Source organism: Heterodontus francisci, chromosome 18 (assembly GCF_036365525.1).
Source record: "Heterodontus francisci isolate sHetFra1 chromosome 18, sHetFra1.hap1, whole genome shotgun sequence".
NCBI classification, from domain to species: domain Eukaryota; kingdom Metazoa; phylum Chordata; class Chondrichthyes; order Heterodontiformes; family Heterodontidae; genus Heterodontus; species Heterodontus francisci.
The window spans coordinates 23,124,935-23,639,711 of NC_090388.1; the positions used below are offsets into that span (position 1 = coordinate 23,124,935).

General features: G+C 42.7%; 3 protein-coding genes and 2 long non-coding RNA genes across 8 annotated transcripts; 1 reads left to right on the top strand and 4 right to left on the bottom strand.

Moving 5' to 3' along the window:
- Positions 1–942: 942 nt before the first annotated feature.
- ptprb (protein tyrosine phosphatase receptor type b) lies at positions 943–112,295 on the bottom strand. 4 transcript variants are annotated; one of them, XM_068050420.1, is made up of 36 exons: positions 111,953–112,295; positions 110,623–111,024; positions 101,957–102,034; positions 100,727–100,839; positions 78,611–78,887; positions 71,505–71,783; positions 69,959–70,216; positions 66,197–66,460; positions 63,127–63,396; positions 58,487–58,747; positions 57,524–57,790; positions 54,352–54,615; positions 49,021–49,284; positions 47,523–47,780; positions 46,663–46,926; positions 44,611–44,883; positions 40,123–40,386; positions 38,790–39,056; positions 36,646–36,930; positions 34,111–34,389; positions 24,333–24,482; positions 21,552–21,795; positions 21,369–21,466; positions 21,106–21,211; positions 19,203–19,274; positions 19,076–19,093; positions 18,889–18,970; positions 18,667–18,757; positions 16,522–16,598; positions 16,259–16,393; positions 15,384–15,506; positions 14,976–15,139; positions 14,297–14,432; positions 10,365–10,485; positions 5,652–5,752; positions 943–5,509 (listed from the first exon to the last, which is right to left on the bottom strand). In XM_068050420.1, exons 1-35 carry the CDS (start codon positions 112,005–112,007, stop codon positions 5,727–5,729), a joined length of 6,585 nt encoding a protein of 2,194 aa, XP_067906521.1. In that variant the 5' UTR covers positions 112,008–112,295; the 3' UTR covers positions 943–5,509; positions 5,652–5,726. The 4 variants fall into 4 exon arrangements, with proteins under 4 accessions (XP_067906521.1, XP_067906519.1, XP_067906520.1 ...); XM_068050418.1 differs by having other exon boundaries at positions 101,957–102,037; XM_068050419.1 differs by lacking the exon at positions 5,652–5,752 and having other exon boundaries at positions 101,957–102,037.
- A 1,396-nt stretch (positions 112,296–113,691) lies between these two features.
- Positions 113,692–352,812, bottom strand: LOC137379502 (receptor-type tyrosine-protein phosphatase R-like). Its single transcript, XM_068050422.1, has 14 exons — positions 352,528–352,812; positions 338,683–339,005; positions 299,490–299,603; positions 298,470–298,625; positions 283,546–283,656; positions 279,454–279,716; positions 221,547–221,733; positions 216,085–216,169; positions 178,063–178,145; positions 174,809–174,946; positions 158,919–159,029; positions 157,501–157,658; positions 152,819–152,932; positions 113,692–114,932 (listed from the first exon to the last, which is right to left on the bottom strand). The coding sequence occupies exons 1-14, from the start codon at positions 352,583–352,585 to the stop codon at positions 114,839–114,841; spliced, it is 1,995 nt and encodes a 664-aa protein (XP_067906523.1). The 5' UTR covers positions 352,586–352,812; the 3' UTR covers positions 113,692–114,838.
- A 10,123-nt stretch (positions 352,813–362,935) lies between these two features.
- On the bottom strand, positions 362,936–382,355 carry LOC137379817 (uncharacterized). Its single transcript, XR_010976920.1, has 3 exons — positions 382,096–382,355; positions 372,465–372,533; positions 362,936–363,858 (listed from the first exon to the last, which is right to left on the bottom strand). It is a non-coding gene; the product is annotated as an uncharacterized lncRNA (long non-coding RNA).
- Positions 382,356–414,760: 32,405 nt separating this feature from the next.
- LOC137379503 (tetraspanin-8-like) lies at positions 414,761–434,397 on the bottom strand. Its single transcript, XM_068050423.1, has 8 exons — positions 434,223–434,397; positions 426,787–426,849; positions 425,311–425,442; positions 423,233–423,307; positions 423,024–423,119; positions 420,588–420,716; positions 417,329–417,412; positions 414,761–417,243 (listed from the first exon to the last, which is right to left on the bottom strand). The coding sequence occupies exons 1-8, from the start codon at positions 434,280–434,282 to the stop codon at positions 417,190–417,192; spliced, it is 693 nt and encodes a 230-aa protein (XP_067906524.1). The 5' UTR covers positions 434,283–434,397; the 3' UTR covers positions 414,761–417,189.
- Positions 434,398–441,170: 6,773 nt separating this feature from the next.
- Positions 441,171–492,873, top strand: LOC137379818 (uncharacterized). Its single transcript, XR_010976921.1, has 3 exons — positions 441,171–441,295; positions 457,313–457,440; positions 492,650–492,873. It is a non-coding gene; the product is annotated as an uncharacterized lncRNA (long non-coding RNA).
- The last annotated feature ends 21,904 nt before the right edge of the window (positions 492,874–514,777 follow it).

Below are 514,777 nucleotides of genomic sequence, written 5' to 3' on the forward strand. Positions count from 1 at the left end.
AAACCATTCTGAAGAGGCCACAATGGAAAAGTGTTAAACTTATCTTTGTGGGGCCAGAAAAAGCATGAGTGCTCTGCTGGACCCCACAAGGAAATTCTCGGCCTCTGCAGCCCCAAGCAGCACCCCTCACCAACCTGCCTTAATATTCCTACCTGTGAGACCATGCCGAAATCCCCACCCGCCACTAACTATCCAGTTGATGGGGAGCCTCTGGACCAAGCAAGCATGGATTTTAACCAACCAGCTGCCTCTGAATTGAGCTGGCAGCTAGCCGGCTGGATGTAAATGAGACCTAGGTGATAAAACAGCTTGGGCCTCAAATGATGTTGCTTGGGCAGTGGGGTGTGGGAGTAATGATCGCCCTGCCTGGCCGCCTGCCAGAAACCCACTCCCAGCTATAAGTTGGGTTGGGGTTGAGGGGAGGGGCTGGGCAGGATTGGAGCTGAGATTGGACAAGGTTGGCAGTGGGATCCAAGTTGAGAGCAAGACTGGTGTCGAAGGTAGGACTGAAAGTGGGTAACATTGAAGATAGATGGCAAAGATTCTAAACATTGCTGGTCTTTGCACTGATGCCAGTTTTTTGATGATCAATGCTATTATGTCTCCTGGTTGTCTTCGGGTTCCCATAACTCAGACTTGGAAAGGCTGGAGTTCTTTGTTTTAATCATTCAGCTTCCATGCTACCTGTTATAGCACTGCCCTCGGCTGGTGTCCTGTTACACATCACATGACTCTCTAGTGCAGCCATGAATGTGGCCCCTGGAATACTTATGCATCACAATTAGTTCCTAGCTAATTACCTAGCCCTTTACAGATAATATAATATATAACAGATGCCTTTCTTTTTGTTTTCACGGATGCTAGGCATGAATGTATATGTTGCGTGCCTGTGTTAATTAACTAAAACTAACCAGCAGTGAATCGATATAAGACAGCACACTCTTTCTATTTTAAAACTTTAATATTATTTCTCCAAATCATGCACTTTTCCACCTGTACACAAAGATTGGGAAAAAGTGCGACACATTAATGCATGGTTAAACAACAGCAACCAGTGAAATTTATTTTACAGGTAACCCTACAAGAGGCAATCAGTATTGTTAGCTTGGGGCCTAAATTAGACAGCTGCTGTTGCAAAAAATGTTTACTGTAATAAGCTACACATTCTAGACCATGGTTGGAGATTTATGCTCTGTGTCTACCAGCCCGCAATTTTCCTCTTCAGTAATATGGTATTGTAGGGAGGGGGTGACAGGGCCTGTGGTGGGATAGCGTGGTAACTGTACAAGCAGAAAACCCCTACTTATTACAATAAGTGTACCAGGAATTGTGCTAGGCAGTGGGCCCACCACAATGCAAGCTTTACAGCAAAAGATATCCAGCAGATTATATCAACATTATTTATTTGACATTTTAGTCGATATATGTGTGCACTGTGTTAATTCTTGCTAATATATGGCATTATTCTCAAAACATATACAATTACAATATCTGGACTGATAGGTCATCTCTGTCCCCAGCTGTCATCAGTCTATGAACTGACCAAGAATAACCTGGCCACTATACTCAAGACCCAGGTTTGTGCCCGGCTTCCCCAAATACTTTCAGACCTATATTGCTGCACATCCTACACCCTATCTCCACCTCACTATTCACAGTTCCCATTACCCCTTCAATCTCTCAGTCCCAGATAACTCATTCAGTGGCTGGTGCTCCCAAATACCATATGTCTTTTAGCACTCCCACACCTCAACCCAACAGCACTCCACACCTCAGTGTTCAATGCTCTCAACGTCCTCAAGTGCTTCCAAAATGAGATACTCCTTGTTCCCACCATCCTCTTCACTTCTACTAAACCCTCAATCTGATGAGCACCCCCTCTTCTCAACTACTCCCAGATTCCAGGCTCTTTCTCCCATTCCAAGTATTCCCAGGCCTCACTATTTTTTTACACAAATACTAGCATGTTCCTGACGTCGCCCAGCTCAAGTGCTCCAGCCATATTTTGTGCTGGAACATTTACATTGACAACAGCTGCCTAATGGGCTTTACACACAGCTTGTGCACAGACTACTAGCATCCATTGTGCTTGTTGCGCACATAGAGGCACACTGAGAGACTCGGGTGCATTGTAGACCTTAGACCTCTGTGTCAATATATTACATAGTCACCTGCCATCGCATTATGTGTCCCACTGTGTAATATATCATGTAATGTAGTGTATATGGTATAACATGCAAATCATTATAAAACAGCATATCCTCTTGACTCATGGGGTTAGATATTGACTTTGCATGATGGAGTAAAATGAGTGATAGCGAATCAACAGCCTGTTTTACATCGCTCCAGAAATAAAAATTGCGAGATATCTTAAACAGGCTGCTGACCTGTTATCACCCATTTTACACAATCACACAGAGTCAAAATCTACCCCACTGTGAGTGCTGCCACTGGGCATCCACTAGTTCATTATGATAATCAATCACTGCTAATGACATAACTGCAGAGGAAATGAAGTAAAATTTTCTAAAAAAAAAAATCTGAAGTTTGCAAACGTCAGTGATAGTTTACACAAGCTCCAAACTGTGTCATCACCATTTTATGAATTAAGTGCACTGGTTGTACTGCAAGTACCAGAATGAGAGCAGTACCTGCTTAAAGTCTCTTGGGAGCTGCCAGACACAAGTTATATAGTTGGTCCCAGACTAGGTTATTCCAGTTAGGAGGGTGGAGACACATAGGGCAGGAGTAAGGGGGCACAGGGGGCAAAGGTGTCAGAGCTAAAGTGGAAGGCTGCTCACATTCCTTTTTTTTTTAAATGGAATAATCACTTCCTCTCCTGTGCACATTTCATTAAGGCCACTGTAAGGCTAACAGACAATTGACTAACATTAAAAAGATTCAAAATAAAGTTGAAAAAAATCATATTGCTCCACTGGGCAATCCTCAAACTTTTTAAATTTGCTACAGACCAGCTGGAGCTACACAGAACCTGACCTGAAGTCAAAGGAGGTGTAAGATTACCTCCAGGAGCTCATCACCTTCCTAAATTAGATTTGAGTTGCACTTTTGAGGTTAAAGTTGGGCTGAGCATACATCATGCATGGTCCACCCATTTGAACTGACCTGGAGTGCTCTAATTAATGTCTGAAGCAATGTGGTTGACTCTTAACTGCCCTCTAAAATGGCCTGGCAAGCCATTAAGTTGCAGCTGGCTCAGTACCACCTGCTCAAGGGCAATTAGGGATGGGCAATAAATGTTGGCCTTGCCAACGACACTCCCATCCCAAGAATGAAAAAAGAAACTAGAGGGACTATTACAAGCCAACCAGAAAAAAAACTGACTGAAGAAATTTTTAACATTTATTTTTGTGTGAGCAGGAGGAACATTCACTGACCCACCGCTAGCCCACGTGGAGATTATACCTCACTCCCCGCAACCCCAAAACCAGGATTGCTCCACTACCACCCCCCTACCTCACCTCCCCCCATCTACCAGACACTGACTGCTGCCAGCCCAGCATAGAAACCAGCTGATTTCCTCCTCTCAATCAGTGAGCTGCCTCAACATAGGCTTGGGCCTCATGACGATTACAATGGGTGGACAACAGGCGCATTCTGTCTGTCAACCTCCCACTGAATGCTAAATGTTAAACTTAGCCCTCCATTAGTCAAGAGTTCCCATGCCTGTACATTGGGCCGGTATAAGTATGCCTAGTTTCACCAAAAGGGAAGGTATGGGGACCAGTTTAATGGCCCTGAAATACCAGCCTTGACTGAAACTGTACCTCAGTTATCTTCTGATGGGCTTTGTTGGGACATTAGAACTAGTCGAAGATTCTGTCTCTTTTCTCAATCTGTGAGGAACTTTTGAAAGTGGCTTTCACATCAGCCTAATGCTATGTCCCTCATGATATACGTATGATTGATGGTGGCTCTGGAGAATTTGATATCCCAGCCTATCTTAATCTTCAGTCTGAAAGAGAACCAAATGGGTGCAGGGATGTAGCAAATGGGTAAAGTAGAAAGAAAAGTGTGATGAAATAAATTCTAACAAAGTGTTTTAAGCTTGCATTTTAATTGTCCATATTATAAAAACTGATTGCAGGTTTCATTGAATTAGGTCAATATAAATTAAATATAAATTAATATATCATTGAGCAGTCCATAGCTTTGCTTGTCTATCTCTTGGCTAAAGGCAGATATATGAACATGACAGCTAATATGCAACATTGGTTTATATTTTGCCAATCTTTTCTCTTAAGTTTAATATTCAAAGTCATCTTTGATCAAACACAACCTTTCACTTAAAGACAAGTTGTTTCATCTCAATAGATTTAGGCAAAAGAGCTCATAGTTACATTTAAAAAGGGGAATTTTTACAAGTGAGCATGTAACATTACACTTGTCTGTATGTTGATAGATTTTTCTCAAGGGCACTACATAAAGTAGTTTACAGTTTAACAGGAAATATCCATGCAGAGTTAGTTTGCCAACATTGGTGGTTTTCTGCAAAATTGTAAATTATATTTTGCCCCCCCCCCAAAAAAAAATCTCCACTTATAGTTCTTGAAAACTAATTCAATGTGTTGCACTATAAATGGTTCTTCAATATAAGTGTGCAAACAAGTCGTCATATTTAGGTATCTTCCTACAGCCAAGAAGTGAGGAGATGAAACCTGTGACTGCCCCATTAGTCAATGGTTGTTCATGCTCTATTGACATGGTGCTGCTGGTGGAATGGACACTCCACACAGTGTTTATTGTCTCTCTGTGTCTCAACTTAGACAGTCAGTGCTGTGAGGTTCCCATTTCCACATGCCTGAGAACTGATGTAACTGATCACACATGTAGCTGGCAGATTTGAGTGCCAGATAGTGCTGAGACTTGAACTCGCAAAAAGTGATGCGAATGGTTTTACGGCTAAAATACTGGGAAGACTACAGGCTTGATGTTAAGGAACACCAACCCACAGCCTTTAAAGCCTGTTCGAAAGGTTTATTCAAAGTATTTATTCCTCAAATATCTCTCCAGTGTAAGCACCCAATGTATCAGCACACCACCTTTCAAGTACATCCAGTTACAAATTTCCTTCCAAATATTGAATTTCCTCATATAAAACAATTTGGATAGCATAGAATATTAAATTGTGAATATCAATCTCTTTAAAAATCAAACAAAATTATTAATAAAACAAAATTATATACAGATTTTTTTTTTTTACTTACAATAGATACAATTTATAAGTAATATAAAATACATAATCCACCAGTTTTAAAAATATACATAATAAGAAATATTTATTAGAAATATATAAGTATATACAATAATCTCTTATACAATTAAATTACAGTGATACCCAAAAGGAATACCAGGCAAATAAATTATATACACCGTGAAATGCCAGACCTGGTATGAATTTAGTGCATGTTCAGCAGTACTGCAGATGAGGTTTATTACATCAGATGACGATTTCTCTACATTTTTCAGTGCCGTCCAAAGAGGAAATCTATGGTGTCAGCAAATGGAAAGGACTATTAGTTATCATTCTCTTCGTGGTTTGAAATAAAATTCTGCATCCTCTCATAGTTGTGTCATGATTACTAATTCATCAATGCTGAGATGGAAGCCATTGGTGAAGAACCCATTACCTCTCCATCTCTGATGTCCCTCCAATGCTAACCCTTCTCAGGGTGGTGGCAGGTCTGAGTCATAGGGAGTGAAACTTACCTATGGGAATGCCCACATGAGGCTGAACACAAGAAAAATGCCTTGAATAAAAATTCAACAATATAACAACCAAATCAACACACAGTTTTCTCAAATGCCAATGGCTCCCTCTGGTACAGTTCTCCATTTTTTTCTGGCTATGGTTGGTCTGTATATTCGACCTGTCTGCATCAGCCACCAATACAGTTTCCTGCTTCTTGGTGAAATGGGTGATTGGTAGGAGGAAATGAAAGTTGGAGTCCCAGCTTTCAAGCCATGGCAAAACTCTTGTGCTTTGCTGCTGGCACTGTGGAGTCATCCCCATAATGTAAATTATGGGCGGCACAGTGGTGCAGTGGCTAGCACCGCAGCCTCACAGCTCCAGCGATCTGGGTACTGCCTGTGCAGAGTTTGCAAGTTCTCCCTGTGACCACGTGGGTTTGCTCCAATTTCCTCCCACATGCCAAAGACTTGTGGATTGATAGGTAAATTGGCCATTGTAAAAAAATTGCCCCTAGTGTAGGTAGGTAATAGGAGAATTGAGGGGATGTGAGAGGGAAAATGGGATTAATGTAGGATTGGTATAAATGGGTGGTTGACGGTCAGCACGGACTCATTGGGCCGAAGGGCCTGTTTCAGTGCTGTATCACTCTATCACTCTAAATTACAAAAGAACCATGACAAAGTGGTTCTGTAATGTAAAAAGAAAGATTTACATTTTTATAGTGCCTTTTACAATCTCAGGAAGTCACAAAGTGCTTTGCAACCAAGAAAATACTTTTGAAGTGTAGTCATTATAATAACGTGGGAAACATGGCAGCAAATGTGTGCACAGCAAGCTCCCACAAATAAATTATGGGCTCTGGAGGAAGCACTTAAAATCAGCCCCAAGCTCTTAATAGCACCAGCTCTACCCTGTGCTATTATTGCCTAAATGCTCAATTTCCTTCAATCTCAACTTGCTGGAATCTCGGCTTCCATTCACAAATTGCAGCTCATTCAGAGTGCTGGCACCTGTGTCTTCATTCACTCAAGTCTCTGCACTTCCATTTGTCTGGTACTCACCAGGCTCCACTGGTTTCCTGTCTATAAACCACCTTCAAGATCCTTGTCCTTACCTTTAAGTGCTTGCTGCAGCCTTATCCTTTGACACTAGTCTGCCCTTCATTTCTCATTCTCTTTGTTCCAACACTCATAGCCGGTATGTCCCTACCCTCTGGAATTCCCTTTCAAAATCCCTCTGTATATTCTCTTTTCTTGCTTTCATAAGCTTACTAAAGACTTTCCACTTTAACTGTTCTTTTGGCCCTGCCCCCAACTCCATTCTACCAAGTTTTCCTCCCACTTAGGGTGAATTTTAAGTGCCCGCCGCCAATCTCAGCAGTGACCTCAAAAAATGGCCGCTGCGATTTCAAGCATGGCGGCTTAATTAAATAGCCAGGGTGGCACACACTTCCCATCCCCACCCCCCAATCTCGTGGAGGGGGTGGTCTGTCCGTCCCTGATAATGGCGTCAGCTGCCTATGCGCAGGCGCTGGCACCATTTTTAAAGGGCAGCCAGCCCTGCCAGATCATTTACACTTTTAAAGAAATATCCCCCCAAAATTAAATGAATAAATCTTTTATGGCCCTTTCCCATCCTCCAATAATAATTACAATAACTAATTGCCCTTTGCCCTCCCCCAAAACACTTACCTTTTAAATGTGACCTTCCCCCAAGACTGCACAAAGTTTGAACTTCAACTCTTCCCACCATCCCCTACACCCATTACATTTATTTGACTCCATTCACCTAACCCCCCCACACTGAAAATCTTACCTCCTCCCCCCTCCCCACTAGTGTCATGCCGCCTTTCTGTGGATGGGAAATGGAAGGCGCAGCAGTGCCGGCTGTCACGCTGCAGATCGCGTGGGCCCTCAAGATTGCAGGTGACTGTGTTGTAATTTATTCATTCATTTGATTAACATATATTCAGCAGTTTCCCGTCACCTGGCAGTGGGGGGGCCGCCATGGAGCCTTGCCGCCACCAGGAGGATCGGGCCAGGCCCTGCCAGCATCGAGGTCCGTGCCGAGCCTCATCCAGAGCACCACCACCTCCCCCCGCCACGGATCACGGCATCAAGGGCTTGCTCTTTCTAAGGTGTTCCAAGACATTTTCCAATTGAGGAGCAGCATACGCACAAATTGAAAGTATTGCTGACATACTCAGTTGAGCAAATGTTTATTAGAAGACAATAGCAAAAACTATTTTCTGCCAATCACATAAGCAAATAACGAACAATCTTAACTTGCTTACTGTTGCTCAGTTTGGGTTTTGCCAGGGCCACTGAGCTCCAGACCTCATTACAGTCTTGGTCCAAACATGGGCAAAGAAGCTGAATTCGAGGGGAGATTGACCGTCCTTGACAGTATTTGACCGAGTGTGGCATCAAGGAGCCCTAGCAAAATTGAATTCAAGGGGAATTGGGGGAAAACTCTCCATTGGTTGGAGTCTTCCCTAGCACAAAGGAAGATGGTTGTGGTTGTTGGACACCAAACATCTAAGTCACAGGACATCGCTGCAAGAATTCCTCAAGGTAGTGTCCTAGGTCAAACCAACTTCAGCTGCTTCATCAATGAACTTTCCTTCAACACAAGGTCAGAAGTGGGGATGTTTGCTGATGATTGCACACTGTACAGTACCATTCACAACGCCTCAGATTCTGAAGCAATCCACGTCCACATGCAGCAAGATCTGGCCAATATCCAGGCTTGGGTTGATAAGTGGCAAGTAATATTCAGGCCACACAAGTGCCAGGCAATGACCATCTCTGACAAGAGAGAATCGAACCATCTCCCCTTGACATTGAATGGCATTGCTATTGCTGAATCCCCCACTATCAACATCCTGGGAGTGACCATTGACCAGAAACTGAACTGGATCTGCCATATAAATACCGTGGCTACAAGAGCAGGTCAGAGGCTAGGAATCCTGCGGCGAGTAACTCACCTCCTGACTCCCCAAAGCCTGTCCATCATCTGCAAGGCACAAGTCAGGAGTGTGATGGAATACTCTCCACTTGTCTGGATGAGTGCAGCTCCAACAACACTCAAGAGGCTCGACACCATTCAGCACAAAGCAGCCCGCTTGGTCGGTACCCCATCCACTACCTTCAGCACTCATTTCCTCCACCACAGCGCACAGTGGCGGCAGTGTGCACCATATATAAGATGCACTGCAGCAACACGCCAAACCTCCTTCCAAACCCGCTACCTCTACCACTGAGAAGCACAAGGGCAGCAGGCGCATGGGAACACCACCACTTGCAAGTTCCACTCCAAGCCACACACCATCCTGACCTGGAAATATATTGTTGTTCCTTCACGGTCAAAAACCTGGAACTCCCTTCCTGGCAGTTCTGTGGGTGTACCTACCCCACATGGACTTCAGCAGTTCAAGAAAGCGGCTCACCACCATCTTCTCAAGGGCAATTATGGATGGTCAATAAATGCTGGCCTTGCCAGCAAAGCTCACATCCCATAAAAAGGATAATAAAAAATCTTATGGAGAAAACTGGAGATAGAAAGTAGCAACCAATGACTGTCTTATTGGACTTTGGCTACATCAATATCAGTATTTTGACTGCACTCGGCCTATTCAGAAAATAGGTTAACATGCTTTTATTGTAATGTTAAGGCCCAAAGGCCATTAGGACTCAATCATCTCTACTAATGCAGCCTGATATTACTTCCTGGAAAATATTTCCTCTCAGCAGACAATGAATCCACCTCCCTTCTGCCTGCTGGCTTTTCCACTATTAATGTGTTCAACCAGAGCGACAGTGCCAATGAAGGGAGGGGAAGATGTCTGGTTCAACTTATGAGGATGGGTCAGTAAGCAAAAGATATTGTTTCATCCTAGCACCACCACCTCCCCCCACGCTATGTGATCATTTGATTAAAACTAGCAGTTCAGTCTGCTGGAATAAAAACTATTTTTAAATCTGCTATTGGAAAATAAGGCTAGCATTGGTTCTATCTTGATTAGCATTAATGTAAAAGGCGAATTGGGTGATCAGTCAGTAATTCCGTCAAATTTCCATGATTAGTAACCAGTACATACCAGCAGTAAAAGCAGTGGAAAAACCAGTTTAAAAGTAGAATCAAAACTGTTGTGAAATATCAGACAGATCAAGGTGAGAGGTTGAATAGAACGCCAATCTGCCTTTTATACACAGTGTGAGGTACGCCTCTCTGATCAAGTTTGTTGATGGTAATTACTATCAAATTATGGACAGTTTGGTGGTGTGTCCCATAGGAACTGGGTTGAGAGTAACCCACGTAAATTCATGTAGGATATTTATAATGAGTAGGAAACTTTTATCCCAATAGCCTGGGTTGGATTCAAACTGAGGTAAAAGTACAACATTCAGATTCATGAAACTACCCAGACTCTGAGAAAATGATTTTACTTGATAAATTGCACTGAAAACACAGCTAGTACACTTGTTGTTAAAATGAACATTGAGGCCATTGAGTCTGTCATATTGTGCGATAATTAACAGCTCACCTTTGTTCACTAACTCAGATAAATAGGCAATAACTGAATACTTAATCAATAAACAAATTGCAGACAATTCCATGGGAAAGATACCTGCAGGGTCTATTTGCATACCTCTGTGATACTCTGGGTTGACATTTTCATATATGGGAAACAATGGATTTTCTTGTTCACCTCGTAGCTTTCTACTCCTTAAAACATCCCTTGTGCACAAATGCAAATACGCATATTGACACTGAAAGAAAAGCACAGGCAGAATGAGTTCTGATAAAAGGTCACTGACTTGAAATGTTAACTCTGCTTCTCTCTCCACAGATGCTGCCAGACCTGCTGAGTATTTCCAGCAATTTTTGTTTTCATCACAGGCAGAATGAAGTTTTTTTCTCTCAGGTTTTTAAATCCACTTATAAGTTTTAAGTAATTTAGCTGGCACTTTGCATATTGCTTTAAGGCTGGCAATGAGACATTAATGTTGCAGCTCATTCACAGATTTCACTCCATAAAACATAAGGCCAGAAAAAAGGCAGTTCAGCTCATCTAGCCTTATCTTGTCACATGGGGTCATTTTTGCCCCCTCTTTCCTTGCATATTCAACTAATTGATTGATGGATATTTCAGCAATAATGAAGGAATATGAATACCACGTAGCTTCTTGTTTGTGTTTATAATTCACTTCTGTAATTCAGTATTGTACTTGTCCCTCTCCTTGGCATTTTCTGACTGAAAAGATTTCCTCCTCAGTCCCTAACAACTTTATGGGAATTGTTATGGAAAGCAGGATTGTGGCGGTTATGTCAATGGAACGAGAGGAGCTCCAAGGAAGTTCTAGGACATAGAGTTATACAGCACAGAAACAGGCCCTTCAGCCCATCGTGTCTGTGCCGATTCTTGAAGTACAGCAAATCCTTGCCCTTGGAGGATAATTTATGCCATTTACACATTTTTTCTGGGGGTTTCTGCACCCCAGAGATCAGCAGGAGAACTCCTGTCTTTCAAAAAGTTTCTTATTTGTTGAATATTATTACACTGTGAGGGAATTCACACTGAAATGTGTGACTAGGTCCTAAAGACATCACCATTTTGTTTATCCAGGACCTCACCATGAAATATATGGAGGATACCTCTCTTGGTCATTATTCCGTGTGTGCGTACAAACATACGAAGACACGAACATACCAATTAGAAGCAGCAGCAGGCCCCTTGAGCCTGCTCCGCCATTTGACAAGATCATGGTTGATCTGATTGTAATCTCAACTCCACATTCCCGCCTACCCCCAATAATTTTTCACCCCCTTGCTTATCAAGAATCTATCTACCTGTGCCTTAAAAATATTTAAAGACTCTGCTTCCGCCCGTCTTTTGAAGAAGAGAGTTCCAAAGACTCACAACCTTCTGAGAGAAAACAATTCTCCATCTCTGTTTTCAATGGGTGACCCCTTATTTTTAAACAGTGACCCCTAGTTCTAGATTCTCCCTCAAGAGGAAACATCCACCCTGACAAAACCCCTCAGGATCTTATATGTTTCAATCAAGTCACCTCTTACTCTTCTAAACTCCAGCAAATATAAGCCTAGCCTGTCCAACCTTTCCTCATAAGGCAACCCACCCATTCCAGGTATTAGTCTAGTAAACCTTCTCTGAACTGCTTCCAATACATTTACATCCTTCCCTAAATAAGGGGACCGATACTGTCCAAAGTACTCCAGATGTGGTCTCAACAATGCCCTGTATATCTGAAGCATAACCTCCCTACTTTTGTGTTCAATTGCCCTTGCAATAACATCTATTTGCTTTCCTAATTACTTGCTGTACCTGCATACTAATCTTTTGCGATTCATGCACTAGGACACCCAGATCCCTCTGCTTCTCGGAGTTCTGCAATCTCTCACCATTTAGATAATATGCTACTTTTTTATGCTTCCTGCCAAAATGGACAATTCCACATTTTCCCACATTATGCTCCCTTTGCCAGATCTTTGCCCACTCACTTAACCTGTCTATCCCTTTATAGCCTCCTTATGTCCTCTTCACAACTTACTTTCCAACTTATCTTTGTGTCATCAGCAAACTTAGCAACCAGAAAGTGACCCATTTATACTAACTCAGTTTCCTGTCAGCTAGCCAATCTCCTATCCATGCCAATATGTTGCCCCTTACGCCATGAGCTTTTATTTTCTGCAATAACCTTTGATGTGATACCTTATCAAATGCCTTCTGGAAATCTAAGTACAGAACATCCACCAGTTCCCCTTTATCCACAGCACATATTACTTCTTCAAAGTACTCTAATAAATTGGTTAAACATGATTTCCCTTTCACAAAACCATGTTGACTCTGCCTGATTACCTTGAATTTTTCTAAGTGTCCTGCTATAACGTCTTTAATAATAGCTTCTAACATTTTCCCTAAGACAGATGTTAAGCTAACTGGCTTGTAGTTTCCTGCTTTCTGTCGCTTTCCCCTTTTAAATAAAGGAGTTACATTAGTTATTGGCACCAAATTCATACAGTGTAACAATACACCCCATTTTGTGTCAGATATGTACAGTTGGACTGAGGACAAACACAGGAAGCTTCTGCCTGAAATAGGCAGCAAATTTGTTGTAATAGTCAAATGGTTTGGGACTGAAAGAAACTATGGTCTGGAAAAATAAATGGGTGCAAACCAACAGCAAACAAGAACTGCCAAGCTGAAATGGATGAGCAAGAGGACCATGCAAGTTGGTCCTCTTACATGAAAAGGATGTGACAGTGTGTTGGGGATGCCATTCTCACTCAAGAGGCAGTGCATGTTTTGTGAAAAGGATGAGGATCATCCAGTTGGGATGCCGGCACTGGAGCAACCATGAGTCTGGGTTTCTGCTCATGGCTCCACGTTCAGGTAAGTACAAAATATTTTAATGTATCTTTTTAGTGGCAGCCACCAGTAGTCCTTTAAAAGACTGCTGGTATGGCTGCTCTGCACCATGCATGGCACATGCTGCAGTCAGGTGCCAACCAATTTTGGGAATGGCCCTGAAATAAGTGTTAATCTCCCCCTGATCTGCATGGGCAATGGGCCTAATGCCTGTTTCAGGGTGTCCTAACCAATACTGCATGAGCACATACTCAGCACAGAATAAGCGCACAATGCCTCCCACCATTTTGGACCTTGCAAGCACTAATTTTTTTCAGTGGAAAGGTGGATATTGTGCAATCCGTTGCATCTTTTTCTGGATATTACAATATCAGATCATATTTATTCCCACATAGAATGGACATTCCCTGTTGCAGGTGATTATTTGTAGGTGAACATTGATTTAAAGGGCACAAGAAGAAAATTAAGTGAGCATATTTCTTCACATTTTAAAAAACTTTTATGGGGCTTCTGCTGCCACAGTGGTTTTGAGTAGCCTTATGGTAGCTGCTCTGTAGTTTTTTTCATTACACCTATTACTACCATCAACAGGTATCCCATTGGGAAATTCCACATATGTGACAGCAGCAGAAGACACTAGGCAGCTCAGGCTGTACCAGAGTGCAATGCTTATTCACCCATACCCTCGCATTCATTTCTGCAAGGAGATGCCCACATACTTCACTTTGGCAGAGGATTACTGTATGTGGAGTCTCCTAATTCCAAAGAAAACCGAGGTATTATGTCAAAGAGGAATCACTGTCTAACTGTAATACAAGATGGTTCATTTCCCTATTATGGTGCTCTCTAATTAATTTCCAATTCCACTACAATTTTCTGTATCCAGAGCTAATGTGCTCTTTCACACATTCAAACCTAACACCTGGAGCTCTGAATAATTATGTCAATGAGCTGATCCTGGAAACCTGGCTCTTATTGTCATATTGTCCTTTTGGTGAGATTTGCACCAAATAGAACTGCCACGTCTGTACACAAAGATGATGTCTGGCTGTTGAACCTCTCCCACAACAAAAAAAACACGAGATAACCTGAGACAAGTATTAAAAAAAACACGGTAGTGTTCATTTAGATGTTGCAAAGTTAAATCACATACTACAGAATTATATTACAGTGCTATCAAATCCCATTACCTCAGTTTGCACCATATGAACCCGGTGAAGCCTCAGGTCATAAACTGTTCCATAAATGTCTACAGAATCTTTGCTCTCCAACTGCTGAAGGATTCTGTCTAAAGCGATAAATGTGCCTGTCCGACCGACTCCAGCACTGTGTAAAAACAAAGTAAAATCTAAAATAAGAAGCAAATACATAAACTCTTGGAACAAAACATAGCTCTATCAATAAAGTGTCCCAGAAAATCTCCTGACATGTTTCAGAGGTCCTCTTCACAGGTTCAGTAGTCTTAAAATATGAAATGGTGATATCCTTTTATGTAGTGCTTGAAATCCACATCAACACCTTGTTCAGCCACAAACAGCTGGTCACTGTTAGGAGCAAGTGTCAGGATAAATGCTAGCTGCCAAATTGCTGTACAGCCTCCTAAAATGCCTAGTAGGGCTCTTTAAAGTGGCAATCAGCCTTCGAGCTGCCCTTCCTAGAGATTACTTCAATTTCTTTACCAAGATGGCGTCTTGCGCTAAACATGGGCTAATTTGGTGTTTCAGCTTGGCCTTGGCCACCTCAGCAGATCGTTAGCGCCTGAACAGTCCGATCGCCTCATATCCATTATTGTTTCCACAGTATTACCTCTGCAGTTAGTCAGTCACCACACAAAGTTTTGAAACAGAAAATATCACCAATAATTCATACCTGCAATGTATAACTGTGGGTCCAGAGTTTGGTGTCCTGTTAATATAATCTCTCACTGTTCGCACAAACTGGATCAAAGATTGCGCTGTTTCTGGCACACCATGATCTGGCCAAACAGTGTAGTGAAAGTGGCGCACAATTCGAGCACAGTCAAGTTGGTCCTCCTAAATAACAAGAACAAAAATCTTAAGTGAAGTAATATTGCTTGCTCTCCTTCGTCACAAAATGCTGTGAATAAACTGGCTGAGTGTAAATGTATATGGAACATTGATATCTTGGTATCACAGGAAGACTGCATTTTATAGTGAAAACATAAATACATATATGTTACGGTTGAAAATGTTGGAGATGCAAGGTTTAAATAAAAGCAATTTGATCGACTTTTAAAAGGCATTTAAAGATCCTTACATCGCATATTTTGAATTCTCTGATTGTCCATTCTGGTAAGACCGATTCTGACAGCATCTGGACAATAAGATCTCCATAATACAAAGCATCATGATCAAAGGGCCAGTAATGGTCACATTTTACCTGTTGATGAAAACACATAAAACAAATTGTCATCAGGATTTAAGCGAACACAACCCAACATATAGGCAGTTCTAATTTCAACATATTAAAAATCTCCCCCTGAATTGCTAACAGGGTCCCTCTAATGCCCTGCCGTAACTTGGGCAGAAAAGCTAGAGAAATTATAGTAACGGCTATTTATGTCATTTCTCTTGAGTTTCCATTGATCTTCTGCTATAAAAAATGAAATGATGAAATCACCATGGAATTTTAAAAAATTCATTCTAGGGAAGTGGATGTCGCTGGCAAGGTGTCATTTATTGGAGATCCCTAGTCGCACTGAGAAAGTGGCTATGAGCCTTCTTCTGTTTTGATACAACTAAATGACAGGTTAGGCCACTTAAAAATCAACCACCATGGTGTGGAATTGCAGTAACATATAGGCCAGACCAGGTAAGGACAGCAGGTTGCCTTCCCTAAAGGACCAGTTGGATCCATAGCTTTATAGTCTCATTCATAGATGCCAGCTTTTTTATTTCCAGGTTTCTTCCCACTGATTTCAAATTTGCAAACTGCCATGGCGAGATTTGAACTGCTATCCTGTGAGTTGCTAGTTAAGACCTCTGGATTACAGGTCCAGTAACTTAAACACTACACTACAGTATCCTTTCATGTTTTACTATACATACAAGACTGTACTAGACCTACATTCATATAAAATTATTTGCAAACAGCACAAATGTTCTAAAGGAATGCTAATAGTAAATGCTTACCCTTCCCTTTTCTACGCATTGTGTGACCATCACAATATTATGAACATTTTGTTCCCAAACCATTTTCCAGAAGTCATCTTTGGTGCCAGGTAGAGGGCCTTGAGTTGCAATGTATTCCCTTCGAAAATTGCATCCCTAAAATTCCCAAAGGCAGGTCACTACATATATACTGAAACACATCAACTAAAATCAAAATGATATTCAAATACAGAAAATAACTGAGCAGTACAAATTAACTATACTGAAACAATATTCCAGCTTACTGGTATATAACTGGCATTGATGTAGTCCGAACAAGGGTCATCATCGATGTAAGTTAATTTCACCCTTGTTGAGTCGTCTGGTAGAAAACAAGAACAGAATCATGAAAATATATCAAACTATGGTTTTGTTCCTGAAGATTCATTATACTTTAAAAATCACAAAGGAGTTTAACACATAATTAAGATAATTTAACCTAAGATGCCAAAATGGAGCATTGCTGCATCTAACTAGGGCTGGTGGGATTAATATAAAATGTATCAGCTCTCTCAAACTTCCCAAAAGAATTCACCATAGATTTAGTTACTTTGAAATAAAGGGCTGGATTTTACAGCCCCCTCCCCCGACGGTGGGAGTCATGGCAGTGTGGGGGTGGGGGAGCAGAAAATGCCTCCAGGAGAAGCCCGCCACAGACTTCGGATGCCCATTTGGGTATCCGAGGCGGAACACTGGTGGGGAGGGGTGAGCAAGTAAGTTTTCCAGTGCGGGAGGTGGAGGAACGGGGTCAAACTAATCTCATTGGTCTAGGGAAGGGGTAAAGTTTAAAGTTGATAAATTTTGGGGGATAAAGGTCGGCATGACAAAGTAAGTGTTTTGGTGGGGGGGAGGAGGGCAGGTAATTACTTGCATGCTTATTGAATGGGGGAAGAGGGTCAGGATCACTATTTATTTTTTAAAATGAGCCGTCATTTAAAAATTTATATTGTACTGTAGGGCTCAAAGCTCTTTAAAACTGGCGTCGGCGCTTGCGCAGTGGTCGGAGGGGGTAGGGGCGATCCACCCGGACATTTAAATGAGCCGCAGCATTAAATATCGCAGCGGCTCTGCAAAGCTTGGCCTGCGTGTATTATTTACGGCTGCCACTCTCAAATTGCAGCCCAAAGTTTCTGTTGTCATGTAGGCAAATTTAGCAGCCATTTTGCATTCAGTAAGATAATGACTAGTTAATCTATGTTGGTTGATTCAGTGCCATGGGAATTTTCATGTCCTCCTGAACCACTGGAACAGAGAGGGCCTCAGTTTAATGTCTCAGCCAAAGAGTTACATTCCCTCAGTATTGAAGTGGAACATAAACCACAATTATGGGGTTAAGTCATGGAGGGTGGTTCAAACTCCCAGCCTTTTCACTCAGAACATAAGAACGTAAGAAATAGGAGCAAGAGTAGACTGTATGGACCCTCGAGGCTGCTTTGAGATTCAATACAATCATGTCTGATCTGTCTCAACTCCACTTTCCCCTCCCCCACCCCCCCCAATCTCCACACCTCTCGATTCCCTGGCAGACTATAAATCTGTCTATCTCAGCCTTGAATATACTCAACGATGGAGCATCTACAATGTTCTGGGGTAGAGATGTCCAAAGATTCACAACCCATCTAAGTGAAGAAATTTCTCCCCATTTGAGTCCTAAATGATCAATCCCTTATCCTGGGACAGTGTCCCTGTGTTCTAGATTCCCCAGCCAGAAGGAGAAGTGCTATCAACTAAGCTAAGCTGACACTGAAAAGAGTATTAAACTAGACATTAAAGAAAACATGTCAAGAACCAAAATAAATCAACTGCTATGGATATATCAAACTACAAGCATCAGATTTCTGAATAAATCAACCACTGTACCAGTAAATTGCCTATTAGGCCTTTTCAGGATTTCAGATGAGAATGATTCAGCCACCCATTATACATTTCTCCCCTCGATGACTAGTGTCAAAAGTTTTACAATAAAACCCAATGCTCTACTCCAGAAAGCCAGTTGTTGAAGGATGATACTGGAGCCAATCTTAACTCATTTATTTACAGAGTGAAACATTACAAGCATCCACTCCCTAACTCAACCCCCACCACAGTTTCATTAAGTGTCTCTTTATATGTGCTCAAGTGAAACCCCCATTAATGTCCTCCAGCTGCATATAATTAAACATAATTGATATACAATTAACACCCAAAATCTAAATTGCTCCCATAGTCTATACACCTTAAGAAAAATTCAGTAATCAAATGGTTAACATTAGAGTGTGTCAGTCAACTTGCAATGCCATCAGCACTCTAGTGCTCAAATTATAAAATATTTCTAAATTGCTTGACACTAAATTCTAGCCCAAGAGTGCGACATCTATAACAGCTGGTGACATGAAAAACATTACACTTACAAGGCAGAATATTGTTGTATCGATTCTTTCCTCTATTCTCGGGTAAAAGTGCTGTGTCAAAACATTGGTTTCTTCCAACATCTTTTAAATCCTTTCAAAGAAAAAACTGTATCTCAGTATAATACGGTTAGGGAGTTTTTCTTATTAGTGTTAGCTCTCAGCACACTAAATCAACTAAATATGTTTATAATGTTACTAAATAGAAAAAAGCTGCTATCCTACCTCATACTCCTCAGACAGGAGGTAGCTGGAATCTGCTTGAAGTTTGGTAAACTGAGTTTCAAATTGGCTTGCCTTAATTTCTCTGAAATGAATTTGGCAGAGTTAATTTATGAGAAAGAATATTAATCATAATTTCAATAATTGCACTGTGATTCAGATGTCCATGAGAAATAACAATGGAACAAACCTGGAGATTGGAGGTTGCCTGTAAAGGAAAAGAAAAAAAAGTTCCAGTGAACACTTTTATTTCAAATGTTCTTGATTTGAATAAAGGAAGTTATTGTGGTGTAGCTGTAGAATCAGAAAGTTCTTACCTTCCCTGTACAAGAGGGACATTGACAGATGATGGCCTGTCTTTTGTCTTTGATACTGATCCAGACTCAGTACTACAATCATAAATAGATTGAACAAGATCAGAATTTTTAGGAACATGAGAAATGGCATTAACCCAGCAAGCCTGCCCCTTTTTTGACAGATCAACCCCACTTATTCAGCTTATTATAATATTCTTCAACTCTTCCGCCGGAAAGTCATCCAATTCTTTTTGAACCCATTTATCCTGCCTGTTTGAGTGACCTTCCTTGGTAAATGATTCCACACCTCATGTTACCCTTTGTATATGAAAGTTCTACCCAACTCCCCTTTTATTTCTAATTTTTAACTTGTCTCCTTTGGTAATTGAACTGCTCATCGTAGGGAGTAATGTGCTTGGATTAACATTGTGAACTACCTTCACAATCTTGAAAATTTCAGTTAGATTTTATTAGATTATGTTCAAAGTTTTGAAACACATAATGGCTGCGAATTTCCTCCGAGCTGCTCCTGCTGTAACTTTGGGGGAAGTGTGCCAGAGACCACACTTATACATGCTGTTATGAAGGTGCTCTGTTCTCAAAATGTTTTGAGGACTTGTGATAAAGATTGTGGACATTGGTTCATTTGGAAAAATGAAAAGATTCCATGGATGTGTTTTTTTTCTACAAGGATCACTGGGAAGACACTTGAGGTTCTGTTTGAAAACAAACCTTTACTGGATGTCACATGCCTTAAGGTAAATAAACAACAGAAGCCTTCGTGACTTGGGGGAGATGTTTACAGAGAAGTGACATGTCAAGATTTATGGTGGTCAGGATGTTTTGACTTTCTGGATGGGATGTGGACTGTTTTGAATGTCAGTTGGGTTTGTAGCCTGTTGAAAGACACATCCAGCTCATCTTTCTCCAACTCTTTGAGAGACCCTGCAAAAAAATCCAGTGTGTGAAACTCCTGGAAAGTCTGCCAGATTAATTCTCGATGCTGCCTGAAATAAAATGCTCCAGAAAAGATCCCAGTGAGCTGTCTATGTATACTCAGATGCCAGACTGTATGCTATTTGTGACACAACATATCTTATTCTTTTTCTTCAAGAATTAACAAGTATTTGACCAAAGCATTCTTTGCAGAAAAAAAATCTTTATTTTTTTTATCTGATTGGTGTGTGTTGGGTATCTAGAAGGGAATATCTATTTACATTCGTATTTCAAACTGTGTGTTAATGCTTTGCATCCTTACTGGATAAGTTTTGTTTTATCATAAACTGATAATTTTGTTTTTATTAATGAAACCTGGTTGGTGTATTTTATTCTGGGATAGAAAATTGGGTATATGATTGACCGTATCGGTAATTGGGTAAACATTTAAATATATGTTGTGACCTGTGGAGAAGTGGAACTGGAGAAAGACAGTGCACTCCTCCCACCTCAGTTGTAACAATGGGAAAGTTACTGCAGTGGAGTAGGAGCAGCTCCACGGAAATTCACGGCCAATTTAAACAATACAGCAATCAGATTTAACCCAGCCCCAGTAATTAAACAAAAGTTAGTCATGCAAAATACTGTACCACAGAGCGAATGTTAGTGGAGTGAGCTTTTGTCTTTAGTACTTCCGATGCAGAGCACTATGTGCTGATAGGGTGCTAGAGATGAACATTTATACCACTGAATCCGATCATGTTGCAATAGACTATGGCCAGGAGATTCCTCGCAGTTGTTCTCAATCCATCACCATTATTTTGCCAGTAATGCAGTGGAAATTCTGGTAAGCAGGTTTCCGCCACATGTATGACAATATAACACTGGCAGAATGGGGGCAACTCCGAGGATTTTCATGGCCTAAAGGCATAAGCAGCTTGAGTCTCAAGTGGATCAATATGAATTATAAAATTGCCAAAATACTCACGCTGGCTTCACTTTTCTTCTGCAAACTATTATAGCCATGACTGAAATGAGTACAACAATCAGGAACACGCCAGCACAAGCTCCTTCTATGACGCCAAATAGAGGCTCTAAAGACAGGAACACAAAATGCTGTCATTCACTTTGATACATGCAGCTTAAAATCTATTTCAATATGTGTCAAATATCTGCTGAGTTAGCGCAAGGTAAGGTTAAAAGGCTTGCCCCACTATGATGTTTACCGTGGTTTGAGCTCGCAGCACCTACCTGCCTCTGTAGTTATAGGCAAGGAGAAATAGGTGTCTGAAAACAAAGGATTGCTCATATCTTCATCAAACAGCTGAGTGAAGGCACGCACACTGATTCTAAAAGAGTAATCCAAGCATTAGTTTTGCACAGCTGTAAAATTTTCAAAATAAAAACTTTGAGAGAATATGTCAGAGGTCCAACCTGTATGACGTTCTGGATTTTAACGGCCCATCGCAGAATGTCTTCTGATCTTTCTCACATTTCCCTCCCAGCCAGTCCATTTGAGCTCCAACTTTTATTTCAAAGGTTTCCAACGTGCCATCAGGATTTTCTGCACATTTGCTTGAAAAATAATTTGTCTGATAGTTTCGGACCGAGTTGTTGTGTTTGTATTCCAGATAAGATGGCAAGGGGTGCTGTTTTTCTGGCTTTGTATTTTCAGTACCTAAAAACAGAACACATTTGTCATATCGAAATAAAATGGATTATATCACTTCAGTACAAAACCCTTATATGTGCAGCTCTGGTGAAGAGAACAGTCCAAAATGTTAACTTCCTTGTAGATCCTGATTGGCCTGCAGTGTGTTTCCAGCATTTTCTGTTTTTGTTTCATTTGTTGAATTTGTAACTTTTTTTTGCTTTTTACATCCTTACATATATTTTTTAATACAATGATTCCTATCTAGGTCCATTTGTGTTCCAATAATTACTGCATGATTCTCTTTGCTTAAATATGCAGCTCCCTGCCTTGCACCCCCCGTCCAACCCATAAAACATACAATATTATACTACAATCACTGACCCAGTTTCCAAAAGTAATATTTGTATTTTCAGCTGTCATTAGAACTGTATGTCTGCAGTTCTTTATTCATATTCAAATTGAATAACTGGGAAGATGGATCGACAATTTTTTATCATTGGTAAACAGAATTAATTTTTTTTTAAGTTGTCGCTAAGGCTATAAAAATGCCATTAGAAAATAATCCTTTCAGCTTTTCTAATGAAACAGGCTTGGAAGATTCCAGAATGTTCTAAAGATACACAAATCACTGGGTTGGGTGTCATAATCCTAAGAACAAAGGCATGAAAAGTGCAGGACTTTATGTTTGTATTATTTCCTTCCCTGAGAGCTGAGAAGCTAAGAGGGGATTGGACAGAGGTTTCAAAGACTATGAAAGCTTGTGATGAGGTAATTAGTGATAGACTGTTTCTGCTGAACAGCAAAGGCACAGAATTTAAGATAATCGCAACAAGAATTCTAAGGGAATTAAGAAAAAAAATGTCTGCACGGTGGGTGGTAACATTCTGTGATTCTATGGAGCTGATCTTGACTTTGTGTGCTGGTATAAAATGGGTGATAGTGAGTTGCTGTTTTACATCTCTCCTGATATTTATAAATTGGGAGAATGACAGAGACAGCAGAGCAAGAACGACAGGATAAAACAAAAGAGAGAATAAATCAAAACCAGATAGATCACACTATAATTTGGCTCTGCTCCACTTAATTTGGCAGCTATTGCACAATCTTTTCAAGTTTGGTGGAGGAGGGGGTTGCGTTGCAGAGGTGGGAGGAGGGGCAAGTTGTGTGATGGAGTGGGCAGTGGTGGTGGACACGATGGTAGCTGAACCCTGTTGCCCGAGACCTAATGGATATGAATATGTCACAGTTGGAAATATATCGAATTCAAATCAATCCAAATTCCAAATGATCCCTCTTTAATTAAATATTGGAAAGCCTGAAGCCATTGTTTTCGGGCCCTGCCACAAACTCTGCTCCCTCACCACCGATTCCATCCCCCTCCCTGGCAACTGTCTGAGGCTGAGCCAGACTGTTCTCAATCTTGGTATCATATTTGACCCCGAGATGAGCTTTCAACCACATATCTGCACCGTCACGAAGACTGCCAATTTCCACCTCCATAACATCACCACTCTTTGCCCTGCCTCAGCTCTTCTGCTGCTGAAACCCACATCCACGCCTTTGTTATCTCCAGACTTAACTATTCTAATGCACTCCCTAGCCAGCCTCCCACATTCCACCCTTCATAAACTTGAGGTCATGCAAAACTCTGCTGCTTGTGGCCCAACACGAACCAAATGCCGCTCACCCATCACCCCTGTGCTTGCTGACCTACACTGGCTCCCAGTTAAACAACACCTTTTTAAAAAAAAATTTCATTCCTGTGTTCAAATTCCTTCTTGGTCTGGCCCTCCCTCTCTCTGCAATCTCCTCCGGTCTATAACCTTCTGAGATAGCTGCACTCCTCTAATTCTGGCCTCTTGAGCATCCCCAATTTTAATTACTGCACCACTGGTGACCATGCCTTCAGCTGCCTGGGCCCTAAGCTCTGGAATTTCCTCCCTAAACCTCTTAGCCTCTCTACCTCACTTTCCTCCTTTAAGACAATTCTTAAAACCTGCATCTTTGACTGGTCATCTGTTCTAATATCACCTTATGAGGCTCGGTGTCATATTTTGTTTTATGATGCCTCTGAAAAGTGCCTTGGGACATTTTATTACATTAAAGGTGCTATATAAATACAAGTTGTTGCTCTTAAAATACATGAGGCATCCATAATAATACTAACATTTAACATTCAAATGCAGTTGAGATTCCATAATTATGTTCACGTCTGCCCTCCCTGGGAAGCTTAATCTATGTGAAGAAGAAACTTTATGTTTCACAATCATGGTCAATGTGCAGAAAACATATGAAGATTAATGGGCAGGAAAAGACCAGCTGGTCCATCAAGTCTGCCCCACGCCACAAATGCAGTCCTCGCACTATAAAGCCAACACTCACCATAGTTTTGGATGTAAAATCATGCAGGGTAAGCTTGTGATTCTCTGATCTATGCTCCCAGCAAATGAGACCCCCAATCCAAAGTGTGCATATGTAAAATTGGCTCATGTCTTTTCCGGAGTTATGTAAATGTTCACCAGTATTTGTTAACAATGCAAATCATGTCAAATAACACTTACCTTCCGATTCATACACTATTACTGTGAAGTACTTTATAGCTCCGTTGACATCACTGAACCAACTGCAATTAAAATTGAAATGTATGGTGGATTTGGTAATGACGACTGCTTTGTCATCAACTCGGATATGTGAAGGTGGCGGAGGTGGACCTGAAGGAAAAATATATTTTAGTTAACTTTTGTTATAAACTTTATATCCACACTGAATAATACTCATCAGCTATGGTGCCAACTACTTTGTCATGTTTTGCTCATTAAATGATTTGAGATATCAAACACCCAGGAGTGAGATATGTAAAAGAAAAAATTAACTGCACAATTAAAAGACTCCACTGTTGAACTACTGACAAGAAACAGTGACGACACTGCTGTATACTATTTTAAATGAAAACAATCGAAATGCATCCTTGAGGGAAGTTATCACATATATCTGAGAGTTCATTTTCTCAAACTCAATTGTACTATTCTCTGAAGATGTCACAGGTATCTCAGTGTGCAAGCTGAACTAAAATTAGTTATTCTAAACAGGACAATTATTAAAGTTTAACTTGATAATGCTTTAATAAACAGTTGACAAATCATGGTGCCATGTATTGGGAAAGGCAAAGCAGCAATGTGCTGAGAGAAGGTCATCATTTATCCGGATTGCAGATTTTTGAAGGGGCTGAAGCAACATAAAAGTTGAAGTATGGAGCCCAATAACACTAATAGCAAACCAGATAACCATGGGTCTGAGACCCAAGGCTGCCCGTCTCGAGTTGGCCTCCCAAAGCTTTGGAATGAGTTTCTTCAGTATTCCACTCCTAGAGAATATTAAGGTTCTATGGTGTTCTCGGGACTGAAGTAAGATTGAGCCGAGTTTAGTAAATGATATGAGACTGCATGCTGTTGAAAACAATGGATTCTTCTTTAGCCTTTTACTTTCACTTTGCAGCCTCTCTCCTTATGTGTGTAAAGTAGCATAAAGTGAACAAAATGCACAATGCAATTTTCAAAACTCTACATCCTCCCCTTCTTAGTAAATGGAGATGTTTCAATGGTTTGTTTCAGAAAGTGTAAACAATAAACTTTGTAACATAGTCACTTAAGTATGGTGGATGTTTTCTCACAAGTAGGATACCGTCTGACATCAGGTATAGTCTCATTTGACTCAAATGTTCTCCATCTGAGATGTTGATGTCAGAATTGGATTCAATGCTCATGAGAGGTGTTTTCAGTGCTTTGAAGAATGACACATTTTGTGTAATGATTTGTGAACCAGGCTTAGCAGTGATCATTAATCATTTTATGTTGGTCACAACAAATGGTTGGATGTCATAAGAGATTGTTTACTTTCCAACATGACCATCATGTTTCACAAGTACTTTATCTCCTGGCTTTAGTGGTGTAGCTCTAAATTTCATGCTTCGCTAGGTATTTACCTTCATTTGATCCTTCTGTTCTCAATCGCATTTGCGTACATGTTGATCATTAGCTCTGCAGGGTAGCTCAGAAAGACGTGTGCGCATAGGATTACAAAGATGAGTGTAGCTGGATGTTTTCCAGTAGCCGAATGAGGAGTCGCTCTGTAATTATGAAGTAAGTGATATAGCTCTTGCTTCCATGATTTGCTTTCAGCTGTAGCTGTACGTATCACATTTTTCAAGGTTGGCATAAATCTCTTGACTTCTCTGTTAGCTCTTGGCCAACAGGGTGTGATTTTTCAATGAGTGAACCCTAGGTAGTTCACAAATTTACTGAATTCATCGCTGTTGAATGGGGGTCCATTGGCACTTCTTGCCATTTGAGGGATTCCAAACAAGGCGAAGATCTAGTCAAGTTTTGGAATGACTGCTTTTGTTGAAATTGACATACCTAATTCCACATTTGGGAATCTGCTGTAGTTGTCAGTGACAACAAGCAGGTGTTCACCTGTGGGCAAGTCTGCAAAATCAACGCGAACTTCAATCCATGGTCCTGGAGTAGATCGGACATCTTGAGAGGATCATGAAGATTTGACATGGCAAACACTGATTGATTTTGTGCTCTAGCATGCAGTTAATTCTTGGGAACCACAACTTTCCCCTAAGGAGTTGCTTGGTTTTGACAATCCCCTGGTGTCCGTCATGCACCATATCGACAACACATTCCCTCAATGAGTGTGTAATGACAATACAGTTGTTGCATAATAGGAGATCAGATGTGGTTGTAATGGTGAGCTCATTTTGAACATGTGAAGACCTTGTAGTGTGTGAGTGATTTTGTTTGCAGACGTCCTCTCAATCACGTCTTTCCAGTTTCGAGATTCCATAGCCTTCATACATAATTGCAAAGCCTCATCTTGTTTTGTTGCTGCTTTGATGTCAGCCAGTTTTAGTGACTTTGGCATCACATTTAGGCTTACGTAGTTAAGATGTTGTTCAGCAACCTTTTGCTCACAACTAGTAGGACCAACTGTCGACAACGAATGTCCCGAATGATAATCCGCTGGGTTGAGCTTGCCTGGCTGATACTCAACATGGATCTCATACTCTTGTAATTTGAGTATCCACAGTTCTATTCGTGGGTGGTTTGCTATGTGGATTGTTGAACAAATTCATTAGTGGTCTATCATTGGTTATTACTTTCAATTCGCTTCCATACAAATAGAGATGAAAGTGTAAAATAGCCCATGTGATTGACAGCACTTCTCTCTCTGTTTGCGAATAATGTTGCTTTGCAGGTGTTGTTAGTGATCTGCTTGCCATCGCAACTATTGCTGGGTTACCTGTATTGTCTTTCTGTATGAGAACTCCACCTAATCCAACCGTGTTTGCACCCACGATTAGCTGGGTGGTTTTATCAGGGTCAAAATCACACCTGTTTGTGTGATTTAGTCCATTCCCACTTGGTGGGCACTTTTGTCAGATCATGTAGGGGGACAGATAGTGCAGCAACATCAGGAATGAAACGATTACAGTACGTGATGGGTCCGAGCAGAGTCCGGACTTCTTGCATGTTTATATGATCCGCAGAATTTGCAATGGATTCAACTTCCATGGATCTGGTATACTCCTTCATACTCTTGACTGAAGGATTACATTCTGTTTTCATTGAACATGCGCTTGTCTTTGTTCAAGGTGAGGTTACATTCTCTGAGACATTGCAAGCATGCATGTAGGCGTGTCTTGAGTTCCCTTTCAGTGTGACCATAGATGAGAATGTCATCACTGATGTTTGGCATGCCTTCAAATCCTTGAAGTGCAGATTGAATCAAATACTGAAATAACTCAGCTGCTGAATTGACTCCGCAGTTGAGCCTCTTGCATCGGAAAAGTCCAATCTGAGTAGCAAATGCAGTAAGATATCTCGATTCTTCTGCAAGCTTGATATGATCGTAGCCTGCATTGAGGTCAAGTTTAGCAAAATATTTAGCACCATTCACTTTCTCTATGATATCATTGATGTTGGTGTCAAGTATCTTTCTCATTGTATGGCTTGGTTTGGTGATCGCAGATTCTAATCTGGTTCTTGCTCTTGGGTTTCTTGACATGTCTGGGTGAGGTCCAAGGGGTGGCTCATCCCAAATTTCTCAATATGTCAAGATCTAGTAGGCATTGAAGTTCCTTTTCTGTCTGCTTTCTGACATGAAATGGTATTCATCGCTGTTGATGCATGACTGGGGGCACATTAAGGTCAACATGCAGCTTGTATGCAACACCTTTCAGCTTGCCGATATTAGCGAAGCAATCAGCATGCAGCTCGAGAATGTTTTTGTTATGCGTAGGAATCGCATATGTGACTGTAATCACGTGCAGATCTGTTGCTGTGTGGAAACTGAAATGACATAGAATACAGCTTTCATTCTAGTGTCTTTGAATGAGACTGACGTTTCAAAAGTCCCGAGAATTTTCAACGGTTTGTCACTGTTGTAATGGAAAATTTTCATATTCCCTGGTTTGCAGTGAATGGGGCAATCTTGAAGTTTGTTGAATGTTTTGTCTCCCATGACATTGACAGATGCTCCTGTATCTGTGAGAGCATCCACGTCCAAATGGCCAATGGTCACTGTCACATGTGGCTGTTACTGTGTCTGAGAAAGAGAGGGCAAAAGTATGTTTAGGGTCATCAGCCTCTACTTTGGCTACATTCTCTCGCCCTTTGCTCTGGTACATATATGTGGTACCCTTTTGTTGATAGTTGGCTTAGTAGTTGATTTTGTTGATGAGCGACAAACACAAGCAAAGTGGTGGGTTTTCCACAGGCTTTACACTGTTCACCAGTAGCAGGACCCTCTGCCCTGCATGGATTAGCACCGCCACAGTAGAAACATTCTTTGGACAAGTTGCAACTCAGTTTGTGAGACAGGCGTTGTTGCTTTGCAGGTGGTTTCCTGGCCTGTGAGCAATGAACAGTGTTCACAGAAGTTGAAATTGAAGTGTGGTAGCAGCCACAACTTCAGTATCTCTGGACTCTGAAAGCAATAGTGATCTTGCTAACTCCAACAGCTTTCTGTCTTTCTCAAGTGCTTTCAGGCATAGTTGACTAGAGAGACAGTCTTCGATTGTTTGTGTTTTGATTTCCCGTTCGCCATGTTCCGCATCACCAAAGTCACATCTGGTTACTACTTGCCTCAATCACGTGCAATATTGGTCAATTGTCTCGTTTGCCTCTTGCTTAGTTGGTCAGAAGGCAATAGTTTTATATTTTTCCTGGGTATAAAGTAGTTTGCCAATGCATTTTTGCTGAGTCAGTAATTTTGCTCAGGTGTAAGTGTCTCAAAGATGTTTTGTAATTCTTCACCTCCATAGTGGAGAGGTAAGGCCTTTTTTCTTTTGTCATCTGTGATTGCAAAACCTGCCTTCGCGCCTTTGAAGCGTCGCAGCCACTTTTACCAATGTGGGAATACAGATGATGACTCGGAATGCACATCAAAAGGTGGTAGATTGGGCATAGACAATAGCACATTGATCAGCAATGCAGTGATAATGTGTGATCAAGGATCCGGGATCGCGTTCCTTTCAGAGGAAAGTTCTCTGCAATGATCCGAGATTAAAATTTACTTTTGATTGGATGGTTATTTTGGAAAGATTAGTGTGTGTGTTTACACTGTAAAAGCATCCTGTGTGTGTCTAACATAGTCTTCAACCTAAAATGCTGCTTAAGAAAGCAGTCAAAAACTTTCCAAAAGTTTCATATCTGAAAGCAATTTTTCCTGTTTTTCACCATCCATTTTCTATTTACCTCATTGTCACTGGGTGTTCTAGGGACTGAAGTAACATTTAGCTGAGTTTAGTAAAAGATATGAGACTGCATTCTGTTGTAAACAATGGATTCTTCTTTATCCTTTTACTTTCACTTTCCAGCCCCTCTGCTGGCATGTGTATATGGTGGCCTCAAGTGAACAAATGCACAATGCAATTTTCAAAACACTATAGGTTCCAGGCAGGAGGGGAAGAAAGCTGACATATGTCATGTCATCTTGCTATCATAGACATAGCGATGAGTGAAGTATGAAATGGAGGAAGGGACGGGAATGAAAGGAATGTTAAAACGTTGAAAATCCATTCTGCTATTACAAAAAGCATTTAAAAACACTTAAAATGTACACAAGTTTCAAAGGAAGATACATAAACAAAGACATTAAAGACTGAGCAATGCAAAATGTTGCCCATTCAAACACTTAGAGCTGGAACTATGTTTTGTGCCTTGTAAGTTCAGTTCTAGGCTAAATATGAACTGAAATTGTAGGACATACATAAAAAGCAGGAACTTACTGATAAGTTCAGCCTGAAATTGCTGAAGGCACTGGAATTGAAAACCAATATATAACTATTTAATTTGGCTTTCACTATACTAACAAACTCTATGGGCAAGATTGTAACTCACACAAAATCCATTCACTTGCACAGAATTAAAATTGGGCCTAATTGTTGGATTATGGAAATTAATATAATCCACACAGTTTAATCAATTTAAACCAGTCATTTGTTTTTCAGAAAGGGGCCCACAGAATCATTACAGTGCAGAAGGAGACCATTTGGCCCATTGTGTCTGCACTGGCTCTCTGAAAGAGCAATTTCCTTAGTTCTATTCCCCTGCCTTCTCCCCGTAACCTTGCACATTTTTCCTTTTCATATAACAGTCTAATTCCCTATTGAATGCTTCAATTGAACCTGCCTCCACCATGTTCTCAGGCAGCGCATTCCAGACCTTAACCACTCGCTGCATGAAAAAGTTTTTCCTCATGCCACTTTTGCTTCTCTTACCAAATACTTTAAATCTGTGCCCTCTCGTTCTCGATCCTTTCACGAGTGGGAACAGTTTCTCTCTCTCTACTCTGTCCAGAGCCCTCATGATTTTTAATACCTCTAACAATTCACCTCTCAGCCTTCTCTTTGCCAAGGAAAACAGTCCTAACTTCTCCAATCTATCTTCATAACTGAAATTCCTCATCCCTGGAACCATTCTCGTGAATATTTTCTGTACTCTCTCCAATGCCCTCACATCTTTCCTAAAGTGCGGCACCCAGAACTGGACGCAATACTCCAGCTGAGGCTAAACTAGTGTCTTATGCAAGTTCAGCATAACTTCCTTGCTCTTGTACTCTATGCCCCTATTAATAAAGCCCAGGATATTGTATGCTTTATTAACCGCGCTCTCAACCTGTCCTGCCACCTTCAATGACTTATGCACATATACACCTAGGTCCATCTGCTCCTGCACACCCTTTAGAATTGTACCCTTTATTTTACATTGTCGCTCCATGTTCTTCCTACCAAAATGAATCATTTCACATTTCTCTGCATTGAACCTCATCTGCCATCTGTCTGCCCTTTCCACCAACTTGTCTGTGTCCTTTTGGAGTTCTACATGATCCTCCTCACAGTTTGCATTGCTTCCAAGTTTCATACCATTTGCAAAACTTTGAAATTATGCCCTGTACACCAAGGTCTAGGTCATTAATATATATCAGGAAAAGTAAGGGTCCCAACACTAATCCCTAGGGAACTTCACTACAAACTTTCCTCCAGCCCGAAAAACATCCATTAACCACTACTCTTTGTTTCCTGTCACTCAGTCAATTTTGTATGCATGCTACAACCCCTTTTATTCCATGAGCTACAAGTTTGCTCACAAATTTGTTGTGAGGCACTGTGTGGCCTTTTGAAAGTCCATGCATACCACATCAACAGCATTGCCTTCATCAACCCTCTCTGTTACCTCTTCAAAAATCTCCAGCAAATTAGTTAAACATGATTTTCCCATAAGAAATCCATGCTGGCTTTCCTTAATTAACTTGCATTTGTCCATGTGACTATTGATTTTATCCCGAATTAACTTTTCTAGAGGTTTTCCCACCACCGAAGTTAAACTGATTGGCCTGTAGTTGCTGGGCTTATCTTTACACCCTTTTTTGAACAAGGGTGTAATGTTTTCAATTCTCCAGTCCTCTGGTACCAGCCCCGTGTCTAAGGAAGACTGAAAAATTATGGCCAGTGCTGCTGCGATTTCCACCCTCACTTCCCTCAGAATCCTTGGATGCATCTCACCCGGTCTTGGTGCTTTATCCACTTTAAGTACAGAAGCCAATCTAATACTTCTTCTTTATCAATTCTAAACCGCTCTAGTGTCTGACTTGTCTCCTCTTTCAACATTGCCTGGCATCTTCTTCCTTGGGAACGACAGATGCAAAGTATTCATTTAATACCTCAGCAATGCCCTCTGCCTCCATGTGTAAATCTCCTTTCTGGTCCCAAATCAGCCCCACTCCTCCTTTTACCACCCTTTTTCTATTTAGATGCCTATAGAAAACTTTGGGAATTCCTTTAAAGCTAGCTGCCAGTCTCTTTTCATTCTCTCTTTGCTTTTCTTATTTGCTTTCTTACTTCCCCTCTGGACCTTCTATATTCAGCCTGGTTCTCAACAGTATTTTCTAGCTGGCATCTGTCATAAGCACACTTTTTCTCCTTTATCTTAATCTTTACTTCTTTTGTCATCCAGGGAGCTCTGGATTTGTTTGCCCTACGTTTCCCCTTCGAGGGAACATACCTTGACTGTGTCCGAACTATCTCTTCTTTGAAGGTAGCCCATTGTTCATCTACTGGTTTTCCCACCTGCTTTTGACTCCAATTTATTCGCCCCAGCTCCATTTTTACCCCATTGAAGTTGGCCTTCCCCCAGTTAATTATTCTTACCCTGGACTGCTCTTTGTCCTTTTCCATAGTCAGCCTAAACCTTATGATACAATGATCACTATCCCCTAAATGCTCTCCTACTAATACTTGATCCACTTGGCCCACCTCATTCCCAAGAACCAGGTCTAGCAGTGCCTCCTTTCTCATTGGACTGGCAACATACTGTTGTAGAAAATTTTCCTGAACACACTCTAGGAACTCTTGCCCCTCACTGCCCTTTTCACTACTATTATCTCAGTCTATGTTTGGATAATTTAAGTCCCCCATTATAACTACCCGATAATTTTTGCACCTCTCTGTAATTTCCTTGCAGATTGTTCCTCCACGTCCTTAGCTGGTGGCCTACAGACAACACCGAGCAATGTAACAGCACCCTTTTGTTCCTTAGCTCCAGCCAAATTGATTCTGTTCTTGACCCCCTCCTTTTTCTCCAACACTGCAATGTTCTCCTTAATCAAAACTACCACCCACCACCCCCACCCCCCCCACCTTTTTCCCTTTCTTATCTTTCCTGAACACCCTTGTATCCAGGAATATTTAACACCCAGTCCTGCCCTTCTTTATGCCAGGTCTTTATTATAGCCACAACATCATATTTCCACATGGCAATCTGTGCCTATATCTCACCAGTCTTATTAACCACACTCCGTGCATTCATATACATGCACATTAACCCTGATTCGGACTTTATTACTTTCTCCCCTACTCTGCCCCCGCCTAATAACTTACTATTCCTTAGTCTTGTGCTAACTTCCCCAGTATTCTGTGCACCTTGGTATTCTTCTCCGATACTTGCTCCTGGTTCCTACACCCCTGACAAGTTACCAGTTTTGCTTCCCTCTAATCTGAGCTCCCTCTCAGGTTCCCATCCCCTTGCCAATTTAGTTTAAACCCTCCCCAAAAGCACAAACAAATCTCCCTGCAAGGATATTAATCCCATTCCTGCTAAGATGCAACCCGTCCATCTTGTACAGGTCCCACCTGCTCCAGAACCAGTCCCAATGTCTCAGAAATCTGATGCCCTCCTTCCTACACCAGTTCTCCAGCCACGTGTTCAATCACTCAATTACTGGGAGTAATCCTGTGATTACTGCTTTTGAGGTCCTGCTTTTTAATCTCCTTCCTAGCTCCCTAAAATCTGCTTTCAGGACCTCAACCCCCCCCCCCCCCCTTACTTATGTCTGGGTACGAATGTGGACCACGACTTCTGTCTGTTCACCCTCCCCCAAAAGAAAGTCCTGCACCTGCTCTGTGTCATCCTTGACCCTGGCAGCAGGGAGGCAACACACCATCCTGGAATGGCGTTTGCTGCCGCAGAAATGCCTGTCTTTTCTCCTAACTAACGAATCCCCTGTCACTACTGCTCTTCCACTCTTCTTCCTCCCCTCCTGCGCAGCTGAGCCACCTGTGGTGCCACGAACTTGGCTCTGACTGCACTCCTCTGAGGAACTATCACCCTTACTTCCCACTGGTTCTTTGTTCAGTTCTCATGTTCCTATGTATTTAAAAGGCGTGCAACTAATCCATAACAACTGTCATTAAACTGCCTTTGCACCTTGAAATTTTCAGACAAAATAAACATTTTTACAAAAGCTTCAGAATATTTGACTGTAAATACTTACTGTCAATCATGGTAATAACACTGTCCTCAACAGCATCACTGGTCATTTTATCAGAGATAACCTTTATAGCTACTAAATATTTCTTGTCCGGCTCTAGATCCTTGATAATGTATTGAACTAATCCCTTCTCAATTTTTCGTGAGTACACCAATTCCTTTTTGTCATAGTGGTAGCATTCAACATCATAGCCATCGTAGTCTGAGTCAGGGTGTGTCCAAGAACAGGAGACTGCAGTGGAACTCTGAGGTCGACACCGTATGTGCTGTATTTTGTCAGGCCCTGTAATGTTGCAAACAACCATAAAAACATTTGTAATAGTCTAAAGACAGAAGAATTTCAATTAATGTCATTTTAAAAGCAAGAATGCCATTCTGCAAAGAAATACTTTCAATGCAAAGTCTACCTCATCAGAACCTGTCATGTTGACCTGGCATTTGAATGCAACTGAAAGTTTCAGAGGCTCAACATCACCATCACTCTTCTTGCTGGTTCCTCTTACTGATCCACGTAAGCTTCAATTTATCTTCCTCTCTGTCCCATTTACCTATCTCCACTGGATTCCTGTGCCTCAACATCTTGATTTAAAAATCTTTGTTTACATTTACCAGCTTCATCAACCTCTCCGCCTTCCCCTCCAACTGTATGTTCTAGCTTGCAAACTCCAATGCTCCAGCTCGGCATATTGTACATCCTCCTGCTCCCATCCTTTGCAGCATTGCAGACAGATCCCTCAATAATCATGGCCCCAAACTCTGGAATTTGCTTCCTAAACCTCTTCTGCCTCCTGAACCGTTCCTCCTCACCTTTAAAATACCCCTCAGAACCTACCTCTTAGATGATGCATTTTATGCATCTCCCAATTCCTGCTTGTTGCTCATTCCACTTCTTGTGAAGCACCTTGCCATTGTTTGCTATTTTAAAAGCTCTGTATAAGTGCAAATACTGTTGTGCACTGTTACTTACCAATGGTTAAAAAGCTGCAATAGTTATTAAAAAAATCAATTTACCCCATCATACAGATAGTGTAATATTTTCTCAGTTAGCAATTCAGCTAGGCATAGCCAGCCTGAATTTATCTCAATAATCCAAGCTTACCTTTATATGGCTAATGTGGAAGTTATTGACCTGTATATTATAAACTCAAGTATATGTTACATGCAAAAAGACCTTCATACGAATTAATCTAAAATATTTACAACACACTTGCTTCCATTTCTTTATCTTTCTTTGATACTTTGATATATTTCATTTTTGTTCCTTTTTTTAAAAAAATGCATTAATGTCATAGCACATTGTCGATTTGGTGACATATTTAGGTCGGCAATAAGAGGGTTTAACTGTTGTCTCAATTCAAGCTCAGCTGAGTATTTTGAGATTACTTGATTTGGAAAACCAATGTATAAATCTTTAATCCAGCTTTCAATAATCCAACAAACCCTATTTCTGGGAAGATTTAGCCTAAACCCCTTTACGCTGCAATAATCCAACAATTCATCAACAAGCAAAGAAAAACAAATGATTCAACAACTTTTAAAAATAAATAATAAATAATACTTGAATTTATAACGCGATCGGTGCGCTGAAACAGAGTTGCTTCACACAGTTACGTCGGAACATAGGAAAATGACTAGGCCGTTTGGACTGAGAACACCTCTCTCCTGTCTGCTCTCATCTCACTCACACCAGCTTTGGAAACCATTGAAGACATATGAACCCCAAGAGAGAAAAGTCTCCTACAGTGAACAAGGTTCTTGATAAGCAAGGGGGTGAAAGGTTATCGGAGATAGGTGGAAATGTGGAGCAATCAGTTCAGCTATGAACTTATTGAATGGCGAAGCAGGCTCGAAGGGCCGAGTGGCCTACTCCTGCTCCTAATTTGTATGTTTGTATTTAACCCCTTGAGCCTGTTCTGCCGTTCAATGAGATCATGGCTGATCTGCAACCTAACTCCTTGGGCCTTTGCCTCATTAATGTTGCTATGAAGACAAATAATTTCTTCTTAATTATTATTCAAATTTTGGATACCCTAAATATATTGTAGCTTATTTTGTCACTGCAGTCATGCATCAAATATGAATTTTTCATTTTGTTATATCCACACTTTCTCCTGCTAGGCTGCCATTCTTTGGGTACTGGCAGTTTTCTGATACCTCAGCTTCAAGTGAATTTGTACAATGAATTATACCATGATGGCATCACAGCTGACATTGATACTATTCTTAACTGATATCCAAGTAAGTGGGATCAGGGTGGTAATCCTTGCTGTTTTATATTTTCCCTTCTTAGTTTAGGGGCACTAACCAATTGCTGAGTCCTGACTGCTGCCCAGGCTGGGATTAGCCATCTTAGCACAGACCAGAGACTAAAGCTTAGACCTTTCTGGTCTATAGTGTGGTGGCACATAGTGTACTTGCCATTAATCCATTGCAAAATTATATTTTTAATATCCATTCTTCTCTGAGTTAAAGTCATAGCTACAATTATGTCTATTTTTGCACTGAACAGTGATAAAAATTACGTTGTGCCATCACTTACTTGTTCTTATATGAGCTTGAACAGGTTCACTAAAGGATTTCAATGATTTCCCACTGACAGTGCGCACACTGAAGGAGTAATGACGCCCAGGATGGAGTTTCTGTATGATACGTCCTTTTGATTTCACTGTATTGTATGGGTTAAAAACAACAACTCTAGCATCCTTTGGAGCCCACTGCAGCTCAAAGTCATCATAATCTGTCCAATCTGGAGGACCAAGCCACGTGATGACCAATGAAGTGTTTGTAACATCAGCGAAAGATACTGATCCTGGAGATTTCGGAGCTTTGAGAGAATTGGAGATTATCAATAAAAGTTAGACCAAAATATTATGTGAACTATTACATAAAGTATACACTTTCATTGACTATTTATGTGCTTATCTCCAACTTCTTCCTATTAGGGTCATTTAGCTCATGATCACTTCTCAGGCTGCAACAATGATTTATTGTGTGACTATAACAACTATTAGCATTTACATAGTGGCCCCAAATATTCACAGGCCATTGTCTAACGGGGTAAGTGCAGGTGCCTGCTTGTAGCCACTGGCCCTAACTTTGCTCACGTTTGCAGAGTCAGGGCTTGGGGTTTCATGAAGCAGACCTTCAGCAGCATGGGTCACATAGTTAAGGGATAATTAATGGAGAGCTGATTTTGTAAAGATACTTTAACCTTCACTTAATTTCTGTCAGTGCAGAAGCATGTCAAAGCTGATCAGGGTAATAAACACCAATTAGCTTGCAGTTTTGGGGGATTAGGCAATTCAGACTTTTTCTAAGCACAAAGGCAAAGGTTATGGCTCACAAAGTTATTAAATACATTAATTATATCAAAGTCCTAGCTTCTGTTTTTTTAAGAGCTGCATTTTATCTCCACAGTATGCTGTGCAAGTTCTGCAATGGATTCAGTCTTACTTGTTAATTTACCTTCTGAATACAAGAGGTCCCCCCACCCCTCAACATCTTCCAGACAATGAGCCATTTTTTTCCCTTGTAAAGCTGTGATTAGAGTCCAAAATACTTTTCTACCTGAAGCTGTGACATCTGTTTCTGGGTTCCTAATTTTAAAATATCCTTTTCCTTTCAAATTTTAAATGATGACAGATTTCTGTTTTTGTAATAGGTTCTGAATTTTCCAGATACCCTGAACTGAACTGCAAGCAGAGGCTGCTTACTCAATGCAATGTCACTTTGAAAGGGAGACTTTTAGCTCCATTAATGATGGTGATTAGTCTGGTTTCAACTCGAACCTTCATCTCTTTCGGATCTGACAAATGAATTAGTTTTTGGAAAAGGTGCTGTGCCAAAACAAGAGTGATGGAATTCAATTCAAATCAAATTCTGAAAAGTACTTGACCCTAAATGTAAACACTGGATAAATCCTTCGGATGCTAATAGAATCAGTACTCTGATGAATTTCATAATTGATTTTGCAATGAATTTGAATCCCCTCCTTGCTGAGTAAGCACCACAAGGTTTTGGGTAGATGAAGCACTTTGTGATTACAGACTGCCTTGTGCCAGCTGGGAGGAAAACAGACACAACTTGCCTTCTGAAAGAGTGATCAGGTGATACCAAGCTTATACTGACAGGAGTATTCTAACTATGTAACATACAATGTTGCTAAACTGGAGCTATGCTTAACCTGGCCTGTACTTCTAAGGCCACCGAGCCTTATTGCTGTAAATGTCCTGAGGTCAGTTACATATTAATTCCTATTGGTGACGGAAATTTGCAGATTAGCAAGTGCTTTTGCACTCCAGGTTTGGAGAAACCAGCATGAAACAACTAACTTTCTTTCTTAAGAATGCTCTTGACACTTTGAATTGTGACTGAAATAGGACCTGTCCATTTATACATGCACAATGGAGATATTGAAGATAATTTTAACTTTCATTGTTGTCGATAGTGAATCGTCTGTTTTACACGTGTCTGATTTTCCAATGAAAAAGAGATTGTGCCAATAGAAATACAACCTCCTCTGGTTCCTTTTCCATTTGTGTTAACATACTTAAACATGTAGTAAGGTGTAATCACAGACTACACTGCTTATTTATGATTCTATCTAAGCTGCCATTTATTAGTGATACACTGGCTACAGTTATATAAAATACATTAAAAGTGAAAACATCAATCAGTCATTACCTGTTCTGCCTTCTGCAGCAGCTTTATTATTTAACTCTCCACTTTGTGTTACTATCACCACGTGATAAATCCTACCAGGGATCAAGTCCTGAAAATAACATTCCTTCAAGTCTTTCTTTCCAAATTTATTGCTTTGCACAGTGCCATTTGGATTATAAAGTGATATGTTGTAGGAATCAAACTCTCCTACAGCTGGGGTCCATGTGAACAATAGGCTGTCAGTCTGGTTAATGTTCATCCACTGCAGATGGGTAACCTGAGCCGGAACTAAACAAATAAAATTAGATTTGGATGATGTAATAAGGCAGAAGAATATAAACAAAGATTTGTAAAGGTATTACCACATATATCAATGACTTTGATGAAGGAATAGCGAGTTGTATATTCAGCTTTGTTAGATCATACTAAGTTAGGAGGCCCTGTAAATTGTGTGGATGGGAGCAGGAAGTTATAAAAAGGGACTTGAACAGATTGAGAGAATGGGAAAAATTGGCAGATAGAGTGCGAAGTGTGAGGCCGTCCATTTTGTATCCAAGAAAAACAAATCAGAATAGTTTCTTCATGGTAAGAGACTAGGAACTGTGGAACAGCAAAGAGAGTTAGATGTCCAGGTAAATCACTAAAAGCTACTGCACAGGTACAAAAATAATCAAAACGTCTAATGGAATGTTGGCCCTTATCTCAAGGGGGACTGGAATACAACGGTGTGCAAGTTGTGCTTCAGTTGTACTGAACTTGGTCAGACCCCCATAAGAAATGTTGCTTTCAGTTTTGGGCACCGGTCCTCAAACAGGGATAAAGACAAAGAGAAAAAACAAGGCGTGTTAACATTTTAGGTAGGAAATAAAGACACACAGAAAAGGAAATACAGCTAAGGAAGAAATACTAGATGTTTGGAGAGAAGGAGACAGATTGTATATGTACACAGCCCAAGTCATGGACCTACCACTTTTAAAAGGCTTCTAATAGCAGAAATTAGCACATGCCATTCATATTTAAAATTGATAAACCCTGTAAATTAAAATCTTATTTAAAAACTATTTTGGTGATTTTCAGCAATATTATTCTCTTTGATTGAACTTAATTTTCTCAATGTGAAGTCTAACAAATCCTTTAGAAATCTAAAACAATGCAGAGTGTTTGAGGAACCTGGAGTCTGCTTTTTAGTACAATACCTGTTCCTGCAAAGCTGCTTTATGGTACTTTGTATTCGTGCATATAATAGCAAACATTTCAGTGTAAGGAATTATTGGATAGATGATGTTCTGTGTTCTATTTGTAGCAAAATTAAAATGAATTGGCAGAAGTAATTAAATTGATTATACTGCTTTACCTGTCCTTCCAAAAACAGAGGATTCATTTGTTAAATCCCCACTGTGAGTGACTATCACAAGCTTATACATTTTGCCTGGTGTCAAGTTCTGGAAGGAGCATTCTTCAAGGTTCTGGATGCCAGATTTCCTATCATGAAGTGTCTTGTCTGAATTGTACAGGAATATTTCATAAGAGTCACATTCTCCCTCTGCTTTGGTCCAGCTAAACGATAGAGTCTCAGTGCTGTTCCCTTGCAATGTTAGATCTGTGACTGCAGCTGGAACTGAACAGGCAAGCACAATGAGTAGATACAAGACAGAAATATGCAGAATTTATGAGAGCAGTTATGCATCTCCAACAACATCTTGCATTTTGATAATACAATGAATCCCTAGACATAAACTTCGATTTGTTGAAGAAAAAGGTCCATTTTAAGAAGGATATGATCATAATTGCGTGGATTTTGTGATCAGTGGCAAACCAATGGCATGCCGTTAATTATACTTACATTTACTGACAGACATTCTGTAGGCTTTTGCACTGGAACTTGCAGTGATTAACGCAGTGCTCTCTACAGGGGATCTGGGACCTGGATGAACAGGGCAAGTAACCATCTATCTCCTTAGTCAATCAGATTGAAGAATCCTTACTGAGACACACAAGACAGAAATTTCATTCCTGGGTCCTGATCCCGCCTTTGGGATGAAATATGGGTCAGGAACCCAGAAATGTCAAAGGTGAGACCCTGAGGGAGATTTTGGAGGATGCAGCCAATTAAGGGGCTGCCTCCAGAAATCCAGTCCAAATAAGGGGGGCGGGCGGGCTCCCGAGACTGGAAGGATACTTGAAATGCTCGAGGCTGTGGGCGATAGGCAGTCCCACCGGGAGAGGTGGCATTGTTGATGTCAGTGAGGGACTGAGAGGGTACCTCAGGATGGAGGTGCCCTCTGAAGACTTTTGAATGTGGGAAAATAAAATTTGGCCATAGCTGCAAGACATCATTGTGGAGTCCCTCCACAGGATGGCCTGGGGCAATAGCTGTGACTCTCTAGCAATCACGGCTGTGGGAGAGGGGGGAATAACAAGAGGCATTGCTGGCTCCCTGGCCTGCGATCAGCAGGCCGCCTCCATTTCACGGATGGCCTCCTGAATTGATGGGTACCCTGTACACCGGCTGGAAGATCCAGACAGCATCAAGTGCTCTTAATTAAGCCCTTTGAGGGCCCCTCCGCCTCCAGACCTACCTCCAGGGGCCCTTGAAAATCTAGCCAGGAAATGTGAGTTAGAATAATTCAATGACAAATAAAAAGATGGAACCATGGAATTAAGAGAGAGAGAGAGATAAAGAGACAGAAAGAAAAAGTTAAAACATTAAACTTCTTAAAATCACCAATGATAATTAAAATCTGAAAGAGACCCCAAACTTGTAAAGAAAAAATTCAGTACCAGAGAGGTTGTTTCATAGTAATTAAGTCAGTTAAACATTCACTTATACTTGAATAAGCAAGCCCTAACTTTTCATAGTGTGTTTAGTGGGCATCTATGATGCAAGTACCCTAACTTCATGCCCTTCCACACATTTGAATGCTGAGTCTCTTAGCAAGACACTGCTGCAGCTGTACTTGAGAAGAAGAAGAGCAATGCAGACAGCATCCTGAGTTTTGCGTTTAACTACACACGTGCAATTGCTGGAAGCTGGTGTCTGGTTTACTCTTTAATAACGGTGAGCACTGATAGCCTCCCTAATATGTTTAGCATAAAATCTGGACCATTAGCCTTATCTGGGATTTTGGTAGAACATATTCAGTGTGAAAATGGATTAATTCAGAAATATATTGCCTCATTCATTAAATGAGCATAAATAAATTTCAGAATAGATTAGTTTTCACGTTAAGAAATTTAAAATATCTGCGTGAAAATTTATCCCGAAATATATAAATTCAGAAGTCAATTAAGAATTAGATTAGAATGATAGCATTGATGTTTACTTTAGGTTGTTACCATGTCATGAAATGATTTTCAGTTTAACATCACAGTTATAATTAAAGATGTTTTAGTTTGGCATCATGTTTTAAATTTAAAATCATGCTTTCAGAATTACATTTTGCCTTTAATTTTTCAACTTAGCCACAATATTTTCTTGCAAGGGGTTGATGTTTTGGTGATAGTTTTCTGGTCTATAGATAAGACCACTCACTGCTATGATGAAGTATCAGCCTAAATTATATGATCGAATGCTGGACTGGGTCCTGAGCCCACATTCTAAGAGAGGCAGGAGTGCTTCCACTGAGTCAATGCTGATGCCTATAGGCCAGTTTCATCATGTTTATTTTCATTTTCTTCTTTCTTGTTGAGTCCAATTCATCCTCATGTCTTTTAGATGGCCAGTCTCCTGTTTCATGCCTTGAGCACTTTTACTGAATATGTGGCGCAGGGATTACTGAACACAATAGATTTATAGCTCAGAAGGTGTTAGATAATACATTTTAGGTTGCTACAGAGGTTTTCGAGGTCAAACAGAGCCCATGCTGAGTCAATGATCTACTTGGTTGTCAAAGTTGAGATCACAAGGATAACAATTTTTAAAGGATTAAAAAAAAATCTGCCTTTATAATAAGCAAATATGGGTCATAGTCTTTGCACACGGAACATGGTAAGGGGCTGGGTAAATAGCAAAACAACTCAAATGTCCTCTCTCATCCTGGTGCAATTGTACTGATCTTATTGAATTAAATTTCTGCACTGACCCAGTTATGTGAAAACTTCTATTTTCTGAAGAGCTTTTAAGTTGCCATTGACTTTCAGAAAAGTAGCTTGCACTCAATTCTCCCTTCATAGACAATTGCCTTTTGAATTTTCTTCTGTACTAATAATGTGCAGTCTGAACTGATAATATGAATCTGTGAAGGTCAGCAGCTGCCAATTACTACTTGCCTTCCCTATCCAACATTAACACGGACGGTGTTCAAGAAACCATGGCTGTAATTTTACGGCCCCCCAATGAGTGGGCTGGTGGCGGGGGGGGGGGTGTACAATTGAGTGGGAGGCGGGGGGGGGTGCTGTTCCCAATGCCTTCCCACCCCTGCTGTAATTTTACGTGGGGTGGCAGTGGTAAGAAATGGCCCACCCAGTCCTAGGCCAATCAAGGTCCTTAAGTGGCCAATTAACTGCCACTAAAGGGCCTCCTCCCGCCGCCGCAGGTATTTTACCCATGGCGGGCGGACGGTAAAGGCCCCAATAACACCACCAGGTAAAATCTGGCAGCCTTCTTGTGGGCTGGGGGGGCGCTCTCCTGATCGGGCACCCGTACCCCACAGAGGGCCGCCCATGAAGCTCCAACCGCCCCCACCGCACAACACTCCCCCCTCCATCTAACTGACCCCCTCCCCTTGCCTCGCCAGGGCCCAGCCGATTGCCCCTGGCGAGGCCCCAAAAACTTACTGTTGTTCCAGTGCCGTCCTTCCTCTTGCTTCTGATGGCTGGGTGTAGTTCTAGCAGTGGCCACTGTTCTCGGTGGCGCTGCTGGGACTACGATCTACCGGCCTGCTGATTAACCGGCAGCTCCATTAGGCGGGACTTCCTGCCTCAAGGAGGTGGAAGTCTCGCCCAAGGCCAATTAAGGGCCTGGTCAGCGAAAAATCCTCGCATGGCTGTGCGGGCTCAGTGGAGGGAGGCTCACCCCCAACTTTTCGGCCTGTGGGCAGGGCCTCCTGCCCAATGTAAAATTCTGGCCCATATGTTTTTCTTCTCACAGGCCTGATAAATGTGAAAAGCATTGCATGCAGATTTAACTTGCCAAATGTACTTTAAAAGTTTTAAAATCTTGTATTTCATCATTTATACCTTTGCAATTAGTTTTGCAAATATGACAAAAATGAACCAAGTAGCTGTTAGTACCACAGAAAAGCTCACTTAACTGTTGCTCAGTAATAAAAATGAGCTGAGCCAGTGTGAAATGCTAATTGCTTTCATTTCCTTTTGTATCCTTTCACCAGCACAGTGACTGCATTCAACACAGAGAATTCAGATGTGAGTGAGAACACTTTTTTACTGTGTTCATTTTAATTCATAGCAGACCCTGGTATGGAAACTAGTTTTGAAGCAGCCAGCTTTCACAGCTCACCACTATGCCACGTGCTTAACTCTGTTTACGTCCTCCTCATGTCACCTATTTTTCTTAACAATAAGGTGTATCGCATGTTGAAAACTGGAGGATGCTACTAGATGTAACGCCACCTGAATACATATAAGTACTTGGGCCCATGTTGAAATATTTTCAAGCCTATTTGCAGACAGTGACCTAGTTATGTATTCTAGCTCACTCAGTTTGGACTTGATGTGTCAAAGACTTGAGCTAAGCTTTTATATAGAAAAGAAAAAGCAAGTATTTGAGCCTCGGAATCCAGGACTTAATTTGGCTCATTATGCAACTGCTTTATAACTTGCACAAATTATAACCTATTTCCTAAAAAGAGAGATAACTTTCAGCATCAAGTATCTGTTTTACCTGTTCTTCCCTCACGATCTGTTCCGATGCTGTACAACCCTCCACTTACAGTGAAGACACGAATCTTGTACTTCTTGCCAGGAGTCAAATCATTGAACTTGTGGCCCCTGCTGGAAGCTGGCACAGACACGTTTGAGAGCATTTGAGTTCCTTGTTCAGTAAGGAGTTGCAGCATGTAACCCTCTGAGACACCAGTGGCTGGCTGCCAAGACACTGCCAGGGTAGAGGTGGTATGCTTGTTTTCAACGGATAAATCTGTGACTGAGGCCGGGACTATGAATCAAAGAAAAAGGTAACAAATTGACTCAGCAAGTAATCATATTGGATGTCACACGAAAAATAATTAAGTATAATATTATCTTATAACAAAATAAATCACTATGGGTAGGCGGTGGCATAGTGGTATTATCACTGGACTAGTAACCCAGAGACCCAGGGTATTTCTCTGGGGACATGGGTTCGAATCCCACCACAGCAGAAGGTGGAATTTGAATTTAATTAATAAATCTGGAATTTTAAAAAAAAGCTAGTCTAATGATGGCCATGAAACCATTGTCGATTGTTGTAAAAGCCCATCTGGTTCACTAATGTCCTTTAGGGAAGGAAATCTGCTGTTCTTACCTGGTCTGGCCTACATGTGACTCCAGACCCACAGCAATGTGGTTAACTCTTAGCAAGCCACTCAGTTGTACCTAACCGCTATGAAGCCAATAAAAAGGAATGAAACCAGACGGACCACCCGGCATCGACCTAGGCACCGACAACGGCAAACCCAGCCCTGTCGACCCTGCAAAGTCCTCCTTACTAACATCTGGGGGCTTGTGCCAAAGTTGGGAGAGCTGTCCCACAGACTGGTCAAGCAACAGCCTGACATAGTCATACTCACGGAATCATACCTTACAGACAATGTTCCAGACACTGCCATCCCCAGAACTGCCGAGTTGATGATCCCCTCCTGAAGTCCCCAGCATCACAGATGCCAGACTTCAGCCAATTCGATTCACTCCTCGTGATATCAAGAGGTGCCACCACCTCTGCTGGGTCTGTCCCACCGGCAGGACAGTCCAGAAAAGCAGCTTCTGCACAGAGCTGGTTAATAGATAGGGCTTACTGCGAGTGAGGATGGAGGGTAGTGGCAGGGAAAAGCAACTCTTATCTTTACTGAGAAGACCTCAGCAGTAACTTTAAAGAACTGTTGATTCGGTTGACCAACACCTGGAAAATCTGGGACTAGTATGCACTTTGAATGCCCTGTCCATTTCTCCATGAAAATTGCAAATGGCTTCCTACAGCTGACTAAGGATCTTGATTTTCATATTTAAACAGCCTCCCGCCTATTTTTGACAGGAGTGTGGTGCACCCATTTAAAGGTAACTCTGAAAATTGAATCAGCCAGGCAAATTGGTGTCCCCGGACCCCACCAGATTTTCTACTGCTGGTCTCCATTTTTCATCTGTTTGGAAGATATTCCATTCATTGCTAGTTTGATTGCTAGCTTTCCATGTGCTTTTCCCCCTTCTCTTTCTTCCATGCATCTGCTGCCCTTATCCTTCTAGGTGGTAGAGGTCGTAGGTTTGGAAGGTGCTGTCGAAGGAGCCTTGGTGAGTTGCTGCGGTGCATCTTGTATATGGTACATACTGCTAGATGCAGTCAGAAGATGTGGGGGGATGGAGGGGGTCACCGCTCCACTCCTAACAGGGTAGGTTGGATGTATTCCTGGAGGTTTCATCATTGACCATCTCAAACCACCCCACCTCTACACTCCCGCTACTGGTTGTCTAACACATCCAGTCTTGCGCCACAACACTGTCCCATGTCTGTTGGATAGTTAACAGACTCTTTATTACCCAACTGGATAATTCCTGACTGTCAATCAAACAGACTTTTTTTCCTGGGGCTTGAAAAAATTAGGGATGAGAGAAATTGAAGCCTTTGTGTTCATGCAGTGACAGCGCTGTAAGCTATATTAATACAATATAAAGAATGAATATATCTATTTACTCAATGCATTTTTGCTCAATATTAATTACAGAATATCTGAATGATTCTTACCAGTGCGTCCAAATGCTGTAGAATTATTGTGGAAGCTGCCACTATTTGACTGAACCAAGACATGGTACAGCTCTCCCGTCTCTAGACCATAAAAGGTATGCTCGTGCATATGTTTTGGAATAGGGCGGGCAGAGATCTGATGGCCCTTGTGGGATAATATCACAGTATAGCTGTCCACATCACCTCCTCCAGGAGACCAATTCACCTTCAGGCCCTTGGTCACTCCGTTGTTTGAAACATGGATGTTTTTAACTGCACTGGGTACTGCAGAAAGAAACATTTATACAGAAAATATTAGTAGCTATATGGTCATGCACTATGATTGGCTTCTAAGTAAAATGTATTTTGTTTTATTATATTTTCTAGGCAAATATCTGGACACCTGTCTTCAAATTCTGTGCCTTTTTTCTAGACAAATTCTTGAGCATATATCAGAATACTTATTGTTGAGTAATAATAACGGCAACTTAAGAAATGGTTGCAAGTTATTTATATTTGTATTATTTGAAACATTTTTCACTTATTATGGGAGATAAGGTACTTTTAAAGAGATTAGGTATTTTAAGATGTGAAATAATTCCTATTTATAGGATGCAGTATCATTAGTCCACATTGTAATATAGCAAAATAATAAGAGACCTTCAGTCAAGCACCTAGTCTAATGCTGCAGGTTTGAGTCCCAAAGGTTTCTGCCTTCCGTCAAGAGTTTGGTTAATTCTCATCCTACATAACAGCTGATCCTTTGTTATTAGACAGACTCAGTCTGGACTGTATCATTAATGTACATATTATTAAGAACAGTCAGAGTAACAGTTAAATATTGGGTATGTTTTAAGGCTTGAACATAATGTCATTCTTACCTGTACGTCCTTCGATGAAGGCAGCACGTTGTAGTGTCCCAATCCATGTGGAGACTAGGATATTGTAGAGACGTCCAGGAGTTAAAGAAGTAAACTGATGTGCTGTGCTGCTGAGTGTTATTGGAAGGAAAACATTCATGTCATTGAAGAGCAGCTGAATCTCATAGCGATCCACGTCACCAGCAGCTGCTTCCCAGGTAACATTCAGAGTATCGGTGCTCCTGTCAGCCACAGTTAGATACCCAACGGCAGCTGGAACTGGTCAGACAGAGTAACATTAGCATCAGACACTTGGACAACAGTACTGCAACAGGCTGCACAAAGGCACTTCAAGTATGTAAAAGGAAAAATAAATCACTTAGAAATCTGATTCAAATAAATTCTAACATAAACAAAAATATCAATGTCAAACTAGAAAGCAAGAGGGAGGCTAAGCTGGCTAGGGATTCAGTTTACTGTGCCATGGTTTACATCTGTAGCTCTGTATGAGAGATGTTGGCAACTATGAACAAGCTATTGGACAAGGTGTATCAAGAACGTCTTTCACTTCCCGGCTTGAAGGTAATTCACTCCACGCCATTTTCATGCAACTGGTGGCCGACTGAAGGGCAGCATTTTCAAAGGCCTGAAAACTGTGGGTAGTGGTCTGTGCTATCAAGCATAAATGGTGTATGGCAAGGGGTGGGGAAGCTAAAGAGGAGAAGAAAATAAAATGTTTGATTTGGGGGAGTAAAATGAAATCAAAAACTGCTGAATATTACTCCGCAATGTTTTTGTGGCTTAACATGTCACCATTGGTTCTCTTAGAAGGAGTTACAGGCTAATCAGTAAATTTGTTACAGGCTTATTAGGTGGGAAAGCGGAGTTGAGATCAAGGATTAACCATGATCTGACTAAATGGCGGAGCAGGCTCAAGGGGCCATATGGCCTACTCCTGCTCCTATTTCTTATGCTATTAGGTTCTTAATCACAGGCAAAACCTCGACTTAGTTCAGTGCTCTATAAAGACATTATCAGCCCAGTGGTTACTCATTTTCTTCACATTTGTGTAAATGGGGCAAGTACATTTACAAAAACAAAGACAGAGAACAACACTCAACATGCAGTGGGCATTATAGTAGGTTACAAAATAATTGAATAAGTATATCATGAACTCAGAAAAGTTAAAAGAAGTCTTGTTTATGGTTTTCTCACACCTTATTTGCAAAGTTGCTTTTCGATTAGCGTAATTCAAGCTAATAGATTATTCAAAGGCAACTGACTGCTGACATTTCTTATCAAAATACTAGACGCAGTAATGCGTCCTTGCCCTCCCACTTCAAAATTAACATTTGGCTTGACACCAAACGCAGAATTAATTTAAATGACCTTATGTCATAACTACCCAGAAGCAAAGATTTTACTGCTAATGATATTAACATTTAATTGCATTAAAAGAAATATTTAACATTCATCAAAACTGCAGTTTTCTGTTTGTTGCAGCAAATTTCATGCTTACATGTTCTTCCAGTGGCAAAGTAATGAGATTCATATTTCCCACTCTTGGTGCTAACAGTGATGCTGTAAAGCCGTCCCGGAATTAAGTTGAGGAATATACATTCGTTTTCAGACTTTGGAACCTCTAAGCTTTTGCTGTAGTTGTAACTGTTCTTGATAGTTACTATGTAACAGTCAAAATCTCCTGATGCATCCAACCAAGAGACTTTCAGGTAGTCACTCCTTCCGGAGTTGCTGACTGTGATTCTTTGCACAACCGAGGGTTCTGTATAAATCAGAAGATGTTACATGGCCATTTGATTGAAATGCTGATGGGAAACTATTGAGTTTGCAACCAAATTGATTAAAAATAGTGTCATAACTCAACCACATCTTGCGTTACAGTAGAATGGTGTACATCTTGATCTGAATGCCACATAAACTGCCACTCAACACAAACCTAGACAATTATTTTGAATTATTTCATGGTAATAATTTTAATTTGGGGCTTTACTGACTTTAAATAATAAATTCATCATCTTATCGTCATTACTGATTTTTACCTAAAATTGTCAGGCTCAAAATTTCCCAAAAATGTGTGCAGTGCAATTGCTAAATTTTACAACATAGAATTTCTCCCCCACCCTGGTTTTTTGCCTCGGAAAGTGTAACATTTAATTTTTCTCCATGATTTTCACCTGCTATTACTTTTTCTTAAATAAAAACTTACGGGGAAATCAAAAAAATGAAAATGAAGAAATTTTATTCAAAGAATATTTATTTTATGATCAGCTCATGGCGTGCTTAATTTCACAGAAGAATGAATTTTTCTAGCAGTGGGAGCCAATCTCTTGATCAAGATGTTAGTCTGCAAAAAGTAGATGACAAACAAGTCACCAAGCTCCTTCAGATTATCCTAGAACCCACTAGTGGGGCAGATTTTAGTCTCCCTTATGCCCTAGAAAAGGGTGCAGGGAGGGTGTGATAGAGCATTAAAATGGGTGGAGATTGATCCTGATGGATCATTGGTTATTTTACAAGCTGCTTGAGTTTGCAGTGCTGCCTGGGATGGCCTGTGGAGGTTTCTGACTAAAATAGGTGGGAGCTTCACAATGTGGAAGTGAAAAAGAAGTGTCATTATTTAGACATAAATGTGATTTTCAGCTGTTTGTATTCCAATCACACTTGTTTCGAAAGAAATAAAGAAAACTTGAATTTTCTGGCACTTTTCATGTCCTCAAAACACCCCCAAATTCTTAAATAAAAGCAAAATACTGCAGATGCTGGAAATCTGGAACAAAAACAAGAAATGCTGGAAATACTCAGCAGGTCCGGCAGCATCCATGCAGAGAGAAGCAGAGTCAATGCTTCAGGTCAGAGACCCTTCTTCAGAACTGACAAATATTAGAAATGTAAAAGGTTTTAAGCCAGTAAAGCAGGGGTGGGGCAAGAGATAACAAAGGTCAAGGTGTCGCTAGGACAGGGTCACAGAAAATAACTGACCAGAAGATCATGGAGCAAAGGCGAACGGTATGTCCACTGTGCTTACCCACTGTTTTGGTTTTTTTTTATGTTTGTGCTTGGAGTGTTCTGTGCTTTACAGTCATTCACACCCTCTCTCTACTAACATTTTGTCTTTCAGCACACCATTCACATACTGTTCGCCTTTGTTCCATGACCTTCTGGTCAGTTATTCTCTGTGACCTTGTCCTATCAACACCTTCACCTTTATTATCTCTTGCCCCACCCCCGCTTTACTGGCTTAAAACCTTTTACATTTCTAATATTTGTCAGTTCTGAAGAAGGGTCTCAGACCTGAAACGTTAACTCTGCTTCTCTCTGCATGGGTGCTGCCGGGCCTGCTGAGTATTTCCAGCATTTCTTGTTTTTGTTTGTGACCCCCAAATTCTTCATGGCTATTGAATTATTTTGAAATAAAGTCACCGCTGTTACATAAGCACAGAAACTAATTTGCACATTCTGGGCTGGATTTTATGAGTCCACTGAGGCGGGGTCGGGGGGGTGGTTGGTGGCGGTGGCATGGAGAAGCGCAACGGATGGTGGGGTGGAGGGTTCGTAGCTGCCCCATTGCCAAGTGATTCTCCTGGGGGTGGGATAGGCTGTCGATGGCCTTTCCGCCCAGAGGCCAATTGAGGCCCATATGTAGCCTATTAACGGCTACTTAAAGGGCTCTTCCCCTGCCACTGGGATGCCACAAAACAGGACGCCTTGTAAAACGAGGCACCCTCCCTGCAGGCTTGGTGGGGTGGTCCCTCCTCCGTGAACAATCTATGGCCCACAGAGGGCTCCAGTTGGGAAACAATGCACCTCCCAGGGCCCCACTCCTACTGGACTTTACAACCACCCCCATATCCCCCTTGCCGGGGCCTTCTGGCCTGGCCCTGGTGACCCCGCCTCACTTACCTGCAATAAGCTGAGGTTCGGGGCTCCAGCGCTGGTAGCGTTGCTGACACCTCTGAGCTGCCAGTCCTGTGATTGGCCAGCAGCTCTTGGATGTGGGATCCCCATCTTTAAAGGGACGGGGTTCTCAGTGCCGGAAATGTCACCTCGTAATAATGGCGGATTGTGCCAGGGATGCGAAAAGGCCAAGGTGGGGCTTCCCCTGCCTTTTTGGCTGGGCGCCAAGATCCCCATCTCCTGCACAAAATCCAGGGGCTGGATTTAATGTTTCCGCTGCTGGGAGCGGCGGCGGGCAAAAAAGTGTCACCATGCCGCCGTGATCGAACGCACGGAGGCCTATGATAATACATCGGTTGGACTTCTCCACCCCCCCCCTGATCACATGGTGGGTGGGGGACCGGGCTCTGCGACGCCAGCAACAGCATCAGCTGCCTTTGCGCAGGTGCTGGCGCCATTTTTAAAGGGCTGCTAGACCTGCCGCTAAATTTGAATATTTGAACCTGTACCCTCCCCCAGTACATCACAAACAAAACGTCACCCCTACGCTCCCCCACAAAACCCTTACATTGATGATTTGACTTCTCTTCCGCACCCCACCCCCCCCCACCCAACCATCTGTCAAAGTGCAGAGGTAACCCTCTCTCCCTTTCCTCTACACGACACATGCTGATTGGACCCCACCTCCTCCCGCCCCCACAACTACACTAGAAATCCTAAGTTTCCCCCTTCCCCACCTCGGAGGCACCAGCTTTTCCTGGACGGGAAAGTGAAGGCACATGAGTGCCAGCCGTTGCACGCAAGATTGCGGACAGTCAGTTAAGATCATGGGAAATTGCATTTAAATGTATTCAAGTTCTTTATTTAAAAATTTTAAGTCAGGTCCCATTGCCGAGCAGCTGGGAGGCTACCACAGAGCCTCGCTGCCACTGGGACGATTGGGCCCGGCACTCCTGGCGTCGGGTTCCATGCTGGGCTGGTATGATCTTCCAGCGCCCCCCACCTCCGTCACACAGCCCAATGTCGGGAGCTCAACAAAATTCAGCCCCAGGTCACCAAGATCCCATGCACAATACTGTCTATCCCAAACTGTCGGTTGAGAGATAAATATTTGCCAGAACACGAGAGTGATTCCCCTGGTCTTCCCCAATGGGATCTTTTACATACACCTGAGCAGGCAGACAGAGCTTTGGTTTAGCATCTCACCTGATAGATGGCACCTCTGACAGTGCAGCACTACCTCAGTATGGCACTGAAGTGTCGACCTGGTTTTGTGCCTAACTACTTGGCCTAATGCTTGAACCTACAAACTTCTGACCCAGAGGTGAGAAAGCTACACTTTAATTACAGCCTGAAATAATAGGCAACAGCAGTGCTTGACACTGAGGTGCAAATGGAAGTAAGTTTGAAGTGCCTTGTGAGAAAATTAATTCAGCAGGTTTAACATCAGTTATGTTCCACTTCTCATTTCTATCTAGTGTCACTTTGTCTTTGAACAATTGCCACAAAAGCTATCAGCTGCAGCCTTCAGCTTCTCTCCAGTTCCTGCCAGTCATGCTGCAATGCTAACAGTGCCATGGAGTGAACAACAGGGCCTTCCTACTTACAATCTTCACCACTCAGCAGCCATCAATTAGTGGGCTGGGTGCTGGACTATTCTATTACTTATTCATGGGCTTATGTCTGAAAACTGGATTTTCCCCCAACACTTCCCAATCATCTTCTCTTCCTTCAGCCTTGGCAAAGGCTGTCAATGCCTTTTGAGCACTTCCAAATTCTGAAATCATTTTACCAATCCTGAATTTACCATTTTCATTAATTGTCCACATCATTTAAAACCACTTACACTGCACTTCATTTGGTCTCACCTCTGACTACTTCACTGCACTTAGCAAAGTCCACATTTGGAGCAGTGACAAGTGACCGTGGAAAGCTGAGTGCTATTGGCACATTACCATTCTGGTGAGATTTACATCAGTCTAGACACCATACATGAAAATTGGCTCCATTATATTTATCTCAAAGATTCAGTTCTAACCCGAGGCCTTTTGAGTAAATCACACACTGCACTAAAAGCAGGACTGAGATGATCTAACACATCAAGCACAAGGCATGCAGAGTGCTCATGACATATGGTTCAATGTGGTTCTCAGTTTGGATCTGCTGCATTTACTTTAGCCAAGTTACATTAACAACCAATTTGGAGTATCATTCAGAAATACTGCTGTAGGTTTAATTATATAGTTACATAATGATTTTGCTAGTTTTCCAAGATTTCTTTTTAAAATTGGTCATAGAATACATTAAATTTCACTGTCAGGAGCTCGTGTTGAAAATTAGCACGGAAGGACAGTGCATTTTACAATATTTTGAATAAATATAATCTGAAGGGAATAGAGAGAGAAGGAAAGAAAGGAAGAAAGGAGTCTCTAGAGTGCTGCAAAGCTGCCTTGTGAAAAATACCTTGGCTGGTATATTCAACTAGTATCTGATACCCTATGCCATGGCATGACAGCATGCAGGCTCATGCTGGTGGTTCCCCACAGAGTAAAATCCTGATCCCACATGTGCCATCTGAAAGTGAACAGAGACCAGGAAGAGCTAAAGAGGTGAAGCGTAGAAACTAGAACGCAACTTCTCTAAGACGAAACCTAAATAACAGGGCACATAAGACTGTGGACCCTGACAAAATTGCAAATCATTCTTCCTTCACGTCCCCATCTGGAGCAGTGACAATCTAAGAGCACACAGACACACACACACACATAAACACAGCAAGGAACCAATACTAGCATTAAAAGAATGATGATGCTTAACTCCTTCCCCCCACACTGCCCATCTCACAACCGCTCCCCCTCCCCAGGTAAATTGTAAAAATGTGTTGCACACAACATGTTGATTTTCATTATTTCAAATAATAAAAATAATCACATACGTGTCCGCTCTTGTGTAACAGTGTAGTTTTCGTACTTCCCACTTCTGGTGGTTACAGTCACATTGTACAGCCTTCCAGGTGTAAGGGAACTGAAGGGAAATTCAAAGCTGGTTTTCGAGACTGCATGAGACTGGACAACCTTTCCACTGTGGGACAGAGTCACAAGATAACTATCCACATCCCCAGATGCTGGTAGCCAGGAAACCAGCAGGTAATCAGTGCGGCCGTGGTTATTCACCATCACACTGGACACAGTTGAAGGAACTGAACAATGACACAATGTGAAGAAAAATGTCATAATATAGTAAATCATGTATCATAGGTATTTTAGTGTAATGTATTCAAAGCGTTCTTATATTATTTTTCTTGCAGCTGAGGGATTCAGAATTTGTACATGCTTCAGAATAAAGAGTGAAGAGGAATTTACTAAATTATATCCAAATTTATTTGCCATGGTTTAAGGGCATTAATTCACTGTAATTTTTTTATTATGTATATAATTATGTATTTTCAGCCTTGCTGAATTAGACTGTCAGATAGCACTTCCCATCATATTGTCTGTTGAAGTGACTGGCCATGAATACACCAGCATCACACTCCTCCCTGAGGTGGAAGGATGCACAAGCTCTCCTTGGCTTTATAAACAGAGGCATAGAGTACAAAAGCAAGGAAGTTATGCTAAACCTTTGTAAATCACTGTTCAGCCCCAGAGGGAGTATTGTGTCCAATTATTGGCACCACACTTTAGGAAAGATATCAAGGCCTTAGAGAGGGTACAGAGTCAATTTACTAGAATGATACCTGGGATGAGGTACTTAAATTATGTGGAGAGGCTAGATAGACTGGGTTGTTTCTCCTTAGAGCAGAGAAGGTTAAGGGGAGATTTAATAGAGGTGTTCAAAATCTGGAAGGAATTTGATAAAATAAGAGTTTCTAGTAGCAGAAGGGTCAGTTGTCAAAGCACACAGATTTAAGTTAACTGATAGAAAAAACAGAGGCGACATGAGGATTTTTTTTTACACAAGAAGCTATGATAATCTGGAATGCACTGCCTGAAATGGTGGTGGAAGCAGATTCAAATACAACTTTCAAAAGGGAATTGGATATGTGACCGAAGAGAGGAAATTTGCAATACAATGGAGAAAAAGCAGGGAAATGGGTCTAATTGGATAGTTCTACCAAAGAGCCAGCACAGGCACAAAGGGTCAAATGGCCTCCTTCTGTGCTGTATCATTTTATGATTCTATGAACAGATTTACAATTGTTACCGTTTGCCCTCTGGTGGTGAATTTTAGTAGAAACATTGCAATAACCTTGTTCAAACATAAACCTTGTGAAAATCAAAACACAATAAAAATGATTTATGGGCCTGTACTCCGAACCGGAAGCTTGGCCTGCCAGAAGCACATCAGCCACGGTTTTCCATTTATTTAATGAATGGTTAGTGCATCACCAAACTTCTGATATATCCTCCCAGCAGGCCAGGCTTCCCACTGGAAGCACAAACTTGGGGATTTGCCCCCAGTATTTATTCAATCCTCCCTTAAGGAATTAATTATGTTAGTGCTGGAATTATATAATATTACAAAGCTATCATTGCTTATAATGCAAAATCAGGTTTTATTTCAAGTGGAGTTATACATCTCCTACTCTCAAAGGACCAAATGGTTCACTGCAGGCACAGGAGCAGCACATCCTGCCCAGTTATGGTCACACTTATTGTCACAAGTAACCCTCACAGTGACAGACATTATAAATTCACTACCTCAATCATTACTTCAACTGATTTAAAGGGAAAAGCTGTGTAAAAGTAATTGCAACAATTTATTTCTGTAATGTTACAGAAAAAACGTGCTTTTTAAACATACACTTTAATTAAAAATAAATGCAAGAACTAAACTAGTATATTTTAAAACATATTGAGGAAGATTTTCATAGCATGCAAGGTGTCGCAAAGCCAGGTATGTACTTGTGTTAATAATGTCACCACACCCAACATTTGGAGGAAATCTCTCCCCTATCGTTGCTTAAGGCAGAATTCTCCTTTTCCCCAATTGTCTGAGTGGATGACTCAGTCTGGGCTGGGGTCACTTTGGGTACTGGCTGCCTTCTAGCAATGCATTCAAGTAGCTCGTCTTCATTTGTGGGTCCTGAGAGTGTGGGTGAGCAGGGTATTTCAACATGGGCACGTCACAGCTGAGGCTAATCCCAACTTCACCCATGGGCCACGTGGAAACATCCAAGCAGGGGAAGAAACAATTAGGGACAGGAACCTAGTCTAAACTTTCCCCTTCCTAACCAAGACCACCACTCTGGCTCAAATCAACATAGACTGAGGAACAAATCGTACAATTTTAAAGAGGGTGCAGGAACAGAGAAACCTGTATACAGAGTAGGTACACAAATCTTTAAAGGTGGCAGGACAATTTGAGAAGGCTCAGGAAAAAAGCATATGGGATCCTTGGCTTTATTAACAGAAGAATAGAATACAAAACCAGGGAAGTTATATGAAACCTTTATAAAACACCAGTTAGGCCTCAGCTCTAACTTGTGTTCCATTCAGGGCACCACACTTTAGGAAGGACACCAAGGCCTTGGAGAGAGTGCAGAAGAGATTTACTAGAATGGTACCATGGATGAGGGGCTCCAGTTATGTGGCGAGGCTGCAGAAGCTGCAAAGATTTGGTAGAGGTGGTCAAAATCATAAATGGTTTTGATAGTTTCTCCTTATTTACTCTGTTTTCAGCAGCAGAAGGGCCGGTGGCCAGAGTACACAGATTTAAGGTGACTGGCAAAAGAACCAGAGGTAACATGAGGATTTTTTTTTTATGCAGAGAGTTGTTATGATCTGGAATGCATTGCCCGAAAGGGTAGTGGAAGAAGATTCAACTGCAACTTTCAAAAGAGAATTGGATAAATACTTGAAGAGGAAAAATTACAGGGCTGTGGGGAAAGTGCAGGGAAGTGGGATTAATTGGTTATTAATTGTAGAGCTGGCACAGACATGATGGGCAGAATGGCCTCCCGTGTGTTACATCATACTATGATTCTATGAAACGGGAAATTCCTGGCTCATGTAGTTCAGTTTCACACTGGACAGTGCATTTAACAATTAAAGCCATGGGGGGAGCAAGCAACTATCTTCCCTCCTGGGTTATGGTTCTTTCCTTACCTGTTTTTTCTTCAGCTAATGATTGCCTTGAAGGAATTCCACCACTAACAGTGGTAACAACCACTGAGTATGACCCTCCAGGTTTCAGGGAATGAAAGAGATATTGATTGGTTTCACTCGAAACACTCTCATTCTTTATTACAATGTTTTCGTGAATGAGGTGGATTTGATAACTATCAATGTCCCCAATGGCTCTGTTCCAGCTGGTGTGTAAGCTGTTGGTTGTTGCTTGGTTTGTCACGTGGAGGTTAGACACCTGAGCTGGCACTGAAAAAAAAAGAACAAAACAGTGTTACAAAAAAACTGAAAGCAGCGTTACTCTCCCTTATTTTTGTCGGTTGTAGATCGTAAAAGCTCTGCTGTGGTAATCATAACAATAAAATAGATTACAGAGGAACCATAGATATTTAAAAAGAGCAGCCTGCCCCAATTACAGAGATTTTATAGGAGATAAAACTTGGTGTTTAGACCATATTGTTGAAACGTCACAACAACAATTATTTCACTGGCGACCTGATGTATCCAGATTGTGTCAGTTCACATCTTGCAAAAGTAGTTTTGCAGGTTATGAAAGTCTGCATGAAAGTGTGCCAATGAGATAAGAAAGACTTTCAATTACCTCAGGATGTCAAACAGTACTTTACCACCAATGAAGAACGTTTGAAGTGTAGGCACTGTTGTAATGTCGGAAATGCAGCAGCCAATTTGCACACAGCAAGGTCCCATAAACAGCAATGTGATAATGACCAGATAATCTGTCTTAGTGATGTTGCATGAAGGATAAATATTGGCCAGGACACCGGGAAAAATTCCCCTGCTCAGGTTTGAAATATAACGATAAAATATAACAAATAGGTGAATTCTTCAGCTGTCATGATCTTTTGTATCTTAGTTACATCTTCGAAACTAACACCATTCACATAAATGTCAAGGGACAACGATACAGCACTCATTCCACTTTACCTGTCCTTCCTTCTATTGAAGCAGATTTGCTTAAGTCGCCGCTGATGGTGGTTACTGTAACTGTGTACTTCCGCCCAGGTACCAGGCCAGAAAAAGTGCACTCTTTGGCATCCTTTGCTAGACTTTTATTCATCATTGTTCTTTCTGTGTCCTTTAATAATATAAGGTACCTTTCCAGTTCGGTCACTGGGGTTGCCCATAAGACACTGAGTGTGGATTCATCAGTGTGTTTTATCCGCAGCTGAAGGACTGCCTGAGGTGCTATTCAGTAAAAGTGAGGAAAGTTAAATTACTATGGATCACACTTGCACTGTAATTTAAAATTAGCTAGGCCACTCTGCGCTGTTTGAAGCAGCTGAAGGTTGCACAATAGAGGAATTTAAAAAAGACTGTTTGGAGTACTATTTCCATTTTAAATTCTATTTCCAACATATTCAGACTCACACTGTGCCATCCTGCTGATTAAATGAAAATTGAGCACTTGAAACCTGCCTAGATTCTCCAACTCCTTGCCTTTGCTATGAAGATGTCTATAAGGCTCAAGCTATTCAGAATCTTTCCTTGTGTGGGGCTATGATGGAAATGAACTTGTTTCCTGTGTAAAGGCGCTAGTTGTCCTACATGAATTTATTTAGGTTCAATCCAGTTCTGAGTGGGCACTAGTATATAATATCAATCTATCTAGATTTATTGCAGACCTCTTAGGAAACATCAGATTCGTACAGCAGGGTTTGAGTGTTTTTCTGAAGTTGGTATGAAGCCATATTTTTGGGATAACATGAAGCAAACCTCGCCCCATGTCTAATCTACTGCTGCCAATCTAAGAATGCTGGATACTGGCATGGTGCAAAAATGAACAAAATGTTCTGTTTCCAGCATGCTTTTCCCTCACAAAAATCAACCCTCCAAAAACTTTAAATGCAATTGTAGTTTTCTCCTGATTCTGGATTTTTTGATCATTTTTCCCACAGAAAAGAGTTGAGGAAAAGCCACATTTAATATTGAATTTTTAAAAGCAATGTGTATTGTCATGAGATTTTTTAAAAAAGGCATCTAGATCAATGGTGGAAAAATGCGAATTGGAAGTTTCTTTTCCCAGAGACTAAACAATAAATGATTCATTAGTTTTGTTTGGATGTTCAGACAGGTATCTCTCACCATTGTGTTAGAAAAGCCTTTGATTTCTTTGGCTGGAGAGAGGGACCAGCTTTTTGACAAGCTTTTAAGATCAGAACACAGACAACAAGAAGGCAATAGAGATTTCGGTCACAGGTCACTGCACAGGCAAAGTCTGTAAAAGGCATGGGACTGCAGGGAGAATGGTTCTGCCCTGGGCTGTAGGTCAGGATGCAGAAGGACTATTCTGTTTAAGAATACCTGCTGAAGTGAGGTTAACATGGGATTAATTTTGTATTGTTATGCAAATGTAAGTTGCACCAATTGAACTGCTGCTCGTTATGCTTCAATTTACTGAAGAATAAAGTGGCTTGATGGTTTGAACTAAACTTTCCTACTGTTAACTCAGCCTGCTGTCAGAGATCTTAAAAATACATGCACACAAAGGACACTAATATTTGGTCCAGGTCACAATAGGAGATTATTGTTACATCCACAATTGTACAAGTATAAAAAGTAAAATCCTCAGACCATTTAAGATAACGAATGATGCCAAAGAAGTATCTTATGGCTGACTCAAACTCTCAACCAGTATCAAATCACAGCACTGTGGCTCTGGCATCAACCTGTGCGATACTAATACGCAAACACTTAATTCATTCGTCGGAAATCCTTTCTCCTCTATTTTACTTTAAATAGATTAATAGTTCTACAAAAATAGAGAAAAAATGCTTTACATGTTGGTACATTGGCATTCTATGGAATAATTTTAGAGCAAGTAACTTTTAACAGCTAAGTACAATGCTATTACATAAATCAACAAACATTGTTTGAGAAAGCACCAAAAGGAATGCTATTTGATTAACACAAAATTGGAGATTTCAACTACCCCAAATAAACTGCCAAGAAGCGGTAGGGAGTGAGAAAAAGGGAGTGGAGTTTTTACACTGTGTTCAGGACGCCTTTCTTACCCACTATGTAAGAAGCTCAACCAGAGAGGAATCATTACTGAGTCTAGTAATGGGAAATGAACCAGAGCACATAAGAGAAGCAAACATAGGGGAACATCTAGGCAAAAGTGATCATATCCTCATACGGTTTAAAAATAATGATTGAGAAATTCATAGGTAAGAGGACGACCATAATATTAGATTTCAGAAAGCTAATTTTGAGGGGATGAGAATAGAACTATGAAAGGTAAGCTGGAAAACATTTTGACAGGCAAAGAGATAGAATAGCATTGAAAAGTATTTAAAAAGCTGTTGAATAGAATTTAGGAGAAATATATTCTGCTAAAAACAAGAACAACCTAGCCAATAATAAAACACTATGGATGAATAGAGAGAAGAGCAAAATTGAAACTAAAGAAAATAGCGTACACTAAGTAGCTAGACAATAAAGAAAGGATGACAAATGACAATATGAAAATGCTAGGAAAGAAGCAAAAAAGGTATGCAAAATTATAGCATTAAAGTATCAAGGAATATAAGAAGAAACAGTAAAAAAATACAGACACAAAAATAGCAACAAAAAAAAAATTCAGATGGGGATAGAGCCATGAACAAATGCACAAGATAAACTCGCAGATAATGACAGAAAATGGCATAAATATTATTTTGCCTCAGTTTTTACCAGCGAAACTAAGTAGGCATGACATTGGAAAAAATAAAGACAATGAAGATAGAAATAGGGGAGATAATTGATAAACTAATAAACTTAGCAACCCCTGGTCTGGATGGATTGCATCTGTGTATATTAAAATAAGTTAGAGAAAAGATAACTGAAGCACTCTTACATATACATATAAAACACTTCATTGAAAAATGGAATAGTACCAAAGGACTGGAAAATGGCTAATGCTGTTCCTGTATTTGAAAAGGGAGATAGAATAAGTCCAGGCATCTATAGACCAGTTAGCTTAAAGTTGTGGTAGGAAAGATAGTGGAAACTTTAAGTAAAGAAATAGAAGAAAAACATTTCAAAACTGAAAAAGAGTCGCCAGCATGGATTCCAAAAGGGAAGGTCATGTTTGACCAACCTTATTGAATTATTTGAAGAAGTAGCAGAAAGAGTAGACAATGACCAATGCAGTAAATGTAATATATTATGATTTTCAAAAAGCCTTCAATAGAGTACCACATAGTAGACCCATGTCAAAGGTCAGAATGAGGGACAAGTAGCAGAATGGGTCGCAAGCTGGCTACAAAACAGAAAACAGAGAGTAGGGGATTAAGGAAGCTACTCAGACTGGCAAAAGGTATGAAGTGGTGTTTCACAGGAATCAGTGCTGGGACCACTGTTCAAAATTTACTTCAATGACTTGGACTTAGGGACTGGAAGTACAATTTCAAAATTTGTGGACAACACCAAATTGGGAAGTAAGTTAATACAAAGGAAGAATGCAACAAAATACAGAACGACATTAATAAGCTGGCAGAATAGTGGGCTAATTGGCAAATGAATTTCAACATAAATAAATGTGAGGTGGTGCACTTTGGTTGGAAGAATAAGGAGGTCACATACCGCTTGGATAATAAGAATCTGAATGGGGTAGAGGAATAAAGTGATCTAGGGGTACAGATACACAAATCACTATGCCGGTTAATAAGGCCATTTTTATAAAGCAAACCTAATGCTGAGATTTGTTGGACATTGTTGTTAGCATAGTTCGAGCGTTGTTTACAGACGTCTCGGAGACTATGTATGGCTAAATAGTAACTTGTTTATTTTATATACATAACTATTTACACTCTCATGAAGAATGTCCAGCTAGCAACTCTCATGATGCTTCTAGCTTCTACCAAGCCTAATACCCATGTGACTATTCCATCATCATCAAATACAGTGGGAGGGGTTACTCTCACCGTCTCAAACATTAACCCTTTCAGACCCTTATAGAACATTTCTAGAGGGATAGAATTGAAAAGCAGAAAATTTATGTTAAACTTGTATCGGACTGTGGTTAGATCACAATTGGAATACTGTGCCCAGTTCTGGTTTATATTATAAAAAGCATATAAAGGCATTGGAGAAGGTGCAAAAAGATTCACAGGGATGATAGCAGAATTCAGCAGAGATACTTATTAGGAAAGGTTGAACATGTTGTGTTCTTTTCTGTACAAAAGACTGAGGGGTGACATGATATTGGTTTTTAAGATACTGAAAGGGTAGACATAGAGAAAGGGTAGACATAGAGAAAATGTTTCCACTTTTCGGGAGTCTAAAACTAAAGGTCATAAATATACGATAGTCACTAATAAGTCCGGTAGGGAATTCAGGAGAAGTTTCTTTACCCAGAGAGTGGTACAGAATGCACTACCACAAGGAGCAGCTGGGGCAAATAGTATAGCTGTATTTAAGAGGAAGCTAGATAAGCACACAAGGAAGAAAGGAATAAAAGGATATATTGATAGGGTGGCAGGAGGCTTAGTGACTTGTTTCTGTTTGTCCACTCAATGTAACTTGATGTGAATAAGAGTTTGGGTAAACCTTTCCAAAAAAGTTGTTTGTCATGTGTTTCCTACCAGTTCTCCCACTGCAGTATGCCTTGTTTTGCAATTTTCCACTCTTTACAATGACCGCAGCCTGATATAGTCGTCCCGGGATGAGTCCTATATCCTTGATCTCATATTCTCTGATATGCTTCTCCACTGAGACATTCAGCACAACTGAGGAGTGGTTGAGCAGCTGAATGCGGTAACTCTCCCAGTCTCCAGTAGGGGGCAGCCAGCTCATTCTCAGAGAGCTTGTTGAACCATTGCTTGTCATTATCAAGTTTGAGACGTGATTGGGAACTGGAATAAACGTTAAATAATTTATGTATAAGCTTTAATATCACTTAACAATTAGCAATTAGACAAATGCATTTTCCTTATTTTTTCCAACAACAATAAAATCAAGAAGTTACTTTTATATGCTGCCTTATCATTTGCTCAAGATGTCTCAAAGCATTGTTGTCACATAGGAAAATATGGCTGCTGGCCAATTTATGTACAATAAAATCCCATAATTGACGTGTGAGTGACTAGAATCTGTATTTTGGTGATGTTGCTCGAGAGACAAATGGAGCTATGAAACCAGGAGACCTGCTTACTCTTCTTTGAATAATGCCTTTTCATCTAAAGGGCTCTGCAACACTCCCTCACTACTGCCCTGAAATGCCAGCTTGAAATTCTGAGTTGAATCCATTGGTGGGAGTGGAGCTCGCAACCACCAACCGAAGCAAGCTGACATTTAAATTTAGTTTTCACTGTTGCCAGTTAAATTGTACTTACTAACAAATAAATCTTTTTTGCAAATACTGAACTAAAAAGAAATGTTTAAAATACACAGTAGGTCTGTCAACATGTGTAAATGGAAGAAGCAGGTCAACATTTCAGATAGAAACCCTTCAGATCAACATTATAGGTTATAATCAAAATTATCAACCTACCTTTTCTGTACACAGAGGCTGTGGGTCTCACATTTGTTCAGTCTTCTCTAATTTTAAATAAGTTAGAAAATTAAAAGCTCAGATGGATGAGCAGTCTTCCTTATGCGCTCAACTTAATGGAAAAGTACGTAATACTCAAACCATATCAGAAAAAGTATAGTTTCATTGATATAATGAGTATATAAGGTGTCAGGACCCAATGGTAGCAGTCTTGCTTCTGACTCAGAAAGTTGCAGCTTCAAGTCCCACTTCTGAGGCTCCAATACATACTCTAAGCTAACATTACAGTGCAATACTGAGGAAGTGTTGCCAATTTGGAGAAGCTGTCTTTTAATGTGATGTTAAGCTGAGGCCCTGTCTGCCCTCTCAGGTGAACATAATATATCCCATGGCACTTTTGAAAGAAGAGCAGGAGAGACCTCCTGGTGTCCCGGTTAATATTTATCTCTCAATCAATGTCACTAAAACAGATCATCTGGTCATTTATCTCATTGCCGTTTGTGCAACTTTTCTGTCCTCAAATTGACTGCTGCATTTCCCGACATTACCACAATGACTACACTTCAAAGTACTTAATTGGTTATAAAGTGCTTTGGGACATCCTGTGGTCATCAAAGGCACTACATAAATGCAAGGCCTTTTTCTTTTCTCCCCATATTATTGCACAATAAACATAATTATTAAATAGTGAATAATGGATTTTTACAAGTGATTACAAGATAGTAGGTAATCTAAAGTGGTTTGTAATGAAGAATGCCACCTGAAATCTCCTTCTCTTTTAAATGCTGTACATTTCCAACATTTCCTGTTTTTATTTCAAATTTTATCTCTAATATATTTAAGGCGTCTGATTGACAAAAATTACAAGCCTTTCCTTATTTTCAACTACCCCTGAGTTTTGATTACTACCCAGAAACCATTTTAGTTTATTGATTTTAAAGTTTTATGGGATTTTTATATTGAATGTTTGGCCTGATTTTGCATCACATACTCTTGGTCATTGATACATGCTGAGTCTCGTACTCAAGAATTAATCACTGTGACATTGGTATTATGAATGTATTAAGAAATAACATTGCAGAAAATTATTGATAAAATTAATGGTCAGTGCATTCACTTCACAATAAATGATCAGAGAAAAAATGGCATTTAAGCACTTGAATCCAGCCTTCAATTCTACTCTAAGTCTGAAGGATTCTTGCTGCAGTGGTTGATGTCTCATTGGATTATCTTGAAATACATTATATTATTGTTTAATTAAATAATTAATAAATCTCAATATATTGCACTGATGCCAATCAGTGCAATATAACCTGTCAAGATTATTTACACTTGACATTATAAAACAATCCCATCACCGAAACCCCAATCCTTAAAATCCTGGTGGGATTGGGGTGGAGGGTGTTGGTGGATGGTTGGGGGTGGTCACCATTGATCAGAAATTCAACTAGACCAACTACACAATGCTGTGGTTACTAGAGCAAGTCAGAGGCTGGGCATTCTGCAGCGAGTGCCTCACCTCCTGACTCCCAAAGTCTCTCCATAACCTACAGAACACAAATCAGGAGTGTGGTGGAATACCTGTCCAGATAGGTGCAGCTGGAACTATAGCAAAGAAGCTCACCATCATCCAGGTCAAAGCAATCCTCTTGATCAGCCACCAGTTTAAACATCCACTCCCTTTACCATAGACATAATGTGGCTGCAGTGTGCACTATCTACGGGATGCATTGCAGCACGTCACCATGACTTCTTTGGCAGAATTTCTCAAAGCCACAGCCTCCACCATCTCTTCGGATGAGAGTGGCAGGTCCATGGGACCATGCCCTCCAAGACACAGACCAGCCCAACTTAGACATGCATTACTGGTCCTTCATTGCCTCTGTGTCAAAATTCTTGAACACCCTATTTAACAGCACTGTGGGAGTACCTTCATCATGTACTGCAGTGGTTCAACAAGAAGGCCCATCATCACCTTCTCAATGACAATTAGGAACAGTAATAAATGCTGGCCTTGCCAATCATGCCCATTTCCTGAGTGTGAATAATAAAAACCCCACTGAGAAGCAAATATTTTATTACAGATATCAAATAATCTTAGGAAGATTCCATATGACTGTTACAATGTCATTTTAGTCATCTCAATCCTCTGTGTATCTTACCAGTTCTGCTGTTGCTTGCAGCAACTGCCTGCAGCTTTCCTCTGACAGTTTTGACAGTAACGTTATACAACCGCCCTGGAGTTAACCCTTGAAAAACAGCCTCTGATGCACTTGGCTGGAAACTCTTGGTTTCTATCACTGATCTGCGATAAGACAGCGTAACATCATATGAATCTACATCTCCCATGGCTCTCTTCCAGGAAACCAGCAGGCTATCCCGGCTGCCATTATTTGACACGATCACAGATGTAACCTCTGCTGGAGCTGGAAACATGAAAATAACTATTATAGCTGTTACCATAGATCAAATAAAGTGAGGGTACATAATGGGAAGATGCCCAGTGTATACTGTGTGAGGAAGAGTTAATAATTAACAAGTAAATTTTGTTCCTCATTAATGGAAATATACAGTATTCCCCAATGCTTATTCTGTTAATGCATATGAGATATGTCATGAAGACTCCACCTTCCAAGAATGAGACATATTAATTTTGCCATATGAAACATTAGTTTTGAACTGCTGCTGGACTGAAGAGATGAATTGTTTAAAGAGATCAGCAGTGGCTGGAAAAATTTGCATACTAAGAGACATTTACCTATAGAGACAAAAGAACTGCTACCTGATCCAATTAACCCAAATAGATTTTGATCACCAAACATTGAATGTGGAACAAGCCAGCATTCCAACCCACCCCACCCTCCCCCCCACCCCCACCCCCTGTGTCTACTAAGATGAAAGGAATCCACAAAAACGCAGGGGAGTTTGTCAAGACACAACTAGTCACATGACTAACCTGCTGGCCCAGGTTTGGTTTTGTACTGCTCACAGAACAGTTTGGGTCAGACTGCAACTGAACTTGAAGAAAAAGCCTCGCTCCTGCCTGGCTCTCTCTCTCTCCCTCTAATGAATTTCCAGATCCACTGAAGACACTTAAACCTCAAGAGAGAAGACTCCTACATCGAAACAAGTTTGAAAGCATCCATGGACCCCAATGAAATGTCAAGATTTAACTGCAATCAAAGACTCTACATCAAACTCAAAGAACAGTAAATAAACCCCAGCTATTGCTTCAAACTTTTCCCCTTTATTCTTTCTACTTTTCTGTCTCTATCTGCATGTGTGTTGATCACATATGCATGCTAGTGTGGCCGTGTCGGTATTCGTATTTGTTTTATCTGAATTAGAGTTTTAAGATTAATAAACTTGCAGCTTTCTTGTTTAAAACTAAGAAAACCTGTCTGGTTGATTTCTTTGCCTTACAATTGGAGAGCAGTGAACAAGGATTCACTGAGGGGGAGCTAAAAACACAGCATTTTAAAAATTAAACTCTGTTACAGTTAAACCAGGGAAGGGCTGAGAGGGATAAAAACATGAAATGCTGGAAATACTCAGTAGGTCTGGCAGCATCTGTGGAGAGAAAAGCAGAGTTAACGTTTCGGGAGAGTGACCCTTCATCAGAACTGACAGAAGCTAGAAATGTAATAGGTTTTAAGCAAGTAAAGCGGGGGAGGGGCAAGAGATAACAAAAGAAAAGGTGTTGATAGGTCATGGAGCAAAGGCAAACAGTATGCTAATGGTGTGGTGAAAGACAAAGCGTTAGTACAGACAGGGTGTTAATTGACAGAAAACTGAACAGCTTGGCCCCAAGCACAAACATGGAAAAAAAAAGTGGGTAGGCACAGTAGAAACAAACTAAACAAACTTAAATAAAATAAACGCATAAAAAAGAAAAAAGAAAAAAATAACCAAAAATAAAACGAGGGCCCGTGTTGCTCTGAAATTGTTGAACTCAATGTTCAGTCCGGCAGGCTGTAGTGTGCCTAATGGGTAAATGAGGTGCTGTTCCTCGAGCTTGTGTTGATGTTGACTGCAACACTGCAGCAATCCCAGGACAAAGATGTGGGCATGACAGCAGAGGGGAGTGTTGAAATGGCAAGCAACTGGAAGCTCGGGGTCATGCTTTTGGACTGAGCGGAGGTGATCCGCAACGCGGTCACCCAGTCTGCGTTTGGTCTCCCCAATGTAGAGGAGACCACATTGTGAGCAGCGAATACAGTATACTACATTGAAAGAAGTACAAGTAAATTGCTGCTTCACCTGAAAGGAGTGTTTGGGGCCTTGGCTAGTGAGGAGAGAGGAGGTAAATGGGCAGGTATTACACCTCCTGCGATTGCAGGGGAAGGTGCCGTAGGAAGGGGACGAGGTGGTGGGAGTAATGGAGGAGTGGACGAGGGTGCCGTGGAGGAATGCTGACAGGGGAGGGGAGGGGAAAATGCGTTTGGTAGTGGCATCACGCTGGAGGTGGCAGAAATGGCGGAGGATGATCCTTTGGAAGTGGAGGCTGGTGGGATGGAAAGTGAGGACAAGGGGAAACCTGTCACGGTTCTGGGATGGAGGAGAATGGTTAAGGGTAGAGGTGCAGGAAATGGGCCGGACGGACATGGTTGAGGGCCCTGTTAACCACAGTGGGGGGGGGGGGGGGGGGGGGGTGGTGGTGAGGGGAATCCTTGGGCTGAGAGGCAACCTCTGGACCCCTTTCTCACCCGGTCGTAACAGATAATTATAGAATATAATCATTTAAGTTTATTGACTTTGTATTAACTCTTAATGTCAATTATGGCAAATGTGGAGGGAGCTTTAATAAATCCCCATTACTTTGTAAGAACTATATCTCATCCTTCCCCATATAAGGCTAGCTACCAAACTGAAAGCCCTCAGAAACAGAGTCTAATTATTAAAATAATGGGCTGCTGCTAACACAGATATTGCATTTGTCACCAGCACATGAGAGAGCTAGCAGGAATTATTTGGCTTTGTTACTAACTTAAACAAATCTTCAAATATGCTATTGGAAAGGAAAAGCTATTGTTTCTGCTTGATTTGGCAATGCAGAGGGCACGTGTAGGAAGAAAGTAAATAGAGCAGGTTAAGGGCAGGGCAGTACAAGAAAGGAGCAACTTCAATGTTATCAGACATAAGGTTTTTTTTATATCATCCCCGAATATAGTAACAAAGATTTAATCATGCAGCCTTTGGAATTGCCATGTGAATATTAGCATAGGAATCCTTAATACATGGCACAAAATTGTTTCCAAGACAGAAAGTGAGTTCAGCGTCAGGTGCAGTCAGCAGTATAACTCGGGTTCTGCCAGCTGACCATCAGATCATACAGGTATCAGACGGAGACTGCTTTCGGCTTCGTCCTCCAGCCCAGCTCCGATAGAACTGCGCGTAGTGACTTTAATTCAGGGTCTCACTTGCGGTCAACTCCGGGAAGTCACATGGCTTTGGCTCCGCACAGTGTAGGTGACACTGCTGCCAACTAGAATTGTTGAACTAATCAGACTCTATGCAAAAGCACCTTTTAACAACAATTTCACAAACGTTATCCGGTGTTAACCGTGATTATTGACTATCAGACACTACACTGTGTTTCCGATTACATTCTCTCTTTTGTTTAAAAGTTAGGCAAATAAAAGATTAAAGATCACAAAAGTTATGATCCAATTTAGAATCGCGTTTGTGGGTTAAAATAAGTAGCAGCGTTTGGGAAATTGTAAAAGTCATATTCACCATAATGTATCCTACATTTTTAAAGTAGTGGGATAACATTTCCGACTGACTCCTATTGAAAGTTGGACAGACGCTGATCTCACAAACCCTTGGACCTTGATCTTTAGTTATTGGAGTTAATTTGCAGTCATGCGATTACTCCGCTACCTATGTTAAGTATTATTGTTAGCAGTCATTTCCTCAGTTACCTGTCTGGACGGATTTAGAGCCGACATTTTCTAGTTCTCCAGCTACACTCATCACGGTTAGATTGTAAAGCCTTCCGGCTGTTAATCCTGTGAAAGTGTGGCCATTTGTCGAATTGGGGAAAATGATCTGCTGAACCACATTTCCTTCGTAAATCAGCGAGAGTCTGAAGCTGTCCACTTTCCCCGGGCCAGGAATCCAGACTGTGGTAAGACTATCCGGTTTCCTAGATATCTGGACATCTTTCACCCTGGATGGAGCTGGACAGAGCACAGTTAGATACATTTGGTTATATCGGTCGATACTGTCATTTATTTTTTTTTAGAAAAAACTGACTATAGTTAATTATATTTGGCATGATGATCCTGTATAATTGTACAGCTCTGTAAAGAACCCAAGAGATAATAGATTGATGCAGGTAGTGTTAAGATTACTATTTAATAGGAAGATAGCATGGGCCCATTAACCAAATCATGATTGTTTTATGTGCCTCATCTAACCCCTGGAGACGAAGAGAATGGTTCTCCCACATATAACTGCTGAGAACAATGTGGGGCCGGCAGATCGCAGCGATTTTTCTGCCCCTGGAGAGATTGTATGTCTTGGCCTTGCGAAGCTGCATTGTCTCTCCGCTCTTTCACATCAACCTATTCAAAGTGTCATCATTTATTAACTAAAATCTACCATCTCACATTAATAACATTGAATTCCATGAAGTGTTAAAGCAAGTGCAGCAGCAAGGCTAAGTTGGATTGTGACCACAAATTCAAATACAATGTAAAATCTATATTCATCCCTTTTTAAAATAGAAGTATCTATGTCAATTGGATGCATGCAATGACCCGCACAGGTACAGGGCGAGATTTTAACTCATTCAAAACCCACCCACTCACACAGAGTTAAAATCGGACCCTATTTAATCACTGGGTGGTTATGCCCCACAGTTGTTGATTGAGGACAATGCTACCTGTTTCTTTGTGGTGCATTAGTATTTGTAACTAAGTGTTGAGTGAAACTTCAGTTGCAACTCCTTTCTGATCACTGTTTTCCTATCAATACTTTTCAGCGATTATGCTAAAACAAAATGAGGAATATACAATTCTGTATTCCCAGCCATATTGGGAAAATACAGCCCATGATGTTTGATCCATTCAGGATCATAAGGGCAGGAATCACACCATTCTGATTTCCCAATAAGCAATCCCAACGGCTACGAATCCGCACCAGGAGCGTATTAGTACAAAAAAAAAATGGCTCTAAGGTAACACGATGCTGTTGTGTCTAGGAGAAGACAATTTATCCATCGGGCTAATCCTTCCAAACCACTCCTGTTCTTTTTTTGTGCAACACAGCAATGCAGCGGGAAATGACAGTGATTTGATACTTATATAGACAATGTAATTCAAAAAGGACACTTGCAAAACGCCAGAAACTTTTGTACAATCAGTAATGAAGTCCCGGTTATTCGCTGACTTTATTCCCAATGTGATAGACCTCACTAAATCTGTCAGAAAAATTCATGGATTTTTTTGTCGGGTTGTAACTTACCTGTGGATCCAAAAGTGTGGGGTCCATCACGACTCTTGTTTCCAGCAAGCGCCTTTATGGTGAAGCGATACCTGCTGCCAGGTGTCAATGTCAGAAAAGTGGCTTCTTTCTTGAGGGAGCTACCGGGGACACGGAGTTTCCGAGTTTCTCCATTGTCGGTTCCAAATAAACTGACCTCATACAAATCAATATTCCCAGGTGCTGGAGTCCAAGAAACGTGGAGACTGGTGGAGGTTGTTCTACTTTTGATCACTTCAAATTTTTGGGGTGGTTTCGGGTCTAAAACAAAATCAAGGTGAGATTAAAAGAGGTAAAACAGAAAATGCTGGAAATACTCAGCAGGTCAGGCATCGTCAGTGGACAGGGAACAGTTCTGATGAAAGGTTTTTTTCAGGTTTGCACTTGCTGCTGTTCAATATTCAGTGTATTTACACCTAATCTGTACTAATGCTTTGTCTTTCAACACACCATTAACATATTGTTTGCCTTTGCTCCGTGACCTTTTGGTCAGCTATGTGGCCTGGTCCAATCTACACCTTCTCCTTTGTTATCTCTTGCCCCACCCCCACCTCACTTGTTTATAATCTGTGACTTTTCTTATATTTGTCAGTTCCGAAGAAGGGTTACTGACCCGAAACGTTAACTCTGCTTCTCTTTCGACAGATGCTGCCAGACCTGCTGAGTGATTCCAGCATTTCTTGTTTTTATTTCAGATTTCCAGCATCCGCAGTATTTTGCTTTTATTCTGATGAAAGGTCGTCGACCTGAAACGTTAACTTGGTTTCTCTCTCCACAGATGCTCTATGACGTGCTAAGTATTTCTAACATTTTCTGCTTTATTTCAATTTTGCAGCATCGGCATTATTTTGCTTTTGAGATTAAAAGAGATTTGATGAAGAAATTAAACATTTCTTGTCAAACGATGCCTCAAATTATACTGCTCCAATTTACTATCCAGTGCAATGTCTGTTTATTTCTACCTTTTATAATTAATGAGTTTTAATCGTCTTTTCTGATAAATTTCTCTTCAACATTTTTCACGCTTATTCAGTATTGAGTTCTGAGGGGTCAGGTTGTGCCAAGGAGGATCTTGGACAATGAGATAGAACCATAGAAAAATTCCGGCACAGGAGGCTATTCCGCTGGTCGTGTCCTGCAGGCCGAAAGAACTAGCCGACCAATCTAATCCCACCTTCTAGCACCTGGTCCATAGCCTTGCAGGTTACAGCACTTCAGGTCCTTTTAAAAGAATTGAGGGTTTCTGCTGCCACCACCTTCCTGGCAGTGAATTCCAGACACCCACCACCCTCTGGGTGAAATTTGGTTTCCTCATGTCCCCTTTAATCCTTCTACCAATCACCTTAAATCTGTGCCCCTGGTAATTGACCTCTCCGCTAGGGGAAACAGCCCTTTCTGTCTACACTAAATTAGGCCCCTCATAATTCTGTACACCTCAATTAAGTCACCCCCTCAGCCTTCTCTGTCCTAAGGAAAACAACGCTAGCTTATCCAAGCTTTCCTCATAGCTGCAACTTTCAAGCCTTGGCAACATTATTGTAAATCTCCTCTGTACCCTCTCCAGAGCAATTATGTCCTTTCTGTAATGTGGTCACCAGAACTGTATGCAATATTCCAGCTGTGGCCTAACCAGTATTTTATACAGTTACAGCATTACATCCCTGCTTTTGTATTCTGTACCTCAGCCAATACCTTCTTCATCACTCTAACTACCTGTGCACTACCCTCATGAATCCTCCTTGTTACTTCCTCAAAAAACTCAAGTAAGTTAGTAAGACATGACCTTCCCCTAACAAATCCATGCTGGCTATCCCTGGTTAATCCATGTCTTTCTAAGTGGCAGTTTATCCTATCCCTCAGAATTAATTCTCACAATTTACCCACCACCGAGGTCAGACTGACCAGCCTATTTGGCCTATCCCTTGCACCCTTTTTAAACAATGATACAATGTTTGCAGACCTCAAATCATCTGGTACCTCCCCTGCATCTAGTGAGGATTTGAAGATGATCCTCAGCACATCCACTATTTCCTCCCTGGCTTCCTTTAACAACCTGGGATGCAATTTATCTGGCCCTGGTGATTTATCCACTTTCAAGGATGTCAGACCCTCTAGTACTTCCTCTCTCATTATGTTTATTGCATCTAATATTTCACACTTCTCTTTAACCACAATGTCTGCATCAACCCTATCCTTTGTGAAGACAGAGACAAAAACTCATTAAGAACCCTGCCCACATCTTCTGCATCCATGCATAAGTTCCCTTGTACAACTCTGACAGGCCTTACCCTTTCCTTAGTTATCCTCTTGCTCTTAATGTACTGATAAAGCATCTTTGGGTTTTCTTTGATTTTACCTGCCAATAATTTTTCATGTCCTCTCTTTGCTTTTCTAATTTCCTTTTTTACTTCACCCTTGCACTTTCTATACTCCTCTAGGCTTTCTAAAGTATTAAGATTTTTGTGATCATCATAAGCTTTCTTTTTCTGCTTTAACTTACCCTGTAAGCTTCTAGATAACCAGGGGGCTCTAGATTTGGCAGTACCACTCTTTATCTTTGTAGGGACATGCCTACACTGTGCCTGTAGTATCTCGCTTTTGAATGCCTCTCACTGGTTTGCCACTGATTTTCCTTCAAGTAGCTGTATCCAGTCCACTTTCTCCAGGTCACCTCTCAGTTTCGTAAAATTTGCCTTCCCCCAATTTAGAATTTTTACTCCTGTTTCATCTTTGTCCTTTTCCATGATTATGCTAAAACAAACTGTATTATGGTCACTATTTCCAAAATAGTCACCCACTGTTACTTCATCCACTTGCCCAGCTTCATTACCGAAGACTACATTTAGAATTGTGCCCCCTCTTGATGGGCTTGTTACGTGCTGGCTAAAAATGTTCTCTTGAATGCAGTTCAAGAATTTTGTCCCCTCTGTGCCCTTCACACTCTTCATATCCCAGTTGATATTGAGGTCGTTGAAATCCCCAATTTTTATTGCCCTATAGTTTTTGCACTCAGAAATTTGCCTGCATAATTGTTTTTCTATCTTCCTCACTATTTGGGGGTCTATAGTACACTCCTAGTAGTGTGGCTGCCCCTTTTTTATTTCTGAGCTCCGCCCTTATTGCCTCGTTTGATGATTCGTTTAGCATATCATCCCTCCTCAAAGCTGTTATTGATTCCTTAAGTAATAATGCTACACGCCCTCCTTTTTTATCTCTCTCTCTATCCCATCTGAAAACTCGATATCCAGGGATGTTGAGTTGCCATTCTTGCCCCTCTTCAAGCCATGTTTCCGTTATAGCAGTGACATCGTGTTGCCATGTGTCTATCTGTGCCCTCAGCTCATTGGCTTTATTTACTATACTCCTTGCATTTAAATAAATACCCTTTAACATTGCCAAATTCCTGTGCTGTACACTTTTTGACTTTTGCGACTTCTGTCTTTCAGAGTCACTAGCTAATTTTCTGCCTTCTCTTCCCTGCCCTGAAATTGTCCTATCTAAGACTGCGCTCAGGTTCCCATCCCCCTGCCAAATTAGTTTAAACCATTCCCAACAGCAATAGCAAACCTTCCTGCAAGGGTATTTGTCCCAGTCCTGTTCAGGTGTAGACTGTCCAGCTTGTACAGGTCCCACCTTCCCCAGAACCGGTCCCAATGCCCCAGAAATATGAAGCCCTCCTTCCTGCACCATCCCTTATTCATTGATCATCCCTAATTGCCCTTGAGAAGGTGGTGGTGAGCTGCCTTCTTGAACCACTGCAGTCCTTAGGGTATAGGTGCACCCACAGTGCTGTTAGGAAGGGAGTTCCAGGATTTTGACCCAGCAACAGTGAAGGAATGGCGATATAGTTCCAAGTCAGAATGATGTGTGGCTTGGAGGGGAACTTGCAGGTGGTGGTGTTCCCATGTATCTGCTGCCCTTGACCTTCTAGGTGGCAAAGATCACAGGTTTGGAAGGTGCTATTGAAGGAGCCTTGGTGAGTTGCTGCAGTGCATCTTGTATATGATACACACTGCTGCCACTTTGTGTCAGTGGTGGAGGGAGTCAATGTTGAAGGTGGTGGATGGGGTGCCAATCAAGCAGGCTGCTTTGTCCTGGATGATGTCAAGCTTCTTGAGTGTTGTTGGATCTGCACCCATCCAGGCAAGTGGTGAGTATTCCATCACACTCCTGATTTGTGCTTTGTAGATGGTGGATAGGCTTTGGGGAGTCAGGAGGTGAGTTACACGCTGCAGAATTTCCAGCCTCTGACCTGTTCTTGCAGCCACAGCATTTATCTGGCTGTTCCAGTTCCGTTTCTGGTCAATGGTAACCCCCAGGACATTGATAGTGGGGGATTCAGCGATGGTAATGCCATTGAACATCAAGGGGAGATGGTTAGATTCTCTCTTGTTTGAGATGGCCATTGCCTGGCACTTGTGTGGCACAAATGTTACTTGCTGTCTGGTAAAAGGTAAAATGTAAGCAAGGCAAGGTAGATTGTAATAAATAAATAGATTGTGCTTCTCTTTCCACAGATGCTGCCAGACCTGCTGAGTGGTTCCAGCATTTCTTGTTTTTATTTCATATTTCCAGCATCTGCAGTATTTTGCTTTTATATTAAGGTAGATTGTAAGATGTTTTGAGATCAGGACATCTGCTCTTTACTTTGGCAACTACTAAAATATAGAATGAAACAACAAAATTTATAAGATCTATTTGCTTCACTATCGATACCTGTCTATTTATTTTAATTACTTGTTTACCTTCTGGTGTTTGCCTCTTCTTTCTAGTTTCTGTAATCTATTGTCTTTCCCCCAACTGTACCATTCCTATTCTCTGTCTTGCTGCAGTTATGCTATATCGTGTTGGTGACAGCAATACTTTAAGTTTAAAGATTAATATTCATTGCTTATCAATGTAAGATAGCCTCAATCAACATCACACAACATACTATCTTTTCATTATCACATTGTTGTTTGTGGGAGCTTGCTGTGCATTTGTGCTTGTTTCCTACATTACAATAGTGACTACATTTCGAAAGTACTTAATTGGCTCTATGCGACGCCCGAAGGTCGTGCAAAGCGCTATATAAATTCTTCTAATAATAAAAAGTATTTGCAATTAGCCTTGAACTTGATCTCAAATTGATGTTTTCAGAGGAACACCATTGGAGAAGACCAACCTTTCTTCCGAAATCTAACTCAGACCATTGAAATCGTTCAGATTTTCTTTCAGATTTCAAAGTCGTTGGCTCCCTTGTTTTTATTAAGGATATACCCCTGCAATTGTATTAATATAGAAACAGAAATGTTGATACAGAAGAAGGTCATTATGCCGAAATAAGGTTCTTTTGGAGGTCTGATTTTCTGCTTCCTCCCTTACCCGTTCCTATTCTCTTATAAACAATTATCCAGGTCAATTCTTTTTTTTAGCATTAATCACCACTTGTGGCAAACCCTTCCACATTCCAAACTCTTGAGGCCAAAAAGTTGCTTTAGCTTTTCTTGGTTACTCGGGCCATTCTTTCTGGTATGGTTCCTGTATATGAGTATCAAGAGGGGGAATTCATTTCCCAGCTATACAATTCTGGGTCAGAGGTATTATTTCCCTCCAAAGAATAAACCAAAACTGTTTTATGAAATGGATGGAACTGAGTCCATTTATTAAGAATTCTGTTAAATCAGATATCGATGTTAGATATATATATATCTAAGCATGATCGATTTTTCTGAGACATAATAATACAAATATAAAAGAACAACTTTCTTGATAAGAGTGCATGAGTGACAGAACACAATCCTTTATTTTGTGATGCACTGCACCAGCAATGACGTTAACGCGGTGAGTTCTGTAGATTTAAGTTTGCGTGCTTCGAATGCTCAGTTCGGAAGCACATTACTTATCTAATCTACTTGGCCACGAAAATAAAACACTTGGGCATTTTCTAACATCCGTTAGAACAAAGGAACAATGTGTTTAGGAACTGGCGGGGCTCGACCACTCCTGGCTGGACTCAACTTTAAACCATTGTTGCATATTTGGGTATTGGCCTGTCTCCAGTAATATCACCACTGTTCTATTCTGCCTTGCCATTAACATCTGTATGCACTTGTATGGCCCAAATACAGGTCTATTGTTGCGACGAGCTGCCAAAGTACAGTCCCAAAGGGGGCTGCAGCACTTAAAATTCCCCTCTCCTCAAAAAGAGCTTTTGCCCTTGAAAATTAACAAAGTCAAAAACATCTAAGGTGCACGGAATCGATGTTTATTAGAGAGAAACTAGGCAACTAGGGATTCTTTTGTCAACTTTATTCTCGAAGATAAAAGGGCATCTAGTGAAATAGCAATCAATCTTTCAGGCTACATTTCAGTTTGTCATCAACAATTAGAGACATTCGATTTATTTTCAAATTGCCTGAAAAGTGTTCTACATAGTTTTTGTAGAAGATGTAAAAATGTACGGCTCTGAATAAAAGTACCGTGTTGTACTTACTCTATTCTTGGCACTCGAATGTAAAAGAAATCCAGCATTTAATGTCAGTCAAATTTGTGTAATTTTTTGTTCAGTCTCATAGAAAGTCACTTCCATCCCAATTTGACTGGTGAGTTAACTACAGGTGAGAAATCATTGACAATTATCTTTGGTATTTCTAAAGGCTGATTGAATGATGGGTTTGTAGGACACACATGGGGATGGGGGTTTCCAGACTCCATCTAGTGGTCGCCTATTTGGACACCTTCCCTAGTGCACTCAACAGTTGCTGGATAGTCCGAGGAAGTTGTTTCTTTCTTCAGGTGAAACAGGTTATTATCATCAGCCCCCACCCCTACCCCTCACTATTCTCTTCGGGTATATTTCTATTTTAACCTCGGGAAGATGTGGGATTTTAAAGTAAGGCTGTAACAATGATCTTTTTAAATGGGGAAAATATATAAGGTGCAATATCCCGGCAAACGTCAGGAAGGTGTGCTATCCGATAATATCGCGATTTGTAAATCATAGGAAAGCAATCAACTATATATATTTAAACTTTCCCCTGCTCCTTTCTTTTTCAATCTCTCCACATACAGGTGTGCCAAGCTTCGCTGAACTGCCCGCTTCTTACCTGTTTGCACCGTTACGTTTGCCGATAAACCATCAGTGAGCGACATAATCAGGAGCTGGTGAAGCGTGCCTGCCTCCAGTTCATTCAGCTCACACTCATAGTAATCCCCGGTGTAAGGAGCTGGGTTGCAGCTTTCAACCCACGACTGGTTAACTTTGTAAGACACGCTGTAATTACAGGGACTGCCCGGGCTGCTCCAGTGAACATGAATAGAATCCCCGGACTGTCTGATCTCTGTCACATTAACCGGACATCTCTCAGCCTCCACAGTGCCATACTGGAATAAAGGTATAACAAAAAAAAAATCAATTAATTCACGCATTGCTTCAAGAAAGCAACATGGACACGCATCCCATTTAAAGTTAACCCCAGGCAGACATTGAAAAAAAAACTTAGAAGTGTAAGCTAAAATGTTCAGCATACTGAAAAATAAAGGGATTACGGAGCAAGTTGATTAGTTCAAGAACATTAAAAAAAGAATAACAGTTATTATATTTCACGTTTTGGCGTTTAGTTGAGAGCTGCAAAAATGAATTCCAAGAAACCGGGGAGCCCAGCACTTTGCAGAAGTTTCAGACGAGTAGACACAAGATCACATGAATATTAAATACCAATTGGCAGGCAGCTTTGCTGGAGCTCACCTTGACTAGACTGGATGCCATCCACAATAACATGAACCCCGTTTCATATCCCAGCATTGCGTTTATGGTTCTTATCTAGCGATCCTCCCGGGCTAATAGAACATAAGGTATATTACAACAATACTGTACAAATCCGAGAATGAAAATTTCTGTACCCCTCCTAGCGACCGGCGTTAAGAACCTCTTCAAGACAGAACTTCTGCACAATTCAAACTCTTCAGGTGGGGCCGTAGAAAAATCCCAGATGTTCTCCAAAGAATCCTTCAGGTTTTCTTGATTGCAATTTTTTCCCCCTCCAGATGGATCTATTGGAACAATCCGCTAGAATTATCCATATATTTGTAACAGCGGGTGGAATCTGTGGACTGGGGTTGATGTTGGATGTTGGCGGTGAGTTTTTGCAGAGAGATGCAGTGATGTGCGCACAGTAGTTCCCACGCTGCCATTGTGACCCAATGACTCGACTGAACCGTTTCCATCGACTTCCTCAATCAAGAGTGAATTTCCTCGGCTCTTTCCAAAGTATTAATCCAGACTTGGGACTTAAAGCTGCAGCACAGAGTCTCTCCGCCTTGCAGCAGGAACAAATCCCAGCATTAATTGAATCTATCGTAAAAGGTTCAGGGGCAGGCGAAACAATCCCTTCGCCCCTATGATTTCCCCTCCCTCCCAACTCCACTGGCCCTCCCAGCTCCTTCACTCAGACTTACTCTCACTTTTTGGAATCTATTTATTTTCCTTACCTCTTCTAATTGTGCCGCCTTCCTTCTACCCTCCCCGCCTCTCTGTCAAACTTCTTATCCCCATTCACTCCCAGTTTCTATACCCACTGCTCTCATTTTCCACTTTCTCCTTCCCTATTTATCTTGGGTCTCTTTAGCTGCTTTATCTGTACACAGTTAATTTATGTTTGTGTCCATCTTCCCTTCTTCTGTCTCATGTTCTTTCATTACCCTTTCAATTATTTACCTCTCCCTCTGGCTTCATTCCCCCCTCGGTTCTCAAATCTTAGGCTCTCGGTCGTCTCTCTCCACTTTGATTTTCTCCACCACTTTATTTTGTTCAGTTTCCCTTTCTGTGTCCTCCTCTTCCTCGCTTGTTCTTAATTTGTGTGTATTTTTAGTGTACCTCCAAACTCTCACCTTCTCCTTTCTGAATCAGCTGTGCGCTGTGCTATTTTGTTATTTTCTGAGTAACTATTATGTAATTTGCTTTCTGTTGTCACTGTCAGCTTTCAAATATTTAACATGCATTGCGCAGCACATTTTCTAAAATGCACAAGCAAAGCTTGCATTATACCCTATAATTCTATATATACATATATTTAAAAACATCTAATGGAACATTGACTAATTGCCAAGTGGAAGGGTTACTTTTCTGTGAATAGAATTGAGAATTTCAATCGCGAGACTAAAGCATGAGAAATTTCACATTGAATAACTCTCTCGAACGCGTCGATTGGGATGTTGTGTTTAGTTTGATAAAAGTAAATTGTTTAGATATTCTACAAAAGTCACTTGTTCACAGAAGGGAGCAAACAATAGAGCGGCGGGATTTGTGGTTTTCTGAAAGAGGAAAGTGCGGATGTCAGGCACTGGGAGGGCCAGGATGTGCTTTAATAGTCTGCACGGCTTCGCCCATATACTTACCCAGGGTTTCCTGTCATTTTTCTAACCTTGATTTGAGTTTTTATCAAGAGGAAAGAGCTTTGCAGAACTTTTGTCTCGCAAGAATCTGAACTTGCACATAACCTGTGGAGTTATTTACAACCCAAACCAGACGGCCAAATGCAAACAATAAGGTCATGAGGCACGTTGCTTTTTCTTTGCCTTACAGCCTCAACAACGGACTACTTACAGTCTGTAAAAGACGAAAGCCACACTTTCTTTAACCGGGGCTCGCTTTGAACTTCACCTTGTTGGAAACACAAAAACAGCAGCAATCCTCGCACCGATGCATTGATCTGAACTGAAGCTCGAGTTCGATTCGTGTGAATCCAATTTAAGTCATGTTTTACACTTCAGAGTATCTCCTGTTGATGCATGATTAACATTGGAATACAAAACAAACCTTGGGTTGAAATGTGTTAAAACTGATATCCCACAATCAGCAATTCATTTGATCCGAATATTTGGGAAAGCTTGTCTATCTAGTCTCATATTGTAGGAATTCTTTAATTCAACCAAGGAAATCGTTGCACATGCTGCAAGCTAAATACAGCTAAACATGCCCACAAAATATAGTTCAGTTCTACACTTCATAGAACCAAAGCGTAACCCCACATTCACACTTTACTAACAATCCACTCAATAAACATTAGACTCTTACAGTGTAGAAGGAGGCCATTGGGCTATCGCGACTTTGCGCTTTCAATGAGCTATCCAATTAGTCCCACTGATCAACCCTTTCACCTTAGTTCTACAAATGTTCCCACTTACATAATTGACAAACGCCCCTGTCATTGCAATCTTGCATGTTTCTATAACGTTTAGGTTTTAATCATACAGTCGGTATGCCAATAATCTCCCAGCTCCACTTTATGTTACTAATTTGATTGTGGCACCACCTTATCATCAATTTAACATTCATTTTCTGCACTTCTGTCTATGGGGCAGCGTTCACTTAGATGATGCAATCATACTTCATCAGCACTTCATACGGCCTATGGATGATTTTTAAACATTATTTCATGGGATGTGGGCGTCGCTGGCTAGGCCAGCATTTATTGCCCATCCCTAATTGCCCTTGAGAAGGTGGTGGTGAGCTGCCTTCTTGAACCACTGCACTCCTTGGGGTGTATGTACAACCACAGTGCTGTTAGGAAGGGAGTTCCAGGATTTTGACCCAGCGACAGTGAAGGAATGGCGATATAGTTCCAAGTCAGGATGGTGTGTGGCTTGGACAGGAAATTGCAGGTGGCAGTGTTCACATGTATCTGCTGCCTTTGGCCTTCTAGGTGGTAGAGGTCGTGGGTTTGCCAGGTGTTGTTGAAGGAGTCTTGGTGAGTTGATCCAGTGCATCTTGTAGATGATACGCACTGCTGCTACTGTGCATCAGTGGTGAAGGGAGTGAATGTTGAAGGTGGTGGATGGGGTGCCAATCAAGCGGGCTTCTTTGTCCTGGATAGTGTCGAGCTTCTTGAGTGTTGTTGGAGCTACTTTCATCCAGACAAGTGGAGAGTATCCCATCACACTCCTGACTTGTGCTTTGTAGATGGTGGACAGGCTTTGGGGAGTCAGGAGGTGAATTAGGGATTAAAAAATCAAAAGCAGGGTTCATCTTCCTCAAAGAGCTGCAGAATTCCCAGCCTCTGACCTGCTCTTGGCGCCACAACATTTATGTGGCTGGTCCAGTTCAGTTTCTGATGTAGATTGTAAGATGTTTTGAGTTCAGGACATCTGCTCTTTACTTTGGCAAGTACTAAAATATAGAATGAAACACCAAAATTTTGTTTCTTGAGTTTGGTCAATTTTGTCAAAATTTCAGTTGACTGTGGTTTTGGGCTGTTTGCATAAAACCATCTTATCAACTATTACACTGTGGTAGCTTACATTATCAGCTGCAAACTGTGTTATTAATGTTCCACTGTGTGATGAGATTCATGACTTTTTAGGAGTGAATCCCTCTTATCAGAAGCTGCCTATATGCTCTAAGATGAGGCAAGCCATAGGGGCATGTTGAGGCATGCCTATGAAACTCTTTTAACTTTTGAGGAAGATGAACCCTGCTTTTGATTTTTTAATCCCTAATTCATAGGAAAATAACCTTTCAACCTTATAACCCGTTATTATGGCTGGATTCCTTCACACATTTAGCCCAAATCTAAGCTTCAGTAAAGTCAGTTTGCAAAATTGCCCACTTGTAACACATTATGAATAAATGGGATGTATGGAAACTATGACTAGTTTTTACACTGATTATTTTGTACAAGTGTTAACTTGGCTCAGTTTATAGCACTCTGGTCTTTAAATCAGAAAGTTATGGGCCACTCAAAAACCTTGAGAACTTAAGTGCACTGATGATGGAGTGCTGCCTTGTCAGAGGTACTAAACTTCAGAAGAGACATTAAGGACACAAGTCCCATTTGCCTGATTGGATGAATGCAAACGATCCCTTAGCATTACTTGAAGAAGAACACTTGAAGAAGAGTTCTTGCAGTATCCTGGCCAATATTCCTTCCTTAACCAATGCCAAATACAGATTAACTGGTCATTGATTTCATTTGTTGTTTATGCAGTCTTATAGTTTATAAACTGGCTGCTGCTTTTGCCTACATAACAACAATGACTACACTTCAAAAGTAATTCATTAATTTTGGGATTCTTTGGTACATGAGTGCTTTCCTTATCAGCTTATCCTTTCTGAATTAAGACAACATCCTGGTTGGTTTGGAAGGAGTAACTATTTCTTTGATTTTGACATCTTTCAGCAATATGTTTGGCATTTTTGGTCAACTCTTAGAATTCTACATTTACACTTTACAAGGCTTTTTAATCTTGCATATAAATGTTTAGAACAAAAAGTATGCTTGCCAGTGTCAGAACATCTGTCACGGTTTCCATCCAATGAATCTTTTAAGAAAACTTATTCATATTTTATGCTTTCATTTACTCGGCGAACAACCTTTTGCTTAAATACTTTCTTTTTGGTATGCTTCATGCTATTGCTTATCACAGGTCAGATAAATATTTGTACCAAGTTGCTAGCAGATTTTTTTTTTACTACTAGCAAGTACTGGTTTGTTAGCTACCTTATGTGCTGCAGAGTAAAAAGAATTTTAAATGTATCTAACATCAGCAGTGATCTGAATTGAAGATTGTGCAGATATGTGTAAACAAGGCTAAAGTAGACTGACAATTTTTATTAGTTTCTGAGTTCAATTTTCTTTTTATGGAAAGACATTTGATTCATATCAAGTCTGTAAAGCTTAGCTATGTAATTTGTGTATAAATTTTTGTCATTTTGCACATATTTAATATATAGACTTATAATCTAAAGGACAGCATCTATCAGATTACATAAATGTAGCACATTAGAACATATTTTGTTCAGATGTGCTAAAACATCCAAAAAGCTCAGTTTTGAGATTTGATACAACATTGAAAGGAAACAATGTACGTAGGAGCAGAATGGTTGTGATTTTCTGTCTGTGAAACTGAATTGACTGTAGAATAATTGCTAATTCTCCATTTTTTTATTTTGCTCTAACAGCTTAAAAACACTGATCAGGTGCACCAAAAAAACTGAAAGGTCTGGGGAAGACCAATCCAAAGATTGTTAAGTGACAGCCTAGCATCATGTGGTGTTACATAGCAATTGTAGTACTAGTGACTGGAATAATTCCAGCTGACATTGCTGCTAATGATGAAAAATATCTGCAACAGATCATAGCGTCAGCTGAACAGTGAAATCCTAGGATACATTTCAGCCTTTGAGGATCAAAAATAGGAACATTAGTGTCACCAGTGGATTATGGCTGCTGTAGGAGCTGAAGGCAGAGGGGAGCAGATGCAGCAGGACCAGAACCAGGAGCTAAATGCCTGTAAGTACAGAGGCAAAGGATACATTATAACCTAAAAGGAGATAACCCCCAGGCAGAATGTCTGTCTGCCAAGAATCAGAACAGAGGAGTAGTGTATGAGCAAAAAGGTCACGATACTCGCCACCTCGAGCTGAATTTTATTTTCAACTCAGCGGGGTGCCCGCATTTAGCGGCCATCACAGAGCCCCCACGATATTACACGTGGGGGCTCATTAGAATTAAGGGGCTCAGCCGCCCTCCCCATATTACATGGAAAGAGGTGGGACATTCGGTGCAGCGAGAGAGTTTTTGACAGCTGTGCAGCGGGTGCTGGGGCCCTATTTTAAACACCCCAGTACCTGCTTTCTGACAGTTGTCAAAGAAATACTTACCTGACTGCTAAAGAGTGGGGCTGCTGTCAATCTGGCAGCAAAGCAGAAAGTGCTGCAAAAATCCAGCAGGTCAGGCAGCATCAGAGTTAACTTGTCCAAGTTCACAGACCTGAAAGTTAACTCTGCTTCTCTCTCCACAGATGCTGCCTGACCTGCTGAGTTACCCCAGCACTTTCCACTTTGCTGCCATATACTTACTCTGCTGTGTCCCAGTGTCCTGTGAAGTTGTGATCCTCTTCTTCCACTCAAGTGTAACATTCCTTCTTGTAAGCGTGCTGCACTTGGGTGAAAAATCTTAAATTCGAACATTCCAGGACATGAGACTTAAATAGACCATAGAAGGTATTACAGAGGTTTACAGAGAACACACTGACACAAATGGGAATGCACGGGTGTCACAGCAATATAAATACGTATTTCACTAAATGTTCCTCACCAACGTGTGTGTCCTTTTCTCTGTGTAAATGATTTGTGCCAGCATATAGCACCAATGTCACAGCCCTTTGCACCGTTGGCCCTTCAAATGATTCGACGTATGCAATAACATCATTGCCATGCCACCATTATTCATGAGCGTCTCCACGGATGCAGTGACATGGACATTGGCTCAGTCAGCTGCTGCCTCTAATGGGTAACACAGGGATGCTGCAGATGTGGACTGGTGCACAGCAGGTGAGCGAGGGTGATGTGTGGCTTGCAGAGCTCATGTCGGTTCCTAAGGAGCAGACAGCCTTTGTCTGATAAGCCACTATCCCTACCTCACTGCTAGCCCTGCGTGTAGAGCCCGGGTGTCATCTGCCCTCCCATGCGTCTTTCATGTTGTAGGTCCTCAGCTTCCTCACAGTCCGAGGAGGAATCCTGTTGATGTCTCTCCTCATCATGCCAGGCCTGGCCTCTATTGGGTGCGTAGTTGTGCAGAGCAGCAAAGAAAGGAGCTGGCCTTTTCGGCCCATAGTACAGGGCATCACCCTGTCCATACAGGCATTGGAGGCACTCTTTCAGCATGCTGATCTCCTGCTCAATGGTGGCTCATGTAGCTCAGTGGCTGGCGTTGTATCTCTCCTCTGCAGCAGTGGTGGAGTCTCTCACTGGTGTCAGGAGCCATGTCTGCAAAGGATAGCCCTTATCTCCAAGAAGCCACCCCTCCATCTGAGCCAGTTCAGTGAACAATGATGGCAGCCAGGACTGGCACAAGGCCCAGGTATCATGGCAGCAGCCTGAGAAGCGGTCACACATTCACTGCAAGCATCTGTGGTGTTCACATACCAGCTTCACCTAGATTGAGAGGGTTCCTTTAATGGTGACATCTGCAGGTGGTAGCCTGGCAGTAGGCCTGATGGCCACATGAGTGCAGTCTATGAACATTACAACCAATGGTTCTCCGGCAATGGTGCCAGAACCAATGGCCCTCTGGGCCTGGCTGTGAGAGTCCGTCCTGAAGCAGACATACTCACTGGCCCTCCGGTGCAGGGCATTGGTGACCTCCCTGATACAGCGGTGCACTGCTGACTGTGTGACCCCACAAAGGCCTCTGGTGGACCCTAAAAGGCTGCAGAGGCATCAGGCTCGAGAACAGCTGCCACTATGAGGAACAAAGGCATGGGATGTCCATCGGAGCCCATAGGCTGCAGGTCACCCTTGAACAGGGCACAGAGATGTGTCACCACCCTCTCTATACGCGCAATCTCTTCTTACACTGGTGCTCTGACATCCGATGGTATGTCATGTGGGGCCTGTAGATGCACGGCAAATGTAATGGTGGATTCTCCTTGGGGGCTGCTGCTCACGACCAGGGGCCTCGACGTGGATCACACCTGCCTGTTGATTTTGCCTCTGGCGCATACGGATCCTCAGGAGCAGAGGATCACACAATGTAGGATAAGCCATACCTATTTCCGCGTGATAAATAAAGTTGAACCCTTCATGTATTCGAAGGTTCCTAAAAGGGCATTGATTGGTGTTGACAGGTATATCAGCTGCTTTCCTGGATCAACTATGTGGCGTGCCGTACGACAGAACCACATCGGACAGTACAGTACTGTATGTGTGTAGACTAGAGTCCCAACAGTGATCATTTTATATTTTTTATATAAATACTGTATATTTTATAATAATTAATCACTCAGGACCTTCCTGGTCTCTGCATCTCAGCTGCTCACTGGATAAACTTGCAGCAAGTATTTCAACCTGTAAAGCAGGAGTCTAGGTAATATATAATGATATTTTCTGAGCCTTCAGACAATTGCTGTGTTTATTTTAAGCAATACAGATACTGGTACAGTGTGGCACAATCTGTCTGGGCACAACTCCTTGGGTTTCTGTTTAACTCGTGACCAAACAATCACTGACTTTGTGGCTCCAATCTTCATCTTTTTAAACAACCTTTCAAGTTCAATTAATACTGTGTGTGTCCGACCCAGACCTGGCCTGACCCGGACCCGGCCTGACCTGAGCCCGAAAGCCAAACCTGGCCTGACCCAACCCACCCCGAACCTGACACATGTCGTCAGGTCCCATCGGGTTCGGGTCGGGTAGCAGGCCTTTAGCATGCCATGGCATTGCCCATCTTGGCCACATCAAGATCCTACCAGCTGAATCGATTGCCCCCACCATCCATAAAGCCTTAATTCTCCTGCCCTTTCTGGTGCCTAGTGTGCCATTGCCCCCTCACAAACACTGTTAATGGAGGGATGGTACATGGTACCTCCCTTCATGCCAGCACAGCTTTCCCTCCAGTAATCCCAGACCCCCTCCCTTTAAGAATGCATAGTTGGACCCCTGAATATCCCTCCTTCCTCCTCTCTTTAGGAATGCAGTTAGACCCCTGTATATCCCCTCCTCCCTCTTCCCTTCCAGAATGTAGAGTTAGACCCCTGAATATCCCCCCTCCCTTTAGGAATGCAGAATTAGATCCCCCCTCCATCCTCCCTTCCGTAATGCAGAGGGAGACCCCTGAAAACAGAACATACCTTCGCTGGCGACAACTTCTGCCTATGAAGACCTGCCGGCTTTTCAAATCGTGAGCGGGGCGGCACATAACGGCCGCCTGTTCAGAGAAAAATCTGGAAGTGCCAGTGGAGAGGAGGCAGGCTGCATAATCAGCAAAGGTAAGTACTTTTTAACATATGCTAATTGTGGTGCTGCCACCGTGTGGCAGGGGGGTGGGGGCCACACCGAGGTCTCACTGCCACTGGTAATATGCAGCAGGCCCTTCTCGACGTCGCAGGTTGAGGCGGGCCTCGCCCCGCAGCATTTTACTGGGCCCTGCGCCGCGACCCGCGGTGTCAAGGGTCCAGCAAAATTCAGCCCCTCATATCTGAAGGCCTGCAGGTGCATTCTACAATAAGTATTGCTTTGTCTATGGCAGTAAAAGGAACAGAATTGAACTACTATGCGACTGGAAGACTATAAGAGCACAGGGAGCATTACTAGAGGCAGTCAATATGTGGGACAATCATCAATAAGATAGGTAAGTGAAGTTTGCTTTACACACATTAATGGACCTTGAACTTGGCATAAGATTCCCATCAGAAGCAACAAGGGAATTCTGAAAGTTTTCAAATTGATGGATTCTCAAGAATATAGACATTGTTCCCTGATTGCGCAAACAGTGTATTCTGCTCGAAGAACAATTCTAAATGTGAATAGTAATTTCCTTTGGGCAGAAGGGGACCATGACTCCTATATGCTTGAGCAGTCAAGCATTCCTGTACTATCTCTGGGAGATGGATAGATGGTTCCTGGGCAATATGAGTTACACACTGAAGCCATGGTTGTTAATACCAGTGTTAAGAACAAATCCAATCAAGCACACCTTAGAGACCACATTTAGTGTACTGAGGCAACAGCTCAGCTCCCTACACTGTTATGGGGGAACCTTTGCTATATGCTCCTGTAAAGGTGAGCAAACGCATTCCTGTTTGTTTCATGCTCCATAAACTGTGGTCCAATTAGGCTTCCCCAAACACATGAATGAAGAACAGTTGTGTGACACGTGTTACGACCAAGGTGGGAGGAGTGCACTGTTTATTCAAGTTCCACTTCTCCACAGGCCACAACATATATTTAAATTTTCCCACTTAGCGATATGGTCAGTCATATACTCTATTTTTGCCAGAATAAAACACACCAACCAGGTTTCTTTAATAAGCAACAAAATTATCAATTTATTATTAAACAAGTCTTAATCAGTAATGAAGTAAAGCATAAACATGCGGATAGAAATTTTAAAGCTTCCCTTTTTATCTTAGCCCCTCACACTCACACATGCATACACTGGTTAACTGGAAAAATAAAAGGGATTTTTTTGTTCAGAGCTCTGTTGCAGAGAAAAAAATGCTTGGGCTGAATACTTGCTCAGTCTTGAAAAAAACAGCAGATGAGATATGTTGTGTTCCAGAACTGGCATACAGTCTTGCCTCCGAGTACATGTAGACGGGTCACTGGGATCTTTTAGAACAATTCTTTTCAGGTGGCATCGAGAATTAATTTAGCAGACTTTTCTTCAAACACAGGAGACGAGATAAGATGACACAGTGGACTTCTCAGGGTCTTTTAGAGAGGTGCTGGAAAGCTGAGCTGGGTTGTGGTCTTCTCTCCTTCCTTGGGAATTCTCTTCTCCTTCCGCAGGCTTGACTCTTTAAACATTCAGCATGAATCTGGTTTCTTCCTCTGTGACACTTCTTCAGCAACAGGCGCTAACTTTCTCATTCCAGAAGGCAAACACCGACACTACAACCAAAAGCTTGCGAGTTTGCTGCTCTCGCAGGTGCGCACTGCTGCTCCCAGGCTTGTCCTGTCAAGGGGCGCGCAACTGCCACTTCTTTGCACACATCTTCCTCAGTTACCTGGGTTTCTGTTCTATTTTTATCTTGAGTCATGTGACAACCAGTAAACATTGTTGCCAAAATAGTTCTTTCAGTGTTCTCTTGATGACCCTCTTGAAAAGAAACTGGTCTAACATTTCTTCAGCTTGATTATGAATTCTTCACAAATATTTTTAACAAAAAACAGAAGCACTTTCATAACAAAGGCTGAATATAATGATTTTGTGCAGGAGCCTTGATCAGTTCATCACAATGAAAAGACTGCAAGATAGGAAACAGTTCAATTCACAGCTCTTTGCTTAATTTTGGCTAACATAACCAACTGTATAATGTATGTGTAATGACTACTGTCACAAACATTTGTTTTGCCTTCCATTTTATATTGTTCACAAAGTAACTGAATTTCCCTGAACTATCAATGAAGGATATGATCGCATGGATAAACCATTGAACCAATTTGTTTTGCGAACAAGTATTTAGTACTCTTACTAATCTGGCTCCCTTTGCTGTGGTTTGAAATTTTACTTAAATCCAGTTGCCAGTGCTCACATCTACCATGATTGCAAGGAGTCCTACCGTTGTGGTAGTGCAGTTGCAAAGGATACAGGTGGAAGACTACTTCTATCAGTGACAAAGTCTTGTACAGCAGCATCAATGCAGTGGCTATCTGAGGTGCTGACACCTGTCACTTGGTCATGTCATTGCATGATCAAATACCAGTTGCCAACACTAGTGCCAACTCCAAGATCCCCTGCTGTGGACCACTAAATAAATTTGTACGTGAACTTGTGCAAGCATGTTCCTCCACCGTTCAGAACTCACAGTTAGCTGTGGGCAGCAGAGAGATGTGTGAATGTCTGTGCAATTATGGCCACAATATGCTAAATCTGGTCTGACTTCCTCATTGGTTTTAAGACCTCAAAGCAGTCATAAGATAATTGACAACAGTGCTGAGAGATGACCCCAATGCAACTATTGTCTGCATCATCATGTTCATCACAGCAGATACAAGTGTAGCAATTTGCTCAGTGGAAATATATTGTATGGGCAACCACATATCAGTGAACTCCCTCAAGCTGATTACCACAAATTAGCTGATGTGGTTCCTTTCATTGCAACAGTGATTACGCTTCAAAAGTTGGCTGTGTAACAGTTGGGACACTGTGAGGCCCTGAAAGGTGCTATAGAAATGCAAGTTATTTCTTTCTCTCTTTCAAGTTGGAGATGGCAGAGACTATGTGTTCAATTGGCTGATTAGAACTCTTTATGTGCTGTAACTGTCCCTGGTCAGCATGTCCTCATATCTGTTCCCATACTTCATCAGAAGTGCAATGGAAATCCTGTTTATGTGTACAAATGTGGTTTCCATTACATGCTTGGTGTAGTTATGGTGGTGGAGTGGGAGCAGCTCGGGGGAAATTCTGATCCTTTGTTTCTAAGCAGGCCCAACTGAAGTCTTCATCCTCTACCGTGGGCCCTAAGTCACCAGGAATTTTCTGAATAAATTGTTTGCTCCTCCTTACTCCCCGTCAATACTTCCTCTTCTTCACCCAACATTTGCTGACTTAACTGTCTGTGATTCCTCCAATAACTTATTATCTGCTGCCGACAGAATGGGGGGAATTTATCCTGGTGGCAGGGGTCTTACATCTGGAGAAACTGATGCTGTGACCTTTGTGTCACCTCTTCTCCGGAAGGCTCACTGAATTTAGTGCCAATCAGGCACTTATGTGGACTTCCACAGGATCAAGGATCCCGTCTCCGGAAGTCCTAGCCTTGCGGCGCTGTCGACCAATCAGAGGCCAGCAGCTACAGTGCCTCCGCGGAGGCAGTGGCTCCTGCTGCAGGAGCACACACTGGAGGCCGAGGAGCGTCATTGGAACCAGGCCTTAGGTAGATCAAGGTGGGAGGGGTCTCATGGGGTGGGGGTTGTGGAGGACAGGGGATGGGTTTCGGTAGCAGGCCCCGCCCTTTCCCGATGCTGGGTCCCTTGTTCAGGTATTCAGTGCCTTTTAACAAGAGAGACTCCCCATGTCCCACCCTGGAGCTGGGAAGCAGCCTGCACGTTTTTTTATGTCGTGCTTCCCATGCAGCAAGAGGGCCGCCCGATACAAAGGTAATTGTGGCTGCGGATAGAAGAGGCCATTAATTGGGGGTTAATTGCCCAGTTAAGGGCCTCAATTGGCAGCAGGGTGGGAAGGCCATTCACAGGCCTTTCTGCCGCGGAGTAAATTTTGGTGGAGGATAGTGACGACAACACCTCCCCCACCCCCCTGCCCTGCCATCATCCCACCTGATTTTATGCTCACCTGCCTCCAAACCCGCTGCAAGGGGAGCATAAAATTCCCCCCAGTGTGTGTATCTGTGTGGTTGTCGGGTGCTCATGAGAGTGGTGTCGAAAGTGCTGAGGTAAATGATGTTCTTCAGTGACACTTGGGGTGCTAGCCTCGGTTTGTCTGTGAAGAGAGCAAATGGGATTTCAATCAATGCCTGAAGAACGGGTTCTGATGAAAGGTCATCAACCTGAAATGTTAACTCTGTTTTTCTCTCCGCAGATCCTGCCAGACCAGATGAACATTTCCAGCATTTTCTGGGTTTTTTTTTTTCAGATTTCCAGCATCCTCAGTATTTTGCTTTTGCATTAAGAATGGGGAACTACGAGAAGGACTGCAAATGCCTTAGGCGTTACTTTTCAGTGAAGTGTTAACAACTTCCTCAAGCTGACTTGTACTTATCTACCTTGATAGTTTCGACTATCTTTGTTATGTTAACACAATGGTCACACTTTATTAATGCAATCCTTTTTCAGGTCATATAGTTACTTGTTCACTTCTTTCCATATCCAGAATGCAGAGGTCACCATGTTCACATTGTCTATCACTTACTGACAAGCTGTGTGCCTGCTCAGCAGGTACTGTTGATACCACAAACATTCTAACCTCTCTTCAAAACTCTATCTACGCCCCTCAGAATAGCTTATAATAATAATACATAATAGTTCTGATGAAGGGTCACTGACCTGAAATGTTAACTCTGCTTCTCTCTCCACAGATGCTGCCAGACCTGCTGAGTATTTCCAGCATTTCCTGTTTTTATTTCAGATTTCCAGCATCTGCAGTATTTTGCTTTTATTTACCTCAGAATAGTTTAATTGGTAAGGTAGGCAATTTTGAATTTGCCGTTGAGGCTTTGCTGCTGAGCATTGTACACCAACAAGTTGCTTTAATGGATTGTAAAAAAGTTACATTATCTGCTCAGCTGCTTGTGCACTGCTTATTATTGCAACTAATAATTCTTGACTTTTTAGTTATCCACAGGAACAAATTAATTGCATCCAAATTAATATCTCGTTCAAAAAAAAACTTGCACCCATATTTGCAGGTCACTACTTAGCTGCAAAAAGCAAGGTAATTATGGACAGATGATCATTCATGGTGATTAGAATAAATTATAGCCATTTTTTGACCAGCTTTAGGACAGAACCAGCTGATTGAAAAGCATTTTATGCCCATTTCTGATGCATTTGACAGATATGAAGCATACATCATTAGCTTCTTTTCTTTGTTCAAAAGCATTTGAGTTAATTTTGTGTCCACATTGGTAAGTGCATAACTGGGTAATGAAACCTGTAAAGTACCCGTTACTTTCACCCTAACGTCAGAAAGCTCTCCTGACTTGCCCAATGTTATATTTTCATTCTAATTTAGTGTTGAATTAGTGGTAGTTTTGTGCTTGCACCCTTAAGAACTAGTTTGATTGAGACTGTCCATATTTATTTCACATAGGCTTATTTTTACAGCTGGCAGTGAGGAAGCTTTTATCTAACAAGCCTGGCCTAAGTTTGAACTCAGAGATGAAAGTGCGGTCACTTAACTATAAAAGTTTCCTCAACATCATGCTTGCATTTCAGCTGCATCACTGAATGATCAAGAACTTTTAACTGAACTCACAGAAACAGAGATTTGATAAATTTAAAATGAACAAATGCAGTTCTGATAAAATTATTACAAAACAAAAATTATTTTGGACACCTTCATTAAATTCCTTCTTTCTCTACAAACAATAATTGTTGCATGCTTTATTGGAACTAAATATTTTTGGAGAGGCAGGGTCAGGGGCATGGTTTCAATTCGGGAGCCCAGACTTCCCAGTTACACTTATTTTCAAAGCTTTTAATTGCTATGGTTGCAAAATTTCTGTTTTTTTTATATCTTATTCATTTTTATTCCAACAATAAAGGCTCATTTTATTATTGGCATGATTATCACTAAGGCTTATGGACTTGATATAAAATGCAGCATTTAACCTTCATTTCTTGTGTGATTCAAGGCTAGCATATATTGCCCATACCTAATTGCCCTTAAGTGAATGGATTATTAGGCCATTTCAAGGGCAGTTCAAGAGTGGGTCTGGATACCACACCGAGTAAGGATAGCAGATTTTCTTTCCTAAAGAACATTAGTGAACCAGATGGGTTTTTACAACCATCCAGTAGTTACATGATCACCATTACAGATACTAATTTTTTATTCCAGATTTATTTATTAACGGAATTTAAATTCCCCAGCTGCCGTGGTAGGATTGGAACTCATGGCTCCAGATCATTAGTCTAGGCCTCTAGATTAGGGACATAACCACCATGCTACCACTCCCTACTGATCCAAATTAGTATTATGTATGGCTAGATGGTTAATCAGTTGAGTGCTGGATTTGGGTGCAGAAGGCTCTAAAGCCCAGCAATGTTTACTCAACCTTTCCTCTTTCCTAGATGGATAGAATCAATACGATGCCATAAGATATGGAGAGAAAATCAGAAACTTCAGGGGTTGTGCAGGGATTGCTACAAAGTTGTACTAATTCCTGATCAGCATCACACCTAATAGAGAGCAAGAGCCACTTCTCTATCTGTCTCTCTTGTCATTGTGGGGCGGTAATGAATAGAGGCAAAGCTCTTCCACACAAGAGGGAAAGGAGAGAATCATGACAGAACTTCCTGTGATTGGTGCAGAATATAATTCATGAGGGATTAGAAGCAGGTCAGCTACCCTGCAGCTCAATTGTAGGGCAACAAGGAAGCAAGTGGGAGCAATGAGAATGCATTTATCTTATTGGGAAAAAGTAGGACAGGAGGTGTTGTGTTCTGTAGTCAGGACTGTCAGGAAAAATTGTATAAAAATGTAGATAATGTTCTTATTCATAAGGTATATTGTTCAATTTCACATTACTGACATCAAGCCTATAATTTCCATTACAGTTTACTTGTTCCTGTAGTAGATGGAATGGTTAGTCATTAACTTCTTGGTGTCTCCTAGCTGTTTAATTCCTGCGCTGATCTTTTCCAGGTGGAATAAGGGAATAATAAGTTGTTAAAGTACACCAAAGGTTGAACTACAGGGCAATAGCTGCCATTGAGCTGGGGTTAAATTGTGGCACAAATAAAAGTTGATTTGTGGCACCATCTTGCAGAAGAGTAAAATAAATATTAAAAATGCAATGAAAATTCTGTGCTGACAGCCTTATTGTAGGGTTAGATAATGTACATGCAACATTTGGGGTTGATTTTCCAAGTTTATGGTACCATTAACTGTGCATATAGGGAAATTGGAAAATGAATGGATGCAAAATCTCAATTTGCATAGCCAGTGAAGGAGGCTCATTGCTTGGAGTGTGGAGTCAGAAAATCAGTCTTTACACGTTGACCATTAAGAAAATTAATTGGTTCAATACTTTGCTGTTTAGGCCTCAGCTCAAAACCAAGGCTTACACAAGTGAGATAAGCAATGCTCCAATCTCAATGAGTTTCATGCTTTTTAAAAAAAAAATTTGGAATATTCAAAATAAGATATCTAAACTCCTGAAAACAACTCAGTATCTAACCTGATAAACTGAAATACAAATTATGCAAGAGGTTTCACATTTCATTGCTGTGGATAAAAGTGCAGTTGATGCATTTAACTTATATTTGTACAACATAACCTTCCCCTTATACTGCTTCCTTGATTTAAAGCTTTCTCTTAAAGCTGCAACTCTGCCACTTTGTGGCATTAATTGTATTTCTGAGAAATACCTCCGCTCAGCAGAAGCACTGCAAAAACTCAAGAGACGCTTTAAATTATACAGCATACAGCTGCTTTGCCCCTATTGGTCTTATACCATAGAATCATCGAAGCACGCAGCACAGAAAGAGGCCATTCAATCCATCGTGCACATGCTAACTCTTTGACAGAGCTGTTATATTTAGTTCCGTACCTCCGCTTTTTGCTCGTAATCCCATAAATTTCTCATCCTCAAGTACCTGTCCAAATCCCTTTTGAAGTAATTGATAGAATCAGCTTCCACCAGCTTATCCGGTATGGCATTCCAGATCCCGACAATGCTAAGTGAAAAAATTATCATCTTCTCTCTACTTCTTTTGCCAATGATTTTAAATCGTTGACTTCTGGTTATTGACCCATAATCAACCTGCATATAACTAAAGTTATATGTTCAAAAAAAACAACAGCTTGCATTTACGTAGAGCCTTTAATGAAGGAAAGTGGCCCAAAGCACTTTACAGTAGTGTAATCAGACAGAACTGATAGATGTAAAATTATATTTGTATTTATAGCCTTTAATACCATAAAACAGATATTTAAAATTCCCAACTGCATTTATAATAACATTTCACATCATCAGAATGAAAGTATGTTGTGATATTTTTGGTGATTACTGCAGAGAAACAAGGATTCCTACAGATTTCCAGTGTTTACAGTGATGTACTGATGATGATGATGTACTAACTCAGCTATTAGTGGGTTGTCTTGATGTTAACTTTGAGAGCTAACCATGTTTAGAGGTTGATATATTTACCACTTTATATTTTATATTTCAATGGCAATTTATTTATTTATTAGGATTTATTTAATAATTGGATATCTCAAGACTATCCATTGATTCCTCAATATTGCGATGTTTAAGAGACATTTTGACAAATATATGAATAGGAAGGGAATAGAGGGATATGGGCCCCGGAAGTGCAGAAGGTGTTAGTTTCGGCAGGCATCAAGATCGGCGCAGGCTTGGAGGGCCGAATGGCCTGTTGCTGTGCTGTACTGTTCTTTGTTCTTTGTTGTTATTATGATGCCATTTTTAAAAAAGTACATAACTAATCATTCATTTACAGTATTTTGCAAATCCTGTGATTTGAGTGTTGCTAAAACAACATTGACATTGGTGAATGCTATAAAATGTGTTAATTACCCTTCAAAACAATAAATCTAATATTATTCTAATATTATTATTAAACTTATTCATTCTTCCCTTTTTTATAAATGCTAGTCTTTGATATTCTTGGAGAGAGTTAATATAGTTACAATAACAAGCTGAAATGTATTTCCCAAGCTCACTGATTCTTTGCATTCTTCAGAGATAAATATTACCAAGTTAGAGAGGTTTTGCATTATTAATACACACTGGGATGTTGATTGAGATAGCCTAGTCTGAAATCATATACAGCCCATCAATTAGATGGAGTTTATATACAGGAAAACTGCCCTAAATGCCGACATATTTGTGGTCTAATTGTTTACCACAGTATCTGCAAATTTGCTAGACCCGCAAAACAATTTTAGACTCTGAATCTGTCTGGCTTGTTGCTAAATGGATACCCTACACTTTGTCCAAACAGTTGCTGATCTCCATGGCCTCTTGGCAATGCATTAAGGAACAAAGGAAAGGAACACATTTAATAAACTGGAAAATTTGATTCTTGTGCACAAAGGCACAAATTATTTTGTGAATAAAGTTGTTTCTTCACAGGTTGTGAATAAATACTTTTAGAATTGTTTATGTTTCTGCTATTTTTGCAGCTTACGAAAGCAATTTGGTAAAAGGTCAATGTCTGTTTCTGAACATTTGGTGAACAAACAAATCCTCTGTTGATCAGTGAGATTTCTCCTTTTTCTTTGACTGCAATCATTTTGAAACTAGGTGATCATAATCAAATCTTACACATGCATTTTCATGCCATTCACCATTGTCCACGATTAGCCATGATCTAACATCCAAATTGGTCACACTATGATTTTCTTATACAATTCTCAGTGGTCACTAAAGATGCTTTCATTTCCTTATGACGACATGTTAACTATTATCTGGTAAAAAAGACAAAGTAGTCCGGCTTCCTCTGCTGTTAGATATATTTACATCTTTTAAGTGAAAGAATTAGCAAAGGATTTAACTAGTGACAAGTATTTCTAATACCTTGCTTGAAATGTAAATTTTCTTATTTTTATCTTGTGCTTGTGATAAATATTGTGATGCTTTATAAAAGACTTTTATTTGTTCACCGAAGTTATATGAATTGAAAGGCAAGCTATCACAATCATTCTCAGGTAGGCTTTCTGCAGATATGGTTGGTGATATGGGTGGAAGAGTCAGTTACTAGGGGACATAGGTTTAAGGTGAGTTTAGAGGGGATGTGCGAGGCATGTTCTTTACACAGAGGATGGTGAGTGCCTGGAACTTGCTGCCGGGGGAGGTGGTGGAAGCAGGTACGATAATGACATTTAAGAGGCATCTTGACAAATACATGAATAGGATGGGAATAGAGGGATACGGTCCCCGGAAGTGCAGAAGGGTTTAGTTTAGGCAGGCATCAAGATCGGCGCAGGCTTGGAGGGCCGAATGGCCTGTTCCTGTGCTGTACTGTTCTTTGTTCTTTGTTCTTTGATATTGTAGCAGGTGCCAAACATGCAAAGCTGGATCCTGAACACCAAGCAACACTTTCTTTCATGCAATATCAGGTGAAGCATGACAAAGTGTGATGGTGTGTTTTCAAAGTACCTTCCAGCATAAAGATTAGTCAAGCATTTACATCTCATTATGATGTCACTGCGATCTGTTGTCACCACTATATTTGGAAAGGAACATTCACCAACATTATGCCTGTCAAAGTGAGGTATGTGAGCTTTCTCTGCAGATACGGGGGTGCAGGAGCTGACAGGATGGCACAGAGCACCTATCAGGCAGTGTTATGAGCCTGTCACTCCTTTGTAGTTCCTCTTTTTTTGCTATCTATGTCAGCTTGAAGAATTCCTATTGGTAAACACTCTGGTGCGAGTAAAGGTGCTTATGACAAAAAAGGTAACTGAAACAAAGGCTCATGAAAGCCTAAATGTCAGCAAACAAAATTCCCGAACACAAGAAGGGCCTTGAAAAAGCCAGGGCTATTTAAATCTGAAGGACTTCTAAAGGGCCTTTCACCTGCAGACCCACCCGAGATCTCCTTCCAATCAGATTTTCGTGGACATGCTGGGGACTTGGCATCCAGCATGCCCATGGGGCAGAAAATGGTACAGTGCCCTTTTCTCAACCCTTTAGATATGCTAATGTAACTCTCACTTGCTTTAAAATGGAGTTTCTGTGACATGTCCCAGGCCTGACTGCAATGTACAATGGGGCCCAAAACCAATGTATATCCAACAGAACTGATTTCCACCTGATTGCGTGGCCTCTGTTGCCCTGTTAGCACCCCAATTTGGGGTGTTAGGAAGACAAAAATTGCCCCCATTGTGTTTCTTCCTTGCATAAGTACTTGTGTAGAAAAGTACATTTGCTAATATAGTACAGAAACAAATTCGGGAGTATGTGTGATCATGTACTAAAACTAACTCTAGGTACCCCTTTAAAGACTGAATTCTGAATTATTTTCTACAACACTGTCAGGTAATTCTAGTATTCCAACCATGGATGCAGCTCAGAACAAATGGCAAGAATTTGTATCAAGAATGGGGGTGAAGTAAAGATTGATGAATGTTTAAAGCAATTTGTTTAATAAAATTGTATTTCCCAGAAGTTAAGGGTGTCATGTTACATCTCTTTACTGACCATGGGCTGAACTTTACGCCACCCCAATGGGTCAAATGGTGGTGTTGGGGAGGATGGGGGTGGCGTAAAATTGAGCGGGAGGCTCTGGGAGGCCTACCCGCCCCGCTACTGCCTCCGGTCAACTTTACGGCGGTTGGGTTGGGGGGGGGGGGGGGGGGGTGGTGGCGGGGCGGGGTGGAACGGCCCGCCTGCCCAAGGCCAATCAAGGCCCTTAAGTGGCCACTTAACGGACACTTAAGGGCCCTCGCCCACCTCCACGGGTAATTTACCCATGGCAAGCAGGCATGCTGGGGATGGAAAAGGCTTCCCAGCGATAGCTGCGTCCTTTCCATGCACCGGTGGTGGGGGCGCCATGGCGGTTGGGCACAGGGTGCCAAATTGAGGAATGCCCCTGCCTCCCAACACACCCCCTGGACCCATGATGCTCCCCCTTTCCCCCAAACGACCACTCTAGCCTCACCAGGGCATGACCAATCTCACTGGTGAGGCATGCCCAACTTACCTTCCCTCTTGGCTCCATGACGTTGGCTGGGCTGCAGTCCCAGCAGTGGCCACCGCTCCTGGTGGCGCTGATGGGACAAAGAACTGCTGGCCCGTTGATTGGCCGGCATCTCACTGAGGCGGGCCTTCCTCTCTCAAGTGAGTGACTTTTACGTCGGTGGCGAATTCCCGTCCACCTAAGGTAAAATCCAGCCCCAAGACTCTGGATGGCTTCTCCTTTCCAGCATTGCATCCTCCATTTCCAACTTCAAGCATGCTTATAGTAACGCAAAATATGTGATTTTTATAAGACAGTGTAGCTTTTATTGCTTCACCATTTCCAGAACAGTCATCAATTGATTATAACTGTAATATTATATAACTCTTACCTTCTCAGTTTGGTTGTAAAAACAAGTCATCATAGAACAGGGATCTTCTGATCTTGAGAATGAGAACATTGAACTGTATGTGGTCTGCTCAATTAGTTGTTCAGTAACACCTCCTGGACAAAATGCCAATTCATTTAGAAATCATTTATGAAGTGACACAGTATTTTTATAAAAGTGTGTTTCTACAATGTCAAAATGCTACAATTGGAACATGCAGGATATGGATAGAAAAATAAATCTGAGATGGTGCAACCTTTCATACTGTTTATTCACTACAGTGCAGCTTTCTTAAAACCATTTCAGATTACACCTGCATGAAGAGCTAGCCTCATTGCAGGAATTAATTGCTTTTGTTGATATTCTACTGTATCACCTTGCGAAAGACTGAGAATATCATTATCAGAGTGGCTGCTTCAATCCATATGAAACACCCAATATAAATGCTATGAATGGCACAGGGAATTGTAACTTCTGGGTGGGAAAGTGGCCTCGCAATCTCTTTGGGGACCGAACAGTTTTAGTGACCAGTCTTTGTTAACATGCTATTGACTGACTTCCCACCCAAAGCAGGCAGGAAGCAATGGGAAATGGCAGGAGGTCAGGAGATCCAAAAGCTGCCAGCTAGGCCCAAAGTATGTGCAGGGACAGGAGATTTGGGGTGTTCAGCACATCATGAACTGGGGTATGAGAGCAGAGTCTGGGACAGGGATGACCTACAAGAAGCACTCCTACTCCTCCTGATCCTGCAAAGAAAAATTTTACATTTAGGCAGAAAAGCCTATTCAGCTGCCAGACCTGATTGTATCTCCCAGGGTGACGATTGCAGACACTTAGCTCTCTTCTGGGGTAAGGTGGAATTGGGGTCCTATTGATGTAATAGGACCATAATTTGCTTAAATGAATGAGACTCCCACCTGAGTCAGTCAAGTATCTCATATAACTGAAAAGTTAGGTATTTCCAAATCGGGCCAAAGCGGGAATAGAGTGGGTATTTCACCCACTCCATTTTAAATGCCTGCCAACCCAGATTTCCCCAAGTGGAGAATGTAAAATTCCCACCAGAGTGCTCTTATTTATTGACGTGTCCAGGCCTGCTATTCTGTCCGAAATCCTGAACACCTTGGATGTAAAAAAACGTTATCTCTCCAACAATGTTGACATTGGCACAAAAAATGTAATCTAAATTTATAAACAATTTAAACTTTTCTGCAAAACACTTCATGAACTTACGTGCAACATCATCGTCCCACTTGACTTTATTGCTCCGAAAGGATGGTGGATCCTCATTTAAAGATCTGGCTTGAAAAGCTACTGTGGGTAAGGAAAAGTAAAAATCTTCAGTTTGGCACCTTACAGTCGTTAACAACATATTTAAAATACCAAATAAGGTTCAAGTCAATGCAAATAGTACTATAACAGTAGTGTAGACAGCAGCAGCAGATTCTGACATGATATTACAATAACAGTGGTACATGCATCTAAATGACTGATCTGGTACTAAATAGCCAGTCTCAGTTAGAAAATGGCTACATTGGGGAATGTAAATGTCACGCTGATGCAGTATAGAAAGTTTCTTGGGGTCCAGTTTCTTGGGCGGCTAGTTTTTCGGCTGGTACAGACACGATGGACTGAATGGCCCCCTTCTGTGCCGTAATTTTTCTATGGTTCCATGGTTCTAAACACATTGCAGAAGGAAATATTGCTTGTATCTAAATCTGTACTATAATTGAATGGGGTGTGCTTGATGTTGGATTGGGTACAAGTTGCAGAAAGGCATTCCATCATCCAGCACAGCCATTCCTCCCCTGTGCAACAGAAATATTCACTCCAAAGATGAAAAGCAAGATGATTGTTTTATAAACCAATATGCACAGTGCACACTGTGGCGGTGGGGGTTGGTGCTTTTCCAAAACACAAGGCAGTAACTGAGATCAAAGCTGCATAATTTTTTTTATTCTTTCACGTGGGCGTCACTAGCAAGGCCAGCATTTGTTGCCCGTCCAAAGGTAAATTTCTGCAGGGGCATATTTTATCAGATATAATGCCAAAGAGAAGTTTCAGTGAGCTAAACAATCAGTAATCTTGAAAAGTCACCTATTTTGAGCATATTCACTGGTATGGATGTGACCTGAATGTACTTTAATACATCATTTTTTTTTGAAGAAGTTCATATTGGCAAACTTCACAGCATTAGTACAAAAGCAAAATATTGTGGATGCTGGAAATCTGAAATAAGAACAGAAAATGCTGGAAATACTCAGCAGTTAACAAAGTCAACGTTTCAGGTCGATGACCTTCTGACAGAACTGGAAAAAGTCAGAGATGCAACAGATTTTAAGCTAGTGCAGAGACAGGGAATGAGGGTGGGAAAAATAAAAGGGGAGCTATGCAAAATGTGGAAAGCAGGAGAAATTAAATGATGAAAGGGATGATGGTGCAAGGCAAAAGGAGAGGGTAATGAGAAAAGCGAAGAAGCAAAAGATGTGTCTGGAGGAGATGTAAATGGAAATTTCAGATAGCAGCTGTTGGTGATGATTCTGCTTTTTCCAATTACATCTCTTCTAGACTCATCATTAGTTTCTTTACTTGTCCAATTACCATTTTCTTTTGCATTGCACCGTCATCCTTTTGGTAATTTAATCTCTCCTACCTGTCACAGACTTCCCTTTTGTCCTTCTTCCCCACTTTCCCTGCTTCTGTGCTTGCTTAAAACCTGGTACATCTCTAGTTTTTTCCAGATCTGATGAAAGGTTATCAACCTGAAACATTAAATCTGTTTCGCTCCACTGTTGCTGCCAGAGCTGCTGAGTATTTCCAGCATTTTCTGCCTTTATTTCACAGCATTAGTTTGTGTGAGAGAAAAAAGTGAAATGTGGTGGAATATTAGGAAGTGGATATTGTAACAATAATAGGGACAGATGGGAGAAACAGATGGTGGAGAGATGGATTAACTCATGGAAATCAAGACAATTTGAAAGCAGTGACAACCAGGGAGATATTACAAAAAGCACGTTAAGAACAGCAATTTTTTAAAAGAAGTTAGAGCTAAGGACAAATCAGTATGCTTAGGCAGAATAGGAGGACACGGTAAACAATATACGAACTCAGACAAAAGTAATTAAAAGAGAAAAATGGGAACTGAGAAATAGCCTAATATTCTAGCAGTTAAAAGAAATGTATTGTATTGAAGCTAGACCAGGATTTACCTCTGGAACGGGTTCACCACAAGAGGAGGGGTAGATGGGATCTCTGCCTGCTGCTGTGACCAACCATGACCCTAACCCATTTTTCTGGGTTGGGGTTGATTTAACACACAGGACAGGAATTTAGCAGTATCACCATCACTCGGAGAAAGCCCATCTGTGCTGCCTGGAAATCTGCAGTGGGATGAGGAGGTGGACCACTTAAAACAGGGCCTTGAAGATTTCAGAGGGTTTTTAATTGAGCACATTGGGTTAGACTGAGGCCTTCAAGTACTGAGTGTTTTGGGTCATTATAGAGAGGCCCTCTCTCTCCAAGCAACAAATTGGTTACCCTTTGATCTTTGTCCCAGGGTCTAACCTGACCCCACACAGTCCCAAGGTTAATAGCAGTAGTGGCGCAAAGCAACAAAATCATACAGCTTGAGTTCCGAAGAAGGATCACTGACCCGAAACGTTAACTCTGCTTCTCTTTCCACAGATGCTGCCAGATCTGCTGAGTGGTTCCAGCATTTCTTGTTTTTATTTCAGATTTCCAGCATCCGCAGTATTTTGTTTTATATAAAATCATACAGCTTCCCTGGCCACTCCTCTCCATCACCATTTGTCTGCAAAGAGGGTTTGAGGGGTGAGGGGAGGGCGGGGGGAGGGGTAGTGCTTGGTAATCTTCCCTGCTAAAGCAAGGGGAGTAAAATCCATGGCAATGCTGGTGGAAGGGGAAATGCAGCTGTAGGTCTCTATAGTCTTTGCTATTTCCCTTGATTTTCTGCCACCATATTGCCTAATTTTGGGTGGTATAACCGAGGGAAATCCAGCCCATAGGTAGCTAAAAAAATAAAAAATGGTGGAAATTCTACTCCCTGGCTAAGTGACCTCCAATGATTAGGACTAATGCTGTTGAACTGTGATGCCTTGATATCCAAAAATAGTTTAGCAGTGAATTATGTAACTAATCTCAGGGTTACTTCCTGTGTCACACACTGGTTTACTTAGGCATGAATGCATAGCTTACAAAATGGTGCAAAGGGAAGGTTTTGGATTTCTGAGGCACTGGGATAAATTCTGGGATAGCCAGTAGCTGAACAGATGGAATAGTTTTCACCTGAACCAAAATGGCAGTGATCTCATTCTAGAGAGCAATAATTGGATAGTTCAAGAGGATTTATACCTGTGAGTTCCAGCAAGTTTCATGTAATTATTTTCTGGTGTCAATCCACAAATCACCAGATTTATTAAATTCAATTTCATAACATGCCATGATGACATTTGAACTAAATTCATTTGGATTGTTGATCCAGCAAGAAAACCACTACACGACCACACCAAACTTAGGTCATGTTTGACAGAACAATGGAAAGTATAGCTCAGGTGGGCAGTGGATGTAGTTTATATGGAACTTGCAGAAAACTTTTGATAGAACAATAGAAAATAAGAAAATAGTTGAGAAAATGAGGTTCCATGACATAAAATGGAAAGTGGTGGTATGGATCGAGAATTAGCTGAACAGCAGAGAGCTAAGGGCTGTGGTAAACAGATGATTCTTAAAGTGGCGGGCAATGTCAAGTAAAGTGAACCAGGGATTGTTGTGAGAAATTCTTTTGTACTTTCTCTCTCTCACATCTCTGGACTTGCATAAAGGATAGGATATCAAAATTTACTGAATAGGGAGGAGTAACAATCTGCCACCAGGAAGAACTCAGATGCCTTCAGGAAGATGTACACAGGCTGGGAGAATGGGTAGCTAGGTGCTTGATCGAGTTGAATGCAGAAAATAGGAATTAGTACATCTTTCAATCAAAAGTAAAGAAGGGATATATGACTTAAAAAGTAAGCTTCTCAGTGCAATGGAGGAGCAATGTGATGATACACCAATTCCTAAATGTGGATAGGCAGGTTAAAAATATTAAAGAAGCCAAATGGCATTTGGAGGCTTCCATTAAGGGAAATTGAACACAAAAGCAAATAAGTTGCAATCATTGCACAAAACAATGGCTACACCACATTTGGAATACTGTGTACACTTTTGGGCTCCTCACTATAAGAGGGATATAACAGCCCTGGAGAAAGTGTAATATGGATTTACCAAGCAGTTACCAGGACTGCAAGTTTTGAGTTATGAAGAAAACTTAAGGCAACTAGGATCATATGCTTTTAAACTGCAAAGATTGAACAGGGATTAGATACAGATGCTCAATTTTTACAAGAAATAGACAGAGTAAACAGATTATTTTCAGTGGTAGGTATCTCCAGATAAACACTAGATACATAAAGAAGAAAATGAGAAAAAAAATTCACTCAAAGAATTATGAGCATGTAAAATCACTACAAGAGATGAATGATGCTAAACTAACTATAACATCCAAAAAAAAAGGTACTGGATAACTAGAGTATGAAAGAGACAAAGAAGGTAAATATGAATGTATTTGACTGGAAAATAGGGATGTTGGATTGTGTAAAATCAGCCATTGGTAGAGGCCTACATTCAGCAGAAGTATAAGCTAGGCTTCCTCCTATACTGAAATGTGCATGTCTACACACAGACCATGACATTGCAGTTTTATTATATTACTGGTCTGAGGCTGTACTTACACCATAGCCTTAGCATGCATTCAAATCAGACACCAGAAAGTCTCACTCTCCTTTATTTCAGAATGGATTTGGGCTCTAACTCCAGATAGTTATAATACAGGTTCTTAGGTCAGTATGAAGTAAAACTGCTTCACACTAACACTACAGTATAGTGATTGCTGCTTCAGCAAGCAAGTCAAGTTATACTGTAGGCTGTGATTCATACTTTGCCCACTAGGTGAAAGCTTTGCTAATACACATACACACAGCTCATCCTCCCTGTGGCCTTTTATTTTACACTACGAGAACATGGATGACAATGTTAAGTTTTCGATTACATTATAAAGATTCAGTACTAAGTTTTTAAAGTGCCCAGGAGATCTAATGCACTAAATGAGCACTCTGCAATCCAGCTTCACACTGGACTGAAGTTCTAAAACTCAAATGATATGGAAAGCCTCCTTAAGGAGGTGTGACACTGTTTAGACTTAGTGGGCGAAGTCAAATGGGAGTCAAATGATTTCCACACTATAATGTCCTTTTTAATATCCTTGTGCACCTAAATTGCTTTGCATAATTGTGAAAGTGGCAGTAAAGCTATAGTTTTAGAAAAAAATTACAGCCGGATTTGTATTACAATTAGAAATTGAAAGATGAACAGTTTCATTGTAGCATTTGCCAATCTGATTTCTATAGGTGGGATATAACAGCCCTGGAGAAAGTGTAATATGGATTTACCAAGCAGTTACCAGGACTGCGGGTTTTAAGTGCCAACTGTCATGCAGCAACACAGGATCCTGCTGCAACCTCAATTTCCAGCTTAAACTTTAGAATAATCTATAAATGACCCTATCAAGCCTCATCCTAGAGATGGATCCAGTTGAACATTAAACCTTCAACCTGGTCTTCCCAGGTTTCAAGCATCTTAGAAACTCCCTCCAGGTATCCAAGGCCTCAGGATCACTCACTATTGCCCAAGCATGTGACCAATTCACTTGATTCCTCCTGCTGCATGCAAGGTCACAATGTTGTTATAGTGCACCACAAAAAGTGGCGCATGCCCAACAACCTTTGATTCACATTGGATATTCTTTAAGCAGTAAAGCAAGAGGGACTGATTGATAGGGATGGGACCATTCTAGCCAGAGGCCCAAGATGGGGGAAAGGAGTGGTGAGGCACTCTCAGGTCTGGATGGGGAAAATTGAGCATCAATGCAGCAAAGTAGGGAAAAGGAAACAAAAATAAACAAAAACAACAAAGTTAGGAAGCATGAAGAATGAGAGATAAAAGCAAAGAAAATATACAGATAAGTAGGAACATACCTAGGCAGATCATCATAAAGTGATGTAAATAGACCATGGAGGCAATTAAACTGAAAGGAGACAAAAGGGTATAGGTGTAAGGAAGCAACAGAGGGAAGAGAAGGAAGCGAAAAGATAGATGGGCAAATAAACAAATCAGTGTAAGAGACCCATTGGGACAGAAAATATCAAAAAGCAAAAAAACTTTCCAAATAAAAAAATACAAGAAACAAATAGTAGTGAGGCTGTGGATTGGATTCCCAAGCTGTGATGTAATATACCATTCCTACTTGAATTGCCTCAGGTCCATTGCATGCCAAGCACCAGTACATTAAGTGGAATTGCTTCATCTGTACATGCAGGCAAGGCACTGAAGGATAATTCATGTTTTTTTCATTCTTTGATGGGATGCAGGTATTGCTAGCAGGCCAGCATTTGTTGCCCATCCCTAATTGGCCTTGAGCTGAGTGGTTTGCTTGGTCATTTCAGAGGACATTTCAGAGTCAACCACATTGCTGTGGGTCTGGAGTCACATGTCGGTCAGACCAGGTAAGGTTGGCCGATTTCCTTCCCTAAAGGACATTAGTGAACCAGATGGGTTTTTACAACAATTGGCAATGGTTTCATGGTGACCATTAAACTAGCTTTTAATTCCAGATTTATTAATTGAATTCTAATTTCACCGTCTGCCATGGTGGGATTCAAACCCATGTTCAGTAGCGTTACCACTACACCACTCCCTCCCCAAGACGCAATGCCATCTAGGTCCCTGGGATCCTGTGCAACATAAAGATGTCAGCCTCACTTCCCTCCTCACTTTTAACCGGAAATTCCTCTACAGAAACTCGCCACCTTTTTAGATCCACACCCAACTTTTTAAAATAAATTTCCATTTCACTTTCCACATCAGCCAGCTTGCTCAGGAAGCACAGATTGTTCGAAATCCCGGTGTCCGTGTCATTTGAAATCCCCAAGTATTGTACGGAAATGGAAACTAGTTAAAACAAAAACGTGAAACTAATGAACGCGCGATCGAGAGAAAACAGTTGCCCTCATCTCTTACCACCGTTAAAAAAGATTGCAAAGAAATGTGAATTGTATCTAGTATTTTTCAATTATGTTAAACAATCGTAACTGGGTAAAATGCAAAAGTAAGGATCAATGGTCTTTATTTTGCGGATAAAATTACATTTGCTCAGGAAGATCTGGGAAGAATATTGTTCCCACAGCCAGCGACAAATCAGCATCCCCTAGTTCATTAACTTGAAGTACAGTTCTAGCCGAGTCAAGGCCTGTCTTATAATCATATCCTTCCTCTCCAAGAGAGCTCTGGACGTCCAGATCATCTCGGAAAGGAAACCGCCACCCATCCTTTTATGTTACAGCACTCTGGGAGCAAGAATTTTCAAAGTGCAGATTATGCACTTTACCCTTTGTAAAGTTAAAGCAGGTTCAGCCTCGAGCTGTGATATCATCTGTTTCTTCCTTCATCCAGAATTTTCATCTCAAATGCTCTTTCCAAAGACCAGCAACCCTAGAAACTCCTGTTTTAGTGGAAGGGTATTGCACAGTGGCCGTTAACCTCTACTGCCTCTAGGTTCAGGTACAGCTGAGGGATGGGATAGTTGAAATGAAAGTCAATGCCTACTGTCTGTAAGGGTCTTGTACGAAATGAGTTTGGACAGTCTCAGTGCAACTCCAAGAGGCGTGAGCTGAAGTTTTACTGAATATTGCTATAAGGACCACCGGTTGGTGGATGTGAGAAACGGGAGCAGTAGGTAGGTGGCGCTTTTGTGAGTCTGGAGCTGAGTTATGACTTTTACTGCCTCTGTATAAACCCGATTATATCTCACATGAGTAGGTTGCTGCTCTGATTAGTTATCAAAAGTGGAAAGTGCAATATTCCTGGCACTGACGCTTCCTGCGTTGCTGCAAACAAAAGTCACAAAAAGTAAAAAAAAAACTTGTTAAGAAACTAACCAATCTGCTGCACAGGCGGAGTAAGTGAAGTACAGGACAACTGGCCGATTGCCCATTTCTTAAGCTTGGGATCGTACATCCGCCAGTGTAGGACCTCGTCCCTGTGGACTACTCACAAGTTCAGTGTGCCCGATGGTCTTTTGAAGTCTCATATTTTGAATCAACATGGCCTTCACGGATTGACCTTCACAGCCATCAGCAAAGGTGCACCAAGAGAAGACACCCCACCTAAATGGATTGTTTGCTGCCTGTCCATCATCTTCAGTAGATGGAAGGATGCCAACCCAAATCAACATGATTTAAAACCAGAAAGTGCTGGAAATACTCAGCAGGTCAGGCAACATCTGTGGAGAGAGAAGCAAAGTTAATGCTTCAGGTCTGTGATCTTTCATCACAACTGAAACATTAACTTTGCTTCTCTCTCCACAGATGCTGCCTGACCTGCTGAGTATTTCCAGCACTTACTGGTTTTATTTCAGATTTCCAGCATCTTCAGTATTTTGCTCTTATCAACATGATTTAAGGTCCCAGCAAATAACATAAAGAGCAGGACCTCTCCCTACCTCTCTCTGTCTCCAAGGTGGTTTATCTACGACCTCCGTTTGACTTATTGGTAAATGCTAACCTTGTAAGTAATGTTATAACGAAATTTCTCATGTGTTAAATAGATATTCCCACAATTAGAGGTGATACATTGTGTGACATATATGGAGACATCAAAGTGTTGTGGTATAAATTGGGCCTCAAAGACCTGTTACTGTAGCAGCATTTCATGATCAACCAAGCTGATGGATTTGAAGAATTTAACGTGGGCATATCTGTGAACGGCCAATGTCAGGATCTCACCTTGAGTTGGACACATGTTCAGCTTACGAGGCTCCCCATTTTCCCCGAGCTCATACTTAAGCCAGCTGTCGTGGTATTTCGTCTCGGCCTTCACCACCGCCAAGTGGCCCAGCTTCTTGAGGAACACATCCCGATCGGCGAGCCCAAGGCGGCCCGGCAGGTTGTCGTAGCATTTCCAGCGAGGCGCCTTGGCGCAGTCCTGTAGTGCCAGGGTACGGAAGTGCCCGCCGGTAGAGCTGACCAAAGCCAGGCACTGGTCTATCTGCAAGAGGCGCAGTTTGCCTTGATCGGTCCATTGCCACTGTTGCCACGGGTTGGTCAGGTTGCATGTGCCAACCAGCACCTTCTCGCTGTTGCCCAGCAGACACTGCTCTTTGCGAGCATGTAGGATGAGGAATCCGTCTGCGAGAAAGAACACCGACACACACACACATACACAAGCCAGTTAAATCAGTCACACACAGATTAGTGTTACTGCCTTGTGCAACCTCAGTAACATTACATTGTTTAACAAACACAACGGTTTCTTCCACTGTGGCAGAATGACATTATCCAGCACGGAAGTTTTATCAATACATCAGGGACACCTTTCAACAGGATTTCAGTCACATGTCTTACATCGAAACCATTCATTTAAAATTCTACAGTAATTTGCCATAAACACATTCCCTTTCTTACATTTAGCTTTAAGTGGTTGGAAACAATTTCAGATTATTAAACGTCGGAGCTCGCAAGGGCAAAGACACTGGGACCAAGATCCCAATCACGGCAAAGAAGCTCTTTCTGTAGTTCCCCCACCTCTCCCCCCCACCCCCCCCCCCCCCACCCGACCTCCTTCCAGATTGGTACCAACAACATTGGGGCAGATTGCTTGCAAACTTTTCACTTGCTTTTAGTTGCTTGCCTCTGTTCAATATTCCCAGAATGTAGGCGAAGGTCTGCTCCCCCGCCCCCAAGTATTACAGTGACAATACTCCAACTTTGTTCAATTGCCACAAGTTCTCTTGGAATGTGACTGCAGTCCCCTTCACAGACTGGCCCAGAGAACCAATCGGGTCCGAAACCGGAAGACATCAGCATTATTCTTATATATTTCACCAAATCGAACAACTTTGTTACAAGTTCGGACCAGATACTACAAACTATCTCACAATGGGATAGATGTGCGGCGTTTGTGATAGCAAACAGTACGGTTGTGTACAAAACCCATTTCCGCTTGTTTTTTCTCTCTCTCTCTCTGCTGTACTGCTGGCAAGGATTAACATGGTATAATTAACACAGATTCTTACCCAGCTAATGGAGCAGTGTGGAATTTAATAAACTTACTCACCAGATAAAGCCAGCAGCGCACATATAAAAGCCACCATGAAGAGAGCAGTATCCATTTTTACTCAATTCTAAGTTACATGCTGCCACTCTACAGATTGCTGAAGTAAGCGTCGAAAGGAAATGTGCCTTCAGGGGGAAAAAGGCAGTGACGACCACTTCCTTCTATTCAATTGCTGTTGAATCTTTCATAACAGAGTGTCATTTTGTACGACTTCTCGGAAATCATCCTTCCTTCATGGTCACACCAGATATAAAGGGACATTATGGTGCCTACCGTTGCAAAGCCACCTCTGACTCGGTTAACGGTGATGACCCGTTCTATCCCGGTTTAGGTTGTGACGCGATTGTAATATTTCTGTACGATCTGCGAGAAGACAATTTACTGGAACCATACAGCTGACAGCATCGAATCGCAGCAAACCACGTCATGTTTACAATTGTTGAATAAACACACGTTCCTTAAAACCTTTCATTTAAAACAACTTGCACAGTTGGAATATTTCATAAATTTAAATGCTGCAGGTTATGGTGAAAGACAGACTGATATTAGCAACGAGTTAGAATTGCAGCTCTATTAGGAGAGGTATCTAAGTCAGATGATGATGAATTTTCTGGTGATTTGTGAGTACAGGTATGACCCAATCTACCACTGTCTTAAAATGGAAATATGGTCACGTCCATAATAACCAGCAGTACATTTTAAAATAAGTCAATTAAAGTTTTCACATCAAAATAAAGCAATAAGAGGGGCGGCACAGTGGCGCAGTGGTTAGCACTGCAGTCTCACAGCTCCAGCGACCTGGGTTCAATTCTGGGTGCTGCCTGTATGGAATTTGCAAGTTCTCCCTGCGTCTGCGTGGGTTTCCTCCGGGTGCTCCGGTTTCCTCCCACATGCCAAAGACTTGCAGGTTGATAGGTAAATTGGCCATTATTAAATTGCCCCTAGTATAGGTAGGTGGTAGGGAAATATAGGGACTGGTGGGGATGTGGTAGGAATATGGAATTAGTATAGGATTAGTATAAATGGGTGGTGGATGGTCAGCACAGACTCAGTGGGCTGAAGGGCCTGTTTCAGTGCTGTATCTCTAAAAAAAGAGTAGCATTTTGTATGATGTTGAACTATTTACCATCTATTATATACAACAAGCCAATGATTAACAGTAAAATGGGTTTGTGTGTTACCCTTTCAAATCTGGGAGTTGGGTTTAATTCTGGAGCAGGCAAATGGAACCTTCTTTCTGTCAGCAGTGTGAGATGGGGCAATCTCAAACCAGTTAATTGTGGGAGAGGGCCCATAAAACAAAATTGGCACACTTGTCATTAATCACTGTTAAGTTATCAATCTCCGCTGGGGCACATAGGGACAACTTATGTGTGAAAAACATGTTCATACTTTTGCAGTAGATGATGCTTTTCAAAGGGTGCCGATGAGGCCCATTATTGGAGCAAAGTAGAGGGGTGTTTTCTGGATTTTTGCTGTAACCTGGGAATTGCTTGACACTGACACTAGGTGCCCAAATTAGAAAAGTATCCTATTCTCAGCACTAACATCTTTTAGCTTAATGTACACATTATTTTAAATGCATGATAAATATAAACACAAGATATTGTAATTCCCTCCTGCCCCAAATATCTGGGTAAAGGTGGCATTAGAAACACTGAGGGTTAAAACATATTAATTATTATTAAAATATAGATGCAAGAACAAGATTTCCAAAATCTATTGTATTTATTGTCATCATACACAAAAATTAACAGTGCTGAATAAAAACATGAATTATCCTGTGCAGATTCTGCACTGCTTTCTGTAAACAACATATTAATGTAAACAATTTCCTGCACATGACAAAAAGGAATTTAAAGTATGTCTCATCAACTGGAACATATGCCAAGTAGCCACATACTGAATAAAGCAACATCAATGCTTCATATTTGTGGATTTCCATTATTACATTAGTATATATATTCCCATAGATTTATACAGTGCACTTATTGTCTGCAAAGAGAAACAAAATATTGACACTATTTCACAACATTGGAGAGATAGAGGAAAAGATGCTGTAAGTGTCAATCACAGGGGGTTGCTTAATATCTAGGAAGCTTGTTCATTTAGACAATCTCAATAGAAATACATTGTCATGGACATGAGAATACATTTAGTGATTGTTCGACATTGTGCAAGTTGACTGCTAGTTAAGATTATAAATATGCATACAATTTAACACCATATCACAAATAAAAATCTGCACCTACATTACATACAAAACATTTAGAGAGCTTTAAAAGTTTCCAGAATTGGACAGTTATTTAAAATTCATGAATAAAACACTTGTGCATTTCAGCAGAAAGACAATTATGTGGCAAAGAAATAAAATTCACCACATCATGTAATAGCACTTTTCACATGTATATATTTATAAATCACATCAAGAGCTGTGCCAGTTCAGAATACAGAAACATCCAATAAACGACTGGGCATTATATTTCGGCCCAAGCTCGTCGCCTCTCAAAACAAATTCAACCAGCACTGCTTTTCTTAGACCACTGAGTTTGCAAGTATTGTTGAACTGAACTTAACATAAAAGGCCTTTATTAGACACGGATGATATGCCACATGATATAGTTAGCTGCATCTTCCTATAACAGAATTTAGGAAAATTTACACAACATTCAATCAGGTATCTTTAATCAATCTGGCAAACATTTTTTTCCATCCTACTGTGACTAGCTTCTGAGTTTACCATGTATCATCCTTCTGCTGGAGGTGATTCCACTTCTTGTTTCCCTTGGTAATAAATGTATCATTACCTTCAAGAGATAATTTCTCTTACTTCCATGTAACTTAGCACTGAAGGTTGTCACGTGTGAAGAGTATTATCTGACAGATTCACTGGCTAGTGTCAGCTGAGATTGCGCTCTCATAAAGACTCAGAGCATGATGTACAAATCCATACTGTTCACTTGTCTGAATCATTCCTCCTCTGTAAACAAGGTAAACAGACAAAAATACATTGGACATCTGTCAAAATAAAAATGAGTACACATAATCTCCTGAATTACAATCATAGATATCAACATTTTATTCCATCGTGATTTACCATCCTTAGAAGAGGTGAGAGAGGTGAGAAAAGAAAAATAGTTGGAGGTAGGGGGAAGGTAGGTGGTGGGGAGATATGTGCAGGTCTGACATTTAGTGCTAGATTTAGCAGTTAGTGGCAAAGTGACGACATTAGCCACAGACCTCAAAGAATACTGTCTACAAAGATACAACGTCTACAAAGTGATCTTTGTGGCATGGATTTCCCCTTTCCCGACGTTGGTTGGAGTCTGGTGCCAGGGTGAGGGATCTGCAGACACCCAGCAACAGTGATGTCATCAAGCAAAGTAAGCAGACAATTACATTGACGTATTGTCAGACAGCAAATCAGGAAGTAAAATGCACTGATTAACCTTCAGTTTAAATTTTACAGAGTGCAATAAGTGATTGGACATATACATGAGAATAAGTAGAAGCTGAAAGACCACAAGCAAACTCTTAAAAAAAAACTATTTTAAAAATTCTTGGAATTATCATAATGTTGAAATTCCACCAATATAAAATGAGTTTTTCATGGCCAGAGACATTTTTCAGCAGTAATTATGAACTTAGTATGGCTTTAAAAACCCAGTTACACCTTATTGAACAATTTACAACTTTTTAAAGGACTTTTACAGCAAGCCTAATAGTGTTAAAGGGCAAGTTTTTGTCAGTTCAGTGATTTCTATTTGAATTCAGTCTGTGGGGACTTCAACAGCACAGTCCATGGGGAAGCACTGAATCACTGGTGACAACTTCTGGATTTCCACCTTTAACTGCGCATGTGTGGACTCCAGAAGTTGCTGTCAGTTTCAGAGGAGTAATGACAGTGAAGGCTGACAGCTTTGGAATCATTACTACCACAAAATCCAGGGCTTGTCCTTTTATCTAATTACTCTCCATTCTTGTCCAAACGATACACTTGGCAACGATACTAAACTAAAAACTCCTGGGTTACAAAACATAACCTTTCGTACAATCATTTTCCACACTTGCCCTTTACTACTGTTGATACACAAATAAAAGGAAGTGTGAGCATCAGTCCAGTCATGAATTCCTAAGTGCTAACTATATCATTAATCCCCTATGCTTATCAGACTCACAGAAAAATAAATAACTGCATTTGTTACCTATACTATCTATCAGAAGATCTATAATTCTAATCATTTGTATTAGTATGGTAGCAGCTTTGGTTTGATACCACAGCAAACACAAATAAACAATAGCGACCATGTGAATTACACACATATCAGCATTGCTCTCTATCTTCATTGTGATGACAGGCAATCAGCTGAACTAGAATCATAGAACGTTTAAGGCACAGAAAGAGTCCACTTGACCCATTGTGTCTGTGCCGGTTGAAAAACGATCCACCCATTCTAATCCCACCTTCCAGCATTTGGTCCGTAGCCCTGCAGATTATGGCACTTGAGGTGCATATCCAGACTCCTTTTGAATTTCAGGCAGTGAGTTCCAGACCCCCACCACCTTCTGGGTGAGAAAGTTTTTCCTCAACTCCCCTCTAATTTTTCTACCAATCAATTTAAATCCATGCCCCCGGCAGTCACTAACCTCTCTGCTAAAGTAAATAGGCCTTAACCTCCACACTAGCCAGGCCCCTCAAAATTTTACACATTTCAATCAGATCTCCCCTCAGCCTTCTCTGTTCCATGGAGAACAACGCCAGCCTATCCAATCTTTCCTCACAGCTGCATTTTTCCAGTCCTGGCAACATCCTCGTACATCTCCTCTGTACCCTGTCTAGTGCAATTATATTCTTTCTGTAATGAGGTGACCTAAACTGCACACAGCACTAAAGTTGTTGCCTAACCAATGAGTTATACAGTTCCCGCGTAACCTCCCCACTCTTATATTCTATACCTCGGATAATAAAGGAAATGATTCCATATGACTTCTGAACCACCATATCGACCTGTCCTGCTACCTTCAGGGATCTGTGGACTTTTACTCCAAGGTCCCTCACTTCCTCTACACTTCTCAATATTTTTCCATTAATCATGTATTCCTTTGCCTTGTTTGACCTCCCCAAATGCATCACCTCACACTTCTCCAGGTTGAATTCCATTTGCCACTTTTCTTCCCATCTGACCAGACCAATCAATCTGACCAGACTAAAACAGCTCATTTCTCCCTAGTTTGATTTTCAACTTAAAATTAAGCTGTAAAATGTAAAATGTAAAATACAATCTGTATTCAGCTAAAGCAGCATACACTTCTACCCAGAAATCAAGCAAAAGCTAACCAATATTTTCAAAAAAGCTGCAATAACCCCAGAAATGTTTTTTGTTTATTCATTCATGGGCTGTGAGCATCACTGGCAAGGCCAACATTTATTACCCATCCCTAAATGCCCTTGAGAAGGTGGTGGTGAGCCACCTTCTTGAACCGCTGCAGTCCATGTGGTGCAGGCACACACGTACACAGTGATATTAGGGAAGGCGTTCCAGGATTTTGACCCAGTGACAGTGAAGGAATAGCGCTATATTCCAAGTCAGGATGGTGTTTGGCTTGGAGGGAAACTTGCAGGTGGTGTTCCTATGCAACTGCTGCCCTTGTCCTTCTAGGTGGTAGAGGTCACAGGTTTGGAAGGTGCTGTCGAAGGAGCCTTGGTGAGTTGCTGCAGTGCATCTTGTAGATGGTACACACTGCTGCCATTGTGCTTGTGGTGGAGGGAGTGAATGTTTAAGATGATGGATGGGATGTCAATCAAGCAGGCTGCTTTGTCTTGGATGGTGTTGAGCTTCTTGAGTGTTGTTGGAGCTGCACCCATCCAGGCAAGTAGAGAGCATTCCATCACACTCCTGACTTGTGCCTTGCAGATGGTGGACAGGCTTTGGGGAGTCAGAAGGTGAGTTACTCACTGCAGAATTCCAAGCCTCTGACCTGCTCTTGAAGCCATAATATTTATATGGTTGATCCAGTTAACTTTCTGGTCAATGGTAACCCCCAGGATGCTAATGGTGGGGATTCAGTGATGATAATGTAATTGAATGTCAAGGGGAGATGGTTAGATTTTCTCTTGTTGGAGATAGTCATTGCCTAGCAATTGTGTGGCACAAATATCACTTGCCATTTATCAGCAAAGCCTGAATGATATTCAGGTCTTGCTGCATACGGGTACAGACTGCTTCAGTATCTGAGGAGTGGCGAATGGTACTGAACACTGCGCAATCATCAGCAAACATCCCTACTGCTAACCTCATATTTGAGGGAAGGTCATTATTGAAACAGCTGAAGATGGTTGGATCTCAGACACTATCCTGAGCAACTCCTGCACCGATGTCCTGGGGCTGAAATGATTGACCTCCAACAACTACAACAATCATCCTTTGTGCTAGGTATGACTCCAACCAGTGGAGAGTTTCCCCTCTGATTCCCATTGACTTCAATTTTGCTCGGGCTCCTTGATGTCATACTCAGTCAAATGCTGCCTTGATGTCAAGGGCAGTCACTCTCACCTCACCTCTGGAATTCAGCTGTTTTAGATTCATAATAATTTATGACACAGAAGGAGTCCATGCCAGCTCTCCACGGAGCTATGCAGTCAGTACCGCTCCCCGCTCGATCCCCTTAGCACTGCAAGTTTATGTCTTTCAAATGGACATTCAATTTCCTTTTCAAGTCATTGATTGTCTCCGCTTCCACCACCCTTGTGGGCAGTGAGTTACAGGTCATTACCACCCTCTGTGTAAAAAAGTTCTTCCTCATATTTCCCCTGCATCTTTTGCCCAAAACTTTCAATCTGTGTCCCCTAGTCCTTGTAACATTAGTTAATTGGAATGGGTTTTCCTTGTCTAACTTATATAAGATTGTCATAATCCTGTGAACTTCCATTAAATCTCCCCTCAATCTCCTTTGTTCTAAGGAGAACAAACCCAGTTTTCCAACCTAACCTTGTAATGAGAAACCTACTGTCCATGCTTGGACCAAGGCTGGACTGAGGTCTGGAGCTGAGTGGCTCGGGCAGAACCCAAACTGAGCATGGGTGAGCAGGTTGTTGCTGAGTAAGTGCCACTTGATATCACTGTTGAGGACACCTTCTCTCACTTTACTGATGATTGAGAGTAGACTGATGGGGCAGTAATTGGCTGGATTGTATTTGTCCTGCTTTTGATGGACAGGACATACATGGACAATTTCCATATTGTTGGGTAGATGTCAGTATTGCAGCTATACTGGAACAGCTTGGTTAAGGGTGTGGCTAGTTCTGGAGCACAAGTCTTCAGTATTACAGCCTGGGTGTTGACAGGGCCCATGGCCTTTGTTGTATTCAAAGCCTTCAACCATTGCTTGGCATCACAAGGAGTGAATCGAATTATCTGAAGACTGGCATCTATGATGGTGGGTACCTCTGGAGGAGGCCAAGCTGGATCATTTGTTACACTTTAAACATATCCCCCACTCACACCATGTGGTCCTCATCTTCAGGTCCCACCTCACCTGGTCTTTTTACTCCTCTAGCTCCTCATCCTCTACTACTCCTCCTCATCATTCTAGGCCCTCATCAGTTACTGTTCTTCCAAGGCCTCCAGTAAATTTCTCATCAAAATCCCATTCCTATATCAGGTGCTTGGTGACTACAACCTGCACCAGAAGTCAACCTACTCTTACCTCAGAATTATTCAACCCTTCTGTCCGCACTTAGAATCAATTTTCATTTGCTCTCCTATTGACAGCCATAGTCACCCCAATAACCCATTCATCGCAAAGCTTCTCCATCACTGAGGTCAAAATCTCCAACAAGGCCATTTATAACTAGTTCCTCATCACCCATGTTACGTTGATTACCTAACACATCTCCCCTCGCCCCTTAAAAAATGATTTCCTAGCTGCTTTAAAGAAGTCTTTCTAACTGAACTCCTTCTGCTCTGGCCTGCAACCAATCACAACAATTTCATCCTCTACTCATGCATTTAGCACTTGCCTCGTCTCTTCTATTGATCCCTCTTCACATCAGTTGCTCAATCTCAACATTCTCCATGGCACAACAACCAGCTTTGCAACCTGAAATTTGAGGGCTGTGGGGTTGAGTTTATGTGATTCATGAGCAGCCTAGAGGTCAATAATGGCAGTCCCTGTACATCACTGCAGGAGTTCCTAATGAACCAGCCAATGCCAACCAACAGTGAGACCTGGACAACATCCAGGCTTGGGCTGGATTATTATGTGGCATTATTTATGCCACACAAGTGCCAAACCATGATGATCTCTAAGAAGAAAATGCCCAACTACCTCCCATTGCTCTTTAACAGCATCATTATTACTTAGTCATTTACCAACAATGTACTGGGGTCCACCATTGGCCAGGAGCTTAATTGGATCAGCCATATCAATACTGTAGTTACAAGGACAAGACAGAGGCTGGGGTACTCTCACTTCAAACCCCTCCATCATCTACAAGGCTAAGATTAGGAGTATGAATCATTTACCATTTAACCATTTACCTGAATGAATGCTGCTGCATCTACACTCAAGAAGCTCAATATCAATAGGACAAAGCAGTCTGCTTGATCAGTACTTGGCCACCAAATTCAATATTCACTCCTCTGCCATTGATGCAGTGTGGCTGCAAAATGCATTGTAGCAACTCATCAAGCTTGTGTCAACATCAGTTCCCTGCCCTACAACTTTTATCTCCAAGAAGGAAGAGTGGCTATATCATGGGAATATTATCACCTCCAACTTCTTCAAGCCATACACGACCCTAACACTGACACTTATTCTCATTTCATCAATCCTGGAATCCATACCTAACACAATTATGGATGCAACATCAATGCAATGGTTCGAAGAGAAGGCACACCACCTCAGGGCAATGAGGCCTTGCTAGCAACAGTCAAAACCTGAGAATTTATGATCATCAGAATTAGAACATTACAGCGCAGTACAGGCCCTTCGGCCCTCGATGTTGCGCCGACCTGTGAAACCATCTGAGACCTACACTATTCCATTTTCATCCATATGTCTAACCAATGACCACTTAAATGCCCTTAAAGTTGGCGAGTCTACTACTGTTGCAGGCAGGGCGTTCCACGCCCCTACTACTCTCTGAGTAAAGAAACTACCTCTAACATCTGTCCTATATCTATCACCCCTCAACTTGAAGCTATGTCCCCTCGTGTTTGCCATCACCATCCGAGGAAAAAGACTCTCACTATCCACCCTATCTAACCCTCTGATTATCTTATATGTCTCTATTAAGTCACCTCTCCTCCTCCTTCTCTCCAATGAAAACAACCTCAAGTCCCTCAGCCTTTCCTCGTAAGACCTTCCCTCCATACCAGGCAACATCCTAGTAAATCTCCTCTGCACGCTTTCCAAAGCTTCCACATCCTTCCTATAATGCGGTGACCAGAACTGCACGCAATACTCCAGGTGCGGTCTCACCAGAGTTTTGTCCAGCTGCAGCATGACGTCATGGCTCCGAAACTCGATCCCCCTACTAATAAAAGCTAACACACCATATGCCTTCTTAACAGCCCTATTAACCTGGGTAGCAACTTTCAGGGATTTATGTACCTGGACACCAAGATCTCTCTGTTCATCCACACTACCAAGAATCTTCCTATTAGCCCAGTACTCTGCATTCCTGTTACTCCTTCCAAAGTGAATCACCTCACACTTTTCCGCATTAAACTCCATTTGCCATCTCTCAGCCCAGCTCTGCAGCCTATCTATGTCCCTCTGTACCCTACAACATCCTTCGGCACTATCCACAACTCCACCGACCTTAGTGTCATCCGCAAATTTACTAACCCACCCTTCTACACACTCTTCCAGGTCATTTATAAAAATGACAAACAGCAGTGGCCCCAAAACAAATCCTTGCGGTACACCACTAGTAACTAAACTCCAGGATGAACATTTGCCATCAACCACCTTCTTTCAGCTAGCCAATTTCTGATCCAAAGCTCTAAATCACCTTCAACCCCATACTTCCGTATTTTCAGCAACAGCCTATCGTGGGGAACCTTATCAAACGCCTTACTGAAATCCATATACACCACATCCACTGCTTTACCCTCATCCACCTGTTTGGTCACCTTCTCGAAAAACTCAATCAGTATCATCTTCAAGGGAAAAGATAATCCCAAACTCCTCTTTTCTAAAACAAACTGCTCCTTTCACATCCTCTCTGTCCTCATTTCTGATACTCTATGTGAGAAGTTAGTGAACTTCTTCATCTCCAAAATTGAGGCTGTATTTTACTCAGCTGCTTCTACCTCCTCTGGAACCAACCTGTCCCACCCCTTTCAGTCTCATTCTGCTATCTCACAGTTTCTCCCCATCAACACCCCTTCTCTCATCATAGGTATTTGTCCTATGAGGGTCACTACCTGCTCAGTCAATCTCCTTCTGACTTGGCTCTTCACTTTTTGACATCAATCTCTTCCTCTCAGGTATTATAACTCCTACCAACACCACCTTTCAGGAAAACCCACCCTCAACCATTCTGTTTTCTTAAACTACTGCTCATCCCCAATTACTCCTTCTCTTAGGAGTTTGAATGAGCATTGTCACCAGCTCTATTCCAATCTCTCCCACTAATTCCTGCTTGAGTTCCTCCAGTCTGGCCTCCTTCTTGAAAAACATTGACATTAACTTTAAATCTCTCTGCACTTCATTGCCAGCCTACACCCCAGGATGGTACCTTTGCTCTTCCGACTCTGGTTTGCTACAAATTCCCCATCTACCCCACCTGAATCCCACTTTTCCCATGGATGCTATAGCCTACAGCTTTGGAACATTCTGTCTCATTCAAAAGCTTCTTCAAAATGTATGTCTCTTATCTTGCATATATTCACCTCTTTACTACTTCCTCCTCCTGTCGAACCATGGAATGGTTTCTGATGGGAAAGGTATTATGTAAATGCAGACTGTTATTTAAAAACTATGAAAAAATCCCCCAGCTTCCATCATATTAATGCTTTTGCAATTTTAGATTACAGGACAGCCTCTATCCAGTAGTCCTGACTCTGATATGTCATAATTATAGGATGTTGTTATTGTCGATGTTATCTGAAATAAATGTTCAACTTAATTTAGATAGAAGGTTGAATATGTAATTACCTTATAATTTAATCTGAATTGTATATACCTTCCATAAACAAAACACTTTGAAGGTGTTATGACCAGGTGAGGAAGGGGTCCAGGGCTCCCCTCTCAGCCTTTTCCTGGTTTGGCTGTAACAGAGTTTAACTTTTAAAACACAGTGTTTTTAGTTTCTCCTCAGTGAGTCCTTGCTCACTGCTGTAATTGCAAAGAAATCAACCAGACAGCTTTTCTCAGATTTAAACAAGAAAGGTGTAAGTTTATTAACCTTAATACTCTAACTCAGTTAAAACTACTAAAAATATGCGACACAACCATGCTAGCAGGCAAAAGCAATAAATACACACGCAAATAGAGACAGAGGAGGATAAAGAATTGAAGGGGAAAGGTTTGAAGTAGTTGATGGAGTTCAATTACTGGTTTTGGGTTGGATGTAAAGTCTTTGATCGAATTTAAGTCTTGCAGTTCTCATTGGGGCCCAGTGCACACTTTCAAATTTGTTTCACTAGTCTTCGTCTTGAGGCTTAAGTTACTTCCATGGGTCCCTGGAACTTTGTGTGAGAGAAAGAGAGACAGAGAGAGGGAGACCTTCCTCCTTGAAGTTCAATTGTATTCTTTTTCTTTCTGTGTCAGGCACAATTCAAAAAGCCCCAGGTTGGTCAGCAGGTTAGTCATGTGACTAGCTCCCTGTTTGGACCAGTCTCTCCTGTGAGGTTTGTGGATTCCTCCAAGCTTACCAGACACTCTCAGTGGAGGGGTGGAATGCTGGTTCTTACACATTCAATGACTCTCAATGTCTCTTGATCATCACTATTGACAAAACCTATCTGGCTAATTGAATCCGGAAGTACTCCCATTGTCTCTCCATGTAACTGTCTTTTAGAATGCAAATGTGCAGCCATGTTTTCAGCCACAGTTCTGTGGTCTTTTTAAAACAAGTTATGTTCAATGTCTAGTAAGCGTTCAAATAATGTTCCATATGACAAAATTTATATATTTCCATCTGGCAGGTATGGTTTCCATCACAAAGGCAATATATGTTTGGAAAAGCAACAGTTCTAGTATGTAATCACTCCTGTATTCTGCCTTATTATTGTGGAAACAGTATGATCAAGTTAAACAAAGTGAAAGTATATCTAGCCAATAGCATATCCAGGAATATTGTGTGCAACAACACAGAGGATAATGTTGCATAGATGGAGGAGTATTACAGCCAGTAACAGTGAGTGAATTATTTTATAAAATACAGAGAATGCATTATTTGCTGATAATTGCCGAGTGTGGTCTCATTACCCATAAATAGCAGAACAAAGGATCGAAAAAAATGGCAAAGCTACATGGTATATAAAAGAAAATAAAGGAACCTTAAAATCATTATGATGCATTTATTATTCTCCATTGTCTATGCTCCCGGGAGGGGATGACCCGGTGTGACAGCAGCCCATGTTATTTATGTGGAGCACGCAGGAGCACTACTGTTGCTCTGGACTTGACAAAAATAAAAAAACTTACATTCTGGGCTATTTTTTGGCCAGACGGGCAGCTGAAATTGTGCTCAGCCCATGTTCTGCTCAGTTGAGTCCTAAAATGGCAATCAGGGCTCTATGAATGTTATGGAACTACAATTTTCCCACTGAAAAGACAACCTGAGTTGGGCAGGAGCTCTGATTGCCCAGCGGGAGGCCCTCTGAAAGATAGTGCAGGACAAACTATCAGTAGGAAATGGCTGGTAAATCATTCCCTATCAGTTTCAGGTTACAACCACCCTGTTTCCACCCAGCAGGCAGCCTTTCAATCTCCCCCCAGAGTTTATTTACAGGTATTGGTGGATTCAGCAATTAACTGCACATCATGCTGAAAGATTATCATGATAGGCAGACAGCCACACTGCCATGAATTGACTTGCTTTTTAGTTGACTAACAATGCATGCGAGTGGAGGTGATCACATCAGTTTTCAGGGATGTCACCATTTTGATTACCTTCTTCATGCAATGGTGCAAAAATCCAATTTGTCACCTATTTGAAACATTCAGGTTTGCCTTGCAAATATTAAACTCTAACTTTTTCTATCTTAGAGAATAAAAACTAAAGTAAGAAGATCAAGGCAGCATCTTTATTGATGTCAGTCACTCACTTGATCCTGATGGTCAATGGAGCTTTTTTTTAGGTTCAGGTATGGCTGCAGGGAAAGATTTAATTCATTGTGTATTTAACAAAGTTTTTATAATCCCTCATTTATGAAGGTTTATATTACAATTGAAACTTTACAGAATGTTTAAGAGCTCAGCCATTCATATCAACACGCCAAGTTTGATATTGCCCATTTTCAATGCAAAATTGCATTTCTCCCTGAGATATTGCTTTATTCTCCAGGTCTGACCTTAATAGCAACCATGGTGTAGATTAAAAGACCACACAAAGTGCAGGATTTTTTTTCCTGTCACTAACATTAACAGACTGCACTACATTCTGTCTAATCATTAAGTAGCAGTCTCAGTCCCACGGATGTGACTAAACGATAGAAAATTCCCCCGCCCCAATATTCCTGCAATTACAGGCAGGACCATCTGAGATTCATTTTACTTCCCTCATTTAATTCAGTTTTTAAGAATTATTTTAGAAATCACCCATCTGATTCCTTACTTAACAAAGTCATATTTTCCAAAACACGTCCACTTTAAAATCCTGATGTTCTTTTATTTAAATGAAATGATCGTGCATCTTGAAATCAAAACTGGCTTTTTATAACCAGTCCATTTTGCGTTTTCATCCCACATGTCATTCCCAACTTAGAGGATGGGTGGGAGACCTGCTTGAAGGCTTTATTTATACTGGTCATGAGCCATTTCAAAGGAAATAGAGGAGACACATATACACTGATGACCTTCAATCTTCCTTTCCTTCTTGATGTGAGACATTGTGTTTGCACTTGGAATCTCCCCATTAGCTTGACTGAGAGTGAGGGATTATTCCATGGGGAACCACAGCCGTGGACTAGTATCCAGCCCACTCCTAGTACACTAATTCTTTGTCATTTAACATGTTTAATGACTTTGTGAATAGTGTGTCTTGGTCTCACTTGCGTCTTATTGTGCAAATACTGGAATATTGACAGAATATGACCCAATTCTGGAATTTAATGACTGAAGCATTCACAAAACCAGAAAACTAAATGACTAATGCCTGCTATAAACAAAGGCTGTTAATTAGTCTAGCAACTAAATTTCTGGATTTAGCAACATTCTATAAACACAATCACTCATTTTGTGATAGATTTTGATGAATAACTGTTATAATTATTTGAAAAATAGTGACAGGCTCCCTACTCTTGATTAAATAGAGTTAAATTGTACCAGATCAATTTAGTCACTGATCAACTATTTGGAAGACTAGCCATTAGAACCCTCAGAACTGCTAAACTGCAAACTTATCAAGTTTTTCTACACTGTTCAATGAACTCTGTAGAATTCCAGTTAACTACCAGACCCAAATCATTATGATAATCTTCATTCAAATTGTGAAAAGCCAAAACTCATTCTGCCTTTGTCCAGTTAGTGCCAATGGTGGAACCACATACTACAACAGTACTTCTGCGGAGAGTTGCATAGTGGCTATTGTCATGGAGTGACCAACACTAAGAACAGCCCAACTTGTTCAGCAGATTGAAAATAATCTAATGGAAAACATATTTTATAGTCTTAATGTTGATTATAAACTGGTGAGCACAGACACATGATCCCTGATTTTAACTTGGCTAGGGGTGGAAATCAGATATTCGACAAACAGTCTTGACCTCAGCAACATTTGGCTTGGATGATTTTAATGCCTGGGCCACATCTGCATGAGTCAGGTCAGTTGCCTGCCTGAAATTGGCAGGAAGCAGCAGCTGGACTGAAGGAAAGCATTCAGGTAAGCCACAGAGATTGGTTTTGGGAGGACTTCATGATCAGTGCTGGAGTGCCATGGAGTTCATGGACCGTAATCTTATTGGCAAGTCATCAGTCCCGATGTTGGGACCAAATGCGGCTCTTGAGCCCACGCTAGTGGATGGTGGAACCATGGGGGCAATTTTACCAGCGGCGGCCAATTAAGAGGCTGCTGTCGAATTAATGAAGACAGCCTGCTTCTCTGAGCTGCCAGCCCTCTGATTGAGCCAGCAGCTCAACAGTCTCCGCAGTGCCACCAATAGAGATGCCCGCTGCTGAGGCTGCAAAGAGAAGAAAAGGGCATCTCCATGTTGAGACACCCTCTAAGGGCTTGTAATTGAGTCATGGATGTGCTTAGGCCAGGTAGACAGGCTCCAGCGATTGAGCCATTGCTGCTGGGGTGTCCCTCCTTGGGCTATGCAACCTCTGGAAAGGAAAGCTTTACCTGTTGGGAGTCACTGGGAGGCCACCTTGATGTAGCTGGTGGACATATAACATGGCAGGGAGCCATTCAAGGCTTGTAAAATCCCAGCAGCCTGGTAAAATGGCCATCATCAGGCCAATTAGTTGGCTGGCCAAGACACTACTGTTCCCGCTTTTGACAAGATTCCCTGGCAGTGAGAACATGTCGGGCTTCCCACCAGATGCCTTCTGCTGCCATTTTATCACCCTTCCCACCTCCCAGAATCTCCAAAAGTAAAATTCCAGCCATTGAGTCATTACGGCACAGAAGGAGGCCATTTGATCCATTGAGTCCATACCGGCTCTCTGTAGAGCTATTCAGTCGGTTCCAGTCCACTGCTCTATCCCCATAGTCCTGCAGGTTTATGTCCCTCAAGTGCCCCTCCACTTTCCATTTGAAATCATTCATTGTCTCCACTTCCAACATCCTTGTAGTTCACGTGTTCCAGGCCATTACCACTCAGCATATAAAAAAAGTTTTTCCTCACGTGCCCCTGGCATCTCTTGCCCAAAACCTTAAATCTGTTTCCCCTAGTCATTGTACCATCAGCTAATGGGAAAAGCTTTTAGAACTAAACCTGCTGTAATCTTGTACACCTCTATCAAATCTCCCCTTAATCTCCTTTGCTCTAAGGAGAGCAACCCTAGCTTTTCCAACCTAACCCTGTAAATAGAATCCCCCATCCCTGGAACCATTCTGGTAAATCTCTGCACTCTCTCAAGGACCCCCACATCCTTCCTAAAGTGTAGTGACCAGAACTGGATGCAATACTCTAGTTGTGGCCTAACCAGAGCTTTATAAAGGTTCAGCAAAACTTCCCTGCTTTTGTACTCTATGCCTCTACTTACGTCCTGTCACCTTCAAAGATTGATGCACATGCAGCTCCATGTCCCTCTGTCTCTGCACTCTCTTTACAACTGTGCTATTTCCTCTCACTATCCCTTCTGCCAAAATACATCAGCACATACTTCCCTGCCACTTGTCTGCCCAAGTTTCTTTGTGGGACCTGGAAGAGCATTCCTCCACCATTTTCACATATATCAGGTTTAACTCCAGGCACTAGAAGGTTTTCTCAATGACACCCCTCCCCCCACTACTGACATCAGCTTTGCTAATGCACCTTGGTGCCATACTCAGTGAAATGCTACCTTGATGTGAAGAGCAATTACTCTCACCTCATTGCTAGCATTTAGCTCCCATGTCCTTGTCTGGATCAAGATTGTGGGAGACCATTTTAGAGGATATTTAAAAGTCAACCACATTGCTCTGGGTCTGGAGTCACATGTAGGCCAGACCAAGTAAGGACAGCAGATTTCCTTCCCTAAAAGACATTAGATTTGAGTGAGCACCTCCTTCATAAAACAGTCTGGGCTATTGCTGTTCCGTGGTAACCCCCTTTCCACCCATGAGACCCTGCCAAAGCCCACCTCCCTCCATGGCTTGCCTGAGTGTTGGTGGGCGATCTCCGGGTCATCTGATCTTCAACTGTTGGCAGCTGTCCTGCTGCATCTTTCCACACCCCATTTTGGTGGGCAGCTAGCTGGCGGGCTATTAATGAAGTCGGGTTGTTAAGTTGACCAGTTATCTTACTGCCTCTCCTGGACATCCTGCCTGCCCATCCAGTTGGCTTCCTGCTTGTGCACACAGCTTGCTCCCTGCCTGCCCCCCGCCCGTCAACTTCCTTGCCCACTTGCCTGCAGCCAACCCGCCCGCTTGCCCAATCAGCTTCCTGCCCATGCTGCCAGCCGACACCCCAGCCCTCACCCAGCTCGGATCCCCAGGCTGGATTTTCCTGTAGGCTTTGGGACCCAGATGTCAGCACCAAATGGGGGTCCCGAGCCCATACTTGCAGGCAGTGAGATCAGCAGCACAACCTTCTGGGAGGCAGCCTCCTAACTGGTCACCTCTGCATTCACTATGCTATTAAGGACGGTGGGCGGGCTTTTGATGCCTCAGGCCCAATCAGAGGGCCAGCAGCTCTGGAGCCTTGGCAGCCGCACCTGAAGAGCTGGGCATTACGGAGGCAGGTCACAGACCTCGCGGGCGCCTCAACATGGATGTGCCTTCATGGCCAACACACCAAGCCAGCTGCCTTCACACTCCCCCAGCCGGCTGCCCGCACACTCACTCAGCTGGCTCTCCGCACACTCACCCAGCCTGCTGCTCGCACACTCACCCAGTCAGCTCCCCGCACACTCATCCAGTCAGCTCCCCGCACACTCACCCAGCCGGCTGCCCGCACACTCACCCAGTCAGCTCCCCGCACACTCACCCAGCCGGCTGCCCGCACACTCACCCAGCCAGCTGCTCGCACACTCACCCAGTCAGCTCCCCGCACACTCACCCAGTAGGCTCCCCGCACACTCACCCAGCCAGCTGCTCGCACACTCACCCAGTCAGCTCCCTGCACACTCACCCAGTAGGCTCCCCGCACACTCACCCAGTAGGCTCCCCGCACACTCACCCAGCCGGCTGCCCACACACTCACCCAGTAGGCTCCCCGCACACTCGTCCAGCCAGCTCCCCGCACACTCGTCCAGCCAGCTCCCCGCACACTCTCCCAGCTGGCTCTCCGCACACTCACCCAGCCTGCTGCCCACACACTCACCCAGTCAGCTCCCCGCACACTCACCCAGCCAGCTGCCCGCACACTCACCCAGTCGGCTCCCCGCACACTCAACCAGTCGGCTCCCCGCACACTCAACCAGTCGGCTCCCCGCACACTCGTCCAGCCAGCTCCCCGCACACTCACCCAGCCGGCAGCCCGCACACTCACCCAGCCGGCTCCCCGCACACTCGTCCAGCCAGCTCCCCGCACACTCACCCAGTAGGCTCCCTGCACACTCACCCAGTCGGCTCCCCACACACTCGTCCAGCCAGCTCCCCGCACACTCACACAGCTGGCTTCCCGGACACTCACCCAGCCGGCAGCCCGCACACTCACTCAGCTGGCTCCCCCCACACTCTCCCAGCTGGCTCTCCGCACACTCACCCAGCGGGCTGTTCGCACACTCACCCAGTCAGCTCCCCGCACACTCACCCAGCTTCCATCCCAGCAGTTACAGTTTCCAAACAAAAAACCATAATAGGTTAATTAATCATCACAATGATCTCAACAAGGGATCACAATGCAAATTTTACTATTTTAGGATATGTCCCAAAAATTAATTATATTTAATAGTCAAATTTGGTTGACTTCACTACAATGTTTTGATAAATTGTCTCACATACATTGCACCTAAGGAGAGCGAGACTCTAAATAGACAAAATTGCAATAATATTTGATGGCAAAACATTGAATGCTGAACTTATTCAATAAAAGATTGGGATTAAAGGTGTGAGCACTACAGACACAAGTGACTTCATCACATGATTGCAATAATTTATGTGGTGAACTCTTTACATATTCTAAATATTAGCAAAATGTAAGCAAATAATATCAGGGGCAGCATGTAATCCCAGAATTGACTGTCACCAACAGCAACAATCTTCCTTTTCAACTCATTTCCAAGCTGTTGTTTTTATACAGGATTCACATTTTCACTGTCAATGTGTGGGAGGAGAAATTAAGGTGATTCTGAGACAAACTGTTAAACTATATTTCATTTTTATTGAATTAGCTATAGGTGTTACGGGGCTGAGTGGAGGAGGAAATAACTCCTGCTTCTATACGTTAATGCACAAGTTATTCTGAACCCAAAATAGCTCCAATCTGGCTATGCCGCTATTCCTTCCTCTTCTAACTTAAAATGACTGGAAAGCAACCATGGCATGATTCTTTCAAAACAGCCATGCCTTGGGTGAGAAGTTTAACATGCAGACAGGATCTGGGTTAAAAGAGGATGCTCCCATGGCACTATTTAAAGGAGAAGAGTATTCCCAGTGTCCTGACCAACAGTACTCTGAATCAGCACCAATGTTCCCTCTAACTTCTGTTTGCTGTGCGCAGTCTCATTTACATTGACACGTGGCTTTGCATGCGCTCATCTTAAAGGTAACATGGCTTGTCTGTGGCCTGTTTGTTCCCTGCGTGGTATGTTCCTGATTGCCATTCAGCCACGTACTCACGCAGCTTAGAGGGAACATTGGTCAGCACGACCAAAAAATTCACATTTAACCAGCTTTTCATCTTGTTGCTGGCACAGAATGGGAATTTTATGCTCTTCCCCGTGGCCAGTTTGGAGCTGGGGCGAGCATAAAATTGGGTGGAATTGGTGCCCTGCCCTGCTGCCAATTAAGGCCCTTAACTGGGCAATTAACCCAATTTAAGGGCCTCTTCCTGCCGCAGCCACAATTAGCCGCATGGCGGGTGGCCCTGTTGGCGCACGGGAAGCACAGCACAAAAATCCATGTTTCCCGGCTCCGGGGTGGGTATGGTGTTGGTCCTTTGTTAAAAGGCACTTAGTGCCTGAACAAGCGACCTAGCATTGGGAAGGGGAGGCCCGCTCAGAGATACTCCCCTGCCCTTGCTTGAAACCCCCTACACCACCCTCCCCAGCGACCCCCACCCCGCAAGACCCCTCCTGCCCTGACCTACTTGTAGCCTGCGTCCAGTGACACTCCTCGGCCTCGGGTAGATGCTCCTCCAACTGTAGCCACTGCCTCCATGATGGCACTGCAGCTGCTGGCCTCTGATTGACCAGAAGCTCTCCAAGGGCGGGACTTCCAGTGACGCAGTCCTTGATTCTGTGGAAGGCCTGCCGCTGTCCACTTAAGTACTTAAGTCCCTGATTGGCACTAGATTCGATGGGCCTTCTGGAGAAGATGTGATGCGGGGATCTCGGCGTTGCTTTTTCCCGACATCGAGACCCCCGTCGCCAGAATAAAATCCTGGCCATTGTTTACTTACAAAGCAACAGTGATAATAATCCAATAAGTCGTTCATTTTATGAAATACTTTTGAGGTGCTTAACAAAGTGATAAGGCAACACATTAGTATATAGATTTTTTTTTCTTTTGTGCATAGGCTGAATGGCTTTGTTTCCTAATTACTGGTATCTGTGTAGAATTCTCAATTAGCTTTCGAGTGAAGCAGGGTATAAAAATTAGGTATGTTGGGAAGTTTTGTTTGTATAACCCTCGACAGCAACATACAACAGAATCAATTTTCAGTTTTAGAGGGGTCAAAGAACTGGAAAGAAAGATCAGTGGTCGGAGGGAGAGGGGTGGGTGTATAGCAAGCAGCCGATTGTGACATGCATACAAGAAGTGCGACGATTAAAAATTATGGACTAAAACTGAAGTGTTATAAAAATTGACTTTGTCGTTTAAAAAATGCACCCTTCTTTGAAAAAGTGAACAATATGCTCCAAAATGGCCACTGAAGGAAAAGGACTTAGCCTTTGTACATTCAAACTGTCTGACAGGAACACTGAATACCTTTAAAGCTAAGAGGAGTCAATTGCACCCATCCTACACCCATCCTGAAACATTCCCAAATTGAATGGGTTTTTTTGAAACAAAGAAAGTGTGAAGTGGAAACATCATAACCGGATTATTCTCATCCTGAACCCATCGAGAGTCACCCAGAAAGCATCATCCAAAACAGCTGTTCCAGATAAAGGGCTGGGAGAACATCCAGAAAACCAGAAGGGACGTGCCCTGCTATAGAATTCTGCATCTACACTTTATACAGCAGTGAATTGGAAGTGATCCACTGTCTTCAACCGCACTTTCAACCAAGGGAGAAATCTACAAACACCTCAGACCTGCAACCAATGAGAACATGACTTCTGAGAGATTTCAACAGGTTTACCATGACCCCCTAAAACCTACCCCCCCCCCACTTATAATCGCTTACCCCTTTTCCCCCTCTATCTGTCTCTTATGTGTGTGTGTGTGTGTATGTGGGCAAGCAAATGCGTGAGTGGATGCAGTTGTGACAATTTCGGGATAAGTTGTATTGATCCATAAATAATTAATTTTATGTTTCAAACCCACAAGAAAACCTGTCGCTGTCTGTTTATTGGACAAATAAAACACAAAGGGGTTAAACCCTCATAACAAAACACACTTACTGCAGTCAGGTGGGAGTTGAACAATGGGAAGCACCCAAGCTCCTCACCATGTGTTTGTAACAATCGGCTATTGCCAGTTTTCTGACCCTGCTGAAAGTATATTGTATCATTGTATCTCCTGGAAAAGCCAGTTCTTTTTATTCTAACGCATGGAGTATTTCATTTTTAAGCTTTAAATCAACTGTCAAAATACTTGTTGTACTAACCAAATACAGCTGGTGTTTATTGGCAGAATGAAGGGGAGTAAAATCCTCATTTCATATAATTCCCCATTTTAATAGTTGTTTTTTTTATTTTTGCTGCTAGTTTCTTCGCCTCCTCTCCGGAAGGTGCTGACTCAGACACGGGTATGTTCCCACAGGCGCCAGTTACTTGCCCAATTGAACATTATTCATCTGTGAAGCTGAATAATGAGTGTTGTCAAGCATCCAATTTTTTGGAGCAACACAGCCAAGCCTGACTCTGCGTTTAACTGACATCCACCCATCCACTTTCCAGTTGGGATCAGGGGATGGCAAGCAGGAATGGGTTAGAATAGGCTGCAATGGTGTTCTTCAATATCCCAAATCCTGATTTACTGCTGACTCTGGGTTTCAGTTTACAAAATTACTCAGAGTAGAAACTTGCACTAACAAAAAGGCAGTATAGCAAACAACAACTTGCATTTATATAGCGCCTTTAACATAGTAAAATGTCCCAAGGCACTTCACAGGAGTGATACCAAACAAAATTTGACATCGATCCACAGAAGGAAATATTAGGGCAGATGATCAAAAGCTTGGTCAAAGTGGTAGATTTCAAGGAGCATCATAAAGGAGGAGAGAGAAGTAGAGAGGCTGAGAGGTTTCGAAGGAAAGAAAATCCTGTATTTATAGATACTGAGAAGATATCTCCCCTCATGCGGGAATCTAGAATTAGGGGGGTTCTTTCACACTAAACCCTGTCACCAGGTTTCTTGGAGGCACCCAAGATCATGTCGTTGGCACCAGCTGGACCTCATCGTCACAAGGCGAGCCTCCTTAAACTGTGTTCAAATCACACGCAGCTTCCACAGTGCGGACTGCGACACCGACCACTCCCTGGTGTGCAGCAAGGTTAGACTCAAACCAAAGAAGCTGCATCACTCCAAGCAGAAGGGCCACCCGCGCATCAACACGAGCAGAATTTCTTATCCATAGCTGTTACAAAAATTTCTAAATTCACTTGAAAAAGCCCTTCAAAACACTCCGACAGGGGATGCAGAGACCAAGTGGGCCCACATCAGAGACGCCATCTATGAGTCAGCCATGACCACCTATGGCAAACGTGTGAAGTGGAATGCAAACTGGTTTCAATCTCATTTTGAAGAGCTGGAACCTGTCATAGCCGCTAAGCGCATTGCACTGCTGAACTACAAAAAAGCCCCCAGCGAGTTAACATCCATAGCACTTAAAACAGCCAGAAGCGCTGCACATAGAACTGCCAGGCGCTGCGCAAATGACTACTGGCAACACCTATGTAGTCATATTCAGCTGGCCTCAGACACCGGAAACATCAGAGGAATGTATGATGGCATTAAGAGAGCTTTTGGGCCAACCATCAAGAAGATCGCCCCCCCACAAATCTAAATCAGGAGACACAATCACTGACCAACGCAAGCAAATGGACCACTGGGTTGAGCACTACCTAGAACTGTACTCCAGGGAGAACGTTGTCACTGAGACCACCCTCAATGCAGCCCAGTCTCTGCCAGTCATGGATGAGCTGGACGTACAGCCAACAAAATCGGAACTCAGTGATGCCATTGATTCTCTAGCCAGCGGAAAAGCCCCTGGGAAGGACGGCATTACCCCTGAAATAATCAAGAGTGCTAAGCCTGCTATACTCTCAGACTCTACCAACTGCTTTGCCTGTGCTGGGACGAGGGAGCAGTACCACAGGACATGCGCGATGCCAATATCATCACCTCTATAAAAACAAAGGTGACCGCGGTGACTGCAACAACAACCGTGGCATCTCCCTGCTCAGCATAGTGGGGAAAGTCTTCACTCGAGTCACTTTAAACAGGCTCCAGAAGCTGGCCGAGCGTGTCTACCCTGAGGCACAGTGTGGCTTTCGAGCAGAGAGATCGACCATTGACATGCTGTTCTCCCTTCGTCAGCTACAGGAGAAATGCCGCGAACAACAGATGCCCCTCTACGTTGCTTTCATTGATCTCACCAAAGCCTTTGACCTCGTCAGCAGACGTGGTCTCTTCAGACTACTAGAAAAGATCGGATGTCCACCAAAGCTACTAAGTATCATCACCTCATTCCATGACAATATGAAAGGTACAATTCAGCATAGCGGTGCCTCATCAGACCCCTTTCCTATCCTGAGTGGTGTGAAACAGGGCTGTGTTCTCGCCCCTACACTGTTTGGGATTTTCTTTTCCCTGCTGCTCTCACACGCGTTCAAGTCTTCAGAAGAAGGAATTTTCCTCTACACAAGATCAGGTGGTAGGTTGTTCAACCTTGCCCGCCTAAGAGTGAAGACCAAAGTACGGAAAGTCCTCATCAGGGAACTCCTCTTTGCTGACGATGCTGCATTAACATCTCACACTGAAGAGTGTCTGCAGAGTCTCATCAACAGGATTGCGGCTGCCTGCAACGAATTTGGCTTAACCATCAACTTCAAGAAAACGAACATCATGGGACAGGACGTCAGAAATGCTCCATCCATCAATATTGGCGACGACGCTCTGGAAGTGGTTCAAGAGTTCACCTACCTAGGCTCAACTATCACCAGTAACCTGTCTCTCGATGCAGAAATCAACAAGCTCACGGGAAAGGCTTCCACTGCTATGTCCAGACTGGTCAAGAGAGTGTGAGAAATGGTGCACTGACACGGAACACAAAAGTCCGAGTGTATCAAGCCTGTGTCCTCAGTACCTTTCTCTACGGCAGCGAGGCCTGGACAACGTATGTCAGTCAAGAGCGACGTCTCAATTCATTCCATCTTCGCTGCCTCCAGAGAATCTTTGGCATCAGGTGGCAGGACTGCATCTCCAACACAGAAGTCCTCAAGGCGGCCAACATCCCCAGCTTATGCACACTACTGAGTCAGCGGCGCTTGAGATGGCTTGGCCATGTGAGCCGCATGGAAGATGGCAGGATCCCCAAGGACACATTGTACAGCGAGCTCGCCACTGGTATCAGACCTACCGGCCGTCCATGTCTCCACTTTAAAGACGTCTGCAAATGCGACATGAAGTCCTGTAACATTGATCACAAGTCGTGGGAGTCAGTTGCCAGCGATCGCCAGAGCTGGCGGGCAGCCATAAAGGTGGGGCTAAAGTGTGGCGAGTCGAAGAGACTTAGCAGTTGGCAGGAAAAAAGACAGAAGCACAAGAGGAGAGCCAACTGTGTAACAGCCCCGACAACCAATTTTATCTGCAGCACCTGTGGAAGAGTCTGTCACTCTAGTATTGGCCTTTATAGCCACTCCAGGCGCTGCCGCACAAACCACTGACCACCTCCAGGCGCTTACCCATTGTCTCCAGAGACAAGGAGGCCAAAGAAGAAGAAGAAGCTTCAAAATAAGGGGTCTCCCTTTTAAGACGGAAATGAGGAGGAATTTCTTCTCTCAGAGGATCATTAATCTTTGGAATTCTCTTCCCCAAAGAGCAATGGAGGCTGAGTCATTGAATAAATTCAAGGCTGATTTTTGAACTACAAGGGAGTCAGGGGTTAGGGAGGGCATGCAGGAAAGTGGAGTTAAGATCACAATCAGATCAGCCATGACCTTAGTGAATGGTGGAGCAGACTCGAGGGGCCGAATGGCTTACTCCTGCTGCTATTTCTTATGGTCTTACATAGCACGTTTCATGACCACTGGATGTCTCAAAGCACTTTACAGCCAATAAAGTACTTTTCGAGATGTCACTGTTGTCATCTAGGAAACGTGATACTCCGAAGGCACCATTCCCATCATAACAGCCTGGTTCACTCCTCAGTCATCCCAACCACCTCCCCCTTTTCCTTCAGCACCTTTCCATGCAAGTGCAGGAGATGCAACACCTGCCCTTCCCGCCGTCCAGGGTCCCAAACACGCCTTCCAAGTCAAACAGCGAATTAATTGTACTTCTTTTAATTTAGTATGCTGCATTTGCTGCTCGCAATGTGGTCTCCTCTACACTGGGGAAAGTAAAAGCAGACAGGGTGACCACTTTGCAGAACACCTCCGTTCAGTCCACAAGCGCAATCCCAAGCTTCTTGTCACTTGTCATTTTAATTCTCCACCTTGCTCCCACTCTGGCCTTTCTGTCCTTGGTCTGCTACAGCGTTCCAATGAAGCTCAATGCCAGCTTGAGGAACAGCACCTCACCTTTTGACTGGGCACTTTACAGCCTTCTGGACTCAACATTGAGTTCAATAATTTTAGGTCATAACCTCTGCCCCCATTTTTTTTCCTTTTTTTGTGTTTTTTTTGCTGACTTGTTCCCCACCCCTTTGTTTCTTTCTTAATCCCTTTACTGCTATACTGCCATCTACACCTCATCCAGACACATCTTTTGTTTCTTTGGCTTTGTGCCATGAAACCTTTCGTCATTTAATGTCTCCTTGCTTCCACCCTATCACTGACCTTCCCTTTTGTTCTTCTCCCCTCCCCTCTTCCCCCTTTCACTTGCTCATAACCTATTACATTTCTAACCTTTGCCGGTTCCAATTAAAGGCCATCGACCTGAAACATTGGCTGGAATTTTCATTGGGCGGGAGGCCCCACCCACCAGCCGAAAAATCAGTGACAAGCCCACCTCCAATGGGCCTGGGAAGCCGGGCTGGAATTTTTCTCTCCCCAGGCCCTTAATTGGTCTTGGATGGGGCTTCTACCTTCTTGAGGCACGTCTCACCTAATGGAGCTGCCGGCCACTCAGCGGACCGGCAGCTCTGAGTCCTGGGAGCGGTGGCCACTGCTGAGACTACACCCAGCCATCGCAAGTGAGGTGAAGGGCGGCTCCGGAACACAGGTGAGTTTTTAGGGCCTCGACACGGACAATCGGCTAGGCTCCAGCGAGGCACAGGGGGTCGGTTGGGGGAGCCGGGGAGTGTTGTGTGTTGGGGATGGTTGGGGCTTTGGGGGCAGCTCTCCATGGGACACAGGGTGGCCAATCAAGAGAGCCCCCCCAACCTGCAAGAAGGCCGTCTGGTTTTACCAGGCGGGTTCTTGAGGCTTTTGCCAACCTGCCGCTGAGGGTAAAATACCAGGAAATGGAAGGGAGGAGGAATTCAAGAAAATTACAATCATTGGGGAAGTGGTACTGAGCAAATTATTGGAGCTGCAGGCTGACAGGTCCCTGGGTCCTGATAGATGTCATCCTAGGATCTTAAAAGAAGTGGCTCGTGAGATAGTTGATGCATTGGTACTGATTTTCAAAAATTCCCTAGATTCGGGGAAGGTTCCATTAGATTGGAAAATAGCCAATGTAATCCTTTATTCAAAAAGGGAGGGAGACAGAAAGCAGTAAACTACAGGCCAGTTAGCTTAATATTTGTCTTAGTGAAAATGTTAGAAGCTATGATTAAAGACGTTATAGCAGGGCATTTAGAAATATTCAAGGTAGTCAGGCAGAGTCAACATGGTTTTGTGAAAGATAGGTAGGAAAGTAAGTTGTGAAGAGGACATAAGGAGTTAAGTGAGTGGGCAAACATCTGGCAAATGGAGAATAATGTGGGAAAGTGTGAAATTTTGGCAGGAAGAATCAAAAAGCATTTTTTTTTAACTTGTTCCTGGGATGTGGGCATCGCTGGCTAGGCCAGCATTTATTGCCCATCCCTTATCGCCCTTGAGAAGGTGGTGGTGAGCTGCCTTCTTGAACCGCTGCAGTCCAGTGAGGTAGATACACCCACAGTGCTGTTAGGAAGGGAATTCCAGGATTTTGACCCAATGACGGTGAAGGAACAGCAATATAATTCCAAGTTAGGATGGTGTGTGGCTTGGATGGGAACTTGCATGTGATGGTGTTCCCATGTATCTGCTGCCCTTGTCCTTCTAGGTGGTACAGGTCGAGGGTTTGGAAGGTGCTCTCTAAGGAGCCTTAGTGTGTTGCTGCAGTGCATCTTGTAGATGGTACACACTGCTGCCACTGTTCATCGGTGGTGGAGGGAGTGAATGTTTGTGGATGGTGTGCCAATCAAGTGGGCTGCTTTGTCCTGGATGATGTCGAGCTTCTTGAGTGTTGTTGGAGCTGCACCCATCCAGGCAAGTGGAGAGTATTCCATCACACTCCTGACTTGTGCCTTGTAGATGGTGGACAGGCTTTGGGGAGTCATGAGGTGAGTTACCCGCCGCAGGATTCATAGCCTCTGACCTGCTCCACGGTACTTATATGGCTACTTCAGTTCAATTTCTGGTCAATGGTAACCCCCAAAATGTTGATAGTGGTGGATTCTGTGATCATAATGCAAATGAATGACAAGGGGAGATGGTTAGTTTCTCTCTTGTTGGAGATGGTCATTGCCCGGCATTGTGTGGCACGAATGTTACTTGCCAGTTATTAGCCCAAGCCTGGATATTGTCCAGGTCTTGCTGCATTTCTACACAGACTGCTTCAGTATCTGAGGAGTCATGAATGGTGCTGAACATTGTGCAATCATCAGCGAACATCCCCTCTTCTGACCTTATGATTGAAGGAAGGTCATTGATGAAGCAGCTGAAGATGGTTGTGCCTAGGACACTACCCTGAGGAACTCTTTCAGTGATGTTCTGGAGCTGAGATGATTGACCTCCAACAACCACAACCATCGTCCTTTGTGTTAGGCATGACTCCAACCAGCAGAGAGTTTCCCCTCTGATTCCCACTGACTCCAGTTTGGTAGGGCTCCTTGATGCCATACTCAGTCAAATGCTGCTTTGATGTCAAGGGCAGTCACTCTCACCTCAGCTCTTGAGTTCAACTCTTTTGTCTATGTTTCAACCAAGACTGTAATGAGGTCTGGAGCTGAGTGGCTTTGACAGAACCCAAACTGAGCATCAGTGAGCAGGTTATTGCTAAGCAAGTGCCGCTTGATGGCACTGTTGATGACACCTTCCATCACTTTACTGATGATTGAGAGTAGACTGATGGGGCTGTAATTAGCCAGGATGGACTTGTCCTGCTTTTTGTGTACAGGACATACCTGGGCAATTTTCCACATTGCCAGGTAGATGCCAGTGTTGTAGCTGTACTGGAACAGCTTGGCTAGAGGTGTGGCAAATTCTGAAGCACAGGTCTTCAATACTATTGCCGGAATGTTGTCAGGGCCCATAGCTCTTGCACTATCCAGTGCCTTCAGCAGTTTCTTGATATCTCACGGAGTGAATCGAATTGGCTGAAGACTGGCATCTGTGATACTGGGGATTTCAGGAGGAGGCTGAGATGGATCATCCACTTGGCACATCTGGCTGAAGATTGTTGCAAATGCTTCAGCCTTATCTTTTGCACTGGGCTCCCCATCATTGAGGATGGGGATATTTGTGGAGCCACCTCCTCCAGTTAGTTGTTTAATTGTCCACCACCTTTCACGATTGGATGTGGCAGGACTGCAGAGCTTAGATCTGATCTGTTGGTTGTGCGATCACTTAGCTCTGTCTATCGCATGCTGCTTAAACTGTTTGGCACGCAAGTAGTCCTATGTTGTAGCTTCACCAGGTTGACACCTCATTTTGAGATATGCCTGGTACTGCTCCTGGCATGCCCTCCTGCACTCTTTATTGAACCACGGATTATCCCCTGGCTTGATGGTAATGGTAGAGGGGAGATATGTCGGGCCAGGAGGTTACAGATTGTGGTTGTTTATATTATATTATATTGCCTAAATGGTGAGAGATTGCGGAGTTCTGAGATGCAGAGGAATCTGGGTGTCCTAGTGCATGAATCACAAAAGGTTAGCATGCAGGTACAGCAAATAATTAGGAAAGCCACTAGAATGTTATCATTGATTGCAAGGGGAATTCAATAATAAAGTAATGAGATTATGCTTCAGCTATACATTGGTGAGACCACATCTGGAGTACTGTGTACAGCATTGGTCTCCTTATTTAAGAAAGAATGTAAATGCATTGGAAGCAGTTCAGAGAAGGTTTACTAGAGTAATACCTGGAATGGGTGGGTTGTCTTATGAGGAAAAGTTGGACAGGCTAGGCTTATATCCGCTGGAGTTTATAAGAGTAAGTGGTGACTTGATTGAAACATATATGATTCTGAGGGGTCTTGACAGGGTGGATGCCACCAGTCCGCTCGTTTAGGGGCCATAAAATTCCAGCCGTAAACTCTGCTCTCCTTTCCACAGATGCTGCCTGACCTGCTGAGTGTTTCTAGCATTTTCTGTTTTTGTTTCAAATTTCCAGAATCTGCATTATTTTGCTTTTGTATTAATATTTTGTATTATTGTTTCTTTCAGGTAGTTAAACTATTCGAGAAGCTTACAACAAAATCAGCTGAGCTAAAGAGAAGACATTCTCTTGGCACCTGCTTCTGGGTAGTTACAATGTATACATTGCTCCAAACTACATGTGAAGGTAAAATGTATAGTGAATATTCTAAATGCAATCCCTTTGTAATCCCTTTGTATTCTAAATGCAATAGCAAATCAACTTTCAACATAACAAAATGTCTGAAGAATTTCACAGATGTGTGCCACAAGAATGAATGTAGGTTCAAAAACTGAGAGATTTGTTGAAGAGATGGTTTTGATGTGGTTTTAAAAGGCAGAAAGAGTTGCAGAATTTTAAGGAGGGAGTTCTAGAGAATAGGACCGAGGTGCCTGAAGACTTTTCTACTAATGGTGGGACGAAGAGAGGGGAATGAACAGGAGTTTGAAGTCAGAAGAATAGAGCATTCGAGACGTAGGGATGCAGAGGTACAGTGGAACAAGGTCTTGTTTTGGCTATAGATGAGGGTTTAAAGCTTTAACTTTAATAAATGAATACCTGTGGTGCTGCATGATATGGTCTGTTCCACAAATGTGCAATTTAATTTTCTATACATGATAAACCTTATTTTTAACTCAGCTGATTCAGTTTTAAGTTTACAGTTACTTAGTCATGTGAATGCAATGACATCTGTGAGATTTCCTTCAACGATTTCAGCAATAAAAATTGAACAATTGAAAGAACAGAATTCAACTGAAAATGGCACATAAACAGAAAAATGTAAGAAGCAAAATAATGGAAATTTAAAACAAAACAGAAAATGCTAGGAACACTCAGTAGGCCAGTCAGCGTCTATGAAGTCAAAGATAAGTTTATGTTGTGGATGGGGACCTTTCTTCAGCTAACAATCAAGAAACAGTGGTGCAGTGGTTAGCACGGCAGCCTCACAGCTCCAGTGACCTGGGTTCAGTTCTGGGTACTTCCTGTGCAGAGTTTGCAAGTTCTCCCTGTGACCGTGTGGGTTTTCGCCAGGGGCTCTGGTTTTCTCCCACCACCAAAGACTTGCAGGTTGATAGGTAAATTGGCCATTGTAAATTGCCCCTAGTGTAGGTAGGTGGTAGGGAATATGGGATTAATGTAGGAGGGGATGTGGCAGGGAATATGGGATTAATGTAGGATTAGTATAAATGGGTGGCTGATGGTCAGCACAGACTCAGTGGGCCAAAAGGCTTGTTTCAGTGCTGTATCTCTCTAAAAAAAAAAGGAAAAAGAACAGAGCAAAACCCAGGAGGTGAATCAAAATTTAAGTCATAAATGAAAAAGTAAACAGTTTCAGGAAGTCACAGAATCACAAAAATCCTGTACAGAATCTACTATACAGTTCATGCTTACTTAGGATTACATAGAATATACAGAACAGAAACTGACCAATCAGTCCAAGCCCATATTTATGTTCCACTCGAGCCTCCTCCCTTCCTTCCTTATCTAACTCTATTAGCATAACTCTCTATTCCCTTCTCCCTCATGTGCTTATCTGGCTTCCCTAATTCCACTTCCGTTGCTATTCCAATGCACTCCTGGCTGGTCTCCCATATTCTACCCTCTGCAAACTTGAGGTCATCCAAAACTCTGCCGCTTGTGTCTTAACTTGCACCAAGTCCCACTCCCCTATCACCCCTGTGCTCGCTGACCTACATTGGCTCCCGGTCAAGCAACGTTTTGATTTTAAAATTCTCATCGTTGTATTCAAATCCATCTATGGCCTCACCCCTCCCTATCTTGGTAATCTTCTCCAGCTCCACAACCCTCCGAGATATCTGCTCTCCTCTAATTCTGCCCTCTTGTGCATCCCCAATTTTAATTGCTCCATCATTGGTAGTTTTGCATTCAGTTGCCTAGGCCCCAAGCTCTGGAATACCCTTCCTATAACTCTCAGCCTCTCTACCTCACTTTCCTCCTTGAAGACGCCCCTTAAAACCAACTCTGTGACCAAGTTTTTGGTCATCTGATCTAATATCTCCTTATGTGGTTCAGTGTCATCTTTTTTTTCAATGCTCCTGTGAAGCAACTTGGGATGTGTTATTACGTTAAAGCTGCTATTTAAATACAAGCTGTTCTTGTTGTTGTTCCCCGAGTGGAAACACTCTCTCTGTGTCTACTCTATCAAAACCTTTCACAATTTTAAAGACAGTTATTACCACTTTTCACCGTTTGTTTTTCAAAAGAACAGAGGCCCAGCCTGTTCATCTTTTCCTGATAGGTAGAACCTTGCAGTGCTGGTATCATCCTTGTAAATCCTTTTATATCCTCTCTAGGGCCTCTATATCCTTAGCATAATATGGCAACCAGAACTGTACACAGTACTCCAAGTGTGTTCTAACCAAAGTTTAATAAATAAGCCACCAAGAAAATCAAAGTTAACCAGAATCCAATAATCCTGAATGTTTTATTTATACTAATTTGCAATATTTAATGTGGTGGAATAAGAAAGAGAAAGAGTTTTGGAAGTTAAAACCTCCTTAACAGTGATCAGACCCAACTCCAGATCCACTAAAATGCAACTTCCATCTAAAACAGTGAGTAAATGTTTCTAATGCAATGACACAGAATTGAATCTGGGTTCAACTGCTTAAAAAGCCTTCATACTTATGATTTTACCACCATTATAGATAAAGGAAAGAACCATTTCACCTTTGTCACATTGCCTGACACCTTCAATATGAAGTTGGCAGAATTTCTAAGAAACATTCTATTAGTTTTGCTAAAAAGCATCTTTATATTCCAAGGTATGCAGTATCTTTTCCATAATTCAATATCTGGCTGAGACCTCTTCACTTATTTCCACACTATGGCACATCATGTAACTATAATTCTAGGTATTTTCCAATCATCAGTCCAATTATTCTATTAAGCTTAGTAACTGTGCTTACTAAGAGCATGATTTAACCACATCCACTTCTCAAGGGACTAATCATTTTATGCAACAATACTGCTGACGTAGATTGGCAGAACGTTTATCCTGACTACACAGCTGTCCAATAACACAGCAGAGGAAACATTTCTTAGATTTTTTTTAATCCATTCATGGGATGTGGGTGTCATTGGCTAGGCCAGCATTTATTGCCCATCCCTAATTGCCCTTGAGAAGGTGGTGGTGAGCTGCCTTCTTGAACCGCGGCAGTCCATGTGAGGTAGGGACACCCACTGTGCTGTTAGGAAGGGAGTTCCAGGATTTTAACCCAGTGACAGTCAGGATGATGTGTGGCTTGGAGGGGAACTTGCATGTGATGGTGTTCCCATGTATCTGCTGCCTTCTAATTGGTAGAGATCGCGGGTTTGGAATGTGCTGTCTAAGGAGCCTTGGTGCCATGCTGCAGTGCATCTTGTAGATGGTACACACTGCTGCCACTGTGTGTCAGTGGTGGAGTGAATGTTTGTGCATGGGGTGTCAATCAAGCGGGCTGCTTTGTCCTGGATGGTGTCAAGCTTCTTGAGTGTTGTTGGAGCTGCATCCATCCAGGCAAGTGGAGAATATTCCATCACACTCCTGACTTGTGCCTTGTAGATGGACAGGCTTTGGGGAGTCAGGAGGTGAGTTACTCGCTGCAGGATTCCTAGCCACTGACCTGCTCTTGTAGCCATGGTATTTATATGGCTACTCCAGTTCAGTTTCTGGTCAATGGTAACCCCTAGGATGTTGATAGTGGGGGATTCAGTGATCGTAATGCCAATGAATGTCAAAGGAAGATGGTTAGATTTTCTCTTGTTGGAGATGGTAATTGCCTGGCACATGTGTAGCGCAAATGTTACTTGCCACTTATCAGCCCAAGCCTGGATATTGTCCAGGTCTTGCTGCATTTCTGCACAGACTGCTTCAATATCTGAAGAGTTGCGAATGGTGCTGAATATTATGCATCATCAGCAAACATGTCCACTTCTGAACTTATGATTGAAGGTCATTGATGAAGCAGCTGAAGATGGTTGGGCCTAGGACACTACACTGAGGAACTGCTGCAGTGATGTCCTGGAGCTCAGATGATTGACCTCCAACAACCACAACCATCTTCCTTTGCTAGATATGACTCTAATCAGTGGAGAGTTTTCCCCCTGATTCCCATTGACTTCAGTTTTGCTATGATGCCATACTCAGTCAAATGCTGTCTTGATGTCAAGGGCAGTCACTCTCACCTCAGCTCGAGTTCAGCTCTTTTGTCCATGTTTAAACCAAGGCTGTAATGAGGTCTGGAGCTGAGTGGCCCTGGCGGAACCCAAACTGAGTGTCACTGAGCAGGTTATTGCTAAACAACTTTATGTTGAAGGTATCAGGCATGGGGCACTCTTAATTCCTGCAATCTGTAGAGGTGCTTTTTATTACACAAATATCCCGATGCCTGCAGGTTTCGGCCTTGGGACATTTTACTACATAAAAGGCACTATATAAATACAAGTTGATATTGTTTTCTCTTAAGTGCCAACACCAAAATTGCTAATTTTGTGGGAAGGAGAATGAGGAAGAAGAGGAAGAAGAGGAAGAAGAGAAGGAAGAGGATGTTTCGGGGACCAAGTTCATCTAAAAACTTCCCTGAAAGCAAAGATACTTTTTCAGGAAAGGAAAAAATCCAAACCTGGTTCAGACATTACTGCATTTATTAGAAATGACAGTGTTTATAATGCCAGTTTGGTAGGTTTGGAAAATTGGATATTCAGATGATTGGTTACAATTTCACGCATTGCATTACTATGTGCTGTGTAAAATGCATCTTTGAGATAAATGCATAAAGTGGCTCATTAATTTGTGGCAATGTTTTAATGCCGCTGCCAATTTGCATACTTCAATTAGTTTACAGAGTGAACCATATGTGGGGTACAATTGGGAAGTTATACCTGAAATGACTCCCATTCATGCATCCTTTTTACCAATGTCTAATTACACCCAAAATTGCTGTCGATCTCATTAGTATGAAGAGAGACTGGATAGGCTAGGGTTGTTTTCCTTAGAGCAGAGAAGGCTGAGGAGGGATCTGATTGAGGTATACAAAATTATGAGGGGCATTGATAGGATAGATAGGAAGAAACTTTTTCCTTTAGCGGAGGGGTCAATAACCAGGAGGAATAGATTTAAGCTAAGGGGCAGGAGATTTAGAGGGGATTTGAGGAAAAGGATTTTCAACCAGAAGGTGGTTGGAATCTGAAACGCACTGCCTGAAGGGGCGGTAGAGGCAGGAACCCTCACAATATGTAAGAAGTATTTAGATGAGCACTTGAAACGTCATAGCATACAAGGCTACAAACCAAGTGCTGGAAAATGGGATTAGAATAGATAGGTGCTTGATCGGCAGCACGGACACGATGGGTTGAAGAGCCTGTTTCTGTGCTGTATAACTCTAATGATTCTATGGTTTGAAGAAGCAGAAATCAGTTTGGGGCCTGGGGAATGTGCTGACTGCGCACCATATATTTCTTTTCCAAGCATGAAAATTAAAATTTCAAGCCATCTATTATTCATGCACATCAGTAATAGAATGTTCAATTTTTAATGCGATTTATACTGATGTCTAAAAAATGCATTCAAAGAAACAGAAAATATAGTGTAGGTCTCATTGAGGATTTTGTTTTTAAATTGCTCAAAACAAAATCACAATTAACATCAAAAACATGATTTTGTTTCCGACTGTGCCTAAAATCCTGGACTTAATTTTGCACGGGCTTTGAAACAATGTAATTGTAGAATAGTAACATGTACAGCAGTTTAGTCAGCGCAGAACATTAATAAAGAGCCAACGTGCATTTGGGTGTAGGATTTAATAGATGGGCATAAAAGATCGAGGCAATTTGGATGTAGTATAATTATGTTGCATCTAAGATTCCTCAATCTTTTACATGGTTATTATGGCCCACTCTATGGCCCATATGACACACATGTCTCTGGGCACAAATGATGCAATGACCATTTCCACAGGCGAGAATCTAACCATCTCCCCTTGACATTCAACGGCATTACCAGTGCTGAATCTCCCACTATCAACATCCTGGGGTTTATCGTTGACCAGAAACTGAATTGGAGTAGCCTTATAAATATTACAGCTGCAAGAGCAGGTCAGAGACTGCAAATTCTGTGGTGAGTTACTCACCTCCTGACTCCCCAAAGCCTGTCCACCATCCACAAGGCACAAGTCAGGAGTGTGATGGAATTCTCTCCACTTGCCTGGATGAGTGCAGCTCCAACAACACTCAAGAAGCTCGACACCATCCAGGAAAAAAGCAGCCCACTTCATCAGCACTCCACCTTCAACATTCACTTCCTCCATCACCGACGCACAGTGGCAGCAGTGTGTACCATATACAAGATGCACTGCAGCAACTCACAAAGACTCATTCGACTGCACTTTCCAAACATGCGGCCTCTAACATCTAGAAGGACAAGGGCAGCAGACACATGGGAGCACTACCATCTGACAGCTCCCCTCCATGTCACACACAATGGAACTATATTGTCATTCCTTCACTGTCGCTGAGTCAAAATCTTGGAACTCCCTTCCTAACAGCACTGTAAGTGTATCTACCCCACATGGACTGCAGCTGCTCAAGAAGGTGGCTCACCACCACCTCCTCAAGGGCAATTAGGGATGGGCAATAATTGCTGGCCTCGCAGTGATGCTCACATCCCAAGAACAAATAAAACAAACAGGAAATTTCACTCCATTAAAACAAAATCAGGCTGAGAGTCACTTTGCATCCGGATTACTTGTGTTTGCTTTGAACAGGAATCATGTATTTCAACATATTGCCTGAAATCAGCTAGGGCAGCATTAAGGACAGTATCATTAGCTCAGTGCCCCTGGACTAAAGAGAGGAGGGTAAAATAATCAGATGAGTCTCCCATGTCCGATCGAGTGATTCTGCAAAGTAGATTGGTTTGTGTGTATGCATGTGCGTGTGCTTGTGAAACACACAATGAGTTGGAGAAAGACAGTAGGCTGAATTTTACCAACCTCCCGACATGGGGTGTCGTGGCGGGGGGCCCCGGAAAATATCTCGGTGAGAGTCCCGCAATGGGCCTCGTCGCTGGGAAGGCTCCGCCCCATTTTATCGGCGGTGGCGAGGCCTCGGGGCAGCCCCTCCCCGCCGCTTGTTAAAAAAACTTAATTTACATATTAAAATCACTCCTAATAAATGAATAATTACCTACCTCGTCACGATGGCTGTCCCATGCCGATATTCCGGCTGGTTGCCAGAAGTCCTGCACCTTCGGATCTCCGTTCGGAGATCTGAGGCGGAACACTGGTGGTGAGGTGGGGGGAGGGGAGAGTGAAATTTTCAGGATTGGGGGGATGAGCGCGGAAAACTTTGACTATTGGCTGAGGGGATGGTGGGACGGGTGGGAAAGAGTTGAAGGGGAGAGGTAATGAAGCTCAGAGGAGAAAGTTCAAGTTGGAAAGGATAGGTTTTTTTTGGTGGAGAGGGCCAGAAATAAATTGCGTGGTCATTGTGGATGTAGGAGAGGGGCTCCGATCTTTTATTAATTTTTTTATCTCACTGTAACATACATTTGTCTTTAAAAGTTAAAATTACCAGTAACGGCTTGAAGCCCTTTAAAAATGGCGCAGGCGCATGCGCGGTGGCACCAGATTCCGTTGCTGGGGACGGAGCGCCCACCCCCTCTATGACATCGGGGGCGGGCGTTCTGCCCCTCCATGTTAATGAGCTGCCGAGTACGGCGGCGAGCTATAAAAATTCAGCCCAGTGTATGAGCACATATGTGTATGTATGCACTGGGGCATGCAGTCAGTATCAGGCTTGGTTGTGATACCTCACAGTGATTAAATAACCTGCCAGCACTTACTGTGGCATATGCACATTGAGGATGTGGCATATGCACAAATACGCCTTCACATTGAGGATACCGTCCATCGTGTTGTGTGGCACGATCACCGTGCTAAATGGGATAGATTTCGAACAGATCTAGCAATGCAAAACTAGGCATCCATGAGGCGCTGTGGGCCATCAGCAGCAGCAGAATTGTACTCAACCACAATCTGTAACCTCATGGCCCGGCATATCCCCCACTCTACCATTACCACCAAGCCAGGAGACCAACCCTGGTTCAATGAAGAGTGCAGGAGCAGTACCAGGCATACCTCAAAATGAGGTGTCAACCTGGTGAAGCTACAACCCAGGACTACTTGCATGCCAAACTGCATAAGCAGCATGCAATAGACAGAGCTAAGCGATCCCATAACCAACGGATCAGATCTAAGCTCTGCAGTCCTGCCACATCCAGTCGTGAATGGTGGTGGACAAGTAAACAACTAACTGGAGGTGTTGGCTGCACAAATATCCCCATCCTCAATGATGGGGGAGCCAAGCACATCAGTGCGAAAGATAAGGCAGAAGCATTTGCAACAATCTTCAGCCAGAAGTGCCGAGTTGATGATCTATCTCAGCCCCCTCCTGAAGTCCCCAGCATTACAGATGCCAGACTTCAGCCAATTCAATTCACACCGCGTGATATCAAGAAAGGACTGAAGGCACTGGATACTGCAATGGCTATGGGTCCTGACAATATTCCGGCAATAGTACTGAAGACCTGTGCTCCAGAACTTGCTGCGCCCCTAGCCAAGCTGTTCCAGTATAGCTACAACACTGGCATCTACCCGGCAATGTGGAAAATTGCCTAGGTATGTCCTGTACACAAAAAGCAGGACAAGTCCAACCCAGCCAATTACCCCCCCATCAGTCTACTCTCAGTCATCAATAAAGTGATGGAAGGTGTCATCAACAGTGCCATCAAGCAGCACTTGCTTGGCAATAACCTGCTCAGTGATGCTCAGTTTGGGTTCCGCCAGGGCCACTCAGCTCCTGACCTCATTACAGCCTTGGTTCAAACATGGACAAAAGAGCTGAACTCAAGAGGTGAGGTGAGAGTGACTGCCCTTGACATCAAGGCAGCATTTGACCGAGTAAGGTATCAAGGAGCCCTAGCAAAACTGGAGTCAATGAGAATTAGGGGGAAAACTCTCTGCTGGTTGGAGTCATACCTAGCGCAAAGGAAGATGGCTGTGGTTGTCGGAGGTCAGTCATCTAAGCTCCAGGACATCACTGCAAGAGTTCCTCAGGGTAGTGTCCTAGGCCCAACCATCTTCAGCTGCTTCATCAATGACCCTCCTTCTATCATAAGGTCAGAAGTGGGGATGTTCACTGATGATTGCACAATATTCAGCACCATTCGCGACTCCTCAAATACTGAAGCAGTCCATGTATAAATGCAGCAAGACCTGGACAATATCCAGGCTTGGGCTGCTAAGAGGCAAGTAACATTTGCGCCACACAAGTGCCAAGCAATGACCATCTCAAACAAGAGAAAATCAAACAATCTCCCCTTGACATTCAATGGCAGTACCATCGCTGAATCTCCCACTATCAATATCATAGGGGCTACCATTGACCAGAAACTGAACTGGGGTAGCCATATAAATACCATGGCTACAAGAACAGGTCAGAGGCTAGGAATCCTGCGGTGAGTAACTCACCTCCTGACTCCCCAAAGCCTGTCCACCATCTACAAGGCACAAGTCAGGAGTGTGATGGAATACTCTCCACTTGCCTGGATGGGTGCAGCTCCAACAACACTCAAGAAGCTCGACACCATCCAGGACAAAGCAGCCCGCTTGATTGGCACCCCATCCACAAACATTCACTCCCTCCACCACCGACGCACAGTGGCAGCAGTGTGTACCATCTACAAGATGCACTGCAGCAATGCACCAAGGCTCCTTAGACAGTACCTTCCAAACCCACGACCTCTACTAACTAGAAGGACAAGAGCAGCAGATGCATGGGAACATCACCACCTGCAAGTTCCTCTCCAAGTCACACACCATCCTGACTTGGAACTATATCGCTGTTCCTTCACTGTCGCTGGGTCAAAATCCTGGAACCCCCTTCCTAACAGCACTGTGGGTGTACCTACCTCACATGGAATGCAGCGGTTCAAGAAGGCAGCTCACCACCACCTTCTCAAGGGCAATTAGGGATGGACAATAAATGCTGGCATAGCCAGTGACGCCCACATCCCATGAATGAATAAAAAAAAGATACATGAAGAATAGTCACTTGGCCAGAGCATGGTATCAGAGGACTGCTAACATCCATTGAACCATAACCAAGCATAAATGAATGCATTCAACAGGTTACTGACAGGGCATGAGAATGTTCCATCATTTCACTGGCAAAGGATAGGAATGGTAACATGTCGCTGACAAGAAAAATTGTGCTGCAGAATCTCAGTGAGAACAACAGGACTAATGTCTCCAGTGTAAACTTTGACACATCATTAATCCATCAGCTGTGTGAGTGACAGCCATTCTTGATGAACTGACATCACGGTTGAAGAGACCATGTGTTGGCACCTTGTTTGTGTGAAATATAGACAGTTAAATTATTGACAAGTGAAAAGGCATAGGCATAGAGGGTGTGATTGAACTGACCGAGGAAGCTGGAGGAAAAGAATTGCAGTTCTATGAAACTACAGTGGGAAAGTGAGAGATGGAGATTGACTGCAAGTCAACAGAAAAGTCTGTCGTTGCATGCCCATTTCTACAGGCCCTCCTGATAGACATGTAAAAGATAGTCAATGATATAGAAACAATTAATCCAGAAAATAATATTGTGCAAGTAGGACAAGGAGGCACAAGCTGGAAGCTATTAAAAGGCAAATTTAAAACAGACATCAGGAAATTGCTCTTCACACAAAGAATAATCAAGACATGAAGTGGAGTCCTGATAAAATGGTTGAGGCACAAACCAGTTAAGAAACAATTTGATGCTGCACTGGGGTCATTGTGAATGGCTGAATAGCCTTTCTCATCTATCACTATCATGCGATCATAATCGTTTACCAATCAATTTGCTATGTAACTATGAGGAAATACGAGCACCTACCTGTCCACTCGCAGCTGGCAAACAATACTTAGTATGTTGACCACTCCTTCAATTTTCAGCTGATGGCATCCAATGCTGATAGCAATAAAACATCCTGTTCTCCCTATCCCAGCACTGAAAGAAAAATAAAGTAACTGTATGCAATAAAATTCCATTCATTTTATTTAAAGTTTTACATGTTATGTTCTAAATGGCTTTATGTGGGGCAGTCTTCTTGTTCAGTTCTTTAAATGTAAGTTCTAGATCTAATGAAATAGACTGGCATTGAGAAGCAGGGAACTATTTTGCATTTTATTTTTAAGTTGTCAGTGTCAGCCGTGGCTCACTCACCTTTGAGTTAGACGTTGGTGAGTTCAGGAATTGAGCACAAAAATCAAGGCTGATGCTCCAATGCAGTACTGAGGGCATGCTGCACTGTCAGAGGTGCCGTCTTTTGAATGGGGCATAAAACCAAGGCCCTGTCTGCACTCTCAGGTGGACATAAAAGTTCCTATGGCACCATCTTGAAGAAGAGCAGGGGAGTTCTCTCCAGTGTCTTGGCCAATATTTATCCCTCAATCAACACCACAAAGAACAGATTATCTGGTAATTTTCAGTTTCCCAAGCAAACTATCAAACTCATTTGGCAGAATGCCTCATTGCCAGAACTTTCAAACAAGCACCAAGATGTAGCTTGGCTGCTGGTGAGAAGGCCCCCACCACCCCCCATCAGGGCCTTCCTGTATGCCTAGAGTCTCACTGCTTTCATATGCTGCCCTTGAGGTGGCTGCAGTGGGGAAAAGACCATCGCCCACCTCTTTCTGGAATGTGCCTTTGCAAAGCAGGCCTGGAAAGAGATGCAGTGGTTTTTGTCGAGATTCATCCCGTGTAGCTCCTCAACAAAGGAGTCAGTGCTCTACAGGCTGTTCCTAGGGCCGCACACTGATATAATCATCCACTGCTGCTGGAGGACCATTAACTCGGTGAAAGACGCACTTTGGTCTGCCCAAAATTTGTTGGTCTTCCAGTGCTGCAGACTGGCACATTCCAAGGTCCAGGACTAGGTGCTGAAGGATGCACTAAAACTTGGGGAAGCAGCTGCAAAGGCTTAATGGGAAAAGGCCACTGTGTAAGGCCCTCTTGCCATAGTATACTATGGGGCTGGAACCCATGCCAAACCCCTCAGGCTGTATGCACCAGAGAATGTTTTTGGCATGTAATGCAAATTGTTATGAAAGTGCTATTTTTTGTCAAATATTTTTTGAGGACTCATATTTAAATGGTGGAAATGGATTTGATTTTGGAAGGCTAAAGATTTTAAAGATGTTGGACTCTGTCTTTTGTTGAAAGTTCACTGAAAGGACAGTTGAGATGTTGTTGTGTTTGAAAACAACCTTTACTGGACATCACAGGTCTTATGATAAAAAAACAACAGAAACCTTGGTGACTTGGGGGAGATGTTTACAGAGAAGTGATATGTCAATATTTATGAGTGGTCAGGAGGTTCTGACCTGCTGTTTCGGGTTTCGTTGAGATATTGGGCTGGCTTTTATGTTTCTACCACTGAGTGTGGTGGCGGCTGTAAAAGGTGGAGGCCTGAACGCGCAGCTTTCACTCCGCGAAGCCGCCGCTATATATGCGGTGGCTCATTAACATGGCTAGGGTGGACGGACCCCCCCCACCCCAGATGACGTGGAGGGGGTGGGTGAGCCATCCCCGGAAACGGTGTCCCGTGCCACTGTGCACGTGCCGGTGCCATTTTTATAGGGCTTACATCTGTTACATTTAGTTTAAATTTTTAAAGAGACATTACTTTAAAATTTATTACAAATAATTAAATAAATGTTCCTAGCTCCTCTCACACCTCCCCAATAAATTTACATTTCCTCCCTTGCCCTCTCCCCCCACAAAATACTCACCTTCTGTACCTGACCTTCCCCCACCCTAAACCCGCCAAAGGTCAGAAACTTTTAACTTTACCTCTTCCCATCACCCCCTAGACGTTTGACCCTGCCCCACCCTCCTGCACTGATAAACCTACCTCCTCCCCCCTACCCACAGGTGTTGCGCCTCGATTCCCTGGACGGGGATCTGAAGGCACGTCAGTGCCGGCTGCCAGGATGAAAATCGCCGTGGTACATCAGGAGGCGATGGGAACTTCATTACTGCAGGTAAATTAATTTATTTAAATGTGTAAATCGTGGTCCCATTACCAAGCAGTGGGGCGGCACCACAAGGCCTCCCCACCTCTGTTGAGATTGGACCGGGCCCTGCTGGCGTTGAGGTCCGTGGCGGACCTCATCTGGGGCAATCTTCATGCCCCCCTGCCATAGATCCTGACATCAAGGCCCCTATAAAATCCAACCCATTGTTTTGGTTCAGTTGGGGTGTGGACTGTGTTTGAAAGCAATTGGAGATAACCTGGGAAGAGAAAAACACCCAGCTCATCCCTTTCTCTACCTCTTTGATAAGACCCTTCAAAGCCAGAGTGTGATAACTGAAACCCCCTGATGCCACATTTCTCCTGGAAAGCCTGCCTGACTATTTCTTAACATCTCCAGAATGAACTGCTCCAGAAAAGATCCCAGTGACCCATCTCCGTATACTTGGACAACAGACCAAAAGGAACAACTGACATCCTTCCATATCTTCTCTTTTTTTTCAAGAATTAGCAAGTATTTGGCAAAAACATTCTTTTTTGCCTTTTTTTTGTAAAAGAGCTCTGCATAGATAATTTCTTTATTTTTTCAGTGTGTGTGTAAGTTAGTGTGTGGGATATTTAAAAAGGGAACTTTCATATTTCAATATGAGTGTTTATGCTTTGCTTTGTTACTGGATAAGTCTTGTTTTATAATAAACTGATAATTTTGCTGTTTATTAAAGAAACCTGGCTGGTGTATTTTATTCTGGGATAAAGAGTAGAGTATATGATTGGCCGTATCGGTAACCGGGTAAACATTTAAAATATATGTTATGACCTGTGTGGAACTAGAACAAACAGTGTACTCCTCCTGCCTTGGTCGTAATAGAATGTACACTGTTAATATAACTTGAAATGGCACGATTAGTGACGTACCTTGTGTTGTACTGTATTGAAAGTAATTGATCTTTATGTAATGTCAAATTTGAATTGTTTAGTAATGTATGTTTATATATTTTATGAATAAAGTATATTTTTTGAAAAAATCACATTGCCATTTGAGGGAGCTTGCTGTGTGCAAATCAGCTGCCACATTTCCCACATGATAACAATAACTGCTCTTCAAAAGTACTTCATTGGCTGTGAAGTGCTTTGGGATGATCTGTGGTCATGAAAGGTGCTATATAAATGCAAATCCTTTCTTTCTTTTTGAATATTTGGACTGAATGGATCAAATGAATAATTTTGAGAACTGAAGATTGGGTTGACTTTAAACAGGTATTGTTAGTTTGGTGATTTTGCGAAGCTTATTGCTGAGGGAGTTTAATTAAATGGGCAAATGTTCAGCTCCTCCTTGGCCCTCCATCACTGACTATGTGAAAATACAAGCAAGTGATTAAATGGGATATGAAGCAGTAAACCAAGTACTGATTCATTAATAACAAGTCATGAACCCCACTCTCAGGGGAGGAGGAATTCTAAAAATACTGCTTCTGCTTCAGTTCATACCACAGCTATTAATCATTCACACAGTCACAGGGCTGAATTTTATAAGCTCGCCACCGTTCTCGGCGGCAAGCTTGAAAGAAGGCGTGGCGCATGAGTGACTTGTGCGCCGCTGAGCCGCCACAATATTTCGCGTGGGGGCTCATTTAAATGGAGGGGGCAGAACAGCCACCACTGATGACATAGAAGCGGCGCCTGCTCCATTTTTAAAGGGCTTCAAGTCCTTCAGGTAAATTAAAATTTTTAAAGGTCCTGCCACACTAAAATTAGAAATAAAAATTTATTTAAACTTTGAATCCCCTCTCTCACCCTGCCTCTGAGTTTTCAATAAATAAAATGACCTATCCCCCCAGAACACCACTTATTATGTTGTACTTTCACCCCCCAACTTCAGCACCTTTGACCCTCAACTCCTTCCCATCATCCCCACAACCAATTGGAGTGGTTTTCCCCACTCCCTCTACACCCCACTGCCCTATAAATTTCACTCCTTCCCCCTCCCCACCAATGTACGGAGATCCAAAGGTGCGAGAGTTCCAGTCAGTGGCCGGAATATTGGCCTGGGATGGCCGTAAAGACCAGGTAAGTGTTTATTCATTACTTTTAATATGATTAGCATATGCAGGTGAGGGGCCACACCAAGGCCTCGCTCCTGCCGGTAAAATGCAGCGGGGTCTTCCCAGCGAAGGGAGTCATGGCAGGCCTCTCCCAAAAGAATTTGCCGGGCTCCCCTGCCACGGCCCCTGACATTGGAGGCCTGGTAAAATTCAGCCCGCAATCTGTGCACTTGTGAGCATGACTCACCTGAAGTACAGGTGAATAATTCAATAAAAACTCAACTGATTAATAATTTTACTGCTTTTGTAATGGTACAAGATTGGATCTTTAATTTTGAAATTTTGCTTTAATTGTTTACATGAATTATATTCAAACTATAATAGTCTAGTTCATTGTCCACTGTGACTCCGGTACAAAATGTGTTAAATCATCTTTTCTAGAAATAAGGACGGAGGTTCCTCACAGACTAAATGCAGAGGATGTTGATAAAACACTTTACCTGCAGTGCACAACAATTGGGCCTCGGCCAGGTGATTTCTGTCTGGTCTCCTCCACTTTCAGCATGAGTTGCAGTAGTGGCTGGGCACTATCTGGGGTCTTGTGGTCAGGCCAGGATTTGTACCAGTAGTGCTTTATGTTTTGAGACTTGCCTTCACGCTGGTCAAAAAAGACAAAGGCAAATATTATTAATTTTGGTAATACTTTTCATCATTCCATTGAACTACCTCCTCTCTACCCCTTTCTCGCTGTGATGCTCATCACTTTCCTCAGTCTCTTTCTCCTACCATCTACAGGCTTTTAAAACTGAAGTTTGGCACCATCTAATATCACCTCTTCTTGATCTATCTCAACCTTGTTATGTCTTACATTATCATTCTTCTCTCTTCACCAAGGTTTTTCACCCAATAATAAAAGTAGTACCATTCTTCATCGCAGTATTTCACCTCAGGACTTCAATTCTTGCAATTGTGTCTTTAAGAATTATCATCAGATAAATGGCAAATTAAATACCAGAAATGTTAAGTACTGATATTGTTTTAATAAAATCTGTGACATATTTAACACATTTAATGGAATAAAATTAACATGGCCTTAGAAAGGGGCCTTGAAATAATACTAAACTCACTCTTTCAATGTTGAGCTACTTTGGCAAAGCAGTAAAAAAAATAACTGGCATGTCAGGATACACAGCCAGACAGTTTACAGGGGTTGTGCTATAGTTTTGGAATGCATTGGTCAGGTGACATGGAGTGCATCATTCAATTTTGATTAGCATAATTGTGAAAGGTTCATCCACGAGTAGGTGAAAGTGCAGAGAAAAGCAACTAAGCATCCTGAAGTTTAAAGGACTGAGCTATGAAGAAAGATTATAGAAGTTCAATTTGTACAAATTTAAGAGATTAAGGCGGGATTTCATCAAGCTGGAAAGCATTAAAAGATATAGATTACTTCAATGGGGTAATACATTCAAATTAGTGAAACTAAATTTAAAACAGTTGGTAGAATTTCTTTCACTCAAATGGTGATAAAGTTTCAGGATAATCCGTCAGGCAGGGTGGTAAAGACAATTATATTTGGTGCATACAAAATGTATCTGGGGTTGCAGCTGTGAGTTAGAACATCAGGAGGGTGAATCTTAATCAGCTTAATATCCTTTTCTTGTCATTTTGTTCTTATAAATACATAATATGTATATTATGATGCTTACTAAAAAATTCCTAGTTGAAATAATGCACTGACAGTTCAGTCATAATTATGTAAAATTAAACAATTATACTGCTTTCTCAGAGCATTTTTATTACTACATGAACGTTGAAAAATGTTAATTTTGTATTTAATTAGAATATAAATATCTCAATTGTAGATTAAGAGAAGTTCAATTCTTATCATTTAAGTACTGTTTTCAGCCACTTTTACCTTAAGAGTAAGGTCCCGGATGATGTAATGTTCACATTCAGTAACGCTGTTTACAAGAACTTCAACGTTCCCATATATACCCCGTTTCTCTGGCCAATATAAAACACATTTCTGTGACAAAAAATAGAATTGCTTTTAATGTACTTGATGTGATCCAAACCTCAATGATTTAAACATGATTTAAACATTTGCTTAAGACAGGGTAAAACGGATCTAAATTAAATGCCGCCTTATTCATTTTATTTTGATATTGCATTCTGCTGCTACTACACAATCTTATTTCAATAAAGCAAAGCTGAGGAATAAAATCAATTTCATTTTCTTAATAATCTGCACTTCTTGGTGCAAAGTATGTAAATGGTTTGAGTTCTTTGGTTGAGTAACCTGGACAGATGTTTGGATCTCCGATTTTCACAGTGATAGTAACTTTAGAACAGCCATCAGAATTTGAATTTTGCCCTATCTCTGCCATTCGGGTTTGCCGTGCTAATACTATCCCACTTCTCAGCTTCCCTATTGTCTGCTGCTGCCACAGCTGATGGCATCTCCTTGGCTCCTGCACAGTTTTTAAAGCTGACGTCCTACCTTCAATGGAAGACCACTTTAGCTGCTGAGTCATGATAGTTACATATTAAAATTGAATGGGCAAATCATGAAAAAAAAACTGAGCAGAAGTGAAGGAGCAAAGTCAAGCCACTAGATTTAAAATTGCAGTCTATTGTGCCTCTCAAATTTGAACTGCTCAGAAGGAAGGCTCTGCATGCACGTAATCCATGCAATTCCCGACGGACAGTATTACTGCCTACCCGGAACTGATACGGAATCACCAGCCTCAGACTGCTAATTCCAGTAAAAAGAAACAATAGGACTTGCTGCTACATTGGGTTGCAAGGCTTTTGGGGAGACTTCCCATATCTATTTGAAATGAACATAAAACAGTACTTTTTAAATTGTTGACATAAAGTGGTATTCCTCAGTTTAGACCTGACTACGTTTCATATTGTTAGACAAGCATATTTAAATGTTCAGTCCTTGAGTGATTAAACTACTTCACAATGAGCAGCATGCCTTGATCAAAATAAAATAAAATAAAATAAATAAAGACACATTGTGTTTACTGTTGTTTGATTTGGATTTCTTTGCATGATATAAAATGTTCAATGTTGTATGTGTTGGAAATAAATGCGATCCTATTTATATGGGAAACACTATTTACCTTGGCTAAAATGTATATGAATACTGATTTCCTTGTTTTTGAAGCATTATTAGGATATAGAAAAGTTTTAATTGAAATAGCACACCCAGAGGAGGACCTGGCCTTGTTCTCCAAAACACACAATTAACTCCTTCACAAGCATACACGCACATTTAATTGTATATGTAAACCACTTGAAACTTGACAGAAATTTTAGAAAAACATACTTAAGTGCCAGTAGTAAAAGAATGGAAAAACAATTCAAAATGATTTAATAACAGGTAGAACATAGCATTGCACTGAGCGATTATGCATAACAGCCCACTAGAAGGGTAAAGAAAACTATACCTGATGCAAGAATGTTGATGACAACAGAGACATTAAATTAAACATGCAACAAAAAATAAGAGAATGACATAGTTCAGTTTAGCAGCTAGTGATCAGATTTTTTGCAGAGATTGTTTCAAACATAGCAGTGTCACAGGAAAAAGGCGAGGTGAATAATTCCAACCATTTTAATACAAGAAACACTTTACAGGAATAGTGTAATGGATAAATCACTTTGTCACATTATATCAAAAACAGATTTCTTAAACCACTGCAGCCTGATCATATCTTCGACTCAATGAATTAACAGCTGAACCTTAGATCGACACTGTGTTCATTTACCAAGTACAAGCTGAAATCTATCCTGAGTATTTGAACATTTCACACTCAGAATTATGAACTTATTAAGGTTAAAGCAGCATTTAAGTGCACTGGAAATATACAGAAGCACAGATTTGAAAGGCAAGTATACCTGTCCTGGGAATAGCCCATCAGACGATTGTTTCCCCAATAGTCATGTAAGTCCTCAGTTTCCTATGTCTCTCACCTTACTAGTGCAGAGTAGTGTTCAGTATCTTCAGAAATTTCATTTAATGAACAGCATATATTCATTGTGTGATATATTTGTTTTTATCAGCTCTGGAATCAAAGTGAACAGTTCATGCTCCTCCCTCTCATTGTGATTTTATTTTATTGTTAATAATGCCAAAACGACAGACCAAATCCACCATTGTCAGCTGTCGATCATGAAGCAAATCAACTCCTTCTGAGACACAGAGATAAAGAAGCTATTTGATCGCCAAAGCTTTTAGCTATATCCAGGGTGTTTTTCTTGATCCTGTACCAGCTAAACTATCAACATTCAAAACTGGGCGGACAATGTGCTAAACCTATTCATACAGACATATCCTACTTATTGTCTCATACAATGTTAGCTAAGCCTTAATGAGCTATTTATAACTTCGTCAAATATGCCCAATCTAAAATGCATTGTTAAAGGTGTTTACTTCTGGGAATATCTTACTTTCAATCAGCATGGCTCAGTGACAACACTCTAGCCTCTGAATCAAAACTTTGCGGGTTCAGGTTCCAGATAATTGAGGCTAACACTTCAGTACAGAACTGAGGGAATGCTGCAGTGTTGTTGATGCCGACTTAACATTGCACCGAAGTGACGAGGCCTTGAGCACCCATTCAGATGAATATAAAAAATTCCATGGCACTTTTTCAAAGAAGAGGAGGGGAAATCTCCCAGTGTCTTGGCCAACATTCATCTCTTAAGTAGCGCCAGATTAACTGGCAACTGCCTGAGGCTGAACCAGACTGTTCACAACCTTGGTGTCATATTTGACCCCAAGATGAGCTTCTGTTGATATAGCCACGCCATCACTAAGACCGCCTATTTCCAACTGTGTAACATTGCTCGACTCCACCCCTGCCTTAGCTCACCTGTTGCTGAAACCCTTATCCATGCCTTTGTTACCTCTAGACTTGACTATTCCAACCTCTGTTGCTTATGTCCTTACTTGCACCAAGTCCCGTTCACCCATCACCCCTGTACTTGCGGACCTACATTGGTTGCCAGTCAAGCCATGACTTGATTTTAAAATACTCATCCTTGTTTTCAAATCTCTCCATGGCCTCACCCTTCCCTATCTCTGCAATCTCCTCCAGTCCCACAAACCTCTGGTCTGAGTTCATCTGATTCTGGCTTTTGAGCATAGCCAGTTTTAATTGCTCCACGATTGGTGGCCTTGCCTTCAGCTGCTTCAGCTATAAAGTCTGGAATTCCCTCCCTAAACTCTCTACGTCCCTTTCCTCCTTTAAGATGCCCTTTAAAAATTTACCTCTTTGACCAAGCTTTTGGCTATCTGCCTCAATATCACCTTATGTGTCAACTTTTACGTTATAACCATCCTGTGAAGTGCCTTGGGACGGTTTATTACTTTAAAGGCACTATATAAATACAGGTTGCTGTTGTTGTTCTTCGTCTCGTGCGACTTAGTGTACAAAAGACAATTAGATACTTGAAAAGGAAACAAATTGCAGAGCTAAGGTGAAAGAGTGGGAGAGTGAGATTAATTTTTTAGCTCCATCAAAGAGCTGACACGAGCATGATGGGCTGAATGGTCTCTTTCTGTGCTGTATAATTAAATTATTCTATGAAATTTGGCTTTCACATTTTCTACGAAAGCAACAGCAAGTACATTTCAAAACGTAATTTATTGGATGTCCTGTGGAAATTAAAGGATCTGTATAAATCACACCTTCCTTTAAAGAAAAATCACAGGATAAAGGAATTTGACATTTAAATGAGTGGAAGCAAGCTTATATCTCTGCCTGAGCTGAATACTTACTTCCTCTTCAATTTTCCTCCCGCCTATCCTGAAAGTGGCAGTTCATTTTGGGATTCTGTTCCTCATACCTGTCATACCTTACTTCAGTTATAAAGAGTGATTGGAGAAGTTAGGACTGTTTTCCTTGAAGAGAAGCCTGAGAGATGATTTTGATAGAAGTATTCAAAATCATGAGGGGTTTGGACAGAGTAGATAGAGAGAAACTGTTCTCACTCGTGAAAGGATTGAGAATAAGAGGGCACAGATTTAAAGTAATTGGTAAGAGAAGCAAAAGTGACACAAGGAAAAGCTTTTTCATGCAGCAAGTGGAATGCGTTGCCTAAGAGTGTGGTGGAGGTAGGTTCAATTGAAGCATTCAAAAGGCAATTCGACTGTTATATCAGAAGGAAGAATGTGCAGGGTTATGGGGAGAAAGCAGGAGTATGGCACTAGGTGAATTGCTCTTTCGGAGAGCCGTGCAGACACAATGGGCTGAATGGTCTCCTTCTGCGCTGTAACAATTCTGTGATGATATCTCACACAACCGGCTATTCTTCACCTGTGGGCTAATGTCATGTATGCCTGCAGGATATTTGATTGTGAAGAGTATCATAGCCAAACCTGATCTTGCCATTGCTGACACTCGTTTTTACCAGCAGTGGTCAGTGCATTTTAAGCAGCAGTGGGAACCATAACTTATTGTCCCTCCTTCCTGGTCTAAGGACACTAAAAGCAGTTGTAATGGTTCCCGGTTAAGCAACACCTTGAGTTTAAAATTCTCATCAATGTTTTCAAAACCCTCCATGGCCTCAACCCACCCTATCTCTGTAATTTCCTCCAATCCTACAACCCTCCGAGATATCTGCACTCCTCTAATTCTGCCTTCTTGAGCATCCTCGATTTTAATCGCTCCACCATTGGGGACTGTGTCTTCAGCTGCCAAAACCTGGAATTCCCCCCCAAAATCTTTCCACTTCTCTTCCTCGCTTTCCTCCTTTAAGACACACCTTGAAACCTACTTCTTTGGCCAAGCTATTGGCCATCTGTCCTAATATCTCCTTAATTTTTTTTATAATGCTCCTGTGAAGTGCCTAGGGATGTTTTACTGAAGATGCTATTAATACAGCTTGCTGTTGTTGTCGTAGATCACCCAACCCGGCACAGAATAGGGCAAAAAACCATAAGGATGCTTCTAATGGGGCTGATTCTCATCAGGAGTTTCACTTCTTGGTGGCAGCACTGGATTGTGGAATTATCTCTTTTATGTTCTTGATATGGATGGTTCATGACTACTGTTACAACTATAACATGAACAAGCCTAAAGGGGATCAAAGGGGTAAATTCTTCACACAAAGAATAGTGGGTATCTGGAATGAGCTGCCTAAGGAGGTGGTGGAGGCAGGAACAGTAGCGATATTTATTATTTATTTATTTTATTTAGAGATACAGCACTGAAACAGGCCCTTCGGCCCACTGAGTCTGTGCCGACCATCAACCACCCATTTATACTAATCCTACACTAATCCCATATTCCTATCACATCCCCACCTGTCCCTATATTCTCCTACCACCTACCTATACTAGGGGCAATTTATAATGGCCAATTTACCTATCAACCTACAAGTCTTTTGGTGGTGGAAGAAAACCGGAGCACCCGGCGAAAACCCACGCAGACACAGGGAGAACTTGCAAACTCCACACAGGCAGTACCCAGAATTGAACCCGGGTCGCTGGAGCTGTGAGGCTGCGGTGCTAACCACTGCGCCACTGTACTTGAAGGTACTGGACAGGTACTTGAATGAGCAAGGCATAGAGGGATATGGAATTAATGCAGGCAGGTGGGATTAGTATAGATAGGCATTATGGTCGGCATGGACGCGGTGGGCCGAAGGGCCTGTTTCTATGCTGTACGACTCTATGGCTGGAATTTTATGTGGTGGCAGTGGCCACACTCCACCTGAAATGTCAATCAGTTGGGCCTTGGTGTTGGGGGTGGGGGTCGGAATGTAGGGTGGGGGGGGCATTTTAGTGGGGGCAGCAGGTGCTGTTGTGGGGGTTGGGCACTCCGTGGGTCACTGGGTGCCTGATCAGGAGGGCTACCCCCAGCCCACAAGGAGGCCACCAGTATTACTGGGTGGTCTCCTCAGATGCTGCAGTAGTAATTAAATGGCACTTAAGGGCCTCAATTGAACTGGGGTGAGTGGGCATTTGCCACCTCTCCCACCGCTGGTAAAATAGCAGAGGGGGCAGGTAGGCAACGTAAATGGCACCCCCACAGTCTCCCACTCGATTTTATGTTCCCCCTGCCTCCAAGCTCGTTCCTGGAAGGGCATAAAATGGAGTGCAAGTGTGGAATTTTATGCTCTCCCCTGCTGCGGGTTTGAGGTTTGGACCCCGCCTCTGCCAAAATTTAGTTCGGGGTCAAAAAGGCTTGTGAATGGCCGCCACTGTCTGGTTAAATGCCTGATTGGCATTAAATTCGCCGGGCCTTCCAGAAAAGAGGCGACGCAGGGATCTCAACATCAAGGATGAAAAATGTGCCAAAACACTTCACAAAGGCAAAGGAAAAGGAGGAAAAGGAAAGATTAGGAGTGTTGATTAAAACCTCACTGGCCTACTATGGCTCCCAGTCCCCCAACACCTCAAATTTATAAATCTAATCCTTGTGTTTAAGTTCCTTCATGCCCTTGCTCCTTATACACTCTCTAATTTCCTCTCTTGTATTACAACTACCCCCCTCCAAAAACTCCTGTTCTTCTGAGTCTGGCCTCTTGTGCATCACCTTCTCCATTCAGCCCAACTATGACATCCGTGCCGTCAGCCACCTAGTTCTGGAATTCTTACTACAAACTCTTCTATCTCGCTACCTCCCTCTCCTCCTTTATCTTATAGGGCGGCACAGTGGCGCAGTGGTTAGCACTGCATCCTCACAGCTCCAGGGACCCGGGTTCGATTCCGGGTACTGCCTGTGTGGAGTTTGCAAGTTCTCCCTGTGTCTGCGTGGGTTTTCTCCGGGTGCTCCGGTTTCCTCCCACAAGCCAAAAGACTTGCAGGTTGACAGGTAAATTGGCCATTATAAATTGTCACTAGTATAGGTAGGTGGTAGGGAAATATAGGGACAGGTGGGGATGTTTGGTAGGAATATAGGATTAGTATAAATGGGTGGTTGATGTTCGGCACAGACTCGGTGGGCCGAAGGGCCTGTTTCAGTGCTGTATCTCTAATCTAATCTAATCTAAATCTTCTTCTCTTCTTTGGCCTCCTTGTCTCGAGAGACAATGGGTAAGCGCCTAGAGGTAGTCAGTGGTTTGTGAAGCAGTGCCTGGAGTGGCTATAAAGGTCAATTCTAGAGTGACAGACTCTTCCACAGGCACTGCAGATAAAATTGGTTGTCGGGGCTGTTACACAGTTAGCTTTCTCCTTGCGCTTCTGTCTTTTTTTCCTGCCAACTGCTAAGTCTCATCGACTCGCCATTCTTTAGCCCTGCCTTTATGGCTATCTGCCAGCTCTGGCGATCACTGGCAACTGACTCCCACATCTTGTGGTCAATGTCACAGGACTTCATGTCGCATTTGCAGACATCTTTAAAGTGGAGACATGGACGGCCGGTGGGTTGGATATCAGTGACGAGCTTCCTGTACAATGCATCCTTGGGGATCCTGCCATCTTCCTTGTGGATCACATGGCCAAGCCATCTCAAGCATTGTTGGCTCAGTAGGGTGTATATGCTGGGGATGTTGGCAGCCTCGAGAACTTCTGCGTTGGAGATACAGTCCTGCCACCCGATCTCAAGGATTCTTCGGAGGCAGCAAAGATGGAATGAATTGAGACATCGCTCTTGGCTGACATACGTTGTCCAGGCCTCGCTGCCATAGAGCAAGGTACTGAGGACACAGGCTAGATACGCTCGGACTTTTGTGTTCCGTGTCAGTGCATCATTTTCCCACACTCTCTTGGCCAGTCTGGACATAGCAGCGAATGCCTTTCCCATGCGCTTGTTGATTTCTGCATCGAGAGACAGGTTTCTGGCGATAGTTGAGCCTTGGTAGATGATCTCTTGAACCACGTCCAGAGCGTGGTCACCGATATTGATGGATGGAGCATTTCTGATGTCCTGTCCCATGATGTTCGTTTTCTTGAGGCTGATGGTTAGGACAAATTCGTTGCAGGCAGCTGCAATCCTGTCGATGAGTCTCTGCAGACACTCTTCTGTGTGGGATGTTAATACAGCATCGTCAGCAAAGAGGATGAGGGAGCAGTACCACAGGACATGCGTGATGCCAATATCATCACCCTCTATAAGAACAAGGGTGACTGCGGTGACTGCAACAACTACCGTGGAATCTCCCTGTTCAGCATAGTGGGGAAAGTCTTCGCTCGAGTCATTTTAAACAGACTCCAGAAGCTGGCTGAGCATGTCTACCCTGTGGCACAGTGTGGCTTTCGAGCAGAGAGATCCGCCATTGACATGCTGTTCTCCCTTCGCCAGCTACAGGAGAAATGCCGCGAACAACAGATGCCCCTCTATGTTGCTTTCATAGATCCCACCAAAGCCTTTGACCTCGTCAACAGACGTGGTCTCTTCAGACTACTAGAAAAGATTGGATGTCCACCAAAGCTACTAAGTATCATTACCTCATTCCATGACAATATGAAAGGCACAATTCAGCATAGCGGTGCCTCATCAGACCCCTTTCCTATCCTGAGTGGCATGAAACAGGGCTGTGTTCTCGCACCTACACTGTTTGGGATTTTCTTCTCCCTGCTGCTCTCACATGCGTTCAAGTCTTCAGAAGAAGGCATTTTCCTCCACATAAGATCAGATGGCAGGTTGTTCAACCTTTCCCGTCTTAGAGTCAAGACCAAAGTACGAAAGGTCCTCATCAGGGAACTCCTCTTTTATAACTTTCCTTAAAGTACACCTTTTTGACCTTGGCTTGATGTCCATTTTTGCTTACACCTCTATTAAGTGCCTTTTCTGTTTTCTAACATTAAAGGTGCTCTCTAGATGCAGTAATTACTGTTGCCTCAATATATAGGTGTATATGAACAAATATGAAGCAAATCTAGATCTCAAGTAATCCCAATTTAGGAAAATCCAAACCAAATGTTCCCTCCTGTAGTTCATTTGCAAATTTTCATTTTGGCATGGGATAAAGAATAACGATAATCTGGGTCAAGAGCCAACAAAACTCATTTATGACTTAGTTCTACTGGGCCTTCCAATTTTTCTGTCTTCACTCTTTGCTCTCACTCCTAACTTTTGAACTTATCATCTGCTTTTCCATACATATTTGTTTTGGGGTGTGGTGCATCTCCTGAACTTTCTGACAAAACAAACTCCATAAATCTCAAACTACTGGATATCAGAGTAGCGCAATGCTGTAGCAGCAAAACCCGTCAACTGAAGTAAGGGGCCGTCTATAAATGTTTTTTTCTCAATAGGGTGAAAGGCACCATTTTGGATCTGTCCTCTCTCCAATGAAATTGTTGCAAAAAGATTGGAAGTTGATTATTTTTAAAAATAGCAAATAATACCGCTGAACTCTTTTCATCGTATAGCGGCAATTTTGGAAGGTTCTGCTTGTAAAACATCGCAGTGATTTTTGAAATTGTGTCAGCTTGGCTCAATGGCAGAACTCAGACAACCGAGTTCGAAGGTCATTGGGTTCAAGTTCCCCTCCAGTTCTTGATCACATAACAGAGGATAACACTTCATTGCATTACCGGGGAAATGCATAAATGTTAGCAGGCTGGTGTTCAGATCAGATTTTAAATCAAGGTTCTGTCCCTTATTTCAGTAGTGTTAAATATCCCATGGCATGATTTGAAGATGAACAGGAGAGTTCTCTTGGCCAGCATTTATCTCTCAACTGGCATCACATATACAGATTATCTGATCATTTATATCATTGCTGTTTGTGGATCCTTGCTGCGCACAAATTTGGCTGCCACATTTGCCGACATTACAACAGTGATTAAAGTGCTCTAGGACATCCTGAGACCATGCAAGCTCTTCCTTCTTTCTTACTGCCACACTACATTACACTTTTCCAACGAAAATAAGAAATTAATAAAGGGGAACTTTCCTCTGCAATGCCTCTTAAAATCAGACAGAACCATGGCAGTGAATTGTGGAAAATTCAGGTAATTGATGGCCTTTTCTTCCATATCTCCTGCATGGAAATGGTGTCATGAGAAAAGGGCCATCGGTTTCCACCACATTTTCTGTTGCCACCATGGAGAATGTGGCGGTAGACTCCAGGAAGAGGCATGGATGGCTATTGGTGATCACTGTTTGGATGAAGGTGACAGATCTGAAATCATGTTGCCCGACCACCAAATACAAGCTGTTCACCTGAATAGTTTTTGTTACGATGTCAACAAAATGAACCAGCAGTTATAATACATTTATTCGTCCTCCCACTAAGTAGTTACATGAGCATAAACTGGAGGGGAATGCCTTATTTCTTGTCAGGATGACATTTATGGACTTATTTAGAATAAGAAAACTTTCAACATTCACTCCCTTCACCACCGACACACAGTGGTAGCAGTGAGTAGCATCTACAAAATGCACTGCAGCAACTCCCCAAGGCTCCTTCAACAGCACGTTCCAAACCCGCGACCTTTATTACCTAGAAGGACAAGGGCAGCAGATGCATGGGATCACCACCACCTACAAGTTCTACGCCACACACCATCCTGATTTGGAACTATATCGCTGTTCCTTACTGTGACTGGGTCAAAATCCTGAAACTCCCTTGCTAACAGCACTGTTGGTGTACCTTCACCCCAAGGATTGCAGCAGTTCAGGAAGGCAGCTCACCACCACCTTCTCAAGGACAATTAGGGATGGGCAATAAATGCTGCCCTAGCCAGTGATGTCCATATCCCAAGAACGAATTTAAAAAATCAAGGAACTAATATAAACTGCTACAACCATATCATCCAAAAAATTAAGATTCTCAGCACTTAATATGTTAGAGGTTTTTACAAGACTATATTGAAGTAGATGAGTAATCCATATGGTGGCTCTATCTCAGAGAAATTTTAATTGCTACAATGTGACTGGACAGAACTTTATTTGGGAGAGTCTGGCTGGGGGAAGAATTTCTTGGGGAGAACAATTTTCTGCAATACAGTTGGCGAAATGGCCAATAGGAAGAAAATCGACAGGCATGTATGACAGACATTTCAATTATGTCCACGGCGGAAAAAATCTTTTATCACGGAGAATGATATAAAATGTTGTATGTCTGCTGTGCATGAGTGCCATTTCTTTACTTCGAACATCTGTATTACAGCCTTGGGAGGGAAGTGTGCATAGACCATTTCCTCTGGGGCAGCCAAAGCTCTTAATGTCTCTTAACTCTTAAACTACATGCTGGCATCTCCATTGTGGACATATGAAGTATAGTGGTAGCAAAATCCATCCTAAGCTTCAATGTTCACTGTCCAGAAAGTTTTGTACGAGCACAGGTTTGATCTCACTCTCAGGGCCCAAGTTCATGTCTGTAAGCTCCAAGTCCCACACCCTTACTGACAGATAACAAAGCGGTGATATCAGTGCAGTACAGATTTTCCCACTTAACAGTCACTGTACTTTAAAACAAATCACTTTATGTGAAACACTTTTTGATGTTTCTGAGAGAAATGACAACCCACTACATAAATTCTTTTCTTTCTTTAACGTACTTAGAAAATCAAGTTCCATATCCCAAATTACAAATTGGGGGATCTCACTTCTAACAAATGTGAGGAACTCATGAACTTCTTTGTCACTAAGATTGAGGCCATCCGTTCAGTTGCCTCTGTGGTTTCCCTTCTTTCCCCTAGCCCACCAAGACTCCCCCTTGCCTTAGCCCTGAACTTTTACCTTTTTCTAGTTTTTCTCCTATCTCCCCTCATGCATTCTCCGAGCTCATCTTGTCCATGAGACCCACCTCCTGCCACCTCTACCATATTCCCACCAAACTCTTAACCACCTCACTTTCCTTCCTGGCCCCCATGTTAGCTGATACTGTTAACGATTCCCTCTCCTCAGATATTTTCCCCCTCACCTTAAAATCTGGTTTCATCACTCCCACCTCAAAAAAAAACACCCTTGTCCCCTCTGTCCTTGCAAACTACTGACCAATCTCCAACCTTGCTTTCCTCTTCAATGTCCTTCAACATGCTGTCCCCTCCTAATTCCTTGCCCATCTTCCCCGCACATGATATTTGGAGACTTCCAATCAGGTTTCTGCCCCTGCAACAGCACTGAAATGGCTTTTTAACAAAGTCACAAATGACATCCTATCAGACTGTGACCATGGTAAACTATCCTTCCTCATTCTTATTGACCTGTCTGCAGCCTTTGGCATGGTTGAGCACACCATCCTCCTCCAACACCTCTCCTCCATCATGCAGGTACGTGGGACTGTCCTCACCTGGTTCCATACTTATCTATCCAGTTGTAGCCAGAGAATCACCTGCAATGATTTCTCTTCCCACTCATCTGCTGCTGAAATATGCATCCATGCCTTTGTAACCTCTGGGCTTGACTATGCCAATGTTCTCCTGGCCGATTTCCCATTTTTCATCTTCCAGAAACTTTAACTCATTCAAAACTCTGCTGCTCATATCTTAACTCGCACCAAGTCTCATTCACCCATCAACCACGCTCACTGACCTATATTGACTCCTAGTCTGGCAATCCCTCAAATTTAAAAATTTCAACCTCATTTTCAAATCCCTCCATGACTTTGCCCCTCCCTATGTTTGTAACCTCCTCCAGCCCTGCAACCGACTGCAATCTCTGCATGCCTCCAATTCTGACTTCTTGTTCATCCCAATTTTAATCAATGCGCCTTCAGCTGCCTTGGTCCTAAATGGGTGGTTGATGTTCGGCACAGACTCGGTGGGCCGAAGGGCCTGTTTCAGTGCTGTATCTCTAATCTAAAAAAAATCTAATCACTGGAATTCCTTCCCGAAACCTCTCCACCTCTCTAACTCTCTCTCTTCCTTTAAGTCATCTCTTAAAGCCTACCTTTTTGATCAAAATTTTGATTACCTATCCTAATATCTCCTTATGTAGTTCGGTGTTTGATAACACTCCTGTCACGCATACAAGAAGTGTGACAATAGAAAATGGCTGCGTTTGCTGACAATGCAACCAGTAGGCGGCGCAGTGCTTGCACATGTGCAAATGCAGGCTCTTCAGCTGGAACGTCAGTATCTGCGACGTTCAGGCAGCTGTCAGGATTAAAGATGGCACTGCTCAATTTATCACAGGAAATGCTCATGGCCAGATGGTTCTAGCGAACTAACCTTACATTAAGTTGGATGGAAGCCCAGTAATATTATGTAGTTGTAGGATACTAACTGCAATCCTCAGATCCATTTAATATTCCAGTAATCCTATTAAATACAAAAGGAATTTTATGATTGAATTTCCATTGGAAGATAGTGAATTGGCACCCCGATCAATGGAAAAGAAAATCAGGCAGAGTATAAAATGTGCTGCCAATGTGTTACTATGATTCGTTTATATTACTGATCCGGACTGATTTTACCTGAACGCAGCTACTATCTCCCGCCACACTGGCCGCTCTCCCCCCTCGGCACCTTGCTTTCTCTCCTCACATCCACCCTGCCGTTAGGTCCAGACCTCGCTGTTTCCCCCCACTTCCCTGGCCGATTGTTCCCTGCTTGCGCCACCCCACTCTCCGGACGGCTGCATGCTCCCCTGGCCCCCACTGCGAACACTGGGTAGTGCTGCTTTCCTCTACTCGTTCCCACATTTCATCAGTCTCCACACGCCACCCGAAGAAGCAAGGGTGACCGGGCGACGTAGGAGCGATTGGCCAAGAGAAGGGAAGCAGCGCAGCTTAGAGCTAGCTGGGGTGGGGGGGAGTGAGCGGGGTGGCGCAAAGCGAGGAACAATCGGGGAGTGGAGGGGAGCAGCGAGGTCTGGAGTGAGCAGCTGAGGGGAGGAAGCGTCGAGACCTGGAGCGAGTTGCTGAGGGGGGAGAGCTCCAGCCTCACAGTCTCCTATTCAGTCGCTTCCTGCATCCGAGTGAGGGGCTGGATACCCAATGACGCATTATCGCGCCTGCGCGATACACGAGGACATTTGTGCGGTGTGATGATGTCATCCTGTGCATATGCCACTAAGTTCTGGCAAGATGAAACTACGCATGTGCACAGCATAGCACACTCTGATGACGTCAGCGGGCCGCTGTGTTGTCAGGAATCAAAGTGAAAGGGGAAAAGTTTAGGGGGGATATGCGTGGAAAGTTCTTTACGCAGAGGGTGGTGGGTGCCTGGAACGTGTTGCCAGCGGAGGTGGTAGATGCGGGCACGATGGCGTCTTTTAAGATGTATCTAGACAGATACATGAATGGGCAGGAAGAAAAGAGATACAGAACCTTAGAAAATAGGCTACATGTTTAGAGAGAGGATCTGGATCGGCGCAGGCTTGGAGGGCCGAAGGGCCTGTTCCTGTGCTGTAATTATCTTTGTTCTTTGTTCTTCTTTGAATCACTTTGATAAAAAATTATGTCTTATAAAAAATCTTTTAAAAATTGAACAATGTTCTGCAAAATGGCCACCAAAAGTTAAAAGACTTGACCTTTGTATATTAAAGCTGTCTGACAGGGACAAAAGAATATCTTCAAAGCTAAGAGGTGTTAATTGTACCCATCTTACACCCATCCTGAAATATTCCCGAATTGAATAGTTTCTTCTGAAACAAAGAAGGTGTGAAGTGTAAACATCATAACCAGATTATTCTCATCCTGAACCAATCAAGAGACACTTCTGAATTGAATGGGCTCTTCTGAAACAAAGAAGGTGTGAAATAGCCATACCCTAGACCATTGTCGATCACAACAGGGAAGGAAATACCTGTGTTCCAACAGAGGAGAGATGTTACACATCATTACCTTAAAAAGCAGCCGAGAGAGACAGACAGACAGACCCAGAAAGCTGTATTCAAATAGCTTTTCCAGCTCAAGGGCTGGGATAACATTCAACAAAGCAGAAGGGACGCACCCTGCTGTAGAATTCTGGACCTACAGCTATACAGCAGAGAATTAGACGTAATCCACTGTCTTCAGCTGAACTTTCAACCGAGAGAGAAATCTACAAACACTGCAACCAATGAGAACTTGACTTCCGAGAGACTTCAACAGGTTTACTGTGACCACCCCCCACCCCCACAACCCGAAACCGCTGTCTTATTTTTTGACAAATAAAACACAAAGTGGTTAAACCCCAATAACAAAACACACTTGCTGCAGTCAGGTGGGAGTTGAACAGTAGGAATCGCCCATAGCCCTCACCATGTGGCCGTACCATTCCTGTGAAGTACCTTGGGATATTTTGTAGTGTAAAAGATGCTATATAAATACAAGTTGTTGTTGTTGCTTTGAGATATTGGAGATGAGTTTGATGAGCCTGCCAGATGGAAATGGTCAGAAGCCTCAGCCATTTTGATGTTCAGGCCTCATCATCACATATGCGATGACCCGCTCATGCATTTGTGACATGGTGGAGGTGAACCTGGGGGAGAGCTGTGAAAGCTTGGGCATTGGTGGCTGGGCTAGGGATTATTTTTTGTGAAGCCAGGGAAGCATTAGTGCTCCTCCTGGCCCCACAAAAATTACTAACAGATCTAACTGCCTCATTTTTCGAATGGCCTTCAGTTGTCCCATGACAATTGAAAACTGCATCGGAGTTCTAATGATGTTTGAGTATACTCAATCTTACTATATGCATTTTTAAAAATGTGATAGAAATAGTACAATTAAATGTCTTTTTGAATGCCACCCTTGAGGAAGATCTTCATAACTTGTTTTATCCCCATTATTGTTACATTCTTTACTCCTGGGATAAAATAGGACTGCAGTTCCTCAGTGAGGATACACCAGATCTTTTAAAGATAGTTATATATAGTTGCTGTAATTTTCAGGGAGCTTCCTTTGTTTGCAATGCCATATTTTTTGCAACAGGTCTCTCACAATTATATAACTCTGTTCAGACCTTACCTCATTCTTTTCTTTCAGCTTGGTTATCATGACGATCACAGGACAGTCCTCTTGCCAAACCATCCACCAGAAGTCATTTACTGTATTGATCATAGGGCCCTGAGTTGCAATATATGCCCTCTGCTGACCACCATAACCCTGAATGACAGATGAAGATGCTAGTCTTTTAGTACATATGCATGACTGGTTATACAAAAGAAAATTTAGTGCATAGCCCTTTGCACTTTAAGCAGAGGCAGCAAGCATTCACATTATCACCCTAATGAAAGCAATTTCTTAACAGCTATAAATCAGAGAGATGTTCATTTACTTCCCAAAGATGTTATATGTTAAACTTAGTAACTAACACTTGTGGTGTTACCCCACACTGTAACTGCCAGGGAGCTGACTTTGAGATTTATAGATAGGAGAATGCCTAATCAATTTCCAATAAATGATAAGAGAAATCGGACTCTATTGCACATTTCTAATATAAAGTAGCACATTTCTACACAATATACTATCTCCAATAGAGCACAAAATCTCTGTTAAAGTGATAATCTCCAGTTTGTAGGAAGGGTCTGTACTGATTGGATACTAAAATCTCCAATAGAGGAGCTATTTATTCCTGAGACACCTGACAAATATGTTTACTATTGTATGAGTTTTTTTTAAAGACAAAATTGAAAAAAATGTTTGTTTAAAAAAACAGCAGGGTTAGATTTCCTTGGTAGTGCTCCTGATTGCCAGCACTAATTTTAGAAGCTGTGGAAACTCTCATGAGATGGTGTAAACCTTTATTGTGTAATAGCTTACTAAAATATTATAAATCCTTGCTTTATCATTGTATATGGATTGAATTTCTAATTAGTGTTGCGGTCCTATTAATTTTCAGCGGGCTGAATTATCTGTTGACAATTTGACTACTTATTGGGCTGAGGTCTAACCTTAATAAAACTACTCTATTGACTGACATTTAACTCAATTAATCACCATCTTTTTGACATTTGTTGAAAACAAGATTAGTATTTTGCTCCTGTTCCTTTTATACAATTACATTTAAAGCAAGGAGCATCGCGGAGTGGGCTGGAAGCGGAGCGACCTGTGCCATGTGCTAAAGAGTGACAGATAGTAATCAGGCAGAGCAATATGTGGTTAATGCATTGGTGTAGGGTATCAGGGTTTTGGTTCCTCAAACAGTGGAACACCTTTTGCAATGGGGGAGCTTCTAAAGACTGGTTGGGCTCCTCCTAAACAAAAAGTTGTGTTGGGGGTGGTGGTGGGAGGTGGGGGGGCGGGGGGTGGTGCATGGTGGTGGGGGGTGGGGGGGTTGTCGATAGAGGTGTTGACTGGCAGGATAGATAAAATGGTGGTATAGTGTTTAAACTAGATATGAGGTGATGTAAGAGAGTACCTGTACTGACGGAAGCAAATGCTAAGGTGTAACAGTGAAAACACAAATCAATGTTTAGTAAGTCCAATTCAAATGGTGGGAGAAAATCAAAATCAAAATGTTAAAAAAGCAAATGGAAAAGGGAACAACAATACAAGTAGTCCGCCAAATTAGATGTGTGAGTTGGAAGGTCTTGTAGGGGTTGATAGATTGGGCATCATTAGCATCAGAGAGACATGATGGAAAAATTCCACTCAATGAGATACATATCTGAAAGGATATAAATGTTCAGAAGGGTCCAAATCAGGAGAAAAGGAGGGTGGAATGGCAGTACAAATAAATCCCAGTATTGAGGCATAAGTGAGAGAAGATATAGAAAAAGGAAAGGGCAGACACAGAATGGCTTTGGGCAGAATTAATATATGGTAACAGAAGCGGGAATGTAATAAAAGGTTAATATTGAGCCAAAATAGTGGGATAATCCTGCCACTTTATAAATCATTGGTTGTCTGCACTCAGAATACAGCGTACAGTCTGGCCACTGCAGTACAAAAAGGACACTGCAGCTACAGAGAGAATACAGAAGAGGGCAACCATAATGACTGAGGAATTGAATTATGAAGAGTGATTATGTAAACTGGGCATTGCTGAAAACAGAGACATTTTGTCAAAGCTTTTTATCTTGCTCTCATCAGGACAATTCGCAAGAACACCAATGTAATGGAAGCAACAAATTTATACTATATGAGAAGAGAGTGCTGATTGGTTGGCAAGTGGACTCTGATTGGTAGAGGCGTTGCCATGGAGAATGCACCAGTTTACATAATCATTCTTCATAATTCAATTCCTCAATCGTTCTGGTTGCATTCTGGTTAAACTGGTGCATTATCCATGGCAATGCCTCTACCAATCAGAGTCCACTTGCCAACCAATCAGCACTCTCTTCTCATATAGTATAAATTTGTTGCTTTCATTACATTGGTATTCTTGCGAATTGTCCTGATGAGAGCAAGATGAAAAGCTTTGACAAAATGTCTCTGTTTTCAGCAATACTCAAGTTCTGCATTACTAAATGATGATTTGTAAACTGGGTTTTCACTGGAAAAGAAAAGGTTGAGAGATAATATGGTTCCTGTTTTACAATTCTAAAGACACTAAATAGTGCAGATGGCTGTTTCACCTGGTCCAAAATAGTAGAACCTGAGGACAAGGCCTCAAAGGGGCTGTAAGTTGAAACTAAGCTGTGCAAACAATATTTTATTGAGAGTGGTCAATCTATGGAACAGGTTCCCTAGGGAGATGGTGGAAGCAGATAGTAATGATACATTCAAATGCAAATTAGATTATTTCTTTCAGAGAATAGTCATTTTGGATACAGTATCTGAGTAATTTGTGACATGAAATATGGTAAATGTAGCATGTTTGGGAGGAATAGGTGACTTTGGACCTGTTCCCAAAGTTTTGCATCACTGATAGATTTTCTTTGCCTCATGTCTAGGTTTGTTTCAGACTAATTGGTAAGTGATTGGTTGCAATGATTAGTCATCAACTTCATTATAGTTTTACCATGTGAGTACCAGGCTGGTAGAAGGTAAACTGGATAGACCTACGTTTTCTTCTTTTCTCATTCCCAGTTTCTGGATCTAGTAAATTAAATTTGATGAATTTAAAAGGAAAGTCTATTGGCTGTGATCATACCTTAAAATACATGTACTATAGATATAATTTAGGAGAAATTACTAAACAATTATTGAAATAAGAGAAACAAGAACCACAATTTAGATTCGTGGTGAAAGCTTCTGCATAACTGCTCTGTAACTGGACAGTAGAAGCATTAATACAATCTATGCTGATTATGAATGTAAGCAATGCACTTACTCACCCTAATGTAGTTGGCATTAATATAGGTACTGCTAACAGGTTCATCTTGACTCTTTGGTATCAGGCATACTCTGCTGTGTGGATCTAGAGCGAGTAAAAATACAAGAAAAGTTCAAAATAGAAATGAGTTTTGGTGTCCCTTGTGTTCTGTTTAGTTTAAAGCAAACTGCTGCATTATAAGTTTAACAATATTATCCAGTTACAAATTATTAGCAAGCAGTCAAATGTGTTTCTAAATGGTTATTGATATATGAAACAATCTAAAACTTTAAATGGACAAGAAGTCCAATTCGCTGGCTTGGAGTTTGGCATGAAAGACAAATGTCTCGTGGGCCACTTTTGGTAAGCAGAACTGGCACTGCAGGATGAACCAAACACTGGTTAAGGCACCCAATGCCGAAGGCCCCACAAAATGTGTTGGTTGATATGAACCATAGAAGTCAGAATCTGCTCAGGAGTGTGGAACAGCTCACTTCCAGAATCAACTAGCCCTGAAAATGGATGGTGCTATAGTGTTGGGCCCATATCCAGCCATTGCTGGAAATGAAGAGCCAGCCAGCAGGGGCTAAGTTTGAAAAGCAGTTGAGATTGCAGCAGTCATGGCTCAGTTGGTAGCACTCTTGCTTGCGAGTCAGGAAGGTTGTGGGTTTGAGCTCCACTCCAGGACTTAGCACAAAATCTATGCTAACACTCTAGTGCAGTGCTAAAGGGATTCTGCACTGTCTTTCAGATGGGATATTAAACTGAGGTCCCTGCTACCCTCTCAGGTGGATGTTAAAGATTCCATGGCATTGTTTTGAAGAAAAGCAGAGGAATTATCCTCAGTGCTCTGACCAAAATTTATCCCTCAATCAACATCACAAAAACAGATTATCTGGTAATTATTGCATTGCTGTTTGTGGGAGCTTGCTGTGTGCAAATTGGCTTCTGCGTTTCCCACATTACAATAATGAATGCACTTCAAAAGTACTTTATTGGTTGTAAAGCATTTTGGGATGTCCTGTGGTCATGAAAGGCACTATATAAATGCAAGTCTTTCTTTTTACATCTGCTGTAAGGCTCACAGGCAAGCTGGATGAATGCAACTGATTTAGTTCTTGAAATGTTACCCTCATTGTTGCAATTTTGCCTTTCAAACGTCGCTGATTGGCTGACAGCTCCATTAGGCAGGACGTCCTGCCTCAGTGGGACGGAAGTCCTGCCCAAGGCCAATTAAGGGCCTGGGGAATGTAAAATCCTGGGTTGGCTCCTGGCGGAGTCACCCCTGACTTTTTGGCCAGTGGGTGGGGCCTCCCGCTCAACATGAAATTCCAGCCATTATATTTGATCAATTGGAACCAGTAATTTTGTGTGAGTTATTGCTAGTTATACCCACTTGGTCAGTGAGCCTTGCACTTCATTTGAATAACTATTACTAAAGAGACCAAGTAATCTTCTGTTGAAATTGCGAACAAGCCTTTTATTTTTTTCTTTATAATAATTGTCGGCTCAGTCTTGAAATTTTGAGGGACCTCAACCAGACATGTACTGTAAAAAAAGACAGGGAGAGGCCAAGAACAAGTAATGCATGTGCAATTAATTAATGTGGCACTTTGAGACTATTCACACCATAACAAAAATTATGTTTTATTGTTTACAAAGGTTTACAGGAGGGCTTTCAAGGGATACTGAGCATACATCAAGCAGGGTATAGATGGGGAAAAGGGAAACAGAAGAACTGTGACCACCACTGAATTATAAACCTTCAATTTGTTCTTCAAAATGATGTCATCTACTATGACCGTGGCAATTATCTGGTATCATGCTTTCTGCTGAGAATGATCTTGGAAATTCAGGTGCAAACTGTACAAGGATCTCTCTTAATAAGAAGTTCTTTTCAAAACTGTCTGGAGTGTTTTATACTAAAGTATTCCCCATTTTTTCTTTCTCCTTTGACCAACTTTGAGGGCCCCGATTGATAAATAAAGGCTGATGGGCGTACACCAAGAAATGCTATGTGCAATGGGCAGGCTGCGAGTGAACTTGGATCAGAGCACGGCGGTGTCAAATTGCAGCTGGACTTAAAGCTTTGCGCAGAGATTGAAGACCATTTGGTCCAGCATGGAGCGGGCAGTCAGCTCCATGATCACAATAGTGATACCTGTCATGATGGAATCTCTGGTGACTGTTCTGATAGCTCCCATGCAGCTCTCACTGCTACCTTTGAAGCTCAGATTGCTGCCATCCTGACTGTGAGGTCCAGCATTGGTAGGTGTTTCCAGAACATTACATCATTAATGCATTCTATTCTGACACAGAGCCTTGGATTGCTAAGTAGCTGCCTTGGAATAATGGCTTCATGGGAGAGGCACCATCCCTCTTCTCTCAGGATGACAACAAACCTGCTCCCACTGTGTTTTCTGTAAATATTGATATATATTAGGTATAGCAATGGTACTCTGAAGGACAGCACTCTAATTCCTTCCAATCCGGAATATAACTATTGACCATCTTTTTTTGTCCTTTTATTAACTTTTGTCCATGCTGCCACAATCACTTTAATGCCACAATCTTAGTTTTATCAACAAGACCCCTATGCATTTCCATTTTTAATACACTCCACCATTCCCTCAAAAAACTCTAATAATTTGGCATACATAACTTGCCTTTTACAAATGCATGCAGGCTGTTCTTAAATAACCCATGTCTTTCTAAATAAATAATTATTTTATTCATTATTATGACCTTTAGAACCTACCTTAGACTGACTAGTCTACAGCTACCCAGTTTATCCCTTCTTCAATAGAAGGGCTTAATTGGGCAACCCTCCAATCTGTTAGCACAATTTTCATATTCAAGGATGTTTATTGCAAGGGGAATTGAGTATAAATTGGGAAGTTTTACTGCAGCTATAAAGGACCTTGGTGAGACCACATCTGGAGTACTGTGTACAGTTTTGGTTTCCTTATTTGAAAAAGGATATAATTGCATTAGAAGCGGTTCAGAGAAGATGAATTCGACTAATTCCGGGAATGAAGGGCTGATGTTATGAAGAAGGGTTGAATAGGTTGGGCCTATACCCATTGGAGTTTAGAAGAATGAGAGGTAATCTTATTGAAACATATAAGATCCTGAGGGGACTTGATAGAGTGGATGTTTCCTTGTGTGGGGGAGTCTAGAACTAGGGGACAGTTTAAGACAGAGATGAGGGTCTTTAGTCTGTGGAATTCTCTTCCCCAGAAAGCAGTGGAGGCTGGGTCATTGAATTTATTCAAGGCTGAGTTAGATTTTTGATAGACAAGCGAGTCAAGAAGGATTATGGAGGGCAGACAGTAAAGTGGAGTTGAGACCACAACCAGATCAGCCATGATCTTATTGAATGGCAAAGCAGGTTCGAAGGGTCAAATGGCCAACTCCTGTTCCTAGGTCCTCTGTTCCTATGTTCCTAAGAGCCTGGTTAGAGCCTCTACCATTTGCTCTCGGAATTCCCTGTGCACGTTGCATTGCTTTCTCCACTTAAGAGTTCCACCAACATTTTCAGGATTACATTTTTACCTTGCATTATCCTATTTAATTACTCCAACTTGTCTTCTTGATCCCTTTCATTCCCATTATCACACTCGTCTGTGAGAACCAAGGCAAAGTATTCACATTGCATGAACTTATACTTAATTACAAAGTCAGGTAGATGCAGCAATTCCCTTTGAAGTAAGCAGTCATTCGCTTTTAACTTGTACTTGGAAGAAAAGTGTCGTCACTTTGTTTAATGTGAAAAATAAAAAGGCACCAACTTCATGACTTGGGTTAGAGAAATACTTTGTTGTAAAGTTATCAGTTACATGGTTTCCTCTTTAGCTATGGCAAATGTAGCAATCAAAAGGGAGTTGGGTAATTAGGCTAAGCTATGGTGTACAGTTCGTGTGATATGCATAACATACAGTTCATCATGGTTCTCACCAACCCTTCTTCAGTAGTTAAAATGGTCTTTTGAAATTAAAATCATCTTGGAGTAAAACATAGTCCTTAGAACAGACACAGTGAATGTTAGCAAGTATACTTGTGTGTCTCTTGGTCACAGAATGCAGTCTTGAGCTTTGTCCCCTAATATTAAGTAAGTGATGCACACACTCACAGAATACTTTTGCCCGAATTAGCCTTCAGAATCCAGCAAGCATTAGAGAGTCTGAGTATGAACCCTGCTTTTATCCTCTTACTTCATTTGAAAGAAAGGAAACCCATTTTAAGATATTACGAAACAAAAAATACAATGGATAAGACTTTGGGATTTAGGAGTAGCTACAGAGTTAGGTTTAGTTGTATTTGGATCAGGTAGAGTTGTAGGGCATTCTAGAGAAAGTCTTAGACTAAAGGCTAATTAACAACTGTCATGCAAGACCCCCACCTGCCAAAAATGAGGCATATTAATTTTGTCATATGAACATTGATTTTAAACTGTTGCTGGAGTGAAGAAAGGACTTGTTTAAAAAAAAACATACACTTGGCTGGAAGGACATTTGCAAACTAACAGACAGTGCTTGTGGAGACAAAGGTTATTCCCTGGTCCACTTAACCCACAATGCATTTGGATCACCAGACACTGAAAGTGTAAGGAACAGCATTCCAGAGACTGCTAAGGTGATACAATCCACCAAAGCCAGGACTGGTTAAACCACAAGTCACATGACTAACTGGCTGGTCCAGGGTTTTTTTTTGAATTAGCCACAGAGAGTTTGAACTCAGAAAGACTGTTTGCCCCTGGACTGAGAAGACCTCTCCTGTCTGTTCCCATCTCTTTTCATTGGAACTCCAAACCCCTGAAGACACATGAACCTCAAGAGAGAAAAGTCTCCTACATTGAACAAGGTTTAAGAAGAAAAGCAAGACTTATCTAGAATCAAGGACTCTACAGCGAGCTCTAAGAACAGTAACCAAAACCATCTTCAGATATTGCCTCAAACTTTTCCACTTTATTTCATCTGCTCTTTTCTATCTCTATCTGCATGTGTGTATCGCGTATGTATGCTAATGTGGGCGCGGCGCGTATCCGTAGGCATTAACCGAATTCGAGTTTAAGTTTAATAAAGTTGAACCTTTCTTCTTTAAACCTAAGAAAACCTGTTTGGCTGGTTTCTTTGCCTTACAATTGGAAAGTAATGAACAAGGATTCACTAAGAGGAAGCTAAAAAAACAGTGTGTTTAAAATAAAACCCTGTTACGGTAAGACCAGGTGAAGGCTGAGAAGGAACCCTAGACCCCTTTCTCACTGGGTCATAACAACAACCCTTTATTGTTTACAATTACTATATACATGCTCCGCAAGCCACCTATGCTAGCATCCTTCATGCTGCTATACCTTCTTCTCAATCCTATCTCATGTGACTGTTACATCATCGCTCGTACAGTGGGAGGTGTCTCTCTCCGTATCTTTGGTATTAACCCTTTACATCCTATACTACATCTCCCCCCCAAATCTCTATCCAAACATATATACATTTATGACTTCTCTACTACTGTCTCTTCCCCACCCCCCCCCCCCCCCCAGGTCTCTGACTTTACAGATTCAGTCTCATTAGAGGTTTGGAAACTCTCCCCGATCTACTTGTAATCTGTCTGGGATGATCAGTCCTCTTCGTAGGAAGTCTGGGTTGCCAACTTTGTTTTTTGTTTCTACAGGTTGTAGTATTCCGTTCGGTTTGGGTTTGTTCCTCTTCACCTGGATCTTGCAGATGGATTACTGGCTGTTGCTTTTGTGGAAAAGGAATGATATTCCTCACATTCCTTCGTATGTTCCCTTCATTCGTTTGTATAGCATACGATCACTGACAGTCCTCATGTTTATTGTAACCTCAGGGTTACTGTACCTTCTCATTCCAGGTCACATATCCAAACTTTTTGATCATTTTGTTCAATTTGGGTAAGCTTCTCGCTCGAAATCTCCTAATGTAATTTCAGGTTTGTTTCCTCCTGTAGAAGTTTTCTCTTTCTCGAAGTCTTGACCCTTCAATCCAGGCATTAATGGTTGAGGCAGTACTGGAAGCTGTGTTCTTAACTTTCTTCCCATTAATAATTCTGCTGGTGATAATCCACACAGCAGTGGCACTGAACGATAAACTAGGAGTGAGATAGGAAGATCTTCATTTTTCTTCAGTAAAGATTTTATGGTTGTCATACCTCGTTTTGCCTCGCCATTGGACTGCGGATACCTCGGTGAGCTCGTAAGATGCTGAAAGCCCATCTTCACGGAAAACTGGGTAAAACATTCGTTCACAGTGGTCCGTAATATTTCATCCGGAATCCCATGTGTCATGAAGATGTCTGTAAGGATTCTGAAAACTGCGTCGGTGGTCGTAGAAGGTAATCGTCAGACTTCTATCCACCTGGAAAAGTAGTCGATAATGATGATAAATGAATTCCCACCGAACATGAGTAAGTGCATGCCTAGCCTTTGCCAAGGTCTAGTTGGAAATTTGGTAGTCAATAGTGATTCGCGCTGTTCTGTCCTCTCTATCACACATGTCTGACAGTTAGATTAGATTAGATTAGAGATACAGCACTGAAACAGGCCCTTCGGCCCACCGAGTCTGTGCCGAACATCAACCACCCATTTATACTAATCCTACACTAATCCCATATTCCTACCAAACATCCCCACCTGTCCCTATATTTCCCTACCACCTACCTGTACTAGTGACAATTTATAATGGCCAATTTACCTATCAACCTGCAAGTCTTTTGGCTTGTGGGAGGAAACTGGAGCACCCGGAGAAAACCCACGCAGACACAGGGAGAACTTGCAAACTCCACACAGGCAGTACCCGGAATCGAACCCGGGTCCCTGGAGCTGTGAGGCTGCGGTGCTAACCACTGCGCCACTGTGCCGCCCATGTTGATCATAGTCTCAATATCTTTAGATATCCCAGGCCACCATACTGTAGATTGTGCTCTCGTTCTGCACTTGGTTATACACAAATGGCCTTGGTGTAATCAATCCATTAAGTCATCAATTATGGTAAAGTATTTCCTATACTCATGGAATGTCTTCATTTTTTCCCTCTGAATTTTCTTGTGGCCACCCATATGTACAACATTGTCTGTTGAAAATGCTCTCTTCATCATTCTTCTGTTCTTGTTGTATATCTCATAAATTATGTGTGCTTGCTGGCTAATTTTGTGCTGTGTGTTGCAATTATGCCAATTTTGAATCTGATTGAGTCTGTCTTGATTCCGGAAACTCTCAGGAATTCACAATTTTGGATTCATATTGCTTTCTTTAATAGACTATTTCGGGTGTTCCCCTTTCTTTTAGAAATTCTGGTTGTTTTTTCAGGCTTGGTTGCTTTAATGGAGGTGTCCCAGCTGTTTGTGAGTTCCCTGCTGTATTAATAAGCTTTTTAGAATTTTCCCCTTTCTTTAGCAAATTCACTTTGCTTTTTTCAGGCTTGGTTGCATTAACGGAAGTGGCCCTGCTGTTTTCAGGGGTTTCTTGTGCTTCTCTGTATTTCCCGTGCTTTTCAAGGGGTTTTCGCACTTGTTCCTCATGTTCAGCCTGAGTGAAGGATTGGGTTTTTCCCCAATTTTATTATTTTTTGAGCACAATACCTTTAGAAAAGTACTGCAAGTTTTTCTAAGGGCTTTTAGAATGATCCAAGACAGTTGGTATTGTTGGATTTTACTTGCTGGCCACCACGTTTCAGTGGTGCAGCCTCACTGTGCTCTGACTCACCACAGCTGCGGAGCTCTTCACAGCCTCTTCTATCAGTAAGTAGCTTTCTTGCTGTACTGGGCCAGTATTTATCTTTAAACTTCTCTGTTGTTGTTCACCTGGTGTTTCTTCCAAAGGTAAGCAGATCTTCAAATTCTCCTGCTCACTTTTACCGCTGTTTTACCATTGTTTTACTTTTGCCACCATGTTGGGTTTAGTTGTATTTGATTAATAACATTGTAGGGCTTTCTAGAGAAAGTCTTAGACTCCAGTAAAGGTTAACTAACAACGCTTTATTATTTACAGTTACTATATACACTCTGCGCAAGCCACCTAAGCTAGCATCCTTCAAGCTGTGATACCTTCCTCTTCTCAAGCCTATTTCATGTGACTGTTACATCATCGCTCGTACAATGGGAGGGGTCTCTCTTACTGTCTCCGGTATGAACCATTATATCCTTATACTATAGACAGTACTTTCAAAAAGGCCAATAAGTCAATTTAAATGCATCCCCAAGAAAACTACATTTGAGTTGAACTATTACAGTGGTGATGTTCATATAAATGATTCCTTATTCTGAATTGAACAGCTGGCACCAATATATAGAATTCCATTCCTTCCACACCTGCAAAGCACGGAAACAGGAATTTTTGCTTAGTACTCTTAATTGAACTAAATAAACTAGTTTCCTGAGTACAAAGGCCAACTATTCCCTTTGAAATAAGTACTGTCACTCACTTTTAACCCATACTTAGAAGAATAATATGGCAGTTTTTATTTAATGTGAAAAATAAAAGTGGCACAAATTTCATGGCTTGTGATAGAGGAACTCTTTTGTTGTACAGTTATCACTTACTTGATTTCCTCTTTAGCCGTGGGAAATGTAGCAGTCAAAAGGGAGTTGGATAATGTGCAGTTAATGATCTCTGTGCCAAAATCTTGAGGAAAAGCTTCATTTATGTAATGACACGAAATATCATCACTATGGATATACAATAGCACTGACAAAAGTAAAATCTAATCTTCACTGTGTCCTTTGATGTGCCAAGCAAGATGGAAAACACACCTCATTTTACACACATTAACCTTGACCTTAAACTGCTAATTACTGCACTACAACTGTGTCTTTTGTCTACTCAACTTTTCTCAATCTCTAATGGCCAGTGTCTTACCAATGAGAGAACAGGAAGCCTCCCAATTCCTTTTAAGTGGATAAAGTTATTTCAGTTTCCACAACCACCCCATGGCTACGTGACCTTGACAATCACTCCACCCTTGATTTGCCTTTTTGTTGCACAATGCCTAGATGACTTATAATACTAAAATGTCCATGATTCACGTCTCGTGTCCAACACATACACCAGTTGCTTTTCTTGTGTTTCTTAAGAACAAATTTACAGAAAGAAATGGTTGCAAACTGCCAACTAATAGAACTTGTTATGAACACTGGACTTTGTAGCATGATTATGTTATAAAAACTGTGATTTTTAATGTAGTGGAAAAATGGAGTTGGAGGAGACATGTGAGCTCAGATCAACTCTGTTTAAAGACAAAACAGGAATCTTGGTTACTAGGACAACAAGGAACCCAATTCAAAGACCCTCTTGAAAAGCAGAATGCAAGGTTATAACACCTAACAGACAATAGGTTTTGCTTTCCCAGGGTCTCAGATTGTAAACATGGGGCTAATGGTTCTGAAAATGCAAATGTGAGTTGCAATTGCTAACATCTAGAAATAAAGGAAGGCCCAGGTGGTTCTGCTGTGGCCAGACTTGTGGGCTGTGCACATTGAAAAAGCAAATGATGACTGACTTTTGAGTCTGGATAAATTCTACAGACCTTGAGAAATCTTCAGGCTGTAAGGAAGACTGGAAGATGAAGACCAGCGGTGGCAGCCTCAGAGAGGAGAGAGAGAGAGGACACCTGCTCTCAGGATACTGATACAATGAAAGGCTGCAAAGACTTGATCCTGACTTGAAAGTTGAAGTTTGCGGAGAAGAAAAAAGAACAACAGAGTCACCAGAGATCGCCTTATTCACAGAAGTCCAGGTTGAAAGTGCTCAGAAGAAGTGAGCAGAGGATATTGACTTCGAGAAGTTCTGGGAGATCCAACCCATTGAAACCGGGAGGAGTTTGGGACTTTTAGTTGCAAAGATATCGCTTCATGGAAGACTGTGTAATATATAAATGTGGTGTAAGGTTTTCAGTGTTTTAGTAAGTGAAGGAAAAATACCTTTCGCTGTAATTTGGGATATTAGTTACATACAAAGTACTGTTCAGTTAATGGTGTTTTTTAGTTTAGTAGAAGTCTTAAAATGTGAAATCTTGTTGTGTAATCCTAGTTCATATCTTGTGTTTTAATATTAACAGTCTTACTGAGGTTCTAACAAACTGCAGCCCAATCAATCTTAATCATTGGACAATTGTCACTTTCATGTAACATTGCAGTCTTGGCAGCCTTCCCACTGGATTGCCTTCTTGCTAAGTATCTTGCACAATACTGGCACTCTTGTTTAAAATAATGCTATTTTACACCCATTTCAAAAGAAAAGCAGGCATTTATTGCGACTAAATGGCTTGCAGAGACTGGATTGCAGTGAAGCTTGTTCAGTGCAGTTCTGCTAATCTGTTACTTGCAGCAAGCTCATCAGCAGTTACACAATGGGGAACTCTTGGCTGGGATGGTATGTTATATAAATTAAATCCAGTCAGTAATTTATATGATTCCCATTCAGCTTGGATTAGCAAAAGGCAGTAAAATCTGTTGTGGCACCAGAAAGGATAAGAAACTTATTTCTGTCATATCAAGCTGAGGTACTCGGAGGCAATACAAATCATTTAGAATTGTGCCCTTTAGATGCAGATCCAACCAACACAGAGAAACATCTGCCCTGTTTTTGTACATTTCTCTCTCCTACACTGGCCCTATAGATGCAATTTCTCACATCAGTAGAGTTTATAAAGAGTGCTTTTTTTGTTTCTGGTGTGGTTTCCTCTCATTGCAAACCAGTTAGGCACCACTGAGACCAATTCGTACCCAAACTGTTCTGATTTTTTACAATGTTCTTTTTTGCAAGTGAAAAATATTCATAAATGACTTGCAAAGCTTTCAGTTGAGTTATGGCTTATGTTATGACAGACTGAAAATTATTTGCAAATATTACGCAGTTGCAATAATCAATTACTACAGAAAGACAAAAGGACAGTGTGATTTGTGCATTCAAAGACAGTTTAAAATTTTGCCCAAAATCTACATTAAGGAACAATATGTTTTAAGAAATGTTTCCAAACATGATCAATACTTTTTTCTGAAAATGCTATTATGAAAACTGATAAATTATGCCAATATCTTACAATGAAAGTAATGTCCAAATTAGTTTTAACTTATTATTACCTGGCATAAATTCTTTCACTTCTGAGCAGCGTGAGACATCCGCTGTATTCACACAATGATATTACTAAACCCAATAAATATGTTGGTAGCTTGTGTCTTCAAACAGACATATGGGCAACATTCCAAGAGGACAAATGGATTCTTTTGCAATTGACAATATCGTCCAGTTATTTAAAAACTTAAAAGGTCATTTCTTGAAGACTGGAAAAATAACCCACAGGGAATGTGGACCACTCGGTGTAAATATATCTCGGTGAGCTCAAGAAGAGTTTCCCACTACCATTCCTGTGCAGAATATCATCTTATTGTAAAAATAAAGTGTAAGTAACTTACAAGAGCCTACTTTAAATTGTCCTGAAGCTGGCTGACAGAAGCAGGCCCCTCAAAATGGTGCATAGACCGATCGTTTGATTGTCGGTCCACCTATCTCACATTAAACTTACTCTGCATGTCGCACCTTATTTAAGCATCAGTATTTTGTGACACATAGTTATGCATGCAGCTGCATGCTTCCAACATCAGGTGGAGTTTCAATACTTGAAGCTTCAGATTTATATACCTTGGGTTGAATTTTATGAGCCCTCTAGGAATGGGTAGGGTGGCTGGGGACGGAGGGGAGGACGGGGGGTTTATAAAATTGTGAGGGAAGGCGGGGTGGGGGCGTGGAGTTCCCGTCACCTTCCCTATGCCATTGAATTTAGTCTGGGGCAGGGAAGTTAGGGGACAGCCTTCCTGCCCAGAGGCCAATTGGGGCGTGGCCAATTAATGGTCACTTAAGGGCCACTTCCTGCCACTGCTAGCATTTTACCAGCTGCGGTGGGAAGGGGGTGGGTGGGGGGCGCCCTCTACCACATGGGGAGGTCACCCAGTAACTCCAGGTGGCCTCTGTGTGGACTGGTAGTGGTGGTGGATGGGGACACTCTTGCCTGGGCAATCTTTGGCTGCCCCTGTGCCACCACCCAACCCCCTGTCCTCAACAAACCAACACTTTGCTGGGCTTGCCTGACTAGCCCTGGCGAAGCCGCCCCCACTTACCTTCAGTTTGGGTTCCGTGCTGCTCCTTGTGCGGTGACTGCTGCAATTCCTGAAGTGGCCACTGCTCCCAGTGGCGCTGCTGGGACTGCTGAGCTGCTGGTCCTCTGATTGGCCGACAGTTCATGGAGGCGGGATCCCCATCCTTAAAGGGACGGAGACCCTGGCAATGGACAGTTAATTCCCTAAGCACCATGAAATGCAGCCAGGGGTCCCCCAAACAGCCAAGGCGGAGTTCCCCTTACTTTTCTGGCCTGGTGTCGGGACTCCCTGCTGGCTCCATAAAATTCAGCCCCTTATGTCTACCTGACCTTTCATGGACAAAGTCACTGAACAGATGCATCAGTTGTCTGTATATCATTATCTTAACTGTAGTCATCTATATATCAATAGTATTGGTTCCTGGTTAAGTAATGCTTTGATTTTAAAATTCTCATCCTCGTTTTCAAATCCCTCCATGGCCTCCTCTCTCCCTCTCTCTGTAATCACTTCCAGTCTCATAACCGTCTGAGATATCTGCATGCCTCCAATCCTGGCCACTTGTGCATCCCTGATTTTAATAGCTCCACCACTGGTGGCTGTGCCTTCAGCAGCCAAGGCCCTAAGCTCTCCCTAAACCTCTCCGCGTCTCTCTCTCTTTTTCCTCCTTTAAGACACTCTTTAAAACTTACCTCTTTGACCAAGCTTTTGATCATCTACCTTAAAATCTCCTTATGTGGTTCGCTGTCAAACTTTGTTTTATAATGCCCCTGTGAAACAACTTGGGATGTTTTAATATGTTAAAGATGCTATATAAATACAAGTTGTATTTGTTGTAAAAAGGATATGGCTTTTCCATATTGATAGGAGGTAAAATTCAACATTTTGTGGAGGTGCCAAACCAGCGGTAAGAGATTACCTACCCATTATACAACACACCAATGAAATCAAAGGCAAGGAAATTCAGGCAGGTTTATAATAGGTGGTAGATCTGCTATGGCACATTTTGTGCCCTTTGTGAAGTTGAATTTTACCCATTGCCCTCACCTCTGGTGACACCTGCCCGGTCATGTTTTTAATAGGGTTTTTCTATTAATGAAATAAGCAATGATGCTTCAATACTTGGAGAACTGCTTTGGATTTTCGTGCAGTTCTACACTCTGGCCTCTGGTGACACTGTGGAGTTCTCAGCTCCAAATAACTTGCCATGTTGGATTTATGTTATGAAAGGTGAGAAAACAGGTGAGAGTTTTTAGTTTTGCTCAAGTTTAATTGCATAATTTCACCTCTTTTCCTTGGTGCAGAATCATGCAGTGCAGAAGGAGGCCACTTGGCCCTTTGTACCTATGCTGAGTAAATATTTCTCTTTAAAATGTATTCTTAGCCCATGAGTTTTTCTTATTAATTTTTATTTTAATGTTAATCGTCTGTATATTGGATAATTGAATTTCAATATTTTATTAATATACTTTTTAAAACAAAATCATTTTTTCAGTAGATTCTTGGCTGATTCTGGTCCCTCCTCCCACTGGTCTGCACTTTGGCAACCAATTTTCCATGCTCAGTTGCTGATCCCAGCACAGTGTTTGACTTGTGAATGGACATTTCTGTTTCCTCTAATATTTGGCACAACTTTGGTGGCCTGCTCTTGGCCCCAAATAATGCCCAACACCTGTTATTAGCTGCTCAAAGGCCTATCTTGCCAGTTTTCATGAGTTCTTCTGATGAAAACTACTCCATTTCCCAACCTCTTAATCACTGAGATTGCCGATGAGAAGGGAGAAACAGAATGAGCCAGCAACATAGGTAATAGAGAGATTGTTTTGACGTATTTATCATGAGAATTGTCATGAACTTTTAAAAGGATGCTGAGTCTGATTATGCCACACTCTGTAATCCTGCTACACCCACAATTGGCCTTGATTACTCATATGCAATGCAAAAGGAGAATGACTGACCAGTGCATCTACATTTATGTCAGTATCTTAGTATGTTACTTATATGTTTATGTACTGTGCTGCATCCAGTAGAATTCTGTGTTTAGTATGTAGAGTTAAATGGATATTGAGATTTTTCTTATTCTATTTTTATAATGAGTTAAATGATTATATTAAAATTTGACATGCAATTTCATAAAAGTGAGGAAAAATCGAAAAACAATTGGAGGGAAAGTTTATAACTTGATTTCCAAATGTGAGCAGCAGAATCTAGACTCTCGTCCTAAAGCTATGTTCTGGGGAATGACAAATTGTTTTCACTAACTGTCGAACAGCGTATTTATTGCGTTGACTGCTGATGCTGATGTTGACTTGTACTTGTAGCTGTGCATAGAGTTCATTGGCTAAACCATTTCACAAGATGGATCTGTCCTCATGCTAACATGCCTTTGGTTTGCAGAGGCAGAGATTTCAGTTTTAATCTACCTATTTTATAAGATAAAATAAAGAGGCATGTTCAACAAAGGTCTGTCTACCTCCTTGGAAGTCATAAAAGGCTGAATTTTCAGGGCCCCTGTCTCCGTTCCTGACATTGGGGAGCCCTGAAAATTCAACCTTTTATGACTTCCAAAGAGGTAGACAAACCTTTGTTGAACATGCCTCTTTATTTTATCTTATAAAATAGGTAGATTAAAATTGAAATCTCTACCGGCAATTTCAAGGCGTCGATCCCGGCACTGGCAATAATCATCAGGGCAGGGGGAGGGTTGGAAAGGAATCCTGCTCTCCTCTTTGAGGCTAAATAAGCTTGTTAAAAAGCTCTTTTGGAGCTTGTTGAAGTGGGAGGGTGTGATTTTAAAGGGGCGCATGGGTTTCAGAACAGCTGATGGGAGGCATCATCCCGGCCATAAGAGGGTCAGCAAGGAAAAGGGGGAATGGGTACTTGGTAGGTGCTGCACAGGTGGCAGGGAGAGTGGGCACTCAGCACCTGGGCTTTGAATAGAGTCAGAACCCCCTGGAATTGTGAGGGCAGAAGAGAAGTGGGTAAGAATGCCAAGGCCCGTTGGGTGGCCTCCTGCCCAGCTGGCAATGGGGGCTTGACTGTCAGATTTGGGGCCAGTGGCGATGAAGGGCAATACCTTTCGCAGGAATGGCAGAACCCCGGGCATCAAGACGGTATGGGAGAGGAAAGAAGGGCAGGAAGGCAATGGAGGTTGAACACTCAATACAGGATCGACCACCGAAGATGAAGCTAGCTGGAGATGATCGAGAACGAATGTCAAAGGAGACTGTGACTCTCCATGCAGATGGTCAGAGATATCTGTGTCCTCATCGCCGAAGATCTCGTATCTCACAGCACTGTGTATCATACCCCGGCCAGTGGCTGTCAAAGTCACCGTGGCCTTGAACGTCTTCGCTTCTGGCTCCTTCTAAGGATCAGCTGCGGACCTTGGTGGCATCTCAAAAATGGCTGCACACCTCTGCATCTCACTGGTCACTGATGCTCTCTTTGCCAGAGCTGGACAGCACATTCATTTAACTCCAGACATGACCTCAGAGGGACAGACGGCATTGGGTTTCACCTCCATTGTTGGATTCCCCCCAGGTGCAGGGCATCATCGATTGCACCCATGTGGCCATCAAGGTACCCAGTGACTAGCCAGTGAGATCCATTAATGGAAGGGCTTCTGCTCTTTCAACACCCAGCTGGTCAGTGACCACAACAAGAGCTTCCTCCATGTGTGTGCTCACTTTCCTGGCAGCTGCTATGACTCCTTCATCCTCCACCAGTCCAGCCTGCTTCAAATCTTCACTCCAACACCCAAATTGCATGGATGGAACCTACAGGACAAGGGATATCCCTTAAAGACATGGCTACTGATGTGTCTATGGGAGCTCCAACAGAGGCACAGAGGCAATACAACTAGTGCCACCAGCTCAGCAGTTCAACCGTTGAGCAGGCCATTGGGCTTTTGAGGATCCGATTCCAGTGCCTCAACTACCCTCCTACAAGGGTCTCAGTCATTGTGGTGGTCTGCTGCACTCTCCGTAACACAGCTCTCTAGAGAAGTGTGGACCTTGAAGATGGTGAGGTCCTGGAAAGAGACAGCTCATCAGGGAAGGAGCAGGAAGTAAGAGAGGAGGAGGAATTGGAGATGGTGGGAGATGATGCTGAGTAGAGAGGTGCCCCTGCTACATGAAGTGGCCTCCTCCTGCCACCTACCGGGAACAGGACCTCTATCCTCTCCCTCAAGGCCTCCAACATTAAATCCTGGTGGGAATCGATGAAGCAAGGGTCTACCCTGCCCCGGGTGCCAGGCCTCAGGCTTCCCTGTGACATCTTGGTTCCCTCTGCTGCAGTGGAAGCCTTGGGCACAAACTACAGACCACGACCTCAAGACATCCAGCAGACCCAGTGGTGGCTGTTGTTGGGTGTCTAAATGAGCCCTACACTTCATTTGACCCACCTCCATTCCCATCCCCACTGGTTCCAAGTGGACAGGAAACCTGTCTCCATAGCAATTAAGGGTTCACCCTGTAAAAATCAGAACTTTAATCAGTTTCCCGCCAGAGGCAGGTTTCTGATTTAAAAAAAAGTCCCGATTCTTGTTTCCTGCCTCCATGGCAAAAATTCAGCCCAAAAGATTACATGGCACTATTTGAAGAACAGCAGGGGAGTTCTCCCACTGTTATAGAAACATAGAAAAATAGGAGCAGGAGTAGGCCATTCGGCCCTTTGAGCCTGCTCCGCCATTCAATACGATCATGGCTGATCATTCAAACTCAGTACCCTGTTCCCGCTTTCTCCCCGTCTCCCTTGATCCCTTTAGCACTAAGAGCTATATCTAACTCTTTTTTGAATATATTTAATGATTTGGCCTCAGCTGCTTTCCATGGTAGAGAATTCCACAGGTTCACCACTCTCTGGGTGAAGAAATCTCTCCTCATCTCAGTCCTAAATGTTATCCTTAGACTGTGACCCTTGGTCCTGGACTCCCCCGCCATTGGGAGCATCCTTCCTGCATCTAGTCTGTCCAGTCCTGTTAGAATTTTGTAGGTTTCTATTAGATCCCCTTTCATTCTTCTAAACTCTAGTGAATACAAGCCTAATTGACCCAATCTCTCTTCATATGTCAGTCCTGCCATTCCTGGAATTAGTCTGCTAAACCTTCGCTGCACTCCCTCCATAGCAAGAACATCCTTCCTCAGATAAGGAGACCAAAACTGCACACAATATTCCAGATGTGGTCTCACCAAGGCCTTGTATAATTGCAGCAAGACATCCTTGCTCCTGTACTCAAATCCTCTCGCTATGAAGGCCAACATACTATTTGCCTTCTTAACTGTCTACTGCACCTGCATGCTTACTTTCAGCGACTGGGGCACAAGGACACCCAGGTCTTGCTGCACCTTCCCCTTTCCCAATCTATCGCCGTTCAGATAATAATCTGCCTTTCTGTTTTTGTCACCAAAGTGGATAACCTCACATTTATCCACATTATACTGCATCTGCCATGAATTTGCCCACTCACTCAACCTGTCTAAATCACACTGGAGCTTCTCTGCATCCTCCTCATAGCTCACACTCCCACCCAGCTTTGTGTCATCTGCAAACTTGAATATATTACATTTAATTCCCTCATCTATATCATTAATATATATTGTGAATAGCTGGGGTCCTTGCACTGCTCCCTGCGGTACCCCACCAGTCACTGCCTGCCACTCGGAAAAAGACCCGTTTATTCCTACTCTTTGTTTCCTGTCAGCCAACTAGTTCTCTATCCATGTCAGTACCTTACCCCCAATTCCATGTGCTTTAATTTTGCATGCTAATCTTTTATGTGGGACCTTATCGAAAGCCTTTTGAAAGTCCAAATACACCACATCCACTGGTTCTCCCTTATCTATTCTACTGGTTACATCCTCAAAAAATTCCAGTAGATTTGTCAAGCATAATTTCCCTTTCTTAAATCCATGTTGACTTTGTCCGATCCTGTCGTTGTTTTCCAAGTGCTCTGCTATTACATCTTTTATAATGGACTCTAGCATTTTCCCCACTACTGATGTCAGGCTAACTGGTCTATAATTCCCTGTTTTATCTCTATCTTCTTTTCTAAATAATGGGGTTACATTTGCTACCCTCTAATCTGTTGGAACTGTTCCAGAGTCTATAGAGTTTTGAAAAATGACCAGCAATGCATCTACTATTTCTAAGGCCACTTCCTTAAGTACTCTGGGATGTAGATTATCAGGCCCTGGGGGTTTATCGGCCTTCAGTCCCATCAATTTCCCTAACACCATTTCCCTACTAATACTGATTTCATACAGTTCCTCCTTCTCACTAGGCCCTATATTCCCCAACATTTCTGGGAGGTAATTTGTGTTCTCCTTTGTGAAGACAGAACCAAAGTATGTATTTAATTGGTCTGCCATTTCTTTGTTCCCCGTTATAAATGTCCCCGTTTCTGACTGTAAGTGACCCACATTTGTCTTCACTAATCTTTTTCTCTTCACATATCTATAGAAGCTTTTACAGTCAGTTTTTACGTTCTCTGCAAGCATACTCTTATACTCTATTTTTCCCTTCTTAATCAATCCCTTTGTTCTCCTTTGCTGAATTCTAAACTGCTCCCAAACCTCAGGTTTACTGCTTTTCTGGCCATTTTATATTTCCCCTCCTTGGATCTAATACTATCCCAAATTTCTTTTGTAAGCCACAGTTGAACAGTAAAAACTGTTTTATTTTGCACCAGATAGGAATGAACAATTGTTGTAATTCATCCATGCATTCTTTAAATGCTAGCCTTTGCCCATCCACTGTCAACCCTTTAAGTAACGTTCCCCAATCTATCATAACCAACTCGCACCTCATACCTTCATAGTTTCTTTTATTTAGATTCAGGATCCTAGTCTCGGAATCAACTCTCTCACTCTCCGTCTTAATGAAGAATTTTATCATGTTATGGTCGCTCTTCCCCAAGGGACCCCGCACAACAAGATTGTTAACTAATCCTTTCTCATTACACAATACCCAGTCTAGGATGGCCTGTTCTCTAGTTGGTTCCTCAACGTATTGGTCCAAAAAACCATCACATATGCACTCCAGGAATTCCTCCTCTACAGTATTATTGCTAATTTGGTTTGCCCAATCTATATGTAGATTAAAGTCACCCATAATTCCAGTTGCACCCTTATTGCATGCACCTCTAATTTCCTGTTTAATGCCATCCTCTACATCACCACTGCTGTTTGGGGGTCTATATACAACCCCCACCAATGTTTTCTGCCCCTTGGTGTTTCTTAGCTCCACCCATACTGATTCTACATCAGGATTCTCTGAGCGAATATCCTTCCTCACTATTGTATTGATTTCCTCTTTTAAGGCCAACATATATCCCTCAAGCAACATTTATCCCTCAACCAACAACAATAAAACACATTGTCTGGTCATTTATCTCATTGTTATTTGTGGGATCTTGCTGTGTGTAAATTGTCTGTGACTAACCTACATTACAACAATGATTAAACTTCAAAAGCACTTTACTGACTGTCAGGTGCTTTGGGGTGCCCTGAGGTTGTGACAGGTGCTATACAAATGCAAGCTCTTTCTTATTTCTTTCTTTGCGACTTATATGACCTTTCGGGAGAGCAGCGGAGAGGAGTCCAGACATGCCGGAGTTTGAAAACAAAGTGAGCAGTGACATCACAGGAAAGCTGCAGGTGATTGGTTGGGAGTAACTGCTGTTAGGAAATAACTCTAAATAGCTGGGTTAGTACCCAGTGTTAGGGTGCGTGTATAAATAGCTTAATAATAAGGAACAAGTGCGTAGCTGGTATTTTTTCAAAAAAGGTTTATTTTAACTAGTGAATTGTATTGATTTTTAGTAGGATTTATCAGTACTAGGAAGGTTTTATTAATAATTGTAAACTGTTGTCATAGAGTCATAGAGTCGTACAGCATAGAAACAGGCCCTTCGGCCCAGCGGGTCCATGCCGACCATAACGCCTATCTATACTAATCCCACCTGCCTGCATTAATTCCATATCCCTCTATGCCTTGCTCATTCAAGTACCTGTCCAGATGCCTCTTAAATGTTGCTACTGTTCCTGCCTCCACCAACTCCTCTGGCAGCTCATTCCAGATACCCACTATTCTTTGTGTGAAAAATTTACCCCTTTCATCCCCTTTAAACCTCCTCCCTCTCACCTTAAATCTATGCCCTCTAGTTTTAGTCACCCGTATCATGGGAAACAGACTCTGGCTATCTACCCTATCTGTGCCTCTCATAATTTTATATACCTCTATCATGTCCCCTCTCAGCCTCCTTCGCTCCAGGGAAAACAGACTCAGCCTATCCAATCTCTCTTTATCTCCTGTGCACCCTCTCCAGTGCAATCACATCCTTCCTATAGTGTGGTGACCAGAACTGTACACAGTACTCCAGCTGTGGCCTAACTAGCATTTTATACAGCTCCATCATAACCTCCCTGCTCTTATATTCTATGCCTCGGCTAATAAAGGCAAGTATACCATATGCCTTCATAACCACCTTATCTACCTGTGCTGCTGCCTTCAGTGATCTATGGACAAGTACACCAAGGTCCCTCTGACTTTCTGTACTTCCTAGGGTCCTACCATCCATTGTATATTCCCTTGCCTTGTTAGTCCTCCCAAAATGCATTACCTCACACTTTTCAGGATTAAATTCCATTTGCCACTGCTCTGCCCATCTTACCAGCCCATCTATATCCCCCTGTAATCTAAGGACTTCCTCCTCACTATTTAAAACACCACCAATTTTCGTGTCATCTGCGAACTTACTGATTATACCTCCTATATGCACATCTAAATCATTAATGTACACTACAAACAGCAAGTATCCCAGCACCGAACCTTGTGGTACACCACTGGTCACAGGCTTCCAATCGCAAAAACAGCCCCCGACCATTACCCTCTGCCTCCTGCCACTAAGCCAATTTTGGATCCAATTTGCCAAATTGCCCTGGATCCCATGGGCTCTTACCTTCTTAACCAATCTCCCATGAGGGACCTTATCAAAAGACTTACTGAAATTCATGTAGACTACATCAACTGCTTTACCCTCATCGACACATCTAGTCACCTCCTTGAAAAATTCAATCTTAGAATTAGAATTAGAATTAGAATTAGAACATTACAGCGCAGTACAGGCCCTTCGGCCCTCGATGTTGCGCCGACCTGTGAAACCATCTGACCTACACTATTCCATTTTCATCCATATGTCTATCCAATGACCACTTAAATGCCCTTAAAGTTGGCGAATCTACTACTGCTGCAGGCAGGGCGTTCCACGCCCTTACTACTCTCTAAGTAAAGAAACTACCTCTCACATCTGTCCTATATCTATCACCCCTCAACTTGAAGCTATGTACCCTCGTGTTTGCCATCACCATCCGAGGAAAAAGACGCTCACTATCCACCCTATCTAACCCTCTGATTATCTTATATGTCTCTATTAAGTCACCTCTCCTCCTCCTTCTCTCCAACGAAAACAACCTCAAGTCCCTCAGCCTTTCCTCGTAAGACCTTCCCTCCATACCAGGCAACATCCTAGTAAATCTCCTCTGCACCCTTTCCATAGCTTCCACATCCTTCCTATAATGCGGTGACCAGAACTGCACGCAATACTCCAGGTGCGGTCTCACCAGAGTTTTGTACAGCTGCAGCATGACCTCGTGGCTCCGAAACTCGACCCCCCTACTAATAAAAGCTAACACACCATATGCCTTCTTAACAGCCCTATTAACCTGGTTAGCAACCTTCAGGGATTTATGCACCTGGACACCAAGATCTCTCTGTTCATCTACACTACCAAGAATCTTCCCATTAGCCCAGTACTCTGCATTCCTGTTACTCCTTCCAAAGTGAATCACCTCACACTTTTCCGCATTAAACTCCATTTGCCATCTCTCAGCCCAGCTCTGCAGCCTATCTATGTCCCTCTGTACCCTACAACATCCTTCGGCACTATCCACAACTCCACCGACCTTAGTGTCATCTGCAAATTTACTAACCCACCCTTCTACACCCTCTTCCAGGTCATTTATAAAAATGACAAACAGCAGTGGCCCCAAAACAGATCCTTACGGTACACCACTAGTAACTAAACTCAAGGATGAACATTTGCCATCAACCACCACCCTCTGTCTTCTTTCAGCTAGCCAATTTCTGATCCAAAGCTCTAAATCACCTTCAACCCCATACTTCCGTATTTTCTGCAATAGCCTACCGTGGGGAACCTTATCAAACGCCTTACTGAAATCCATATACACCACATCCACTGCTTTACTCTCATCCACCTGTTTGGTCACCTTCTCGAAAAACTCAATAAGGTTTGTGAGGCACGACCTACCCGTCACAAAACCGTGCTGACTATCTCTAATGAACTTATTCTTTTCAAGATGATTATAAATCCTGTCTCTTATAACCTTTTCCAACATTTTACCCACAACCGAAGTAAGGCTCACAGGTCTATAATTACCAGGGCTGTCTCTACTCCCCTTCTTGAACAAGGGGACAACATTTGCTATCCTCCAGTCTTCCGGCACTATTCCTGTCGACAATGACGACATAAAGATCAAGGACAAAGGCTCTGCAATCTCCTCCCTAGCTTCCCAGAGAATCCTAGGATAAATCCCATCTGGCCCAGGGGACTTATCTATTTTCACACTTTCCAAAATTGCTAACACCTCCTCCTTGTGAACCTCAATCCCATCTAGCCTCGTAGCCTGAATCTCAGTATTCTCAACAACATTTTCTTTCTCTACTGTAAATACTGACGCAAAATATTCATTTAACACTTCCCCTATCTCCTCTGATTCCACACACAACTTCCCACTACTATCCTTGATTGGCCCTAATCTAACTCTAGTCATTCTTTTATTCCTGATATAGCTATAGAAAGCCTTAGGGTTTTCCCTGATCCGATCCACCAATGACTTCTCGTGTCCTCTCCTTGCTCTTCTTAGCTCTCCCTTTAGATCCTTCCTGGCTAGCTTGTAGCTCTCAAGCGCCCTAACTGAGCCTTCACGTCTCATCCTAACATAAGCCGCCTTCTTCCTCTTGACAAGCGCTTCAACTTCTTTAGTAAACCACGGCTCCCTCGCATGACAACTTCCTCCCTGCCTCACAGGTACATACTTATCAAGGACACACAGTAGCTGCTCCTTGAATAAGCTCCACATTTCGATTGTTCCCATCCCCTGCAGTTTCCTTCCCGATCCTACGCATCCTAAATCTTGCCTAATCGCATCATAATTTCCTTTCCCCCAGTTATAATTCTTGCCCTGCGGTATATACCTGTCCCTGCCCATCGCTAAGGTAAACCTAACCGAATTGTGATCACTATCACCAAAGTGCTCACCTACATCTAAATCTAACACCTGGCCGGGTTCATTTCCCAGTACCAAATCCAATGTGGCATCGCCCCTGGTTGGCCTGTCTACATACTGTGTCAGAAAACCCTCCTGCACACACTGGACAAAAACTGACCCATCTAAAGTACTCGAACTATAGTATTTCCAGTCGATATTTGGAAAGTTAAAGTCCCCCATAACAACTACCCTGTTACTCTCGCCCCTGTCGAGAATCATCTTCGCTATCCTTTCCTCTACATCTCTGGAACTATTCGGAGGTCTATAAAAGACTCCCAACAGGGTAGCCTCACCTCTCCTGTTTCTAACCTCGGCCCATACTACCTCAGTAGACGAGTCCTCAAACGTCCTTTCTGTCGCTGTAATACTCTCCTTGATTAACAATGCCACACCCCCCCCCTCTTTTACCATCTTCTCTGTTCTTACTGAAACATCTAAATCCCGGAATCTGCAACATCCATTCCTGCCCCTGCTCTACCCATGTCTCCGAAATGGCCACTACATCGAGATCCCAGGTACCAACCCATGCTGCAAGCTCACCCGCCTTATTCCGGATGCTCCTGGCGTTGAAATAGACACACTTTAAACCAGGTTCTTGCTTGCCAGTGTCCTCTTGCGTCCTTGTAACCATATCCCTGACCTCACTACTCTCAACATCCTGTACACTGGCACTACAATTTAGGTTTCCATTCCCCTGCTGAATTAGTTTAAACCCCCCCGAAGAGCACTAGCAAACCTCCCCCCCAGGATATTGGTACCCCTCTGGTTCAGGTGAAGACCATCCTGTTTGTAGAGGTCCCACCTACCCCAGAAAGAGCCCCAATTATCCAGGAAACCAAAACCCTCCCTCCTGCACCATCCCTGCAGCCACATGTTCAACTCCTCTCTCTCCCTATTCCTCGCTTCGCTATCACGTGGCACGGGCAACAACCCAGAGATAACAACTCTGTTTGTTCTCGCTCTAAGCTTCCACCCTAGCTCCCTGAATTTCTGTCTTAAATCCCCATCTCTCTTCCTACCTATGTCGTTGGTGCCTATGTGGACCACGACTTGGGGCTGCTCCCCCTCCCCATTAAGGATCCCAAAAACACGATCCGAGACATCACGAACCCTGGCACCTGGGAGGCAACATACCAACCGTGAGTCTCTCTCGTTCCCACAGAACCTCCTATCTGTTCCCCTAACTATGGAGTCCCCAATGACTAATGTTCTGCTCCTCTTCCCCCTTCCCTTCTGAGCAACAGGGACAGACTCTGTGCCAGATACCTGTACCCCATTGCTTACCCCTGGTAAGTCGTCCCCCGCAACAGTATCCAAAACGGTATACCTGTTGTTGAGGGAAACGGCCACAGGGGATCCCTGCACTGCCTGCTGGTTCCCTCTCCTTCCCCTGACGGTAACCCATCTACCTACTTCTTTTACCTGAGGTGTGACTACCTCCCCATAACTCCTCTCAATAACCTCCTCCGCCTCCCGAATGATCCGAAGTTCATCCAGCTCCAGCTCCAGTTCCCTAACGCGGTTCTCGAGGAGCTGGAGTTGGGTGCACTTCCCACAGATGCAGTCAGCAGGGACACTCTTGGCGACCCTTACCTCCCACATTCTGCAGGAGGAACATACAACTGCCTTAACCTCCATTCCCACTATTCCAAATTCCCAACAAATCTACTGAAAAACCAAAAACAAAAAGTCAAAACTTGTTAGGTTAGCAATCCAACGGACAGAACTTCCTAAATAAAAAGCTTACCTTATCAACACACCAGAGTCCTTTTTTTTGGTTAGAGGAGGAGGGTGGGTGGGTGGGAGACACTACACATGTAGTGTCTCGGGTACAGCCACCACACAAATATATACTTTTTCCTTACCCAGCAGTCCCCTGGTCCTCCGAAAACAAAAGGGAATTCACTTTTAAACTTACACTGAAATTGACTTCACAGCTGTAAGCCCGCTCACGCACCTCCGTTGCTATCAAAGCTGCAGTCACCGAAACTAAAAGAAAGAGATTTTAAACCACACAAATATATACCTTTTTCCTTACCCAGCAGTCCCCTGGTCCTCCGAAAACAAAAGGGAATTCACTTTTAAACTTACACTGAAATTGACTTCACAGCTGTAAGCCCGCTCACGCACCTCCGTTGCTATCAAAGCTGCAGTCACCGAAAACTGAAATTGACTTCACAGCTGTAAGCCCGCTCACGCACCTCCGTTGCTATCAAAGCTGCAGTCACCAAAACTAAAAGCTAGTTAGACACGATCTCCCCCTGACAAAGCCACGCTGACTATCCCTGATTAATCCCTGCCTCTCCAAATGGAGATTAGTCCTGTCCCTCAGAATTTTTTCCAATATTTTCCCAACCACTGATGTTAGACTCACTGGCCTGAAATTACCTGGTTTATCCCTGCTACCCTTCTTGAATAATGGTACCACATTCTCTGTCCTCCAGTCCTCTGGTACCTCTCCTGTGGCCGGAGAGGATTTGAAAATTTGTGTCAAAGCCCCTTGCCTCACATAACAGCCTGGGATACATCTCATCTGGGCCTCAGGATTTATCCACTTTTAAGCCCGCTGAAACAGCTAATACTTCCTCCCTTTCAATGCTAATATGTTCAAGTATATCACAATCCTCCTCCCTGATCTCTACACCTACGTCGTCCTTCTCCATAGTGAACACCGATGAAAAGTAATCATTTAAAACCCGACCTATGTCCTCCGGCTCGACACAAAGATTGCCATGTTGGTCCCTAATGGGCCCTACTCTTTCCCTGGTTATCCTCTTACCTTTAATATACTTGTAAAACACCTTAGGATTTTCCTTTATCTTGCCCGCCAGTGTTTTTTCATGCCCCCTCTTCGCTCTCCTAATTACTGAGTGGTGTGAAACAGGGCTGTGTTCTCGCACCCACACTTTTTGGGATTTTCTTCTCCCTGCTGCTTTCACATGCGTTCAAATCCTCTGAAGAAGGAATTTTCCTCCACACAAGATCAGGGGGCAGGTTGTTCAACCTTGCCCGTCTAAGAGCGAAGTCCAAAGTACGGAAAGTCCTCATCAGAGAACTCCTCTTTGCTGACGATGCTGCTTTAACATCTCACACTGAAGAATGCCTGCAGAGTCTCATCGACAGGTTTGCGTCTGCCTGCAATGAATTTGGCCTAACCATCAGCCTCAAGAAAACGAACATCATGGGGCAGGATGTCAGAAATGCTCCATCCATCAATATTGGCGACCACGCTCTGGAAGTGGTTCAAGAGTTCACCTACCTAGGCTCAACTATCACCAGTAACCTGTCTCTAGATGCAGAAATCAACAAGCGCATGGGTAAGGCTTCCACTGCTATGTTCAGACTGGCCAAGAGAGTGTGGGAAAATGGCGCACTGACACGGAACACAAAAGTCCGAGTGTATCAGGCCTGTGTCCTCAGTACCTTGCTCTACGGCAGCGAGGCCTGGACAACGTATGCCAGCCAAGAGCGACGTCTCAATTCATTCCATCTTCGCTGCCTTCGGAGAATACTTGGCATCAGGTGGCAGGACTATATCTCCAACACAGAAGTCCTTGAAGCGGCCAACATCCCCAGCTTATACACACTACTGAGTCAGCGGCGCTTGAGATGGCTTGGCCATGTGAGCCGCATGGAAGATGGCAGGATCCCCAAAGACACATTGTACAGCGAGCTCGCCACTGGTATCAGACCCACCGGCCGTCCATGTCTCCGTTATAAAGACGTCTGCAAACGCGACATGAAATCGTGTGACATTGATCACAAGTCGTGGGAGTCAGTTGCCAGCATTCGCCAGAGCTGGCGGGCAGCCATAAAGACAGGGCTAAATTGTGGCGAGTCGAAGAGACTTAGTAGTTGGCAGGAAAAAAGACAGAGGCGCAAGGGGAGAGCCAACTGTGCAACAGCCCCAACAAACAAATTTCTCTGCAGCACCTGTGGAAGAGCCTGTCACTCCAGAATTGGCCTTTATAGCCACTCCAGGCGCTGCTTCACAAACCACTGACCACCTCCAGGCGCGTATCCATTGTCTCTCGAGATAAGAAGGCCCAAAAGGAAAGAAAGAAAGATGTTCAAGTATATCACAATCCTCCTCCCTGATCTCTACACCTACATCGTCCTTCTCCATAGTGAACACCGATGAAAAGTAATCATTTAAAACCCGACCTATGTCCTCCGGCTCGACACAAAGATTGCCATGTTGGTCCCTAATGGGCCCTACTCTTTCCCTGGTTATCCTCTTACCTTTAATATACTTGTAAAACACCTTAGGATTTTCCTTTAAAGTGCCACCCTACACTTTCTATACTCCTCTAGTGCCTCTGCTGTTTTCAGTGCTTGGGATATGCCATAAGCCTCCTTTTTTCCCCTGATCTAATCCTCTAAATCCCTTGACATCCAGGGTTCCCTGGGCCTGTTACTCCTACCCTTCAACTTAACGGGTACATGTTGGCTCTGAACTTTCACAATTTCCTCTTTGAATGACTCCCACTGATGTGATGCAGTCTTTCTTACAAGTAGCTGCTCCCAGTCCACTTTGGCATGATTCTATTTTATCATATTGAAATCGGCCAGCCCCCAATTCAGTACCTTTATTTCTGGTCCACCTTTGTCCTTTTCCATAACTACCTTAAATCTTACGGAGTTATGGTCACTATCCCCGAAATGCTCCCCCACTGACACTTCTAATACTTGACCGGCTTTATTCCCTAGGATTAGGTCCAGTACTGCCCCTTCTCTTGTAGGACTTTCTACATACTGGCTCAAAAAGCTCTCCTGTATGCATTTTAAGATTCTGCCCCCTTTAAGCCTTTTGCATTACGACTATCCCAGTTAATAATGGGGAAGTTGAAATCCCCTACTATTATTACCCTATTATTTTTACACCTGTCTGAGATTTGCCTACATATCTGCTCCTCTATCTCTCCCTGGCTGTTTGGAGGCCTGTAGTACACACCCAGCCAAGTGATTGCCCCCTTTTTGTTTTTAAGTTTTACCCAAATGGCCTCATTTGAGGAACCGTCTAAGATATCATCCCTCCTTACTGCAGTAAATGACTCCTTGATCAACAGTGCAATGCCACCTCCTCTTTTATCCCCTCCCCTGTCACGCCTGAAGATTCTATACCCTGGAATATTGAGCTGCCAATCCTGTCCCTCCCTCAACCATGTCTCTGTGATAGCAATAATATCATAATCCCATGTGCTAATCAACACCCTCAATTCATCTGCCTTACTAGTAAGACTCCTTGCATTGAAATAGATGCAATCCAGCCTTGCATTTTTCACTTGTGCCTTACCAGGTCTATATTTGCTCTGCCTTCCAGATAGACTCACTTTCAGTTCTATATTACCCCCTGCTGTACCTCCACTCTGTATCGCAGCCCCCTGCCAAATTAGTTTAAACCCCCACCACCCCCCACCCCGCCAACAGCACTAGCAAACCTGCTAGCAAGGATGCTTGTCCCATTCCAGTTCAGGTGCAACCCGTCCAACTTGTACAGGTCCCACCTTTGCCAGAAACAGATCCAGTGATCCAGGAAACTAAAGCCCTCCCTCCTGCACCATCTCCTCAGCCACGCATTCATCTGCTCTATCCTCCTATTTCTCAACTCACTAGCAAGTGGCACCGGGAGTAATCCAGAGATTACAACCTTCGAGGTCCTGCTTTTTAGTCTGCTACCTAGCTTCCTAAATTCTTGTTGCAGGACCTCATCTCTTTTTCTACCTATGACGTTGGTACCAATGTGTACTACGACATCTGGCTGCTCACCCTCCCCCTTCAGAATGTCTTGCAGCCGCTCCATGACATCCTTGACCCTAGCACCAGGAAGGCAACATACCATCCTGGAGTCACGTTTGCGGCCACAGAAACACCTATCTGTACCCCTTACGATAGAATCCCCTATCATTATATCTCTTCCACTCCTTTTTCCTCCCTGCTGTGCAGCAGAGCCATCCTTGGTGCCACAGACCTGGCTGTTGCTGCTTTCCCCTGGGAGGCCATCCCCCTCAACAGTATCCAAAGCGGTATATCTGTTTGAGAGGGGGATGGCCACAGGGGACTCCTGCATTACCTGCCTACGCCTACTACTCTGCCTGGTGGTCACCCATCCCATGAAACGGGTAGATCATTTTTCAGCTGGCACAGACACGATGGGCCAAGTGGCCTCTTTTTGAGCCTGAAACTTTCTATGATTCTATTCTATACTATTTAGAGTGAATGACTCCCCTCACTTTGTGTTTACTGAAGACCTTGTCCAAGTTATGGAATATCAGTGCTACATGGTCCTCAAAGTCATCAAGTACTTGTAGGTCAGATACATCATGGTGTTATGAATGTGATTCTGTTTTGTTAAGAATAATTTTTAAAAAAGGAATTTTTAGTTAAGCTAAATAAATGTCTTAATCAAGAGGACAGTGAGGGCTGGATTGGCAACAGTGTTACTGTTTGTTACCTTGCTCAAGCTAGGCTTAAGGCAGAAGCCATGGCAACAGGGGCAGAAAATTTACAACTCTCCTTTGAATGGACAAGCCTAGTAGCAGTCACAGAACATCTGGCTGGGGAAAAGCTGCCAAGCTGTTCGGCTGTTACTCAGTGTGTGCGTCAAGCCTGGATGAGAAGTTAAGAAAGAACAGAAGACCACAATGCTAGGCCATAAGGTGCTAAGCCACCTGTTGCTGGCTCCAAACACTCTTCTGATTGCACATGAGTAACTGAAGCTGTCTCATGTTGTATAGAAACAGGAATAAGTCATTTGGCCTCTCAAGTTTGTTCTCCCCTTTAATTATATTACGGTTGATCTGCATCACAACTCTATTTACTTGCCTTTGCTCCATATCCCTTGATACCCTTGCTCAACAAAAATCTATCGATCTTCCTTTTGAAAATTCCAATTGACCCAGTATCCACAGCCATTTGGTCGCAAGAGATCTGGATTTCCACTCCCTTCTTTGTGAAAAAGTGCTTCCTGATTTCACTTCCAAATGTCCTAGCTCTTATTTTTTGATTATGTGTCCTCATTTTGGATTCCCCCACCAGAGGATATTGTCTTTCTGTGTTTTACTTGTCGAATCCCTTTATTATGCTAAACAGCTCAATTAGATCATCCCTCTATCTTCTAAATTCAAGGGAAAACAAACCAAATTTATTCAAAACTCACAATTTAAGTTTTTAAACTTTCCTACATTACTACAGTGACTACTCTTCAAAAAAAAAACTTAATTGTAAAGCTCTTCGGGCGGTCTGGTGGTCATGAAAGGCGCAATATAACTTCAGGTCTGTCTTTCTTTCTTTAAACCGCACTGTACCCCTTCTAGCTTACCAGCTTCCAAATGACTTCCCTTCCAGTTCTAAAGTGTTTCTTACATTGCACCTCTGTAACAAGATAACATAAAGTAGGTATTTCTTTCTTGTTTATTTTTAATTCTAATTTTTTCCTCTCATTTGCCAATGGCATGAATCATGCTGGGATACAATTTGCAGTATCTTAACCAAATGCCATTTTCATCTGTTTACACTGCAAGATTCAACAGGCTATTTGACCATGACAACATCAAAGGGCGGCACAGTGGAGCAGTGGTTAGCACTGCAGCCTCACAGCTCCAGGGACCTGGGTTCGATTCTGGGTACTGCCTGTGTGGAGTTTGCAAGTTCTCCCTGTGTCTGCGTGGGTTTTCTCCGGGTGCTCCGGTTTCCTCCCACAAGCCAAAAGACTTGCAGGTTGGTAGGTAAATTGACCATTATAAATTGTCACTAGTATAGGTAGGTGGTAGGGAAGTATAGGGACAGGTGGGGATGTTTGGTAGGAATATGGGATTAGTGTAGGATTAGTATAAATGGGGGGTTGATGGTCGGCACAGACTCGGTGGGCCGAAGGGCCTGTTTCAGTGCTGTATCTCTAATCAAAAATCTAATCTAAAGCCAGGTTTGATTCTGTCCTCAGCTGCAAAGTGGGCAGGAGGAGAAAAAAGATTTCCTCTGGAAGTAGCATGACTCTAAATATAGTTAATTTATCAATAATAGGTTTAGAATTTTGCTACATCAAGTGCATAGAGGAAATTTTCTTCCCAGGTGTCCACACACTCCACAAAGTGACATTGGATAATGACTAGGAGCAAAATTCATGGCAGAGTTTTCCCGCTCCCTAACCCAGATAGTTGAGGTTTATTGAAACATTACTACCAATTCATTGGCTGAGGTTTGATCATTCAGCACAGACCAGATATTGAACATTTTCCACCAGTCAATGCCCTTATCACCACATGTATTTTAACCATGTCTGCTCTTGAGATGGTAACACTTTGCCACACAGAGGGGAAATGTGCCTTGGTGCAGCTAGCATCCTGCTTGTTGCAAGGGGCCCTTGTTCTCCAATAGGTAGGCCTAGTAAGCATTGGGCTGAAGCATTTGGAATTGCAAGACTACGAATTACTAGCTAATCTACTTTTGGTGATGTTGGTTTATGAATAGCTTAATAGGGTCTTGTACTTCCACGTAAAGTAAGCACAAGAGGTTGTAAGGAAGTACTGAAGCATGAGCCTAGATTATGTGCCTAAGTCTTGGAGTGCGACTTGAACCCACAACCTTATGATTATGAAGGAAGAATGCTACCAGCTGATCCAGACTGATGCTTATTATAGATCTCGGTCCATCATAGGAATGAGTCAAGTGATTCTATGACAACTGTTGGGTAGGGAGAATTTGGCAAAATGAAGCATTGTTGTAACTTGACTTTACAGAACAGGCTGGATGGTCTTTTTCCGTCCATCATTTTCACATGTTCATTTATTTGGTCATTGTCCCTGTGGTTGCTCAGAAAGCTATCCAAAATAGCTGAAACCAGGTATATGACTGAATACATGAATGAAATTGCCCTTCTAGCTGCAACAATCGTAAGCACCACATAAACAAAACATGCAATAGCTTCACAAAATGTGTATGGGAAAGTAAATTCCAGAAAATACAATTTGAAGAATTCCATGCTTGTTTATTTTTTAACTGAAATATCTCTGATTAAGAAGAGTGTCAAGCTACTGTCAAATGATATTTTGGAGTTTAATGTTCAAACAACATCTAAACATTGCACATGTTGCATAGGAAAATTGAGTGCTAATTCTTTCTCTACCTGAATTTGGCAGCAACTGAATTTCTTTTAAAGCTTTTCAGATGCTTGTACCTGAAGCAGCTGCACTAATGGAAACTGCGTGCAAGTGAGTATCAGAGACCTGTGCGTTCGGATTTCCTGCTGTAATGCCAGAGGTAATTCAGGGGTAAACTGCCCCCACACCCACCTCTTAAGAAAGGGGCTAGAGTATCCAGAGCTCCTACTTAAGTGATGTCTCTTAAAGGGATACGTTGGTATTGCCAAAAATTATAGTTTTGGCTTTTTGCTTATAGGTGTTTTTGCCCCTTCAGTGCTTGCTGCAGAATTCTGCTAATCCAATCCACTTAGTGAAGAACCCTGTGTTCAGCACCATGTTACATGTCACCCTTTTACAAATGGCTTATTTGTAGACAGATGAGAGGAAACTACCACTGGGCCTCTGCTGAGCCCCTAACAACCGTTTTGCTCCCCAGGCACATAATCTAGGCTCATGCTTCAGTACTTCCTTACAACCTCTTGTGCTTACTTTACCTGCCCACGTTGTGACTGTAGAGCTGCTCCATGCCACTTGGAAGAAAAGTAGGAGCTTGGCAGTTAAACCAGCATCTTGCTCCTATTCCCAGACCATCGGTCTTCATACCCATATTTGTTTCTCTTGCTCCTCTACCTACTGCTTGGCACAATGGTGCTGCTGATTTACCAGCTTCCTGCGGTGTAGACTACAGGGGCTGCTTGGACAAGTGCTTGGGATTCTGAAGCCATTCCAGCCAAGGCACAAACTCACTCAAAGTGTCAGAATCTTTAAATGGACATCAAGACCACTGATATGCATGAAAACAGAGATCAAAGGAGGGTTTTCTGTTAGAGAGAGCGGGATGAGAGACGCTGGTGTACTTTAAATGTAATGTCTCCAGTCATCTAAATATGGGCCCAAATGAGCTAAATAATCTTAAAATAACCTTCCTTTTATATATAGTAAAATGCCCTCAAAATGCAGTCTGGTATTTGATTTGCTTTGCTAAACAGCTTCACAATGACTGGTACTTTTCATGAATGACCAATAATCACAACCTTTTCCTTTTACATCTTTGCCAATGTACACCCATTCATTGTGTACTCATGTTCCAAATTTCCTGTTCCAGATTTAAATGCATTTTCCAATCCATGGCTTTAGGGCAGTTCACACTTAAAAGTACTTACTCTAAAAGGGCACTGACCCTTAGTCGCAGTCAGAATAATTTAAGGTTAAACTATACATATCAAAGATATCAAAGTCCAAAACTAAGATAGATGTACATTTCTTCAGAAGTTTTCAGGTAATAGCTGAATGGATGCAAAATTCCTGTGGGGCTCGCTGATATCTATACTTGAATCTCTGATATCCACTCCACAGGCACAATTCTATATCTTGACAGCCTTCTCTGTATTTAAATAAAATTTGAAGGTTGGGGACAAGAATACCACAGTAGAAGCAGCAACAAATCGATCAGAGGATGCAGCAGAAGTAATCGGACAAGCAGCAGGGAGTAGGATTATATGAAAGTATTGTATTGTATTACATGCAAGGTAGAAGGTGTAGTCACAGGAAAGACAAGAGATGCTTTCTCGAAGGTATTAGCACCAGGAAAAGCAATTTCCTGGGCTGGGAAATTCTACTGAGTCAAGTTGCTTGCCAGTTGAAAAACAAAGCAACTCATCTGCTTGTAAGTAATACAATAAGGTTTTCCCTCCATCTCCAATCCTTTATTACTTCTTTGGCTCCTTTGTTGTGACATATGACTCCCTGTGCTTTGCTACATTGCTTCTGATTACCATCTTGTCTATATTTAAATATGTAATTCATTTATCTTTAAGATTAAATTGTGCTTATAAATTCAAGTAACACTTTTTGGTGAATCAAATGCTAGGGGAGAAACTCAAATGCTCTGTCCCAGCAATTTAAAACAAAAGCTTGGAAGTGTTCTTTGGTAGAGTCCTGTAGGTGGGAGTTCTGACCCTGTGTGATGAAGAAAACAGTTGCACGCTTGCAGATCCCTTCAGCTACTGCCACTGAAATGAGTCTATTTCTCAACATTGCTTCTAAGTTTGCTTGTTTTCAGACTTGTTGCAAGCACCTATTCTTTTCATATTCACTCTGCAATTCTGAAATTTCAGCAGAGGTTGAATGCAGAATGATGGTTCCCTGATTAATCCAAAAATACACCAAACACATGACTATCAAAGCTGGGTAACAGATACGCTGCAAGAAGATTCCATCTTGGCTCACTGTGAAATTATTGCACTTCTATCCTTCGACGATATACAGGGCTCAACAGAGGAGCCCTTCAAGGTGAAATTATTTTAATGAATTGTTGTAGAGAAATGCCCACAGGGATATGACAGGGATATGATAGTGGTTATATTCTGTAGTCCAGAAGCCTGGACTAATGATCCTGCAACATTGAGTTCAAATCTCACCAAGGCAGCTAGGAAATTTAAATTTAATTAATTAAATAAATCTGGAATTTTTTTTAAAGAAAGCTAGTATCAGTAGTGGTGACCATGAAATTACCATATTGTCATTAATAAAAATCATCTGTCCCCCTAATGTCCTTTAGGAAAGAAAATCTGCTGATATTCCTGGTCTGGCTTATGTGTGACTCCAGATTCTCAGCAAAGTGGTTGTCTCTTAACTATCCTCTGAAATGGCCAAACAAGCCACTTAATTGTATTCAAGAAGACAGTTCACCACCATCTTCTCAAGGGCTGTTAGGGATGGACAATAAATGATGGCCTTGTCAGTGATGCTCATATCCCATGAATGAATAGAAAATAAGGACACTGACCTGGGGCAAAGCTATGAGTCGATATTCGAAATACTTTCTCCTTGCGTTACCTTCCCCTTTAATTCTGGGAGGTTATAAATGAAGTAGAAACATCATGTGGAAAATAGCTATTAAAAGAGCTTGCCAGCAGAAAGTTGCTTGCTTTTGTTTTAGCAAATACTTGCTATTATAACAGGGGAAGGGAAGCTTGATGTGCCAAGGAAACAGCTCAGCCTCTAAAAGAGACCATGAGGTGATATTATTGCATTCCTTTCTTAGTATGGGAATCTATAATTATGCAGAATGAATATTTAAATACCAACCTGCCTCCTGTGAATGGGTTGGTTGCCCACCCTTTACCCGGTTTCCGTTAAAACCGAAAGTGGGAGGCTTTGAGTTGGGTTGGCGCCGGGTTTCAGATTTAACATTTTTACATTCCACCGAACCCAAATTCACATGTTTTTTGGGGGTTAAAATTTCCACTTAAGTGTCTAAATGGGGTGGAGGAACAGAGATCTGGAGGTACAGATACACAAGTCACTAAAAGTAAAGCCAAAACAAAAAACAAAGCATTGGGATTTATTTCTAGAGGGATAGAACCAAAAAGCAGAGAAGTTATGTTAAACTTATATAGACCTTGGTTAGGTCACACTTGGAGTACTGTGCACAGTATTATAAAAAGGATCTAGAATTACTGGAGAGAATGATACAAGAACTGAAAGGTTGTACCTATGAGAAAAGATTGAACAGATTGGGGCTCTTTTCTCTAGAAAAGAGAAACTGTGAAGTTACCTGATGGAGGTCTTTAAGATTATGAAACAAGTTGATAGGGTAGACATAGAGAAGATGTTTCCACTTGCAGGCGAGACTAGAACTAGGGGTCATAAATATAAAATCGCCATTAATATACCTAAAAGGGAATTCAGGAGAAACCTCTTTACCAAGAGCGTGGTTAGAATATAGAATCCTCTACCACAAGGAGTAGTTGAGGCCAATAGCATAGATGCACTTAAGGGGAAGCTGAATAAGCACATGAGGGAGAAAGGAATAGAAGAATATGTTGAGGGGGTTAGATGATGAAGAAGGGTGGGAGGAGATGCATGTGGAGCATAAATATGGGCATGGACCTGTTGGGCTGAATGGCCTGTTTCTGTGCTGTAAATACTTTGTAATACAAAGTAAACAAAAGTTGTTACCAGGATTCCCACTAACCATTAGAGATAACATTTTTGATTCTCCTTTCTGTAGCTTTCACTCTATCCAAATCTGGAACAGGATCATTCAAAGCAAAAACTGTATCCAAAGTGGAGAGAGTAAGGGAATTTTTGACTTTGTGCAATAATGTAAAATAGACGCTAGTGAATTGAGAGGCTTTTTCATATCTTTTTATTTTCATTGAACTCGTAATTAACCCTAGTGAGACAAAGTTACTTGGCTGTCCAAGTTACATATACAGTTTCCAAATTCTGTTCTATGAAAGTGATCAGGTTTGTTAAACTAGCACACCTTAGTGAGGTAATAATGTATAATTTTGTGGCCTAATGTCAGTGAGTTTACCCTATGAATATCTGAGCTGTACATATTAGGAAGACCCCAGGTTTGACCTCTGGTCAATGCTGAGTTTGATGATCCTATATAGGATGGTGCCGAGGTGCTACAATTGGCCTCAGCAGGCAGTAACTGAACTGTGCGACATATATCCCAACTTTTTCAATGGGATGTAAGGCGCAGTGTCATGTGCAAAGCAAATCTCTACACACAAATGAAGCCAGGTGTTTTAGTGCTTCACTCTGCATCTGGTCTTGTCTCTGTACCTGAAGAAGAACCAATCAAGACTGTAGACTCTGAAATCATATCCATCAGAAAAAGATTGATATACTCCCACCTCAAGATATAGTGTGAAATGAGAATTTTATGGGCGTTGTTGATTTTGTGCGAAGGTCTCATTGTGTAAATCATTATTATTTGGTATCAGACCCACCGGCCGTCCACGTCTCCGCTTTAAAGACATCTGCAAACGCGACATGAAATCCTGTGACATTGATCACAAGTCGTGGGAGTCAGTTGCCAGCGTTCGCCAGAGCTGGCGGGCAGCCATAAAGACAGGGCTAAAATGTGGCGAGTCGAAGAGACTTAGTAGTTGGCAGGAAAAAAGACAGAGGCGCAAGGGGAGAGCCAACTGTGCAACAGCCCCAACAAACAAATTTCTCTGCAGCACCTGTGGAAGAGCCTGTCACTCTAGAATTGGCCTTTATAGCCACTCCAGGCGCTGCTTCACAAACCACTGACCACCTCCAGGCGCGTATCCATTGTCTCTCGAGATAAGGAGGCCCAAAAGAAAAGAAAGAAGAAGCAATGCATTTCCTATCTGTTCAAATCCCAATGTTCTGCTTGTCCCCACCAGCCTAATGTATGGAGGAAGTTAGCAACTGGTACAGAAAGCAGTAACAAACATATTCTTCTCACTGGCAATTCAAACCTGCGCTTGACTCCAATTTTAAACAGGAGTGTACTTAAAATGTGCATATCTGCATGAATATGTTACATATGTTATTAATAAGCACAGACTTAGCCAATGTAGCTTGAAATATAAAGAAAATAAATATTTTGTATCAAAAGATATTCAAGGCTTGAATATTGAACAGTGAAAGACGAATTGCGTTAACAGGTGAACTTACTTGGCAAAATAGTTTTATATCTGTTCTTAGCTCCATGACAGGGGATATTCAGCTCTTTGGGATTCACAAAATTCATGGGAATTTCCTGTAATTTGAAGGGAATAATAAAACACAAGCATCAGAAATTCCAATCTACTCAGAACACTGCATAGCACGCACAGCTGTTGTCAGGTAAAGAATTCCGCAATATATATTTAGGTGAAACCTGTGTGTCATTTGCAGCAAAATATGGAATCCATGCTCAATATCTTTTTTCCCTTTTCCATCCCACATACTAATCTGATCCTCCAGTATGGGAGTGCCAGGTGAAACTTTTCTGTGGAGCTCCTAAAGAAAGTATGGAATGGAAAATTTACTGGGAAATATACAAGCACACTCATGATTTCAACTGTATGCAGCTTGCCTCATTAACTGCATCATGGAATTAATTATAGAATTAATGGACAACCTGTGGGTAGCTTTTCTGCTTTCTTCCTCATTCTTAGTCCCAAACTCCTATCGTATCAGGACATTAGATTTACATGAATGATAGAAACATGATTTTAAAAAAAGGTTAAAAGGGTTCCATAATCCATATAATTGAATGTTTAAGCTATTAAGCAGTGGATGGTACAGGAACATTGTCACAATGTATGCATAATGGCACACTGGGGTTAATGAAGCTGCTTGAAATCACTAAAGTGCTTCATTAAACCTTCCTGTTCTGTTATCAAGGAAGACTTACGATAGGCCATCAAGGCTGTTTGAGGATCAAATGTAAGATCTTCTACATATTGATGAATATTCATGAACAAATGTGATTTTTTTTTATTTATTTAGAGATACAGCACTGAAACAGGCCCTTCGGGCCATCGAGTCTGTGCCGACCAACAACCACCCATTTATACTAACCCTACAGTAATCCCATATTCCCTCCCACCTACCTACACTAGGGGCAATTTACAAAGGCCAATTTACCTATCACCTGCAAGTCTTTGGATGTGGGAGGAAACCGGAGCCCTGCAAGTCTTTGGATGTGGGAGGAAACCGGAGCACCCGGCGAAAACCCACGCAGACACAGGGAGAACTTGCAAACTCCGCACAGGCAGTACCTAGAATCGAACCCGGGTCCCTGGAGCTGTGAGGCTGCGGTGCTAACCACTGCGCCACTGTGCCGCCACATATATATGTCTGTGCCCAGTTTTTATATTCAATATCCACATATCATCTCCACACATATAGACATTGAGCATAAGATCAAGGCACAAAGATGAACATGGATAGCATGTTTAGGGAGGTGGTCACACCACAGGTTAGGACCATGCAGGCACAGAGTGAATGGATGACCGCCAGGTAGTCTAAGAGAACCAGGCAGGCAGTGCCTGAGTCCCCTGAGTCTATCTTGCTTGCTAATCGGTTTTCCATTTGGATACAGGTGAGAGCGATGGTTCCTCGGGGAGTGCAGCCAGAGCAAAGTCCGTGGCACCACGGGTGGCTCAGCTGCACAGGAGGGGAGGAGAAAGAGTGGAAGAGCAATAGTGATAGGGGATTCGATAGTCAGGGGATTAGACAGGTGTTTCTGGAGCAGTAAATATGATTCCAGAATGGTATGTTGCCTCCCTGGTGCAAGGGTCAAGGATGTCATGGAGCAGCTGCAGGACATCCTTCTGGGGGAGGGTGAACAACCAGAGGTCGTGGTCCACATTGGTGCCAATGACATAGGCAGGAAGAGGGATGAGGTCCTGAAAGCAGATTTTAGGGAGTTAGGAAGGAAATTAAAAAGCAGGACCTCCAAAGCAATAATCTCAGGATTACTCCCAGTGTCACATGCTAGTGAGCATAGGAATAGGAGGCTTGATCGATTGAACAAGTGGCTGGAGATTTGGTATAGGAGGGAGGGCATCAGATTTCGGAGGCATTAGGACCAGTTCTGGGGCAGGTGGGGTCTGTACAAGATGGACGGGCTGCACCTTAACAGGACTGAAATTAACATCCTTGCAGGGAGATTTGCTAGTGCTGTTGGGGAGGGTTTAAACTAGCTTGTCAGGGGGGTGGGAACCAGAGGGAGAGCTCAAATTGGAAAGAAGTAAAGCTGGTAACAGGAGGTAGAAAAGTAGCAAGTGACATTAGAAGGCAGGCGAAACAAAGGCGAGCATCAACTAGGCTTAGAATGCAGAATGCCAAGAAGACAAGGTGAAGGGCACTCTACCCGAATGTATGCATCATTCTCAACAAGGTAGATGATTTAAAGGCCCAAATAGAGGTAAATGGATATGATCTAATTGCCATAACGGAAATGTGGCTATAGTGTGGCCAAGACTGGGAACTGAATATTCAAGGATATTCGACATTTAGGAAGAACATACGAACATATGAATTAGGAGCAGGAGTAGGCCACTCGGCCCTTCGAGCCTGCTCCGCCATTCAATAAGTTCATGGCTGCACCGATTACTCCACATTTCCACCTACTCCCGATAACCTTCCTCCCCCTTGCTTATCAAGAATGTATCTACCTCTGCCTTAAAAATATTCAAAGACTCAGGTAAAAAGGAAAGGAGGTGGTGTTGTGCTGATAATAAGGGATGGGATCAGTACATTAGTATGGGAGGATCTCAGAATGGAAGAACAAAATGTGGAATCTGTTTGGGTGGAGCTAAAAAACAGCAAGGAGCAGCAAACATTGATAGGAGTTGTTTATAGGCCACCAAACAGTAGTGGTAGTGTGAGGCATGGAATTAATCAGGAGGTTAGAGAAGCATGTGGCATGGGTAATACAGTAATCATGGGTGAATTCAATCTGCATATAGTCTGGGTAAACCTAATGAGCACTAATGCTGTGGATACGAGTTTTTGCAGTGTGTTAGGGATGGTTTTCTAGAGCAGATTGTTGATGAACCGACGAGAGAACTGGTTAGTTTAGATCTAGTATTATGTAATGAGAAACAGCTAATTAATAATCTTGTTGTAAAAGAACCTTTAGGGATGATTGACCATAATATATTAGCATTTTACATTATGTTGGAAAATGAGGTAGTTCAATCTGAAACCAGGGTGTTAAATTTGAATAAAGGAAATTATGAAGGTATGAGGGGCAAATTGGCTGAGGTGGATTGGGAAAATACATTAAAAGGTATGACAGTACATAGGCAATGGATAGTCTTCAAAGAAATATTATATAGTTTACAGTATCTATACATTCCTTCAAGGCACAAAAACCCCAAAAGTAAAGGGAGTCAACCGTGGATAACAAAGGAAGTTAGGGATAAGATTAAAAGAAAAGGCTTATAAAGTTGCCAGAATTAGTAGTAAACCTGAGGATTGGGAGGATTTTAGAATACAGCAAAGGAGGAAGAAGAAACTGAGAAAGAAAGGAAGAATGGAATATGAATGTAAACTAGCAAAAAATATAAAAACAGACTGTAAAAGTTTCCATAGGTACGTAAAAAGGAAACGTTTGATTAAGACAAGTGTGGGTCCATTACAGGCAGAGTCAGGAGAATTTATAATGGGGAATAGAGAAATGGCAGAGAAGCTAAATGATTACTTTGTGTCAGTCTTCACTGAGGAAGATACAAGAAATCTCCCAGAATTAGAGATCCAAGGGATTGGGGGAATGAGGAATTGAAGTTAGTATTAGTAAGAAGATTGCATTGGAAAAATTAATGGGGCTGAAGATTAATAGGTCCTCAGGACCTGATATTCTACATCCCAGAACGTTGAAAGAGGTAGCTATGGAGATAGTGGATGCATTGGTGATCATCTTCCAAAACTCTATAGATTCTAGAGCGGTTCCTGCAGATTGGAAGATCGCAAATATCACCCCACGATGTAAGAAGGGAGGGAGAGAGAATACAGGGAATTACAGACCTGTTAGCCTTACATCAATTGTTGGGAAAATGCTAGAATTGATTCTAAAGGATGTGACAAATGGACACTTGGATAATAATGAGCTAATTGGGTATAATCAACATGGATTTATGAATGGGAAATCATGTTTGACAAACCTGTTGGAGTTTTTTGAGGATGTTACTAACAGAATTGATAAAGGGGAGTCGGTGGACGTGGAATACTTTGATTTTCAGAAGGCTTTTGATAAAGTCCCTCTACAGGAGGTTGGTTAGCAAAATTAAAGCACATGGGATAGGAGGTAATATACTGGCATGGATTAAGGATTGGTTAACAGGCAGTAAGTAGAGAGTAGGAATAAAAGGGTCATTCATGCGTTGGCAAGCTGTGACTAGTGGGGTACCGCAGGGTTCAGTGCTTGGGCCCCAGCTGTTCACAATATACATCAATGATTTGGATGTGGGGACCAAATGTAGTATTTCCAAGTTCGCGGACGACACAAAACTAGGTGGGAATGTGTGTTGTGAGGAAGATGCAAAGCGGCTTCAAGGGGATTTGGACAGACTTAGTGAGTGGGCAAGAACAAGGCAGATGGAATATAATGTGGAAAAATGTGAAGTTATCCACTTTGGTAGGAGAACAGATGTGTAGAGTATTTCTTAAATGGTAAGAGATTAGAAAGTATAGATGTACAAAGGGACCTGGGTGTCCTTGTCAATAAGTTACTGAAAGCTAACATGCAGGTGCAGCAAGCAATTATGAAGGCTAATGGTATGTTAGCCTTTATTGCAAGGGGATTTGAGTACAGGAGTAGTGAAGTCTTGCTTCAATTATATAGAACCTTGATTAGACAACACCTGGAGTACTGTGTGCCGTTTTGGTCCCCTTACCTTAGGAAGGATATTATTGCCATAGAGGTAGTGCAACAAAGGTTCTCCAGATTTGTTCCCAGGATGGCAGGACTGTCCTCTAAAGAGAGATTGGGGAAGCTGGGCCTGTATTCTCTAGAGTTTCGAAGATGGAGAGGTGATCTCATTGAAACCTACAAAATACTTAAAGTGATAGACAGGGTAGATGCAGCTAAGATGTTTCCCCTTGGGACACAATTTCAAAATAAGGGAGAAGCCACTTCGGACAGAGATGAGGAGAAATTTCTTTACTCAGAGAGTTGTGAATCTTTGGAATTCCCAGAAGGCTGTGGAAGTTCAGTCATTGAGTATGTTTAAAGCAGAGATTGACAGATTTCTGAATACCAATGACATAAGGGGATATGAGGATAGTGTGGGAAAAAGGTGTTGAAGTGGATGATTTGCCATGATCATATTGAATGGCGGGGCAGGCCCGATGGGCTGAATGGCCTACTCCTGCTCCTATGTTCCTATGAACTTCATTTATTGAACAGAAATGACAAATTCATATTTTAAAATAGCATTAGACTGACTGAAGTACTTAGCTTTCAGAGAAAAATGTTAAAAACTGTAATCCATTGCTTTATCCTTTCTAGTTCAAATTGCACTGTGGTCTAAAATTGGTCCTGCCATATCCCATGGAATGTAGATAAGAATTTTATACCAATTGCAATCTGTATGATTAAACTGAGCTACTAAATTACAATTTACTTCATACGAGTGTCATACCATGAATTCAGCTTGAAGGGACTGGGCACTTGCTACATATTCTTTCAGTTGCAACCTAGTAAGCACCCGGCTAGCAGTCCGTAGATACTCCAGAAATATTTTTTCACGGGGTGTAGGAGCAATACTGAATGATTCAACATTTCCCAAGGTACTCATATCCAACGTAAGCGATACATTTGAGCCTCTCCTGTGAATTAAGAAAGAGTATTTGAAAATGTTTATCAGACATCGTTTCTTTTCTGGGACCTTTCCCCTATGGGCCTCTCCACACACAGCCATATTATTCAGTGGACAACGAAGAGAGATGATCTACTGCCAGGATTCTGCCAACATACAGCTTGGATTTTTCTCAAAACCCACCTATTTTCAGCAGGTAGAGGAAAATCCAACCCACTCTTAGTACTATAGATTTCTGTTGAAAGTGAATATAATTTATACAACCCTACAACCTTCATTTAAACTCTTGTAATAATCCATATCAAACATTCATACTATACAGCATATAGGTGCAGTCCTAAAAAAATGAACTGCAAAGCATTAGGGCACTTTCATTGTATCAGTTTTTGTAACTTTAACTGTAGCTTCAGGTCCACTTTTTTCATCTGAGAATAATGGACATCTGACAGATTTGAGGTCCCATTTAATTGTAAAGCTAGTATCAATTTCATTACTTTAATGTAATAATACATGGGGATTGAAACCGGTACATGATGGACTTTGATGGATCCAAATCCCTTCACTCATCATAGGAGGGGTGTGATATCACACAATATACAGGATTACTGATTTACAGTGACTAACACACATTGTGTTTATATTATACGGTACACTGAAATTTTTACCCAATGATTTTGGTATCAAATTGTGAGATCTATGTCTACTTCTCATGAAAATTAGATCAATGGCTTTAGACTTTTAGGTTGGTAGATATTTAGCCCCATCTTCAATCTTCCTTTCCTCTCCAAAGTCCTTAAGCATATTGTCATCTTTCAAATCCATGCTAATCTTTCCTACAGCTCGCTATTTGAATCTCTCCAATCTATTTTTCATTTCTGTCATAGCAGTAAAATAACCCTAACTAAAGTCACACATGGTATCCTCTGTGACTGTGATCATAGTGCATTATCCCTCCTTGTCCTTCTCAAACTCTCTGTAGTCTTCAATATGATCGACCACTCCATCGTTTTTTAATGTCTCTTCTCCATTGTCCAGTGTGACTGCCATCGCTTGGTTATCCACTTACCTATCTGATTGCAGCCACAGCATCTCCAGCAATGGCTTCTCTTCTCACTCACATCATTACTTCCAGAACCCACAAAGGATCTATACTTGGCTCCCTTCTCTTCCTCACCTACAGACATCATCCCCAGATGTGGGGTTAACTTCCACATGCACATCAATGACACATAGCTCTACCTCTCCACCACTTCTCTCAACTGCTCTGTACTTGCCTGACATCTAGGCTGGAATTTAACCCCCCCCCCCCCCCAAACGAGTGGGCTGGTGGCGGGGGAAGGTACATAAACTTGAGTGGGAGGCCATTCTGGACCCCTCCCGCTCCCGCTGCAATTTTACGTGGGGTGGCGGCAAGAAACAGCCCATTTGCCCCAGGCCAATGGAGGCCCTTCAGTGGCCAATTAATTGGCAATTAAGGGCCTCCGCCTGCCACCATGGGTATTTTACTCTTGGTGGTCGGACAGCAGAAGCCTCAAAAACCCCGCCTGGTGAAATCAGGTGGCCTTTGGGCTGGTGGGGGGCCCTCCTGTTCGGGCACCCTGTGCCCCATAGAGGCTGAACCTGAAGCCCCAACTGTCCCCAATGCACAACACTCCCCCTGCCCTCCTAATGGGCCCCCCTTGCCTCGTCGGGGCCTGACCAATTGTCTCCAGTCCTAAAAACTTACCTCAGTTCCGGGGCCGTCCGTCATCTTGCTTGCAATGGCTGGGTGTAGTCCCAGCAGTGGTCACCACTCCCAGTGATGCTGCTGGGACTAAGAGCTGCTGGCCCACTGATTGGCCGGCAGCTCCATTAGGTGGGACTTCCTGCCTCAAGGAGGTGGAAGTCCTGCCCAAGACCAATTAAAGGCCTGGGAGTGAAAAATCCTGATGTGGCTCCCCAGGCCTGGTGGAGGTGAGCTTGCCATTGACTTTTCAGCCGGTGGACAGGGTCTCCCACCCAACGAAAAATTCCGGCCTTCATCTTGGATGAGCTTTAACTCCCTCTAATGAGCACCTGAAGCTATTGCCTTCAGCCCCTGCCACAAATGTTGTACCCTTGCCATTGGTTTCATTTCCCTTCCCAAGGCACTGTCTGAAGTTGAACCAGTTTGTTTTCAACTTTAGAATTCTGTTTGACTTCTACCTGAGTGTGTACACCCATATCTTCTCCAACACAAAGACTGTCTACTTCCACCTCTGTAACATTGCCTGCCTCTGCCCTACCTCAGGCGATTTGCTGTTGAAACCATTGATCCTTTGTCACCCTTTCGACTCAATTACTCCAACACTCTCCCTACTGCCCCTATCATATCCCAAGTTACACCCGGCCATCATGCCCATCCTTGCTGAGCTATGTTTGCTCCTGATCCTCCAAAGCCTCAAATTTAAAATTCTTCTCCTTGTAATTAAATTACCCCATGCCCTCATCTCCTCCTACCTGCAGACTCCCTCCTCCAAACTCTGTTCCTATGACTCCAGTATATTGTGCTCTCCCAACTTTCCTTCAACCCATCACTGGCAGCCATGCCTTGAACTGTCTGAATCCTACCTTTTGAAATGTCCTCCTTAAACTCCACCATCTCGTTGGCTCCCTCTCCTCCTTCAAGACCCTCCTTAAGTTCTACTTCATTAGCTAAACTATTAGTCACTCTGTATAATCTCTCCTTCTTTGACACAACATCCATTGTTCTTTGGTCTCAGTGAAGTGCTGTGATATTTTTCCAGGTTAAAGGTGTTACATTTAGTTGTTGCTGCCCAATTGTCCATCACTACTGACATACAGCAGAACTGTGCACTGAAATTATAGATAGAGACCAATTTGGTATCGCTGGTTAATTTGTTCAATGTTGTAGTTGTTTTATCCAAAGTCAAATTGCCAAATTCAAGCGGTCACGTACAAGAACTCTGTTACCACACTTCATAATTTTATAGATTTAATCAGTTGTAGTGCTATGCAGGAATTTTCCCTATATTTTCAACTTCTATACCAGGTGATCATGACTCACATTTTAACATTATATTCTTGCTGGCTCAAGTAGAGCATAAATGCCGACACGGACTGATAGGACCGAATGGCTTGTTTCTGCGCTGTATATCCAGGGGTGGGGACTGGATGTCACAGTGAGCTAACCCATTGCCCCTGGAACCAAGGTTTTATTCCATCCCAAACATATGGCATTATGTGAAATAAATTAGGGCAATGTAAACCCATTTCCTATGAGTACACATTGCAACACCAAAAAACTGCCCACGAATTGACAGTCTTGCTCTAATGGAAGGCTGGTTGGCTGCAAGCTGATCATAAATTTGTCAAAAGGGCTTTGAAAGGCACTTTTCCCATCTACAATCGCGAGCGTCCCAGTTTCAGTGATGTCAAGGCTTCAAACATGTGGGGCTGCAAGATGGATTTACATTTTCAAACAGTTGGTGACAATTTATATTTGGTGACATTTTATAGTCGATCAAGAGTAAAATTTATAGAACAATATTTTAACTCCCTCCAAAATACTTTAGTTTCTTAAAAGCACAGTGTTTTTAATTACCTGAAACTGTATTTTGGCAGTGCTGAACTGACTGCTTTTATTAGCCAGTTTCCTAGTGGCTTAAAGAGGGACTCGTGCAGTTTAACTGCATAGTCAGGAAAGTTGCCATTGGCATGAGGTTAATGTATGTTGTGTAAATAAACATTTTCAAAGATTCGTTCATTTTACACTAGTATCTTATTATCTAATTATGGACAGTAACCTCTGCTTTTAGGTGAAACAGTCTCAATTGCTATTCATTTTGCTGCTGTGTTGAGGTTCTTGATAAATCCGTATACAGAAGAGTACCAGGCAGCTTGTGGAGGAAATTCTGTGCCTGACTTTAATGATGCCCGTTATTTCCAAAGTTTGAAGTGGGTGGTGTATTGAAAATTAGACAAAGCTATAAATTCGTGACACTGTGCCTGAAATGTCCATTTTATGTAATCAGTATAAAAAGGAGTGGTCTTTAAAAATGTGATTAATGGAATATTTACCTCAAAAATGTATAAAAGGAAGCTCCACCTGCCCATCACACCAGACCACCTGACTACGCAAGGCCATATATCATGGAATAGGTCACAGCCCAGTTTTCGTATTTTGCTAAAATTATGCCATTGCTCATTACGGTGTAAAAGTATTTTATCAGATGATGGTTTTAAACTGTTTATTTAAGCGCTGTCATTTCTTTAAATACTCTCTGCAATGTTTGTTCAGAGCTCTCCAAACGCGGAACGCCCACAGCCCTGATCCTCGGCCTTCGGTTCATTTGTTGGGTTGGGATTTAACTAAACTGGACGTTTGTCTGTTGAGAGTCATTGCACTCTAACCTCCTGCATTTAGATTAGGGAGTTGCTTCCTCTTTGTACACCAATTCCCCCTCCTCCATGTACTGCTCCACTGCCACTCTGGTTTGATCTGCTGAGTTAACTGAAGTGACAAGTATGCAGGTGGAAGGAAGACATTAACTAGATGGAAGATCATCTCTGGCCATGCAGCGGGATGAGGGATTTGGTTTCATCTCAAAGAGGTGAATTCATGCCACTGCAAAAACAAACATGCCATTCCCAGTAGATCTCAGATAAAAAAGTTTCTTCCAACCATTAAGAGCACAATACGATTGTCTGAACCATGGAACAAAAAAAAGGCTAATTTGTTTCTTTCCTGCAATTATATGTCTCAAAATTTGTGGAATACAAGTTGGGCTGGAGTGTGTTACAATTTTGGAAGACACTCAGGAAGTTGTATATTGTACCGCTTTATCCAAGAATCTTGCTTCAAGTTTGGCAATAATTTAAATCCATATAAATAAACCAAGTGATCAAATTTTCACACGTCCAGTTGTTTGCAACACCATTACCTCAAAAACCGGGCAAGTATTCAGTTAAAATGGCCACAGTAACTGACCCCATCAGTCCTGCAGCCTTGAAATTGAGAGGTCTGCATTCAAACTACACGGGTCACTGCGATCATTGCTCCTCCACTGCTGCTGCCTTCCCAGATCACTGGCAACCACTATCCAGCCTTCCCGATCCCAACCACTGCTACCCACCAATCCCAACAGGTGCCACCCACAGATCCTGACCACTGCTTTCAATTGATCCCGAACAGCGCTTCCCACCGATCCCGACTGGCGCTTCTCACTGATCCCAACCACTGCTACCCACCGACCCCAACCGCTGCTACCCACCGGTCCCGACCGATGCTTCCCACAGGTCCCGACCGGTGATTCCCACCGACCCCGACCACTGCTACCCACCGGTCCCGACCGATGCTTCCCACAGATCCCGACCGGTGATTCCCACTGACCCCGACCACTGCTACCCACCGATCCCGACAGATGCCACCCACCAGTCCCGACTACTGCTACCCACAGATCCTGACCGGCACTTCCCACCGATCCCGACCACTGCTACCCATCGACCCCAACTGGCGTTACTCACCGATCCTGATTAATGCTTCCCACTGATCCCGACCAGCACTACCCACCGATATCAACCAGCACTGCCCATCGATGCTGACCACTGCTACCCACTGATTCTGACCGCTGCTTCCCACTGATTCTGACCACTGCTTCCGACTGATCCCGATCAGCGCTTCCCACCGATCCTGACCACTGCTTCCCACTGATTCTGACCACTGCTTCCCACCGATCCCGATCAGCGCTTCCCACCGATCCTGACCACTGCTTCCCACTGATTCTGATCAGCACTTCCCACTGATCCCGAACACTGCTTCCCACCGATCCTGATCAGCGCTGCTCACCGATCCTGACCACCACTCTCCATTGCTTCCTGACCAGCGCTTCCCACCCTATCCGACCAGCGCTACTCCGTGTTCCTGACCAACGCTATCCTCTTTCCTGATCATTGCTACCCTCACTCACGAGCATCGATATCCTCCCTCTTGGCCACTGCTACCCACCCTCTCGATCACCGCTCCTGTCTCGGATTTCTGGTTAGTATGACACACTATCTCAGTTCTCGGACTATACTAAAGTGCATCACTGTAATGAATTATCGTTACAAAGTGTAGCCAGTGTTGTTATATAGGTAAATGTTCTATATGTCAAAATATAATGAAATTTACATTGAAATCAAAAAAATTGTTGACTAAATATATTTAAGGGATAAAGAAAATGAGCTTGGATTCAAATAGTGGCATATTGAACTTTAAGAATGTCCCAAAGTACTTTGCTATCAATGAGTCACTTCTGACATGTAGTCACTGTTGTTGTGTAGGCCAATACAGCAACTGCACACAGCAAGGTTGCACAAACAGCAAATGAATACATTGCTCTATCATCTGCTTTTGATGATAACAATCAGATAATCTGTTTTCGTGATGTTGGTTGAAGGACAAATATTAGCCAGAAAAGCAGAACTCTCTACACTTCTTCAATTAATACCACAGCATCTTTCACATCCTCCTGAATAGGTACAGAGAGCCTCAGTTTATTATCTTATCCAACAAGCATCACTCCCTGAGGACTTAGTGCCAACTTAGTTTTGATGCTGAAGTCCACAGTGTGGCTTGAACCTCATATGTGAGGCACTACCAACTAAAGCAAGCTGATAATAATTAAGAAATGTTCTGCAGAAATCACCCCTTTATTATTTAATCTGTTTCATGGATCTTTTGGTATAGTAAGACCATTATTACCAAGTTTGCAATCTTATCTGTCTGGTGTAAATTCAGTTTCTTTTTTAATTTCTAACTTGAAAGTGATCAGTTAACAGGATGACAACATAGACAACAAACAGCCAAAATTAGTGATGGTTATTAAATTATGATAAAGAGCAATGCTAGTGATAGCAACTAGGAATTGGGGGTGGGGGGTATGAAAATTACAATGCACATGTGAGAGATGATGCGCTACTAATAAATCACGAGCCTTCCTGGTTAAATGATGTTTATGTCATCATTAAGTGCGACAATTGTTTTAACTGGCATCAATGCCACCATTTCAAAATCTACCAAATGATACCCAGGTCTGGATTTTGTTTGAAGGCTGCAGGTTCTGATGGCGGTAGCGAAAGCGGGTGTTTCCGCTCGAGTGTCATGCGGCCGGCCGAACGCGATCACGAGGCTGTCAGCCAGTTAAGTACCTGGAGGCTGGGGGCCTGTCAAATTAATGGGCAGAGGCGGGCAACAAGCATTGATGGCAGCATCACCTGACTCAAAGTCAGGTACTGGTGCCATATTTAAAGGGCTGCCAGCCCTTCATATATTGCTGTCTTGCTCTTAACAATTGCCTCAGCAACATTGTTGAAGGGCCCTGCACCCATGGATTGGAATTCAAGACCCCTGAACCCCTGGACTATTCACAGGCCATTCCCCACCCCCCACCCCAATTAGTGATGGCACTTTCACAGGCCTTCTGCCGCCGTCAGGCAATGGCCTCCATGTCACACTCTCCCCCTTCCAATAAATGTTGCCTTTCAGTATAATGAGAGCAAAATACTGCAGATGCTGGAAATCTGAAACAAAAACATGAGTTAGAAGATTGCTGGAAATACTCAGCAGGTCTGTCAGCATCTGTGGAGAGAGAAGCAAAGTTAATGTTTCAGGTCTGTGACCTTTCATCAGAACTGGCAAAGGTTAGAAAAGAATTAGGTTTTAAGCAAGTGAAGGGTAGGGGGTGGGAGAGGGGAATGCCTCCCGTCCCCTGTCAGCATTCCAAAGGGATTATTCCCTCTGTGACACCCTGGGTCCAGTCCTCCATTACCCCTGACACCTCGTCCCCTTCCCATGGCACCTTCCCATGCAATCGCAGGAGGTGTAATACCGTCCCTTTTACCTCCTCTCTCCTCACTATCCAAGGCCCCAAACACACCTTTCAGGTGAAGCAGTGATTTACTTGTACTTCTTTCAATTTAGTATACTGTATTCGCTGCTCACAATGCGGTCTCCTCTACAACACCTCCGCTCAGTCCGAAAGCATGACCCCGAGGCTTCCGATCGCTTGTCATTTCAACACTCCCCCCTCTTTCATGCCAACATTTCTGTCTTTGGCCTGCTCCAACGTTCCAATGAACATCAACACAAGCTCATAGAACAGCACCTGATCTTTTGATTAGGCACTCTCCAGCCTTGCGGACTGAACATTGAGTTCAATAATGTCAGAGCATGATTGGCTTTTTTTTTAGTATTTTATTTTTTAACCATGTGCCTGCTTTTCATATAGTCAGAGCTGTTCATTATTCTGCTATTAACACTCTCTCTGGACTAATGCTTTGTCTTTCACTACAAGCATTAACACACTCTTTGCCTTTGTCCCAGGACAGCTTTGTTATTTAATCTTTCCTGCCCTCTGCCCTATCAAACACCTGCCCCTTTGTTCTCTCCCCCATCCCCCCTCCCCTTCACTTGCTTAAAACCTAATTCTTTTCTAATCTGTGCCACTTCTGATGAAAGGTCACAGACCTGAAATGTTAACTTTGCTTCTCTCTCCACAGATGCTGCCAAACCTGTTGAGTATTTCCAATACTTTTTTTTTATTGCCTTTCAGTATGGCTGGCTGTCAGAGGCAGCACTGAACCCTCCCCTCACTGCCGCCACCTTTTAGCCGGTCAGGGCTCTGAAGATGAATCCCATGTGCTGTTCACAGAATACAAAATGCAGTGCAAAATTCCAGTCAATTGTCTTTAAATTCAAGTTAATTGCCTTCAAAACTATCTCAATTGATGTCCCATTGAGTTGTTGTCAGAAGTCCGCCCTTCATCGTTCCCACCACTCGTAAAATTCGGAAGCAACGTCATGACATCGGACTTCCGTGCAAGCGTGTCTCAACCATATTTTTCAGCCTCCCGTCACCACCTACCTTGCTCTTACAGGCCCAGTAAAATTCTGGCCTCAGTGCCTGAAAGTTGAGTTTCATGAGTCAATCTTTGAAATTAGCAGGTCTCTGAGCAGAGTTGATTTGAAAGCAAATTGGCGTGTATCATAGAAACATAGAAAAAATAGGAGCAGAGTAGGCCATTCGGCCCTTCGAGCCTGCATCGCCATTCAATACGATCATGGCTGATCATCCAAACTCAGTACCTTGTTCCCGCTTTCTCCCCGTATCTCTTGATCCCTTTAGCCCTAAGAACTATATCTAACTCTTTCTTGTGCCACATCATTTTTTTTACAAATGAGACAGAGTGCTTTGTAACATTTCTTTTAATATCAAGGGTTACTGAAGTAAAGGAAATACTATTGTAGGCCTTTCTGCAAATAGAAAGTTTGGTTTTATAGGTCTGATCTACATAGCTCATTGGATAACTATCCCTAACATGTTAAATTAGAAGCTGATCTCAGTGAAAATAACTTGCGTAAATGGTGTATAGAAATCAAATGGGATTTCACACAATGAAACAATTATGTTCATTCTTTGCGAATATATCAGTACAATAAGAACAAAGGAACAATGGATGAATATTTGATCACATACCTCCTTTGACTGTTTACTGCAGAATTTTATATGTGAATATTACAGTGAACCAATAAATCACGCTGTAGGAATGTTTTATGCATGCCAGTGGAGTTTGTTCAGGATGCTGTCCTTTTAATGCCTGGGCAAAGCAACAGCATAAGCCTCTAGTGCGGATATCTGCTATAATCAGAATGACTGAACCCCGCTCTCTGAACAATGAAGGCCACCTTGGATGTGACAAAGCTATTCCAACCTCAGCAGGTCCAAATTGGCTGAGGAAATTATGTTTGACAAGCATTTCTGGACTAAGGTTTTATGCAATCGGTATCTGGTAGCGACAGGAACCACTCAGTATCCTGTGAAGGAAAACAGCTGACACGAGAGCAATTTCAGCTTTCCCCTTTTAATCATGCTTTCTAATGTACTGCCAATGTCCCTCTGTCCTGGCCATGATAAGATTAGTACACTAAGTCTAAGGGAACTGACGACTCACAAATACTAGTTACACAACCTTCCTTGTGTTCCTGTAGATTAATTTGACTGCAAAATTATTTTTTAGCACGCAATGCAACAAACAGAAGTCTACACATGCTCTCAGCAATGAAGTTTGCAACAATTTTCACAGAACTGACATTTCATAGAGATTAAACCTACTTATAATGGTGTTCAGAATGTTTCACAAAATTTCAGTGGAAAAAGTAAAGTTCTCAAATTTTATCTAAATATCCAGATTCAACAAATGCTGTATCAACTGTTCAAATCAAGGTTCAAACAGTTAAACACCATTTCAATTAATACAAAAACTGAATTATTTTTCTCTCGGTAAATGAGCAATTCCATTAGAAGTTAAATGGACAATGTACATCTAACAATTGGGTTGTGAAATCATTAGTTGAACAATCAATTTATTGCACTGTTAATAATGTAAAGTTAGATTATTAAAATTCTAATCACTCGTAACTGTTCATTGTTAAGGAAAAGGGAGTGACTCACTGTAAAGGAAATCCCTTAAGTGCCACCTTTATTCATTTGCCATTATTGCTACTGACTTGATCCTTAAATGTCATGCATGCATCTTTAGCATTTTTTTACAAAATTTCTCCCTTGCCTTTCCTTAAGACATTGGCTCGTGGCTTGAATATGGATTCATAGGTGGTAAGTACTGCAGTGTTTGATCGATCAGGGTTTGATTGTATCAGTCTGTCCACTTATCTGTGTTCACTGTGTTTGATTGTTTAAGCCTCTGGGTGGAGCTGCAGAGCAAAAGTGAAGTAACTTCTATCATAATTTTGCTTCTAATCACGCAGAGATTGTGGAGCCTCTTCGGAAGATACTTCATAAAGACGCTCAATGGGAATGAACCGTCGCACAGTAATCAGCATTTGAAATGTTAAAGGCAATGATAGCATCTCCACCAGTCCTCGCGCATTTCAGCTCACATGCGAAAACGTATGTCATGACAGACGTGTCGGGAAGTGCAATTGGTGCTGTATTCTCACAGTCCATTGATGGACGCGAATGACTAATAGCTTCTGCGTCACGCCCGTTGTTGGACACTGAACATAAATATTCTACTGGAGAGTAGGAAGCATTAACCTGTATCTATGCATATGCACATTGGCACATATATCTTTTTCGTAGAAAGTTTACTCTTCGCACCGATCACAAAGCATTGACTACATTGTTAGCTACGTCAGGATCAGGTCACTGACCTCTACGCATCTACAGATGGTCAGATCATCTACATCAGTATAACTTTGAGGTCAAGTACCTTGTGGGTTCACACAACCTAGTAACGGATATGCTTAGCTGTAATACTGTCGCAAATAGTGTTAGTGACAGCATAGCAACTTGCGACGTTGAAGACTACGTGATTGCAGTGATTTCGTGCATTACCATGAATCTTGTTACATGAAAGGAGTTTTAGAGTCAGCAGCAGATGACATACTTCAGCAAGTAAATCGATACCTCAAATCTGAGTGGCCTCGTGATATAGGGGAAGAACTGATCCCGTTTGACAGAGTACGCAATAAACTTGCATTGTTTGGCGATAACTGTATTGCACGTGGCACTACAGCAACGTGTATTGCATTTGCCCATGAAGGACATCCGGATGTTGTTAAGATGAAACAATGATCCCGTGAAGCAGTCTGGTGGCCAGGAATAGATCGCTGTAGAGAAGAGTTCATTAGGAACTGCGCCGCTTGTGCACTCAGTGAAAAATCTGCTAAACCTTGTCCTGCGCCTCTACAACCGACCCCATGGCCAACAAAACCATGGCAACAACTTCAAGTTGATAATTTTGGAGAAGTGCATGCAGCCCCTAGGAATCACCGTTTTTTGCTTGTTGTTCACGATCTCCATAGCAAATGGCCAGAAATTGCTACAGGAAGTTCCATTACAACCAGTTCAGTCATTGGCATTCTGGACAAGTTATTTCTAAATTGGGGTTTGCCGGAGACCAGACAATGGACCGCAGTTAGTTTCAAGTCAATTCATGGAATTCTGAGCCAGTTACAGAATCCATCACCATCTGATGTCACACTACAACCCACAATTGAATGGTGGCGTTGACCGGTTCAACAGGAGAGTCTGAAAGCTAGAATGTCAGAGGGGAGAACATTCGAACAGTCCGTTCACATCCTCCTCCCCACATACCGATCCACCCCACACTCTCTGAACAGCAAGACACCAACTGAATTTATGATAGGTCATAACATTCGCATGCCACTGACCATTTTTAAGCCACCATTACCAGTTAACGAGGATGTCAGAGCGAAAGCAGATGACAAGATAAAACAAAAGCATACTTTGACAAACATACAGGAGTAAGGGAACCATAGTTTAAAACTGAAGATTGGGTTCAAATCAAATGGTCAAATCACGACCAAAAACTTGCTTCATCAGGATCAGGTCCAAAGCAGATTAAACATTTGCTCGGTACCAATGCTTATCTGTTGGCTGACAACAGCAAGTGGAATGCGAGAAGTTTGATCAGGAGCAGACCTGGGTATTTTGACGATAATGGCTATGAGGATACATTTCCTTTTCCTATGAATGATATTGATAATATCAAGCTGATCAAACAGATCTACAACTTCAAATTCGCAAATCTAATCGCAGACCTAAGAGACCTTCCTATCTCAAAGACTATTTCTGTACTTAGAGAAAACAGACTAGTTGAATGTTAAGAAATAATTTGATGTATATATGCTTGTTGTTTGGAATACTTTAATTTAAAAATAATGGGCTGAATTTTACTCTGCCCCAGCGGGTTGGATGGTGGCGTAGGGGCAGCGTAAAATTGAGCGGGAGGCTCCGGGAGGCCTACCCGCCCCGCTCCCACCTCCGGTCAACTTTACAGCAGTCGGGCGGTGGGGGAAACGGCCCGCCCGCCCGAGACCAATCAAGGCCCTTAAGTGGGCACTTAACAGCCACTTAAGGGCCCTAGCCCACCTCCAGGGTATTTTACCCGTGGCAAGCGGGAATGCTGGGGATAAGAAAGACTGCCCAGCGATAGCTGCCGGCTTTTCCGTGCCGCGGGGGGGGGGGGGGGCATGGCTGTCAGGCACAGGGTGCCCAATTGAGAGCTGCCCCCGCCTCCCAACCCACCCCCGGGACCCAAGGCCCCCCCTCCCCCCAAATGACCACTCCAGCCTCACCAGGGAATGACCGATCTCACTGGTGAGGCATGCCCAACTTACCTTCGCTCCTGGCTCCTTGGTGTCTGCTGGGCTGCATTCCCAGTGGTGGCCACCATTCGTGGTGGTGCTGCTGGGCCTAGGCTTTGGCCAGCAGCTCACTGAGGCAGGACTTCCTCCCTGAAGCGGATGGAAGTCCCGCCTTGGGACAATTAAAGCCCAGGGACCTGCAAAATGTGGGACAGATCCCCGGGCTAGGCGAAAGTGGGTTCGCCACCTACCTTTATGTCAGTGGCGAATTCCCATCTGCCTAAGGTAAAATCCAGCCCAATGTCTTTGGTCAAAAGGGGGCAAAATGTAGTGTTTGATCGATCAGGGTTTGATTGTATCAGTCTATCCACTTATCTGTGTTCACTGTGTTTGATTGCTTAAGCCTCCGCATGGAGCTGCAGAGCAAAACTGAAACTGAGACAGACACTCTGCTAGAAACTTCCAGAGAATACTGGCTGCTCTCAAGACATGTACTGATATCCTGTAAAAACTTTTAAGTTTATGTGTTGTAAATAAACCAGTTGGTTAACACAAAGTGTGATATCTGCATTGCTTTGAGTTAAATCAGATATTACAAACTAAACCCAGTAACCCAGCATAAACAGAACAAATACTTTCCACTACTATCTCCATTCCTCTGACTCTAGCCTGTTGTGAACTCCCTGCCCTTTCGAAACATAGAAAATAGGAGCAGTAAATTTGTCCCTCACTATTGGCAGCTGTGCCTTCATCCATTGAGGCTCCATGCACTCGAATTTGCCATTTAGAAAGAAACAATTTACATTTATATCGTGCCTTCTGAGTCCTCAGGACTTTACAAAATCCTTCAAGGACAATTAAATACTATTAAAGCATAGTCTCTGGTGTAATGAAGAGACATTGAGTCAGCCAATTTATGCATAGCAAGAGCCCACAACCAGCAATGTGATAAATGACCAAATAATCTATTTTTGAAGTATAAATGTTGGCCAGGACACCAGTTCTGATCTTTGAATAATGCCATGGTATTATTTACATCCAACTGAGAAAGTATATAGGGCCTCAGTTAATAACTCAGCTAAAAGATAGCATTTCTAGCAATGCAGAATTCCTTCAGTATCAGCTTTGATTTGTATGCTTAAGTTCTGGAGTGGGACTTGAATCCACAATCTTCTAACTCACTGGTAAGAGTGCTACCCACTGAGCCACAGCCAACCCTTGCATGGGAGGCAAGGTTATTGATGAGGCAGCTGAAGATGGTTGGACTGAGAACACCAGCCTGAAGAAATCCTGCAACACTGACTGGGGATGAGATGATTGACCTCCAGCAACCACAACCATCTTCCTTTGTGCTCAGTGGGACTCCAAACAGTGGAGAGTTTTCCCACTGATTCCCATTGACTACAATTTTATCAGGGCTCCTTGATGCCAGACTTGGGCAAGGGTTTATGGTCCCCCCGAGGCAGGGAAGGAGGGGTGTAGGCAGGGAGTATCGCGACAGGTGGCGGGGGTTGGTGGGCAGAGGGCCCGTTGCCTTCTGTGGCCCTCTGATTGGTTGGCAGCTTGTGGAGGCAGGATCTGGCTTGTGAATCTTTATTGAAAAACACTGGAGAATCGCTCCGGGGGCAGGCACGAAAATGCAGAGGCGGGGCTCCCCTGCCTTTTTGGCCCGGTGTCGGGAGCCCCGCCTCCTACACAAAATCCAGCTCTTGATGTCACTCTCACCTCACCTTTGGAATTTAGCTTTTTTTGTCCATGTTTGGGCCAGAGCTGTAATGAGGTCTGGAGCGATTAGTGCCTGAACCAGTACTGAGCATCAGCGAGGCTTGACAGAGCTGTTTATTATTCTGCCATTAACACTCTTGCTAGACAAATGCTTTGTCTTTTACTACAACTATTACCACTCCCTTTGCTTTTTGTTCCAAGACATCTTCGTCATTTAATCTCTCCTGCCCTCCACCCTATCCCAGACCTTCCCTTTTGTTCTGCTTCTCCCCTCCCCCTTTTCACTTGCTCAAAACCTATTATATTTCTATCCTTTGCCAGTTCTGTTGAAAGGTTCTCTCTGCACAGATGCCGCCAGACCTGCTGAGTATTTTCAGCACTTTGTTTTTATTTCAGATTTCCAGCATACACAGTATTTTGCTTTCATATCATATTGGTGAGTAAGTGTCACTTGATAGCATTGTCAATGACCCCGTCCCTCGCTCTATTTATGAATATGAGTGGACTGATGTGGCGGTAATTGACCAGATTGGATTTGTCCTGCTTCTTGTGGACAGGAAATACCTGGGCTATTTTTCATTTTGTCAGGTAACCAGTGTTGTAGCTGTACTGGAACAGCTTGGCTCGAGGTGCACTAGTTCTGGAACACAAATCTTCAGTACCACAACTGGGATGCTGTCAGAACTCAAAGCGTTTGCTGTATCCACTGTGTTCAGATTTGGTTCTGTGATGGTGGGGATCTCAGGAGCAGGGTGAGATGGATTATCTATTTGGTACTTTTGGTTCATGATGGTTGCAAACGCTTCAGCCATATCTTTGGCATTCATGTGCTGGGCTCCCCCATCATTGAAGGTGAGGATGTTCATACAGCCTTCTCCTCCCGTTAGTTGTTTAATTGCCCACCACCAGTAAAAAGTGGGGAGGATTCAGGTGAGGGGAAATTCATAAATCTTAAAGAGAAACTTCAAAACCACAGAGCAGTGTAGCAATTTGAGCAAAGATGAGCAGAGTATGACAGGAAGGGGCAAAAAGTTTAACAATAATAATGCATCAGTGAATAAGGTCAAATTAGGGGAAAATGGTAAAAAGTTAAAATTAACGACACTTATCTGAATGCATGAAGCATTCATAACAAAATAGATAAATTAATAGCACAAATAGAGATGAATGGTTTTGATCTAATAGCCATTACAGAAATGTGGTTGCATTATGACCAAGGTTGGGAACTACAGATCCCAGGATACTTGACATTTTTAAAGACAGACAAAATATAAAAGGAGGGGGATGTCTGATAATAAAGGATGACATAAGGACAGTAGTGAGGAAGGATATTGGCTCAGAGGAGCAGGAAGTAGAATAAGAATAGCTGGAGATAAGAACTAAGGGTCAGAAAATGCCAGTGGGAGTGGTTTATAGGCTCCCTAACAGCAACTATACTGTTGGATAGAGTATTAATCAAGAAATAAGAGGAGCTTTTAACAAAGACAATGCAATAATCGTGGGAGACTTTAATTTTATTTAGACTGGAAAAATCAAATCAGCAAAAGTAGTTTGGAGGATAAGTTCATGGAATGCATTTAAGACAGTTTCCTACAGCAGAACATCATGGAACCAGCCATGGAAAAGACCATTTTAGATTGGTAGCACAGAACTTGAGTATTGCTGAAAAAAGAGACATGCTGTTGAACCTTATCATCTTGCATGCATCAGGTCAGATGCAAGAATGCCAAATTTAAAAGGGAGCAACAATTTATACTGCATGAGAAAAGAGGTGCTGTTTGATTGGCAAATCGACTCTGATTGGTCAAGGCATTCCCATGGAGCCTGCAGCAGGGAACTATTGTCCCCCACACTTTTGTTTAATTCAAAAAAGACGCAATGCCTGGACATATTCCTTTTGCCTGCAGAGGACAGGTCCCAGTGTATGAATATATGTAGGTTCTAGCAAGCGTAAGTGAGTCACATTGTGAGCCTGACTGATAATCTTAAATTGGTTGGTAGTGTAATTCTTAGCACACTCTGGATTGTTTCATAAGTGCTGTCCAATCGCGGAATCACATCGGCCTATTGCGAACAGCTGAAGAGACGTGTTGTTTGATACGATCCACTAGTCATTGGGACATACGACCTAAGTACCTGACATTGCATTGGCACTGGAATTTGTATACCACATTACTCGTTTGGCTTGACAGCAGCATCCTTTTAGTGGAAAACACCACTTGTGTTGCTACTGCATAATAGCAGTAGCTACTATGAAACGGCTAGCTTCACCTGTTGTTCAAATTTTATTTTGGTTGAATGAGTTGCTACAACCAGTTCTGAGTGAGTTTTCCACATACACAGTGAAGGATTCCTTTCCTTCGCAAAGACTTTACGTGACATGCATAACGACAGCAGTGCCATGTCTATGTGTTCATCTGACATTGCCAGCCTATTCTCTAATTTGTCACCCAAGGAAGCCATGGACATTTACGCTGCATCACTATATCTAGACATGCCGTCATTTTCTGAATCTGTACTCATTGAACATATGAACATATGAACTCGTGCAGTTGAATTCAGCTTTAATGACACCATGTATGCCCAAACAGATGGTGTTGACATGGGATCTCCTCGAACCCAGCTCTCACTAACATTTTCATTGGTTTCCATGAGAAACATTTTTCCTATGGAATGACCCCTAACCTTCTATCCCTTGCATATTTCTGATATGTAGATGATACGTTTTCTATATTTGAACCTGCAGCTGCATGTAAGAATATCCTTTCATACCTTAATGCTCCATCCCATGCTCATATTCACCTTTGAACTGGAGCAATCTAATGAGCTCCCTTTCCTCAACATGCTGGTTAAGAAATTCGCTAATGGGTTCTGTACTCCTGTTTACCGCAAGCCTATCTTCACTGGTCAATATATTGGTATTCTTACAGATCCACATGCTCTAAGATTGGCCTTATCGGCAATCTCGTAAATAGGGCATGAGCCATCTGCTCACTGTGCACGTTTGACGCTGAAATAACGCACATCAAAGCTATCCTGCGGGATATTGGCTACCCCGACCAGATCATTGCTCGTTGTGTACTGCGCATACTCACGAATGGGCTTAAGGCCGCCACTTTCGGACTGGATCGTATCAAACAGCAGTCTGGCTGTTCACAATAGCAGAGCACTGACCATCCTCAACCAGCCCGTAGTTGTAAAACTAAGAACACAATGTTTAACGTAAGATGTGATTCTGCGATTGGACAGCACTTACTGAACAATCCCGTGGGAGAGGCGGGCAGAGAGAGAGAGAGGGGTTAGAGAGACGTGATCAGAGAGAGAGGGGTCAGATAGAGAGAGAGAGGGTTAGAGAGAGGGGGCAGATAGAAAGAGAGAGAGAGAGAGAGAGGGGCCAGAGAGACAGATGGGGCAGAGGGAGAGATAGAGAGAGAGATAGAGATGGGGACAGAGAGAGAAGCGGGGCAGAGAGGGAGAGGGGGGCACAGAGAGAGAGAGAGCAGCCAGAGCATGAGAGGGAGGGCAGAGAGAGAGACAGGGGGAGACATAAAGAAAGAGAGAGGGAGCAGAGAGGGAGAAATAGGGGAGCAGAAACGGGGGGACAACACAGAGGGGGGAACGACACAGAGAGGGAAGAACACACAGAGAGGGGGAGCACAGAGGGGGCAACACAGAGAGAGGGGGGAGAGAGAGACATACAGAGAGAGAGAGGCAGATAGAGAGAGAGAGAGAGAGAGTGGAGGGAGAGAGTGCGATCAAAATCACTCCCAACAGATGGACTATCCGGAATACTCCGCACCGCTACAAGAACTGTGCTGGCAAAAAATTGGCAGGTATCCTACTAAATCAATGTCCAACATAGTGATGAGAAAGTAGGTCAATAAATTAGTCTTCTCATTTGAAGGTTCTTCACAAAAATGCATATAAAAATGCACATTTGTTGTTTTGATGAATAATAAGATCAAGTTTTAATGCTTTTAACTTTCTGAAATTGTCTCACTGGCCCTCTACATAAGATAAAAACTTTAATGTGTCCCCCCCACCACCCCCACAAGCGAAAAGGTTGGATACCCCTGCTCCAAGCCTTTAACCTTGTGTTTTAAAATAACCAAGCAGCCAGGTTATTTTAAAACACAAGTTTAGAGGCTTGTGTTATGTAGACGCATTTTAAAATGGCAAAAGTCACTAAGGGAATGTCTCAATTTCCATGCTCTGGCAGGCACTATTTTCACCTGGGACACAAGCTCAGTGACATGTTGAAAGTTTCTGGACTTTTACTTCTATATAAATGTCGCAATTCTACGTCACAATTTGGAATAACATTGTTTCAGAATTTGTATTGAGGGAAAAACAGGCAAGAAGTCAGCACTGTAAGTTCCTCATGAATACAACAGTACAATGTAATGGGACTGAATGATATTGGCAAAAACAGGATGCTGCTGATTCAGATACAGTAGTTAGTAAATTTGTAAAATTGATCATAAGTCATGGGAGTCAGTTGCCAGCGTTCGCCAGAGCTGGCGGGCAGCCATAAAGACGGGGCTAAAATGTGGCGAGTCGAAGAGACTTAGTAGTTGGCAGGAGAAAAGACAGAGGCGCGAGGGGAGAGCCAACTGTGCAACAGCCCCGACAAACAAATTTCTCTGCAGCACCTGTGGAAAAGCCTGTCACTCTGGAATTGGCCTTTATAGCCACTCCAGGCGCTGCTTCACAAACCACTGACCACCTCCAGGCGCGTATCCATTGTCTCTCGAGATAAGGAGGCCCAAAAGAAGTTAGTAAATACATTGTAAAGGATAGCATTAATAAACCTTAATCTATGATGAACTGTCTACAATTCCTTAACACAATCTATGCTGCATTTGCAGTTTTGACAACTGTCAGGGAAGACTGATTGATGGACTGATTTTTTTTTTGCTGTGAATTGGATTAAAGGGCAAGTCTTACAATTATGTCAAAGATCAGTAACTGAAATGTGCATCATTTGCTATCCAGTTTGAGAGCTTGTTGAGATGAATAAACTAGTCTTGGCTACCTACTGTTAATCTTTCTGTTCCTTCCTGTCCCACTCTGCTTTTCTGTTTTACATGACTCTTCTGAAGTACTATCTGCTTCATTCTATAAAATTCTCCTGATTTGGAGATCACTGCCCTTTTATTGCTTCCCTGTCTTCAGACACATATTACAAGCAGGTGGAGAAGTGGCACAAACACAGATCATCATGGGTTAAATTGTCTTGTGACAACAGCAGTGAGAGAAATGGTCTATCTTCCTATTATTGATTTTTCTACTGCCTCACCTCAGTAACCGCAATAACAAACCTCTCCTTGATTTTCATGGTTTATTGGATGAATTTGCACTTCTGACACAGTGTGAATCCACAGAGGTCATCCAACAAGGTCCATCTACCAACCCGTGACATGATGTAACTAGCTCTATTCTGTCAGTGAAAGTAATTTACATTGGCATTGCATACCATTTTGCTTGCTAACTAGCTAATACAGTTGTGCTGCTCTCCGTTGGTGTTTGCATGCTTAGCTACCTTATTTATAGGGAGAAATGTGTATTAAATCAGACCGTGTTTTGATGGCATTAGATGGGCTTATACACGTTATATACAGTTGAATTGCCCCCATGTCCATGGCTGAGTCAATAATTTTGTCAAATGTCTGTGGTGCACAATGTCGGTGATGACAATGGTAGAGTGAGGGATATGCTAAGCCAAAAGGTTACAGATTCTAGTGGAATACAATTTTGCTGCTGCTAATGGTCCACAGTGTGTCATGGATGTCCAGTTTTGAGTTGCTAGATCTGTTCTGAATCTATCCCATTTAGCATGGTGGTAGTGCCACACAACAGAGGGTGTCCTCAGTGTGCAGACAGGACTTTGCCTGCATAAGCACTGCGCGGTGGTCACTCCTACTAATACTTCATGGACAGATGCATCCGTGACAGGTAGATTGGTGTGGATGAGGTCAAGTAGAATTTTCCCTCTTGTCAGTTTTCTCATCACCTCCCCCAGGCCCAGGCTGGCAGCTATGTCCTTCAGGATTGAGCCAGCTCGGCCAACAGTGCTGCTACTGAGTCATTCTTGGTGATGGACATTGAAGCAGAGTACATTCTATGTCCTTGCTACCCTCAGTGCAACTTCAAAGTGGTGTTCAACATGGAGGAGTCCTGATTGATCAGCTGCTGGAGAGTGGTGGGTGGTAATCAGCAGGAGGTTTCCTTGTCCATGTTTGATCTGATGCCATGAGACTACACGAGGTCCAGAATCAACACTGAAGACTTCCAAGGCCATTCATTTGTGACTGTATACCACTGTGCTGCCACCGCTGGTGGGTCTGTCCTGGGCTGGTGGGACAGAACATACCCAGGGATGGTAATGGAGGAGTTTGGGATGTTGGCTGAAAGTCATACTGACAGAATCATATGTATGTCAGACTGTTGCTTGACTAGTCTGTGGGACTGCTCTCCTAATTTTGGCACAAGTCCCCGGATGTTATTGTTAGTAATCTGGCATCTCACTGCCAGGAAGCTGCACTGACATATGATTCACCAGATTTTCAGTATTGCAATGTGTTTCCTCCAAGTAGTGAGGTATATAATTAAGGAATAAGCTACAGTAAACTCATCAGATGTATGTAATTTTTTAATAAAACTAACAGATATTTTTGTGCGGATATGAACAGATCCGTTTTTCTGCCTTTCCCATCTATTTACTTTTTCCTTATTTAATTTAGATCCATTCCACCATATTGAAGTCTGGGCTAGACCTACCTCTCTTTTAACAGATCACCAGGAGCTGGGTGAAGGTCACTTATGTCAAGTGGCTCTTTTTTTTTTGGCTTCTGGCCAGGTATTCCTTCAAATTGATGATTTGTGGAAACAAAGGCCAGGATTTTATGGGGCCCCACCGCGGCAGGGTCAGAGGTGGGTGGGCACGCAGAATCACGACAGGTGGTCGGGGTGGCGGCAGGGTGGAGGGCCCATTGCCTCCCCGTCACCCAGCAATCTTCCTGGGGGTGGGATAGGCCGATGACAGCAAATTGAGGCCCTTAAGTGGCAAATTAAGGGCCAATTAAGGACCTTTCCCCACTGCTGCTGGGATCTTACCAGCGATGGGGGGGGGGGGGGGGGGCCCGCTACACAGGGAGGACACCTTGTAAAATGGGGCACCCTCACAGCGGGCTTTGGGGGGTCCCTCCACCGTGGGCAATTTATGGCCCACGGAGGACACCCACTGGGAACAACTTTACCCCAGGACTCCCTTCCCCCTGGACTGAATGACCAACCCCCCAACCCCCTCGCCAGGGCCTTCTAGACTGGACCCGGTGACCCCACCCGATCTACCTCTGTGATTGGCCAGCAGCTCTTAAAAGTCTTTAAAGGGACGGGGGTCCCAACTCCTAAAACTTTGACACAAAAAGACCAGAGGATTGCTCCGGGGGAGAATAAAAGACAGAGACGGGGTTCTCCCCACCTCTTTGGCCTGGCGCGGGAGCCCAGTCTCCAGCCCATAGTCCCTGCAGAGCAATCTGTATAGAACAGGAATGATTATCAAAAAAGCGGCCAAGTCATGAACAAACTTATCAGATATTTGCATAGCAGGCAGATGTTTACAGAAGTATCATACTTAAACTATACGGTGCTTGGGTCAGACTGTACCTGAGCCGCTGTGTCTAGGTTTGGTCCCCAAGATAAATAAAAAATAAATAACACATGGGAAGCAGATGCCCAATCATGACCAAAATGGTGATTCATCACAATTGCTGTCAAGACCGCCCAATCAATAAAAAGCAGCCACTGAGAGAGAACAGCAAGAGAGATGACAACCTGTGGGAGAGCCTGCAAGGCTAAGATAGGGCTCATAAGGTATAAAAAAAGGGGCGGCACAGTGGCGCAGTGGTTAGCACCACAGCCTCACAGCTCCAGCGACCTGGGTTCAATTCTGGGTACTGCCTGTGCGGAGTTTGTAAGTTCTCCCTGTGACCGCGTGGGTTTCCGCTGGGTGCTCCGGTTTCCTCCCACAGCCAAAGACTTGCAGGTTGACAGGTAAATTGGCCATTATAAATTGCCCCTAGTATAGGTAGGTGGTTGGGGATGTGGTAGGGAATATGGGATTAATGTAGGATTAGTATAAATGGGTGGTTGATGATCGGCACGGACTCGAAGGGCCTGTTTCAGTGCTGTATCTTTAAATAAATAAATAAAAGATGCAAGATTTGCCAAATTGGTTCTCATCTTAAGATCAAAGCTGGATGTGGACTATTCTGTACCAACCAGCTATACTGTGTAAATAAAAGCTAACTGTGCCCCTTTTAAAGTGGCTTTAGCTTTATATTTGTCTTTGACGTCAGGTGTGAAGCAACCTGAAGGAGGGAGATTTGCACCACTTGGGCTGCAACTCCACCTGGTGCAACCACACATTATCTTCTTTAAATGTTTCATGAGAGTCCACCTAGATTTTTTTAAGTGTTTTTCATTTTTAAAAAAAGAGATGATAGGACCAAGATAAAAAATTTTAAATATAAAATAAAAACAGAAAGTGCTGGACATACTCAGCAGGTTTGGCAGCATATGGGAAAGAGAAGCAGAGTTAACGCTTCAGGTCTGTGACCTTACATCAGAACTGACAAAGGTTAGAAATGTAATAGGTTTTAATCAAGTAAAGCTGGGGTAGGGTGGGGGGTGGTGGGGGAAGAGAACAAAAGGGAAGGTGTGGATAGGACAGAGGGCTGCAGAGATTAACTGACAAGGAGGTCATGGAGCAAAGGCAAAGAGACTGTGCTAATGGTGTAGTGAAAGACAAAGCATTAGTGCAGAGAGAGTGTGAATGATAGAATAATGAACAGCCCTAGCCAAAAGCACAAACATGAAAAACCCAGTTTAAGGCAGGCACATGATAAAAAAAAATGATGAAACTAAATAAAATAAAAGCATAGTGGCACAGTGGCGGCACAGTGGTGCAGTGGTTAGCACCGCAGCCTCACAGCTCCAGGGACCCGGGTTCGATTCCGGGTACTGCCTGTGTGGAGTTTGCAAGTTCTCCCTGTGTCTGCGTGGGTTTTCTCCGGGTGCTCCGGTTTCCTCCCACAAGCCAAAAGACTTGCAGGTTGATAGGTAAATTGGCCATTATAAATTGTCACTAGTATAGGTAGGTGGTAGGGAAATATAGGGACAGGTGGGGATGTTTGGTAGGAATATGGGATTAGTGTAGGATTAGTATAAATGGGTGGTTGATGTTCAGCACAGACTCGGTGGGCCGTAGGGCCTGTTTCAGTGCTGTATCTCTAATCTAATAATAAAAAAAGGGGCCAGTCATGCTCTGAAATTATTGAACTCAATGTTCAGTCTGCAATGCCGTAGAGTGCCTAATTGGAAAATGAGGTGCTGTTCCTCATGCTTGCATTGATTTCAATGCCAGTCACTTATTGGAATGTATAGTGTTTGTTTGTAATTTGTGAGCCATGTGGGCCAAACAGTATAACTCAGTGCTGCTGGTGCACGCAACCCTAAAAGCGGGTATTAATCTTGAGTGATACCAGCAGTACATTGAAACATTTCTGTTGGATTAGGTCTTTCAGGAATAACCTAACCTCAAGTATTCCAGAATGAGGTATCTTATAAATGACCTTTGTTCACTTATTAGAACTGCTTTAAAGTTTAAGATATACAGGACAGGGTAAAGCACAGTATCCAAGAGCAATCCACTCCGGCAAACTGCGCAAACCACAGTACAATCTGTAAATCTCTATTCACTTTCTCCTTTGTTTTCCTTATTAGGATGTGTTGATAAGAATCGCTCTGCCACATCCCTTTCTGTGTGTCCCAGAGGAAATGTAGCAGAAGTAAAGACATTTTTAAGAATAGACTATTTACAGCTATTGAAAATATTTTGGGAGAAATTAAGCATTTGAAAATGGACATCCATTGAAATTTGTAGGAGGTCTCTCCTGTAAGTATTCACATGTGATTTGTACAATATTCCACAGTACTCCATTCCTTTGAAAAGGGCATCTTGTTCCCATGCTATATGTGATGGGGAGAAAATCCTCCTACAGATTTTCCCTTAAGTGAAGAAGATTAATCAGAAATTCTCACTGGATTCCCTTGACCTTGTAAACAAAGGTCACAATTTTTCAAAGTTGCCGCAAGCCAGAGATTGACCCTTCTAAAAAGGAGGAGAGTGACTTCACTAAGTATAATTTCCTTCTCTGCTCTTGCCTAAAGCTTTAACCCTGGTCTGCATGTCCCTTATACTCCATTAGAAAAGCAGGAGTGCCCTGGTCACAAGACAAGAAAAAAGGCAGTTGGTCTGAAGTCATTTGCTTCTAATGTTTGTCCTCCCTTTCCCCACTTCTGCTAATGTCCAGAAATGTTTAGCAGTTTGCTGAATTAGAGGATCATGGGGGGACTTTTAACGCGGGTGAGTGAGTGGATTTGGTGCAGGTGGAGGTTGAAATCCCGGGAAACTGCAAGCTTGTCATGAAGCCAGCTCCAACCTGCCAATGTCTGCATTTCACTCCAGTCTGTTAGGCTGAGTTTGTGCAAATGAGAGGTGGCTGGGCAATTTCAATATGTTAATCATCAGTTAAAGTGATATCGACACGGGTTTCACAATTTCACTTTGGATCTACGGGTTTCCTGGGCTTTCTGGAACTTGCCAGTGAAAGCAAGGCGAGAACTGCAGCAACAATTGAAGGGAATGCAGAGATGACAGGTAAATATGCCAATAAGTACTCAGTACTCACAGCTGCTTTTCTACCTGTTTGTGTGAAAGGGTTTGTTTGGAGCACTTGTGCTGAGAGCTTACTTTACACACTTTCAGTGTTAATTTACACACTTGTGATGTGTCCGCTACACTTTGGAGATCTGATCTACACTTTGGAGCTCTGATATATCAGATCAGCATGGATGCTGTTAATGCTGTGAGACTTTGGAGCTCAGATGAGGAACAAGATGATCAGCAGCACCAGCAGCCACAAGAGTTTCACCAGCGGCATCAAAAGTCTGCTGCTCACAGACCTGCAGCTCACCGGAGAGAGGGGATCAGCAGAGGGGTGCAGTTCACAGGAGGCCATACCTGGCACACAAGGCTTACAGGCAGAGGATAAGCTTCCTTGACATATTGGAACACCAGCGTCTCAGGAGGTTAAGGGTGTCGTGTCAGATGGTGCCTGCTGGAACAAGATCTGCTGCCACCTGGACCTGGTGGCCAGGCTTTACTAGTGGCTGTCAAAGTCACTGCCGTCCTCAACATTTTTGCCTCTGGATCCTCCAGGGCTCTGCCAGGGACCTTTGCAGCATCTCGCAGTTGGTGGTACACAAATGCATAAGACAGGTGACTGATGTGTCATTTGCCAAGGCCGGCAATTATGTGAATTTTGCCTGTGATGCACCAGTCAGAATGTACGGCACTTGGGTTTGCGGTTCTGGCTGGTTTCCCACAGGTGCAGGGCATCAAAGACTGTATACATGTGGCATTTAAAACACCCCCACATCACTCAGGAGTGTGCATCAATGTAAAGGCTTCCACTCCATCAATGCACAGCTGGTGTGTAACAACCAAAAGATCTTTATGTAGGTATGCGCAAAATTCCCGGACAGCTGCCATGATGCTTTAGTCCTGCAACATTCCAATCTCCCTGATATCTTCCCACCTCATAGCAAGGTTAAAGGCTATCAAGTCAACATGAGTGAGTGTGTGCTGTATGCCATGTGGCTGTCTGATATTTAATTCTGTCACCAGAAAGCTGGGAGGGCTTTCCCCCAATCTCCTCCAGCTAGCACACTAATTTCTAATGCTTGCTTCTTTGCACTTTTTAGCTTTGAGATGGCTGGAGGGTTACCTCCAATTCCCTGCCTTTCCCACATGTACTGTGCTCGTTTCTCCTTCAAGAAGGGAAAGAAGAGACCAATGAGTGAGTGTAATGGATTGAATGGATAGATGGGCAGCATTTGTTGAGAATGACTATGAGGGAGAAGCAAGACATTGCATAAGGATGAGGATGAGTGTAAGTAGTGGATGGACAAATAAGTAGATGAGGAAGTGCATAAACAGAGAAGGATGGGTATACTTGCAAGGTAAATTGGGGTGAGGAGTGATGTGCTGGAATATGCTTGACAAGGCAAAGTGAGGGGTTGAGGTGATAGGTGAATGTGTCATTGCTCTCACCATTCCTGCCCTACTTCGGTCATTGAGCCACTTCTTGCATTGTATCCAGCAGTGTGACCTGCTGCTGACATCTTGCGCCACCTCCAACCACGCCTTCTTGGTGTCAGTCAACTTCTTCTTCCTGTTGCTAGGGAACAATACATCCTTCCAGGTACTCTCAGCTCCCAACAATTCAGCCAGGGAAGGATTGCTGAAGCAGGGCAAAGCCTTTGACCTTTTACCTTCTATAGCAACACTTCTTTCTCTAGACTTCCCACCTCCAACTGTTTCGACTTACATGTTTGTAGTGCCCCTTTAAATAGTGGAGTTGAAAGTGCATCATGCGGGTCGTCAGCATGTTTGCTTAAGCTAATTTGTAATGGAAACAGAAATCATATGGTTATGCAGTGTTATAAAGCCACTAACAGAAGGGCCTCACATACCTTCCTGGTTTCCCTTGTGTTATTGGCTCCTGTATCTCCTGCTTCTGGTGCTTCAGAACATTAAAACCCAGATCCATGTTATGGGGCTTGTCTGATATTTTCAAAAGTTCTGGTGCTAGCATAAATGATGTAAAAGATATGCTCACTTGCTGCATGTCCTACTTTAGAAAATGCATACACATTGCATAATGAATTCTGGTGGCACAATACTAAATTTTATTCTTAAACCGAACTAGTTTTCCCCAAGTCAGTTCCTCTGATGATATTATCTGCACTTTGTTGAGAAAAAATAATCAAATGTGCACCAAATGGAACAGGAAAATAGCACCAAAGTTTGAAGTCTTTGTAATTTATTTCTTTTGATACAAGGGCCACCAATAAGTGAGGAATCAGGGGAATTTTAACCCCACCCCCTAAGACAGGCAGGACAAAGTCACAGTGAGTGTAAAAAAAAATCCATAAAATGACCCCAAGTCACTGGATATGCCCCACCATCAATTTTGCATTGGCGGGTTGCATGGAGTGTCTGTGCCGCAATCTTGATTGGCAGACTTCTCATTATAATATTTATATCAGTGCAATTGGGAACCAGATTTAAATTTAATACTGGCTGGCCGGGTTTACAGGGCTCGGGAAATGCAAAAATGAAATGGAAACAGGAGTAGGCGGAGCAAGCAGGTAGGTGCTTTGTATAGCGCTGCTTGTGATCCAGGAGGAGCCTGAGGCAAATCTGCAGCTACGATCAGCTTTCCCCCAGACCCTCCCCCACCAAGCCTGCAATTCCAAGCCTGTCCACCCTCCCTACCGATTGCCAGTCTAACCACCCCCACCAATTCTGCTCCGCAGTCTCTCCGGATCCCCACTCCCTCCTGATTACCAGTCCAAAACCTACTCCCTTCTGCTCTACAATCTCTCTCGGTTCCCCTTCATTCCTGATTTCTGGTTGCCGGGGACCGTCCCCAATGGCCCCTGTCTGTAGGCTTCTACCACTGGCTTTCCCAGCCAGCCTGTTAATCTGGTTGGCTGCCAATGGGAAATGAATTATGAAAAAATATGATAATGAGGTACTGCAGGACCTCCGCGATCCCAGAATTCCCAGTCCCTCTCCACTCCTGTAAGTATTGGGATCATCTTCTTTTAAATAATATTCCAGCTTCTAGGTTTACTTTGTCACCCAGGATGAAAAAAAGACTCTCGTCATTTCTGCCAAAACAAGTAAAAAATCCTTTTAGATGCAGGAGAGCCTTGATTTCCAAATACATTTAAAGCAATCAAGTAGTGCAGCTGCAGTGTCTGATTTACAAAGGATCTAGATTTTTTTGGCAGTCCTATTAAGCCTATCAAAATGCTGTCAAGTTGTATGGCTTGCAAATTTAGTGCTCGGGTGTGAAGTGTTGATTAGCTTTTCTTAAGTTGGGCCAAATAGGAAAAGCAAGTGATGCAAAGAGCACAACAGACAAACGCAAATCAATATCCAACCTACCAGTGCTTCCTGTCACCATGGGAACTTGGTTGATTGGCACCATAATTTCCTGTGTACAGATTCTGGCTCATGGTAGTTCTAGCAACTAGCATTAACTTACGACAGACGTATTAAGGAAAGACTAATACATCACAACATGTCAAAACCTCGTCTAGAAGCAGCATGGGTAGAAAATAATAAAGGCATAAGGTAACAATTGCCACCAGCTCAAGATGAACAAGCAGTTAAGTAAGAAGCTAAACTGAAATCACTTTGTGATGATTATGTGGCGGGTTAGCTGGGACACTGCTTCAGGATAATTATGACGCCAGGTACAATAAGCAAAACCTTTAGGAGAGGCAGCAGAATGGCCACCAGCATTGAATCAGATCTGATAGTTGGCCAAGAGCGAGATGTGAAAACTTCCACCCTTCCACATCAGTTAGAATAACAAAAATCCCATCTAAACACCAGTCACATCAATGGCACAGACAAAAGCAGCAAAGAATTCTCAAGGATCATTCTAGTAGTGTCAGCTTGACTCAGCTGGTAGCGCTATTGGCCAGAAGATTGCAGGTTCAAGCTCCATACAAGATGTAGGCTGACGCTTCAGAGCGGCACTGAGGGAGTACAGCTTTGTCAGAGCTGCCACCTTTGAATGAGATGTTAAACAGAGTCCCCCTCGTCTGCCTCTCAGTGCTTTAGGTTGATGTAAGAGAATAGAAAGGTCTCCCAGTGTCCTACTTACAATCCTCCCTTAACTAACATCACCAAAAGACAGACCAACTGATTACTAAACTCATTCACTATGTGCAAATTGCCTTCTATGTATAGCTACATAACAGTAAAGGTGCTTCAAAATATAATTGATTGGCTGTGAAATACTCTGGGATGTCCTGAGAGATGTGATAAGGGATTAATTAAATGTAAATTGCTAGCTGATATATAAGTGCCAATCTTATGGGTCCATACTCCCAGTACAGAGCTTTAACTGCTGGGTGGCCATATTGGGAATTTATGTGAAGGGGAGACAACAGGCTCCAAATGATTTGCCGTCTATTAATATTCATCTTTGTGGCCAAACTCCTGACCTGGACTCCTGAAGTTCCACATTAGCAGCGAGAATTCCGTAAACCTACTACATAGAGACTAGTTGCAAGACCTTCTACAGAGGCAGTGACAAGAAGTGGCAGGAGATGATGAAACACTCCTGGCAATGCATCATTTGCCTGGAGCACAATCTAGAAGCTTATAAGTTCTGTCTATAGGCCAGTGGTCTCCTCAGGATGTTACATAATGGAAGAGTTAATTTTGCAGCTAAGGCAGGAAATGACAAAAACTGTTTTCAGATAAAATATGTGCATATGCTGGAAAATCTGTAATTTTAGAGCCACTGTGGAGCCACAAGCATACAAGCACAACGAACAATTTGCTCAGTTTCTTCTCCAATCAAAGCAAATTGTAGTGACAAAAATAAACATTCCAGAGCATAGTGTAATTTACTAAAGGGAGGCTTCAGTCGCCAGTCTAGAGCTGATCTTAGTCCAAGAAAGAATGATGCTGTTCCACTTTTTTCTAACTGATTCTGTACCAACCTGCCTAAAGACTATGAGCTCTCCCATTATAGGGAGAGGGTCTTGTTGCGACTGCCTCTCTGGATGGCCCCAGATGTTTACCTGAAGGCCTCGGGAGTCTTCCTTCTGATTTGGGGTGCTTTGACCTCTTTAAGGTTCTAGTCATTCCCTCTGGCGCTGCAATGACATCTGTGCTCCCTCTCGATGGTGAGAAAGCTGTTGGGTGTCCACCATGAATATGCAATGAGCCGTGGCCCAGAAAAATAGGTCAGGACTATAGCATATATGGAGTGGTGGGCAGAAGTTCTGCCCTACTGATAGAGAAGAAACACCCCATGATGTTGCAAGTAACTCCAATAGATATGAGCTCTCTGTTTTGTAAGCAGTTTCTTCAAAGTATTGTTTGTCCACCCCCAATACAGGAAATGCTAGCCACAAGAACTGCCACCTACAATTAAGTTACCACAATTAAGGAGGCTATATAACTATGATCTAACATCAAAAATGGTGGCCTGTATGTAATTTCACTTATGACAGGACAGCACAATAAGTACTGCTAACAATAGTATCTGCCTTTTCAGCTCATTACTTTTCAGTTAAAGTGGAGTTTATTTTTAAACACTTTCACAGCCATCATTTATTTTTTGCTCCAGTTTACTTCCCTCTGGAAGTGGTTGACTCCTTGTTGTGATACAGTTCCATGGACACCAGTTGCCATCTGGCACCTCATCCAAATGGCTATTCTTCATCTATAAGCCTAGGGAGTGACTGTCACAAACTATTCTGCTGCAGAAGCCATCATAAACTTAAGCTTGTCCCAAACTCTGCTGCCCCTAGCCTAACTCACACCATGTCCTGTTCACCCATCACCTCTGTGCTCGCTGACCTACATTGGCTCTTGTTCCAGCAAAACCTCAATTTTAAAACTCTCATCCTTGTTTTCAAATATCTCCATGGCCTCCCCCTTCCCTATCTCTGTCACCTCTTCCAGCCCTATAACTCTCCGAGATCTCTGCACTTTTCCAGTTCTGGCCTCTTGCGCATCCCCTATTTAAAATTGCACCATCATCATAAAGCCTGAAATTCTGGAATTCCCTCCCTAAACCTCTCCACCTCACTTTTCTCCTTTAAGATGCTCCTTAAAACCTACCTCTTCGATCAAGCTTTTAGTCATCTGTCCTAATATCTCCATAGGTGTCAAATTGTGTTGAATCATGCTGCTGTGAAGCACCTTGGGATGTTCTACTATTTTAAAGGCACTATACAAGTGCAAGTTGTTGTTTAGAACTAAACCTGATCTCATTCTCAACTGATGCACACATGAGTAGAGCAAGCAGGGCTCACTGAATTGTAATGAGGAATGGGAACCTGGCTGATTTTTCCCTCCCAGTATGGTGCCCTATATGAAATCAGATAACTTAGCAAAAATTGAATATCTGTATGGCTCAGGTACTCACTGGATAAACTTACTGACACCTCCCATCCCCCACCACCCATTGAGGGATCCTGTGATCAATTTATATAAATATTTTGTGCTAAACAACTAGAGAAGCATGACCCCAATTTCATTATATCCTGCTACTTTATTGATGTTTAATTAGCAATTTGACATCTGCATGATACCGTATGCATTAAGAAGCTTTAAAAAAAATGTCACTGTGCCAGAATTACCTTTTTAATAAATAAGAACAATGGAAAAGTACATGACAAGCCTTTTGTGAAACTAAGCCATAATAAGGACATAAATCACATGATAATTTATTGAATAACTCCTCTCCTTTGCCCAACAAAAATGTTTCCAAACACTTTTTCTTCAGGACTGTCCCTTTAAGAGGCATATGGCAAGCTAAAATTAAAGGTCAACAGAATGACAGAACTCAGTGGAATTCTGAGCTTTTTAATGAATACAATGGGCTGATGATGGGATTAATCTGTAAGAGAATCATCAAATACGGACTGGTTTTGATCCAAATCTTCTGTGGTTTCAGAGCTATGAAAATAAATTTCACATGTTCATCCTTATGAGGTCACAATAAAACAGTGACATCCCAGCATGGTTTCCTTTTTATTTCCCAGCTAAACACAACATTAAACAATTAAATTAATGATTTATTTGCCTTATGTGAAACATCACACAAACTGTTATGAAAACCATGCTTCTTCGTGGTCTGTGTGATATGACTTTTAGTTCCATTTAAAGAGCTTGCCATAGTTCACTGTTCTGCTCATGACATGAGCTATATGGTCACCTCACTTGTGGAAATAAAAATCACATTAAATAGACTTCAATGAGGTGTCCTCTATGTGTTTGATGTTCTGCACATAGATTTCTCACAGTAATATCAAACGGCAATCTAAGTATGTGGAACAAATAATGACAGATGGAATTTAATGCAGACAAGTGCAAAGTACTACACATAAGAAGCAAAATTAGCACCACTACTGGTCTAAATGTAGCATGTAAAATCCAGCCTGCAAAAGCCCAATTTATTGCCTAGCTGTAAATCCCATTGTGACTGTCAAGAGGGAACTTTGTGTGTGTCATTACACAGGGCACTGAGTTCCACCACTGATAGGTACATTTTTGAATTCAGTTTTCTGTTAATACAAGTCTAACCTCTATTAATCACATTATTGACTGGGCAGCCTAATTTTGTAAGACACAACCTGCATTTATATAGTGGCTTTCATGACCTCAGGACATCCCAAAGTGGTTTACAACCAATAAAGGCACTTTTGAAGCATCGTCACTATTGTAATGTAAAAAAATGTGGCAGCCAATTGTGCACAGCAAATAGCAATGAGGTAATAACCAGATAATCTGTTTTTGTTAAGTTGGTCAAGGGATATATATTAGGCAGGTCACCGGAAAGAACTCTATTACTTATATTAATACCTATATTATTTTAAGTGTTTAAATACAATATACTCGTACTCACATCTATAAAGTTGCTATAATGCAACAATCCATACAAGTCAAAGTCTGATATCTGGCGTATGTACACCATGCAACGCCTTTGAAATGTGTCATCTATAGAAGCACAGTTCTGCTGTGAATCATTACATCATAGAAATTTGGAACACAAAAGGAGGGAATTTAGCCCATTGAGTCTTTGCCAGCCAAAAAAAGTAGTCCAGCCTAGTCTCACCTTATAGCTCTTGATCTGCAGCCTTGTAGGTTACATCACTTGAGCTGGAATTTTATGTTGGGCGGGATGCCCTGCCCATTGGCCAAAAAGTCGGTGGCGAGCCTGCCTCTGCCGGGCCTGGGGAGCCACGCCAGGATTTTATGGTCTGCAGGCCCTTAATTAGCCTTGGGCAGGACTTCTGCCCCTCTGAGACAGGAAGTCCCACCTCTAAGAGCTGCTGGCCAATCAGTGGGCCGGCAGCTCTCAGTCCCAGCAGCACCACCGGGAGCACTGGCCACTGTTGGAATAGCAAGCACCCAGCTTCATCAGTAAGTGGGATGCCGGCCCCGGAAACACAATAAGCATTTGGGGCCTCACCGGGGACAATCAGCCAGGCCCTGGCGAGGCAAGGAGAGTTCGTTGTGGCGGGGGTGGGGGGCGGTGTTAGAGATGTGTAGTGGGGGTGGTTGGGCCATGGGGGCTTGGCCCTCTGTGGGGAACCGGGTGCCCACTCAGGAGGGCCCCCCCCAGCCCACAAGGAGGCCACCAGGTTTTACTTGGCAGCCTCCTGGGGGACCTCAGCTGCCCGCTCTCTGCTGGTACAATACCGGTGGCGGTGGGAGGAGGCCCTTAAGTGGCAGTTAATTGGCCATTTAAGGGCCTTGATTGGCCTGGGGCCGGTGGGCCGTTTCTCGCTGCCGCCACTCCTCTTAAAATTGCAGAGGGGGTGGGAAGGCATTGGGAATGACAACCCCCACCTCCCACTCAATTTTATGAACCCCCCACCCCCGCCACCAGCCTGCTCTTGTGGGGGGGGGGGCATAAAATTCCAGCCATCAAGTGCATATCCAACTATTTTTAAAATGCCTCTACCAGCTTTTCACGTAGAGAGTTCCAGACCCCCACCACCTTCTAGGTAAAAAGAATTTCTCCTCAACTCCCCTCTAATCCTTCTGCCAATTACTTTAAATCTCTATCCCCTAGGTATTGACCTTTCTGCTAAGGGAATAGGTGATGTTCAGTCAAAAATTATGATTGGTAATTTAACAGTAAAGTCCTCATTTCAGCAATCAAATGCCCAATTGACTATATAGAAATGAACAAAATGAAGCTCAATTTAGTCAATAGTTGCCAATAAGGTACAACTGAGCTGAAGGAAGAGGAAATACAACCAGAAGAACTACTTCCAGCAGAGTCTACAAGCCTTGCAGCTCATGAAATCTCAGAAGAGGTCCGCTTAAGAAGGCATTGGTTTAGTAAAGAAGCAGAGAATAAATTCAGTCTCCGATTGCAAAGTGACCTCCAAAAGTCCTCTCAAATACAAAAAAAACCCCAAAACATGCATTCTTCAGAACAGTGGATTCCATATTACAACTCTGCATAAGTACATTTAAAGTTTTCTTCTCATTACTACATGCCTATCTCTGTGCTGTTTGTAAACATATCCTACTGCTGCAAGAAGAAGATGCCTGAGGGCCAAGGGCGGCTGTGGTGTTTGGTTGCACTGTGGTACCATAACTTTCTTGTGAATGAGGTGGATCTTGTTTATGGGCTTCTGAGCCCTGGGAGGACTTTTCAGGAGGTTGCATTTCCACTGCAGTGTCTGGGCAACCTGGTCCTCAACCAACCATCTACATGAGCAAGCACCTGAGGAGGAAGGCTGGAAAGGTCACAAGAACTGTTATCAGGAGAAAGTATGGTATTATGAAGGAGGGCAATAAGCACACAAGTTGTGCTGAGTCCTGGGTCTGTGTATCCTTTCATCAGTAGGAGGGCAGACTTGGTGACATCAGTTACATTCTGCATACCCTGAGAGATGCTGTCCCAAACCTCTCATCATTCTCTCCAAACAATCCCATAAGGCCTGAAGGCCAGTGACTAAATCATTCATTCTGGGTGCACACTCAGGCCTGGTGACCCCTCTTTTGAGAGAGATATCATGGTTCATGGTGCCACTGCACATTACAGGTGGTGCTGCATTGTGTTCAATCCTTCTTGGATATCGGAACCGAGGATGGCACTGGACCTTGCTATGAACCCAGGAAATCTATTTCTGATCCTCCAAGATGGTCCTCAAGTACTTCCGCAGGAGTGTGATGATTATCCAGCATCTTTCTTTTTCCAAGCTTGAACCCATAAATCTGAGTCTGCAGGGTTGGGAGCCAGGAGTTCCACAGAGTCTCTGCTCTCCACCATCAAATCCCATTTTCACCTCTGAATCTGCTGGCACTTTGAGGGCCATTAATGGTGCCACACATAAAAGATTTTGAGGAGATAAGAACAAAATTACTTGTTTCTTAAGCAATTTCTGGAAATGTAGCTAAATAGTATTACAAATAAATCCGTGAGGTCTGTCTCTTTCACCATTTAATGAGGTATTAATTACTTTACCTCATGTCAGTCATGTGATATATTGCATCAATGAGTTTGCCAAATTACAGTGGAGGGTGAACTACATTTGCTTTATTCTCCAATGGAAAAATGGTAAACATGAATAGTCCTGAACTACCCAAGAGAACATCTACTATATAATATTAAACATTTATAAAGGGTATGCAGGGAAAACAAAATGGTCGGATTAGACAAGATGGCTCAGGTGGAGAAAAATCACAAGACTGGAGTTGATGGACTCAAAGGCCTGTTTCTGTGCCGTAAAAGTCTTTGATTCGATGAAAATCATTCTGGATAGGAAAAGCATGAACGCCTAGCTTTTTATCCTTTATCACTTATCTGATTACTAATCAGATCAATAACATCATCTAGAAAGCAAACGGGCAAGAAAATGTCAATTTTGCATAGCTGGTCCACAGAGATGCATATTCCTTCAAATGTAACTACTTACATCAGAGAAGAACAGAAACACAATGTTATTCTATTTCAATATTTATAGATCCAGGTTGCAGTAGCCTGAGACAGCCAGATGTGGATTTCACTCCTTCCTCCAGAGAGAAAGGTGGTTATCTATCTCAGCCTCAGTTACAGAGACAAATTTAATATTGTTACAGTACTGGAGAACCAGGAAGCTCAATAAAAGCTCATGCACATTTTTTATTATATTAAAAAGAAATGTAGATATTCTTGTGACATGAGCTGGGACAGATCTCTGCTTCGTCACAAGTACATACGGAGGAGCCAGGTTTGGGCAGCTCTGACTTTGTTGGATCAAAATCCTGAAGGACTAAATATTTTTTTTTGCAGTTGTAAGTCTAACTTCACTTGGGATTTCGTTCAAGCACATTAACTTTTGCCCTTTCTGACTTTTTGATGAAAGGTCACAGACCTGAAATGTCAACTCTGCATCTCTCTCCAAAGATGCTGCCAGACCTGCTGAGTATTTCCAGCATTTTCTGTTTATTTTAACCTTTGGGTACAAGATACCCTGAGGTGTAACACTTTCAGAGGTAACACCTTCGAAAGGATGTGACAGCTGCATGATGGTAAAAAGACTTCTCACTATACAGAGAGATGAATTCATCAATCTCCCCTTTTGTGAAGTTCTCTGCATTCACTGTTTAAAACAAGAGAAACTGGAAATAGAGAACAAGAAATTCAATGTTACAATTATTTGTAATAGTGTGAAAATGAGAGGGTTTGAACTTAGCTCTTCAATATCATGGCATTAATAGTTCGTCTTCGTGGGTATAATGATCATTTCATCAATTCCTATTTTAAATGTGGCTCACACAGTTAGAACAAGCTGTGATGCAAACTAGCTGCAGGAGCTCTTATTGTCCAATTTGTTTTCTGTGCAACAGGTCTTTTATATGATTGGTTACACAAGTTTACCATACCCACCCTATTGGAACCTGGTTACATAAGCTTGCCATAACCCACCCTATTGGAACCTGGTTACATAAGCTTGCCATAACCCACCCTATTGGAACCTGGTTACATAAGCTTGCCATACCCACCGTATTGGAACCTGGTTACACAAGTTTACCATACCCACTCTCTTGGATCTTCTTCTTTATTCAGTAGGTGTAGTTTTATAATCTCAGATTCATTATCAGAATGCCACTGGGTATCAACTGTTATTCATGAGTACTCTCCTAGATCCCATGCATTGTGCAATGGTGCTTCTCACCCTATAGGAAACCTTTCTTCCTTTAGTTGTTATTTGTATATATTTATTTTTATTATTCTTATACACAGTATTTGCTATAAACCAAATAATCTGGTGATAGGTTGCAATTAAACAGCATTTGATGTATTAGATTATTATAGTCTATAAATAGAGTATGATTTCTCAGTAATAATATCCTGTCAAAATTTTGTAAGCCACTCGAGTTTTGGTGAATTGGTTTATGAGACCAACTGAATCTCCTGGGTGTTTATTCTCCAGTTAATAACCTTTTACCCATTTGTATGAGGGTTCATTTTACATGAGTATTACACAAGTACTACACTCTTTGAGAGTTAAAATCAGCCCTTAAGTCACAAACTGCTACAAAAATCAGATAAACACATAACCTGACCTAAGTGTAATCCACTAATGTAACAAATCACTTCCCTTTTCCTCAATTGCACAGAACTCCAGATCCATACATAATATTTAAATTCTGAATGATTGGAAGATACATTCTACAATAATCAAGTGTTTGCTGCTTCGCACACAAAGTATAATGAAGCCATTGTTAAACTTCAGCTGAAAGCAGTGAACACTTTAGAAGTCTAAATTAACGTCGAGAAATCAATTGTCCTTTTGTTAAGTATCTTCCGGTCTTTTGTTTTGTTTAGACTGACCTTATAGATCATAAGGTACTGCTAAGAAGTTGTGTGAATATGTACAGATTGATTATTTTTTATGTTGCAGTGCGATAGAATTCCAAATCCAAGCATAATCCTCATCCAAACATGTGTTTCTTGGTATTAATGTTGCTATTATCTGCGACAGTACTAACACTTACATCCCTCTACAACAATTGTCAGGAGGTTAAAAGAAAATCCCAAAGCAGTAAAATGAAGGAATTATGGAATACTACAAGATGAATCAGTATAAACTTTACATTGTAAGAAACCACATTGTCAAGACCTTGAGATGACAAGTGTTAACACCCAGCTCTCTCCACTAGATGGAGATATCGGACTTCAAATTTCTTGGCATTATATTACAAAATAGCGGATGGGATGTTAGAAATGATTGTACAGATGGACAATCATTGGGATTGTAAGTATTTGGGGAAGGTGGCGATATGTCAGTCTCAGTCTCTGAGTTGCTGGGATGACAAACTAATCGGGAATAAGTACAAAATGCATGAGAGGATATTTGTTTCTGTTATGGTGACTTTGCCTAGAAGTCACTTGGGCAGAGATTAGAGCAGACTATTTAAACTGTCACCATAGATGATGTGCGATTTGATGGTCATAAGAATAGAAAAGCAGATTTTTTTTTTAAGAAGGTGTGAAACTTGTAAATATCGATGTCAAGAGACTTGGGTGTGCTTGGACAAGGAATGCAGAAAGTTAGCATGCAGGTACAGCAAGCGATTAGGAAGGCAAATTGCATGTTGGTCTTTATTGCAAGGGAATTGGAGTACAGGAATAAAGAAGTCTTGCTACAATTGTACAGAGCTTTGGTGAGACCACATCTTAGTTTAGTTTAGAGATACAGCACTGAAACAGGCTCTTCGGCCTACCGAGTCTGTGCTGACCAACAACCACCCATTTATACTAATCCTACATTAACCCCATATTCCCTACCACATCCCCACCATTCTCCTACCACCTACCTGCACTAGGGGCAATTTATAATGGCCAATTTACCTATCAACCTGCATGTCTTTGGCTGTGGGAGGAAACCAGAGCACCCGACGGAAACCCACACAGTCACAGGGAGAACTTGCAAACTCTGCACAGGCAGTACCCAGAACTGAACCCAGGTTGCTAGAGCTGTGAGGCTGTGGTGCTAACCACTGTGCCACCCATCTAAAGTACTGTATGCAGTTTTAGTCTCCACATTTAAGAAAGGATATACTTGCATTGGAGGCAGTACAGCAAAGGTTCACTAAATTGGTCCCTGGGATGAAGGGGTTGTCCTATGATGAGAAGTTGAGTAAATTGGACCTATATTCTCTAGAAGAATGAGAAATGTTCCCATTGAAGCAGACAAGATTCTGAAGGGGCTGGATAGGGTAGACACTAAGAGATTGTTTCCACTGGTCAGGGAATCTAAAACACAGGGGCACAGTCTCAAGATAAGGGACTGATCATTTAGGACTGAGATGAGGTGAAATAACTTCACATAAAGGGTTGTGAATCTTTGGAATTCTCTACCCCAGAGGATTGTGGATGCTCCATCATTGAATATATTTAAGGCTGGGATAGACAGATTTTTGGTCTCGCAGGAAATCAAGGGATATGGTGAGTGGGTGAGAAAGTGGAGTTGAAACCTAAGATCAGCCATGATCATACTGAATGACGGAGCAGGCTCAATGGGCCATATGTTCTACCCCTGCTCCTATTCCTTGTGTTCTTGTGTTTTGGGGGTGAGGGATGAGTAATTATTTCATATAGAGTCATGAGTTTCAGCATTACTGTTACACCCAGGTATCTGAAACCAAGCCCTCAGCTTGCAAGGTTTATGTATGTGGTAATGTCTGATGCAATGGAACATGTTGTCTGTTGTGCATGTTTAACAGTGACACAAGCAGTTAGTTGGAGTTTAACTATCCAGTCACATAGCTGTTGAGTGAGCAAATACATATGCCCACACATTTGTGTTCAAACACAACTGCAGGCCTCTGTTTACCAGCTTCCAACTGTTGACAGGATGGTTAGCTGTTCTTCAATAGTGGAGATTAAATGACAATATAGCGGATGATCAGATGTCCTCTTCATTATGAAACTTAAAATTTAAACAGTTGGCTCAGCACCAACCATACAAGTAAGTACACCTTTTCCAAGTGGTCTTGCTACCAATGCACACATTTGTTGCAGCGTACATGAATTTAGGGAACAACAAGGCATCTTATCAATGTCTCCTAAAATCAGTGCAAGTCATTATCAAATTCATTGATGAATTTTTTAGTGTCCCATTGTCTTCATAGTTATTGTAATAAATGAAATCCATGATAACCATAAAGCACTACCAATGACAAACTCAATATCCAAATGATTATTAAAAATATTATGTAGGTCTGTCCACAAATTTGAATTCCTTTTGTCATGTTTTTTCGTCATGTTTTCCTGTCAAGATTTATCATTGAAAGTTGCTATGTCAACATTTTCCATTCGATTTTGTTATGCCAACAGTTACAGGCTACCCACTAATATAATGCAGAACCAAGAGAGCCATTCTGAATCCTATGGATGTCAGACATACCTGCTCAATCACACACAATAAATTAACTGCTATATTTGTGATATTACTGTTGTGTAAAGATAATCAATAAGGACTATGATAGTCCTTGGATTATTGGTCTCTCATATCTGGAATCTTGTTCCCAACTCTGTTGCTATCATACATAAAAGAAGAATGTATCCATCAACTGCTTGAATGAATGGACTTGCATTTATATAGTACTTTCCACATCTCAGGATACCCCAAAGTGCTTTACAGCCAATGAAGTACAGACACTGTTGTAATATGGGAAATGTGGCAGCAAATTTGTGCACAGCAAGCTCCCAGTAATTTGTTTTTAGTGATGCTGGTTAAAGGGTAAATATTGGCCAGGGCACTGGGGAGAACACCCCTGCTCTTCTTCGAAATATTGCCATGGAATCTTTTACATCCACCTGAGAAGGCAGAAGGGCTGTCAGTTTAATGTCTCATCTGAAAGACAAAAGATTGTTGGCAATGCCACTGGCAATTTACGAGCTTATATAAAACTATACAGGCATTACACTACATACTTGGTATTGGTGAGGTACAAATGACTGCATTGTACAGATACAAAAGGGATAATTTTCTGACTTGGGACTGCCAACTGAGAGCCTCATGTATCAGTTATACACCCCAAGAAATTCACCTACAAATATACAAAATATTAGGTGTTGAGAAAAAAGGTAAATCTGAAATGTAAAATATTATGGGCTTAATTCTACAGTCCAAATAACGGTAAGATTAATGTTGCTCGCTGTTATTTATGTGTAAATGGTAGAGGAAATTCAGGCACAGGGCAAATGCGGGGTTCAATGCGAATATCCAAAATTTGATGTCCGAGTTGCATGCTCTACCATTAGCTTTGCGAAAACAGCATTTCACTGGCTATTTCACCATTTACTTGCATTGAATGTTGTGAAGTTGCAGTATTTGTGCAATAGGTACAAACTGAACCTGCCACAGATATTTAGGGCTAATAATTATAAGTGTAAGTATCCTTTTAACAACATGATAAATGCTAATGACTGCCAACCAACCTGTCTGGCCCTGAAAATTAACTAGTACAAGCATGGCGTGTCTTTTCTGAAGGTTGTGAATTGTTTCAGGAGATTTCAAAAATGTCAAACTTCAAATTTTAAAATGCTTTTCTTACTTTGCCTTTCTGTTGCCTTTTCTCCCTCTTAATCCAATCAATCATTCTTTTTCTCTCTATTTCTTTCCCTGTACCTGATTTGATATATAATTCACCCCCTTTAATTCACCCTCCTTCTTAATCATTTTGTTGTTTATATCCCAGTCCTTAAATCTTATTCATTTAGGAGCTGCCCTGTTGCTTGCCCTGTTCACTCAGATCTCAGCTGCTCTGTTTCCCTAGCTGCAACGTTATCAGCTCGCACTTTCAGCAACTTAGTGAGCACAAAAGCTTTGAGCAGAAGGGTGCAGATACAAATCTAATATTTTGCTACAGCAGATTCTGGCCCAATTTCTTCCAAGAGAAAGAATGCAGAATTTCTCCTCATGTTCACAATTTTCTTTTGTAATGGCAAAGCTTAATAGGAAGTAAAAGCTATCTCTGTATCTTCATTTTTGCTTGTACTTTTGCATTACATCTTATATGAAATTAAAACCATCTTTTCCCTTCACTACAGCGATGGAATTATATTAGTAACATCCAAGATAGCATGTGTGTTTTTTAAAAATTTTTTTTGATTCATTCATGGGATATGGGCATCACTGGCCAGGCCAGCATTTATTGCCCATCCCTACTTGCCCTTGAGAAGGTGGTGGTGAGCTGCCTTCTTGAACCGCTGCAGTCCATGTGGGGTAGGTACACCCACAGTGCTGTTAGGAAGGGAGTTCCAGGATGTTGACACAGTGACAGTGAAGGAACGGCGATATAGTTCCAAGTCAGGATGGTGTGTGATTTGGATGGGAACTTGCAGGTGGTGATGTTCCCATGAATTTGCTGCTCTTGTCCTTCGAGGTGGTAGAGTTCGCGGGTTTGGAAGGTGCTGTCTAAGGAGCCTTGGTGCGTTGCTGCAGTGCATCTTGTAGATGGTACACACTGCTGCCACTGTGCGTGGGTGATGGAGGGAGTGAATGGTTGCGGATGGTGTGCCAATCAAGCGGGCTGCTTTGTCCTGGATGGTGTCGAGCTACTTGAGTGTTGTTGGAGCTGCCCCATCCAGGCAAGTGGAGAGTATTCCATCACATTCCTGACTTGTGCCTTGTAGATGGTGGACAGGCATTGGGGAGTCAGGAGGTGAGTTACTCGCCGCAGGATTCCTAGCCTCTGACCTGTTCTTGTAGCCACGGTATTTATATGGCTACTCCAGTTCAGTTTCTGGTCAATGGTAGCCCCTAGGATGTTGATAGTGGGGGATTCAGCAATGGTAATGCCATTGAATGTCAAGGGGAGATTGTTTGATTCTCTCTTGTTGGAGATGGTCATTGCCTGGCACTTGTGTGGTGCAAATGTTACTTGCCACTTATCAGCCCAAGCCTGGATATTGTCCAGGTCTTGCTGCATTTCTACATGGACTGCTTCAGTATTTGAGGAGTCGCGAATGGTGCTGAGCATTGTGCAATCATCAGCGAACATCCCCACTTCTGACGTTATGATGGAAGGAAGGTCATTGATGAAGCAGCTGAAGATGGTTGGGCCTAGGACACTACTCTGAGGAACTCCTGCAGTCATGTCCTGGAGCTCAGATGATTGACCTCCAACAACCACAACCATCTTCCTTTGCGCTAGGTATGACTCTAACCAGCAGACAGCTTTTCCCCTGATTCCCATTGACTCCAGTTTTGCTCGGGCTCCTTAATGCCATACTCGGTCAAATGCTGCCTTGATGTCAAGGGCAGTCACTCTCACCTCACCTCTTGAGTTCAGCTCTTTTGTCCATGTTTGAACCAAGGCTGTAATGAGGTCAGGTGCTGAGTGGCCCTGGCGGAACCCAAACTCAGCATCACTGAGCAGGTTATTGCCAAGCAAGTGCTGCTTGATGGTACTGTTGATGACACCTTCCATCACTTTACTGATGATTGAGAGTAGACTGATGGGGCGGTAATTGGCCGGGTTGGACTTGTCCTGCTTTTTGTGTACAGGACAGACCTGGGCAATTTTCCACATTGCCGGGTAGATGCCAGTGTTGTAGCTGTACTGGAACAGCTTGGCTAGGGGCACAGCAAGTTCTGGAGCACAGGTTTTCAGTACTATTGCCGGAATATTGTCAGGGCCCATAGCCTTTGCAGTATCCAGTGTCTTCGGTTGTTTCTTGATATCACACGGAGTGAATCGAATTGGCTGAAAACTGGCATTTATGATGCTGGGAACTTCAGGAGGAGGTTGAAATGGATCATCAACTTGGCACTTCTGGCTGAAGATTGTTGTAAATGCTTCAGCCTTATCTTTTGCACTGATGTGCTGGGCTCCCCCATCATTGAGGATGGGGATATTTGTGGAGCCACCTCCTCCAGTTAGTTGTTTAATTGTCCACCACCATTCACGGCTGGATGTGGCAGGACTGCAGAGCTTAGATCTGATCCGTTGGTTATGGGATCGCTTAGCTCTGTTTATTGCATGCTGCTTATGTAGTTTGGCATGCAAGTAGTCCTGGGTTGTAGCTTCACCAGGTTGACACCTCATTTTGAGGTATGCTTGGTGTTGCTCCTGGCATGCCCTCCTGCACTCTTCATTGAACCAGGGTTGGTCTCCTGGCTTGATGGTAATGGTAGAGTGGGGGATATGCCGGGCCATGAGGTTACAGATTGTGGTTGAGTACAATTCTGCTGCTGCTGATGGCCCACAGCGCCTCATGGATGCCCAGTTTTGCATTGCTAGATCTGTTCGGAATCTATCTCATTTAGCATGGTGATAGTGCCATGCAACACGATGGATGGTATCCTCAATGTGAAGTTGTGGGAACAAAGACAATGGCCAGAATTTTATGCCCCCCAAAAGAGTGGGCTGGTGGTGATGGTGGGGGCGTAAAATGGAGTGGGAGGCTGGGGGGGTCCTTCCCAATTCATTCCCACCTCCGCTGCCAATTTACACGGGGCGACGGCCGCGACAATTGGCCCACCCAGCCCAGGCCAATCAAGGCCCTTAAGTGGCCAATTATCTTTCACTTAAGGGCCTCTGCCCGCTGCCATGGATATTTTACATTTGGCTGGTGGGTGGCTGAGGCCTCAGAAAACTCACCTGATAAAACTAGGTAGCTTTCCGGAGGCCTGTAGGGTGGACCTTTCTGATCGGGGACCCTATGCCCCACAGAGGGCTGCCCCCGAAGCCCCAACTGCTCCCAACGCACAACACGCCCCCCCACCCCCTTATGAACCCCCCTTGCTTCGCCGGGGCCTGACCAATTGCCCCCGGCGAGGTCCCACAAACTTACCTCTTTTCCGGGGCCAGCCATCATCTTCCTGCTGTAGCTGGGTATATTCCCAGCAGTGGCCATCACTCCCGATGGCACTGCTGGGACTAGGAGTTGCCGGCCCGCTGATTGGCCAGCAGCTCCATTAGGTGGGACCTCCTGCCTCGATGAAGTGAAAGTCCTGTCCAAGACCAATTAAGGGCCTGGGGACTGTAAAATCCTGCCTGGATCCCCAGGCCTGGCAAAGGTGGGATTGCCACAAACATTTCAGCCAGTGGATAGGTTCCCCTCACCCAGCATAAAATTTAGCCCATTATTTTTCATATTTTCACAAATGTCATATCATCAAGTCATGAACATTTTAAATGCGGCATACGAATACATTTTATGGTCAGTTGTCATAGAAACATAAAATAGTATAGCAGAGAAGGAGGCCATTTGGCTCATTGAGTCTGTGGCAGCTCTTTCAAACAGCAATCCAGTCAGTCCCACTCTGCTACTCTTTCCTCATATTCCTGCAATTTTTTCTCCTTCAAATATTTATCCAATTCCCTTTTGAAGGCTACTATTCACACTGTATCCACAACCCTATCAGGCAGTGCGGTCCAAATCCTAACCACCCCTCACTTAAAAATGCTCCTTCTCTGGTTCTTCTGACAATATATTTAGTTGCTTCCGTCTTACCTCACCTGCACTGCTGCCAAAGTCCTTACTAATGCCTTTGTCACCATTGGATTCAATAACATCCTTATTGCTGGTCTCTCATCCTCCACCCTCCACAAACTCCTATTTGTCAAAAATTTAGTCCTTTGTAGCCTGGCCTGCTCACCTACCGTAGCTGACCAACATTGGCTGCCTGCCCCTCAACACATTAAACTTAAAATAGTCATCCTTATTAGAATTAGATTTAGATTTAGAGATACAGCACTGAAACAGGCCCTTCGGCCCACCGTGTCTGTGCCGACCATTAACCACCCATTTATACTAATCCTACACTAATCCCATATTCCTACCACATCCTCACCTGTCCCTATATTCTCCTACCACCTACCTATACTAGGGGCAACTTATAATGGCCAATTTACCTATCAACCTGCAAGTCTTTTTTTGGCTGCGGGAGGAAACCGGAGCACCCGGAGGAAACCCACGCAGACACAGGGAGAACTTGCAAACTCCACACAGGCAGTACCCAGGATTGAACCCAGGTTGCTGGAGCTGTGAGGCTGCGGTGCTAACCACTGCGCCACTGCGCCGCCCTTATCTTCAAATAGTTCCAAGGCCTCACCTCGCTGTCCCTCTGCTACCTCCTCCAAACTCATGCCTACTCCTACACCTTTTGGTCCTCTGAATCTAGCCTTTTTCACCATTGGCAACCATCTACTCTCTGGAACTCCCTCCCTTAACGCCTTCAGTTATTTACTTCTCCTTCCATGTTTTGGAATCTATCGATTCAACTAGCTATTCTCTCTGAATTCTCCCATCATGACTCAGAGTTTGTTCCTAGGTTTTTTTTCTCCTTTTGTAAAGATGTTTATGCTAATTACTAGTTATTGTTAGTGGCAACTTATGTGGTTAGGCTAACCAGTGAAAATATTTATTATATTTCCTTGATGGCCACAACATGTTCTATATTATGAGATGACCAGTTTAGCAGTTTTCACAAGCACATGGAACTCACTAGAGCTTACGATTCCAGGTTATTGAATAGCTCACCAAGTGTTTTACTTGAATCAGAATTTTGTTACTATGAGGAAATACAATGCTTCTAACATTTGATCAATCCAATGATTATTGAAGACATTTACTGTTACATTTGTTCTCCAGCTGTGTCAGCTGTGACTCAGTTGATACCACTCTCGCCGCTGAGTCAGAAGGTTGTGGGTTAAGTCCCACACCAGGACTTGAGAAAAAAAATCAAGGCTGATGCTCCATTGCCGTACTAAGGGAGTGCTGCACTGTTGGGAGGAGCTGGCTTTGAGATGAGAATTTTAATCATGTAATAGATCCCATGGCACTATTTTGAAGAGCAGGTGAGTTATCTCTGGTGCCCTGGCCAATATTTATCCCTCAATCAACAATTACCACAACAGATTATCTGGTCATTATCACAATGCTGTTTCTTATGTGTAAATTGGCTGCTGCATTTCCTGCATTACAACAGTGACTACACTTCAAAAGTACTTCATTGGCTGTAAAGCACTTTGTGACATCTGGTGGTCATGAAAGGTGCTATATAAGTGCAGGTCTTTCATTTTTATGCATTTTATATCCTCGGCATGGGGTCTGATTGCAAATTAATTTTGATATAAGATAATTTTTTCTGTGTCATATGGTTACGATTTATTTCAAAACATAAAAAACAGATAAATAAGAAGGTTTGCATCATTCTTCATTCTATATTCATCTCTGGAATAGGAAGGCCGTTGTTTTGGGATAAATCATCTTAATTACAGAATATGACCTATTGCTCAGCTAGGAACAACTGGGGCGAACAGTTGTTTACGTCGGAAGTACACTAATAAAGATAACTTAGCTGTTGCTACTAATTACTATTGTTGCTATCTTGTTTCTCATGAGTGTCAACAATAGCCCCATGTGATATTACAGCACTCGCAAACAAAACGAAGGACAAATGCATAAAATATCAGAATCTTGTTCTGCTTAAAACTTTGCAGCTCATGTAATTCCGAAATGGTATGCACTCACAAGCCATGTAAAAAGAATCATTTAAATATGTACAGAACAAATCAGGTCTTCCTGTAATGAGTAGTGCACAAAACTATGTGTGTTGAAACTACCTCTGTGTGAAAGATTTCCTTTGCTTGCTCATTGTTATTAAATTACCAACTAATTTGAAAAGATTTTTCCACAGGGGTTCTCCCATTCAATTTTCTAGGGTATCCAAGGTCCTTCTGCTGAAATTATAGCAAGTGAGCAGGAGAATTCCCACAGAAATTCAGCTCTTTGTCACACACAGGGCACTATCTGCCTCGTTGGAGCTTAGCCAGTATTTTCACAATGACAAATCTTCATCTTACATTGAGAAACAAGGGCCGGAATTTTACGGTGGGCGAACGGGAGCCAGTCACCGACGTAAAAGTCGGTGGCGAAGCAGCTTCCGCCTCGGCTGGGGATCCATTCCGTATTTTACGGGTCCCCAGGCTTTAATTGTTCTGAGGCGGACTTCCGCCCGCTTGAGGGAGGAAGTCCTGCCTCATTGAGCTGCCGGCCAATTAGCGGGCTGGCAGCTCTTAGTCCCAGGAGCACCACTGGGAGCAGTGGCCACAGCTGGGACTGCAGCCCAGCCAAAGATAGAAGAAGACGTGGAGCCGGGAAGAAAGGTAAGTTTTGGTTGCCTCGCCGAGGGTAATCGGTCAGGCCCCGGCCAGGCAAGGGTGGTCGGTTGGGTGGGGGGGGGAAGGGGGGCTGTTGGATGCTGGCAGTGGTTGGGGTAGTGGGGGCAGCCCTCCATCAGCCACCATGTGCCTGATGATCAGGGCCCACCCCCCAAACCAGGGACGATCGGCAGCCGCTTGGTTTTCCCAGGCAGCTGCTCTCAGGTCCCGGATGCCTGCTTGCCACGCATAAAATCCGCGTGGAGGCGGGCGAAGGCCCATAAGTGGCCGTTAATGGCCACTTAAGGGCCTTGATTGGCCTGGGGCGGGCGGGCTGATTTTCGCACCACCCCCTGCCCTACATAAAGGGCAGCGGAGGTGGGAATGGGTTGGGAAAGCCTCCCGGAGCCTCCCGCTCCATTTTACGCCACTGCCTCCCCACCCCCCACTGCCACCATCCCGTTCGTTGGGGTGACGTAAAATTCCCGCCTAGATCAAAGATAAAACAAAGTAGATTTATTTAAACATTGGAAAGCTCTCAGTTTTTCAAAATATATACCTTATACATTGTTAGATGTTCATAATGTGCCAGGGAGCAGAAATCTGAGGAATATTATAGTCGCTATTGATTTCTTTTGTTCACAACAGAAATATCACAATTATAGCAGCTATTATTTTGTTCTGTGTGATTGAGGAGGGGTGTTAAAAATCCATAGAATCCATAAAATCCATCCACTGGCTCGCATGGTTCTGCTATCATATTTCCAAAACACATATTGTATTTGGGTTTCCAGATGAAATGATGGACTATTCTATTATTTTAGTTCAGTATTCAGAAGATTAGACCCCAAAAAAAATCCAACTTCACAAATGTGTCCAATTTACCAAGGTTCCCACCATACTCTCAACCTTTGCCTCTCTAGAAATGCATCCAGTTGTCTCTGGAACCTATTTATACCGTATGCTTCAATGCCCTTCCTTGATAACTTATTCCTTAACTCTGCTAGTCTTTGGTTAGACATCCCTAATGCAAAAAGAAATCAAACTAACATGAGGGGTACATTACAGTAAATCTGGTCAGAATAGGGAGGAGGATAAGTTGTTTTATGGAGAAATAGGATGTCCGTGTAAGAACAAGGAAGTTATTTTAATGGGAAACCAGCATAAACTGGGAAATCTCAAGTGGTTTAGTGTCAAGGGTTGGTACATTTAGTGCATTCCTGCTGCATGACCCAGTGAGTCAAGGAAGCCTTGAGAGGCAGTTTTCATCTTGATCTGATATTTGTTAAAGGCCCAAGAAGCATACAGTGAATGGAAGTTGTAAAAAAAGTACTCAATCATTATTATATGCTGACGACTTCACTTGAACCATTTCAACTAACAAATATTCAAAGCACATACTGTTAACAAAACAGAAGCAGAGGATTTGTTCAAACAATGCAAATTATACAATGGCTGGAAAGTGTAGGATACATATTTTACAATTATTGACAAATGTTAGGATTTTCTGCAAATCTGCTAGGCCAAGTGGTTTATTTATTTGGAACCAAAATACCATCAGAACCTCCTGTTGGAAAATGTACTCTCAACAAGCTAGAATCCTCTCTATTCAAAAAATGTCAACCTGACGGCACAACAGTTTGAAGAGTTAGGAATTGTTACAAGTATCTTTAGGGTTTCACAGTCTATAGCCACGTAGATTGATAGGGGCGGCACAGTGGCGTAGTGGTTAACACCGCAGCCTCACAGCTCCAGGGACCTGGGTTCGATTCTGGGTACTGTCTGTGCGGAGTTTGCAAGTTCTCCCTGTGTCTGCGTGGGTTTCCTCCGGGTGCTCCGGTTTCCTCCCACATGCCAAAGACTTGCAGGTTAATAGGTTAATTGGCCATTATAAATTGCCCCTAGTATAGGTAGGTGGTAGGGAAATATATAGGGACAGGTGGGGATGTGATAGGAATATGGGATTAGTGTAGGATTAGTATAAATGGGTGGTTGATGGTCGGCACAGACTCGGTGGGCCGAAGGGCCTGTTTCAGTGCTGTATCTCTAAACTAAACTAAACTAAACAAACCCTATAAAATTCTCTTGCTGAGAAGATATGACACAGGTACTATAAAACAAAATGGAAGCAATTTCTGCAATGCTTTATCCTATTCCTAGATTTTTAGTGGTCCACATGCATGAAACAGAAAATATTATGGTTGGATACTTGCAATGATGAAGTGAAATCTGGATCTGATACGATAGCATTTTAAAGCAAATGTTTACCTCATCCGCTGTTTTCAATAATTAGGATCTCAAATTGTTAAAATATTTTCCCTTCCTATTTTAATACCAATTTTCTTTCAAGGAAGTCTTAGCAGGTGGAAGAACTGACAATCTCTGAAATCTCTGACTACAGAAAGCAAAAATTAAACAAATTAGAAAGAAAGTTTGGATGTGAACAGGAAATTAATTTAGCACCATTACGAAGATCTGTATCAGAAATGCTCTTTGCAAAATCTTTCAAAAATCCCAATGTACCAATGGTATAAAAGCAAAATACTGAGGATGCTGGAAATCTGAAATAAAAACAGAAAGTGCTGGAAAAAAGCTGCAGGTCTGGCAGCATCTGTGGAGAGATCATCCTGAAGAAGGGTCACTGACCTGAAACGTTAACTCTGCTTCTCTCTCCACAGATCCTACCAGACCTGCTGAGATTTTCCAGCACTTTCTGTTATTATTTAATGTATCAATTGGTATTCATTTCCTTAGGAAACTTCACTAAATGGTAGTACAGAACTTGAGTTTTGCTGAAAATAGAGACATTTTGTCAAAGCTTTTCGTCTTGCACTCATCAGGACAAGTCGCAAGAATACCAATGTAAGGAAAAGCAACAAATTTATACTGTATGAGAAGAGAGTGTTGATTGGTTAACAAGTGGACTCTGATTGGTAGAGGTATTGCCATGGAGAATGCACCAGTTTGTGGTGACTAACAGTTAACTGCCAAGCTTGGTTTGAAATTTAATCCAGGCAGCTTGACTCTGATTGGTCAAGGCATTGCCCTGAGGAATGAACCAATGAATGGATGTCTCTTATTTTGTTTAGCTGAAACAGGCACAATGTGTGTACATGTACATTCTGTTTGCAAAGAACAGGGTCCTGTGTATTAATATATGTAGCTTCCAATATACGCACAATGCGCCGCACTGTGAGCCCAACTGACAATCTTAAATTGGTGAACAGTGTAATTCCGAGCACACTGAGGATTATTCAGCAAATGTTGTCCAAGCGTGGAATCACATCTAATGTTGGACATTGTGTTTTGAGTGTTGCAAGCACGGTTTGGTTGGGTACAGCCGTACCTTGCCCGTTGCGAACAGCGCAAGGGATATGTTGTTTGAAATGATCCGCCAGTTTTTGGGATGTACGGCCTATATATCAAGCATCATACTGGCATTGAAATTCATATATCACATTACTCTTTGTATGATAGACAGAAGGTCTTTTTGGCTTGACGGCAGCATCCTGTTAGTGGCGAACACCACATGTGTTGCTACTGCATAGTAGCAGCGTGAAACAGCTAACTTCACCTATTGCTCAAATTTTTGGGATATATTACACTTCCAGGGTAATCTGAGGTAGACTGGGCACTTTTCAGGGCCGGAAATTATGGCCTTAGGTCTGTTAATAATAATGTAATGTATGAATTTCAATGTCAGTGTGATGCTACATATATAGGCCATAAGTTCCAAAGACTGGTGGATCATAGCAAACATGTCCCTTCTGCTGATCACAATGGGCAAGGTACAGGCTATACCCAACCAGCCTGTGCTTGCAAAACTCAAAACACAGTGTCCAACATTAGATCTGATTCCACGATTGGACAACATTTGCTAAATAATCCTCAGTGTGCTAGGAATTACACTGGCAACCAATTTAAGATTGCCAGGCAGGCTCGCAGTGCGGCGCATTTGCGCATATTGGAAGCTACATATATTAATACACAGGGCCCTGTTCTTTGCAGACAGAAAGAACATGTATACATATTGCGCCTGTTTCAGCTGAACAAAATAAGAGACATCCATTCGTTGGTTCATTCCTCAGGGCTATGCCTTGACCAATGAGAATCAAACTGCCTGGTTTAAATTTCAAACCAAGCTTGTCAGTTAACTGTCAGTTACCATAAACTGGTGCATTTTCCATGGCAACGTCTCTACCAATCAGAGTTCACTTGCCAACCAATCAGCACTCTCTTCTCACACAGTATAAATTTGTTGTTTTCCGTTACATTGGCATTCTTGCGACTTGTCCTGATGAGTGCAAGACGAAAAGCTTCAACAAAATGTCTCTATTTTCATCAATACTCAAATGCAAGAATATTTACATTGCAAGTTCCATTAACCCTACTCCAATTATTTTGTGGAACAAATCTCTGCATGAAACATTTGTCTCACTGCATAGTCCTTTAACACCAAACTGCTTTTCATAGATCACAGCTCAAGTAAGGTTGCATTCAATTACTTCATTTGCACCATATTTCACTTCATTCCCATTTCTAGGATATTGTGTGCTACATGTGTGTAATCAAAAATTGGGTACTCTTGGTTAACTGCACATTTCTACCGAGGTAGGTGGGGAGGACTGCTTCATTATGTTGAGCAACGGAGACTCACTTATCAGATCAAAGTTCAATTTCACTGTTGTCTATCGTACAAATTCTGTACCTGATTCAACTGCAAACAAATCTATAAATGTACTAAGTTGCTGTATTACATTAACTGTTCTCATGCATAGTCTTAACTTCAAAAAACTGTAATCTTTCAGTATTTCTGTTATACCTACAATCTGATGTAAACTAGTTAAGAACACTTAAACTTTAATATAGGTCTGATTTAAAACAACATTTCGCAAACCACAAGGGACATGTCACAGCTGCCAATTTGACCTAGTCACTTGGAGAGCAGTTCTGCAAGGGTGCTCTTTGTAGAAGTGCAGATTCAATTCCCAATGCAAGTTTACTAATTATGAAAACAATATTTCAAAAAAAATGTTGGAGAATGGTTTCCAACAATTGAATCATATGCAGCAAAATATGTTGGATAAATAGCTTTTACTTCAACAAGGATAAACTGAAAAGATTGACAGGGCAATTTCTCTACTCCTGACTTACCATAGTTTATCAATCTATATATGTTATTAATGTAGGATAGAACAGATATAGAACAGATGTATATAGAGCTCATTCTTGAGAGCGTGATAGACACATAAAACAAATTTGTGGAAAAATATCAGTAGAAATCAAAATTATATTACTGCAGACATAACATCCCTGATAAATGGCATCATAGAAACTATAAAAACACTTACACTAATCTAGTTAAATTTCCTGCAGTAGAGTTTGGCTTTCTGCAATAGAGTCATAGAGTAATACAGTTATACAGCACAGAAACAGGCCCTTCGGCCCAACGCGTCTGCGCTGACCATCAAGCACCCATCCAATCTAATCCCATTTTCCCACACTTGGCCCGTAGCCTTGTATGCTATGGCGTTTCAAGTGCTCATCTAAGTATTTCTTAAATGTCATGAGGGTTCTTGCTTCCACCACCCCTGCAGGCAGTGTGTTCCAGATTCCAACCATCCTCTGGGTGAAAAATGTTTTCCTCAACTCCCCTCTAAACCTCCTGCCCCTTACCTTAAATCTATGCCCTCTGGTTATTAACCCCTCCACTAAGGGAAAAAGTTTCTTCCTATCTATCCTATCTATGCCCCTCATAATTTTGTATACCTCAATCAGGTCCCCCCTCAGCCTTTTCTGTATAACTATATACCGTATAACTATATAGCACTTGATTTTGCGGTTGCAATGATGGTGAAATTGTCAGTGTTTGCCATCATTACCCTGTGAAACTGACAGCAATGTCTGGCATTCACACATGTGCAATTAAATGCAGAAGTCCAGAAGCTGCTGTCAGTGATTTCCTGCTCCTCCATAGCATGCATTGTTGAAGACCCGCAGATGGAAATGTTAGAGATCACTTAAATTGGCGTGAACTTCTACTTTTTACACAGTTAATCTCACTGTCAAACCCCTTGAAAAAGCTCTGTCTCATTGAATGAGATTGGGGCGGCACAGTGGCGCAGTGGTTAGCACTGCAGCCTCACAGCTCCAGGGACCCGGGTTCGATTCTGGCTACTGCCTGTGTGGAGTTTGCAAGTTCTCCCTGTGTCTGCGTGGGTTTTCTCCGGGTGCTCCGGTTTCCTCCCACATGCCAAAGACTTGCAGGTTGGTAGGTAAATTGGCCATTATAAATTGTCACTAGTATAGGTAGGTGGTAGGGAAATATAAGGACAGGTGGGGATGTTTGGTAGGAATATGGGATTAGTGTAGGATTAGTATAAATGGGTGGTTGATGGTCGGCACAGACTCGGTGGGCCGAAGGGCCTGTTTCAGTGCTGTATCTCTAATCTAATCTAATCTAATCTACCTAGGTTTTTAACGGTGTACGAAGTCATAATTACTACTGAACAACCTCTTTGGCCCTGAAAAACAAACATTGCATTTGTGGAATGTTAAATTATGATTAAATGATGATTAAAATTCCATAATGAAAGCAAAATACTGCGGATGCTGGAAATCTGAAATAAAAACAAGAAATGCTGGAACCACTCAGCAGGTCTGGCAGCATCTGTGGAAAGAGAAGCAGAGTTAACGTTTCGGGTCCGTGACCCTTCTTCGGAACGCCAGAGTTCCGAAGAAGGGTCACTGACACGAAATGTTAACTCTGCTTCTCTTTCCACAGATGCTGCCAGACCTGCTGAGTGGTTCCAGCATTTCTTGTTTTTAACTAAAATTCCATAGATTGTTAAAATAATTTTTTTAAAGTTTACATATGATATTTCAGCTTTAACTTAATCTCATGTGACTGACTGTCCCAATCTTTATTTTGTTCTCTGAAAAAACTGAAGGATAACCAGTGCTTGTTACTTCCTGGTTTGCTGTATGTGAGAATTCTTCAATGTGACTGGTTGTCTAGGCTACTTGATGACATCAGTATTACTGGACACTGGCAGTCCCTTATTGTTGGCATGTACCAAAATGAAATTAACAATGAGGAAAGTTGAAATCGACGCTGCTAGATCTTTGTGGGCAGCTTTGTTCGAAGTCACGGGTGAGCACCATTATATTCATGATAGAGAATCAGCTGAATACTGATTATGTAAAATGGACTGCTGGTTCGCTATCACCTATTTTACACTATCACACAAATGCTTTTAATTTTAAAACATGCTTCTCAGTATTATTGAAAGCATTCTCAATGTTACTGTAGATTTGTCTTATAATATAATTGATTGGATATCACTTTTAAAAAATGACAATCACAACACTGACATTTGGCCCAGTCCAGCCATATTGGTGTTTAGTCTCCTCACAAGCACTAATTCCTATCCCATGTACTCACCATATCACTTTATCCCCCTTTCCTTTAATCACCTTTCTAACCTACTTTTAAATGTTGACAATCTCACCTTCAATCACTAACTACAGTCATGCATTCCCCACCCTCACAACTTAGGTTATTTACAGCTGTAATTGATAGGAGTTTGCAGCTGCTTTTGTTGGGGTGGTTCAGCTGTTCAAAGGTCCTTTCCCTGTGGATCTAGGAGATAATGGCATCAGTGAATCCCTGGCAGTCTTTTGCTGGTGGTGGGGGAGGGGGCGGTGGTTGGTTAGAGGTGTGATCAGAAGCTAAGAATCCAATTTAAAGTGGTGGGAGCTGGTTAGAATTCAATACTTGCCGGTAGAAGTAGGATCCAAATATCTGCTGTACTAATGGCATTAATGAGCAGGACTTTGTGGTGGTAATGACAGTGAAACTGTCAGCATTCGCTGTCATTACTCCACTGAAACTGACAGCAACCTCTGAAGTCTGCAAATGTACAGAATAACACTGAAATCCAGAAATAGTTGTCAGTGAGTCTATGCTGCACCAGAAGAAGGTGTACTATTGAGGAATCCTCAGACTGCAATCAATGGAAATCAATGGAATTGATTTTCTTTTAAATCCTTGAAAAAATTAGACCTTATTGAATGAGGTGTAACTGAGCTTTTAATGGTGCACTAACATCATAGTTATTACTAAACACCCTCGCTGGCCCTGAAAAGCTAATTTTATATTTGTGGAGCGTGGGACAAAGATGCCCAGCTGGATAAATGTGAAAAGTTCAATTTTAAGTTTCTTAGTGGGCCAAGAGGAGCAGGGATGCTGCTCCATGCCTCACAAGGAAGACTTGGATCTTACAGGGGGTTCCACCTCTGTCCCAACCACAGCCAGAATCATCGCCCTTCCCCCCTCGATCTTTCCTTCAACTGACTGCTGGGGCCTATTCCCATGGGTCACTGGCTGCAGCCTCCTGTCACTGAATTCCCATTCCTGTCCACCAGCCGGGTCATGGATTTGGCCAGGTTGAGGGCGGGACTCCTGGAAAATTTATGTAAATGAGGTCCTGGTTTTACTGTCCGCCGAACCTATGCATCCTGGACTCCCTGTGTGTGCTGCCCGCTTTGAGGCTCCTGTGCACCGCACCAGCCCTACCCTTTAAAATTGGGGCCTATGTCAAGTATTAGTTCATTGCTTCAATGTTTGCAAGTGAAGTTCTTTTCTACTCACAAACTGGCACTATGTAAGGCCACACTTCCACAACTATTTACAACTCATCTCATTAAATATAAACCCACCATGTTTCATATTGTGTCACACAGTGTTCTGACTCCCATTTATAGTTTAACTAACTTAGAATTTTGGATACATTAGATTGAAGCCACCCTCACATTAACAATTTTGTCACCTACACTACTACAAATACTTTGATTAATTACACATCCAAATCTCTCACTCTAATGTTAAAAAGTCTCCAATAAATGTTTACACTAATTATGTGTCCTGTTAAGTAACTCATTTGCAACTGCTGTTCAGTGCTAATTTGCATTCCTTTTGAAATAGGTCAAGAAGCAGACAACACAATCTGTTCCTTCTCATTTTAACAAATTTCCATTTTTAAAAGCTTATCTTTTACCTTTCTTGAAGACAAGCTGACTTTACTTTGAACGGTGAGGGACCAGAAGAAACACACGGCTTGATCTCTGGTACCGGCCGACCCTGCGGATCGATGTTAACACTTACAGTGCCAGGAACAGACTCAGGCTGCACCATACTGTTTGCAATTTTAACCTCTGGCTGTGGCTGCTGCACAGGCATGGAAGCAAGACTGATGCACTGATGCTGTTGTTTATCCTGGTTGATTTGAAACTGAAGTTTCTCCTTCAACCTGTATAGAAACTGACAAATGCAAATGTAACATTTAGCTATGGAAAAATGGTTCAGTTACCAAAGTGAATTACTAAACGCAGCACTGAATAAAGTCTGCCAATCCAACCATATCCAATATGGAATGAAGACTTAGGGAGTAGTTGAGGTGAATTGAATAGGTGCATTTAAGGGGAAACTAGATAAGCATATGAGGGAGAAGAGAATAGAGGGTTGTGCTGAAAGACTGAGATGAGGAAGGATGGAAGGAGGCTTGAATGGAGCATAAACACCAGCATGGACTGGTTAGACCGAATGGCCTGTTTCTGAGCTGTATATTCCATGTAATTCTGTGTAAATCAGTAGAACAGATATAGATCCTTTCAGCACCTAAACCATGTTACTTCTAAATACTTTGGTACGCTGGTAAACACAACATGAAAAATTACACCAAGCTAGGTGTTTTGTACTGCAATTCCTTAATGGCCTCCATATGGGTGGGACTGGATTGTGGGGTTGGGGATGAACAACTCATACAATTTTCCATCTTGCTTTCAAACAGAATATGATCTTCAATTATTTTTTAAATATTCTACTCAGAGTAGGGTTTTGGTCATGTAATGTGTAACCTTCCCAGGAGAGTCAAGGTTTGTGATGATTTGTTTTGACGGTGAGATTCTTTTTTTTCCCAAAAGGAAAATCCTCCCACCTCCTTTCTTCATTCTGGTTATATCATACGCATTTCTACATGGTGAATGAATAGGAAATGTACTCCCAAGCTTTATCCAATGCTTCTTCAATATTGCTTACCAGGCAGTATATAGAGGTAATTGTCCCCTCTGATTATCTCTCCCTCTATGTGAAGGAGTTTGTGGCCTCCAGCTATCTCCCCTCCATGATGGCAGAGCTAAGATCAGAACTCAACATGAGGAGGATCAGAAATGCAAACACCACATCCAACCAATAATACCATGGCCAAAAGAAAAATATCCGCTTCCCCACCCACCTTGCATTTTATCACAGGGTCAAGCATTCATCTTTCTCCTTCCTAATAGTAGTGTTGGTTGTCTTAAAGGCAGAATCTCACAACTAGACCACTGAAATGTTTAAAATATGAAGCCTGGAAATCCATCTTGCGCTGCGGCCCAAACAGATGGTATTGTATCGGCCGCCCATTTTACGCAGCACCTGATGATTAATTCCATTGGCTGCAATGGAACTGATACCGACTGTTTTGTCTGGCTGACATTAATGGCAGGACCTCATTTACATAAATTTTCCAGGAATCCCGCCCTCAACCTGGCCAGATCCACAACCGAGATAAATTTCCACCCCAAGTTCAATTTGATATTTATATTCATATACAATTTTGATAGGAGGCAGTTTTGAACATTTGAACATGTAGGTGAGCACTTTGGCGATAGTGATCACAATTCGGTTAGGTTTACCTTAGCGATGGGCAGGGACAGGTATATACCGCAGGGCAAGAATTATAGCTGGGGGAAAGGAAATTATGACGCGATTAGGCAAGGTTTAGGATGTGTAGGATGGGGAAGGAAACTGCAGGGGATGGGCACAAACGAAATGTGGAGCTTATTCAAGGAGCAGCTAATGCGTGTCCTTGATAAGTATGTACCTGTCAGGCAGGGAGGAAGTTGTCGAGCGAGGGAGCCGTGGTTTACTCAAGAAGTTGAAGCGCTTGTCAAGAGGAAGAAGGCGGCTTATGTTAGGATGAGACGTGAAGGCTCAGTTAGGGCGCTTGAGAGTTACAAGCTAGCCAGGAAGGATCTAAAGGGAGGGCTAAGAAGAGCAAGGAGAGGACACGAGAAGTCATTGGCGGATAGGATCAAAGAAAACCCTAAGGCTTTCTATAGGTATATCAGGAATAAACGAATGATAAGAGTTAGAACAGGGCCAATCAAGGATAGTAGTGGGAAGTTGTGTGCGGAATCAGAGGAGATAGGGGAAGCGTTAAATGAATATTTTTCGTCAGTATTTACAGTAGAAAAAGAAAATGTTGCCGAGGAGATTACTGAGATACAGCCTACTAGGCTAGATGGGATTGAGATTCACAAGGAGGAGGTGTTAGCAATTTTGGAAAGAGTGAAAATAGATAAGTCCCCTGGGCCAGATGGGATTTATCCTAGGATTCTCTGGGAAGCCAGGGAGGAGATTGCAGAGCCGTTGTTGTTGATCTTTAAGTCGTCATTGTCGACAGGAGTAGTGCCGGAGGACTGGAGGATAGCAAATGTTGTCCCCTTGTTCAAGAAGGGGAGTAGAGACAGCCCTGGTAATTATAGACCTGTGAGCCTTACTTCGGTTGTGGGTAAAATGTTGGAAAAGGTTATAAGAGACAGGATTTATAATCATCTTGAAAAGAATAAGTTCATTTGCGATAGTCAGCACGGTTTTGTGAAAGGTAGGTCGTGCCTCACAAACCTTATTGAGTTTTTCGAGAAGGTGACCAAACAGGTGGATGAGGGTAAAGCCGTGGATGTGGTGTATATGGATTTCAGTAAGGCGTTTGATAAGGTTCCCCACGGTAGGCTATTGCAGAAAATACGGAAGTATGGGGTTGAAGGTGATTTAGAGCTTTGGATCAGAAATTGGCTAGCTGAAAGAAGACAGAGGGTGGTGGTTGATGGCAAATGTTCATCCTGGAGTTTAGTTACTAGTGGTGTACCGCAAGGTTCTGTTTTGGGGCCACTGCTGTTTGTCATTTTTATAAACGACCTGGATGAGGGTGTAGAAGGGTGGGTTAGTAAATTTGCGGATGACACGAAGGTCGGTGGAGTTGTGGATAGTGTCGAAGGGTGTTGTAGGGTACAGAGGGACATAGATAGGCTGCAGAGCTGGGCTGAGAGATGGCAAATGGAGTTTAATGCGGAGAAGTGTGAGGTGATTCACTTTGGAAGGAGTAACAGCAATGCAGAGTACTGGGCTAATGGGAAGATTCTTGGTAGTGTAGATGAGCAGAGAGATCTTGGTATCCAGGTACATAAATCCCTGAAAGTTGCTACCCAGGTTAATAGGGCTGTTAAGAAGGCATATGGTGTGTTAGCCTTTATTAGTAGGGGGATCGAGTTTCGGAGCCACGGGGTCATGATGCAGCTGTACAAAACTCTGGTGAGGCCGCACCTGGAGTATTGCGTGCAGTTCTGGTCACCGCATTATAGGAAGGATGTCGAAGCTTTGGAAAGGGTGCAGAGGAGATTTACTAGGATGTTGCCTGGTATGGAAGGAAGGTCTTACGAGGAAAGGCTGAGGGACTTGGGGTTGTTTTCGTTAGAGAGAAGGAGGAGGAGAGGTGACTTAATAGAGACATACAAGATAATCAGAGGGTTAGATAGGGTGGATAGTGAGAGTCTTTTTCCTCGGATGAGGATGGCAAACACGAGGGGACATAGCTTTAAGTTGAGGGGTGAAAGATATAGGACAGATGTCAGAGGTAGTTTCTTTACGCAGAGAGTAGTAGGGGCGTGGAACGCCCTGCCTGCAACAGTAGTAGACTCGCCAACTTTAAGGGCATTTAAGTGGTCATTGGATAGACATATGGATGTAAATGGAATAGTGTAGGTCAGATGATCGGCGCAACATCGAGGGCCGAAGGGCCTGTACTGCGCTGTAATATTCTAATTCTAATTCTAATTTCTGAACAAGCATATGAAAAAAACATGCAGAAAATTCTCTCAAAACTGCTGTGTGTCTCAAGTGATGACAATCCTCAGTTCACTGAACATGCAAATTGCACAATGGACATTCTAATTACAACCACAAATGATGAGGGCTGGATCTTTGTTTTAAACTGGAATGCCTTAGCACAATGAACTGCAAAGTGCACAATTAAAAAAATTAATCTTACCATTAAACATGTAATGACAATAACAAAAGCAGTGAGGAATATTACAACAGCATAGACACCTTCCTTGTTCCAGATCTCATCCCTCCCATGTTCTCCATGCATAACTTTTTTCTAGAAAGAAACAAAATATTGATGTTAGACCAGAGTGCACGCCGGTTGGGCTAAATATCTATTAGCAGTTCTGTTATGCTTTGAGCATTATTTCACAACAACGAACCTTAATGTACGCACCTGTCACAATTAGGAAGATCAAACTACAAAAACAATTCAGACAGATGCACTTGTCAAAAATATTTACTGATGTGTTTTTGAAACATAATTTTGCTACTTATCTGTTCAAACAATTTCAAATAAAACCAAATTACACTCAGACAGGGACACAGAGCGGCTTACAGCAACAATTTTAATCATACATGAAGAAACTTGCTTAAAGGGGCTTCAATGTGTTTTTGGGGTCAAGAACACCCCACACTAAAAATCTGATTCTTCGACTTGATTTCCTGGCCTCACACGACTTCTTCCTGCAGCAGCTTTGCGGTCCTGTGATGCAGTTGTTGCCGAGCTAGTTTACTATGAGTTAATGTAATACTAATCTTTTTCCTTCTTCCCATTCCAGGAACTTGGAGGTGGTGTGTTCCAATGTACTGGTGTCCCCTGTTGTTCTGGGTAGTAGAGATCACAGGTTAGGAAGGTGCTGTTGAAGAAGGCATGACGAACTGCTGCTGTGCATCTTGTAGACGGTACACACTGCAGCCATACAGGTAAGTTACTCACCACAGAATGCCCAGCCTCTGACCTGCTGTTGTAGCCTCAGTATATATGTGGCTGACATAGTTAAGTTCCTGGTCAATGGTAACCCACCCACCCCCCCAGGATGATGGCAAGGGAATACGTGATGGTAATGCTATTGAATGTCAAGGGGAGATGGTTAGACTCTGTCTTGTTGGAGATGGTCCTTGAATTGCACTTGTATGGCGCGAATGTTACTTGCTACTTCTCAGCCCAAGCCTAAATGTTGATCAGATCTTGCTGCATGCAGGCATGCAGTATCTGAAGAGTACTGGTCCTGGTCCTGTCCTCATCCAGCATTCACACATGATCTTTCAGCAAGACTTTGCTAAAGACAAATTAGGAACATGGGATACCAGCCAGTTCTTGCATACCCAAACGCAGGGGCTGAATTTAGTGAGCCCGTCGCGGGTCCCGGCAGTGAACCCAGAAGTGGGTGCCATCACCGCTCATCATGTGTGCGGCTGCCAACCATGATCGCGCAGCAGCCGGCCCATTTGAATGCAGGAGGTGCAGGGTGCATCCCAATTGGAGGAACTGGGAGCAGGCAGCGAGACGCCAATGGCATCATCAGTGAAGACGAATGTAGGTGCTGGTGCCATATTTAAAGCGCCGCCAGCCCTGCTTAAACTGCTGCCTCACCGGCTGACATTGATGTTGCTGTGCTACTTCCTGCCCTGCAGGGAGACCCTGTGCTGCTGACCCCCTGTTGGAGTCCCTGTGCTGCTGACCAAGGCCTCAAAAGGCCAGGAGCTCTCCAAAGCCAAGAGGGACTATGTCAGGCGGAAGACAACAGGTGGCCCCACGGTCCGTGAGATTCTCCTTCAGACTGCAAGGGAAAAGTGGGAGGTCCTCTTTCCAAGGAATGGCGAGAAGAGGTCCTCCTGCCTGACCTAGTGAGCCTGGATGGAGATTGCAGAGGAGGTCAGCAGCCGTGGGTCACCCAATACATGTGGGTTCAGTGCAGGAAGACAGTCAATGACCTATTTCGTTCAGCCAAGGTGAGTGCTCCATACCTCTCCTCTGTTTGGGACTTGCTTGTGGCTACAGGGGAAGCAGTGCAACATGGGGAGGGAGTCACCACCAAGGCCATGGCAATGGTGGTTAGGCATCACCACATCATGCCAGATGCATGGATGAATCTCGGCATCAGGCACCGTCTTTCAGAGCTCAGCCCAATGACGCCCCCTCAGAGGGAAAGTGGGGAGAAGCCATGGAGAAAACCTCATCAGGGGATCAGAGACTGTCACTAGCAGAACTGTTCTCTTGCCCTGTCGGTGAAGTGTTACTATATCCCTCTTTCCACTTGCAGGACAAATGGGTCCATAACGCCATGGAGACCTTGTGGACTGGCACAGGAACAGCCAATATCCGGCCTCATTCAGCGGCTGAGGAGGCGGCACTGGAGCGAGCGGGGGCCCAGGATGACTGCTCAATAGCGGATGGTGAGACTGGAGTCTCCTCACAAGATTGTGTTCATTCGACATCAACCACACTTCTGGAGATTCACATCACACAGGACTGGCATGATGAGATTTGCACAATCTAACCCACACATGTTTGTGTTCTCTCATGAAGGTGGTCGTCTACAGCAGCCTCCAGCTGAAGGGGGACAGCTGTCAACCTCTGAGGAGGAGCAGTCAGAGGAAGCACCATCACATGATTCTCCTGTACCTTTCACCAGCGCAGGTACTTTCACCTTGGTGGGTCTGCGCTTGGTCTTAGATTCAGGGTCACAATCTGGTGGGAGCACCATACACAAGCCCGAGCAGCTGGCTGAGGCTGAGACAGCTGAGGCCTCTGACAGTCAGAGGACAGTGGGTAGCCTGGCCAATGCTGAGCCCAAGGCTGAAAACGAGCCTCTGGTGTTGCCAGCACAGGGCATGCTGGAGTTGCAGAAAGAGGTAAGGCAACATCTGGCGGAGATGCCAGAGGCCTTTAACAGCCAGGAGCGGATGATGGAGGAGTCCATCCATGCCATGAGTGCTGCCATGACTCAGGCATGTGAGCACATGGCTTCTCCATCGAGAGGTTGGTGACCCTTGTGGAGAGCCAGAACCTACAAATGTGCACAGACCTGCACACATCGCCTTGGCCATGAGCTCAACTTAGCAGTGGCTAGGCGAGAGAAGGACAAGGTACCTGGAGACTTCTCCAGCTCCTTGTCCTTCTCTGGTCAGTGAGCCTTGAAAGGGTGGGGGGAAGTAGACGTCCGCAGTTGGGGGCATCCCTCAGGGTGCTCCAACTGTAGACAGCGGCTCCTCAGCCCCTCTGCCAGTGAGCCTAGCTCCAGCAGCCACAGCACCTGAGGAAAGTCCTGCACCTGTGCAGGAAACTCTCAGATAGCCAGGGCCCTCCAGGCCTCATGCAGCCAGAGGACAGCTGCGAAAGTAATCCCAGGCTAAGGGACACCCTGTCAGCGCAGAGTCACAGCTCACAGATGCACTCGGAAATGTATTAAGGAAAGCACCTCGGCACAATTGACATTTGCCATTTTGTATTGTGTTATAAAGTTCTATCTTTATTACAGATCACATTCTTTGCTGAAAAATGCTTATTCTTTCATGCCTTAATTGTGAAATTCTGCCTTCACCCTTCCCCCCTCATTGGGCTGCCATGGTAGGCACAGTCTTCCTTTGATAAGTGTCTCAGATGTGCCAGAGCGAGTGGTTAAGCTGGGCACTAGGTACGGAGCCCAGATAGAAAGGAGACGACAGACTGAATCCATTGAGGTAAGTCTTTATTGAGTTCACTTTGAGAGGACATCATGGTGGCTGGAAGTGAGTAAGTATGCAATTGTCCCTTGCCTCCCTTGCCTGTCTCTTAATGGCCGAGCATCTGGTGCAAGGGGTTCAAGATCCAATGATGCTTGCTCATTCATATCCTCCGCATTGGTTGAGGACTGGTAATCAATCATGTCCTCTTCATGCAAGGTCTCCTCCCTCTGCTGTGCTAGATTGTGCAGAGCACAGCATACCATCATGATATGTGAGACCCTCGCTGGGGCATACTGCAGGGCTCTACCAGATCAATCCAGGCACTGGAATCTCATCAGCGGCCCAACAGCCTGCTCGATGGTCGCTCAGGTGGAGCTGTGGCAAGTGTTGTACCTCTCCTCTGCTGCTGTGTTCACAAGTGTCTGTGGCCATGTCTTCAAGAATCCATCCCTGAAGGCGAGTGGGGGGCCTGAAAGTTGCAGCAGCTGGGATTGTTGAAGTATGTAGGCATCATGGTTGCTTCCCGAGAGGCAGGCACACACCTGCAGGTGGCCCCTTCTTGACTTTCGATGGTCACAGACCAGCTGAACATCGATGGAATGAAAGTCCTTCCTTTTGATGAAGGTGGCTGGCTGGTCCATTGGAGCCTTGTTGGTCACATGTGTGCAATCTATCACATCATGCACCAGTGGAAATCCAGCGATGGCCCCAAAACCAATAGCCCTCTCTGCCTTACTGTCATGGTCGGTAAGGTAGTGCACATTGTTGCTGGTCCTCTTGGACAGGGCATTGGTCACCTCTTTGATGCCGCAGTGGGTTGCTGCCTGGGAAGCTCCACACATGTCCCTGGTGGATCCCTGGAAAGATCCAGACACATAAAAGTTAAATGCCATGGTGATCCTCAGGGTCACTGGCATAGGGTGACCAAAGAATCTCATAGGTCACAATTCATCCTGCAGCAGAGCATATAAGTCAGTGATGGCCTCCCTGGAGAGCCGTAGTCTTCGCTGACAATGCTGCTCAGGCATTTGGAGGTAGCTGAGTCTGGTACACTCTCTGGTGCAGGCGAGCCCTTCTTGGCATGGTTGTCTACTGTCGGTCTCCTCCTGGAGTTTCACGGGCAAACGGAGGTGCTGCATCACAACATGGGGGTCCACAAAGACAGGGCGTATGAGACCCATACCAGCTGATCAGTAGGACTCCAGAGTGCTGTTGTAGCCTGAGCATCTTTGCCTTCACTACTCTCCTCGGCTTAAGCACTAATGGTCCTCAGTGTCCACCCTTGTTGAGAGCCAGGCCAGCACCCAGTAGTATGGACACCCAGTCATCTCACACAGTAGTATAGCCAACCGACCCTCACGCCCAGTACTATAGCCACCTAATCCTCACACCGAGTAGGATGGCCACCCAGTCCTCTCACCCGAGACCGAACCCACCCAGTCCTCTCACCCGAGACCAAGCTCACCCTTGCAGAGTGCCGGAACTTCTGCTCCGACCTTTTCCCCTATCCAGTGCTCGTCATGGCTGCTTTCCCATTGCAGCACTGAGGCCTTGCCTTGGTGCTGCCACTTTTCAATGGCCGGAGATTTAAAGACATATGAGGGCTGCCCGTCGTCCACTTAATTCCAAGCTCCCCAATGAATCACAATCATGCATGCTTTCATATTAAAACGACCTGTTCAGCAATTCAAATGGCAGTCCCGTCGCGTTGGGGTGACGATGCGCCTTGGAGCTTTCCCACCATTGAATAAATGCATAATCAATTTCCGGGCAGGCGTGCCTGTCTCTATTCTCTGGCTGCCCAGGCCTCTATTCCTGCTCCAAACAGCCTCACCAAATTCTGCCCAGGGGGGTTTAAAGCCAATTGTAGCATTCGTACTGCCACCACTTCAGAGATCAGATAACTTGGCACAGGCTGGTTATGGAGGAGAGACTTTCCTGGTCGGTTATCTCAGCAGCTCATAGCCATGCCTAATCCTGCCAGTCAGTAGAATTTGCCCGACAGCAATTCAGAGTGGAAACTCCAGCCGATTTTTCCTTCCCTAACCCATGGATTCCGAGCCAAGTTTATTGCCTTACCAGGCTGAATAAGATTATGTAATTCAGACTAGACCAGAGTTGAATCTGGGGCATCTGCAGTCTGTAATCACTCACTTTCTCAGCCAGCTAAGCCATCCAGGAGCCCTTTTAATAATGTCAGCGTGGTTGCTGATGTGATAATGGCACAATTTTAGCAATAAATGATTCAGTACAGTTTTTTAAAAAATTAATTTTCAGTTATTTAAAATTGGGTTATTCATTGGTGGTGGACTAGACACTCTAATTAAAGCGACTTATGCTTTGCATTAAGCCCATTTTCAGCTGTATTAATAGAGGTTAGCACTCTTAGATATATCAAGGAATATCTTTAGTGCAAAATCTTTTTTTAAAGTTGCGTTCTAAAGTCATTCTAAAGTCATTATGCAAATGAGTTTGAGCAAAAAAATTCAGAAAACTCATGCAATTTTGAGCACAATTTTCTCCCAGATCACCAATTATATCCGCCACTGTGCTTCTCCTGCTTATAGATAGCTAATAAAAGTAATTTTTTAGTCACGGTACGAGGAGATGGATGCTTCAAAACAAAACTATTCTCGGTCTTTTCTCTCACTGCCTACATAATATTTTTTGTTAACCATGCACAGTGATAAACTGCTGAAATCAATTATATTAAAAGTATTTGCCAATGGCTCTTCTCAGCTTCTGCTAAGCCTTAAAACAGTGAACGTCAGGGCCACGTATAAGTGCTTCATGGCTGCGATATCAAAACAAAGATTTTCTTTTCATGGAAGTGCATATGCTGTGACTACATGACCTCTAACGTTCTTATAGTTTGTCCAACATCACAGTCAGGGCTCAAAATATAAATTAGAAGTGCCAATATAATTAAGAAGAAAATTACTGTTTATTTCATGTGCTGAATTAAATCCTGTCAATACTCTGACATCAAAAAATATTTTCTAAACATTTATCATAATAAAGATTATAAAGTTTAATTAAAACAAATGCACAGAAAAAAAGCATTTCTTAGTGGATGCACATTCCTGACTTTTAAACCTCATCACATTTTTTATTTTCTATCACGTTCCCCAAAGAGTTAGAAGAGCAGATGTGGTTCCCAGCGCCATTGTGAAATTACTGGTGTAACCCATAATAAATCCCACTTAGAATTGAATGACTGTTTCTGAATAAAGACCAAAATTTAATACATCAGCTCAATCCTTTTCAATGTTATTTTCATCTAACAAACCGGCAGATCCCAAGTACAAAATTACTAAGTTGCGTAATGATGTGATTAATTTTCAAAGGGCTTGGCTTTCCTTTGGTAAAGACCTGATTGCACAATTGCAAGCTAATTTTGTTGCATTTAGGGGCTTTATTGCATTTATTAATGTGGTACACATTTTTAAAAAATCTGCACTTGGTCAAAATACAAACATATGAATTAGGAACAGAAGTAGGCCATTTGGCCCCTTGAGCCTGCTCCGCCATTCAATAAGATCATGGCTGATCTGTTTGTGTCTCGAGTTCCACACTCCCATCTACCCCCCTTTGATTCCCTTGCCTACCAAGAATCCATCTACCTCCGCCTTAAAAATCTTCCAAGACCCCGCCTCCACCACATTCTGAGGCAGAGAGTTCCAAAGTAGCACAACCCTCAGAGAAAAAATTTCTCCTCATCTCTGTCCTAAAGGAGCGACCCCTAATTTTAAAACAGGGCCCCTAGTTCTGGACTCACCCACAAGAGGAAACATCCTTTCCACATCCACCTTGTCAAGACTGTTCAGGATCTTATATACATCAATCACGTCTCCCCTCGCTCTTCTAAACTCGAGTGAAAACAAGCCCAGGTTGTCCTCCTTTGCTCATAGAAAACCCGCTTATTTATTTTTATTCGTTTCATGGGATGTGGGTACCGCTGGCCAGACCAGCATTTATTGTCCATCCCTAATTGCCCATGAGAAGGTGGTGGTGAACTGCCTTCTTGAACCGCTGCAGTCCATGTTGGGTAGGTACACCCACAGTGCTGTTAGGAAGGGAGTTCCAGGATTTTGACCCAGCGACGGTGAAGGAATGGCAATATATTTCCAAGTTAGGATGGTGTGTGGCTCATACCAGCTATCAATCTGGTAAACCTCCTCTGAGCCACCTCCAATGCCTTTACATCCTTCCTTAAATAAGGAGACCAAAACTGCACACAGTATTCGAGATGTGGTGTTACCATTGCCCTGTATAACTGAAACATAACATCCTAACTTTTATTTTCAATTCCTCTCTTAATAAAGCATAGCATCCATTAGCCTTCTTTATGACTTGCTGTAGTTGCATACTAATTTTTTGTGACTCGGGCACTAGAATATCTAGATCCCTCTGCATCTCAGAATTCTGCAGTCATTCTCCGTTTAAGTAATACTCTGCTTTTTATTCTTCCTGCCAAATTGAACAACTTCACATTTTCCCACATTATACTCTGTCTGCCAGATTTTTGCCAACTCACTCAAACTATCTATATCAGTCTGCAACCTCCTTATATCCTCTTCACTACATACTTTCCTATCTTTCTGTCATCTGCAAATTTAGCTACCATGCCATCGCTCCCCTCATCTATGTCATTGATATAAATTGTAAAAATTTGAGGTCCCTGCACAAACCCCTGGGGGACTCCACTCATCACATCTGCTGATCAGGAAAGAACCCATTTATGCATACTATCTGTTTTCTGCCAGCCAGCCAATCTTCTATCCATGCTAATGTGTTACCCCCTACACCATGTGCTCCTTCTTTGCACCATAACCTTTTATGTGACACCTTGTCAAATGCCTTCTGGAAATCCAAGTACAGTACATCATCTGGCTCCCCTTTGTCCACAGTGCATGCTACTCCTTCAGAGAACTCAATAAATTGGTTAAATGTGATTTCCCTTTCACAAAGCCATACTGACTATTCCCGATTGCCTTGAGTTTTACGAGGTACCCAGCTATAGCCTCCTTAATGATTGATTCTAACACCTTCCCAATGACAGATGTCAAACTAACTGGCCTATAGTTACCTGTTTTCTCTCTCCCCCCCCCCTTTCTTGAATAGAGGGGTTATATTTGCTACTTTCCAGTCTTAGTTGTGCATGCTTATGTTCGGATCTCCTGTCTGCCTTAATTGGACATATTATGTGTAGGTCTTGTGTAATATTTTTTTCTTTAATTTCATTAGTAAATTTAAAATTTGCTAAAAGAGCCTCTTTAAATCAAACATTAAACGTGCTCAAAAGATAAACAGATATGTCATAGCACTGGAATACACAGAAAACATCACAGCCTTTTCTTCAGAAAATGCCAATGGAGACTGCAGATAATCAGGTGATTTCCTCATATCACAGTTTATTAGCCATTATTGTGTGTCTTGGACTAACAAAACAACAAGCATTTGCAGAAGGTAGTCTGGAACGCACACATCATCATTTTCCACAACCCTGTCACAATACATTCTGCAGAAACTGCCTTTGTCAAAGTACACGGTTCATTTCAGGAGCTGATGGTTGAGTTAGAAACAGATTCTGATATGAGCAAAACCTTGCTGGTGGCAAGATTCATAGTTGCTCTCACTATAGCATGTTCTGGCATCTTTTCAGCCCTTGTAGGTGTTAATGCAGGCCTCAGCCAATCCCCTATCACTTTTGTGATTGTCAACTTTTCCCCTTGAATGTTTTGCATCTTAGGGTTTACAGTTCAATAAGTGCCGGTATCTTGCTAAAATACCTAATCTTCTTGCTTAAACCTGGGCAGTGAATGTTGGAGGGCATTACTGAGCCCAATCCTGTCCTTATTCAGCACCTAATTTCTAGCAGGGAGTCAGTGTTTAAGAAGCCTGAACTAGCTCTAGGCTGATTAGCCCTTTGGTAGCTCAGGAGCACAGACACCAATTTTTTCCACCCTACTGCTATCTGAGCTAAGATCAGCTAGTTCAACATATACTGCATACGTGATGTCTTTACCAATTAAGCTATTGTGGGAATTTACAATACAGGTGATAGCTCCATTGTTTAAGGTAACAAAATCTCAAATCTGCTTCACAAGAGACATAGTTGGATATCTGTTGTGGGAGGGAGATGGATTCACACTACTTGTGTACCTATATTTCTATGTTTTCTATATTTCTATATTCTTATGTTTTCTATGTTTCTGTGTCTATGTTTCTACCTCAATATCACGCTATTTGTGGGATCAGCACACAAGGAGTTAAAATTGGTATAAGAGTAAACCACTGTTTGTAGTCATGCTGGAATTGTGAAGTGTGATATACCTGAGTTCTTAGTGAATCATAAACTCAATAATAAAGAATTGTGTAATTATACTGGAATCATGTGGTATGATTTGACTGAGTATTCATGTTGGATTGTGTAACATGAGCTCATTAAAAGACCTGATTCTGTGTACTCTGGTGTTTAAAGTAACGAAACAAAATAGAACAGGAAAGCCATCCCAAAAGTTGTCATATCTACCTTCACTGCTGTTTAGATGCAACAAACAGCCTTCATACTGGAATAAGTAAATAGAATCTAATCCTACTCCAGATTTGGAAAAAAACATTGGGCAGGATTTTGTCCCGCCCTTGGAGATGGGAACAGAGGCAGGGGCACACAAAATGGCATTGGGTGGTATTGAGCAGTGTGCCCGATGTTGTCCTGGCCCCATGTTATTTAGTCCAGGACAGGGAAGGCTGAGGACGGTCTTTCCTGCCCCAGCCCAACTGAGACTCTTCTGGCCACTTAAGGGCTTTTTCCTGCTTCCACTCCAATATTACTGAAGTCGGAGGGGTCTGCAGCTGCGTGGAGACACCACCTGGTGAGACCTGGTGGCCTCCTAGTCGGCTCGGGGTGGGGGAATTCTCCTCTGGAGCTAATCCATGGCCCATGGAGGGCACCTCTGGTGGTGGTGGCCAACTCTGCAGCAAGTCCCCACCCCACTCTCACCACCAAACCCCACCCCCTCGCCGGGGCTTACCTGACTGGCCCCAGTGACTTGGACTCCACTTACCTGCATCCTGGGGTCTCTTCAATCTTTGCCACTACAGGCCTCCTGCAATACCGGCAGTGCCCACCAGTCCCAGTGGTGCTGCTGGTACTGCAGTGCTGCCAGCCCTCCAGTTGATCAGCAGTTCTGGAGGCGGGAGCTCGTCCCTTGAAGGAGTGGCATTCCTGACAGTGGGCAATTAGTTGAATGTTCGCCATGAGATTCCACTGGGTAGCGGACAGAGGGCCGAGGTGGGGTCTCTCTCCACTTCCAGCCTGCCGCCAGGTCCCCAGGCACCTGGATAAAATTTGACCCATTGAGTTTTTTCAAAAAATTGGTGAACTGTCACGCATACAATTTCTCAGAGTTCTATGACAATAAGTTAATTTTATCCCAGTCAAAACTTCCCAAGTGTTTTGAGACAGATAACATCTTGCAAGACTGGCTGCTAGATTAGGATCTCCATCGTGGAGTGGATTGAGATATACATGATCCAATGTGCACTGTTATCATTCTATATGGGCAACAAGGGGCCATTGATTCCATTGTTTCAAAACTAACTCCTGGAAGGAACAAAAATGCTAAATGCATTTTGCCTGAATAAAAGATTAAACAACTCCAACTTATGATCAGCTTACTTTTTTAGGTTGTGCTAGGATTTTGAATCATTATCCTTTACATATGAGTTAAAAATAGAATTTTGCATCAAATCAAATATAGAAGACTTTATTTCCTTCTTACTAAACGGTGGAAGCAGATACGATAGCGACGTTTAGGAGACATCTTGACAAATACATGAAAAGGAAGGAAATAGAGGGATATGGGCCCCGGAAGTGCAGAAGGTGTTAGTTTCGGCAGGCATCAAGATCGGCGCAGGCTTGGAGGGCCGAATGGCCTGTTCCTGTGCTGTACTGTTCTTTGTTCTTTGTTGTCATCCAGATTGACATTAATTTGCATAATATGTGATTGCTAAAGCATAAATTATGTAGAGTTTGTGTGTTCACATACTTATAGAAAAAGAGCAACATTGCATGTATTGCACACAAATTAGCACCTGTACAATAAAAGACAAAAAAACTCCTTCATTTTTTCTGTTTTCATTTTACTCCTTTCTGAATTTCATTCCTTTTCTAGGGTTCTAAAATCTACTGTTTGTGAAAAACATAATACATCTCTCAGTTACAGCAAACATGTCTGTGCATCACATTACTGTGGGAGTATCTTCACCATGTGGACTGCTCACTGCCACCTTCTCAAGAGCAATTAGGGATGGGTAATAAATGTTGGTCTTGCCAGTGATGTCCAGATCCCATGAACAAATGAAGAAAACAAATGCCTTTCACTAACCTGTAAGACTACAACTGATAACTCTGCCTGAAGACAAGATAACAAACAAATTGAACTAGGTGAAATAAAAAGAGAAAGGGCTGGAAATACTCAGCAGGTCTGGCAGCATCTGTGGAGAGAGAAGCAGGGTTAACGTTTGAGGTCAGTGACCTTTCATCAGAACTGGCAAAGGTTAGAAATGTAATAGGTTTTAAGCAAGTAAAGTGGGGGTTGGGGACTAGGTGACTTTGCCAGGAGTCAAGATTCAAGCAAAGGTGTCAAATAAGCATCTGTTCAGCTGTCACCAGGCCAGCTCTGGTAAACAACAGCTAGACTAATCAACGGTTTGCCATCCTCCATTCTGAAAGAATTCCAAGCTAGCGGAAATACAAACAACACTCATGCACACAGCCACAATAAACCAAGATCTGTCAACTCAATCAACCAGAATTCCTTTATTATTATTCGCTACCAGTTGCTTGCTAAACACTATAAGTTTCAAGTTCCATATAAAAATTATTTTCTTTACAAACCTATAAACTATGAAGTCATGTATACCATTCCAGTTTCTCTGATGTGGCTGAATTTGCAAATACATAATTTCCCAGCAGCGATCTAAATTTTGCAGTAAACCTTACTTGTTATGTCATGAGTTTGTTTCACATTTTATACATCAATATTTAACATTGAAACTCCATTAATTTATTGGTTTGTTGCTATTCCCACTGCTCCAATCATTTATAGATTTCTTGGTATGCCCACTGCTCAATTCACTGTTGTCTGTTGCTTCATTATTTTATTTGTTGGTGTGCCCACTGCTCTGTAAATTAATTAATTTACTGCTACATTATTATTTTGTTGGGTTTTCCCTTACTGATGTTTTGGTGTGACTACTGCTACATTCATTCACTGGCACCTGTTACTCCATTACTTTATTCAATGCATTGGTATGCCTGCTGTTCTATGATTGTATTGATTCAACAATATCTACTGCCCTGTTCATTTATTAATTTACTGGTGCACTCTGCTCCATTAATTTATTTATTGCTGTGCCCACCACCGTATGAATTTGTTAACCTGTTGATGCCACTGCTGTGTTAGTTTATTGATTTGCTGCTGTGTCCTCTGCTGTATGATTTTATTGATTCATTGCTGCCTACCTCTAAATTTAATTTGTTGATGCCAAATGCTGCATTAATTTCTTAATTGATTGGTGTCCTCTAATGTGTTAAGTTATTAACTTGTTGTTGTCTGCTGCTTTTTAAAGTTATTCAGTGGTGTCTGCTGCTCCATTCATTTATTTATTTACTGGTGCCTATTTAGCAGAGCTGCAAAGTTCATCTGTATCCTTTCGTTACCATCATTGAGGTGCACTATATGTGGTTTGTACTGGTTACTATGGATTCAGCATTCCTCTTGCAATTGCAGTGTTTTAAAACAAATCAATATTTATTCTGGGTCTCAGGCCTCATTTACGCCAGACCGGTGAGCTGCAAACATCTGCTAGGCATCTTCAGGCAACTCATTGCCAACAGCAGCCCTCAGGTAGGTCCTGGAGGTGAGGTAGGTGTGAAAGAGATTTGGAGGGAGGGGGCTAGGTGATTAGGAAATAGAGGGAGGCAGCAGCAATTGGGAGCTTGAGCAAGCAGTCACCAGCAATGACCTGTGGTTTTAATGTGGAGTTGGAAGGATCGCTTCTCCCATTTCCACATTCAAGTAAGTATTTCTAACAAAACATACTTTTTTTGATGGCAGCCTGCAATAGTTCCCTTAAGGATTGCTTATTAGCCCACATCTAAACCTAAATGCAGTCAGCCCAGCCTAATTTCACAAAAATATACATGTAAAAAAAACTTGCATTTAAATAGCATTTTTCACAACCAGATGTCTCAAAGCACTTTACATCCAATTAAGTACTTTTGAAGTGTAGTCACTGTTGCAATTTAGGAAATGCTGCAGCCAATTTGCACACAGCACACTCCCACAAACAACAATCTGATAATGACCAGATAATCTGTTTCTGTGATGTTGATTGAGGGATAAATATTGACCAGGACACTGGGGATAATGCCCCTGCTCTTCTTCAAAATAGTGCAGTGAGATCTTTTATACCCACTCGAGCAGGCAGATGGGCCTTGATTTAACACCTCATCCGAAAAACAGCACCTCTGACAGTGCAGCACTTGCTCAGTGCTGCACTGGAATGTCAGCCTTCATTTTTGTGTTAAAGCCTGGAGTATGACTTGAACTCAGAACCTTGTGACTTAGAAGCAAGAATGCTACCAGCTGAGCCAGCCTACATTGGGAAATAAGTACATTATTGGGGCACAGTAGAGAGAGCTTCACTCTGCCTTTGACTCTGTTAAGTCTTATTTTGGAGTGCTGAATATGAATAGCAGTTTCTAACCATGTACAAATGTTCCAATATTCCAGTACAGAGTACAGACATCTTGTATAGTAAACATAGGAACTGCTAGACAAAAGAGACCATTCTGGTCTCTCTTCCCTTGCTCATTGTTTCTCATCTTCAAAAGCACAAAACAATATTAGGAATAATATTTCCTATTCTTAGAATACATTTCATATTCAGCCATTGTTCTGTAAAAGATTTAGCCACATGCTAAAAGTAAAATCATTGTTCTATCCAGGGATGGGTCCGTTGGTCAATATAAAAAAAAAAGAAATACAAACACAAATAAGAAGGAACTGCTTCTGGCAACTAGTCTAAACTTTAATCAAACCAAATCTTATTTGCAACTTTAGAGCAATATAGAATAACAGCTGCTACTGTTTAGTGTTAAAGTACCAAGAAACTAACTGAATGGAGGTAATCGTAGCATTATTTGTTGCTCAGACCTATTGCTGTCTGTCACCTGTTTCCTATCCTTTCTTTAATGAGTTTTTTTTTTAAGGACAACCTGAAGCTACTCAGATTGGCAGCTCAGCTCAACTTAGAAGTGTCTGGCTCAACCAACAAGTTTTCCAAAATAGGTACAGATATGCTTATATTCCTTGTCATGACTGTCAAAAGTGAACTGTTGCTTACCTCAGGTGTAACCTGTGTTATGCCGAACTCTGAAAGACTTTGGTGCAGCATATTTACATTGAGCGATTGCATCACTTCTTCAGAAGGCATCGGATCTAACATGCCACTTTTATCATTCATTGAAGATATATAAAATTCAATGCAGTTTTTCTTTCCCTGTGTGATTTTCCAAACATAAAAATAAAGATGACAATGACATTTTTGGTTAAATAATTCGTACAACTCTCAGCTCATTTCTGTTTATGGAAAGAATGACTTTACATACTACCTACAGTACTGTGTAGTTTAGCTATATAATTTGTGTATGCATGTCTTTTTACATTTTGCAGATAGTTTATATATATATATACCTATAATCTACAGGACGGCATCTATAGGGTTACATGAATATCCAAAACAAAAATCGAGTAAGAAAAAGCAGCAGTGCTCCAGGACTCATTTATTCATCAATTATTCTCCATTTGTGAGATATATAATCAGAATTTATTGCTGACAGATTATAAAAGCCAAGGAGACAAGAGGGAGAATGGAATGGATTATTGTAGTGTCTTTCATAAAGCCGCTAGTGTGACTGCACACATTGGGGTCCATTAGTTCTTGTCTGTCTTCATTAACTCTACTCAGGGTTTCAAGCAAATGCCAACAATATTGAATATGACAGTGTTGTAGCTGTTAATTTGTCCTTTAACGTTATGAAGCACATTTATGCATATTGAAAAGAAAAGCACAATATGTTTGCAAAGTATTGTTTTTCTTCTGTGGTAGCTGATACGTGATCAAGCTTTAGATGAATAACTTATCCAATGGCAGTGGAAGGTTGATCAGACACAATGCTTTACCCTCTAATATTTTAGAAAGACAGTATCTTCTCTGCAACGTGGTACTGTGATACTGTGAGGCAATATTACTGGGTTTACCAGAACAATACATAATATCTTTTTACCAAATCAAGAGGCTAATGTGGATGGATGCTTCAAATATAGTTGCTCACTGACTTTTAGCAGCTGGAAGGTAACTTACATTAAGGTGATTAATATGTACTTGCTGTGGTAAAAGACCCAAGGCAGCAGCTATTCCTTCACGGAATATCCGAAGTAAGGTGACGTTCAATTTTCTTACGTCCATTTGCACAGCCTGTAGAAAAGAGCAAGATAAAATTCAACCAAGGTGGCCATGAATAATTCCTTGAAGTTTTCATTAAGAGAATTCCATACCTGAAAAACTCTTAAAACATCTTAAAATATACAGGACAGCATCGATAGGGTTACATATAATATTTAAAAAAGGAAACAAATCTAACTAAAACACAAGGTCGGGGTGGGGGCCGAAAATGGACACAAGGATCACGATACACCAACTTCATTCATGCTGCCTGCTCCGTTGAATGATTTCCATGTCCAGCCAGCGCTAAACGCGCTGTTCGTTGGCTAGACACATCAGTAGCGTGGCCAATATCGTGGGTGGCTAGCATCACTTAAAGTTAGCCTGTACTGCATAAAGCTAGCCTGTACCTCTTAAAGGGGAGTTTGAGATTTGAGATCTTGAAACAGAATAAATGAATGAGCTTAACAATGAGTCTTGGTTTCAATGTAGCTTTTTCTTTGTCTCATCATCGCATGTGGGAAGGGACATTTGCAGCTTAGGAGATACAAGAGGAAAAAGTTCAAAGTTGACCACAGCAAAGAAATATATAGAATAAGAGAAAAAGACAGACAACTTGTTAACAGCTGGAGTTATGAGAGGAATCAGACAACAAGCCTTTTCTTATATTGCATCCAAGGACCCTGGTTAGTTGCTAGATAAGTCTCGAAGCAATGCTCAAAATTTAGAGTTTGAGAATTGTTGAGACTGGTTGGGGAAATTGTAAGTATTTGGTACAACAAAGGAATGAATCTTCTTGGGAGGTTTGGCAATAGGGATATGAAAGTTCCATTTGAAGCTAAAGGAGATAGCTTTAGTTACTTGCTGGTGAATTTTGCCTTGGAAGCAATTCGTTCATGTTTGAAACATTTTTTTAATATTTACTCTTTTCACAAATGCTTATTACCAGCAAAGATGCACCTGTATCTAATTAATTCAGTTGGTTGTTTGAAGAAAAGAATCAAAGATATATAGGGCTAAAAAATTGAATGTGGCCCATTAACTGGCACAGGGATCGCGATGCATGATTACCCTGTGCCCAATCGAGGTAATGCAGGCAGCACGCAAACTTTACATTGCCCGCTCATCAACATGATTGTAGCACACATTCCAATGCTAAACACGCTGCTGGCTGGCTCCTGGCCTGTACTTCTGAAAGGCAGCCTGCCCTTTTAAAGGGGAGGTGATTCAGGCTATAGCAGCTGGTGGAACTGTTAATGAATGGCTTTGAGGGAAGGAATAACACTACTAATGAAGCAACAGGACAGAGAGAAGGCTTCCAGATTCTCTGATGCAGTGCTGCAGGCCTTAGTCCAGGAGAACCAAAAGGAGGAGAGAGGTCACATTGCTGCAGGGGGCCAGGAGGCCCTCAAGCTAAACCATGCAAAGGCAATGAAAGCATACAAGGCGTGCCCCTACTGGGTTTACCATCTTGGTTTTAAGAGTTGAAAACTGATCTGTTTTTGCTTCCATATTCTCCTTTTTCTCAAGCCAATTTCTGCTTCATCTACATCCATCCTTTATCTCCCTAGCCTGTAAGTGTTACTAGACCCAAGATTCTGAGTTCAAGGTCTCTGTATTAATTCATAGTCGTCAGCCATCACTGTGGCTTCTCTCACCCATGTAATTCTTTGCTGCTCAATATGGGTTCTTATGTTGACTGGGATGCTATTTTTAAATTCTTCTAATAGAATCATCTCTGTCAGATTTTCATAGGAGGGTTCTAGCATGAGAGATCAGATCCAGCGATTGAAAGCCATGTTTTTAATTCTTTCCAATTCAGTGTTGATTTGGACAGGTCTCTTCCTACTGTATCTGAATTTATGTCAATAGGCTTCAGGTACTAACTTGTACACATTTAGAATTTCTGTTTTAGTCTGGTTGTCATATATATTAATGACTTGGATGTGAATGTAGGGGGCATGATTAGTAAGTTTGCAGATGACACCAAAATTGGTGGTATAGTGGACAGTGAAGAAGGTTGTCTAAGGTTACAACAGGATATAGATCAACTATAGTTGGGAAAGTGGGCAAGGGATTGGCAAATGGAATTTAATGCAGACAAGTGCGAAGTGATGCATTTTGGGAAGTTAAACCAGGGCAGGACATATACAGTGAATGGCAGGGCCTGGGGAGTGTTGTTGAGCAGAAAGACCTTGGGGTGCAAGTATATAGTTCCCTGAAAGTGGAAACACAGGTAGACAGGGTGGTGAAGGCGGCGTATGGCATGCTTGCCTTCATCGGCCGAGGCATTGAGTGCAAGAGTTGGGATGTCATGTTACAGTGGTACATAACGTTGATTAGGCCGCATTTGGAGTACTTTGTGCAGTTCTGGTTACCAAACTACAGGAAAGATGTGATTAAGTTAGAGAGGGTGCAGAAAAGATTCACAAGGATGTTACCAAGTTTGGAAGGCTTGAGTTATAAAGAGAGATTGGATAGGCTGGGTCTGTTTTCCCTGGAGAGAAGGAGGCTGAGAGGGGACATAATAGAGGTATATAAAATCATGAGAGCCATAGATAGGGTAGATAGCCAGAGTCTGTTTCCCATGGTAAGGGTAACTAAAACTAGAGGGCATAGATTTAAGGTGAGAGGGAGGAGGTTTAAAGGGGATCAAAGGGGTAAATTTTTCACACAAAGAATAGTGGGTATCTGGAATAAGCTGCCAGAGGAGGTGGTGGAGGCAGGAACAGTAGCAACATTTAAGAAGCATCTGGACAGGTGCTTGAATGAGCAAGGCATAGAGGGATATGGAATTAATGCAGGCTGGTGGGATTAGTATAGATAGGCATTATGGTCGGCATGGACGCGATGGGCCAAAGGGCTTGTTTCTATGCTATGCTATGACTCTATGACTCTACGACTCAATGACAGTAGATGGCCACGGAGGTAAATTCCAGGAGTTTGGTCCCGAGTGCAACAAAAAGTTCAATGATCTTCCACAAGAGTGACCAAGGCCAGTCAATGCATCTTCCAAAGACATCTTGTACCCACCACATCAACTTCACGCTGTTTAATGAGTCATACCCCCAGCAACAATCTCCAGCAATCAGAACTCATGCCTAGCATTCATATGCTCCATCTTACACTCACACAATTACCACTGCTGCAAGCTTCGCACTCACATTTGACAGCTTCTGGCTATTCAGCTAGGGCAGGAACATCACCCAAACATATTGCAACACTGATACTCTTCCCTCTCTCATACAGGCCAAGGTCACACATAACAGGAGGCAGCAGCAGAGAATTGGTGGGAGACAGACACACTTGTATCTCCTGAGCCCTCTGGAGGAGACAGTGCTCCACATTATATGGCCAGATGTGACTGAAGCCGCAGCATCCGGCATCACCAAAAACATTCAGGATGACGGTATGTTCATGTTCAGATACTTTCCTGCCTTATGAACTTTCACTAATCTTAATTCACCCTCATTCTACTATCTGACATGACGAGTAAGCTGCAAATGGTGTGTCCATGAACCTTTTGCTTCCCATTCCATCCACCTTCCTTCATCCCAACCCTCCTCTTTTGCATTTCTGCTCTCAAGATACCCAGGACCTGCCATCTGGCCTCATCTGGTGCAGCCTCACCATCAAAGGTGTGAGCAAGAGCATACATCTGATGAACAAGCGCCATCACTTGATCTGACAGTCTCAGCGACCGGCTCAGATACTGGCACTGCACGTACTTTAGAGGGTAGTATAGAGTTAGGATCAGAACATGATGAGTCAAAGTGGGCTGCAGTCTGGTCAGGGGCAAAAAGGATAGCAGGTGTGCTTGCTGCCCAAAGGACGAGGTCGCAGACAAGTTCTGCTGCAAGGGCCCAGATGAGGATGTCAATGGGGCGGTGTACAGGAGAACGTTGACGGGCATGCACACAGAGATACTTGGTGCAGTGGCAGGCCAGCCACAGATCCTGTTGTCATCATCAAGGGCATGGAGGAATCTGGCTCCAAATTGGCACAGGGCTTTGCGCACAGCTTGGAGTCCATCCTTTCCAGCATGAACTTGGTGGCCAACTCCATGGGAGCACTTGAAGACCCAGCTGTGATGCAGCATCTAGTGGCCGATGTCTCAGCTTTCATTGCAACACAGGTCAAACCCATGCAACATTTCAGTGCTGTAATGGAAGCTCAGACTGAGGTCATGAGATCTATGCTTGTTGCAGACTCAGACTGCTGCCATCATGGGTGCAAATATCAGTGCTCAGAGAGCCACACAGGCTCTTACAGCAGTCCAGCAAACTGTGCTCCAACAGATTACTAAGATTGCTGAGGCGACGTCCCAGGAAGTGGCAGTGGCTCCATGGTGCATGATCCTGCTGTCCACTCTCAGGATGACAGCATTCATGATCCCACCACTGCCACTTCGCCAGCACCCTTGCTGTTGCCTCTCAGCTTGCCATCCAAGACTACTGCCAACCATACCAAGATAGTGCAGTCCGAAGCTGGATCCTCAAGGCCCAGAGCTGCTTAAGGTCATCCTGCAAGGCCATCTGCAGGCTCCGCAACTGAAAGTCAGAAGCTGTCCACCAGCCATGTTGCAGCCACTGGGGTAGCACAGCATAGGAGCACTAGGACAGGCAAGGGCACCTGCAAGCAGTCACTAGGGGAAAGCATAATGCTGAAGAGTTCAATCTTGTATTATTGAAAGTATTTTCAGATAAAGTTATGATGGAATGGTTTTTTGTCATGTCTTTTCTTTCAGGATTTTGGCCAAGAGGTAGCTGTGATAGTATGTGGCAGAGGGATGGAGAGGTGGCAAATTATGGAGCTGCAGTGATGTGAGTGGGGATCAGAATTTAGGGGAACTGGAGTCTGATTAGTCACTTGCGGACAGCCCATCCAGAGCGAAGGGGGATCAGATGCCTTCTTCCTTCTAGCTCCTCCTACTCCTCCTCTTCCTCCTCCTCCTCACAAGATCCATGCCCAACAGCCTGTTGGCAATAGCTGTACCCTCATGATAGCGAGATTATGGAGGAGGCTGCAGGCCACCACAAATTTGGAGACATGATCTGGTGAGGTCCAGGTAGCGGAATCATTGTTTTAGGATGCTGATGGTCTGCTCCACGATGTTCCTGGTGGCAGCATGGTTCTCGCTCACTCACGCTGTCTACGTGGTCGAGTGGCAGAGGGGAGTTATGAGCCATGTGTAGAGCAGGTAGCCACTGTCACCAAGCAGCCAGTCTCTGATTCATCATGGTGGCACAAATAGGGTGGGAACGGGAACAGTGTAGGATGAAAGTGCATGCTCCTAGGATAGCAGGAATTCACCAATATGATGTTCCGTGCATGGCCGCACACCAACTACACATTAAGGGAGTGATGTACCACAACCACGAAGGCTACCTCCCCAGTAATAAGTAAGAGTTCAGTGATCACCTCCTTGGTGAAATATAGCCACCTCAGATACTGCTCCTGACTGAAATGGAGGTAGGAGAAGTGCTCTCTTAAAATATAGCTGGGTATGGCCTCCTATTGAGAGCCTCTTCCTCTTCCCTCTGTGCACAGCTTCCCCTTTGCAGCCTGTGCTCCATCTCCCTGTCTTGCTGCAGCAAAAGAGACTGCAACAATCGTCCCAGTAGTGTTAGCAGGCTTTCTGCTGACAGGCATTCAAAGCCCTCTGAACTCTGTAAAAGTAAAGCACAGTCCCTTCTGACTCCAACACCTCTTCAGAACTCTTCCAACAATGCAGTACTTCCACTCACTCTGCAACAGCGGTTCAGCCACCATTTTCACCTTTCCAGGCTTCCATAGAGCAGACACCAGCGGTGCTACGGAGCCAAACTTGTGGCCATAATTTCTTTGTCTTTTAACCTCTAAAGCAAACATATCAGTTCACTCTACTGAGAGATTTTAATGTAACATATCGTAAAAATTATTCTATCCTTCTATTTGTAGGAGTTTGACATTTATAATTGGATGCAAAATGAGACAGAAAGCAACCCAGAGGCTTTAAATGTTTGATAAGACTTTGCTGGTTTTTAAATGACCTTCACTCCACTGGAAGACGAAGAAGGTGAAATCTACTGTGGCAGACATAAATGTTTTGAATTGTAAACAGTTGCCTTGGTTATTATTACAAAAGAGGAAATGGCTGATACCTTTTCTTGGATGGAAAGGTTAAATGTTGAATTGCAATTAATATGTATCTGCATACTTCTAGGTATGGATGATTATGAAACCTCTTCCTGTACAAATTAGAACATAAAACGTGTTTCCTGCTGTTACAGCTATGCCTGCTATGTTAATTAGCAGTAGCTTGTTTCTTCTGCACTTAAAATGTCTCTTGAGTTCCTATTTGATTATATTATGTTTCCAGGGAAGGAAATCACTGTCTTGATGGATCATAGAAACGTTACTGCCAATGTTCTATACAAAATTAAGTGGAAGTAATATTGATATTGCTTCTCAGATGGGAGCAGCGCTTGTTAACACTTCAAGAATATTATGTCTTGAGGTTTGTGCTTCAAATTTTGCATAGTAACTGATTTTTAATGTCAAACAATTGCAGTTTAAAGCTCTTAGAAATTTTAATCCTTACCAGCATTCTGCTTTGAAGATATTGCAATTTTCATATTTCAAAAGCAATAAAACTAATTACTTACATTCCATTGTCTAATGCAAATCCTGCTTATATTTTCAGGAGGCTAGAACTTTTTTCAAGAACAACTGATAGCACTTTCGTGTTTTTGCAAATAATATAAATGATGCCAGCCTGAAGCAATACTAAATGTCAATATTATCCAACAGAAAAGGAGATGAATTTTACACTGTATAAGTAAATTATGAAAGCAGAGTGAGCGGACAAATAGTATCAAATCACTAATCTATTCATTTAATTGACAGGGTAGATGTCGAGAGGCTGATTCCCCTGGTTAGAGTCTAGAACTAGGGGATGTAGTCTCAGAAAAAGAGGTCAGCCATTTCAGATTGGTGTAAGGAGAGGTTTTCTCATTCAAAGGGTTGTAAATCTTTGGAATTCTTTGCCACAGAGGGCTGTGGATGCTCAGTTGATAGACAGTGATTGGTGGATTGGCACTTAAGGAATATGATGTTAGGGTGGGAAAGTGGAGCTGATGTAGAAGATCATCCATTATCTTACTAAATGACAATGCAGGCTCAAGAGGTCAAATGGCCTTCTCCTGTTACCATTTCTTATGTTCTTATGTTAATTGTATTAATTACCCATTTTTACAAGATTGCAATAATCACCTTTTAATACTTGAAGGATGCACTTGCAGAGAGCTGGCATGGATACGACTGGCCGAATGGCCTCCTTCTGTGCTGTAACCATTCAATGATTCTATGATTCATTATGATTCAATTCTTAGGTTTAAAGGGATCAAAGGGTATGGGGCGGAAGTGGGAACAGGTTACTGAGTTGGATGATCAGCCATGATCATAATGAATGGCGCAGCAGGCTCGAAGGGCCGAATGGCCTACTCCTGCTCCTATTTTCTATGTTTCTATTAGAACTTTAACATCACAGTAAAGCAGTTCTGATTTCTCTGTAGCGCTGAGGTTGGATTATAGTGTCAGCTGTGGCTCAGCTTGTAGCACTCTGGGTCACAAGGTTCCAGGATCAAGTTCTACTCCAGAGACTTGAGCACAAAAATCTAGGCTGATACATCAGTGCAGTACTGAGGGACTGCTGCACTGTTGGATGTGCCATCCACTTGATGTGATGCTAAACCAAGGCTCCAGATGTAAAAGTGCTCATGGCATGATTTCAAAAAGCAAAGGAGTTCTCCCCAGTGTCCTGCCCTGTATTTATCCCTCAATTAACATCACTAAAAAAATAGATCATCTGGTCATTATTACAATTCTGTCTATGGGAGCTTGCTGTGTGAAAATTGGCTGCTATGTTTTGTACATTATAACAGTAGTTCAATAGCTGTAAAGTGCTTTCAAAATGTCCTGTGGTCATGAAAGGCGCTATATAAATGCAAGTCTTTCTTCTGATCTTTATAGCTAAGGAGTCATTCTGGGTTCCAACTGTGGTTCAAAAGCAAAGCCCACCTGCCTGCTCCCCCCAACCCCCCAGACACTAGACAGATTTTATAGATGATACACAATTGTTTTTGAGATGTGTAACACCAGGTTCCCAGAGTCCTGATGCCAAAAATGAAAGTGAATTAATGTGTAGCGCTGTGACATCACCACATTAGCATCAAGAACAATGGAAATGGGAGCAAAACTCTAAACCAATTTCAGAATTACAAACATAATGCAGAATTGATCAGTTCTTCACACCTGCAGAAATTCACCCTCAAGGCCAGCTTGCTTCAGTGACACCAGCTTTGTCTTGGAGTCAGAAGCTTGTGGGTTCAAGTTCCTGTCACAAATCAAGGCTGACATTCACAGTCCGGGTGTGAGGGAGTGTACTGCATTGTTGGAAATGCCGACTTTTGGATGAGACATTAAACAAAGGCCTGTCTACCTGTTCAGGTGGATCTAATAAATTCCAAGGTGCTTTTTCAAAGAATATCATGAAGTTCTCCAACATTCATCCCGCAAACACATTAACTGGTCACTCACATCAATCCTGTTAGTGGGACCTGGCTGCGTGCTAATTGAATGCTGTGTTTGTCTACAAATGCAACAGTGATTATACTTCAAAAGTAATTCATAGGCTATGAAGTGCTTTGGAAGATCCTGAGAACAAAAACAGGTGCTATATATATATGCAGGCTACTTGCACAGTGCAACTGACATTTTCATACAGATACCAGTTTCAGGTGGAGGGTCAGCCTAAAGTAGAATAGCTGGGATTGTTCTCTTTAGAACAAAAGAAAATTTAGGGAAGATTTAATAGAAGTGTACAAGATTATGACAGACTTTGATAAATTAGACAAGGAAAAACTGTTCCCATTAACTAATGGTACAAGGATTAGGGTACACAAATTAAAGGTTTTGGGCAAGAGGAGCAAGGGGAATATGAGGAAGAACTTTTTTATATAGGGGTAGTAATGACCTGGAACTCACTGCCCACAAGGGTGGTGGAAGCAGAAACAATCAATGACATTGAAAGGAAAATGGATGGCCATTTGAAGTAAATAGACTTTCAGGGCTATGAGGATCGAGGGGGGGGAGTGGTACTGACTGAACAGCTCTGTGGAGAGGCAGTATGGACTGGATGGGCTGAATGGCCTCCTTCTGTGCCATAATTGACTATGATTCTAAATCCTCAGGACTCCTGAGTACACCAGCAAGAGATATTAGACCACCTCTAGAATATTGTCTTATATCCGTTCAAGTTTGTACCCAATGCAGTATAATTTGAGCTCAGGGGAAAACCAAGTTTTAAGTTTGCAGAAGGTCTAATGGAATACTCCAGGACTTTTCAAACCTTTCAATATTGTGGAATAGGAGGTGCCCTCATCACTCTCCTAACAATTAACATTAGCTGCCCCGGGAGTAGCTCTGGATACACTTTTGATTATGTATGCATGGAATGTCTTTGTCAGTGACCTCAGCAGTACTCAGAATAAGATGTCCCTGCCTGTCTCACTGTGGTTTCACCACACAGAAGCTCACATCTTATACAGATAGTAGTCTGAAATCATATCAGTAGTATATCTGCAGCCTAAGATACATTAATATTTGCAATGTATATAATGCTAATTTTGACTGCATTTTGTGGTCATAGCTCAAGGTTCATTTCATGGGTTAAAAAGAAAAAGATTTGCATTTGTGCAGCCCACTAGACCTGACTTACTAATATTTGGAAATCACATAATTAATCTTTGATATACCTTTCCTTTACCAACATTTCATTTGGTATTTTACCAAGTTCATATTGTCACACAAGAGCGAGAGTCCAGATGGCTGTGTTGTCTGCCTGGTGCAGGGGTTCGGGACATCTGCTCAGGGTTGGATAGGAAATTACAGTGGGAGGGGGAGGATCCAATTGTCATGGTCCATGTAGGTACCAATGACATAGGCAGGACAAGGAAAGAGGTTCTGCATGGTCGCAAAACCTCAAAGGTAATAATTTCTGAGCCATGTGCAAATTGGCATAGGGCAAATAAGATTAGAGAAATTAATGCATGGCTCAAAGACTGGTGTGGTAGAAGTGGGTTCCGGTTCGTGAGGCATTGGCACCGGTACTGGGGAAAGTGGTGGTTGTACCGTTGGGATGGTCTACAGCTGAACCGTGCTGGGGCTGGTGTTCTAGCAAGTCGCATAACTAGGGAAGTAGAGAGGGTTTTAAATTGAATAGTGGGGACAAATTTGGGTAGATATAGTAACAAGGAGTAGAGACAAGGCAAGAGAGAAAGGTATTACTATAGGAAATGATAAACAGACTGTGACAGGAAGGGACAGAGCGTACAAATCTAAGAGTAAATCAACAGATAAGGCTAGAGGTTACAAAAATAATAAAAGGACACAACTAAAGGCTCTGTATCTGAATGCACGTAGCATTTGAAACAAAACAGCGGAACTGAGAGCGCAGATAGAAATAAATAAGTACGATCTGATAGCCAATTCAGACATGGCTGCAGGATGACATGGACTGGGAACTGAATGTTGAACGGTACATGGCATTTAGGAAGGACAGGAAGCTTGGAAAAGGTGGAGGGGTAGTGCTGTTAATTAATGATGGTATTAGCACAATAGAGAGAAATGACCTAAGTTCAGGAGACCAGGATGTAGAAGCAGTTTGGGTAGAGATGAGAAATCATAAAGGCAAGAGGTCACTTGTGAGGGTGGTGTACAGGCCACCTAACATTAACTACACGGTAGGACGGGGTACAAAGGAAGAAAGGTACAGCGATAATTATGGGGGATTTTAAACTACATATAGACTGGAAAAATCGGATGGGCAGAGTTAGCCTAGCTGAGGAGAACATAGAATGTTTGCGGGATAGGTTCTTGGAATAATATGCTCTGGAGCCAGCCAGAGAGCAGGCTATACGAGACCTGGTAATGTGCAATGAGTTAGGATTAATTAATGAGCTCATAGTTAAGGCGCCCCTAGGTAGCAGCGATCATAATATGATTGAATTTTACATTCAGTTTGAGGGACAGAAGAGTGGGTCCGGGATTAGTATTTTAAACTTAAAAAAGGGCAATTATGAGCTAGCTAAAGTGAACTGGCAAATCAGGTTAAGGGATAGGTCAATAGTGATGCAGTGGCAGACATTTAAGGGGATATTTCAGAATACACAGAATAGATACATTTCAACGACAAAGAAAAATTCCAAGGGTGGGACCCACCATCCGTGGTTAACTAAAACAGTTAAAGATAGTATCAAACTTAAAGAAAAAGCCTATAAATTGTGCAAAGTTGGGTGGCAGGTCAGAAGATTGGACAGAATATAAAAAAACAGCAAAGAATGAATTAAAGATTGATAAGGAAGGTACAATTAGAGTACAAGCAAAAGCTAGCTAGAAATATAAAGACAGCTAGTAAGAGCTTTTATAGATATTTAAAAAAGAAAAGTTAACAAAGTGAGCCTTGATCCTATAAAAAGTGAGTCTGGGAATTAATAATGGATAATAAGGAGATGACAGATTAATTGAACAGATATTTTGCATCAGTCTTCACCATTGAGGATACAAGTAACATCCCAGTATTGGCTGTAAGTCAGGAAATGGATGGGAGGGAGGAACTCAAGAAAATTACAATCAACAGGGAAGTGGTACTGAACAAATTGTTGGAGCTGCGGGCTGACAAGTCCCCGGGTCCTGATGGACTTCATCCTAGGGTGTTAAAAGAAATGGATAGTGAGATAGTTGATGTGTTCATTTTAATTTTCCAAAATTCCCTAGATTTGGGGAAGGTTCCATGAGATTGGATAATAGTGAATGTAACTCCTTTATTCAAAAAGGGAGGGAGAAAGCAGGAAACTACACGCCAGTTAGCTTAACATCTGTCTTAGGGAAAATGTTAGAAACTATTATTAAATATGTTATAGCAGGGCATTTAGAAAAATTCAAGGTAATCAGGCAGAGTCAACATGGTGTTGTGAAAGGGAAATCATGCTCAACCTATTTAATTGAGCTCTTTGAGGGAGTTACATGTGCTGTGGATAAAGGGGAACTGGTGGATGTATTGTACTTAGATTTCCAGAAGGCATTTGATAAGGTGCCACATCAAAGGTTATTACAGAAAATAAAAGCTCATGGTGTTGTAGGAAGGGGGGGGGGGGGGGGGGGTTATCATATTTGCAAGGATAGAAGATTAGTTAGATAACAGGAAACAGAAATTAGACATAAATGGGTCATTTTCTGGTTGGCAAGATGTAACGAGTGGCGTGCCACAGGGATCTGTGCTGAGGCGTCAGCTTTTTACAATTTATATAAATGACTTAGATGAAGACACCAAAGGTATGGTGGCTAAATTTGCTGACAACACAAAGATAGGTAGGAGAGTAACTTGTCAAGAGGACAAAAGGGGGCTACAAAGGGATATAGATTGGTTAAGTGAGTGGACAAAAACCTGGTACATGGAGTATAACATGGGAAGATATGAAATTGTCCACTTGGCAGGAAGAATAAAAAAGAAGCATATTATCTAAATGGTGAGAGATTGCAGAGCTCTGAGATGGAATCTGGGTGTCCTAGTGCATGAATCATAAAAGGTTAGTATGCAGGTACAGCACGTAATTAGGAAAGCTAATAAAATGTTATCATTTATTGCGAGGGGAATTGAATACAAAAATAGGGAAGTTATGCTTCAACTATACAGGGCATTGGTGAGACCACATCTGGAGTACAGTGTACAGTACTGGTCTCCTTATTTAAGGAAGGGTCTAAATGCATTGGAGGCAGTACAGAAAAGGTTTACTAGACTAATATCTGGAATGGGCAGGCTGTCTTATGAGGAAAGATTGGACAGGCTAAGCTTGTATCCGCTGGAATTTAGAAGAGTAAGAGGCGACTTGATTGAAACATATGAGATCCTGAGGGGTCTTGACAGGGTGGATGTGGAAAGGATGTTTCCCCTTTTGGGAGGATCTAGAACTAGGGATCACTGTTTAAAAATAAGGGGTTGCCCATTTAAGACAGAGTTGATGAGAAATTCTTTCTCTCAGAGGGTCATGAGTCTTTGGAATTCTCTTCTTTAAAAGGCGGTGGAAGCAGAGTCTTTGCATATTTTAAAGGCAGAGGTAGATAGACTCTTGATAAGCAAGGGGGTGGAAGGTTATCAGGGGTAGATGGAAATGTGGAGTAATCAGTTCAGCCATGAACTTACTGAATGGCGGAGAAGACTCGAAGGGCTGAGTGGCCTACTCTTGCTCCTACTTTGCATGTTCGTATGAGGAGAATAAAGCTGGTAAAATGCCAAATAAAAAGTTTTGGTTAAGAAAAGCTTGGTTTGAATCAGAAAATCATCTTTTTCCAAATGACCTAAAAACTTGAGAGAGCAGAAAATGGGAAGGTTTAAAAAGCTGATGGTTTTATTCATCAAAAACCCATGAATTATATTAATATCTGTAATAGTGTTAAAGCAGCTGGTAAGAATTTAAAATGTCTTTTACTCTTGATAGGTCTATTACAAAAATGCACAAATTAAGGAAAGCATTGCCAGAGCTTATGAGACTAATTGCTATCCAAAATTAAAGTGCTTCTGTGATACTATTATAAATTACTCAGGAGATAAAAGTTAATAGAGGAATCATATTAAAATATACTGAACTCAAAATCTAATTAACGTGAATTATCACTTCCATGATCATCAAACTTTGTCGACTTATCGAACTGCCAGTAGATTGTCACTTCTGAGTTATAACATAACTTACATGCAGTTAATAAAACACATTTATTGCACAAGATCCTACATATCTCACGCGGCAAAACACTGGCAAATAGATTGACCCTAATTTAAAATTCGTTATCCAACGCATTAAAATGCAACATGCTCTGACATTGTATTACCCAGTTATTACCTAATGAGAACACATTTTACCACATAAAGCATGTGTTAGCAACTGATAGATTGGTGAGTGGCAAATAGCCAAAGTATTCCATAACTATATAATTTATGCAACTGAAAAATAAAAATCATGTGCCTTGTGTCTAAAAAGTTTGCTGGATTCTCATCCAGAAGATGAGAATGTAAATTCACACATTGATTGACTCTCGGCAAGCTGTATTATCTGTAGCCTTTGGATGAACTGATTTTCTTTGGTGGGGATGAGAGTGAAGAGGGGGAGGGAGAGGGGGAAGAACAGAAAAAAAAACTGGCATAATATTAGCTGTTCAGAAGTCTACACAATAGATTGTCCCTCCCACTCTAAGAAACAACGCAGGTGGAGAGAGCAAGACAGCCATAAGGGAGGAGGGCGGGATTTGTTTTTACATTTATGACCCAAGTTCCACTTAGAGAAACTAACGAAATCCAAATAACTTCTTATTCTGCACTCATTTCTGTTCATTGAAACTGGTTATTTACAATACTTCTCACACAACTGGTAACCATTAAGCAATACATTTTCCTTCCAGAGTTCTCCCAAACAAATCAGCCCAGCGGGCCATCAGACTTTCCATTTTCAAGCTGTAATGACGCAGAGTCTTCCTGTTTTAATCTGTAATGTCCCAGGCCATTTAAATCACCACCAGGTCTTCCCTGTTGACACAAACATCCAGGAAATTATAGAAACCTTTCGAGTGTGGTTGTTCTCGAGAGGTGTTCAAGATGAGCAAAATATTGTTGTCCAGGACAACAAGTGAGCAAAGCTAAAACTGAAGATCTACTATTCTTAACCATGTATAAATGTGTCCTCCTGTATACATTTTTCCTAAGGAGAACCGTGCTTAAGTTTAATATTAAATGTCTGCCCTTGTTACAAGAGATCTCTTCCTCCATAGATGCGACCTTGATTTGTGCTAATCAATATCTTACAGCATACATATAAACACAGATCCACAAAAGGCAGGATAGGAAACTACAACCTTATCATCTCCTTGGACAATCTCTGAATTTGCTGCAGCCAAAGTCATTAAAGAACAGCAACTATTGGAACAAACAATTTTCAACAGATATAGGATGCTACATATTAGATACTAGAAACCGTATTTTCTTTAATGAGGCAGAACTGCAAAATACATAATCACAAAGATCTTTTGAATGAATGAAACTGAACCACATTTCACTAACATGGATATTTTCACTCAGTTCATCCTTTTGAATACAGAAGTGTAACTATTTAAGCCTTTACCATTGCAGTAATTACCTACCATTGTATTTTTAACATTGCAAAATACCAAACTTGCCATTACGATATATTTGCTTAGGTAGAATAGCAACATACACACAATTTTATATTAACATAGCAAGCTAAAATTAAAACCTTACCTTAACGAATCTAATACATTCATGACCTATACAAGAACAATAAGATTTATTGACATCAGATGCACTCATGGAGCTCAGTCATAAAATCCCTTTACTATTCATTCACCTGAAAATGTGTTAATGTGACATGACTGCCCAAAATATAAAAACCAGAACAAAGAGATTTTGACAGCAGCTTCTCATTACTTCTCCCACAACTTACCTTTACTATATGCCAAAGGACACAGAGGTACAACATACCCTGCATAACCAAGCAGAAGCTTTTGTTTTTCCTCACAATGCCAACATTTGATCGGAGACACTTTAGCCTCACTGCATCCCTTTTCTCACGTTCCAACTGTTGTAAATCCATCGTCATCCCGTATACGCGTCTCTAGCTAATAATACAGCACGATATTGAGCTTCGTTGAACAGCAAAGGGACTGCCTGTTATTTGTAGAGGTCTCAGATCTGTTAGAGCACCTTCCTCAGGGAGTTTCTGTACCTGTGCACTTCCTGTACCTGTAACTTTCAGAGTTGAGCTACACATGCACTAATTAAGGGCAAATACTTAGTTGGAAAGGATTTTTAACCCTATTAACAATTTGTATTTTAAAAACGGAACTAAATAAAAGCTACTTTCTTGTTTTTCATTATAGTGCCAATCACAAATGATTCCATCCTATCTCGTAGATGAATCTTCCAACTAAAGAGCCACACCTCTTTCCTACGTTACCAGTAGCGACATGACAACCTATGTAAAATTTACTTTAGTTGGATGAGCACAATTCTGAATAAAATACTTGGCAGTTTTTAAACAGACCTTTTTTTTTCATTCAGGAACAGAGAAATATATCAAGGCAACTGCTAAGAGTGCAAACACTGACTGACACATTTAATGAGATGGGTTCAGGCAGGAACATTTAACACTCCTGAGAAAAAAAGCAAAACAGCTGGTAATTTATCTAGTAATTAATAGCATTACTCTATGATACTCTGTACAATGTTAAAGAAATACGAACAGGCCCCCAACCAGTTTCTGTTATGTAGGTATATCAACGTGTAAATACTGAAGGCATTGTACAAGAGGCTGCTACACCAGCTGAAAGCAGTAGAAAATTCAAGTGAAAGGTAGAAGTGGATGAGGAATTGTCTGAATGAGAAGAAGCAGCAGTTATTATTTTAGGGAGTGATGTTAGGGTGGGGAAATGTATGGAGTACCCCATGGATCAGCACTGGGCTACTCCTGTTTTTAAATCACCTAGTTTAAAAAAGACAATGCAGGATGGTCAGATTTGCAAAGGATGCTGAGTGTGTCAAGGAGCAGCAGTTGAATCTGACAAAGCAACCGAGGAACTATAGAGGAATCTAGACAGAATTTGCAAGGGGACAAAACTATGCCAAATTAACTTCGATACATGGAAATGTAATTTGTTACACAATGGAAGAAAATTTGGAGTATATACTTGTAACTATAAAAGACCTCTCCTGTTTCAAATCATAAGAGACTCAACAGGGAAAACTTTTCATTTCTGCACTCACCAGCCCACAATTGAGGTGTGCTGCATTGTCGCAGGTGCCATCTTTCAGATGAGACATTAAACCAAGGCCCACCTTAGACTGATGTAAAAGATCCTATGACACTATTTGTAGAAGAGCATGGGAGTTGCCCTGAAGTCTTGGCTAATATTTATCCCTTAACCAACATCACTAAAAACAGATTACCTGGTCGTTTATTTCATTGCTGTTTGTGTGATTATGACACGCACAATTTGGCTTTAATATTTGTTGGTATACCACAGTAAAATGTTAAAACATAACATTGATTTCCTCAGTATATACAGTGTTCTGTATAGAAGTGACATACTCAAAGAACAAAGACAAATTTTCCCTAAAATACAGTGTATCGAACTATCTTTTAAAATACAGGACAATTTGAAAGATACTGGACCATCCACAGAGAGCAGCTAGATGTAAGTTTACTCATTTAAACTTGCACAATACACTAAATGAGGTGCTGTGCTAGTCACTGCAGTGCATAACTTGCACCCTGGGTTCTCAGGTCATTAAAACATGCACTAAGGTAGGATTCCTAGGTTGCATTTGAATGCAGTTGGAGTACTTTTTTGGAAAGTAACTGTTGGAGAAATAGCAAGAAAAATAATAAATGTCCCCTCTGGAAATATGAACGCTGGTCTGGAATTTTGATGGTATTATTTGTTGCCTGGTTTCATCACCCAGCTTCATTTAATCTGAACAGCGCCAAGTAGTGACAAACAGGAAGAAAGACAATCCATTGAGACCGGAAAAGAATTTGCAGTGAAACCTAAAGAGAAGTTAATCAACCACTCACAGCACAGTGATAAACAGCAAAACCTTATTGTGAACTTTGCTAATTCCATCCAGGTGCTCTTTAGGTTATGTATTTTGTATTTTCATATGATGCATGTTGATGGGCAGGAGGTGACACTTCCTTAGGGACAACATTAATTCTGTTTCACTTTCCTGCATCATCATTATATCTGTTGCACTCATTAGAAATATACATGGAGCAATTTTATCTTTTGAAAGTACTAATTAGGAAATATGTTTAATTGCCACCTATGTTTTTGAGAAAAAAGCACAGTGCAGTTGGGAAGCCAGAGCATTATTTCTAATAAGATTGCATGAGACGGGCAGTGGGCCAGAACTGATTCATGGGGAAGAATTCCTGCTTCTCCAGGCCCCACATAGATAACTAAAAATTTCTTTGGTCATGCCCTGCCCATTTGTACCTGAAAATTACAGTAATTGGAAACTGATTTGGATATTTAATAAGCCTCCTATTGGAAAGATTGAACAAGCTGGGGCTCTTTTCTCTACACAAGAGAAGACTGAGGGGTGACCTGATAGAAGATTATGAAATGGCTTGATAGGGTGGAGAAGATATTACCACTTGTAGGGAGACCAAAACTAGGGGCGATAAATATAATATAGTCACTAATAAATCCAATAGGGAATTCAGGAGCGACCACCTTAGCCATAGAGTGATGAGAATGTGGAACTCGCTTCCACAGGAAGTAGTTGAGGCGAATAGCTTAGATGCATTTAAGGGGCAGCAAGATAAACACACGAGGGAGAAAGGAATAGAATAATATGCTGATAGGATGAGGTGGAGATGTAAGAGGAGGCTCGTGTGGAGCTTAAACATGGACCAGTTGGGCCAAATGGCCTGTTTCGTCCTGTACAATCTGTGCAATTCTATGTACAGGTGGATGGGCTATTTGCCTACTTACAAGCACACCTGAAGGTTGCGGCAGGTGGCCATTACAACTCAATGCCACAGTGAAGATGCTTCCCTGTAATTTTGAACTCCTGACTACCCATTGTTCAGGTGAGAAATAAATGCAAGTTGCTGTTGTAAAACTTGTAGTTTTTGTTTCCTGATCAGTCCCACATAACATCTTGCACACACTGGGAATGCATAACCCCGAGCCCATAATATTTCATCCATCAGAATTTATAATTGGAAAATCAGTAGCTAGGAGTGCACAATTTTACAATAAATGCTCCTGACGTAGTCTGGGAACACAGAAACAGAACTATTACCCCTTAGTGCAAAATAATTAGAAAGGGAGCATGGGGCAATCAATGTTGAATTGCCTTTGCTATCTGTTGGCCCAAAGAGGATAAAGCCAAGCATCTGCCAAGTGACTATGAACAGATGTAAATCTAGTTCCTATCTTTCTTAATCAGATTTAATTGTTCCTCGTTCTCTGTCCTACTCCCACTTCAGCATCATCTATAACTTGGAGATGGTGCAGACCAAAGCTGGGCCTTCTATGCCCAGAGCTGCTCAAGGGCATCCTGCAAGGCCATCTGCAGTCACCTCCTCTTAAAGTCAACAGCTTTCCACCAGCCTTACTGCAACCATTGGAATAGCACTGTGTAGGAGCACAAGGCCAGGCAGGCACTAAGGGAATGCACAAGGATGATTAGTTGACTTTTGTATGGAATATTGGATGGCTTGTTGGATAAAGTTGCTTTGGAGTAGTTGTTTGGTGATGGTTTTCATTTCAGCATTGTGGCCAAGAGGACACTGTGATGGTCTGCAACAGAGGCAAGGTAAGGGGTGAGACAGTTGTAGAATGGGGATTTGGGGTTGTGTTCAGTGGTCGGATGAGATGATCACAGATAGCCCAACCAGAAAGGGTTGCCTCCTCCTTTCCATCACCTGAGATGCTCGTTTTATCACTGGTGGCAAGGATTGTGCCCTGATGATGGCCAGGTTATAGATGATACTGCAGACCACCATGTCCTCCGCTTTCCTGGCATAAAGAGAGTCTGTCACCTTTCTTATGCAGCACTAGATGGCAAACTGAGAGACGTTACAGATGTCGCCTGGAAGGACCGCAATGAAAAGAAATTCATGACCATGATCACCTTCACAGCCACTGGCAGTGCTGTCCTTACTCTGCTCTGAGGTTGCAGGTCTGGCTGTAAGAGGTGGCAGAGTTCTGTGAGCACCTCCTTCATAAAACTCAGATGATGCACATACTGCTCCTGGCTTAGGTTGAGATAAGAGAAATGCTCCCGGAAGACACTAAGTGAATAAGACCTCCTCCTGAGAGCTGAAGTTTCAGCCTAGATTTGTGCCTCAAGTCTCTGGAGTGGGACTTAAATCCCACAGCATTCTGAATCAGAGGTAAGAAAACTACAACTGAGCCACGACTGACAACTCATAACAATACATATAGTACATCTGTGAGCATTTTATTATCAGCACATGGTGTAAAGTCTTTAGTTCTTGCTTTGTTTGGTACAAGATCACAGTTGGGTAAACTGGCTGACTTGTTTAAGATGTAGCAGGGCCATGGTAAACATCAGAAACCACACTCCAGATCCTGAAGTATCTGTAAGCAGTGCCATGGGAGAGCAACTAGCTTATTACAAATGGCAAGAATCCCCAAGAGCCATCCCAAGTGTAGCTGTTCCTACCCTCTTTCCAACCTGTAAAATATCTTATTTATGGCTAGCTCTTAGTTTGTAATTTTAGAAGTTAATTTCCCATGCACACACTCTTCCTCTCCTCCTCCATGATTCCCTACCTAATTGACATCATGGCATCACATCAACAGCTTAATATAAATCCAAGTGTGTAATATCAGCTGCATTTCTCCTGTCCACTATGTCAGTAACGTCCAAATATTGTCACAAAGTTTGATGTTAATTTTATGTTTTAAATGTATTCAGTTTATTATTAAACTACTATCATTCACAGGAATGAGAACAACTGTTTTTCAACAATTGACCAGAATTATACTTCAGCAAGATTTGCCCCTCCCCAGTGTTCCTGAAGGAGCGTGAGATAATTCATACACCACATTACACTAAACACAAGTAGTTAATCCAAGAATGGCAAAGACCTTCCTTTTATTAATTTCCATTTCATATTCAGTTTGTGCTAACATCAATAAGTCTACTCATACCCACTCCTCCATCTTCTATTCTTTACTGTTTTCAGATACAAGCTCTGATAACCAATAATACTATTTTTCTTTAAACCAAGTAGCACTGCCAGTGTCTGTACAATCACCCTCGCAGTTTGAAAGCTTAGACCATTGGAAACTGGGTAAATGTACTGATGAAACTACATATACACTAGGGATTACTGGAGATGCCCAAACAATATGCTGCTTTTGTGACCATCTTTACATAACAGTCATCACTGTGCAATACCCTTAGGACTAGTTTCTGCTTTCTTTCTTAGTAAATGTCATCTTCCTGAACTGCTCAGGGCTCCAGTCTCCTGTTTCTATCAGCTTTCTACACAAACAGACAATACAAAAAATTTTGAACTGCAACTGAATTTGTTGTATCCAACGTCTTTAATAATGTAATTATGATGTCAGGTGAAAGAAATGCAAAGGTACTCGTTTGTAACTTTACTAATTAACCCAATTAGCTAATGATAACTGCATATAAACAAGGAAATCACCTTCTAATGTCCTTGACATTTCAATAATTAAAACTATTATAATTAAAACTATTATATATTAAAATTATGTAAAAAAGAACACATTTATGCTCTGAGCCTGTATTCTAGTTATTATGCTTTGTCTTACTGGAATAGGTCAACATCAGGATCTATACACAAAGAAAAGCTAAATATCAATGGCTCAGATTTTGCTGTCAAAACAACAGTGAGGCTAATTTATATACAAATTGCACAGCAACTTCAGGCAAGGGGCAAATGTGCAGTTAAGCACAGAAATCCAAAAGCTGCTGTCCGAGTTGCACCTTTCTGCCGTTAGTTTTGGAAAAAATGACATCTCGCTGTCTGCCTCGCCATTGAAATACAAAGTGCTCAGTGCTAATTACTGCCAATCAACCTCTCTGGCATTGAGAATGAATTATTACAAGTGTGGAATCTCATTCCTACAGATTTTAATTGTTGCAAATTTTTAAAATGTAGTATTTAAAATTTTTACTTTTTATTTACTTTTCCTTTGTCTTTTTTCTCTCTCTCTCTCTCAAGCCAATCTTTCTTTCCCTCTTTTTATTTCTCTTTCCGTACCTGATTGCCATTGAATTTATCCACTCTAATTTACAATTCCTTCTCAGTCCATGCACTGTTAATTTCTCAGTGCTTTAACCTATTTGGTTAAGGAGATACACAGTTCACTCAGGTCCCAGATGCCCAGCTTCTCTTGTACTGTTATCAGCTTGCACTTCCAGCAACTTGCCATGCAAAAAAAACTTAAAAACCTAAATATGCACTGACAAGTCTAACTAACGGCAGATGCGGTTAGATGCAAATTTTGCCCTTTTACTTCATTTGTGCATCAAGAATCGCAGCAATATTTCCATCAGTGCACAATTACTTATTTTAACATGGATGACAACTTTTAAAAAAAACACAGGCTTGGTTGCTCTGAATACAAATCATTTGATCTGTATTTTGATAGCACCATTGTGTTTTAATCATTCCCCTCAGCCTTTTTGTTTTACATTTCTTGCATGACTACATAATTTTGCAACACATAATTTGCAGCAAAGAAAAAACGATGAGGCTGCACTGCTAGCATTTCACAGGCCTCATTTAAAAGCTAAAATAATTAAATAAGGTCTCATGCTGAATTTTGCAATTTTGGGTTAGGCAGTGCCCACAGCATCTAAAACTGACGTATGAGAGTCCTGGGACTTGGATTGCTTAAGCGGGCTTTTTAAAGAAAGGAAATCAGTTTCAGTCCCTGGTAACCATTTTTACCCTGTCTTTTCAAATCACATTGTGCTACAGTATTTCATGATTTAATTGGTTTGGAAGTGAAGTTTTATTTTTTGCACTTTTAACAATCTTTTCCTTCATTATTCTTGGTTGCAAATGTCACCATTTAAATCAAACCAAACACAATAGTGAGGATGGCAATTCGTCTGGGTTCTGAACATGCTACACGATTATGTGAAGTGGAAACATGCAATCACAACCAAGGTATTTAATCTGCACCCACTGCCAGCCTGAAACCTATGTTTATAGGCCACTCCATAAATAGCTGGGCCTGCAAGACCAAACCTGTGTTCGCTGTCTCTACCTTGCGACAAGCTGTCACACAGTTGTACCTTCTGTTGCAGACAACATATGGAACAGGATACCTCTTCCTGTAGACAAGAAGGTTATGACAGCACACCACCAGATCCATCCAAGCTACCCCAAACGGCAGCTGCCACATCAGACACCTACAGTGCATGCATGCATGAAGTAAGTTACGAGCATTATTGTTGCAAGGGGCAACACATTCATTGCTTAGCAGGGCACAGAGGTAGGATTCACTCAAGTGTAAGGCATCGCAGATGGGACCAATCCCATCAGGGCTTTTCATAGTAACGTTATGACATATAAGAACATAACCGTTTGCACTCAATGGATGCTCAGGTGGCACCTAACATTAGAAATATCATAATGCAAGTCAATGGCCAGTACCCAAGAATAACCTCTTAATGTGGTAGTGCACTACACCTGTATGTTTGGAAGGTGAAGAAACACTGCGATGGGCTCTTAAGCAGACCAGGGATAGGCTCTGCATCCATGACTGAAGGTCCCACAGAGCTTCAGCAGCCAGGAAGAGCCACAAACAGGAAATCTGAGTAACTGCTTGCTTGTCAGATCTGTCATTATCATTGCACCACACCTTTGGCACAATGGCAGGTGTGTGTGGAAAAGGGATACAATTGATTGGGTGCTTCAAAAGGTATCTACAAGATAAAGCCATAGTTCCCAACTTAGGTTTATGCATGCTTAATAGGCACCACAAAAATATATGCAAAATTGAGTAGCACACTTGTTTGCACTTATATCAGCAAACTTCTTTCTTATTTTAGCCGTTACAAGGGTTCTTTGGAAATATGTTAACTTGGTGGACAATCCCTTCAGTGCAGCTAGCATTGTGCTTCTATAGGAAGGTGGCCGTCAGCTCTAAATGATGCTATCTTCCTTTCATGGACTCCTGCATCAAAACCTCTAACTCTTCAACACCAAAGGAAGCAGTTTTGCTCAAATGTATCCAATGAACCACTATGAGCAATTCATCCACTTTTATACTACCGCCCATGGCCACATCCTTCCCATTAAAAGCCACCACCACTTTCCCATGAATAGCGAGTGTCGTCCTTTTAAGAAAGTCTGTCTTGCTAGATTTAACATTCCCCAGCCTAGTACACTACAGGTCAAGCTTTCCATACACAAATTAGCAGGAGTGACTCTCATTGTAAAATTCCACACTGCACACCCAAGCTGTTAGCACTGATAAGCTGCACCAATGGCCAGCTCAGCTCCATTTCTATCCACCTCATAAAATCAGAGCTTCAGAATTTACTTCTATGTTCCCATAAGGGTTACGGAACCAAAGCAGGTAGATGGAGTTAGATGGCCAGATCAGCCATGATCTAATTGAACAGCGGAACAGGTTCAGGTTCTGAATGGCTTACTCCTGTTCCTACATTTCTATGTTCCTTCCTATATCTCAAATTGATAATAGTGTCAGATCTTGGTGTTCTATTTTGTGGATTTATCTGCCATTGAGGCAACAATGTGAAACCTAGCCTTTTGAAAGCTTTTATTTCCACAAAGTTCAAACAGGATAAATCAATATTTAAGTTGATATAAAATTGCCTGGGTTTCAAGAGATAAATTGCTAAGGATTGGGAGCTGTGTGTGGCCTGCTCTCTCATCCAGAATTTCAGACTTGCAAGCCAAAGAAAAACATATTTATATAGAGAATAGTGGACATTCAAAAATGCTCACAATGCACCAATCTCAAAGGATTCAGACAGTATCATAAATTAAACAATCAAGCTGAAGCAATTTGTAACTTTCATTTCAGCCATGAGATAAGGATAAATTATAGCCTTGGCAACATTACCACATGTCTGTCCAAATAAAGAATTTTAAAAATGTGCTGTATTCAATAGACCAGTATTTGGCGACATTACTATGGTGACAACATCAACAAGCAAGATCATTTTTTGTTAGCAGGATTTCTGGTTTTGTATGCAAAAAACACCTGATGAATGTTCTGCATGATAGTTAATTTAATCAGATATAAATTAACCAGAGCAGACTCTCGCAAACCATAAATTCTTCGCCTTGGCAGCTGTCTGTTTGAATAGTGCATGTCAAGGATGCATAATGCTTGGAATTTATTCAATGGCCATGCTACAGATAATTACCTCTCATGAGCTTACTGCAATCCAGCTGCAAGTTAAAGCAGGAAAGGAGAACCAATTTGAGCCACAGAATGTTGCCCAGAATTTGCAGAAAAATAATGGCATGTGAATGATGTGCACCATTATTAAATTTGCAAATTGGCCAGTAACTTGTGGCGAGGAAGAGATAACCCATGCAAGGCAAATTGCCAATAGTTGCCATCCAATTAGCTTCATGAAAATGGCATCTTGTCCTTATTTTCACCATGATTTTCATGAAGTTGGTGTATTTTCATGTTTATTAACCATTAAAGGTGCCACAGAAAGTTAAGTCTAGTAATTAATAGTCTATGTATCCTTTTAATGATGTGATAATTGTTAATGACTGCCAATCAACCTCTCTTGTCTAGAAAGTGAAAAATTAAAAATGTAGAAACCTCAGTCTTTCAGTTTCTGAATTGTTGTTGGAGATTTTTTAAAATATCAAATGTAATTTTTTTAAAAACTTAATACTTTTCTGTCTCTTTTTTCCTCTCTCTAAATCCAATCTTTCTTTCCCTTTCTGCACTTGATCTGACATTGAATTCACCCACTCTAGTTCACTTCCTTCTCAGTCATAGGAACACAGGAACATAGGAATAGGAGCAGGCCATTCAGCCCCTCAAACCTGCCCGACATTCAATGAGATCATGGCTGATCTGCGACCTAACTCCATATACACGCCTTCTTTTTACCATATCCCTTAATACATTTGAGTAACAAAAATTTCAGTTTTAAAATTTACAATTGATCTAACAATTTGCCGCTTGCACAAGAGAATTCCAAACTTCGGAACACCCTTTGTGTGTAGGAGTGTTTCCTCATTTCACTCCTGAAAGGTCTGGCTCTAATTTTGACCATGGCCCTAGTCCTAGACCAACCAACCAGCAGAAATAGTTTGTCTTCATCCTTTCTCTGTTTATTTCTCAATCCTGAAATCTCAATGGTTAAGAAGATGCACTGTTCATCCTGTTGTTCATCAAGGGCCCGGATGTCCTGTTGCCTTAGTTGCACCTTTATCAGCTCGCACTTCAAGCAACATTAATGGAGAGAGAATAAAATTGAGCTAAAGGGTGCAGATAAAAGCCTAACAGAATACCCACTCCAGCAAATTTTGGGCCAACATGTTTCTCTGTACCTCCCTAAATTTAGAAAAACGTTCCAAAGGTTACATTATTAAGATCTTCATCTAGATGCAAGCACCTTGAGAGAAGGAGATTCATATCCAAATGTCAGAAATTGTCAGCGACTCTAATGTAACAACCGATATTTTTTGACACACACAGCCTCTGTTAAAGATCCTATGGCACTACTTAAAGAGCCACAGAGTTCTCTCTTAGTGTTCTGGCCAAAGCTTACCACTCAAGCAACATCACCAAAATGGATTATATTCTAATTTATCTCCCTTCTCTTTGGCCTCCTTATCTCGAGGGACAATGGTGGCCAGTGGTTTGTGAAGCAGCGCCTGGAGTGGCTATAAAGGCCAATTCTAGAGTGACAGGCTCTTCCACAGGTACTGCAGAGAAATTTGTTTGTCGGGGCTGTTACACAGTTGGCTCTCCCCTTGCGCCTCTGTCTTTATTCCTGCCAACTACTAAGTCTCTTCGACTCGCCACATTTTAGCCCCGTCTTTATGGCTGCCCGCCAGCTCTGGCGAACGCTGGCAACTGACTCCCACGACTTGTGATCAATGTCACAGGATTTCATGTCGCGTTTGCAGACGTCTTTAAAGCGGAGACATGGACGGCCGGTGGGTCTGATACCAGTGGCGAGCTCGCTGTACGGTGTGTCTTTGGGGATCCTGCCATCTTCCATGCGGCTCACATGGCCAAGCCATCTCAAGCGCCGCTGACTCAGTAGTGTGTACAAGCTGGGGATGTTGGCCGCCTCGAGGACTTCTGTGTTGGAGATACGGTCCTGCCACCTGATGCCAAGTATTCTCCGGAGACAGCGAAGATGGAATGAATTGAGACGTCGCTCTTGGCTGACATACGTTGTCCAGGCCTCACTGCCATAGAGCAATGCTGTGCAAATTAGCTGCCATATTTATCTACATTATGATACTGACTACCATGCAAAATTATTTCATTGTGAAGTACATTGTGATATCCCAAGGATGTGAAAGGCACTTTATAAATGCAAATTACTTATGTATTGAATAAGATTTCATAGACAAAGGCATCTGATCATATATGTACACACTAACGTTAACTCGATACTTATTCTACATAATAAATGAATCACAGTACAAAAACAAAATTATATGTCTGATATGGGGATGAATTGAGCCCAATTTTTTCCCAGCTAATCACAATGAAACAACTGATAATCACGTTGCTCTGATTATTGTGATGTTATTTGTTAGGTGGCAATTGCCTCACAAAGCATTCTCTGGATTTACAGAAACAAGAAACATAGCCAAGTACATCAAGTAATCATCAGGACTTGTATATGCCCTTAGCAATTCTTGTTAACTGTTAAACTTTACAGAACATGTACAATTTCTAAAATAATTAATTGGATTAGGAATATCTTTGTCATAGAACAACTTCTACACAGTAATTAACTCTGAGCATTTAACCTGTGCAGTAGCTAGTTGTTGCCTCACGGTCTTCAGTTGACCCCTCGTAGTCTTCTGAGCATTCTTCCCAAAAATAGGCATCGGATCTACTGGTCTCTAAATTTCCTGATTCAAGTTTCACTCCTTCACCCCTTCCAATTTTTTTCCCTCAACTCTTAAAGCAGTGATTGCTGGTTTATGGCCTCATAGTGATCAGCTCCACTAATACGTTTATAGCTATAGTTCAGAGGGACCTGGGTGTCCTCGTACGAGGGACACAGGAAGTTCACATACAGATACAGCTAGATAGGCCAACTCTCTCATCCCAGGAACCAATGAGAAAAGGCTGAGTAATTTGGGCCTATACTCTCTGGAATTTAGAACAATGAGAGGTGATCTCATTGGACCATAAAAGATTCTGAAGGGGCTTGACAGGGTAGACAGCAAGAGGTTGTATCCCCTGGCTGGGGAATCTAGAGCACAGGGGCACAGTCTCAGGATAAGGGCCAAATCATTTAGGACTGAGATGAGAAGAAATTGCTTCACTGAAAGGGTTGTGAATCTGTCGAACTCTCTACCCCAGTAGGTTGTGGATGCTCCATTGTTGAAGACATTTAAGGCTGGGATCGACAGATTTTTGGTCTCTCAGGGAATCAAGGGATATGGGGAGCAGGCGGGAATCTAGAGTTGAGGCAGAAGATCAGCCATGATTGTACTGAGTGGTGGAGAAGGCTCAAGGGGCCATATGGTCTACTACTATTTGTCATGTTTTTATGTTCTTATGATCACCACTATAGGACCTCACACCACTGCCGTCAGGACTTAACTTAGGACCAGAACCCACTTTGCAGGAACTTAGAAGAGGCAATATAGCAGCTGTGTGGTGGCAATTAATGTCATGAAGTTTTAATTGTGTGGGGATTTGTGACTTTGTACTGTGTTGAACCTTTCTTACTGAATGATTTTCTTTGCTGAGAATTGTATAACCAAAAATAATTAATCACTATCAAAGAGGGACATCTAGTGGATAAAACTAGCATTTCCAAACCCCTATTTGCATAACACTTTGTATTAATGGCGGATGATGCAAACCCCTGTTACATTCATTCTGAGCAACCCACTCAGTGGAAGTGAAATTGATGTCAATGGAATAGAAAATCAAGCTGCTGATTCGCTATCACCTGTTTCGCGTCATCACCAACAGCCAATTTCACTCCCAATCACAATAAACACTGCAATGAGATAGATGTTAATGCAAACAAGAAATGGAAAATAAAATGCACAAGTCTGGACATGACACCCTTGTTTTCTCACTATGAGGAAACTGTATTGATTTCATTAATTTCTCTTGCCTTCTGTACACATTGTAAATGCCAGTTTCCTCCATGCTGCAAACAAAATACAAATTAAAAATACAGCACCATCAAATAAATGAAATATAATATATAATGCAAGAACCTCATTTTACTTACTCCTTATTCATTGCGCTCTCAGCCCACTCAGATTAGCGTAGTCAACATCTAGTCAATAAATACTGTATTCAACAGGATGCCCAAGGGTTGCATTTTTACATTTGTCTTAATTTGAAATTGCTCAAGCAAAGTCTCTCTGAACGCAAAGTCAAAAGGTTTGTTTCAGAAACAAATAAAAAGGCACAACTTTATGAGCATTTTTAGACAAATTTAAATTTAAAGAATAAAATCAACCCTGCCTAAATAGCTATATCTACCAAGGCAACACATTCTTTCCCTCGTCCCGGAACCAGGATTAAAGTAATCCCCATTCCCACTTTTCCTGTCATATTGGACATGATGGGCAAAACAGCCTCCTTCTATGCCTTAGATTTCTATGATTTTATGATCGCTCAGAAATGTCCACAGCTGCAGTGCAAAAACGTTCTCTAGTAAAGCAATATTAATCATCAGAAACATTACAGTTACAATCCCATCAGCTTCACGGTGGTCCCCATTCCAATCTTTAAATGATTTTATTGAAATCAGATGCCTAATACCACCAGAATGCTGTATTTTCCAAGAGGTAGCTGAAAATGAAGCAACAATTTACAAAAATACTCCCAAACTGATTTCCCGTCGCGATAGAAAAAGTCTTCCACCATCTAATTTTCTGTGGTAACCTGAATGAAATGGTTGCATCCCATGACTCCATTCCTGTTTTAGAGGCTATACATTTAGCTTGTTATTCCTTGTTTGCTTAATATATTAAAAATATTAATTCTGTGCATACTTCCGATTTGCAGTGCTTGACTTTGTGTTGTCAGAAAAGCAAAATACTACAGATGCTGGAAATCTGAAATAAAAACAGAAATACGCAGCAGGTCAGGCAGCATTTGTGCAGTGAGAAGCAGAATTAATGGGCTGAATGTTATCAGCCCCTCAACACCATGGGTCGCGGTGGGGAGGCCTGTAAAATGTTCGCAGGAGCGGCCTGTCTCGACCTACGATGCTGAGAAGGCCCCGCCGGACATTAGCAGCAGCGGCAAGGCCTAGGTGCACCCCACCACAACCCCACCCCCCACCCCCACACCCCCACCGCTTAGCAGTGGGACTTTCATTAAGATATTAAAATAAGGATAATTAACATTCAAATTAACTTATCTGCTGAGGCTGGCCGTCCGAGGCAAGATGCTGGTGGGGAGGCGGGAGGAATAAAATCATCAGGGCCGGAGGTGTGGGGGAGCGGGGAAAACTCTACCTATTGGCTGTGGGGATGGTGGGGAGAAAAGGCCTGCTCGGGTCTGCACAAAAAAATCCAACCCAAATCCAACAGAACCACATCCGACCCAAGCCCGACCCGGCCTGAGTCCTTCCATTTTTTCCCGCGCCCGACCCGACCCGACCCAACCATCTTACCTTCCATTTTTCACTTTGTTGCTGAACTGCACAAGCTTAAAATAACTGTAACAAAACCACCTTTCTAGTCCAAAAATTAAATTAACATTGGAGCCACTTACCTGTGTCCGACCCGGCCCCAGCCCGAATGCTGGAACCGGAAGTGCAAGCCGATCCGACCCGAACCCGCCACATGTCGTCGGGTACCGTTAGTTTCGGGTCGGGTAGCAGGCCTTTAGTGGGAAGGGGTTGAAGGGCAAAAGTGAAGAGTTTGGGGGGGGGAAGGTGGGACTTGGAATAGTGTTCATGTTGTTCATATTGCACCGAAAACACACATTGTGGGGTGGGTGGGAAAGGACCTCCAGCATTTATTTCAATTTTTACACTTAATGCAACAAAATATCACTTTAAAAATTAAAATCGCTTTTAAGGGCTTGAACCCCTTTAAAAACGATGCGGCGCCTACATGGTGCCACGGGGCACCGTTGCCGGGGATGCAGCAGCCGCCCCCTCAATGTCATCGGGGTGGCCGCTCCACCCCCTCCATTTAAATGAGCCTCCGTGCGTAATATCGTGAGGGCTGTACGACGGCACTTCCATATCAGAAGGCTGCCACCTTCACGCTGATAAAATTCAGCCCAATGATTCAGGTCGGTGACCTTTCATCAGATCTGGCAAAGGTTAGAAAAGAATTAGGTTTTAAGTAAGTGAAGTGGGGGGGGGCGGAGGGGGGGGGGTGGCGGGGGAAGTGGTGGAGGGGGTGTTGCCGGGGAAGGGAACAAAAGGGAAGGTGTGTGATAGGGCAGTGAGCAGGAGAGATTAAATAACAAAGCTGTCATGGGACAAAGGAAGACCTTGTTAATGCTTGTGATGAAAGGTGGTGGCGAGCTGCCTTCTTGAACCGCTGAAGTCCTTGGGGTGTAGGTACACCAACAGTGCTGTTAGGAAGGGAGCTCCAGCATCTTGACTCAGCAACAGTGAAGGAAAGGTGATATAGTTCCAAGTCAGGATGGTGTGTGACTTGGAGGGGAACTTGTAGGTGGTGGTGTTCCCATGCATCTGCTCTCCTTGTCCTTCTAGATGGTAGAGGTCATGGGTTTGGAAGATGCTGTCGAAGGAGCCTTAGTGAGTTGTTGCACTGCTGCAACCGTGTGTCGGTAGTGGAGGGAGTGAATGTTGAAGGTGGTTGATGGGGTGCCAATCAAGCAGGCTGCTTTGTCCTGGATGGTGTCGAGCTTCTTGAGTGTTGTTGGAGCTGCACCCATCCAGGCAAGTGGAGAGTATTCCATTACACTCCTGACTTATGCCTTGTAGACTGTGGACAGGCACTGGGGAGTCAGGAGGTGAGTTACTTGCTGCAGAATTCCCAGCCTGTAATCTGCTCTTGTAGTCACAGCATTTATGTGGCTGGTCAATTTCAGTTTCTGGTCAATGGTGACCCCCAGGATATTGAGCGTGGGGGATTCAGTGATGGTAATGCCATTGAATGTCAAGGGGAGACAGTTAGATTCTCTCTTGTTGGAGATAATCATTGCCTGACACTTGTGTGGCACGAATGTTACTTGCCACTTATCAGCCCAAGCTTGGATGTTGTCCAGGTCTTGCTGCATATGAGCTTAGGCTCCTTCAATATCTAAGGAGTCATGAATGGTGCTGAACATTGTGCAATCATCAGCGAAAATCCCCACTTCTGACCTTATGATGGAGGGATGGTCATTGATGAAGCAGCTGAAGATGGTTGGGCCTAGGACACTACCCTGAGGAACTCCTGCAGTGATGTCTTGGGATTGAGATGACTGACCTCCAACAACCACAACCATCTTCCTTTGTGCTAGGTATGACTATAACCAGTGGAGAATTTTCCCCCTGATCCCCATTGACTCCAGTTTTGCTAGGGCTCCTTGATGCCATACTCAGTCAAATGTTGCCTTGATGTCAAATTTCTTACCATTGCCTCCTCTGAGGACTACTGCCATCATTCCTGACAAAAAGTTACATTTTAAACCATTATTTTTAATTTCAATGTGAACAAAGACTCGTATTCAGCTCATAGCTGCATTTTAAATGCTATTTTTATATTTATTCATAAATAATAGTGCTGTTGAACACCTGCACACCCAATACCTGCCACGCAGCTAGACCTGCTTTATCTCCACCATGGATTCCAATACAACTGCTCAATATTACACATCCCCACTCCACGCTAGATTTTGTCAGCTCCACTTGATATTTGGCACATTAGTTGTGTTTCCACTCCCATTCACTACTTCGGCCATATGGACTGTCCCACATCTGGTAGCCCTAATGTGCATATATAGTGCCCTATATCTGCCACCAGATTCCTGACCTCATTCTCCAATGTCGCTATGCCTGATTTAGAGAGCTGCTTATGGGCCAAGATCTGGGATGCTGCTACACAGGATTATTTAAGAGCCCAGGGAGCAGACCTCAAAGTCGTGGGGGTGAGGCTAGGAACAATGGAGTGGGGCTGAAGAAATAAAGAAGCAGTGGTGAGAACTCACAGAGTTAAAAGCTCAGGACTGAGTGTCCAGGGAAGCGATGCAAACTCAGGGAGTGGGGCTGTAGGTCCAAGAAGAGAAGCTGAGACTACATGGAAGTGTGCTTTCTCTCCCTCCTGTTCCCACTTGACTCTTGCACCACTCTCGTTTCCACTTCTTCTCGCCTTGTCACTTCCCTTTGTCGTCCATTCTTCAGTTTTACATCTCTCAGTTCCTCAGTCTGTACTGAAGAGAAACTCCTATCCTATAACCAACTCAATGGGCAGGATTTTGTATGGGAGGCTGGGCTCCCGACGCCAGGCCAAAAAGATGGGGGGACCCCCACCTCTGCATTTTCGCGGCCCTCCAAGCATGGTGAATATGTTAAATTTCATTTGCTATCTTAGTACCATAGACATTAAAAATCTCGGGAATATAAAGCAATTGAGGGTCATGGGCCTAACACTGAGTAAATCACTTCAGTATAGTTGATCTCTTAAGAAGCAGCATGTATTGGTTGCTGTAGTCAATATTTTAAGACAATCTGATATACCCACTTCATCACCAACTGCTAAAAGTGGCATGCATAGTCCAATTTATTAGGAAAATGACAACAGAGAACAGCATCCCAAGGTTGCAAATGAAAACTGTTCTTTATGAACAGTTATATCCTCCATTATCTTCCCACAACAAAAACCTGCAGAGTCTCATGTAGAAATCCTGCATTGATTGTACATATAGCCTGAAACACCTAGCTTTTATTGCAGTATTTCCAGTTATCATCATTACAAATGATCAGACAAGCCCTGATCTTGAAGTCAAGAAAAGAAACCTAGAAAGGTGCAAAATGACTCTTTTTAATGGTAAACATATAATAGTGGCAGGGAAGAATGCTTTTGTTATCCATTCTCAGATAAATCCTTGATACTTGAGAAGTTGTATATATCATGCAGATTAAAGGAAATTTCAACGCCAAGATCAGTGATTGATAGCTGTGATGGTATGACACCTATTATTGCGCGAACATGGCCCTATTTATTTCTCATTGTCTGTAGCTGAAAATAGTAACAGCCAGAATATTTTACCTATAATATCGACACTTGATGTCTTGTTAGATCAGAAAACAATAAAGCCCAGTAAGAACTTCAGAGGACTCTGATTTTAAGACTAGCCAAAATTAAACTTTATATAAAACTTTTATCATAAACTTGCAGTGATGTTAATTCTACTGTGCTGTCCATCAAGAATTCAATATATTAAATTAGGAAGCTACTATAGCACCATTAATAAAATAGCAAATTGGATTCATTTTAATGCTACCACATTGCAAATTGGCACTAGACCAGCTCATTTCAATGTACCTCTGCAATGCAGCATAGAAAGCTCTCAAACTCTTTACTGCATTAACCATGGTACCCAAAGCTAATATGCTTTTGGATAAGAGTATCCCATATGGAGTTGATATGCTAGCTTCCAAACATGGAGGAAATGCTATCTACAGATCTATGCTATGCTTATTCCAGCTCTGAAGTTATATATATACATATGTAATGTAATATGTAATATACCCTGAGGCACAGTGTGGCTTTCGTGCAGAGAGATCGACTATTGACATGCTGTTCTCCCTTCGTCAGATACAGGAGAAATGCCGTGAACAACAGATGCCCCTCTACATTGCTTTCATTGATCTCACCAAAGCCTTTGACCTCGTCAGCAGACGTGGTCTCTTCAGACTACTAGAAAAGATCGGATGTCCACCAAAGCTACTAAGTATCATCACCTCATTCCATGACAATATGAAAGGCACAATTCAACATGGTGGCTCCTCATCAGAGCCCTTTCCTATCCTGAGTGGTGTGAAACAGGGCTGTGTTCTCGCACCCACACTTTTTGGGATTTTCTTCTCCCTGCTGCTTTCACATGCGTTCAAATCCTCTGAAGAAGGAATTTTCCTCCACACAAGATCAGGGGGCAGGTTGTTCAACCTTGCCCGTCTAAGAGCGAAGTCCAAAGTACGGAAAGTCCTCATCAGAGAACTCCTCTTTGCTGACGATGCTGCTTTAACATCTCACACTGAAGAATGCCTGCAGAGTCTCATCGACAGGTTTGCGTCTGCCTGCAATGAATTTGGCCTAACCATCAGCCTCAAGAAAACGAACATCATGGGGCAGGATGTCAGAAATGCTCCATCCATCAATATTGGCGACCACGCTCTGGAAGTGGTTCAAGAGTTCACCTACCTAGGCTCAACTATCACCAGTAACCTGTCTCTAGATGCAGAAATCAACAAGCGCATGGGTAAGGCTTCCACTGCTATGTTCAGACTGGCCAAGAGAGTGTGGGAAAATGGCGCACTGACACGGAACACAAAAGTCCGAGTGTATCAGGCCTGTGTCCTCAGTACCTTGCTCTACGGCAGCGAGGCCTGGACAACGTATGCCAGCCAAGAGCGACGTCTCAATTCATTCCATCTTCGCTGCCTTCGGAGAATACTTGGCATCAGGTGGCAGGACTATATCTCCAACACAGAAGTCCTTGAAGCGGCCAACATCCCCAGCTTATACACACTACTGAGTCAGCGGCGCTTGAGATGGCTTGGCCATGTGAGCCGCATGGAAGATGGCAGGATCCCCAAAGACACATTGTACAGCGAGCTCGCCACTGGTATCAGACCCACCGGCCGTCCATGTCTCCGTTATAAAGACGTCTGCAAACGCGACATGAAATCGTGTGACATTGATCACAAGTCGTGGGAGTCAGTTGCCAGCATTCGCCAGAGCTGGCGGGCAGCCATAAAGACAGGGCTAAATTGTGGCGAGTCGAAGAGACTTAGTAGTTGGCAGGAAAAAAGACAGAGGCGCAAGGGGAGAGCCAACTGTGCAACAGCCCCAACAAACAAATTTCTCTGCAGCACCTGTGGAAGAGCCTGTCACTCCAGAATTGGCCTTTATAGCCACTCCAGGCGCTGCTTCACAAACCACTGACCACCTCCAGGCGCGTATCCATTGTCTCTCGAGATAAGGAGGCCCAAAAGAAAAGAAGAATGTTGATATGGTAAAAATAAGTGCAGTTCAGTCAGTCATACACAGCACAGAATGAATGCACTCTGCATGGCAATTGTGAGTTCTGATAACTTTAGAGGTATTTTCTGTTCTTGCCAAATTCCCAATCGAAATCTCTAACAGCAAAGATAAAAATTCTGACAAACTTTGAGTATATAAAGGTACATCGTGTAATGAAGTAAAACAATTTTTTTAAATTAGGCGAACAAAATACTTTTCAAATAAGTTGATATCAAAAGTGTTACTAAAAGCCAAATCATATTTCACCCAATTGCACCCTATTCTCCCTAAATTCAGTCCAGGTAGGCCAGTGAACAAAATACACTATTTATGTCTTCCAGCACACTGAAAAAAATGTCTTCCCCCCAAGAAGAACAGAGCCACATTTCCCAGGAAAAACTCAACAACAGCAAGCTGTAAGGCAAATCCAGTTTTTAAATCATTTTAGATATCAAGATGAAAGATGACACCGCTGAAATCAAGTTTGACCAAAACCTTCTCACCATTCTGTAATGTTAACTATGCATTTTGATATGAATGGGCTTTGATAATTATTAAGGTTTGTGCAGATTGAATTGTCAATTAGTCATTCCCTTGGTCTTTTGTAACGAAATTAAGGCAAGACGTCAGAAATAAATTAATTTTAAATCAGCATCTCAACACTGATAGTAACAAAATTCATCAATATCAATGTCAGAATGTGGTCAGAAATTCAATTAAACTCATTAACTTAATAAACAGGTGGATTGTAAAGTACTTTCAGATTAATGTATTTTTCATCACTCAAATAAATTACTATTAAAATAAGTGTGGAGTTCTCAAGAAAAGGTTTGGTATGCAGGCTTAAGGAACAGGACTGTGGGAACAGGAGTAGGCCATTTAGCATCGTGAGTCTGTTCTATCATTCAACAAGATCAGGGCTGATCTGCGACTAAACCTGAAACAAGTTTTGTTAAACTTTATTTCTACAATCTCTCCAAAATCTCTTTGCTTTCAAGTGGGAGCTAAGCATTTCCTGAAATCATATAGTCTGGAAGTTATATTGGAGTATGTGTATGCCTTTAGTCAGAAATCCGAAATGGGGCAATGTAAATTTGACCATGACCAGGATAGTATGATGATAAAACACTGTGTATTAATCTACCAATGTGCACTGAAATAACTATTGCTTGCATAGTTATAAAGGAAATTGGAATTCTCAAATAAAGTTATACACATGATGACCTTTAAAGGGGTAAAAAGGTACAAACAACTTAAATGGTGTGTTTTACAACAAAATAACACAAATTTGCATTCCTTGACTAAGTCATGGGACAAAAGATATACATACAAATCCGATCATTTACTGAACTGACAATGTTGAGGTAGTTGGCTTTTGCTTCTCCTTCCAAAATTGCAGATTGACATTCCTGGTTAGCAAGAGGTGGTCAACCATCTTACTTGTTGACTGAAAAAAGGTTAAGCCTTCAATTGGTCTGATTTTTAAAAAGAGTTTCTCACTTGAGCTTAAAAATAGTTAATACATTAATACCAGCAAAATCTGAAAAAATACATCTCAGAACATTTCTTGTACTAATTAGACAATTCCTTTAGTTGAACAGCCTAGAACTAGGGGTCATAGTCTCAGGATAAGGGGTCGACCATTTATGACTGAGATGAGGAGAAGTTTCTTCACTCGGAGGATTACGAATCTTTTGAATTTTCTATGCCAGTGGGCTGAAGATGCTCAGTCATTCAATATATTCAAGAATGGGATTGATAGATAGTTGGACACTAAGGAAATGAAAGGATATGGGGATAGGGCAGGAAAATGGAGTTGAGGTAGAAGTACAGCCATGATCTTACTGAATGGTGGAGCAGGCTCAAAAGGATTGTATGGCCAACTCTTGCTTTTATTTCTTATGTAATTGCCAGTTAATCGTCCTTAAACATGCCAAATGATTTTCAGCACCACCCAACAACCATCATTCTTGATGAATTGAAATTGTTGTCATTGACAACATTCTGCGTCATAGTTATAGAGTCATAGAGAGATACAGCACTGATACAGGCCCTTTGGCCCACCGAGTCTGTGCTGACTATCAACCACCCATTTATACTAATCCTATATTAATCCCATATTCCCTACCACATCCCCTCCTACATTAATCCCATATTCCCTATCACCTACCTACACTAGGGGCAATTTATAATGGCCAATTTACCTATCTACCTACAAGTCTTTGGCGGTGGGAGGAAACCAGAGCACCCGGCAGAAACACACGCAGTCACAGGGAGAACTTGCAAACTCCACACAGTACCCAGAACCGAACCCGGGTCGCTGGAGCTGTGAGGCTTCAGTGCTAACCACTGCGCCACTGTGCCACCCCTTTTTAATTTTAAGTATCCATCCATAATGGTTTATTGCTTGATACCTGACTAAAATGTTGGAGTATGGTTGATATTTTGTAATGAATTATTCAAGTTGAGAAGATTATTGGTCACCATTATCTTTGAACATACTGCAGGTTGGTAGTTTAATGAACAAAGACAACTGACAATCTGAGGAAATTGAGTTTCTCAATTAAAGCCAGACTTTTCAGAACTGAGAGATTACACCCATCAGGAAAGATTGAGCAGGCAGGGGCTCCTTTCTCTAGAAAATAGAAGAGTGAGGTCTTCAAGATTATGAAAAGATAGAGTAGATGTGGAGAAGATATTTCCATAAGCAGGTGAGACAAGAACCAGGGATAAATACAAGCTAGTCGCTAATAATTCCAAAAAGGAATGCAGGAGAAAATTCATTACCCCAGAGACCGGTTAGAATGTGCAACTCGCTACCACATGGAGTGGATGAGGCGAATAGCATGGATGCATTAAAGAGGAAGCTAGATAAGCACATGAGAGAGAAAGGAAAAGAAGGATATGGTTGGTTGAAGAAGGGTAGGAGGAGGCTCCTTTGGAGCACAAACAATGGTATGGACCTGTTGGGCTGAACAGCCTGCTTCTGTGCTGTTGATACTATGTAATAGCAAATAAAGAGAAACATTTTAAGAATTTCTGTTTACCAAACATTTGTGAAAGAAAGGTTGCTTTATATTTTTTACACCGATACTTACCACCGATATCATGTCATCTTCAGGAACAGGAAGCTTTTCGATTTCTAACCGCTGGTCATTGTTTGCTACAAAATGAATGCTTTGTTCATTTGATACTTTAGGGAAAGTAGATTTGACAATCATAGCAGGATGAGGTCTGATTCGGTCCATATATTTTCTAAACGATGGCATTTTTATTGTGCTTCTTGGCATTTCTATACCACTTAAGTCAAGACCTTCATCGATGCTCTGTCCTTGATGATAGGTAACTACTGGCTTTCCACTGCTAACTGACTTCCTCTGACTTTTGGTCTTGAAGTGTTCTTGATCGCCTGAAAAGCATCCTGAAAATAGAACAAGTTGAGGAAGTTCATTTACATTTTCTGCAAATTAATTCAACTCTCTATTAACAGCATTTTTGCCAATAAGTAGACAAACACATTTCTATAATAAAAGCAAAATACTGCAGATGCTGGAAATCTGAAATAAAAACAAGAAGTGCTGGAAATACTCAGCAGGTCTGGCAGCATCTGTGGAAGAGAGGCAGAGTTAGCGTTTCAGGTCAATGACCCTTCATCAGAACTGAGAACTTGAGAACTTCATCAACACATTTCTATCCCTTGGAGCTAACCCTAAACCCATTGTTACTTATAACACAAAGGTAAGATTTATAAGTAGGATTAGACACATGGGGCTACTTTATCTGACAAATTATTGGCAAAAATTCAAAAATGTTCATTACTCCAGCTCACAAATATTCAATCAATGGAATATTTCACTGTTCATATCAAATATAATTATAAATGGTTTACAGTACAGTGATCCCATTGTGAAAATTTTAGAAATAATTATTTTACTGTATTCTAAAAACATAGTCAAATATGCATCATATTTCCCATATGCACACTGGGTAAAAGTGCTATGCTAGTTTGTGCCCAGATCAGATAAGCCTGCCCCCTTTTCCTTTCCACAATAGTTTAGGCTTGGGAGAGGGCAGGGTCAATTTTCATATGTGTGCATCAGTTTATGGAGAGTTACAGCATGGAAAAGAGGCAGTCATGCCTAACTCTTCCCCTTTTTTCCATGGAATGCATTCCTGGTAGGCAGAGGAAGCTACTTGCTGAAACAAGTGAAATTATAATATTTAAGTGAGGCAGATGCCATAGCAAACTCATTTCCTGGCTTTACTTTGGGTCTGTGCTGTTTCCAAATGACAACCATATAATGACTATTCAAGGCTGCTAGGTGTTGAGCTGGTACAGAAGGTTGTTTAAAGAACAAGTAAGAAGATTTATTCAACGGTTCTGAGGTCATTTTCAGCTCATTTTTTCTTAAGCTTTTTTTCTATTGGCACTGAAGTTCTTATAAGCCTTGTGTGATACTGGATAGAAGAAGGAATGCCAGAGTGATCATCCAGGCAAAGTGATTGAGCTCACCAGTTGAGGGCTGGCAAAACCAGTAATTGTACCATTCAACTACAGCATCAAGCCTGCCTCCACCTACTCCCAGGCATGCTTCAACACAGACTTATGAATGCAACTCTCTTCTTACCTACCTTATGTAGACTCATGTCTACTTTGGCAACCATCAAACAAAGGATTGGGTGGAGGGCCACTCCATCATTCACCTACAGCTTTATGCCTGCACCTTGAGTTTCCTTTCCCTTAATCGTTGCCCACCATTTCATCACCCCCTCTTGCTTTAATCATGACAAAGTCTGCCACTGGGTTGAATTTCTATCAGCCTATTGCATCATTCCCCTTTAATCATCCCCATCCCTTTAAATAAAAGCAAAATACTGCGGATGCTGGAAATCTGAAACAAAAACAAGAAATGCTGGATTCACTCAGCAGGTCTGGCAGCATCTGTGGAAAGAGAAGCAGAGTTAACGTTTCGGGTCAGTGACCCTTCTTCGGAACTGACAAATATTAGAAAAGTCACAGATTATAAACAAGTGAGGTGGGGGTTGGGCAAGAGATAACAAAGGAGAAGGTGCAGATTGGACCAGGCCACATAGCTGACCAAAAGGTCACGGAGCAAAGGCAAACAATATGTTAATGGTGTGTTGAAAGACAAAGCATTAGTACAGATTAGGTGTGAATATACTGAATATTGAACATCAGCAAGTGCAAACCTGAAGAAAAACAACCTGATATGACCTCCTTTTTCCTCAACCGAGGATTTCCCCCCACTGTGGTTGACAGGGCCCTCAACCGTGTCCGACCCATTCCCCGCACCTCTACCCTCACCCCTTCCCCTCCCTCCCAGAACCGTGACAGGGTTCCCCTTGTCCTCACTTTTCATCCCACCAGCCTCCATATCCAAAGGATCATCCTCCGCCATTTTCGCCACCTCCAGCGTGATGCCACTACCAGTCGCATCTTCCCCTCCCTTCCCCTGTCAGCATTCCGAAGGGATCGTTCCCTCCGCGACACCCTGGTCCACTCCTCCATTACCCCCACCACCTCGTCCCCGTCCCAGGGCACCTTCCCTTGCAATCGCAGGAGGTGTAATACCTGCCCATTTACCTCCTCTCTCCTCACTATCCCAGGCCCCAAACACTCCTTTCAGGTGAAGCAGCGATTTACTTGTACTTCTTTCAATGTAGTATACTGTATTCGCTGCTCACAGTGTGGTCTCCTCTACATTGGGGAGACCAAGCGCAGACTGGGTGACCGCTTTGCGGAACATCTCCGCTCAGTCCGCAAGCAGGACCCTGAGCTTCCGGTTGCTTGCCATTTCAACACTCCCCCCTGCTCTCATGCTCACAGCTCTGTCCTGGGATTGCTGCAGTGTTCCAGTGAACATCAACGCAAGCTCGAGGAACAGCATCTCATCTACCGATTAGGCACACTACAGCCTGCCGGACTGAACATTGAGTTCAATAATTTCAGAGCATGACAGCCCCCCACTTTACTTTCATTTTTAGTCATTTTTAGTTATTTTTTCTTCCTTTTTTTTTGCATTCCTTTTTACATTTTTTACAATCTTTTTTTGCATTTATTTCATTTCATCTTAGTTTGTTCAGTTTGCTTACCCACTGTTTTTTTCAGGTTGTTTTTCTTCAGGTTTGCACTTGCTGATGTTCAATATTCAGTATATTCACACCTAATCTGTACTAATGCTTTGTCTTTCAACACACCATTAACATATTGTTTGCCTTTGCTCCGTGACCTTTTGGTCAGCTATGTGGCCTGGTCCAATCTGCACCTTCTCCTTTGTTATCTCTTGCCCAACCCCCACCTCACTTGTTTATAATCTGTGACTTTTCTAATATTTGTCAGTTCCGAAGAAGGGTCACTGACCCGAAACGTTAACTCTGCTTCTCTTTCCACAGATGCTGCCAGACCTGCTGAGTGAATCCAGCATTTCTTGTTTTTGTCCCATCCCTTTAAATTTCACTTATACATCGCTTTCCACACCAATCACTTTATATTTGACCATCTTCCGTGAATAGATTTCAGAATTTAAAAGATTAATATAGCTTATATATAAAATGAACACACTTGGAAAAAGCAAAAGGTTGTTAAGCTAACACCAATTAACCATCTCTATAGCAACAACTAAAAATTAACTGCCCTTTCTGATACGTAGCATTGCCTAGGTATTATTTGAAAAATGGGTGGAAGGATAATTCATGTGAATCTTTTTCCTATATCTACCCAAATCTGCAACTGGATGTGTGAATCATTACACAGATGGACTGACCAATGAAATATGAATGCAACCAACATATTACTTCTCGTAAGATCAGCACCAGCCCATTATCTATTTTAGGACTGACTTACGCTAATCGATGAAAATCAGCCCCAATTGTTGGCTGAAAACAAGGCCTGGTTGTAGAAGTATAGGAACAGGAGTAGGCCATTCAGCCCCTCAGACATGTTCCACCATTCAATGAGATCATGGTTAATCTGAATCTTGACTCCATCCATCTGCCTTGGCTCAATATTCTTTTATGACTAGCAAAAATACAATCAGTTTCAGATTTAAAATTATTAATTGAGATTGCATCTACTGCTTTTTGTGGGAGAGAGTTCCACACTTCGGCCACCCTTTACATGAAGAAGTGATTCCTCACTTCCCTCCTGAATGGCCTGGCTCTAATGTTAAGGTTCTTTATTTTTGCTTCTTTATAGCATTCAATCCTAGAATCAAACCATAGACAAATCAGGTGTACTTAAAGCTGGTGTTGATTACACATGGTAACAATTTCACAAAAGAAAATGATTTAATTGCCAGGTGCAATCCATGCCCTCAATGGGAGAGATAAGCTAGCTTATTTCACTGTTCAAAAATATCAAATATTAACAAAAACAAAGTACAGTTGAAGGAATGCCAGCCTCACATACTGCTATTCTTTCCATGTACTTGTTCAGAGGCCCATTGAGAGTCCACATATCATGATTAACATCCAGTGAAAATTTGATCTCACTACTTTGCTATCCTGGCACAGTTATTGATTCTGGTGCTCTCAGTTCTAAAATCAAAAGGCCAGGAGATTGACCTTGTTCTGAAAGCAGCACAAAGTGGACTGGGTACCTGTAACACACGCCCAAAGATTAAGGCCCAAGGCTTGCTGGAAATTGAGCCTCAGGCCTCATTTACTTATTACCTACAAGCTACAGATGCCAATCAGACCTCCTGCTGTAGCTCGCCATTTGGGGTCTAGAAAAATTCCGGCACAATTAGTTCCTGGTGGTGGAGTGGAGGGATGGGGGGTGGTGGGGAGATGTGGAAGTAAATGAGCAGGGGCCAAGCGCTGGCCAGCAGCAACCCACAATGTCGCTGTGGAGCCAAGAAGGCATTAGTTGAGCATCCAAGAGTTTGATACAGAACTAAACAAATTCATTCCAGATTGCTGCTAACACGATAGGCTGCTAAAAAATTGCAAATAACCAAGGGAAAAATTGTCAGGAATTTTGGTAAACCAATTCAGACACACCATCCAAATTTCCTGCCCTCCAATGCTCAACAATGAAAGAACCATTTTGTTTTGATCACATGTCTTTGGTACAGGGAAGAGGGTGGAGGACTGGGTGGGGCGGGTGAATATTGTTTGTTAATCTTCGTCCCTTGCCTATTATATTGTTTTTTATTTAATTTTAGTTTTTGCAGTTTATTTTTAATTTAACCGTCTCCCCAAATAGATTTCAGAATTAAGGCAAATGTAAATATATGTATTATACATGCACATCATTGAAAAAATCAAGTTATTGACATAACAGTGAGCAAGTATCTCCATAGCAACTACAGAAAATTAATTACACTCTCTGCTATGTAAAATTATCTAGGTTTTTTTTCAATTGGAAGCTCTGCTCTTGTGAATCTGTTACTGTTTATCTACTGATTCAAAGATCGCTTAACAGGCATTAAGCACTGTAGTATCTATAAGAATATGTCATCAGGGTCACCTATTTTGTAAACAACCACCATTCATCATGCCTTATGCTTCTGGTGGCTATTTCATAAGGTCAAAAATTTGAAAAGGACAAATTCTATAACACAGAGATATTGTAAATGTAAATGTAATGACTAAGCTAATATTTCAAATAAATAAAATCAATAAGGGATGGAAACACCCAGCAGGTCAGGCAGCATCTATGGAGAAAGAAACAGAGTTAACATTTCAAGTCGAGGACCTTTCAGAAAGTCGTCAACCTTTTAAACTTGGGGTGCCTGGCATAAACAGGGTGCTACCATTTCATTTGGACCAATGGTCCAGCTTTTACCATCTTCAAAGGAGCCTTCTGCTCAGTGCCCATTTGAGGATGGCTATTTCAGGGGGTAGCCTCTTTGAATATGCAAATCTCTGTGCTATGATATACATTGGGCTCGAATTGTAATTTCGAAGTGCTACTGGGTTGTACAGCAGAAGGGCCATCAAAAAGGTAAAGAAATTTCTCTGAGCCTCTCTTCTCACTCATTTAACGATCATTTTAAATTAACGACACCCTCGTTATTGTTTCCCCACCACAGCAAACAATCTTTCATGACTCACTCTACCAAAACTCTTCAGTATTTTAAAAGCCTCTATTAAACCCCTCCTGATCTTTTTTGCTCCAGGGGAAATCATCCCCATAAGTCAAGATACTCCTGGTAACTACAGTTTTCCATCCCCAATATAATTGTTCATGAATCTATTCTGTACATCCTCCATGGCTTTAATATCCTTTCTGTAATGGGGCATAGCAAACAGCGCACAGTACTGTAAATGTTGGCTAACTGGACTAATAGATGCTGAGAGGCTGTTTCCTCTGGCTGGAGAGTCTAAAACTTGGGGTCATAGTCTCAGGATAAGGTATTCGCTATTTAAGACTGAAATGCAGAGAAATGTCTTCATTCAGAGGCTTGTGAATCTTTGGAATACTCTATCTCAGAGGGCTGTGGAGGTTCATTGGGTATATTGAAGACTGAGATGGATAGGTTTTTGAACATTAAGAGAATTAAGGGATATGGGGATAGGACAGGTAAGTGGAATTGTGGTAGAAGATTAGCTTATTGAATGGAGGTGCAGGTTTGAGGGGCTATTTGCTGTATTCCTGCTCTTATTCCTTTAGTCTCCCTGTTCATCCACACCCGTTAGTATGTTTCCATTAGATGTATACTCTATTTCATGTTTTTCTTTCTCCCAAATTCATATTGTCGCACACCAAACCAGTCTAAATCACATGTGGCACCTGTCTACCCATTTCACTAACTGTTCTATGTCTTCCTGAAGTCTTTTTCCATCTTCATTGTTTGCCAAAACTTCTACTTTATGCTATCAGAAAATTTCAAGATTGTATAACTTTTTCCAAATCAAAAACATCTACAGAAACACACCAAGAACAAAAATAGACCCAGCACTGGCACCTATTCTGGCTCCATAGTCTATTACAATACTTCACAGAATGAATTTTCTGCACTACCTTTCAATATTAATATTAGATTCAAAGATGAGGCATATAAAATTGCCAGAAAAAGCAGCAAGTCTGAGGATTGGGAGCAGTTTAGAATTCAGCAAAGGAGGACAAAGAGGTTGATTAAGCGGGGGGAAATGGAGTGTGAGAGTGAGCTTGCAGGGAACATAAAAACTGACTGTAAAAGCTTCTATAAATATGTGAAGAGAAAAAGATTAGTGAAGACAAATGTAGGTCCCTTACAGTCAGATACGGGGAAAATTATAATGGGGAACAAAGAAATGGCAGAACAATTAAACATATACTTTGGTTCTGTCTTCACAAAGGAGGACACAAATAACCTCCCAGAAATGTTAGGGAACCAAGGGTCTAATGAGAGGGAGGAACTGAAGGAAATCAATATTAGTAAAAAAATAGTGCTAGGGAAATTAATGGGGTTAAAGGCTGACAAATCCCCAGGGCCTGATAATCTACATCCCGGAGTACTAAAGGAAGTGGTCCTGGAAATAGTGGATGCATTGGTGGTCATCTTCCAAAATTCTATAGACTCTGGAGCAGTTCCGACAGATTGGAGGGTGACAAATGTAACCCCACTATTTAAAAAAGGAGGGAGAAAAAAAACAGGGAACGACAGACCAGTAAGCCCTACATCAGTAGTGGGGAAAATGCTAGAGTCTATTATAAAGGATGTGATAGCAGAACACCTGGAAAGCATAAATGGGATAGTGCAAAGTCAGCATGGGTTTACCAAAGGGATATCATGTTTAACAAATCTACTGGAGTTTTTTGAGGATGTAACTAGTAGAATATATAAGGGAGAAGCAGTGGATGTGGTATATTTGGATTTTCAGAAGGCTTTTGATAAGGTCCCAGATAAGAGGTTAGTGTGCAGCATTAAAGCACATGTGATTGGGGGTAATATACTGGCATGGTTTGAGAATTGGTTGACAGACAGGAAACAGAAAGTAGGAATAAACGAGTTATTTTCCGAGTGTCAGGCAGTGACTAGTGGGGTACCGCAGGGATCAGTGCTTGGGCCCCAGCTATTCACAATATATATCAATGACTTGGGTGAGGGAACTAAATGTAAGATTTCCAAGTTTGCAGACGACACAAAACTGGGGGGGAAAGTGAGCCGTGAGGAGGATGCAAAGAGGCTCCAAAGTGATTTGGACAAGTTGGGTGAGTGGGCAAATGCATGGCAGATGAAGTATAATGTGGATAAATGTGAAGTTATCCACTTTGGTTGTAAAAACAGAAAGGCAGATTATTATCTGAATGGTGATAGATTGGGAAAGGGGGGAGGTGCAGCGAGACCTGGATGTTCTTGTACACCAGTCACGGAAAGCAAGCATTCAGGTGCAGCAAGCAATTAGGAAGGCTAATGGCATGTTGGCCTTCATTGCAAGAGGATTTGAATACAGGAGCAAGGATGTCTTACTGCAGTTATACAGGGCCTTGGTGAGACCACATCTGGAGTATTGTGTGCAGTTTTGGACTCCTTATCTGAGGAAGGATGTTCTTGCCACAGAGGGAGTGCAAAGGACATTTACTAGGCTGATTCTTGGGATGGCAGGATTGTATGAGGAGAGATTGGGTCGACTAGGCCTATATTCACTAGAGTTTAGAAAAATGAGAGAGGATCTCTTAGAAAGTTATAAAATTCTAACGGGACTAGACAGGCTAGATGCAGGAGGATGTGCCCGATGGCTGGGGAGTCCAGAACCAGGGGTCACAGTCTCAGGATACAGGGTATGCCATTTAGAACCGAGATGAGGAGAAATTTCTTCACTCAGAGGGTGGTGAACCTGTGGAGTTCTCTACCGCAGAAGGCAATGGAGGCCAAATCATTCAATATATTCAAGAAGGAGACAGATATATTTCTTAATGCCAAAGGGATCAAGGGATATGGGGAAAAAGCGGGAACAGGGTACTGAATTAGACGATCAGCCATGATTTTTTTTTGAATGGCGGAGCAGGCCCGTAGGGCCGAATGGCTTACTCCTGCTCCTATTTTCTATGTTTCTAACATGAAAAATCAGTTTACATCTTTTGTAGCAGCTACACAGGAATGATAAAAATGCATGCTTAACCAGGGTGCACTATAATGTAGAGAATACGAACTTCAGAGGAACTGGTAAACTAACAATTTAAATATCCAATTAAAAATTACTTTGGAGGAAGCAATAGTTTTTAATTTTAGAATTATGTTCTACATCCGCTGTCCTGTACTTAAACATTAAATATTTATTTTAATATGAAAAAGAAACATTTGCTTATAGAACCATAGAAAAATTATGGCACAGAAGAAGGCCATTCAGCCCATCATGTCTGCGCCGACTGAAATATCTAGCCGCCCAATCTAATCCCACCTTCCAGCACCTGGTCCGTAGCCTTGCAGATTACAGCACTTTAGGTGCATGTCCAGGTACCTTTTAAATGAATTGAGGGTTTCTGCCTCCACTACCATTCCTGACAATGAATTCCAGACACCCACCACCCTCTGGGTAAAAAGTTTTTCCTCATGTCCCCTCTAATCCTTCTACCAATCACATTAAATCTGTGCCCCCTGGTAATTGATTTCTGCGCTGGGGGAAACAGGTCCTTCCTGTTTACTCTATCTAGGCCCCTCATAATTTTGTACACCTCAATGAAGTCACCCCTCAGTCTCCTCTGTTCTAAGGAAAACAACCCTAGCCTATCCAATCTCCCTCATAGCTGCAACTTTCAAGTCCTGACAACATTCTTATAAATCTCCTCTGTACTCTCTCCAGAGCAATTATGTCCTTTCTGTAATATGGTGACCAGAACTGTACGCAATACTCCAGCTGTGGCCTAACCAGCATTTTATACAGCTCCAGCATTACATCCCTGCTTTTGTATTCTATACCTCGGCCAATAAAGGAAAGCATTCCATATGCCTTGTTCACCAGTCTATCTACCTGTCCTGCCACCTTCAGGGGCCTGTGGACATGCACTCCAAGGTCTCTCACTTCTTCTACCCCTCTCAATATCCTCCCATTTATTGTGTATTCCCTCATTTTGTTTGCCCTCTCCAAATGCATTACCTCACACTTCTCAGGATTGAATTCCATTTGCCACTTTTCCGCCCACGCAACCAAACCATTGATATCATTTTGGAGTCTACGGCCATCCTCTTCACTATCAACTACATGGCCAATTTATGTGTCATCAGCAAATTTCCCAATCATGCCTCCCACATTTAAGTCCAAATCATTAATATAAACCACAAACAGCAAGGGTCCCAATACTGAGCCTGAGTAACACCACTGGAAACCGCTCTGCATTCAAAAAAACATCCGTCGACTACTACCCTTTGTTTCCTGTCACTGAGCCAATTCTGAATCCAACCTGCCACATTCCCCTGCATCCCATGGGCTTTCAGTTTTTTGACAAGTTTGCCATGCAGGACCTTGTCAAATGCCTTACTAAAATCCATGTAGACCACATCCACTGCACTACCCTCATCAATCCTCCTTGTTACTTCCTCAGAAAACTCAATCAAGTTAGTCGTCCCTTAACAAATCCATGCTGATTATTCCTGATTATTCTGTGCCTTTCTAAGAGGCAGTTTATCTTGTCCCTCATAATTGATTCTAATAATTTACCCACCACTGAGGTCAGACTGACCAGTCTATAAATATTTTGCCTATCCCTTGCACACTTTTTAAGTAATGGTATAACATTCACAGACCTCGAATCATCTGGTACCTCTCCTGTATCCAGTGAGGATTTGAAGATGATCCTCCGGGCATCCAATATTTCCTCTCTGGCTTCCTTTAACAACCTGGGCTGCAATCCATCTGGCCCTGGCGACTTATCCACCCTCAAGGATGTCAGACCCTCTAGTACTTCCTCTCTCATTATGCTTATCATATCTAATATTTCACACTCCTCCTCTTTTACTACACTGTCTGCATCATCCCTCTTCTTTGTGAAGACAGAGACTAAAAACTCATTAAGAACCCTGCCCACATCTTCTGCATCCATGTGTAAGTTTCCTTGTACATCTCTGATAGGTCCTACCCTTTCCTTAGTTATCCCCTTGCTCTTAATGTACTGATAAAGCATCTTTGGGTTTTCCTTCATTTTACCTGTCAATAATTTTTCATGTCCTCTTTTTGCTTTTCTAATTTCCCTTTTTTCTTCACCCCTGCACTTTCTATACTCCTCTAGGCTTTCTAAAGTGTTAAGTATTTTGTGATCATCATAAGCTTTCTTTTTCTGCTTTAACTTACCCTGTAAGCTTCTTGATAAACAGGGGGCTCTAGATTTGGCAGTACCAACCTTTATCTTTTAGGGACATGCCTACACTGTGCCTGTGGTATCTCGCTTTTGAATGCCTCCCACTGGTTTGCCACTGATTTTCCTTCAAGTAGCTGTATCCAGTCTACATTCGCCAGGTCATCTCTCAGTTTCATAAAATTTGCCTTCCCCCAATTTAGAACTTTTACTCCTGTTTTATCTTTGTCCTTTTCTGTATTATGGTCACTATCTCCAAAATGGTCACCCACTGTTACTTCATCCACTTGCCCAGCTTCATTACCTAATTCTAGAAGTGGTGAATATGTACCCAGATGACTAACATAGAAAAATTGAATAAATTAGTCCTGCTGGGATTTAGACATGTAAGTCAATGTGATATTGCTTATTGTATAATCATTTGGTTTAAGATTTTAGATTTAGAGATACAGCACTGAAACAGGTCCTTCAGCCTACCGAGTCTGTGCCGACCATTAACCACCCATTTATACTAATCCTACACTGATCCCATATTCCTACCACATCCTCACCTGTCCCTATATTCCCCTACCACCTACCTATACTAGGGGTAATTTATAATGGCCAATTTACCTATCAATCTGCAGGCTGTGGGAGGAAACCGGAGCACCCGGAGGAAACCCACGCAGACACAGGGAGAACTTGCAAACTCCACACAGGCAGTACCCAGGTCGCTGGAGCTGTGAGGCTGCGGTGCTAACCACTGCGCCACCCATATGTGTTTATGTGATATAATCTATTTAAGACTGGATTATGAGCAGGCAACATTTTATGATTTAGGGCAAAGACATGTCATAAACTGTGACTCTAGACTTGCAATTCATACATTCCAGGAACTGAACTCTAATTCTGAATTTTAGATTTGTTTGCCTTCGTTTTGGAGCTAAAACAACAAGCTGATATCCTGAATAGGTATTTTATTAACTTCTATTCTGAACTGCCATCTCTGGGTGGGTTTTCATGATGACAGCTGTTCACTTTGGAAAAGCAGTGAAATGTATTAAAGCAACTTCTAAACTTTTAATAGTATTTATTACAAAGAATGTGGTTTGAATTATATTAATTTCATTACACACAAGTGGTATACACAAAATCCTCAACAGAGAAATATACAGTGTATAATTTATTCTACTTCAAGCCTTTAGTAATCCACTCAGTCATTGCCCCTCAGTCACAGAATGACTTTGATATTTCATTGTTCTCTATTAAGCACTCTTCATTTATCTCTGAAATTCCACACAATGCACAAGCTTAATGGGAGAAGTGCCAAATTGGCTCAATCGGTAGGACTCTCACCTCTGATTCAGAAGGTTGTTGGCTGAAGATCAACTTCATTACTGGCACATAATGTAGGGTCACACCTCTGTGCAACAATGAGAGACTTTGGTATTGTTCGAGGCAAAGCTCTCTGAATGAGATATTAAAACAACGTTTTGTGCCTTATTCTTCTGGTTCAGGTGGAGATTATAGATCACATGGCTTTACTTCAAAAAGAATGCGGAGCTTCCCCAGTGTCCTGGTCAAGATTACTATCAACACACCTGCCTCAACCAACACCATCAAAAATTAAACCAAACTGAGAGTTATTCATCACACTGCAATTAGAGGAATCTTGCTGCTGTATTTAACCTCTTCAAAAGTAGTCAACTGTCTGAAATCATTTAAGATGTAAGATGCTATTTACATGCAAAAGGGTTGAATAGCCACACGCTAATCAGCTTTTCATGTATTGTATCTCATAAATAAACAGAATAGGCTTTTTGGGAGGAAAAAATCCGTCATTTTATCCCAATTTTAATCCAATGTACATCATTAAATACTTCCACTGAATGGGAATATGGGGGATCTCCAGAATCTAGACCTGCAATGTACTCTTGAATGAACGGAAAATACTGCGGATGCTGGAAACCTGAAATAAAAACAGAAAGTGCTGGAAATACTCAGCAGGTCTGGCAACATCTGTGGAGAGAGAAACAGAATTAACATCTCAGGTCAGTGATCTTTCATCAGAAATTTGGTCTGAATTCAGGTCTGATGAAATGTACTCTTGATATTCCCGGAACAAATCGATCGGAGCCAAATGATTTTGATTCCAAACAGTACATTGCTTCCAGTACTGCACAAGCCTGTGCAATGACTTCACAAAACGGGTATGTTTTGCTACATTCACGTGCCCTTGCCTGGCTGCGCTGACCCTGGTGCTGAAATGGGCCTCAACGCAATGAACTTCCTCCCCTTCAGCCCATACAGCATCCCCGCGGAGGTGCTCAGGATTGACATCCATATCAATAGCGGAAAAAGCAGCAAGGTGCAGACCAGTGCACAGTGCTCATCCGTCCTGAGGGAGGGATTCTCACTGGCAGGTTGGGTCGCAGTCCGATCAATTTCATGCTAACAAGAAAACTGAAGCGTTTTAATCCTGATCTGCAGCCTCACTTTATAATCTCAGAATTTTCACCTAGAGAAAACTGCAACTGCATTCTAACAAGTTCCAAGTGTTGACTCCATTTGATATATATTTTGGAAAAAAAAACATTCTCCCGCATCAGTGCACCTTCTTCCGCCTCCTAATGCTACGGAAGCAGCAGCCTTCGGTAGTAAACACCTGCTCAAAACGCACATATGCGGTGTGGGTTGACAAGTCAGGTGTAACGGGACCTACCTGCAGTTTGGAACCGTAGCAGCGCGCAAACAACCAGGACATCGAGCCTGCCCTGCATGGTTGTCTACACACTTTCAGCATTCAACGCCAGATACCGCCACAGCGGATTCCCCCAAAGGGATTTAGCCCAAAGGCGCAGTCAGTTTTGACACCACGATGTTTGCTAAGTCAGCAGCCGGGGACGATTCTGCATTTCTCCCATCGCCGTGGTCGCCTATTGCGCACCTACAACCCGAGACAGACACAGACACAAGCTAATGCATAATTGATACGGTGTATCGTCCGCTCCTCCGACAGGTCTGCGACTCCAGTGAGTCGAGGCGGACAAACCGCAGCGCATAAAGAGGAGGGGAGGGAGCTGAAGGGAGCAATCAGATCCTGGCGAATGGTGATAAAGGGAGACGGTGGCAGCTGTAAAGCACCTCCTAGCAACCAAACATCACGTGTGTTTAAAATTGAAATTTGGGTTTGGCGGATATTTTATCAACGAGATTAATATGTATGCATTTCTCAGAAGGTCAGCTGTCAAATATTGACACTGAAATTGCAAGAGCGCATTTCAGAACAGGGTTCTTAGTTTCATAAATGGCACTTAACCAATCAGTGCCATTATGGAGCTGAAATCGTTCTTCAGGGTTTTTTTTTGCTGGGGACAGTGACGTGTAGTGGTCACCAAATTCTCTAAATGGCATTTATTTAGTGAAATGGACACACTTCATTCATATGGTTAGAACAATATTTTTCAGTTTGCAGACACCGTGCAAAATATTAGGGCTAATCAGTGCGATGACATCAACAATATTTAACATGCCCTGTGTGAAAGGAGGTTTCATTCTGGCATTAAAATGGGAGATCGGGCTTCTGTCATGGAAAGAGTTAAAGGTACAAAGCTCCACTGATTTTCTCTGTTGGTGATGATACTATATAGGAGTACCACACTTCAAGAACTTAAGAAATAGGAGCAGGAGTAGGCCATTCTGCCGCTCAAGCCTGCTGCAGCACTGAATAAGATCATGGCTGATCTTCTACCTGAGTGACACCACCCTGCACTGTCCCATATCCGTTGATTCCTTAGTATTGTTATGGTCAGGTGAGGAGGGGTGGAAGGGCTTCCCTCTTCTCCCTCGCCTTGTTTGTCCACAACAGGTTTAATTCTTTTCTTAAAGTGGATGTACTGGCCAATTCAGCAGGTGTTTGATTACTTACTTGCTATGATCATAACAAAAACCAATTGGATAGGTTTTCTTGAGTTGAACAAAGAGGTCAACTTTATTGTACTTAAACCAAACTAAGTAGAATAATAAACTTCACGCCAACTTTCACAGGCAGACACACTAGTGGTTCTCACACACACACAAATAGGTTACAGAGTGGGGAAGGGTAGATTGGTCGAGTTAGCATCCATAGGAAAAAGGGCTGTACAGTCTGTGGAGTTTGGTGATTCGGCTGGCTTCCAGCTGAATTTGGTGTTCCTGAGGCTTTTAGTTTGAAGAGATAGATGACTGATTCTGTGGGGCTCTTGGGTTTCCAATTCTAGTCAAAGGTGGTCAGTCAGTAGACAGAGTTCAAAGTTTGCAAGCTGGAATGGAGAGAGAGAGAGAGGGAGAGAGAGAGAAAGGAGGGATCCCCACTTGGGTGTGCACGTGTCAGAGTCCAGATGCTTCTCAACCTGCTGCAGAGAAACACCAGCTTAAAACCACGATGGGGGGTTGGGGGGGGGTGCGAGGGGAGCTTGTCACATGACAGTCACCCAGTGATTCAAGCATGGTAGTTAGCAGTATACCTTTTACTAACGAACAGGCAGTTCCCTTAAACTTCCTGAGCCTTGGTTCTTGCAGACATTTCTTCTCCCTCTCACAGGCCTTGCAAAGTAAGATACAGTGTTGCAAATTAGATGGCCACCTTAAGCTGCTAGCAAAGTCATCTTTTATCTGTTCCTTTTTAAATGTCATTAAAAAATATAAATTCAGGTCTCCAGTCAGTGGATTAAAGAAAATTATCATTCAACAAAGCATGTTGGTGTGACAGTATCCAAAAATCAGTCCATCTCTGACTTGAATATGGTCAATGACTGAGCAGCCACAGCTTTCTGCTGTTGAGAATTCCAAAGGTTCAGGTTGATAGGTAAATTGGCCATTCTAAATTGCCCCTAGTGTAGGTAGGAGAATGGTGGGAATGTGGTAGGGAATATGGGGTTAATGTAGGATTGGTATAAATGGGTGGTTGTTGGTCGGCACAGACTCAGTGGGCCGAAGGGCCTGTTTCAGTGCTGTATCTCTAAATATAAAAGATATATAAATGGTCCACCCCTTATTCTGAAATTGTGATCCCTAATTCTAGACTCTCCAGCCAGGGGAAACATCTTCCCAGCATCTACCCTGTCAAGCCCCTTTTAGGAAATGAGGAAGCTGGAACACTCTTCCAAAGTAGGAAGCTTGACTCTTTCCTTGGTCCTAATTAAAGTTTCATTGCAATAAGAAGAAGAATCCAAAACTTCAGGGGACTAACCTCTGAGATACTTAGTTCCCACAAGTTAGTGATAACAGAGTTTGACTATACCCATTAAATGCATTATGCAGTAATAGAAAGTAGAAGTGTTATTTGCCATATATTTGTTGAACTGGTCAGCAAAAATGACCCATTTCCCAGATTTCAATGTACTTTAGTGTGCTGTATCATGATAGACTGTGTTATCATTCTGTTATAGTCATCACATATTGAAAACATTATCAAAAGTTTGACGTCTGTATTGTGATATCAATATTTTAGTTTAACAGTCACATTGAAGTGGTTTATATTGTGCTTACAAAAGTCAATCAACTACAGTTAAAAAAAAATTATGCAGTGAGACTTCTTTTTCCACCACTGCTCAAGGTTTCTTGTTCCATTTCACCTCTGCAATGTCAATATCAAAATCGTTTTACTTGCATAATTGATGGAGCTGCTCCTCAGCAAAAGCATTAACTTGGTCTTATCATGGAACAGGTCAAAGAAGAATTGATCCCAGGGCTGCTCTCTGTTGGCTTATAACAATAATAGGCAGCAGTCCCACAATAGCTAGGTCCAGTCTTAATTATGTCAACTTTTCTAAATAACTGGAGTAAAATGTAACAGGAAAGAACATGGACAAGAAAAAGTTAAACTAAAAAATAACTGTATTTTTCTGCTTACTTACAAAACATTCACCAGCACTGCAGTTCTGTACTGTAGCCACAAAATGTGCCTGCAACAGTTGCCAATAGAGTTGCTTTATAGTACAGCAAGAGACAGATAATGTTTCACTCTAAGCAATAAATAATTTAGAATTAATGTATATTGTCCATAGTTGCTTTCTGTAGTCTTGAAGAAAATCTTTTAGTGTTGGCTTCCTAGGAATTAGTGGGATTTATTGCTAGTCAAAGAGCAGTTAAAGTGTTGGGTACTTCAATACAATGTGAAAAACGAATTGATGCTAACCATGAGCATGTGGCACAACCATCATTCTTGCTACTGGGTTCTTCTGATGAATCCTGTGATATTAGTTGATGAAGGATTTTATAACAGCTTATTAGAAGTCAAAGAAATTAAGTTTGAGACATTTGTAACATTTGTCTCAACCCTGAGGTGCGATTACACCCTTGAAACTGCTCCGAAGGAACTATTAGTGTCTATAATACATACTGTGGAGTTTTGGATGGAATCTATTTTATTAAGTTGTTTTCTTTGCTGGCAGCGACTGTCATAATGCATGACAATAACGATCATACTCCATGTTGTTAAGTGATATGGAATAGTTATGAGTGAACAAAAAATAACACAACCATTGATTGCCAAGAAACTACGGGCTAGAAATTCATTTGTGTAGCACCATGACAGAGGTGTTGCACCACTTAGCAAGTGTGGCCTAGACCGCCGGCCGCTTCCTGCAAGGTCTGCATAGCATGAAGGGGTATGCAGGAACTGCTTGATCTGATGCTATCCTGACATCCCCCAGCTGAATCGGCTGATGCAATGCCAGGATTCGAAACTGTTCCAGCCCACAAACTTGTACATCACTCACCAAAGATCAGATATGCAACTGCAAGACTGGACCTGAACCTATGCAAATTAAAGGCCACTCCACAAGTTGCAGGTGAGGTGAATTTCAGTAACTTTTCCTTATGCAGAGTTGGTGGTAGCTCTGTGTTGGGATGTGTTTTATCTTTAGGATAGCTGCAAAGGATGACAGATGACTACCTGACCCAGATATGGGGGCAGTTCTTTCAATGCCTCCTGGCCTGCAACAGCACCAGGGAATGGGATGGAGAAGGCGGAGGTGGGAGGAAGGAGGAGAAAAGAAGCAGGAGGATGCAGGAAGGAGGAATCCTGGACTCTGTGTAACGGGACGGAATATCACACAGTAGATTGTGGGGCCCTGCTTCCACTTTCAAACAACTTCTCCATCCCATAATGGAACCACCAATCACCACCCTTCACATTCATTTCACACTACACATCACAACCTCCCATTGCCCAACATTCAGAAAAAAAAGCCACCAACAAAAACTTTCACAAAACATCATTACCAGCAACACATTTAATTATACAAGGAGCGATGGAGTTTTCACCCTTCTGTTAGTGTCTGTCCTTGTACTCCTATACAGTGCTAGCCCTGTGGCTGTGGCACGGTTGCTGACCTTCAATGCAGGAGACTTCAGATGGCCTTGCAAGATGACCATGAGCAGCTCTGGGCCTTGAAGCAGCTTTGGCATGCACTACCTTGGCATGTCTGGCAGCAGTCTGGGCTCTCAGGCTGAGGGGCAACAGCAAGGGATCTGATGATGTGGCAGTTGTAAGAGCATGAATGCTGTCATCCTGAGAGCCAACAGGAGGTTTATCTTCCACTAGGCCTCTGCCACTCACACGGGGCGACGCTTCAGCAATCCAAGTAACCTGTCAGAGCACAGATTGCTGGACTGCTGTGAGAGCCTGCAGGCTCCATTGAGCACTGAGCTCGGCACACATGATGGCAGCAGACTGAGCCTTCATGGCAGCAACCATGGATCCCATGACCTCTGTCTGAGATCCCACTGCACCACTGAGATATCAGAAGGATTCCATCTGTGCTGCAGTGGAAGCTGAGACAGTGGCCAAACGGTCCATCATGCGTCAGTCTGCCAGTGCCCCCATGGTGTTGGCCACCACTTCCAGGATGGAAAGTATGGGCTCCCAGCTCCACACGATGGCCTCTGCCACGTTGGGGTCAGACTCCTCCATGCTCCTAAACAGTGGCAGGAGGCTGTCTGGTAGGTCTGCCAATGCCCCAATCATCTTGGTGTGCATCGTTATCAGTGTTTTGCTGTATGCCACACCATCAAAGTCCTCATCTGAATCCCCTCCAGAGACCTCGTCTGTGATCTTGCCCTCCAGGGAGCTGGCACCTGCACTACCCTTTCCCCCTGGACTGGCTGCAGCCCACTCATACCCTGTGACTCACTATGTGTTGCTCCCGATTCTATACTGGCTTCTACAGTTTGCAGAACATCGGTTTCTGAGCTGATGGCTGGAATTGTAAGATCAAGTAATGGTGCCTCCTCATTACCTTTGTGGGGTAGATCCTCCTCTTCCTCCTGCATCTCCTCAGGATGTCCAGCTAGGCACTAGTTTTTCTGTTCCTGAAACCTGACAAGTAGAAGCAGTTTGGGGTGAGGGAAGACTGGTGGGGAGGAAAGCAGGGGTTCCATGGTCATACTATCTTCAGCTTCCACTTGATGCTACATCTCAGGACGAGGGTGAGCAGAGAGTTGAAAAGGGGCATAAGGTTGTCACGTACAGTCATCCTGGACAGCTTCTGATGTGCCCATGGGCTGTATTGCCTCTGGGCTCATGATGCATTTTACCATCTCTGGCAGGGGCTTAGAGAATGAAGTCATGGAGGTCCCAGTCCAGTCATCTGCCTCTGCTGGTCTTCTCCTGCAAGCGAGAGGGTGGAGTATCAGTGATTGTGTATCACTGTGCTTGGATGATGTGCCTGCCTTAGCTGAATAGCTGGTGGTGTGCAGAAGCAGGGGCAAAAAAGGATGTAATTCTGGCAGCATTGGTGGATGTGTTTGAGTGAGGTGCAGTATCTGAATGTTAGGTATGAGCCCTGAGTGCCAGGGAGAGCAGCTGGGTGAATGATGGGAGTGTGGTGCATAGAGCTGAGTGAGAGGTTGCTGGTGTGGTGAGCAAGAGGTGCATTCTGAGTATGGATGCACTCACCTTGACCACCCATGCAAGGTCATTGTATTTCTTGCAGCACATCTGTCGGGCCACACTCCAGGCATTAACCCCCTGGGTGACATGCTCCCATTTCTTCCCCTAGCTGAGTCTTGAGGGCTTTCTTCCGACCCATGGAATCATTGCCTCCTTCCTGGACTCCGCTATGGAGATTACAGCCTCCAGTACGGCATCACTAAACTGGGGAGCCTTCTGCTGTACCTACTGAGCCATCCTTGGAATGATACCAAATGATTTTCTGTCAGGCATCATTGCAGGTGTGCAACCTCCCTTTAATAGGCAGTGAGCCTTTAAGAGAAGTAGGCTGCCTGGATCATGTAAGGGATAAGCAGTGTTGCCGGGCCCTCCTGTGGTGCTGAGGGGCCAAAGGCAGCATGGAGATTGGAGGACCAGCATAGAAGCAGCATGGCGGCCTCTCAGCCAAGCGCCACAACTAGGGAAATGAGTTGGGTACACCAATATTACATCATACCTACCTCAATTTGGTTGGGCACAGGCAGGTCACGAATACTGACCCCCAGCGCCCAGTATACCGAACAGACAACTTTTAAGCTCTATTTATCCGATGAAACCTAACCTTTACACTGCAGAATTTTAAAAGCAATATGAAAGAATTAACAGACAGAAAAGCATTCAAAATTACATTGACAATAACCAGCATCTTCTGAAAGGGTTTTAACAGCAGACTTGCATATGGGAATGTGGCCTGTCTTATACAAAAGCAAAAGCCCCCAACAAAGAACAAAGAACAAGGAACAGTACAGCACAGGAACAGGCCATTCGGCCCTCCAAGCCTGCGCCGATCTTGATGCCTGCCTAAACTAATACCTTCTGCACTTCCGCGGACCTTATCCCTCTAGTCCCATCCTATTCATGTATTTGTCAAGATGCCTCTTAAACGTCATTATCGTACCTGCTTCCACCACCTCCCCCGACAGCAAGTTCCAGGCACTCACCACCCTCTGTGTAAAGAACTTGCCTCGCACATTCCCTCTAAACTTTGCCCCTCACACATTAAACCTATGTCCCCTAGTAACTGACTCTTCCACCCTGGGAAAAGCTTCTGACTATCCACTCTGTCCATGCCGCTCATAACTTTGTAAACCTCTATCATGTCGCCCCTCCACCTCCGTCGTTCCAGTGAAAACAATCCGAGTTTATCCAACCTCTTCTCATAGCGAATGCCCTCTAAATTTAGGCATCATCCTGGTACACCTCCTCTGTACCCTCTCCAAAGCCTCCACGTCCTTCTGGTAGTGTGGCTACCAGAATTGCACGCAATATTCTAAGTGTGGCCTAACTAAAGTTCTGTACAGCTGCAGCATGACTTGCCAATTTTTATACTCTATGCCCCGACCGATGAAGGCAAGCATGCCGTATGCCTTCTTGACTACCTTATCCACCTGCATTGCCACTTTCAGTGACCTGTGGACCTGTACGCCCAGATCTCTCTGCCTGTCAATACTCCTAAGGGTTCTGCCATTTACTGTATACTTCCCACCTGCATTAGACCTTCCAAAATGCATTACCTCACATTTGTCCGGATTAAACTCCATCTGCCATTTCTCTGCCCAAGTCTCCAACTGATCTATATCCTGCTGTATCCTCTGACAATCCTCATCACTTTCCGCAACTCCACCAAACTTTGTGTCGTCCGCAAAGTTACTAATCAGACAAGCTACATTTTCCTCCAAATAATTTATATATACTACAAAGAGCAAAGGTCCCAGCACTGATCCCTGCGGAACACCACTAGTCACACCCCTCCATTCAGAAAAGCACCCTTCCACTGCTACCCTCTGTCTTCTATGACCGAGCCAGTTCTGTATCCAACTTGTCAGCTCACCTCTGATCCCGTATGACTTCACCTTTTGTACCAGTCTGCCATGAGGGACCTTGTCAAAGGCTTTACTGAAGTCCATATAGAAAACATCCACTGCCCTTCCTTCATCAATCATCTTCGTCACTTCCTCAAAAAACTCAAATCAGATTAGTGAGACACGACCTCCCCTTTACAAAACCATGCTGTCTCTCGCTAATAAGTTCATTTGTTTCCAAATGGGAGTAAATCCTGTCCCGAATAATCCTCTCCAATAATTTCCCTACCACTGACGTAAGGCTCACCGGCCTATAATTTCCTGGATTATCCTTGCTACCCTTCTTAAACAAAGGAACAACATTGGCTATTCTCCAGTCCTCTGGGACCTCACCTGTAGCCAATGAGGATGCAAAGATTTCTGTCAAGGCCCCAGCAATTTCTTCCCTTGCCTCCCTCAGTATTCTGGGGTAGATCCCATCAGGCCCTGGGGACTTATCTACCTTCATGCTTTGCAAGACGCCCAACACCTCCTCCTTTTTGATAATGACATGACCCAGACTATCTACATTCCCTTCCCTAGACTCATCATCCACCAAGTCCTTCTCTTTGGTGAATACTGATGCAAAGTATTCATTTAGTACCTTGCCCATTTCCTCTGGCTCCACACATAGATTCCCTCCTCTGTCCTTGAGTGGGCCAACCCTTTCCCTGGTTACCCTCTTGCTCTTTATATACGTACAAAAAGCCTTGGGATTTTCCTTAATCCTGTTTGCCAATGACTTTTCACGACCCCTTTTAGCCCTCCTGACTCCTTGCTTAAGTTCCTTCCTACTGTCTTTATATTCCTCAAGGGCTTCGTCTGTTCCCAGCCTTCCAGCTCTTATGAATGCTTCCTTTTTCTTTTTGACTCGGTTCACAATATCCCGCATTATCCAAGGTTCCTGAAACTTGCCAAACTTATCCTTCTTCCTCAAGCTAAGACAATCAGTGTATTTGTATAAGGGAATGTTTGCAAGATTTCATTCAATTCACATTTTCACATTTACCATGAAAACCACTTGGTTATTAACAATGCAAGCATCATGTTTGATCAAGGATGATCAAGCGAATGAGTGACTCTTCAATGCATATTGTGTGTGTGTGTCATTTTTATTCAGCTTCTGTTCTTGACTGAAGATTATATTTAAACTAAACAACCATTTCAACAAACATAAAGTACACAGTCAATTTATCTTGAAATGCTGTTTAATAAAGGGAGGCGGTATTCAGTAAATGACTGGATATATGAGTTGATTTTTTTTAATGAAACAAATGTGAAAATTGCTTTGTGTTCTCCCTGTGTTCAGGATAAGCTCTTTCAAATACTCCTGACACTTAATCCTTCAGATATTACATACTGAATTAAAGTTAGTCTCCTACTGAGAAAAACATATTGTTCAATTGGTCTGAAAATAATTGTCCTGCTCTTCTTACAGATTACTCAAAGGAAGAAATTTTTGATGATTAAAGCATGGAAAATAGATTTTGTTTCAAATGGTCACAACATCAAGAATTTCAGGTTGGCTCTGCTTTTCCTTTTACTTTCTAAACCTACCAGAGGTGGTATGACTGCCAGTGTATGTGTATTTTGTGTTTGATGATGCTCACACTGAAGGATTAATGATTATAATTATCAAATATCATCTCAAATTTATCAAATAGTAATTACACCATCAGAGTAGGCATTACACATATTTTATGGAGTATGTAAACATTGATGCCAACAACTTACCAATTCCAGAATGTCACCTGATATCTTTGTTGAAAATCAGCAGTAGAATAACGAACTTAATTTCAATTCAACTCTTTCATTTGCAGAAAAGGTTAATACAGCAGAAGATTCTGAAATACTCTCCAGTTTTTCTCCCACTTTTCTCCCCTTACAAGCCTCCCTAGCCATTAAAAATATGAGTGACTGAGTTGGGTTGTCATCAGTGTTGTTGTTGGCTGGCCATCAAGCTGAATGCAAGAATTATTGAATACAGAAGCACCAGCCAATCTTGGCTCTCTTTGCAGGTAGGTATCTGCCCTCTGCTTAGTGTCTCCATAACAATGTGGCTGAGACTGAGAAATAAGCAAAGTGAAAACAGAACATACATTGCCCACTACGTGGCACTATACACTGATGTGCTCATGTGGAATGCCACCTCGGTGCCTTATTTGAGTCAAATCAATCTGCACCTCCACTTGTCATTCCATGAATGCCTGCTTCTCCCTTCTATTAACTATTTGGTGACACAGTCCAACATTTTTATTTCATTTGACTAAACTGATTTATTAAGCATACAATATGGTTTGTATCAGTATACGCTATGAAACATGAATGCAAGGTTACAGAAAGTGGCCATTAGATGGCAGTACATCAGAAACATTCACTGAATCAGCCGATATTGGCCTGGATTCTGCAGTGGTAATGACAACAACAACAATAACTTATATTTATATAGTACCTTTAACGTGATAAAATGTCCCAAGGAACATTACAAAATAAAATATGACGCAAAGCCACATAAGGAGATACTGGGCTGGATTTTCGTAGATCAGCAAGGCAGGCAATTCTATGCTATGAGCCCGCGTTCCAGTCTGCCGGCATGTTCCTGCATCCAGCATATTTTGAAGCAGGCTGCTTTGGGGGGTGTGGGGGGGTGGGGGGGAAGGGGGGAGGGGTGTGTGGGTGGGGTGATGGCTACACACCTGTCAGCAACGGTAACCAATGAAGCCAATTATAGGGCCTATTAAGTGGACTGTCCTGACACAGTCTGGAGTTTTCCAGACGGCAGGTGAGCTCCGCACTGAGGTCGAATCCTGGCCAATGGATGGAAGCGGCCTCTTGCTGGCAGGCTGTGGGGGAGTCTGAGATGCCTCTGTTAATTCCCCCACCTCTGCAGCCGCAATTGCCAGAGGGCCACGTTTGCAGGAGCAGGCCATCGTGTGGAGGGGCACCCCCTGCATAATGACAACCTGGTTGCTGAGGCCACTTCTTATTTTGAAAAATTGAAAGGCTTTCAAAGAGTCTCCATCTTGAGGCACTCTTGCAGTTGCCAACTTATTTCAGCAGTGTCCACCTCTGAGGGTGAGGCTTCTGATGTTTCAGTGCCGGAGGCCTCCAGCCTCAGGATGGGGCTCCCAGAGGCGGCCACTTAATTGGCCACATCCTCCAACATCTCCCTCTGGGAGCCGCGGCCAGCATTTGTGGGTTCCCGACCAGCACTTCATCCTGACGGCAGAATCAAGACCTGGAAACAAAAATTCAGACCATTACATCAAAGAGGTTGGTCTTAAGGAGTGTCTTAAAGGAGGAAAGTGAGGTAAATAGTCAGAGAGTTTTTAGGAAGGGAATTTCAGAGTTTAGGGCCTAAGCAACTGAAATCGCGGCCACCAATGGTGGAGTGATTAAAATCGTGGATGCACAAGAGGCTGAAAGAGATTACAGAGATAGGGAGGGACGAGGTCATGGAGGGATTTGAAAATAAGGATGAGAATTTTAAGATAAAGATTTTGCATGATCAGGAGCTAAAGCAAGAACAGGGGTGATAAGTGAATGGGTCTTGGTACAAGTTCATAAATGGGCAGCAGAGTTTTGGATGATGGCAAGTTTGCGGAGAGTAGAATGTGGGAGGGTGGCCATGAGTGCATTGGAATATTCAAGTCTAAAGGTAACAAAGGCATGAATGGGGGTTTCATCAGCAGATGAGCTGAGATAGGGGCGAAGTCGAGCGATGTTATGGAGGTGGAAATAGGTGGTCTTAGTGATGGTACAAATATGTGGTTGGAAGCTCATCTCAGGGTCAAATATGACACCAAGGTTGCAAGCAAACTGGTTTATTCTCAGGCTGTTGCCAGGGAGATGGATGGAGTCAGAGGCTAGGGAACGGAGTGCAGAACGGGCACCATAAACAATGCCTTCCCAATATTTAACTGGAGGAAATTTCTACTCATACATTAAGGCTGTCTTACGAGGAAAGATTGGACAGGCTAGGCTTGTATCCGCTGGAATTTAGAAGAGTAAGAGGCGACTTGATTGAAACATATAAAATCCTGAGGGGGGCTTGACAGGGTGGATGTGGAAAGGATGTTTCCCCTTGTTGTAGAATCTCGAACTAGGGGTCACTGTTTAAAAATAAGGCATCGCCCGTTTAAGACAGAGACGAGGAGAATTTTTTTTCTCTCAGAGGGTCATGAGTCTTTGGAATTCTCTTCCTCAAACGGTGGTGGAAGCAGAGTCTTTCAATATTTTTAAGGCAGAAGTAGATAGATTCTTGATAAGCAAGGGGATGGAAGGTTATCGGGGATAGGCGGAAATGTGGAGTAATCAGTTCAGCCATGAACTTATTGAACGGCGGCTCAGACTCGAAGGGCCGAGTGGCCTACTCCTGCTCCTAATTTGTATGTTTGCATGTACGTATACTGGATGTCAAATAAGCAGCCTGATAATTTAGCAACAGTGAAGGAGACAAGAGAGGTGGTAGTGAGATAGAGCTGGGTGTTGTCAGCGTACATGTGAAAACTAAAACTGAGCTTTCAGATGGTGTTGCCAAGGGGCAGCATGTAGATGAGAAATAGAAAGGGTTCAAGGATAGATCCTTAGGAGACACCAGAGGTAACGGTGTGGGAGCAGGAAGAGAAGCTATTGCAAGTAATATTCTGGCTACAATAAGAATGGAACGAGACAGGAGGCTTCAAGGGGACTTGGACAGGCTAAGAGAATGGGCAAGAACATAGAATTATAGAAAATTTATGGCACAGAAAGAGGCCATTTGGCCCATCGCGTCCGTGCCAGCCAAAAAACGAGCCACCCAGTCTAATCCCACCTTCCACCATTTGGTCCGTAGCCCTTCAGGTTACAGCACTTGAGGTGCATATCCAGACACCTTTTCAATGAGTTCAGCAGTTCTGCCTCTACTAGCCTTTCAGGCAGTTAATGTCATTAACCCCCACCACCCTCTGGGTGAAAAAAAAGTTTCGTCATCTCCCCTCTAATCTTTCTATTATGCCCCCGAATCACTGACCTCTCTGCTAATGTAAATAGGCCCTTTACATCCACTCTATCCAGGCCCATCAAAATTTTGTACATTTCAATCAGATCACCCTTCAGCCTTCTCTGTTCCAAAGAGAACTCTGCTTTTATTTTTTGGCTGCGTTTGCTGACAACGCAACCACTAGGTGGTGCAGTACTAGCACATGTGCAAATGCAGCCTCTTCCACCAAAACGTGATTGTCTGCGACATTCAGGCAGCTGTCAGGATTAAAGATGGCGCTGCTCAATTTAGCACAGAAAGACAACTTCAACCCGAAAATCCCCAGCCTATCCAATCTTTCCTCATAGTTGCATTTTTCTAGCCCCGGCAACATACTCATAAATCTCCTCTGTACCCTCTCTAGTGCAATTACATCCTTTCTGTAATGACATGACCAGAACTGCACACAGTACTCAAGTTGTGGCCAAACCAATGAGTTATACAGTTCCAGCATAACCTCCCTGCTCTTATATTCTATATCTCGGCTAATAAAGGAAAGGATTCCATGTGCTTTCTTAACCACCTTATTGGCCTGTCCTACCACCTTCAGGGATCTGTGGACATTCACTCCAAGGTACCTCACTTCCTCTACACGTCTCAGTATTTTCCCATTAATCATGTATTCCTTTGCCTTGTTTGACCTCCCCAAATGCATCACCTCACACTTCTCCAGAATGAATTCCATTTGCCACTTTTCTGCCCACCTGACCAGTCCATCAATATCTTCCTTTTGCCTACAGCTATTCTCCTTGTTATCTCCCACACGGCCAATCTTTGTGTCATCTGCAAACTTCTTCATCATGCCCCCTACATTTATGTCCAAATAATGAATGTATACCACAAAAAGCAGGGGACCCAGTACTGAGCCCTGAGGAATGCCACTGGAAACAGCCCTACAGTCGCAAAGACACCTGTCGACCATTACCCTTTGTTTCCTGCCACTGAGCCAATTTTGTATCCACCTTGCTACATTTCCCTGGAACCCATGGGCTTTTATTTTTTGGCTGCGTTTGCTGACAACGCAACCACTAGGTGGTGCAGTACTAGCACATGTGCAAATGCAGCCTCTTCCACTGACACTCTTCTGTGACATTCAGGCAGCTGCCAGGATTAAAGATGGTGCTGCTCAATTTAGCACAGAAAGACAACTTCAACCTGAAAATCCCCTCAATGGCTACCATCGCCGCCTCTATCCCACTCCCAGCAGTCCCCGTTCCCTCCTGTCTTTGTCCTTCTCTCTATCGGTCCCTCCTGTACCCATCTTCTCACTGCTGGCTCCCCGCTGCCTTCCCTTAAGCACTCGCTACAGCCTTGCCGTTTCACCCCCCACCCCCCTCCCTCAACCGCTCGCTCCAGACCTCGCCACTGCTGTCCCCCTTTCCCCTCCCCTTGGCCGATTGTTTCCCATTCCTCACTTCCCCCGCCACCCCGCTCTCCGGCTACTCGCTCCCCGCTCCCCACCGCACCCCCCCCCCCACCCCACTCCTCCAGACGCTAGCTCCAGGCTGAGCCGCCTCCCTCCTCTCAGTCACCTGCTCCCACGTTCGATCGTTCTCCGCACGCTGCCCGAAGAAGCTAGGCGGGCCAAGAGGAGTGATGGGGCGACATAGGAGCCAGTGGCCGAGAGGAGGAAAGTGGCGCAGCCAAGAGCCAGCAGTTAGGGTGGGGGGGAAGCGGGGAGAGCGGGGCGGTGGGGGGGGGAGGGTGGGCGGGTGGTGATGGGAAGCGAGGAACAATCACCCGAGGGGAGTGGGACGGAGCATTGTCGAGGTCTGGAGCAAGCGGCTGAGGGGGGGAAGTGGCCAGTGAGGAGTAGGCGGAGAAAGCGACAAGGGCAGCAGCAAGTGACCGAGGGGGGAGAGTGGCCAGTGGGGCAGGAGAGAGTATCTGAGTATGGGGAAGCGGGCCAGGGGAGCGAATAGCTGCATTGGGGGGAGGGAGTGGCGGGAATCGAGCTCCAGCCTCAAAATGCCCCATTCAGCCGTTCAATTCCGTTGGCATCACGCGATGATGTTTTCCCGCGCATGCGCCAATTAGTCCTGGCAAGACATAGGCTGCGTATGCGCAGCATCTCACTGACAGCAGGAGACCGTTTGCGCATGTGCGTAGCTTGGAGTGCTCTGACGACGTGGTAGGCTGCTGTGTTGTTAGGAGTCACTTTTTTTTTAACCGGTCTGCCATGTGAGAGCTTTCAAAAGTCTTGCTAAAATCCATGTAGATGACATCAACTGCACTACCCACATTAATCTTCCTTTTATTTCTTCAAAAAATTCGATCAAGTTGGTCAGACAAGATCTTTCCTTAATAAATCCATGCTGACTCTCCTTGATTAACCTGTGCCTTTCTAAGTGACAGTTTATCCTGTCTCTCAGAAATGATTCCAATAATTTGCCCACTACTGAGGTTAGACTAACTGGCCTGTAATTATTTGGTCTATCCCTCACTCCCTTTTTGAACAGAGGTACAACATTAGCAGTCCTCCAATCCTTAGCACCACACCTGTATCCAGTGAAGACTGGAAAATGATAGCAGACCTGCTATTTCCTTTCTTGCTCCTTTTAACAGCCTGGGGTACATTTCATCTGGCCCTGGTGATTTATCAAGTTTCAAGGATGCTAATCCCATTAATACTTCCTCTCATCACATTCCATATTTCACACCCCTCTTCTTTAACTACAATATCTGCATTGTCCCCCTCTTTTGTGAAGACAGATGCAAAGTATTCATTTGAGAACAATACCAACATCTTCCGCCCCTACACATAGGTTACCTTTTTGGTCTTTTATGGGCCCTTCTCTTTCCTTAGTTATCCTCTTACTCTTAATGTATTGATAAAAAATCTTTGGGTTCACTTTGATTTTGCTTGCCAATATTCTTTCATGCCCTCTCTTAGCTTTCCTAATTTCCTTTTTGATTTCACCCCTCCGTTTCCTATACTCCTCTCAGCTTTCTGTAGTATTGAGTTCTTGGTGTCGGACATAAGCTTTCCTTTTCTGCCTTATCTTACCCTGTAAGCTCCTTGACATCCATGGAGCTCTAGATTTGGCCATCCCACCCTTTTTCTTTGTGGGAACATGTTTACTCTGAACCCCCGAATCTCCCCTTTGAATGCCTCTCACTGCTCTGACACTGTAGCTATTTCAAGTAGTTGTTTCCAGGCCACTTTCTCTAAAACATTCCTCAGCTTAGCAGAATTGGCCTTGCCCCAATTGAGAACTCTAACTCCTGTTCTATCTCTGTCCTTTTCCATAATTATGTTAAAACTGACTGAATTATGATCACTACCACCAAAATGCTCTCCCACTGCCACTCCTTCCACTTGCCCATCTTCATTTCCTAAAACTAAATCTAAAACTGCAACACTCTCTTGTTGGATTTGCTACATACTGGCCAAAAAAGCTCTCCTTAAGGCACCTCAAGAATTCTGCTCCCTCAATTCCTTTCACATAAAACTATCCGAGTTAGTATTGGGGTAATTAAAATCCCTTACCATTACTGCCCTACTGTTCTTGCATTTCTCAGAGATTTGCCTACATTTCTGCTCTTCTATCTCCCTCTGACTGTTTGGGGGTCTATACTACACTTCCAGCAGTGTGATTGCCCCTTTTTTGTTCCTTAGCTTGATCCATATGGCCTCATTTTATGAACCTTCTGACATATCATCCCTCCTCACAGCTGTAATAGTTTCCTTGGCCAAAAATTGCCACTCCCCTTCCTTTCTTATCCCCCTCCCTATTGCGTCTGAAAACCCTTTAACCAGGAACATTGAGCTGCTATTCCTGTCTCTCCTTAAGCCATGCTTCTGTAATAGCTATGATATCATACTGTCACATGTCTACCCGTGCCCTCAGCTCACCTGCTTAATTTGCTATACCCTTTGCATTGAAGTAGATACTCTTGAGCACTGCCAGACTCCTTTTTTTATTTTCTAACCTTTGCTTCCTCTGCCTTCCAGACTCATCCATTAGTGTTCTGCCTTCTATTTTCATTTCTGATTTTGTTCCAACTGAATCTATCCTCCGGTCCCCATCCCCTTGGAAAGCTAGTTTAAATCCTCCCCAACAGCACTAGCAAAACGTCCCGCAAGGAATTCAGTCCCGGCTCTGTTCAGGTGCAACCTGTCCACTCTGTAAAGGTCCCATATCCCCCAGAGCCAGTCCCAATGTGTCAAGAATCTAAAGCTCTCCCTCCTGCACCATCTGTCCAGCCACACATTCATCTGTCTTGTCCTTCTATTCCTGTAGTCACTTGCTCATGGCTTTGGGAGTAATCCAGAGATTACTACTTTTGAGGTCCTGTTTGTTAATTTCTTACCTAGCTCAGTAAACTCTTTCTGCAGGACCACATCTCTCTTTCTACCTACGTGCCCCACAACTACTGGCTGTTCACCCTCCCCCCTCAGAGTGCTCTGCAGCCACTCAGTGACATCCTTGACCCTGGCACCAGGGAGGCAACACACCATCCTGGATTCACATCTGCGGGCACAGAAACGCCTGTCTGTTCCCCAGACTATCGAATCTCCTATCACTATCACTCTTCCAGTCTTACAGTCTTCCCTGTGCAGCCGAGCCACCCATGGTGCTATGGCCTTGGCCCTGGCTGCACTTCCCAGATGAACCATCACCTTCCTCAGTATTCAGAGTTGAGTACCTGTTGGAGAGTGAGACGTAGTCAGAGGTCTCCTACACTACCTGCCTGTTTCTTCTTGACTGTCTGCCATTACCCATTCCCTCTCTCCCTGCATACTCTTAAGCTGCAGGGTGACCACATCTAGAAATGTGCTATCCATGAAGATCTCATCCTCGTGGATGCACCGCAGTGTCGTCAGCTGCTGCTCAAGTTCCACAAATTGGAGCTCAAGCTGCTGCAACTGACAACACTTCCTGCACATATGGTTAGCCAGGATATGAGAAGCATCCTGACATTGTCACATAGCACAAGATGTGCACACAAGTGGTTGGAGCAGCCCTGCCATTCCTTTATTTATTCGTTAATAACCTTGCTACTGCTAATAAACCTTTACCAATACTAATAAACCTCACTACTATTGATAAACCTTACTAATGTTAATATATTTTATTGGTAGTAATAATCATTACCATAAAAAAGCTATGACACACCAGTTTATTTCTTAGTTTAGATAACTAGGAAATACTCACAAGCCAATCACTTAACCTGCTTCCCTATGATGTCACACCTCGATTTTTCTTTCCAAACGCTAGCAGACAAGTAGCAGCAGCAGCAGCTAGCTCTGCTCTCACTGTTTCCTGTTCTCTGAGTGAATTCTCTTTCTCCTGGGCTCTTTATGCTCCGCTCTGCTCTCACTGTTCCATTTTCTGAGTGAGCTCTCTCTCTCCCAGGCTCTTTATGCTCTGCTCCGCTCTCGCTGTTTCCTGCTATCTGAATGAACTCTCTCTCTCTCCCAGGCTCTTAATACTCTGCTCCACTCTCGCTGTTTCCACTCTCTGAGTGAACTCTTGCTCTCTCTCATATGATAGATGGAATATAATGTAAATAAGTGTGAGGTTATCCACATTGGTAGGAAAAAACAGAAAGGCAAAGCATTACTTAAATGGAGAGAGGTTGGGAAATGTTGATGTCCAAGGGGACCAGGGTGTCCTTGTTCATGAGTCACTAAAAGCTGGTATGCAGGTGCAGCAAGCAAATAGGAAGGCAAGTGGTATGTTGGCCTTCATTGCAAGGGGATTTGAGTACAGGAATAAAGATGTCTTGCTGCAGTTGTATAGAGCCTTGGTGAGACTGCACCTGGAGTATTGTGTACAGTTTTGGTCTCCTTATCTAAAGAAGAAGATACTTACCATAGAGGGATGAAAAAGAAGGTTCATCGGACTAATCCATGGGATGGCAGGATTGTCTGATGAGGAGAGATTGCAGAAACTGGGCCTGTATTCTCTTGAGTTTCAGAGAATGAGAGATGACCTCATTAAAACTGACAAAATTCTTACAGGGTGTGACAGGGTAGATGTGGATAAGATGTTTCCTCTGGCTGGTGAGTCTAGAACCAGGGGACACAGTCTCAGAATAAGGGGCAGGCCATTTAAGACTGATATGAGGAGGAATTTCTTTACTCAGAGGATGGTGAATCTTTGGAATTCTCTACCCCAGAGGGCTGTGGAAGCTCAACTATTGAGCATGTTCAAAACAGGAATTGATAGATTTCTGGGTACTAATGACATCAAGGGATATGGAGATAGTGCAGGAAAGTGACATTGAGGTAGATGATCAGCCATGATCTAAATGAATGGAGCAGGCTCGATGGGTCGAATGGCCTATTTCTGCTTCTATGTCCTATGTTCCTATGTACCAGTCCAGCCCAGCTGGATGACAATGGAGAGGCATTGGAGGAGGATGGTGTGTGTCAAAGGTTCCAGACAGTTTGAGCAGGATGAGGAGAGATAGTTTACCTTTGTCACAGTCTCAAAGGATGTCATTTGTGATTTTGATAAGTGCCGTTTCAGTACTGTGGCAGGGGCAGAAACCTGATTGGAGAGATACAAATAATATCCTTCCATTCAAAAATACCTTGACTATTACATCTCAACATCTAACCTTCCTTTTTGACCCCAGGAGATCAGTGAATGTAAGATACATCATGCACCTCTCTTCTACCTCTGTATGGTGATATTGGCCACTAAGAACGCATGTAAATCTTTTTTTAACTATTGCAGCAAATCCACACAAGACAGCAACTTGCTACAAGAGTGGGAACAACTCTAAAAAAAAACCTACTGACACTGAACATGGTTTGATGCTTTTCCATCAGTTCTTGTTGTCCTCCAGTCAGTTTTTTCAGAAAAACATACCTTTTAACAGACATCAGCATTTGGGACTCCTGTTCACACTGGCTGTGAATGTGCACCAACAACTTTTGTCTAAAAAAAATCAAAATGTCACTGTTAGGAAGTGGGGAAAATTGCCAACATTTTCAATAACAAAAATTCTGCTTATCAGTATGCATTCTTCAAATGTGTAATACCCACAATAATATAATACTCACTCGACAATTCTTCAGATAGTAAAACAGAAAATATATGTCTCAAATTTAGTGCCAGCAAAGGGAAGAAATGGCAACAATGGGTTGGATTTTGTGCTAGAGGTGGGGTTCCCAGCGCGGGTCAAGAAGGTGGGGGGGAACCCCACCTCTGCTTTTTTTTCCCACCCTGGAGCGATCCTCTGGTCTTTTTTTGTCAAACCAGCATGTAGAAGTGGTTTGGGTAGAGATGAGAAATGATAAAAGCAAGAAGTCACTTGTGGGAGTGGTGTACAGGCCCCCTAACAGTAACCACACGGTAGGACGGGGTATAAAGGAAGAAATAACAGGAGCTTGTCAGAAAGGTATGGTGATAATCATGGTGGATTTTAATCTACATATAGACTGGAAAAATCAGATGGACAAAGGTAGCCTGGATGAGGAGTTCATAGAATGTTTTTGGGATAGTTTCTTAAAATAGCATGTTCTAGGGCCAACCAGAGAGCAGGCTATACTAGACTAGAGATAGGATTAATTAATGACCTCATAGTGAAGGTATCCCTCGGCAGCAGTGATCATAATATGATTGAATTTTACATTCAGTTTGAGGGAGAGAAGAGTGGGTCTAACAATAGTATTTTAAACTTAACTAAGGGCAATTATGAGGGCATGAAAGCAGAACTGGCAAATTAGATTAAGGGATAGGTCAATAGAGATGCAGTGGCAGACATTTAAAGGGATATTTCAGAATACACAGAATAGATACAAGTCCAAAGAGAAAGAAAAATTCCACGGGGAGGAACAACATCCGTGGTTAATTAAAAATGTCAAACGTAAAGAAAAAGCATATAATTGCACAAAGATGGGTGGCAGGTCAGAAGATTGGACAGAATATAAAACACAGCAAAGAATGACTAAAAGATTAATAAGGAGGGAAAATTAGAGTACGAGAGAAAGCTAGCTAGAAATATAAAAACAGATAGTAAGAGTTTCTATAGATATTTTAAAAAGAAAAGAGTTAACAAAGTGAGCATTGGTCCTATAGAAAGTGAATCTGGGGAATTAATAATGGAAAATAAGGAGATGGCAGATGAATTGACCAAGTATTTTGCATCGGCCTTCACTATAGAGGATACAAGTGACATTCCAGAAATAGCTGTAAGTCAGGAAATGGAAGGGAGGGAGGAACACAAGAAAATTACAATTACTAGGTACTGAGCAAATTGTTAGAGCTGTGGGCTGACAAGTTCCCGGGTCCTGATGGACTTCATCCTAGGGTCCTAAAAGAAGTGGCTAGTGAAATAGTTGGTGCATTGCTTTTAATTTTCCAAAATTCCATAGATTCAGGGAAGGTCCCATGAGATTGGAAAATAGCCAATGTAAATCCTTTATTCAAAAAGGGAGAGAGAAAGCAGGAAACTACAGGCCAGTTAGCTTAACATCTGTCTTAGGGAAAATGTTAGAAGCTATTATTAAAGATGTTATAGCAGGGCACTTCAAAAAATTCAAGGTAATCAGGCAGAGTCAACATGGTTTTGTAAAAGGGAAATCATGTTCAACCAATTTATTTGAATTCTTTGTAGAAGTAACATGTGCTGTGGATAAAGGGGAACTGGTAGATGTACTGTACTTAAATTTCAAAAAGGAATTTGATGAGGTGCCACATCAAAGGTTGTTGCAGAAAATAGAAGCTCATGGTGTAGGGGGTAATATATTGGCATGGATAGAAGATTGGCTAGCTAACAGGAAACAGAGAGTAGGCATAAATGGGCCATTTTCTGGTTGGCAAGATGTAACGAGTCGAATGCCACAGGGATCTGTGCTGGAGCCTCAACTTTTTACAATTTATATAAATGACTTAGATGAAGGGACCAAAGGTATGATTGCTAAATTTGCTGATGACACAAAGATAAGTAGGAAAGTAACTTGTGAAGAGGACATAAGGAGGCTACAAAGGGATATAGATTGGTTAAGTGAGTGGACCAAGATCTGGCAAATGGAGAATAATGTGGGAAAATGTGAAATTGTCCATTTTGCCAGGAAGAATTAAAAATAAGCATATTATCTAAATGGTGAGCGATTGCAGAGCTCTGAGATGCAGAGGGATCTGGGTGTCCTAGTGCATGAATCACAAAAGGTTAGTATACAGGTACAGCAAGTAATTAGGAAAGCTAATAGAATGTTATCATTTATTGCGAGGGGAATTGAATACAAAGATAGGGAGGTTATGCTACAGTTATACAGGTCATTGGTGAGATCACATCTGGAGTACTGTGTACAGTATTGGTCTCCTTATTTGGGAAAGGATGAAAATGCATCGGAAGCAGTTCAGAGAAGGTTTACTGGACTAATACCTGGAACGGGTGGGTTGTCTTATGAGGAAAGGTTGGACAGGCTAGGCTTGTATCTACTGGAATTTAGGAGAGTAAGAGGCGACTTGATTGAAACATATAAGATCCCGAGGGGTCTTGACAGGGTGGATGTGGAAAGGATGTTTCTCCTTGTGGGAGAATCTAAAACTAGGGGTCACTGTTTAAAAATAAGGGGTCGCCCATTTACAACAGAGATGAGGAGAAATTTTTTCTCTCAGAGGGTCGTGAGTCTTTGGAATTCTCTTCCTCAAAGGTGGTGGAAGCAGAGTCTTTGAATATTTTTAAGGCAGAGGTAAATAGATTCTTGATAAGCAAGGGGGTGAAAGGTTATCGGGGGTAGGCGGGAATGTGGAATTGAGGTTACATTCAGATCAACCATGATCTTGTTGAATGGCGGAGCAGGATCAAGTGGTCGAGTGGCCTACTCTTGCTCCTAATTTGTATGTTCCAATGGTGAACCAAAGGTTATTTGACGCTCAACCACACATAGTACTTAGGATGAGGTTGTCATTTCTTAGAATAGGGAACTTAATGGGAATTGAGCACGTAGCCAGTGAAGGGAAAGCAGTAATGGCAGATAAATGGGTTCTTTTAGACCTCAAGAACTAAACTTGATTTTCATGCTTTACTAGGGCTTTAATAGGAACCCTGCAACTTCACACCCACCCAACTTGCAATATTCCCACTCTCTCCACCTTTATAGTGTTCCAGCACTCCCTCTCCTGGCCTTTTATGACATTACACAGACATAATTCTAACTCGACAAAGAGAAATTCCACATCTGGCCTTAACTACTGTAAGCGCTCTTCGAGCTTGTTGTCTGGTGTATTGCTGCAACTGTTGAAGAGAACTCAATAATTTGCCTATCTAAATAGCAAATTAGTCAATGCTGCTTTTTATAGACTAAAGATCTTTCCTTTGTTGCAATAAGGAAATGGAGGGAATGTCAATGGCAAATGAAAATCTATGTTACTAATAAAAACCCTTCATTGTTTGTTAATTAATATCTTCCTCAAACATCACTCTAAAAGTGGAAAAGACAAATTAACAAAACATACACTTCGCCTTAGCTGTGGTGACTGTGGTTTTGAAATTTATTTGATGAAATAAAATAAAAAATAAAAAATGAATCTTTCTTAAATAAGAAGGTTGAAAATTGTATGTTTGTAAGCACAATAATAAAGTAAAAAAATTAACATTTAGTAAAATCTCCTATCAACAGTACAGTACACTCAAACTAATACGCTTGGGCCCCAAGCATTGTGCATATTTAATCACATATCCAGTTATGACCTTCATGGACCTTAGGTCACTTTTCTTTTCTTCTTTTAAGATTCAAAGCAGCGACCACAGTGCTGTGAGTGATACCTTTCAGAAAAACTATTTACACATTTAAATTATTGCATAGCACAAGATCTCCATGTAAAACCTGTACTATCAGTCAGGCAATCAGCATCATACATTTACTGTGTTAATTTATTTGTTTTAGGCACATTGGTGACTCTGTCAAGCCAGTATTTATTGCATTGCGAGTGAACCATGTAGCATGGGACTTGAGTCACGTATAGACCAGGCCAGAATGGGTCAGGCTGACAGGTCCCTCCTTAAAGGACCTTAGGAATCCAGTTGGGTTTCTACAATAATGTGGCAGCCTTGAAGGCCATTTTGTTGGTGCAAGTCCACAGACTACCAGATTTTCTTTACTATAGTGTGTAGCAGTATGGCAAACAGCTAAACATCTACAAAGCATGATGGGTAAAGAAGCCAATCTTGCACGAGCACCAGAACTGTGAAGAGGAGAAAAGAACTGTGGTTGCAGTTTAAGGAATCAGTCTGCTGACTAAGCGGCATGTGCTAAGATTTGTTTAACATAAAACTGCTGACAAAAGGTCGCCAGATCTTGATTAACTGAGACCTAGTCAAACAGATGATGAGGTTAAGTCTCGACGAGACAATGGAACTTGGGCCAGGTGTGCATGCATATCATGACTCGGCACCAGCAGAACCTGGATAAAAGAAGGAACATCGGAGACATCAGGAGCGAAGACCTGCAGGAACAACCATTGCGGAAGAGAGCCCTGGGCCCGGGACTCAGTGAAGAGAACCCATTGGGAGACAGACTGATCACCTCGCCTCGCAATGGGTAGTATTTAAGTCCAAGCCGTGAGTCTTGTGATTTATTGTAACAAGTAACAAGTAGTTCAACAAGTGAAATAATGAGTAGCTTAACAAGTGATTTAAGTATCAATAAAAGTGTTTCGTACGAAGTATCTCTTGTAAGTGTCTCTTTGTCCGCCACGTCGGTTGACACCACAGTACGAGGGTCAACAAGTGGGATTTGAAGTTGCTAATCCAATATTATAACCATTAGGCTACAATATCTATGTCTGACAAAGGCTTGACTGGGTCTTCAATGCTGTGAATACATACATATTACTAGGAATTTTAAAATTCTATGAAGTAGATTCTTTATAATTATTATTTGTAAAAAGAAACTAAGAGGTAAAGAGTTAAAATATCAATACTTTTCCAAAGTTCAGCTAAAATGCAATAAACTGCTCGAGATTTGCTATCTTATTCTTTAATCCACCAGACTATATTATTCCCTTGTAAATCCTATTTAGACAAAATTTTGAGTCGTTACTTGAAAACAGAAGTCTAAAATCTGCTAGGGTATATATCACATATAAATGCCTTCAGATGGTTTCTTGATAACTAATACTTTTCACCGAACAATGTAAGGACTGAAATTCTGGGAAATCCATGGCCCGTTCTACCAGTGGAAGTGTGGCAGAGTGGAACTCCCAACTACTCATGGTCCCCACTGTGTACCCCATCCCAAATCATAGGGACAGGTATCACCAACATACTCAGATGGGCCACCACCGCAACAGAGGCCCAAAATATTGTAGTGGCATCTTGCAGCTTTAACACAGCACAGTAGATGTGGAAGAGACGTCCCCGAGACACAAAGATGAGCCCGGGTTTGCACCTGCCACATCTGACGACGTGTGAAATGGAAGAAATACTTGCATTTATGTAGCGCCTTTCATGACCTCGGGACTGTTTGAATTGTAGTCAATGTTGTAATGCAGGAAAAGCAGCAGCCAATTTGTGCACTCAGAGACAAGAGTGTCACCAACTGAGCTGAAACTGACAGGGTTAATTCTATGTAATTGTGAGGCTTTGCACATAAGCAGATGTTAAATTTAAGCTAAACATCAGACAACCATAAGCACATGTTGATTATAAATCTGGGATTTCCAGGCACAGGTTATATGTGAACTTTCTCCACGTTGCCCCAATAACATATATGGGGAGTAATTTACTCTGCTTTGGCTCCAGTGTCAGAATGGCAAGAAACTTAAAGCCGAAGACATGAGCGCCTGTGCTGAAACCAAAAGCAAAAAAGGCTGGAAACAGCAAGTGGTAGTTCAATCAATCTCTGGCAATGTTTTGGACTTTTACTAGGCCCATAAAAGGAATCTGTATCTGCTTTCAACTGCATCGTTCCACAGAGCCTAGCAGGGGTTAGATTGGACATAATTACCCAGGGAAATCTGGGAATTTCCCCAACCATTTCTATTTAATATATAGGGGATTTAGTTTAGTTTAGAGATACAGCACTTTAACAGGCCCTTCGGCCCACCGAGTCTGTGCCGACCATCAACCACCCATTTATACTAATCCTACACTAATCCCGTATTCCTATCACATCCCCACCTGTCCCTATATATTTCCCTACCACCTACCTATACTAGGGGCAATTTAATAATGGCCAATTAACCTATCAACCTGCAAGTCTTTGGCATGTGGGAGGAAACCGGAGCACCCGGAGGAAACCCACGCAGACACAGGGAGAACTTGCAAACTCCGCACAGGCAGTACCCAGAATCGAACCCGGGTCCCTGGAGCTGTGAGGCTGCAGTGCTAACCACTGCGCCACTGTGCTATGGGCAAAAGATCCACCCAAAGCCTCCCTAATGGAATTTCCAACCTCCTTTTACCTGGTAGAATCCTGATTTCCACCCTATTTTCCAGTCAACCTCCGGTAATTATGCCAGAAATGTGCCTGGGCTAGATTGGACTTTTGGCCTCCAGGTTTTCAGTTGAAGATTTTGTCAAAACAATCAAGTTTCATAAACAAAACACATTAATGCCTGGGGCATATTCAATAGAGCTCTCATAATACCAGTTATATAGTTACTTCCTGAATTCTTATTTTTATGAAATACATTTAACATCCAAAAATACCCAAAGGAACTTTATTGATGCCAAAGTTAAGGTTAGTTGATCAAAAAGATGGGTTTTAGAAGGCTTTGGAGAGAGAAGTAGAAATGAAATGAATATTAGGGATGGAGGTGCAAAAAAAAGGGCTGAGGTGGCTGAAGGATTTGCCACCAATAGTGGATTGAAAGGAATGGTAATGCAAAAAAGACCAGAGTTGGAGGACTGGAGGGTGCTGTCGGAGACAGAAGGCAAGAGGAGTTCGCAGTAACATAGTGGGACAAGGCCATGGAAGGATTTTAAAATGAGGCCAGGAATGTTAATGGTAGGTTAATTATGTTGTTAAAGATACACGGGTGAAGAGCATTGTTTAATTCAGGACTTAGAGTGGATATAAAGACAGACTGCTGAGACATGGATGGAAAGCACGAGGTGGAGATAAATAATACTGTATTCTGTGAACAAACTGGCAAGAAAAGGGATCTGTATTGAGTTTTGTTCTTCATCATTTGGCTTGGATCTGTTTAACAAGGGAGTTTACATTTCATATATTGGTGGACTTGCAAACTGAGATGATCAATGAAGATAGACAAGGTTGAGTGGTATTAAACGTAAGGCAGGGTATAGTGGATGAGTTTTGGATGAGTTACAACAGTGGATAGGGGACAGCAGGAAGGACATTGGAGATATCCACCTGGAGTTTACAAAAGTTCTTGGGGAGCCAGGATCTGAATTGGGGGATAGATCTGGGTGATGTTGTAATGCTGGTGATGGTTTTAAACTCAGCTGTAGGCTAGCAGAAAGCATGTTGTATACAGAAGTGGTTGTAGAGTCTGGGGAAGTGGTGAGAGGTATTACTGGGTGTCATCCAGTAAATATGGAAGCTGACCCTGTGACAATGGATTGTGTTGCTGAGATGCTGGATGGAAATGAGGAACTCCAGAGATGATTGTGAAAGAGTGGAAAAATAAGTTGGCTGCATTCAGTGAGGAGTGAAAGCTTTCAAGAGCAGTTTTGTAGGGTTGGACAACAGAGGAGAAGCAAGGGGAACAGAATGACATGAATGACCATAGCAAGTGCTTCAGAGAGGTGAAGAAGCATAAGGAGGGATTATGCATCACTGTAGCAGTCTGCTGGGATTACATTTGTGACTTCAGCTCAGATAGTCCCAGACTAAAGGAATTTGAATAGGAGCTTTGGGTGGGTATGTGAGCTGTCAGGAGGCAGTGATACATTCCAGGACCTTAGCAAGGAAAGGAAAGTTAGATGGGATGATAATCTTCGAGGAGGGAGTCAAGGGAGGGCTTTTTGTGGAATGGGGTGATACATGGACCATTGCTATTGTACTGGAAGTGATGGAAGGAATGGAAATCCACAGCTGCACAAAAGACTATTCAAAGCCATTAAAACAAGACTTGCTTTTAGCAAGTAACTAATTAATATAAATTTCAAAATATCCATCAACAAATGGCTGAAATATAAATATCTTAATATAAATGAGCAAAAGTCCAAAAAACAGAAAAATAGTAAAATTTTGAAGGTGATTAGAAATTAAAGTCTTTCTTCTTTCTTTGGCCTCCTTATCTCGAGAGACAATGGGTAAGTGCCTGGAGGTGGTCAGTGGTGTGCGAAGCAGCGCCTTGAGTGGCTATAAAGGCCAATTCTAAAGGGACAGACTCTTCCACAGGTGCTGCAGATAAAATTGGTTGTCGGGGCTATTACACGGTTGGCTCTCCCCTTGTGCTTCTGGCTTTTTTCCTGCCAACTGCTGAGTCTCTTCGACTCGCCACACTTTAGCCCCGCCTTTATGGTTGCCCGCCAGCTCTGGCGATCACTGGCAACTGACTCCCACAACTTGTGATCAATGTCACAGGACTTCATGCCATGTTTGCGTACGTCTTTAAAGAGGAGACATGGACAGCCGGTGGGTCTGATACCAGTGACGAGCTCGCTGTACAATGTGTCCTTGGGATCCTGCTATCTTCCATGCGGCTCATATGGCCAAGCCATCTCAAGCGTTTCTGGCTCAGTAGGGTGTATATGCTGGTGATGTTGGCCGCCTTGAGGACTTCTGCATTGGAGATATGGTCCTGCCACCTGATGCCAAGGATTCTCCGGAGACAGCGAAGATGGAATGAATTGAGACGTCGCTCTTGGCTGACATACGTTGTCCAGGCCTCGCTGCCGTAGAGCAAGGTACTGAGAACACAGCCTTGATACACTCGGACTTTTGTGTTCCGTGCCAGTGCGCCATTTTCCCACAGTCTCTTGGCCAGTCTAGAAATAGCAGCGGACGCCTTTCCCATGCGCATTAAAGTGGAACTGGGTTAAACTGGAACTGTTTCAACATTGTACAGAATCAAATATACTGCAACCAGGGCAAAGCAATTTGAGACTCCCTCCTTGATGCCATTTTGTACCCAACCCATAAAACTAAATGAACTCCAGTTTGGCTGCAGCAAAACTGCTGATCCTGCAGCAGAAGCCAGTCTTAAACGAGGTTGGATGTGTGGATTGACTGTGATATGAGCAAGAAAGATCTGAGATGTATAGAATTGTGAATTTGTGTCCAGTTTATTACGGAAAACAACTTGGCATCGTGTAAGTAGTCCAAGTTCTAAAGTCACATTCTATGACATCCTTAACCATATAGCACTAATTTACCAAGAGTATCTATGGCAACAAAAACCAAAAACGAATGACTATCAGTGACTCTTTGTTATATTTTTAAAGAATAAATATGCTGTAAATATTATAAATACTGGAGACAACTGACAAATTACAAACAATAGGTCAATTTCACCTGACAAATATAGATCATTTGTAGTTTGTGACATCACTTGAAGTCCTTAGTTGGATTATTACCTTGGAGTTGACTGAAGCCATCCAATACCCTTGATGTTTTCTGACTCGACTGACAGGTTGTTAATGGAGTGATCAACACCTTGGTCCAAGCTTATGTTTTGATTCACCTCTTTGGGGGAAGGCAGTACAAAAAGGAGCACTGACATGAAAAGCAATAAATCCTGGAAATCAGAATCAAGAACAGAAAAGGACCAACACTGGTAACAGTAAAGTTAGGTTAACATTTTGAGTGGGACAAGTAATTTCAGAAACCTTTGTCAGTTACTCTATTTTAACTGGGTTTTTTTCTATCTGTCAAGCAGGAAGTATCATTTTATATCAAAAAGATGTTTTCTGTTTTCCAGTACAAGGAGGAAGTCATGAAGATCATTGTGGTATTTCTCTGTGGCAAAGTACTAAATCAGCTAAAATGCTGCAAATAATATTTCTTCTCTGTTTACGAGGAAGTAATTCAGTCTGATAATTGAATTCAAGCTTGGCAGAGTGCTGCTTAGAGCTTTTTGCCTCTTACAATGGTTTATTAAATTCATGTTTTTTGCATTGAAGTATTATTAGCACTCACAACATTTTGCAGTCAGGATGGTAACTGCACTTCCTGACGGAAATTTGATATACACACATTCCTGTTGAACATATATATATATGATATAAGAACTTTATTTGACTATGTACTAGCCAGAATTTTCTAATGTATCAAATGTTGCTGTAGCATATTTTTGTGAATGGTCTAAAGATTATTTTACTTATTGCAGCACAACACTCATTCTGGGATCTGGAATAAAAATAATGCACAATAAAGAATGGGGGGGTGGTTGGGTGAGGACAAATTGTTGAAGCAATGGAGGCAGGAAAGGAGAGAAAAAGGAAAAGAGAAAGCAACTTGGAACCATAATAAGAAAATTCAAAGAACAAAGAAAATTACAGCACAGGAACAGGCCCTTCGGCCCTCCAAGCCTGCGCCGATCCAGATCCTCTATCTAAACATGACGCCTATTTTCTAAGGGTCTGTATCTCTTTACTTCCTGCCCATTCATGTATCTGTCTAGATACATCTTAAAAGACGCTATCGCGCCCGCGTCTACCACCTCCACTGGCAACGCGTTCCAGGTGCCCACCACCCTCTGCGTAAAGAACTTTCCACGCATATCCTCCCTAAACTTTTCCCCTTTCACTTTGAACTCGTGCCCCCTAGTAATTGAATCCCCCACTCTGGGAAAAAGCTTCTTGCTATCCAACCTGTCTATACCTCTCATGATTTTGTACACCTCAATCAGGTCCCCCCTCAACCTCCGTCTTTCTAATGAAAATAATCCTAATCTACTCAACCACTCTTCATAGCTAGCGCCCTCCATACCAGGCAACATCCTGGTGAACCTCCTCTGCACCCTCTCCAAAGCATCCACATCCTTTTGGTAATTCAGGTTAGAAGATAAAGGAATAAGAGCTGGGCCCTGAATTTCTTTGGATATTTGTGCTGAAACAATGATGTAAGTACAGTGCAATGTCAATTTTCGGTGCAAAGGATTGAGAAAATTCATGCGTAATTGACTTCGGGCAGTTTTTGCGCTATTCCCAAGTTTCCTGGATTTTTGCACTGATTCAATGAAACCTCAATTGCCACCCTCTGTTGTTCATTAACACAGCTTCATTTTCCCCCATGGAAAAGATCACAGAGTCTGAGCATCCTGCAGTTGCGCCAGTTCTGAATGGGCTGTAAATTTAAGCCAGAAGTTTTAGGCATAGCAGAAGCCAAAGTCACTTTGGTGTTTTATGGCCTTGTTGTTGTCCTCAATTTCTCCTCACTAAGACCGGCACTGTAGTTTCTATATTGTTGAGTACATTTTTATCGCATCAGAATGGGTTACGTTAAAAATGGATAAGTTTTCACGATTGTATTTTCTTGAGAATGCTGCATCTAATGTGCATAAGTGATGGTTTGATGGCTTCAGACTTTAATTTGCATACATAAATAGGGTCTTAAAGAAGGAAAATGGCATATGTTCCACACTTCCCTTGTGCCCCGATAGTTTATGTTGTTTTCCGCTTGCTTACGTTGGCTTTTACATTCCAGCATATACTAAGAAGATTAGCAGGAATCGGTGTAGAAACTAGTGTAAATTTTGGTGTGACCTGCCAGTTTCGCCGTTCATGGAAACTTCAAGCTTTAGTCAGAAGTACAGCGGAACCGCACTCCCCCCCCCATCCCCCCACTGACCCCACCCCCGCCCCTCCAGGTTAAATTTCCCATTGTGGAACATAAAATCGGGCAGGGCGACAAACGGGCAGCTGATCTGATGCCATTGGTTTCCCGTCTGGTGAGTTAGGTCATAAATTACCCCTCCTGTCTAGGATAAATGGGGTTTCCGCCACACTTCTGATAAAATTATGGCAAAGCAAAGACAGAAAGTCAAAGAGCAAAGGGAACTACAAATAAATTCTATTTTAAAATCATAACATGAAGAAAGGCACCAAAATCAAAAGAAAAACATTCATATTGTACTGTTGGTTGGGGTACCTGCTGTAGTATGTACACAAAAGTCAGAACAGAACTACAAGAAAAAGACGTGACACACAGCTGCTGAATCATCCATTGCACAATGTCCTGAAGTAATTGGAAATGACTCAGGTACGTACGAACATACGAATTAGGAGCAGGAGTAGGCCATTCGGCTCTTCGTGCCTGTTCCATTATTTGATAAGATCATGGCTTTTAATCGTGGCCTCAACTCTACTTTCCTCTCTACCTGCTATAACCTTTGACTTCCTTGTCAATCAAAAATCTATCTAACTTAGCCTTAAAACTATTCAATAACCCTACCTCCCCTGCTCTGTGGGGAAGAAAATTCCACAGACTAACAACCCTCTGAGAGAAGAAATTTCTCCTCATCTCAATCTTAAATGGGAGACCCCTAATTTTTAAACTGTGTTCCCTAGTTCTTGTCTCTCCCATAAAGAGAAACATCCTTTCAGCATCCACCCTGTCAAGTCCCCTCAAGATATTATGTGTTTCAATAAGATCACCTCTCATTCTTCTAAACTGCATTGGATACAGGCCCAACCTGTCCAACCTTTCCTCATAAGATAACCCCTTCATCCCAGGATTCAGTCATGTGAACCTTCTCTGAACTGCTTCTAATGCAATTATATCCTTTATTGAGTAAAGAGGCCAAAACTACTTCCTTTAAGATCCTAGGGTGCAGGCCGTCGGGTCCTGGGGACTTGTCAGCCTTTAGTTCCAGTAGTTTTCTCAGTGCCTTTTCCCTGGTGATTGCAATTGTTTTAAGTTCCTCCCTCCCTTTCACCCCTAAATTTACAAGTATTTCTGGGATGTTACTTGCGTCGCCTACAGTGAACATAGACTCAAAATATTTGTTTAATGCTTCTGCCATTTCCTCATTTCCCATTATTAGTTCCCCAGACTCACTCTCTAGAGGACCAATGCTCACTTTAGTTACTCTTTTCCTTTTTAAATACTTGTAGAAACTCTTACTATCCATTTTTATATTTCTAGCTAGCTTTCTCGCATACTCTAATTTCTGCCTCATTATTTTTTTTTCAATTTTTGCTGGTTTTAAAATTCTGTCCGATCTTCTAACCTACCACTAATCTTTGCAGAATTGTATGCTTTTTCTTTCAATTTGATGCTATCCTTAACTTCCTTAGTAAGCCACAGATGGTGCATCCTTCTCATAGAGTTTTTCTTTCTCACTGGAGTGTATCTTTGCTGAGTGTTCTGAAATATCTCCTTAAATATCTGCCACTGTATCTCTACTGTCCTGCCCTTTAACCTAATTTCCCAGTTCACTTTAGCTAGCTCTGCCTTCATGCCCTTGTAATTGCCTTTATTGAAGTTTAAAACACTGGTCTTCGACCCACATTTCTCACCCTCAAAATGAATGTGAAATTCAATCATGTTACACATTGTTCTTATCTTAACTAAGTTTGGTAAATTCAAGTGACTGGGAGCCCCAGAGACTTGGCTTCTGAAGAAAGAACTTGTTTTTCTCATCTCAAAGCTGAAATGTTATGCAGACAAAACAGTAGCCAAAACAAGGTCTCACAAATAGTACAAAAAAATCAATGTTATTCAATAAGGTTCAAATGCAGGAAAATCAGTCAATTCCTTGCACAATTCCTATATTACCCCCCACTGTGGTTGACAAGGACCTCAACCGTGTCTGGCCCATTTTCCGCATTTCTGCTCTCACCCTTTCCCCTCCCTCCCAGAACCGCGACAGGCTTCCCCTTGTCCTCACTTTCCAGCCCACCAGCCTCCACATCCAAAGGATTATCCTCTGCCGTTTCTGCCACCTCCAGCGTGATGCCACTATCAAATGCATCTTCCCCTCCTCTCCCTGTCAGCATTCTGAAGGGACCATTCCCTCCTCGATGCCCTGGTCCGCTCCTCCATTACCTCCGACACCTCGTCCCCTCCCCAAGGCACCTTCCCATGCAATGACAGGAGGTGTAATACCTTCCCTTTTACCTCCTCTCTCCTCACTATCCCAGGCCCCAAACACTCCTTTCAGGTGAAGCAGCAATTTACTTGTACTTCTTTCAATTTCTTTCTTCTTTTGGGCCTCCTTATCTCGAGAGACAATGGATACGCGCCTGGAGGTGGTCAGTGGTTTGTGAAGCAGCGCCTGGAGTGGCTATAAAGGCCAATTCTGGAGTGACAGGCTCTTCCACAGGTGCTGCAGAGAAATTTGTTTGTTGGGGCTGTTGCACAGTTGGCTCTCCCCTTGCGCCTCTGTCTTTTTCAATTTAGTATACTGTACTCCAGAATTGGCCTTTATAGCCACTCCAGGCGCTGCTTCACAAACCACTGACCACCTCCAGGCGCGTATCCATTGTCTCTCGAGATAAGGAGGCCCAAAAGAAGAATACTGTATTCACTGCTCACAATGCAGTCTGCTCTACATTGAGGAGACCAAATGCAGACTGGGTGACAGTTTTGTGGAACACCTCCGCTCAGTCCGAAAGCATGACCCCGAGCTTCCAGTCGCTTGCCATTTCCTGCTCTCATGCCCACATCTCTGTCCTGGGATTGCTGCAGTGTTCCAGTGAACATCAACGAAGCTCGAGGAACAGCACCTCATTTATTGATTAGGCACGCTACAGTCTACTGGACTGAACATTGAGTTTACTAATTTCAGAGCATGACTGGCCCTTTTGTATTTTTATTTTATTTCAGTTTGTTTCACCCTTTTTTTTTATCATGTGCCTGCCCACTGTTTTTTCATATTTGTGTGTTTTTGGCTTGGATTGTTCATTATTCTGTCATTTAACACCCTCTCGGCACTAATGCTTTGTCTTTCACCACACCATTAGCACACCCTTTGCCTTTGCCTTTGCCCCATGACCTCGTCAGTTAATCTCTCTGACCCTCTGCCCTCTCAACACCTTCCCTTTTGTTCTCTTTTCCCCCCGCCCCCGCTTTATGTTTAAAACCTATTACATCTCTGACCTTTGCAGTTCTGATGAAAGGTCACTGACCTGAAACATTGGTCGGAATTTTACCGGCATTAACCGTGTCTCTTCGGAGGCGTCCGGATGGTAAAATGAAGCGCGACGACGTCGGGCCGTGTCCCCAGCGTCATTACGCGCAGACGTCATTTTACCAACGTCGGAAGTCAGGCGTAAGCGAGTCTGCGCTCGTCGCCCGACTACAAGTAATTGAAAGGTAATTGAGGTCGTTTAGAAAACAATTGACTACAATTTTACGTCTGAGGCCTGATTTAACGTCTGTAAAGCGGCTTGTGGGGCATGTCGGCCATCCGGCAGGTTCATAAGGGCGGCAGGCATTGATTCAGGAGGGTGTTGGAAGTACAATTTTCAGTTTTACGCTGAAATAATTCTAATGCTATTTGTATATCCTGACAAGGTGTGTGACTTGCAACTAGTGCGAAAGGAATCATCTGAATGTTCTGCACTGCTGTTGGGGACCCATCAACTTTGATTTATGTGGTGAAAGGAAGGGGATCTCGTGAGTCAGTCCTAACTGTTGGAAGCTAATACCTGTGGTCAGAGCATCTGGTGAGTAGCACAGCAATGGGAATTGTTCAATGTGGAGCTGGATCATCAGATGAGGAGGACCTTGCCCCTACAAGGGACTGAAGGACAAATGTGCAGGGGAGCGTGCAACAAGCTGACCCAGTGCACCATCGCGATGTGGGAGGGACAGCAGGTGGCAGAGTCGCCCAGGAGCGAACACATGTTAGGATACGTGCCTACCCAGCAGGAAGGGCATACGGCTGCATATGAGCTACCTGCAGCTGTCAGATCGCCAGTGCAGAAGAAGACTGCGGCTGTCACGGGAGACTGTCACATCTCTTTGTGAGATGTTGGCAGTGGATGTTTCCTCAAACTGTATCGGAGGCCATCCAATGCCAGTCGCTCTAATATCTCTTAACTTCTATGCATCTGGCTCATTCCAAGCCTCAGCAGCAGACTTGTGCGGAGTCTCACAAGCAGCAGCGCACCACTGCATCAAGGTTGTGACTGATGCATTGTTCCAACGTGCTAACCATTTCATCACATTCCAGGCGGACAACACTCGTGAGACCAGAGGCTTCAGCACTATATCTGGGTTTCCAATTGTACAGGGTGTGATCGACTGTACTCATGTGGCCCTTAGAACCCCAGCAGGTCAGTCGGGGGCATTCATTAACTGCAAGGGATACCATTCAATGAACGTTCAGCCCGTCTGTGATCATCGTAAGAGAATCATGCAGGTGTGTGCACGATACCCTGGGATTTGTCATGATGCCTTCACTCTCCGAAACTCCAAGGTACCTGCACTTTTCAGCCCTCCAGACAGAATGAAGGGATGGATACTTGGCGACAGGGGTTATCCTCTGAAGACATGGCTCATGACAACAGTGAGAAATCCAAGGGGTCATGCGGAGGAACGATACAATGAGAGCCATGCGGCCAGCAGAGTGACCATCGAACAAACTATAGACCTGCTCAAGATGAGGTTTAGGTGTCTTGACCGCTCAGGTGGAGCACTGCAGTACGCACCTTCAAGGGTTTCAAGAATAATTGTAGTCTGCTGTGCCTTGCATAACCTGGCGATTGAAAATGGAGAGGCCCTGGAGGATGATCAATGTCAGCGCGATGTGTCATCAGATGACAATGATGTTTCTGATGATGAAGCTGGACACCACTGACTTGATGGTCATGGAGAGGATGATGAATTTAATTTGGCTCTAACTGCTCGAGAGAGAAGGGTGTCTTTAAGAGACAGACGTTTCCAATGAGAGTGTGTAAATTTTCGCACAATTGGGATTACCGTATGACAAGACTAATTGTGAGGCTCTGAAAGGGCAAATTCACTCACCTTCACGGGGAGAGAGAATGCGACGATGCAATCCTTCACATCATGAGGAACGCAACCCAAGTGTGAGACCTCACATGTTGAACTACTTCTGTTGAGCAATGATGTTGGATTTGACTTGAGGAAAGCCATGACAAAATCTCACAGAACTCAATTTTATTACAATATTTTATAACACATTCAAATAAAAAACCTTTCAATTCACCCTGTGAACCAGTAGTGATGTTAAAGTGATTTCTTAATTCTTTTCCAAGTGCTCTTTCGGGTGCATGATCCCTCGCCACCAGAGGCAGGTGGCTGAACTGTTTGCTGCCCTGCTTGTGATGACTTTGGCGGACGTCCTCTGCTTGCTCGCGGCTGTGAGGGTCCTGGCATCTCAGGGTTCTCCTGAGAAATCTCATGAGTACCCTGTAACACCCTGGGATTTCGCTGATCGCATGTCCCTGGCAGAGGGAGCAAGGAGCTGGAGGATGCATCAGAGGCGCCCTGAGAGGAGCTCCCATATGCGATCTGCTGCCCCTGTGCCCTCGTGAGGCTTGGACGATCCTCAGTGGTGACATCAGAGGGATGAGCAGCCTCGACCTGGTGCCAGTGCATCAGATTCTGCTCTCTGGAGCTCTGGTCCAGGGAGGCCACAATCGATCGGACGTCACGAAGTGCATCCAGAACTGGCCCCTCCACTGCAGCCGCCAATGCGTCAATGGGGGAAGCCAGATGTTCAATTGCCTGAGAGTGAGCAGAACTCATAGTCTGGATGGATGTAGTCAGAGTTTGATTAATTGCGCGCATTGTCTCAGGCAACTCCGCCAGATTTCCAAGGACCGCTTGCTGCACCTGCAACATCTCCTGCCAAATGGATGTTCTCAAAGGCATGTCATCAGCTTGCTGCTCTGCACTGGCCTGGCCTCCCATACTCCTCTGACTGTGTGAGGCAGCAGCCAATTCTGCCTCCGGTGGCTGGATCGGCACCTGTGCTGTGCTGACACCTGGATGTGAAATTGATTCCACGGACACGCAAATCCCAACCGAGGTGTCTGTATCTGCGCTGGTGCTTGGTGCATCGCGAGGATGTGACGGTGCACCCTCTGAGGTGCCCTCCTCAACCTCAGAGGTGGATGGTAGTAAAACGGAGATGCTTCCTGTTCCATGCTGTTGGTCACCTGCTGGGAAAATCACATTGATCAGTTTGATCAGAAAGCCAGAATTGAGAACATGTATTTGAGTCCATTATGGTCACATCTGTGTTATGTGACATTTGAGGGAAAAACTTTGTTCATTAGTCAATCATCACAACATTGGCCCACCAGCGCTCCCCCACCCTGCCCCCTCCCCCCCGAAATGCACTAATACACCACTTTCCGGATCACTCACTCTCATGGCCATGTCCACCGGCCTCGCCATCTGCTACGGTTCGTCCTCCTTCCTCCCCTGCTATCATCAATGCGTCCTCCTCCATTCGACTGAGGAATGCAGGACAGGCCACGCCACCACCTGTCCGGGACCTCTCTCGGGCGTTGTGTGCCCTCTTTTCCAAATAAAAGAAAAAAAATGAGTTCAAACATTGTTGTGGGCATGTCACGCAATCACCCAAATGGGTTGATGTGGCATTTAACTGCTCTGCCATTGCTGAGCATGCCCTCATCAATCCCTCCTTAACGTTCATCTCACATATGCCCATCTTGCATCCCAATGCAAGGAGGCAGCCAGGCAATGATCACACAGGGGTTGCACATTGCTTCATGAATACAAATACACCCTCCCTTGACAAAATAACGATGAGATGAATGAGGAATGCCTCTTACCCAGGCAGAGCGAAGCAGGTCATTGAGACGCTTGCGGCACTGTATCCACGTGCGCCTAACAACGCCACGGCTGCTGACCTCCTCCGCGACCTCCAGCCAGGCCCTCTTTGTCACTTTGGACGGTCGCCTTCTACCGTTGGGGTTGAACAGGATCTCACGCCTCTGCTCAACCACCTGAAGGAGGACCTGTAGTGAAGCAGCCGAAAAACGGGGGGGGCTGAGCGAGTGCTTCTCCCCTCCATGACTTCCTCCACCTGTGTTGAAATCTCTAATTCCTTCTGCCCTAACAAAAGTGTAGCCTCTCAGTGAACCACAACTAATACAGCAGATTTTCAAACATTGAATGACTACCTGGTCAATTTCATTGAACTAAACATTTTTCAAGGGTTTATGTCAGACATTCCCAGATGTGGCTCCGCCCCCAATGATGTATATCTTCCCGCCTGCACGAGCTGATTCAGGTCTCAGTTACGCTGCGGGGCCGCTAATTGGCTGCCCCACGCGTGATGCCGTGGACAGGAGATGCAGCGCGGGATCGGAGGCCGCATCCATTTGAGTTCCACCCATACCGGAGCCAGCGATTAAGGTAAAATTCCAGCCATTAACTCTGCTTCTCTCTCCACAGATGCTGCCAGACCTGCTGAATATTTCGAGCACTTTTAGTTTTTATTTCAGCTTTCCAGCATCTGCAGTATTTTGCTTTTATCCTATATTTTCTTCTCCTTTAACACTTTCCTTTGTTTGTACTGGTGTTGGTTGAAGGATAAGGGAGCAGGACTCCAAGAGATGGGGTTAGATGTTCCCTCCGGGGCCTGGAAACAGAGGTCGGGACAATTTCTGCGTCCTGAACACACCCCCGGGGGAAACAGTCACCTCAGTGTGATTTTCCCCCGGCGGCCAATTAATGGCCTGAAGGCAGGCTCGCCATCCAATTTAGGACAGTGGGCGGGTTCTCGAAGCTGGAGGGCCAATCAGTGGCCTTCTAGCTTGAAAAGAGCTGCAGGGTTCCACCAGGGCCACTCGGCACCTGACCTAATTACAGCCTTGGTCCAAGCATGGACAAAAGAGCTAAACTCAAGGAGGTGAGGTGATAGTGACTGCCTTTGACATTAAGGCAGCATTTGACCAAGTGTGGCATCAAGGAGCCCTAGCAAAACTGGAATCAATGGGAATCAGGGGGAAAACTCTCCACTGGTCGGAGTCATACCTAGATGCTTGTGGTTGTTGGAGGTCAATTATCTCAGTCCCAGGACATCACTTTGGGGGTTCCTCAGGGTAGTGTCCTAGGCCCAAGCATCTTCATCTGTTTCATCAATCACCTTCCCTCCATCATAAGATTAGAAGTGGGAATGTTCGCTGATGATTGCACAATGTTCAGCACCATACACAACTCCTCAGATATTGATGCAGTCTGTGTCCATATACAGCAAGGCCTGGATTCCATTCAGGCTTGGGCTGATAAGTGGCAAGTTACATTTGTGCCACACAAGTGCCAGGCAATGATCATCTGAAACAAGAGAGAATCCAACCAACTCCCCTTGACATTCAAAGGCATTACCATCACTGAATCCCCCACTATCGGCATCTTAGGGGTTACTATTGACCAGAAACTGAACTGGACCAGCCATATAAGTACTGTAGCTACAAGAGCAGGTCAGAGGCTGGAATTCTGTGAAGAGTAACTCACCTCCTGACTCCCCAAAGCCTGCCCACCATCTGCAAGACATAAGTCAGGAATACAATGGAATGCTCTCCACATGCCTGGATGGGTGCAGCTCCAACAACACTCAGGAAGCTTGATACCATCCAAGACAAAGCAGCCCACTTGGTTGGCACCCTATTCACCACCTTCAACATTCACTCCCTTCACCACCGATGCACAGTGGCAGCAGTGTGTACCATCTACAAGATGTATTGCAGCAACTCACCAAAGCTCCTTCGACAGCATATTCCAAACCTGTGACCTCTACCACCTAGAAGGACAAGGGCAGTAGATGCATAGGAACACCACCACCTGCAAGTTTCCCTCCAAGCCACACACCATTCTGACTTGGAACTATATCACTGTTCCTTCCTGTCACTAGGTCAAAATGCTGGAACTCCTTTCCTAACAGCACAGTGGGTGTACCAACACCATATGAACTGCAGTGGTTCAAGAAGGCGTCTCACCACTACCTTCTCAAGGGCAATTAGGGATGGGCAATAAATGTTGGCCTTGCCAGTGATGCCCACATCCCCATAAACAAATAGAAAAGGCCTGAATGGCCTACTCCTGCTCCTATTTCTGCTGTTCTTATGGGTGATGATCCCTCAAGTAGCGCTGGTGAACAAAGAACAAAGAACAAAGAAAATTACAGCACAGGAACAGGCCCTTCGGCCCTCCAAGCCTGCGCCGATCCAGATCCTCTATCTAAACATGTCGCCTATTTTCTAAGGGTCTGTATCCCTTTGCTTCCTGCCCATTCATGTATCTGTCTAGATACATCTTAAAAGACGCTATCGCGCCCGCGTCTACCACCTCCGCTGGCAACGCGTTCCAGGCACCCACCACCCTCTGCGTAAAGAACTTTCCATGCATATCCCCCCTAAACATTTCCCCTTTCACTTTCAACTCGTGTCCCCTAGTAATTGAATCCCCCACTCTGGGAAAAAGCTTCTTGCTATCCACCCTGTCTATACCTCTCATGATTTTGTACACCTCAATCAGGTCCCCCCTCAACCTCCGTCTTTCTAATGAAAATAATCCTAATCTACTCAACCTCTCTTCATAGCTAGCGCCCTCCATACCAGGCAACATCCTGGTGAACCTCCTCTGCACCCTCTCCAAAGCATCTACATCCTTTTGGTAATGTGGCTACCAGAACTGCACGCAGTATTCCAAATGTGGCCGAACCAAAGTCTTATACAACTGTAACATGACCTGCCAACTCTTGTACTCAATACCCCGTCTGATGAAGGAAAGCATGCCGTATGCCTTCTTGACCACTCTCTTGACCTGCGTTGCCACCTTCAGGGAACAATGGACCTGAACATCCAAATCTCTCTGTACATCAATTTTCCCCAGGACTTTTCCATTTGCTGCTGAAGGCATGTTCAGCTGTGCATGTTTAGCATATTACCTGGAGCGTGGAGGCGCCCTCTCTCCAACATTTAAAAAAATGGGTTCAGCAGCCAGGCCACCACTGTGTCGGAGAGCCCCTCGACAGGGCAGGCTCTGGCTGCTGTTGCACCCAGGCAGTCAGGTGAGGCATCTAGGCCTGCCTGGTGTGATGGTTCCCCAACTTGCTGCTGGGTGCTTGCCTCCAGGCACCTAAACTGGCCCCAGCATCCTGTGGGAACCTGGAGGACAACTGGAAAATTCCGTTGGCCCCCAATGCCGCCTCTGTAAAAATGGCCAGGAGTCAGGGAACCAGCACATTGGCCACTGTGGCTAATCTCAGCTCCCGCCTGCTTCCGATCCCAACCCCAGTGAGGTCCGAAAATCTATCCCATGGTGTCTATCTTCTTCAGAATCTTTAGCACACACCTAAACAAACTTGATTGAACAGTTCATCTGAAAGCCAGTATCTCTGACGGCACTGTAATGAAGTGCCAGCCTCAATTATGTCCTCAAGTTCTGAAGTGAGGCTTGAACCCATTCCTTCTGAATCAGAGTGGTGGGTCTTGCTACTGAGCCAAACTGACACTTCACTTTCTAAATCTAATTAAGGAATTCAATCACTTGGAGCCACATTTAAATCCTTAATACTATTAATCAACTAATTCACATTTTATTGTAAGAAAACATAACATAAATTTCTTTTTTCTATTAAAATAAGCTCTGTAATAGAAATCATCATAATAGAAATTAGAAAATCAGTACCTCAGAGTCCCAGTAATCCAGTTTATCATCTGGGTTTGCTTATTTCTCTATTAGATTAGAAACCTAATATGAAACAATCCTACAGCTGGCAATGTTTTCACATTTCATGGTAAATAAATCAGTCGCAAATGATGGATTTTTGCAGACAGATATTTCACAGAACCTATCTGGACTCCTTGTACACATGGTCAACTTATAGTTCTTGTTAATCAAATGGAAATTGGCAGCTGAATAACTGTGCAGATGCATAACAGTTTTACAACTCTGTTCAGTATTTAGAGTTTTGTTTCCACTATGATTGAGAGTATATATTTCAATTTTTGAAACTTATGTGAAATCTATCCTAAAATCCACTTCTTTTTCTCTCCTTGGGCTTTATGTTCACATTGTTTTTTTAAATGAAATTACTGTATTTAAATGCTGTCTGAAGAGATCTTACAGCAGAAAAGCCTTTATACTCCTATGATATTAAATAGCACTATAATCTGTGATTATAAATGATATCTATTTATAGAACAATTAGATAAAAGAAACATTTGCATTCATATAGTGCTTTTCATAAGCTCAGATCATCCCAACGTGCTTTACAACCAATGAAGTACTTTTGAAATCTAGTCACTGTTGTAATGTAGGAAACACAGCAATTTTTCACAGCAAACTCCGACAAACAGCAATGTGATAATGACCATATAATCTATTGAAGTGATATTAGGTGAGGGATAAATATTAGCCAGGGAGAACTCCCCGGCTCTTCTTCAAATTACAACTATGGGATCTTTTACACATAACTGAGGGCAGACAGGGCCTCAGCTTAACATCTCATCCTAAAGGCAGCACCTCCGATCTTGTAGCACTCCCTGCACACTGGTAGCATTTTACAAAACCAGGAATCATTTACAATGGTTTATATTCTATATAAATTTAAAGTTGAAATTAACTTAATGATCATATTGCCTTTGCCAATAAGGGAAGGCTATGGGTTGAGTCAAAATGGCTTTCACGCAGGGAGAAATTTGGGAGTTAAAATCAGCGGGAGAGTCAAGGCTCATGCACCCATTTCTAACTAGGCCACTAGGATCATGGGAAACTGTCTGCCTTCCCCCTTTTCGAGGGATTGGTGATTTTTCTTTTATTTGTTTGTGTATGTGGGCATCACTGGCTAGGCCAGCATTTATTGCAATCCCTAATTGCCCTTGAACTCAGTGGCTTGTTAGGCCATTTCTGAGGACATTTAAGAGTCAACCACATTGCTGTGAGTCTGGAATCAAATGTAGGCCAGACCAGGTAAGAACAGCAGATTTGCTTCCCTAAAGGACATTAGTGAACCAGATGGGTTTTATAACAATCGACAATGGTTTCATGGTCACCATGAGACTAGATTTTTAAGTCCAGATATATTAATTGAATTCAGATTTCACTAACTACCATGGTCGGATTCAAACCCATGTTCCCCCTGAGCATTAGCCTGGGTTTCTGGATTACTAGTCCAGTGCCATTACCACTATGCCACCATCTCCCCCGTGTCACTGAAACATCCACTGTGTGGAGGAAAATGTATTAAATGTAGAATATGTAGAGCTTAACACAGCAACAGTACACTCATATCACATCAAGAAAATTGAATAATTCAGATTCCTATATGATTTCAAGTATCTGCAGTGCACAGATTACCACTACACATGATTAAGCATAAAAGGTAATGAAAATCCAAATGATATGATCTGAATTGATTTGGAAATATTAACTTTCAGACTATTTATATTTTTGATGTTTTCTTCCCTTTTAGAAAGCAAAAACATTTGCAAAGAATCAAACTAGCTTCCCAGTTGGTCATTTTCCACGTTTCCTTCATTGAAACCAGTGAAAGCCACTGGGAGCAAAGTCAGTCGGTTTATTGTTTATAATTTTGTTTTAATCATATGAAGCAGGAGTCATTTGAGTTATATGCATCTATTTTCAATTAAACGTATTAATGCAGTTGCTGCTTAGGCGTAAAATTGGCATTGTGGAACGGTCGCCCATTATAGAAACTACCTGACATTTATTGTCATGGAAATGGAAATTGGGCAGTTTCTATAATGGGTGACGGAGTTGTAACGCCAGTTTTTATGTCCAATGTCTCCATTAAAATAATGGACATAGGTATAGGATAAGCACTAATTAAGAGTTTCTCAGAACTGAAGAACAGGAATAGGCCATTCAGCCACTTCGCGTCTATTCCACCATTCAATTAGATCATGGATGATCTGCAATTCAACTCCATTCACCTGCCTTTGATCCAAATAGCTTGATACCCTTACCTAAGAAAAATCTATCGCTCTCAGTCGTGAAAATTTCAATCGATTCAACATCCATAGCCTTTTGGAGATGCAAAGTGCAGATTTCTACTACCCTTTGTGTGGAAAAAATGCTCTCTGATTTCACTCCTAAATGGCTCAGCTCTACTTTTATGATGATACACTTTGGTTTTGAACTCCCCCCACCAGACGAAAGAAATTCTCTGTATCTATCTTATCGAATCCCATAGTCATCTCAATCTGATCATCCCTCAACCAACTAAACTGAAAGGAATGCAAGCCACATTTACACGTGTCCCTCATAATTTAACTCTTTAAGCACTGGTATAATTTTGGCAAATCTGCACTGTACCTCCTCCAAGACTTGTATATCTTTACTGAGATTTTGTGCCCAAAACTGAATGCAGTACTCCAGATGGGGTCATGTAAATCCCTTTGTTCCTCCATAGCTCCTAGTCTCTCACCATTAAGAAACTATCTTGATTCATCTTTCTCAGATCCAAAGTGGATTGCCTCACACTTTTCCATATTGAATTCCATCGGTCGTAATTATGTTTGCACACTTAGGGTGTTAAATTTGAAAGCCTCTGAAAATGGGCGCATGGATCACTATGCCCAATTAACCCGTGCACATTGACTGCAACGCAGGCTGTTTGCCAACTTCATACTGCCTGCCCATTTCAATGATTTCAATGTTCAACCAGTAAAAACCTGGGCTATTGATTAGCTGGATGCATCAGCAGGGGGTTAATATCGTGAGTGATTAGTACCACTTAAAGTTAGCCTGCACCTCTTGAAGGTGAGCTGCATTGTGCCTGATGCAGGTGCTGGCAGTCATGCAGGAAGTGAATCTGACCTCAGAAGCATTGGAAAATGGCACAACATTGGAGAGGGTGGGCTCCAAGATGCTGCACTGGAGCAGTGGAGAATGTGCAAAGGAGGAGACAAGCCCTGTAGCCATAGAGGGCCAAGAGTCTCTCTAAACACATGCTCAGAAGGCAGTGGAAGCAGATAGCCATGGAGGTCAATGCCATGAGTCAAGCATTGAGGATCTGGACACAGTGCTGCGAGAAGTTCAATGACTTTACACAAATGGTCAAAGTCAGTGAGTATGTCTTGAAATGCCATATCTCACGGACTGCATCACTAGCTTCAGACAGTGCTCAATTCACCAGACCCCCGTCACTCACCTACCAACAATCCCTATCTATCAGGACTCATACCTAACATTCATAACTGCACCTCATCCTCACACACTTAACACTGTTGCAAGCCTCATATCCACCTCTCACAGCTTGAACAGACTGCCAGCTATTCAACCATGAGAACCACATCATTCAAACAGATTGCATCACATTAACTGACACACTTCCCTCTCTCTTGGAGGACAAGATGATGCACAACCGGAGGCAGCAAGAGCTCATTGGAGGGGGATAGTTGCAACTGCATGCCCTAACCCCCTTAGAGGAGATGATTCTGGCCTTTATTAGGGGTGGCCATTATTGAGACGAAGGCCAGCATTAGAGCTGAAACCATTAAAGGATACAGTATCCTCATATCTATTCCTCCTTCTCACATCCTACCTCCCCCTCATCCCACACTCTCTTCTGATTTGCAAACAGCAGATAGTGTAAGCATGCATCTCATACTTTTCCCCCTCCCTGCCCCATAACCTTACCTTTCAAAGATCCAAAATGTGCAACCTGACCAGGTTTATTATTTATTTACCAGGTTTACTAAAGAGGAATGCTAACAAGTATGCACAACAAAATGCTTGATCATTGGGAAGCCTCCTGCTGAGAGTCCGTCTCTCCCTCCTCCCCCTTCCAGCAGCTTGTCCTGCTCTGTGTGGCCTCTGTTCATGCTCCAAGTCATGCTGTATTCCAAAGGGAATGGCTACGAGTGCACCCATGTCTGGGAGCAACTGATTTGTGCAGAAGCCTTGAGGTCAGCAAAAAAATCCATCACTTGCCAGACCACTCTCTGTAGACTTTGTAACTTTAAACAACTATAGAAAGCACTTGTAAAATTGAAGCAACAGCCCGAAGAAAAAAAAATCAACCAGCAACTAACCTATAAGTTGTTGATGATTCTTTTAAATAGCAATAGTGTTGAATGCTGTGTTCAGCTGTGCTAAGTGAAGAGAGAGCGTTAGCTGGAGCATTGAGCACCAAAATGGCACAACTGGCATCAAATCAGCAATGTTTAGTGATTGACATCATGAACTGTCTGCTCTGCATACTTCTGGCTGATCTTCACTGTGTATGTGCTAACATTCTTGCCATTAAGGCGTCCGGCATGAATTGCCCCACAAAAGTGCACGTGCGCCACAGACATCATCTTGGATCTTTAAAGGCACGCAATAAATGGGCACAAACAAGCTCAATTTATTGCCCTTAATCTGTCTATGCATCTTTGCAACTTAATGTTTCCATCCACTGAAGTTAGTCTGCTTCCTAACCTGTGAACTTGGGTAAACATTGCTTTATTCTTTCATCTAAGTCATTAACATATATGGTGAAAAGCTACAGCACCAGTGCAGAGCCCTCGGAGAAAAAATATTTATCACATCCCACAAAATCAGAGAACAAACCTTTTATCTCTACTCACTGTCTTCTACCTCCCAACAAATTACTGACCCATGTCACACAAGATTACCTGTAATTCCATGCACTCTATTTTTTGCTAATAATCTCTTGTGTAGAACCTCATCAAATGCCTTTTGGAAGTCCACATAGACAATGTCCATAGATGCTCCCCTATCCATTATGCTCATGATCTCCTCAGAGAATTCAACTAGATTAATCAGCCATGACCTAAACATCACAAAACCATATTGATTCTCTTTGATCAGTACCTACTTGCCCAAATGCTCAGTCACTCTGTCTCTGATGATAGAATCCAGTACCCTCTCCATGACTGATGTTGACCTGCCAGGTCTGTAGTTACCCGGTTTCCCCTTTCCTCCCTCCTTAAATAATTGAGTGATATTTGCAAGTTTCTCCTCTAACATTGCTAATAATTATTTCCAGGTTATTACCCTGTATTATCATTTCAAACTTCCTCTATCAGCACCTTGTTTTTCAAAAGCCTGATGAATGTCCTTGTCTTCAAACAAGCGGTTGCATCCCTTGGCAGCCACCTTCTTTTCATTCTCTCCTACCCTGTAAAGCACTGTGAGATGTCTCTCTGTATATGAGAAGTATAAGCTTGCTGTCTGCACCTTTCCCTTCATCCACAGATGCCTGGTTTCTTTGGAATGTAGCTCTTGTTAACATTTCTCCCACTGAGTGACTAAAAATATTTTAAAATCTTCATTCTGCATCATAGGATTAACATTAAATTGAAAATATTCAAGTTATGTAAAAATTAGCTGGTTTGGAGACGCAGTTAAAATAAGCATGAATATGGGTTAACACCCCAAAAAAATGCCAAAGTATTAAAAAAAAGCAATTTTATCTGCAAATCATTAGGTAACCCATGCCCAATTAGGAGCAGCTTTTAGTAATGCTAGACAATTGTCTCAAAATTGTTGAGATCTTTCTAATAGTGAGGGTCAGTGAGTTCTTGTTCGAGTAACAGAGGTCAGATCCATTCCAGAGGTTGTCAAAACCTAACTTCCATTCTCCACTATAAATTGTTCAGTTGTTGTATTGGCATTAGTCCAACCTCAAAAATAAAACTTCAGATCTCTTTTGTGATCAGTATTGGCTCGCAAGCATAGTCCTCTCAGAGAGGGATAACTTCACACAAGCCGGCAGGTTAAAGATTTACAATATTTAATGAGAAAGTTGGACTATGAAACAGCCTTCCTATCTGAATACATAAGTGATTTATAAGACGTTTACAACGGAAGAAAGGAGATGCTTGTTAACAGCCTAAGACCATATACTGCTGGCACCCTTTCATGCTAGGGAACTATTTAGCTAATGAGTTAGAACTCTTATTACATATAAGAGGTGCAGAGAAGAGGTAGGGAGGGGGGGGGGGGTGAAGGAGTTCAGAAGAGATGGGGATGTGAACACGTGAGAGGGGTGAGAGAGAGGTGGGGGAAGAGGTCGGAGGAGAGGGGAGGTCGGGGGAGAGAGAGGTTGGGGGGAGCGAGACAGGTCAGGGGACAGGGGGAGAGATCAGGGGAGGGGGAGAGTGAGAGATTGGGGAGGAGGGAGAGAGAGGTCGGGGAGAAGGGAGCGAGAGGTCGGGGAGGGGAGAGAGAGGTCGGGGAGGGGAGAGAGAGGTTGGGGAGGAGGAAGAGAGAAGTCAGGGAGAGGCAGGAGTGGTAAGTCAGGGGGAGAGAGGGGTCAGGGGAGGGGGGAGAGAGAGAAAGAGATGGGGGGAGAGAGTTTGGGGAGGGGAGAGAGAGAGAGGTTAGGGGAGGGGGGAGAGAGGGAGGCCGGGGAGCGGAGGAGAAAGGGGTTGGGGAGTGGGGCAGAAAGGGGGGAAAAGAGAGGCTGGGGGAGAGTGGGGGGGATTAGGAAAGAGGAGGAGAGAGAAGTCAGGGAGGGGGGGAGAGAGAGGTTGGGGATGGAGAGAGATAAATCGGGGGAGAGGAGGGAGAGAAATCGGGAGAGGAGGAGAGAGATCGGGAGAGGGGGAGAGAGAGGTCGGGGAGAGGGGGAGAGAGAGATCAGGAGAGGGGGGAGGAGATAGAGATCGGGGTAGAATCAGGACCAGATGGATTGCATCCCAGGTTGTTAAAGGAAGCCAGGGAGGAAATAGCAGATGTGCTGAGGATCATCTTCAAATCCTCACTAGATACAGACAAGGTACCAGATGATTGGAGGTCTGCAAATGTTGTACCATTGTTTAAAAAGGGTGCGAGGGATAGGCCAAACAATTATAGGCCGGTCAGTCTGACCTCGGTGGTGGGTAAATTGTTGGAATCAATTCTGAGGGATAGGATAAACTGCCACTTAGAAAGGCACAGATTAATCAGGGATAGTCAGCATGGATTTGTTAGAGGAATGTCATGTCTTACTAACTTAATTGAGTTTTTTGAAGAAGTAACAAGGAAGATTGATGTGCAGTGGATGTGGTTTACATGCATTTTAGTAAGGCATTTGACAACGTCCCACATGGCAGACTGGTCAGTAAAATGAAAGCCCATGGGATGCAGGGGAATGTGGCAGGTTGGATCCAGAATTGGCTCAGGGACAGGAAACATAGGATAGTAGTCGACGGATGTTGTTGCGAAAGGAAAGCTGTTTCCAGTGGCATTCCACAGGGCTCAGTGTTGGGTCCCTTGCTGTTTGTGGTATATATTAATGATTTGGACTTAAATGTGGGAGGCATGATTGGGAAATTTGATGACACAAAAATTGGCCGTGCAGTTAATAGTGAAGAGGATAGCTGTAGACTCCAGAATTATATCAATGGTTTGGTTGAGTGGGCGGGAAAGTGGCAAATGAAATTCAATCTTGAGAAGTGTGAGGTAATGCATTTGGAGAGGGCAAACAAAGCAAGGGAATACACAATAAATGGGAGGATATTGAGAGGGGTAGAAGAAGTGAGCGACCTTGGAGTGCATGTCCACAGGTCCCTGAAGGTGACAGGACAGGATGATAGAGTAGTGAAGAAGGCATATGAATTACTTTCCTTTATTGGCCAAGGTATAGAATACAAAAGCAGGGATGTAATGCTGGAACTGTATAAAACGCTGGAGTATTGTGTACAGTTCTGGCCACCACATTACAGAAAGGACATAGTTGCTCTGGAGACTGTACAGAGGAGATTTACAAGAATGTTACCAGTGCTTGAAAGTTGTAGCGAGGAGGAACGATTGGATTGGGTAGGGTTGTTTTCCCTGGAACTGAGGAGGCTGAGGGGAGACTTAATTGAGGTGTGCAAAATTATGAGGGGCCTAGATAGAGTGGACAGAATGAACTTATTTTCCTCTGGCGGGGTGGTCAGTTACCAGGGGACACAGATTTAAGGTAATTGGTAGAAGGATTAGAGGGAACATAAAGAAAAACATTTTTACCCAGAGGGTGGTGAATGTTTGTAATTCACTGCCAGGAATGGTGGTGGAGGCAGAAACCCTCAATTCTTTTAAAAGGACATGTATCTGAAGTGCTGTAACCTGCAAGGCTATGGACAGGTGCTGGTAGATGGGATTAGATTGGGCGGCTAGTTTGTTCTGCTGGCATGGACATGATGGGCTGAATGGTCTCCTTCTGTGCCATAATTGTGCTATGGTTGTTTGGTTCTATGGTGGTAGAAAGGAGGGAAAGAGATCAGGGGAGAGGGGGGGACAAGAGATCGGGTGGGGAGATAGAGATCGGGGTAGAAGCAGGAGAAAGCAATCAGGAGAGAGGTGGGATAGAGATTGGGGTGGGGGAGGGAAGAGAGAAATCAGAGGATCGGGGGAGAGAGAGATCGGAAGCGGGGGAGTGTGATCAATGGAAGGGATAGAGAGAGAGATCGGGGGGGTGATAGAGAGATTCGGGGGGGGGGGGTGGAGATAGAGATCAGGGTAAAAATGGGAGGAAGAGATCAGGAGAGAGGGAGAGGTCGGAATGAAGTGGGGAGAGAGATCAATGAGAGAGGGGAGAGGGAGTGAGTAGAGAGAGGTCAGGGAAAATATAGAGGTCGGGGAAAAGGATGAGAGAGACGTTGGGTAGAGAGGTACATGAGGGATCAGGAGGGTGAAGGGATCAGGGGAAGGGGAAGGATGGGGGCAAAGCGATTGGGGCTGAGGGGAAAAGATTGGGAGGTGGGGGAAGAGATCGGGGGAAGGCAATAAGATCAGGGAGGGGAAAGAGATTAGGTGGGGAAGAGATCAGGTGAGGGGGAGGACATCGAGTGAAGAGGTAAGTGATTGAGCGAGGGGGTAAGTGAATCCAATGAGGGAGAAGAGATCAAGTGAGTGGGGGAAGATGATTGGGTGGCAGAGGGGAAGCGATTGGGATGTAGGGGACAATCAAGAGGGAGAGGGATGAGCAAAAGAGAGTGGGGGGAGGGGAAGCTGTTGGGGTACACCTGTATTCAACATTGCAAAGGTCATGGGAAGAGCACTCCTGCTCCTCCCAACTCTACATTCAGGGTAAGAACTTTTTCCTAAACTTATTTTTTGGTGCCGGCCTCCATTAGTCCTATTGAGGACCTTTATTTGGCTTCACATAGACCTTGTTTTTTTTTTAGATTAGATATACAGCACTGAAACAGGCCCTTCGGCCCACCGAGTCTGTGCTGAACATCAACCACCCATTTATACTAATCCTACACTAATCCCATATTCCTACCAAACATCCCCACCTGTTCCTATATTTCCCTACCACCTACCTATACTAGTGACAATTTTATAATGGCCAATTTACCTATCAACCTGCAAGTCCTTTGGCTTGTGGGAGGAAACCGGGTCCCTGGAGCTGTGAGGCTGCGGTGCTAACCACTGCGCCGCCCTATTCTGAATGTAGTTAACCCGGCACCCTACTGTCACTTTGAATTGGGTTAGCTAACTTAACTCGGACTGGAGCTTGAAATAGGGACTTTGTGACTTGCTTGTTTTAAAAACTGAGCCATTGGGGGAAGTAAGTCTTTATTTTATATGTATTTAACTGGGGGAAGGGAAGAATGACCAATTGCGTTCTAGTTCATATCCATTTTGCCTGACGATCTGATGTATGGGACTCTTGTTCTTTACAGTGTACTGGTAAAACATGGATTTGTTGTCTCCGTCATGCTGCTCACTCTGAAAGGCATTTCCAGTCCTTTATAAGCTGCCAGTATTTTATGAAGGTGGTTCGCTGCTTTCAACATCAACGTGCATTTACATCATTTTTTTTAAATATGGAAAATGTTCTGAGGCATTTCACAGGAGGGAGAATAAAAATAGCAAAGGGAAGGGGCACTGGGTTATAAAGGGAAGAACTATGGTAGGTGAGGAAATGTTCTCCATTCCTCGGTAAGAGGTATTGTTGGCTGGATTTCGAAGTCAGCAGTGAAGCTACAGCACTCACCTAAGACCTCAAAGAAAGCTGCCCACAAAGACCTAGTGATCTCTGACATGGATTTCCACTTTCCCACCATTAGTTTGAATCGGTCACCAAGTCAGGGGGGTCTCCAGACATCCAGCAACAGTGATGTCATCATGCAGAGTAAGCAGCCAATCACATCTAAGTATTCTCACAGACAGCAAATCAGGAAGTAAAATGCACTGATTATCCTTCACTTTTTAATATTCAACAGAGCGTGAAATAAATGATTGGGACATGCACATGAGCTTAATGTAGGTGCTGAAAAATCATTAACATACTTCTAAAAATATTTTTAAAATGTAAATTTTAATCATAATGGAAAAATCTGATGTTCTACAAATATAAAATTAGTTTTCCAAAGCCAGTGAGCCTGTTCAGCAGCAAATATAGACTCAGTATGCCATTAAAAACCCAGTTACACCTCATACAACTAGATGTAATGCTTTCAAGGATTTTTATAGCAAGACTAATAGTGTAACAGGTCAAGTTCTTGTCAGTTCAGTGCAGTCTGGGGGGCAGGGTTTCACAGCACACCCTATAGCAAAGGGTCGATCACTGATAGCAACTTCTGGATTTCAGTGTTTAACAAGGCATGTGCGGACTCAGAGGGATAATGACAATGAATGCTGATAGTTTAGCTGTCATTACTGCTGCAAAATCCAGACCATTATTTTGTTGGACAATTTGAGCACAAGCATGGTGATGCACATTTTCTATAGACAAGTTGTTTTGTAAACATTTGACAGCCTCTTTTTATCTAAGACACATATCAGCTAAAATATAGATTATATCTTAGTGATCAAATGGCTACTTCCTGTTTTAAGCCATTTACTTTGCATCATTTCTGCTTATGTTTCATTAAGTAACTTATTACTGGAAGCACATTATGCAAAAAGCCCAAAATAGCATTCTAAATGCTTAGATGTTAACTATAGACTACTGCTATCCAGTTACCAGCTACACGACTTAACAGCTACAGAGTGTAATCATACAAATATATTTTTAACAATTTAAATTTAAACTGATCTTCCAAGAGAGAAAACTAATTTGTTACAAGTCTTACCCCGACAACAGCCCTTTACAGTATTTAGTAAAATTGGAATGTTTGATGGGAGCTGCAATGGCGACTGTGTTGGCTAGCATTTTTTTTTATATGTGTACATAGAATACAATCTCCCAGGCAGTACTAGAGATGGACAGTTACCTCCTTGTGTTAATTAATAATCCTTCATTGTGCATGGGCAGAAATATTCCTTCAACAGAGCCCTCTCAACTAATTATATATCAACAAAATTATCCATCAATTGACACATGTTCAGGATAAATTCTGCACTTAACTCTTTAATTCCTACATTCTTTGGCCACCTTTATCAATTAAAAAAAATGCTAGGCTTATATCTGTGTGAATGATATAATATAACAACAGAGAAATCCAATTCCACACCAGGACTCCTGTCTTTCACGACATCTTAATAAAAATAAGTGCAGGATATGACTTGCATTTATAGCAGTGCTAATCTTCCTAGAGATTATTTCAAGGTGTAGAAACTTCAGAATGCATTAAATTTAAATCACAGGGGCCATTCTGGACCTGGTATTGGGGAATGAGCCCGGCCAGGTGGTCGAAGTTTCAGTGGGGGAGCATTTCAGGAGCAGTGACCATAATTCCATAAGTTTTAAGGTACTTGTGGATAAGGATAAGAGTAGTCCTCGGGTGAAGGTGCTAAATTGGGGGAAGGCTAATTATAACAATATTAGGCAGGAACTGAAGAATTTAGATTGGGGGCGGCTGTTTGAGGGTAAATCAACATCTGACATGTGGGAGTCTTTCAAACTTCAGCTGATTAGAATCCAGGACCAGCATGTTCCTGTGAGGAAGAAAGATAAGTTTGGCAAGTTTCGGGAAGCTTGGATAATGAGGGATATTGTGAGCCTAGTCAAAAAGAAAAAGGAAGCATTTGTAAGGGCTGGAAGGCTAGGAACAGATGAAGCACTTGAGGAAGATAAAGACAGTAGGAAGGAACTTAAGCAAGGTGTTAGGAGGGCTAAAAGGAGTCATGAAAAGTCATTGGCAAACAGGATTAAGGAAAATCCCAAGGCTTTTTACAGATATATAAAGAGCAAGAGGGTAACCAGGGAAAGGGTTGGCCCACTCAAGGACAGAGATGGGAATCTATGTGGAGCCAGAGGAAATGGGCGAGGTGCTAAATGAGTACTTTGCATCAGTATTCACCAAAGAGAAGGACTTGGTGGATAATGAGCCTAGGGAGTGCAGATTATCTCAGTCATCTCATTATCAAAAAGGAGGTGGTGTTGGACGTCTTGCAAAGCATTAAGGTAGATAAGTCCCCAGGGCCTGATGGGATCTACCCTAGAATACTAAGGGAGGCAAGGGAAGAAATTGCTGGGGCCTTGACAGAAATCTTTGCATCCTCATTGGCTACAGGTGAGGTCCCAGAGGACTGGAGAATAGCCAATATTGTGCCTTTGTTTAAGAAGGGTGGCAAGGATAATCCAGGAAATTATAGGCCGGTGAGCTTTACGTCAGTGGTAGGGAAACTATTAGAGAGGATTATTCGGGACAGGATCTACTCCCATTTGGAAACAAACGAACTTATTAGCGAGAGACAGCATGGTTTTGTGAAGGGGAGGTCGTGTCTTACTAATTTGATTGAGTTATTTGAGGAAGTGACGAAGATGATTGATGAAGGAAGGGCAGTGGATGTTATCTATATGGACTTTAGTAAAGCCTTTGACAAGGTCCCACATGGCAGACTGGTACAAAAGGTGAAATCACACGGGATCAGAGGTGAGCTGGCAAGATGGATACAGAACTGGCTCGGTCATAGAAGACAGAGGGTATCAGTGGATGGGTGTTTTTCTGAATGGAGGGATGTGACTAGTGGTGTTCCGCAGGGATCAGTGCTGGGACATTTGCTCTTTGTAGTATATATAAATGATTTGGAGGAAAATGTAGCTGCTCTGATTAGTAAGTTTGCGGATGACACAAAGGTTGGTGGAGTTGCAGATAATGATGAGGATTGTCAGAGGATACAGCAGGATATAGATCGGTTGGGGACTTGAGCAGACAAATGGCAGATGGAGTTTAATCCGGAAAAATGTGAGGTAATGCATTTTGGAAGTTCTAATGCAGGTGGGAAGTATACAGTCAATGGCAGAACCCTTAGGAGTATTGACAGGCAGAGAGATCTGGGCGTACAGGTCCACAGGTCACTGAAAGTGGCAACGCAGGTAGATAAGGTAGTCAAGAAGGCATTCGGCATGCTTGCCTTCATCGGTCGGGGCATAGAGTATAAAAATTGGCAAGTCATGTTGCAGCTGTACAGAACCTTAGTTAGGCCACACTTAGAATATTGCATGCAATTCTGGTCACCACACTACCAGAAGGACGTGGAGGCTTCGGAGAGGGTACAGAGGAGGTTTACCAGGATGTTGCCTGGTCTGGATGGCATTAGCTATGAGGAGAGGTTGGAAAAACTCATTGTTTTCACTGGAACGACGGAGGTGGAGGGGCGACATGATAGAGGTTTACAAAGTTATGAGCGGCATGGACAGAGTGAATAGTCAGAAGCTTTTTCCCAGGGTAGAAGAGTCAGTTACTAGGAGACATAGGTTTAAGGTGCGAGGGGCAAAGTTTAGAGGGGATGTGCAAGGCAAGTTTTTTTTTTTTTACACAGAGAGTGGTGAGTGCCTGGAACTTGCTGCCAGGGGAGGTGGTGGAGGCAGATACGATAGCGACGTTTAAGAGACATCTTGACAAATATATGAATAGGAAGGGAATGGAAGGATATGAGCCCCGGAAGTGTAGAAGGTGTTAGTTTAAGCAGGCATCAAGATCGACGCAGGCTTGGAGGGCCGAATGGCCTGTTCCTGTGCTGTACTGTTCTTTGTTCTTCGTTCACAGATGATTGAATATCTGTGTCTAAGGATCCCTGAATTTTATTCTCTGCTGTCGATGAGATTTATCTTTTTTGTTTACATGCAAAAGATTGACTTAAAAATGTTAACTACCTGATTTAATGAGGAGTGCAGGAGAGCATGCTAGGAGCAGCAAGAGGCATACCTAAAGATGAGATGCCAACCTGGTGAAGCTACAACACAGGACTACATGCATGCTAAACAGCAGAAGCAGCAGGAGTTAGACAAAGCTAAGCAATCCCACAACCAACAGATCAGTAACCTTATAGTTATAAGGTTAGGTTGAAAAAACTGGGGTTGTTCTCCTTAGAACAAAGGAGAGTAAGGGGAGATTTAATAGAAGTGTACAAGATTATGATAGGCTGAGATAAATTAGACAAGGAAAAACTGTTCCCATTAACAAATGGTACAAGGACTTGAGAACATAGATTGAAGGTTTTGGACAAGAGATGCAGAGGGAATATGAGGAAGAACTATTTTAGGCAGGTGATAATGACCTGGAACTCGCTGCCCACAAGGGTGGTGGAAGTGGAGACGATCAATGACTTCAAGGGAGAAATTGGATGACCACTTGAAGGAAATATATTTGCGAGCTGGGGAGTGGACTGACTGAATAGCTCCTGTAAAGACCTGGCATGGACTCGATGGGCCGAATGGCCTCCTTCTGTGCCGTAAATGACACCATGGCTCTAACACTGGCATCTATCCAATAATGTGGAAAATTACCAAGTTATGTCCTGTCCACAAAAAAAAAAAGACAAATCCAATCTGGCTAATTACCACCCTATCAGTCTACTCTTGAACATCAGCAAATGATGGAAGGTGTCATCAACAGTGCTATCAAGCAGCACGTACGCAGCAGTAACCTGCTCACTGATGCTCAGACATCCTCGGGACCTGATGGCTGATACCCTAGGGTTCTAGCTGCAGAGATAGTGGATGCATTAAAGTTGGCAAATGTTACACTGCTTTTCAAGAAAGGAGGGAGAGAAAAACAGGGAACTACAGGCCAGTTAGCCTAACATCAGTCATTGAGAAAATGCTGGAATCTTTTATAAAGGAAGTTTTAACAATGCACTTGGAAAAGCACAGTATGATTAGAACAAGCCAACATGGTTTTATTAAAGGGAAATCCTGTTTGACAAATTTGATAAGATTCCACAAAATAGGTTAATATGCAAGATAAGGGCTCATGTTGTTGGGGGTAATATATTAGCATGGATAGCGGATTGGTTAACGGACAGGAAGCAAAGAATGGGCATAAATGGGGCATTTTCAAGTTAGCAAGTAGTGAACAGTGAAGTGCCACAAGGACCAGTACTGGGCCCTCAGCTATTTACAATCTATATTAATAACATAGATATATTACTCTCTGCCTTCATCTAAGTTCGCTGATGATACAAAGGCAGGTACAAAGGGAGGACTCAGGGAGGTGGCAACAAGATGGCAGATGAAGTATAAAGTAGGGAAGTGTGAAGTTATTCACTTTGAGCATAAGTATAGAAAAGCAGAATTTTTTTTTTTAAAAAAGGTGCAAAACTTGTAAGTTTTGATGTTCAAAGAGACTTAGGTGTGCTTGTACATGGAACACAGGAAGTTAGCATGCAGGTGCAGCAAGCAATTAGGAAAGCTGCTATCAATAACTGTCAGAATGATGCAACAAAAATCCCTCTGGTCCACTGTTGTCCTTTAGGGAAGGAAATCTCCTGACCTATATATGACTCCAGACCCACAACAATATGGCTGACTCTTAACTGCCCTCTGAAATAGCCCAGCAAGCAATGCAGTGGCTAGAGAAGGTGGTTCACCACTATCTTCCAAGGGCTAGCCTTGCTAGTGATATCCAGATCTCGTGAATGAACTTTTGAAAAATCAATTTTGCATCACAGTTGCAAGCAAACTGCGTGGCCAATGCTCCAGCCACCTCAACAGAATATAGCATCTGATGAAAAACTGGTTCACTGTTTTTGGTTTGCTGCTCCATATCCTTAGTGGTGATGAGGAACAGATGTTTTGCACGTCTACTCATATTTCCAATCATTAATTTAAATAGAACAAAGCTATGGTTTATCTCAGGAATAATTGGTTTAAGTGCAGAGAAATTACTCATGACAGTTGACTGAGCTTTTACCCTCTTTAAATGGATAAGGGTTGGGTGCTGGGAAGTTTCTCTACACATTTGAGTAATGGAGTTGCGCACAAGCAGAAGTCATCCTTCAGTCACATCAACAAATGAGTTATTGCAGAAAATGGAAGAGTCAGCATCAGTCTCCATTTACTAGTCATGACCACAGATCTGTCAAAAATCACTAGTCAGGTACTTCTAACTCTGATTTAAACTTAGTACTGACTTTATCAATATTTATATGGATCGCTTATTCCACCATGCAGATTTTCTAGGGAGTAAAATTATTTGTATAGCAAGGGATTTTCTATCCAGGTTCCAAATAAATTTGGATAATAAAATTTAATTTTCAGATAATTTAAGACAATCTCTGAACAAATTATAGTAATCACAAGTTTCTGTGCACCATCCTAGGGAGAGTGATCATTTGGTCCATTTCTGGAGGTACAGATAGTAGATATCAGATCTGATGGCATTACGTTTATTGACTGAGTGACATTCATTTAAATTCATAATTCTCTAGGTTTTGCCTTTTAGCCACTAATCCTGACAAAATGAATTGTGTCAGAATACAGCTCACAGAGGCACCATCACTTAGAATGATAGAAATTATAGGACAGGAGGAAACCATGTAGCCCACTGTATCTGTCAGTGTCAGCTCTTCAACATTAAAATTATTTCTATGTATTTGCCTATTTCTTTACAATCTATTTTTTAAATGTTTGTCCAATTCCCCTTTTAAATATTATAGTTTCTGCTTCAATAGCCACTTATGATATAGAATTCTAATAACCCTCTGTGTGCCAACAGATTACTTCTATCTTTCCCTAAGTGTTAATATTTAATCCAAATGTTCAGAGTTATGAACAAAAATGCTTAGTCATATAGAGATAAGAAATGAGGAGGAGGAATGGGCCATTTGGCCCCTCAAGCCTGGTCTGCCATTCAATAAGATCATGGCTGATCTGGTCGTGGCCTCAATTCTACTTTCCTGCCTGCTCCCCATAGCCCTCGACTCCCTTGTAGATCAAAAATCTGTCTAACAGCCTTGAATATATTCAATGACCCAGCCTTTAGTGCTCTTTGTCTGGCAGTTCTGATGAAAGGTCACAGACCTGAAATGTTAACTCGGTTTCTCCACTGATGCTGCCAGACCTGCTGAGTATTTCCAGCACTTTCTGTTGTTATTTCAGATTTCCAGCATCTGTAGTATTTTGTTTTTACAATGAGCTCTTATCTTATAACCTTTTATGTGGCACCTTATCGTAAGCCTTTTGGAAATCTAAATACACTATATCTGCTGGTTCCCCTTTATTCACCCTGCTTGTTACACCCTCAAAGAACTCTAATAAATTCGTCAAACACATAAAAATGTAGATGGCCCAAGATAGTGACATTTTTTTTAAAATGGAGGGGACAGCGTAACTTACTGATACCAGCGATGCTCATGTTATGTTAACTGTAGCACAAGTGGCTTATTGTACATATAACACAGTTCCCCAATGTGTAATCTATTTATACAATAGGAGTAATCATAAAACCACCAAACGTTAAAAAACAGCAACATGTTTAAGCAATTCATATGAGAACAGAACATTACGTGTGGGTAATCACTCTTTACCTGTTTGAAATAAATAGTTCACAAATGACTCAGTGGCAGTATGAAACGCAAAAGTACAAAGCATTCTCTGGCATGCATGTTGCAATACTGTTTCTTGTACCACCATTCATAGCACTGCTACCCAACTGTGTTGCAACTGTGGGTCACAAATCTGGCAATATTTCAAAAGACTGACAAATAAGCAAATATTTGTCCATTGTGTGGTTCAACTCTCCTCAATCTTATCTATCTTTATGGTAATAAATGGGATTTATTGTACCAGGCACTGCTATTCAAATTGTGAAACATTAGGAAGAAAAGTTGCTTTGTACCAGAAGTATGGACAGTGATGTGGTTCTTTTCTCCAAACCAATGAAAAAAAAAAACAGATGTAGAGAAAAACTTTTTTAAAAACAATGGATGACTGCAGCACATTCAGCACTTCTATCTTGAGGTTTAATGAGTAAAAATTAAGAAATGCTGCAGGGGGAGTGGATTGCAGGGTAGATTATAATGAAAAGCTTTCATATTCATGAATCCAGGACCTACTCTCTATGGCAAAAAATGTTCCCTGACAATGAATCAATACAAAGGCAGCCATTTTCCCCATTATGCCTAATTCAGTAATATTTATTTTGATCCCATTTCCCTGTTTCTTTCCCCAAACTAGTGATACTTTTCTTCAAGTGTTTATCTAACGTCATGATCAACTTAGCTTCAACAATCATCTGCATTAATGCATTGCATGTTTTAAATAACTTTATGCTCTAAGATTAAACCTAAATTTTGTCCCCGTATCAATTCGTCAATCAGAAAAATAATTTGACTATTTACCCCTCGGCTGCAATTGTGTTTTTAAATATCTCTGTTCTTCTGCTCCATGAAAACTTTACCAATTGAATCAAGATTTTATTCTATTTGTACCAAATTGATGCCACTTCATCTTTAATATTTCAGGTCTCATCTCTTTTATATCTGTAAGGGGCCTAAATGAAATGTGCTCAGAGCGACGCACCCATTTCCTGGTGAATCATAAGTCAACAATACAAACCTTTATGGGTTCAGGAAGTGTTGACAGAGAAGGCCTGGCAGGTTTGAATAATATTAAAGGGAATGCAGGAATTATGGAGGTCCTTGAAGGTGATTCTGAATGCAATGGACTAACGTGTACTCATGCAAAGCAAAGCTACAAAGCTTAAGCAACTCAAAAGGCACTTAAGGCCATGAGAAGGGCACAGAATTAAGATGGACTTAATACCAAAGACATGCCATAATTGGGAAAGAAAGCATCAGAATGACAAAGAAAAATTTTGTATTGAATATGGTGAGAAGTAAAGGAAAATGGATGTTAAGTTATGTTAAGAGGAAAAGGAGAAACCAAGGAGTGTAGTGGGGCCACTGAAAGTGAAACTGGGCAAGGACAGGGCACTGATGCTACACAGCCCCACTATCTCCCATAAAACTGGCTTGAAAAGGAGTGGACAAAAAGGTTTGGCTCCTTTCAAATCAAAAAAAAAATCACTAACGCAAGGCTTTCCAGGTCTCGGCCTAATTTGTGATCCTCTCAGCACAATACCAATGGATGGGCTGTAGATTTTTGGCCCCGGCCCCAAACCTATTTGTAAATAATATTGGAATTAAAAAGCATCTCACACTATTACATTTCACATACAGTACCCCTGCTCAGAATTTTTTTTTTTTTTACAAACACCACAGAATATTAACTTTAATTTCAATGATTTATAAACCATGTAAAATTTACACATCCTCAGACAGCTGTTGATTTTATTTTCTTCAAAACAATCATTTAAACTTTAGCTCATTTACCATCACACACAAACTTAGGCAGCAGCCATAGAAATGTCACGAAAGCTTAGAACAGTTTTTCCTCACTGCTCAGTCTTAAAACTATTACATAGAGGTACGGTGTGGTTATCTTTCCTAAAATATTCAGCTTTTTCAAAACATAGTAGTTTCCATTTAAAGTGTGTCCAATAAATTGTTAAAACTGAGAAAACTCCCAATAGTACAAACTCAATTGTGACTGATTGTGATTTATGATGCTCATTAAATGGTGGCTGTTTTCTATTCAGAAAGATTTTTTTTAAAAAAAGTAATGGCTCAGCCACCGACTGCACTCTCTAGAGACGCATATACAAAATGTATCCTTGGCAACTCAACAGGAATACAAATTTTGTCTGAACAAAGTTTTACAGGAAATTCTGCTGATAATATGTAACAAAGTAATTTACCCATATTTTAAGTGTGGAGTTGACAGTTATAAGTTTTCCATATTTGTCCTTAAAGCTTTATTAGATTACCTTCAACATATCGAACATGCTGATGCATCCATGCTCCTCCTTGGCTGAAAGATTATGGACAAATTTTCTGCACCCCACTCTGCCCCAGTGTTGGACAGGAGCAGTGCATTGGAGAGGTGCTGCACCTGGCCCATTCCAGGAGTCCTGGTATCTCCCACCACAGGCAATTAATATAGCCTGGGAGTATTCACAGTGAGGTTTCTTCCTCCCTGCCATCCCTATCCCCAATAGTAAGGTGTAGAACAGACGGAAGGGGGATGAAATTCTAATTCTAATTCTAACATTTGCAGGCCTGTATTTGGCCTCCTAATGTTTTTAGTCTGACTGGGAAAAATCAGCCCCCATATGAAAGAGCTATATTCGATCCTAGGTAGGTGGTCAGTTGAATGAATATATGTACCCACTTATCAGTGATGCTTGATTTAGGCCGTACTAAATACAATGCCCGGACTTTGTGGTCAGCAGCAAAGGAACAGCATTTGCTGTTGATTACACTTACACACAGACTTTCTATGGGCTTTTGCACTGCAACTTGCAATAATTAGAGAGTTAAAACAGTGCAGTACTCTTTACAGGGGATCTGTGAACAGGGAAAGCAATGGTTTGTCTCCTCAACCAGATTGAGGAATCCTTACAGAGACATGCAGATTCTGAAACATGGAGTATAAATTGGAATATTTAATTCAATGTAAAAATCATGTACAGAGAGTGAAATAAAGTGAGGGAAAGAAAGAAGAGTGAGAGAAAGACAAGAGACAGAAAGAAAATAAACTCCAACAATAATTAAAATCTGAAGGAATGAGATTCCACATTTTTTTTTTTAAAAGGAAACTTTCAGCGCCAGAGAGGTTATCTGGTAGTAATTAAGACGTACTATGCTGCTAAAAATTCACTTCCAATTGAATGGACAAGTCTTAACTTTGTCTGGCATGTTTAGTGGCCAAGTACTGCAACTTCACACCCTTTTTCATGTATGTCAATGCGGAGTCTCTCAGTGAGATACTGTTATAGCGAAGCTTGTAGAGAAACAAGGCAACTCAGACAGCAACTTTCTGACTTCTGCATTTAACTGCCCATGTGTGGACGCTGGAAGTTGCTGTCCAATTTACTTCATAACAGTGAGCGCTGATAGCCTCACCATTATTCTTACGGCAAAATTCAGATCAATATTAATTTAGCTCTACACACTGGTGAACTGAACCATAGCCTGGTTCACTAGAATCAGTGGGGATAAAACTATTCTGTGCTAGTAATGTAAAGCACTGAATTGGCAACCCGCTTCACACACCCCACCCCCAATTTTCTTTTCCATGTAGGACAGGCTGCCAAATTGCTATGAACCTCTTTTGTGCTACTAGCAAAGACCAATTCCACCCTCAGTTCATCAGTGAGACAATCCCCATCTTTTCATCAATTATTTTACAACCAATTCATGGCCTTTCTGATAAATCTTTATTTGTCTTGGGACAACTTCATTGCTGTGGAAAAATTCAACATTGCTAGGAAAACTAGGTACTACACCTCTTTTCCAGTATCAAGGCCATGGTGATTGAAGGGCTGAAAATCCTATTCTCTTCACATTGGTCAGTTTGTCAAAGTGAATAATCCAGCTTTAAAATTCAATACAACTTTTACAAAACAGCAGGACATATCTGCACATGCACTTGCAGTAAACCAACAGGATATAATGAGGAGCACTAAGGCTGAGTTGCATCCAAGCTTTGAATCAAATTAAACAGAATTTCAAGACTACAATTTAAGCACAAGAATGAATTACATGCCAAAAATTAAGCATCTCTCCTGAAGCAGTACACTAACTGAAGAAAACCCTCATCACTTGTTCTTGATTTGGCAGTACAGGGTCATGGAGAAGGCCAATCCAAAAAGCTAGAGAAAACACAGTGGAATTAATAGCGGAAAATGATTAGATGTACCTATTCAAAATGGCAAAGAATTCACAAAGCTGTTTTACCTCAATCACTGCCAGCCCAAAGGCAATGCCAACTATGATAACGAGGTTTGCTTTCAAAACTTCAATCATGACAGTGATACAGGACTAGAAAGGAAAAACAGAATTTAATAGTTAAATACTGTCCGATGAATTAAATCAGGTGATAGCAACATTACGGATTAGTGTATTAAATATAGGGATAGAATTTCTATCTTGATCTCCAATTTATACCATTTATACCATTTCCAAGTCACTTCCGCTGATCTTCCACTGATGCTATGATGGAAAATCAGGAGAACCCCTGCAGATAATTCCTGGCAATAATCTTGAAACAAGCATCAGTTATGACAAACAGGTTTTAAGTACCACTGGGGGACGGTGGGGGGTGGGGGGATAGGAAAAAACCCACAAAAACGTCCTCGATCATGGCATTCGAGATCCCTCATGCAACTACTTCGCGTTCTCAGTCAGCTCCACACTCAATGGTTTTTCCCCAGCTTCTGTCAAAATGTTGTACATGTACTCACCAAGTTATGTTTGATGCCTAAAAGAATTACCCCAGAAATGCACGTGTTTCAGTAGTGGGGCAATTTCAGTTCCTTTACAAAAAAAATAATAATTTTTCTAGATTCTTGAAATATAAGGCTAAAAGCACTGCTTTATGCCCCCCTAGGCCTTTTCTTATGCCACACAGCCAATTCATAGCATTTTATATTAATAAGTCGGTTTATTCTCACAGTCTGCACTCACTGCAAACACTTTCATTACCTCCACCCCTGCTTAGCCAAGAATGTGGTATTAGCACAACACACTGCTTCCTAGAGGCTCCACTCTAGTGTCAGAATTGGATGAGGCACTTAGAAGCTTGATTTTTTTTTCAAGCATTTTCACTACATCTGGCTTTAACATCAGTCTTGGCTCAATGACAGCACTCTCACCTCAGCATAAGATCATTGGTTCAAACCCCAAGGTCTTGCGCAAATAATAGGCTGGCACTTCAGTGCAGTACTAAGGGGGTGGTGCTGCACTGTTGGAGATGCAGTCTTAAATTAAACAGAGGCCTCATCAGTCCTCTCTCAATTGAATGTAAAAAAAAAAAAAAAATTCTATGGCACTATTCAAAGAGCAGGGGAGTTCTCTTGGTGCCCTGGCCAAAATGTATCCTTCAACTATTAAAACAGATTATCAAGTAATTTATTTCATGGTTGTTTATGGGACATTGTGATGTGCAAATTGGCTGCTGTATTTACCCTCTTATAAGAAAATTTCAAATGAGGAATCACGTTTGGCTAACTTGATTAAGTTCTTTGATGAAGTAACAGAGAAGGTTGATATACATTGACTTACAAAATGCATTTGATAAAGTACCACATAACAGACTTGTTAGCAAAACTAAAGTCCATGGGATCAAAGGGACAGTGGCATGGATACAAAATTGGCTAAGGAGCAGAAAGCACAGAGTAGCGGTTGTTTTTCTTCAGACTGGTGAGAAGTTAACATTCGTGTTCCCTTGAGTCAGTTTATGGACCAGTACTCTTTTTGATGTACATTAATGACATGGACTTGGGTATACAGGGTCTAATTTCAAAGTCTGGAGATAGTATGAAACTTGGAAATGTAGTTATCAGTGAGGAGGATAGTAACAGACTTGAAGGCCACAGACTGGCGTAATACACATGGCAGATGTAAAAAAAAGTAAATAGGATCCTTGGCTTCATTAATTGAGGTAGAGTAGAAAAACAAGGATGTTATGCTAAACCTTTATAAAAACACTGGTTAGGCCTCAGATAGAGCATTACGTTCAAATCTGGGCACCACACTTTAGGAAGGATGTCAAGGCCTTGCAGAGGGTGTCTCTGTATTTGAACTAGAGGGGATTTTGAACACAGCTGATAATGCTGACATTGTTCTGCGATGAGTCCCCTCCAGCACTTCTGCAGTTACTGATACTGATTGTGCTAATTAAACTAAAAGCCGTGCATTAGTAATCCCAGTAAATCTTTGCAGGACCTGCCTTAAAGTCTACTGTTAAGGAGCTGTAATCAGCTAATGTCAGTGGCGGCCTTGAACCTTTTAGATTGTTGGGCCTCATCCACTTCCTTCTGCTGTGGCACATCTGGAGTCTGATGTGCCTCCTACTGTTTCAACATCAGGGGAAGTGAGCAACCACATATCCTACCTCTGAATTCCAGGGATAATATTTTGACAGAGGCTTCCTCCTCAAATCTAGTCTATGCTTTACTCATTTCCTCACACCTCTCATAGGAGCAAGAAATTAAGGCCCTTAACTTCCAAAACCCTGACTTCCTCAATATAAACGATGTGCCACCTGGAACCAAAGGACATTCAAAACACAAGAGCTGCACATTTCCCTAGCTCCACCTGGAGATCCAGTGAACTGTACCAACTGAATGCCAACTTTCTACAGGATATCCGGGCGAGTGTCAAACAAGCATAACTCAAATTTTGAACAAGCTCATTGCCCTATCCCACAGGATTATACTTAAATGTTCCAGGATTCCAATCAATCTCTGTTCCAGAATGCAGTTGTAGTGTCAACAAGCACACAGTATTGCTAAGACTGTGGGGAGCTGAAGTAAAAAAAAAAGTTTTGGACTGATTTCAGCTGATTGCATTGCTGAAGCCAACATGAGGAAGCAGAAGCAACTTTTTTTTGGCCTTCTTCCCAGAGCTCCACGAGATCATATTTGCTGCAACAGGTTAGCTCAGCGCAATTACTCCCCAGCTCCCAGTCAGATGGGTGCTTCAATTGCTCCAGAATCAGCCTGGTCACCCACTCTTAAAATCTACTTGACCTTGACCCTGGTTTGTCTTGGCCACAATTTTCATCTGTTCATAGTAATGAGCAGCTAAATCTGGGAAATGCACACACAATTTTCCAAAAAACACCTTCTGCGTACAACATGGCATGGGCCCCCAAAAGCATCCACCCCTTCTCCTTTAGCCTCCTCAAGCTTTTTCACAAAAGTGCAATTGCATCACATACATGGAAAAGGTAATGTTCTAACCACCATTCTAAAGTGCAGGAATAATATCCGTTTATGTACAACTGATCAAGATTACATATATCTTAATAGGTCAACCTTCCAATATCACGTCATGCAAAGATAATTATTGAAAGTTTTGCAAATGCAGTTTAAAATGTAATGATTATGCTAAAAGGTGTATACAAGAAACTTAGTAACAATCCAAAAATCAAAAGCAAAAAAAGAATTGAAGCTAATCGCATTTATATTTATTATTTTAACAGTTGAGGTACCTGGGCCCACACAGATCTGCCAGTTCCTGTTGTCAAACATGGAGCCTGATTAGCAATACAGTTGCAGGATGATGGAATAGAATTTTCTGCCCAGTCTTTATATCCATTGAGCAGACCACAACATTTGTTCTTCAGATAGAAAACAAAACAGGAAAAAAAAAGTTACATTTTTTTTTAAAAAACAACTATTAACTACTCTTTAGTGTTTGCGAAAAAAGTCCAAGAATATTTTTATTTTACTTAGCCCTTCTCTGTGTTTACAGATTTGTTTTGGATTCAATGTACATTTAAGTAAACTGTTTGCAGAGCACATGAATGATTAATGTATAAAATGTATTAAACCTCCAGCTCAAATCATCAAAAATGCAATGCATTGTCATCGGAAGTAGTTGGGGCAGAGGTTATTCCATCTTATAAGGGATAAGTAGGTCTATAGTTGAAACACAGGGTGAAGAGAAAGCAGGGCAGGGAGTTATGGATTATTCCAGCAAAGGCACAATAGGCAATTGCCGCCTTTGGTCCTGTTAACATCTATAGTTCGATGCTATTACACTGGGAGACAAGTGATGTTCTAATTATAGCTAACGTTAATTTGGTTCTTTAGCTTTTTAAAAGAAAAGAGACTATCACAGTACTTAGGCAGGTGAGCTTGTCTATCAAGGCTCAAGAGGCTGCCTGGAAGTTTGCTCAATGACAGAGCTTCTTCATATTCCAATGTACAGGAACATTTCAAAAATTGATTTCGTCACTGGCTGACTGAATATACTGACATGTTTACTGGGAACTAATACATCTGGTTATTACATACCAATGAGATGTTGTGAAATACAGATTGAAACACTGTTTTTATGATTTTATCTCCCCACAAAATGCACACTTCAAAGCATATTATGAGCCTTAACTGCTGGACTATCTGGTCAAAACCCTTCATCAACCTATTTTCTCATATATAATTGACTCTTTTAAGGGTTTCTTTTCTTGCCTTTTTTTATTTCTATGAATTGAATTCAGAAGCAACAGTAGAAGTTTGATAACTGATTTTGTGGTGGACCTCACTCATTGCCTGAAAATCACCCCCTGAGAATGTAGTCTTAAACTGGTGGGGCCATATTGATCGTGGAAGTGTACCCAGGAGATTTCTACCATGTGATTGGCAAGGAGGAAGGAAATTACATCTGGTAAGACACAAGTGGTAAGCATATCACAAAGAGACAACTCAGACTTAATGCTTCATATAAAACAATTTAACAGCATAGTGGCTTAACACACTCATTTCCCTTTAGGGAGGCTAGTTTTGAATCCATCCTAGGTTAATATCTTTTCAGTTGGAAAGGTCCTCTGTGAAATCCCAGTTCCTGTAATACATGCAAAATCAGTATCCATTTCCAATGCAATGTGGAGTTCTGCCACACGTAATTATAGACAGGCACTTCAGTTATTAATAGAATCACATTTCATAGACCAGTTATACTGTCACTTTGCATAAATGCAAAAATAGGACGCAACTTGGACTGAAGTCAACTGAAAGAAAATCTTGAATTTGTGGTGGTAGTCTGTGAAGAGCCTTGGGACATTTTAACTATGTTAAAGCGCTATACAAATGCAAATTATTGTTGTGGTCTCACACAGCTCCACACCGACTATAATTCAATGTGTCCTTAGTGAAGTTTATTTGAATGTTTCCAGGTAAGCCAAGTTTTAAAATTAAGGTCAAAAACTTTTCTTAGTTAAGAATTGGACGTCATTTGGCTCTTTGCTAACCTGAAAAAGGTAACCTGGAGAACTGGGTGGCATAGTGGTGGCCTTCACTTTTGAGGTCTGGGGTTCAAATTCAACTGCTGGGATGAAAATCTCCTTGTCTATTCTCCTACAGCTAGTAATGTAAATCAGTTTCTATAGTCTCAATCCAGTTCCTAATGGGCATGGGAGTATAGCACAAAATGGCCCTTAATGTAACATTAATTGGCAGTTCTCACTCAGAAACCACAGGTTGGCTGGCGTGGGGTGGAAAATGAAAGAAAAACTAACACCAATGCAATCGTAGGTGCTTTGCTCGGGTTGTGGCTGATGCATTTATTTTTGTGCCAAAGTAAAGGCGCTCTATATCTGACCACTGTGTACTTGACATAGGAAGAGTTCCATTCCCTACTCTAGCACCAACATCCCTCACCTGAATGAGCACAAAAGTAAAGCATAACCAGCACACCTGCACAAAGTTCCGCTTTGGCTAACCTTTAGAGTAACGAACAAGTAATATAACTTGATCCTGCTGATTTCACATTAATTGTGGTATAATAGTAGCACAAAATGATCAACTTTACCCAAACTATCTACATAAGGGAGAAATCACATATGGATTTCTCTGTACTACAAATGGTGATTTTCCTTAATGGAAGAGCAATTGCAGTATTGATGCAAATTTAGTCTCAGGCTTACCTCCTGCTGCATCTCTTCGATTTCTTTTTTAATGTCATCTTTTTGCGTATTTAACGGAATATATTCCTTATATGTATCATTTAATGTTGACGCAGCCTTGAAGAAACAAATAAATACTCGTCTCATCACTAATATACTCTAGATCCAACTGGAAATTATTCCAATTCCAATTTGTTTTTGAAGTCAAGTAAACATATGGAAAACAATACCTTTGATTTATAAACAGCACCTAGAACACCTGCAGTTATTTGAATAATCAGAATAAGGAGCAGTCCGATGAAGAACTGTGAAACAGAAAAATAATAAAATGAATATGTGACTAGTGGACAAGTATAACCCAAAGACTTAAGACACATTCTGGCATCATGTTTAGTTGCCTCTTCATTTATCCACTGCATAAATCTTCGTTTTTGTTTCCACTCAAAGTTTCCTTTCGGTATTTATTTTGATCTTTGTCCAATTCCTGTCTATCTTTGATGCCCATCAGATGAAAACTCCAAGAGACAATTACTCATTTCCTGATTGTGAAAAACAGGTTTATTTACTTCCCCGGGTTAACGTTTCGGGTCAGTGACCTTCCGTTCCGAAGAAGGGTCACTGATCCGAAACGTTAACTCTGCTTCTCTTTTCACAGATGCTGCCAGACCTGCTGAGTGGTTCCAGCATTTCTTGTTTTTATTTCAGATTTCCAGCATCCGCAGTATTTTGCTTTTATTTACTTTCCCGATATTAGGCGACATTCGCTTCCCTTTATCGCATTTGTCCATCATATATTTTTTAACATTTTTTTTTTAACATGGGTGAAACTTTATGTTGAGGAGGGGGGGGCGTGACGTTGGGGGAAACTGATGCTAAGATCCCTGCGTTGCCTCTTCTATCGAAGCCCCAAACAATTTAGTGCCAATTAGGCACTTAACTGGACAGCAGCAGGCTTTCCGTAGGATTTAGGCTGACATCACCAGAAATCCCAGCCTTGCAGAGCTGCTGGCCAATCAGAGGCCAGCAGTTGCAGTGTCATCTCAGCGGACCCCCCCCCCCCCCCAATGCCAGGCCCCTCGTTCAGACAGTAAGTGCCTTTGAATGAGGGACCCTCCACCGCACAGCAGCCCCCCACCCCCACCCGGAGCTGGGAAGCAGCCTGCATGGTTTTTCGTGCAGTGCTTTCTGTGCTGCAGTGGGAAGAGGCCCTTAATTGGGGATCAAGTACCTAGTTAAGGTCCTCAATTGGCAACAGGGCAGGAAGGCCATTCACTGGCCTTCCCACCCCGGACTAAATTTCAACGGAGGTGGGATGGTGGTGGGAACCCCCCAACCCCCACCAAACCACCATCCCACCTGATTTTATGCTCACCCCACTCCAAACCTGCCACAGGGGAATTGCATAAGTAAAAGGAACTTATATTTTTGGCCACAAATTTCCAGATTGTGACTCAATAGCAAATGAATGTTTTCACTTAATATTTTAAACCAAGTTTCAAATTTCATTACAAAATGGTGCCAGTGCTGACATTTACAGCACCCAGCATTTTGCAATGAAAGTTAAAACAAAATCAAAAGCCATGACAAAATTAAACAAAATGTGACTTTGCTACATGGCCATGCAGTACGATTTAAAGATACTGCAAGTAATGATTTGGTACGAGAGACGCTTTAGAGCAATGTAAGCTGACAGCTCACAGTTATATAGCTGGTCCACGCTAGTCTGTATTCTGACAGTGGAGAGCATTGTACATGTGTACTTAACTACACATGCATATCTCTACTCACTGGCACAGTGCCAGTAAAGACCTGCCTGTCCTCAGTTCTTTACTACAATTAAAATTCCATCCACTGAAACTACATTTTCAAAGTTTAAAAAGATGGTTTTGCAGTGGATTTTCAGTTACTGGATCTTGGGAGGTTTCCTTCCATTTCAGTGAAGAGCCTGATCTTCACTGCACGAATCAATGTTGTCACTAGGAATCAGGAAATCACGGTGTGGAAAATTGTGGGTACAAAGCACAGTGCTATGGAGAACTAAGGTTCTACTGCACGTTAAAACCTTTCAAAAAGAGCAATAATATCTTCCGTCAGTGATGAGAGCAGATGAAGTACTTTTGACTTTAGGCGCTAGTATAAAAAAAACAGGTGATATGCGATCAGCCACCCATTACACATCTCTTCCAATTTTTATTTCCACTGACTTCAACGAAGAGATGTCACCCGTTTTACACTATTACCAATGTCAAAATTACCTCTGACATTTTCTTACAAATACTATTAGGAATTAGCAAAGATAAATACATACCAGGATTAACATGCACTTGCTCTCCTTAATAGCTCCACAGCAACCAAGAAATCCAAGCACCATAATGATAGACCCAACAGCAATCAGAAGATTTATAGCAGGATGAAACTCTGAAAGATTTACTTCAGTAACCTGCAGTGAAAAGGAGATGATACATGAAACTATAAGATAACTGTAAAAGTTACTTTCTAATTAAAGTGGTTAGCACCGCAGCCTCACAGTTCCAGGGACCTGGGTTCTGCCTGTGTGGAGTTTGCAAGTTCTCCCTGTGACCGCGTGGGTTTTTGTCGGGTGCTCCGGTTTCCTCCCACCGTCAAAGACTTGCAGGTTGATAGGTAAATTGGCCATTGTAAATTGCCCCTAGTGTAGGTAGGTGGTAGGGAATATGGGATTACTGTAGGGCTAGTATAAATGGGTGGTTCTTGGTCGGCACAGACTCAGTGGGCCGAAGGGCCTGTTTCAGTGCTGCATCTCTAAATAAATACATAAATTTTACCACTAACATCAGCATTCTAAAATTTCAGTTCACAATAGTTTAAATAGTTACACAATTGAAAGGTGTGCACTATATCAAGCAAAGCATTTGAAATTTGTTAGAAACCTCAGCAGACATCAACACAATAACTGGATTGTATTTTCTCTGTGGATTCAGGAGACATTTACAAATCTTGGGAACTTTCGCAACACCCAATTCATCTTGACTTAATGTGTCACAGGATTTAGTTCACTCTAAACCAACACTTATTCTCGATCATAAAACTAGTCAAACCAGAAGCTGTACAATATGCTCTTGCAATTTCACAAATAGCCTTAAGCAAGATTCACATAACCCATGGATGGGAGTGGCCAAGGAAACAAAAATTGCAAATGTGGAAAGAAATTATTTTCTTCGAAATTTTGGGGAAGTGGGGGAGGCATAATGCAATTTGGTTGATACACAATAGACAGATTCTCCATTACTTAATTTATCAAAATTACTTTTTTTTTAAAAAGTGCCTTGGCTCAGTGTAGCACTCTCATCAGAATCAGAAAGTTGTGTTCAAGTTCCACACGAGAGACTTGAACACATAATCTAGGTAGGCACTTCAGTACAGTACTGAGGAGCAGAAGTGCCACGTTTTGGAAAAGAAGTTAACTGAGGCCCCATTTGTCGTCCCAGCTGAAGGTAAAAGATAATATGGCATTATTTCAAAGAACAGCAGGCATGTTCTCCCTTGGAGTCCTACCTAATATTTATCCATCAATCAACATCACTAAAACAGATCTGACTGCTGTTCATGTAATCTTGCTGTGCAAATTGGCTTGTGTTTCTTACATTGCAGCAGTGACACTTTAAAAAAAAAACTTTATTGGTTATGAAATGTTTTGAGACGCACTGAGGTTGCGTAAACAGCCATAGAAATGCAAGTTCCTTTTTTAAACTAGATTCCAATTTCTAGTCATAGAAAACACTTGTCAAATAGCAGTCATCGTTACCTTCCCTGCATCTTTGCTCACACGCAGCCATATTGAAACTCCAAGTATAATCGCACCACACAGCTGAAAAACAAAGATTAAACAAGTATTAAGATGCTCAACCGGTAAAAATATTTAAGTTAATTCAGTTTAAGTGATCACCACCAACAAATTAGAATATAACCAACATCTTCTGGTTGTTTTATACTACTGTGAACCACTCAAAAATTCACTCAATTTCATGAACACAAAATAACTGAAGGATTATACAATTATAAATCACATCACTGTAGAATTATAGAATTTTACAGCACAGAAAGAAGTCACTCAGCCCATCACATTTGCAGCGGCACTCTATTTCCCTGCCCTTTTTGTTACAAATGCTTCTATTTTTTTTATTAAAGTTTGAGATAGTGTGTTTTAAAATTGAAAAGGAATCCATGGATTTTTTTTTTTTTTTTTTTACAAGGCTCACTGAAAGGTTTAATTTGTTAACAGTAACTGGAAGGCACCTATCTTCAAATAATTACCCAGCAGGGGTTGTTTTTGACTTGGGGAAGCTATTTACAGAGAAGTGACAGATCAAGAATTATAGAGGTCAGGAGGCTTGACTCATGGAATGCTTTTGGTTTCACTTTGAATTATTACAAAAGGCAGTTGGGGGTGAACAGTGATTTGAAAAGGATTTAAAGAGTCACCTTGCCAAGAAGAACAAACTACTCCAACACAGTCTGTTCCAGCTCTGAAAAAAAATCTGCCAGTTTTCTATTTCTCGAGAAGCAAGTGTAAGAAGCAGACTAAACAGTTGCCACATTTCTCCTGTAAGGCCTGTGTCTGAAACCTCTGTTGCTGCATTTCCTGGAAGCCTGCCAAAACCGATCTTCACTATCACCTGCAAAGAACTGTTCTAGGAAGATTCCAGTGACAGACGTCTATACACATTTGGGACGCCAAACTAAGTCAAAGGACATATTTCCATATCTTCTCTTTCTTCAAGAATTAGCAAGTATTTAATCCAAGTTTTATTTGGCAGTTTCTTTTTGTAATAGAGCCCTAAAATGCATATCCCTTTATTATTCCGGTTAACCAGGGTGTGTGTGTGTGCGTGAGAGAGAGAGTGTGAGTGGCTAAGGTAAAAAGGGAATTTTAATATTTCAATCTGTGTGTTTATGCTTTACTTCATTACTGGTTAAGGCTTGTTTTATAATAAACTGATAATTTTGTGGTTTATTAAAGAAACCTGGTTGGTGTGTTTTATTCTGGGAAAAATAGAGTATATGATTGACTGTATCAGTAAGTGGGAAAATTTAAATATATGTTGTGACCTGTGGAGAAGTACAACTAGAATAAATAGTGCAATAATAAACAAGCAACAGTTGAACTTGTGAGTTAATACACAAAAAGCTGGAAAACAATTATTCTAACTGCATTTGAAAAACAGGAAGTCAGCAGTTGTGTAGATGGGGGGGGGGGGGGGGGGGGGGGGTGAAGAGAGATGGAGAGGAAGAAGGCATGCTCCATTAGTGATAAAGGCCCACTTAATGCAATAGAGATGGGCAATCAATAACTCCGCTGTTTCTAATGGGAGATTGCTTAAATATGTCAGTTGTCGGACCCAGCTTACAATTTTCAGGTACAATTGGCTCGTGTGCATGCTCCACCTATTTGTACAAGGTGTTTCCGAAAATTTTGAATTTAAATGCTTGGAGTTCCAGGAGTGGGCAACCTCCACTCATAACGTTTAAAATTAAATTCAACTCCAAATACAGGTGTTCCAATGGATTTCCTATTATCATTTTTTCACTAAATTTTAGAAATAGAAATTAAAGGGCAGCAGGAAACCATATGCCCTTAATGGCTAGTGTTGAAGTTAGGCCCCTATTCATTTTTGAATAATGCAATCAATTTAGCAAATCATTTGTGGCAAAGTATTCCACATTTCACCAACTGTGTAAAAGTTTTTTTCTAATCACCTTTACTTAATCTTGAGATCATTGACCTTATACCTTTCATTTGCCTACCAAAGATTTAAAAAATCATGTTTACCTCATCTGTTCATTTGATCATTTTGAACATCAAATTTTCCCTAAGTCTTCTCAGTGGGAGAGAATGTAGCTATGTTTCAGCGAACTCCAACCCTTCCTGGTAACTTATAAACTCTAGTATCATTGTGATAAGTCTGCACAGCACTTCCTGCAGGGTCACAATTATGACTGTGCTAAAGTGAGGAGCCCAAAACTGTGCATGTATTCCAGATATGACCTGTCATTTTGTAGCCTTCACAACTTCTTTGCTTTTATATTCAACTGCTCTCAATATAAACCCTAAATTCCATTAACCTTCAAATCTTTTAACAAAAGCCATCCACCATTGCTCTGCTAGAGTTGAAAAAAGTTCCATTTAAAAGGTATATTTCCATTCTATAGCCTTACTCCAAATATGTATTGGATCATTATTTTTCTGTACTGAATTGCATTTGCCTCTGGCTTGCCCACTCTCCTGCCTTGTCTAATCTTGCAAAGCCATGAAGTTTGTGACAGACTTAGGGCAGGTGGAGATCCGAGGTGACAGAAATTGGAGCAGGATCCAGTTAGGCTAGGTCAATGCCCCTTTCTAAATTGTACTGAGGGCCAGCACGACCTGGACCTCTTCAATGTCTGTAGAGCATGCATTCTTGTTTCAGTGCTGCATCTCTCTATGACTCTATGAACCCTGGTCAATCTTTTTTTCCCTTCCTGAGCTCAACTGCAGCAACCTAACTGCAATCCTGGAAGAAATCATCAGCTGACTCTTCATAAACTAGAAATACAACCTGCAAGGTTTAGTATAGGGATCAGTAACATGAATAACAAGAGCTATTTTTAAAATGGAGTCAAAAAATGCAATATCTTAAGAGCTGCAATGCTGTTACTCAAATGCCAACAATAAATGAAAAACAAGAGGCACATTTACAGGTTTCTAGGCAACACCTTTTGCTAACACTCAAACATACATGTATTAATATCAATGAAATATCAAATTAAATTCAAAAGCTAATCACTTAAAAAAAAAAGTCACCCTTAATATTTCACACAGTACTACTGATGAATGTTGCAAACTTGTTTCATGTAATAAATTAAAATTCCTTTGAAACAAAATAGCCTCAAAACAGGGGTCACAGTTAGTTCCTTTATTGAGTATATGTCTACATCTGTGACTGACTTGCGCCATCCGCTAGCAAGGGGTGCATAATCCATTAACATAATGGCTTATGACATCATTTTGCTTGGCAAAACAGTGCAACTGTTAACTTATGACTTTTCATCCAAGCAGGTTTGATAGAATTTCATATTTTTGTGATTAAGCATTGCACAAGTTCTAGCTATTACCCGTTAAAAATATCCATCGCCAAAGAGATTTTAAAGATAATTCGATATCTAAATGTGTTTCTAACTTAAAAAGGATATCAATTTTTAGAAAACAATTAGTGAGAAAAAGTGGGTTTGATTGATCAAGGTCAGGGGCTGCACTAGTCCTTAATGTGCCACAAAATGCAGAGCCCTGGTTTAGTACATCAGACAGCATTGGCAAATCTACGGGAACAGAGTAAGGGGATCATGAGCAGAGTGGAATGCCTGATCCTCTCTGCATCACTTTTAACACTCTTACTTTTGATTCTCAGTCAGTAAAACTTTTCCTAATGTTTTCATCAATAGCAGGAAAACATCAAGGAAAAAGAAACAGGACTATAAAAAAGGGCACACAGAAGATGGAGTATGTGGGATACCATAAAAGAATCTTTGATTATATAAGTCTTTGTCGCACACAAGGTCAAAGTATTATCTAATTACTCCCAGGCTTTGACAATGTTCAGGTATAGTTCAAACATGACTCTCCCCTTTCTCTGGCATTTTGCCTCACCAGTATTATTTCAGTCAGATTCTCAACAGTGTAGCAAAAGTCAAACCAATGTCCCAATGCATTTATGGAATAGTGCTACCTCCAGCACACTGCAATACCACACTGGCTGTGGGTAGTCAGTATTTTAATAGCTTTCCAAAATGGCTACAACAACTTGCATTGAAATAGCACTTTCGAACACAGAACGATGTCCCAAGATGTTTTGCAGACATGTGGGGAGAAAAATATGCCAAACCGAAAGGAGATATTAGGAAGGGTAACCAAAGGTGTTGCCAAAGAGGCAATCTTTTTCTTTAATTAGGATCTTTAAGCCGGGGGGGGGGGGGGGGGGGGAGAGAGAGAGATATGCAGATGTGTTTACTAAGGAAGTTCCATAAAATAGAGATCAGATGGTTGAAGCAACAGCTGCTAATGTGGATGCACAAGAGGCCAGGGTCTAAAGGAAAGGAGAGTTGAGCAGGAGGTTGTAGGACTGGACGATGATGCAGAGATAAAAAAAAAAAAGGTGTGGTAAATGACACAAGAAGCAGAATATGAAATTTGAGGTATTGGTGGACCTAGGGTTAATATAAGTTAGCAGGGACCGCTAACAGACAAAACGGACTCATTATGGAATTGGATATAGATAGCAGAGTTTTGAAGGATCTGAAGTTAACTAAGGGCATAGGATGGAAGGCCAGCCAGGAAATTATTGTAATCAAGTCTGGAATGGAACACTTCAATCATGAAGTTGGTCCCCTTCAAGACATAAGGTTCAGTACCGCAAGGTTCTGTTTTGGGGCCACTGCTGTTTGTCATTTTTATAAATGACCTGGATGAGGGTGTAGAAGGGTGGGTTAGTAAATTTGCGGATGACACGAAGGTCGGTGGAGTTGTGGATAGTGTCGAAGGGTGTTGTAGGGTACAGAGGGACATAGATAGGCTGCAAAGCTGGGCTGAGAGATGGCAAATGGAGTTTAATGCGGAGAAGTGTGAGGTGATTCACTTTGGAAGGAGTAACAGCAATGCAGAGTACTGGGCTAATGGGAAGATTCTTGGTAGTGTAGATGAGCAGAGAGATCTTGGTGTCCAGGTACATAAATCCCTGAAAGTTGCTACCCAGGTTAATAGGGCTGTTAAGAAGGCATATGGTGTGTTAGCTTTTATTAGTAGGGGGATCGAGTTTCGGAGCCACGAGGTCATGATGCAGCTGTACAAAACTCTGGTGAGGCCGCACCTTGAGTATTGCGTGCAGTTCTGGTCACCGCATTATAGGAAGGATGTGGAAGCTTTGGAAAGGGTGCAGAGGAGATTTACTAGGATGTTGCCTGGTATGGAAGGAAGGTCTTACGAGGAAAGGCTGAGGGACTTGGGGTTGTTTTCGTTAGAGAGAAGGAGGAGGAGAGGTGACTTAATAGAGACATACAAGATAATCAGAGGGTTAGATAGGGTGGATAGTGAGAGTCTTTTTCCTTGGATGATGATGGCAAACACGAGGGGACATAGCTTTAAGTTGAGGGGTGAAAGATATAGGACAGATGTCAGAGGTAGTTTCTTTACGCAGAGAGTAGTAGGGGCGTGGAACGCCCTGCCTGCAACAGTAGTAGACTCGCCAACTTTAAGGGCATTTAAGTGGTCATTGGATAGACATATGGATGAAAATGGAATAGTGTAGGTCAAATGGTCGGCGCAACATTGAGGGCCGAAGGGCCTGTACTGCGCTGTAATGTTCTAATTCTATAAATGAGGAAAGCATTTGGCCCATTTCAGTGCATTCATCCAGAAAGATCTTAGCTAGAATACTGCAATGGGGGAAAATCGGTGATTCCTTAAATAATTCCAGTGCTTCCTCTTCAACTCATTAACGGTTGATTAATTAATTTCTAATACACAATCAAAAATGAAAGATGCAACCACAGCACCAACCAAATCCTTCAGAGTATCATTCAAATTTTAAAATTTCTCTTCCATTTTGTTTGAAAATCATTCTACCACTGTGCCTGACAGCTATTTAAGTGCTACTAAAACAGACTAACAACAGATAGCTATTCCACATAGGTATTGGGATTTTAGTTTGATTTTCCTGACACTGTAGGGGCAGGGCTGCTGGTCTAATATTGACCTTGACTTATATGGTATGACAATAAATTACATATTTCAGGGAGTAATATTTTGCGTGATGATTTTCCTGTTGAAATACATCAGGGACTACAAAAGCGTACTTATTTCTAGTATGGTGCAGCCTGCAATGCAGTCTGAATTCCATATAACAGTGATTGCCAAATGCAATTACTTTTTAAGAAAGCAAAATAAAATATTGAAAAAGAAATTTAATGCAAAACAGATTTAAAAAACAAGAGAAAAGCAGTTTAAAACCAGTTTAGGCTGCCATTATGCTACTACTTTTGCATCAACATTCAATGGTTTCCATTTTACCTTTATGCAAAAATGGAAGTATAACTCTGAAGACAGATTAGTGAGCTAGCTCCCATATGCATTCTATCTAGGAAGGTAAACCTCTCCCCTCTCGTCAGATGATGTTTAATGTAAGATGGAGATCAACTCCAACCAGCAGCATGGCAAGAAGGATGCATCAAACCTTAATGCCAAGAGAACCTCATCATGACAGTGGCATCTTTTCTAGAGTTCAACACTTTTGATGTAGAAGATGATGATTACTCACTCCACTTTATACCATTATTACTAAGTTTGCTGTATGCATGAACTTTTGTGAATGCATGCATGTCCAAGAAACCAGCACTTTCATTGCAACTAAAACTTTAAAGTAACTAGTCTCAGGCGAGTGCATGTAACAAAACAGGTAACAAGTTGCAGGTTACAACATGTAGTAAAAATTGCATCCTTAGATGAAAGGTTATCTAAAGGAAAAAATATTACCCAATTGTCTAAGGGGAGAAGAATCAATGAATTGCAGGAAGTGCCTGTTTACTTAAATATCCACCTTGACTAACCACTCTCTAACATACGATATGTTTTCCTATCTTAAAAAAAGAACTTTAAAATTCATTCACATTAAGGCAGCGGATCTTAAAAGTTTTTTCGTGCAACAATTATCCAGATCCACGTAGTTTTCACGAGCACTTAATGCAGGGAAGCAATAAACGAGAAACCTTGTTCCACACTTCACCTACTCCGAATGGCCATGTTATTAACAAGCAAATCTGGGAGTGATCACAGGAAGTGGTTCCCTCCCAATCTTTATTTTTTTTTAAATGCTGCTGAGAAGACATCAACATTATTTTTTACAAAACGAGCGGCACTATGTAGATAGATTGTTAAACGAGAAATAAATTAAATCTTAATGCAGAGATCCACACATTGGTCAACATCTCAGTGATAAAGAGCCAACCTCCTAACCAAGGGGCTGACTAAGGATCAGTCGCGGTCTTACAATAAGCCAAACACTAGGATGGCGATGAAATAAAACATAATTGAACCCAGAAATTTAAAAGCTACAGTTCCACATGTACGTTACAATTTCAACTAAATTACTTTTATTCACAACCACAATAGTTACTTTCGGCAGCGCGGAAATTGAAAAACAAAAAAACGCTCACCCAAAATAAAAAGTTAAAAAAGAACATGGAGTACTTGATACACTTATTAACACCGGCCATTTTCCTGGTTTTGTTTCTCGACCACCCGAGGACAACTTTAATGCTGCTTCTCACGCTCCTTCCTAGTTGATCTAATGTGAATGAGCCACTCCCACCTCTGACTGGAATGAGACCTTTCACAGGGAGGCTGCGCATTGGAAACTGTAAAGTGTTTGAGAAATGGGCGATGTAGTATCAGTGGACAAAGCGTGGGGATAGTAGAATGGAACAGGATCATGTGGTGTCCACATTTTAAAAAGGTGACAAAACAGGCGCAGCCAAATACGCACTAATCACTACTGCTTCTTAGTTTCGTCAATGACTTGCATTCCGCAACGCAATACAAATTGGTTAACTTTGCAGATGATACCCCAAAGCTGGAGGAACAGGGAGTGATCAGTATTTAGAGTGGACTTCCAAGTGGGGGAAGCAATCGCTGGCATCATGCAAGAAATAACTCTAGGAATCAGGGTGTAGGGTTCTGAAATGAGAACAGAATGTGCCGGAAACACTCAGCAGTTTAGCAGCACCTGATAAAGGATCGCAGACCAGCAACGTTAACTCCGTTTCCCTCCACATAGATGTTGCCAGACTGCTGAGTATTTCCAGCACTTTCCGTTTTCATTTCAGAGTTCCAGCATCCGCGGTATTTTGCTCATATTTCAGTGCAGGATTCTTTTGGATGGATCAATGGAATGGGCCAAATGTCCTTCCTCATTCATAAGTATCTTTTGACCTTCACCGATGCGGTTCAGAGAGCAATGAAAAGAAAAAGGGGAAGTTGCTGAAATAAAAATATATAAGATTAATGGAAATACACAGAGTTGCTACCAGCTGAATTAGAACTGCCCATGTCATCTAAGTAATAATAGGAACGATATTAGGGCTTGCTTTGGCAGCGTGCACATGAACTGAAAACTTTTTTTTTAAATGGCTGGCTCAGGGAGCCTGAGATTCCTTCAAGCTGTTGGCAATCTTTAACTCAAAAATATACGAAAGAATGTAGCCACTGGCAGAAAACTAAATAATTGTTGTGTGTCTCTGTACTTAATTGCATTTCATGCTATCACATGCTAGCAAACTGCTCTACAATGTTTAACTCACAGCAAACACCACCAGATATTTCAGCATTCTGAAATATTCATGCAGAAAGTTAGTAGTCTTGTTCCTTAATTAGAAGATCAGTGTTCTCCTACATTATGGCTGCCACTCACGCCATAAGACATGTGTAGATAAGAGTTTTTTTTCATTCATGGGATGTGGGCATCGCTGGCTAGGACAGTATTTATTGTCCAGGGAGTCAGGAGTTCAGTTACTCACTGCAGGATTCCTAGCCTCTGAGTAGGTAAATATGAGAGTTAAGGCAAGTTGAGCAGTTCACAAACTTTAACCTGTGAATTTTAATGATCATAAAAGAGGCAATGATTCTAGAGGTGTGAACTAAAAACAAGAAATGCTGGAACCACCCAGCAGGTCTGGCAGCATCTGTGGAAAGAGAAGCAGAGCCAACGCCTCGGGTCAGTGACCCTTCTTTGGAACTAGCAAATAACTAGCAATAGAGGTGTGAACCTTTGGGAGTTTAACTTGTTTGTTTTCTTTAGAATTAGTCCAAGCTATTGTAATCTAATATAGTTTGCCTAATTCTGCTGCTGCTGGTGACCCACACTGTCATGGATGCCCAGTTTTGAGTTGCCAGATCTGTTCTGAGTCTGTCCCATTTGGCACAGTGGCAGTGCTGCACAACACAATGGAGCGTGTCTTCAGTGTGAACAAAGATGGAACTTTGTCTCCATAAGGACTGTGGGGTGGTCATTCATACCAATACTGTCATGGCAGATGCATCAGCGACAGGTGGATTGGTGAGGTCAAGGTCAAGCAGGTTTTTCCCTCATGTTGGATCTCTCACCACCTGCCACAGGCATAGTCTGACAGATATGTCCTTCAGCAGCCAGCAGTCATGGTCCGCATTGGTGATGTAGGTAGGAAGAGGGATGTGGTCCTGCAGAAAGTGTTTAGTGAGCTAGGTAAGAAATTAGCACGCATAACCTCAAAAGTAGTAATCTCCCAATTACTCCTAGTACCATGCGCAAGAGAATATAGAACTGGGAGGATAGTGCAGATGAATGCATGGCTGGAAAGATGGTGCAGGAAGGAGGGCTTTAGATTCCTGGGACACTCGTACCAGTGATGGAGAAGGTGGGACTGGTACATGCTGGATGGGTTGCACCTGAACAGAGCTGGGACAAATTTCCTTGCAAGGCGATTTGCTAATGCTGTTGGGGAGGGTTTAAACAAACTTGGCAGGGGTGTGACAACCAGGAGGAAATGTCAGAGAGAAATACCAAGGTGCACAGAATACTGGCAGAGATAAATAGCACTAGAGTAGAGAATAGTAAGTTATTAGATGGAGTCAGAGTAAGGGAGAAAGCGATAAAGTCTAAATCAGGGTTAATGTGCATGTATGTGAATGCACGGAGTGTTGTCAATAAGACTGGTGAGTTACAGGCATAGATTGACGTGTGAAAACTCGATGTTGTGACCATAACAGAGACCTGGCTCAAAGAAGTACAAGACTGAGTTTTAAATATTCCTGGATACAAGGTTTTCAGGAAAGATGGGAAAGGGAACAAAGGGGAAGGGATGGCGGTATTGATTAAGGAGGGCATTGCAATGCTGGAGAAAAAGGATGTCCCAGAGGGGTCGAGAACAGAATCAATTTGGCTGGAGCTAAGGAACAAAAAAGGTGCAGTTACATTGTTCGGTGTTGTCTATAGGCCATCAACTAGTGGGAAGAATGTAGAGAAAAATTTGGAAGGAAATTACAGAGAGTTGGAAAAATTATAGGATAGTTATAATGGGGGACTTTATTTATCCAAACATCGACTGGGATAGTAGTAGTGTAAAGGGTAGTAAGGGGTAAGAGTTCTGAGAGTGTGTTCAGGAAAATTTTCTACAGCAGTATGTTCCTAGTCCAATGAGAAAGCATACACTGCTAGACCTGGTTCTTGGGAATGAGGTGGGCCAAGTGGGTCAAGAATCAGTAGGAAAACATTCAGGGGACAGTGATCATTGTATCATAAGGTTTAGGCTGACTATGGAAAAGGACAAAGAACAATCCAGAGTAAGAATAATTAACTGGGGGAAAGCCAACTTCAATGGGCTAAGAACGGATCTGGGACAAATAAACTGAAGTCAAAGGTTGGCAGGAAAATAGTCACTGAACAATGAAAGAAGAGATAGTTCAAGCACAGTCGAGGTATGTTCCCTCGAAGGGGAAAGGTAGGGTGAACAAATCCAGAGCTCCCTGGATGAAAAAAGAGGTAGAGATTAAGATAAGGAAGAAAAAGTGTGCTTATGACAGATGCCAGGTAGAGAATACTATTGAGAACTCGGCTGAACATAGAAGGTTCAGAGGGGAAGTGAAAAAGCAAATAAGAGAAGTAAAGAGAGAGTATGAACAGAGACTGGCAGCTAACATAAAAGGAAATCTATGGATAGTAAAAGAATGGTAAAAGGAGGAGTGGGCTGATTAGGGACCAACAAGGGGATTTGCATATGGAGGCAGAGGGCATAGCTAAGCTATTAAATGAGTACTTTGCATCGATCTTTACCAAGGAATAAGATGCAACCCAAGCAATGGTGAAAAAGGAGTTAATTCAGACACTAGAAGGGTTTAAAATTGATGAGGAGGTGTTGAATAGGCTGTCTGTACTTAAAATGGAGAAGGCACCAGGATCAGATGTGATACATCCAAGAATACTGAGGGAAGTGAGAGTGGAAATTGTGGAGGCACTGGCCATAATATTTCTGCCTTAGACTGGGGGGTGATGCCAGAGGACTGGAGAATTGCGAACATAACACCCTTGTTCAAAAAAGGGTGTAAAGATAAGTCCAGCAACTACAACCAGTCAGTTTAATTTCAGTGGCAGCGAAACTTCTAGAAAGATTAATTCGGGACAAAATTAATCATCACATGGACAAATGCGGGTTAATTAAAGAAAGCCAGCATGGATTCCTTAAGGGAAAATAATGTTTAACTAACTTGCTAGAATTTTTTGAAGAGGTAACTGAGAGGGTCGATGAGGATAATGCAGTTGATGTGGTATATCAAAAGTCATTTGATACAGTGCCACACAACAGACTTGTGAGCAAAGTTATAGGTCATGGAATAAATGGGACAGTAGCGATATGGATACGGAATTGGCTGAGTGACAGAAAACAAAGAGTAGTGCTGAATGGATGTTTTTTGGGCTGGAAGAAGGTTTGTAGTGGAATTCCCCACGGATCAGTGTTGGGACCTTTGCTTTTCCTGATGTATATTAATGACCTAGACCTTGGTGTACAGGGCACAATTTCAAAGTTTGTGGATGATACAAAACTTAGAAGCATTGTGAACTGTGAGGAAGATAGTGTAGAACTTCAAAATGACATAGACAAGTTGATGGAATGGGCAGACGGGTGACAGATGAAGTTAAATTCAGAGAAATGTGAAGCGAAGCGTTTTGGTGGGAAGAACATAGACAGACAACATAAAATAAAGGGTACAAATCTGAAGGGTGTGCAGGAGCAGAGGGATCTGGGTCTGTATGTGCACAAGTCATTGAAGGTGGCAGGACAGGTTGAGAGAGGGGTTAATAAAGCATACAGTATCCTATGCTTTATTAATTGGGTACAAGAGCAAGGAAGTTATGTTGAAGTTGTATGAGACACTATTTCGGCCTCAGCTGGAGTATTGCATCCAGTTCTGGGCGCACTTTAGGAAGGATGTGAAGATATTAGAGAGGGTGCAGAAAAGATTCACGAGAATGATTCCAGGATTAGGAACTTCAGTTATGAAGAATGATTGGAGAAGTTAGGACTGTTTTCCTTGAAGAGGCGGCTGAGAGGAGATTTGATAGAGGTATTCAAAATCGTGTGGCGTCTGGACAGAGTAGATAAGGAGAAACTGTTCCCACTCATGAAAGGATTGAGAACAAGAGGGCACAGATTTAAAGCAATTGTTAAAAGAAGCAAAAGTGACCTGAGGAAAAACTTATTCACACAGCAAGTGGTTAAGATCTGGAATGCACTGCCTGAAAGTGTGGTGGAGGTAGGTTCAATTGAAGCATTCAACAGGAAATTAGACATTATATGAAAAGGAAGAATGTGCAGGGTTGTGGGGAGAAGGCAGGGGAGTGGCACTAGGTGAATTGCTCATTCGGAGAGCTGGTGCAAACACAATAGGCCGAATGGCCTCCTTCTGCACTCTAATAACTCTGTGATTCTGTGAGGACTTGACCAGCTTAGTCAGTAGTGGTGCCACTGAGCCACTGTTGGTGATGGACTTTGATGTCTGCCACCCAGAGTACATTCTGTGCCTTTGCCACGCTCAGTATTTCTTCCAAGAACATTAGTGAATCAGATGGGTTTTGTGATCATCATTCTGAGACTAGCTTTTCCTTCCAGTCTTCCAACATGAAGCAGTACTGATTCATCTGCTGAAGGAGGGTGGAAGGTTGAAATCAGCAGAAAGTTTCCATGCCCATATTTGTCCTGATGCCATGCGACCTCATGGGGTCTGGAGTCAATGTTGAAGACTCCCAGGGGTACTCCCTCCAACTGTATACCTCTGGTAGGTCTGTCCTGCCGGGGGGGACGGGACACAACCAGAGATGGTGATGGTGGAGTCGGGGACATTGGCTGTAAGGTATGATTCGGTGAGTATCACTGTGTCAGGCTGTTGCTTAACTAGAGCTGGGACAGCTCTCACAATTTTGGCACAAGTCCCCAGATATTAGTGAGGAAGACTTTGCAGAGTCCACTGAGCAGGGTGTGTCTTTGTCATTTCCGAAGCCACGGTTGATACCTGGTGGTCCATCTGGTTTGATTCTTATTCAACTTTCCTGTAGCAGTTTGATACAACTGAGTGGCATGCTAGACCATTTCGCAGGGCAGTTAAGAGTCAACCACATTGCTGTGGGTCTGGACTCACATGTTGGCCAGACCAGCTAAGGACAGCAGATTTCCTCCCCTGACAGATATAACTAAATCAGATGTGTTTTTATGACAATCCAATAGTTTCATGACCATCGTTCTGAGACTAGCTTTCCTTCCAGTTTTATTAATTAATTGAATTTAAATTCCACCAGCTGTCACGTCAAAAAGTTTTATCACTACCCTTGCATGTGATCATGTGACAGGGATAACAAAGTTCTTCTGAGTCTTCCTCTCTTCAAGAAGCAAAAAAAAAGTTTGCCAATATTTTTATGTATTGAGACAATGTCCCTTGAACAAGAAATAAACTTGTATCCGTTTTATTATAAAATACTGCTCCCCACCCCTTTCTGTGCATGCTGAAGGGTTCAAAAACCTCTCTCATTCTCTGCACCTGTCTCCTCCTTAAAGATGCTCTTTAAAATTTTACACTTTGACCAAGCTTTTGGTCATCCGTCCTAACATCTTCTTACATAGCTTAGTGTCAAAGTTTGCTTGATAACACTTCTGTGAAGCACTTTGAGGTGTTTTACTACATTTAAAGACACTTCATAAATGCAAGTTGTTGTTGTAAGTAAGCCAGGAATTCTGGCAAAACTATTTTACAGAGTAATAAACCCATGTAACAGGATAGGGGGAAAATCACTGAAGAGAAAGGAGCAATTGAAGTATCTCAGGTGGCCGGAAGGTGTGCTTGAGATCAGAAGTGTGAGTTTGAAAGTCAAGTATCTTTTCCTGCTACAAAAGCAAAATACTGCAGATGCCGGAAATCTGAAAAAAATACAGAAAATGTTGGAAATATTCAGGTCAGTCAGTATCTGTGGAGAGAAAAACAGAGTTAATGTTTCAGATCTGTGTGACCTTTCATCAGCACTTGACCTAACAATCTCTTCTAACAGCAACCAGCTGATTGGGAGTAAAAAAACTCATTGCTGCGGATTTTGAGCGCTACTTAAAGCTTTATCACTTTTTATTGTTTACTTGCTGCTGGAGATTTGAAGAAAACTTTTAAAATACATCGGATACTTTCTGAAATTCTCTGAGGACTTCACGTGAAAAGAGTAAGTGTTGTGTTATTCGCCCTTATTGGCAAACTTATAAGAATGTTTATGATCAGGTGAGGAGGGGTCAAAAGACTCCCCTCTTGTCCCTCTCCTTGTTTGACCGCAACAGTGATTTTTTTTTTTAAGTAGATACGGTTACCAATTCAGTGAGTGATTAATCATTTACATGCTATGATCATAAAAGAACCAATTGGACAGGTTTCCTTGAGTTTAACAAAAAAAAAGGTTAGCTTTATTGCACTTAAAAAACGATCTAAGTAAAATAATAAACTACACTCCAGCACACACACACAAACATGGGATTCACACACATAAATAGGTTACAGAGTGGGGAAGAATAGATTGGTTGGATTAGAGTCCGGAGCAGTTAGGAAAAAAAAATACAGTCTGTGGAGTTTGGTAACACAGTTGTCTTCCGGCTGAACTCAGTGGTCCTGAGGTTTCCAGCTTGTAAATGTGGCCAACTAGTTCAGGGTTTTCTTGCAGACAGAAATGCAGATGGTTTTCTTCAAGGGGTCTCTGTCTGCAGCAATGACAGGCTTGGATGAGACTCCACTTGGGTCCTTACTGGTGAGTTTCAGTTGCATGTCTGTCAGCACAGAGCGAGCAGCTGGCTTAAAACACACAGATGGTGGGTCTGTCACGTGATAGCCCAGTGTGTATTCTCTCTCTTGCAACTTAATGATTTAATGGCTAAGAATTCCAATCTCTCTCAGGATCCCATTGTTCCAGTGATTACCTTTTGAGTGGTCCATCTCCACCAGTGTTAATGTTCCAAGATTGCCTTTAATGTCTTGTTAAAGGGGACAGAACATGCAGTCCATTCAAAATTCTCAGGCCATTGTTCTGGATCAGGACTGACCAGACCTTACGTCTCCACCTCGATACATTAGAATGTAGGGTATTTTGATGCAAATTGCAGTGGCCATTTTAGCTGCTAGTAGTCACCTTTTATCAGTTCTTTTCTCTTTTTTATAAAGTATAATTCAGGTTTTCAACCGATAGATAAAAAAAAATCATCTGGCATAGCACCAGAAGAAAGGGAGTGTTTGGTCATGGGCATCTTGCTGTGTGTCCCTCTTGGTTTGGATGAGAAATGGAGGAGGACATGAGGCCAAGCAGAGCAACACCAGCTGCTGTAGGGGAGAGAGGGACAAGAGGGCAAGGTGGACTCCTCCCCCTCCACTGCATGTACAAGACATTCCCCCCCATCCCTTCCTCTGGACCTCTTCCACCAGGAACTTCAATGTCACATCAGAGAATTTATCCGTCATTTCACTTTGTCCTAGAGCCATTCTGAAACCTGCTGCTTGTGTATCAGCCAGCACGCTACACACCTTTAGTGGAAGTGGCTGCATGGAGCCCACATCTATTGTTCCACGAAAATTCCACCTCATCAGTGCTTGTATGCTTAACCTGCAGGTGCCTGTTTTAGCACCTCCAGGCAAGTTCAAATTATGGTAATCAGCAATTAGGATTACAACTGCATACTAAAACCAGACTCTCAAAGAGGTGTGTCTTATTAACATAGCACCTACTTCGCATCTGTTTTCACGCTTTCACCACACTAACCCCTTTTAATTATTGTGAGGGTTTGTTCTTTCCTGATAAAAATAAATGACACACTAAGGTGCATGAGTTTTTAACTCAAGTCAAAAGATTGTAATTCACGTTCTAGGGCAGCCTGACACTCATCCTTGTTTGGAGATCATTGAGTGAATTTTATTGCTTCTTTACCAGATGTTTGGATGGAAAAGCACTTAGAAGTGAAATGTTCCATCGCAGCAGAAGGACAAAAAAAATCTTGCCATTTTTTAATACTCAAATTGTGTCCAATGCAATCAAATAAAACATGGATGGGAGTTTGTGAAAGAAGTCTGGGGCTTTGAGTAACCCACTTCATAACAACTGGAGATAGATAAGCCAAAAGAAAACTAGTTTCTTGGGACATTCACTTACAGAAAAGTAGTGCCACATAAAGTTCTTATTTGTAATTATAGTCAAATGCAATGATATCACATAATTCATTTTGTTCCACCAGTTTATCTGAAAATAAATTGACCACAAGTTTCAGCTCCATTGTGCCTGCAGTTGCAGTGCTAGGGGGTGACATTTTGGTCCCATCCATGCCACTGGCACATACTTCTGGCATGGCATGCGCCAAATGCCATTTTAGGAAGGTCGGTAGTGCGGGCATTAGTAGCATGCACTGGAAGTATGCAGAGTAGGCAGATCATGACATTTGTTAGTGTGTAACTCATATTGATGCCAGCACAGCCATTTTCAATCTCATCGCTCCAACTCATGCCCATGCTTAAACACACACACAGCTGAGCATGCATTTAGCAATAAGAAGGACACCCCACCAGCACTATTTAAAGCATCCATCAACCGCTCTTGGGTCGGTCACTGATTCATTTCTAGTGGCTGTGGCAGAGTTTGTAGAAGTGTTTGGTGGTTTGCAGAGTTGTTAAAAGTTGCTAAAGTTGACAGGCAATGGTGCTGCATGTTGAGAAGGCCTTGGTTTTATCTTGAAGGGTTCTGGTCAGACCACTTGCTCCCAGTAGGAACTAATGTTCTCTGTAAAATTTCAATGTTATGCACAGCCAGTTTTTTCAATGTGTGCTACCTTTAAATTTTTTTGATGGCTGCGCATATGTGGTATTTAACCCATAAGAAGAGTTGCACAGTACCTTCCAGGCTTCCACATGCTTGCGCTTAGTGGGAACATAGGTAGTAACCATTCCCTTTGGACTGCAGCATGTGAGGGACATAGAGCAGAGGCAGCTCAGAAGAAGAAAAGCTAGTTACGGAGGGAAGAGGAGGAGAGGGAGGAGGGGTCTCTGCAGCAGTCCTTTCCCACCCAGGATCTTCCGGGAGCATTTCTCTTGCCTCAGCCTAAACCAGGAGTATTAAGTACATCAACTCTGTTTTACAAAAGAAGCTGCTCACAGAAATCTACCACTTCTTGAAGACAGACCTGCAACCTCAGAGCAGGGCGACGATGGCGCTGCTAGCAGCTGTGAAGATGAACATGGCCATGAATTTCTTTGCGTCAAGATCCTTCTAGACTGGAGCAAGCGATATCTGTAACCCGGCTTGCCGCATCTAAATGCTGAGATGCGCTGCAACTGCAAAGGGTTCCACTCCCTGATTGTGCAGTTGGTGTGTGAACAGCACATCAGTCTGGTGAATGCCTGCTATCCTGGCAGCGGTCATGCTGCTTTTTTTCTGCACCAGTCCACTGTCCCCTCAGTATCTGAGTCACCATGTCAAACCAGAGGATGGCTGCTGGGCGACAAGAGCTATCCATTGACCACTTGGCTCATTACTCCACTGTGCAATCCAATCACACACAGCCAGCATGTGTATAATGAGAGCAATGTTGCCACACAAAACGTCATAGCGCAGACCATTGGGATTCCGCTGCCTCGACCATTGTTCGGGAAGCCTGCAGTACTTGCTGAAGTGTGTGCCCGTATCATTGGGGTCTGCTGTATCCTGAACAACCTGGCCATCATGAGGGCACAGTCCTTGCCATCAGGGACAGAGTGAGCAGCTCAGGAGCAAGAGGAGGAAGAAGGGGAGGAAGTGGAGAAGGAGGAAGAGGAGGAGCAGGAAAAAAGAGGAGGAAGGGAGGAGGCAACCAACAAATCTCCTTTCCAGCTGGGCTGCCTGTGATCGGCTCGTTCAGCTATAGTTCCACTGAACTGAAACCCAAATGCTTGTTCTGCAACACACACTTTACCATCCCTCTGTCACGGACCATCCCAGCTCTTGGCCACAGTGCTGCAATAAAAGCAAGCACAAAACAATCATTCCAAACCAACTTTATCAAACAAACCATCCAATATTCCATACAAAAGTCAACTATTCGCCCTCATGTATTCCCTTCGTGCCTGTGTTGTGGGTGCCTTTGCCAGACTTAGTGCTCCTATGCAGTGCCAGCCCAGTGACAGCAGCATGGCTTGTGAAAGGTGTTGACTTTCATTAGGGAAGATTGCAGATAGTATTGCAAGACACTCTCCAACACCTCTGGGCCAAGAGGGTCCAGCCATGGACTGCACCCCCTCTGCATGGATGGCAGCAGTCTGGGCTGGCTGGCAACAGTAAGGTTACTGGTGGAGTGGCAGGTGTGGGAGGAAAAATGCTGTCATCCTAAGACTCATCTGAGTCTGCTGCAGCACAGCTTGTATGTGGCCTTTCCCTTTTAGGAGCTGGCACCTGTGCTACCCTCTCCTCTGCCCTGACTGCGGGCCACACATACCCATAATTCACCATATGGAGATCCCACTTCTAGGCTCCCCTCGAAAATTCACGCAGTCTCAGTACCTGAGCTGGTGGTCAGGACTGTCCGATTGTGCGACAATGTTTCATCATAATCAGTGTCGGCCTCCTCTTTCTTTCATGCTCCCGCACCAGCACTTGACCAAGTGGCAGTTCTTGGGTGTCTGAAAGAAGAAAGGCACAAGGGTAAGGTTGCAATGAGGGAATTGGAGGGAAAGCAAGGAGTGCATGCTTACACCATCTGCAGCTTGTATATAAGGCTTTGTGATGTGAGGGGGAAGCGGGATGTGAGATGATGAATTAGGTAGGAACATAACGTCATTTTTTTTTTATGGTTTCAGCCCCACTGCTGGCTCAGGCTTCAGTTGTGGCTGCTCTGATGATTGTCAGCACCATCTCTTACATGGCAGTGAGGACATGCTGCTGTGCAGCTATATGCCAGTTTGTCCTGCAAGAGAGAGGGTATTGTGTTAGTGAGTGTGTTGCAGATTGTTTGGATGATGTGGCTGCCATAGTTGAATAGCTATGAGATGTGAGGGTGAGGCTTGCAGCAGAGCTAAGGGCTAAATTCTGTCCGCTTGGCGCGGGTCCTAGTGGTGGCATAGGAAGCGGGTACCATTGCTGTATGTCACGTGAGAGACCAGCCGACTGTCATCACACAACGACCAGCCAATTACTATAAACGAGGCGTGAGGCCCATCCTATTGCAGGACGGGGGATGGTTACAAGGCGCTGATGGCAGCGTCAGCTGATGAAAACACAGGTGCTGGCGCCATCTTTAAAGCACTTCCAGCCCTGCTTGTAGTGCTGCCTGTCACTGATACTGCAAAGTCTGGAGTGCTGCTGGACCCCTTCTCCTGCTGCTGTGTCTGCTGGACCCCCCCCACTACCCCTGCTGCTGCTGTGTCTGCTGGACCCCCCCACTACCCTTGCTGCTGCTGTGTCTGCTGGACCACCCCCTCCCCCCACTCTGCTGCTACTGTGTCTGCTGGACACCACCCCCCCCGCCCTACTCCTGCTGCTACTGTGACTGCTGGACTCCCTTCCCACCCCCACCCACACACACTGCTGCTGCGTCTGCTGGACACTAACCCCACCCCTCCCCCGCACCCACTCCTGCTGTTGCTGCACTTGAGGTTTCACAGGTGCATTTCTTGTGGCTTCGTCATTGGTTGCTCCAATTGTGTAAATAAATGCAGGTTTAAATCATTGTTGTAAATGGCTTATGCAATAATGTCTCGGTTATAGTAACTGGCCGGCCGCACACGTGACATACAGCAACGGCACCATTGCTGCCTTGTTACCTCAATGGGCTGCCAGTGTAGTGTTACAAGGATTTTGTTTTGTTGTATTAAAAAAACTCAGGATTGTGTGTGTTTTAAAAAGGCTGAAAAAGGATTTCAGCGGACATCGAAACACCTGAACATTGTGGATGTTCTGAAAGGAAGTTCAACAGGTGCTGAATTTGTAAACAAGGACAGGAAAGCAGGTCATTTCAAGGAAACCAGTAAGGGGTTTGACCTCCGAGCTACTCTTTGAGTGACAAGAGAGAGAAGTTTCAGTTTTGAATTTTAAAAAGCCAGTGAGTTTGGACAAAAAGCAGGCATTCTGAAATTTGGTCCTGACCTGCCTGGAGATCAGATGAAGACCCAGAAAAAGTTTTACCTCTCTGTAAAGAATCCCTGAATCCAGAGTACCTCCTGCATTTTTAAGAAACCCTGAATGCTTGCAGAAATCTTGTCTCTTTAAAAAGGACTTTTGCATCGAATGTGTAACAGAGAACGGACACCTATTGCTGCATCCCTGATGGAAGACTTATGTGATCCCTGCTGCAGGTGAATTTCCTTGAACGCCTACCCATCACAGACTGCTTATCAACCTCGCCCGGAAAGACTTCAAGTGGCATCCAACTGTTCGACTTCGGGGCACCTCGCCTAACCAAAGGTCTTCCTTCCAGATCGTGACAGTCTAAGTTATTTTATTATTCCTTTCATTCCTATGAAACAGCTGTAAACCAACATATTTTTTTCCACAGTTAACCGGTTTTTGGATGTATGTGTGTGTGCATGAGGGCTAGAGAAATAAGGAGCTTTAATATCTCAATTTGTATATAGATTTACTTCATTATTGGTTATGACTTGGTTTTATAATAAATAGTTAATTTTGTTGTTGATTAAAAAGACCTTGTTGGTGTGCTTTATTCTGGGAACAAATAGAGTATCTAATTGTTTGTTTTCAGTAAGTGGGAAAATGTATTGATATTCTGTAACCCATGGAGAAGTGGAACTGAATTAACAGTGCACACCTCCCACCTCGGACGTAACAGTAGGCACAGGCAATCTCAGATCTGTCACAGCGCGTGGTGAGACTGGGCGCTAGGCACTGGAGTGCATTAGGATGGAGGGGACAGGCAGAATACAGTGACGTCAGTCTTTATTTAGTTCACTTTGAGAGGCCATCATGGTGGCAAGAACCAGGTATGTATGAGAATGTCCAGTGCCTCCCTTGTGTGTCTTTCAATGGCCCTGGCCTCCGGTGCAAGGGGAATCAAGATCCAATGGTGCCTGCTCAACATCCTCCTCTGGTGATCAGTCATGTCCTCTTCATGCAAGGCCTCCCGGCGCTGTAGTGCTGGGTTGTGCAGAGCACAGCAGATCACACGATATGTGAGATCCTCGCTGGGGCTATTCCAGATCAATCAAGGGACCAGAATCTAATCTTCAACAGCCCAATTGCCTGCTTGATGGTTGCTCGGGTAGACCCATGGCAGATGTTGTACCTCTCCTCTGATGCAGTGCGAGGGTTCCACACGGGGAGAGTAGCCATGTCTTTAATGGGTAGCTCTTGTCCCAGAGAATCCATCCCTGAAGGCAATGGGTAGCCAGAAAAGCTGTGGCACCTGGGATTGTCAATGTAGGCATCATGGCTGCTTCCCAGGAAGCGGGTGCATACCTGCAGAATGTGCTTCCGGTGATCACAGAACATTTGTACGTTGATGGAATGGAAGCCCTCCCTACTGAAGAAGGCTGCTGGCTGCTCCATGGGAGCCTTGATGGCCACATGCATGCAATAAATGATACCTTGCACTGGGGAAATCCAGCGATGGCTCTCTCCACCTGACTGCCTGGGTAGGTTCACTATTGCACATGGTTGCCAGCCCTCTTGAATAAGGCATTTGTCACCTCCTTGATGCAGTGCTGGGCTGCTGACTGGGAGACCCCACACATATCCCCAGTGGATCCCTGGAAAGAGTTAGACGTGTAGAGGTTGAGTGCCACGGAGATCATCAGAGCTAAAGGCACTGGGTGTCCACCAAAGCCCATGGGTCGCAGTTCATTCTGCACTGTGGCACATAGGACAGTGACGGCCTCTGTGGAGAGCCATAGTCTTCACTGACACGGCCACTCGGACATTTGTAAGATAATTGAGGTGAGTCTGGTATACTCTCTGGCACGGATACACCCTTCTTGGCATGGCTGGCTGCTGCTGCTCCCCTATTTGAGCTTCGCTAACATAGCCGACTAGATCCTCTCTCTCCCTCCCTCCAAGCCACTGATGCACAGCATGGGGTCCACAAAAAACTGGTGGGGGTGGGGTGGGGTGGGGTTAATTTTATGCTGTCCCTCGTGGTGGATTTGGAGGCGGAAAGAGGATGTAATTGGGTGGGATGGTGGCGGCGGAGGGGTGTGGGGGGAACCCTGCCACCATCCGGCCTCCGCTGTAATTAAGTCTGGGGTGGGAAGGCCTTTGAACGGCCACGATATTCATATCGATAGATCCGATAATTTGATTTTGGCTTGAGATGGGTGCCGAATCTTTCATCAATTTTCTCTGGGTTTCTACTGTCCTCTTCACTCAGCCCCCAGCTATCAAACCCCTGCCCACAGAAGAATAGAGGTGACCCTCTCTTCTTTGCTAGTGCCTTTTACAAAACTACTGAATGTCAATCTGCACAGTTTTTTAAACTTTTCACCTGCCTCTATATCATCAGCTTCCCAATTCATTATGGGCTGTAGTTTTTCATTCATTGCTGTGGCAGTGGCATTTCATTTTCGCACTATTTACTCAGTTGCTTTCTCTCTGCCTCTGGCACTAATTTGGGTCAATTTTTCCAATCTAATTCAGCAATAAATTCATTTAAAATATTTTAGTCTCAATAACAGACCACCATATTATGTCTTCTGGTTCCCATAAGTTAGAAATAATCACACTTTAGTCTTAAAATGCTGGAGCTCATTGTGTATTCCGACACAGCTCTCCATGCTGCTTGGTAAAAACTGGTTTAGTGTCATGCATCACATGATTCTAGTGCAGCAGTGAATGTGGCATGCTGGAACACACTTACACATAACAATTAGTTCCTAGTTAATTATGAATAATGTCACCATAACACTCATTTAACCTATCTAGATCCCTTTACCGACTATGTGTCCTCCTCAAAACTTGCTTTCCTACCTATCTATGTATTGTCAGCAAATTTGGCGACAATACACTCAGACCCCTCATTCAAGTCATGAATATAGATCATAAATAGTGAGGCCCCAGCACTGATCCCTGTAGCACCCCACTAGTTACAGTTTGCCAATCTGAAAGTGACCCATTTATCCCAACTCTGTTTCCTGTTAATTAGCCAATCCTCTATCCATGCTATCCAACACCATAAGCACTTTTGCAGTAACCTTTTATGTGGTACCTTATCAAATACCTTTTGGAAATCCAAATACACAACATATATTATTTCCCCTTTACACACCTTGCTTGTTACATCCTCAAAGAACTCGAATACACTTGTCAAACGTGATTTTCCTTCTACAAAACCATGTTGCCTCTGCTTGATTGTATTATAATTTTCTAAGACTCCTGCCACTACTCCCTTAATAATAGATTCCAGCATTTTCCCAATGACAGACATTAGGCTAACTGGCCTATAGTTTCCTGCTTTCTGTCTCCCTCCTTTCTTGAATAGAGATGTTATATTTACAGTTTTCCAATCTGTCAGGACCTTTCCAGAATCTAGGGAATTTTGGAAGATTACAACGAATACATCCACTATCTCTGCAACCACTTCTTTTCAGACCCTAGGATGCAAGCCATCAGGTCTAAGGGACTTGTCAGCCTTTAGTCTCATTAGTTTTCCTAGTACTTTTTCCTCTGGTGACAGTGACAGTTTTAAGTTCCTCCCTCCCTTTTGCCTCTTGATTTTCTACTATTCTTGGGATTTTGTTTTGTGTCTCCTTCTGTGAAAACAGATACAAAAATATGTGGTGACCGCTTTGCGCAACACCTTTGCTCAGTCCAAAAACATGATCCCGAGCTTCCTGTCGCTTGCCATTTCAACACACACTCCTGCTCTCATGCCCACATGTCCTGGGCTTGCTTCAGTGTTCCCAGTGAACATTAACACAAGCTTGAGGAACAGCATCTCATTTACTGATTAGGCACACTACAGCCTACAAGACTGAACATTGAGTTCAATAATTTCAGAGCATGACTGGCCCTCCTTTATTTATTTTTAGTTTTCTTTTTTCTTTTATGTATTTTTATTTTAGTGTAGTTTTTTCCATCATTCATTTTTTACCATGTGCTTGCCCACTGTTTTTTTCATGTTTGTGCTTTTGGCCAGGGCTGTTCATTATTCTGTCATTTAACACCCTCTTTGCACCAATGCTTTGTCTATCACCACACCATTGACATACCCTTTGCCTTTGCTCCATGACCTTCTGGTCAGTTATTCTCTGTGACCCTCTGTCCTATGTTATCTTTTGCCCCACCTCCGCTTTATTTGCTTAAAACCTATTACATTTCTAACCTTTGTCAGTTCTGATGAAAGGTCACAGACCTGAAATGTTAACTCTCCACAGATGCTGCCAGACCTGCTGAGTATGTCCAGCATTTTTTGTTTTTATTTCAGATTTCCAGCATCTGCAGTATTTTGCTTTTATTTACGTGTCTCTGCCATTTCCTTGTTTCCCCATTATTAATTCCCCAGTCTCATCCTCTAAGGGACCAACATTTACTTCGGCTACTCTCTTCCTTTTTATATGCTTGTAGAAGCTCTTAGTGTCTTTTTTTATATATATTTCTGGCTAGTTTACTCTCATATTCTAATTTCTCCCTCTATTTGTTTTGAAGTCATCCTTTGCTGGTTTCTAAAATTTTCTTGATCTTTTGCCCTACCATTTCTCTTCACTACATTGCACAACTTTTCTTTCAATTTGATACCATCCTTAACTTCCTTTGTTTGTCACAAATGGTACATGCTTCTTGTAGAGTCTTTTTTTCTCAATGATACATATCTGTTGAGAGTTATGAAATATCTCCTTGAATGTCTACCACTGCTATTATACCATGTGTTTTTTTAACTTATTTTCCCTGTCTACTGTAACAAAAGCTGTCTTCATATCTTTGTAATTGCCTTTGTTTAAGTTTAAAACAGTAGTTTCTCATCCTCAAACTGAATGTGAAATTCTATCATGCTATGATCAATCTTGCCTAGAGGATCCTTTACTTTGTGGTCATTAATTAATCCTATCTCATTACACATTACCAGGTTGTTTCCAGAACATATTGTTCTGAGAACCTGTCCCGGATACACTCTATGAACTCATCTTCCAGGCTACCTTTGCCAATTTGATTTGTCCGATCTTTATGAAGATTAAAATCACCCACCATTATTTCTTACAAGCCCCCATTATTTCTTGATTTATACCCTGTCCTACTGTGTGGCTACTATTAGGGAGCCTATAAACTACTCCCACCAGTGACATCTTTCCCTTGTTATTTCTTATCTACACTGAAACGGATTCTACATCTTGATTTTCCGAGCCAAGATCATTTCTGACTTCTGTACTGATCACATCCTTTATTAACAGTGCTACCCCACCCCCTTTTCTTTTCTTCCTATCCTTCCAAAATGTCAAATAACCTTGAATATTCAGTTCCCAGCCTTGGTCACTCTGCAACCACGTCTCTGTAATGGCTATATCATACCCATTTATGTCTATTTGGTCTATCAATTCATCTATATTATGAATGCTGCATGCATTCAGATAAAGAGCCTTTAATTCTGTCTTGTTACCATTTTTCCCCAATCTGAGGTAGAAATCCTTTGTGGTTCTGCTTTTTAATTTAGTCCGTAACTGCTCATACTCCCTTAGCAGAACCTCTTCCTTAATCCTATCTATGTTGTTTGTACCTACATGGACCACGACAACTGGATCCTCCCCCTCCAACACCAAGTTCCTCACCAGCCCCAAGGAGATGTCCTTAACCCTGGCACCGGACAGGAAACGCAGCCTCCGAAACTCATGCTCTTAGCTGCATACCACCGCCACCACCACATTCCTTTTTACTCCCCCGCCCCCCCCAAATTGAAAGGGCCTCTGTACCACAGGGTAGGTCTCAGTTTGTGCATCCTCCCTGCAGCCCCTGTCCTCACAGGCTACAAGAATCTTAAACCTTTTGGACATGTGCAAGAGCTGAGGCTCCTCCAGTACTACCTTCTAGATCCCCATACCTGCCTCATTCACAGTCAGTCAATCTCCTCGGTGGGGAACAAGGATCTTGGTGCTATGGTGGAGGTCAGGCCCTGGGGATCGGAATATCAGGGGCAGGGATTTGGGGCCGGGAGAGTCAGGACTGGGGTGGGAGGAGGTGGAGGATCTATGAGCAGTGCCACAAGAATCAATGAACTCCTTCACTCCGCCTAGGCGAGTCCTTCATACACATCTCAGCTTTGGGGCTTGCATGTGGCTACGTGGAATGGAATGTGACATGGTCCGGGAGTGGCTGCAAAGGGTGTGGCTGCAAAGGGCGTGGCTGCAAAGGGCATGGCAAGGTGCTGAATCAACAGCAGATGATATTAGATTGATGGCTGTATCTCCAAGACAGCTGGCCTTCTTTCCTAGCTTTCCCCCATCCCAAAGGTCCTTTGACAGCGGACATGAGGAGGAGGCATTCGGGAGTCCCCCCATCAGGAGCCAAAAGGCTACCACAAGAACAAGTGTCCTGCTGGTCTCCATAGGAAGGTTAACAGTGTCCTTTTTTCAGCTTGCAGGAGAAAACTGCCCACAACACTAGGGGAAGAGCGAAGACTGCATGTGGGATCATGGATATCAGAGAACTAACCCTGGCAGAGGAGGCGGCCCTGGAGCTAGCAGGGGCCCAGGGGGGCCGTTCCAGAGCAGACGGAGCATCTGGGCTGTCCGCCCAAGAGAGTGAGGAGGCAATTATGTTCATGTGCCCACCACTGCACTTCTAGAGAATCACATCCGCATGGTTGGCATGGGCAGATCCCTGCAGCAGAACCCTTAAATGTTTGTGTTTTCACATGCAGGTCGTGGCACTTTGGAGGGATGATTGTCTGCTGGTGCCGCTGGAATTCTCAGAAGGTGTACTGTCACACTGTTCCCCTGAACCCTCAACCAGCGCAGATACTCCCGCATCAGTGGGCATGCGCTCAGAATTAAATGCAGGGTCACAAATGAGTGAGAGCATCAATCATTCATCCAAGCAGCTGAACGAGGCTGTGACACGCAAGGTCACTGACAGTCAGAGGACCTTGGGAGGCCAGGCCCATACTAAGCCCCAGGCTGATGATAAACCTCAGATGTCAGCAGTCCAGAACATGCGAGAGTTGCAGAGAGGGGTAAGGGGACATCTGGCGGAGCTGCCAGGGGCACTGCGCAGTCATGCACGTATCACATGGCCTCCTCCATCGAGAGATTGCCAATCATCCTGGAGAGCCAGATCCCGAAGATGCGTGCATACCATCTGCATACCATCGCTTTGGTCGTGAACTCAACACAGCAGTGGAAAGGCAAGGGGAGATAAGGTGCCTGGAGTCCTTCTATGATCAGCAGGGAGGTTCAAGTGAGCCTTGAAAGGGAGGAGGAGAAGCTGGCCTCCACACTGGAGGCTTCCCTCATGGCACTCTAAGTGTGGACAGCTGCTCCTCAGCCCCTCTGCCAGTGACCCCCAGCTCCAGCAGCTGAGGTGACTGAGGAAGTTCCTAAACCTGTGCAGCAACCCCTCAGTCAGTTGGGGTCCTCCAGGCCTCAGGTTCCCAGAGGAGAACCGCCAAAGTCATCCCAGGCCACGGGTACAGTGCATTCAGCAACTTGCCTCTACCTCAGCTGCCAGCGCAGGGGGAGCACTTCAAAGAAGCTCACAGAAGTCTGTGAGGAAGAGCACCTAGATGCACTAGGGGTTTCACAGGTGTGTGCAACTTAGTCTTGTTATTGTGTATTGTGAACATTTAAATAAATGGAGGTCACTTTCATTGCTGAGAATCTTATGCTTTCCCTGCTGCCCGGTCAGATGCCACCTTCACCCTTTCTCCCTCAGTTGGCTTCCAGTGCAGGGGCAGGCTGCGTACGGTCACCTTCTCAGCTCTGAGTGTGTGCCTGGGCGCAAGGCGCGGGAGTACAATAGGAAAGAGGCGACACACACAATACAGTGTGGTGAGTGTTTGAGTTCACTTGGAATGGGCAGCATGGTGGCAGGAACCGGGTATGTATGAAATTGTCCGGTGCCTCCCTTTCCCATCTCTTAATGGCCCTCACCTCCGATACAAGGGCTTGATCATCCCGCGCTGCCTGCTCAGCAGCTTCCTTCACATCCTCCTCGTCGGATGAGGACTGGCGATCAAACATGTCCTCTTGATGCAAGGCCTCCCCCCCACTGCTGTGCTAGATTGTGCAGAGAACAGCAAACCATCACAATACGTGAGGGCCTTGCTGGGGCATATAGCAGGGCTTCACCGGATTGATGCAGGCACTGGAATCTCATTTTCAGCAGCCTAAAGACCCGTGACAAATGTGTACCTTTCCATTATTGCAGTGTGAGGATTCCTCATAGATGTGAGTAGCCATGTCTTCAATGGATAGCCCTTGTCTCTGAGAATCCTTCCCTGAAGGTGATTGGGGAGTGGGGGGTTGGCCAGAAAAGCTGTGTCACCTGGGACTGCCGAATTATGTAGACAACGTGGCTGCTTCCCAGGAAGCGGGCACACACCTGCAGGAAATGCTTCCAATAGTCGCAGACCAGTTGTACATTGATGGAATGGAAGCCCTTCCTATTGATGAAGGTGGCTGGCTGCTCCATGGGAGCCTTGATGGCCACATGCATGCAATCGATGACACCTTGCACTGGGGAAATCCAGCGATCGCTCTGAAGTCAAATGACCCTCTCTGCCTGACTGTCAGGGACGGTATGGTAATGCACATTGTCGCCAGGCCTCTTTAACAAGGCATTGACGCAGCAGTGGACTGCTGCCTGGGACACCTCTTACATGTCCCCAGTGAATCCCTGGAAAGATCCGAAGACATAAAAATTGAGAGCCGTGGTGATCTTCAGGCCCATGGGCATTGGATGTCCATCAAAGCCCAGGGGTCACAGCTCATCCTGCAGAATGGCACATAAATCGGTGACAGCCTCCCTGGAGAGGCACACTCATCACTGACACTGCTGTTGGGATATTCGGAGGCTGTTGAGGTGAGTCTGGTACACTCTCCGTCAAGGAATAGGACCTTCTTGGCATGGCCGGCTACCGTCGCTCCCCTAGTCGACCTTCATCTTGCCCAGCAGCCGGTGCCTGGCCCTGCCTCCCTCTAAGCCTCTGCTGCACAGCGCGGGGATCTACAAACACCTTCCCCATGCCACTCCCCTCTGAACACAAGCTGCAGCCCCTCAGCGCCCATCCTTGCAGACAGCCCACTACCCAAGACGAAACCCACCCTAGCTGCGACCCCTCTGCACCCACCCTAATGCACTGCTGTCGGGCAATGGCTGCTAATCCCCCCATTCCCCTTCCTGCATTGGTAAGAGCTCCCCATAACTGCTTTCCATGGGCTGCACTGAGGCCTCGCATCGGTACCGCCATCTTTAACTGGGTGTGGATCAGAAGGCATGTGATTCCCCCTGCGTCATTGATTAAATTCAAAACCCTTCACAAGATCAGAGTGAGGTCCATGCAAATTCATTTTAAGTATTTGCTCAGCAATTCAAATTGCAGTCCTGTGCATTGTAGCAACAATGCTGCCTCGGACCTTTCCCACTGCTGACAAAATCCGGAACTGATGTCATGATGTCAGGTTTCCAGGCGAGGCATCCCCTCCCGACTTTTCATCCCCCCCTCCCCCTCCCCCCATGACTCCCAACCTGCCCATTCGGGCTGCATAAAATCCATTATTTGCAGAGGAACAAGGAATTTCTCCCAGTGTCCTGGCCAACATTTATCCCTCAGCCAACACCATTTAAAAAAAAAACACACACCAATATTTGTTATTTGAGAGACTTGGCTTTGTGGAAGTCGGCAGTTCCTTTTTCCTACAAACAACAGTGACTATCTTCAAAAGTAATTCATTAATCATGAAGTGCTTTGAAACGTCTGGACGATGTGAAAGATGCTAAATAAATGAAAAATATTTTTCTTAATTATGACAAAAATTCATAAATTAATAATTCCTTCAACCACCTTACCTAAAAGATTCTGCTCTGATAACTGTTCAGATAACTGGAAAATGTTGTGCATTTGTGTCCTCCGTTGCAACTCTTCATACTTTTCAAAGTACTTCCAGCAGTGGAATCAATACGGTTGTTATAGTAATATGATCTGCTTTAAGGTCTTATTTTTTACTGGTATCACATTTTGATTTATTTTAACTTGATATTAATTTATAAATGTAGTTGCAGTATTATAGCTGTCAATTTACATTTGATCTGCAGGCCAAGCTAATGGACCAAGAACAACGGTGCGCTGTCATGACATCTTGTGGCCATGAGCTGTTAGTCAGATTTGGAAGAAATTCTGCAGGAACTGTTTAATGATAAAGGGGGAAGATTTCCTTTGCATGGTAAGCAGTAACATTATAAATGCATTTTGCTACATCTGGAGTAGAGAGGAAATCTTTTGCCATTGAGTTGAAGGCAAAACCTTTATAAAATTAACCAGCAGTTCAATTAAAATAAATACAGAAGTGGTTAAACTTAACAAAATGGCTGACAAACAAAATTGCACTTTACTGTGAGCAGATTAAAGAACTAAGATGACAGTGAAGCACTTTTGGTGTGTTAGTCTTTAAAATTACAGCTGTCTCTTTTTTATTTACATGTTTTTCATTAGTTGACTTACCCCAACTTTCTTATTTTCCTCCCTCCTAGAAGCTCTGATTCATGCGAGAGGGCACTTCCACAAAAGCCATCAGCCTTAGAGTACCTCATCAAAATGGCATGGATGAATCTAGACATTTTTTTTATTTCCAAAATATACTTTATTCATAAAAATCTGTAAAAATTACATTCCCAAACAGTTTAAAACAGCATCAAGTCAAAAAATACAAACAGTGCAAAGGTGATCAGTTACCTTCTATACAATCATGAGTTGCCTCACAACCCTTCCATTTCATTGTCATGCCATATACATTTCTACATTTACAGCACACAAAATTTCTCCGATACAGTTCGAGGGGTTTCCCATGGATCCAGCCCCTCAGTTCAGCTTGGTGGGGGGACCTTACACTGTGGTCTTTCCCCATTGAGCCTTTGCTGCGGCTGCCCCAAGCTTTAGTGCGTCCCTCAGCACATAGTCCTGGACCTTGGAATGTGCCAGTCTGCAACATTCAGTGGTGGACAACTCTTTGCGCTGGAAGACCAGCAAGTTTCGGGCAGACCAAAGGGCGTCTTTCACCGAATTGATAGTCCTCCAGCAGCAGTTGATGTTTGTCTCGGTGTGCGTCCCTGGGAACAGCCCGGAGAGCACAGACTCCTGTGTTACAGAGCTGCTTGGGATGAACCTCAACAAAAACCACTGCATCTCTTTCCACACCTGCTTTGCAAAGACACATTCCAGGAGGAGGTGGGCGACCGTCTCTTCCCCACCACAGCCACCGCGGGGGCATTGCGCTGAGGGGGCGAGACTTCGGGTGTGCATGAAGGATCTGACGGGGAGGGCCCTTCTCACCACCAGCCAAGCTACATCTTGGTGCTTGTTTGAAAGTTCTGGTGATGAGGCATTCCGCCAAATGACTTTGGCGGTCTGCTCGGGGAACCATCCAACAGGATCCCCCGTCTCCTTTTCCCGTAGGGCCTTGAGGACGTTCCATGCATACCACTGCCTGATGGATTGGTGCTGGAAGGTGTTTTCCCGCAGAAACTGCTCCACGAAGGATAGGTGGTACGGCACGGTCCAACTGCATGGAGCGTTCCGCGGCAATGTGACCAGGCCCATCCTTCGCAACACCGGGGACAGATAGAACCTCAGCACGTAGTTGACACTTGGAGTTTGCATACTGGAGATCTACACACAGCTTGATGCAGCCGCACACGAAGGTGGTCATCAGGATGAGGGCCACGTTGGGTACATTTTTGCCGCCCTTATCCAGAGATTTGAACATCGTGTCCCTCCGGACCCGGTCCATTTTAGATCCCCAAATGAAGCGGAAAATGGCTCGGGTGACCGCCACAGCGCAGGAGTGGGGTATGGGCCAGACCTGTGCCACGTACAGCAACAACGTGAGCGCCTCGCACCTGATGACCAGGTTTTTACCCACAATGGAGAGAGATCGCTGCCCCCACATGCCCAACTTTTGTCGTACCTTGGCTACTCGCTCCTCCCAGGTTTTGGTGCACGCCCCGGCCCTTCCGAACCATATCCCCAGCACCTTCAGGTAGTCTGACCTGACGGTGAAGGGGACAAAAGATCGGTCAGCCCAGTTCCCAAAGAACATGGCCTCGCTCTTGCCGTGGTTAACTTTGGCTCCCGAGGCCAGTTCGAACTGGTCGCAGATGCTCATCAGTCTGCGCACAGACAGCAGATCCGAGCAGAAGACGGCGACGTCATCCATGTACAGGGAGGTTTTAACCTGAGTGCCACCACTGCCTGGGATTGTCACCCCTCTTATGCTCGCATCCTTCCTAATAGACTCAGCAAAGGGTTCAGTACAGCAAACAAACAAGACCGGGGAGAGAGGACAGCCCTGTCTGACTCCAAATTTGATCGGGAAACTTTCCGATTCCCACCCATTGATTGAGACTGCGCTACTGATGTTTGTGTAGAGCAGTTTGATCCAATTGCAGATTCCCTCCCCAAACCCCATTTTGGAAAGCACGTCCATCATGTAAGTGTGCGATATCCTGTCAAAAGCCTTCTCCTGGTCCAGGCTGATGAGGCAGGTGTCCACCCTCCTGTCCCGTACATAGGCGATCGTATCCCTGAGTAGCGCGAGACTATCAGAGATCTTCCTGCCGGGTACAGTACAGGTCTGATCGGGGTGGATCACCAACTCCAGAGCAGACTTGACTCGACTGGCTATGACTTTGGACAGAATATTGTAGTCAACATTAAGCAGTGAGATGGGCCGCCAATTTCTGATTTCTGCCCTCTCCCCCTTCCGCTTGTAAATGAGGGTGATGATGCCTTTCCTCATGGATTCTGACATGCTGCCGGCCAGGAGCATACTCTCGTATACTTCCAGCAGGTCCGGGCCAACCCAGTCCCACAGGGCCAAGTACAACTCGACCAGTAAGCCGTCGCTTCCGGGAGTTTTACTCGTCTCGAAGGACTTGACGGCCTTTGTCAGCTCGTCCAGAGTTAGCAGCTTGTCCAGTCTCTCCCTCCTGCTGTCATCTAAGACCTCAGTGATAGATGACAGGAAGGACTGGGAGGCTCTGCTGTCTGTGGGCTTCGCGTCATACAGCCCAGCATAAAAGGATTTGCTGATCCTTAATATGTCGGACTGCGAAGACGTTACCGAACCATCTTCTTCCTTCAGGCTGCTGATAACAGAGCTCTCTCTGTGTACCTTTTGGAAGAAGTAACGCGAGCACGTCTCATCCTGCTCGATGGAGCGGACTCTGGACCGGAAGATGATCTTGGAGGCCTCCTTGGCAAAGAGCGAGGCCTGCTGGCTCGTCACTTCTTGGAGGTCCTCCTTGACCTCGACCCCCATTGACTGCAACCGGAGCAGATTTTGCATACTTTCCTGGATTCGGGACATTTCCCTCTGTCTCTCTCTCGCCCTCTGAACACCTTTGTGGATGAAGAACCTCTTGATGTTCTCCTTAATCGCTTCCCACCGGTGAACTGGAGACGCAAAGAGGGGTTTCACGGTCCTCCAACCTTTGTAATCCCTTTTGAGTTCCTCAATCTGGACAATTCAACTTAGAGGATACTTTTGTTGCCCATTCTATTCAAACACTGGCCTAAGCAGAGGTGGCAGTTGGGGCCAATAAACAACATGGTTGACTCAGGTCAGGGGAAAATTGTCCAAGAACCCCAATCTTAATCACAGTACAGCAACCCTAGCTGGAATTCTACAAGTATGGACTCTAGTTGAGGACAGGACTGATGTGAGGTGTGATAGTAAACTATTTGACCATAGGGGCCAACAAAAATTAGGATACAAAAAGACATCCACTTTTTTGGAAACATACCCCAGCTAGCCTTGGATGCCTTCAGGAGAGGAGGGGAAGGAAAAATGAATGAGCACAAAAAGTAAATGACTGCTTGTGTGTTCATTTAAAGGAGAATGCTTACTGTTTTGGAAAAGGGAAAAGCCATGTGAGATTTTCAACTTTCGTTCAGTGCCAGCAATACTTTTTTTGCATGAAGATGTCCTGTTTTATAGAATAAACATATCTGAAAGCTACATTCCAGTAGCAACTCCAATTAAGACAGCACAAATTATTTGTTAAAAATAGCAGAACAAATTAAGAGGGAAAGAAAATGAGATTCAAAAGCAATAGCTAATTAATTTAATATCTGTACTTTATGAATTACTAAAAGAAAGAATCTGGCCAATTCCAGTAATTGTTAGCAGTGATTAACTTAGTTGCCATTTGCTAATTGTTTTTCATGTTTACTGTATTTCTTTAACTCCAGTCCACATCCTGTTAATGACCACTGGGACTTTTTCCATTAACTTTATTGATGCATCTAAAGACACATGGCTGCACAGTATTAACATAATGGGTTTGGGGATGATTAGATTCAGTGCATTGTAATGAGTGTATGCTTAATTCTCCTTTCCCTTGAAATTATGTCATCCTTCCTGTAACCACTGGTAAAAACATGTGAAATTTCAAGTGCTATAACCACAAGTTTTAGCTGAAGGTGTTGCAAGTAAACAAGTGAATAAATGATAAAGTGATGCAGCATGTACATGCCATGAGATGATACAACATGGCACTGTGTCTGCAATTCTCGACATAATAACTTCCTAGTCTCTGGTTTGTCATTGGGAAAGTTGCCATGTAGAGTTTGCATCTTTCAACAACATTTTGCATTTATATAATGCCTTTAGTGTAGAAAGATGTCCCCAGGTAGGAAGTCATCAGACAAAAATTGACACCCAGCCAAAAAAACAACATTAAGAGTGATGCCTAAAGGCTTGGTCAAAGAGTTAGTTCTTTAAGATTGTCTTAAAGGTGCAAATGAGGGTTGGAGATGGAATTCTAGAGTCTAAATAGTTAAATACCTGTCCTATCAAAGCCTTTCATAATAATACAAGACCACGATTAGGTAACCCCTCAGACATAAAAGCAAAATACTGCGGATGCTGGAAATCTGAAACAAAAACAAGAAATGCTGGATTCACTCAGCAGGTCTGGCAGCATCTGTGGAAAGAGAAGCAGAGTTAACGTTTCGGGTCAGTGACCCTTCTTCGGAACCCCTCAGACATCTTCCTTACACTCATAAATTAACTCATTAAGCCCATAAATCATATGAATCATTCCTCCTGGGTCAGTTGGTCACATGAAGGATTGATTTATGTTTAAAAATCTCCCACATGATATTCCAGACAAATTGGGAGCATCTGATCTCCAAACTCCATTGGCAAATAGAAGATCCCAATATCGAAGCCCAATCACACAGCTGGCAGCTGTGCTCTGTTTTTCTGCCGTTTTGGCTAGTGGCCCTATCAGGTGGTCAGGTGACCTGGGTGTTCCTTCCCCCTCCCCCAGACAATGTAAATAGTGGGGGGGAAAGCAGTAAGGGATGCACAAGAAACCAGACTTGGAAGAATGCAGAATTCTTGGAGAGTTGTATGGCTGGAGAAGGTTACAGAGACAAGGAGGGTTGGGGTCATGAAGGAATTTGTACACAAGGATGATATGTTTAAAATGGAAGCACTGGGGCATCAGGAGCCATTGCAGGTCAATGAGCACAGGGATGATGGGTGTGCAGGATTTGATGTAAGCTAAGATGAGAACAGCAGAGTTTTGGATGAGCTGGAATTTTTGGTGGGTGGAGGATGGGAGGCTGGCCAGGACAGCCTTGAAATAGTCGAGTGTGGAGGTGACAAAAAGAGTTTCTGTAGCGAATGGGATGAGGCAGGGGCGGAAACAAATAATGGTATTCAGGTGGTAGGAGGTGGTCTTTGTGATGGAGAGGAGATAAGGTCAGATGCTCAGAGGAAATGCATGAAAATCCATCACCCCCACAGCAATAGTTCACAGCTTAAAATTAGTACTTACAACGACATGGGAACAGGATGCAAAGAGATGACCTAAAACACAGCATGCGCTTTTTTTAAAAATTAGCAGCTGCCCTGCCTGGAAACCAGCCGGATAGGGAGCCAAGCCTGTCAATCAGATAGGGAGCACTGCAGAACTGGCAGTGGCCTGGAAGTAGTAAATTTGTGCTGTTGAAAATAGGGAGATGTAGAGAGATCGAGGGACAGGGTCTGTGATCATGGGGGATGAGGTGGTCAGTGATTGCTGGGGTGTCCTATTGTAGTCTTGCTGCTCCTGGCCCACAAGCAGTGCTGCAGGAGCAATTAACTCTTCTACGCAGCAGTCATCACCTCCCTTCAGTTGCCTGGTTTCCTGAGGCCTGAGAAACCTGGCCGGCCAGTGTTAAAGCTCGAACACAGATAAAATTAGAGGCATACAGCTTCATTATTATACTTAAAAGAAAGACCCCTGATCAACCCAGAAACCTCTTGCCACCTCCATCCCCATTCCTGCCCCTGTTAAAACCAGAAATGGGCAGGTTCGAGGTGGATAGGGCTCATGTTTGAGTTTTTTTACATTTTAATATCCCTTCCAAGCCAAACCCACCCTTTTTGGTGGTTAAAATTACTCTTATTATTATAGTTTTCTTGCCACAAAATGAATTAATGCATAAAACCACAAGCCTTGTCAAGAAGTGTCTGTTGTCATGGAAGTGTTTATTTTCCCCTCTTTTTAAAAATTAAGCAGGGGTTCTGTATGCCTTTAAGACTGAAAGAAGTTTTTATATTCTCTGGGAACAATGTGTGCGAGCTGCAAGCCTGTTTCCGAGGCAACAGCCAGATAGAGGGCACATGCCATATTGTATCAGTTTGACTGTGTGTAAAGACTGGCTAGAACCAGTTTGATCTGGCAGACCAGCAAAGCGTGCTCTCCTTGAAGGTAGGATTTGTCTCTCTCTGCAGAAAATCTACATTGGCCTGTAGTCTGTGTTTCACCTAACGAGGAAAAGACCCCTGGAAAGGAATCTTTGCATTATTGGAGGCAGCAAATTCCTTTTTAATTCCAGTCTCTAAGAAGTCTCTGCCTCAGGAGTGACTTTCTGTTGCCTTTTGTGTTTCTGGGAGTTCTGGAATTCTCAGTAAAGTTTCTACTGATAGACTGCTAACTCAAAAATCTAAATAGACCTGTTGTTATACTCCTTTTTGAAAGATCTGTGTGATGCCTACCGCAGCCAAAGTACCGTGAACGCCTATCCATTATAGACTGTTCACCAAACTTGCCTGGAGACTTCGAGTGGCATCTGGCTATTTGTCTCTGGGACACCTCACTGATCCAGGAAAGTAACCAACCAGGACTTACAACCCAGTTATTTATTTATTCCTAAGAAACAATTAATTTAAAAAATCATTTTTAAAACTGGTTAACTGTTGGTTTTTGAATGTATGTGTGTGTGCATGAGGGTTAGGAGGAATAAGAAGTCATAAAATCTTTTCAGACATAGATTTATCTCAATATTGTTTAAGATTTAGTTTATTATATCATGCTAGGCCCCACCTACTAAGAATGAGGCACATTAATTTTGTCATGAACATTGATTTTAAACTGTTACTGGAGTGAAGAAAGAACTTGTTAAACAGATCAGCTGTGGCTAGAAAAAACACTTGCATATTAACAGACAGTGTTTGGAAGGACAAAGCAGCCATTTCCTGGCATTTAACCCATAGTGGACTTTTCATCACCAGATGTTGAAGGTGGGGAGCTTGCATTCCGGGTTGACTGCAAAGATGGCCGAATACACAAATGGTCAAACCAGCTAGTCACATGACTAACCTGCTGGGCAACTTGAGTTTTTGAAAGTTGTACTAACAGTTTGGGCAGAAAGCTGTTTGCTCCTGGATTGAAAAGATCTCTCCTGGCTGGCTCACCACAGCCTCTCCTGTCTGCTCCCATCTCTTTCTCACGGAACTCCAACACCCACTGAAGACATATGCACCCCAAGAGAGAAAAGTCTCCTACAGTGAACAAGGTTTAAGAAGAATACAGGGCCCCAACGAAAAGCAAGATCTACCTACAATCAAGGACTTTACAGTGAACTCAAAGAACTGTAAGCACTCTTCAGATATTGTCTCAAACCTTTCCATTTTACTTTTCTTCTGCTCTTTTCTGTCTCTATTTGCATGTGTGTACCACATATGCATGCTAGCATGGGGCATAATGTGTATCCATAGGCGTTAACCGAATTAGAGTTTAAATTTAATACATTTCAACTTTTCTTCTTTAAACATAAGAAAACCTGCTTGTGCTAGTTTCTTTGCCTTGTAACTAGAAAGCAGTGAATAAGGATTCATCAAGGGCGAGCTGAAAACACGGTGTGTTTAAAATCAAACCCTGTTACGGTAAGACCGGGTGAAGGCTAAAAGGGAACCCTAGACCTCTTTCTCACCTGGTCATAACAACTCATAAATAGTTAATTTGTTGTTGTTTAAAGATACCTGGTTTGGTGTGTTTTATTCTGAGGGTTAACAAAGTGTTCAATTTGTCTAATTTCTGGTAGACGGGAAACATTAATGATATGCTGTGACCTGTGGAGTAATGGGACTGAATTGACAGTGCATTATTCCTGCCTCAGTTGCAACATATTAATTTGGGACTTGATTGTCTGGAATCCAAATCTAACACCAATTATGTGAATTATAAGGAGAGTAATAATTTGAAAGAGAAAAAAAATAAAAAGGAACCAGGTTTCTTGCATAATAGGAAAAAGGATGTACCATTGGAATGGCATTAGCAGTTGCAGCAGTTTTTCTAGGAAAGGAGAATGTGTCCCTCAGTGACGTGACAACTTTAACTAAGGTTAAATTAAAAGAATTGGCAGCATGATTGGGGGTAGAATTGAAATCAGGTGCTAAAAAAGCAGAGATAATTGACGTGATAGCCCAACATCTAAAATTGGAGAAAATGATAATAGTAAGTCAGAGGGTGATGCACTAGAATTGGCTAAAATTCAGTTACAGTTGAGGCAACTGGAGCTTCAACAAGAAAAAGAAAAAGCAATAGATATGAAAACACTTGAGGCTGAAAAGGAATTTAAAAAACTTGAATTGGAAAAAGAGGAAAGGGAGAAAGCGAGCGCACTTCAGAGAGAAAGTGAAAGAGGAGAGAGAGAATTTAGGTTAAAAGAGATGGAACGAAGACAAAGGGGTAGTCTTGAATCCAGGGAAAGTTCTGCTCAGGAAGAATCTGAATTCAGCCCAGGACCCAGCGAAAAGCTGTTTGAATTCATACAAGCTCTCCCGAGGTTTGAGGAAAGGGATGGAGAGGCATTTTCATATCTTTTGAAAAGATAGCCAAACAAATGAAATGGCCGAAGGAAAGTTGGACACTGCTTATGCAAAGCAGGTTGATGGGCAGAGCTCATGATGTTTATGCCATACTTCCTGAAAAGGCTTCTGCAGATTATGATAGCAAAAAAGGCTATTCTTACTGCATATGAGTTAGTCCCTGAAGCTTACTGTCAGACGTTTCGGAACTCATGGAGATAGGCTGGGCAGACGTCTGTTGAATTTGAAAGGGTGAAGCAAATTAATTTTGACCATCGGATACAGGCATTAAAGATGGAAACCACATATGAGAACCTTAGAGAATTGGTTCTCTTGGAAGGTTTAAAAATTCAATCCCTTCAGTAGCGAGAACTCATGGAGATAAACTAAGCTGAAAGTTTTGAAAGCTAGGCAAGCAGCGGAAATTGATGATTTTGAGCTTGTGAATAAGCTAAAATCTTTTTTCCGTCACCCCCATAAACCCGAGAAGGATAGAAAGTGGGAGAGTGAAAGGAAGGCAAGTAGCCAGGGACAAAAAGGAACAGCTGGGAATGCCCCAGATCACCTCCTCAGGTCAGAAAGAAGGTGCTGAGGAAAGAAGTGAGGTCCGCAAGCCAAAGTATTATCATTGCCACAAGACAAGTCACCTTCGTTCAGAATCCTGGAAGTTGTGATGTAAACCCATAGGACTTGTTGGGGTACACAAAATTAATGCAAAAAAAGAGAGCTCTGATTGAGAGTACAGCAGACCAGGCTGCGGCTTTAACAGCTGTAAAACCAGACACAAAAACTAAAGTGAGTGTACAGGTTAAAGAATAAGATACCCGAAAGTTATAATGAATTCTTATCAAAGGGAAAAGTAGCTCCATATCCTTTAAATGAGGCGGTGGCGTAGTGGTATTGTCACGTGACTAGTAACCCAGAGACCCAGGGTATTGCTCTGGGGACATTGGTTCAAATCCCACCACAGCAGAAGGTGGAATTTGAATTCAATTAATAAATCTGGAATTAAAAAGCTAGTCTAATGATGGCCATGAAACCATTGTCGATTGTTGCAAAAACACATCTGGTTCACTAATGTCCTTTAGGGAAGGAAATCTGCTGTCCTTACCTGGTCTGGCCTACATGTGACTCCAGACCAACAGCAATGTGGTTGATTCTTAAATGCCCTCTGAAATGGCCTAGCAAGCCACTCAGTTGTATCTAACCGCTACGAAGTCAATAAAAAAGGAATGAAACTGGACGGACCACCCGGCATCGACCTAGGCACCGGAAACGACAATGGCAAATCCTGCCCTGTCGACCCTGCAAAGTCCTCCTTACTAACATCTGGGGGCTTGTGCCAAAGTTGGGAGAGCTGTCCCACAGACTAGTCAAGCAACGGCCTGACATAGTCATATTCACGGAATCATACCTGACAGACAATGCCATCACCATCCCCGGGTATGTCCTGTCCCATCGGTAGGACAGACCCAGCAGAGGTGGTGGCACAGTGGTATACAGTAAGGAGAGAGTTGCCCTGGGAGTCCTCAACGACTCTGGACCCCATGAAGTCTCATGGCATCAGATCAAACAAGGACAAGGAAACCTCCTGCTGATTACCACCTACTGCCCACCTTCAGCTGATGAGTCAGTACTCCTCCATGTTGAACAGCATTTGGAGGAAGCACTGAGGGTGGCAAGGGCACAGAACGTACTCTGGGTGGGGGACTTCAATGTCAACTACTACTGACCGAGCTGGCCGAGTCCTAAAGGACATATCTGCTAGACTGGGTATGCGGCAGGTGGTGAGGGAACCAACAAGAGGGGAAAACATACTTGACCTTGACCTCACCAATCTGCCTGCTGCAGATGCATCTGTCCATGGCTGTATTGGTAGGAGTGACCACCCCACAGTCCCTGTGGAGACGAAGTCCCACCTTCACATTGAGGATACCCTCCATCGTGTTGTGTGGCACTATCACCGTTTTAAATGGGATAGATTTCGAACAGATCTAGCAATGCAAAATTGGGCATCCATGAGACGCTGTGGGCCATCAGGAGCAGCAGAATTGTACTCAACCACAATCTGTAACCTCATGGCCCGGCATATCCCCCACTCTACCATTACCATCAAGCCAGGAGACCAACCCTGGTTCAATGAAGAGTGCAGGAGGGCATGCCAGGAACAGCACCAGGCATACCTCAAAATGAGGTGTCAACCGGGTGAATCTACAACACAGGACTATCTGCGTGCCAAACTACATAAGCAGCATGTGATAGAACTAAGCGATCCCATCACCAACGGATCAGGTCTAAGCTCTGCAATCCTGCCACAACCAGCCATGAATGGTGGTGGACAACTAACTGGAGGAGGTGGCTGCACAAATATCCCCATCCTCAATGATGGGGGAGCCCAGTACATGAGTGCAAAATATAAGGCTGAAGCATTTGCAACAATCTTCAGCCAGAACTGCCGAGTTGATGATCTATCTCGGCCTCCTCCAGAAGTCCCCAGCATCACAGATGCCAGACTTCAGCCAATTCGATTCACTCCGCGTGATATCAAGAAACGACTGAAGGCACTGGATACTGCAAAAGCTATGGGCCCTGACAATATTCCAGCAATAGTACTGAAGACCTGTGCTCCAGAACTTGCCACGCCCCTAGCCAAGCTGTTCCAGTACAGCTACAACACTGGCATCTACCCTGCAATGTGGAAAATTGCCCAGGTATGTCTGTACACAAAAAGCAGGATAAGTCCAACCCAAGCAATTACCGCCCCATCAGCCTACTCTCAATCATCAGTAAAGTGATGGAAGGTGTCATCAACAGTGCCATCAAGCGACACTTGCTTAGCAATAACCTGCTCAGTGATGCTCAGTTTGGGTTCTGCCAGGGCCACTCAGCTCCTGACCTCATTACAGCCTTGGTTCAAACATGGACAAAAGAGCTGAACTCAAGAGGTGAGGTGAGAGTGACTGATCTTAACATCAAGGCAGCATTTGACCGAGTATGGCATCAAGGAGCCCTAGCAATACTAAGGTCAATGGGAATCGGGGGAAAACCCTCTGCTGGTTGGAGTCATACCTAGCACAAAGGAAGATGATTGTGGTTGTTGGAGATCAATCATCTGAGCTCCAGGACATCACTGCAAGAGTTCCTCAGGGTAGTGTCCTAGGCTCAACCATCTTCAGCTGCTTCATCAATGACCTTCCTTCAATCATAAGGTCAGAGGTGGGGATGTTCGCTGATGATTGCACAATGTTCAGCACCATTCGCAACTCCTCAGATACTGAAGCAGTCCGTGTAGAAATGCAGCAAGACCTGAACAATATCCAGACTTGGGCTGATAAGTGGCAAGTAACATTTGCGCCACACAAGTGCTTGGCAATGACCATCTCCAACAAGAGAGAATCTAACCATCTCCCCTTGACATTCAATGGCATTACCATCGCTGAATCCACCACTATCAACATCCTGGGGCCTACCATTGACCAGAAACTGAACTGGAGTAGCCACATAAATATCATGGCTACAAGAGCAGGTCAGAGGCTAGGAATCCTGCGGCAAGTAACTCACCTCCTGACTCCCCAAAGCCTGTCCACCATCTACAAGGCACAAGTCAGGAGTGTGATGGAATACTCTCCACTTGCCTGGATGCCTGCAGCTCCAACAACACTCAAGAAGCTCAACACCATCCAAGACAAAGCAGCCCACTTGATTGGCACCCCATCTACAAACATTCACTCCCTCCACCACCGACGCACAGTGGCAGCAGTGTGTACCATCTACAAGATGCACTGCAGCAACGCACCAAGGTTCCTTAGACAGCACCTTCCAAACCCGCGACTTCTACCACCTAGAAGGACAAGGGCAGCAAATGCATGGGAACATCAACTGCAAGTTCCCCTCCAAGTCACACACCATCTTGACTTGGAACTGTATCGCTGTTCCTTCACTGTCGCTGGGTCAAAATCCTGGTACTCCCTTCCTAACAGCACTGTGGGTGTCCCTACCCCACATGGACTGCAGCGGTTCAAGAAGGCAGCCCACCACCACCTTCTCAAGGGCAATTAGGGATGGGCAATAAATGCTGGCCTGGCCAGCAACGCCCACATCCCATGAATGAATAAAAAAAAATGAAGCAGGAAAACCTATTATACTCAGGGATATAGGAGCAACTCAAACACTTTTGCTGGGGAAAGGTATAATGTTTCCACCAGAAAGCGCCCTGAATGCTAAAGTTTTAGTTAATGGAATTGGCGGGGTGTATATACCCATTACTTTATATAAAGTGCACCTAGAGAGTGACCGAATATCTGGGATGGTAACTGTCGGGGTTGTCCATAGTTTGCCAGTAGAAGGAGTTGATCTACTCCTAGGAAATGATTTGGTCAGATCAAAAGTATCAGTTTCTCCTATAATTACAGAGAAACCAAGTGAAGTTAAAGAAATGGAACAATTACAGGAACAAGTTCCAGGAATATTTCCTGAGTGTGTAGTAACCCGAACAATGGCTAAACAGGATCCATTGTTGGAGATGAAATTGTCACCACAAACAGATAGCCAAGTATCTGAAACCTAATTTGGGAATTTAGATAATCCAAATTTAGATGTTTAACAGATCTTCTAGAATTGCAGCACAGCAAGCTAATCCAGAGTTATACCGAATAGCACAGTCGGGTCTGATAAAAGCCGAGGTGAAAGGAGTTCCAGAAGCGTATTTTATTGAAGACGGGGTTTTGTGGAGGAAATTGAGACCACCTCGTAGGCCTGCGGACAAAGACTGGACAGTTGTTGAACAGATAGTGTTACCACCTAAATATTGCCAGGAATTATTAAGGTTAGCACATGACATTCTTTTTGCAGGACAAAAGGAGGATTTGGAAGACTATATCACATTTTAGTCAACATTATTACTGTCCAGGCCTTACAAAGGACGTGAGGCAATTTTGCAGGATATGCCATACATGCCAAGTGGTGGGAAACCCGCAGCCTATCATAAAACCAGCACCACTAATTTCCATACCAGTGATTGTGGGACCATTTAGCAGGGTATTGGTAGACTGTGTAAGACCCTTGCCAAAAACAAAAGCAGATCATCAATACATACTTACTATCATGGATATGGCTACTCAATTTCCAGAGGCCATTCATTTGAGGACAATAACTGCTAAAAGAGTCGTAGAAAAGTTAACCAATTCTTTATGAGATATGGATTACCACTTGAAGTTTAATCAGATCAAGGTTCTAATTTCATGTCTAAGATATTTTCAAGAAGTCATGGCAATTTGGGAATTAGACAGTTGAAATCTTTGGCATATCACTCACAAACAGGGAGCTTTAGAGAGGTACCATCAAACTCTCAAAACAATGATTAGAGCATACTGTTATGAATATCCGCATGACTGGGATAAAGGGCTAGACTGTCTTTTCTTTGCCACCAGAGATTCACCGAATGAGTCTACAGGTTTCAGTCCTTTTGAATTGGTTTACGGATGTGAAATAAGAGGTCCTCTAAAAATCAAAGACAGATTCTTAGGACAAAGGAATGAATCTTCGATACGAGACTATGTATCTGTGTTCCGGGAAAGGCTCACAAAAGCTTGCAGTGTGGCTCAGGAACACCTTAAAGCATCCCAAGCCAATATGAAAAAATGGGTAGACAAGAATGCAAAGACCTGCAATTTTCAGCCAGGGGATGAAGTATTGGTATTGTTACCATTACAGGGTGAACCATTAAAAGCACGGTTCAGTGGCCCATATAAAGTGATTAAAAGAGTGGGTAAGGTAGATTACTTGATTGACACTCCTGATCGCCAGAAGAATCGATTGTGTCACATCAATATGTTAAAGCAATATTATCGCAGGGAGGAGGATTAGCCAGTACAGGTATGTCAGGTAATGCGGACTGTTGAGAAGGAAAAGGATAGTGAGGATGAGGCAGAAGGAGGCCTAGACAATTCTCAGATTGAACCTCCTACTCTCCAGTTAGTGAATACCGAATGACTAGGAAAATTGGACAACATGCTTTTGTACTTGGATGCAAAAGATCATGAAGACCTAACCAGGTTTTTCACAGCATTTAAAAAAAAAAGAGTCTGTAGGGATAAGCAAGGATGTACGTTAGCCACACATGATGTGGATATACAGAATCCGTTCCATTAAAACAAAATCCTTACCGCTTAAGTCCAGACAAACAGGCCCAAGTAAAAGCAGAAATCCAATACATGCTGAAAAACAACTTAATTGAACCTGGTCAAAAGCAGCTGGAGCTCACCAATAGTATTACTGCCTAAACCTGACTGGTCAACCTGACTTTGTATAGACTACAGAAAAGTCAATACAGTAACGAAGGCAGACTCCTACCAATTCCTCACTTAGAAGACTGTATTGACAGAGTGGGCAGCGCTAGGTTTCTTACAAAGATCGACTTGTTAAAGGGATGCTGGGAAGTTCCTTTGACTCCTCAAGTAAAGAAATATCAGCTTTTGTCACACCAGACGGTCTTTATCAGTGCTGGGTGATGCCATTCGGGCTAAAAAAGAATGCCTCAGCCACTTTTCAGAAATTAATGAATCAGGTGATAGCCAGTGTTCCCAACTGTGTAGTGTATCTGGATGATGTACTAATATACAGTAACACTTGGCAAGAACACTTAAACCAGCTAAAAATTCTGTTTAACAAACTGCAAGCAGTGGACTTAGTGGTAAATCTGGCAAAGAGCGAATTCGGAAAAGCAAGAGTAATTTACCTCGGACATATAGTAGGGCAAGGACAAGTATTGCCCAGAATGGCAAAAGTACAAGCCTTAATGGAGTTCCCTATTCCTAAAACTAAGCATGAAATCATGAGGTTTTTAGGAATGTGTGGTTTCTACAGGAAGTTTGTACAGAATTCTTGTGCTGTAGCTGCTTCATTAACCAATTTGCTGCAAAAAAAGTAAACCAAAGTAGTCTGGTCAGATGAATGCCAGGCAGCTTTTGAAAGCTAAAGGCCATGTTAACGAATGAATCAGTGTTGGCGACTCCAAATTTTGCTAAACCCTTCAAGATAGCGACGGATGCGAGCGACCTTGGGGTTGGTGCAGTCCTATTGCAGGATGACGCATCGGGCATAGAAAAACCAGTACGGTACTTTTCAAGAAAACTAAATTGCTACCAAAAAAAGTATTTCACTGCGGAAGAAGAAACATTAGGACTATTGCAGGCCCTTAAACATTTGGAAGTATATGTCCGCCAAGACTATAAAGAAACACTAATATACATTGACCATAACCCATTAACATTTGTGGAAAAATTTAAAAGGCAAAATGCTAGAATATTCAGATGGAGTTTGTTGTTGCAGCCTTATTATTTGAAGATTGTACATATTTCGGAGAAAAACAATGTTATTGCTGACACTTTGTCACGAATTTAACCTCGTTAAGCTACATAGAAAATTATGGTACAAAGAAGAATTATATTAATTACCAGTACAGTGAATGGGGGCATGAATGTGAAAATATGTTGAGAGTTTTTTCAGTTTCTGTTTTGCATTGTAATGAAACACATTTTTAAGAATAGTGTTTCATTTTGCCAAGGGCAGAGGTGGCATGGAAGTGTTTTTTTTCCTCTCCTTTTTAAAAACTAAGGGGGGGTCTGTGTGCTTTTAAGACTGAAAGAAGTTTTAATATTCTCTGGGAACAGTGCATGTGAACTGCAAGTCTGTTTCCGAGGCAACAGCAAGAAAGAGAGGCCACCTGCCATATTGTATTAGTTTGACTGTGAGTAAAGACCGGCCAGAACTGATTTGATCTGGCAGACCAGCAGAGCTTGCTCACCTTGAAGGAGGGATTTTGTCTCTCAACAGAAAATCTAAATTGGCCTACAGGCTGTGTTTCGTCTAAAGGGGAAAAGACCCCTGGAAAGGAATCTTTGCATTATTGGAGGTAGCAAATTCCTATTTACTTCCAGTCTCTAAGAAATCTCTGCTTCAGGAGTGACTTTCAGTTGCCTTTTGTGTTTCTGGGAGTTCTGGAATTCTCAATAACGTTTCTACGGATAGACTGCTAATTCAAAAATCTAAGTAGACCTGATGTTATACTCATTGTTGAAAGATCTGTGTGACACCTACTGCAGCCAAAGTGCTGTGAATGCCTATTTATTGCAGACTATTCATCAAACTCGCCTGGAGGCTTCAAGTATCATCTGGCTATTTGACTCTGGGATATCTCACTGATCCGGAACAGTAACCAACCAGGACTTACAACCCAGCTATTTATTTATTCCTAGGAAACAATTCTAATTTAAAACATAATTTTTAAAACTGGTTAACCATTGGTTTTTGAATGTATGTGTGCGCGCGCATGAGGGTTAGCAGGAATAAGTTATAAAGTCTTTTCATAGATTTATCTCAATATTGTTTAAGATTTAGTGTATTAATAAATAGTTAATTTGTTACTGGCTAATTTCCAGTAGATGGGAAACTTTGATAATATGCTGTGGCCTCGATTATAACACTGTGCAAATAATTTTGGTGTTTCATAGTCTTCTTCTTTGGCCTCCTTGTCTCGGGAGACAATGGGTAAGCGCCTGGAGGTGGTCAGTGGTTTGTGGAGCAGCGCCTGGAGTGGCTATAAAGGCCAATTCTAGAGTGACAGGCTCTTCCACAGGTGCTGCAGAAAAATTTGATTGTCGGGGCTGTTACACAGTTGGCTCTCCCCTTGCGCTTTTGTCTTTTTTCCTGCCAACTGCTAAGTCTCTTCGACTCGCCACACTTTAGCCCCGCCTTAATGACTGCCCGCCAGCTCTGGCGAACGCTGGCAACTGACTCCCACGACTTGTGATCAATGTCACAGGACTTCATGTCGCGTTTGCAGACGTCTTTGAAGCGGAGACATGGACGGCCGGTGGGTCTGATACCAGTGGCGAGCTCGCTGTACAATGTATCTTTGGGGATCCTGCCATCTTCCATGCGGCTCACATGGCCAAGCCATCTCAAGCACCGCTGACTCAGTAGTGTGTATAAGCTGGGGATGTTGGCCGCCTCGAGGACTTCTGTGTTGGAGATACGGTCCTGCCACCTGATGCCAAGGATTCTCCGGAGGCAGTGAAGATGGAATGAATTGAGACATTGCTCTTGGTTGAGATATGTTGTCCAGGCCTCGCTGCCATAGAGCAAGGTACTGAGGACACAGGCTTGATACACTCGGACCTTTGTGTTCCGTGTCAGTGCGCCATTTTCCCACACTATCTTGGCCAGTCTGGACATAGCAGTGGAAGCCTTTCCCATGCGCTTGTTGATTTCTGTATCTAGAGACAGGTTACTGGTGATAGTTGAGCCTAGGTAGGTGAACTCTTGAACCACTTCCAGAGCGTGGTCGCCAATATTGATGGATGGAGCATTTCTGATGTCCTGCCCCATGATGTTCGTTTTCTTGAGGTTGATGGTTTGGCCAAATTCATTGCAGGCAGCCGCAAACCTGTCGATGAGACTCTGTAGGCACTCTTCAGTGTGAGATGTTAAAGCAGCATCATCAGCAAAGAGGAGTTCCCTGATGAGGACTTTGGACTTCGCTCTTAGATGCGCAAGATTGAACAACCTGCCCCCAGATCTTGTGTGGAGGAAAACTCCTTCTTCAGAAGACTTGAACGCATGTGAAAGCAGCAGGAAGAAGAAAATCCCAAAAAGTGTGGGTGTGAGAACACAGCCCTGTTTCACGCCACTCAGGATAGGAAAGGGGTCTGATGAGGTGCCGCCATGTTGAATTGTACCTTTCATATTGTCATGGAATGAGGTGATGATACTTAGTAGCTTTGGTGGACATCCAATCTTTTCTAGTAGACTGAAGAGACCACGTCTGCTGACGAGGTCAAAGGCTTTGGTGAGATCAATGAAAGCAATGTAGAGGGGCATCTGTTGTTCGCGGCATTTCTCCTGTATCTGACGAAGGGAGAACAGCATGTCAACGGTCGATCTCTCTGCATGGAAGCCACACTGTGCCTCAGGGTAGATGCGCTCGGCCAGCTTCTGGAGCCTGTTTAGAGCGACTCGAGCAAAGACTTTCCACACTATGCTGAGCAGGGAGATTCCACAGTAGTTGTTGCAGTCACCGCGGTCACCTTTGTTTTTATAGAGTGATGATATTGGCATCGCGCATGTCCTGAGGTACTGCTCCCTCGTCCCAGCACAGGCAAAGCAGTTCATGTAGTGCTGAGAGTATAGCAGGCTTGGCAGTCTTGATTATTTCAGGGGTAATGCTGTCCTTCCCAGGGGCTTTTCCGCTGGCTAGAGAATCAATGGCATCACTGAGTTCCGATTTTGTTGGCTGTATGTCCAGCTCATCCATGAACTGGTAGAGGCTGGGCTGCATTGAGGGCAGTCTCAGTGACAACATTCTCCCTGGAGTACAGTTCTAGGTAGTGCTCAACCCAGCGGTCCATTTGTTTGCGTTGGTCAGTGATTATGTCCCCTGATTTAGATTTGAGGGGGGGGGGGGCGATCTTCTTGATGGTTGGCCCAAAAGCTCTCTTAATGGCATCATACATTCCTCTGATGTTTCCGGTATCTGAGGCCAGCTGAATATGACTGCATAGGTGTTGCCAGTAGTCATTTGTGCAGCGCCTGGCTGTTCTTTGTGCAGTGCTTCTGGCTGCTTTAAGTGCTACGGATGTTAACTCGCTGGGGGCTTTCTTGCAGTTCAACAGTGCAGTGCGCTTAGCAGCTATGACAGGTTCTAGCTCTTCATTATGAGATTGAAACCAGTCTGCATTTCTCTTCGCACGTTTGCCATAGGTGGTCAAAGCTGACTCATAGATGGCGTCTCTGATGTGGGCCCACTTGGTCTCAGCATCCCCTGTGGGAGTGTTTTGAAGGGCTGTTACAAGTGAATTTAGAAATTTTTGTAACAGCTGTGGATGAGAAATTCTGCTCGTGTTGATGCGCTGTGTCGTGCTGAGTCCTCCAAGATGGCTCCTGGGCTGTAAGCTCCCTAGGAAGCTCCCTTGCTGTTCAACTCTATCCATGGCCATCTGTTCCCATTCTTAGTGTTTTCTCCCCTAATCTACCCTCTTAAACTGTTTAAACTCCCCTGGTTCCTTAATCAGTTCATTTTAGCCCTAACTAAAAGCTAACAGCTAGTTTATGTTACCTGGGCCCACTGCCCTCCCCCAGCCATACCTGCTCTTTGTTTTCTCAATGAAATTGATCCGGACGAAACTGCAAAGTACAGCTGGTGATACTTTGATCTCCGAACCTGCTGTCTTCACCGTCCTGAGTGTCCGCGGCCACGGCGTGCGGTAGGTCCATTGAAGAGAAGAAGGAGCAGCGGGTCCCTAGGGTAGCCTTGTGAAAAGGTGCCCCGAACACCCAAAAATCCACGAACGGCTCCTCGGCCGCAACTTCAAAGCGCCCGCGGGAGATGGCTCAGAGAGCATCTGCAGCACACTGTCGGCAATGCTGGTACCAGCGCACGAGGATGTCGCTCACCTCCCGAAGAGAGATTTCCAGGCGTCGATGGTGGGAACTGAGGAAATGGCTTATTACCTTCACCCCCTCTCCCCCCCTTCCCCTTCCCAGCTCCACTTTCTCAGCTCAGCACCCCCCCACACCTCCCTCCCCCCTCACAACCCATTACCAGCCCCCCCCCTCGCACCATCTTGCCCCTGCACCCCCTTCCCCTGCACCCCCCCCACCCCCTTACAGCCCCCTTCCCAGCTCCCTCTCTCACCCCCTTCCCTCCACCCCTCCCCATCGCACCCCCTCCTCCCATCGGCATCTTCCTACACCTGTGTAGGGGCCCTAACAACCCCACTGCCTTGTGGGCATCTCGGGAGAGACCAAGGCTAAGGGAGTAAACCCCGACAGAAAATCTGGAGCAGAAACCCATAGGCGGTCATGTGTCACCTTTGGCATGTTTCCGGCAGTTCCTGCAGCCGTCGTGCTCTGCACTCCTGTGGACCCCACCTGAAAGGCCGAGAGGGGGGTTTTGACGATTGGGCAACTCTCAACCTCCATACATTCGCCCAGGCATGCGCCATGGAGAGGTCACTCCATAGTTGCCTCACAGCGACTGAAACAACACGGAAGGCAGCGGTTACGGGTTATAAGTCCAGCTAAATTGGCGTAGAGATTGGGCGCCACGGGTTGCCTTTGTCGGTGGGAGAGGTCATCGCACCTCACTGGACAGCTACCGCCCGCCTCAAACCAGGCAGCCCCCGGTCAATAAGGTTCTGTCCCGCCACAGTCCACCTGCTTCAATGGGTGCTTGGAGCTCAGGGTCATTGCCCGAAAGGTGGACTGCAACACCACACCAAACAACATGAAAAAAGGAAAGAAGGTACCAGCCCTGCGCTTTGCAAGCTGGAACGTCAGAACTATGTGTCCTGGCCTGTCAGAAGACCTTACACAAAGCAACGATTCTCGGAAGACCGCCATCATTAACAACGAGCTCAGTAGACTCAATGTGGACATTTCAGCACTTCAGGAGACACGCCTCCCCGCGAGTGGATCTCTAGCAGAGCAAGACTACACCTTCTTCTGGCAGGGCAGGGATCCCGAAGAACCAAGACAGCGTGGAGTGGGCTTCGCCATCAGAAACCCCTTGCTCAGCATGATAGAGCCTCCCTCAAATGGCTCGGAACGCATACTGTCCATCCGACTGCTCACCACCTCTGGTTCAGTACACCTACTCAGCATCTATGCTCCAACCCTCTGCTCCCCACCTGAAGCTAAAGACCAGTTCTGCGAGGAACTCCATAACATCATTAGCAGCATCCCCAATACCGAACATCAGTTCCTGCTGGGGGACTTTAATGCCAGGGTTGGGGCCGACCATGATTCATGGCCCTCCTGCCTTGGGCGCTATGGCGTTGGAAGGATGAATGAGAACGGGCAGAGACTGCTTGAGTTGTGTACCTATCATAACCTCTGCATCACCAACTCATTCTTTCACACTAAACCCTGTCACCAGGTTTCATGGAGGCACCCAAGATCGCGTCGTTGGCACCAGCTAGACCTCATCGTCACAAGGCGAGCCTCCTTAAACAGTGTTCAAATCACACGCAGCTTCCACAGTGTGGACTGCGACACCGACCACTCCCTGGTGTGCAGCTTGGTCAGACTCAGACCAAAGAAGTTGCATCATTCCAAGCAGAAGGGCCACCCGCGCATCAACACGAGCAGAATTTCATAGTCAGCACAGCTAAAAGATGATAACAAGGGCATGTTCCAGACATGATACCAAACACAAGGCTGTTGAAATAAGCTTACTGCAGAAGCATACAAGAGGAGGACAAGCAATCTACCCAACAATCTACCTTGAAGGATGAATGTGTAATATTATTGGAGAAGCTAGTTCTCATGAAATTAAAAAAGATAAACCCTCAGGACCTGTGCAAAACTCTGACTGGCTCAGTGTGGCATCCTTGAACTTAGGTTTTGATTATTTTCCATTTTAGTCCAACTAGTTTGTACTGCTGTTCAAACTCCACATGAATCTCCTCTCATTCCATCCATTCAGCATATCTTTCTATTCCCTTTTCTCTCATGTACTTGTCTAGATTTCTTTTGAAAGGATCTAAGCTAGTTGCCTCAACCACTTCCTGTGATAGTGAATTCCGCACCCTAACCACTCTCCGAGTAAAGGAATTTCTTCTCATTTTCCCACTGGATTTATTAGTAACTATCCTGTACTCATGGCCCCTTGTGTTGGTTTCTCCCACAAGTAGAAATATTTGGGGGAAAATTGGATCATTTCCATTTTCAGGCTCGGGAGTTGCAATTCCCAATTAGCCCTCGCCCAGTCCCATGGAGGCAGGCACCACACAAACATTTGAACAAGTTCAGCTGAGTGTGACTACTGCTGGTTGAATGCTCAACAGGGGGCCGAGGAGGGTGTGTGCTAGCACATGTTGCAGCTAGCCTCTAGCTCTTAAAAGCAGTCTTTCCCTTTTAAAGGGGAGTTGTACTCATTATAAGGAAGCTGCTTTTGACAGTACAGGAGTTGGCTGCAAGTTAAGCAGAGTTTTGGATGACCTCAACTTTATGGAGAGTAGAATGTAGGAGATCAGCCAGGAGTGCATTGGAATATTCAAGTCTAGAGCTAACAAAGGCATGAATGAGGGTTTCAACTGAAGTATCCTAAATGGAGCAATGGCCAAGAGAGAAGGCTCCCAGGCTTTCCGATGTGGTGCTGGAGGCATTAGGGCATAAGGCCGAAAGGAGGAGAGAAGTAATGTTTCTGCAGGGGGCAGGGAGGCCCTCTTAGGCATGCCATCAGAAAGCAATGGGAGCAGGTGGCCAGAAAGGTCACTGCCCAGAGTCTGGTCCTGTGGTCCTGGCAGCAGTTCCACAAAAAGTTCAATGATCTCACACAGGTAGTCAAGATCAGTGAATGCATCTTCAAAACGACATTTTAAACTCATCGCACTGCCAACCTCTCACCTGCTCAAAGTACCACACCCTCATCATCCAACCATCAGCAAAATATAGCAATCAGGACTCGGGCCTAACAGTCACATATTCCACCTCATCCTCACACGCCATCCAATGCAGCCAGCCTCACACCCACCACTCACTGCTTCCACATACCTCTAGCTATTCACCCATGGCAGGCACATCACCTAAACACAATCATTGACATTGTTCCTTGCAAGACAAGGCAGTCCATAACAGGAGGGAGCAGACTAGAACCAGAAGGCAGCAGGCATGCCTGCATCACCTGAGCCCTCTGGAGGAGATGGTGCTCCGCTTCATGTGATCAGTTGTGACAGAATCTGTTGCAACTGGCGTCACCAAGATCAGGATAATAGTATTTTACTGTCTTATGTGCCTTCTCAATTTCCACCCCATCCTGCTGTCTGGCATGAAGTGCAAGCTGCAAATGGTGTGACCATGGATCTCTTGTTTTCCACCACCACACCTCACCCCGCCCCCAACCTTCCCTTCTCCAACCCTCCCCTTCTGAATTTTTGCTTTCAGATACCCAAGAACTGCACCTGGCCAGTCAGTGCAGTCTCATGAGGAAGGACGAAAGCTGCTACAAACCTCTGAGGAAGAAACACCATCACTCGAACTGACATTCACAGCCACCAACTCAGACTCTGGAACAGCGAGTCCTTAAGATAGTAGTATAGAGTTGGGATCTGCATGTGGTAAGTCACCGGTCACAAGTGGGTTGCAGCTAGGCTGGAGGAAAAAATAGGTCGAGTGCCAGCTCCCAGGAGGGCGAGGTCGCGCACAAGTTCTTCAGATGAGGAAGCAAACGGGAGAACACTGATGGCCATGCACACACAGATGTTTGGTGCATTGGTGGACCTGCCAAACAGCCTCCCATCACTGCCATGGGGGAGACTGGCATCAATGTGGCACAGGGCTTCATGCAGAGCTTGGAGCCCATCCCTTCCAGCGTAGATGTGACTAATTCCATGACAGCACTTGTGGGCCAAGCTGTGATGCAGCATCTGGTGGTCACGGTCTCAGTTTCCATTGCAGCACAGGCGGAAGCCACCCAACATCTCAATGCTGCAGTGGAAGCTCAGACAGAGGACATGAGATCCACTTTTTTTTAAATTCATTTGTGGGATGTGAGGTTCGCTGGCAAGGCCAGCTTTTATTGCCCCATCTCTAATTGCCCTTGAGAAGTGGTCATAAGCCATAGTGATGTTAGGGAGGGAGTTCCAGGATTTTGACCCAGCAACAGTGAAGGAACGGCAGTATATTCCCAAGTCAGGATGATGTGTGGTTTGGAGAGGAACTTGCAGGTGATGGTGTTCCCATGCGTCTGCTGCCCTTGTCCTTCTAGGTGGTAGAGGTCACAGGTTTGGAAGGTTCTGTCGAAGGAGTCTTGGCGAGTTGCTGCAGTGCATCTTGTAGATGGTACATACTGCTGCCACTGTGCATTGGTGGTGGAGGGAGTGAATGTGGAAGGTGGTGGATGGGGTGCCATTCAAGTGAGTTGCTTTGTCCTGGATGGTGTCAAGCTTCTCGACTGTTGTTGGAGCTGCATCAATCCAGGCAAATGGAGAGTATTCCATCACATTCCTGACTTGTGCCTTGTTGATGGTGGACAGGCTTTGGGGAGTCAGGAGGTGAGTTACTTGCCACAGAATTCCCAGCCCCTGACCTGCTCTTGTTGCCACAGTATTTATATGGCTGGTCCATTTCAGTTTCTGGTCAATGGTAACCCCCAGGATGTTGATAATGGGGGAATCAGTGATGGTAATGCTGTTGAACGTGAAGGGGAGATGGTTGGGTTCTCTCTTGTTGGAGATGGTCATTGCCTGCCAATTGAGTGGCGCTCATGTTACTTCCACTTATCTGCCCAAACCTGTATTTTGTCTGGTCTTGCTGCATGTTAGCACAGATTGCTTCAGGATCTGAGGGGTTGTAAATACTACTGAACAATTTGCAATCATCAGCAAACATACTTATCCTTACTTATGACCTTATGATTGAAGGAAGGTAATTGATGAAGCAGCTGAAGATGATTGGGCCTAGAACACTTCCCTGAGGAACCTTGACAGCGATATCCTGGGGCTGAGATGATTGGCCTCCAACAACCACAACCATCTTCCTTTGTGTTAGGTATAATTCCTACCAGTGGAAAGTTTTCCTCAATTCCTATTTACCTCAGTTTTGCTCAAGCTCCTTGATGCCACACTTGATCAAATGCTGCCATGATGTCAAGGGCTGTCATTCTCACCTCACCTCTGGAATTCAGCTCATTTGTCCATGCTTGCACCAAGGCTGGAATGAGGTCTGGAGCTGAGTGGCCCTGGTGATACACAAACTGAGCATCAGTGAGTGCTGCTTGATAGCACTGTTGGCAACACCTTCCATCACTTTGCTGATGATTGAGAGTAAACCTACGGGGCAGTAATTGATCAGATTGGATTTGTCCTGTTTTTTGTGGACAACATACCCGGGCAATTTTTCACATTGTCAGGTAGATGCCAGGTGTTCTAACTGTGCTGGAAGAGCCAGCGAGGGATACAGCTAGTTCTGGAGCACAAGTCTTCAGTACTACAGCCGGAATGTTGTCAGGACCGATAGCCTTTGCAGTATCCAGTGCCTTCAGCCATTTCTTGATATCACGAGGAGTGAATCAGATTGGCTGACGACTGACATCTGTGATGCTGAGGACCTCAGGGAGATGTCAAGAGAGACATCCACTTTTCACTTCTGGCTGGATTGTCTTTTGCACTGATGTGCTGGGCTCCCCCATCATTGAGAATGAGGATGTTTGTGGAGCCTTCTCCTTTGGTTTGTTGTTTAATTGTCCACCACTATTCAGGACTGGATGTGGCTGGATTGCAGAGCTTTGATCTATTCCTTTTGTTGTTGGATCGCTTAGCACTGTCTATCGCATGCTGCTTCCGCTGTTTAGCATGCATGTAGTTCTGGTGTTGCAGCTTCATCAGGTTGGCAGCTCATTTTTCGGTATGAAGGTGCTATCCTGGCATGCTCTCCTGCACTCTTCATTGAGCTAGGGTTGGTCCCTTGGTAATGGTAGAGTGAAGGATATGTCAGGCCATGAAGTTACAGATTTTGGTGGAGTACAATTCTGCTGCTGATGGCCCACAGCGTCTCATGGATGCACAGTTTTGAGCTGCTAGATCTGTTCTGAATCTATCCCATTTAGCACAATTGTACTGCCACATAACACAATGGTGTGTGTTCTCAGTTTGAAGATGGACTTTGACTCCACAAGGGCTGTGCAGTGGTCACTTCTACCAAATCGGTCATGGACAGGTGTGTCGATGACAGGTAAATTGGTGAGGACGACTTCAAGTAGGTTCTTCCCTCTTGTTGGTTCTCTCACCAGCTGCCGCTGACCCAGTATGGCAGATATGTGCTTCAGCTTGATCAGTAGTCATACAGCCAAGCCAGTCTTGCTGATGGACATTGAAGTTCCCCACCCAGAGTACATTGTGTACTTTTGCTATCCTCAGTGCTTCTTCCAAATGGTGTTCAACATGGAGAAGCATTGATTCATCAGCTGAGGGAGGGCAGTAGTTGGTAATCAGCAAGAGGTTTCCTCGCCCATGTTTGACCTGATGCAGTGAGACTTCATGGGGTCCGGAGTCAATGTTGAGAACTCCTCCAGAGCCACTCCCTTCCCACTGTATACCATTGTTTTGCCATCGTGTGCTTGCTAGCATGCAGGCTCAGACTGCTGCCATCATAGCTGTGGATCTCAGTGCTCAAAGGTGCATGCAATCTCTCACATTATCTAGCAATCTGTCCTCCAACAGATTAGTAGGACTGCTGAGGCACTGCCCTGGGGGAGTGCCAGGGCACAGTGGAACACAAACCTGCTGTCCTCTCTCAAGATGACAGCATTCGTCCTCCCACCACTGCCACACCAGTAGTGCCTTTGCTGTTGCCTCTCAGCCAGCCAGCCAGCCCAAACTGCTGCTGTCCTTGCTGGTGGTGCAGTCTCAAGACGGGCACTCAAGGCCCAGAGATCCTCCAGGTCATTCTGCAAGGCCATGAGCAGTCTTCCCAACAGTCAGCAGCTTTCCACCAGCCATGCTGCAGCCACTAGTGTAACACTGCCTAGGAACACTAGGATAATCAAAATCACATGGATGGCAGGCACTAAGGGGATGCACAAAGCTGAATAGTTCAGTTTTATATGTTGCTGTTAGCTTTGTATAACTGGTTGCTAGATAAAGTTGTTATGGAAAGTTTTTTGTTGGTGGCTTTTATTTCAAGATTTTAGCCAGAGGATGCTGTGATGGGACGTAGTAGATGAATTGATTGGTTGGGAATTGTGGAGGAATAGTGATGATGGAATGAAATTTCAGGAGTATTGGAGTTTCAGTAATTGTTCGTGGACAGCCCGTCAGCAGCGAAAGAGTCCTGGATACCTCCTCGCTGCTTCCTCCTCCCAGGGTGCCCTCCAGATACCTGGTGGCAAGGGCTATGCCTTCATGATAGTAAGGTTGTGGAGAACATAGCAGACCATTACGAACATGGACACCAGCTGGGTATCCCGCTACCCTGGCAAAGCCATGGGCCTGCTCCTCCTGCTTCTCTCTGGTGAGAGAGACGACTACAAAGTCTCCTCTGTTGGCGTACAGGGCCTCCATTACCTTCCTGATGCAGCAGTCGAGGTGAACTGGGAAGTTTTGGCTATGTCATCTGCTTCTCCTGGAAGGATCCACTTCCATAAAAGTTGAGGGCAACAGTGACCTTGACAGCCACTGGCAGTGCCATCCTCACCCTGCTGTGTGGCTCTAGGTCCTGTTGAATGAAGTGACACAGTTCAGTGACCACCTCCTTGGTGAATCATAGGCACCTCACACCATTGCTTCTGGCTGAGGTGGAGGCAAGAGGAGTGCTCCCTGAAATCCCTTGGTGAGTAGGGTTTTCTGTGGAGAGCCCTCCTCCTTTTGGCTCTGCACATGGCTTCCCTTCTCTGTAGTCTGTACTCCATGTCATGTTGCAGGCCAAGAGGGACTACAACTATAACCCCCATAACTTCAGCAGGCATTCCAATCACAGAGCAAAAAGTTCCTCTGACCTCCCTATCAGAATGCAGCAGCAATCCCTCCAAAATCCAACAAGTTACCAAAATGCCAAGAACACCAGAGTATTTCCACCAAACTTTGCAATAGCAAAACTAAATCAAAAGCACTTCAAGTGCAAGTTGGATGGCTGGCCCTTTAAATAATGCAAGTGAGGGCCTCATTCATGCATAAGAACATAAGAAATAGACTATACAGTTATATAATATAATATATAGATCACTGAAGGCAGCAGCACAGGTTATATATTATAATATAACTATACAATTACAGGCCAGTGAGTCTAACATGAGTGGTAGGGAAATTATTGGAAAAAATTCTGAAGGACAGGATTAATCACCACTTGCAGAGACAGTGATTCATCAAGGATAGTCAGCATGGTTTTGTCAGGAGGAGATCATGTCTAACAAATTTGATTGAATTTTTCAAGGAGGTGACTAGGTGTGTGGATGCGGGTAAAGCAGTTGATGTAGTCTACATGGACTTCAGTAAGGCTTTTGATTAGGTCCCGCATGGGAGATTGGTCAAGAAGGTGAGAGCCTGTGGGATCCAGGGCAATTTGGCAAATTGGATCCAAAATTGGCTTACTGGCAGGAGATGGAGTGTGATGGTCGAGGGTTGTTTTTGTGATTGGAAGCCTGTGACCAGTGGTGTACCACAGGGATTGGTGCTGGGACCCTTGCTGTTTGTAGTGTACATTAATGATTTAGACGTGAATATAGGAGGAATGATCAGCAAGTTCGCAGATGACATCAAAATTGGTGGTGTTGTAAATTGAGGAGGAAAGCCTTAGATTACAGGGCGATACAGATGAGCTGATAAGATGGGCAAATGGAATTTAATCCTGAGAAATGTGAGGTGATGCATTTTGGGAGGACTAACAAGGCAAGGGAATATACAATGGATGGTAGGACCCTAGGAAGTACAGAAGGTCAAAGGGACCTTAGTGTACTTGTCCATAGATCACTGAAGGCAGCAGCACAGGTAGATAAAGGTGGTCAGGAAGGCATTTGGGATACTTATATTCTATGCCTCGGCTAATAAACACAAGAGCAGGGAGGTTATGATGGAGCTGTATAAAATGCTAGTTAGGCCACAGCTGCAGTACTGTGTACAGTTCTTGTTGCCACACTTGTAGGAAGGATGTGATTGCACTGGAGATGGTGCAGAGGAGATTCACCAGGATGTTGCCTGGGCTGGAGCATTTCAGCTATGAAGAGAGACTGGATAGGCTAGGGTTTTTTTCCTTAGAGCAGAGAAGGCTGAGGGGGGACCTGATTAAGGTATACAAAATTATGAGGGGCATAGATAGGAAGAAACTTTTTCCCTTAGCAGAGGTGTCAATAACCAGGGGACATAGATTTAAGGTAAAGGGCAAGAGGTTTAGAAGGGATTTGAGGAAAAACATTTTCACCCAGAGGGTGGTTAGAATCTGGAACAAACTGCCTGAAGGTGTGCTAGAGGCAGGAACCCTCACAACATTTAAGAAGTATTTAGATGAGCACTTGAAGCGCCATAGCATACAAGGCTATGGGCCAAGTGCTGGAAAATGGGATTAGAATAGATGGGTGCTTGAGGCTGGCATGGACACGGTGGGCTGAAAGGCATGTTTCTGTGCTGTATAACTCTATGACTCTATACAGCCCCTCGAGCCTGCTCTGCTATTCAATACGATCATGGCTGATCTTCTACCTCAACTCCAGTTTCCTGCCTGCTCCCCATATCCCTTTAGTTCTCTGAAAGGCCAAAAATCTGTCTATCTCAGCATTAAATACACTCAACATTGACACATACACAACCCTCGTGTAGAAAATTCCAAAGGTTCACAACCCTCCAAGTGAAGAAATGACTTCTCATCTCAGTCCTAAATGATCGATCCCTTATCCTGAGGCTGTGTCCCGGTGTTCTTGATTCCCTAGCTAGAGGAAACAACTGCTCAGTCTTTAAACTATTAAGTGCCTTCCAGCATCTTGAATGTTTCAATGAGATCACTTCTCATTTTTCTAAACTCCAGAGACTATAGGCTCAATTTACTCAGCCTCTCATCACAGGCCAAAACTCATCCCAGGAATCAATCTAGTGAACCTTCACTGTACCATCTCCAAGGCAAATATATCCTTCCTTAAATATGGAGACCAAGACTGCACATAGTACTCCAGGTGTGGTCTCACCAAAACCCTTTACGATTGCAGCAAGGCTTCTTTATTCTTGCACTCCAATCCTCTTGCAATAAAGGCCAACATGCCATTTCCTTTCCTAATTGCTTGCTGTACCTGCATGCTAACTTTGTGTTCCTGTGCAAGTACACCCAAGTCTCTCTGAACATCAATATTTCAAATTTTCCCACATTTTAAAGAATTATTCTGCTTTTCTATTCTTGTGAACAAAGTGAATAGCCTCACACTTCCTCGCATTATACTCCATCTTCCACCTTGTTGCCCATCACTTAACCTCTGTATATCTCTTTGCAGCCTCTTTGTGTCCTCATCACAACTTACATTCCCACCTAGCTTTGTAACATTGCTCTCAGTCTCTTCGTCTAGGTCATTAATATAGATTGTAAATGCTGATGCCCCAGCACTGATCCTTGCAGCACTCCACTAGTTACAGCCTGCCAACTTGAAAATGCCCCATTTATCCCTATTCTCCACTTCCTTTCTGTTAATCAATCCTCCATCCACACTATTATATTACCCAGAACTCCGTGAGCCCTTACCTTGCATATTAACCTTTTGTGTGGCACCTTATCAAATGTCTTTTGGAAATCCAGGTATACTACATCGACTGGTTCCCCTTTATCTACCTTACTCCTCCTCAAAAATTCTAATAAAACTTTGTCAAACACAATTTATCTTTTGTAAAACCATGTTGAATCTGTGCATTATGAAGACTTCCCTAATAATAGATTCCAGCATTTTCCTGACAACAGATGTCAGGCTAATTGGCCTACAGTTCTTTATTTTCTCTCTCCCTCCTTTCTTGAATTTCAGTGTTACATTTGCTAACTTAAAATCCATTGTGACCATTCTATAATCTAGCGAATTTAGGAAAAACATAACCAGTGCATCTACTGTGAAGACAGATACAATATATTTGTTCAACATCTGTCATTTCCCCATTTCACATGATAATTTCTGCTGTCTCTGCCTCTAAGGAACCAACTTTTATTTTAGCTACTCTTCCTTTTATATACTTACATAAGCTCTTGCAATCTGTTTTTATATTCCTGGCTAGTTTACTCTCATTCTATTCTTTCCCTTTTTATCAAATTTTTGTTAAGCCCTTCACTCATTTCTAAAACTCTCCCAATCCTCAGGCTAAATGCACATTCAGCTGGTAGTGTTTAGGGCACGGTGTTAACTGGACCTGTGGTCTAAATTGGCAGAATTGTTCGGCATCATAATCTGCCAACTATCAAAGTTTCCGGCACATGCACGTATACCGAGCTTGGAACTGTAAAGCATTTGAGTCCTCTTTCTAAACTCACTGGCTTGGTCATAAGTACTGCTTTAAGTATGTTCTACTATATACTTAATAAATCTGGGACATCTGGCATTCAATGTTGCAAACCCTATAGCTTTAAGGAGTAAATTATAAGTGATAATACTTACTTTTGCCTGCCTTCTAACATTGTGATTAACACAGGTGGAAGTTACCTCTACTCACTGCTTTTTCTTTGAGCTAATTTGTTATCCATTCAGCTATATGTCCCCTGACTCCACATGCGCTAATCTTTGTCACAAGCCTCATATGTGGTACTTTATCAAAGACCCTTTGAATAGGTGGAAATACGTGGATTGTCACATAGAAGGGGTATGAGAAAGAAAGATATAAAAAAATGGGTGTTAGAATAGAGACTTGGGATTTGAAGGTTTGCAACCTGTATACTGAGCTTGGAACTGTAATGCATTTGAGTCCTCTGGCTAAACTCACTGGCTTAGTCATAAGTACTTCTTTAAGTGTATGTTTTACTGTATGCTTAATAAATCTGGGACATCTGGCATTCAATGTTGCAAACCCTATAGCTTTAAGGAGTAAATAAATAATAACACATACCTTTGCCTGTCTAACATTGTGACTAATACAGGGGCGAACAATATATAACACTTTCATAAAAGCAAAATACTGTGGATGTTGGAAATCTGAAATATTTTAGATGACGTTTCATGTGAAAGCTGTCTTATGGGATTCATAAAAGATTAGCAACTCAATACTTTCAACAAAACTAAAAAGTGTTGTATCGCATAATTGCTTTTTAATACCACTAAAATTTGATCTATTATTAGTGCTTAATGGTAGGAACATGCAACGTATTCTAAAATACTACTTCTGGTGCTTTAGTGTTTTGAGATCTGAAGCAACATTTCTGCATAAACTTTTGAAAGTTGAGAAGCTGTTGTAGTGTTCTGTTACAGCCTGCACACTTGTACAGTGCTGGAGTCACATATATCATTTTGCCATGTTATTTCAGTATGACCCCTTCTGATTCGCCAGCTTTAACACCTTGCCAACGCCTGGTCTCCTTTAATCTAAAAGGCTCAAAGCTCATTTATGGTACCCTACACCAAACAGGATAAAACATTGGTCTGCAACATCTGTGGGTTTAGTGCAAGCCAAGCCGTGGTCTTTACATCCATACATGACTGATTGGGAGGAAATACAGTACAGGGCAAGGCAAATAGTTACAACATTTTCTATCCGCCTCCAGGAAAATAATATTGTTGGAATGAATAAGCAGCATTCTTCACTTACTGAAACATTAATAAAGTCAAAGTATTGTTACAAGATTGCTTCTATTTCTTTTGGAAAATATGGTTTAAAGGACTTATGGTTGAATTATGGACATTGATTCATCTGGAATCTTGAAGGAATGCTGAACTTTGTGTTTTTTTTTAAAGTCACCAAAAGGTTCCTGGATTTGACTTGTAAGTAAAGTCTTACTGGAAGGCACCTGTCTGTGGATAATCGCCCAGCAGGGGTTGTTTTTGACTTGGGGAGATGTTTACAAAGAAGGCCATGATTTATAGAAGTCAGGAGGCTTGACTTCTGGAATGTTTTTAGTTTCACTTTGAATTGTGACAGACAGTAAGGTTTTGCCTGCCAAAGAAAAAGACCCAGCTCATCTCTCTCTTCAAAAGAATTCCTGCATAGTGTGTCAGTTTCCTAATTCCAACCGTATTTGAAGAAACCTTGTGTATTGAATGTATGGGAACTGAAACCTTGTTGCTGCCTTTCTGCTGTAAGGCCTATCTGAAGCCTCTGTAGCTGCATTTCTTGGAAAGCCGACCCAAACCGATCTTCAACATCGCCTGGAAAGAACGGTTCTAGGAAGATCCCAGTGAAAGCCATCTATACGCACTTGGGACGCCAAACCAAAACCAAGGACAAGTATTCTGCCTAAGTGGTTTTTTTTTTGTTTTCTTTGTAACCGTGCGATAAACAAAGATACACACAGTTTAACTGGGAATGAAAAGCAACAGAAAGATATCAGAGTAGAGGCTTGGATTTTGCTGTGGTAAAGACAATGTGTGTGATGGGCGAAGATAAATAAGGGGCTTTAATATTTCAATTTGTGTGTGTGTTTTACTTCATTATTGGTTAAGACGTGTTTATAATAAACTGATAACTTTGTGGTTTATTAAAGAAACCTGGTTGGTCTGTTTTATTCTGGAGAGTGCTTGGAGAGACAAAAGAATTGCTCACTGATTCAATTAACAGAGATTGGGCTGGGCAATGTTGATTCACATCTTATCAGTGTGGGAGACAACATTACACCTCCCCGCTCCTCCCCCCACCAGAGCTTTGGAATTGCAAACGCAAGAGTTTGTTGAAAAAAATCTTAGTCACATGACTAACCAGCAAAGACTCAACATCAAACTCAAAGGATTGTAACCACAATCCAGATATTGCCTCAAACTTTTCCCCTTTATTCCTTCTATTGTTTCTGTATCTATCTGCATGTGTTTATTGCGTGTGCATGCTAGCGTGGTTGCATCACGTATTCGTAGCCATTAACCAAATTAGAGTTTACGATTAATAAACTTCCACCTTTCTTGATTAAATCTAAGAAAACCTGTCTGATTTCTTTGCCTTACAATTGGAAAGCAGTGAACAAGGATTCACTGCGGGGGAGCTAAAAACGGTGGTTTTAAAATTAAACCCTGTTACGGTTAGACCAGGCAAAGGCTGAGAGGGAACCCCTAGACACCTATCTCAACTGGTTGTAACAATACCTTCATCAGAATAAACATTGTTTCCATCTAATGGGACAACAGACTACTAAAATGCTGTAAAATATAATTAGAACGAAGCAGAAAATGGTGGGAGTGCACAACAACTGTATCAGCATCTAAACATTTTGAGTGCAGCCCTAAGGGAACTGGTGTCATGTTCATCCTCAGCACTCTGGTCGAAACAGTGGCTTTAAAGAACTTCAGACTTTGGCTGCCTCCTCTATTTTTCTACCTGTTATTCCCATCCATCTTCCACTTCATTCTCTTCAAATTCAGAGCCGTGGTTACACTCTTATATCTTTCTAACACTTTTTTACTGATTGACTGAGATCACCCTTTGCATGATATCTAGCACGTCATCTTTTTCCAGCTTTTTTATTAAACAGATTCATTATGAGTTAGACAGTACTGAATCCTTCACTTTTTCCAAAGATCATTGACCTGAAACATTAACTGTTTCTCTCTCCACAGATGCTGCCTGACCAGAGAATTTCTAGCATTTCTGTTTTTATCTTCATTCTAACATTGCTTTTCCCTCCTTTGTTTTATTTATTCCTATAGAAGAGGCTTACTTATATTCCAGATTCCAGTTCTGATAAAAGGATTTACTGGATGAAATACCCATCTACCCTTCCACTTTCCAGATGTTGGAGACCTGCCGAGCATGTCCAGCATTTCCATTTTTATTTCATGTTCCAACATTTGTAACTGGGAAGCTCATTTTATTAATCAGTTAATTATTAATTTGCTCCTTCCACAGTAGGTGGCAGCACCGGTGCAGCAAATTGGTTCAGTGTTTCACGTCTAGATTAAATGAATAGAGTCAATCTTTGTATTACTTCAACTATCCAGACAAATACAACATCCAAAAGATGTGCAACAAAATAATACATTTTAATGTGTTGCCTCACTGGGTTGCCAATTATGTCCATTTGTAAACTATGGAACTTAAAGTATTGGTGGTGCTATCCTGATTCCAACTGGTGTACTTCATGAATTTAATAAATAAATGAAAATATGTTTGAAAGACCTCCAGCAGTAATGGAAACACTGCTTGTTATTTTAAAAAAACATTCTTCATAAGAAATATTCCCAAATGTGTGTGTTTTTTAAGCTGGTATATATTTTGATTTTTTTTGATTAGTTGCATTTTTTTGAAAATAAACCTCGTAATAAAGTTTTGCTCAACAAAGAGCATATTGTTAACTTCTGGAAATGGAAACTTGGGAGGACAGTACCTGCTTTGTACTAAACATCAATAAACAGATGGTGTATATTTTCGATGCCTGTTTTACAACGTTTTATCAGTAATCAAGAGGATTCTGCAAATGAATAACAAAAACACCTTGCTAACTTTGCCAGCCCCACCCAGTTGTTTTAGCCTGTAAACAACGTGGAATGGAATAAAAAGCAACAGAAAGATATTGGAGTAGAGGCCTGGATATTGCTGTGGTAAAGACAATGAAACTGTCAACATTCACGGTCATTACTCCACTGAAACAGAGCACCATTGGGAGTTCATGTGCAGAATAACGCAGAAATCCAGATGTTGCTGTCAGTGAGTGTACGCTTCTCCATAGGTTGCGTTATAGATGTTCCCACAGACTGCTATCTCCCTTACAATCATGAATTGATGAGAACTTCCACTCGCTGTTAGAGTTGAAGTTTGTCAGTGCAGTGGGGGTCCTGACACTGGGGGGAAAGCCAGGGGTCAACCCCTCGTTGGGCACTTGGAGGACTCCCGTCCGCATTTTTTGGCACACAGGCAATTAACCGCCTGGTGTCGGGGCTCCCATCCCTTTAGATGATGGGAGCCCACCTCCAAGAGCTGCCACCTAATCGGAGGACTGGCAGTGCTTCAGTCTCAGTGGTGCCTTTGGGAGCAGTGGCCACTGCTGGGACTGCAGCTGTCAAAAATGGATGCCAACTGCCCCATAAAGTGAGTGGGGTCGGGGGTCATGGGGCAAATTAGGCAGGCCTTAGTAAAGGGGTGGGGGTGGGACGTTGGTGAGGGCAGGGAGGTGGGGTGTTTCCACAGGGGTGGCCCTTGCAGTCAGGAGGCCCCTCTGTGGGCCACAGAGTACCCAATTAGGAGGGCCTGCCCCCAGTCCACAGTGAGGCCTGCCAGCTACTGGAAAAATGCCAGTGGTAGTGGGAAGAGGACCTGAGGTGGCCACTTATGGGCCTCAATTGGCCTCTGGGCAGGAAGGCCATCCTTCACCTTCCCCATCGCTGATAACATTCCATAGCGTCAGGAAGGTGACAGACACTCCATCTCCCTGCCTTCCCTCGCCATTTTATAGCAACCCCCCCACCTCCGACCTCCCGGACCTTCCCTAGAGGGATAGTAAAATTCAGCGCTATAAAAACCCTGGAAAATGTTACGCATTGTTGAGGGAGATGTAACTGGGTTTTTAATGGCATACGGTTATGACCAGGTGAGAAAGGTGGCTAGGGGTTCCTCTCAGCCTTCACCTGGTCTTACCCTAACAGGGTTTAATTTTAATCAAACAGTGTTTTTAGCTCCCCCTTGGTGAATCCTTGTTGATTGCTTTCCAATTATAAGGCAAATAAACCAGCACAAACAGGTTTTCTTAGTTTCAGGCAAACCCCCCACCTACCGAGACTGAGGCACCCATTATTTTGCCACGTGAACATTAAAACTTAAAAGTGCAAGCCCCTGACTGGAAAGACATTTTTGCATAGTAACAGACAGTGTTGAAACAATGAGGATCCAATAGTTGCTTCCCCAATACACAGAAGTGGTCATACCAGTTTTACTCACATGACTAACTGGCTATTGCAGAGAATTTGAACTTCCAACAAAGAATTTTGACGAGAACGCCATGTGCTCGTGGACTGAGAACATCTCCTGTCCTGTCTGCCTTCAATGGGCGGCACAGTGGCGCAGTGGTTAGCACCGCAGCCTCACAGCTCCAGGGACCCGGGTTCGATTCCGGGTACTGCCTGTGTGGAGTTTGCAAGTTCTCCCTGTGTCTGCGTGGGTTTTCTCCGGGTGCTCCGGTTTCCTCCCACAAGCCAAAAGACTTGCAGGTTGATAGGTTAATTGGCCATGATAAATTGTCACTAGTATAGGTAGGTGGTAGGGAAATATAGGGACAGGTGGGGATGTTTGGTTGGAATATGGGATTAGTGTAGGATTAGTATAAATGGGTGGTTGATGTTCGGCACAGACTCGGTGGGCCGAAGGGCCTGTTTCAGTGCTGTATCTCTAATCTAATCTAATCTTCATCTCTTCCCACGGAACTGAATCTTGTGAAATCACGTGAAACTCAAAGAAAGTTCCCACGTGATCAAGGTTTTAAGACGACTACTGGGCCCCAACAAAATGCAAGACCGTATCTTCAACCAAGGACTACAGCGAGCTCGAGAAACAGTAACAAGATATTACCTCAAACTGTTCTACTTATCTTTCCTTCTGGTCTTTTCTGTCCCTATCTGCATGTTTATATCACGTGTGCATGCTAGCGTGGCGCATCGTATATCCGTAGGCGTAAACCATCTTAGAGTTTCAGTTTAAGGTTTAATAAATTTAATCTTTCTTCTTTAAATCAAAGAAAGCCTGCTTGTGCTCATTTCTTTGCCTTCTTATTGGAAAGTTGTGAACAAGGATTCACAAAGGGGAGCTCAAAACACAATGTGTTTAAAATTAAACACAGTTACAATAAGACCAGGTAAAGACAGCAAAAGACCCCTGGACACATTTCTCACCTGTTCGTAACATTAGGTTTAAAGAAGAAAAGTTGAAATTTATTACATTTGAACTTAAGCTCTAATTCAATTGACGCTTACGGATACATAACTCGCCCACGCTAGCATGCATATGTGATACACACATGCAAATCGAGACAGAAAAGAGAAGAAAAATAAAGTGGAAAAGTTTGAGGCAATGTCTGAAGAGTTTTTGTTATGGTTCTTCAAGCTCGCTGTAGCATCCTTGATTGTAGGTAGATCTTGCTCTTCATTGGGGCCCAGTATTCTTCTTAAACCTTGTTCGCTGTAGGAGACTTTTCTCTCTTGGGGTTCATGTGTCTTCAGTGGATTTAGAGGCTTGTGAGAAAGAGATGGGAGCAGACAGGAGAGATCTTCTCAGTCCAGGAGCAAACAGTCAATGTTCAAACTGTTTGTACCGAAAACCCCAGGTTGCCAAGATGGTTAGTCATGTGACTAACTGGTCTGACCATGTTTTGGCTCTGTGGATTGTATCATTTTAGCAGGACCTGGAATGTGCTTCCATGTCTTCAATATCTGGTGCTCAAAGTCCATTGTGGGTTAAATGGATAAGGGGAGTAACCTCTCTTGCCCATATTACTATGTAAATGTCTTGCAGCCAAGTGTCTGGCAGCCCTTCTCTTCTTCCCAGCAACAATTTGAAATGTAATGTTAATATGGTGAAATTAATATGCCTCAATCTTGGCAGGGGGGCTCTAGAAATGACACATACAAACTTCATAATTACTGCTAAACACGTTTACTGATGCTGAAAAGCTAATTTTATATTTGTGGAACGTCAAATTTCTCCACAATGTTTTTAAAACATGTTTTTTTTTAAATCAATGTTTTCTATTTTAAAAGTCTGCGTATCTTTATTTTAGCTTCTATCTTAATACCGTCAGACATTTATTTCCCTATCTGAAAATTTAAAAGTGAAGATATTTAAGTGCTTATAACTTTCGACCTTGCTGAGTGTGAATACTTCAATTTGATTGGTTGTCTACCTGTTTGCTGACGTCACTGCTGCTGCACACCAAGATAGCCCCTTGACTTGGCGCCAACTGCTATTGGAAAAGGAGAAATTCTCACCAGAGATCACTACATCTTTGTGGACAGTTTTCTTCGAGATCAGCAGCAACTGCCCTTGCTTCACCACTGACAGCAAAATCCAAGCCAGAGATACAAGAAGTGTGAAGAACGCTTTCCATTTTTCCTGCCAGATCCAGAAGTTTAACTGTCCACATAGACTGGTTCACAAACAAGCATTGTAATTGGCTAAATTCTGTACAAGAATGCAAATGTTAATAATTTTATAAAGATTACAATTTCTTTGGACTGCGTTGCTTGATGTGGTTATGGGTTTTTACAAATACTGCAGTGAAGCAAAAAAGTGCTAATATTCATTTATGTACAAACGCATCTCTAATTCAAGATTGTGACAGCCCTTTAATATTTTACATACTAAGAATAAAGATTTTCAAAGTAGCATCCTGGAACTTGGTGTGCAGCTCAAAGGGAAGATAAAATAAGGGTGGAGAGGTTATCATATTTCTGCCAATTGGTTTTAACATTCACTGAGCAACACACTATTTTTTGCTGTGTTCATATTATAAAAGCAGTTGTGCAATGTTAGCATTGTTTTTCATTGGGTAGCTGGCACTGCCTTTCAGAAGTTAGGGCTGGATATCCTGGACATTCTGTCAATCCCATGGGTCACATATGCACAATGAAACCCATTTTCCATGGAATTTGCCTGGCAGGGGAGGGGGGATTTTTTTCAGTATCAATAATTTTTCTGCCTTTGATTCATTGCAGTGTCATTCAATACATGAGTGACTCACCACATGTGGTTAACTGGGGATCCAGATGTTGCTAACTGCATTTCTGATTAATAGAAAATGTGCAATAGACACCATCGATGAACACATGATTTCAATATGTTCACACATCATATTTGTATGTACTTTAACCTTTTTTTTGTGTATTTGTTGATAAAGTGGGAAGAAAAGTAGTGTGTGCCAATATTTTCGAACATTCTGGGTGCTTTACTGCCTTGGTTGCTGAATGGTGATAGATGTGGTTTATTTACTTAACTATGTGAACTACATTTACCTCCTCTATTGTGTGAGTGTGTAAGGTTTTGTCGACTAAAATCAGTGCATGTCACTAAAATGGTGTTGCCATGGTCACACCTGCAGCTCGTCAACAAATTGTATTGAATGACACAGATACAGTGTTTGCGTGTTGAGATCTCGTATGTCCACCTGTAATGGCAGACAGGGCCTTGCTTTAACGTCTCATCCAAAAGACGTCACCTCCAACACTGCAGCACTCCCTCAGTGCTGCACTGGAAATGTTTATTGTTTTGTAAGTATTTTATGGTGATGTGGCTTTCTTTTTGCTTCCTTGATGGTTGTGAATCCCACATCACAAAGAAATCTTTGAAAATCACTGACAGAAGGTATTTTTGGCGAGTTGAGAAAATTAAGTACAACATTTAAACTATTACAATATAGACATGTTGTCGAAGCTTTCGTCTTGCACTCATCAGGACAATACGCAAAAATAATCAATGTAAGGGAAAACAACAACTTATATTGCGAGAAGAGAGTGCTGATTAGTTGGCAAGTGAACTCTGATTGGTAGAGGCGTTGCCATGGAGAATGCACCAGTTTACGGTGACTGACAGTTAACTTCCAAGCTTTGTTTGAAATTTAAACCAGGCAGCTTGATTCTAATTGGTCAAGGCATTGCCCTGCGGAATGAACCAGCGAATGGCTGTCACTTATTGTGTTCAGCTGAAATAGGCGCAATGTGCGTACATGTTCTTTCTGTCTGCAAATAGGGCCCGGGTGTTAATAGATTTAGCTTCCAGCACGCGCAAATGCACCACACTGCGAGTCCTACTGATAATCTTAAATTGGTTGTCAGCATCATTCTTGGCACACTGCAGATTATTTAGCAAATGTTGTCCAAATGCACAATCACATCTACACAGTGTCCAACATTAGATAAGTCTGGAGGAGAAGAGGCAAAGTGGAGAGTGGGTTGGGGTTTTGGGGAGGTGGGGGTGGTGGGGGAGGGTGAAGTCTGTGCCAGCAGCAATCCATAGTATAATCTATATAAATGATTTTGATGTGGGGACCAAATATAATATTTTCAAATTTGCTAATGACATAAAACTAGGTGGGAATGTAAGTTGTGAGGAAGGTGCAAGGAGGCTTCAAGGGGACTTCGACAGTCTAAGTGAATGGGCAAGAACAAAGCAGATGAAATATGAATGTGTGAAGTTATCCAGTTTGGTAGAAAAAATAGACAGACAGTATTTCTAAAATAGTGACAGATTGGGAAGTGTTGATGTCCAAAGGGACCTGGGTGCTCATGTTCATGAGTCACTAAAAGCTAGCATGCAGGTCCAGCAAGCAATTAAGAAGGCAAATGGTATGTTGGTCTTCATTGCAATGGGTTTTGAGTACAGGAGTAAAGAAGTTTTGCTGCAATTGTATAGAGCCTTGGTGAGTCTTCACCTGGAGTATTGTGTACAGTTTTGGTCTCCACATTTAAGGAAGGGTGTACTTGCATTGCAGGCTGCACAGCTAAAGTTCACCAGATTAGTCCCTGGGATGAGGGGGTTGTCTAATGATGAGAAGCTAAGTAAATTGGACCTATATTCTCTGCAGTTTGGAAGAATGAGAGGTGATCTCACAGAAATATATAGATTCTAAAGGGCTAGATAGGGTAGACACAATTATTTCCGCTGGTTGGGGAATCTAAAACATGGGAGGCGCAATCTCAGGGTAAAGGGGCCGATCATTTAGGACTGAGATGAGGAGAAATTACTTCACTCTCTACCCCAGAGGGTTGTGGATGCTCCATTGTTGAACACATTTAAGACTGGGATAGACAGATTTTTGGTCTCTCAGGGAACCAAGGGATATGATAAACAGGTGGGAAAGCGGAGTTGAATCAGCCCTGATCATTTTGAATGATGGAGCAGGCTCAGTGGGCCATATGGTTTACTCCTGCTCCCAATTCTTTTGTTCCTCTAAGGAAGGATATACTTGCCATAGAGGGAGCGTAATGGAGGCTCACCAGACTAATCCCTGGAATGGTGTGATTGTCTGATGGGAAGTGATTGAGGAAACTGGGCCTGTATTCTCCAGAGTTTCAAAGAATGATAGGTGATCTCATTGAAACCTACGAAATTCTTACAGGGCATGACAGGGTGGTTGTAGACAGGAAGTTTCCCCTGGCTGGGGAGTCTATAACCAGAGGACATAGTCTCAGAATAAGGGGTAGGCCACTTAAGACTGAGATGAGGAGGAATTTGTTCAGTCAGAGGGTGGTGAATCTGTGGAATTCTCTACCCCAGAGGGCTGTGGAAGCTCAATCATTGAGCATGTTCAAGACAGAAATCGATAGATATCTGGATATCAATGGCATTAAGAGATATGGGGAAAGCATGGGAAAGTGGCATTGAAGTAGATGATCAGCCTTGATCTAATTGAATGGTGGAGCATGCTCGATGGGCTCAATGGCCTACTCCTGCTCCTATGTTCAAAGTGTCCCACTAACCCCAAATTCTGAAATAAAACAAGGTGGCTGGTATCATCTCAGTGAAATCTATCTTTAGTCAGTGTCTCTTACACACTCAACCTCCTCTTCTGTAACAAATGACAAGGTTACTTGATGTGAGCACATTTCGTTATTTTTCTCACTCATTTTCTTTCTAAACCGTCATTACTTCTGACCAGAGCTCGGACACCAAATAGGAATACAGGAGCAGAAGGCCATTCATCCTCTCAAGCCAGTTCCCCCACTCAATTTGATCAGTATCTAACTCCATCTACCCACCTTGGTTCTGTAACCCTAATACACTTGTCTAATATATATCTATCAGCCTCAGTTTTGAACGTCTCCATTGTAGGTAGAAACTGGATTGCAGTTCTGAAGTCAAAACATGACAATAATTCATCTGCTGCTGTAATACAACACATTTACTGAAGCCACTGTTCATAATGACTCTCTGAGAATGTAATTGTTTAACAACCTTTAACCTGTCTAGGATGTCCATGTCATTTACATCAAAGTTGATAATTTTTTTTTCAGATGACCACTATTTCCATATTGATTTTGGTCTTTGTGACTACTTAGAAAAAGCAATCTTCAGTATATTAACTATCTTATGCTCGTGTCAGTTTTCCTCCCATTAGCATTTTACTGCGTTTTTACAAGTTTCACGTTGCTTCTCTAACCATGCTTCTATATATTTTTATTTTTATTTCAGTTGGTTAACTGTGCATTTGTACTTGTACAAAGGTTAAAGATCCAGATGACAGCACCTTCAACAGCAAGTTCCACAGGCAGTAAAGGCTGTGTCTAAAGTTTTTCTCCTAGCATTCAGTGTGAAAGTTTTGGATTAATACAGGATCTTGAATAGTCACAACAGTTCCTATTCTTTTGGGCATAAACATGGAAGTTTGACTTAAGCTTTGGCATTTTTTACTGCTCTGGTTTGAAATTCAGCTTTTAATTCTAATATCCCCTGTAAATCCAACTCACTTTATTGGGACAGAATATTTTCAGTATTTCTCTGGTATGCGTGATATAGTGCTTTATTTTTGTAACTAATTGTTGTTTCCATTTTCCTTTAACAATTTTGTGTTCCTGTCAAAATTTCTAAATTAGCCAGCTAGTGTTCTATCATTCACTCTACCTCTAGATTTTTTTAAGACTGGTCTCTCTCAGCAAGTAAATATATTTTATAAAAATTGTGGCATAAGCAAACTTTTAACAGCAGACCTGCAAAGGAAAGACAGATAGTAAAATTGAGTGGGCAAAATGACTTTTTTCTCCCAATTCAGGAAAGGCACCCTTCCCTTTAAACTGCAACATCCAAGTACAGATTACAAATTTCATCTCCAAACTTCAAAGGTTTCAAAATTTTTTTATCCAGTTGTTATGCCGCAGCTGGTCTTTAATCCTAAATAATATTCACAGCAGGCTAAATGCATCTTACAATAGAATTGTAAAGGATATTTCCCCATGTGCCAGGGAGATATATATTATATATAAGTTTAGACCTGTATGCTCTTATCAACTGTTTCTAATTCTAATCTTCAGATTTATAATAAAAACTGCTTAGGTAATCTTGCAGTACTGAAACTGCACCCTTTCACTATTGAATGTACTGCAGTGCCATCACTGGGAAGGTGTATTTACAGCATAACTAGTTTATGGAAGCAGCTTCCATTATAAATGTGGACATTAGAATTTGCAATGGCAATACAAAAAAGTAACTGAATGTATTACTTTCAAACAAAGACACAGTTACATCTGAGCAACCTGGTTCAATTATCCCCCAACCTCTAACGCCACTTCACCCGCGGACTTCACATGGTCTTGGCTCACTGTGTGCAAGTGAGACCGCCTAGGAATCTACATATGTGTTAATTCCAACGTTGTGTTCTGCCGAAGTACTTGCAAGGGGTATTGTGGAGATAAAGTGTCGCATTGGAAATGCCATCATGTAAATATTGTAACAATTATTCTTTTTATAATCCATTAAAGATAATGAACCAGAAATTGCTAACGCGGTGCATCTCAAAGCGAACGATCGCACTATATTTGCGCTACAAATTGCTGGAGGTGCAAATTAATAACGGAATAGCGATGTCGTCGTTGTCTCTGTGACCTCATGAATTTTGCGCCCAATAATCTCTCTCTTTAACCAATTAAACATAAGGATAAAGAAACAGAATAAATCACGGAGAAAGAAATGAGAGGAAAAGAAAGTGGATCGAGAGAGGGAGGAGATAAAAACGAAAAGTAAGAAAAAAAATTAAAAGAAAAAGGAGAAAAAGACATTGTAACCCATTATGTTTTGAGAGTTGTTGTATTGGTTTCTGAGAAGTTGAATGAATGATAGGAGAAGCGTGTGAAACGCACGAACATTCTTCCGCCACTTTGATACTTATGATGAGGAACAGTGAAACTGCTTTCATAGAAACATAGAAATTACTAGAAGAATAAAAAAACAAGACCTATTTGGTTCGTCTTTTTTCTAGTAGCCACGTGATCCAATAATAAAGCTGTTGACATATCAATCAGTCTATATCAGACCCAGAAAGAAGGCGAGAAAACCCCCAGTGGTGGAGAGCTTTGATCCACCTGTTCCTCCCAAGCATGCCACATTTACCACGTGGTGTCTCAAATTCCTCACATGCTGTATCCCAAAATGTTAAATTTCTCCCAGAAAGTATCTACTTTGTATTTCTGAGAGGCAAAACAGCTTTGGATCCTGAAAATTATTGCCTTCTAATAATGAAGAGTGTGGATGGCAAGATTGGCACAATAATATAACCAAAATAAATAAAACGTCTTTTAAAAAAAGAACTCTAGCAACTATTTACAGCTTGCAAGAATGATGAACTTCAATGAGGAAGCTCAGGACGAGGTGACAATTTTTTTTTTTGGAGACAAATCATTCAGCAATTTGTGAACTCGCCATTATTTTCCCAGCAATTTCTGGCCAATGTTTTCCAGGTAAAGTTACTTTCTAGACGTTCCCTGATATGATGCAGCTGGAGCTGTTGGGAAGGGTCTGTTGGGGGTATTGGCGTGTCTCCCTCTCTTGTCAGCTTAACTTTAACTCTTTGTTTGCCTTTGCTCCATGACCTTTTGGTCAGCTATGTGGCCTTGTCCTATCTGCACCTTCTCCTTTGTTATCTCTTGCCCCACCCCCACCTCACTTGCTTATAATCTGTGACATTTCTAATATTTGTCAGTTCCGAAGAAGGATCAATGACCCGAAACGTTAACTCTGCTTCTCTTTTCACAGATGCTGCCAGACCTGCTGAGTGGTTCCAGCATTTCTTGTTTTTATTTAACTCTTTGTTGACTGGAGCGATCACAGTGGCTTCGTTCTCGGCGGATGTTTAATTAGGTACCTCAATGTGAAGTACCATCTATCTGCCCAATAGACAATTCTCACAAGCTGGGATATTTTTGGGATGTTACTAAAGACGCCAATAATTGGTATGGATTTAAATCTCAAATTTATAAAGTGAAATATGGTCATGGTGAAAATATTTTAAATATTTCGTAACAGCTTTAACCAATCTGGGTCCACAGCTGTTTGAGGTAATAATTTATAATTAAAGGAGATCCCATATTGTTACTCGCCTTTGAAGATATTAGTCGAGGTTAAATTCCCAATTTCAATTGTTAATGGGGCCCCACCAGGTGGTTTTATTACTTCAAGCCGTGTGAAAACACAAGAGCTCTTTGACGATCTGAAAAGGCGAGCTCGACATTGTTTCTGTAAACAATCTCCACAAAGCTACCGGACCTTACTATTGTCCAAGCCCCAGGAATACATTCCAAATGTAGACTACCTGTTCGCTCTCAACCCATTTCCTGAACTCAAACCCCCGCCTTTAACTCACACTTGTGTCATCTCCGGTGAGAACCGCAAATTACATCTCAAAAAAAATACAAAGTAATGACTAATCCTAGTAACGGTACACCAGGTGCAAAATCTTTGTCTACGGAAACCTTATAATTAGGAGGAATAAATCATTGAAAGCAAATGGCATCAGTCAGCCAGTGAAGAAAATCTACCTCTTTTAACCGCATAACTGATCGGCTGTGAAAATGTCCTGTAACTGTAGGGAATTGCAAGCTGCATAGCACAGCATCCAGTACCTGACTGTCATCACATTCTTACCGGCGGAGCTGGAAGAAAAAAGTAAACGGGTATATAGTACGCTTATTTCGGAAGTGCATTGCTGTAATTACGAATCCAGGTTAAAATGCTTTGAAAGACTGATACATTTCGCAGTGATTTTAAGGATGATTTAGGTTCTTTTTTTCCAGTTGAGAAGGGAACGAATATAAAATTATTGGAAATCATTGTTGATGTACTGGTTCTGGACCAATAAAGTGTATCCATTGCGTTTAAAAAAATCATTACCCCTGTGTTTCAATGCAACTTGCTTAAGCAAAATTGCAAAACATTGTTTTACTTTTTACCGGTCCTTAGAAACGGAATATATGCAGTTGAATTTCTGCATAACACTCAAAATTACTTGAGGGGCTCTACTTATTAGACACCTTTTGTGGTTTGGCCCAACACTTAGTTTAAGATGGAACCAGTGGATTCTGTTCTTTGTTTAAATCTGTGCAGCATCCGTACCTGACATATGTACGGAAATAGTCGTGTCTTGAGTCTTTGTTATGCGTTTATAATAATAAGTTGATAAAATTTGTTGTGATTTTAAAGAATTGCTCCAATGTCGTTTTTAAAGGGATTTTTTTTTTTACTGTTGATAATTGGTGGATACTCCAATTATAACTTCTTTAAATAACATTGCACAGACAGCTACATTCACTCATTCAGTACAAACAACAAGTACGAGCGCACCCCTTCTATGTGTTAACCTGTCTTTTCTAATTTCTTACCAAAGATTATTCTGGCTTTGATATCTTACATCATTCTCACGGGCGAGTGCCAATTATATATACTTTGCAGAATGTCTATCTTTGCCTTGAGATTTAGGTACGGCGTCAGTAATAAGCCCCCCAAAAAGAGTAAGAAACGTTGTCTGATAATTGTTTTTAGCTATGGCGCTTATCATAACCCTGCATAAGTTTTCAGTTCAGTCTTCAAAAACACTAGAGTATCACAACTCGGCCTTAAGTTTAACAAAGTAGGCTAATGTATTTTGCTCAAGATTACCACGCACAGAAGAATTGTTATATAAACATGAAGAGGAAACTTTTGCAGGGCTATGTGGAAAGGGGATGGGAGAAGTGGGTCTAACAGGTAGTTCTTTCAGGAACAAAAACAAGAAATGCTGGATTCACTCAGCAGGTCTGGCAGCATCTGTGGAAAGAGAAGCAGAGTTAACGTTTCGGGTCAGTGACCCTTCTTCCGAACCTGGCACAGTTCTTTCAGGAAGCTGGCACAGGCACGATGTGCAGATAGGCCTCCTTCTGTGCTAAAGGATTCTATGATAGTTATATATTTGTATTAGACACTCTTGCACGTAACTCCTTTGGTAGAGCAAATAATTTTTTTTAAATCCCAACTTAAAAATTAAAATAATTCTTAGTAAAGAACTTTTAAATAACCTTCTTTCTCTGGAATCTCTTTGGCCCGTGGGGAGCCTAATTAATCGAAGCTGTTTCTTGAAAATTAAAATTGCTTTTTCTCCCTCAGGAGTTTCACTCTGATCGATCAAAGTTCGTCAGTGAGATTTTAAACAGGCTTCCTCATTTGAAGCAGGACAGTTCTTTTTGTACCTATCCCAGAAAAGAATTTCTGAGGGCTTCCAAGATTTTAATCACTCAAATTTTTAAGAGACTGCCAGTATTGGAGACACAATATAATCACACCACTGTTGTCTATATTTAAATTATAGTATTTCGCTTTCCAGTCTGATGAGGGAACTTGCACCATTGTATCGCATAAGCTTAGTGCACGAATCTGACCGGCAGTCGGTTTTTAAGATGGATATGCACATTAACAGATACATACCGCGACGAATATATTCTGATGAAGGGTCACAGACCTGAGGCTTTGGCTGTTTTTCTCTCCGCCGATGCTGCCAGACTTGCTGAGTGTTTCCAGCATTTTCTGTCTTTATTTCCGATTTCCAGCATCCCAGAATTTTGTTTTTATACGTTAATAGATATATTCTGGGAGGACTATGCACTGTAATGGAAATGGACTTTGAATATGTACTGTGATGGATATGCATTATGATGGATATGTTCTTTGTACTGTGATGAATATGTACTGCGGACTAAAACTAGACAAAGTACTTGATCTTTATCACATTTTTCCACTTGCATATGCTGATCAACTTGCTACATTTTCCCCATTTTGTCTTTTTTTTTCTACTTAATGGCCGGGCTACAATCTTAGGTGAGAATTTCCCTTTGTGTTGGCCTGGGGAGAAAATGAGTAAGTGAGGTGGATGCCTTTCAGGAAAGGATCTATGGACTTTTTTGTCATATTGATAAAATAATTACTTCATTTTACACATAGATTAAATATGAATTCAATAATTCGGAATATCAGAATAGTGAGATTATTAAATACCTACCCGATGAAGAAGCGCTGAAATAAAAACAAGAAATGCTGGAACCACTCAGCAGGTCTGGCAGCATCTGTGGAAAGAGAAGCAGAGTTAACGTTTCGGGTCAATGACCCTTCTTCGGAACTGACAAATATTAAAAATGTCACAGGTTATAAGCAAGTGAGGTGGGGGTGGGGCAAGAGATAACAAAGGAGAAGGTGTAGATTGGACAAGGCCACATAGCTGACCTAATCGGTAGTGTACCCAATCGGTAAATGAGATGCTGTTCCTCGAGCTTGCGTTGATGTTCACTGGAACACTGCAGCAATCCCAGGATAGAGATGTGAGCATGAGAGCAGTGTTGAAATGGCAAGCAACCGGAAGCTCAGGGTCCTGCTTGCGGACTGAGCGGAGGTGTTCTGCAAAGCGGTCACCCAGTCTGCGTTTGGTCTCCCCAATGTAGAGGAGACCACACTGTGAGCAACGAATACAGTATACTACATTGAAAGAAATACAAGTAATTCGCTGCTTCACCTGAAAGGAGTGTTTGGGGCCTGGGATAGTGAGGAGAGAGGAGGTAAATGGGCAGGTGTTACACTTCCTGCGATTGCAGGGGAAGGTGCCATGGGACAGGGACAAGGTGGTGGGGGTAATGGAGAAGTGGACCAGGGTGTCGCGGTGGGAACGGCCCCTTCGGAATGCTGACAGGGAAAGGGAGGGGAAGATGCATTTGGTAGTGGCATCACGCTGGAGTTGGCAGAGGATGATCCTTTGGATATGGAGGCTGATGGGGTGGAAAGTGAGGACAAGGGGAACCCTGTCACGGTTCTGGGAGGGAGGGGAAGGGGTGAGGGTAGAGATGCGGGAAATGGGCCGGACATAGTTGAGGGCCCTGTCAACAACAGTGGGGGAGGAATCCTCGGTTGAGGAAAAAGGAGGTCATATCAGAAGCACCGTCATGGAAGGTAGCATCATCAGAGCAGATGCGTCGGAGACGGAGAAACTGGGAGAATGGAATGGAGTCCTTACAGGAGGTAGGGTGTGAAGAAATGTAGTCGAGGTAGCTGTGGGAGTCGATGGGCTTATAATGGATATTAGTAGACAACCTATCCCCAGAGATGGAGACAGAGAAGTCAAGGAAGGGAAGGGAAGTGTCAGAGATGGACCATGTAAAGGTGAGAGAAGGGTGGAAATTGGAAGCAAAGTTGATAAAGTTTTCCAGTTCGGGGCGGGAGCAGGAAACGGCACCGATGCAGTCATCAATGTACCAGAAAAAGAGTTGAGGGAGGGGGCCTGAGTAGGACTGGAACAAAGAATGCTCAACATATCCCACAAAGAGACGGGCATAACTGCGACCCATGCGGGTACCCATAGCAACACCTTTTACTTGAAGGAAGTGAGTGGAGTTGAAGGAGAAGTTGTTCAATGTGAGAACAAGTTCAGCCAGGCGGAGGAGGGTGGTGGTGGATGGGGACTGGTTGGGCCTCTGTTCCAGGAAGAAGTGGAGAGCCCTCAAACCATCCTGGTGGGGGATGGAGGTGTAGAGCGATTGGACATCCGTAGTGAAGAGGAGGCGGTTGGGACCAGGAAACTGTAAATTGTCAAAATGACGTAGGGCGTCAGAAGAATCACGGATGTAGGTGGGAAGAGACTGGACCAGCGGAGAAAAGATAGTCAAGATAGGAAGAAATAAGTTCAGTGGGGCAGGAGCAGGCTGACACAATGGGTCTGCCGGGACAGTCCCGTTTGTGGATTTTGGGAAGGAGGTAGAAGCGGGCTGTCTGGGGTTGCAGGGCTATGAGGTTGGAAGCTGTAGAGGGAAGATCTCCAGAGGAGATGAGGTCAGTGACAGTCCTTTGGACAGTGGCTTGATGTTTGGTGGTGGGGTCATGGTCCAGAGGGAGGTAGGAAGAAGTAGCTGTGAGTTGGCGTTGAGCTTCTGCAAGGTAGAGGTCGGTATGCCATACAACAACAGCACCACCCTTGTCTGCAGGTTTGATGACCATATCAGGGTTAGACCTGAGAGAACGGAGTGCCTCAAGTTCAGAGGGGGACAGCTTAGAGTGAGTGAGGGGGGCAGAGAAATTGAGATGACCAATGTCTCGCCGACAGTTTTCAATGAAGAGATCAAGAGCGGGTAAGAGGCCAGGGGGAGGGGTCCAGGTAGAGGGAGAATGCTGGAGGCGGGTGAATGGGTCCGCTGGTCGGGGGGAGGACTCCTGCTCAAAGAAGTGAGCCCGGAGGCGGAGGCGACAGAAGAAGAGCTCAACGTCATGCCGAATGTGAAATTCATTGAGGTGGGGGCGTAAGGGGATAAAACTGAGACCTTTGCTGAGTACAGAACGTTCAGCATCAGAGCGGGGGAGGTCAGAGGGTATGGAGAATACACGGCAAGGGGTCAGATCAGAAGGGGTGGGGTCAGAGGGAAGTGAAGCGCTGTTTTTCCTTCTGAAATAATTCAATGAGGAAAAAACAGCCGGCTCTAACTAGACCAAGTCCCAAAGAGCTCCCTGTGCCCCCTCAGTCCAATACCTTTCTGGTGTACCATTTTACAGGAGAATATTTTACTTTGTAAAGTGTGAGAATGCAACATTGCTCCTAACGGTTTTCTGGGGATTTTTGGGAATGAATTTGATAGGATGGGTCATTCCCCGTCAACTCATTTGACCAGGATCGGCCCCCAATATACTTCATCTCTCTCAGATTCCGTCTTCCACCCTCCGTGGCTCCAATTTTACCCCAACAATCCTGCTCCATGTTTCCACATCCTTAGGTACTCGTCCACTTCCCTTCATCCCGACCCTCGATTCCTTTTTCATCCTTGTGTTTACAGTGAACCAGAGATGTGATTGTCACAAGGATCAAAGAGTGAGGCTTGTTTGGAATTCCCAACCTAGTAGAAGTAAACTGCTTTTTACTGATGCTCATAGTCTAATTAATACAACATATTGACGATAGTAGTCAAGTGCCCCAATTAACAATGAATAAATTTCACCACTGAATTCTGATAACGTTTTATCCCAACTACGACGGAGCCCTAATAAAAAGCAACACCCATCAACGGCCGTTGATAAATTGCATCTTTTAATTGTTGCAGTGTGCAATTACAATAAAATTTATATTACTTTTATATCTGATTAATGTGACTGTGTTGCGTTAAGGAAGTGCATACGGATTATTCGAGGACACTAATAACCTGCAACTCTCAACCCAATCGCGGAGCTTCAAAATCAAGAAGTTTTAAAAAGTTTGAATAACACTTTTGCCCATTTTCAGGTGCTCTTCCCGGAATAACTGGATTTGTGCCGCACTGTTATATTTATTTTAATAAAAGATTATCCTGACAGCTACATTTCGAAAGGAAACAGGCCTCATTGTAATGGGTTTCGCAGATGTTGTGGAAATACTAACGCGGGGAAGCGTGCAAGCTTTGGAAACATGCAGTGTACAAATTATCTTTTTTTTTAGGAGGGCCAGGGCGGGTTAGCATAGTTTATTGCTGAATCGCACAATGGTTACAGTACAGAAGGAGGCCATTCGGCCCGCGGTGTCTGCTCTGGCTCTCAAAAGGAGCAATTTACCTAGTGTCACTCCTCCACCTTCTCCCTGTAGCCCTGCATTCTTCCTTTTCGCATCATAGCATCATAAGAAATAGGAGAAGGATTAGGCCACTCGGCCCGTCGATACTGTGCCGCCAATCAAACAGATCATCATCTACCTCTGTGCCATTTTCCCCACTATCCCCACATCCCCTGATGTCATTAGTATCCAGAAATCTATCGATTTTCTGTCATAAACATGCTCAATGATTGAGCTTCCACAGCTCTCTGAGGTCGAGAATTCCAAAGATTTACCACCCTCTGAGTGAAGAAATTCCTCCTCATCTCAGTTTGAAATGGCCTACCAGTTATTCTGAGATTGTGTCCCCCGGTTCTAGATGCACCAGCCAGGGGAAACTTCCTATCTACATCCATCCTGTTACACCCTGCAAGAATTTTGTAAATTTCGATGAGATCACCTCGCATTTTTTGAAACTCTAGAGAATACAGGCCCAGTTTCCACAATCTCTCCTCATAAGACAGTTACGCCATCCCCTGGTTTAGTCTGGTGAACCTCCATTGCACTCCCTCTATTTTAAGTATATCCTTCCTTAGATAAGGAGACCAAAACTGCACACAATACTCCAGATGCAGTCTCACCAAGGCTCTATACAATTGCAGCAAGACATCTTTACTTCTGTACTCAAAACCCATTGCTATGAAGGCCAACATACCACTTGCCTTCCTAATTGCTTGCTGCACCTGCATGCTAACTTTTAGTGACTCATGAACAAGGATGCCTAGGTCCATTTGAACATCAACCGTCCAACCTCTCACCATTTAAGAAATACTGTGGGCTGGATTCTAAGAGTCCACCTCCGAAGTAGGCGGCAGCGTTAAAAAAAGTGCCCCTCCCGCATGGGCATCGCGTCATGGAGCCACCGTGATTTCAAACATGGTGGCTCATTTGCATGGCTACGGCGCCCGCCCGCCGTGATCACGTGGAGGTGACGGGCAAGCCATTGCAGGAAACGGCTTATAGCCCTTAATGGAGATTTTAAAATTAAAGGGCCAGGTCAGTTACATGACTGAATAAAAAATTAAATTTTCATTAAATTCATTCAGGTATGTAAGTTAGAGTACATAATTAAATGGGCGTCCCGTCGCTGAGCGGAGGGGTGGCCGCCACAAGGTCTCGCCGCTGCCTCCAAGATCGGCACACGACCTGTTGCCGTCGGGGTCGGTGGTGCCCCCACCCACCCCCCGCCCCGCCAATGTTCCCGACGGTGCAGGGACTTTAAAATTCAGCATTCTGTCTTTCTGTTTTTTCTACCAAAGTAGATCACTTCACACTTATTCACATTATATTCCATCTGCCATGTTCTTGCCCATTCACTTAGCCTGTCCAAATCCCCTTGAAGCCACCTTGCATCTTCCCCACGTCCAAATCATTTCTATAGATTGTGAACAGCTTTGGCCCATGCACTGATCCTTGCCATACCCCACTAATAACAGCCTGCCATCCTGAGAATGAACCATTTTTCCTACTCTCTGCTTTCTGTCTGTTAACCAATTCTCATTCCATTGCAGTATATTACTCTCAATCCAATGTGCTCTAATTTTGGTTACTAAACTCCAGTGTGGGATCTTATCAAAAGCCTTTTGAAAATCCAAATACACCATATCCAATGGTTCTTCTTTATCTATGCTACAAGTAACATTCCCAAAAAACTCCAACAGGTTTGTCAAACATGATTCCCCTTTCACAAATCCATGTTGATTCTGCCCAATCATATCATTATTTTCTAAGTTTACAATAGATTCTAACATTTTCCCTACTACTGATGTCAAACTAACAGGTCTGTAGTTCTGCATTTTCTCTCTCACTCCCTTGTTGAATAGTAAGGTTACATTAGCAACTTTCCAGTCTGCAGGAACCCTTCCAGAATCTATAGATATAGATAAATATAGAATCTATAGCCACCTCCATTAAGAGTCTGGTATGTAGCTCATCTGGTCCAGGGGATTTATCAACATTCACTCCAATTAATTTTTTGAATACTACCTCATTATTGATATTTATTTCTTTCAGTTCCTCATTTTTACAAGTCCCTTTGTTCCTTAGTATTTCTGGAAGATTTTGTGTGTCTTCCTCCATGAAGACAGACACAAAGTAATTGTTTAGTCTCTCTGCCATTTCCTCATTCTCCACCACAAACTCTCCTGTCTCCGCCTGCAATGGACTCACATTCATCCTTGCTAATCTTTTCCTTTTCACATACCTAAAGAAGCTTTTACAGTCTGCCTTTACGTTTTGAACTAGCTTTCATTCATAATTGCTTTTCCCTTTCTTTATCAGTTTCTTGGTCCTCCTTTGTTGAATTCTAAATTGCTCCCAATCCTCAGGCTTACCACTTTTTATGGCGACCTTATAAGCCACTTCCTTTGACCTAATGCAATCTTTAACTTTTTTTATTAGCCACAGTTGATTTACCTTTCCTGTTGGGGTTTTGTGTCTTAGAGGAGTGTATATTTGTTGTAAACTGTGTAATACTTCTTTAAATACTATCCATTGCCTGTCTACCATCAAATCTTTTAATGTATTTTCCCAATCCACCGTAGCCAACTTGCCCCTCATACCTTCATAGTTTCCTTTGTTCAGATTTAAGACCCTGGTTTCAGAACAAATTATATCTCTTTCAAACTTAATGTAGAATTCTATCATATTGTGGTCACTATTTCCTAATGGCTCCTTTACAACAAGGTTATTAATTAGCCCTTTCCCATTACATAATACTAATTTTAAAATAGCCCGATCCCTAGTTGGTTCTTCAACATACTGCTCCAGAAACCCATCTTGTACACGCTCCAGGAATTCATCCTCCACACCATTAATGCTAATTAGGTTTACCCAATCTATATGTAAATTGAATTTGCCCATTATTACTGTATTACCCATTGCCACATGTAGCTCTAATTTCTTGATTTTATACCATGCCCAACATTATCACTGCAGTTATTGCCTATAAACAACTCCCACCAATGTTTGCTACCCCTTGCTGTTTCTTAGCTCCACTCAAACTGATTCTACATCTTGCTCCTTCAATCTAAGATCCTCTCTCATTGATGTGCTGACCTCATCCCTTATTAACAACACTACCCCAGCTCCTTTTCTCCTCTGCCTATCCTTCCTAACTGATGAATATCCCTGAATATTCAGTTCCCAGTCCTGGTCACCCTGTAACCACACAACAATCTAATTCCCATTTGAATGACTCCACTACAATATCAGGTAGTGCATTTAAGCTCCTAATCACTTGCTGTGTGAAAAAAAAATGTCCTCATGTCACCATTGCTTCTTTTTCCAATTACCTTAAATCTGTATCCTTTTGTTCTTGATCCTTCCACCAACGGAAACCGTTTTTCCCTATCTGCTGTGTCCAGACCCCTCATATTTTGAATACCTCTATCAAATCTCCCATAAACCTTCTCTTCTCCAAGGAAAACAGTCCCAATTTCTCCAATCTATCTACATAACTGAAGCGCATCATTCCCTGGAACCATTCTTGTGAATTTTGTCTGCACTCTCCAATGCCGTCACATCTTTCCTAAAGTGTGGTGCCCAGAATTGGACACAATACTCCAGTTGAGGCTGAACAACTGTTCTATGCAAAATTAACATAACTTCCTTTCTTTTGTACTCAATGCCCCTATTAATAAAGCCTAGGATGTTGGTATGCTTTATTAACTGCTCTCTCAATCTGTCCTGCCACCTTCAATGATTTGTGCACATATACACCCAGGTTCTTCTGCTCTTGCACCCCCTTTAGAATTGTGCCCTTTATTTTATATTGTCTCTCTGCCTTCTTCCTACCAAAATGAATCACTTCAAGCTTCTTGCTTCCATGTATAGTGTATTTTGTCCTATGTCCTGTTCAGAACCAAGGTCACCACAACCTCTGTCATAGAGCTGCAGTACGCTGATGATGCTTGCGTATGCGCACACTCAGAGGCCAAGCTTCCAACCCTTGTCTGCATTCACGGCGGTGTACAAAAGAATGGGCCTTAAGCTAAACATCCGGAAGACAAAGGTCCTCTATCAGCCTGCTCCCGCAGCACAACACAGACCCCTGACTATCATGATCCACGGCGAACCACTGGACAATGTGAATAATTTCTCATACCTTGGGAGCCTCCTCTCAGCAAGGGCAGACATCGACAATGAAACTCAGCATCGTCTCCAGTGTGCCCGCACAGCCTTCGGTCGTCTGAGGAAAAGAGTGTTTGATGACAAAGACCTCAAACCTGGCTCATGGTCTACAGGGCGACAG

Excerpts from the sequence above, each read along its gene's own strand:
- LOC137379502 (XM_068050422.1), bottom strand. The coding sequence starts at position 352,585 with ATGCAGGGCAGGCTCGATGTCCTGGTTGTTTGCGCGCTGCTACGGTTC. Across the intron at positions 283,657-298,469 it reads TAACACAGGTTACACCTGAG|AAAAAAGTTATGCATGGAGA; the intron begins GTAAGCAACAGT and ends GTTTCTTTCTAG. Across the intron at positions 221,734-279,453 it reads TCAGCTTGTCTTCAAGAAAG|GAGAGGCTCAAATGTATCGC; the intron begins GTAAAAGATAAG and ends CTTAATTCACAG.
- LOC137379503 (XM_068050423.1), bottom strand. The coding sequence starts at position 434,282 with ATGGCCGGTGTTAATAAGTGTATCAAGTACTCCATGTTCTTTTTTAAC. Across the intron at positions 420,717-423,023 it reads TCGAAGAGATGCAGCAGGAG|AACAAATGTTGTGGTCTGCT; the intron begins GTAAGCCTGAGA and ends TTCTATCTGAAG. Across the intron at positions 417,413-420,587 it reads GCAGATCTGTGTGGGCCCAG|TCCTGTATCACTGTCATGAT; the intron begins GTACCTCAACTG and ends TTTCCTTTCTAG.
- ptprb (XM_068050418.1), bottom strand. The coding sequence starts at position 112,007 with ATGGATACTGCTCTCTTCATGGTGGCTTTTATATGTGCGCTGCTGGCT. Across the intron at positions 78,888-100,726 it reads TTTACAACCAAACTGAGAAG|TATGGCACTGTGGAGGCTGA; the intron begins GTAAGAGTTATA and ends CCTTTATTCCAG. Across the intron at positions 15,140-15,383 it reads GAGAATTCAAAATATGCGAT|GAGGACCAACTTGACTGTGC; the intron begins GTAAGGATCTTT and ends CTTGTTATTTAG.